The 566,727-nt window shown below is 42.0% G+C and overlaps 36 protein-coding genes, 1 long non-coding RNA gene, 1 other non-coding gene and 1 pseudogene across 73 annotated transcripts in view; 16 read left to right on the forward strand and 23 right to left on the reverse strand.

Annotated features, from left to right (window-relative positions):
- Positions 1-6,045: 6,045 nt before the first annotated feature.
- ttc9b (tetratricopeptide repeat domain 9B) lies at positions 6,046-26,386 on the reverse strand. The gene is made up of 3 exons (XM_046390182.1): positions 25,503-26,386; positions 7,886-8,068; positions 6,046-6,549 (listed from the first exon to the last, which is right to left on the reverse strand). Exons 1-3 carry the CDS (start codon positions 25,960-25,962, stop codon positions 6,455-6,457), a joined length of 738 nt encoding a protein of 245 aa, XP_046246138.1. The 5' UTR covers positions 25,963-26,386; the 3' UTR covers positions 6,046-6,454.
- Positions 26,387-27,978: 1,592 nt separating this feature from the next.
- c5h19orf47 (chromosome 5 C19orf47 homolog) lies at positions 27,979-34,498 on the reverse strand. 5 transcript variants are annotated; one of them, XM_046389456.1, is made up of 8 exons: positions 34,360-34,498; positions 33,387-33,474; positions 32,654-32,768; positions 32,417-32,498; positions 31,362-31,487; positions 31,151-31,225; positions 30,015-30,088; positions 27,979-29,925 (listed from the first exon to the last, which is right to left on the reverse strand). In XM_046389456.1, the coding sequence occupies exons 1-8, from the start codon at positions 34,376-34,378 to the stop codon at positions 29,386-29,388; spliced, it is 1,119 nt and encodes a 372-aa protein (XP_046245412.1). In that variant the 5' UTR covers positions 34,379-34,498; the 3' UTR covers positions 27,979-29,385. The 5 variants fall into 5 exon arrangements, with proteins under 5 accessions (XP_046245412.1, XP_046245410.1, XP_046245414.1 ...); XM_046389454.1 differs by having other exon boundaries at positions 31,076-31,225; positions 34,360-34,496; XM_046389458.1 differs by lacking the exon at positions 34,360-34,498 and adding an exon at positions 34,250-34,282 and having other exon boundaries at positions 31,076-31,225.
- Positions 34,499-37,203: 2,705 nt separating this feature from the next.
- fosb (FBJ murine osteosarcoma viral oncogene homolog B) lies at positions 37,204-44,724 on the reverse strand. 5 transcript variants are annotated; one of them, XM_046389208.1, is made up of 6 exons: positions 44,477-44,724; positions 43,886-44,073; positions 41,703-42,086; positions 41,158-41,265; positions 40,382-40,723; positions 37,204-40,221 (listed from the first exon to the last, which is right to left on the reverse strand). In XM_046389208.1, the coding sequence occupies exons 1-6, from the start codon at positions 44,538-44,540 to the stop codon at positions 40,156-40,158; spliced, it is 1,152 nt and encodes a 383-aa protein (XP_046245164.1). In that variant the 5' UTR covers positions 44,541-44,724; the 3' UTR covers positions 37,204-40,155. The 5 variants fall into 5 exon arrangements, with proteins under 5 accessions (XP_046245164.1, XP_046245165.1, XP_046245162.1 ...); XM_046389209.1 differs by having other exon boundaries at positions 37,204-39,251; positions 44,477-44,723; XM_046389206.1 differs by having other exon boundaries at positions 37,204-40,723; positions 43,886-44,052.
- Positions 44,725-56,840: 12,116 nt separating this feature from the next.
- On the reverse strand, positions 56,841-69,798 carry capn12 (calpain 12). Its single transcript, XM_046390227.1, has 23 exons — positions 69,332-69,798; positions 69,051-69,252; positions 68,120-68,189; positions 67,262-67,380; positions 63,904-64,037; positions 63,582-63,753; positions 63,415-63,498; positions 62,681-62,766; positions 62,514-62,591; positions 61,930-62,120; positions 61,574-61,842; positions 61,435-61,446; positions 61,242-61,321; positions 60,611-60,733; positions 59,866-59,902; positions 59,702-59,773; positions 59,568-59,613; positions 59,155-59,216; positions 58,786-58,854; positions 58,567-58,645; positions 58,359-58,475; positions 57,527-57,579; positions 56,841-57,435 (listed from the first exon to the last, which is right to left on the reverse strand). Exons 1-23 carry the CDS (start codon positions 69,541-69,543, stop codon positions 57,409-57,411), a joined length of 2,394 nt encoding a protein of 797 aa, XP_046246183.1. The 5' UTR covers positions 69,544-69,798; the 3' UTR covers positions 56,841-57,408.
- An 8,474-nt stretch (positions 69,799-78,272) lies between these two features.
- Positions 78,273-88,455, reverse strand: znf296 (zinc finger protein 296). Its single transcript, XM_046389213.1, has 3 exons — positions 88,157-88,455; positions 85,419-85,787; positions 78,273-81,848 (listed from the first exon to the last, which is right to left on the reverse strand). Exons 1-3 carry the CDS (start codon positions 88,206-88,208, stop codon positions 80,035-80,037), a joined length of 2,235 nt encoding a protein of 744 aa, XP_046245169.1. The 5' UTR covers positions 88,209-88,455; the 3' UTR covers positions 78,273-80,034.
- Positions 88,456-89,050: 595 nt separating this feature from the next.
- On the reverse strand, positions 89,051-100,783 carry LOC124059324 (CLK4-associating serine/arginine rich protein). 4 transcript variants are annotated; one of them, XM_046389217.1, is made up of 21 exons: positions 100,631-100,783; positions 98,721-98,860; positions 98,104-98,201; positions 97,837-97,938; positions 97,268-97,347; positions 96,929-97,013; positions 96,687-96,823; positions 96,314-96,410; positions 96,122-96,200; positions 95,968-96,041; positions 95,825-95,866; positions 95,537-95,725; positions 94,784-95,107; positions 94,516-94,701; positions 94,039-94,078; positions 91,613-91,673; positions 91,346-91,404; positions 91,198-91,244; positions 91,030-91,115; positions 90,763-90,787; positions 89,051-89,760 (listed from the first exon to the last, which is right to left on the reverse strand). In XM_046389217.1, exons 2-21 carry the CDS (start codon positions 98,817-98,819, stop codon positions 89,718-89,720), a joined length of 1,953 nt encoding a protein of 650 aa, XP_046245173.1. In that variant the 5' UTR covers positions 98,820-98,860; positions 100,631-100,783; the 3' UTR covers positions 89,051-89,717. The 4 variants fall into 4 exon arrangements, 3 of the variants coding, with proteins under 3 accessions (XP_046245173.1, XP_046245170.1, XP_046245171.1); XM_046389214.1 differs by having other exon boundaries at positions 90,706-90,787; XM_046389215.1 differs by having other exon boundaries at positions 90,706-90,787; positions 98,721-98,857; positions 100,631-100,753.
- An 810-nt stretch (positions 100,784-101,593) lies between these two features.
- Positions 101,594-101,665, reverse strand: trnaq-cug. The gene has a single exon. It is a non-coding gene; the product is annotated as a tRNA-Gln (tRNA).
- A 1,092-nt stretch (positions 101,666-102,757) lies between these two features.
- Positions 102,758-146,023, reverse strand: LOC124059322 (protein jagged-1b). The gene is made up of 14 exons (XM_046389212.1): positions 144,373-146,023; positions 140,013-140,357; positions 120,427-120,484; positions 115,438-115,686; positions 113,977-114,037; positions 113,481-113,611; positions 111,579-111,698; positions 111,016-111,129; positions 107,998-108,111; positions 105,850-105,963; positions 105,550-105,596; positions 104,923-105,099; positions 104,361-104,511; positions 102,758-104,059 (listed from the first exon to the last, which is right to left on the reverse strand). The coding sequence occupies exons 1-14, from the start codon at positions 144,529-144,531 to the stop codon at positions 103,623-103,625; spliced, it is 2,277 nt and encodes a 758-aa protein (XP_046245168.1). The 5' UTR covers positions 144,532-146,023; the 3' UTR covers positions 102,758-103,622.
- A 3,298-nt stretch (positions 146,024-149,321) lies between these two features.
- Positions 149,322-151,534, reverse strand: snrpa (small nuclear ribonucleoprotein polypeptide A). 3 transcript variants are annotated; one of them, XM_046389222.1, is made up of 7 exons: positions 151,430-151,534; positions 151,063-151,143; positions 150,789-150,961; positions 150,452-150,628; positions 150,158-150,334; positions 149,980-150,068; positions 149,322-149,893 (listed from the first exon to the last, which is right to left on the reverse strand). In XM_046389222.1, the coding sequence occupies exons 2-7, from the start codon at positions 151,133-151,135 to the stop codon at positions 149,734-149,736; spliced, it is 849 nt and encodes a 282-aa protein (XP_046245178.1). In that variant the 5' UTR covers positions 151,136-151,143; positions 151,430-151,534; the 3' UTR covers positions 149,322-149,733. The 3 variants fall into 3 exon arrangements, with proteins under 3 accessions (XP_046245178.1, XP_046245179.1, XP_046245180.1); XM_046389223.1 differs by having other exon boundaries at positions 151,462-151,510; XM_046389224.1 differs by lacking the exon at positions 151,430-151,534 and adding an exon at positions 151,359-151,390.
- A 698-nt stretch (positions 151,535-152,232) lies between these two features.
- On the forward strand, positions 152,233-156,160 carry c5h19orf54 (chromosome 5 C19orf54 homolog). 3 transcript variants are annotated; one of them, XM_046389220.1, is made up of 7 exons: positions 152,233-152,519; positions 152,605-152,805; positions 153,394-153,462; positions 153,732-153,856; positions 154,114-154,243; positions 154,359-154,429; positions 155,300-156,160. In XM_046389220.1, exons 2-7 carry the CDS (start codon positions 152,618-152,620, stop codon positions 155,671-155,673), a joined length of 957 nt encoding a protein of 318 aa, XP_046245176.1. In that variant the 5' UTR covers positions 152,233-152,519; positions 152,605-152,617; the 3' UTR covers positions 155,674-156,160. The 3 variants fall into 3 exon arrangements, with proteins under 3 accessions (XP_046245176.1, XP_046245175.1, XP_046245177.1); XM_046389221.1 differs by having other exon boundaries at positions 152,263-152,280; XM_046389219.1 differs by having other exon boundaries at positions 152,233-152,805.
- Positions 156,161-156,315: 155 nt separating this feature from the next.
- Positions 156,316-173,101, reverse strand: itpkcb (inositol-trisphosphate 3-kinase Cb). The gene is made up of 8 exons (XM_046389218.1): positions 172,785-173,101; positions 169,722-171,078; positions 160,832-160,931; positions 160,529-160,742; positions 159,492-159,696; positions 158,813-158,914; positions 158,577-158,648; positions 156,316-158,425 (listed from the first exon to the last, which is right to left on the reverse strand). Exons 2-8 carry the CDS (start codon positions 170,889-170,891, stop codon positions 158,216-158,218), a joined length of 2,073 nt encoding a protein of 690 aa, XP_046245174.1. The 5' UTR covers positions 170,892-171,078; positions 172,785-173,101; the 3' UTR covers positions 156,316-158,215.
- An 819-nt stretch (positions 173,102-173,920) lies between these two features.
- gfm1 (G elongation factor, mitochondrial 1) lies at positions 173,921-184,630 on the forward strand. The gene is made up of 18 exons (XM_046389226.1): positions 173,921-174,111; positions 174,264-174,416; positions 174,522-174,654; positions 174,962-175,166; positions 175,722-175,838; positions 176,139-176,289; positions 177,078-177,232; positions 177,383-177,467; positions 177,550-177,687; positions 177,987-178,088; positions 178,219-178,275; positions 178,390-178,527; positions 178,982-179,064; positions 182,792-182,954; positions 183,082-183,226; positions 183,340-183,500; positions 183,634-183,687; positions 184,180-184,630. Exons 1-18 carry the CDS (start codon positions 174,037-174,039, stop codon positions 184,306-184,308), a joined length of 2,244 nt encoding a protein of 747 aa, XP_046245182.1. The 5' UTR covers positions 173,921-174,036; the 3' UTR covers positions 184,309-184,630.
- lxn (latexin) lies at positions 179,105-185,238 on the reverse strand. 3 transcript variants are annotated; one of them, XM_046389229.1, is made up of 7 exons: positions 184,827-185,238; positions 181,599-181,775; positions 181,451-181,513; positions 180,645-180,819; positions 180,319-180,455; positions 179,892-179,954; positions 179,105-179,493 (listed from the first exon to the last, which is right to left on the reverse strand). In XM_046389229.1, exons 1-7 carry the CDS (start codon positions 184,977-184,979, stop codon positions 179,377-179,379), a joined length of 885 nt encoding a protein of 294 aa, XP_046245185.1. In that variant the 5' UTR covers positions 184,980-185,238; the 3' UTR covers positions 179,105-179,376. The 3 variants fall into 3 exon arrangements, with proteins under 3 accessions (XP_046245185.1, XP_046245186.1, XP_046245187.1); XM_046389230.1 differs by lacking the exon at positions 184,827-185,238 and adding an exon at positions 182,075-182,189; XM_046389231.1 differs by lacking the exon at positions 184,827-185,238 and adding an exon at positions 182,103-182,172.
- Positions 185,239-185,424: 186 nt separating this feature from the next.
- On the reverse strand, positions 185,425-191,078 carry neu4 (sialidase 4). 2 transcript variants are annotated; one of them, XM_046389228.1, is made up of 4 exons: positions 190,264-191,078; positions 189,060-189,286; positions 188,530-188,785; positions 185,425-187,573 (listed from the first exon to the last, which is right to left on the reverse strand). In XM_046389228.1, the coding sequence occupies exons 2-4, from the start codon at positions 189,273-189,275 to the stop codon at positions 186,570-186,572; spliced, it is 1,476 nt and encodes a 491-aa protein (XP_046245184.1). In that variant the 5' UTR covers positions 189,276-189,286; positions 190,264-191,078; the 3' UTR covers positions 185,425-186,569. The 2 variants fall into 2 exon arrangements, with proteins under 2 accessions (XP_046245184.1, XP_046245183.1); XM_046389227.1 differs by having other exon boundaries at positions 189,060-189,289.
- A 195-nt stretch (positions 191,079-191,273) lies between these two features.
- On the forward strand, positions 191,274-194,296 carry wdr53 (WD repeat domain 53). Of its 2 annotated transcripts, none has more exons than XM_046389238.1 (3): positions 191,274-191,358; positions 192,068-192,557; positions 192,669-194,296. In XM_046389238.1, the coding sequence occupies exons 2-3, from the start codon at positions 192,069-192,071 to the stop codon at positions 193,347-193,349; spliced, it is 1,170 nt and encodes a 389-aa protein (XP_046245194.1). In that variant the 5' UTR covers positions 191,274-191,358; position 192,068; the 3' UTR covers positions 193,350-194,296. The 2 variants fall into 2 exon arrangements, with proteins under 2 accessions (XP_046245194.1, XP_046245193.1); XM_046389237.1 differs by lacking the exon at positions 191,274-191,358 and adding an exon at positions 191,398-191,587.
- On the reverse strand, positions 194,094-197,035 carry srprb (SRP receptor subunit beta). Its single transcript, XM_046389239.1, has 7 exons — positions 196,810-197,035; positions 196,356-196,450; positions 196,152-196,229; positions 195,985-196,067; positions 195,711-195,847; positions 195,524-195,578; positions 194,094-195,013 (listed from the first exon to the last, which is right to left on the reverse strand). Exons 1-7 carry the CDS (start codon positions 196,976-196,978, stop codon positions 194,803-194,805), a joined length of 828 nt encoding a protein of 275 aa, XP_046245195.1. The 5' UTR covers positions 196,979-197,035; the 3' UTR covers positions 194,094-194,802.
- Positions 197,036-197,537: 502 nt separating this feature from the next.
- LOC124059332 (collagen alpha-1(XXVI) chain) lies at positions 197,538-217,785 on the forward strand. Of its 4 annotated transcripts, XM_046389235.1 has the most exons (16): positions 197,538-197,753; positions 198,346-198,430; positions 198,658-198,780; positions 199,285-199,388; positions 209,520-209,615; positions 209,992-210,053; positions 210,199-210,325; positions 210,812-210,916; positions 211,062-211,190; positions 213,274-213,330; positions 213,917-213,969; positions 214,058-214,120; positions 214,572-214,607; positions 214,697-214,741; positions 214,819-214,903; positions 215,643-217,785. In XM_046389235.1, exons 1-16 carry the CDS (start codon positions 197,702-197,704, stop codon positions 215,771-215,773), a joined length of 1,353 nt encoding a protein of 450 aa, XP_046245191.1. In that variant the 5' UTR covers positions 197,538-197,701; the 3' UTR covers positions 215,774-217,785. The 4 variants fall into 4 exon arrangements, with proteins under 4 accessions (XP_046245191.1, XP_046245188.1, XP_046245189.1 ...); XM_046389232.1 differs by lacking the exon at positions 197,538-197,753 and having other exon boundaries at positions 197,776-198,430; XM_046389233.1 differs by lacking the exon at positions 197,538-197,753 and having other exon boundaries at positions 197,776-198,430; positions 210,818-210,916.
- Positions 217,786-217,879: 94 nt separating this feature from the next.
- On the reverse strand, positions 217,880-220,398 carry LOC124059164 (annotated as a pseudogene).
- A 2,040-nt stretch (positions 220,399-222,438) lies between these two features.
- Positions 222,439-223,846, reverse strand: LOC124059660 (alpha-(1,3)-fucosyltransferase 4-like). The gene has a single exon (XM_046389871.1). It carries the CDS (start codon positions 223,742-223,744, stop codon positions 222,575-222,577), a length of 1,170 nt encoding a protein of 389 aa, XP_046245827.1. The 5' UTR covers positions 223,745-223,846; the 3' UTR covers positions 222,439-222,574.
- Positions 223,847-230,313: 6,467 nt separating this feature from the next.
- On the forward strand, positions 230,314-291,427 carry cux1b (cut-like homeobox 1b). 3 transcript variants are annotated; one of them, XM_046389241.1, is made up of 23 exons: positions 230,314-230,468; positions 247,687-247,797; positions 251,542-251,589; positions 255,557-255,635; positions 258,202-258,339; positions 260,339-260,462; positions 263,072-263,148; positions 263,562-263,628; positions 269,897-269,945; positions 271,813-271,917; positions 272,324-272,512; positions 272,769-272,827; positions 273,156-273,198; positions 273,398-273,494; positions 274,812-275,612; positions 276,331-276,414; positions 276,894-276,995; positions 277,113-277,669; positions 277,775-277,916; positions 278,582-278,869; positions 279,012-279,200; positions 280,863-281,127; positions 281,485-287,310. In XM_046389241.1, exons 1-23 carry the CDS (start codon positions 230,406-230,408, stop codon positions 281,990-281,992), a joined length of 4,185 nt encoding a protein of 1,394 aa, XP_046245197.1. In that variant the 5' UTR covers positions 230,314-230,405; the 3' UTR covers positions 281,993-287,310. The 3 variants fall into 3 exon arrangements, with proteins under 3 accessions (XP_046245197.1, XP_046245200.1, XP_046245198.1); XM_046389244.1 differs by lacking the exons at positions 274,812-275,612; positions 276,331-276,414; positions 276,894-276,995; ... (4 more) ...; positions 280,863-281,127; positions 281,485-287,310 and adding exons at positions 287,596-287,799; positions 288,939-289,051; positions 289,150-289,266; ... (3 more) ...; positions 290,314-290,378; positions 290,471-291,427; XM_046389242.1 differs by lacking the exon at positions 276,331-276,414.
- Positions 291,428-300,756: 9,329 nt separating this feature from the next.
- On the forward strand, positions 300,757-321,859 carry LOC124059338 (SH2B adapter protein 2). The gene is given in 10 exon segments (XM_046389246.1): positions 300,757-300,986; positions 309,542-310,250; positions 310,252-310,509; positions 314,173-314,274; positions 314,436-314,527; positions 314,875-314,975; positions 315,071-315,232; positions 315,348-315,550; positions 316,404-316,578; positions 318,100-321,859. Coding segments are annotated over 9 exon segments (2,106 nt in total). The 5' UTR covers positions 300,757-300,986; positions 309,542-309,572; the 3' UTR covers positions 318,435-321,859.
- A 1,764-nt stretch (positions 321,860-323,623) lies between these two features.
- dnajc30b (DnaJ (Hsp40) homolog, subfamily C, member 30b) lies at positions 323,624-325,049 on the reverse strand. The gene has a single exon (XM_046389253.1). It carries the CDS (start codon positions 325,002-325,004, stop codon positions 323,817-323,819), a length of 1,188 nt encoding a protein of 395 aa, XP_046245209.1. The 5' UTR covers positions 325,005-325,049; the 3' UTR covers positions 323,624-323,816.
- A 535-nt stretch (positions 325,050-325,584) lies between these two features.
- Positions 325,585-330,184, forward strand: bud23 (BUD23 rRNA methyltransferase and ribosome maturation factor). The gene is made up of 12 exons (XM_046389258.1): positions 325,585-325,820; positions 326,129-326,166; positions 326,515-326,610; positions 326,948-327,030; positions 327,800-327,896; positions 328,008-328,104; positions 328,195-328,245; positions 328,336-328,421; positions 328,642-328,687; positions 328,781-328,842; positions 329,502-329,591; positions 329,738-330,184. Exons 1-12 carry the CDS (start codon positions 325,773-325,775, stop codon positions 329,790-329,792), a joined length of 849 nt encoding a protein of 282 aa, XP_046245214.1. The 5' UTR covers positions 325,585-325,772; the 3' UTR covers positions 329,793-330,184.
- A 3,896-nt stretch (positions 330,185-334,080) lies between these two features.
- LOC124059346 lies at positions 334,081-335,797 on the reverse strand. Its single transcript, XR_006843388.1, has 3 exons — positions 335,666-335,797; positions 335,021-335,112; positions 334,081-334,201 (listed from the first exon to the last, which is right to left on the reverse strand). It is a non-coding gene; the product is annotated as an uncharacterized LOC124059346 (long non-coding RNA).
- On the forward strand, positions 335,051-382,505 carry stx1a (syntaxin 1A (brain)). 3 transcript variants are annotated; one of them, XM_046389257.1, is made up of 11 exons: positions 335,051-335,137; positions 343,095-343,172; positions 348,962-349,061; positions 364,210-364,284; positions 367,575-367,648; positions 368,175-368,283; positions 375,600-375,673; positions 375,772-375,906; positions 376,602-376,612; positions 377,310-377,352; positions 377,793-377,903. In XM_046389257.1, the coding sequence occupies exons 1-10, from the start codon at positions 335,066-335,068 to the stop codon at positions 377,341-377,343; spliced, it is 762 nt and encodes a 253-aa protein (XP_046245213.1). In that variant the 5' UTR covers positions 335,051-335,065; the 3' UTR covers positions 377,344-377,352; positions 377,793-377,903. The 3 variants fall into 3 exon arrangements, with proteins under 3 accessions (XP_046245213.1, XP_046245212.1, XP_046245210.1); XM_046389256.1 differs by lacking the exons at positions 376,602-376,612; positions 377,310-377,352 and adding an exon at positions 381,218-382,505; XM_046389254.1 differs by lacking the exons at positions 376,602-376,612; positions 377,310-377,352 and adding an exon at positions 379,546-379,761.
- An 850-nt stretch (positions 382,506-383,355) lies between these two features.
- LOC124059341 (caspase a-like) lies at positions 383,356-390,472 on the reverse strand. Of its 3 annotated transcripts, none has more exons than XM_046389250.1 (8): positions 390,349-390,472; positions 386,806-387,087; positions 386,589-386,671; positions 386,196-386,372; positions 385,854-386,103; positions 385,583-385,753; positions 384,297-384,406; positions 383,356-384,194 (listed from the first exon to the last, which is right to left on the reverse strand). In XM_046389250.1, the coding sequence occupies exons 1-8, from the start codon at positions 390,383-390,385 to the stop codon at positions 384,090-384,092; spliced, it is 1,215 nt and encodes a 404-aa protein (XP_046245206.1). In that variant the 5' UTR covers positions 390,386-390,472; the 3' UTR covers positions 383,356-384,089. The 3 variants fall into 3 exon arrangements, with proteins under 3 accessions (XP_046245206.1, XP_046245207.1, XP_046245208.1); XM_046389251.1 differs by lacking the exon at positions 390,349-390,472 and adding an exon at positions 388,013-388,348; XM_046389252.1 differs by lacking the exons at positions 383,356-384,194; positions 384,297-384,406 and adding an exon at positions 385,300-385,466 and having other exon boundaries at positions 385,550-385,753.
- LOC124059339 (rab5 GDP/GTP exchange factor-like) lies at positions 390,414-396,142 on the forward strand. 2 transcript variants are annotated; one of them, XM_046389247.1, is made up of 8 exons: positions 390,414-390,586; positions 390,734-390,906; positions 391,340-391,518; positions 391,903-391,996; positions 392,106-392,238; positions 392,343-392,434; positions 392,551-392,807; positions 393,607-396,142. In XM_046389247.1, the coding sequence occupies exons 1-8, from the start codon at positions 390,414-390,416 to the stop codon at positions 394,036-394,038; spliced, it is 1,533 nt and encodes a 510-aa protein (XP_046245203.1). In that variant the 3' UTR covers positions 394,039-396,142. The 2 variants fall into 2 exon arrangements, with proteins under 2 accessions (XP_046245203.1, XP_046245204.1); XM_046389248.1 differs by having other exon boundaries at positions 391,915-391,996.
- A 1,297-nt stretch (positions 396,143-397,439) lies between these two features.
- Positions 397,440-400,655, forward strand: LOC124059340. Its single transcript, XM_046389249.1, has 6 exons — positions 397,440-397,544; positions 397,648-397,683; positions 397,884-398,174; positions 399,055-399,327; positions 399,611-399,886; positions 400,031-400,655. The coding sequence occupies exons 1-6, from the start codon at positions 397,520-397,522 to the stop codon at positions 400,414-400,416; spliced, it is 1,287 nt and encodes a 428-aa protein (XP_046245205.1). The 5' UTR covers positions 397,440-397,519; the 3' UTR covers positions 400,417-400,655.
- Positions 400,656-401,414: 759 nt separating this feature from the next.
- On the reverse strand, positions 401,415-403,895 carry otol1b (otolin 1b). The gene is made up of 3 exons (XM_046388989.1): positions 403,493-403,895; positions 403,312-403,401; positions 401,415-402,400 (listed from the first exon to the last, which is right to left on the reverse strand). Exons 1-3 carry the CDS (start codon positions 403,893-403,895, stop codon positions 401,502-401,504), a joined length of 1,392 nt encoding a protein of 463 aa, XP_046244945.1. The 3' UTR covers positions 401,415-401,501.
- A 6,822-nt stretch (positions 403,896-410,717) lies between these two features.
- Positions 410,718-415,010, reverse strand: sptssb (serine palmitoyltransferase, small subunit B). Its single transcript, XM_046390223.1, has 2 exons — positions 414,741-415,010; positions 410,718-413,123 (listed from the first exon to the last, which is right to left on the reverse strand). Exon 2 carries the CDS (start codon positions 413,113-413,115, stop codon positions 412,873-412,875), a length of 243 nt encoding a protein of 80 aa, XP_046246179.1. The 5' UTR covers positions 413,116-413,123; positions 414,741-415,010; the 3' UTR covers positions 410,718-412,872.
- Positions 415,011-417,867: 2,857 nt separating this feature from the next.
- On the reverse strand, positions 417,868-426,465 carry nmd3 (NMD3 ribosome export adaptor). Its single transcript, XM_046389531.1, has 16 exons — positions 426,341-426,465; positions 425,780-425,881; positions 425,356-425,490; positions 425,093-425,189; positions 424,715-424,795; positions 423,695-423,823; positions 423,370-423,460; positions 422,607-422,685; positions 422,122-422,218; positions 421,540-421,657; positions 420,410-420,555; positions 419,947-420,059; positions 419,772-419,844; positions 419,454-419,560; positions 418,625-418,695; positions 417,868-418,398 (listed from the first exon to the last, which is right to left on the reverse strand). Exons 2-16 carry the CDS (start codon positions 425,821-425,823, stop codon positions 418,265-418,267), a joined length of 1,515 nt encoding a protein of 504 aa, XP_046245487.1. The 5' UTR covers positions 425,824-425,881; positions 426,341-426,465; the 3' UTR covers positions 417,868-418,264.
- A 935-nt stretch (positions 426,466-427,400) lies between these two features.
- Positions 427,401-469,541, forward strand: ppm1lb (protein phosphatase, Mg2+/Mn2+ dependent, 1Lb). 2 transcript variants are annotated; one of them, XM_046389269.1, is made up of 4 exons: positions 427,401-428,349; positions 456,689-456,905; positions 465,241-465,402; positions 467,476-469,541. In XM_046389269.1, the coding sequence occupies exons 1-4, from the start codon at positions 427,951-427,953 to the stop codon at positions 467,814-467,816; spliced, it is 1,119 nt and encodes a 372-aa protein (XP_046245225.1). In that variant the 5' UTR covers positions 427,401-427,950; the 3' UTR covers positions 467,817-469,541. The 2 variants fall into 2 exon arrangements, with proteins under 2 accessions (XP_046245225.1, XP_046245226.1); XM_046389270.1 differs by having other exon boundaries at positions 427,581-427,756.
- A 1,037-nt stretch (positions 469,542-470,578) lies between these two features.
- On the forward strand, positions 470,579-473,026 carry LOC124059353 (ADP-ribosylation factor 1-like). Its single transcript, XM_046389272.1, has 2 exons — positions 470,579-471,157; positions 471,666-473,026. The coding sequence occupies exons 1-2, from the start codon at positions 470,843-470,845 to the stop codon at positions 471,972-471,974; spliced, it is 624 nt and encodes a 207-aa protein (XP_046245228.1). The 5' UTR covers positions 470,579-470,842; the 3' UTR covers positions 471,975-473,026.
- A 198-nt stretch (positions 473,027-473,224) lies between these two features.
- kpna4 (karyopherin alpha 4 (importin alpha 3)) lies at positions 473,225-486,476 on the forward strand. Its single transcript, XM_046389267.1, has 17 exons — positions 473,225-473,429; positions 475,223-475,267; positions 475,468-475,557; positions 476,716-476,745; positions 477,009-477,061; positions 478,125-478,220; positions 478,537-478,622; positions 480,512-480,598; positions 480,694-480,863; positions 481,712-481,756; positions 481,912-482,043; positions 482,195-482,323; positions 483,042-483,146; positions 483,262-483,333; positions 483,523-483,685; positions 483,803-483,897; positions 484,084-486,476. The coding sequence occupies exons 1-17, from the start codon at positions 473,361-473,363 to the stop codon at positions 484,177-484,179; spliced, it is 1,563 nt and encodes a 520-aa protein (XP_046245223.1). The 5' UTR covers positions 473,225-473,360; the 3' UTR covers positions 484,180-486,476.
- A 479-nt stretch (positions 486,477-486,955) lies between these two features.
- Positions 486,956-492,053, forward strand: trim59 (tripartite motif containing 59). Its single transcript, XM_046389268.1, has 5 exons — positions 486,956-487,110; positions 488,795-489,083; positions 489,208-489,429; positions 489,534-489,743; positions 490,131-492,053. The coding sequence occupies exons 2-5, from the start codon at positions 488,829-488,831 to the stop codon at positions 490,734-490,736; spliced, it is 1,293 nt and encodes a 430-aa protein (XP_046245224.1). The 5' UTR covers positions 486,956-487,110; positions 488,795-488,828; the 3' UTR covers positions 490,737-492,053.
- A 418-nt stretch (positions 492,054-492,471) lies between these two features.
- Positions 492,472-510,945, reverse strand: smc4 (structural maintenance of chromosomes 4). 2 transcript variants are annotated; one of them, XM_046389259.1, is made up of 24 exons: positions 510,744-510,945; positions 509,115-509,275; positions 507,924-508,114; positions 507,139-507,330; positions 505,917-506,093; positions 503,702-503,866; positions 503,171-503,298; positions 502,777-502,917; positions 502,055-502,205; positions 500,005-500,169; positions 499,664-499,897; positions 499,296-499,481; positions 498,912-499,073; positions 498,474-498,699; positions 498,248-498,324; positions 497,511-497,663; positions 497,192-497,318; positions 496,739-496,928; positions 495,061-495,205; positions 494,431-494,604; positions 493,771-493,953; positions 493,420-493,652; positions 493,110-493,293; positions 492,472-492,785 (listed from the first exon to the last, which is right to left on the reverse strand). In XM_046389259.1, the coding sequence occupies exons 2-24, from the start codon at positions 509,263-509,265 to the stop codon at positions 492,621-492,623; spliced, it is 3,900 nt and encodes a 1,299-aa protein (XP_046245215.1). In that variant the 5' UTR covers positions 509,266-509,275; positions 510,744-510,945; the 3' UTR covers positions 492,472-492,620. The 2 variants fall into 2 exon arrangements, with proteins under 2 accessions (XP_046245215.1, XP_046245216.1); XM_046389260.1 differs by lacking the exons at positions 509,115-509,275; positions 510,744-510,945 and adding an exon at positions 508,850-509,067.
- A 174-nt stretch (positions 510,946-511,119) lies between these two features.
- On the forward strand, positions 511,120-545,837 carry ift80 (intraflagellar transport 80 homolog (Chlamydomonas)). 4 transcript variants are annotated; one of them, XM_046389261.1, is made up of 20 exons: positions 511,138-511,666; positions 511,878-511,938; positions 512,256-512,477; positions 514,822-514,932; positions 515,098-515,166; positions 517,761-517,870; positions 518,378-518,467; positions 518,563-518,700; positions 535,369-535,548; positions 537,284-537,402; positions 538,046-538,120; positions 538,643-538,806; positions 538,893-538,957; positions 540,803-540,938; positions 541,058-541,205; positions 542,250-542,421; positions 543,712-543,801; positions 543,976-544,139; positions 544,330-544,453; positions 545,236-545,837. In XM_046389261.1, the coding sequence occupies exons 2-20, from the start codon at positions 511,902-511,904 to the stop codon at positions 545,344-545,346; spliced, it is 2,325 nt and encodes a 774-aa protein (XP_046245217.1). In that variant the 5' UTR covers positions 511,138-511,666; positions 511,878-511,901; the 3' UTR covers positions 545,347-545,837. The 4 variants fall into 4 exon arrangements, with proteins under 4 accessions (XP_046245222.1, XP_046245217.1, XP_046245218.1 ...); XM_046389262.1 differs by lacking the exon at positions 511,138-511,666 and adding an exon at positions 511,676-511,774; XM_046389263.1 differs by lacking the exon at positions 511,138-511,666 and adding an exon at positions 511,685-511,793.
- A 1,231-nt stretch (positions 545,838-547,068) lies between these two features.
- Positions 547,069-550,684, reverse strand: LOC124059352 (uncharacterized membrane protein C3orf80 homolog). The gene has a single exon (XM_046389271.1). It carries the CDS (start codon positions 550,410-550,412, stop codon positions 549,753-549,755), a length of 660 nt encoding a protein of 219 aa, XP_046245227.1. The 5' UTR covers positions 550,413-550,684; the 3' UTR covers positions 547,069-549,752.
- Positions 550,685-560,290: 9,606 nt separating this feature from the next.
- si:dkeyp-97b10.3 overlaps positions 560,291-566,727 on the forward strand; it is a 13,156-nt gene continuing 6,719 nt past the window's right edge. Inside the window, exons 1-6 of one of the 2 annotated variants that reach the window (XM_046389276.1) lie at positions 560,291-560,768; positions 563,414-563,445; positions 565,473-565,505; positions 565,664-565,735; positions 566,304-566,336; positions 566,453-566,488. In XM_046389276.1, the coding sequence (XP_046245232.1) occupies positions 560,719-560,768; positions 563,414-563,445; positions 565,473-565,505; positions 565,664-565,735; positions 566,304-566,336; positions 566,453-566,488 (256 nt within the window). In that variant the 5' untranslated portion in view covers positions 560,291-560,718. Of the gene's footprint in view, positions 560,769-560,919; positions 561,070-563,413; positions 563,446-565,472; positions 565,506-565,663; positions 565,736-566,303; positions 566,337-566,452; positions 566,489-566,727 lie in introns of those variants that run through there. The other variant, XM_046389277.1, reaches the window with a different exon arrangement.

The following is a 566,727-nucleotide window of genomic DNA, read 5'->3' on the forward strand; positions in this document are numbered from 1 at the left end:
CACATACAATTTGACTCACGCATGTCAATATAGAGATAATTTCCATTTTGCCAAAAAAAAAAAAATTACACTTAATTCCTTTGATTAAATTCTATGAAAGCTTTTGCAACATATGAGTCTTGGCCGACATGAAAATAAACTGCAACTGTACTTGTGCCAGCACACAAAGACAACTGCAGTAACACACAAAGTCCTCTAGGTGTCATCACTGTGGCCTATGATGTCATATCATTTCCTAGTCTGCTGTTATTCTCCATGTAATGAATTCCTGTAGTCGCTCTCTTGACTCCGCAGTTACCATAAAAGGCAGATGAAGGTGCACTCATGTATTCATCGCAGCCACTGAAAATCTTTGGGGTTGAATCTGAGATGTTCTAAAATACAAAAAAATTGTGATATTTCACCCTGACACAACATGGTTTGAATGTTAAGATGAATGCAAATGCAGTGCGCACAGATCATACACACGCACGCACACACACACAATAAAAAAAGAAATCCTCACACACTCCACTGTTGTGTCTGTCAGCGTGACCGCCAATCAAACACCCTTACAGACGCCAGCCAGTTACCTAGCAACCCCTCTTGGCTTCATGGTGATGCTGTTAAAAGCAACAACAAAGAAAAAGAGGGGGGAAAGGGGGATGATCAGCCTGAAAATGAAGTGAAGGACAGAGAGAGAGAGAGGTGTTACATAGTCAGACTGGCTGGTTCTCAGCTCGCACATTCAAATGTTTTGTCTAGTAGGGAGACACTGTGTGCTTTCCCCATCTTTTTCCATCTGTCTTTTGTCCTTAACAGCAGCTGTAACTCTCTCTCACCTGTTTATCATCTTCTCCGACTTTCCCTTCTCGGTTCCCTCATCGGTTTTCCACCACATTTCCTCTCATCTATCATTCTATCTTTCCTTCTTTTCTTTGTTCCGGGGTAGCACAGTTAGAGCATTGCGGAAGATTCAGGTGGTGATCATGTTGGTTCCACTTCAGACCATATAAAAGAGAGAGAAGAGGTATATTAAGAGGGAAATGTGTGTGTTTTGTGTTCAGTTTTGAAGTGAACAACTAACCAGATTGCCTGCCAGTTGGTCTGTCCTCAGATCCGCACAAGGACTGTCTCTGTCTCAGACCACATCTTTATCGGATCATTAAACCACGAAGGAAGTTTTATTCTGAAAATGATCAATGTGAAGTATTTTAAGGACAGAAGATGACAAAGACATGGATGTATCACGAATGTCCAGAAAGCCATTTTGTGAATGCAAGTAAGAGGTGTGTAAGAGGTGTGAAGGAGAACTTGTCCCTTATTACATGACACAGCAGACTAACTCGTCAGACACATCACTGCTTAAAGGCATTAAGAAAAAGATGTTACTGCTTGCATCCAGATTGAGTATTTTTGGAGCTTCAATCATGTTTTGATATCTCAGCTTCTGCTGCATGTGTTTTGACCATTTAGTGTTTGTGACAGCTCCAGACTCTTGTTCCAGGAAAGTCTGAAGTCTGAGCTGAGAGTTTGTCGCTAAGGCACTAATGCAATGCACCTGAGAATGCTGGGCTCACAGGTGCATCTGGCCAAACATACAAAACAATCTCATGTTCTGGTCCCATTTGTTTTTCATTTCGTTTCACACTCACACTCTTTGATTCAGTTGCGGCGCATTTTGTGTCCGTAAATGTTACAAGTAGCAGCAGTTCTTTAGTTTTTCACCATACTGACGGATCTTCGTCAGAAGTTGGAGTGAACTTTGAAAGTCAAAGTTTAAGACCAACAACAGTCAAGAAGTCTGTGAAGCACTCAGAAAAAAGAGCAAAAAAACATCTTCGATTCCAAGACACTGCAGCAACCTAAATCTGCTGATGAAGATCCAGAACAGATCCAGAACAACTCATCCTGAGACTGACGTGTCAGTTGCTGTTTCCAGAATCGAGAATCAACTCAGACTTCAGGCCAACATGGATGAAAAGTCCTTCAAGCACGAAAAAAAGACCACTTTATCTTCAGTTACATGACATTGAACCACTTAAAGCTACTTGAAGATCATGTGATATGACTGAAAGCTGCAGAGCAACTTCTGAAGGGACCTTGTCAAACTGCACTTTTAAGGGACAGGAATGAACTTCGAAAACCACTACTTTAGAAAGCTCCTCCAGAGCCACAAAGAACATTATAGAACTTCCTCGTGTTTAAATTGAAGGACTGTCCCTTTATAATAGTCGGCCATTTATAAAGTATTAAAATCGATGCAGCAGAACCAGAGATATTGTGTTTGCTCCACCATTCTACCTTCTTACCCACAATGCAACTTGAATGAATGTACTCGACTGCACAGATTTCTGTGTTATGCTAGCAGCAGCTAACGTAGCGTCAAGCCGCTAGCCTCACTTGTTATGTATGCAGCAGTGCTCCCCACCACCTGTAAGCAGACTCAACAACATACCTCTTTGTTTGAAACTTTATTCATAATCTTCATTTACCAATCGATAGTGCATTCCCGGGCTAGCAGTTCAGTAAAACCAGTGATGGAGGCCTGTGATGTTTGGATGTTGAATGGGGAGAAAAAGGCCTCTTGGGAGCGAGGAGAGAAAAAAAACGCAGTCATAGCCTAAACGTGTCCAGCTTCTTGTCCTTTTTTTATTTTTATTGTTCTGTTCCGTCATCACAGAAATAAACAGGATGGAGAACTGTGGCTGTGAGGAGCAGTTCTGCGCTCTGCAACGAGTTCCTCAGAGTTCTGCTCCACTGTGTTACTGGTGTTACTGGTCATCTCACTGTGCAGAAACAGATGAGTTGGGCGGCGGCGGGGGTAGGCGAGTTCGAAGGCCATTGCACACGCTCTGAGCCGGTTCTGGATCCTTCGACGTAAGGGACATCAACAGAAATACCAACAAATACAGACACAGTCACAAAGCAGCTCTGTAGAGGAGCTATAGTAAAATTCTCTTTTCTATCTCTTGCTTTTCTTTTCCATTCATAAAGTAATTCCATAAAGTAAAGCTTTTCACAACCATAAAACTTTTCATTTTTGTAAATTTTTTTGTACATTTGTATCATATATTCACAAAAACTACTCTGACATTTGACAAACATTTACCTCAAATGACATCAAAGCAAAAGAGCAAAAATAAAACAACACAGCCAGTAGTTTGACTTCTCCATCTCTTTTTTGTTGTTGTTGTGCTTTTTGTTGTTTGTTTTCAAAGCTACACTGATGTAGAGATCAAGTTTCTCTTTTTTTTGCACAGACGTTGTGTTGTCGGATTACGCTCACAATAACGACCTCGGAGTCAGCTCTGCCATTAATCAAGAGCCGATGAGCCAGAAATGAACCCGTTTCGTGTGCAGCTAGTTATCCCCAAGACGGTCATAGCACATGAGGCGCTAGAATGACATAGCACAGAGACACAAAAACAAGATGGCGGACTGGTGCCATGGAGAGAGGGACCATGGGAGGAGACCTATCCCCGAGGGGCTCGTGGGTGAGTAGACTCAGCCCTGGCAGCCATGGAGACCGAGCTTCGCAGGTGCCAAACCTCACTGTTGTTTTGTTGATTTATCTCCTCTGGGATACCAGGGGAAGAGAGAAGAAGAGAGTACAGAGGCACATCAAGAGCGAGGAAGGCTCCTGCATCCTGGGGTGTTAGACTGCGGGTGGAAAGGGGACAGGGCCCTCATGAAAGGAGGGCTGGTAAGAATACCAGCTGTGGCTTTGGGGAGGGGCCCATAGGAAAATGCCTGAGTTCAGGGTCCAGAATCTTGTGCTAAGCCCCCCGTCTGCGTCTGGTCCTGACAAAGTCAAATGTTTGAGAATCTCACATTATTTTGTGTGGCATAATTGGTGCTTTACACCAGTGATTTGGTTTCTGAGAAAATTCTTAATAATGTGAATTTGGTCAAACAAGTGGCGGCAACAAGTAAGACAATTTAAAGAAATAGTTCACCACGGCGGCTTTTTACATAGACATGACGTGTAAATTAGCGAGCTTTAGAGGTGCTGATAAGTGGGTGTGTGCTATGTAAATGTTGAACTCATCCTTTAAGAGAACGTTACCGCGTTCATGCAACACAGCCAGTAAGAATGGGATACTACTAGTACTATCTCACATCATGTGCACTGAATGGCCAAAACAGACTGGATGGTAGCAAATCTCTGCAGCCAGATTCAGAAACCTCACGGAAAGCCCTCTCAGGAAAGATTGTGGCAGATGTGTGTGCCTGAAGTTTGGAAACATGATGCCGATCATATATGAGTTTAACACTCATGTGTCCACGGATGTTCAGCCATGTGATGATAAATCAGCCAGTGCTAAACTTTTCTATTTGTAATCTTGTGTCTCTGCTGCTGAAGTGACTTGGAGCTGCAGCTGCTTTGCTGGGGCTGATGATGGCCTACTTCTCCCCCCACTGGAACCTCTCTGCATCATGCCGGTCTCCTCAACGCATGGTGCCATCTCTCCAGAGTCCCATTGACACACTTAGGTCCCTATACCCCCTGGCAGGTCACTGAAAAAAATACGTAGGGTAAATCTTTTACAGCATCTTTCTTTGATTTCTTCTTCCACCCATTTCTTTTTTTTTTTAAATTCTTTTAAGCAGTTGAATCTTATCTTTCACCTTGGCAGAAGGTGACCCTAATTTATTTTCTTGCACATGTATTTGATACTTGGTCTACTGCTGTGATCACAGTCTGTCACCACCTTCTGTGTTTAAGGACAGAATGGGTAAAATAGAGGTATGAGCAAACAGTGTGGCAGCATGCCATGGCAGAAAGCAACGGAGCAGATATAATCCCTATCTCGTACATCTGAAGGAACTCTCTGGAGTTGCACGTTACATGCGGGAGGTATGCTTGCACACGGGAAAGAGTTTCACGGCATTGGAGACGAGGGAAATTCGGGTCATGCTTTCACACATCGTCAATCCAACCTTCTGCAGAACAGGGCAGGCAGATTTAAGCCTGTGGCAAAGCTATCATAAAAGCAATATTTATCAATGATTCGGCTTCACAAGTCACAAGAGAAGCTGTGGCAAATTTTCTATGTGTCTTTTGACAGCTAGCCGTGGATATACACTAACCACACCGTTGTCTAACTGTAATGCTGTATTATCTGTCCCCGCGGTTCTACGTTTGGAACTATTTTCAAACGCAGATAAACAGAAAGAGGAGGAAATCTCAAATGGCACACTCTTGTTGAAGTGCACTAACGCTGAGTGCTCCAGGACAGCTGTGGGTGGTTGTTTTCCCTGCACTAATGCCGCCCAGAGTCTCCTCTGTGTGTTATCGATGTCTGGGAAGCTTCAGCATTACCGATAAAAGGTTGGACCTCGGTTTAGAGATTTTAAAGTGTTTCCCACTGTGAAACTTTAAAGTGGATCTCCATCTAGCCAACGACGGTTGATGGTACTCCGATCCCATTGGCTATTTTCCGTTGTGACATCATTATCGGGAGAACAGGAAGGGGCAGAGGGAGGGGCTTCGACAGTCTCAACAACATCGACAGTGACACACGACCCAGGAGGGGCTTTAGACAACAGCTTCAGGACACACCAGCTTCCACAACAGCACACCTGAAAACAGCAAGAACCGCTAGAGAAATTTGTCGTGTTTGCTGCGCACACGGTTGCTATCAACAACCGATTAATCACTACTGAGAAAGATGAACACCAAAAGCAAATTTAAAACCCTAGTAACAGATTACAAATACTTGAATTAGCCCTTGAATTGAAAAAAAAAAAAGAAAAGTGAGACAGAAGAGCGATATATTCGGCTTTTTTCTCTACTTGATGAAAGATTTCTCGTGCTATTCTGTCCCATAGTCTGGGTAAGGGGTCTGAACGAGCCCTGTTGGGGTAGGATGTACAATCAAATGGGGCTATAGTCTTGATATGTGTCACACACACACACGCACACACATACACACTCGCCCTCCTCCCGGTGTGGTCAAGCTTCCCAGCCTCCTGATATTCTCCTCAAGAGTTCAAAATAAGCCAGAGAGGAAGAAGGCAGAGAGAAAAAGAGCAAGAGAGCAGAAACAAAATGCATTTTATGTTTTTAAAACATTTACTAAACCACGCAAATGTCCATTTTTCATATGTATGTTTTGAAGCTCCTTTTTCATTCCACCACATTGACTGTTTCATATGAGTATAATACAGAATTTTCCTTGTTTTTTGTAGTTTTTTTTTTCCATGTTTGCTCGACTGTCTGCGTCTAGGGAGAGGAACCACAGCACCTGAGGGAGAAAAGGGAGAGAATAAGAGGGAAGAGATGGAAAAAGGAGGTTGGTTTGCAGACAGCGTTTGATATGTGTCCCCGGGTGATTGGGTCTGTCTCTTCTGTCTGTGGGCTGTGCTGCTGTCAGGAGTCGCCAGAGGAGGTTTGGAGAGGGAGGGTCGATGTTAGGACTGCTCGTCGGGTCGAAGGTCGAGGGGCCAGGAGGGTGAAAGGGTCGAAGGGTTAGCCCTGGGTCTCTTTGCCGCTCTCTCGTTCCCGCTGTCCACTCTTGCTCATCTTCATCTCTGTCAGCTGGATGTACCGCAGCACGTTGGTGTCTGCGATGGAGAGACAAGTGTGAACTGATGCAGTGAAATACAGTTTCTTTCATATCGTACTTTGGTTATAACATGAGTGCCAGGTTTCCAGAAGTAGAAGTGTGTGATTTATTTTCTCCGCTGGCATTTCAGAAAATATCTAACAGAGAGTGAACTTGATCGTGATCTTACAAAAATGTATCCTAAACAAAAACACTGAAGAAATTTTGGGGCAAAAAAAGGTAAAGGCACAAGGCTCAATGCTTCATGTTTCCAACTGGGAATCAGCCACTCAGCCCATGAAGCTTTGCAGTCAGAACATGCAGAGCAAACGGCCTGCATGGACACACACACTCTGATATTAATAACCGAGCTTCCTCTGTTTGTTTATCTGAAGCTTGTTGGCTCTGGTGTTCGTGGCTCCTTGGAGAACATGACAATAAAAATCTCAAGTGGACCTGACAGGTACTACATTATGTTACTTTTAATACCTTGTGGCGACCATCTCTGCCAGCGGCACCATGCTTTTACTTCTTACTACTGCGTACTACTACTACAACAAAGGCAGGAAAATGAAGAAGACTCCAAGGGATGTAAACAATGTAGGTTTTAAGTTATTCCAAAAACCCACTTTACACATGTGTTATTGGATGAAAATTTATTAGGTTTCAAGGAAACACGCAACGAATTTTAAATGTTGAATGAATATAAACATAACTAGGGCTTTCACAGGAGCGCAGGGCTAAGTACTGAGGTTGGGAAACACTTCTCACCACTCTCAGTTTGGCCACAAAACAAAAAGAGGGTCTTTGAGATCTACTAACTTAGATATTTTACTCTTCATCTTTTATTTATTCCATTGACTTTTTCATTAAAACTTTAACGCAGCTTGCACATCATAAATGGTTTCAAAGCCGTCTCGACACTGAGGAATAAAAATCTTGTTGGGAAATCCTAAAACTTACATTTACTGCTATGTATTATTTGGTTTGTCTGTTCATCAAATTTTCACCCGATTTCTTTTTTATTGCATAATGTCTACATCATGCCAAACATAAAAAAGGAATCAAATCACAAAAAAAATCAATGGCAATAAAAAAAAATGTCATTGTCTTCAATGGTGCCTATGGAAAGATATTCACTATTTTGTAGCTCGGGTATTGAACACTTACAACATTATGTTTAAATACAGCTAATCAAAGTCCCTACAGACATCATAAACAGTGTTTTTATTAAGTTTGTGTTGCATAAATCAGCTTAAAATTCAACTTGCAGTAAAATATCAAAACCTCAATAAACTAAAGAGATCACTAATCTACCTCTGTTTGTCATTGTGAGTGTAAGCGATCATACTCACCTGTGGGTTCACGGTTCTTGGCATCACGCAGGTAGCGAAGGGCACATTCGTAGTCACCCAGGTGATAGAAGGCGATGCCGGCTCGGTACATGGCCTTGAAGTGGTCTCTCTGGTGGCTCAGCACTTTCAGACAGTACTCCTTCACTCTCTCGTAGTTTACCAGCTCTGACTGCAACAGACACGCTGCGAAAAGAGGGAACAAGATAGTGGTTTGTAAATAAGTTAGCTATTTAGGTTGTAAGTTAATTGTGGTAGCGATTTTGTGCACAGAAACACCTCGAGTCTCTTTTAGTGAACTTTAAACAACATGATGTGAAACAAAGATGGGTATATATTTTGCTGATATCTCCCTTTGTGTCTTTTAATAGCGCCACAGTTAAAACTGGCCTCCACAGAACTTCCTCAGGATGCCAGTGAGCTGACTATAAATAGCTGATACTAATGTCTCGCAGTGTGGAGAAGACACAAAGCGTCGTGCAAAGCAGTTTGAGCCCCGGGGCAGTAGAGTAATTTCTCTACATGCTGCTTTTGAGCTCGCCATGCAAAATAGAGCAATGGCAGAAAACTCAGCTTGGGGATGGTGGAGTGAATACTGTGAGGATGCTTAAGTCTTATTCCCCTGACTTAGCAGAGGTGTTGTAAGCAGCGAGGGAAGCAGGAGAGATGAGGAAAAGAAGGGCACTATGCAGAGATCAAGTGAGCGCCAGATACCGCAGAAATCCTTTGGGATGTGATGTGAGCGGTGAAGTACAGAACTGAGGTCAGGAGATCTAAAACTGAACCAGCTGGCACTTTGCTAACTGAAAGAGGCCACAAAGTGCAGATGTCTTCCTACAGATGACTGCAGCACCACTTCGCAGTAGCGATTCGCTGTAGCGATTCGCAGCAGCTCCGAGATCAGCTAAGGTCGAAATAACTTCATTAGCAAAGACCCACAGAGCTTTTAGTCCACTAAAGCTTTTAAACGCCTGCTGATGGCTCAGATATCAGCTCACTCAAACACTAACCCTCTGGTGATCACAAACACTGGAGGTTTTGCTTCACTTCTCCCTTCATTTCTTCCCTTTTCCATCAGTGTCTTAAACTATCTGATGATAGAGCAGAAATCATTTTCTTTTATCTCTCTGTGTACTTCCACTCTCTCCTCCCGTACACCCATCCCACCCTTTCCCTCCCTTCTCTGACTCCTTCTTAAACCTCCCTCTCTCTTCTGAGTCTGCCCTTGACAACTTTGTGAATAACATGAGTCAGGCACTATTAGCTGGGAGGCAGGGTGAGTCAAGAGTGAGAGACAGAGGGAGGGAGAGAGAGAGAGAGAGGGGGGGGGGCAGGGATGAGGTGAGTGGCTGCAGTAGTAATAGTAGGAGGAGGTTTAGATGCGGGGAGGATGAGGGTGGCAAAGTAGAGAAGAGGTGAGACCTGTGGGAGAGTCGAGGGTGAGGGTGTGTGTGTGTGTGTGGGGTGTTGTTAAAAGCAGTTAGTGGTCGTCCACCTGCAACCTCCCCCCTGCGCCTCAGAGACACGCTGCACAAAGTTCGGCCCATCAACAACGCAAGTACAAAACACTAAATAATTCACCATGGACATCAGGGTACGGAATAACTCGATAACAATCAATATGTTTTGGTATTTAATGGCTGGGAGTTGCATGAGTGTCTGGAAGATGCGAGGCGGTACAGTGTGTGTGTGCTGCTCTATGTGTGTGTGTGTGTGAGTCACTTGCCTGAAGCCTCACTGATGTAGATATGAACTTTGCTCTTTCACATCAATTAAAACAGGGCGGAGGGATGGATTTTATTAGGATTACAATTAAATGTATGACATTTAAAATTTGTTTTGTTTTGTAACATGGAATCTGTTACAATTTTTGGAATACTTTTTTTGGAATCCATAATTACAAATATTCTCAAGTGACACCAACCCCTTTAACCCATCACTTCTCTTGGCATTCACCCCAAATTTATAAAATTCACATTGAAAGTTGAATAATTCCAGGCACTTCTTCATGTATAACTTCCCTGGGCACAGCAGCTGTTTTTGACTTGTAAATAAAACACAAATGTTTCGCAGTAACATGATCGGGTTGTTGAAGCGTTCAGGTTTTGTGCTGCCTATTTAAACACCGAAAGACCTGGAGATTTTAGAAACAGTGATACTGTAAGTCTGTGTTTCTGAGAATTCTCCGCCATCCACTCATCTTAGTAGTTAGTCAGCAAAACACAAGTATGATTAGTAGTAATGATTAGCATAGGTTGTATCGTCACCGTTGTTTTTTATCCTATTTCAGCGACCCAGGAACCAGAATATGCTCCCTATCAACTGTTGACTTCAGTCTGTATAGATAAAAAAAACACACCTGCATCAGAAACCCACACACTGTTCTGATCGTGTATACAGGAATATCAATAGTCATGTTTCTCGTGTTCCAGTGATGAAATGAAACTAATAAAAAAACATATTTGATGTGACTGCGAGCCAGCATGCACAGCACCGTGACCCTGAGACTGAGCAGCTAAATGGAATTCAGCCATGCTACCATGACATGTTAAAATGTAACAAAAAAAAAAAAGTCTGTTACCACAGGACATGTCCAAGAGTCTCTAGTGCAGCATGTTGTGGTGAGAACACTACACAGTGTTTTTGGCTGTTTCCTCCTGTCAAGCTCTTTAAGTTGCTTTTCTTGCTTGAAAGCAGTTATTAGACAGATGTACACACACACACACACACACACACACCCTAATAGTTAGAGGAACAAGCGAGCCTGACAATCCTCTTATTCTTTAGCTCGTGACTCAGCCCAGAAGAAGAGCAGCAAGGTCGAAGACGTTTCCCGTCTTCTGTGACCATAAGTCTGCTCAACCCGGTACATTGGGGATCACCTCAGATGCCCTCTACCTCTCCTGCACACCTCTATACAGACTCCACTCCCCTATTTGTTTTTACAACCGCCCAGCTACGACATGACTGCTCTCATCCCTCTACACGCCCATCCATCACCTCCCTCCAGCGGTGGATGAGAGCTGGGCTTTCAGAGGATTCGGTTACTGTCCATAATGGCCTAATGGCTGACGCAGTTACAGAGTTCAGTGGCACTCACATACAAACTTATGCAGGCCAGATAACACACACACGCACATAGATACCAATGACATGGTCAAAAAGCACAAACACACACACAGCAATACAGGGGACTGCAAATGAATGAGATTTGGACATAACAGAAGCACAAACAGATGCAAATAATGGTTAGAAAGACACCTGACTGTACAAATACGCACACAAAAGCGGTGTGGACGAGTGATGACTGGCCGGCCGCACCCTTCTGGCCCATTAGTCAGACGGATGGCGTGCTAGAGGAAATGTAGAGTGTGGTGAGATGCATTAAGGGTGTGATAATGACACGATCATTGGAGCGGGCTGCACAAGGACCCAGACAGACAGAGGCCTCATAAAGACAGTAAAACAGCAGCACTGGAGCCAGTGTGTCCCAGTCACTGACAGAAAGGACGCAGGCCAGGCTTGAACCCGGCCGCTGTGGCATAAGGATGTGGTGCACGCTCTACCAAGTGAGCTAAGAGGGCGCAGCCAAGTCATAGGATTTATCGTTAACAAAAGCGTGATTGGACAGCAATCCCAAACGTGGAGGTTTGGACTCCCTTGAAAGAGTGTAAGAGAAATCAAAGAGGATGTGAAATGATCAGTGAGAGAAAAACACTAAAACACACATCGTCTCTTCTAATTTCTCTAACCAGCTGTGTAAAATTAGGTCCATGTTAGACGATTCTGAACCTCATGATTTACATCCGGCGCCATATTCTATTTGCTGTGTTTGTGCACAGTGTTTTCCCTCACCTTAACCAAACCGCAGTTGACATGTGCTGATGTTGTTGAAAGTGTTGGCATCTGATGTTATCCAGAGTTTTTGCAGAATTGTCCACTATTGACATTCTTGTCTTGGCGGTGCAGCCGACCGGCAGACTGATGACAAAGGGTCTCCAGTGCACATTGTTGAGCAGAAACGATTACTTACAATTTTCTGCAGACATAATCTCAAATCAAAAAGGTTTTGAATTACTGGAATTAGACGAACACAGGTCATTACATCCACGATGTTTGTGAGGACGATCCTGAAACCTGCCAGCTCCAGGACTGCTTAGCTGACCCTGAACTTTGACCTCTCTATAAAAGGCAATTCCTCATCTGACATCAACAGCATATCAGACAAGGCTGACAGATTTTTTTGTTATGATTAAAAATGCCATGTTCACACAGCTTTTTATTACTGCATGTGAGTTGAGAGGAGGTGCAGGGGGGATAATGAGATGTGACGGCATGAAGGAAATTAGCGGTGCAGACAAGATAGATTTGTCTTAATAAGGGACTTGATGTGAGGACAGGGACAAGTGTGCATCCATTTACTGTCAGTGCCATGAGTGTGACTGTCTGTGTTCCCGAGGAACTCTCCGAATGCTGCAGACACCAGAAACAGACAAAACCCAGGAAACTGGAAATAAATGAAACAAAAAATGTTATATATGTGAATGTCTAAAACCCAGCAAAAAAAACCCAAAAAACATATGCAAATCAGCTGTGAAGTGTGACAGTGTGCGTGTGCGTTCACGTGTCTCTGTTGCTTGAATGTCGAACGAGAGGTGCGGTGAGTGGGAGTGGTTAACACATGCTCAGGAACCCCACTGGTTTGCCTGAAGCATCATGTCTGAAAAAAACATCCAGCACTCGCTCTCATTTAGATGACAATGTGCCAAAGCCTGAGAGGAACAGAGGACAGAGATAAATAGAAAGCGGGAGAGAGTGAGACAAAGGCAGAAAATAAGACAAGAGAGACAGGGGGCAAGGGAGGACAGAGACAGAGGCAGCACTGACTGAACAAAATCCAGACACAGCCGAGGGAAAATAACGACAGAATTTCTGTTTGAAAGCTACTGAGGACAAGAGGAGACAGATGAACAAATGAGGGAGGAAGCAGACAGAGCGAGCAGTAGAAGTGAAGCTTGTCTTTTACATTTCTCCTCCTCGTCTCTCGTTTTAACTCCTCTTTCTCTACATCACCTCATCTTCCCTCTAGACCCATGTCCCCTCCTCTCTCCCGTCACCTCCTGTCCCCTCTCCATCACACCACAGTCCGGCTAATTTAAAGCCACTCGTGGCCCTGGTGATTAGTCTGCTGTCCATCACCTTGTAATTAGTTCTCCGGGAAGATAATGGCAGATGGAGAGACCCATCACTCTCACTCATGCTCTCATACAGACACACAGTCCTCATTTCCTCACTCATCCCTCCATCTTTGACCCTCGTCCTTCATTGCTTCCATGAGTGTGCCATGTGTCGCTGTTGCCCCCCCACCCGGAGCACCTTTCAATGTCTCTCCTTTACGAATGTCATGCTCTTTCAACAGATTTATTTACAGAGACAAATGAACCGTGCATAGTCACCATCATGAAATCCTCACAGTTAGATTCCCTGAGCAAAATCCCATCCAGCATGCTGACGTCATGGCTCTCGGACAGTGTAGCCGGTCTCTCCAGGCCCACTAAGAATAGCTCCACCCAAAGCGTTTTGCGAATGCCTTTCTCTGTTATTGAGAGGGACAGTTTAACGGTTCCCAGCTCTCTTTATAACAAGGACTTGTCTGCGCTGACATGACACAGCATTTAAGACATTTCCATCAGCCACCATGTTCGTTACCATCTTTCTTTGCTTTTTTTCACTTCTTTTGTGGCTCATTTTCTGGGAAGGTGCTGCTTGTTATCTTGAACTCTTCATTTCATATGTGTTGTGAGTAGGATGTTTTTTTTATTCAGCTGTCATTCAAATAATACAGCAAATGAGTATTTTTACTCTCTTTTATCACTCAAAATGTAACATAAGGGATATAAGTAAAGCCTTCTCCTTGGAGGAAATACACATAATGATTAGTGTGATTTATTATTATAAAAGCTGATCTTTTCATCATGCAACGTTTCACCTAAAACAAGTGGTGCAGATGATCTCTTTGATTGTGTGTCACTGTAGCGGAAGACTAACGCAGCTCCATATGGTGTGGAAAAAAAACCCAGATAATCACTCCCTGTTATTGCTTTCGTTTGATTGTGTGCATCTCTCAGGCCTCCACAGGCTCCTCTGGGGTAGCTGTAAATGTAGAGTGCTGGAAGGAGGCTTAAGCCAAAATTAAACTCATACTAAATTACCCTGCAAATGTGCAAGGGTCCACGAGAGCCAGCGTGATGTAAATCTCCTCATTGGAGGCTCTACACATAGGCTCTGTGTACTTCTACTTTTTTATGACCACTACGCTTCAACAACTTATGGAACATGTCTACGACCGTTTAGGACTATATTCAGTCTCATACAAGTGAGTCAGTCACTACTTTCAGTGCCTACAGTAAAGGTTGGTTTAGGTTCTGAGTCAGAAAATGCTGACATCTCCTTGTTGGTGTAAAGAACTGCTGAACTGTCGACATACAGTTTAGCAGTGGGAAAAATGGCTACCATTGCTGACAGCTACAGTAAAATCCAATAGGAACACTAATACAATACATTCAACTATAAAAAGGAGCAATACAATGTAATATACTTTTAGTTATGCCAAGTGTCAATGAACTACTCCAAATACGTTAACACAGCATGAAACAAGGGCAGCTAATGATGTGTGTGCGCTCCCAACCAGCTAGCTAGCTAAAAGAAATCCACCTACATAAAAAATTACAAACAAAAACAGAAAACAGTTTGTCTTCGGGGGGCTATTGAGCTGCTGCTAGCATACGGCCATATTGTTTTACCTTGGTCCTTGGAAAAAGTCATGCTAGATGTTTCCATTCAAGCTAAGCTAACTAGCTGCAAGCTGTAGCTTCATTTTTTTTCTCTAACTCTAGACAAGAACACAAATAAATGCATTTCCCAAAATGTCAAAAATAATACTTTAAAATCTCACTCTGTCACTCATTTATCCCTAAAGTTTCAATGTTAACCTCACAGCATTTGTCTTGCAGTTCCTGCAAAAACCCCATGCTGGCATGTTGATTTGCTCATGACACTGACGCGGTGTGTAATGCTGGGAAACTGCTGGTACATCAAACATATTTGCATGGATTACCCACAGTGCAACATTGATCCTGGGAGTAGCCAGATTATTCTGTTAGATCTTACAGTGAACAAAGGGGGGTGAGGGCGTGCTTTTTAAAACGAGATCAACTTAGTCCACCTCCTGTGGAGTCTGTAGTAAGGAGATTTTTAACTTCGTTCATACAGTGTGCTGTTTCCAGAGACATGAAGATTACTTCAGTCGTCTATTTGCTGCACATTTACCACACATCCTCAAACCTCAGCATCACAAAGGTCCAGGTCTTGATTGTGCCTTTCTTTGACTTCAAGCTATCATTTTCACCCTTCTACATTGTTCTGCTGTCCTAAAATAGTCGCTGACTCAGGATTAATGGTCACCTACTTAAATATTTATACAAGTGAGGAAGCTATCTTCTCTATGACTTCACCAAAGATTAAATCATTTAATGTTCTCCATGGCACATTGCAGTTTCGAGGACTGAGGTTGTACTGTAAGCCCTTGGTGCTCAGGTTGGGTCATGATTTTATTTAAATCATTACAACTGCTGTACTTATTTTATATTCTTATGTGTATGAGGGTCAGGACTTTCTATATCACTTTTACTCTCATGAGTGAAAACAGACATTCAAATAAAAGATAAGTGCAGTTTAATAAAACATAAAAAGAGCTTTATTGAAGTTATAACCACAGTCAAACTCCCTGACATAATTTTGTGGCCCTTAGCTGGCCATTATCTGATTGAGGATGTCATGTGGACACTGGACAGACTCTTGAATTCAGCTCAGCAGATCTCGAGCTACTGTCTTCTGCTGCCGTCGGACATATTGTTTCTATCAACTCAAGTCAAACATTGTAAAGTCGTATTAAGGCTGAGTTTGAACCACTTCCTGCATTTTGTTTGGATAATCTGTGTACAGTCGCTGTGAGAAACATACTCCGCGCATCATACTGTCCACAAGATAGATGAGACTTTGGAAAGGTCAACAGAGAAAACTGCCAAATGGTTTGGCTCAGACTCTCATGGAGTCAGCCTTAATCTGTGAAGTAGCAAAGCTTTTCCACTAAGTGCATGAAGTAAATTAATGGCTAAAACATGAGCTTTCACCATTTCTGGTAATGATACAACCATGTGTTGGCAGCCTGTTGAGTACAGAGAGTGGCCACTTCACAGTAGAGAATCCAGTGTTAGAAAATATGGGTCTTATTCCCAACAATCTGCATCATCCAAGACGGCAGAGCTGTAGTTAATATAAATTTGTAAGTTGATATTGTGAAGTTGTTGTTTCGAGCAGACACTTGGTAACCTCAAGATTTACTTGGAGTTGTGTTTGTCTTCACCTGATGAATGTAAGTCCAATATTTACTCTTGTTTTTTCTGCTTTAGCTCTTCATCAACTCCTTAGGGGAATATCTGGGTCTTTAGCTGTTAAATGCTAATTCAGTCACTAATTGTGTCTGTCTGTTAATTTGGACTGGAAAGTTAAGAGTCTGTTGGGTTTTAAGAGCTTTTAGTGCTGAAAAAAGCAGCCTACAGCAGCAAATAACAATAACAATGTGGGCTGTAAAACCAAGCCATTAAGTGTGTTTCCATCCACTTGTTTAACCATCTGTGGAAATTCAAAAATAAAAAAGTTAAAATTTTACAAAAAAGTTTTTATGCTTGACTGAGTGGGGAAAGTTGAGGTACAAATTGTGGTTTGAAACTCAGACTTAATGAATAAATCATGATATACATGAATCATGTGACTTTGTGTATGTGTCTTGTAACGTCACTGGAGAGACAAAAGCTGGTGGCAGGCAGAAACATCGGGTCAGTGTGAAGGGAAAATTCATACATAAAACGAACATAAATGCAATATTTCCACATGTTTTCCACACCATTTTGTATTGTTTGAGATTTGACTGGTGCTCTTTTTCTTCGAAGATTATTATTTAGCATATAAGCTTTATTTAGATAATGACAGCTGGAGAGAGAGAGCGAGAGAGTGATCACATGGTGAAGGGATTCAGTACATGGTATGTACTCCACCAGGTGAGCTACTGGGGCTCCTTCACTGGCACTCTTGTAATTATGCCTTCATCTTGCTGCGTTTGACAATGTTTGACACCAGCTGTTCATCACTTGCACCCAGTTCCTAATACCTACAAGAGTAAAGAATAGAAACATGCACTGCATGCGTTCGTTTACATTTTATTTTGCCACTTTTTAGAAAATTAGGATAAAATTTGCTCTACGTATGGATGGAAGCTTTACTAATGTGCAGAAAGATGCCATAAAGCTCCTTAGAACTGAGGAGTGATAACGACTACTTGTAGTCCTTTGGCGGGCCGTGAATGTAAAATCATTGATTATAAGGAGCTTTATGTTTCTCATTTTAACTGCTAAATTTATTTAATTCTTTTTTAATTTGACAGCACTGGAGTGAAAGTGCAGGTAAACCTGCTTCACTGAGGATCACCCTCAGAGCATGTTCAGAGAAACGGGCTAAACACATCCTTAACATCTCTCTGCAACTGACGACTTTTCACTGTCAACCCCCGGCAGTGTATGTAATGAAGCATTCAGTGTCAGGCCAGAGCAGGCTGAGAAGGGAAAGCTTAGACAGTGACCAACATGGCTTTTTATCAGCATGCAGCTCAGAGGATAAATATAAACAGCCAATTGGTTTACTCTGTACAGTCCGCTGGAGCAGGGGGTGTTAGATATGCACAAATAGCTTCAGCAAACTCTCATTACTGATGGCTTACAGAGGATGAATATTTCGGCATTTCTCTATCTTCCTCTTGCACTCTCTCTCTCCAAGGGTGTTAGAAAAGGGCATCTGTTTCAGTTTCCTCTCAGCTGATGTCATGATTTTCAACCACAGACTAAAAAAAGCTCTGACAGACACTTTCAGTTTATTCATTACTTCACACAACTGTCAAAATAATCCAGAGATCTAACAAAAAAAGCGCTTTAATAAATCCCTGAGATGTCAGCACAATGTGATAAATGTAATTCTCCCATAGATACTTTAATGCAAATCTTAATTTTTCCCTTTTCCCTAATCCCAATAACTTCTGTGATGCCGACTTCTCATCTATGCCAGAATTTTTGTTACTGATATTTGTGTCTCAAACAGCATGAATTGTATCACCATAAAGCTGCAAGCAGCATTTGATGATTTTCACATTTAATTCATATTCAGTTTTACTGTCCAACCAGTACTTTGGTTTATGATCAAATATCCGGATATATTTATGACATTTAGCTGTACTTTCTGTTTAGTGCTCATTATGAAAGTGCTATTATGAAACCAAGATGGGGAACATGGTAAATATTGCTCCTGCTCAGCAGTGGCACCTTAGCATTGTCACTGTGTGCGTGTTAGCTTGCTAATGTTAGCATTTAACTCAAAGCACTGCTGTGCCTCAGTACAGCTGCAGAAAGCTGCTATTATGGCTGTAGACTCTTGTTTGTCTTGTTCATTTCTCATTGCTCAGTTTGTTTATTCTTCACTGCATTAACTCGTATTCTCATTACGTACTGTCCTTTATGGGAATCTGAATAATTACAATGCACAAGCTCAGTGAATGTTAACAGGACAAAACCAGTTAAGAAGAGATATGACAAAAAGCATGTGAAACATACTGGCTTGTTGCCTTTGTATTCTGTCTCTCTCTCCGTCTCCCCCTCTGAGTCCTGGCCTGTCCCTTCTCTTTCCTTTTCGTCCTGACAGATGACTGAATCTTATTTACTCTTTTGACAGGAGTCATCTGGGCCTGTCAGGGCTCTGATATAAATCAGTTTGGTCTGAATTGGATTTCATTTCTCAGCGTCCTCTCCATCACACACACACAAAAAAACAAATGCAGCTCTAAAAACCCTCCCTTCATCACTTTGAAGTCATCGAGGCAAACATTGTCCACCTCTTCCCAGTCATACCCTCCCTCCTCTCTCATATAATCCCATTATATTTAAGAGTTCTGTCCAGTTTCTCCCGCTCCCTTGGTTTTACTTCCTCCCCCGACTCAGCCTCTGCATCTTTACTACCGACTCACCCCTTCCCCCATCCCCCATCCCCCAAATCTCTCTCTCTCTCAGCTGTGAGGTAATTCAGAACCTTGTAGATTAGAGTACAGTGTGAGTGGTACAGTAGGGGGAGTGCCAGTCGTACCCCTGACAGTAATACCATGCCATCTGCAGACCTGGCACACGGCACTTCCACTGCTCTGTCCACCCCTCCAATGGCAGACGTACATGCACAGAGAGAGGAAAAACACCAACCAAACCTCCCCCTCCATGTCCCTTCTCACCCTCACATGGCATCTCTTTCCCTCCTCCATCCTCCTACGAGCACATTGCACTTCTTCTCTCCGAAGCACCAGGCATGTCCTTTTCCTCTCCCGACTACTTATACAATCCTGCTTTCTCCTCGTCTTAACCTTAATCTAAAATTTCTTCTCCCCATCTCCTTTCGTCCTCACTCCCTTCATCTGCATTTATCTCATGCGCTACACCACGTCCCCTGGTGACGGAGCTGGCAGGAGATGAAAGGGAAGAGTTTTCTGTTCTGGTCTGCCTTTGTAAGCGAGCCTTGCTGTTCACTAGCAGCGGTTCAGAGTGGACTGGCGAAATCAACCCGTCTGTCGGACATCACAGTCGTTATTGTGATGCAGCCCCGGCAGGCTCCCTTCTGAGGCTGTGATATAGTGAGTCCTTCAAGGCTGCCGAGGAAGTGCAGTGATAGCACTACGGCTCCATGACTTGTGATTGATAATGAAGGCAGCGCTTTTATGTTTGGTCCAGCAAGTAACAGATGTTGATGCCACCAAAAGGCTCATTAAATCTTTAGTGTAAGGCCTGTAATTGCATGTCATGGTTCAAAAGTTCATTGATGGCCTCAGTGAAACGTCCCGGAGGCTCACCTGGTATTAACATGTGATCTGTATCTGGATACGTTATGTGGATACTGGCATATGATCCACTGGTCTTTGCATTTACTGGTGCTTACATGCGCTTGGATCAGGTCTCAATACACAAATCAGTTCAGATGGCTGATTTGTCAACAAACATGCTAAACATGTCTGTACGTACCTGTAGGTGTTGACAGGTGACCTTTCAACTTGTTGGTGGTTTTAATGCCAGACGTTAACACAGTCATATGTTCGAGTCGATTGTGGTGCTTTTAAACCATCCAATGAAGTCATTTTATGCTAATGTCTTCAGACGAAAATTAAGCGTTGTTTTTTTTTTAATTCAAGCTGCTTTAATCCATATTTTTATATCAACAATAGCTCAGATGAGTATGTTGAATGTAAAAGAGCATGTCCACAGCAATGAACCCTGAATTATCACCTGACTGCAGCTCACCACAGCTTGAAAGAGCATTTAAGCCATTTTTTAGGTCCATCTTTAGGTTTTATGGCCCCCAAATTTACTGTTTCACAGCGTTGATTTGGGTGAAAGTTTGCTCAGAACCAAATTGCAGACTTTTTCCATCAGTCAGACTGTTGTTTTGTTCTTGCACCATACTAATCACAGCTTGTGCCTATGTTTAACACACTTAATTGCCTTGTGAGCTGGAAATTATAACTGACTTTAATTTATTGTAGATAAGGTGGCATGAGGTGCAACACTGGTTCTCCACAAGCACCAGTGGGTTTACTGGCTTTTCATCACTCACTTCATTAAATGTCTTACTCAGGTTATCCAACCTCACAGCTGCTTCTGCACATAAACACACTAGCAAGGGAAAATCTGAAAGCCACATTTTCTTGTTTCTTGCAGAAAGTAATTGTTTGCATTTTTATTTTCATTCCTTTGACAATTTCTTTTAAATGTGGCGAGTGGGTGGAAATTGCTGGATCATCATCATCATCATCATGGCAAGCAGCTGAATAAAAAGGTGGCTGGTGTTACGAAACAAACTATTTCACTCATCTCCTCCTTCTGTGCCTCTCCTAAGGCTGTGACTTATGACTCATTCACAGACTGAGCCAGTCAGGAGGAACAAAGGGAGATTTGAGGCAGAAATCAGAGTGAGCAGGAGTTAATGAAAAGTCAGAGCGATCGCTCTCACGACAGGATCACACCATCCCTGTTTTGTTTTGTTGTCTCCTCAGGGTTGGGCAGGGGCTCAGGAAGGAGAGCGAGTCGTCCTTTAACTCCAGGGCTGACGGTTTGATCTCCGGATCCTGCCGTCCGTGTGTCAAAGTGTCCTTGAGCAAGACACTGAGCTGTGAATTGCTCCTGATGGGAAGGCCGCCGCCTTCGGTGTGTGAACGGCTGAATGATCGAGAAGGCTTTGTCCGCTAAGATGGAGAAGTGCTGCATAAATGTGGTCCGTTTACCGTTTGTTCTCAGTGCATTTGAGCTGATTAAAACTTACTTACTAGTCTAAACTGGTCGAATCAAGTCTGCCTGTGTGCTGCACAGACTAGCTGCTCCTCCGTGATCAATATCAGGAAAAAGAGCAAACAAACTGCAGTCACATCTGTTATTTCTGTATGTGCCTCCCAGTGTGGTTGTGGTGGGTGGATGGATGACTGAGGCAGGCAGGCAGGGAGTCTGCCTCTGGCCAGCATGTTGCACCACTGTGAACTGCGACACACACCGACGATGGTGGTGGTGGTATAACCCATTTAGATACAGCCCTACAGGGACACACAGACTCAGGGTGTCTCCTTAACAAGGCCAGCAAATAGGACATTCATCACCCATCGTCTCTCTGTTTGACAGAATCAGGTGACAATACTGTTGGTGCACAGACTTATCTCTTTCTACTCTTTAACCACATTTACTCCCTTATATAATGTTAAAAAGTCGTCTTCTCTTCCTTGCTAACATATAATCTGCAGTAACTTGTTTTTCTTGGGTCCTGAATTATTTCCTTTTTCTGAAAACAAATTTAGTCTCTGTCTCTGCTCTTTCACATTTTCTCCTCTTACATTCTTCCCATCTTGTGTTTTGTATCAGTGTGCTGCTCTGGTGGCAGAGTCACTCAGCTTTCAGTGAAGGCTCCTCATTCATCAACATTTCAAAAAGTTGCTGTGATTGACAAAAGAAACCAGAGGTGGAAGAAAAACAAGTTGCAAAAAAATGCCATCTGCAGACTCTTTGAGACAAATGCGATGCGTTTAAAGTGCTTGTTTACAATCACAGCTGAGGTGCTAAAATCAGAGCGGATTTGTCATTAAAGTGGCATCAAAGTGCTGACTAACTAAAAAGGTTGTTTATCTGTCGATCAGATAGTTTAATAAAAGACTAATCTTTAAAAAGTAAAGGTACTTAGAGCAGAAAATGGCCATTGAGTGTTATTTTTACAAATAATGTTCATGGATTATTATAGATGCGTCATAAACTGTTGGGTATTTTAATCCATCACAATGCATCACATTTCAGAAGCTTGTCATATGTTATATAGATGGGAAATCTGACTTGACTGGAGGTATAAAGCAGCACAAAATGGAAATACTCAAGTAAAGTATAAATACCTCAAAACTGTACCAGTGCAAATGCACTGTAATTACTTCCCACTGATGCAAGGAAAGGCTCACCTCCATCACAACAAAGTCAGAAAGACAAGAAAACACACACACACACACACACATCAGCTAACAAATGCACATGCACACCAATACACACCACTTAAACAAAATCAGCACTGTCAGCAGTGGACGATCAACTCTGAAAGCAATCCTCCTCTCACCACACACACGCACACAAACACACACACACACACTTAGTTGCTGTTCTTCAGGCCTGTGAATGCTGAGACAAACAAGCAAACACAACACTATTCGCATACACATACTTACGCACGCACACACACTGACACGCAGTCGCTCTCACATGCAGGGCGAGTGCTGTTGTTGCCCTCCTATCATGTGTCAGAGCCAGAGACGGCTGACCAATCAAACGGCAGTTCCTCACTCATAACCACAGTGACCACCATCTGCCCAGCAGAACTGTGGGTAAGCAGGTGGAGTCGCGCAACAAAGCCCTGCAGCTGGATGACAGCAGGCTTTCTTATCCTCTGTCCTTATAAACACTACCCGTCACCTCTCTCACCAAAACAACTGCCTTTTTGTTTTACTCATAATCGCTAAAGCCAAGATTGAACAAATTAGCCCTATCATAACATTCAATAAATCTGTGAAATGAGTATCACTGTGCTAAGATGTTCAGAGTTGGGCGGGAGCCTATCAATACTTTCTATAGAACAAATTCTTTAATTATCAAAAAAGTTGATGTCTTTGAGTAAGAAAGATTCTCCATTTGTAACAGAAGCAGGCAGAGTTACTTGTTATCATTCATGTGGACACAAGAGCTGTGAAGACACCTCAATATGAAAGTGATGAAAGACGATGATGATATTGATGAGAGGATACTGAGTTGTGGTCCAGCTGCAGGGTGGAGTATTAAAAGATAAGGCTGTAGTGTTAATTGAACCTGCCAGCGTGTTGTGTATTTCCTGATTTATCTTATTGCTCTGTGCCACAGAGTTTCATTCATATACAGAAACTATTAGATGCCATGTCCTCCTGGTGTGAATATGCACTACAGCGGCAAACATGTACTAATCCACAGCTTAAAATAGTCCCAAGTAAATGCATGATTGTTTCTTGCTAAAGTAATGTTCGCTTAATCACATGTGGCCCAGCTGTGCCCTGCTAAATTACTGAAAAAGAAGAAACTTTGTGTTTGTGTGCAGATTTAGATCCTCAGTAGAAACCAGTGAGCTTGGGTATGAGACAGAGAATGGAGAAGGTTTGGAAAGCACTGAGAGACGGACTATCACACTGTTGGTTTTGGTTTTTTCGTGGGATTTGTCGACAGTAGCCCATGTGGCGTTTCGAGTGAAGACAGCCACAAGGGTAAGCTATGACTAACATGGCAGGGCAGATCGTGGGTTTTATGGGGAGTTTGAGTGATTTCTGGTGTTGTGGAGCAGACAGCTTCCGTCATCGAAATGGTTGCGCATATCAGCAGCAGCGTGAATGTAAAGATTCATCTTAATATCTTAATCAGAGTAAAACAGATCCGTTATGGCCGCCCATGTGCACACACTCCCCGTTTGTGGCAGCAGTTAGGGGAGGGTGTGAGCTTTATTAATACAACAACAGGGAAAAGGCCCAGCAATGGTTGCCATGGTAAATATGGTCCCCTGTCGCGTGCTAGCGGTCTCTTCCTCCCCCCTCTACTCCCCTTCTGTTCCACTGCTCTCCACTATTCCTCTCTCTCTCTCTCTGACTTCCTTTCTCTCAGTCTGTCATTTCCACCAGATCTACCACTTCTTCCATTCTACCACCCCCCCCCATCTTTCTTTCACGCCACAGTGGCCTCCTCCTAGGCCCTGAACGCCGAGCAGAACAAGGCGACCTTCAATGCATCACGGCATTCTGAGTGGGCAGCTCCTGGGACGGCGACGAGACACAACAACGTGACAACATGTCACAACATCCACATATGTAGTGATGTCACAGCGTGCGCCATTCATCATCTGCTCCTGGATGTCCACACGCTGGAGTCTTAATTACATTTTTTTAGGAAAGCTTGGTATTACATTCAGAACTATAGCTTTTCTTTTGTCCAGGTAACCACATTGTGGATGTTTCTTGATGCGCTACATCCTGACACTGAATTTTGATGTTCAAATTAACACTATAAAGCAATTACAAGATATATAAATCTTCCTGAATACTTTCTGAAATAGCTCAAATCTAGCTTGAGCAGTCTGGGCTCTGAAAGCAAACGACAGATGACTGATTAACTGACATTTTCTGACATTTCACAGACCAAATGTTTAACTGAGAAAATAGAAAAAATATAATCAGCAGGTTTGGGAGTGTCCTCATGCAAGCTTACCAAAAAGTTTGAACTTTTAATAAGTCTATTGTAGCACGCAAGGATGACATGAGCAAGTGAGAGTACTAAGCAGAGCAATTATTACAGTGATAGAACCAGTAATGAGTTCACCTTATCGGTTCCCCGAGAGCTCAGTTAAGTCACTGCAAATTGGTGCCATTAGACACAACCTTACATCACCCGTTGGAAGGTCCCGGGGACATCTTCTCAGCACAGGCCGACCTTGTGAAATGTGTCTACATTTTGCGTAGCCAACATTTGACACAACACACATTTGATCCTGTGACTTAATTTATTTATTGTCATCTTTATCTATTAATTCTCTTTTATTTTACTGTATGCAACAGCAATGTGCTGAAAAGAAACACAAGGCACACAAACCATTTGACATGTAATGACAATAGGGCTGCTTAACTTAATTGTGACACATTAGTCCTACACTAATTTGGTCGGACAGTGTACATACAACCCCACCATATTCCTCCGTGTAGGCTCATGGTCCACAGTATGATCTGTCCCTGCATTACAACATTCACGTTATTTCACCCGTCCTCTGCACAAGACCGATTCAGTTCCTGCAGAAATAACCAGCCTGCTGTCTGGTGTGAACCCGATGAACCGGAGCGAACAATGCTGTGAGCGGCAAACCTGCCTTGAGACCACAAAGTGTTTTCGCTGCTCACCTGTCAGGCTGTCGTAGCATTCGATCTCGGTGCTCTCCACGGCTCTCCGCTGCTCCTCGGTCAGCTTGGCCGCGGCTTGGTTCAGCAGGTTGACCTCGGAGCCCGTCGTCCCGTCGACAACATGCACCCCTTTGAGTTGCAGCAGGGCCCGGTGATACTTGCCGATCGCTTCCCGAAATTTCTTCTCCTTGTAGCAGCGGTGACCCTCCGCCTTGAAGTCGATGGCTTTCTGGATCTTCGCCTCCATGTCCATTTCAGCCGAGGCGGCTCGATAACCGCCGCCGTCACCTCCGGCGGCCGCTGCCAGACTCCGGCCGCCGGTCTCCGGGTAGCTTTTTAGGCTCTTTATCGGGTGCTGTTTGGCATCCATGTCTCTCAGTGAAAACGGCTGGAGCGGGCCATGGTGCTCGGACACGAATGTGTGTTTTGTAGGGGAGGACCGGACCAGCGTGCTGTGCATAAAGGATGCGGGATGGAGCGGCAAAGACGGCTGGGCAGGCGGCGGCACCGGAGAGACGACGAGCCTTGAAAAACAGCCAAGAAAACGGCTTCGGAAACGAGTCTGGCTTGTGGCTTGTGCTTGAAGACCAGATGGGAAATAAACGTAAAGATGTGTGCGGTTATAAAGAGATAAATAAGGCTAGAGAGGCTGGCAGACACATCCTGAATTTCCCAAAGGTGGAAAAAACAGATTCCTTGTTCTGGTCCTCTGGCGGAAGGATGCTCGGGTTGATTTCTATGGTAGCAACCTCCGAGGCACGCGCAGCTTCAGCACCATAAACAGCGCACACACGACAACCCCTACCGCACAGCATTGTGGGAGAAGAAAAAAAAAAGAGAAGTCGTGAGGCGTTGCTGCAGTCCAGATTTTACATGACAAAAAAAACAAGAAAAAAAAAAAGAAAAGAGCAGAAATATCCTGAACCGATCGATTATTTGTCAGAACGCCACTGCACTTTGCTACATTGTAAAAATGAGTGTGTGAATTATACAATAATAATTGTATCCGTCTATAAATACAAGCCTATTTGCATATTTAGGCCTACTGGACTGTAGGGAAAGGGTACGCCCTATTTACACCAGTCATGGTGATAGTCCTCCCATATTTATAATGAGTAAATAATTAATTTATGGTCTTATGAAAGACTGGAGATTACGTCACTCCCATTGTTCAGAAGTAGCCATAAGTCAACAAAATATCTATAAAAAACAAAACATACTGATACTGGCTAATTCAAGCTCTTTCGCTTCACTTGATGCCCCCCTTCATAAACATAAGATTACAGCCAGTGTGGAGCGGCTGATGACTTCAGCTGATGAGGTTCTCAAGGAGATGGAGATGGACAGCAGGAGGCTGCAGGTACAAGAGCAGGAGGGAGACAGCGACCTCAAGGGGAGAAATAAAGTAAATTACACTCGTTTCTCATCTGATTTGTGGTTAAACCTGCAGCCCACCAGCATGATTTCATTCTTTTCTGCAAAATTGCACGAGCTCTGCAAGGTTGTAACCCGAATTTCCTTCAGATTATAAGCAGCCCTGCGTCTGCGAGGTGTGACTCATCTGGTTCATAAGTAGAGGAAAGCCTCATATGAGTTTAATTCAGTCCAGCAGCAAAGCTGAGCTCCTCTCAGTGAGTCATCCAAACATCTGTAGCTTCACACACGACGATGAAGCACTGACAAAAGCTCTACCTCCACTCTCTCAGTGTTGTCGTGACTAATGATGAGTGTTGTGTCCATATCCAGGGTCGACACAGCTATTCACTGTGCATGCCACTTCAAAGTAACACCAAGTACTAACATCTGCACGGGGTAGAGATAGTCCTGCCAGCTATTTGTTTCACAGTGTTATAAAGAGGGAGTGTTTTTGTATTTGATTTCCAAACTATCCTGATGGAGAAACATGTCTTGGGCTTAATCATACTGTAGATCAGTCATATTTATAAAACATCGTGTTAAATCGCATTCAGCACAAACAAATGACATGAACAACAAATAAGGCCACCTTCTCAGGAGTGGATCAGTGAAGAGAGGTGAAAACATATTATATAAATTATTACATTAGCCATCAACAGGAGTTCACACAGAATAATACTAAATGTGTGTTTTGGGGAATTCTACTGTTTTTCCCACTTTTCCAGAGTCTGAAATGTATTTTTTTTTTACGTATTTGAAGTTATGTCAGACTGCAGTGTTAGTATTGATTGTCTGTTGGATCAGATCTGATACAGTAAAGAGACATCATTAGCATAACTGTTGACAGTTCAGACGACATTATGCAGCACCAGCCTCATTGTGAGAGGAGTGGGAGCTTAATAGGCTTATTGATAAATGATCAGCTAAATCTTCCCAGGGGAACATAAATATCGATTATTCTGTCATGCTCATACATAAGAGTTGCAAAATGCATTTTCATTTTGTGCCAATGACATGCATTATAAAGACTTAAGAAATGGGGGAAAAAATAACTACAATGATGTTGGGACACTTTTTTCTTTTAATTGTTTTCCAAGCACACTTTAACTTTTGTCCTCAATATCATTAAAAAACACGACAGCTCATGGTGTGTTTTGCTCTTCTTTGTTTTCTAAAACCAACAAAAAAAAAAATCTTCAATGTGATTTTAAACATTTCAAATATTTACAGTGTAACAAAACAGTGGTGTGAAGCCTTAAAGATGGGTGCTAATGACCCATACTGGTAAAGGTGAACTACGCACTGAGAGCTACAGTGGCCCCTGACACTAGGTGCGATGGCATCTCTGAGTTTCTTTACAGGACACAGTGTCCACATTAAAAAATGTGCAGCAGAACAGGATCTGGGTTGTCTGAAATCAAGTCTAACAAATCTATACATTTCATTTCAAAATATAAACAATATTCTACTGATCTGGCCTTCAAGTAGGTGGTCATAGAAAACGTTCAGTACTACGGTAGAAACGCTGAAATGGTCGTGTTAAGTTCACAGGTGTGAACTTGTACCCCACAAATCGCAGCAGAAGAGGAGGCGGGGCGCTCTCGTCGAGTCACCTGCTCAAGGAGGTCGTTCTGTGTAGCCATTTAAATGATTTTTTTTGTTTTAACTCACTGAAATTGAAAGACATTTTCTACTTTCAAAACATGATAGAAGAGGTAATTTTGAGGTGGCAGAGGCGACAAGAAAGACAAAGCTGTAACCATAGTCTCATAGCTAGCATGACGAATGACCGCCGTCCAGTTCTTTTTTAACTCAAAAAGTAAACTGCCTGAGGTGTGAAAGAACATCTATCTGTACCTCTTACATCAAAATTGTTTTTAAAAAGAAGATAATTCCCTTTCAGGCAAACAAACAGCACATTATTTATCTTGGAAGGAGGAACATTTTCAACTACTCATATGCATTCATTGACAAAGACTCAATAAAGGGGAAGTTGAGGCAGCAGCATCCTTCTATGTGGAGTTACGGGGTAAAATAAAAACCACCATAATGGCAGCCTTGTTGACATCATGCTCATGCCTTAAGATCACAAACATACTGAGATATATATATATATATATATATATTATAAAAATGATAAACGGCAGATATGACCGAGTGGCTATGACACGTGGCTTTCTGGTTGAGCAACTCAAATTAAAAGCTTGGACATGAAACAAAGTGGATTTTCCAATGGCAGCATGACAAAATTCATCTAATTCCATTTAAGAGTAACCCTAAAGCCACAATGCAGCATTAAAAGCACCCTGACACTCAGGCGGAGTGAAGGACAGGAAAAAAAACAAAACAAAAAAAAAACACTCCAATCTGCAGTCATGTATAAACGCAAAAAGGTGGTGATACAAATTCTTGTTCTAGACTTGGTATAGAAATAGTCTAAATAATTTTTAGGGGTTTACAGTATGTGTTAGGTTTTCTTGCTCCCCAGTCTCTTAAAAACACTGACAGCTCTTACGTCCATCTGGGCACCCATTGACTCCCCTCCTCCTCCTGACCCGGTGCTGCTGCTGACCTTGGGGCTTGCTATGGTCAGTCTCTGCTGGGTTCTGGGCCTGGTGCTGGTGGTCACCCTGTTGTCCTGCGTGTCAGCAGGCGTGGATGACACTGCCGTGCTCTGGTGCGTGGCAGGGAGCTTGCCCAGTCTCTGAAGCACACTAATCTTGGCAGGGGGGAGGCCATTAGGAGAAGAGGAGGAGGTGGGAGTGTCAGGGGGAGGTAGTTTGAATTTGCCCCCCAGGCGCCGCAGGGTGGTCGGGGCTGGCTTTGCGGCGGGCTCTTTCTTCTGGGAGGGAGGTGGTTTCTTGAGGACGCCAGCATACTGGAGGACGGAGCCTTCTTCGTCACTGTCGTCCTCGTCATCTACATCCATGTTTCCAGTTATTTTGCCTGGCTTCGGCCTGTGTTCCTCTTCCACTCCTCTGTCCAGACGACTGAACACGCCGGTGGGCTGCCAAGCATTAATAATGTGAGCACAGAGCTTATCTTTCCGCCCGCATCCCATACAAAGAGATATCACAACATGCTCATCTGCCTCACCTTGATATTGCTTGTTGTTGTGTCTGCCTTCGATTCAGCCCCAAGTCTTTCGAACACAGATGTGCGCTTCAAACCTTTTTGAGAAGTAGAGAAAGAAGCAATTACAAAGTTTTGCATAGAAATTACTGTGACAGGTTTGATTTGTTTTGATCCATTGTTGACCGTAAAATAACCAGCAACAAATTTCAAAATATCTAAATGATCACAGCAGAAGATAGAGAAAAAAAACCTTCTTCAATTTTTAAAGATTTTTAAGGTTTTATTAAACAATTATATCAATAAAAATAGTGATTAAATTCATGTAATGCAACAGTTACCAGCTTTGGGGCTGTATGAGTTCACAAGACTTACATGATTTATTTCCGTGAGCTTAAGTAGCAGCTTCAGTCAAGCAAGTTGACCGGTCATTTATGGTTTTATAGCTTGTAAATGATGATGTAGTTACCATGCAATACAATTACCAATGTGAGATTATTGCAGAACATATCCGGCATCAGTATTTTATTCTGGTAAACGTTCTATTTGTTTGCATTACCTAAATGCATCTTTCTTTTATTTTGAAAGTTCTACCAGAAGTCCTAATCTGAACTATGTCAGAAATACAAATGGTTTTGTTTTCACTCTGCTTATGAGTTTCTTTATGAAGAGATACCTTGAAGTTTCTAATGAAAGCAAATACAGAGAGAAGCCAAGCGGACAGAGAGCAAGACTCAAAATGCTTCTCTTTCAGGAAATACTTATGAACAAATATGAGCTGTGAACAGTGTTGTGCCTCCTTTCAGAGACAGAACCCACAGAACTCATACCACGAAGAAAAAAAAACAGTCAAAGGATTTATGGTTGGGTAAAATCAAAGTAGTGTGAGACAAAGGACAAATTTTTGACATAGGGATTAGTTATTCGTGCAGTAGAAAGTATTAGTAAATACGGAAATGAGCGATGATGCCCAGAGATCCTTCATTCAGTTTTAGTACGAAAGAAGAATTAGAAGAAGAATTAGCTGTGGTGAGCAACAGCATAATTCGAGCGGAGAGCTGGCGAGGCCACTGGCTCAGGCCTACCTTTCTTGGCCTGCTGGGCCAGGATGCGGCGTGTGCGAGGCGTGGTGCCTTTGGGCATGTTGATGATGTACTTGCCTTCCATCTCTGCTGTGACACGCCGGCGCTTCACTACGGGCACACCGGTCCCCTCATCAGCTGGCTGACTTACAACTGACAAACAAAGTGGTGGGTACATGAGGATTAGAGGTAAGGGTGGTAGGATTTGGGGGGGGACAGGTATCATGGCTCCAGAGGGACAGGAAATGCAGGATTGGTGGGATAAAAAATTTTTTTCCATGATATCTACCTGCTTTGACACTCTTGTTTGCTTGCGTGTTTGACACTGTGACAGACAGGCGGTTGTCAGGTCGACGGGCTGGAGTGGCCGGCGGGGAGTCATGGCTCAAAGCGTTGGCAATCATACGAGTGGCAGCTGAGCAAAATTTTAAAAAAGAGAGAAAATTAGTTGTGCTTTTCCTACAGGAACTCTTCGTGTTCTGTACCCAAGACGAGATCAGAGGACAGCGGGACGTCTCAACTTCCTTCAGAAATGTGTGAGGCCCTTGCAGACATGCCAAAATTAAAGGCGTGCATACTAGAACATGTCGTGAAGAACTGAGGACGGTCTTGTACAGCCTGGCACTGAGGTCAACATGCTAAGAGATGCAGTTTGTTCTGGTAACATTAGATTAGGCTGATTTACTTTACCCCCTAATGGAAACAATCACCCTTTCTTATGCCCTATCACCTGACAACACAGTGATAAATGCAGGCAGTAAAAAACTGTTTTGTAGAGGTTTAGCCTCTTTCAGGTTGTCCCTCAAAATAAAGACAGGACAGAAAATCAGCTTTGCTGATAGAGGCCTAGGCCTGAAGTAGGCCTACATTAAATAAGAGAGGTTGCACCACAATCATTGCATTTACAAGAGCGACGTGATAACAGAGATCGTCTCTCTCTCTCTCTCTCTGTGATGTTTCTCTGCAGAGCATGTGAGATTGTCAGTTGAAGGAAAGACGAGAAGGAGAGGAGATTGTCCACAAGTTAACTAATGGCAGATGAGAAGTGCTCTCAGACTGAAAATGAACACAAAAAATGCTAAGAAGAGTTGCCAAATGTTATTGGGCAGCTGTCAATGTATCTGGGCAGCCTGCCAAAGTAAAGTCTATATGAGGGAAACACAAGATGTGTTGTGAGAGAGAGAGAGAGTGAGAACAAGAGGGGAGCACACAGCTCCACAAACAGAACAACACCATGTGGAAGAAACTGTAGATATTGTGATGTAAGAAGCTTACTTGATTTAATTCCTGGAAAGATAATTTAGTATAATTCAAGTTGTAGAAACACAAAATGCAGATACTTACGAGTATTAGCAGTTCTTCTGAGCTCAGCTTTCACACTGGTCTGTCCTGAGGAAATGGCTTCTGTAGCCATTTTGCACATATCCTGAGAGGGAATCCAAAGTTTAAGTAAATTCACACTGTGAATCACTGGAAGCAACAGCTTTGTGGTGGTAACTTGTTTGTAAATGCTTGCGCCAGAGGCAAGAGCCGCCCAATCTGAAGATTTCATTACTTCAGAAAATAAAACTCTAATCTCACCTGCCTGTAGACCAGCTTGGCATGTTTAAGAATGGCAATGATGTCGCCGATGACTGTAATGCCGAGGTCCATCATGATGTCTTTACTGAGGTCCATCAGCATGTTCTTGTGGATTCTGCAGGGACATGAAAAATCAGAAAATAATTTATGCACTATTGTTCTCTTAATCTAAATTAACGAACAAAACAATAAGTCACCTGGATAGGTTTAATGAAGAAGGTGATCCTTTCCATGACAGCTACCATATTTATCAGATGAATCAAACAAATGTTTTTGAATTTATAAAATGAACTTAAAAATGAAACATAAAAAATGAACATAAAAAAATCACAATATAAGAAGCGTATGGAATATAACTGTAATTTAAGCGGTAGCTTTAATAATGGTCTGATAATTAAACTTCTGTTCATCTCTTTTAGTTTATCAAGTGAGGGTGAATGCACTTTGGTTTGTGGCTTCTGAGACACACACACTGTGCATACTGGGTTTGATGTCTGCATCTGATCACCAGAGAGGAGGAATGACAGCAACGACTTAAACTCAACTTAATGCCCATGTTTCTGATGTCAGGTTTTCATTTTCACTTCTGGATGAGAAACGCTTTGTTGATCATCACAATTAATTGTGTTTCAGCTGAACTCCAGCCTGATGTGATGGTGTCAAAAATAAATAAACATGATCACACCAGAACACACTGGGCCTAAAATGTGCTGTAAAATAAGCATGAGCTTACCTGTTGTCCACAAAGGAGACTGCATACGTGACTGCAAGGCCGGCTGGGATCCCAGCATCTTTAAAAAATTGAATCCACTCTGAGGTGGCTTAAGAAAAACGTAAAAGACTGTTAGAAATCGTGCTACAGAAAAGAACACCCAAACAGTGATATGTTACTGCATGCCTGTAGTAACTGGAAACTAAACTGTTCAAACAAGATAAAGCTACACAGTGAGAGAGATGCATGGTACAAAAAGCCAGTGGGAGACATAAACCTGAGGAGACAGCAGCATGCTGAGGTCTAACACATGCTGACTATGGCCAGCTGGAGGTTATTTATAACACCAATTATGAGACGTCTTCTGGTTTGAGTAACAGATACATGATGAAGGGTGAACAACAGCTGCCAGAACAATGCGTCTGTCCCGTCTGTTGTGACTCTTACTAATGAGATCATAGTCACACCGAGATAAAACTCACACGGTGGCTAAAATCTCATTTAGCCTTTTGGATGCCCGAACAAGACAAAACCACAAATGGTGGCGAAACATTTTAGAACTGTACTGTAGCAGTATAGTACGCCGCCATGTAGTGTGAATCTAAAATAGACTTCAGTCCCGGCTATCTCGTTTTAGCTTAAGGCCTAGCTATGTTACGCGATTCCAAGATAAAAATAGCCAACAACACAGTTCCCTCTTGAGGTCTGTTCGAAACAGTGAAAGTAAAATCACCCATTTACGAGATCAAATAAATCCGCTGCCAGACCGGTCCGAATTAGTATTCGGCATTAGCATTGTCTTAGCATTAGCTAGCAGTGAATCAAAAGGCGGCGTCGGCTCTCTGCGATGTCCGTTAAGAATAAAACAGTTGCAAAAATCCTACACGGTATCCTGAATTGAGGGAGTGATTACGTCCGATATGCACTGAAATATCGAAATATTTTTATTGTTGCTAAGCGGTAACAGTGGTTTGCCGGGCCTTAACGGTCTCACCTGTTGTCACAGACGCCATGTTTACAACAAATGTGTGGTGACGTCAGCAACATCCGGATAGCTCGCGCTGCTCCCGTGACGCAACTTCCCCCACAACCACAAAAGGTCTTGTGAAATTTTATGTATGGACGCTAGAGAGCAACATAGACTGAAAATTCACATGAAATGGCCTCTCCAGACAATCATGATCACTTTTGCAATGACTTGTTTCACCAAATAAGCCTGCAATTTACCGTTTAGTCACATCCAGTAGATACAGAGCAACATTCATTTCATATTGTTTTCCCTTTCTGCCATTTGTAGCTTTACCATGAATGTATGGGTAGGACAAGAAGTACACAGTAAACTGAACACACCCGCTTTGGGAGCAGTGTGAGTGACTCAAAACAGTACAGCAGGGGCCGTGAAGCAAAAACAAATTAAAAGATGCTATAAAGCTCTGTAGGGCAAAGGGGAATCATAGAGTCAAGCCATACATCTTGTTCATCACAATGACATTTTTTCAAATATGAGCAGTCAGGGGATCCATTTTTAAAATGAAAAAATATTTATTATAGTCACTAGAAAAAGAATACTATGCAGGGGTTTCTTAAAACCCCAAAGCATTTGTATTTGTTTACCTTAATGGACCTTTGAATGCTGTGGTACAATTGAATTATAACATAAATTCTCTATGGCATACTTTTACATATGCAAATTATGCCTAAATGCTAATTTTATTAATGTATATATATGTATGTGTGTATGTATTATTGCAAAAAGATCACGGAAATAACCAAGACAGTCCAAGATAATGAAAATCATCAATAGATGCAGACCTAAATAATATGAATAAAAAAAATATATAATATATAAAAAATATCCCAGTGGTGCAGTGCTTAGCACTGTTGCCTCACAGCAAGAGGGCTCCTGGTTCAAATCCTGGTCTGGGCCCTCCTGTGCATGTTCTCCCTGTGTCCGTGTGGGTTTTCTGTGGGTACTCTGGCTTCCTCCCAAAAACATGTACATTAGATTAACTGGCTACTCTACATTGTCCCTAGTGAGTATGTGTGGTTGCCTCTCTTTGTGTGTCAGCCCTGCGATTGACTGGCAACCAGTCCAAGGTCCAGGGCGCCAGTATTCAGCTGGGATAGGCTCCAGCTCGCAGCCACCCTGACGGATAAGCGGTATAGAAAATGGATGGATAGCATGATTCTTCTCAGGTCCATGTAGTCTGAATTCACGGATGGTAACTGACTTTAAAACAAGACAATACACTTACAAAAAAAAAATCACACATAGGTCAAAGAGTGCAGTGAAGGTCAAGCATTTAACATGGAGAGACATGTACCTCATAATATGTTGTTTATTTATGCAATTTCTTCACAAATTGGAAATGAATTGTATCTGGTCAAACCACCATTAAAGGAGACAGCTCACCCAGCTTTTGCAGTCTTGAAGCCAAGAGGGGAAAAAAACTTTGTAAACTTTTAAAGGGTAACAAAAAGAACCAGAAGCTAAAATGGGCACAGAGAAGATGAGCAACAGGGACTGCAAAAGCGGCAAATTTGTCATACACTTTGGTCCTCTTCCAGAATAAAAGCAAATGAACATTAAGTTATAAAAATAAGCAATTATGTGAAATTATATGCATTAAAAATAAAGATAGTTTGACATCAGAGCACCTTCATGAGCAAGTTAAACAATTATCCATGCACCCAGTCTCAAACACAGCCTTTCACTGCTGTAACCTCATCAAACTGTATATAGATATACAGAGGAAATTATTACAAAAAAAGATGAAATATTGATAAAAGAAAGTATTAGAAAGAACATCGACTTTTTGAAGTGGAGGAGCCTTCAATAAATGAAAAAGATAATTTCTAGATATATTGTAAGACAATTTTTCATGACAGTTGTCTCAAAATTAAATGTTACAATCAGTATTAAAGATTACATTCAATATTGTTTGTAACAGTAATTGATAATTAAAGCAATACATCATCACACTTGACATATAGTAGCAGTCAGTTTGAGCACTGCATGATTTGCTACATTATGTTTATCCAAGACGATAATAAGTATTGCATTTCATGCTGGGGAAATGATGTAACCAGAGTGTATATGAGACTTGTGGAAAAATAGAAATCCATAGCAACATTCACCTCATCATAGAAAAATAGGAAAGCTCTTGATAAGTCAACGGTAACATTGTGCAGTACAGGTGGGTGCAGGCAGTTTCTCTTCTCTTGTAGCTGGTAGCTAAATATCTCTCCTTTTCTTTCCTGTCGACATTTCCAATTCATTAGCAACCTTATTGAAAATACACATTTAAAGTAAATTCAATTGACTTCAATTAAATCCAAGGAAAACAAAGACATTAGGCGAAAGAATGAGTTGTGTGGTAATCAGGGGCCTGAGTGTGGAGTGCAGGTACAGTACAATGGCCCTCTGAGATCTGTTTAATCACACTTAAAGATGTGTCAGGCAGCTGATGTTAAATTATGATGTGTTCATAGAGAGATTACTGGGCTCTCAGAGCTTCAGCTGCAGGGAATTTACTGCGTTATTGGCTTCCAATGTAAATAAAGCATACCGATGATACGAGGAGTGTGTTCATTTGTTTGGAGCCTCAGCGGCAGCAATGTGTCACCTTGCACACACAACGTGAAACTGCCTCGTCATTATAGTATAGTATAAGTAGCACCACAAAAACCTATGTACATGAGAACTACTGAATATGTTTTATGCTTATTCTCACACCAGAACATATTCTCATCACATTTGCATTTGGAGAAAATCAAAAGGCGTCTCCAACAGCTGTACAAACACAGTTATTCAACATTTTTTTTTTTTTAAAAAAACAAATGAGGTCTGCCCATTTTCTGACCACCAAGAGCCACATGAGAACAATAACTCGTGTCATTAATCAAGCCACTGCTTTGATCAAACATATTTATTTAATGAAAATAAAGCTTCTTATTCAGCAAATACAATCACAAAATATTTTTTATATCAATTAGACGATATATTTTCTTGAGTAACAGAACGGAACTTTAACGTGATAGTCATCATATCAAGGCTAAAACGGCGATTATCCTTCAAACAAACATTTCAACGTGATTGAGAGATATGCTTATACCGGGCAGAAATGCATTCTGTGAAATACTTTGTCCTTAAATGAAACAGTTTAGTCATTATGCAGTCTGAACACTTTTAATATGTGTATTGACATTCAATCACACTTTTTTTTTTTCCTCATTTTGAATCTGCTGAAGATCAAGTGGCATTAAGGTGTCAGTAGCATTGGGACAGACCTCACAGAGAAAAAACAAACAAACAAAACAAAGGCCTTACTACAACTTTCTAACATCATAATTATAAACATACATTTAATGTAACTTGAATAGTGCTTTAAATTGCTTATAAAACATAAATACACACTGATAGAGGCAGTGACATCGTGCTTCATGTTCAGAGACAGGGCATTACTTTAAATTTATTATACTTTTTTTTTTTGCTCCCTTAGAAAAATATTCATTTTAAAACTAAACCTCAATAACATTTTATCTTATTCTTCATTGACAAAAATATCCCATTTCTATTTGTAGACATTCATACTTTAGAATAATGGTACATACATTTATGTATATATACATGTTACCTGTATATATGTATATGCATATAGACTTATAATTAGATTTTTTTTTGTAGTGCACATCATGCCTCCAAAGTTGCCAAATGAAAATACAGTAAAATAATGAAACAATCGTTACAAAGCAATAATAATAGTAACAGTTAGAAGAAAATCTCCCGGTTGAAACAAACAAAACAAACAAACAAAAAGAAAAACGAGAAACGGCAACAGTACAAATGAAAGCAGAAGTCAATGCAGAACAATCAAACATTCAAACAAACACAAACATTAAAATATATAACAATCCTCACTTAAACATACAGAAAAAAAAAAAAACAAATTCACAGGAAAAGAAAGGACGCTCACTCCACAACATCAGCCCACGTGTTCTCCTCTTTTGTTTCCAGGTCTTGCTTTGTGCTCACTCGTCACATCAACCTCAATAAAGAAAGAAATAAATGGGCCAGGTGCCTCAGAGTGGACACACTCACAATAAATGCACCCCCACCTCGTCTCTCCTGAGAGAACAGGGAAGGTACAGAGACTACTGAGCCCAACGTTTAGAGGTTGTCTGAATCACTGCAAAAAAGAACTTCTCTCTTCTCTAAATAAAGGCATCGGTTCACATCTGATTGAGTCTCGAACAAAATGGCGCGCTGGTGCGCTGCAACAAAACGTCTGTATCTTCAGTTCAGCGACTTCAAAGCGATGGATGGTATGAATATGCGCGTGTAGGCCCAGGGTGATGAGACTCTGTGGTATGGAGGTGTTTTTACTGAGGTCACCCTTCCACACAGTTGGCAAGAGCAGGATTTTTTTTCTCTCTTTATTTTATTTTTACTTTGTTTTTAACTTTCAGCTCTTGGTTAAGATGGGATTGATTAATCATCACTCCTTTTGAGTCTGTCCAGCTGGGTAGCACCATCTTCCTTCCCTTCCTGTCTCCATCCCCACTTTTATGAACCAGCCTCATAACACAGGATATGTCGAATTAATGTGTGAACATCGAAAAATGGCTCAGTCGAAGACAGTGGCGTCTGTCTTGCACGTCGCATTCGTCAATTATACGTCTATGTGCGTGTATGAAAGTATTTAGCTGCTGTTCACCATAAGGATCCACTTTGAGTAATGCACTCCAAGAAAAAGGTTCTTCGGTATGGGAGGGTTGCATCCATGTCCTTGTATGAGAGGGTGCAAAAGGGCGTGTTAGTTGGGCCGTCATTCACTCAAGGTCCCAAGGGCTCTCAGGGGTCTTCGGGCTCTCGGGGGTTGAAGACTTCAGAGAGAGGGAGAAACACAGAGACAGAGAGGAGAAAGAGAGATGGGCAGAGATGGGTCGCATGGCAGGTAGGCAGACGGCAGAAGTTTTTGGTTTTTTTTTTAAAAAAAAAGGGACAGAAGAAAGCACAAGATTTAGTGGAGGCTGTGATACTCAGATCCCCAACTTGTCAAGTCCAAGCAGCAAATGAAGAAGCAAAGGGAAGTCGAGCGGATGAAGGGTTAGAGGTGAGCGAGAGATCAGCTGTGTGTGTCCCACAAGAAAAGACCCTGAACAGAGTGTCCTTCGTCCCTATTTCAGATTGGCACAAATACATTCAGCAAGAGGAAGAAGGGAGAAGAGGATGGAAAAGGATGAGAGCAAGAGCACTGGAAGAGGGGCAACCGACAGAGGGAACAAGGTGGGGGCACTGCTGCCTGTTGGAATGTGCAATGAGTGAGCTTGTGGCGTCTCACTCAATGTGCTGCACATGTTGAAGATTGAGAATGTTTTCTGTGAATTAATCTGTTAATTCAGTGCACTTAAGATTGGCGACTTGGACTTGATTTTGTGAGTCAGTTTTTATTCACTTGTGTTGTCCAGTCGCAGGTATTCTGATGATACAAAACAAGAAGTGATTCATTTGTTTAAGCTCAATGATAAGGGTTAGATCCAACGTAATTCATATGCAACTGTTTGTATGGCTCTTAATTGGAATGCATCTCACAATGTGTAAACTTTAAGCCAATCAGAAACAAATGATTGGTTGATGTATTTTTTTTTTTTTCAAAGTATGAGACTGATAGGTACTGTGCATGTATTTGCCTCAGCCTCTACTTCCAGCGAGAATAATGTGTATGTGCGTTGATATGTGTGCTCGTGTGTCTGTCGGTCAGTCAGAGTGCCAGCAGTGAAGGCGAGTTCAGGGAATCAGATGACTGCTCGCTACTGCTGTTCCGCTGGTTGGCACTGACCCCGCAGGCTCCCTCTGGGTAGGTGAACACAAATGAAGATGTGTATGAGGTGTTGTAGCTGCCAATGGCCGCATCGCCATCGTTACCACCACCACCACCACTGTCGCTGGCCATAAGGCACGGCCCGCCTGGTGCTGGCTCGCTTGAGCCATAGAAAGAACGAGAAAACTCTACCTCCTGCATTATCCCTTGCTGAGGCTGCTGCTGGACTTGCTGCTGAACCGGAGGCTGGGGCTGTGTGGAGGCCGGATGGGCTGTGTAGGCAGGAGGCAGATAGAAAGTGTCCTCCTTCACAACCAAGCCCACATTGGAGACAGAGGGTTGTAAGGTCTGGGGAGGGAGCTGGGGCTGGACTGGAGGAAGCTGTGCTGAGCCCTGCTGGGGTTGGTCTTGGTACGGGATCTTACAGTTTGGCTGGTGGGCCACCAGGACAAACTCCAGGCGCTCCTTCTCTTTCTGAAGCTCAGAGATCTCAGCTTCCAGCTCGGCCTTCTCCTCCTCCAGTATGTCCGTCTCCTGTTGACAGGCACAGAAAATGAAAGAAACAGGGGGGCATTTGGACAGGGGAACAAGACAAAGGTGGGTGAAATGGGTAGAGGAGCAGAAAAAGAGTTAGTGTTAGCTACACCAAACCTCTACTTCAGTATTTGTGGAGGTGGATGTATTCATCTCAACAGAAATACTTCTGCACCTGTATGTTGGATATGTAAGGTAGCTTATATGAGAGAATAATAACTAGGCCATAAAAACTGTAGGTACAATAGTCAATAGTACAGTGTCTCGAGGACTATAATTGTCTTCACTACAGCTAAACATCGCATTACCTTAATTCTCTCTCTTATACACCCATGCACACATTTATTAAGACTCTGCAGTGCTACGGGAGATAACGTGAAGTATGTAATTATGATCATTACTCATTCTGGCAAGTACAACAGGGCGAAGCTCACCGACTGCAGTCTGTCTGTGAGTTCTCGTCTGCGGTTTCTACATTTGGCGGCAGCCAGCTTGTTCCTCTCTCGGCGAACACGTCTCTTCTCCTCCTCTTCAGGTGTTAGCTAGGACGAAGAGAGAAAAAAGCCAGTGGATTAGGAAAAAGGTTTTGTCTAAACTCTTACACTGGATGGACAGTCAGGGTAACTACACCAGCTAAGGTTGTCTAGAGAGCAAATTTACTCTTTTAAAATTACAATATTTTCTTTTATCTTGTTTCTGCTATCCTCCATCATATCCCTTTACATCGACCCGGCCTTCCCCAACCTCAATTTCCCTGTTTAGTGGGTTTATGTGAAAGTCCAAGAGTAGACAGAGAAGTACCTGATTTGTATTTATTCCCCATGCCCCTGAATGTGTTTGCATGTTTGCACCAATGCTTAACAGCACAGTACATGATATTTTGGTCTGATTCTTTTGGCGCCCATGTAAACGATATACCTGCTCTGTGTATTTAATGTGTGAGGGTCAACAAACAAACCGTTCAAGCACACACACTTACTAACACACCAACATCTCCATCTTCACTCACAGACTCTTCTCGAGTGCGGCGGCTACGAGTTCTGGACTGGCGAATGGGACCTGGTGCTGGCCCTGGGGTATCCGAGCTTGGAGGGGTGAACCCAGACCCTGAGGAATAACTGGGGCCTGGCATGTCATATGGGTCAACCAGTGATACTGGCTGGGTCATGGTTGTGGTGCCAGTGGATCCACTCTGTCCAGAGGCCTGGGAGGAGATGAGGGTCGGCTGTACCATCCACTGCAGGTCCTGACTGGTGGTGATAGCGGTGACAGTTGGCACAAATGAACCGGGCATTTCACCTCCGACACTGGCCCCTGGCCCGCTGTCCACAATGCTCAAGCCAGCTCCCGCTGACGCACACTCCTGAACAGAGACAGGAGACATGAACATGTGTTTCACACACAACTGATCAGTGATCATCACATTTAGACAAACAGAGGCAGAAAAACGTGTTGGAACAGATTCCACAGGTCAACGGGTTAACCGGTAACAGGTGAGAGAATCATGACTGGATATGAAAGGGGTATCCTTGAAAGGTTCAGTCACTCACAAGCAAGGATAAGGTGAGGTTCGCCACTTAGTGAAACAAATGACTGCATAAAGGATATTGCTATGTGGGCTCGGAAAACTGATGTCATTAAAACAATTTGTTTGAAAATGATTGCATTCTGGGATTGTAGCCATCATGCCAAACACAGCAGGTTAAACTTTAACTCTACAACCAAGTGCTGCCATGCAGCCATTACAGTTCGTGGTTACAAATGCACTACATTGATATGCTAATAAATTCTATTCAACTTCCCATTTTAAATTGTAAAATACATCAATTTCTAAGATACGGGACATGACATAATAAATATGTGAATTTGTTTTTAAAACTGTGAAAAAATAACCTTAATGTAGCCTACATAATGGTTCGGGCATAGAAATGGTATTTTAACTTAGCTAATATGGAAGTGATATAACGTAAATTAAGTGCCGAACGACTAATTAGCCTATAGAATATGTTTTCATTTTAATGTGTGGAAAATGTTTATCTTGTCATCTAACAAGTGGGAAGTATCTTAAACATTACGATCAGAGCAAAAGAAAATGGCAGTTTTGAACCTAATTGTTGCTGCCTCAACTTTTTCCAGGTACGTTTAATATCACGTACGTGTTTGAAACGCACACAGAAATCTCAAATCTGTCGCTTGTCATTTTTGTTTTATTTTAGACCCTAGTTAGACAGCATCGACTTTCATTAATATTCATACAAAAGCGTGTTAAGACTTTGGGACAGGCAGCTCTGAAAGAGTCTGCCTCGACCAATCGTTTCTCTCGAAGAGCGTCTCCCCCCTCCTTCTTCCTCCTCCCCCGTCACACCCCCGGTGTTCCCCTTGGCAACGCGACGTAGCACTCCAAAATAGAACGAGCATTTACGTCACGGCGAGGCCTGTGAGAGGAGAGCGGAGCGCGTGGAAATAGAGAGCGGGGCGTGGCTTCGGCGCTTACGTCGGAGAGTTCCAGGACTCTGTTATCCGTTCTGCGGCATGCAGTAAACTGAACACGTTGCCAATGCTTCAGCGCTGCTACCGGGGCTGCCACAAGCCGCAGATAGAGGTAAAAATCTATATTCAGTTGACGGAATTCTTAGCGAGAGTATTTATATGTCACTACTGGAAAGCAGACGTATGAGCTGAACGCGGCAAATCATTATCACCGGCCTCCGATAAAAAATAAAACTAAGACGTGCCATTAAAAGTCTCAAAAGTCTGCGTCACGTATTGTAAAATATAAGGAGTACAATTTCAATGCTACTTTCATGCAGATATCATAAACGACTGTCCTACATGCTCTCTAATTTGATGTAATAGCGCTAGGCTATGCTGCTTTGCCTGTTGTTTATGACAGCCTACAAGTCACAAAAACACATGTGGGATGCTACACTAAAACACAGTCTATAGTGTTAGAATGCGCTATACCGCATATCCTAGGTTATATGTAACGCAATTAGACCATAGATCCACAGCCTATAGACTACACTAAAGTAGACTGCAGGTCCATAAGTCAGACCTGTTGCATTTATGAAAGAAGGCACTCACGGCGAGCTGTAAAGTTTGCTGATCCAAAATAGTTTACACGCTTTATTTTCGCCTTATTAACAATAAGCTCTGCCTTACCTGTGGAGCACTGGTGGTCGGCGGGCTCCCGAAGGAGTCCACGGAGGAAAGGTACTGGGACTCTATGGATGGAGACGAGCTTCCACGGGATCCGTTGTCTGGGTCACCGGGGAACCCTTGGTACATTTCCCCGCAGGGACCGAGAGAAAACGTGACACCTGCAGTTACTGAAGAGAGCGCGATGTCACCTGCATCAACAGGGCAGCAGCACGCAAAAGAAGATTACTAAAGAAGAGACATCCTACTATAAGAAAAGAATGACTTGTTTTACAGAGAGTGGAGTTAACCAAAAGAGCAGTCATAAACTTAAAGGATTATCCCGTCACTACCGAGGCTAGTTACTTTTCCCTGCATAGATTCACTGACCGATCACCGAAGAAAATCCCTACAGTAAAAAGTCCAGTAGACTGTTGAGTTTTTGTCTTGTGTGAAAGCAACGTCAAGAGGAATAGCTGTCTTTAATGATATCATATTAAACAGACTGACGAGCAGATGTTTCAGACCGACTCTAACGCAACGATTTTAAAGCAAAGCGTTTAATTCAAACTCTTCCTTCTGTATATCGTCCACATAAAGTCAATATAGACTTACAGTTGCTGATCTTTTTGGTATTCCCCGGTGAGATGCTCTTGATTTCTTTCCAAAAAAGTTGCATGAAGAAGCTTAATCCAGTTCCCCGCGTTCAGGGGGAAAAGTGTTCCAGTTCACTCTGTTAAGAAGTCCTCTCGTTTTGCTTTAAATCCTCCGCGCGCTCTCCGTTATCCGCTTGTCACATTTGCGATTATAGATCCATAGAGTCCGTTTAGGGTATGCACAGTAGCAGATCTTGTCTTATGAATGAATCCTCATCGAGTACAACCAACCGAGGCATGTCTATAGTCCCGCCTCGGAGTTCCGCTGACGTACATGACCATATTTGTGCTTGTTGTGTTTGGTATCCTTGGTGACGTTGAGGGAATCCCTCTCCCACTGAAATGGACCAGAAGCTCACCTCGCCGACGGATAATAATAGATTTTTTTTTTATACTGTGACAGGCACGAGATATTTCTCACCGTCTGACAATTTCAGAGAGGAAATTTTAAGAAACTTTAGTGATAAATATGGAAAGTATGTCTTTAGGACTATATATGTGTCTTTTTAGATTGGAATATTTTTGAGTCATGGCTACGTCAAGGGATGACATTTTAATATTCCTATAATGTCTTTAATACCTATAATCATTTAAGGAAGTGTTGAAAGTAAGTTGAAATCGACGACACATAATAAGGTTTCGACATGATTTGTAGTTGTTATGACAGATAGAAGATATGATATTCTACTGGTTCATATTGGTGTCACAAAGGGCTTGAGTTTAACCTAAAAAAAAAAAACCAGAAAATACCCTTTACAATTGCTTAATTTATGCAACACCCAGAGGTGTGTGCATCATTCCAGGGCGGAATCCCGACAGGCATGCAAGGGAAATCCTGCTGTAAAGTTTCTCAGGACACGCCCTCGGGAGTCCACAGAGCTTGAGAGCTTTAACGTCTAATGGGAGGAAACACTTCTTTTCATCTGCGTCTGAACACTCCCGAAACCTGAAGTCAGGCACTGTGCCATCTGTGGATTTACTGCAGGTTGAGAAATAGTTTCAAACTTTATGGCCTAATACATTCCGAATGGATCCAGCCTTTCAGGCAGATTGGCCTATTTGTGTTTTTTAGCGTAGGCAAGGCTCTGTGTCAGAGAGCACACACAGAGCAGCAACAGCAGCCTCACTGTGCCCTATAATAAAAAAGAAAAACATAAATTGGTAAACAGCAGTTTAATTCTGTCATGGACAGTGGGCAGCAGTGACGGAAATCAGCGCCTGTCATTGCAAACATCACCCGGCCGAGCAGAAAGTGATTCATTATTATAGCCTACATGAGGACGGCAGTGGGAATGTGGCAGGTGGGAGGCTGGCTTTGGATTGGGGGGGGGGGGTGCTCCTGGAAGACCGGGTGGCAAATCATGAATGAAAATCTAAAATACAAGGCCTACGTTTTTTGCTTGTGATGTCAAACAATGTCACGGGGCGGGCATGCTGCTGTGTAAGGGCCGATGTGTGAAAAGGCGTGAGCAAAAAAGCGAAGAGTTGGGGATAACAAGTTATTAGTCAGCGCTACAACAACGTCAGAGACGAGGATCCACGGAGGACGTTGTGTCCCATCCGGGCTGCCGTTACCGGTGCTGTGCCGCTGAACCGGGATGACTAACTCCGTCGATGTAAGTTGTTCATGATGTGGAATTACTGAGGTGAATGGCTGATAACGCAAGCAAACAGCCCACATTCACGGGGAAATAAACGATAACAGCAGGGCTTAACGGGGTGAGAGTTTAAAAGAAACCACAAAGGCGATAAGCTACTGACTAAAACTTCAACCATGTATGCCGACACATACACAAATAGACTTTACAGTGACAACACAAGGTATTTCCCTCTTAATGCTGTCCCAAACAGTCGGTATAACCACGTACAAAAGAGGTATTTGCCTAAAACAATTACCATGTGCTATGCACGGGTTTTCTGCATGTGTGTAGCGTTCTGTCGCCATAGATACGCCGTTGCCTCTGACGCAAGGACGTATAAATTTGGTCTTTTTTGTTATGCCGCCTAGCAACCGGTTTCCGTGGTAACCGGCTCTGAGTGACAGACAATATGGCTTCCGGATTCTTTGTGTATGGAGAACAGCAGCAAACCTGAGTAGGCTTTACTAGAGAGCTGTCTGCCGTTGTTGTAGCACAGTTTTACCCGTCAGCTGCTGTTGTTGTTTTGTGTTGTAATGTCAGGCAGTTACAGGGAATGTTAAACTTGACATTTCGAGTGTGTAATAAACGCGTAGCCTGTTTGTCCCGTGTCCGCGTCGTAGCCTGTAAAATTCAAATATGCGCACGGCTAGCAGCCCGCAGTACACCAATTCATGCATCTTTGAATGTGTGGAGAACAAGCTGACCACAACAGAAACTGACTGGAATGTTGACAGACAACTTTCAGTATAATGTAAATATTTTCAGCGTCGGACAGTACGAGTACATTTTTTTTGATGGTTGCCACAGCAGCGAATACTTTGTTGCAGATTTTCCTCCTTCAGCCCTCTCTTGCATTGAGCTGAATCCATTTAAACTGACCCTGTTTCATAAGGACAATCCACTCAGTATCTATATTGCTTTCAGGGAATCACCAGTACACATAGCTGATAAATCTGAACATGACACCTGAGATGTAGGGTTTGTGGGCACTGCAGAACCTTCACCATACAGTGAAACCTTGTTACGGCTTGTTTGAGTGTCTCTTCATAGGCTAAAGCTAAATCACTGTACAAGTATGTGACTATACAGAGTGTGGAGTAATTATGGAGTTTAACTGAGACTGCAGTCCTCTCTCTAAACTATAGTGTTCCTTGAGAGTTTGTTTGTTTACAACTTGTGGTGGTCTAGACTCCAACCTAGCCAGGTAAAAAATAGATGCAGTACTGTCTGATGCCCCTGGTGTGCTTTGTTTTGCTTGCCCCTGTCTCTTAGCATATTTTCGGGAAGCCACTGACTTGTGCTGTGCTCATGAGGCCAGCCCCTATTTCCTTTTGGAAGGCGGGCCGTGTTTGCCTGGTCCTCCTGCCCAAAATATTTGTTACCAGGCAACGACTAGGCCTGTCCCACTTCAGAGTGGTGTTGTTTACACCCCTTCTGGCTGCATATCCCAACAACATTACATAACTCTCCCAGGCTCTCCAGACCTCACTGAGAGAAATATGATCAGCCTCTACTCTCCAGCCAACCAAAATGTCTCATAGCCTCAGCTTTTCCCTCGGCTACTCAAAGATTTCCTTCGGTCTTTGTCAGCTGCATTCACAGAGTGCTCTATTCTGTTCCCCTATCATTGGAAGAAGCAGCAAAACTGAAACTGAAGCCATGCTCCTTTCTTATGAAACCCATGTCTCTGAATCTCCTAAGTTTACTATTACACGATCAGTCAGGTGGGGGCCGTAACTGTTTAATAACACATCTATTCTCATCTAAATCCAGTAATTCTTTCTTGGCAAAGTCGAAGGCCTTCCTGCCCGCCTATGTAAACATGGCTTGTGTGTACTGTATTAACTGAAATACTTGGGTTGAAATTAAAGAAGCGGAGTCCTGCATTTATTAACATTTCAGTTCAGATTGCACCATAAACTTTTGAACCTGGGACATCGCCTTTTTTTTTTTATTTCTGAAAACAACCTTCTCTCCTTTTTTCTTTTAAACGTTAGATCTTTAGCTTTTGTGATCCTGTTTGTAAAAATCACTGAGGTAAATTTCAATTACAAGTCAAATGCTGTTTGATGTCTAAACATACACAACAGTTTGACTTCTTTTTTATACTTTAGCAAATTGAGAATCTTCAGTTTTGGTGGAAATGAACTGTGAACTACAGAATATGTCAGTTGGAAGCTCTGGTGTTGCATTGAATTTTATCATATTCGGAGGTGTTCATGTTATGTTGTATCTCCCCCTGCATTTGGCTCATGTACTTTCCTGCGTTGTCTCTGAATGATAGGATGAAAAGAAAAATACATGCTTCAGCTGCTGCTGAGTGATAAATGAAAACCTCTGTGTTTTAAACTTGTGCCACAGAGCAGGAAGTGGAGCCGAGAAACTGTCCTCTTTTTTAATGAGAGCCAAATAACATGCAAAGCGTCTTCCCTGCAGCGTTCACACCGGCGTTCAGACAGACAGAATGGTAATGTCTGATTTGCGTTACTTACATTTGCAGGGGGGAATCAGTTCTGAAAATTGTAACATCTGAAATGTTAGTTGTAAGGGCAGGAATCCTCCTCACCTTGTCTCTAAGGACGAGCTCAACCACAAGCAGGCTCATTTTGTTTATATAACATAATCAACAAGTCTCACTGAGAACAAGATCTCGTTCTCAAGAAACACCTGAAACCTGAAAAAACAGTGACAAGAAGGGTTAATGAAACCAATTAAGAGTCATAAAAGATCAGAGAGTACCGTTTTAAATTTCTCAGTGGAAATGAAAGAATTAGCTTTCAGAGCAGATTGCAGTTTGTTTCACTGAAAAGATGCAGAGTACGTGAAATATTTGCTGCCATAGTTAGGGTGTTTATGTGGAATGAGTGAAGGTTAAGCAGTGATTGGATTGTCTAAGATTTAAGTGAAAGAAAGACTTGAAGTGCAAACTTTAACAGGAGCTTTAAGGCTCTTGTTTCAATCACTTCCCAGACCTTGTGACCATAAATTAGGTTTGTAACATACATAAATCGATATATTGAGATTCCACCTTTAGTCTCTTTGGATGCAGACTTTGGTTGCAGCAGGGAGCCACTTCTTCACGAGATACATGAACTCCGTCACTCAGGCAGCAGCCTAGAAAACTTGCTTGACTCTCTGCTGAGGTTGCAGAAACAGCTTTTGCTTCAGGTACACAAGGATTAGATGCAGTGGAACGGCAGAGCCCTGACACCACGCACTCCCGCAGACTCCACAGGACCCCTCATTGGACAGTGAAGACCACAAAACTTATGATGAAAGAAAGGGAAAATTCCCATGACCCTTTCGGTATCGGTGTGAAGAGCCAATTACTTTATTTACACCGTGTCTTTCCAGTTTTTCCCGTTCCCCTGCTTCAGCTCACTTTTGTCCTGTTTATGTTAATGTTCTTTTGTTTATATGGTGTAATCCTTGTGGCTCTCTAGTTAAATAACGAGCTTGCGTGTTTATAGGATCCCACACAGCACACACGCATGGCAAGAATTTTACAGTGATCTGTGGAAAAGGAAAAAAAAAAGAAAATTCGATTGTGCATGCGTCACCGCCTAGGTTGTGGGCTCTTCTGAGGCAAAAAAATATGTTCTTACGTCATCTTACTTCACCCAGCAGAGCAGTAACAGGCCTCTTACACTCTTTTGCCTCAGTGTTAAAAAGGTGAGTGAGGCTATGGTTCACCGTGGCATCCCAAACCCACGGCCAAATAAGCTCTTCATGGTACTTGTTAATGAAGCACAAATTTGAAATATGCTCGACTGCTTTAGGTGAGAGAGAGGTTATTGTACTGTGGCCGAAAATTAGGATGATGAACAGCATTTTATTTTTGTTTTTTGCCCCCTGTTATTCAACATCAATAATATTATCCTAAACCCATTACTGTAAAACCGCAAGCAGGCCAACCAAATCTGAATGTTTATACTGTTACACATGTGCCAAACAAGATCACTACTTTATCTGTTCCTAAATAACCATCTTTGCAACTGTTCACAGAACAACTGACTTTCCTTTTTTTTGTTGTAAATGCAGCCATAAACGTCAGAATTGAGGTGCAGAAAGCAGAGCAGATGGCTCTATTGTATCATGCACTGCATGGGAGTCAGATGCCTAAAGTTAAATGCAATCAGTGGGTTTCAGTATTCCACAGCTCTCTGTGACTCAGACACAAGCAGCGCGTCAATCCTAGCCTACTTTCAGCAGGCTCACTGCCAGTCACAGAGGCAAAGTGCCAGGGAGAGGAAAGGACGAGAGCACGAGGCTGAGAGAGAATGAGGCTGAGATCAGAAAAGTTAAAGGGGAAAAGCAACTCAGTGTACTTAGTCAAATACTGTCCTGAAACACAATGATGAGGCACTGACTTGAAGAGCTTTTAATTTTTGGCATTTACATGTAAATTAGTCATATTTCCTACGTTTCACACATATTTGTCCACTTCCTCTGTCGCGGCAGACATGCTGAAGAGAAGCACAGATGTAACTGATCGCGTTAACGATGGTTCTGCTCTTCTCTGTGCCTCAGCATGTCGTGACAGCATGCACAACACCAGGACTCTGAAACTGAAGGAGCTAAATGGAATTCAGCCATCAGTGATTTTATTATCTACATCTGTGTCACCTATCACTGTGATTTCCCATCCAAATGCTGTTAGGACAGTTTTCATGTGAGCATTTCTGCTCTGCTCAGTCAAGCCTATGTTTTGTTTCAAAGATTCAAAGTGAGTTTTAAACTTTATATGGCTGCTGTAGTGCCACCGTGCCAGCTGAGGAAGTTTGGCATAGGCACTTAAAGTAGCAGAAAATATAAATACTAAAGTGAAGAACAAGTACCTCTCAATTGCACTTGAGTGCAGTGCAGTGCTTGAGTATTCAGTTACATTCAAACACAGCCAGTCTATACGCTTAAGGACAGGAAGTGACTGTGAGGGTATAGCGCTACAGTAAATTCAGTTTTAATTTGATGTTTTCTATGTAGAAATGTTTAGTAATTTTTATACAGGCTTCTAAGGATAAAAGAGTTTAAAAGAATTCAACACTCTTACATATGATTTGGTGCTTTTCTTTAACTTTCCATTTTAAAAACAGGACCTAGTTGTTTTGCAGTGTTTTTCATAGTGCAGTCAAAACCGCTGAATTATTTATTTAAGTAGATTTGAAGACTTCTTCCACCTGCCTGGATGAGGAGAGTGGATGCCAGCTTCATTATTCCCCCTACTCATTCTTTCTTGGCTTGTCTCTACTTAGAAGGCTTTGTTTCAACCTTTTTTTTTTCCTCTTTCCTCTACTCACAGCATCCCCTCCCCACTTCTTCTCTCCTCCTTACATAAAGACTGCCCTATTTTTTCAGGGACCAGTAAGTAGTAGGAATAAAGGGAGTGAGTGGGTGAGGAAGAGGGACTGATGGAGTGTTGGATCCAATGAAGAAAGAGAGAGTGAGGAGAAAAAAAAGATATGGGGGTAGAGGAGAGGACTGTGTGTACACTGCACACGTCAGGAAGACACAAACCTGCATGTGTCCCCGTCATCGCCCTCACCTCGCTGGCCATCTGTGCCCACACACTGCTCCCTTTCTCCTCCCCCTCTGCTCCTCACCCATCCATTTTCTATCTATCTATCTATCTATCTATCTATCTATCTATCTATCTATCTATCTATCTATCCATCCATCCATCCATCCATCCATCCATCCATCCATCCAATACAGTACGATCCAATACACGATCCAGTATTTACTTAACTTTAAATGTCCCTTGTGTTCATATACATGTTGGCAGACCTTGGATCAGCTATTATGCACCTTTTATACGGTAGGAGCTACAAACTGCACACAAGCTGGAGTCTTGCATTTGCCTTGGTTATTTTAAATCTCTGCCGTCTGATGTTAATAAAGGTTCTTGTAAATGTTTCAATGAACTCCTTGTTGTGTTTGCCGATTGTGCTCCTGTGAATGTTTTTATCAGGTTATGTAGGTCTTTGACCACTGAGAGCATATGAGCAGCTTACTGAAAATGCTGCTTACACAGTCATGCATCAGTAATGGTAATCTGGTAACATAACAGTAAAATTCCACCAGGCGCAAGAGCATATTGATCATCATTGCACAGAAGAGTGGAAATATCTGGACTAAGTTAAGACGTACCTGTCAACAGGCCAGTAATTCATATATACAATGGGTAAAAGATTATGAGCCAGATTTTGAAACCACATTTGCGCATGGTGTTACACAAGCTGAGTGCAACACACAGGGATGAAACGGTGTTTGAGTCAAGAGGGGAATTTTCAAACATGTCGGCATCTGAGTAATGCAGAACCACTGACGGCAGCAGTTTGACATTTAGGTTTTTTTTTTATTGTATTAACGTTGGTTTCTGGTTAGTTTTAATTGTTATCACATAATTGTATAATGTTTAATAATGTATTGTGCATTGTATTGTAAAAAGATCAATCGTATTGTCCTCTTTAACAGTATATATACTAGTTTTGCCACAGTCTTTCACACCTGTATGATTATGTCAGTAAAATAAATATTTACTGCTGCAAAAAATGTATTTTAAACATGTATGCATTCTTGTTTATTTGGGCAGTCAGCCGAGGTCTCAAGCAGCACTTTAGTGTGTGAGGTTTACTCTAAGAAAACTGTGTTCAAAGCGACTTCACAGATCAGTTCAGAGTGCTGGCTGTGATCCTCACTCTCGACTGGCAGAGAATCTGAAAAGATAACACACTGCTGAGGAAAACGGAAAAACAGTTAGCGGAATATCCAAAAGATACGACATCTTACGTACGGATTCAAAGTCGTACTTCTGACGTGTTCTAAGGAGTGAAAGAAAAGAGTATTAAAGAGTGTTAGATCACACTGACGTTTAATGTAATTCCCATTCAGCATCCACCAGTCAGTATCGATCTTACTGTAAGATCAGTTCAGTTTAACCACAGACCTACAGGTATTTATTCTGTTACATTAAAGACACTCCCTACAGGTTGATTCGATTGATGTTTTTTACGTAGTTTATAGATTCAGTAAACCCTGATGTAATGGTGCTTGTGGTGAGAGCTTTGCGTTTCTTTTTTATTTCACTGTAAAATTCAGTTTCATATATCAGTTATTTTTTCTGCCACAGAAATCCTGGTCTCATGTTACTGCACAGTAGGGCAGTGGTTAGCACTGTTGCCTCACAGCAAGAGAGTTGCAGGTTCAAATCCCGGTCTGGGCCCTTCTATGTGGAGTTTGCATGTTCTCCCTGTGTCTGCGTGGGTTTTCTCCGGGTACTCCGGCTTCCTTCCACAATACCAAAAACTGCACATTAGGTTAATTGGCTACTCTACATTGCCCCTAGGTGTGAGTGTGAGAGTGTGTGTGTCTGCAATTGACTGGTGACCAGTCCATGGTGTACCCTTCCTCTCACCTGTGGTCAGCTGGGATAGGCTTGAGATTTGTTCTGAAAAGAGACTTGAGACTTGACTTGGACTGGGAAAAAAATGACTTAAGAGCCTTTTAGCAGAGAAAACATGTTCAAGTGCCCTCTAGGCTGGCCTGCGTGCCTTTGAAAGGTTTTGAAATGTTTCACCATAAATAAATAACAACATTCACTGCACTGCTGCCCCACTGTGTATTCTGTATGAAAACTCTAAATTATCATCTACACATGTGAATCCAGAGGACACAAGAGGGAAAACAGAACAGCTAAAAATCTGTGAAAGATTTCTTGCTGTTGTCTAAGTTGACTCATGTCATAAAGTTTGACGAGAAGTGAAGGTTGCAGTAAAATAAAAGGATTTCACTGTAATATTTCTGTTGCTCAGTCTGTGACTGTGAAACACCTGGTCACAGTCATCTACAGCACAATGCCATTTGGAAGATAAATAGCAACGAGGGGATGAGGAACAAAGAGCTGGGTGCAGGGGGAGAGGTGCTGTACTGTAGATGCAAATGCCGCTCTTTGCATCCCAAATTATCCACCATCAGTTTTCACGACTTGTAAATAAACACCCATGATAAATACACCCTACGTCCCATGCCAACACACACACACTCACATCTTTAAATACCCTGGCTCTGACGACTGAGATAGCACTGCTCATCAAATTTATGCGTGAGCGAGCCCAGGCTAAATTTGCAGCCAGGGAGCCAACTTACGCAATCCTCCCTGGTCTCCTTCTGTCTATACAATGGCTTAAAATCTCACAGTTCTCAAATCATACCAGCCCTCCCCAGATCTCCACTCCCACACTATACACTACAACTCTGACACTATTCCTGTAGCAGCCCCCGCCGCTGTGCCACAAAAATACCAGCACCTCCAAGAACAGACGCCAAGCCTGTCAGAGCATCATCACGTCCCACAGGACAGCTGGGGGGGGGGGGGGGGGGGGGGGGGACAGCGAGAGGAGAAAGGAGAGAAGAAGAGCAGGTGGAAGAATAAGCATGGTGGCTGCCAAGAGAAACGAATCAACAGAGAGAGAGAAAAGACAAAATAAATACTCCCTCTGTGAGGGAGGGGAAGCAGATCACAGTTATATCCTGATGGATCAGCCACAAACTGTTTCTCTTTCTCTTTGATCTGAAGGTGCTCCTCCGTTGAGGTCTGTGTTGTACCACGTATGAGGACCATAGGAGATAACGGTCATGATACCTGCCATACCAATGTGCAACACTTTTTTTTCACTCTCCGATTTGTGTGACCAGTGACTTTAAACTGTGGTATTGAGTCTTTGGCACTGAAAGAAATTACACTGAGAAATAAAGGGTTCAAAATTGTTTTATTTTATTGTGATATTTTAGGGTATTTTTGATTTTTGGGTTTTTCAGTGACAAGTTGCTGATTTTTTTTCTTCACTGTCTTTGTCCAGTTACAGATTTTTTTATGCTGTCAGTTTTTTTACTGGTTCTCTGTTTTTTTGTGTGTGTGTTTTGGGTTTTTTTATTGATTTTCTTTTTAATGTCTGTGTTTTATTTTCCAGTGGACCTTTTTTTTTTTTTTGTCAGCGGCATTACTTGTCTCAAGGTCAGTACAATTTTTTTTCCAGTGCAAGCATTTTTATGCAAAAGTTCCCTTTTCAAGTTCAGGTTTTGTTTTTAAAAGCAGAATTTTAAAATGTTATTTTTGATGCCAGCGTTTACAGTCTTCCTGGCGCCTACCCATTTAGCATTTATACGCAGTATAAACATTTAATAAACAATTTAAGCACATTATAGATTGTAATGAGGTTCAAGCTCTGTTGGTCTGTTAGTTTTGTCCAGAGTGAAATATTAGATAGACTGAAATGAAGAATGTTCAGGCTCAGCAGAGGATGAATCCCACTGGCTCTTGGTGATTAAATATCTTGACACCAGTTGCTTGGACTGCCAGGAAATTTGATGCATTAAAGTCCCTCTCAGGATGAATTGTACCTACTTTGGTCAACCTTTGGCTTTTCATCTAGCGCCATCATCAGGTCGAAGTCTTAACTTGTCCAATACTTACCCGCAAATCTATAACTATGAGGTTCAGCCGTACTTTGTGTTCAGTGCGAATAAGTAAATGTTAGCATGCCAACGCACTACATGATGATGTTGAACATGAAAAATGTCCACGTTAGCATTATCACTGTGAGCAAGTTAGCATGTAGCTCAAAGCGAAACTATGCCAAAGTCCATCCTAAGAAAGAAGCTAGCAAGGCTACAGAGTCTTCGGTCTTATTTCTTGGCTTTCCTGAAGCAGAGATGTTGATTGCAGAAGAGCGAGGCCTGTAGATGCTTCATGTTACAAGCTTTTCTGAGACTACAGTTGTCACACTGGTTGAGCTCCTGCAGGGTTGCAGCTCAGACGTACCAACAAGAGGAAGAACAGGGTTTACAAAAATACAAATATAATAATAAAGCATGTAGAGCTGTTGGAGAGGCCAGACACTGCGAGGAATCTGTGCACTCTCCCTTCCTCTACTTTCTCTCCTCCTCTCTCTATTACCATGTAGATGGACGGTTGCCGAGGACAACCTGTGTGTACTCACCTAATGATGAACAGGAAGAGGTGCTATTAATAGCAGCGTGTGTAGAAAGGACATTTGCTCGCTCATGTGGCTGTGTCTGTGTGCGTGTGCGTGTGTGTGTGTGTGTGTGTGTGTGTGTGTGTGTGTGTGTGTGTGTGTGTGTGTGCGTGTGCATGCAAGCATCTGTGTGCAGCCAGCGTGTAACAAGGAGGAGGAGGATGCAGATTGTGAGACTCAGACAGTTACTAGAGAGAACAGGAGGGGGGCAGAGAGAGGGATGGATGGAGGGTGTGAGGGAACGTAGTGGAGGAGGGGGCGAGTGTGTGTTGACGCTGTACGTGGCGTCAGTGTGATAAGAATAGAGATGGTGCGTGTAGTGCTGCTGAGACATCACCCTCACACCCTCAGTGGGGCAGGCAGTGCTCACTCTGACTGTGTGTGTGTGTGTGTGTGTGTGTGTGTGTGTGTGTGTGCAGAGATATTACCCAGGGTATGCTCATGTGATGACTAAAATGTTGGGGTTGCAGTGATTTCTTTCAGTTGTGTAACAATGGTTATGTGGACCTTTTCATTTCAGAGACACTTTTCACATGGATCATTACACAGTTTGTAAAGGGCCACAGGACAAATGTGACAATTACTTTGAGTAATGGGTAATAATATGAACTATATGTGGCTTTTGGAATAATTTTCTTATTTATTGAGCAATGCTTTAATAGGACAAGAGGAATAAGGACACCTGTAAACTCACATTTGTAGATATGAAATAAGTTTTGTTGAGTAATATGACAGCAAAACACAACAATTAATTGATTAACACTGCATAATGCATGACATCAAATGATGGGGTACTCTTTATATGCACATATTATACATTTTGCGTCCATTAATTTTTTTCTTTTAGCTCTATTTTTATACACTTTGGTCTATTTTATTTGGCGTTTACTTTAGTTTTTATTCTCTCCTATTTTAAATATTTGAACACCTTTTCTGTGTGTGTGTGTGTGTGTGTAGTGTGGCGAGGATGACAATTGCATTTCATTGAGCTGTCTTGTATTGTATGATGACAATAAAGCTGAACTTCTATCGAAGCTATAGCCAGAAGTACGAGAGCAGTACAAGCTGAGATAAGTATTAAGGCAAAGCACAAACTGATAGCCACAGCAGCTGCTCTGGAATAAGGCACACATGTTTAAAAACGTTAAAAAGTTTATAATCACAGCATGCTGTGGCTCAGCTGGGTCTGATGTGGAGACCGTCTTCCTGAAGTGACTTCACACTGTCAGGAACTGAAGCAGCCACTGCAGAGGGACGGAGAGCAGAAGCAGGAAGTCAAAAACCTGTTCAGATCAGTATGAGCACAAAACAGAGAATATGTGACCAGATACTCACAGAGTTGATTCCTCTGTCTTTCACCTCTTGACTGGTCTCTGATTCATACAGAGCTGAGGAGAAGAGATGAGGAAATGACTGTGAGCAGTGTCTTTGCAAAGGCTCAGAATTCAGTAAGTTCTGCATCAAAGTTGGCATTTGTTTTCTTATTTAAACAAACTGCACACCTGCAGATTATCTAAAAGCCAACTGTAAAATTTCACAGAGTTTATCATGAGATTATAATGTGATAGAATTTAGTTTCTGTTCAAAAGGTCATTTTAGAAAGTCTCCTGTTTGCATCCGTGGAAGAAATCCTCAGATCCTTCATGTAAATGAAAGTACCAATACAAAAAATGTAAAAATAAAATGGAATATAATTACATCTGTACTCATTTTTGCAGTTTTCCCTAATATTTGCTTTTTTGTGAAAATTTTCAACTAATTTTATTTCCTTAAATTAATTTATTTAAATGAAACCATCTAATGAATTTAGATGGGAGATTTTCTTCTGTGGAACTGCTAATAAATCATAGATGTCTGAAAATGTGTCAAAGATGCCCAAATAGTAAGTAAGTAAGTAAATCCCTCATCAGTTTCCAAAACTCTTGTATTAACAATTTACTTAATTTTTTATTTTTTATTTTATTTTATTTTTTTGCAATTTTTGGGCTAAGTTCATTGGTTGAAGGTAGAAGGTAGTACATTCAAATTTAAGTGCGTCTACGTTAAATAATAATCTAACAATGGTTCTGTGTGACAGGTTTAGTGCAGATAGGTTAAAAATACAAAAAAGACTGCTGTAGAGTATTTTTTGTGTCTTCACCAATATGTGTGTGTGTGTGGGTGTTACCAAAAAGCTTCCGCAGCCTGGTGACACATGACACAAAGCTGTGGAAGGGCATGTGAAGGTCTCCAGAGGCAAACCGTTCAGACAGCAGCTGAAGTACCCTGTTATCACACTGCATTCCTGGGAAGCAGAGGAGTGGACGAAGGTGTGAGACCAAACAGAAGCAACCATCTGTGTGCATATAGTGGTGTATGTGTGTGTGTATGCTTACCAACAGCTTGCAGCGCTGTGCTGAGTTCAAAGGGACTCATGGTCCCAGAGGAGTCCTCATCAAACTGGAAAAAGACAGACTGACACAGAAAGCAGCGTCAAGAAATAATGCCTTAATTTTCCTTGTTTTTGTGTCTTTAATACACACACACATGCACACACACACACACACCCACACACACACACACACACACACACACACACACACACTGAGCTGTACCTGCAGATTGCGCAGACTGGACAGCAGGGTTTCTGTTTGTTTACGGCTGAGGCTGGAGCGCCCTTTAGTCTGCCAGCAGAGTTAAGAACATCTCAACGGGACAGGAGATAAAGTTATGAGGAAGGAGAGTGAAAGTGAACAGCAGGGGGAAACAATGACTCAACTGAAGTACTAAAGGGTTTTAAAACACTTTCGTCAGCAAGCATCTGCCCTGTGCAAAACTAGCAAAGGTCAGTCAGGCTTTTAACAGCACCAGTTGTGATGTTAACTCATGAAAAACATGTAACTTCCGCACCGTCGATGTCAAACACAGCTTGTCCTGCAGAGAGAGACTGTAATATTAAAAATATCCAGAGGAGGAAAGGATACTTCCTCTCCAAAGATGAGCTGTCTGCATGTCTCCAGTGGCAGATGGTAATCTTTGTCAAGAGCTGTGATTAGAGAGGAAAGGCAAAAGATTGATGCAGAGGAAAAAAAAAAAATACAAGTTCAGACTGGATTAATCTGATGAAAGGTGAAGGTGAGGACAAAATTTAGCCACATTTATTACTTAACCCAGCGCAGTGTACTCTATCTGACTGCAGCTATGAGCCTCTGTCTAGACTGGTGACCTCCGTGGCTCTACTGTTCCAACGTTTGAGGGAACGTGTCGCTACTTTACTCCCACCTAGTGGTCATTACACGTGTTACACCGTTTAGTCAAAGATCACTTGTGAAGGTTTGTGAAGCTTTGTGTCATTTTCAGATAAAGCCAAAACATGAAAAGTTTGATGTACTAGAACCTGAGTTGAACAGTGTCATGAGCTCCTTGGCGTTCAGTCTGTCATCCTGGTGGGGGGACAAAAGAAATCAGTTTGTAGCGCTTAATCAAAGGCCTCAGATTTATATTTTTGTTAACTTGTAAGTTTGCACTTACTGGGCCAGCCACCTCATCAAAAGTCTTCTGAACTTTTATTTGATTCTCAGGTGAGACAGGAGTGGCCATAACCTGTTTGTCACAAACATAAACACAAGCTTTTCTTCTGGTTATCTGCTCTGGGCTGGTGTTTTAACGCATCTGGACGAGACAGCTGAACTCACAGGGAGGAAGCCAGAGGAGCAGGTGAAGTCCTGAGTCCTGGAACACAAAAACCACACCACACTGTGAGTGTTGCTCTCTAAAACTATACTTTTATACAGACTGAACCTTACACACTCAGAAATAATGTTTGATATTGGCACAGCCCTTTCATCTAACATAAAGCATCATATTTTATAAGGTTATCATATGTTTTGTATTTACAATCAAAGACCATATTGGCTATAAAAAAGTGCATTAATTATCTTTGAAATGTGATGGTGAAGTACTGGAAAATAGGTGGTTAATATAATCATAGTGAGGACTCATACTAGACGGTAGAAATTTAACAGCTGTATAATTTGTTGTTATCACTAATGGGAGTCATAAGAGGTGTGTTTAAAAAACTTTGTTGTTGTTGAAATGTGGACTGTAATTTTCTAAATTGGCCATTAGTATAATGTTGGGAAAACAATCAAAGTTTAGATCCAGGGGAGTGTGGGTGACTGTGACTCTGCTGCTGAAAGTGAGTGAGGCGGGAGGTGATTCAGCTGTGGAGAACCTCGTCAAGTGTTGTGGGTCTATGATTTAACAAATTTTCTATGAGGCGAGGAGATGCACACACTCAACACAACATTTACACAATGTGGCTCACAAATGGAGCCTTTCTTCCCCCACACCAGATTATTGATATGTTGATGGAAAGTCATTTAGATTTTTTTTTTTTTTTTTTTTTTTGTCTTGGCCTTCAAATCCCTTTCATCTTACCCCAGAGTGTTTCCAGTCTTGGAGAAAATGCGAACAAAGAACTCTCCGGGCTGGTTGGGTCGATAGGTGGACGCCACAATGATGTAGTTACCCGGGTCCAGATGCAGCTTTCTCCACACGCCCCTGAAAGTTAGTGACTCACTGACATCAGCTGTACGACTTTCAAAGATCAACTAAAAACGTTACGTTCAACTGGCATTCTCCATATGTGTTTTGCTGTATACGATAGATAAGACCATTCATGTGTGTAATAATATTGCAGCGATGTTTTACTCTTAAATATGCTTCACAAACTGTCATTATTCCATTATCTATCTAAGAAAATTACCTCTCAAGTTTTTCAGGCAAGCATACAGCATAAAAACAGTGACTTTAGATGACAAAAATGCCACCAAAGCATCATTTATTCTCTTCTTCGCATTTAGTTAGACGATTATCATTTGGGCTTGTGTGGAAGCAAGTTTGAGGCCCAAAGTCTTGATTAGGCTTGATTCAGCACACACGATTTACAAGTTTTACATTCACTTAGGGCACAAAGTAATAGCATCAGCACCAAATGTTCTGCTCCTATGAACAGACTGGAAAATAATTACTAACGAGCAGTATTTTCTTCTCATGATGCGTCATTTACCGCTGAGCTTTATATTTCCCAGAACGGCCCACGGGGCGATTTTTCATGAAGAAGCTGCGGCTCAGACACGCACCCTGGAGCTGCAAGAAGGGAGATACAACACTAAGTAATAATTACTTAGAATTTAAGATTGCTCTGATTGTTCTCAAGCTGATAATGAAAATGCGTTGTCAGTGGATCGTCAGGTACTCACCTCAGAAGGAACCTGTAAAGAAGAAGCAGAAACACACAGACATTCATGAGTTTGTTCATCAACAGAATGCAGAGTGCTGTGAGCCAACATGTTCAGTAACTCAACAGGTAAACTGAAAGTGGAGTAGTGGACATGTGACCTTGTAGATGTGGAAAGCTATGTAGAGGAAGTGGACTTTGTCCTTCTGCCTGCGGTTTTTCTGAAGCAGCTCCACCAACACAGTGCACTTTTTGGCTTTCTGCTTCTGTTTCTCCGCTCTCTTCTTCTCCTCTGGGGTCATTGCCTCCTCATCGTCTTCATCATCATCATCATCATCATCATCATCATCATCATCATCATCGTCCTCATCATCTGATTGGTCCTGCTCTTTGAGAACCAACTGGAACTGTGGATTCCTCCAGAACGACTCTGAGGAATAAAACAAAGAAAAAGCACTTAAATCGCCTCCAGGTAGGGCTTGTATACATCATGCAAAGTCAAAAACACAAAACATACTGTTGTATCTGCGGCTACCGCCAGCAGAGCTCCCCGGTGACCAGAATCCTTCATGTTCACTGATGGTCCAGGCTGATGGGGAGGCAGTAGAGGAAGGGGAGGCCGGCGTGTTTCCCTCCACCAGAGGGTCAGGATTCATACTGCAGAGCTCCACGATGTCGAACAGGCTGGATAGGTCCTCAGCACTGATCCTAATGGAAAGGGTGATTTGCATCATACAAGTTAAATTAAATTTAAAAAATCTCTTGAGTTAGCTGGAAAATGCTTTGCCACAGAGCTGTAAACAGGACGTCTTTTCAGAGGTCAAAGATCTGTGGTTCTCACAGGACGGAGAGTCTACAAACATATAATGAGCTTAAAATGAGCACAACTTTAAACATGCACATTAGTGCTGCAGTAATATCAGCATGGTATATGACAGTAAAAACATTGGCAGGGACTATTGTTCTTCGGAATCTGTCCTTTTACTTATGACATTTACTTACATTAGATTTATAATATATTTACTGACAGGACTTTTACTCGAGGTGGAGTGTTTTCACAGTGTCTGCTTTAATTCGGTGTGTTTTGTATGTACCACATACCAGAATTCTCCATCTTCTTTGCTTTTCAGCTCAATCCTTTCTTTCTCTGCTTTGTCCACGTCATCCCACTCTTTACTCCTGCGGTCACAAATGCATACAAAGAGGAGTTGTGAAATCTGTGAGCGACTGGGCGCCTTCATACATGCATCCACAGGAAGCATCCTCACTTGTCACTCCAGGGTCCGCGATATTCGACGAAACCCCAGGGGTTCCTCAGCCTCAGCAACAAAATCTCATCTGTTGCTTTCATCACCTAAAACAACGACAAAAGGAACTAAAACGTGAGTGAAGTCTTATTTTTATTTATCAAATGAACAGTTTTGTCAGTTCTTAGTTTTGTCTGTTTGTCTTTAATCTGTATTGATGAATCATATGAGATAAAATTAGGTTACATTAAGACTGCGAGCATATTGACTTGGACAAAAAAATAATCAACCTCTAGTAGTTGTTCTGGAGCTCTGTTATATTGCATGGTCTTGTGCTGTTTTCAAGTCCAAGAACTTTGCTTTCAAGGGCAACCTTTAAACCCTTAAGAAACCTTTAAAGTGATTAAAAAAATATCTACAGTACCAGGGAAAATTTGAACTGGTGAAGAGGGTCGTGTGTTACATTCAAGAGCTCCAAAACAGCTAATGACCCTTGTGCTGAGATTTTTTCAGTGATTTCTGCCAACTAGGTCAGGTAAGACTAGAGTGGAGAGAGATGGAACGATATGAGATGAAATCTCTCGATATGCTTATTTGAACTAGATTGGATAGAATCAGATTGGATTAGATCCAGTGATAGAGTAACTTAAGGAAAAAACAAGAAAACATCAAGACAACACACTGATGACGCTGCAGTCATACACAGTGACAGCAGTGCTTCACGGCCTGGAGTGTCGTCTCTGTGTGATACTGGCCTTTTCAGTGTCAGTGATGGCGTAAGCGTGGCCCTTTATCAGCCCTTCTCCTGTCACTTTACCAACCTCACGGTAGCTGCTGGCCTGTGACGATAAAGAGAGAAAGTCGAGTGGATCGAAATTAGCATCCACCTGTGCAGTGTGGACATTCTGAGGTGTGCACATACCTGGATGAAGCAGCTGAGCAGGCTGCCTCGAGTGAGGGCAGCCGTCAGAGACCTCCAGAGGACTCGAGGAGTACGTGATGAGACCTCCATCGTGTAGGCAATGCCTCCTGTAAAATCCTCCATCCCCTCTGATATGTTTCCCCCCTTCAGGCCTCCATAGCATCCGACTAACCTACATACGAGAGGTGCGAAAGTTATCTCCGGTGGCTGCATTTCTTTTTTTTTTTCTTTTAATCAAATCACTGTAACCGCAAACACAAGAAAAGAGTGGGTGATCTCAGACATTACAACCCAGAAACATATGCTGGTAGTGGCAACTGACTTGGCATAGGCTTTCTCCACCAGGGCGCTCCAATACTCGTTGCGGGTGTGAGAGTAGCTGAAGAGCAGACGGCCTTCGCGTACTGGCAGCCTGTCATCCACAACCACCTCCACCCACTCACCATACTGCCAGAACTGCACAGGGACACACAGGGACAGAGAGAGACAGAGAGAGACAGGAAGAGGAATGGTGAGAACAGAGCAGAAATAGATGTAATGAATCATGATAAAAGATAATGTGGAGGAAGGCAGAGACAAACCACCATATTTCCCTTCAACCTGCAACAGCTTCTTTTTTAGCCACTTGATGGCAGCAGAAACTTATTGTAAATGCAACCTTCACAATTGTATTGAGTTATGTTGAATGAAAGTCAAATATTCATCTCCTTTTAGCTCTGTTTTTGGTCTCTACCAACTCCTGAAGGAAGCATCTGGCTCTTCAGCTGGTAAGCGCTCCAGTATGTTCACCAGCTAATTCTGACCGTCTGTAGTTTGGTGCTCAGTAGGTAGTGTATATTGGCTTTTTAGATCTTTGTCACTAAAATGAAGAGTGAAACAAGCTAGTAAAGTTCTGAAAACCATAAATGGAAAGTGAAAGCGCACTAAAAAGCTCCATAAAGATAAGGACAACTGATAATCATCTGCAGTTTCATAACTATGAACATCCCCTTTCCAATAAAAACATGTGATAAAAATATTGATTAAAACCTCTTTAAACTGAGATTTTGCAACACATTATTTCTCTTACACACCCAAAATTGTATTCCTAGGCAATATAACACAGCAGGATTTTGTTGCTGCACCTTAACTTCGTCTGGTCTGACAAGTAGTTTATGGAAGCTAATGTCAGCTAGTGTCAGTGAACTTTAAGTTGACGTGATGGATAAAGGACTTCACACAGTCTGTCAGTTTGCTGAAATTACTCATAACTGTCAGCTGTGTCCAGAGGCGGTGCTGTTTGTCAAGTGTGACACGGGCTCTGTTTAAAAAATCCAGAAAGATGGTTTTACTGTGTTTTTGGCATCATATATGTGACACAGAGCTTTGTCAGAGTATCGTTATCATTGATTCATAAAAACAGCCTTCGTAGCTTTTGATGATTCCACTCTGGGATTTATTGAGGCATTAGTTTTTACTATACACAATATGCCTGTTGTGTCTCTTATCTGTGTGGACTCTCACTGAACTGAAACTGCACCATGACATTTTAGCTTTTTAATCTTCTTTGTTTAATTTTATTAATTTGTGTTTTTATATTACTTTGTGAGGTTGTCGCTATACCAGAATTTTAAACATGGATACAATACTGGTATAAAAGGTACTCGATGTCTCAGTACGCAAAAGGGGATTATATCCTATTGTTTTAAACATGTAGTATATGTTACTTTTGAAAACCTATTCTTTAGAATTTCTTTTTATATACATCCAGACATATCAACAAGACATAAAAAAGTAGAATAAAAAACAGAATTAAGGAAAAACAACTGTCCTGGTCTTACAAGCAAAACCACAAAGTCCATAAAAGTATGAGTTACATAAACACACTGTTCTCTCAGTCTGTTACTCAGCTTGGTGTAGTACTGTACTGGTAACCGTGTGTACCTAACAGCGGTCGAAAACAGGCCTGTACTGGCCTTTCATACCTACATCTCTTTGTGAACTCTGTGTGTGTGTGTGTGTGTGTTTGTGTGTCCCAGGGGTAGTCACTACCTGCATGTCTGGACTGCTCTCCCATCACCCTGACAAGGCAAAATTAGTTTCCAGTCCTTCCGTCCTGCTTGTTAAGTCACGTCACATTCTCCCTAACAGTCTCTTAAGGTCCAAACGCTCTGGGGAAAAATAATCACTGAGCAAACCTCTTAAAAATCATCTTTATCTAACCAGTGTGTTTGCTTTGACAAGATTGATATGTCTAATAAGGTGATATTTTATTGATCTGTGCATGTCAGAGCTGCTGAATGATGAACGCTTTAGATTACAACTACCACTTCTAATGAGGTGATAAAGACAAAGTTTTATGTTTGTCTGTGCTTGTGTGTGTGTGAGACCACCATGCAATGATGACTCCCAGAGGAGCTGATGACTGTTTTGGTAAGGCAGTCAAAGAAGGAGAAATCTCACTGAACATTGGCAAGGTGTAAAAGATTAAAGTTAAATTAAGTCAAATTAAAATATGACATGAAGTTACATGGGCGGCACGGTGGTGTAGTGGTTAGCACTGTCGCCTCATAGCAAGAGGGTTCCAGGTTCGAATCCCGGTCTGGGCCCTTCTATGTGGAGTTTGCATGTTCTCCCTGTGCCTGCGTGGGTTTTCTCCGGGTACTCCGGCTTCCTCCCACAATACCAAAAACATGCAAATTAGGTTAATTGGCTACTCTACATTGCCCCTAGGTGTGAGTGTGAGAGTGTGTGGTTGTTTGTCTTTGTGTGTTGGCCCTGCGATTGACTGGCGACCAGTCCAGGGTGTACCCCGCCTCTCGCCCGTAGTCAGCTGGGATAGGCTCCAGCTCCCCCGCGACCCTGACGGATAAGCGGTATAGAAAATGGATGGATGGATGAAGTTACATAACGTAGGTCAGGTAGGTGATTTAGTTAATGTTGCATGCAAATACTGTAGTCAGACATGACTCAAACTGTGTGTCTGTGTGTCTGGCTTGTGAGTAGTTCAGGCAGTAACGGAAAGTTACTCAACAAAATTCAGTGGTTTAAATTGCTTCGGGGCCCACGACCAACAGGTTCTTCTTGGTCTCCTACTAGCCCCTTGTCACTTTCCCTTTATGTGTCCTGGAGTTGACCCCTGGTTTGGTGTGTGGTTTATTTGATTAAACATGAATGAATGCTGGGATATGGAATATGTAATAATATTGTTAAATTAAGGTAGTAAAGCATTACTCACCTTAAAGAGAAACTGATAAACTGACTCGGGTGATGTCACTCAATATCTCTGGTTCTGTTGCATCAGTTTTGATACTTAACAAAAACTGGTTATGAGTCTAACAGTGTTGCAGAAGTCAGAGCACTGCTTCAAACCTCATATTACATCAGTTTATGTTGTCCTTCCATAATTCATATTCCCAAACAGGGTTACATATTACCACAAATCAGTTGCCATACTGTGAATGTGGAGCCTTTGGGAGACCAGACTTGGGAATCCTTCTATATAAGCATTTAGCTTTATGTAAATATTGAATGTGTATGTGTTCATTAAATGTTTATCTCGGGCTCTTCCTTGTAAACATATGTGTGTAGGTTTTTTATTTTTGCTGGTCAGCGGCACTCAAGCTGTGACTCTCAGCTTTTGTCACGAACAAAGAAGAGCATAAAAGTCTGTTCTGTACATCTAATCTATCTGTACTTACCCTAAAATAGAAGATCCCAGCATAAGACTCGGACAGGCTTTGATTGGGGGGCACCACCTTCACAAAGAGCGTAGGGTGCAGGGTGAGACAGGACAGGGATGCCAGCAGCCAGCAGTTACCTGATAAAGAAAAGAAAAATGCGTAAAGGTGACATGGATACACAGCACTTACATTTTTGAAGACTGTTAGTACTTCAGAATTAATTATTTGTTTTTTACATATCAGGTTATTTAAGAGCCCAGAAGGCACCGGTTTCCCATGAAGTGTGATTCATGTCTTTGTCAGTCTCTCTTTACTTCACTCTTTCACACACATGCACACACACGCACACACAAACACGTAATAACCCACATTCCTCTCCAAAAGCAAACATCTGTTCCATGTTTTCTCTCTGGAGATGTTGCAGAAATTGTTGGTATCTGCGTAAATCATGAAAAACACATCCTGGGGTACAGCTGACAGGGAAGAAGAGGAGGAGAAAGGGGGAGGTTGGATTTGCACCTCTGCAAACAAATCATCAGTCTAAAATCTCAGAGGAGGATGGAGAGCTTGCATGCATTCTTATATTGACCACAAATAGGAAACAGACTAAACAAACGGATTCCCAGCAGAATTTGGGGTTTGGGGAACACAGTGTCACTCCTCTTTCCCCCACAAGTCCTGGAGTCATTATATTTTACTGCATTTAAGAAATAAGAACAAGTAGGTTTTGGTTATGAGACAGTAGGACAACACCCATTCAAGACAACTCAGCACGACGTATTCCAGCATCTTTGGGGGGGAGGTAGAAGAGCAGCGGGCAGGAGAAACAGATTTTAATGTGAGTGAACGTTAAAAATGTTTTCCTGATGCACTCACCGAGCTGGCCCTGACAGATGTCAGTGGTTCCAGTGGTGCCCTCCACAAACACAGCATTCACACCGATTTCCTTCAGAGATGGAGCAAGAGGGGGACAATATGAACACAACATGCCATAAAATCACAAGCTGGTTTTATGGGCGTGACCAGTGTTTCCACATCATGATTGTGTGTGATAAGATAAACAAACAAACAAACAAAAAAAGTTTTCACAGGAGGTTAATCTGTTCAAATAATTGTTGGAATCCTTTTTCAAGCAAAAACGGTAAAATATCACAGGTCTCAGTTTCTTGAATATGAAGATTTACTGTTTTTCTGGGTCATCCACTGCATTAAACTTAATATGTTTGGGTTTTCGACTGTCAATCTGATCACAGATAAAATCTGATCTGGATTTGTTTTTATTTTTATTGTATTTTATTGTATTTATCTGACATTTTATTGACCAAACAAGAAAGATGTTAGCTGATGAATCAATAATAACAGAATTAGCCATGCCTGCGTGTTTCAACTCTTTTTTATTCTCTTTATGTGGTTTGCATGTTCTGTCAGTGTACTGTTTCTAATTGTTTATATAATGCCCCTTCAGTATTATTTAAGGTTTTCTTGAGTTACTTCTTCTCTTGTGGAGACCGCTGCAGGTAATAAGTTCCTTAAGCCTGAGGCACGCCTGGCTGAATCACAGCTTAAAGACTTTGTGAAGAATCAGTACAAGAAGACACATGCACACACATTCTCTTTTATATTAAACAAAATGACGCTTTGGTTTTCCTGCAGAATTAAAATGTTAGGCTGCACATTCTCATATCAATGTTTTTTTGCTGTATCGTGCCAAGTGAAGACCCACACCACTGATAACACCCGACAACATCTGGATAACAACTGCCACTGCACACAAATGACAGCGGTGAAAACGGGCAAACTGGTCTACCTTGGGTCGCTGCCACTTAATCGCCTTTTTTGGATCCGGATCTTCCGGCATACCGATGGAGTTCTGCTCAGCTGGAAAGGCTGGGTCAGCAAACAGCTCTCCGGACATCAGACATTCCTCCAGGAGAGTCTTGAAGTCCTGACCTCTAAACTTGATCGGATTCTCGATGGAGCCCAGATGTGCCTCCTTGTCAGTCGCCATCCTGTCATTGAATCAACAGTAAGAATAATCAGAAAATGAGAGCAGTCGGTGTTTAAATACAGTTTAAAGCTCACACCCACCTCAACAAGTGAGGGCTCACTTTGGAGCGCCTCCCCGGCTCTGCCGAACCAGGAAAGGTATGCAGAGCGCCGGGGGCCGTGGAGAGCTGGAGTCGGAGTAATGACACGGTGCAGGCAGCCTCTTTCATCTCACCCAAATTTATCGTCGAATCACCCTTGCATCGGTGGTCAGGAAGAAGCAACAAGCTGCTGTTAGACTGCAAGACACGCATAATAACAACTGGGCAGCTGTGCAGGCTGCCCCCGCCAGCACCTGTACTAAAAAAAAAACAACCCAAAACCAAATAATCTCCAAAATGTATTAACTTCTGGCATCTTTACTTATTCAGTTTGCTGTCCAGGGAAATTATTAGAAATGTAAAAATGCATAGCAAGGCGTCACATTTTCATTTCGGTGCACAGAGGTCCGAATTTTAAGAAGCCCCAGAAAAAAAGTTTAGGCTTCCAAGTTAAATAATAACTAAGGTTGGAAGATTGGTGTGTGTGTGTTCGTGTGCGCGTGTGTGCGTGTGTAACTGAAGAGAGACAGAAAGTCATCCACTGCGGAAGCTTACAGATTAATTTGTTGAGCATATACACAAATCTTATCCTGTTGTGTTGAATAGGAGGATGGTCACAGACCTGTTAGTTTCCTCGAACGGGCGCTAGATGTCAGTCTACTCCACATAAAGGCACCAGACCACCGATCACCACAGCAAAATGTATAGGTTACGGTGTGTATCCGGGTAGTTACTTTTAATCTGTAAATTGTGGCCGCGATGATGATGATGGATGAGTTGGTGAGAGGAAAGACGTTTTACAAATGAACACCAGGTCTGTTCAACTGACAGTAAAGAAAATCTCCCCCACAAGATGTATTAGTATCATTGGTCATCTATAAAAGAAGTCTGGTGGTCTGGTCCTTGGGTCTGCAACAGACACAAACTTTAAATTGTCTGACGTTACAGCTAATCTAAAATTATAAATCTATTCCGCTTTTAGAGAATCAGGTTTGATATAGGCCTACTCACTAAAATCTTAATTAGTTCATTAGTCTCCACCCACCATTTTTAAATGAAAGTTTTTAGACTTGATAAAAATGTTGGTGTATTTGTCCAGAGAACTCTGCTTTCAGCACCTCAATGTGTGTTTCTGTTTCCAATTGACATCCTCCTAAAAACAGATGCCAGGATTGAACATCATTCTAATCATTCACAGTTAAAGACAGTGTTAATAAGATGTGTATTATAATGTTTCTCGTAATGTATGGGCTTTCTATGAACAAAAAATAATTGTGATTTTCATGGCCGTTAGTGTATTGATAATGCTACAATGAACAAAGCCTGAAAATCAGTCAAGATGTTGTTTGCCAGACTGACATACTGACATAAATATAAATGTCAGGAAATTGTCTTTTAAGAAGCTCCGACCCCCTGTGATGGGGAACAGTATGCCTCATAGATCAGTTAAAGGCCATGAGTGAGAACAAACTTTTGGCTGTGTGACTTATTAGAAAGTGAGACTCAGTGGGCAGAGATAATTTACAACCTGACAGTGCAAAACCAGTTCTATAAAACATTTGTAAATGATTAGTAAATGCCTTAATTACAATTTCAAAGACCTTTATTATAAAGTGCTCTCCTGATTTTTAAAATCTTCCCTCCCTTGAATATAAATTAAAATGAATTTAAAAAAAAATAGCAGAAAGCTATTGAAGGATCACAGGTTCCAAGCAGATTGTGAACATTTGGATCCTTATTTCTTAATTAATTGCCAAGAAGCATTTGAACACATCACATGCACATACATGAATTGCCATACAGTTAACAAGTAGGACTTGGCCACCTGAGCCCAGTATTTCAAAACCTTAAGTCTAGCTCAGAATTATCTGGACAGGATTAAATCTCAAAATTGGGTATTTCAAAAGCAGAAGATGTGATACTGATCCTACTAAATGGAATATTTCAAAACTCTAAGGTGGAGATTAAAATAATTTTGATGCTTACAATCAGGATGATCCTGATCCCACTGGATGGGTGGATCCGGCGTGGAGTCAAGGTGGATGTAGAGACATGTAGGATATTTAATTACTCTTTTATTCGGTGCTTGTGTATTAACGGTATACAGACCACGCCAAAACAACGTCCATTCATAGTTAAACAATGAACCATTGAAGGCAGCAGTGCAAATATTCCTCTCGAGCCACAATCGCAGTTGCAGGACGACCCACCTCTGCACTCCCAATTTGTCTCCAGGCCCGGTACTCACATTTTCTCACACGCTGAGGCAATGATTTGCAAAACCAGGTTGTTTAAACTTAAAATGCTCACAAAAAGTAAAAAAAAAAACTGGTGATAAAATTCTAAAAAAGTAAAATCACACATCATTCTGCTTCTATCCAAAGAATGTAAGATAAATATCTGTCACACAACAGTGGATGAAAAAAATAGTCAGCTCTCTAGGAGTTACTGTGAAAAGTAATTCTTGGATGTTTTGACCTCAATTCCCTTTTCCCCAATAATGACCAATACTGGGTGTTGTTGGGATTTGACAACCTGGGAAAGAGAATCGATGATCAAGTATCTTTCTCCAGATGATGCGGCACCTTTAAGCCAGTTTTAAGCCAATAAAACTGAACTTAAAGAAGCAAGTTTAAAAACCTATACATTTCAAAAGCTGTATGGAATTTAAAAAATCCGTATGCTGTATAACTAATTTGATCCCATTTGTTCAAAATTTGTAGGACAAGTAGCAAACATTCTAAAAAAGTTCTATTGGCATAAATGAACTGAGCGACAGAATCAAGGAAAGAAGAAATATTTTTTAATCAACCTATCTGCGATGCCATATTCCAGTGAAGAAACATTTCACCCTGTCGAATCTGTGTCATACAAACCTGTCTTTCTAATGTAGTTTCCCTCTTTATATCTGAGCACACTTTCAATTATCTACCAATCTAAAATCATCCAACGTAATTGGCAGATTTTCTAAACTTGTTCCCAGAAAAGAGATAGTCAGGGCTTTAATGTGAGACTAAATGTCTTGAGAGGGACGTCTTTTGTAGAATGGCGTGATAGATTATTCATAAGGACTTGTTGGTTTGCTGCGATACCTTTATCAAGCAAACAGTTTTTGGAAGGAGGTGGTGATTTGGCCTCCTATGTGGACCACTTGTGAACCCTGGTCGGAACTCAAACAATCTGAAGTGGACATCCAATTACCGTCCCGCTCCTCTTCTCTTCTCTTTCTGCCCTCTCAATGTCATGTCATTAAATTTAGGTGGACATTCAATCTTGTCATTCAATCATTAGGTGGACATTCATTCATCCAATACACCGTTGTGTTGCAGTACTCACACCAGGCCTCTTCAGGCGTCTCCAGCCGTCCCTCCATCACACGCCTGATTACACTGAAAACGTGAGGCTGACCGAGACTAAACAAACAAGAAGAATAGTGACACAGATCCACCTAATGGTCACCTTTTAACTCCATTCATGGGTTCTCCATTATGTCCGTATGGTCTTTGAGGACAGGATTATAGGAAGCCTCAGTGACAAAGGTCAGAGGGCCGAGCGGACACTCCCACACCTCCACGACCTGCTCTGATCCCACGACCCCGGCATCAGCAGCCCCTGGGCCCCTCTCACTCTCCCTGCTGGTTAACCGGCTTTGTCCCAGACCGTTTTCTGCCACATCACTCATGCAGACATCACGCCGAACAGGGTCAGGAGATGTAGAGGGGAGGGGAGTAATGCTGAGGAGAAATTAGCAGAATATAGCTTATATATATATATATATATATATATATATATATATATATATATATATATATATGAAAAAAATAGTTACTACTTTTACTCTTCCTTGTGAAGAACTATACTATATATCACTTTTTTTTTTTTTAATTTGTTTTTATTGGTTTTTAACTAACTAAAAAAAGAAAAGACAACTAGACAAAGTACGTGCAACATAAGTTAAATAAGTGAGGTGACAGTGGGCTTTTGTTGCATGTGGACTCTGGTCAAGGCAGTTGGAAGGTGCAGCTCACCTGCCCTCAGGCCTGCAGCCTGCTAACACATGAAAACATTTTCACCTGCCACAGGACTGAACTCTGCCTCCTAACCTCACTATGCGTGCGATCCAGGCAACACCTCTGACCCCAGCACTGCGTGTGTATGTGTGTGTGTTTTCTGACAATTCTGACAAGGCAGATGTTTGACTACGACTTCTCTTCGCTGAACTTTCGGTTGTGATGTGGTTGCTCTGTACACTCACCAGTTAACAGGATGTGATGAGGAATCACCTTTTGCCAGTATTCAGGTCAAAAATCTATTTCATTTGCCCAGATCGGACACCAAAAAAATGGTGTAAATGACTAAAATAAATGTTACAGAGAGGGTGAGCACATCATTTAGGTTGTCAAGAGGACACCTTGTTCCCATTTAATCAGATCCATAACAGCTCCACATGAGTCAGCAGGATGTTTTGGTTATCCCACCAGCTCTTCTGTCAACTGCTTTCAGCCACCCTGTCTCAGAATGCACGTTGATGCTTCAGTGATCCACCACACAATCTGCCACAGTGACTTTTAATTATTTGTATGAAGAAAATGAAAGTGCAAGACAAGAAGGTTTAATGATGAAATCAAGTTCTTTGAAGAACTGAAAATGGAGCCACGGTCCATTCTGACCAATCATGCAAAACAACACAGGAGAGTACAACAAAGTAATAGTTGTACTACTCACAAAAATAGGTAGAAAAATGGATGGACTAAATAATAAGTCATAAAATATAAAACCATTTTTTGTCATGGAGAGTGGCTGACGAGTTCAGGAGTCTCACATCCCGGGGAAAGAAGCTGCTCGATAGTCTGGTGGTATAGCAGTGGATACTTCTGTATCGCCTGTCAGATGGCAGCAGGCCCATCAGGCTGTATGGGCAGGAGTAGGTGTTGTCTTTTAGCATCTGAACTCACTGATATCACTGATGTTTGGGCAATGGATACCAATGATGTTCTGGGTGGTTTTAATCTCCTACTGCAGAGTCCCCCTGTCCTGGGTCATGCACACCCAAGGCCAAGTTGTAATGTTTTCTGTCAGGATGTTTTCTATTGCACTTCTGAAAAAGTTTCCTTTAGAACAACAATTGTTTCTCAGCTTTCTTTACCAGTGCAGATGTGTCCAAGACAGGTTCTCTGTGATGTTTAGTAATCATATCAGGACATATCATAATGTAATGTTGCATCATCTTGTATTGTACTGTTGTACTATTGTACATTGTATTTTACTCTGCCTTGTATTGCATTGCATCTAATGTATCATTATAACACATATTGTATAATATCATATAACATAACATATCATATCACGTTTTTCACCAAATACCCACAGTATTAATAATCTGTATGGTATTTCAGATATCACTACAGGTGTTTGTATGCATTGTAATATTAAAGCTAAAGTGGGCGAAATGTCCAGTGTGAAAAAAATATAGCATTGCGTTTTGCTGAGTAGTCTAACATCAAAATATTGATATCACATGGGTATATCTTCCAATTCTACTCGCAAGATTTGGTGTTATTACAGCTGAAAATATCAAGGTGATGAGGTGATGACATCTTTTGTAATCTTTTGTTTCAGTTATAGTAGCTAAAATTCCTGAAAATATGATTTATTTGGTTAAAATTTAGTGAAACGGTTGGGTAAATAAGGGTGCAGTCTTTGTTTATTTGTGACACTACTGCAGATTTCATAGAGGTACTTTGAATCTGATGTGTTTGTTGAGTGGTGCTGAGTTGGGGTTGGCAGAGTTGTTTGTGTGCATATGGAACGACAACTTCACTTGATCAAACAGTAGGATGAAAAATGGGCTCGTGGCCTTCACTCAGGGAAGTGCCTTGTTTAAGTTAGTTTTGTAATTTATTTTCACCATCATTATCTAACAATTTTCTGCCTGTTTGATGTAACACTCCCGCTGAGAAAAAGAGAAATCAGCCAACTTCCCCCCTTTTGTTTTAAAATCAACCCATCTCCAGTCTCATCAGGACTTCCTCGTACTCAAACCAAACTGAACTGACGCTGCTCCCTCAGCGCTTGTCCTCGGTGATCAGTGACATTATATAACCCTCTATAAGAATGAACCCTCCTTGTCTTTCCCTCCTCTTATTATCTGAAGGTGTTGAATGGCAAAAACAGAGGCACAGGACTGACGGATGGTTGCCTGAGACGGTGTCCCCTCTCGCCCCGTCCTCTCACACTCTCACTGTCAGAGGTGAGGAGGGTGGGACGGTGAGGGAGGAGAGGTGAAGCGGGTGTAATTCCAGGGTTCAGGTTTCACTCTGCGGTCATTGCGGGAGGAGGGAAGGGCAAGAGAAGGTGGGGATTGTGGGAACTGTGCGAGGATAAAGAGCAGAGAGGGAGTCCTGTGGTTTGTCTGATGACTCCCGAATGCATCTTTCTCTTTCTCGTTATCCCCCGTCTCAGTCGTCCCGGCTGATGATTTAATCCTCACCCTCTGCCTCCTCCTCAGCTATTCTGGGTAGGAAGAGGACAACAGGACAGGGACTGCAGTGATGATTGGAGGCTTTATACAGTATGCCATGAGAAATGTAATTAAAAACTCTCAGTTAATTGGCTTTTTCCATGATAAAGCACAATCTTCTCATACATAAGAGAGTGCCTCTCATGGCCACAGGCCTGCCCCATAGGAAAGCAAACACAGTAGCTCATACATTCCCTTTGTTGTGAGCATTTTCAGAGCTAATCATCTTAAGTTTAATCCGAAATTGTGAGTGCGCCACCACTGCCAGAAAACAGCACTTTATGTCTATAAAGAAACCCATGAGGTTGAGCTGTCAGATGGCTTAGTACGTATTTAATTTTTAGGTTTAAAAAAGATGCAGGTGAATAATACTGAATACTGGAGTTTTGTAGTTGCTGTTGATGTAGTCTTTGTCTGCATCTCTGGACTGTGGTTTTCCCCAAGGCTCTGTCTTGGGTCCCCATTTTGTTTTCCTTGTATTACCCTTGAACTCTGTCAAAAACAAAAAAGAAGAGCTGCAAAGCTGCCCTACAGTACAAGCAAACTCATTTTACTTGATCTTGTAATCATATCTGTGGCATAATGTTGTTCCTATCACTAACTACCACTGAAGAGGTCATCATCTCAGTCATTTTTGTGGGAATTTGGGGGTTTTATTCAGCAGGGGGCAGGTAATATTTTTTCTTTCTCTGTGTACCAGGTTGAATATAAGGTCAGGTAAAAGTCTTCATTTTGTGAAATAAAATTTATGGATGACACATTTGAAGATTTAACTGAATATAATGGAAAAAGCATTACTCACTATGGCCCCGAGGATATGGACAAACAGACTGTTGCATTCAGTGTTCTTTCTTTTCATTCAGTGACATCTAAATAAGTTCAGAAAGCAGAATCACTTAACAGTAAGGAGGCACTTAAGAGGCTGAAAGCACAACACTTAAACTGTGATCCAGATGCTTCTACTTACCGGTACATCTATATGTCTTCCCACTATAGAGGTAAAGAGTGTTTAGCTAAAGTTGTTCAAGTGTGTGTAGCATATAAAATCCTCCCCATGGGTTGTGTGTGTGTGTGTGTCTGCCACGAACTCTCTCAACTTCCAGACACGACTGATAGATCTCAAAGTCCACATTACTACCGCCCAGGGGCAGTCACTGGTCAGAAATCACGCTCTACCACACATATACCGTCAGCCTCACTCTCCCATTGGCAGACATTATAAAATCTTCATGCTGTGATTGGCTGATTTGGGTGCCGACACTGGCCTGTGCGGGGTTCGACAGCAGCTCAGAGAGGTGTGGACCTCAGGAAGACAAAGGGCACTCTGGGATGTGGAAAAGATATCCTCTTGCTGTAGGGGCTACTGTGCTGTGTTCTGCTGTGTATCACCTTACCTTACATAATTGGGTCCATACGAGCACCAAATGGCGCTTGCTGTGGCGCCAAACAAACAAGGAGGGACGAGTTTACCAGAGGGAGAGACGGAGGACGTTATTTGTCACCTGTACTGTCCTCCCTCCTTGTTTGTTTTTTTTTTTTTCTGTCTCTGTGGAGAGAAACGGACAAACTGACTCATCTGCATCCGAGGGGCTTCTGTCTGTACTTCCTCCTTATTTTCTATAACACAATGGTAATTGGTAGGAGTGGGCGTGTGTGCATCTGGTGCAGTAACCCCCCCCACACCCCCACCCCACTCCTCCTCTTCATCTACCCAGCCCCCACCCTGTTGAAAGCTCATTAAAAGACCTGCTGTTAATGAGCTAGAGGGATCATAGAACATCATTTTCATTGGGGGTGGGGTTAAGGCCAGAGATGCTGGTGCAGAGGTTTTTAGGCCCTTAAAATGGAGTCAGCAATTATCCCAACCCCTTGACACTCCCAACCCACCCCACTTTGTCTTCTAACATGCCCACAAACAATAACCAAATTGCCCCCCCCCCCCCCCCCCCCCCCCCCCGCACACACACACACACACCCCTTAAATTTTATCCTGAGAAACCCTTGTCGCCTATGTCCCATCAAAGTTCGCTGCACTCATCTCACGACCTGCAGGATGACTGACACAACACAAATACATCCACATACACACATTTAGAACAGGCACTCACACGGACACCCTGCTGGAATTAATTTACAGTGTTTCGAGACAAAGCCAGTAACATCACAAGGATGTAAACATGGAGTGAGGGTCCCTAATCCAAACAGTCACATTAAAAATTAATAACTCAGCGCTGACTATAGTCCTCAGAGAAACGACCCACACTGGCTAAGACAACATCTTGGTGAGAAAAATATACTTAAAAATAGTTTCAAAAGCTTTGTTGTGGGTAACCGAGTAAGAACAAAAAAAAAAAAAAAAGCAACAAGCATGGAAAAGCAACCACAGATGTTGGAGGGGGAAAAAAGACTCCATACTACAAAATGTTTCACCTCAATTCTTTATTGAGGCTCCTCAATTACAAAATGGTGTCAAGTTTACGAAGACAGCGTATCGGTATTACATTAGCCAGTGTTCAGCGTAAAGGAGACGATACAAGGTAAAGCAGAGGCAGATAATATTAATAACAAGAATAAGTAGAGTAACAGCAAGAATGTCAATCTATATACATATCCCTGAACAGTTACACTGCACTCATCCATAATCATTCATTACACAACACACACATAAGAATTTGTTTTCCCTGACATGAATGCAAGAAGAAATCAGGTATGGTAACACAAAGTCATCACAGTAGTCACAAAAACGTTGTTAGCAGTCTACTTGACTGAAGTTTATCCTGTCATATTTGTCAAACGGACAGATTTTCTCAGGCTTATTTTGCGTTTCCGAACTTAAATCCTCATCGTTGACACACGATGACCTGTCAGAAGGGCGACACAGTGATTATGACCGGCGGAGTCACACTATGGACACGAGATCATAGGACAGAGGGTTCAAGTAGAAGCGTCACCCGAGGACGTACACACAAAAACATTCACACAACTCACAAACTCACTAACCCAAGTGCTCACTTCCCATAAAACCATCAACTATCTACTCCTGCATCTCTCAAGCTTGTCGTTCGGCGGTGGAACAGCTTTATTCAGTTTTACAACCACCAACATGCAGCATCCATAAATTAGGAATAATTCGAACACAGACAACAAAACAAACAAACAAACAAAAAAGGAACAGTTTCAAAAGGCTGCAAAACATGCACGAGCTTCAAGCAGTCCGGCACTTCACAAATGTAAACAGTGAAAGAGAGAAATTACCATCACAATAATAGATACAAATAGAGAAAAATAATACACACCCGTTTCACATATATGAAAAATTGCATTTTTTTATGCATAGAAACTAATCATGGAAAGAAAAAACGTAAATGAGACTTTAAAGTCTCCTTATTCACATTTATAAAATTAGAACAAAAAAAATTCCATCCACACATACTGTCACAAAGTCAGGAGCGCAACCTTTCCAGGCCCCGCGAGCCCTGTAAACATTACGTTAAGTGACAAGTGTTGTGACAACCAAGCGCCTTTAAAAAGAGGAGTCTGAGAAACTGCAGGCAGACAGTGTTTGGATTCGTTTCACTCCTGTGTCTGTTTAGTCTTTAAAACATCTTCTCGAAAAGAAAACCGGCAACAGCTTGGTAGCACAATATGACCTCTTTCCATCTGCTGATGCTGAAAATATATTAACATTGTTCTATTGCTAGGTTGTTTTTATTTTTAACTCAGTATAATCCCTTCTCTTTATTATCTTACAGTTAATTTCTGTCTCCACCTGTCCAGTGGGTCACCACAGAGATAAATCACTCGTCTTTTGCATCCTGCACTGCAACATGGTGATCAGTTTCCTGTGTCGGTGTGGACTGTGGCGGTTCACTTCCTGTTCAAGAGCTCTGGTAATCTCCCCGTTGAATGTCATGGCCTTGTTTTGCTCTGTGGTCTAAAGAACTGTAGGCACTTAGTTTCAACCAGCAACTTTGCATATAATCATGAACAACGTGACTGATGGCTGCTGGGTGCCTGGCAGAGAGGACGTTCCTGCCTGCTGCTTTCTATAGCTTGTTCTTTAAACTAGATTCCAGTTTAACTTGACTGTCGGTTCAATGACTGGATGAGTTTTTTTATTTTAATCGGTGGGTTGAATCCTAAACAGTGCTATTTTAATGTCATTTAGAGAATGAGAACAGCTCTCATGGCGCAGAAGTCAAAGCTAATCCCACTTCTGTGTTGCTCTCGACTGGGAGATCACCCACTATGGCTGGACTCCCCAAGCTCTCAATGTACTGCGCATGACTTTGCCCCTCATCCACCTCCATGCTTTTCACGCCATCGCTCCGCGCTTTACTCTCCATTTCTATCCGATCCAAACTGGCTTCGTCCTCCTCCATTTTTACCACCACTGCTTCTTCTTCAGCTTTTATGGCAGCCAAAGTGTCTGCAGCGCTGGCCTGCGCGTACGCTCCCACGCTGGCGTGGCTCAGGCCGTGAACTTTCTTCAGGTGTTTCTCGAGTGTAGCATAGACAGTGAAGGGCACCGCACACAGCTGGCACAAGAAGGAAGCCTTTGCTCCCTGGGCGCCGTGGGTCTTCATGTGGCGTGTTAACTTTGAACTCTGAGCGCAGGCGTAGTTGCAGAGGCCGCAGCGGTAGGGTCTTTCACCTGTGTGGCTGCGACGATGCACAGTCAGGTTGCTGCTGTTTCTGAACTGTTTACCACAGTACTCGCAGGCTTCGTCTTTCTTCTTTTTACCACTCGAAGCGGTGGTAGCGTTGCTGTTGTTTCCTCCGCCGCCAACACCTCCTCCTACACCCCTTCGCTCATTCTCCCTTTGCCACTCCTGCACAGCCTCACTGACTTTGGCTGAGCTCCACTCTTTCTCCCTCTCTATGATCTCTCCTCTGTCATTCTCCCACTCTCCCACTCCTCGTACCCGGTCGCCCAACTCTGGACGTTTGGGAGTGCAGTTGCCACTGGCAATACCGCTTTCACCGCTGCCTCCTGTCTCTCCACTCTCCAGTGAGCCTTCAGAGGGGCTGGCGCAGGGTGAGGTGTGCTGAGGCTCCCCCTGCCCCTCTGCCTCCTCCTCCCCTCCCTCTCCTGGCTCTCTCTGGCGCTGGTACAGCCTCAGCAGCTCCCGGCCTGACGGTCTAACCTGCGAGGTGAGAAGCATAAGGCCCGAAGCAATGGAGGGGTGTTTGGGCAGGGTCAGGTCGAGCTCCGAAGAGCCCTGGACCCTCATGTCTGCACTAACCCTTCCCTTTCCCATGATTGCAGACGGCTGCATTTGAAACCTTCCTCTCATGCCCTGCCTCCCTACATCCTCCTCCATCGCAACTACCTCCACCGACTCATATGCACTTCCTCCACTTCCAACCATCCTATGATGGCTCCTTATATGACGGGCCAGCTGGCCACTCTGGGCAAAGGCCTGTCCACACACTCCGCAGTGATAGGGCCTCTCGCAGGCATGAGTCCGGCGGTGGGCCGACAAGGCGCGCAGGGACTGGAAGTTCTGGTCACACGGCTCGCAGTGGAAGTCAGTCTGGAGGGTGGTGGTCTGAGGAAAGGGGGAGGCTGCTGGTGGAGAAGAGGACGGAGATAGCACCAGGCCTCCAGGGGAACTGCAGGTGGTGTTATTATTCCCCTCGGCGAGCTCCCTGAGCCGCAGTGAAAAGTTCAGAGCCTGCAGGTTAGTGGAGGAGGAGGAGGAGGAGTTGTTATTGTTGTTGTTGGTGGTGGTGTGAGTCTGACGGGAGCGACTGAGGCGCAGGGCGGAGGGCTGAAACGCTGAGGCAAGAGCTTGGCTCAGTTGGCGAGGGTCCAGAGTGGCTGCAGCAGGCTTGTGCTCTTTAAGTCCTCCTCTTCCTCCTCTGCTGTCATCCTCCTGGTCCTCTTGGTAGATGCTGAAGGAGTGTGTGTGCTGAGCGTGCTGTAGGAGTGCCCACGCAGATGGAAACACAGATTCACACTGCTGGCAGGTGAAGTAGGAGGGCTCCTCAAGCACTGGAAAACAAATATGGACAAAACTGATTTAGAAAATTTGACTGATGATTGTCAGGTCAAATGTTTCAAATGTCTTCCAACAAATTACGACATTGTTTGTTTTTGCTTTTTGCAGTTTCCTAAAGTTAACTGGAGTTGTGTTTGTGCCCACCTGATGATTGTAACTCAAATATTCATATCTCATTTCGGTCTTCTCCAACTCCTGACGGATTTATCCGGCTCTTTAGCTACAAATTTTTCTCCCTTTTCAGCACTCAGGAGCTAACTTTGTCCGACTGCATTTTGTCTCAAACTTGTCGTGTGCAGAGGTTGTAAGTAAAGCTGAGGTCGAAAACCAAAAACAGTGAGTTAAAAGACCTCCGCAGATCTGGGAGGAACTCAAGAGTTGACTGATCTTTTATCTGTGGTTTGGTCACACACAAGTAGCTGTTTCATCCCTCACTAACATACAGATACTGATTATGGCAGCTTTAAGGTTCTAAAGGTTGGACGGGAACGTGAGTGTCGGCGTTATAAAAGCCAAGTCTAACACACAGTGAGACTGATATGCACTCAAATGAACCTAAGGTGGAACAAAAAAGATGATAAGGAACAAAACGAGGAAAAGTGTGAGGAAAAGTGTGACCCAGAGCAGAATGGAGAAACGAAGCTGAGAGGCAGACAGGGATGCGAGTCTCGTCGCAAAGTACATCTGGAGATATTTTTATATGTGGATAGCTTTGTCTCCTAACCGAGAGCCACTCTCCAATTAAGCTGCAAATTGCTAATTAGCAGAACGTAGAAATGAACGCTTTATGCAAATCAGGCACTGACTCAGCCTGCTTGACAAATGAGGCCTTTCTGCATAAATCAAAATTGGAGAGAAGATCCCCAAATTGAGGGTGAAAACAGTTCTTTCTTTTTTTTTTCCTCTTTTTTGGAGAGGTTCAAAGCAGACTGTGGTATAAGCCTCTTTCATGTTTCCTCAAGTCAAATCCTTCTGTATTTTACTGGAGGGGGGGAGGAGAGTGAAGATGAAAAAGAGAGCAACTGTTTCTTTCTCTTTTTCCCCTTCTCCCGCCCTCCCTCTGTCTGGAGACGAGCAGAGCTGTGGTGTTCATGTCCTTTAACCTAGCCTGAGGAGAAACCCTGGAGAAGTTGAGATACTTCTTTTAAAAAATTGGGTGAAGAGTGAGAGCAGTAAAAATAAAAAAAAAAGAGAGAGAGAGAGCGAGATAGAGATAGGTAGGTAGGTCAGGGCTCAGGAGATAAAAAGAAAATGAGATAAAAAGATTATAATGTAGTACGGGGGGCCAAGAGACACCATGAAAATATGTCACCCCCTTTGGATTGTACTTGAGACCCATCCTCCAACCCCAACTCTCCTCACCCCTCCGCCCCACCAAAACCTTCCAAATCTTTCCCTGAGGGGGGGCGAGGGTTGGGGGGGGGCTTTTGTCTCGGGGTCCTGGAGTGAAACACAATACCCAGCCGGTTTCTCTTTCCTTCCCTCTCTCCCCCTCTCACTCTTCTCTCCCCCTTTTTTTTTTTTGTAAGGATTCCCATTTGGCCCGGGGTAGCACTTGAATATTAAGCAGAAGCAATAACTACTAATTAAAAATGCAGATTGGCTGGGAGCACTAACGAGCAGCAGGCAGAATCTCTTTTCCCTTGGGAGGCAGAGGGAGGAGAAAAGAGAGGAGGAGGAGGTGGTGAGAGGTGTGTGTGTGGGGGGGGGGGACTGAAAGAGGGCAAAGTGAAAGTGTGTTGAAGATGGGGGGAAGAAATGAAAAGGAGGGGGGATGTTGGAGATGAGGGAAAAAAAACAAACAAGGAGAATAAATAAAAAGGAATGAGACAGATGCACGCGGCTCTTCAGTAATCCATCCCACTCCCTTTTCTACCCCCTTTTTCTCCGCCGTTGTCTTCGCCGCCGCTTCGCTCTTGAATACAGAAAATAGATGGAGGGCCTTTCTGTTGAGGGATAACTGCTCTTTCACTTTCAGTCATCTCAGTAGCTTCAGTTTCCCCCTCGCACAAAGCGCCACTCAACTAAAACAAGACTTCCTATTACTCACAAAGCTGCAGGACGTCCAATTAAAACTATCCTTTCTTACTTCAGTGTGCACCAAACTTTATGTCACAAACTACAAAATCTGAGGTGGTAAAAAAAAGGCTAAAGACTGGGTAAAATTACAGTTAACAACTGGAAAACAAATGCAACCTACATTTTCTAATAAAACTTTAATCCAAGCTTAACCACTTTTTCATTATTCACAAGCCGTCATGCTCTTTTCCTCTCGTCTCGTGCACGTGTTTGGTTTGTTGGATAACTCTGTGGGCACCAAATTACCAAACTGGCATGCTCTCTGACAGTAAGTGAGAGACGGGGAGAAAGATGAAAAACAAACAGAAATAGAAGAAGAAGAGAGGTTGTGGACAAACGGAAATCATGCATGCAGCAGTCCCCTGAGCGTTACACAGAGGAAGGAACTGCTAACGTGTGTGTGTACATGGCAGAGAGAGTTTCAAAATATGCAAAGGGGCACTCAGACCTACTCTGAGTGTGTAGCAAGATGCTCAGTCCTGTCCTGCAGTCATCTACAACATCCTACGTGCTCCCTTTTCACTTGCATGACCTTCAAATACATCTGGCCTTCGCAGGAAAAACACAATAAGTCCCCTCCATCTCATTTTCACTCACTAGAAATGAAAATTCTTCAAAAGGATTTTAATGAGAATTCATGAATTGCTGATTGACCCCTACCGTGACATATTCTATATGGCACATCCATCAGGGTGTCCATACTCTTCCTCTCTTTTAAAAATAAAAAGGCAGCAGAATAGGTGTGAAGAAAAAGACCTTAAGGAAAAACAGGGTGGCTTTAGAGACAGAAAATATAACAACAAGGGGGAAGAGGGGGAGAACACGATGTAATAGATGAAGAAAAGGGATGAGATTCCCAGGAGCTCAGATGGCTCGGCCCAGGGCAGAACAGTGGGAGATGGCAGAGGAGCTGCACATGATGCAACGTCCTCCATTACTGTGTCACGGCAGTGAGGGGAACTGCACGAACAGCCTCACATCCACTCCTGTGACCACTCCATATTGTGATGCGTGACTAAAACCAGCTCTCCCCTCTCTGAAAGAAACACGATAGCCTTATTACCACTGAAACGCACTCCTGGGTTGGTTTTTAGGGGACATGCTTTCAGTCTCCGTTGTCCAGGACGTAGTGGGTGACAGAGAGGGAGAAACATGTTTACCTGGCCATTCCACCTCAGAGACTGACAGCCAGGGAGATGGGAAAGAGCTCTGGAGCTCAGTTGCTCAGTGTGGAGCCCTCGGGGATCCTCGGCGCCCTCCGAACGATCCTGACGCCTATCCTTTCCACACAATTACCCAGTGCGTCACTAACTCATGCAGGTCTGCTAATGGCAACGGCTAGTTAATGAGCTGGACTCCAGAGGGAGGAGGGGGGGGGGGACAGTTGTTAAATGAAGAGGAGGGTGGTTGAAAAAAAAAAATAAAACAAAAAACAGAGTCACTAATTAGCAACCTGCCTTCTCCTTTTTAGGTGCTTCACTCACCTGCTTTGCTGTGCTGCGCCCTCACGCCGGGCTCCTCCCCCCAGGCCTTGCCCCTGACCGCTCCTCTCCTCAGCTCGATGAAGCCCGGCCCTGGCGCGGCACTGGCGACGCGCTGCTGTGCTTGATTGGCAGGTGAGGGCGGTGTGGCGCTGTCGTTCGGGGTTTGGTTTCTGGAGCGGCAGTCGCCCTGTTTGTGCTGAATGAACGCCAGGATGTGGGCAAGCGGGAAGGCCTGGCTGCACTGGCCGCAGGTCAGTAGGTCATGACCCTCGTCAGGAACCAGAACTTGTGGAAGGGGTGGAGGAGGGGGTGGAGGAGGAGGAGGCTGGTCGTCTGGTGGACTGGTACCTTCCACCATGTCAGTAGCATCTGTGAAACAAGAGGAGGAAAAGTTTGATTACCGACGAGTTTGACGTGTTTTTGTTCATGAACATTTAGCAGAGAGCCTGAAACACGGATCAAAACCATGCAGTCACCACCTAACACGGACTGATACACGAGTGCAGGTTATTCAAACACAAACAATGGTTTTTAAATAAAGCTGCAATGATTATTTGATTCATCAGGTAGTTGATTGACTTATTTAACGTATATTTCACAGATTGCAGCCTCTCAAATGTGAATTTTTTGGCCTCCTTTGACAGAAAAGTGAAAATCTTTGGCTTTTGGACTACTGGTCAGACAAAACAAGACATTTGAAGACACTGCCTTGAACTCCGGGAACTTGTGACAAGCATTTTTCACACTCTTCTGACTTCTTCAACCAAACACTTGACTCAGAAATAGATGAAGTGAGACACTTCACCCAGCAATTTTCACCCTTCTGTTTCTGTAGTCGGAAAAACAGATGATTCTGGCTATGAAAATATTCATAGCTGTGGTTTCTCAAAAGCATTTTTACTTTTGGAGGCAGATATTACTTGTGCCATATCCCCAGAGCTCACAAACAGAGAAATCGATAGTAAACCAGAGCATCTCTGACATCACACGACTCAAGCTAAGGGAGTTTTTGACTGTGCTTATACAAAACAACAACTCAAAGTGGCACAAATACTGTTAGACCTCAGTGGAACAGCAAACAGGCGTGTTGATTGAAAGTGCTAGTTTCAGTTGCGAGCTCTAACGAGGCCAATCTGCTAAGCCAATACTGACCACTTCCTTTAACCAACCCATAACAGATCTGCTCGCTCTCACCGAGGCTGCAACAGAGAGGAAGAGGAGCCCAACTGTCCATCTCAGCAGCAACATCAACACCCGAGTTAATGTGACAATCGCTGCGTGCTGACAAGTGAAATTATTGATTACAAAAAAGTAATAAATACTGCACTGTGACCAAGGCTTTTACCCTTCACTCACAGTTACAGCTTGTCCTACCAGCCACAGGCAGCGGGAGTTTCTCAACAGGAAGTGGATTGCAATAAAAGAGAAAAAAAATGACTGAAGGTGTTTGAGATAAGGGCAGCCCCTGTGTTTTTGAGTGTGTGTGTGTGTGTGTGTGTAAAACATGGCTCATCTGATTCAGCCTTAACAACCTGACAAATCTTATGTGGCCAGCAGGAAGCTGAAATGTGAACAGTCTGCAGACTGCAGGGACACAGAGACACACACAACTTCAAGCAAACTTCTTTTCTTATGAAAGTCTCCCAGGTACGGGGAGGAGGAGGAGGAGGAGGAGGGGGGAGGTGGGTCAGTAGACTATTGCTCAATGTGGACATGGGCACACCTTGATGCCTCGACTGGATCCTGCCCGGGCTAGGCCGGCTAACGTACAGGACAGGTACAGACAGTACAGTCTGAAGTCGGATCTCGCCAGTAGTTTCAGAAAAAATGTCACCTTTCCTGTTTCAAGGCTGCGCTGTTTGTGCAGACTTGCAAGGCGCGGTCACACACACACACACACACACACACACACACACACACACAGACAGAGAGAGAGAGAGAGAGGATTGAGTCAGGGCCTGTGGTCACACCAGACACGCACCACTGGTCTCCAGAAGAGAACTGTAAAAAACCAAATGGCGTTGGAGTTTCTCTAATTTCTCTTCAAACATCATGTTTCCTTGTGAGCTTGACTTTATATTTAAAATGTCTGAATGGGATCTAGGTTGCAGTTTGTGATTTTTTTGCTGTTGTTGTTGTTGTTGTTAATTAATTTAATGGTCCGCGTTTTCAAAACTAGATCATTAAATGAAGCAGGGTGGACTCAGTCACTTGTCTGTCCGTCACAGAGGCAGCGATGGGAAACTGTTCAGAGAAACTTGATCGTAGTCTAACCTGGAAATATTAATCATCCTGTTCGGACCTGTAGCCTCTGAGAACAGCGTGCCTATAAACCGGTCCTTCCTCTATGAGCACAACTGCAGTAACAGAGCACATCAGGACAAACATGACAAGAAAATTATGATCCCTTCCTCAAATATTTGCCTTTAAAGTCCACAGAAGGGATTAAAACACGTCCACATTGGCTCGTTCGAGGTTAGTGTATTCTTACATCTACTTAAAATCAATCTGGAAAAGCGTCTTTTTTCCCCCACGCGCTTGAAAAATTAAAGTAATTACATATTCATCCATTATTCGCTGACTGGTGCCTGCGCGCAGCTAAAACATGCGCACAGACCGAAACAAACGCTGTGACCTGAATTCATTTTAAGTTAAAGTCTTAAAAACAACAACATCATCATCACATCCGTCCCCAACTGTCTCGACGTGCCCACACATCGCAGCTCCCTCCGGCTTACCTTGAATTGCACTCAGGTGCTGCGGTCTGCTTCCAAGTTTGCGCCTGGACATCGCGTCGAGCGTTCCGCGTTTGGCACCTTTCTGTGTCCCAAACAACAACAAAAAAGATAACTCCAAAACAAAAAACTAAACGACAGTCCGTCCAGCTGCTCCTGTCTCCGACAAGTTGACCGAAACCCGAGCGGCGGGGACAGACTGATAAGACTGACTGGCCTCTGCCTGGACTCGCACTGAGCAGTGAAGGCTGCGTTCAAGTTCACGCTTCTTCCTCCCGCAGCGAGCGGAGGGCAAAAGGGGGCATGGGCGACTATAGGCACCGCCCGCCCCGCTACTACGATCCTGACCCCGCCCTCATCGGGTAACACACTCGATAAACACATCTATGACTTTAAAGCCTTTTTTACGCTCTCTGGTTATGGTTTTTACCCGTGCTCCAATCAAGAATTTCACATCCGATAGTGGAAACCAACGTTTACTTCATCCCCACCAGTTTCGAGGAACTGCCTGTTGGGTTTTCTACAAGTCTCTACAAAACCAAACTGGGACCGGAGGAACACTCATTTCTGCTTTTGTTGGTGAGGAACCGTGACTACATAAAGCACTGAATTACAACAAACATTAGGAAAACTGTCTCGATTTAAGACACTGACAAGCGGCTACAGTGAAGCATCTTTCGATGCAGAACAGAAATTTGTCGCCACCTGCTGTTGAAGAGAACAAACTGCAGCCGTCTGACAGAGTTCATTCACTTATGTGTGTGACATTTCTGTGATCAATATTTTATCAAATATTTGCACACCAAATGCCAACAGAAAATATGTCCAGTAGGGGAACCTGAACATACTGCATTTCTTGGTACAAAACATGTAAATGTAAAGAAGAAAATGAACAAATAATTTCAAATTAAGCTTTATTTGTTGCTCTGTATTCAACATTCCACATTACTGAGATCAAAAAAAGTTATTTGCTGCTGTTAACTGGCTGGCAGAGGACAGAGTGTAAAAAAAGAGCAGTAGATAGACTGACATCATACATGAACCTTGTTTGCATCTGCTTTCATAAAGAGGATTCAAGTGGATGTGTATAAATATCCTGTGCATCGTCTTTACTGTGAGCACATCCCGTTAGAGAAGCGTAAGAAGCAGGGCACATAATGACACCAAGAGGTAAAAAAAGGTGAGATATTGCTTATTAAGGACTTGGAAACACAAACGAAGTTCTCTTAAGCGAGTCCATGCTGAGAAGAACTGTTCAGGCAGAAATGAGGGGAAAGGTGCATGCAGAATAAACCAGAAACTCATTTGATAAACCTGTAGGCTGTTTACAAGAAGAAGCAGAAGTGAAAAGGGCAGATAAAACTCCGCTCGGCTGAACCAATCAGCTGTGTAATTAGTGAAACTCGGGTATCACAGTCAAAATGTTTTATTTTGTAGATGCAGAAAACCAGGGGGCATAGCGTTCACGTATAGATTTTTGAGACAGTCAGTCCATTTATTCATATTTCCATGTTTTAGTGCAGTGACTGAAGGATCTGTAGGATGCATCCTCGTTTTCCACAGCTTAGTATCGATAGTAGGGACTCCGTGAGCGAGACCGCGACCTCCTGATAACAAATAAATAAATAAATAATCAGTATCAAGGTGACAAATACCATTAAGCGACCGTGAAATTGTCTCTTTGTCTTAAAAACCTGATTACTGAACTTAAGGTTCAAAAAAGTGGCATTTTGTCTCTAAAATGAAATGAAATGAAATATAAAAGGCCCGCTGTGCTCCAGTACACATATTACAGACAGAAACATGAGCATAACGAATCATTAATGACAAGGATTGAGTTTTTTTTTTAATTATTTTAAATTTAAATCTTCGAGACAACAGTGTTTTAAGGAAAAAGTTTTGGATGTTTTCGAATAGCGTTTCTATTGCTGGTTTGCTTTTCTGTAACGTCAATGTTGTTTTAAAATATAACATAAAAATGCTTCTCTTTTTTGCAAGTCTTGATTGAAATTTTCAGTCCTGCTAATCATCAACAATCTCCATACTGATAACTGACTGATAAACATGCTAGTTCCACTTCAGTTTTGCGGCAGCTGCAAAATCTTTGAAAACAGTTGAACTGGTATCAGTGGGATCAGTGGGCTGCTCTCTCACCTCTCTGCTGAGAGGCCTTTGGGCTCTTATGATTGACTGCTAACGGTGCCAAATGCATAATTTGTTATTTCAAAACATTTGGCTGCATCAGCCTCAAGGAACTTTGATCTCTTATCTCTCTGCTTTTCAGCACCACTTTGAAATTTGTTGGACTACCTTGATAAAGCGCGTAAACATTCTTTTTTTGTCACATTTTACTTAATGTATCATTGTTTGTCATGTATAACTGCTGAAATATTTGTGCCTAGTATGTTGATTACTCCAAATACCAGGTGGCTAAAAAAAGCAAACATTTTTCAGTGTTGGCAACCAACAGTTGATGCTTGGCTGCCAACTACTTTTAAGTTTTAAGTTAGTATTGAGCACTGAAAAGGCCTTTCGAGATAGTGTGAACAAACCCCACTGTTCACTCTGCTTCATCGGAGCTGTGCACATTCTTGTGGCTTCTTGCATACCTTCTATATGAGCTGTGTTCTCGGCCTGAGGGACACAGAAAACAGAGCACATGATCAAAACAATAGCATGCCAGAGCATCTTAAAGTCTGTAAATCTGTCAGAGCACAAATTGATGCCAGCAAATCAGACTGAGGCTTAACTAATTAAATATTTTGTTACTGCTAAGAGAACATTAACAGTGTGCAAACATAATTACCACTTCTCTAAAAAAAAAAAAATTATTATTAGATTCATATGGCTGTTCATAAGCAAAAATAAAGTCTTACCATATTTGGAAGGCGAAGGCGAGTGGCTCTGTCGCCCGTACTGTCGTTCCCATTCATCCCTCTCCTTCTCGCGTCTCTCGCGCTCCCTAAACGCAGAGCCTCTGGGTCAGGAAAAACCGCAACATGCAAACAGCCAACAAAAAACCCCAAATACAAATACACACTTACTTCATGCGTATTTTGCGTGCCATAGCTCGCAGTTCTCCCTCTCGCTCCTATAAGACAAATACAAAGTGATTGCTGGAGATGCAGGATAACAGAGTATACACATATCTGCATGAAAACAAAAACCACACACACACACACACACACACACCTGTCGTTTGTGTTCTTGTTGCTGGATCTTCACTTGTGCTGCCTTTTTATCCGCCTTGGCTGCAGGGCAGAAAAAGCCACAGCAAATGACGGATGGGAAGAGTTGAATAAACAAAGAAAAAGTTTTATGACCTTTGTAATTTCCATATTGTGACAAAATATAATAACAAAATACTAACAATATCTCAACATGTTCATGACTCAGAGGTGTGAGCTGTTGCTTCACTTGTGTATAAACCAAAAAGTTCAGTTGTTCAGATGTACTCACACTGCTTGTTGAGCGCCTTCTGCATTCGTAGCTTCAGACGCTCCTGTGGGGTCATCTTGAGCTGCAGGTGACACAGTTATGTTAGCACATCCTTTCAGAGCCTGACAAAAATGTGTGCGTGCGTGTGTGTGGTGAGAGATGAAACCCACAGTGCTGTTACACAGTTTCTGTACTATTACCTTTATGTATAGTACTGGGTAGAGATAAAAAGGCAACAGATTCTGTTTGTTGAGTCAAGTTCACTGGGGTCTTAATGGCCGAACAGGGTGTGTGTGTGTGTGTGTGTGTGCGCTTGCGAGTGTGTGTGTACAGAGGCAAACTGCTGTTGTAGCTTGCAGCTGCAGTAAGACAGCTTTGAAGTAGGACAGGATCCAGTCACATGAATCTTTACACAATATACTGATATGAGCGAACACTGTCAGGGCGATAAAAGGGAGGAGGCTGGAAAAAGAAGAAGAAGGTCGGAAAGTGAGACAGAGACAAGTTCTGGTCCGGTGAGTTCAGAGAGTTTAGAAAGAGCCACTGGCATTTTGTCAGGGACACGCCCATCACTTGGCCGTTTAAACCTGGCCAGGCAAGAAAAACTACAGGTCACAGCACCGCAGGCATGTTTAACAGAGAAGCAGATAAAAACTTCCACTCTATTCGTCTGTTTGAGTCTTTGCTTCTTTGTTGGGTAATGCAGAGAAAAGAGAAGCCGATGGTCCAGAATGTTAAGAGTATAACCACAAATAAATATGTTATATAGTCCTTAAAGACACAGTGTGCATCTTGGGAAACACGTTACACTTTTGCAGAGTGAGATGAGAAGAAGCTATGTGGTTAGCTTTGCTAAGCATAAAGACAGGAAACATTTAGTCTGGGTCTGTCCAAAGGTAACAAAACCACCTGTAAGCACCTCTAGACCTCATTAAGTAACACACCGGCTGTGGTTTGTTTAACTTAGAAACAGACAAGCAATAACTGTCATTTTTTTTGCATGTTTTTTTTCTTCTCTCACTGCTAGTCTAATAAACAGTAAACTTTTCAAATTTGGTGCCAAATTTCACTATTTTCCCAGTTTCACATAAAGTAGGTGGGAAAACAACTTTAGCAGTCTGGACTCAGTTGTTCAGTCTGGCCAAACTTTTTGCCGGTTGTTCAGGTAACAGCAACTGTCAATCAGGGTTCAAAGAAGATCTAGGTCACACTGAATGTGACCAACGAAAAGTGGGAGGGCCAATGGCTCCCGCCAGGTTCCTTCTGCTAAAAAAAGTGAGGTTGCTCTGGGCAAGCAGAAATCAACTTCAAGAGCAGAGACACCTGTGAGAATGTGTATGCCCTCCAGTGCTCACCAAGCAAAAGCTCTGCTGCACGCTGTGGCTGCTTTATGCAACTGCTGCTTCATTCCATACACGCAGGTGAAATTCTTTGCCTCTCCCTGCATTTGGTTTCTCACTTTCGGCCGCTTGCACAACTCTCAGTTGTTAATTTTGTGCACAAACAACTAACATGCGAGTGGCAGTTCATACTTGTGTGAGTGAAATATGACTTGCTCATGAGCATGTGTTACTGCACTTACAAGGCATGACTCAATGAGCTTTAGAGGTGCCAGTAGTCAGATTGAGATACCTTTCCACAGAGCCAGGTAAGCTGTGGCCCGTCTGGAGTGCTTGTGCTAAGCTAAGCTAACCAACTGCTCCCTGGAGCTTCATATTTTGCATATAGTCTTGGGAGTGCTATCAATCTTCTTACTCTCAGTCCCTGCAAGACAGGAGACACCCCATAGCCACCTCTTGAATTTCAAGATTAAGAGCATGCTCTGCTGCCACAAACTGTCCAGGGCACACCCCTGTGTTTTTTTTTTTATCATTAATCAAACATCATCTGTCACTATTAAATGATCACTTGGCCAATACGGACTCAGAAGCTTCAAAAACACAAGAGTCAGGAGCCAAAAAAGTAATCTTTTTCCTCGTAGGACCATTGACATGTGACAGTTCTGAGACTACAAACAGTAATAAAGACGCTCTCACACCCACATGTATATGCATACATGCATGCACAATGAAGACTAAAAGCAATCAAGCAAGACAGCAATGACTCGACAGGGTGCCTAAACGTTCACTCCATTCAGAGTGAGCTCAGTCTGTCATTTATCAGTGACAGTAAGTTCATGTTCTTCTCAGCAAAACACTAAAAATGTGAAAAATATTGTAATGGCAATTGCAGCTGAAGGGCTCTGACTGCAGTGCATGTCCACTTTGTGGGGAGGGGAAAGAAGACAAAAAAAAAACAAACAAAAAAAAAAAAAAAATCACATCATTTTATTTTCTGTGTGCAATGGCTTCTACATCCCAGTCTGGTGGACAACCATGTCAGCCTGTCAGGGATGAGGGAGGCGTAGGCTTTAGAAAGAAACCCAGCTAGATCAAATTCTTACTGACTTTGGCAGCTCCCGTCTCTTTACCGCCCGGAGTATCAGGCCTGGAGAGGAAAGGGGAAAAGACGATTAGCCATTTAACAAATTCCAAAAACCAGACTGATTCTTCATTTTGTCAAGGTACGGCACTGAGCACAAGAAAATATACTCTTAAAGCTTAATAATGGTTTTTGGCCAAACAGTTATCGTTAGGTAAGCTGTTTTGTTGCATTGTACTTGTACATGTGTAATGACAATAAAGTTGAATCTAATCTAATCTAATAAATGCACAAAATCTAAAGACTAAGAAAACGACAATAGCTTTACCCAACAAAAAAAGCAGTATATTATATGCCTGAACAAGTAAAATTGTACTAAACTTACAAACACTGCTGTTAAGACCATCTTAGGCAACTTTCAGGAGTTCAAGATCGTTCTCTACATCACCGACAGTGTTTCAGTGGAGATTTGTTTCTGCTAAGTTTTAACGTGGTCTTCTTACTTTCTTAGCTTGTCAGAGATGGTGGTGGTAGAGGGCGGGGCTCCTCTGTGAGCAGGGGAGGGACTGTGGTTAGCACGACTGGGTGACTGAGAGGGACGGCGACTGACGCTGTCTCCCCGTCGGTGGCCTCCGCTGCTCCGACCCCCTCGCCTAGAACTGCCCCCTTGCCGTGAGCTGGATCGGGACCTGACAGAAAATGAAAAGACAGCTCCAGTCACTGCAATGTGTTGTACATCAGTAGCTGCCGGGAGACGTACAGGAGTCTTACCTGGTTCGTCTGCGTGCTGAGTACCGTCTCCTGTCCCGGTCCCTGTCCCTGTCTCTCTCCCTCTCTCGCTCTCTGTCTCGGTCGTTGGACCGTGATCGCGTCCGGTCACGTCTCCTCCAAGAAGCAGTCCCTCCGTTCCCTCCTCTAGCTCGAGAATAAGATCTGGAACGCCGCCTTGACCGCGATCGGGTTCGGGATCGCCGTCCATCCCTCCCTCCGCGTCCACGTCGGGCACGACGTGAACGGGAAGAAGAGCGAGAGGAGGATCGAGATGAGGAGCGTGAGGAAGAGGAAGGGGAACGACTTGAGGATGACCTTCGTCTCCTGGACAAAAAGAGACAAACAGTTTTAGTGATAACACCAAGCCAGCACCTAGCCTATCTTCAGAATACTTCTGCTTTGTTGTTTTTGAGAAACCTTATGGTCACATGGTTTGAATAGAGGTATAAATTAGAAAGAGATATTAAAAAATAATGTATTTCCTACTCGTTGCATTTACATAACCATAAACTACCATATGTGTGTCAACATCTCACATTATCCTATCAAACAAATTTTGTCTATGCACACATGCAGAGAGGAAAAGGTGCTCTTTGCACTGACTTTGTGATCCACTTCACCTACCACAAAAATCAGTATTTCATCGTCAGTATTCTTTCTGCCTCAACAGCTGTGGTCATTTCAACAAGACAACAAACTGACTGTAAGAAGAAAACAACCAATGAAAAGCCAGGAAGACGGAAAGTTACCGACCGGGAGCCCCTGCTATGACCTGCAGGGTGCTGCATGTTGGAGGGGGCGTGGCCAGACTGAGAAGCGGCTGTTTGCGTGGCTGCTGCAGCTTCATCATCGCTGCCACCAAAGCTGGTGATGAAGGTGATCTTCTCTGGACCGGGAGAACGAGAGCGTGACCTCGACTCAGAGCTCGACTCCGACTCTGGCCTGAGAGAGATCAGAACAACATGAAAATAAAGCTCAAACATAGATTCAGACGCAACAAATGTGGACATTAAGAGGGGAAAGACAAAGCAGTCAACTGACCGTTTATATGGATCATATGTTGGGCTGTCTCTCCTGGCATAGCTGAAATAAAAAAGGATGAGGACATTCGTTAAATGTTTTGAGGCAAGTAGACCGTTAATATGGAAAAAAGGCTTTACTCTATACGTAAGACGCAAATTTACCTTGGTGGGCTTATCTGTCTACCTTTTAGCCTCTTCTCTCTGAACTCTCTCCTTTGTCTGCGAGAACGACGGCCCTAAGATGATCAAACACGTCACTTTGAAATATGCTTATACCAATCACATGGCACAAATTCCTCCATGGATGTTATCTTACAGAGTACATGGCCTTCTCTGCCTCCAGAGCCTTGGCATGTTTGATGGCTTCCACTTCCTCTTTGTCCTTCCTCAACATCCTGATGAACAGGTATCATGTTAATAGTCTTAGTACAATAAACCCAATCATTACTTCAACAGAGCAAAAGTCCAAGTCAGTTGGTTTTGGGGAGTAACATGCTGCAGACATTACCTGACAAAGTCTCCTTCAGCCATTCCATATGAGGTTGCCATTTTGTTTATGTCCAAAACCTGTTCCTGGTTCAGCTCATCTACATCAACCTCGACATCTGTACATAGACACAGAACCAACACAAACCAAGTTTTTAAAATAACAACAGCTAGATATCAAAGCAATTTTTGTCCTTGTATTCACGTTTAACTAATATTTACATAGAAAGAGAGGATTTGTATTCTGTAATGAAAGTTGTTATAGATTGGTGCACATTTCTGCTCAGCATTCTGTTTCTGAAATGCTTAACGGCACAGCGTTTTTTGTGCTTGTCTCTGAAACTTTAATTTTTCCTGATATGTAAATCTCATTAGTGTCAAACCCCTTTACTCACCAATATCCGGGATGCCCTCATCTTCTTCAGATTCACTGTTCTCTGAATTGTCTTCATCTTTGTCTGACTGGGGGTCAGGCTCTGTCACAGTGCTGTCTTCATAGGTGTAACCAATGGTGGCCTTTTTTTCAGCCAGTCTGCACAATGGAAGTAATTATTTATAAACTCTCAGACAACTTAAATGTTGTTCTGCTGCACAGCGGGAATGAAATAACCGCTTTATTAACATTTCAAAGTCATACTTTTTCTTCTCTTCCTCATTTGGCTTCTGCAGGCCACCGTAGAGCTCATCCAGGTAGATCTGGTATAAACACTGCTCCTCGGAGACTATGAGAGGACAGCAGGGAGTTTAAGCACACAACGCAACTGCAAAATATACCCAGTGAGAGCAGGTGATCAGACTATTATGGTCACCTTAAAGATACATGTGCAGCACTATGTGCAATATGTGAAATGTATTAACAGCAGCTTGACAATTAGCACTCTCTCAGTATTTCTCACTGCTGATATTACTTCAGAGAGTCGAATGAAATTAAACTTTCTTGTGACAGCAAGTCGGCTATGAAGTTTGTGACACTCACTGTTGGCAAAATCATTCTGCACAAGGCCTCTGTAGCGCTCATAATTGCACTTCCTCTCCTCCATCTCTTGCTCTGGGGTGCTGTTTGAGACAAAGAGAAGAAGGTCGTTTTTCACTTTTACCACTTGATCAAATTCTCAAATCTCACCCCTGAGTGTTTTCTTGTAACTCAGGCTGAAACATCAGTTCTTCTCATCTGCTTTCTACAGTCAAAGCAGTCTCGAAGATTAAACTGAATGTCCAGTTAAATTACTTTGTGACAGCTAACTTAACATCCAGAAGTAATCGGAACAACCAGTGGTTTCAACCACCAGTGGTTTCAACCACCAGTAGTAATGCCCTGATGCAATTAGAGTAACAAGACAGTGAGGTGAAGTAAAGCTCATAAATTTTAAAACATTAAAGAAGTAGTTTTGCATATGATTTATGAGGAAGAAAGTTTTCAACAATTTTGTTAGTAGGGCTGGGTATCATTTATAAAATTATCATACCAGCACCAATACCCTGTGATACTAAGTAATACTGATACCAATAGAGTACTTCATTTAATATCCATCATCTAAAACTTACGATGTGTTGAGCAGCGGTGGTGTGTAGGTGGGGATGTAGTCCAAGTGAGCTCTCACATCGAATCTGTCAATCGTGTTGTTTGCGTCTCCCTGCCATGGCATCCTTTTGACAGCAGAAGAGAAAATGTACAGTGTCATCAGTGGTCTCCCACAGCACCGTGCATCGTGTGTGTGTGTGTGTGTGTGATGATGTCTACTATACAGTATATACATTATATATATATATGTATGTGTGTGTGTGCACGTGTGTACGTGCATGCTTCCTCACATGTTGATGGGGCTCTCTGCAGCCAGGGCCACAGCAGGATCCAGATGGATCTTGTAGGCTCGGCCATGAACCTGGAGAAACTGAGCTGGATCTTTTTTCTGTCGGGACAAAATGAGAACCAGTCAAAATACAATGACTAAACTGACTTGTAACTAAAACAAAATAACTAACCAAATAGCGGATATTATATTGCACATCCCAGTAACTTCTCAATTTCATCTTCTACAGTACAATTTAGGCTACACGTATGGCGGTGGACTTGAGCTTAAAAATGTTGCTGCAAATCTGCTGACTGTGCTCATCTGTCATCTCAGGTCTAAATTAGGCTACAATCGCACAGTGAGAACAAAAAAATCTGCTGACAGAAACAGAAACCTAACAACAGGGGAAAAGTCTCTGTGCATCAGTTAACTTAAAGCTCAAACTGGACCCTCAACAGACAGGACAACTGAGGTGGGACCTGGAAAGACGATGTCATAAAAATATCATCTTTAAAGTGAAAGGTAACAGCACTTGGTACGATAGGATCGAATTTGCTCTGGCTTGTAGCAGATATTTATTTGTGTTCATAATATCTATCTGAATACATTGTTCAGCTAAATGACAAAGTCTCTTACGATCTTCTCGTAGTACTCTCGCCGGCGCTCGCCTCGGCGCTTGTAATCTACCATCATGCCACGGAGCTTGCGCTCATGTTTGCGGGCCTCCTGCCACATGACGGCTCCGCTGGGGGTGGGGGCGCGGCGAGGCACGGCTGCTGTAGGGAGGAGGCAAACAGGGCAGAAACATGGCAGAGATGAGAAAGACAGAGCATGCAAAGAAATGTGAGGAACTGAAGGACAGACGTGCAAGAGGGGAAGGCATTGAGTGAAAGAGCCAAAAGACCGGTATACAAAAGACTGTATTTTTTTTTTACAAATATTTGAAGGGAACAAGCTGCACAGAGTGAGCTCCTCTGAGAGACTGCATAAGTTCTGTTTCCCACTTCATTTCATTGATTTTAGTACTTTAAACATAACTCCTCTTCTACTTACAGTCATTATTTCTCACTAAAATTATAAACCATGTACCACAACAATACATCTGAGAGCACAGTGTCAAGACTCAGTTCTATATTTACTCAGGATACAGTCAGTCTTATTGAGTACATGGTTAATCTATGAATAAGAATGACTACTTTGATGATTTGATGATTTTACTAATAATATTATAATAATAATATTTTACTTTATTTACTACTTCGTTTTTGGTTTTTTTAATATGCAAAAGTAAGACTTACACATTAGATTTTTATTTTATATTTATTATAGTCCAGTGTAATTAACTTTAAACAAGATAAATATGCAATTTCCCTTTTGTCACAGACATGGCTTTGTATTTATCGTTATCAAAGAAGGCATTTAGGTTAATTTCACAAGTCTTTAGTTCGATCTATTTACAAAAATAGTTTTAGTCAATCAGTCTTAACTTTAAGCTGGCTGTAGTAAATACTACTTGCTGTCACAGAGAAAAGTGGCATTCAAGCCAACAAACTAAACAAAATAAAAAGCTGATACACTATGTAGACAAATGTATTGGGACACCTGACCATTACACAGACAGTGTCTAATGACATCACATTCTAAATACACAGACAGCTTTGTGGCTATAACAGCTTCCGCTCATCTCAGAGGGCTTTTCACGAGATTTTGAAGTGTTCATTTCTCCCAAAAGGTGTTGGATGAGGTTGAGGTCAGGACTCTGTGTGGGACAGTCAAATTCCACACTAAACTCATTCAACCATGTCTTTATGGACTTTGCTTCATGCACTGGGACACAACTATGCTGGAAGAGAAAATGGCTTTCCCCTCATCTTTTGTCTTTAAGTTAGAAGAATAGTATTATCCAACATGTCCAGCTATTCTGAAATATCAAGATTTCCCTTCACTGGAAATTACTTCCAACACTGCGGGAACGTTAGTAACGTTCACGAAGACTTTGCGAATGTAAGATTTTCAAATTAATTATTCTAATTGTAAAGTTGCCTACTCTATTCTACAAAATGACACAACCATGTTTTTGTGAGCTCTGGTGCCAAGTTCAACTATTTAATCGCAGGCATTATTCGTGTTTGTTTAGTACATTGGCGTCATATTAGCAGCTAAACCGACTGGAGCCAAAGGACTAATCTAGCTAACTATCTAACATTATCGTTGTCTAGCTCATCACACGACAGCTCTGTTTATTTATTGTATCCTTTTAATTCCGTCATGCACACATTCTTTCTATTGAATTTAGACTAAACTGAATGTCAAAATCGCAATGTTTTCAAAGTTATCGGGTAGTTTGCTTGCTTACGCATGCAGCCCGGGCCTATGCCGCTGTTAGCCAGTTGTTAGCATTACAGCGCGCATACATTAGCTTAGCTTACTTTAGCTAGTCTGCAAAGATGTTAGCAACGACCCGCGTATCGCAGCCTCCGTAACGTCAAGAAAACAGGAAATGCACTTGCAAAATATTTTATATTGTTTAAAATTTAAATATGTACCTGTTTTGCTGACCGCCAACACACACTTGGGTTGTTTTCGGTCACCGAACACGGAGGAAACGGAGTGCTGTCACACACCTCCACCTCCTTCTTCTTCTGCTTCTTCTTCTTCTTCTCACCCCGTTGAAACTGTCGGAGTTAATCTGTGCAGCACCGCGCTTTACCTGCGGGGGCGCTGCACACCTTTAGTGAGCATTATAGGTGGTGACCACACTCTGGTCGTAATGCTAAAGCTGCTGCTTCCAACTTTGCAGTCAAATGTAAATCTACTTTTGAAAAACAAGTTTTTATAGGTGACTTTGTAGGTATTTTTGAAATCAAATCATTAATTTTTTTTTTAATTAGTTGATATACTCTGCAACAAACAGACTGCAAACGACGGCCTATACCATACAGAACTCACCACTAATGCAATGATTACACTGAATCAGAAAAGTGAGTCAGTGGTTTGAAAGTTTGTACTTGATGTAGCCACAAGATGTCGCTGTAAGACAGGAGACATGTCCCTAACTTTGAAGGAGACCACTATTGGGATTATCCTAATTCAATTTAATGAACAGGGTTCCTTTCAAAATTCTGTTTTGTGAAGAAACACTCATTGTCTCAATGCAGAATAACTGAATTAACATGAACGATTCTTCCCTAACAGTCCTCTTTCATATGCCATAAACACTTGTAAATGTCGAAATTTTCATCCCCAATGAAAAGTCAATCATTCTTTGTGCTGTTACCCAGTGGGGAGCCGAGGATAGAGACCAGAAAGTTTCTTCTGTGTTAAAGAGGGACTAACAAAGTAGCCTCAGTGAGTCTAAAAAGAATGATCTCTGCATCAGTGTCCACACTTGGGTTACAACAGGTGTTTAGGAAACATGTTTAGATATATACTTTATTGATCCCAAGGGAAATTTAAGCATGAAAATTGCCTGATTGTGGAGACTGCATCCTTAATTGGCATTTAAGAGCAGGTTCCACCGAGATTTGAACTCGGATCGCTGGATTCAGAGTCCAGAGTGCTAACCATTACACCATGGAACCTCTACAAGGCCTGGGCTGTTCAGTGAGGCATTCAGTTAACAGAAGGTCTTCAGATTGAGGGGCAGTGACCTGAATGAAAAATTTCTACAGATCTGACATCCTGGGCTGCACAACAGATGTAGAGAGGGTCCTCTATATTCAGTAGTGTACACATGTACTTGTGTGTGTGTGTAAACTCTATTTCCTACATGTCCTTCTGACCAAGGTGGTGACAGGAAGCTCATGTTCTTTTCCAGTCCACTGTAGTCTGCACGGGTCAAAGGTCACCCTTGTCACATCCACTTGCCCATTAACTGTCACTGCTGTTGCTCTGCAGTCACTTCACATTACCCTGACACACAAACCCCTCCCTTTAAAACATTGTATTATAGAGTATCAGACCCAAATATCAGAAATGTTACAAAAACCCTCATATTTACACTGAATGTGCAATAACCACCTGCTGAAGAGTTACAAGAAACTACTGGTATTTCCCTTGAAAGACCACTGCTCTTGAAAGTTACTCACAACACTGTTTTCTTTTTAAAAAATAATTGTGTCTATTCATTTTTTTCATGTTAGGTGATCCCATCACCTCTTACCCGTTTAACTCTTTAAACCTTGATTTTCCCCTTACATGTTCAGGTTTACAAAATTTCTCACCATTGTATCCATTTGCTCCAACACTTCAGTGAAGCTGCATGACATTTACAGTGAGTGGAATATTCAAAACCCTAAACCCCATGTTTCTGTGGCTGCATGATACCCTAAAATGGGAATATATATATTACATACATATTTATATAAAAGATAAAATTTTGGGGCTTGTATTTAGTTCGAACTACAAACTAATAAATAAACAAACAGAAAATGAGACCATCTTCTGAAGAAAACTATGCATCCCTTGTTGCTCCCTGACGACATATCATTGACATCATCATCTGACAATGATAAGAACAACAAAGCTTGTCATAGCATCCCAAATTATGCACATAGAAAAAGGGTGTGAAGCGCTTTAGTTTCGCTTGCAGACCATCGTTAATAATCTCCATGGCAGTGCTGACACCTGTAAGCACTATTGTCCTGGTGATATTTCAATTAAAAAAGTATATATAGCTGGTAAATGCACTTTTATTACAATCCACATGTGCTGGTTGCTCCAAATGGAAAGTGAAATGGGACAAACAGAGCAAAGTAACACAGTGATACTTCCAAACCAAATCACAGTACAAAAGGGCTTCAATATGTACAATATATCCATGTACAAAAAAGAGCTAATTTACATGCAGGTATGAAAAAATCATACATCTTTGACAAACTGTAGTATTACAGAGACAATACAGGCAACAGTGTACAGTTTTAAAACAGTTTTCAGAAGGCTTGAAAGCCTTTGGATGAGGAGTGCGCACTCTCTTTGACAAGTTTATCAGCTTTGTCGTCTTTTCTTAAAGTAAACTGTCTTTGTCCTTCTTTTCCTCTCCACACATTTAATGTACATTCTCTATTTCACTCTCACACGCGCTTATATACAACCAAACACAGAAACACACCGAATGTTAAATAAGCATTCATAAGCATCAGCAAAAGCATCCATTCTTTAATCTCTCGGTCCGTCAAAGCTGAGTCCGAAACAGAAATGGAGATATGAGCACAAACATGTCGAGTGTCTCCTACGGAAGATGATCCACTATTTCCTTTTGACAGTATCTCAGGCACTCAAGTCTCCATATTAAATCGAGTTTGTCATTGTCAAAGAGGACAACGCAGTAGGACTAACGAAGCAGCTGTCAGTTGTCAGGAGTCTACCGATAGCTGCCTGAGCACATAAAGGTCAGGAGTCACCCAGTTTTCATAACAGCAACAGTGACACAGTGCAAGACATTGAAAACAGGTCCCTGTGTGGGAGAGTGCCAAGAACATAAAATAAAATAATAATAATAATTAAAAAAAACTCCTCAGACAGCCAAAAGTTCAAAGGTCAGGCCTCCAGCTCCTGGTTCTCTGTGTAGTGGAAGCGGTTCAACTTCTCCCTCTCACGATTTGAAATGTCCAGTTTGGGTGCGTGGGCTGGCTTTAGCGCCGGAGATGAGTGCGAAGGTGCTGGGGAGGGCGGCAGGGTCAGTTCAATCTCCTCGTAGCAACGTGAGACGGGGGCAGGGGCAGGAGGGTGTGTGAGCGGGGTGGCGGGGGGCAGGAGGGGCACGGGACGGTCCACATTTCTGATGAGATTGACAAACTCCCTCTGATTGTTTATGCCTTCTTCCTGTGGGACGGCCTGCTGCTTTTTCCGCTTTCGATGGAGGTGGGAGAGAATAAAGGCGCAGGCTGCACAGCCACAGACCGTCACTAAAGCCAAGACACCCACCAGGATAATGTAGAAGCTGACACCACCGTGTGTCGTGTCAGACATGGCACCTGCAAACATGGACGCAGTGACAGAGCGGTTAGACAAGATTTCATAGAGCCTGTGAATATTCTCATTCATCCAGGTCATGGTTATCTCAAGGAAATTCATTTAAACGCAACTGGACTTAGTTATTTGTCTTTGAAGACATTTCACCTCTCATCCAAGAGGCTTCATCAGTTCAGAGGTGAAACGTCTTCAAAGACAAATAACTAAGTCCAGTTGCGTTCGATTGAATTTCCTTGAGATAAGATTTCATAGAGATTTTAGTTTAATTACTTTTTAAGACGAACGCACACATATTTTGATTACCTGGACAGTGCTGACCAATGCAGGGATTTTTGAGGCTCATGCACTCATTACCATAATAACCATCAGGGCAGGCACACATGTATTGGCCCTCCGCACTGTGACAGGGAGCCCCCTGCTGGCAAGGGTTAGGATTGCAAGGATCCAACACTATCTGAAATAACAGAAGACAGAACAAGAATAACAAAAAGAAACCAGTACAATGGCTTGGAATTTTTTCTTTTACTAATTAATTCCTACATATATGTTTGGAGTCATTACACAAACATTTCTGTGGCTACTTGAAATATTGTGAGGCTTCTAATCCTGGTAACCAATTCAAGTAGATATGCATCTACTGCCCCACCACTTTTTTCAGTTTGTCTTACAGATATTCTTGGTGTTCTTTTTACACTTCCTTTTTGTGATTGCACTAGAATGAATCTAAGATTTTTTGCATGATTGAGAGGCCTTCTTATAACCCTTTGTCCACAGCACATATCCATTTAGTTTAATCACTGCATGTCAGTTGCTATGAAGAATTCATTCTGCAGACTAAGCTTTCCTTAGCTTAACATCTACTAACCTCACAAAAGTTTCCTGAATATCCCAAGAGGCAGTTGCAGGTGAAGGTCCTCTCGTCTTTCTCCACACACTGTCCTCCATGCAGACAGGGGGCACTGCCACAAGGACTCGGTCCATTTTGGCAATATTTCCCTGTGAAGCCAGGTGGACACAAGCATCTGGACCCTGACAGCTGGTCCTGTGTGGGACAGCATGTAGAGAATGTTATTTATATGTATGTAAAACAGAGAGAATGATTATATAAAGTTGGGGGAAAGTGCACTAAAGAGAGAAAGATCTGCCAGAGCCAACGAAACATTTGCCACTTTGAGATATAGTAGTCATGCTGCTCATAACTTCAGGAATAATGTCAAAAAGAAGTTTTTAATGCCCAGAAGAAAGCCTAAAATGCCATGGGCGTTAACGTAATCAAAATTATTCCCAGTGATTTACTTTTTAAAAAATTAGCTTCTTGATTTGGCTGTGAATTCTTAATTTTGAGGGGCAGATGAAGGAATGAAATCAGGAGATCATGCGAGTGCCACTAAAGCGAATATGAGAGCGCGAGAGGACGATAACGAAGCAGGTCAGTGTTGGCGACTGATATGCAGAGTCTGCAGGCAAATCAGAGCGGGAGAGAAGGACTTACCTCGCAACGTCCACCGTTCAGACACAAACCCTGACAGCTGCTGTTCCCTAAAGATCAGGGAGACACAGATCAGAAATTATACCACAATGCTGTAACCAACAATATGCAAGGCGCAAAGAGAGCCAAAATCACTGGAGTAAAACAATCTCTTTCACACAGGAGTCTGGCATGCAGGGAAATGTGGTTTGAACACAGTCCTATGGGTCTACCTGAAACAGCTCTCGAAATGTTTATTCCTTTCCTTTCCTTTCGTTATACCTACCCTTGTCCTTATCCTTGTCTTTGCCCTTTTATACTCACTGATGTCACATTTAGGTCCCGTCCACCCAGGAAGGCAGTCACATAGGTATCCACCAATCAGGTTGCGACAAGAGCGGGCGTGTACACATATACTCATTTCACACTCGTTGGTGTCTAAAAAGGAGAAAGAACATTTTGAAAAATACTGGTGTGATGAAAATCATGTCATCTTACACTGATCTAAACTAATGATAAAAGGAGCTTCTGCTACACTATATAATATAGTAGCAGGAAATGAAATGACAGGACACAGAAGAGTCCAATATATATTAATATATGAAAATATGAGTCTGATCTCACACACAGCATCACACTTAACTTCTCACTGAAATGAGATAAAACATCGCATAAAACTACCGAATCTAATCGCATGTGTCTCCTATTGGGCCCTGATGAACCTTAACCACCAGTTCAACCAAAGTTAAATCTGAATTGGATGCTTGAACTGAACCGTGAACTGGAGAATTGCTGTGCAGACGCGAGCAGGATGCACATCAACACGACAGAGTGCTTGTCAAAAATTATGTTTACAAATGCATAGTGCATCCAAAATAATGCCTTGCAGCATCTCCTCACGTCTTTGTTTATGCACAGATCCCCCCTGCTGTATCGCTTCTTTCTGTTGGCTTTATGTGTGCTTATTCCCATCGTCTGCCACACTGGGAGTGTAAAAGCCAGGAAGCCCTGAGGGCTTGGCTCTGAAATGCTGAATGAATAAAGAGGAAGCAGACAGTCAGTTATAGGTAATCTAAACCTGTTACCTCCAGAGAGAGGCCTATTAGGATTTAGCACCAGTGAAGTGTATGTGTACAGTATGTATGTATGGGAGTGTGTGCGTGTGTGGGTGTGTTATCTATGGGAAAAGCCTGGGGATCCTGTCCACTATCAGAGAAAATGTGGGGACAGAAGTCAGCTAATAAAAGAGTGAAACTGATAGAAAGTTTAATTGCCTTTCACATTTTAGGCACTACTGATGCTCTGCCTTTCAGCTCAAGCTATAAAGAGTTTTATCACTTGTGTTTGAACACTGTGTGTGTGTGTGTGTGTGTGTGTGTGTGTGTGATACGTTGAGCCACAACCCTGTGATGTGGAACTATGAGGGATTATCAAGTGTCACAGTGACATATCACTGTAACACGGAGAAGCAGGAGAGGCTGTCATCCTGAAATATGTAGCAGTTTCTACTTCATAACCCCCAAGCATCTGTGTGTGTGTGTGTGTATGTAGCAGACTATGTCATCTGTGTGTGTGAGACCTGATCCTATACCATATTCCCTCTCTGCTGTAGTATCTAACACAACAAGCCTCTGGGAGTATACTTATCAACATGAGCAAATGCAGCCCAAAGGGACTTGACAGTGCATTTGGAGAATACAGATTCACAGTCAGGATGAGTTAATATGCCATCAGCTTTTTGTGTGGCCTTTTTCCTCTGTACTTCAAATGCATATGTCGCTTCAAATGGATCACATAATCACACATATCCCACGGAAAAACGGGTTTTGAATAAAAGCTGTGCGCTACAGCTGAAATTGATTTAGCTTGTTAGAAGATCAATGTTGAAAATCCTGTGAACAGATTGCTTTGAAGATGACAAATACCAGATTTTCTTAATTAATAGAAAACTACATCAACAACTGGAGTGACACACTTTTCTCGTCTAATTTTTCACACACACTGGTGATGAAAAATTATCACCTTTATAAAAACCCAATATAAAATCACTGTGTGGCAGCTTCGCCTTTGCCCTGGTAATCTGTCGAGGTTCGATCAATTATTTGATCATATTTTATTGATCAATTGATCAGTCAAAGTAGTGCACATATGAAATCTTCAGCGTAAAGCTTGTAAACACACCATGCATTTTCACGGAGAAAATAATGACAAAACTGTCATTAATTCTGTTTTGATTTGAAGTTTCTTTGCTTTGATTACTTTTAATCTTTACTTTAATATATATTGTATCATTTGTAACTGTATCAAATAAGTGTATCAAAATACGCCACACCTGATTTCAATAATAAAAAGGTCTGTCCCAATACTTTTGTACATGTAGTGTATTTGTGTATAACTTAAAGCAAATATATGAATAGAGAGGCATTGACCATCTACATGTATATAAGCCATGTTTAATCCTGACCCACTGACCCAGCTGGCAGGTCCTGCCCGTCCATCCAGGCGGGCAGAGGCACTGGTAACCTCCAGGAGCCTCCCGACATGTTGCTCCACGTCCACAAGGGCTCCGATCACACTGCCTCACGGCTGGGAGGAGAAGCAGAAAATACTGTATATGAATTACTGGTCTGTGTAATGGGAATGTGTGTGTGAACATTAAAGAGTGATTTTGTGTGTATGTGTTTCTGTGTGTTGCGATCTGAAACTGCAGCATTGGTATGCCAATGCTTTGGCAGCCTGTGTTTTCATTCTCTTTCCTGGTGCTCTGGTTTCTGTGCAAACAGTGATAAATATAATCATCTGCTGCACCAACATGGCTGACACCCCAAACCCTTCACAGAGAGGAGGAGGAGGAGGAGGAGGAAGAAGAGGAGAGAAGAACAAGTGAATTTAAATAAAAGAAGAGATGGGGTGTAAAATAGAAACGGGAAAATGGAGCTGCCACGCCTTGTTCTGCTCCTTTAAAGAGGAATTAAAACCAGCTAAACAGGACAGAGGGAAAGTGAGGAAAAAGAGCAAAAATAGACAGAGAGATGCACTCGTTTTAGACATTAACCACGCATGACGTCCTATTACACGTCATACCGTATTTGTGCAGTAGTGGCATCATAACTTTTCCCATGCGTGGCTCTGCAGTGCACATCTCTCACTCTGTCTCTCTCATAACCCTTTTTCCATTTACCTAACCCTACAGAACAACCATTTTCCATCCTGCTGACCCCGTCTCCAACCCTGAGCAATAATAATCCAAGCCAAGCTAGCGGCACTTCTCCCAAAACGGAGACAGAGGATTCATAACAAACAAAGAAGCCTTTAATTAATACTGGTTATATATATAAATCTTGTCTGAAAGCAGAGCTGTGTTGTGGTCATGGTCGTCATTCTCTGCAAGCCTGACAATCCTCTCACTGTGTATTCCCCAGAGATCCCCCCACCCCACCTCCACAACACATGCAGAGACAGAGACAGACGGCCTCTCTGACTGTTAATCAAGCCAGTAACAAATAACAAGAGCAAAAATAAACTATTCCGTTATTCCTCAATTCGTCCCTCTTCTCTGATTCTCTCTGTCTCTCTCTCTCTCACTCACATAAATGATTCTTGGTGAACTGTTTACATGCCAGTGACCGACGTGCTGCTTATCCTGATCAGGGTGAAAGCAGAGGATGTGGAACGCTTGCTTGTTTACACACGCATCTCTGACAGACCATAGCCTGTACGATCCAATCTCACCTGTGGCTACTCTCACACAATACGAGCTCACACCTACTGTATACATAAGTCTCACACCAAGAAAAGCCTTTAAGACAGACTGCTGTGACAGCTCAGTTGTTACTTCGCAGCCAAAAACATGTTTGACCTTTATTCATGCTTCACTGGGAGGTCGCACAAGGTGTGAGGGCTGCTATAAGTCAGTGTAACACCGTGTGTGCCAGGGATCAAGATTCAGAAAAATAAAGCAGGGTCAAAGACTCCTCCAGCTGCATGTGCTTACAAATGTGTCACAATTTTAGTCGATAATTTATCTGTGGTGGCTGGAAAACAGCAGTGCCCTCTTGAATGCCCTTATGGTAGATAGAAAATGATAAAAGGCCTTTTACAGTTTCCCAATGTGCAAGAAAATGTGCTGAAGCGCCCACTAGGGCTCCTTATGGAAAACGTGATCCGCTGCTACTTGAATTAAATGATTCAGCATTTCTGAGTTTGACTCATACTTGAGATTAGGAGTCAGGATAGCTCAGGGTCTGCTGGTGCTTCAGTTTTGCCCAAGTTTTATTCAAGCGTGAGATAAACTATTTTGAAAGGATGCACCACTATGTTGAATGATTTTTCTTCTCGCTTCCTTCCACACTGTTTTCGTCATGAACATTTACTCTTATAAAATCTTGTTTATGGATGGATATCAGGTTTCTCTAGCAGAAATCTAGCTGTGATAATCAGGTTTCTCAGATAGTTTACCCTGATTACAGAAACTGTCTTGTTTGTTTACACGACGGTTAAGAAATCGGTTTGCTGCAGAAAGCCGACAATGCAAAGTACATGTGAATAAACACTGCATGACATGAGCTCAAGGTAAAAACTGAAAAATATTTGTCAGTTAGATTGCCGCGATGCAAACAAAGGAATCTTAATTTCCATTGGAAAATAAATAACAAAAGCTCAAAATTCCTTGTGTGCAATAATGCATCTCTAGTGTGCCTGCAGAGTGAAAATAAACTCACAAACAATCTCCGTTTTTCTTGGACCAGAATATTACAGAGTTTTTAAAAGCCAAAGTTAGACAGTCTAGCAACTTATTTTCAGTTAAAACATCCGGCTACTGTACAGCAAACTAATGTCACCACAACTGAAAAGGATAAAAGCCAACAACAACATGTCAGTCCTGCTCTAAGTGTGTGTTGTTTTTATGTTTAACAGTTGTCTCAGTTTGCTCACAGAGAAAACAAAGTCTCATAACATTACAATCATTTGGCAGATGCTTTGGCCCAAAACAACTTTTTATTTTTTCCCATTCACACACACAACCCAGATGCACAAACACACACACATATCAAAAGGGGAACTGGATCCTGGAGCACAAATTTCCACATACGGGATGAAAGTCTGTGCTAACAGCATTCAACTGTCTGTGTGATGTTGTGATCCTCAGGAAGTTACTGGTTATAAGGGGCACCCACTTTATGTTTTCTTACTTACTTAACACACAGTTTCACCTCTCTGTTTATATTAAATCAATAGAGCTGATCAAAGATCTCCTTTCAGTGTAAATATGCATGGGAATGCACACACACTCGCACACACACACACAGACAACTGGACAGTGGGTGAGACAGACCGCTGATTGCTGCTGATACTGTTTGTGTTCATGCTAATTTAGTTTCCTCTGTCAGATTGATTAGAGTCACTCACTGGATTTAATCGAATAACAACCAATCACAGACAATCTCAGCTCATCTCCAAATTGTGTGTGTGTGCGTCATTGACAATCACCATCAGCGCAGGTGTGTCCGGTCCAGCCGTCTGTACAGATGCAGCTGAAGCCTGTTGGGTTTTCCACACAGGTGGCACCGTTCATACACGGGGACGACAAACACGCATGTTCCACTAGTGAGAGGTGGAGAAAAAAGGCATCAAAGAAGAGAAAAGGAAGAACAAACCACAAACAGACAAGAGGATACAGTTTACTTAGATTTAACAATGTGGTACACTTTGCCATGTTTGCTTTTGCCTCCTTTCACTCAGTGCGTATTTTGGGAAGCAAAAATATTTCATTCAGCTTTGCAAAATGTGTGCAGGTTTCATACATAATTTAATACTATTAAATTAAATATTATGGCAAATATCTGCATGGTATGAGATCACCTAAACAATAAATCTGCAATGTTAGGAGACAGATTTAATGGATATATGTTATTTCTCTGAGCGTTTCTTTCATTTGTGTAGACAATCTGAATTTCATTTGACATTTGTTACTTGCTGTATCCACATACAGTATTCAACTAAACTTTTTTTTCACAAGTGGTTCAGTGCCCACATGATGAATCCAGACTCACCAATGCCACAGTTGCGTCCTTTGTAACCTTCCTGGCATTCACACTGGTACTCGTTTGGCTCTGTGTTGGTGCATGTCCCTCCGTTCTTACAGGGCTGGTGGGTGCCACAGTAATTCAGATCTGAAACCATAAAAAGTCTGTGTTTAAGTTCAGTTCACAGCACAAAACAGCAAAAGAATAAAGTATGTCGGTAAGAAAAGATAAAAGAACGAGGATGCAGATGGAACCCGGTTAACTTTAGTTTGACTTTGTCTCACATAGAGAGCGCAGCACACACTCACACACATTTCCACACACATTCTGCACTCAGGCTGAAGTGTATCCAGGTCGGCTCATTGTGCTGACTGCGCAGGCCACTAGCTGCAGGGCCTGTTGTCTCTAGTGTTAAAGCTGATTAAAGCTTTGCTTTCTCTAATGATCTCCTCCGTGCCCACAGTCTCTTTGTCTCACCACAGCTCTTTACAGAGCCTTTCTCAATGCACAAAAACAGCTCAGGACCCCACCTAGCTAAGAGCGTCCAGCCCAGCCCTGCTCACATTCACCTTACCCAAGGCTATCGCCTTTCCTCTGCACAATACAATGTCCCATGGGCACTTGCTGGGCTCCTGGATCCCAGCTCCCACGCTGGGACGGAGGAGGGGGTAGGGTAATGTTGGAGAAACTTTGTTGCAGTGTGGGAAAAGTTAAAGAATTTGAACTGCGAGTGGGCTGTGTCTTATCTTATACAGAAGATCAGTATGCCATGCCTGGGAAGGTGTGCGAAGAATCAAGCTTGTTAAATACACAGACACAGTGTTTCTCTCTTTGTCTTCTTCTCACAAACGCGCAAACACACATGCACATACACACATACACTGATCAAGTCCTTGACTAACAAACAATACAGGGCAAACTTCTTTCATCTTTATGCAGATGACACAGTCCTCTACTTAGTGACTTAAGCTGTGTTCTGTTGTTTGTATTAAATGCTAACAGTAAAATAAAATTCAGAGGAAAAAAACTCTTATCCTAGACGAGAAGCAATAAATACTCTACACTGATATGACTGTGAGAATTCTTCAGGGAGCTCCTAGTCAGTAAAAGTACCTCAGTGTTGGCTCAGAGCAATTTGCAGGTTTCTTATATGTGTGGGCTCACAGAAAGAAAAAGGAAAATATATGACAAATGATGTTTTACAAGCCATAAGTGCAGAAATTAAGATACAGATCAGGACATTTTTCACAACTGTGCTCCACCGCACACTGGGTAGTACATGGCTGTGTTGTGGACAAGTCACCAAACTTCAAGTCTGAGTCCAGTTTAGAGTTCCCAGTGTTCGAGTCCAAGTCAAATTCAAGTCATTAAAGAAAAAAAAACGAGTCAAGTCCAATCCAAATACACTATTGTATAACTATTAGTTAATATTGAACTTTACGTAGATGTTACCTTACGCCAAATTACTATGGTATATTATATAAAACAAAATAAAAATCTGAGGATGCCGATTTACGAGTCTGCAATTAATGCACAAGTCCAAGTCAACAGTGCTCAAGTCCAAGTCAAGTCCTTAAAATTAGGGGTTTGAGTCCGAGTCCCTGGAGTACTACAAGCCTGGTAGATGGTAATGAGTCTGGTCAGTTGTCAACTATTTATTCTCAAGATTATTGAATCTACTGTTTTCTCAACATTAACAACATGTGGTTGTGTGTGGCACAAACTGAGATAAGATGAAGTTCAGGCTGAGAAGTCAAGTCAAGTGTTGACCATGTGAGTCTGACAGCCTCCAGCTACATGTTTAGGATGTCAAAATAAACAGAAGAAAAACAGGGAAACAGATCAACAAACACAAGCTAAATCCCAGTGTTAGTATATCCAGACTTTCTTTCACTCTGTCTTCGAAACATTTAGTGGGTCACGTCTGACCTTTGTCACACAGCAGTCCTCCCCAGTTGACGTCACACACACACCGCCAGGGTTCGGTGCAGCTTCCATGCACACAGCCGGGGAACGTCACACACTGGTCACACAGGGGGCCCGCCCAGCCATAATGACACCTGAAGAGGGAGACAAGCACAAAGTTCATATTATGTTCACATGTTCATGTTGTGAAAACTGTTTTCTTTAAATGGATTTGGGAAGGTTTACTTATATTACACAGGTTATATGATGCTTTTAAGATCAGTAGTTATATTTGTGAAAAGAGTTCAGCAATTTTGGAGTGCAAATAGCTCATCAGTGCAATTAAACCTCCAGGCACCTGTCTACTGCTGCAGGATTTAACACCAACGAGATTTCAGCCACTCTGCACACGTCTAATTCAGGCTCAGGTTAAAAAACTGCAAAATTCTGGTGTATCCTATTTAATACTGTTTTAATCAGCTCGATGTTACACAAAGGTTTACAAAATTTTCAGACTCACTTGCATTCTCCAGGAACAGTGCAGGAGCCGTGGACCTGATGACACCCCTGCTTACACACCGCTGTGAATGAAAACATCATATACACAAAAAGAGAGTAATTAGAGACTAACAGCAACTGTGAAACAAAAATGAGGTTCAGTTGAGTTACTGGGTATTAAAAGCTGCAATCCACACTGACTACATCTGCCAGTTAAACAACAATTCAAAAGAGTCGACATAAAACAATCCCAGATATCACCAGATACACAAAACATGCTCTTAACTGTGCAACATTGCACATAGTAGATCATCAGTGTATTCTAACTATGTGAAAACAAATCTTGAAATACACAGTTTCCCCATGGAGAGCTCAAGACTGAAAACTTCCTGAACTTCATCATGGTCATTAACCTGCAGGGGGTAACAGAGGGACCCCCAGCTAATTTTTCAGACTTCCTGCTTCTCCGCAGTCCAATCAACGACCTGCTGAGGAGGAAGTCAGATGAAGTGAGGATGTCCGTAAACTAGCTGTGTGTCCTTCAGGATTCCCATGGTTTCCACTCTGGTTTCCTCCATTCACTTTTCACCATCGCAACACGATGGCAGCGCTCCGAGGTCACACAGTGAGGTCGTCCAGCTGATGAGTCACAGACAGACGGACAATAATCCCCCCCACACACACACACCATCCACTGTAGCTGACTGTATTAACTGACACACAGAGGTGCATCAGTGTAATGGGTCCTAAAGGCTGTCAGTACTGATATTAACAGCAGTAGATGGGTACAAGCACTTACGTGTGCTTTTTCTCTTGAGGTTTATGCTGCCACTGGTTCAAAGGGTTGTTTGAAGGCTACAGCTTGGTTTTAGGGTTAGTTAGTATGCATGTGCATGTGAATCCAAAACAACACATCTACCATCCAAAGCTGATGACACTGGCTTGTGGGTCAAGTTTATTTTAACAGCCCAGAATTCACAATAACAGCTCCAAAGGGTTTCAGAGGCTGACATCAGAAAGGAAAAACAAGGACGCCCTCATGGAAAAACCTTTTAAGAAACCTTGGAATGGATCAGTATAGAGGAAACCCCCTTCTAGGGATAATGGAAAAACAAAAGTGAAAACATTCTCTAATTTTTCTCATTTATGTCCTTAAGTCATCATGAGGAAAATATCACCTGATTATAGCAACAAACATATATATCTATTTATATGGATTATTATGTGGTATGTCTTTTGAGTATTTTACTGATCTGAATGTGACAAAGGCAAACAACACTACAGACTTAACTTCATTGGATACATGATTTGTACTATTTTCAAAATGTATATAGGACATGTGGTGCTGAGGTACTCTCCCTGACACTTCGTTTTGATTTATGATTTAAGATCAATCTGGGTATAATCTGAATATGAAAAAAGATGGATTTTGGCTAGCAGTCTGAACAAGGCCAAACACACCACAGATTTAAGTTCCTCTCACCTTCTTTGCACTCTGGTCCTGTCCAGCCCTCCATGCAGACCTTGGAGCCACTGGAGTCACAGTTGAAGTGACCAAAGAAGTCATCACGGGCCCTGCAGAACTTGTTGCAGAAAGGTCCATAGTAGTTTGAATCACAGCGAAAGCGAAGTCGATATTCCAGACTGAAAGTTCGTCCGTGGTGACGGTAATTTTGCCACTGTTCACCAGGGTTCAACATGGATGAGAGGAGGACTCGCTCAATCAGCTGACCTGGGGGAAGAAGAAAGATGGAAGACTTTTTCAGACTTTTAAGACCAAGCGCAAAAAACTGATCAGGACAACTTTAAACTTCACTGCCACTTGGCCTGGGCAGGTTGTTAAATAAGAAATATTTCAAATCAAATCAATTCAAAGTGTGAGCTGGGCATTTTGTGCAATTTTCAGCAATTTTCTGAAAAAAGATAGGCGCATTTTAAAATTTTTCAGTGTACTGAATTTCTGAATCCATTGGTATCAGATAACGAGGATATAAGATATCAGTATGAATATCAGTGGAGACAAGAGCAGGCTAAAGGATCAGAGAAAAGAGGTCAGGGGTCTGCAGAAAAAAACCCTGAACACCAAAGCGCCGGGGTAGTGACTGCTGCTCCTAACCCCCGGAGGGGATTTCACCGTCATCCCCAATTCAGTTATAATCTCCTGTGACGGAGTATTAACGCAAAAAAAAGCACTAAGGATATGTGTGTGAGTAAATCGTGTCTCAATGCTATGTATGTATGTATTTAAGAGATGGTGGTGAGGGTAAAGGGAAAGATTGCAAGATGGTAGAGCTGTTTTGTGGACATGTTTTGCTTACCTTGTAGAGACAAAAATCTGTTACGCAGTTACATGTGGTTACTCACCTTCCTTATGGGGACAAAATGAAGTCCCCATAGCTCCCATGATGTAAATGTTTAAATTTTAGGGTGAAGACTTGGTTTAAGGTTAGGTTTAGGTTAAAATTAGGGTAAAGGTTAGGGTCAGGTAAGTAATGGTTTTGGTTATGGTCTATGTAATGTCCCCATAGGGAACGGAGACAAGACTCTCCCTCTCTCTCTCTGTGTGTGTGTGTGTGTACGTGTGTGTGTGACAGACAGAGAGGCAAACAGAGCCAAAGAGGAAGGGAGGCAGCTATTAGGGCACACACATTGCAAACCGCCTGATGGAGAGATGAGATCACCATGGTTTGACACAAAGGAATGATAACAGGGGCACATATTGGCCTGTGTGTGTGTGTGTGCGCGCGCGTGTGTGTGTGTTTAAGAGAATAAAAGAGGAGTGGGAACAGAGCAGATGCAGAGCACTCTGTTATTTCTGCCATTGCCCTGTTTCTCCACCAGCCCTCCGCCTGTAGTCACATCTGAGGGCCCGCTTTTCCATCACGTTACTCCAGTGCGTTGTGAGTTTTTTTATTATTTCATAGCTCTTGCATGTCAAAGGGCTAATTTCATCATCACCATTTCTGTGCAAGATAAGAAGAACAGTAGAAGCGAGAAGAGTAGAAAAAAAATAACCACATTATCAGGCAGCACAGCAGGGAAGGTGTAGAACAGAGTCTGATTTCCTCTCCAATGAGATTAGTTGAGATGGCACAATAATGAAAGTGAGCACAAGTAGAGAGAAAAATGGAGAGATTGAGAGAAGCTCAACTATTAGATTACAAAAAGAGCAACAACAACAAGAAGGTTTACAGAAAAGCAAATACAAATACAAGCAGGAGACGTGTCTGCAGGTAGCAAAAACACTTTAATCCTTATCTCTGGCCTCTTGTCATTGTCCCTGAGTACCTGGTACTAGCTGAGAAAACACTGCAGGAGAGAAAACATCTCCTTTTGACTTGCTCTTCCACATCGCTTGTACCGACAAATCAATACAGTAGACCTATGGATTTCAGTAGATCAGCTGGATAGTGTTTGTGTCTCCTCTATATTAAATGCATGTGGGTAATTCTCAGAGTTGCCTTTTTTTGTTTTCAATTTTGACTCCAGTCCACAAAGTCCAGATGAAATTATTCTCATCTGGATAAAAGCACTAAGTCTAAACATGTGTCTTGAATTTTATAGACAAGCTGGTCTAAATTATAACGCTTCTAATATTGAATTTCACTTTCTCTCCGGCGGTGCTGGCAATTTTGTGGCTGTGAGTGCTCTGTCAATACAGTTGAAACATGGTTGAACACAGCAGCAAATCTGCACTCAAAATGACCCTGTGAATATGTGAACAGGCTGAAACACAGTAAGAAAATAAAACTGATGCTATTATAAAGTAATTGTGGTTTATTAGTACACTGTACTGGCAAAGGTACATTGTGTGCATTTTACGGCCACTTGCACTAGGAAGCAATGTTTTTAGGAGTGCGTGTCTATGAGCATCTCTGAGTTTGATAATCTTGGCAATAGTTTCATGCCATTTCATTTATCGACAGCTGTTGTTTTAATGTCCAAGCAGGTGTAACAATATACCAACAACCGCAAGGAAGAAGAGGAGTTCTGGCAATGACTAGTGGGGGGGTTTGTGAAGCTCCAAAGATGCACACAGTGTGTTTCGGTAAGAAACACTGAACATAAACATTAAAATAACTAAAAAAGAAAACTCGACTACCTTCTTCTTCAAGATCTGTGCATGTGATGACACTGCTAAATGGGAAAGTCAGATGAGGGGGAAGAAATGCATGTGATCAAACAAGTTTGTAACAAACCTCATCAAACATTTGCCACATGCAAGCTGTAATTTGCGCCATGAAATGATTTTCTATTGCTTCTTGTTTTACTTCTCAAGTCAAGTATCACAAGTTTAACACACTAAATATGATGTGATATGTTTTTGTTGTTTTCTAACATATTTTAGTAACTTCTTCAAATTAAATTCATTCTCGTAGTACTAGGCAGTGTGACTATCTTTATCTTCCCTTTAGTAAAACAAAACTTTAATTGACTATGTCTAATTAATTCTTTATGATGTCAAACTCTTTTTTAACATACATCAGAATCAGAATACTGTACTGATCACTGGGGGAAATTGGGTGATGATTCTTTGAACTACATGATTTGTGTTTGCTGGTTTGGTGAAATTTTTAAGGGGACCAAAAAGAGGAGACAGGAAGAGCAGGAGAAGGTGAGAAAAGAAAATCTATGGTTAATTTTGTGTCTGTGCTTTTGTCATTTGTGATTTTGATAAATAATGTTTTATATTATAGCCAGGTTTCATTCTTAAACTGAAGTTATGCTTGCACTCAGTTGTCAGTTTATTAGTTACACTTATCTCAAATTAATGCAGTACAATACAGTAAGTAATCTTAGACACATAAGTTATAATATTATTGATTGTGGTTGATTAAACTTCACGGTCATTTCAAAGGCTGCAGTTTGTGAAGTTTCTATTATTTTGTCCATTCAATTTATATCACTGAGGGTAGGCTAAATAACAGTAGGCCTTTAATAATATTTGTATTGTTCAATTCAGATACAATGAGGGATTATTACCAACATTTCAGGTGCACTCACTTGCAGATTTACATCAAAATAAAGTGGGATTTAGATCATCTAATTAAACTGCTGGCCTGTTTACCATCTGTCAGATCAACTCTGTTTCTTGTCCCACTGGGCTTCGTTGTAGTGATGCCATCATGTTCCCAGATCTAGCAATTATTATGGTGAGCAAAATGTTGCCATTACCAATAAAAATGAGGACCAAAACTATCAAAACAAGAGCAATGTCGTACAAAACCGAAATGATATTTTAACACCCCTGCATATTAATACTTGCTACATCTTATTTAACAGAACTCAGTGAAGGTCATACTGTCAGTGCTCAAAGGACATCATATTTTCTCACAATTTCCATGGACTGTTTCAGAAGTTACAGTCATGCTGGGTAATCCTTTCTGATTAGCAGCCGGGTCTGATAAGTCCATTCAGACTGCTTCGGGACTCCCATATTTGGGCTGAGCTAAGCTGCTGGCCTAGTGAACGGCTTTAGACCCAATGTAAGGGCTGTCAGGAGCTCAGGTGGAAATGACAGATGATGCAAACAAGATGTAAGAGTAGCACTGGAGGGCAGAAGGAGAGGTGGAAGAGGACAGGAGAGACAAACACAGAGAAGGATCTCTGGTGCAGTTCCCAGTTTCTCATTATCTCAGCCATCTTTTGGATATGACTGGGGTTGGTGGGATGAAAGGGACGACTGTGGCATGACAGGAATGAGGAAGGCATAGAAACATCTGTCTCCATCTTTCTCTCTCTCTCTCTCTCTTTCTGTATGTTGTGTGGGTGTGCGTGTTATACTTTTTATAGCACACAGCTCACATTCCCTGTCATGGAGTTTTCCCTGATTATGAGGAGAAACAACAGGAAGACAAGCAGGAAATTAAAAGGTCTGGATAAAAGACCTTGTAGCCTCGTATGATTGCAGACATAAGGACACAAGGGATGTTTCCACAGTGTTCCATAATGATAAGCCACAAATACTCAAAAACAAGCTCTGCGTATTGAAATATACGCTAAAAAGTAAGCTAGATATGTTTTCTTGGGGAGACAAGTGGCGGAATAGTTTAAGACAAAGCCTAAACACAATAACTACATGATCAAAATTAAGTACAACAATTTGAGTTTCTGAATACTGTTTTCCCATGCAAAATTATGATGTTAAAAATTATTATGTGTCATCTTTCAAAAATGAACATGTGAAACTCCCAGGAACAAAACATAGGTAAAACTAAACCATCGTGGCCTAGAGGTTGGAGAAGCGGCTTGTGATCGGAGGGTCACCGGTTCGATTCCCCCACCGGACGGGCAGGAAAAATTTGGGTGTGGTGTGCGAAAAATGCTTCCTCCCCCTCATTAGCCGGCTGATGTGCCCTTGAGCAAGGCACTTAACCCCCCCAACATGCTCCCTGGGCGCTTGATGCTGTCCTCTGCTCCTGTGTGCATACCTACACATAAAGGTATAAAAATACACACACTGCAGCTTCACCTGATTCTGATGTGTCGTTGTCATAGTCCAGAGCATCCAACACAAGCGAGAAGGACTTCTGTGAAGAAACACAGAAAAAACATCCATTACACATGTGCATCGTGTATCCTTTTCTGTTATTACACTGTCTCTCTCAAGCAGCGTTGGGGTAATTTCTTTGTGGATCTCCACCACAATAACCCAGAAGTGTGTTTTTGTTGATGAAGACCAAACAGAAGTTTTAAGAGATGGGACTGTTTTTCACCTGTGCAGGGATGAATCTTATTTTATATAAACTGGGTTTCCTCATTGCAATATCAATGTGCCAAGATATGGAACCCAGGTGTGTTTTCCGTACCCATAAGTATAACCTCAGTAAATATGTGCATCCTGCATACTTGTGCACTGCTAATGTCCTTTATAGCCATCCATCCATCCATTTTCTATACCGCTTATCCGTCTGGGTAGCAGGGGGGCTGGAGCCTATCCCAGCTAACTATGGGTGAGAGGCAGGGTACGCCCTGGACTGGTCGCCAGTCAGTCGCAGGGCTGACACACATTCAGTGGTGAAAGTATGGAGATCTTTTACTTTAGTGGAGGTAACCTACCAATCTTGTTGAATAAAAATATACCAATACAAGTCAGCTTAATGTATGAATGCATCATAATGACCTGAAAAGTAAGTAGTGAAAAGAAGGTACTGTAGTTGTATCAAGTACCACAAAATGGAAACATTTGAGTTTGTCAGGACTGAGTAACTGTATCTAGTCTCCCTTTAGTCTCATTCTACCATTGAGAAAAGCTGTGTGTGTGTGTGTGTGGGTATGTTTCTATCCTCGCTCTAAGCCTTGAAAAAAGACAAGCATCACAGATGATTCACTGCCCGAGCATGCCAAGGCTGCAGCTGGGCGCTGACTCAAAACAACCTCAACCTGAAGCCATGCAGAGAGAGTATGAGAAAGAGAAGGGCCTTTACATCAGCCTGGAGACGGTGGACGTCCAAAAAACCCTGTCTAATTTAGTGAACACGCTCTTGGACCAGGTGCGATGTTTTATGGTGCTGTTTTTTACTCTTTGACAAGTCTTACAGGCTAATCCTAAATACATGGAGCAGGTTGTTTGGTGTACACCATCTGTTTTACTTAATCAAGATAAAGTCAGCGTATAAGGCCAATCTGCAGTATACAAGCAGGAGACTCGACACAAGCTGGACATCTTCAAATGATGACTGAGCTTACAGAGATACTGTATCACACCCTGGAGAGGTAACAGAGGACAAATGTTTTTCTCTTCTGCCTTACTGTTTTCAGACACATTTGTTCATCCTGTAGACCAGCAATGAATAATTCAGGCCAACTACTACTACTCTCTCTTTCTCTCATGGCTTTCTAGCTATCTATCTCTCCATCCAACTATTCATCCCTCCCCCTGTGAAACACACCAGCGCCTGTCATGCAAATAGCTCCACCGTGTGCATTGTGGGTAAGGTTTCTCCTATAGGGCTACATAGATGTGTAGTCACGTCTTTGAGGTGAGAGCATACTGCCAGAGGGGGAGGAGGGGAGGCAAGGTGCTGAGGGAGGTGGAATAGATGGGAAGCGGGTGATGGACACAAGAGGTGTGAGAGGTGTGAAGTGAGGGAGAGATGGATTTGTGGGAGGCTAAGGGCAGGAGGTCGACAGCAACGCCAGCGTTAGCTAGAGGCGAAACGAAGCGACACACGAGGAGGAGAAGAGAAGATGAAGGGTTGTAGTGAAGGTGCAAAATGTTAGGGGAGGGAAAATTGGTGTGGCAGAAAACACTGAGTCAGGGATTTGCTGCAAGTGGAGGCACATCCAGTGTATCTGTACTGCAACAGATGGGAGGAAAGGGTGAGCAGTGACTGTACAAAGCAGAAAGGGCTGATAAAAGGGGTAGAAAGGATAATTATGTGGGCGTATGTAAAGAAAATTGACAAAGAAAGGCAGAGGAGAAACTGTGGCAGCTGTGGTGGAATAACAATTTGCAGGACTCCTGGAGATCATTAGATCTCCAGATATGTGATGGAGAAAGAGAACAAAGAGGTCAGAGGCAGGTGAAACAAAAGATAGAGGAGAAAAGATAAGAAGTGAGCGCAAAAGAAAGGACACGTAACAAGATTACAATGATAACATAAGAAAAAATGGTAGTAAGGGGAAGTGGAAGAACACACATTGAGAAGTCATGGTGCTAATGAGATGTTCTGGGTTGCAGAGGGCTCAGAGCCAGTTCATTAAGGCAAGCAGATAGCAGGTAGCCAGCAGATGGACCAGCTGGAGTCATTAAGCTTCGCCTTACAACTCTCACCTGAAGTAATGTTTAGTATTCATGATTTAGATCTTTATACTTAGAAATCCTGCGATCCATTATAATAATATTGGCTGCATGCAAAATTATTATTAAGAAGTATTCAGGTCTTTTATTTCAAAAATGTACCATATGTTTCAAAAGCAGAAGTACTTTTTTGCATAAAAATGGCCCCCGTGTATATATTTATGTTATTATATTTTTATGTATCACTGATGCTCGTTGTATAGGCAGTGTTTTACTATCGTAGCTGTTTGAGATGGAGCCAGTCCATCCAACTACTTGCAGTTTTGAAAAAAGTAAATTATGCTACGTAAACATAAAAATACAGTTAAAAAGTATGATACCCCCCTGAAATAAAGTGGAGTAGAGGTAGAAAACTTCTCTGAACTGTACTTAAGTGCAAAACTTACCAGTACTAGTACTCAGCTACTTTCAGCTACTGTACAGGATTAGTCAGCATGATACTTCTGTAGCAGATAGACATTCAGTGTATAAAATACTGCTTGCACTGAAGCAATTTTAGGATCAGACCAGTTGTGATAAACTGTCCACTACTACAAAATGCACACACAGCATTAGTCTGCTAACAGACCTCTTAGCCTTATCATGTTTCCCATCGCCGTCTCTCTTCCCTCACCCTTCCTTCCATCCTCTGTGTGAGCCTCTCCCTCTTTCTGCCCGCACTTTCTGCCAAGTGTTACAGCAGGTTAAGACCTGTGGGAAGTCCAGAGTCTTTTTTCTTTTCTTTTCTCCTCACCCCTAAACCCACAAGCACACACCACCAGGTAAGTTATGATACTGTCATTGATTCAGGAAGGGTGTATCTGTGGTAAGCCTGTATGGAGGGCAGAGGGGGTCAAACTAACCTTGGTTACCAAGTTAAAATCACAACAACAATAGCAGATAAGACTTGGAACATGTGTGTAAAAAGATTAAGAAAATCAACTACAACGAATCCTTCCTGACAACCTTTCCAAAACACACACACACAAACTCACTCTCATGGACACCACCGCAATTTGTTTTGCAATCACCAAAGGCTGTGACGTCAGGGAGGCCTGCAGACATCAGAGGCCACGTGAAGGAAAAGTGACCTCAAACAACATGCACTTAAGGGAAAATGAAATAGTAAACATTAGAAGGAGAAGCTGATAGGATCACAGCTGATGATGAAGTGATATTTTTACCCCATACTGACACAAACAACATCTCAGTGTTCCTTGCAGCATTTGTGGAGATAATGGCTGATGTGATGACAACAGGGAAATGACATAATGGGAAAGGTGTATCAATGTGTGTGTGTGTGTGTGTGTGTGTTAACCCAGTCTAGGATAGTAGTTGCTCTCAAAACAATGAACAGAAGAAAGGAAAAAATAACAAGTATTATTCTGTCTGCTTGTTTTTCTTCCTCCTGAAAAAAGGAAGATTTGAATCTCACAGTTTAAAAAAAGGGTTAAATTCACCATTTTACCTCCATTAACTTAAAAGGAGAAACCTTATTACAGCCAAGCTCGGGGTGGGTCTAGGGATGAATCTCACTTGGTTGCTCAAACACTTGATAGAGGGTAAAACACTGCAATGTGGACAGTGGATATTTGGCTACTGACTGACGACTGAGTGTTCCCGTGTGGTTGAGACAGGCCAGAAACTCTCTGCTGAATTTTACATGCTCACTTTTGACTGACAAAAATAATCCTTTAAAATGAAGGCAAGCGGATATGATATGGGTCAGCAACAGTCAGACTGTCAAGCAACATCACCCTCTAGAAGTGGTTCCCAATGCTAAGCTGACAATGTGTCAACCTTTGATGGGTAAATCGACTGCATTTCTATCAGCATGTAACAATACTAACAATACAAGCTGAATTTTATTACCAAGAGGATTAATTGTTTATTTTGATGTATTTCTGTCATTAAAATGAAAAACACAAATTAACCTCTGACATAAATAGGACTGATTGACTATTTTTCACAGAAGACTCGTCAAGGAAAGCACAGATGTAACCAATAACATCACTGATATCTTTGTTGCAGCAAAGTTAATTAGTTAATTAGTCACACCTGTGTCTGACAAATCAAAATGTCTGCTTTGATAAAGATCTTCCCTTATGGTTTTGTGTGCTGTTTACATTATATGTAAAAGTGTGTCAGACACACCACGGTTTCAGCTTGTGCACAAAATATCAGATATTTGTGATCAGAAACATGTGTTAGCTTTGTGCTGAGAAGAACAGGAGTCTCAGCAAGCGTGAGTGAAGATATTTGACTTTCTTTACATCCAAGGAATGCCCAGAATCGCATCTTATTCTCTTATCTCTCCATTTAAATCACTTCCACTTGCATCGATTTTCCCCCTCAACATTTGATCTTCATATTCATGTCAGTTGCTTCTGTGCAGGAGCTGCAGCCAGTCAAGCTGTGTGCACATGGCTTGACCCTGCATGGCTGGAGAGGACTGGACTCCCACCACCCAGAAAAACCCCACAAGACAACATCAAAACAAGAGAATTAGTCCTGATGATAAATCGTCCCTTCCCTCCGGCTGTAGGCTGTCTGGTCGTCTGGCCCTGTTCCTTTGCCTCCGGTCTCACACCAGTCTAACAGCAGTAAAGCTCAGGATTAGAGCGAACTATGCTAATTTAAACCACTGCGCAGACATTTGTGATGGCATGTTAAATTCTATTAAGTGAAAGTTTTTAAAAAAAATTTCACATTGTTTTCCATCCTCCTGCCACGGCCTCCTCTACTGCTCCACATTGCATCCCTCCTGTTTCACTCTCACCCCCCCCCAACACATATCAGTGCCCCCCTCTCTCTCTGTCCCCCCTGCCATCCCTCCCTCCGTCCATCTCTCCCTCCGTCTCTCTCTCAGACATGGGCAGGGTAGGATATCCCGACAAAGCCAGGCTGTACAAACACAGCTCTACGACAGGAAGAACTCCCAGCCCTGAGAGAGGAATTTCCCCTCAGAACTCACACACTAATGCATACATGCTTACACACACATAACCAGACATGGTGGTGTACACACACACACACACACACCCAGGCATCGCTATTCTCATTTTTTTCCATATACAATACTTTCAGTCAGCCCTGAAAATATTGGTCTACGTACTACAATGGAGAGTGTAGGAGACATAATGTGTCGTTTATCATCTCAGACACCAGGATTTGGTGCTTTAATCATTTAACAATAGTTACCATGTATGTGTCCCTAAAAACAGACAAAAACACTTAACTTTATGACTCTTTAGTTTGTAGTTTATGACTCCAAGAGTTTTGAAGACTGATAAAATCTATTTAACTCATGGGCAGCAGAAAGAAGTTGATACTTTGAGCTTGTTAACAAACAGTTGCAGTTTATTTTCACTTCCCGCAGTTACAGATCAATATTGTCATTGATTTGGAGTCGTTGTGTCTGACCACTGGGAGAATGTGAGTCATTTAGGCGTCTTCTGGCTCTACTTATTGTCTCATCGCTCAGAAGTTTTCATAAAAGTTTTTAAAAAGCAATTTTATATATTCAATTACAACCAGTTCATGGCAAATCAGATTCACAGCGCTTTATTTGTTAAATGCGTTGACCAGCAAGTCTACCTGCTGTTTGGTGCTGAGCAGGTGGGGTTTTTGAAAATTTTTCCCGAAAAAAAGGTGCCTGCTGAAAACAAGGGTGAACACAGCTAAACAATGAGGTGAAAACAGCTTTTAAGCTCATTGGGTTTATCACTACAGCGTTAAACAATAAATTTTAAACATTAATCCATCCTTCATTTATGTTGGGAAACTTTATTGTTGGATTGAACTGAAAGCTTGCCTTCAGTTTAATTTCAGTTTGCTTGTTCTGCTTTCCTGCGGTGCATGTGATTAACTGGAATTCATTAACTGAGACATGCCAATTAAACAGTCTCCACTTTCCATATAATTGCTACCAATTACATCATTTTTTTCTTTAACTTGTTTGGAAATGATTAGGCAATTATGAAGAAAATTACAGACCTTTAAAAAGAGGTGTTCCCACAAAATAAACAATAAAGTTAAAAATACAAATGAATGCATCGAAATATAATACTGGCAGTTATATAATCAAGACTAAAAAGATGTACATGATTTATTTCAATCAGTTTATAAAATAAATTCTGATTTATTTAATCTGATTTTACTGAGTTTAGGAACTGATAGGTGGTGCCCTCCGACTTATCTACTTTAACCCATTTTATTTTAAAAGACCTCTCTTTTCTTTGTCTCAGCATACATTCAATCATACATTTAGTCCATATTTTCACCTGCAACAGTCCCATTACTTTCCTACCCATGTTCCAGTTTTCCAGTTTTGCCTTTACGATGAAGAGATGAGTGTGTCTATCTATGTGAACAAGGATCAGTTAAGGGTGGGAGAAATTAAAAGTTTTCATTTATTTATTATATGATCAATGATAGAGAAGAAAAAAAACCTCTAAACTATTTAGGTCAAAGAAAATAGAAAAAAAGCTATTTTAACTACTATCAATGAACAGTACAGTCAATATTTTTGGCTCCTCTGATAATCTTTTACTGTCTTTTGCCTTTGCGGTTTCCTAAATGATCAAACAGTAGAAATCCTAAGATACATCAAATCAAATGCACCACACTGTTCAACTCCTGAACTCGTAAACCTTGAGTAAAGCCTGCACACAGTAATAAAACAAATGCACTTAAGCCTTTATGCACATATAAAACACCAGCGAGCTCAGACAGCACAATAAAAATCTTACATGCACACACACTTACAGGCAGGAGACTAATTGACAATTAAACATTCGCCTTGTGGATGATGGAGGAAATTTAATCGAAAGTAAATTTTTCACGCGACTTTTCATTTTCATAATCTGCAGCTGAACATTCGTTGTTCTCATACACTTGCCGACCCTCACCTTTAACATCAGAAAGCTCAGGTAATTACAGACTCAACACATGCACAAACACAAAAGACAACTTGCACAAACATGCAAACGGTTGTCATGACAGCAAGATGAACTGGAGCCGGATTGGATGGTCGACACCTCACCTGCACTGCAAATTAGTAGTGGAGGTAACCACAGTAACAATGCCATTACTATTCCAGTGGCAAAGCTTTAAGCACATACAGTAAACAGGAAAGTATGTTGATGCTGGTCAGCTGTACCAAGAATACTGCAAAAGGCCCAAATACCTTAAAATATAAGATTTCAAATTGATTTTCACTCTGCTGAAGAGTAAAACAAACTGTTATCTGGCCACTGGGGCTCCCCACAGACTCACAGTTTAAACATCAGTGTGTCAGACGTGATTATTGTGTTATTGATTGATTCTTGGCAGACAATAACAAAGACAAAAATCAATCCCTTTGGATCGAGGAGTTGCAAGTGCACGGGAGAGCAGGAGACATGACATGAGTGTGGCTAATTTGTGAATTTCTAAAGTCTCTGTGGGTATGATCCAATGCCGGTCATCTCTTTGCCCTCAGGTGGAAAACACACACACACACACACACACAAGCACAAGATGTGGAATTAGACCCCCGGTGTGCAGCCGTCCACCCCACCCTGCTCCCATGACCCCGTCTCTATAATTAAATGTCTCTGTTCTCGCATTCTTGCCATCTCCTTTGTTTTTCTTTCATTCTGGACATAATTAGCATCAGACTTTATCTTTCCCTCTCTGCCCTCACCTCACACACCGCTGACCCACCACCACCGCAGCCACCGCCTTGTCATCGCTTCAAACTCCCTCTCCCCAGTGGTGGAAAAGGCAGTCAGATTCTTTACTTGAAATCTTCCTGTGGCTGGTATATTATTGTGCATTGACACCATTCGATTTTTTCAACACTGCTTCAATCTGTTAGCATCATTTTACTCTGACTATTTTACATACACTCAGGTTGTTTATGCCTCATTTCCTCTGCACAGCATGGAACTGTTCTTTTCTTGCTTATTCATTGGCTGATGCTGTGAATGGTACCTGGCAATGAGGGTTTTGCTATCTGCAGTCTAAAACAAAGCAGACGACTCTTTAGACCAGTGATTCCCAACCTAGAGATCGGGTCCTTCCAAAGGGTCACAAGATAAATTTGACGGGTTGTTATTTCAGCATCGTTCTACAGAACAGGTATAAAAACTGAACCCATTTGTTCCTGTGACAAAGCCTTAGCTATAATGTTGTCATGTCATAAAACTGATTTATTTGTCAAGAGTTTTTTGGAACAATTTAGGAATGAAAGGAATGAAGGAAAAACAGAGAAATTATGTTGCCCTGCTGTTAGGGCATCAGATCAGACCACACTTTTATGGATCAGATGGACAAATGGACTTGTTTTAAAACAAGTTTAGAAAAGAAAATCATTCTTCTGATAAATTGTTAACAAGTCCCCATGTGACATGGGGCTGCATCAAGACACAACTGTGTTTTCTTTTTTTGAGGTCTCAAGCCAAAATTGTTATTATTATTAATTATTTATTATTATTAAGAATATCATATATTTTTCGAGCACCACTGTCTGTCGCTCTCTGCATCCTCGCCCCCTCTCTGTCCGTCGGACAGGCACATTCCTGCAGAGTTAATTGACTTAAACCAAACTTAGCGGCGACTTCAAACGCTGTGGAACAACAGAGGCCTCTTGACATAATGTGCCCTCATCCTCCATGTCGCCCTGCCCCATCTACATCCTGTCATCCCTCCCCTTCTTTGCCTCCTGCTGCTTATGATTCTCTCAACAGAGTGAGTAAGCCGTTATGACACACACACACACACACTCACACACACACACAGAGCTCCACAGCCCCCACCCAAAACACCTGTGCTCCACACTGAGATCATCCACTAACTGCCAAAACCTTCCCTCCCCTCCCAACTCTCACTTCCTTCTTCGTTAAGCAGTCTCCCCTCTGCAGTGCGTACATCAGCTTTAACCTTTTGCTCATTAATCTCAACTCTTTTGCCCACCTTCCACACCCCCACCCAAACCCACAGCCCCATCCTCTCTGACTTCCACAGGAAATTACCTTGTCTAGCCACTGGGCACTTCGCACCCACGGCTACAGTTTCAAATAGAGACCTAACGAGTGAGAAAAGAGAATAAGACTGGGAGTGGTGTGTGTCTGTACAGAATAGTGTGTGTGTGTGTGTGTGTGTGTGTGTGTGTGTGTGTGTGTGTGTGTGTGTGTGTGTGTGTGTGTCTGTACAGAATAGTGTGTGTGTGTGTGTGTGTGTGTGTGTGTGTGTGAGAGAGAGAGAGAGAGAGAGAGAGAGAGAGAGAGAGTTTTCTCACAATATAAAAAGGATCAGGTTGTGTGTCAGGTTAACCTTCCTCCGCTCATCAACAAAGAGAAAACCACTTGATGCTACTGGACCTCCAATCAGACTTGGCTGTACGTACAAAGAGGGCTGGAACAGTGGTACACATGCTATATGAACGTGAAAAAAAACCCCAGACAGATTTAGATTTAAAAATAGATTTTTCATAAATGAATTTTAAACGTCTCTCTGGCTAAAACAGTTTCAGTAAACTGGGGTGCTGACTGCAGACTCGGGACGCTCTTCTACTTGTATCACACCCATTGAAGACACTTATCGTACCTGTCTGATGAAGCCCACTGTTGATGTGGAGAATTTTTCTACTTTTTGGTCAATTTTTCATTTATGTATTTATTTTCATTTTTAAAATCTTGCTGTGTATTTATGTTCGATTGAATGCTGGCAGTCTAGTTGTACTTTATTATTACTGTTGTGTTATTTTTTATACATGGAAATACGGGGGTTGGTTGAATGTTAAGTTAAAATGTTCTGAGAAACTTTTATATTTCTGTTGTGAAAGGTTGTGGTGCGAAGTTTGGTTTTTTTATTGGACTTCCTTAAGAGCTGCTTTGGGACAGTAGGCTACGGACTGTTTTCTCTGTGGTTTGGTGCTACAATTAGGATTATTCATAAATAAAAGACAATAAAGTAAAGAATGAAGGGGAGTAGAGAATAGAGACACAATAAACATGATACTTCTGTGAATAGTCTACGAGAGCCACTGATTATATGACTGGGCACTCAGATATCTGGCTTTAAAACTCTCCTTTTGGGGCTTTCAGTGTGTTCACATTTTTCAAGTTTGTTTCACTCACCTTCATCAACCAAAACACCTCTGAAGAACTGAGGCAGAACGCACACCTGTACTAAAGAGGTGGTGGCTTGCAGGCAGATATGAAAAAAAAACAAAGAATAGAAAAGCCATACAGTCATAAACGGACTCATAAGGTCTTTATAAGTTGAAATAAATGAGTAGTCAGAAGAAGGTTATGAGTGTGTGGCTTTAGCATTTATTTTTTTGTCAACTTAGGGTTATTAGTAAATTAGGTTTTGTGACATCATTTAATTTCCTGCTTAGCTCCACCCATCTGTAACCTGAGCAAAAGTCAAATCTGACAGTAATAAAACCATCTGTGTAGGTGTGCTGGGCCTTTAAAAGCCACATTTGTTTTCTGCTATGACATACCTCCCTCATTCTCCAAAAGAAGTGGCAATTGTTCTTAATGTCCGCCCTCAGACTTTGATGTGCAAATGTTTAAGACTGTCCCACTCTAAAATCAAAAAAATATTTGCAGACTTTAATTAAAATACAATAAATCACCATAAAGAGGATTAAAGGGCTCTTCAGCGACCTGATATGACAGGTGGAGTAAAGTCGGAATCTTAACCATTAAACCCGTCAGACAGACAAGAATGAGGGCACAGGATTACAGTGTGATAATAAGACTCACTGATGTCAGATATGAGCACTGCTGCTTACAACAACACATATCTCAGTGGATGGGAATGACAGAGTGGAGCAGGAGAGGCAGCATGGGACCGGACTGTAAATCACACTCTGGTCAGAATATGTTTCACAATGTGACGGCTCAGAATGCTTGTGGTTGCTCCTGCGAAGCTCCGGCAGCACAAGAAACCGCAGAGAGAAGAGGAGGATTTCTGACAGCTATACTGTAACTCTTCCTGCTCGGTGTAATCCACAGGGGTGTGATGTGACTGAACATCACTGAAGGGCAGCAGCACGGAGAACAAGAGGTTTACAGTGGACGATTTTAACGAGAGAGAAAGCATTAAGAGGGTGTGTGTGGGAGAGGGAGATGACGGGTAAGACATACCAAGGAGGGAGGGAAAGAGAGATCGATCTGCAAAGAAAGTCACCTACTTGCGGCGACTATACCTGTGTATCCATTTAAACAACGTTGCCCATCGCCATTCAGTGACAAACAATGACACCCACAGACTGTAATTTCACAACAATCACGTAGGTGCCTCTTTTCTCTTATAATAAAGAGACTCCCACTCTCAATCCAATTTGCACACAAATGAAATCATTAAAACAGGCTTCCCTTGAGACATTTACCCTCGAGTTATTAACTTATCTCTAAAAAACACAAGCGCCAGATCCTGCTGGAATTAACCTTCTTTGTGTTTCGGATGTATTTGTGGGCTGGGTCTATGGAGAGAAAAAGGATATAAGGAGAAAAGTGTGAGTGTGTTTGTACAAGCCTGCAGGTTTACATGCGCAGACCAAGTGCACAACAGTATCAGTGTACATGCAGGTATGCAAGTCAGCGTAGTTGAGTCAATTAGGGGACAAAAGAGAGCAGAGCACAAAAGAAGGGAGGAGAAAGAGCGAAAGACAGACATGGGAGAGAAAGAAAGCTCCAACTATGCTCCTCTCCTTTCGATTCCCATCACTGACTTCCCCCTGTTTCGGCTCCCACACAGCAGGAATGCGCAGGTTACACCGATGTGTGTGTGTGTGTGTGTGTGTGTGTGTGTGTGTGTGTGTGTGTGTGTGTGTGCGTGCGTGCGTGCGTGCGTGCGTGCGGCACACATGATGGTATAGAGGGCCTATTCTGATCAGTTTCAGTGGTGGAAAATACATTCACTCAAGTAATCTATTCAACTGCAATTCTGAGGGACTTTACTTGAGTGTTTCTATTTTGTGGTAGTACATTACTTCATTTAAGAGGAAAATATGGTGTTTTTTTCGACTGCACTACATTTATCGGACAGCTATAGTTAGGCTTAAATTTAGATTAAGATTATCTCTGCATGGCGTGAAGAGTGGAAACAGTGGGAAACAGACAGCCTGGCTCTGTTCAAATGAAGAAAATCCACCAACACGTCTAACCCTCACAGATTAACATGTTACATCGCAAAAAATAAATCATTAAAATGATCTTTTTCCATGGGTGAGTGGGTGAGGGGTGTTGCACTTGGCTATGCACAGACAACAAATGACTTTATTTTAAAAATTGGTTTAGACCCAATGAAATTAAATTATTCAATATTTAATTAAAACGAGAAAAGTCCAAAAAATGAATATGTATGTGTGTCACAGAAATTAAAATTTTTTTTGCTTCTTTTCTGCTGCATTAATCATCTCACGAACCCTCAGATTTATTCTGTACCCACTGGAAGAGGCCTGACCCCTCGTTTGGAAAGTACTGGACTAAATTACTGAACCATGTAAAGTAATTAAAATATCTCCACCTCCTACAGCAGTAAAATACAGAGGCTTCAGTATTAAGACAGTTTATATCGGCAGGGCAGGCAGACACTGATCAGCCCACAGTAGCTACACAAGAACATATTTGCATGATAGCCGCACTTTGCATGTTGGATTCTGGGACAAGGAGCTGCCTCAAAAGCATTTCACTGAGGGGGAAATGCTTTGTTCACCATAATGTTGTTAGCTTCAACCATATTACAGAAAACACATTTTTTTCATTTACTCCTACTGGTGTTGAGCCATGCACTCTGGTTTAGATTTTATGTCCCGATGTTTTCAGTTGTCTGTCTCTAACACTGTCTGCCACCACCCCAACACAATATAAGTGAAAGGAGTGGCATTTGTGGTGCTCAAAGCATGAAAAGATTACACGGGAGAAACTCAAAGAATGTTTCTATTCAGAAACAATGACATGATTACTCTTGTCGTGAACAATTATTATTATGAGGTTTGTGTCTATTCTATTTCTTTGGTCACACCATGAAACCGTCACTATTATTTAGAAAAGCTGACATGAATCCGCTATCTGAGTTCAATTTTATGGAATGAGTTTTTATTGAATAGTTGACAACCTAGACAGAGAAAGGAAAAAAGTACATTTACTCAACTTAAGTACAATTTTGCAGTCCCTACACTTTTAAGTACTTCTATTTTAAACTATTTTATATCCACATAACATTCCAACGGGAAATATTTTACTGTTTATGGTTATTTGACTTTGCTACTTTGCAGATTCTAATTTTGCATACAAAACAAATCATCTTATCAAAAATTACGAATTAAATTGTCCAGCAGTATATAAAATAGATAAAATTAGCTCCAACTTGATCAGCAACAACAGGAGCAACATCAGCATTCACTGTGTTGAGTTGACAATGTCAAGTCCAATAATTCTTTTAGCTCCACTGTGTTCAGTCTCTAACCGTGTCTGTCTGTCCTTCTGTTTGGAGCTGAGGACGTAGTATCAAATGGGTTTTTAGAGCTTTTTCATTCACCTTCATTTACCAGTAAGACTGAAATATGCTAAAATCCTCTAAAGTGAGGCAGAACTGCAGTAAGGTGGGTAGCATATTTCACAGTAATGATGATAATAGTAATAATTAAAGTTTATTTGTATAGCACTTCAACTCACATCACAAAGTGCTTCTTTACAACATATAGATAAAAATAAAAAGTTTTTTTTAGAGCATTTTATAATTGTTGTATTAGTACTTTAACCTAAGCAAAGGTTCTGAGTACACTGAAGACATGCAGAAACTGTGGTTACCATATATGGTATGTGCATTAAACATTAGATTACCAGGAAACCTGCAGAGTGTTTTGGCTCACACTCTTTTCACTCATGGATACCAAACATCAGAACAAAATGAGACATGTAATTCTGAGACAGGTTATTCTTGCCTGTAATTCTCTTCTTTGTGCACTGAACGTGCTGCACGACTTAGTATCTAGCTCAGTTTGTAATAATAGAAACGCAAAAACCTCCTATCTATGCAAACACACACTTAGCAGGAGTGACAGCACGGGAGGAACAAAGTTTGCGTGTGCCAAAAAACTCAACTCAACCCACACTTGTGAGTCTTTCCCAGCAACAGTCAGCTATGGCCTCAGGCAGTTAACCTGACCGTGAGTGAGTTTTAATACTTGACATGAGGATTATAAACGACGGGGACTTCACTCCATGTTCAGTACTTCTGTAGCACCTATCGCAGTGTCATTTGTCACAGGTTGTTTCAACAAAACGGACTGACTTGATTGACTAGTTCTGACTGACAAAAGATCAGGAAACAGCAGATTCGGTTCCCAAAACGTCTGCTAAGCAGTGGTCTTGTGCTGAACCTCCTGCAGAACAGTGAAGCTGTCTGTACTACATGGTCATCAGCACTGAGTACCTGCCTTCGCTTTAGCTTTCACTCCTGCTTCAGTCACTGACTTGTATGCACTCCAGTCGCATAAACAGATTCATCAGGGAACAGACTCTCTCTTGGCAGATGGCTTTGTTTCCTTTCACCATCCAAACAGATTCTACAGTCAAACCACCAACAGAGAGACAGCTTGAAGAAATGACATCTCCGTTATGAAGTCTTTGAACTTTTCCTGTCTCTGCGGAGGCGCCGCAGCGAAAACATCCCAGACCACTGAGTGTCTGTGATTCTAACACTGGGGTCAAAATGAAGCCACATCCCTCAGACTATCTGTAAAATTACCAACGTCCAGGAGGCCAAGCCTATCTGGATCTCACATCTGAAACCAGACGAGGGAAACGGCGCACATGGTATCATATCCTCTGACATTCTAGTTTTCATATGAATTTTCACACAGTATTGTTTACCTGCCTGTTTTCCAAAACTAGACCACATTTAGCACATTTTACATTGCCTTTGTTGGTTAGTTAGTTTTAGCCACTAAGAGTTAACAATCTGAGTCAAACTTAGACATTGTATTATATCCCGTTGCTGCCATGTTTTTCTTGTGGTTGGTTTGTATCACAAACAGCCAGTGGCTGTGCTGATACAGCAGATTGTGAGCTTTGGTTTTCCCTGGTAAACACACCGACTTCTTCAGCGGTCCCTCTAGTCTGGCCTGCTGCTCCTCCCCTCGGGATCACTCCTCCTCTGGAGATGCTCTTGGATGCCAGAGTGTCTCTGGTTTAGGCAGAGTGGACAAGCCACATGTCTGCAGGGCGGAAGCCACCTTGCCGAAACAAGTAACATTAGTCCCAGATGTGTCTATCATTTTCCCAAGCTTGGACACATTGCATGCCTGCTATACACAGACAAAACACAGCTGCCAAGTGGTTGGGGAAACTACAGCTCACAATCCACCATATCAGCACCACCGCTGGCTGTTTGTTTTACAAACCAACTGCGAGAAAACAACAGATACAACCCGAGACTGCACCAATCACACTTGACTCAAACTGTTAACTCTCAGTCCGTTCCATATTCAACACTCTGATAAAGAATGACATTAATTTCATTGTGGTTTCATCTACACCAGGTGAGCATAAGAATATCAGGGGAAGCCAATCAGAGAAGGGTGATGTGCAGGGCGGGTCTTTTCAAGTAAACCAGCGAGATCCATAATAACACAGAGCTGGGAGGTGAGAGGCTTGACAAAGTTCTCTGTCAAAAGTTCAAAAACCCTCCAACAAACATCTCTAACGTTTAACTAACACAACATTTCTTGTTTGTTTAATTCACCCACAAACAAAAAAACAATAACAGTTTATGGTTCAGATAAACTCCCCAGTATCTTCACACACAAGTTTATCCATCTGCCCAGCACTTCTTCACTCTTCCTACAACCACAGATTGTTCTCCATGTTTTTACAGCTTAGGCAGACAAGATCCAACATGTTAATTCATGAGCTTGGTGCTGTCTGGTGTATTTTTGAACTTTGGAGGAACCTAGGTTAGCTGTTGCCCCCTGTGCTAAGCTAACCGGCTAACTGACTGCTGGAGCTCTATCTTCATACTAAGAACACAGGCGAGCATGGTAATCTCATTTAACTTTTAGCAAGAAAACAAGCAGTTATCAAACATTATCCAAAATATCAAACAAGCCTTTTAATATAGCCTTTAAAATGATACCGAGGGTGATGTGATATTTGGACTTGTTCAGGAACAGTCAAGCCACACATTTACAGAAACAAAGGTTCAAAATGTGACTGAAAAACAGACAGATTTCCACCAGTGTGATGAGTGTGTTGGGTAAATACTGACTGTGCTGCCCTACTCTGAGGCATTTGCTAGGCCAGCCTTTACAAAGACCTGTCAAGGTTGAAATGTTGCTCAATTTAATTCCTTGAGAGCCATCAGTTCAGATTGCAGACCTTTTTTATTTTACTTGTTGAGGCTGAGAGATTCTGATGTCAGTCATCAGCTCATGCATATAATGGATTTAGCATACAGCATTGCACTCTTTCATACACGTATTAGTCGCATTATGTGTACAGTGTGGTCACTGACAATCCCAAAAAGCCATCCTTTGCCCTTTGCATGAGACTAAGAGGTTACAGAAACTAAGACAGAGTTTGTAGTTTACAATAACCGGGCGGTTGAACAAAATCAGCACACAGTTTTAACCTCAGCGATCACAGCACAGACCTCCAGCAGCCTGACAGGGATGAAAACATTCCAGCCAATCATGATGAATATACAAAACAAATACAACACAATAAATTACAGCTATGCTCACACTCATAAGCAAATACAGACGCACACATATGACTGCATGCAGTTCCCTGAAGAGATCAGTGAGAGAATGGGAGAAAGGAAGGCTGAACAAGTGAGGGAGGACAGGGGGCAGAGAGAGCTCACCTTTCCTCATAATGACTACGTTCACCTGTTCATCCCCTCACCTGGGGCAGGAGAATCACTCCCTCTCCCTCCCTGCTGAGAGGTGGAGGGTGGGTGTTGGAGTCCTCATAAAGTGAGGTTAAAATACATTGACACTGTCACTGTGTCCAAGCACTCTCTCTCTCTCTCTCTCTCTCTCTCCTTCCCCCTGCAGTGCAGCCAGCCCTGCAGCCCGGCCCTGAAACTGATCCAGGTAGCTTTTCTGACAGAAAACTTTCTCACACTTGTGCCTGCCAGTCACGCACCTCCCAAATGCACAGAAGGAGGGGAAAAAAACACAAGGAAAGTGTGACACACACTTGCGGTGCGCATGTAACACATGCACAGAAACGCACACAAAAGCAAACTGTACACAGATAAGGGAAGATAATTGGCTCTGGGACGAAGAGTCTCACAGGTAAATGGGCTGATGCTAATCAAGAGGAAGAAACCTAAACCAACTGTGTGTTACATTCCTGTGTGTGTGTCTGTGTGTAGCTGAAGCTTCACTTGGGTTTTGTCTGATATTAGAAACATTTTTCAACACAATATGAACAGAATTAGAGCTATAAGGCCTTTTGTAGCCATTTCTGTCGTACTTTCAGTATGAGAAGGAAGTCAACCATGCTGGGAGCGATCAAACTCAAAAAATAAATAAATAAATGAAAGACTGCAGGAGGATTTCTTTCACTACAAAAGACCCAAAAAAAAGAAATAGACAAAACCTCCACAATCCCTAGAAAAATTGAGGCTCAGTTCTTCTTGTCCTTGCTGAAAAGCTTGAAAAGGATTCTCTGGAGCTCTAGTTTCATGGATAAACAAAGATTTAAGGTCTAGAGTGTGATTTAGAGGGGGTTAGAGCAAGAAATGGAATATAATATTGGAGGAAATGGAATATTTATAATTATGTATTAGTATTTTGTGGATTTTGCAGCCACCACAGGGAGGGTGACAGGAGGGATGTTCAGTTGGTTGCGATCTGCAACCACACCACTAGATGCCACTAAATCCTACAAACTAGGCCTTCTCTACACCAAATATTCATGTTTGAAAGATACGAAGAGTGATTTATTTTGCATTTTCACCAAAAATTGACAATTAAGCAATTATCACAATAATTGCCATTTATTTTCAGTTGACAGACGAATTAATTAATTGCCTCGTGGTTCCAGTTCTAATGCATAATAATCAGTGCAAACCTCTCCAGGTGATAAACTCCTTCATCCCTACTTATTAATCTTCACGTTTTTCTAGGTTCTTCCTGCAGAATTAGAAAAAAAAAACTGAAGAAAAAAAGAGACAGAAGACTGGAGAAGGAAAAAAGAAAGGTGAACTGAATGATCAATATCTCTTCTTGGCCACACTTGCCTACTGTTCTGCTAATGGCAGATTAATTGCTCTGCTCTTTAATGGGGACACGAGATGGAGCAGCCAGCAGTGTGATGTTTTATCGAGATGCAGGCTGTTCGATAAAAAAAAAAGCAACCAATAGACCCAAAGTTTTTAACTTACAGGCAGAACTCAGGATGGATGGAAGAAAAAAGGGAGGAAGAGGACAGAAATGTGCAGTGAAAGAAGAAGACAAAGGACTGCAACTAACTGCTTTTCTTATAAATTAATCTCCTGATTATTTTCTCAAGCAATCAGTTTGATCAATCGAATCAATGATCAAATCTGAAAATCATTTTTAAAAAAAAAACAAAAACAACATAATCAGAAGGGAAAAGAATAAAACCAATCGAAAACCGTTGGAATTTTTTTTCTTAAAAAATCACTTAAAATCAAGTTGCCACTCAAATAGACTAATCAATTAACCAACTAATCATTTCTACTCTCCTTCTACATATTGTTAGGTACAGTCAACTTCAGACAAAGTTTCATATCTTTATGTTTTGTACATTAAAAAAAAATAATATTTAAAGTAACTCGTAACTAAAGCCGTCAAACAAATGAAATAAATCCCAAAACTGCTCGCAGGCTAACACGCCCACAATCAATGCAGACATACTGATGCTAAATTAACACTATGAATCAAAACAGTTGCTAGAAAATAAAATTTCTCTAAGAACGATTTCTGATTTTTTTTTCTTTTTTACCACTGTGTTGGACAATAACAAATCCATTTAACAGGGGAATTTCCCATATCCAAACAGATACTGTGAAGCACCACAGTATATAGAGGTATTATAGGTGTTATAGGTGCTGGTCAGCCCTGCAGCACTGTCAACCCCACACAGAGAAGGACAGAAAAGGTGTAAAAGCATGTGAATCTGAACTCTGACTATCATTGTTATTCCACTCTTGCCTCAGTTTGAGTGTATTGTTGTACTTGAAGCTTAGCCTGTTCCCTTGGTAACCATACTGATAACCAGTACCGCCCCTGTACTTACTGGCCAAGCGTATTCGTAGGGAATGACAATGTGTCCATTAGTTCCATCCTCTCCTCCTCCTCCTCCTCCCCTTCCTCCTCCATCGTGTCCTCGGTGGTGGAACAACTGGGAGTTTCCACCCAGGATCCCAGTGCTGCCCGACCCGAAGGTGCAAGTTCCAGTTGAGGCGACCCGGGCCTGGTACTCCTTGAGGCAGGCTTGGAAGAAAGTGTCACACTGGTCCCTGGCTGAGCAGCGCTGCCCTCCGCTGGCCTGGAGGTCGCAGCAGTCTCCTGTCTGCAGAAGTCCATGTGGGTTCTGGAAGTGATGGATCTGGAGCTCGAACATCCCTACAGCACACACAGCCTGAGTCCAGAGAGGAGAGTGGAGAAGGTGGGAAGGAGAGAAGTGACATGCATGAGGAATGACATTGACAATGACAATTACAAACTTACAAACCCTAAATAAGTAAGTCAGATAACAAGTGGATTTTTACCTAATAAATTTCAAAATTGGTTTGTATTTATGAAGTTTTTATTGAAAAGACTGAAGTAAGTTTGAGAGTGAACTATCAGGTTTCCTGCAATGTATTTTCTCACTACATCTGGGAATCTGCAGCGGCCTGCGTGTCTCCTCTGTGTCATCTGTTTATCAGTCATCAGACAGCAAGTGAGACTGAGAGAAAAAAGAAAGGAGGACATAACTTTGATTCCCACAGCTCTCGTTGACCTCAAGCAGGGGAAAAACATTTCCAACCAAATCACGGACATACAGCCCATCACTCCTGCCATATAATCCTGTTTATCCTTCAACTTCCTTGTCTTCCTTTCTTTCTTTCTTTCTTTCTTTCTCACTCTCTCTCTTCCCAGGGGATGATGACACTGAGAACCTGTTCACACTCTTCCTCCTCCTCCTCTCTTCTTTTCTCTATTCGGGAACAAGCTGTAACACTCCTTTCATCCTGTCATTTCTCTTTCTGTGGCCATCATTTCATCTCCGCATTGTTGTCATTCTCCTTTTCATGTGCCGTGCTTTCTGTCCTCTGTGTTCCCTCCCTGTTTAAAGATGGGCGGAGGACCCATGCAAACACTCACACACACACACACACACACTCCAGAGTTAACAAGACCCCCTGAGAGTCTCGGAGCACCGGGGTCAGGTATGTGCGTGCATACACACATGTGTGTCTGCATGACACTGTGGCAGAGTGAAACAACGGCTTTGACATCTCCCAACAACTGCAAACGCGAAGAAATAAAGTCACAGTTTTCGCAGTTTGGCATGAAACCTCCACAAATGAATAAATCTGAATAATTCAGCCCTTTTTGAATTTCTTCCTCGCAAACCCTGAACTTAATGATGGCTCATTAAGTTAAAAAAAAATCAGAGTCATGTATCCCCCCCGTGGTGTTGTACATTTGATCATGGACAGAAATCACCACAACCAACAAGCTCTCATGTGCTCGCTGTGTGAGACGAGTCCCCCCCGCCCCCCTACACTGAGCCGGGTTCTCAGTCGCCCCATTGTGTTTGGCTGTGTGTCCCTCTCCTGCCCCTGTCCCTGAGCTGAGAGGGGGGTGAGAGGGTGAGGTGGGAGGGGTCAAGGGGATGAAGGCGGGGGGGGGGGGGGGACTCGTCTACATCAAACAGCTTGTGAAGATACAGTGGCGCTCATCAATCTACATCCTCCTTTCTTCCTCTCCTCCTCATGCTGGCCAAGCCATTCCCTGCATACCAGCATTTCAGCGCTCAGTTTGACCAGAGAGACAGACACACAGACAGAGAGATACAGACAGGAAGACAGACAGACAGAGAGAGAGAGAGAGAGAGAGAGAGAGATCCAAGCTGAAGCTCAGACTGTCTCTGCAGGAGAGCTTTGGCAGTTAAAGGATCACTACACCCAAAACTCAGTCACAACAAACCCTCTCCATCTAAAGACTTCGAGACATTCGTGGGTCAGTGCCTGAACTCTATTTTTACTGGGCAGGGCAGATGAGACTGTTAGAAAGGTAGTTCAACTGTCTGTAAGAGTACAGGGTTAAAGAAAAAGTTCAAACCCATTGAAACACCATAATAAAGCACAGTGTTTCCTCTGTAACAAAGTGCTGCTCAGCTGCAGTTCACATCAGTACAACGTGGTCAGATGGCTCAAAGAAAACAAATTCAAATGAGTTCATTTGATGTGACATATGTTTGATATACATTACATATACATTGTCCTATCATAATATATTGAATATTCAAAAATGACAGGGTTACTCATAAGATCCAGATCTTGCTGTGAACACTTTGTTTAAGAGTTTCTTTGAACCTAAACTTCTAAACTATTACATTCAAATGTGTGGCACTTTGAATGCCATTTTAGGCCTGAAACAATTATTTAGATAATAAATTGTTTTATCAATAGAAACTTTATTAATTTTATTAATTTTTAATGTGAAAAACATTTTCAAGTTCATAGCTCTCAAACGGGAAGACTTCTTGTTTTTCCTTTTTGTTTTTCCATGATAACAAATGGAGTTTCTTTCGCTTTAGAATCATTGTTCAGACAAAACGCGCATTTTATAAGAGTCACCTCTTCTGATGTCTTACAGTTCACATAATAAAGCACTGAACTTTGAACGTGTCTGTTAGTGGCGGCCCTGAAGTATGTTATTCATGTAAAGTGGCTGACTGCTGAATCTTATTCTCAGGTAATCCAAAACCGATGCTTTGGGTTGATGATCTGCCCAATCCAGCAACCCAAAACAGAGTCTGACAACATAGGAATGAGAGTCACCAATCAATTCTGTGACATGTTGCAACTTTAAAAATAAAACTGACTTCCAAATGGATTTTCATCAGTAATCTGTAACTGGAATCCATTTGCTTGTTCTGACAGATACTTCAGCGGTTTTATGTGAAACCGTCTATGCTTGTGATTATAAAGTAAACTAATCACATTTTAAAATCCAGCTTCAATTTGAGTCTGGCACACTAGAAAATGATTTTGTAAAGCCGAAAATCACACTATAACAGTATTCCCAAGGCTCCGACTCCACTGCAGTGTGAGCCTTGGGAACGATAAAACTGGACAACTGACAACACGTAGTGACCTCTGGGGAGTCGATAAGCTTCACTTTATGAATAGTCTGAGTGTGTCCTCATGGACATGGTCTCCTGTCTTGTGCATTAGTAATAGGCACCAGCCACAGCAGTGGAGTGTGTGTGCTTCACACTGCAGTGCAGTCATGGAGAATGGAGGGAGTGGAGAGTGTTGTTCCTAAGCTGTGAAGGGGTTGCAGAGGTGCAGAGAGAGACACGCAGAGCCGCCTGAACGTTCAACATTCACACGCCCCAGAGTTTATTCGGCTGTGGCCCCGGGCTCCACACACACCCAAGACACAGATGCTGGATGTGAGCTTGGTATATAGAAAAATGTGCACATACACACACACACACACAAACACTCCGGAGTAGCTCTGTTCTTGCTACTGCTGGGCCCTGTCTCACATCATAGGCATCCTGATCAGGCCGGCAGCTGCTTGACAGCTCGCACGGCAAAACGGGGGAAAATATTTGGCGTTTTGTACAGTCATGCTCAGCTTTTGTTGGCATAAAATCCAAAGCTTTCCATGCTGTCAAAAATAATGCCCATAATTCTGTAAACGTCTTGCCAGAATCAATTACAGTTAATACACTCACTATTGAACTCTTCTGTCATTTATAAACCAACTAAAACACACACAAAAAAAGTCTGCATGCATGCAACCATAAGGCATGAAGACAAACTACAAAAATGCACCAGGAGGCAAAAGTGGAGATGCATTACTGCTTTATTAACCAGTGAAAAAGGAAAGGACTGAGCAGGAGGTGTGTGGTGGGTAATGAAGGTGTTAGTTATCCATCACAGCCCCTCAAAAACAATTTGGGGTTTTATTTACCGCTGAAGCCCCCCATCCCCAGATAAATCATATGCAGCAGCTGTAAGCCATTATTATGCTTGATTTGTGTGTTGTCCGTCTCATTATAGTCTACTCTTTGTTTGCTATAATAAACAATGAGTTCTCTATAATGCTTTAAAATGTGATTTTGTCGTAATATTCTCATGCCAGCGCGCACCATTACAGTAACATTTGCAACCCATGCGTCTAAAACAGGATTACAGTAGATGTGCTGCGTGTGATAACAGGCACCAGCGGGCTGAAACAACAGGTGGGCACAGCGCCACGTAGGAGCAGAATGAGGGCAGCACAAAGAGGGAAGGGTCAGTGCGTCAGGACTCCATTATTGACAGTTTCCACGCAGCCATGATAAGAAATATAGGCTACACCACAGCTAAAAGTCAACCTCGTGGGTTTAAGGGCATGCCGCCCAAAATAGCACTTAATCGGTGGCTTACCTGAGGTTGTATCGTGAGCGCGACGAGAAAGATCACAGTCCGGTGCAGGTGGAGGTGTCCCCGGTGCCGGTCCCACCTCATGTCTGGCCTCCTGGTGATCTTTCCGCTCCCGTCTGTGGCATCGAGCCGAGTTACCCTGTGCGCTCTCATGCTCTCCATCCCTGCGTCAGGGGATCGGGGACCGTGTTGTGCGCTTAGGCGGTGGTGGTGTCCCCCTCCTCCTCCCCCCCTCCCTGCGTCCGTCCGACCGCCCAGCTCTCCTCCTCTCCGGTCTTAAACCCTGAAACTCCCGTAGACCCACTTCATGGCGTCCAAGTCAGAGAAACCATAACTACCTCTGTCTCCGCTTGGATTTATCCCCCACCCACACGCACCTGATCACCCCCTTGCCGCTGTGTCCAGGGTGGATTTCCTCTGGGAATCACACATGAACACAAACACACGGGCACACATACACGCGCGCGGCACATAAACACACTCCCCTTGCGCTGTATTCCTCCCACCACCTGCGTTAAGAGGCTTTAAAGGTTCAATCTGCCGGCTCATTTGACTTGAACTCTCATCCCAATTAGATGACACTCTCTCTTCTTCTTCTTCTTCTTTCTCTTCTTCTGTCCTTCTTCAAGCCTGATCCACGCAAGAAATAACTAGAGAAAACCCCCGGAGACATCTATAATCATTCTAATCCGTGATGCGTGTGTTGGCGAAGCAACTGCCGAAGTTGCGTTTCTCAAAGGGAATGATTTCACTTTGCGCTCTTCTCATCCAAGCGGCTGGTTGGTCATTTGTGAACCCGATACGAAGCCCAGCGGCGACAGAGACAGTGTGGGAAACAATGAGAGAGAGAGAAAGAGAGCGTGGAGGGTGTGTCCTGAGGCAGGGAATATCCGTCTTTCAGCTCTTGTCCGGATGGTTCCCAGCGCGCACCAGATTTCTCATCCCTTTCTCTCCCTCCCTCTCTGCACACTTTGACCAACCCAAAACTTTCTTTTTTTCCCCCTCTCTCTAAGCATGTCACAATTTACACGTGGGATTATTCTAAATGCCTTTCAGTTCTCCGCTCAGGTTTTTCGTTTCCTTTCTACCTTTTGTGGCTCCGAACTGGTTCCTCTCCTCCAGTTTCAGACCCCGGCTCGCTTCAAAGCTCCGTGGTTCTAATTAACTGTTTTTTGTTTGGGTTTTTTTTGTTGTTGTTCTTGTATTCTTCCTGGGGTTGCCTCTGAATGGGAAAGTTTCTATAGGCGCGTGAGGCTGCAGCGCCACATAATTAAATCACGCAATACACAACTGCAAGTGACAAAAAGAAAAGCAACGACTGTGATCATGGCACACATGGCGCAGGTGTCTAAAGGCCCCTACCTGCAGACTGATTTTTTGTGAACCGTGATCACGTTGTGATTAAGCTTGTTCCGACAGCCACTGGCTTGTATACTGCACCCACATGCAGCTGCTAAATGATGCCGTCGGCTGCAAATACTAACCGGGTGAGCGCATTAATATAAAAGACAATTGTAGGGTATAGACGTCGTTTTGAATATTGGCACCGGTCACATGGCATATTTTCCACATGTGACCTCCAGTGCTCGTCTCGTTGGATCCAAGACCTCCACACAATGTACCTTCTTCATAGAGGAGCAGATGTAATGAGATTCTGCCTCCCTCCTGCTCCTCCTCCCCTCTGTTAAGGTCTATCACGGGCTTCCGTGACAACCGCTGGCGTTTCCGCGGCCTGGCGCTCGCCAGTGACCCCGGAGCAGAACAGAGGGCTCTTGGAGGAGCAGGGAGTTGATTTGCATAGAGGAGCAGTGACCTCCAAACATGAGCTGAATTCTAACCAACCATCCGGAAGCATGTGTACATGTGTGGGTCTGCTCAGGGGGCTGCTGCGTGTGGATCACCGGAGGAAGAGTCACCAAAAAACCCGCAACCTCCACCCTCCGTGGGTCTCCGTAGTTTGAACGAAGTGTCGTAGACTTGCATTTGGCACCATCTAATGGTCATAAGTAATGTAAATGCGTGACTTATTGATCCCCGTGTAGGCTTACAGAAGACTTCTAATGAGTTCTGCTCCTGGTGGAACTTGGCAGGTAAAGTGTGAGTCGCAGGTTTGACTCTGGCTGGGAAAATTCATAGTTCTTCTCTCTTAATTTTCAACTGTAAACTGTCAAACACAGGCAATACCTTTTAAAGAACAATCCTTCATATTCACACACAGTGTTACACCATTTTAGCCGGGTTGAACATTTTTACTTCCATATAAAATTTCCCTCTGATTTATTACACAAGTTCAATGTAAAGGAGGACATTTAATGCAATGCTTTTTTCCATCATGTTGAATCAATGTGTATAAATGACACAACATGACTGTCATTTATTCCCAGAGACAGAATAACCAGTTTACAATGCATTACCTTTATGTGTAATACTTAAGTGAACACAAAATGTTTATGTAGAAGTTTGTGTTAATTTAGTTTAAGTTCTTTAATTTAGTCACATTTACTCAACATGGCAGAAAAAAAACATTGCCTTAATAGTCACCATTTAAACTGAAGCAATGTTTTTGTGTAATTAAAATACTTAAAATCAGTATTTTGGGGCATGATTATTTTTTAAATGGAGAAGCTTCTCATCCCATGAAGATATGATGTTAAAACTGGGTGCAGAATGTTGATGCTTTCAGATATAAATACAGAAGATGTCATGTGCACGATGTTATACAAATTTGCCCAAATTTCTAATCGGCGTATTTGGTATCCTGAATTGGAAAACAAAGTTCTGAGGGCTTGAACAATGACGACTGACCCACTGGTTGGTCAGTGAGGTTTAATGACGACAAAGTGACAAAGTGACAAAGTGAACGAGCGAAGAGCAGCCACTTCTGGCACAAACTTTTGCCCTGCCTTAAAACCGAACCGTGACCATCTGTGACTGATAACACGCATGACACAAGCCTTTAAAGTCCACGGATGTAAATATGCATCGTCACAAGCTGATACAAGCTCCCACACATAACCCACAGGAGAAGCTGCCTTTCAGTCCCTGCAACTGAAAGATCACTGTGATGGTGAATGGGGAAAACATTAGGCTTGTTGCCAAGAGCATGCGACACACACACACACACACACACACACACACACACACACACACACACGGCGCCCTGGTGGCTAAGGTCAGCGCTTTCTCAAGGCAAAATAAGGGAGTGTGGAAAGGCTTGGGAAACTACAGAAGAATGTGCATTTCTGTATACACTGTTGAGCTGACCTGAAGACAATTACTCAGGGCACAGTTTAAGTCCACAACAGAGAGGCCCTGTGTGCACTGGGCACCGATGATAGTGCAAGTCTAAATTGAGCTTTTCAGGCCTAATTCACACATCACTCCTCCCTGTACACTCATGAATCCGGCCTTTGAGAGGCAGCGGTGGTCCTTGTTGGCATGTAATTACTCTGCAATCCTACAGCAAGGCTGCGAGGGGCCTTTGAGGATGTGCTGCAAAACATAAGGCAGGCATTTACTAATTGGCAAAAGTTGAGACAATTGTGAACATGTGAGGCGCTGAACCCATTTGAATCCCTTACTTGTTTAAACAGATTATTCACACATGCAGTCCTTTTAAAGAGGCCTGGCAAACACTGTTATTTTCCTTCTCTACAAGCATCTTGAATGTTAATAGTTTACTTGAGGATAAGGACTGCAAATTTATAATGAGGATGCAGAGAAAAACATGGAGTTTTGCAGTCAATTTAACTACTACAAAACATATTTAATAGCTTAAATTAGCTCCACCTCAACTCACAGCACTTAACTGAGTATTTTCACACAGTTGTACTTTAACTTAAAAGACCTGAATACTTCGTCCACCACTGGCTGCAAAGCAGTCATGAAACATCAGGGTTTACTTTTATCTGAACGATCTGTATGTGTCAAATTAACATGCTTTACCCCCCAAAGATGGAAACCACAGAGGAGACTGATTTTGCCCAATGGAGAAAAATTAGTGTTTCTACACATATTAGCACCACCACTACATGTGTGTTCCCACAGCTGAATAAATAAATTTAGGATTATAACATCATTTGGCATCCAATGCATTCAGTTGAGCAGTTCCAGTTGACAAAGTGTTTGTTCTCCGATTTCTAAATTTCTCTTGGAGGGTAAAAAGCCATCGAGACTTAAAACAGAGACTGATTAAATATGGCAATGATACCAAAAAATGGCAAAACATGATAACTCAAGAGAAGCCACTAAACGACTCCTCTGTCTGTGGTTTATTGCCTCATAGACCAAATAAAGATAAAAATGGTTTCTTTGGGATTTGTATACTTCAAAGCACAGACTGAATCAGAGTCCAATTGGTTTACTCTACAAGCAGGAGGGACACACGGATTTGAATGGAGGCCCAGAATGCTTTGAACAAAGAACTGGACTACTGTCTAATAAATTTGACTCCTGGAAACTGTTTTTCCCCTCTGGCCAAAGAATCCAATTTTCTGCAAAGTATCAATTTTGTGGAGAATGTGGGCAGCCAGCAGTCTGAAGTGTGTACCATGTAACATCAGTATCCTGAGAGCGAGTGCAGCCAAGGACTTTTGTTGTACAACATCGATGACCTTCTCTCCGCCGCTGACTAACGCAGGCGATTCTGATAACCAGCTTTGCCCTACAGAGGGCTGAGAGTTTGCCATTTTATGTTGCTAGAAAAAGATACATAAATGATTTTCCCCTGAAAAAGAAATCTCCTGATGTTCAGGTCCCCAGTTTTTCATGACAAATGGTTTAAATACCAGTTTAAACAAATTTCAGGGCAACAGAAAAACAAAACAGGCAAAAGTAGTCGCAGGAACATTTAAAAATCAGTTGTGATGCTCAAAAATTGTTTACTATTTGAGGCGTTTGGTCCGTTCATCCCTTAAGAACAAGACAAAGTTCGAAAGCAACAAAAACACATGTCTCAAAGGAAAGTTTTAATTATAAAATGAAAAAAGCTCCAGGTACAATATCTGGTAGACCAGACTCTGGGTGCAATGCTTTATGACAATTAAAACAATTAACAAAAAAACAACAAATAAAAGTAAAAAGCAAACCAGCTGTGATACCTTTGTGAAATTCCAGCAGGACGCAGAACTTCTCCATCAATTTACCTCTCTTCCATTTTACGTCAGCAGTTCTACAGAACAACCCAACGTTATGCAAAAACAAACGTATACTTACATCTAATCCTGGATGGAGAAACACAGTTCTGATCCACAACTGTCAAGTTCTACAAAAAAATTTCTTAGTTCAGGTCACTGCTGTACAAAGACCCGTGTGTGTGTGGAGGTAAGAAAAAGGGGAAAAATAAAAAAAAGGGGTCTTGAGGTGTTATTTCTTAGCGAATGATATCTTCATGGCATTTGCTTGTGTGATCTTAAAGCCTTGTAGTGCATCTCGTGCAGCGCCTGCCTGCACTTCATTGTCAAATTCCACAAAGGCGATATCGTGACGACCAGGAACCAGACGCACCTCCTTGAACCCGGGGAACCTGAGCACACAACATCACAGTCAAGTTCAGCATTCGACACGTGCACAAACACAAAAATGCAGCGCAGAAAAAGAGACGTTACTGACTGGTTGAAGAGCATGGAGAGCATGAGTTCGTTTGTCTCTTCAGGCAGGTTGGTGAGGAACAGGATGTGATTGGGAGGATTTTCTGCAACCTGTGAGGGCAAAGGTCAGCAGAGGTCAGAACAAAATTAAAACTTACTTTATTTGGTTAAAGAAATGACAACATGCTCTGCCACACTACCTGCTGGGGCATTTGTCCAGGCATCTGTCCGGGCATCATCTGGCCAGGAGGTATGGCACCAGGGGGCATCTGGCCAGGTGCCATCCCTGGAGGAGGCATCATGCCAGGAGGGGGCATATAAGGCGGCTGGCCTGGCATGTGCATCATACGGGGAGCCTGGCTCATGGGAGGCATTCCCTAAAGAGTGAGGCACAACAGTCATGAGTGTGCCAGCCCCTCACACCATCAGTGACCTCCACCCAATCTTCTTTCAACTCTACCACCTGGTTACAAATAAAACCACCCCTCACTTACAGGCATGGCAGCAGGGACCCCAGCAACCATGGATGCAGCAGCTCCAGGTACCCCCTTCTTAGCTCCTGCTCCATCAGCTCCCTTGATCTTCTTCTTCTCCTTTTTACGGTCACGCTCCACATAAGTTCCCTTCATTTTAGCTATGATGTCCGAGTCCTGCTTGGCATACTGGATACGCTGTAGGAAGAGACAAGTTAGCACCACATGTATTTCAGAGTATACAGCTCATATGCTGCAGATTATTATTCTTTATCACACAGAAAATGAATGCTCTATTCGGATCTTTGGTTTTCTGTTAAGCTTCTCAGTCATCTGCTATTCGTTGTGTTGAACCTACCATGGGTTTGTCGTAGAAAGGAAATCCCTGCATGGATCTCAGAGCATTGGAAGCACTGTTGACCTCTTTGAAAATAACAAACGCTTGGCCCTTCATCTTCAAGTTTCGTGCGACCAAGATGTCCAAAATCTGTCCAAACTGTGAGAAGATGGCGTACAGCGACTTTTTCAACTCTGCAGAAACACGAGAAAGCAGAACAAACCACGTGATTTGAAGAGGCTCTCTGTGTGCTGTGTGTATTTAAATGAAAACCAGCGAGTAAGAATAATCTTACCATCTTTCTTAATTTTCTCATTCAGGTTGTTGATGTAGATCGTATGGTTAAGCCGTACCTCTGGGGTGGCCATCTTCTAACCTGCAGATGAATGGTTTGAGAAAAAACAACCTCTAAATATTCATTTTTAACCAATTAGAAGCACAGCTAACTCGCTAGCTAACGTTCGCAAAATATCGGGCTTGAATAACGTGGGGTGAACGTTAGCCTAAAAGCTAGCGACTAGCTGTAGCTAAATTACTACACTTAACTTAATATATGCATCGCTTAATTCTGATTGATTCTGATCCACTCACGGTCACAATAAGCGTCAATTGGATATCTAAGTTGGCAAATGCTCTTGGAAAACAAAAAGTAATTTACTCACCTCGGAACGATGAATGAAAACCCCGGACTTACCAAATCCCGGGCTCAGTTCTCGCGTTCTTCTTGGGGTTTCTTCTTCTTCTTTGAGTTGAGTAGGCGGTTGGCACATTAGCTTGTAGGTGCATTACCGCCACCTACTGGCGCAGTAGATTGGCAAAATCCCTGTTGTCCACTAATAGGTTTCGTACTTATTCCTAGTAGACTCCTCAGTGTAATTACCTCTAGCACGAGTGTTAATTGCCTTCGTTCTTTATTGACAATTTAAACTCTGCTTTACTGAATTGTAGGCTACTTGTTTGTCGATGAACTGTCGATTGTTCAGCTAATTTTATCTAACTTCTCAATGCCCTCCACCCGTACATGAGCAGGAAGCTAACGGAAGGAGGGCGATTTATCCTGAGTAGCATGTGAAAGACTTCAATCATAATATCTGGCTTGCATGACGACTTTCCAGACTTAATGTTTGAAACTGTTAATGCAGACAATAGTCCGAGTAATTTAGCTATGTAGACTGAAATATGGTACCACTCATTTTCTCGTGTCTAGAAACACAACGAAGGCTGTTAAGCTGTTGTGTTTCAAGTTTCCCTAATGAATTTTTTTTGTGAAACAATGTTGTGTAATATCTGTTCTGGCTTTTTTTTGCCTCGGGTAGGCAGCTGTTACTTGAACGCATATGAATAAACTGTGCAGCCAATATTAATCTGATTTAACTCCATGACCCCACACCATAAATCCCATTTGACGCTATAGTCCAATCTACGTCGGTAGAGGCAGTGGAGAGCGGTATGATCTCAAAGAAACACGAAGAAGAAGACGAAGAAGAGGAAATAGAAGACAGACCAAATATGGGTATAACTCCGATGTCGCTCGCTAGCTAGCATTGCTAGCTGAAAAGTGGGTGTATGGTCTAGCTTGTGTAAATTTACAAGGTAGTTACATTTTGAGAGCGGTTACCGTCAACGGAAGATTGCTGGGCTTCGGTTCCCCAATCGGTGTTCAACACCGAGTTAAGATAACAAAAATTCCCGTGCTTGTTGACAACAGAATTACTAGCTTAATTGTAATTACTTAACATTAAAGAGTGAAAGGTGGGCGCATAGTTGTGAGATACAGTAGTGTGAATGGTTCTTAGAATATACAAGAAAACAAGCTAACACTTCTGTCCTTTCAAAGGAGTTCACCTAACATGTCGGTGGAGTGCCCCATGTCACTACCACCACCTCCTCCTCCTCCTCCACCTGCTCCAGGTCCACAACCTGCTCCTCCTGTCTCAGCTCCCAAGAAGAAGCTGTATCAGACTATAGCCAGTAGCAGGAGTCCCGTGGAGGGGGACTTCACAGAGGCCCGGTTACTGCTCAGTCAGAGGGACAGTAGGTGAGATTTACAGGGAGAAGACCAACTTTTTGGCATAATGTTACCTAAATGTCCTTAGCCTGGCTGTATATTCCACTGTCAGCGTCTGACACACACTGTCATGGTTGTTGTCATCACCTCAGCTGATAGCTGCATCAGATGTTATAACTTAGTTTCTATATTTTAGCATACACACCAAGTTAACACATTATTAGATACTCTGCTTGTTACAGAAGTGTCATCGTGTTTTATCAAGTAATGTATAAAGCTAACTGTTGCATTCCTAATTATTTTGTACATTTACGTACAGAAAGTTGACAGAATTTTGGAAACATCTCTCAGTATATGGTGATGTAATCCTGAATCAATACTATCCACACCGTCACAGAAACGAATCAATATGTCACTGAAAACAAAACCAAGAAAAATCATAAGCCTCACAAAGAAAGGCTTTATTAGTATTTTCACCGCAGTTGTTGCATATATTATGAATAGCTCTGTTCTGTTTAAGTGCCATAAAAGCAAAGTCAACCATTATTGATTTGTTATTTGGATTGTAATGTAATAAAGTCTATTAATGTTTCATGGTGTGGGTTTCTTGTGCTTCAGCTTTAGGAAGGACCTGCAGTGGATCTTGGTGAACACATATGTGCCTTCCCTCATCCAAGATGGTCCGCAGTAAGTCAGTAAACTGTCAGAGACTTATCATTCACACCTTGATCTGCAGAATAAATAAGAAATTGTTCTTGTTCTTGATTACTTGTCTGGTTAAGTAAAGGTCAGCTACATTTGACTGAGAGAGCACTTATATAAAAACAAACAAAACCTTTACCACGACAGTTGCGTGCACAGTCGAGCTATTGTATTATGAACACGACCTGAATTCTTGTATGTTTAAGTCATAAAACATGACGGGTGTGACTGTGAGCGTATCATTTACCTTTAAGGTGCGGTCTGGTGGCTTTGTGGATGTCTGCTCATCTTCGACAGCCACAGCTGAGTATTGACATGGAAACTGTTGTTCAGACAGCACTGAGCAGGGGATACACAGCGCAGGGTGAAATGTTTTCAGGTAATGTAAGTACATAAACTGTGGTGACATCCCTGGGTGTTGCCAGATGTGCAAATATGACATTAAAGTCCTAGAAGCAGATGCAGGATCAATTAAAGGTAATAAAAACTAATTAAAAATGTCCAAATTGTATTGCCAGGTTTTTAACTAAAATGTGTTTTGTAGCAGTAATTCCCTCTTTGTGTTTCACAGTTTATGCAGTTTCACAGGTTACGGTGGTTTTCTTTATGTTCTCACTAAGATTTTTTATTTGTCAGCTGACAACATGGCTCGGCTTGCTCAGGAGGTTTGTGGCTGTGAGGCAGACCTGCTGTCAGGGGGCTTAAGTGGCGACAACGCTGCAGCCATCATCACACACCTGTGGGGGGGGCAGCCTGTTCTCATCCCGTATCCTACACCCAAACACAACTGAGAAGGCTTCATTTTGTAGTTGTTTTGTTTCCTAGAAAAGTAAAAGAAAAATTCATGATCGCAGGATCAGATTCCCTGACAGTACGTGCAGATATGACGAGGACTACAACCACGAGCCGTGCCAGCGTAGCGGCCACAGGGCACACTGGGCTGTCGCTTCAGGTAAGACTTAGTTAGCCCACTCAGCAGACGAGTGTTTCAAAAGGTGGTGCACAAACTGAACCAGGATCAGCCTGTTTCATCAAGCTTTTGGAACTAATGTGAGCAGACCAGAGACATCAAGCACAGGTTACAAAATTAGCATATAGGTGTGGATGTCGAATATGATCAAACCGTGGTGCACCAACTAGAACCCCAGCCAGCTATTTTCACTCACAGCTAGACAATAAGATAGTATTTTTTTCAGCTGGTTTGTACAAGTGACACTGAGACAGCAGTCTCAATAGGGTGAAAATACAGTTTAAATACCTCCAGAATGATTTGGTGACACAGACACTGTGGCATTTCAGTAAATTGCTTTCTGGGTGTATGACTCTTCAGCTTTATTTCGTAATCTTTAAACAGAGGAAAATTACGAAAAAGTTTCTTACTATGAGGAAACAGCCTCAAAGTTGTTTGTTTGCTTGCTTTATTTTAACTGCAGTGTTTTCAGGTCAACGTGTGCATATTAAAAGCACATGCTGACCTGAAAACTCTGCAGCTTTTTTTTTGAATGGAAAAGACATGAACTTAAATGTTAATTACACAATTAAGTACATGCCGTGTCTATATGTGACATAAATTTTATATGTACTGGAAACTGACTCAGACACAGTGTCGCAGTAAAGAGGAACCTGTGGGGAGGAAAACACTGTGTTTCAGTCAGACAGGTTCATTGTAACGCTGGCTAAGCCCGAACAGGGACAGGCTACTCTGCAGGGACACGTTTTCATGGTAACCTTGGTCAGACGAAAATATAGACTGAAACAAGCCTGGCTTAACTGCTCTGAAAACACCAACACGCAGTACAGTAGCCATGTCTTTTTGCTCCAGGGGTCCTCCTCGGACTGGACCTGGGCAGCGTGAGCAGAGAGCACACGCTGCCTGATCCCGCTCTGCCCTGGCTCTCACACGCCGCTGATAGCGGCTGTCCTTGTCCGGTCGTTGGCTCGGCGGTCAGAGAGGTTTACATCCTAGCTAAGCAGGGTAAAAGCCTGCGCTACCAGCTGTGGAGTTTGGACAGCGTAGCTCAGAGCAACCAGCAGCTGAGGACGATGGACCCTCACAGGGCTAATGACGGGACCCGGTATGTGGTTCCTCGAGGAGGGGTGGAGGCCGGGCTGGCTGGACAGGCGGTGTTGCTCCACACAAGGACACAGAATGGCCCAGCTAGGTGGAGAACAGTGGACACAGGCTGCAGTGTCTAAAACACCGAAGTGTTGGGTGAACTCTCATGGTGCTGTGTGATTGATACGACACTTTCTGATTCTAAGATGTGCCGTCCGATATCTGCGTGACTTCCTCAAGTTTTTTGAATCAGTCCAAAAGGGCTTTGAAAAGGGCTTCCAAATGGCCACATATTCTGCTATGCTGGGAGTCATCAAGTCCCTGTATTGTTTTGATTCTTTATCATTTTAGACCTTTGCAGTCAGTGTTGTGGTGTACTTAATGAAGAGGATGTGAAAACAGCTTCTGACTGAACTTTCTGAAAATACATTATCACCATGATATCATTCACATCTCACACCTCTGGACCCTGTCATTACTTTTATATAAACGTAATGCACATTTTTATGGAGAATTATATTTTTGTCTTGTGTGTTTACAGTGTGATGAATCTTTATCACGTCTTGCCGCTTAATACGTCACAGACTAAAAGGAGTATATTTAAACAATAAACTGTTAAAAAACGTGTCATTCTGATTCACTGCTTACCTGTAAAAGTTTTGGGATATTTAGTTATAGAGAAATCACTAAAACTAAGTTTTGAGATTCACAGAACTGTGGGATCTTCTGAGTTGTGTGTCTGGAGAAACTCCAGGAACAAAAACAAAAAAGCCTCACAAAACTCTTATTTCCAGTTTATTAGAATCCATGACCTAGACAAAGCAGAGAATTAATCAATAAATCAGTTTTCACCAATCGGTCTGTGTTCTGCAACCTTAAAATACACTGCCTGTAAAAATAGGAAATGTGGTTATGAATCCAGTTTTCGTACTTAGAAAGCAGCACCCAGTTAGAAACCCTGATAGTTCGCCATTTTATAAATATAGAAGATTTATGGGCAAAGAAATATAACACTTTGTAAACACTGTATTATTCCTCGCTCCCAGTAGGTTCTACTTATCGTAAATGGAAAAACTGAGTGCCAGAATTCCATTTGCATGAAGTCAGATATTTATAGCACTCACGTAAAAATACGTGAAAACTATTGAGTGAACCGCACACACATACACACCCAAACAGTGCTGCTTGACACGGTTGAAGGACGTCTGGAAGAATCATGACTGTTATGTTCACTGACCTGCTGCATTCCAGTCAAGGAACAACAGATAAGTTTATAAGCACTGACTTAATATCTAAATATAACAATTCTTTGTAAACTCTCATTCTTCAGTACAAAAATTCAAACCACAAACCGCTTTAGTGAAACTAAATGAGGTTTACGCCGACCGCCGTGTGTTTAAAAGCAGTATTCTTCTTATTGATTATTTTTGTCATACTTGGACTCATAAGACACAAAATTTCCAGTTTCAAAATCATGTGGGGATAGATTAAGAGAAACCTTGAAAGTGAAGCCTTAACAGATGGATCAGTTTTAATCAGTTAAATCCAGTTTCATTTCACCCTTTACACTACTTCGCTTCAATGTAAAGCTCCCCGCAAATCCGAAGCAACACTGATCAAAGAGAATGAAGTGAGAACAACTAATTAAAATGCATGTTAAAGTAACTGTAAACCCAGTACTCGACTGCTGCTTCCCCATCTTAAGACACAAAGAGGCACCGCTTGATTTGTTCGATGGCTTGGTGAGGATCCACAGTGCAACAAATTCCAGACAAACATGGCTGCCATGCTGCTCACTGTACAGTTAAACGAATCAAAAAATGTCACTGCATTATCATACAAAAAAAATCCAAATTTAGAAAACACTTTCTACTAGAAGTTAAACTTTGGGATTAGAAGTAAATCAGTTTACACTTAGGTGAAACTCTTTGGAAGAAAAATAGCAGGAGTCCACAGCACTGGAATGATCAAACAACTCTTTCTTTAAAAATGCGAGGCACACAAACTGTACAAACAAAGTAAGAAGGTAATACCAAGGCCAAACAAAAAAATTAAATAAACTTGTATATACACACTGAGTTAGTTAACACGTGGTCTGACCAGTGTTTTAGTGTTACTGTATACTTGAACATCAAAAGTGGTCCATGAGAAAAATAAAAAGTTCAATCACTCAATGCTCCTTGTTTGGAGGAGAAGTTCATGGCTGTGAGTTGGTGCTATGTGCAACTCCAACCAACAGAGGGAGGCGCTGAGAGGAGATGAGTGAAGTTAGGCGTCTTTTGCAGGACAAAGAGACTGTCAGTGAATTCAGAGGACTGTGCTTTCATAAAACAGGCCACCGTCCATGTGACAGCAGTCACAATCATACATTAAATTCTCCCTCTTTCTTTTTCTGCCTTTTGCATCAACTCATCGCACGTCATGCGTGTCCAGGTTACACAAATGAAGCATGATGAATGATGTCCGCCTTTGGCATATTCCTCTTTGCAACAGATTTCCTGCAGTTGTCTTCATTTTCTTCTTACACTGGTACATTTGGATAAAAGACACTTGGATCGTGGCATGGGTCATAATGAAAGTCAAATTGGTGGCTCACTTCTGATCGTCCCTCGGTCAGTCTCAGTCTCTCTCCCACCATCCTGCGTGGACCAATGTTTTACTACAGTCCTCTGAGTCTCCCTCTCAAGGTGTCTGCGGGAGCATACTGCTGAAGATGTCTATGAGGTTGTCCAGTCCCCACAGGTAGCCGTCCTCCCGGTTGCCCTCCACCCAGGGAGTCCTGTGGTCCAGGGTGCGAGGGGCCGGCACGGGGACCGTCTTCCCAAAGTCGATCATCCACACTCTGGCCTTCCCCGAGGCGTCGTGCACAAAGAGCAGTGAGCTGCCCACAACCTGCCACAGAGAAACCGGTGAGACGGGTGAGTTTGGGCGTGTGAGCAATTCAACACAGGAGCTAATGATGAGGTGATATCACAAATCTTCAACTCAGCCAACAGGTTTGTTTAGAAATCGTGAAATATGAGTGCGAGTCGGTGTGTCTCACCTCGTGTGTCCTAAAGAAATCTGACTGCTCGAGGACAGATCGAAGCTCCTCTAGTCGCTGCAGGTAGAGTTTCTGACAGGAGGAGAGAAAAATAAATGTTAAAACTATATGCTTTTGTAAACAAAGAAGAAACTGCAAATTGGACCAATAATGTATTTTTTTGCTCTTCTTTGCTACTTAAATATGAGTCTAAAACCTTAAATTTCCTTATTCTTATTTCTTGTTTTCCTACATACCAAAATCTGAGTGTTGCCACCAACAAAGTCCTCCAGGGCCTGCATCACCTGCTCCGAGTGCTTCGTCTTTTTAAAGTTGGTGTTACAAGTTCCATCAGCTTTCTGTGGGGGGGAAAAAAAAGAAAACATAAACTAAGTTGTTTGTTTAAAGCTTCCCGATTCATTCCAGCTTCAAGATCTGTGTGATACTCTTGACGGTGCAGTACTGTCACTGCGTGCTCTACACTTGGTGTCATGCTGAGGATGCAATGGGATACAACAAAAAGTATCAACCTAAATATGCAGAAATATAAATTTCACTGCCACAGCTTGACTGCTTACACTTTTTCCAGTGGAAAATAAAGCCGGCTTCTTTAAACGCTCACATTGTGTCATCAGATATTTTTACGTCTGAGTAACATGCAAAGCTGCAGTTCCTGGTATGACCTGATAACCAGCCCTGGATTTAATTCTGAAAGAACAAGCAGTCCTTATTAAGACTGCGCACAGAGCCAAAAACCTAAGCAGACTGTCTTTTCCATTCCCACTGTGGCATGTGTGGCCTATCCTGTGAATAGACTGATAAATATTTACTCCCACTGATTGATTTGCTTCTTGTAGAATCTAAACTATGTGTTTTCCTCACTCGCACTGAGCACTACAGCCAGATGTACTCTGGGTATCAAGGATGACCTCTGACCTTAATGCCTTCAATGCGGAAGCCCAGGGTGGCTGTGGAACTGAGCGTCTCCCTCCACTGCATGTATCTGGGTTTGAGGACTCCCTGCTGGGCCCTCTCCTCCTCGGTGGGGGCCCCGGGGTCCACTGCAACCATCTTCTCATACATGTCCTTCCGCAGACGTGGACGCTCTCTGGCTTTTATCAGCTCCTCTTCTAAGTACGTCCTGAAAAGTAAAGACTTAATCTTTAATTTCCTCAAAGGAAGTTTCTTTTTTGTGTACGACCCTGAGTCCAAAAAAGGTGAGATGGTGTGAAAACCACAACAGAATGTGATCATTTGCATATTCTTCTTGACATATACTCAACTGAAAACGGTACAATCAACTTTTTTTTTTTTTTTTTTTTTTTTTTTTTTTTTTTTTTTACATATGTGCTCATTCTGAATTGGATGCCACCGTCACATTTCAAACACACTGGGATAAGGTCTGGGAAAGACGTGCACTGCCAAAAGACACCTGTTTGGGACATTCCACAGGCAAACAAGTTCACTGAGTGAGAGGTGATACGATCACGATCCCATATGAGAGGAGCTTCCTCGAAAGGCTCAGTAGCTCACAGAGGATGGGGTGAGGTTAACCACTTTGTGAAATCATATGATTACATAAAGGTTATTGCAGCCTGTGCTTGAGAACAAAACCGTTGTGACAGTTTGCATCCCACCTTTTATGGAAATATTTTATTCTATTTTCATCCCCTTTAGTTTTTTTCTGTATTACTTCTATGTCCTGATTGTAATTTTATTATTTTAGTCTCACTGCCCTTTCATTAATCCTGTGATACACTTTATTGACAATAAATACAGACATTACTGTTATACAAATGTGACAGAGAGGTTGAAACTTGTAAATTGTGTTGTGGCTTGTTTGTGTGGAAAAGTTCATTTAAGTCTCCCGAAAGCACAAGATAAGCTCTGATAAAATGGTGTCTGCTGTGGTGTTGGTCCTGGAAAGTGTTTCCCATGCTAGGAGGCTTTCTTCATGCTGTGCTCAGGCTCACCTGCTGCCCATCTTACAGTCCATGATGGAGGGCGAATCGAAGTCGGCCAGCAAGTCGTCCATCAGGTTATAGTCCTGCTCGTCTCTCTGTACGACACCATAATAACCAGGCACGTAGGGGCGCAGAGTGTCCTTCATCAGCTTCTGTAGACACTGCTGCTCACACTCACAGTATCGCTTCAACAAGCGTCCGTACTCCCCGGCCTGGAAGTTACCTTAGAGGAGGAGACACACAGAATGAACGCTACAGACTGAAGATACAACAATGATCATGTAGGCATGTTGTGTGGGGTGTTATGCATACCTGCATGGCCAGCTAGCTGCACCCACGGGTAACGCTTCTTAAAGGACACGACGAAGGGGGACCAGTGAACCATGGTCTTCAATTTCTGCCAAGACTTATTCTGGAAAAAAGGAAAACAGCAAAGAATGTCATTCTTTTGTTACAAAAAGGCACAAGTCGTCACAAAAATGACAAATCTGAAGCTCTGACTTATCAGCGTGAGGGTTTCATTTCTGCCCAAACATAAGCACTGAGCTAAATACCAGCCAGCAGATTGATTATTCATTAAAGGAAAACACACCCTGTAGTATCCACATACTGACTCCCCTCCCCACACACATACACATACCCACACCTCAGTAGACATTGGACAGATCCTCCCCTTCAGCCAAGGCCAGGTGCACAACGTACGTGACACAAAGCCCATTCATAAAACATTTACCAAAGCCACCAGTGTGGTGTCGTAAAACAGAACCTCACTGTCTGCAACTGTGCATGTAAGTGTGTGTGTATAATAGTTATCTGTGTTGGGAAACACCAGAACAAGGACAGTGTGTAACAGGGGCTTTGACGCAAGCAATCAGAGAGGAACATGACATCTATTGATTAAAACGTGTGTGGGAAATCACATCAAAAGGACAGCCAGTTTTGGATGTGAAAGTGTCTGCGTGTGTGTGTGTGTGTGGGTGTGTGTGCGACTTTACAGTAGATATTACTGAGATAATATCACTAAATATTTCTCTTGGTTCTTTTTAAGTTTGCACTCTTTCTAATCTTTCCTGTAATTATGTTTTTTTATGCAAATCAATGTTTAGTACAGAAAGAATCATGGAAAGAAAACCTGAAATGAAAGTGCAACGTGCGGCAGAGGCAAAGAATGTGAGTAATAAAATGTCAGGACCAGAGGCAATAACAATAAAACTAATCCTTTTATAACTAAGTAATGCTTGTGAGTGACTGCAGTGCTCCCTGTCCAGCCTATCTCTGCCATGTTTACATGTCAGCCTATCTGTGCTGTCATCACATGCATTCTTTCCACAGCTGCTCTGTTGAAACTCTGTCACAATAAAACAGTCTTCATGCAGGAATACACACACACACACACACACACACAGGAACTGTGGGTCCGTGTTTAACTTGGAAGAAAAAAAAAAGTGACATATTTGAGTTTAAGGAGTGTTGTTTTGCACTCCCCCATACTATTTTACAGTCCACAGTTGAGACAGAAAAGAGAGTGCACTATGTGTCTTGTAGATAAAGAGATTACTCAAAATAAATGACATTGCAGGCTTTCGGCAGTTAAATATTTTAAAATGTTACCAGTTGTTTCATTGCATCATTAATCCTCCAGATATAAACCTTTTACGAATGTGATTAGCCTTCAAGTTCTGGATTTATAAAATAAAAGAGGGAGTCTTGCTCTCAACAGCTGCGTTCTGCTGTGGGTTCCTAACGATGGGAAACTGTGCTCAACAGGTTTGTGCTTCATCAGACAGCTGGTCAGTGTCAGGATTTCAGGGAGAGACATAAGAAGCAGAGAGTAATAATGAGGGTGAGTATCCGACACCTGTGACCTGAGCTTCCAATCGCATCAACAGATTAACCCCGACATGACCTCTATCAGGTCAGGGCGAAGAGTGATGATGAAAACATGTGAACACCAAGTACATTTCAGCAAATGTGGCCATTTTCAAAACAAGGTCATTTCCTCTCATTCATTTCGACATGTTTCAGTAATCACACCAGACTGCGTGGGACACATGGGACACTACCACGTTTCACAAGTGCCCTTCGTGAAGATGTCGTAGACTGGATTCAGTAAGCCATCTATGGTAGCATTATTTCTAGATATGATGGGGTTTTTATTCTTTTCATCTTCTTCATCTTCGCTTGAAGACTGAGATGAGCCTTTTCAGATTTCCTGATATATTTATTCCTTCTTGGCAGTGAACAGTCCCATCTTAAATTTGAAATTCCACCTCCTCCTGATGGCCCCCTGTACTGATGGGAAGTGTCTTCTGTTTATGCATACTTTGATTGATTTGTACCTTCATATTTAGCCACGTTAGACTACAACCTGAAACTACAACCTGACTGAAAGAAAAAACTGTATCTTCTTTCCTATTCACAACAGTACAGTTGTATTCAAACAGAGCATAAAAATATCAGACTACCACAACAACCGATCCTCCTTCAGACTCTCCACCTGGTCAGTATAGCAAAACTGTGGTCAGCACTTGGCCTCTAAATTGCAGCTTTCAGGGATAATTACAAATTTGAAGTGTAAAGCTCAACACAGGAGTCTATAAGACAGTATGAAGACTCTCCTCACATCTGAATAAACTGCAGACATGTCACCTTCTGAGATACGCAAACATTTCGTAAGTCCAATCAGTCTGATCAGGGTCTGAATTTGAGGTGCACTTCTGCCTTTCTTTGTGCACATGATTATACGTGTGTGTCGATCAACTTCACATTGAGTAAGATCATGTCACCATTACAAAATGGATGCTCTGTGTATGTATAATGTTTTGTGAAACTGCCAAAGATCAAAGTTTGCTGTTTCCTGCCTGTTGGACCAACACAGTGTTGTGACTGTAAATAGTCAAAGGTCTGTTTTAAGATACCTCAGCACAGAGATCCAGAAATATTCTCCTGAAACGACGTGAGTTTGTGGACAAAACACCCACTGTGTTTATGTGTTATGTCACAATAACCTCAGCTTCCTTTAATTTTGCCATCACTAGCTTCATTGCATCTGATGGAGGCCTCGGTGACAGATGAAAGTCCGGGGGGGATTGGACAGGAGATGCAGGTGAAGCAGACACCCACATGTCCAGCCTCTCTTCTTTCACTTCTCTCATCCACATGCCATCAGGCTCCTTCTCTAATTGCTTCAAGCTGACAGCTTAATGTTTTTTTTCCCTTGTGGGGTCAAGTCTATCTGACTAAAATTACCAGTTACAGCTGGAGCTAATGCTGCTAATGCTCTGCTGGATAAAGAGGCAGGTTTTTTTCCTACAACAATAAATCCAAGAATCACGACAACTTGCACTTTATAACAACTTTCCTGTTCTTTCATTTCAAAGCAAGCAAACTGTTGGTGTGTTGCTATCTCGTCCTGTCTCTTCAGCCCACACACCTGAGCTTTTTAAACACTGGGGTCACATGTCACCTCTCACAGTACAGCCTTCAGCATCTCCGGTTTCTCTTTTATATAACTCTTCAATATATAACAGAGATCGTGTCAGCTTTCTTTGTTTTCTAAGCTTCCTATTCATTCCCCAAAGCGCACAGTGATGACTGTGCTGCCAACCTTCCTTTCTTTCTCTGGTTATATTTATTTTTCCCCCCACTTTACGTCACATTAAAGTCTCGTCTCTGCACATTTTCCTTCAATCAAACGTCATTTTGTCCTGCACTCGCATCCCCTTTTGGTATTTGAAGGCCTCTTGTCCAAGATTTTGTTGTTAGAATGCTGGTGATATCTCTTATGCTTATAACACACACACACAAGTCCCATTATTACACTCTTGATCGAGTACTGCAGCATCTGGTCCTGCACCACCAGGCTCAGGGCAGCCATACGACCGCGAGCTCATTACTTTAATCACACCTTATTGATATGGATTATGGTCACTTTGCCTGTATGCCTCTATTGCTTCCTGCTTACAGCCGGGCCACATCTCCATTTATACATCTATTTAATACTGCCTAACTATTACTGCCTTTATTACTGCCTCTGGAGTATTTATTTTACAACTTGTTTACAAGCTGTTTAACCATCACAGTAAAAACATTTATGAATAAACTGCCTGTCTAAAATCCTGTTCTTTTATGTAAATAACTTGTCAAAATATAAAAGTTTATTTATTTTTTCCAATACTGTAGACCTGTGCACCACAGTGTTACAGTTTAGATTTTGTTTTACTGTATGGATTCCATCCCTCATTTTAACTTGATTTAATTTCTTTTTAAAAACACAGTTTGAGGATTTAATTGCCAGTGACTGCCTCCCTGTAGCTGTTTTGCATGGGACAATACAGAATTTGAAAACTTGAGAGGCAAAACATACATCGACATGAAAAATTTTAGATGAAATGAGCTTTGGGGGGAAAATAAACACTAATAATGACTGAAAAATTGCTTCTGAGTACTTCCTTCATTCATTGCCCTCAGCACAACTATAACTAGATTCTAATGCTAGTTGTCAGTAACATTATTTTATTACTTCTCAAACTGTTAACTTTGGCTGCACACGGCAGTAAATATGTTCTTTCTTCCGAGTAAATGAAAGGCAAGGCAAAGGAAAGAAACAAGTCTGAGAAACTGCATAAAGTGATTCCAGCTTGAAGCATGATGATACTGCAGTTTGGCTTTCTGGTCCGCTTAACCCAGACACAGGGAGATCACCACAGCCACACAGGAATGACTGAATACATACTGTGTGCAAAACACAATGTCACATACTGCACCAGCAACAAGAGACAGATACCAATCGCATTGCATTTGACTGGCCAAACCTGTCATCTGCATTCCATATAATCTGGTCTAATCATCATCATCATCATCATCGTCGTCTTTTAGAGGAAGTGTTAGCAAATACATTCTTGGCCTATGCCAGGCTAAATTTAAATTTCTATCACCACTGTGGATAAATTCGCCACTGTCCAATCCTTACCTGGCAGACAGAGCAATAGTGGAGGAGGAGGCAGGCGCTGACACAAACACACACAGCACCTGATACGAAGCGGGAACGCAGCCAGCACATAATACTCCGCACAACCATCGGCACAGGGTCTCCACGGGCGAGCACCACCAGGGATGTGTGCCTCCCCGTCGGCCTGAGATCCTTCATATTCATCTATAACCTTCTTCGACAGAGTCCTCTGTTAGCTCCCAGCAACTGCTCTGTCTGTTTCTGTTATTTAGCTTCAGTCAGGCAGTCGGTAGTGAACCTTGTTGTAAACTGAGGCTCGTGTTGCCCGGTAAATAATCCTCCCCTGTTCTAAGATCACAATTTTTCATAGTGACCCCCCTCCTTCTCTACAACCTGTTTTTGTCATCCTGATTCACAATTTCTCCTGTTTCAACATCCTGTCACTCCTCCCTTCCTCTCTTAAGACTTGCTTAATGCTTAATATCGTCCTTGCTGTCATCAAGCGGATCCACACACGTGCCAAACTAAAGCTGTCGTTCTTTTCTTCCTTTCAATTATCCACCTGTTTGAACTGGCCTCCCTTTCCTTCTATTCCCTCACGTCGAGTCATGCCTCTTCTCTTCATAGAGCTACAAACCTCCAAATAATGAGGTGTCTTGTCTTTCTCTTCCATCAAACCTTTGTATTTCTCTCTCTCTCTTTCTCATCCCCTAATCCCCACAGGGCCTATCCTGAGCCCCAAGCTGAGCCAATCTGCTACCAGATTCAAGATCGACTGGCAATATGGGGGTAGGGACAACAAGCTTTCCCATACCCTCAAAGTACTCCCCTTTTGTCTGCATGACAAATTCCTCAGTACTTTGTAACCTACAGGGGTGTGTGTGTGTACGCGTGCGCGTGTGTGTAAGACGTCAGGGCAGAACCTGTCAGACAACTATCATCAGCTCCAGGAGTGACTGCATATGCATACACTACACTGTGTTCCCAGGTACATTCAGAGAGCTCTTTTCTACATACTAGTCTATATATAAAACCACATCCCTTTCCCCTGAACTCAAGTCTTCAGTGTTAAAGCAGCTCAGCTGTGGTGGACCACTGAACTTTCAGCTTGAAAATATCACTGAAAAACTATCTTGAGAAAAGAGACTTCACATAAAAAAAAATACTGAGAGGACTGAATATTATAGAGCCATTTATCTTCTCTACTTTGTCTGTGGTTCTTCTCTGTATAATAAACGTAACGTTCCATAGATATTTGAGATATTAGCTGGCTGAGTGTTCCATACATACGGCTGATTATAAATACACTGGAAAGGTGCATGAAACAGCAAAGACTCTTTTTCTGTCTTTCTTTTTTTTTTTGTAGCATAGATTTTGTGTCTAAGTGCTGTGGGAGTGATGATGAGTGGGTCTTTGTACGTCGAGTACTATGGAAAACAACTCTGCAGTTGTGGCTCATGTGAATAAGCATGCATAAATAAGAAGAATCATCACGTGTAGGCTAAGTCTTTTCAGTTTCAGTGTCTGTCTGGACTCGATGTTTTGTCAGCTTACGCTCATTTTCCTCTTGTTTCCTGTTCCACTGTATGTCTCATGGTGTTTCGGGGCAAATTGTTAAGCTTTTTGTTCAAACGTGAGGGAGGGGTCATATGCGAGGGAAGTTATCTGACAGAAATTATAATATGAATACGCACATTGCTGTCTGTAGACATTTGTAGGAATTTTCATTCAGCATTCAAATTTCGGCAACAGAGTAGATACTGTCTGAGCGTGAAAAAGAGAACAAGACAAGGAGAAAAAAAAAAGTGCCATATATGGCAAAGAAGTCGCCTAGCAACCGGCTCTGCCTTCAGCCCAATTTTCCATGACACACACACTGAGCTCTGAACGCAAGACGGCATCGCTGCATGTGTGTGTTAGTGTGTCTCTCTCCAAGTTTGCATGTTTGAGCATGTATGTGCCCACGTCACCGCGTACAAATTGTACCTGGTCTGACAGGGAGCTGACGGCCAGAGCTTTTTTAAGCCAACAACAACAACCACACACACACAGTCTTATTAATAGCAAAGCTTTTACTGAACGACGAGAGGACAGAACCTGTCCATTATACCCGGCTCTTATCACAAACCACAGGCCAGCGTCATCCTGTTTGTTACAACAGCACAAGTGCAACTCCTCAGGTTGCTCACTTCCTGGCTCTCAGTGTAACAACCAGGAAATTACAATGTCCACTGACCTGGTGATTCAAATGATCATTACCGTAAGTGGTTGCCAATCAATGTGTTTGCCACGTGGGGAAAGGTGATCCAGCACACTGACCACGAAGAGACAAGAAGAATGTCACAATGGGAGTTTGATTATTCTTCTTTTTTTTGTCTGTTGGCATTTAAGTAACTTAAATGAGAGAAACGTACATAGAAGTTGATAAACTCATCCCCATTCAAAACCATTAACACCTTCTTTCTCTGTTTTTCTAACAACGGAAGCTGAATCTCTGTGTGTTTTAGACTGCTGGAAGGACAAAATAAGACAGGTGAAGATGTTGGTGTAGGCTCTGGGAAACAAAAAATTGAGGTTTTTCATTATTTTCTGGTATTTTATAGTCACCAACTAAATATAAAGATTTGGGTTTGATTCGTGTTCATTTACGTTTCATCTACACCGCTTAAGAAAACACTTATCATGAAGTTGTGTGTATATGTTGTGGTTATTGTTATATTTATCTTTTGCCTGCCTTTTCCTGTTATGATCTGATATGTTTCATCATTGTTTCAATTGTAAATTTAACATCTGGCCACAGGTCAACAACTGCAAATTGGCCATTTGAGAATCAGTGTCACATTTACATTGATAATGGTCCAAGTGAATCATTAATTAACTATTAAGTTGATTTGATAGTTAAAACTGGGACTCCAGATGATCCAAACTGCTAACTGTGATATCAGACTGGAGTTCAAAAAAGTGGAAAAATACACAGAGGCAGGATTGTTGAAAACACACAACTTCTGCCAGGTTTCTAAGTTTATGAACAGTATGCTGACAGAGCTATCTTCCAACATGTCAGGTGACGTGGCCTGAACAAAAAAAAAAACAACAAAAAACTGGATGTGCAGTATTCACACGCTGCCGAGAAGAAAAGCAGAGATACTGGAAGGCCGTCTATAGTGGAGACATCCTGTTTTCAGGACTGGTCTCATTCCAAGTATTTGTAGTCAACAGCGCATCAAAGGCTCCTGACTCAGGGGGGAGACGTCACGACTTCCTACTTGGAAACTTTAAACTGCATCTCATGTCTGGAGGAGAGGAAACCTGTAAGCCTCAGGAGCAGTAAACCAACTTCTAAATTACTCAGATAGCATCTGTGAAGTCTATTTGTATATTAACTTTACAGCGCCGGAGTGGCAACTGACTTGGGATGACAAATAATTCAAACATGAATTCCATGTTTAAATGGTCCTGCAGCTGAGCTTGTCAAAGCCATGTGAGCATGAGTCATGGGAGCAAAGGGACACAGAAGTGGGGGCTTGAGATAAGAACCAGTTTCCTCTTTGATTGATTTAAATTTGTTATTGTCATGCTATATTACCAGGGTGATGCGAGTCCAACCTTGGAACCACACATTTGACGTATGATTTTTGTAATTCAAAACAAACTGAGATCCACCAAAACCACATGAACCACATGCTGTGTAGCAAACCTGCTGATACACTTACAATAGCGATTCGAGGACAGTCACATCCTCTGAATTTATTATCTTAAAATATCAGTAAGGCATTGTCTGAACGCCCCCATGCAGCCTGCACCAACTAACAGCGACTGATGTGACCGTCACTGTGCACAACAGCTTCACATCAGTTAATATGGAAATACATGCTCAAAGTGCCTTTGGCAAAAGCCTCTACAGGATATATGACTGCTGACCAGCATGTGTCCTGCAAGCAGTGTGTGTATGGATCCATACATGTCCCTTTACTTTTCTCCCACCATTTCATTAGCAGCTGTGCAGTAATTTTGCATCTGACACCATGGGTTGTTCACTTGAGGAATGTCCCTTGACTACATACTGTATATGTCTGCCATAACAGGCCAGTTGTGCAATATTTGCAATTTTTCTGGGAGCGAAAGCAGTAAGACTTGTTTAGGATTTTGTGCAGAGTGCAGCTGACAGTTCAGAAACATAACTGAAACTGATCGCATACAATTTCAATCGACATTTTGTAGTGTGAAAAACACTTGGGAAAAGACACTCACCCCTGTCCCATCGTCCGGGCTACACAGAGACCGGGCCGGAGACAGACTGGACTCGATGTCGCTCCCTGTGAAGTCGTCCTCGGACTCCTCGAAGGACGAGGCGGAGGACAGGCCGATGGAGGATGAGTTGGACAGCTTCCTCGGCGAGCGCATCAGTGCAGGGGACCCTCCACAGCCGCTGTCCGAACAGGGAGACTCGTCTTCTGGGTGAGGGTCCAGACAGGAGCCGGTGCTGAGCTCCGTTTGGGGGCTCAACGAGGCCGACGTCCCCTGTGAGCGGGTCGGACTGGGGTCTCTAGTTATGATGAGTTTCGGTATAGTTCCTGGGTAACTTTGGCCTCCCGTGGGACCACGGGGGGCCTGATCGGAGTCCTTTCGGGTCTCCGTTTTAACCAGACAACAGTTATTTTGGTCACCGGCCGCTTTGGGCGTACAGGAAACAGTACAGTCGCTTTTTGTCATTGCAGCTTCAACGTTATCGTCCGGTATCGACAGTCCACTATCCAGAGGTGGGTCCGTGAGCGAGCCAGACAAAGTCCGCTCACGGTCCGGGTCAGAGGTGAACCGCGGGGCTGAACTCAAATTAGCCCCCGTTAATTCTCTGACCTGGGACACAACGTGATCCTGGTTGTTTCCCCCCAGTGGCTGATCTTCCATGGCCCTCGTCGGGGGGTCCGAGGCATTGTCCTCTTGCTCGGGTTTCGGCTGCTCGCAGCCCTCAACGCTGACTTCACCGGTCCGCGTTTCCAAACCTGACGCATCTGACGGTCCAGTCGTTGTCTCTGGGTTCACTGCGTGCTGAAGAACATTTCTACTATCTTCTAGGCCTGATGGTTTCCCAAAACAACCCGGGGATGCTCGATGTTCCCCAACCGCCGTCTCAACCTCGTCCCTCGGCAACTTTCCCACTCTGTGATCGCGGCGCGTTGCTGGATCTCCGGCTCGGTTTCCGCAACCTAAATCCGCTTCTGTTTCACTCGAGTCTCGCTTTCTCCTTCCCAAACACGACAGCACTTTATTTCTCATCGGATTCCTGTTTAATTGGTCACCCCGTCGCTTCTCACCGACGCTAAATGTGCGGATACGGAGCCGCTGGGCTGTCTCGCCTTTCCATTTCCCTCTGCCTGAGGCGGCGGTGGTGTGCGACAGATCCGAGCGACTTTGGCCCATCCCGCATTCCGTAGTAGTAGCAGGCCCAACAGTGACCCTGACACACCCTCAGTGGTTAATTTTTGAGTAGTTCAAAACACGTAGACAGTGACTCCTACCATGTACAGTCAGCCATTAATCACACAATCCATTCATAAAGCCTGGGAAATCTTAAATTGCTCCGTGCAATCTTTTTCCGTACCGGAATCTGTGAGGAAAAAAGAAAACAAACGGGTGATGAATAATTCAGTAAACACATTAACCGCGTGAATAGCACTCTACCTATAACAAAACACTCCCTTTATCTTCAAGTGCATTAATCAGAGTTATAATGTAATCATCAGCATCACACATTAAGTACATATTCTCAATAGGCACAAACACACTGACTGTCAACAGTGTCTCACCCAAGAAAGGCAAAGAATCTTTGATTTATCAGCACTGAAATTCAGATCTTGTTCTCTGAGGGAGGCCACAGGGCAAAGAAACTGAGAAGGGAAAAGTCAAACTGATCACCAACACTCAGAGTATATTCAAAGGAAAATATGACAGAATGAGCGATTTAAATATTACAGTAAGTGCACAGAAATTCAAAGTATTAAAAGTGCATTCGGGGAGTTTCACAACCGCTTTCACCAGAGTTAGCTGGTGTAATACTGCCCTCCTGTGACTGGACACTGGGCCTATTGTTCAAGAAAGCTGCTTATATCAGCAGCATTCTCATTTAGACCATGTGTTCTTGAGTCAAGTGTATTGTTTCATAAAACATACCAGAACATATCGTAGGCTAATATATAAAACAGAAGCCGTACTGCTCTGTTAAAACGAGGCATTAACGGCGTCCTAGTTAAACGACAAAAGACACGGTGACTAACACAAAACACACACCAGCCAATTCCTTGTTTCACAACAACTGTAAGCAATTAAGTGATTAACCGTTTGGCCAAGAAGATGAACATGAATAGAAACAAATGACACAGCACAGGTTCATGTCCTCAAGTTGCTTGTTCTCTCTGACCCACAGTCCAAAACCACAATATATCTAACGTACAAACATGTAATGTGAACACAGACAAACTAATAAATCGACTTATCATTTCAGCACAATACCAGCACATACCGGTACATCCAGGTATGTCAAAATACAACAAATACAAACAATGTGTGAAAACACTAGAAACATTCACAGCATTTTATTTCAGCCATACTGAGCTGCTGAATGTCATTCACTGTCATTTACTGTGGCAGCACTGTAGTCACCCTTCTGTCATAGAGGAATGCTCACAAAAAGGAAATGAGACAGGAAGGATTACAATGGAAAGAACAGCTCATAGTAAACCACACGCATTATTCAAGTACACTCTTGTGGCATCAAAATCATAATTAATAATATGTTATGACTCACACCGTGAGTGAATGACTGAAAATCTTGTGCCATCCTGGCCTAAATATTATTCTTTTAAACACACAGACACCCATGCATGCACAGCCAGACTGTGACACTGTGAGATGATGGTAATCCCTAGATAATATCCAATAATGATCTATGAATGAATGAAACTGACACACTCCCATCTAAATGTGTAATCATGAATACACACTATGTCACCACAGTGGAAAACACTTCAGAAAAAGAAAGAAGAACAATCACTCTGCATTAGGGATAGTATTCAGTTATCAATGAGCGATTTCTTCTATGTAACAATTTGAGGACAGAATTAGTTCAATTTAAATGTATAAATTTGCTGACATTTAATGCCTCGTTTAAATCTGACGGAGTGCCACATAGTCTGCTACGTCTCTGTATTACTGATTTGGGAGGGAAAAAAAAGCTATAAAGTTTGATCTTTAACTCACTGTGACTTTAGAGCTAAAACGACACTACACATTGGAAAGCTGTTAGCGAAAACTCACCAGTCAGATCCTGCGTTACTCCTCTGGTGTGTGTGTGTGTGAAGCAGCTGTTACAGGGTGACAGTGATGTGGAGGTTTATAACTTACAGCAGGATGTGAAGGGGATGTGCCTGCGGCTTATCTGTTTGGCTACCAGTGAGTGCAGAGCTGTTGGGTGTAGTTTAGTATCAGCATATGGTTGAAGTAAAAGAGGAAACCCTTGTCAAAACAGAAGCAGGTCTTGTTACAGTGACATATGCGTCGGCAAAGCTAACTTAGCAAGCTGTTAAAGTGACTCGAGTTAGCTAAACCCAGATTTAAGGAGCTCTGTTACTGTTACATCGCGAGTATGTAATTAAAATACAATATGTAAGAAATAACCAAACAGTTAACAAGTGACAAAAATTTTCAGACCCAAATTACACGGCTTAGTTTTAAACTACGCCGAACAAAATGTTGGTAACAGACCGCCCGCTGCATGGGAATCAAGCCATACTAGAGTAAAGGTGATTTAAAAATGCTACCTTCAAATGCTCCCTGAAATTTTGATCCACAGCCGCTCAAGGTTGGTTTCCCTCATAAACTGCATATCAAATAGCTGAATCACTGTGACGTCCAGTATTTAGTAAGCAACCTAAGGTATAGGTATTAAAAAATATACATACAGTGTAAGAAAGGTATGGTATGGTAAACAAATAAAACACTGCTATAACAGACAAAATGATGACATTCAATTGTAATTAGGTTTTTCCATATATTCTGACTTCATTCATGTCATTTTCAATTCCATCTTGTCTTATTTACTTGATAAAAAGGATTCGGCCTCCACATTTAATTGTTCAAAAGATGCACTTTAACATGCTGGTGGCTTCAAGATATTTAGAGTTCCCTCACAGCATTTGAAAGCAGCGTAAGCCTTTTTCTCCATACGCATTTACGTTCACGTATTTGTAGCCACCGCTTGGAATTTGTGCAAAAATATGTTTGACTTTTCAATTGACTTTTCAACAATTCTTTTGACTCTTTAAACTGAATATATATATATATACATATATCGCTCACAAATCAAACATTATACAGTGCATCTTTTTATATTGACATTGTTTTCTTTTAATACACGCAAACAGCAATAGTTTTGGCACTTTCGGGTTTCCGTAGTTGCGGAAGTCGATGCGGAACATTCGTCAGGGTCCGGCGTGACATTCAGCGGTTTGTCAGAGTCGGGGGTTGTGTAAAGAGGAGTACGACCACTCTGGGCCTGACCGTCGTCAAAATGAGGGTGCTTAAAGCGAGTCTAACGTTGGCAAAAACACATCTTTTGGCACCAGGAAGCGTCACTATTAAAAAGGTAAGATTAGATAACCTCAGGTGCTTGCAGTTGTACCCATTTGACATCAGACTTCATCCTAGCTGCTCTGCCACCCGTGCTTTGCATTACACAATCGGCAAACAGACAGAAATGGCTTTGAATATCGACCGTCCTCTGTTTCATCTCCACAGGTGCTCATCAATAGCTGCCGGACATGCTCCTCTGGTGTCTTTCCCAACGAGAGGATCCGCAACATTGGCATCTCAGCCCACATCGACTCGGGGAAGACCACCCTGACCGAGCGTGTCCTGTACTACACCGGCAGGATAGCAGAGATTCACGAGGTGGCCGACTGGACTGTGTTTGTGTGATGATCGTGCTGCTGCTGCCAGGTGAGTTTTTACGAGTGTCCGGTATTCAAGAGCTGTTTTCTCTTCTATGGCGTGTAGGTGAAGGGGAAGGACGGTGTTGGAGCCACTATGGACTCCATGGAGCTGGAGAGGCAGAGAGGCATCACCATCCAGTCAGCTGCTACATACACCATGTGGAAGAATCACAACATAAACATCATTGACACCCCAGGTACCAAACGCTGCATTTGATTCGGGATCATTTGGGACAAAGTGTTGCATATGGCCCCTGTTTATTCACTGTTTGTTTTAATTTGGATAGATACAAATGGGTAATAATGCAGGACCATGGTTAAAGTGGTCAGGTGTCAGCTCTTAACTGTTGGAAAACATGCCCACAAAATCACTTTGAAATGCCACCTAGAATCTTTACCAACTCCAGGACTTAACCTCACTGATCAGAAGTGTCACATTTTCATATTCATAGTGTTTTTTTGTTTTTTTTTTTCTTAATGTCACTGTCCCCCTCTGTACTCCAGGTCACGTGGACTTTACCATTGAAGTGGAGCGAGCGCTGCGCGTGCTGGACGGAGCTGTGCTGGTTCTGTGTGCAGTGGGAGCAGTTCAGTGTCAGACCATGACGGTGAACAGGCAGATGAAACGCTACAACGTCCCCTTCCTCACTTTCATCAACAAGCTGGACCGCATGGGCGCCAACCCTAACCGAGCCCTGCAGCAGATGAGGTGCGGTACCCTCACAGTGTAGAAAAACATGCCAAAGAACTCCTTTTTAGTCACATGTAGAGCTGCGTGGTTCTATTATTTTTTCTTTCTTCCTTCCTTTATTTTATTTTATTTTTTGGACACTTTAAGAGTGATAATCTAACAATATTTTGAGTATAATCATTGGTGCTTTTACATAATATGATACTCCAATAGAAATCCAGACCAAAGCACAGTATAGATTAAAATCAGTATTGTTTCAGGATTCATTCGCATGATAGTCTGTATAACTTTTTCCTACATCCACTATGCCTAAGCATTTTTAATTAATAAGTGTTATTGAAAAAAACAAATAACAGACATGGATACAAGAAATTGCAAAAGGAGACAGGATTCAGACTCATGCAGCTGTGTTTCTATAGTACAGACAGTAACAGACTAAACCTCCTTGTCTCTCCATTACACTGCATTCGCTGGTTGACATGAAATCATTGTTCCGCAAACAATGTTGTGATCAGCTGTGGTTTTCCTTCCTGTATTTTGATCATATGTTTACATTTTCTTTATCGTCTTCAGATCCAAACTGAACCATAACGCCGCCTTTATTAGCATCCCCATCGGCCTGGAGGCGAACATGCGTGGCATCATTGACCTTGTAGAGGAGCGGAGCATGTATTTCGAAGGACCCTTTGGGTGAGGGATGTTCCCCTGTGATAGCTTGTCCATGCAGAGATCTGTTTGTGACATGGTGTGAACCAGTTGTTGCTACCTGCACTATGATTGACAGCCAAGTAAATTTTAATTGCTGTGTGGTGATAAGAATATATAGATAGCTTGGCTATATTAGAAATAAACATCCTGCAGGTGTTGGTGACAAAAGTCTTCCAAATAATCATCAAATTTCAAGCATTATTTTCTGTCACTGTCTTGATGTCTGAAATTCTGTTCCTCAACAATGCCAAGCGGGTTCAAACAGTTTCTTCCTCTCTGCAGTCAAACTGTCCGCTACGATGAGATCCCGGCAGATTTTCGTGCTGAGGCTGCAGACCGGAGGCAGGAACTGGTGGAGTGTGTGGCCAACGCTGACGAAATGCTGGGAGAGATGTTTTTGGAGGAAAAGATTCCAACCAAAGATGACCTTAAGGTTATTTTGACAAGAAAATCACCTTTCTTCCTGTTGAAAATTAGAACTTATAGTTGATTCATCATTAGCTTGAAAAATAATCCTTTACATTACAAATCATCAAAGTCTGAAGAATCCACACCTCTGTTTGTGGCTCTGGGAGGTTGTGCTTAAGCACAGATGCACTTTGAGCTAAATGCTAACATCTGCATGCTAATATGCGCACTGATGCTAACATGCTAAGCAGGTATGTTTCCCATCTTAGATAGATAGACAGATACTTTATTGATCCCGAGGGAAATTCAAGAAATTTTTGGTTTAACATGTCAGCATACTGACATTAACACATCAGCACTAAGCCTAAAGTGCAGCTGAGGCTGATGGGAATGTCATTATTTTGGTCATAAACCGAAGAACTAGAACAAAAAATAATAAATATACCTGATGATGGCATTAGATGGAAAATCTTTACAGCTGATCCCGATGGGGACACAAATCTGTGTAGCAAAGGCCACCTGTCCAATAGTTGTAGAGACTTGTCATAAAAAAGTCAAAAATGTCAATCAGTGCAAGCAAAAATAAAATGGTAATACATTCACTAGTTTCTGAGACAATTTAGTCTGGACCACAGTGGTAGACCTAGCCTTGCTGTTTTGCCTAAATTTGCTGAGATCTAATTTAGACTGCCTTCAAAACTTGACAGTTTGTTTGTTTAAACTAAACAAATAAGACCAAAAAACGTTCAAAATGACATGACATGAACCCTTCAGTGTTGCTCGACGTCCCTGTGTCTTCACCCCCCCGTGCAGGCTGCAATCCGCAGGGCCACAGTGCAGCGACTCTTCACTCCAGTGTTGGTGGGCACAGCACTGAAGAACAAAGGCGTCCAGCCTCTACTGGACGCTGTCCTGGATTACCTGCCCAACCCCACTGAAGTCAAAAACTATGCTATCCTCAATGACGAGTGAGAATGGAGAGTTTTTCATTCGTTTACCAAGTCTCCTCTGCTAGTATTAATAGATTAAAGAAATCAAATGAATGTTTTTGAGTTCATTTGATGCTACAAAATCTTTGTGAGAACTTTTGTGGACTAATGAGTTTGTCACTGTGTTAGAAATGCCAAGGACACATCAAAGATTCTAATGGACCCCACAAGAGACTCTTCAAACCCCTACGTTGGTCTGGCCTTCAAACTAGAGGTAAAATACTGTTCTTAATCTTTGATCTCTGCAGTTTTGAGAAACATCTTAATCTGTCTGATTCCTGGGGTTTCATTAACAGGCAGGGAAGTTTGGCCAGTTGACATACGTGCGGGTGTACCAGGGCAATCTGAAGAGGGGGGAGTACATCTTAAACACACGTACAGGGAAGAAAATCAGAGTTCAGAGGCTTGTGCGTCTTCATGCTGACCAGATGGAGGTGAGAACAAGCCCATGTATGTGAGGAAAATGTTAGAGGTCACAGTTTTCCATCTGTGGTTTGCAGTTTGAACATCAGCGGAACATGACTAGCTAAAATGGTTTAAGTTCCTCTTTTGGCACCAGTCAAGTGTGCAGATAACAACCACATCCCCTGTGACACCAGAGTAACTTGTTTTTATTCCTTTTGCATCTAAACAAGACACGAAACTGTTTGCTAATCGCTAAAAACAAGACATTTGGAATGAACTCGGTCCTAAAAATGATTCCTATCCTTTAATGTTGTCCATTCTGTTTCAGGATGTGGATGAGGTCTATGCAGGAGATATTTGTGCTATGTTTGGTGTCGACTGCGCTAGTGGAGACACTTTTACATCCAGGACCAGCGCTAACCTCTCCATGGTAACTTAAATCTCTTGCGATAGAACAAGAAACCTGCTCACTTTAAGGTGTTTTGGGGAAATTTTCTCTTTTTTTTCCTCCAAGAAGTAAAGATAATTTTGTGTTCATTTGATATAATCTTGTCCCACAGGAATCGATTCATGTCCCAGAGCCTGTCATTTCCATGTCAATTAAGCCACTCAACAAGGTAAACAAAAACAACAACCTTGAATGTACCCATATGCACTGTAAAAATCCTACTCAGGAGTCTAAGCCACATTTGATGACTCTTCTCCCTCATTGTCATCTTGTCTCTCACCAGACTGACTTGGATAAATTCTCCAAAGGTGTTAACCGTTTCACCAGGGAAGATCCGACTTTTAGAGTGCATTATGACACGGAGTGCAAAGAAACCATCATCTCAGGCATGGGCGAGCTGCATCTTGAAATCTACTCTCAGGTACCCAGTCAAGAACATCTTGCATGTTTGATACGAGATGTCTTTTACTGATACAGCTTCATATCTAGTCGGTTTTGGTTTGTGGAAGTTTTGAGCTACGAGATGAAGTTCCAACTAATACTCTGTTTGCTGTTTGGTCTGTGTTAAGTGCCAAAAAATGTTATGGAAAAAAAAAATTAAGTCTTTGCAAATATGACCCAGAAACCCTTAACTGTCTGGTTCTGTGAGGGGAAAAAAACTCAAAGGACAAACCAAATGCTACTGAGTGGGGTTTTTGAAGTGAGAACCAGACAAGATCTCTTAACCTCAGACTGAATCTGATTGCATGTTAAATGGAAACATCGAGTGCCCGCACTGAAAAACAGGTTTTTCGTCATGTTTGGAAGGAATTGTCCCTTTAAATCTAACATATCTGACCTTCCCCTCCTCTTCATTCATGTTTGGTTTGTTTCAGAGGATGGAGAGGGAATACAACTGTCCATGTGTGATGGGGAAGCCCAAAGTGGCTTTCAGAGAGACAATCACCAGCCCTACCACGTAAGTGCTGATCTCCTGACACACGCACACACACACAAACTGAGGCAATACAGACACTTTATTTCTGCTAAAATACAACAGTAACCAAAACCACTACAAAAGTAGCACAGTGTACTGAAATCATCCCAAGATATGATGCATTCTATTAAACTTTTGATGGTTTCTTTTGTACGAGGTTTGTGCTGCAACCATCAGCAGCAAATCTTGGTTTAGTACTTGAAGCATCATCATATACATTTTTATGCTCCGAAATACAAGAATACAAGATGTGAGCATCAGGAAGTTCTTTTGGCCGTGATGAGTGTGAGCAGTTTACTTTGTGTTTGGTGGTTTTTCACAATCTTGGCAGTGTGGCAGCTGTTCCATCTGCAGCACTTTAACTCCCCCTGCAGGAGTCCAAGTGAACTGCAGTTTCCAGTGAATGATTTCCTGCAAAATCAAATTAACGTGTGTAAAACTGCACATCATGTGATGCATATCAGCATGATCTTCTCAACTGGTACCAGACCAGTACACTATACTGACCAGTATAACAAACCCAACCAGTATACTAAAATGGCTTGCTATTCAGATAATCATTTTATTACTTATCAGGGAAATACATCAAATGTTAACTATTTACAGCCTTAAATTATGTAAATGGACTTTATTTTATGATTCAAGTCACTGAACAAGGAATGCATTTTTTGCCCCATTACGCTGAAAAGTCAAAGACCAAGGTGCTGGACAGAAGGTGTGAAGGCCATCAGTCATTTTATAGACAAATAAATGGTTAAAAATATTTAGGTGATGGCAAATGAATAATAATAAGCAGTAGTGGTCGTTACCTGGGACACCATTTCATGCAGCAGTATGTGACAATCAAACTTCAGCTGGTCGTTCTCAGTCGGCTGCAGCAGAGGGAAACAAACAAAGCCAAAGAGAAGCGGGTACAAATGTTACCAGCTTACTTGGTGTGCAGATTCAAGTCTGCCAAAAACATCACATCGTGGCAGAATATTTTCTCTGCCCCATTATGCAAAACCTCCTGCCTGAGAAGAGTGTATGACAAAAAAAAATTACTTTATTAAACTGACTGGAGCTTTTCTTCTTTGTCTTAGTATAGACAGTCTGCAGCTGAATGTGGATGCTGCACAGTAATCAATGACTGTGCCCTTTAGAAGGAAGATCATCCAGTTTGAATAGAGATAACTTTAATCCCACTTGACAATCGTGGATAAATGAGTAGACCCAACAGCAGATAAGACGACCTACCAGCTGTGTGATGTTGGCCACCTGAGCCATGTTGTACAGAGTGTTTTCAGTCGATTCGTTCAGCATGATGAAGCTGGAGGCCACAGTGCCCAGATGCCAGAGAGGCCTCATGTCGGGTTCAATGTGACCGTAACTGTCTGTTGGTCAGGACATCAGTGTGTTATGTTGTGTTTCGTCAGAAGAACACAGAGTTTACTTAAAAACCACAAGCTTCAAGTGTTGAAATCTCAAGAAGCTGTAATTTTAAAGTGCAGATGTTGTGCAATACCTGACTTTGTGAGTTGACTCAGAGCAATAGTCCGTACAGTTTGCTTTATGGTACGTACCAGGTAGAGTTTCTGCTGACAGCAGGCTTTGGTTCATCTTATACTGTTGGTAAAAAGCTTCTTCTTGAGCTGACGTGTTGATTTTCAAGAGCTCCTCGCAAGAGACCTGGACCCGGGCTGAGCCCTGCCGTCCTGCACTCGCAAAGAGAACCTCTGCGGAGCATTTCTCCGAAGTCTGGATGAATTTTTAAAACAAAGCAAACAAGACTGAGCAAAGGTGTAGTCCACATGTTACCATCTGAGCCCATGAGTCAGAGCTGCGCTGCACTGCTTACTTTTGTCTGCTTTTTAGTTAAGTCTTGTACAACCTGGTCAGACCTGTTCCGATTCAATTCAGTTAATTTATTTTCAATTCAATTCAATTCCCTCTAGAACCATTAGAGAGATTATAGAGATTATTCATCTTTAAATGAAAATTTGCAGTTATAATATCTTTCAAGGCTCGCAGTGTGAATGCAGTACATCGCACTCCTGAAATGTTCAGGATAAATGCTGTCATTTAAACAATGATTATCTCCATTTGAGAAGTGAATTTAAAGGCTAAACAGTCTTCACAAATGAACCTAAATGAGCACTGAAAGGTTTTCCATGATCTCGTTCAGGAGCAGAATTTGATCAGATTACACATGTTTTTTAAAATCTGCATAGGGATGATTGAGTCAGGTACTGCTGATTACCACTGTAAAACTAAACAAATTCAGAAATTCGGCCAAATCAAAGAACAGCTACTCTAGACTGAAGGACTATGTGCTCCATAGATGCAGACGCATAAAAAAAAAAAATGTAAAAAAAAAATCACATCTTACGTTGCTGATTATCTCCTGCACTGAGATCTCCAGCTGATACTTTCTTTCAGAGTCTGTCACATTCTGAACAGGAACAAAATAACCACAGTTGAAAGCAGTCAGAACTTGAAACCCTTCTTTATAAACTATAGTTTAACTGTTAACAGACCTCTGCGTTGCCGCTGTGGACACTCTGCAGTCCGAACAGCCGGTATGGAGAGCCGTAGCGGTTGTTGAGGTAGTGTTGAACCACTTTGGCCGCCCTCTGAGCAGGGTAGTGACTGGGGTTCAGCTCTCCAGTCGCCATCACATCCTCCTCAACTTCCTCTTCTACCAACACTTCTTGCTGTTATTCCACAGTAAGCACAGACAATGAGAGAGAGAGGGAATAATGAAAATATAGCAACTCCCTGTAATCGACAGGGAGGAATCCCTGAAGGACTTTGACCCTCATGTGTCAGCGGGGTGGAGCTTTTGTCTTGCTGTTGGTTCATATAAGAAAAGCCTTAGACACAAGGAGAACATCCACTGAGCCATGCAAAAAGGAAAGCAAATAGTGGAAGTATAAGTGAACGTACAGGTGAAGAGGTGTACAGCTGAAGAACGTGATGAATTATTCAATAAATAAGGGAGTTTCATTCTTGCCTATTAGTGGAATCCTGTAACAACCTGCCTGTTTGATCCGACATTCAGTCTGAGCTGCTCGTCATGCTGATGGAAAGACTACTTCCCACTTCCTGTTTCCTCTGACACCAGAGCTTTCTGAGGACGGCCCTCCTTTTTCCTTTAAAGAGACAGAGCCCCAGTCCTCCCTACTGCTTTAACTGCCCCTAGCTTTAACTGATTCAACTGCAATTAAATTAGACAGGAAGTGTCAAATTTAGCTGGAGATTCAACGTGTTTTGTGGGATACACCAGCATATTTTACACAGTGATTATATCCAGTGTTTTTGACCATATTGTGCTATACTAGTGACTGTAGCCTAATTATAAATGGAAGTGCAAAACCCACTCTGTCTTCATGTAACTTTTAAAATAACATTACTTCTTCTGTACCTAAATTGACAATATTCTCAGAGAAAAGTGAAATTAGAAAGAAATGTTATTTGATTGAACTTTATTTGAAGCCACTGTGCCTCCTGTGTTAGTGTTCTCTAAGGGCAGGTGTATTTACGTTACTGTGATTTGATTAGTTCATCTTTTTGGTGCCACTAAAAAAAAGTGTTGAATATTCAAAATTCCACAGTGCAGCATCCATTACCAACAGATCTGCTCAAAGATGTTTAAACCAGAGGTTGGAAGACACACACTCTGCCATCCCTGATGGTTCAAAGTGTGAATATTTTGTCCCATTTTCTGCAGGTTTGACTACACTCACAAGAGGCAGTCTGGCGGCGCTGGACAGTATGGTAAAGTTATAGGAGTCCTCGAGCCTCTTGATCCAGAGGATTACACCAAGGTGGAGTTTGAAGACCAGACTGTTGGAACCAACGTCCCGAAGCAGTTTGTACCAGCTATTGAAAAGGTTAACTTTAACTTTAATTTAACTTGTAGTCACAGTGAAAGGGCAGCTACATAATTTACTTGAACACTAACTGAAAGCCATTTACTTGGTTGTCTTTTATCTCCTCTTTGGTCCCATCATCCTGCAGGGCTTCAGGACAGCCTGTGAAAAGGGACCTCTTACTGGGCACAAGATCTCAGGAGTCAGATTCCTCCTGGAAGACGGCGCGCATCACATGGTGGACTCCAACGAGATCTCCTTCATCCGAGCAGGAGAGGGAGCACTAAAACAAGGTGTGAACTACATCAGATATGACGTCTGGTTTGATTTTATTTCGTCCCGTGTTGACTTTGTGTCCGACGTTGTGAATGTGCGTCAGTGCTGATTTCTACGTGCTCTCCTGCAGCTGTAGAAAAAGCCAACGCGATCATCTTGGAGCCGGTCATGTCTGTGGAAATCGTAGCTCCTCAGGAGTTTCAGGGAACAGTGATCTCTGGAGTAAACCGTCGGCATGGTGTTATCACAGGACAGGACGGAGCTGACGGGTACTTCACTCTGTACGCTGATGTGAGTATAGCTTGTACATTTTATTACACGCACACACAGCAAATATCTAGAGTCTTTCAACTTGCACTATCAGCTTTCTCATCCTTAACCTCCATTTGTAATTGAACTAACTCCAGACTGTTTCTCCCAACAGATTCCACTAAACGACATGTTCGGATACGCCACAGAACTTCGCTCCTGCACGGAAGTAAGTTAAACCTCAACTTATGCCTGTATATAAATGCTGTCCTCTCTGTTTGTGTGTATAAATGTTACAGCTTTATTATTTTGAAAGTGGTTATCGAGCTTTCTAATATCTATCTATCTAGCTATCAGTCGTAATCTAATAAAAAAGAAAAGTGAGACAAAATACTGCATAAATTCCTGTTTTAATGATACATTAACCCTGTATAAAGTCTGCCTACTAATACTTTGTGTGTGCGGTGTGCTGTATGGATGTTCAGTTCTACTCAGAGCAAATCAAATCTGAAAATCACTCTCTCCCACTCAGAAATGTTATTGCTAGGAGCTCAGATGAGAGTATAAACATGTCGATGCTGTGGTCTGTTTAGAGAGCTTTTAGTGAAGAAATCGAATTGAAACTGGAAAAGTGTGTGGGCAGAGGAGTCTTAAAATTCAAACAGCTTCCATAATGCATTAAAATTACATAAACTAACATCCTCTATCATTGTGTGTTCAGGGAAGAGGGGAGTACACCATGGAATACAGCAGATACCAGCCCTGCCTGCCGAGTACACAAGAGGAACTCATCCACAAATACTTAGAAGCTACAGGGCAGCTGCCTGCGAAGAAGAAGTGGAAGAGCTGAAACGTGTCTACCCAGCTGCATACTGTTGAACTTTGACATAACCACCGTCCCTCACCTTTCTGCCCGTCATCAATCCTGACTTAACAATAAGTCTTTAATATGTGGAGCCATGCAAAACTTTGAAACTTTACTTTTATTTTGGAGTTCAAGTTATTTTTTTCTCCTTAATGTCTGACCCTTGTAGGAAACATATTTATTACCTTTAATTTAGCACCATTTGACCTTTTTGGTGGTTGGTAAGGAAAGCTTTGACTTTGTACTATGTACAGAATGGTCTTGATGTAATAACAATTGCAACAAAGATATATATCTGTCTTTTAAAGCGTAGCTCTTTCTTTTTGCGGGTCATTTGTGTCTCACCAACCTCTTATGAACACGCAATTCGTGGAAACCCACGTTTCTCTTGGGCATTTTGTGCAGGTATTTCACATGAGCAATGCATCTGCAGAACAAATGAAAGCCAAAACCAAGGAAACACAATCGCACACCAAAGCCATTTGATCTAGTGCTTTTCTCACCTGTCCAAAGACCTTCGTTTGCTCCACCGTCTCTGGGACGCTGTTGGGATGAGCCGACAAGGCCGCCGGGTCAGCCTCAGGTCGGATCGTCACACTGGGGCTCCCAGTTACCCCAGTTAACACAGCCAGAACAACGATGGTCCTCAGACTCATTATAGCATGCAGTAAAAGACCGAAGCCAGAGAGGAGAAGATGACCACTCCTGTGAAAGAGTGCAGGCGAGCAAACGACCCTCCTGTTATGTAACAGAGGAGGGAGGGAGGGAGGATCAGAAAGAAGAGACTGTCCAGATTCTTCCTGTTTATTTTTTTTGTCCTCTTAACTAAACGAACTGCTCCACTTTATCCGGCTCTGTTCTTCGTATGCTCTCATGCAACTCACTTTAGCTGTCAGCCCCCAAATGTTTCAGCACCCTCACCAGAAGAGCTGAGTAGCTCAGGAACAGTTATCCCATTAGAGCTGCCACTCGTGAAGCAGCTGTGATTAATCCGTGAGCTTGATAGGTTGCAGCCTCGCATGCTGGAATAAATGACGGGGAGCAGGAACAAATTAACCGTGTCCTGGAAATTTAATCTACACAGGAAGATTATAAAGGAGAGCAATGCATCATAAGGAGGGCAGCCTTAAAAGCAGGGTCATCACAATCAGAATATTCTCACAGGAAATACCACCACTTTGTCAGCGTCTGCTTTGTGAAATAATTTCTGAGCTCGTGGACCACAGAAACACTGATAAACTGAAAGTTTATTCTGCTTTGTCATCAACATTAGTTTCTGTGTTTGGCTCCTGAAAAAGCTTGGAACAGATTTTGTGAAAGATATATTTTGTAAAAGAGGAGAATTACATGTAGAAAGGTTTTCACTGAGATTTCAAGTTCATTCATGACCTGGAAACAGTAATTTTGACGAGTGGTTTCTAATTTGTCAGCTATCATTCTCCTTTCTTTGGTTTGGTTTTCTTGAGGAAGGAGAAAGGACTGATGATTAAATAAATCCCTTTTATTTCATTTAAATTTAAGTTAATGTATGGGATATACATATAATGTTTTACTTTACTTTTATAAATTTCTATCACATAATATAGATTTTTAGTTAGATGCTGATTATTGTTTTCCTCATCAAAATACTCTCAGCAGACGAGAAAGCTGAAATGTCAGGAAAACTTTAATGATGCGTAATTTGTCCTACAAAATCAAAGCCGACAAATGATCAACATTTAAACAGAAACTTAACAAACTGAACTGAAAGGGCTTTCATCAATATTGAGTCATTATGTGTGGTGACACAAAAAAATGGCATTACCTTTGAGAATAATCACTCTTGTCGGCACAGTATACAACATTGTGCAATAAATGACAGACTTGCACCCAGTGGTCACATTATTAAGTACACCTGTGCAATCAAATGCAGTCCAATACAACAGTTCTGTCACAAATTCTACCTTTACATAGCAGAAGGTGAGCTAAGAGGGGTGGTTCTAATTTCATCCATTTGCATTTAGAAACATGAATTTAATGCAGTCCGGTGCAACACCACCTTTAACTATGACCTCTATGCTAAAACTTATAGGTGAATTAACTCCTCCATGACAGTGTCAACAGAAACTGAACATTAAAAGAATCATAAAACTAGAAAAAGTAGATTATGCAGGTGTACCTAATAAATTGGTCGTTAAGTGTATGTAGAAAACAACTGATTTAGTGACAATTTTACTCTTTACAAAAAGCTTACACACAAACTACATTTAAGACACAGAGCACATCTCAGTCAATTTGCTCTTCTTTCTCTTCTTCACCCGATGGAAAACTGGCTGACTCTGAGCATCACGTCTCTGACTTGTCTCAGAGACTTGATTATGCTGTCTTTTCTGTCCATCGCTGTTGTTTCCCAGCTCCACGTTTCGGGGCAGATTATCTATAAGCTCGTAGAGGGTGAAGATGCAGAAGCAGATCTCGTCGTAGGCTGTTCTGGTGCCGCACTCAAATAGGCAGGCGAAGGCCACAGCGGGCGGAGCACCAGGTGACGGTGGCAGCTCCAGATGGGCGAGGTCAGAGTATGCGCTGGGGCCCTCATAGATCACCCAGGGGCCGCGCCAACTGTCTGGATCACGAGGAAATAGGCTGAGGAACACTCCCAGATCTTTGCGTGCGGTGGTCCATGTTGGGTGGGAGTATACTACCCAGGTGGGGGTGAGGAAGTCTGGGGAGCCACTACGGTCGGGGCTATTCGTGGTGATGTTTGGAGATGGAGAGTTGGTATGATTTGAAGAGGTCATGCATGACGTCCAATGCCTGCAGCGAGGTATAGGCTGATGTAGCTGATGGTGAAGAGAGTGACATGAATGTAGCGGGGCAGGAAATCCCACAGTGCTTCCATGACAGCCATTTCGAGGCTCCACCAGCGGCTGCACCAGCTGCCCCGCCTGAAACACAGCTCCATCATCAAAACTGAGGGCCTGCACCCTGTATCCGAGAGGGCTGCGAGCATTACAGTACAACACATTAGTCCCATCCTCTTCATCCACCGACACCATCTGACACTCCACACTCTCTGGGCCTGGCACCGCTTCCCCGAAACGCCAGGTTCGTCCGTGGGTGTCACTGTGAAAGCAGAAGGCGTGGGGAATGGTCTGGCAGAGTTTTCCAAAGCACTCCTTGTACTCGATGTGGTAAGCATAGGCAGGGATCAGCAGACGACCGGACTTGAGCTGGATGCCGTGGCCTGGGCCGACAGCAAAGGTGGCCCATTCTGGGAGGACAGAGGAGGAAATAAACGATAAACATGAATCAAACAGATAAACTAAATAGTAAAATGGCATCAACTGAACACTCTTTTTGGTCACTGTAGTCGTTTCTCCGCTGCATGAAAGAGATCCTCTGGCAATTCTGCTTAGTACGAGAGCCATATAGTCATCTTTCTGTGCCTATGTTTTATGATTTGTTTCTGTTGTTTCTTGATGAGCTGTGGTGGAGGGGTGTAGCTAAAAAGGGGGATTTGGGTGGAGTATCCATAAATGTATTCTTATGAATAAAGAATTTGGCTTAAATGACAAGTATACGTGTAAATAAAACTGTTCTGAGCACAGTTTGTATGAAGATGTGTCTCAGTATTTTCCTCCACTGAAGCCTATTCTGAATGAGGTTGACTGGTGGCAAGAGACAATTAGGCTGCAAATCATACCTTATATATTGTTATTCCCTTTATTATTCATTTGTTTAAATTTATTCCTTGATTTCTACTGCAGATTCCCCCTTGGCATGTTTTAACACTGGCTTGCATGACTTTTGCACTGTGATGTTTATATTGTCAACTAAAATCAGACTTCAGCTTCAGGACCAAATGACATAGATCTCTATGAGTGCCTAATTTAGGGAAAGATGAAGGGTTTTATTCCAGCAATTTTGGATATAAAACATACAGGTATCATATTGTATATAAGTACCTTTAAAAGGCATTTTTTATGGGCTGTAATGATGTGTGCTGGAGCAGTGGTTCCCAGCTTTGCTTGTGTACCATAATACAAAACCGCACATACTGATGACCGCTCGTCACAGGATGCCGAAGTGTGACTCTCTGTTTCTCACTTTCATTTTAATAATTTTAGAGGCCTGAAGTCAACAAACTTTCGGTATTGAACACATAAATAGCAAATATGGGAGCAATAAGAATCAGAATAACACAGTGGAAGGCAGTTTCTCTCTGACCTTTGATTGTATCTCCTATGACCTTCTTGGTCAGGTCGGTGACAGGACTCCAGGTGTCTCCGTCGTCAGTGCTGCAGATGTAGCAGAGACGGGTCACATTCTTCCCCGTCAACAGCTGGTAGGACTCTGAGGTGTGGCCGAGAACAGCGATGAAGAACAGGAAGAGAGTACCTGTGAACTCATCGTACACCGGACACGGGTTCATGGATCGGTGGCCTGGCAGGAAGGCAGTGCCCAGCACCCGCATGTCCTCCCACTGCAGCGATAAAAGGAAGTATATTAGAGGGGAAGAGTCTGTAAGGTAACTAAAAATACTATCTAAACCGATGTAATACAATGCCTGAGAAACAATGTGGTTCAAGAACAAGACAAGTAAAGGTGCATTTAACATTTAAATTAAAGGGAAGGTTCACATATTTTCTCACCAATCTCATCCAAACCTCCATTTTTTCCCCCCGTTTCCCCTGTTTTTTCTCCTCTAACTACACCAAATATAGGTAGATGTATATAATGGAGTAACTAACACCAACCTCAACATAGTTCCTGTAGAAAGTGCCCTTCCTCATGACCAGCAGGTGAGCCTGAGAGTCCGATGGGCTGAGTCTCTCCTCACAGAAGGCCAAGAGGGATCTGGACCGGGACAAGTAGAGAAGCGCTGGGACTCTGTACGTCACCCCGTTGGGCTCCTTGTGGAAAAGCACCGTCCTCGCTGGGAAATAGGGCGACCTCATGGCTCTCTGCTGCATGAACTCCAAATCTTCTGGGAAAGAGAAACAGTTGCTTTAGGCACACAGAATTTGATAAATATATGTCTCTTATGTGTAAGAATAGTTGCGTGACAATATTATTTAGCAGAAAATATATACATAATCATTTAAAAACTTGGACTCATCTGTAATATTGTTTGTTCTTATTTCCCTCAATAATGGCTATTTTACACAAAAGAAGTACTGTTTGCTGTTTTAATAGTTTTGGCCCCAAAAGAAAAATTACGGTAAACAGTTCAAACTTCCCTTTTGGTGATGCCCTCACAGTGTTGCATGACAGGGGAAAATACTGTTATAACCATTTCCCCCAAAACATCCTTCAATTTTGAATTTGTTTTCAAGTCCAGAAAACCTTAAGTGGCTCTACATCATTACTGAATCACAACTGTGTTCACAACTGAGCTGTAAATATTTTAAGATTCTTTTTATTGGGACCTTCTGCAGTCTGCTTAGCAGTTCAGTTGAATAGGTTTAAACTTTACTCAGCCATATTATGTTCAGCAACAGTGATGATTTCTTCTATTTAATTGGTGCTCAGGGGTATCTCAGTCTCTTTCTGCCCTGCTAGTTCTACTGTATTGTATTTTGTTCTCCATGTGCAAAATATTAATTTTACATTTGTAGTTCTTTTGATCGTTATCGCTTTTCATGTGCTAGACAGTTAAGGCCTAAAAAACATTTTAATTCAAGCACACTGCCCTAGATGTGAATCTAACTCTAAAATATGCCACTTACCTTCTTTCAAGCTTCAAGCAAGAGATTAAATGAACCTCATTTACAGTAAAGACACAAAAAAGCAACCTCTCGCACATGAAGTAGGGAGGGGCTGTGACAAACCAGCTGAAAATTTGACACTGTTTTCAGCAACTACACTATCACAGTTACAGTAATTAGTGGGACGTAAAAGAGGAAGTAGCATCTCATGTACTGAGCAGAAAAAAATGATAAATGACTGCAGAGTACTTACATTCAAAGTGCTCTGCGAGAACTGCTGCTTCTTTGTGAGGTTATACAGTATGCGACAGCATTTGAATGCTCGGTTGAAGGGGCGATGTGTGTGTGTTGGTAGTCTGTGTGTGTTTTCACGTGAGGTTCTGAAAGCTATGGCCTTTCTTCTCTGTTCCCTATTCAGAGCAGCAGTATGGTACACTGTTCACTGACCCAGAAATGGACCACACTCATCAGATCTACAGCTTTGGATGAATCAGCGGAGAGCAGCCATTGTGGAAATGAAGGCCGGCTGGGAGGGGGACCCTCTGAACAATGATCTGATGATTTGGCTCCTCTGTGTCCTGTGTGCTTTTTTCATGTCCTGCAGATTGTGTAGGAACTAATGCTCCTACACTTTGCTTGTACTTCATACCTGTTCTGTTGGATATTGTGTTATACATACAGGAAATAACTGTATGCCACTTCTCATATCTGTCATCCTTTCTGTGAAGCGTGTTTATCTTTTTGCATTTGTGTATTTTATATGTGTGTTTATTGATATTTTTATACTTGCACATTTATATGGGAATCCTACATTTGCACTATTTCCTTTTTTTCCACTGCAAGTGCTGCACAAAAATTTCCTTCTGCTCCATATTATGACATGCACAAATAATAAAATACAATTATGTAAACTACTTAACAGTTTACAAATTTAAGATCATTTATTCCCACGTTAATTAATCCTACTACAGTTTATCCGTACAGCACAGTGCGTCCTAACGCATATCAGTTTTGTTCTGTTTAAGTGTTATATTTTGCCCTGAACAATCTTTTCGGATAGCATTTCTTCCGAGTTTTGCGGTCCTCACCATCATCCTCCACCAATTAAACGTTTAAAATCAGAGATATAAGAAAACATATTAGAGTTATATCAGTGTTAATGCTTGAAGGTCTGACCTTAGCTAACGAAATCTGCCTGACAAACTAAACACGGAGGGGAAAGACTCCCTAAAAAACAAAACAAAACAAAACAAAACAAAACAGAACGACTTTAACGTCACCAGTGACGCCATCAATGAGCGACTAACCCCACATGTTAGCCTGCTGAAGTTTGACGGCAGTTGCTAAGGTAGCGTAATTCTGTGTTGTTCAAGTTATCGCTAATGTCACAACAATGAATTTTCAATCACTCTATTAACAGCAACATGCTTATTATCGGGCAGGCAAAGCGTCGGCTAAACAGGAAGTTAGCGACGTTAGCTTTCAGGCTGACAAGTTAGCAGAGCTGCTTTCGAGCCAAGACCGGACTGATCTGGGTTGACGTTTTAATTCACTGTTTGAAGCAACTTCTTGAAATAGTAATTCTGTCTGTAATTAGATTCTGTAATTTTATTTCCTCAAACGTTTATGTACATTTAAAGTACTTGTCCTTGAAAATGTGATTTTAGTTTTAAATATTGCACTAACGCAGCCTGACAGAATGTCCTTAATGTTTAGTCAGTCTGATTACTCCGAAAGCAAAGTGCTACTTGCATAAAACAGTTGATACGAAAACGTACACTCAGTGGCCAACTTATTAGACACCCCGTGCTAAAACTAGGTGTACCTAATGAAGTTTAATTAACATCCCTGTAGGTGATTCTGTGATTGATTAGCCCCGTTATTTGTATTATCTTCTTATTGTTCGTTCACGCAAAATTCGATTATCTCGTTACAAGTTCCAGGAGATGATACACACTATTAAAATACCGTGTCTTTGGCTTTTCTCTGTTAATAAAAACCACCTCCATAAATTCATGTTCATCTTCTTTTTGTTCACTTGCATGTTATCGGGTCAGTATGGCCAGGCAGTGGTCTGAGGGCCACTCCACATCCATCCTGTGTGTTGGGGCATCTTCAGGCCCTGAAGGTCTCCTCGCTTCAGGGTCAGAGGGCGGAGAGGTCACCGTGTGGAGCCAAGAGGGAACCATCATAGGCCGTCTTGCTCTCCCAGGTGAAGAGGACAGCACAAGTGTCGTATTTTCACCTGCAGCTCCGGGACAGCTCTATGTGTCACATGGAGACACAGTGAGTGTGCTCGACCCCCGAAACCTGAAGGGCTCTGTTGTTGAGTTTCAGGGCGCAGGGGAGGAGGAGATAAATGCTTTAGCACTGAACGACACAGGTTCAGTACTGGCGGTGGCTGATGACTCTGGGGCAGTCCGGGTTCTGGAGCTTCCTGGGGGAAAAGTGTGCAGGACTCTTCGTAGACACACTAACATCTGTTCCTCTGTGGCTTTTCGGCCGCACAGGCCCAATAACCTGCTGTCTGCTGGACTAGACATGCAGGTAAGGAAAGGAGAGTTTAAGAGTTTCACCTTTTATATTTACACCATGTCACCACTTACCTACCCAGAGTACATTTGATGATAGGTTTGTTTGTTTCTTTTGCCGCTTCAGGTGATGCTGTGGGGGCTGCAGAAGACGCGCCCTCTTTGGACCCTCAACCTGCAGGATGTCTCAGAGGAAGAAGATGACCATCAGCAGCGTCCTGGGCAGCTTTTCAACCCACCACTGGTCCACTGTGTTTCTGTGGCGAGTTGTGGAAACGTTTTGGGTTGTGCAGCAGAGGACGGGCGGGTGCATCTGATGCGAATCGGTAGCGGCTCTAAATTGGAACAGCAGGGAGCAGTAAAGGCTCATAGTCAGGGGGCCTCACAAGCCCACTTTGTTAGTTTCCTTTCTCACCCTTACTGGCTTGTCACTGGGGGGAATGACGGCCAGGTTGCCCTGTGGGACCTCAGTAAGCACCCGGTAGTGTCTCCAGAGGTCAAGGCCAAAACTCGAGTGACAGGAGCCCCACGCAGGAAGGGTAAGAGCAAAGCGAAAAGGAAAGAACAATCCCAGGATAAAGGGAAGACCCCTCCGGAGGCTGAAGCAGAGACGGAAGAAGCTGATGTGGGAGGTGAAGTCGCAGCAAGTTCGGAGGAGGCGATGGAGGAGAAGTCTGGGCCCAAACTGAGCATCAGTCACGGGAACAAGGTGAACTGGTTGTGCCCTGCTGTGCTGAAAGGCAAACCCAGTGTGGTTGTTGCAGATCAGAGCTCCAGTCTGACTGCCTACCCTCTGTCCCAGCTATAGAGTCCATGCATTTTACGTGTTCATGCTGCCTTTTATTTAGTTTACAAGCTTTTCTTTTCTTTTTTCTTTTTTTTTGGTGGTATACAGTCCTGTGTCTGATGCTGTTAGAACTGGCATCATCAGTATTTTTCACTTCTGGTCTAAATGATGACTGATTTAATAATGTGACAGTATAATGTTGCTCTCTTCTTTTAATAAACCCTGAATGTTGGGCAGAACCAGTACAGGAAGTTAAATCTGTACAGAAACAAACAAATGTCTGGTTTGTAGTTTGAGTTTTCACACAATATTCCACAAACTCCATGTGTAATTGGGTTTTATTTAATACATGCTTTACTCATTTAGTTGTCTTTTTTTGCGTGTGTGTGGTCCAATAAAAAATGTCAGCCCTTGAAACATATTTTGCTATATATACATAGTGTGTTTTTGTGGGCTGTAAAAACTACCACATTAGACAAAGGAAACCTGCATGGCTAGCTGAGTCTGCTGTGCTTTGTAGTAGGAATGAAAGCACCTCTCAGTCCAAACCAGGACTGCCAGACAGAAATACAAAACATAGAGCAAACTGAAAGCTGTTCCAAGGTGCGACATTTCGACCACACTGCCCTTTCACGGACTTAAGCTTTGTTTCTGTATGCGTTAATGATTAAATCATGTTTGGTGTTTAATCATTACAGGATGTAAAACAACAGAAAGGCCTTAACTCTCCTGTTCCTGTTAATTTGAACTCCATTTGTGTCACCATCAAGCATCAAAAACTTTATATTTTTTTAAACAAGTCTGATACATACAAACACAAAATATCAATACATTCATAGCAAATGCACTGTATTCACGAAACACTTTCAAACAACCCGTCATTCTTTTACAAACAAGCAAAACACTTTTCTATAATACCAGCAAAAAAGGCACAATGATCACTGTTCAAGTTAATGAACTTAACAAGGCAGCTAATAAATCAGACTAGCCGAGTTCAAAACAAGAAACTGGCGAGAATCTGTGACAGCCTTCAATAACTTTCCTTTAAACTGCAATTATAAACAGCCACTGTTGTGATTTACCAATATTCTTTAAACTATGTATTTTCTAAACAAGCCGAAGGAGGTGCTTTAAGGTGGATGTTCACAGTAAGATTTACACTGAATAAGCATGTGATCATTTCTCAGCACTGTAGAGCAACCTGACAAACTGCTACATCACAGTCTTTTTGGTGTCTTTTGATTGAGTAGCTCAAGCCTTCTTCCACATTTAATGTCATTTAAAGACTGACACCAACAGTGACGCACAGACAGGACTGAGTTTGACTGCTTACTCCTGTCAAAGAGATCCTCCGCTGAGATGCAGTTGACCTCCTTTGATTACTGAGGTGAGAGTGGATGCTGATAAGAAGTCTGTGTCTTAGAGGCAAATTCTGTGGATAGAAATTCTGTGATTTTTAATTTTTTTTTTTTTTTTACAGTTTAGCTAGGCTCTTTTCCAGGCTCTCCATGTCTGCATCCCCATCTTCACCCTTGCTGCCGCGGGCACTGCATTCCAGGAACTCCACCTTCATCGGCAGCTGGCTGAACTCGAAATCCTTGCCCTTTTTCCCCAGATGCACACTGCCACCCACAGAACCATCCTGAGAGCTCAGGGCTGCAGAGCGAGTCACTCGCAAGGTGTTCCTTGAGGAAACAAGAGACAAGACTGAAGCATAAAGGTGATTCGATCCACAAGTATAATGTTCTTGAGCAAGACACTGAATACTTATTTTGCCAAATAGCCAGGCCAACGTCTCGCATGGCCTCCATTAGTGAGGCCAAATGGGGAAAAGCCAAAGATGACTATAAAAGCCTCCACATTCCATTTAAAGACACCAACACAATAGGAATAAAATATTACAACCATCCAAAACAGAAATCACTTATTGTGTCTTTTACACCTCAGATTATTGCTGTGTACTTACAAACACTTATAAGGAGAGTCCTACTATAATAACTGGACACACTTACAACTCAACACATATATGGGGAGCACATTTCTAACCTAACAGTTAAAACAACAATTACAGAAGATCATTATTAGTTATTCTAACAGAGAACTTGGGGTGTACATTTATCTGAGGTTTGCCTAAAATAAAGACGAAAATGTGTGAAACATAACACAACAATGCAGAAAAAATATCAGTTACTTACAACTCCTTTTCCAGCTGCTGCTGAATTAGTTTAGCAGACTTTGCCATGGTGATATCTATAAAGGAAGGAGAACAGCAATTAAGGGGCCACATAACAAACAAGCAACTTTCAGTGGAGGCTGAAACTAAGGAACAAGAGGTAAAGTGTAAATAACTGGGTAATTTTCACAGTGAAGTTATTCTCGGACCTTGTTTGTTGCACGTCACCAGGAGAGTCGGGGCATTCCTGGATATCACAGTGTCCGTAAGCAAGATGTACAGGAACTCTGCCACATCTCTCACTTCCTTCTGGAAGATAGCGCTGTCTATTACGAACACAATGGCTCTGGAGAGACGAGTGAGAGAGGGTGATGATGAGAGAAGATGTGATCGGGACATATTTATCAGATAATTGGTAACTTTGTCTCTAATGGGCTGAAAGAAATGTACATCTGTTATTCAGACAGGTTGTCCTGTTCTCACCTTGCTGCAGATTTGAACTTCTCCAGGTACTGAGAGCGAAGACTGTCATGTCCTGGCAGGTCTATCAGAGTCCAGGTGCTGCCCTGAATACAGGAGGGACATAAAGGTAACAACTGTAACCCATGCTCATCATGAAGTGATGATAACTGATGATAAACCTAACTTACCTTGTCATTTTTAACTTTGTATGGAGCACTGCTGTCAGTGATGGAGGTCTGTGTGCGCTTGAACTTCCCTGACAACAACTGCCAAAGCATGAAACAAGCAATCATTTATAAAGAAAATTCACCGTGTAAGGGTCTCGTCTCAGCTCAGCATCCTGTGACAGACAACGTGGCGATGCAAACCACGTTTTAGTTGGATCAACTCACCCGGCTGAAGAGAAGTGTTTTCCCAGAGTCGCACAGTCCGACCAGCAACACTGCACTTCTGACTGTTTTGCTGGAGAGGAAGTACTTCAGGAACACTGAAAAGGGAAAGCAAGGAGCGATTCAGTAACCCTGCTGTATATTCATATATAAAACACAACAAATGGGGATGACTTGCATGAAGAAACGCTGACAATCTGAACAATTGACAGCTGCTGGCGTTTGCATGAACTTAGCTAACAGTTAGCTTCCGCTCATGCTAATTCATCTGATGGTTTTACCGCACATATTCCTTTATTAAATTAGCACTAAAGATTAAATGTCAACGTTGAATATCCTGCTAACAAACCCGCTTTCTAACAATCCACTTTGCAGCCAACTATGATAAGCTAGTGACTAGGCCTAGCCAACAATTAGCGTTAGCATGATACCTTCAGCACTAACGGTAAATTCTTACCACAGGTAATGACAACGACAGCCAGAGCGACGATAACTCCGATCAGAAAAACTGGGTCCTGGTCTTCCAGCTGTTGACGCAGAGATTCAATGTAAGGTTCAAACGGGTTTTCTGCCATTTTCAAGTCTGCTTTTTCTCCCATGTTGCCACCGGTACTGTCTGCCTCCATCTGTCCGCTCAAGCTAATCTGAGACTGGGACACGTCTCCTTCCTTCTACGGGCTGTAGCGAGCCCGGGGTGTCAGCAGGGGGCGCTGCCGACCAGGTCAGAGTTGTTAGAGAGACAAAAGTGTGACTCACTGTTATTATGGCCAAATAAATTCTTATTCTTTACTTCCAAGGTCAAAACTGTGAGGCAATTAAACAGTTTGACTTACTAAGTCAAAATGATGAGATAATTTGTCAAAATTTTGACTGGTCGAGATACTGTTGGTATTTTTGGACTTTTATTCCTTTAAATTATTATTTTTGTTTCCTGTCAAAAATGTAAATCTCAAATTTATAATCTCATATCTAGCTAATTGCAAGAAACGTTCAAGACATTAGTCACCAATACATTATTGGCTGCTTTATTTGTCTCTGTATATAGAGGTATACATGTAAAGACTTGTATATATTCCGATTTAAAAAAGGGAACCAAATCAAACTTCTCTGGCTTCAATTTTGAGTGAGTGGTTTCGTTAAAAGCACTAAAATGCTGCTGTTATCTCATAATTTAGGCTAATATATGCTATCTGTATGCTAGTTGGAAAGAGAGCCTCAGTTGTTGGTCTCCAAAAGAAGGGAAAAAAGGCAAATTGATGGAAATTGCGGCATTTATGATCATTTGTGAGACCATAGTCTCATCGCAAGTATCTGTCGTTGTTACCCAGTGGCTTATGTAGCCTTAAAGGATGATCTTACAGTTAGTCCCGATCGGGTTTGGCTCGTTAGATCAGCAGTTTGGTAAGTAGGAGAATAGAGACAATAGACATGAGGGAAAGACACTGCGATACAGTTCAGTGACTGTGAAGTCACTATTGGTCACCATGTTCTCACCGTAGAACCTATATGGAAACTGAAGGGTCGTGATTTTTCGATCGGGACCAGATGCGCTTTTACGCACTCCGTCCCCAGCCCTCACACACTGCGCGCTTTTTACGCACACTGGATATTTGACTCCTCGGCCCTCGGCACGATGTCAAACGTCAGAAAACCGCATTATTCTATAGGAAGAGGTTGTGTGTCATTCATTTGGAGCTCTTGAGAGGGACAGTTTGTTTTCTCGTCGAGAGTACGAAATGACCAACTCACTGATGGTTTCATTGGGATTTGCTTAGACTTTCTTTCTTTCTCCATTCCACTTCCGACACTGTAGGTCTGTCACAAACGGATTTATAAGTTAAGGACTTACTTCAAAATCGCCCGTATCTGCGGATATTTCTGGCAGGGATAAATAACAAGGCGATAATGGCTTTATCGCTCCTTTACGCGTTGTGCATGTGGATGAGTTTAGTCTGTTGTTCGCTGGGAACAGGGTTTGTTTATCACTTCCCAGGCATCACTCTGCAGCGGCAGCGCATCAAATCGGAACAGAGTGGCAGCACTGGACCGCCGGGTACCGGGTCCCGTAACCAACTCAGGTGAGCACATGTGCAGACTGGAGATGGCGCCTTTTCGCTGCGGATGTTGTACAAACATGTCATCCTGATTCTGCGTCTTGAACAGTAACAACGCTGCAACAACACCAGACCGCGTTTCAGTTAGTTATTTTCCATGTTTTTACGTTACGTCTCGTGGACACATTGCACACGATTTCTCTCATGCAGAATTAATAGTAAATGTGAAATCTATTTCGTTTCTGTTTTAGGAACTGGTGTCAGTATACTGTTTCCAAAACAGTGTCCTGTCAGGTGCACAATGGGACAGAAACCACAGTGCAGCGAGTGTTTCAGGGCTGCCGCTGGCCCGGACCCTGCTCCAAAGTCATCAGGTACCCTCACAGCCTCTCCACCTCCACCTCCACCTCACACCTCAGCCAAATCATCTTCTCCCATCAGCGCTCCCCGATGTCTGTGATTCTGATTCTGTTTTGCAATTCAAACTTAGTCATGAATATCAGAGTAGGAGTGCATTTTCTGAGTTTTTTGTGATATCATGTCTTAATTTCACCCGTTCCCTAATTAAAAATAATGACATTTTCAGTTGTATAAGATATATATGTATTTAAGTAACAAGTATTATCAGAACAACTTGAATTTTCCCTACTGAAATAAAAGGGACTGAATCTCACCTTCTTTAGTGAATTAGAAGAAAAATGTTCAAATTCAAATACATATAATTGCAATGTTTCCAATTTAGGTCATGTCATTCCTCCTCTCCCTCTTTCTCTACTCTCCACTGTCAAAAAAAGACTAAAATGCTGTGTTTGCTATGTTTCTGCATGAAGCTACAACACATGTCCCTGAAATCAGTGACCATGTGCCGTGTTCTCCAGCTACAGGACGCTGATCAGGCCGTCCTTCAAGGTTGCCTACAAGCAGGTCACTACACTGGAGTGGAGATGCTGCCCAGGGTTTGTCGGAGAAGAGTGTCGTGATGGTGAGTTTCTTATCTGTGCTCTTTTTCTTCATCTTTTACTGATGCAACTTTCTCAAACACGGGTAGGGAAGAATGTGGTGGGAGGCGGCGAAGTCTCTCATGGACTGAAATAAAGGCCATATGTTTTGTCCCCAGCTGTATCTTTTTAGTAGTTTTTACCCACATCAGTGGTTTGTTTTTTATGTCTGGTGGTGTGTAGTTGCAAATTGTGCTTCTGTGGAGGAGTTGCCCTTTTGATATGATTGTGAAGTTGTTTTGAATTAAGACTGAAAGCTTGTCTTGGATTACTTTAGAGAACAGGGAGTGCAGTAAAACAGCAGTTGAAAGGGATCCTGTGATCTGTGGTCTTGTACCTTTTTTTAAAAACTGCTGTGCATTCGAGATGCCTCTGAGCCTAGCAGGCTGATTAGAGTCACGATCCGTGTCCCCCGGTGTCTCTTTTTCTTTGTGTGCACTTCGCTCACACACATTTCACTCTGTTAACAGCACAGAGGCAGTTTTGGTCGTGTGTCCGAATATCATCATGGCTGTTACAGTCAAAAAAATGAATGAAAAAGCTCAGAGGAACGTCCAACAGAGCAGCTTGCAACGTGGGAGGTAGTCTATGGCTCATAGATAGGCCGCATTACTGCTGGATGCCACAGACCACAGACTCCGTGCCAAGTAGAGACCAAAATTTTCACTCGTGGTGAGCCAAAGAGGAGAGGGAGGGTGGCTGGAGGTCTGATAAAGTTAAAGTGACATATTTTGTCATTGGAGGGAACTCACTCCAACGAAATTTGTTCTCTGCATTTAACCCACCCAAGTGACGTGCACACACACACAGCAAACCCGGGGCAGTGGGCAACCGCGTGCAGCGCCCGGGGAGCAGTGGGGGTTGGGTACCTTGCTCAAGGGTACCTCAGCCATGGACACCGGGACGGGGAATCGAACCAGCGATCCACCGGTTACGGGTCCGACACCCTAACCGCTGATCCACGACTGCCCACGTCGGGCTGCCTTAACTTTTCTGTTGTTGTATATGTATATATAGCCACACTGACAAACATGTTTTCTTCGTATTTTAAGCAATGTGCGCACTTGAAACTGCACTGGCTGAAAAACAGTTCTTCAAAATAAAAAAAAAGTGTTTTTTTAATTTCTTTTTTAATGGGCTTCTACTAAAATTATTTAGTGTACCCATTGACTTGGTAGATATTTTTTGGGTCGGTTACAATAATTCAAGTGTAATTGAAAAAGACTGGCATGGCCCATCCACATTTGTCCAAGATTAACAGTTACCTCAATGAGCAAGTTTTGCTTACCACACCTTGTTCCATTTAGCAAAATTATTCATTGTTGCACTTGGATGGGTAAGATTTACCACGAGTTAAGAAAACACACATTTATACTAATGGAATAAACACGGACGTTATTACAAAGCCTTTGGAAACCATTATTTGTCCGGCCGTGGATATTATTCCACACAAAGATTAACACATAGCTGCATCCGCTGAGTCTGTAATGCCAAAGATTATGGTTCACTTGAGACCAAAGTGGTTGCAGGAGTGTGAAGAGGTAATCTTGCTGTTTATTTAACGTTTGCTGAAATGTATTTGCAAGTTCTAATAGCTATAGAGCGGGAGGAAAATTGCCTCCATATGCAGAGACAGAAGGCCAGGTTGGACTGAGTTAGGAGATGTTAAAGACAGAGGCTGGTGTTGCTGGACAGTCTGCTTCACACTGAGGAGCAGAGGGAGAGCTGGCTGCTGTCGGTGTTGTCAGAGTTACAGAAAGCGAAGACACAGAGGTTAGAAAGTTATGATGGGTTTGCGAGAAACAGCAAGGTGTGAGATAAGAAGAGAAGAGAAGAGAAGAGAAGAGAAGAGAAGAGAAGAGAAGAGAAGAGAAGTGTAACCAGGACTACCTCTGTCCCACAGGGCTCCAGCTGCTACAAGCTGCCCAGACGGCAGCAGAGCACAGAGCTCGTTCTGTGGGAAAGTGGCCCCACTGAGATTAATGAGCATGACACTCTTCCACCAGGTCTTTGAAACAGACGTGACCGTGCTGAGGTCAGGCTGCAGCTCTGAAACAAAGGCCGGTTCTCCTCAAGTAGGCTAACCTCTGTACAACAAATTCAGTGAAGTATAAATGTACAGTGGAGGAATAGCTGGCTGTTCTTCATACCACAAGAGAACATTTTAAAGTTATACCACAAACTTCTTCATTGGTCCTTGAAAGAAGGCTTTGTATTAGATTCGCTAGTCAGGTTTCAGTCTATTTTGTCTGTTTTGTTTCTGCATCGTATTTCAGAACGTCTGAGTGTTTCAAGCATTTTACAGAAGGTAATCAGAAAAACAAGTGAAACGTTTCCCCATAAGGCATCATCATGATGATATACTTTTGCTTCAGAGTTTGACATTTTGGGACATATGCCGCTTTGATTTCCTGTTGAGAGTTAGATGAGAAAACTGATCCCACCCTCATGCCTGTCTGTTAAATATGAAGCTAACCCATCAGCTTAGCTTAGCTCAGTGTAGACTCTGTGTGTCTTGGTGAAGAAATAGTCCCCAATAAAACCACACTGTGGCAATGTTTAAGTTGCTTTTTCTTTTAAGATTTAACAAATATAACAAGTTATTTGTCGAGTCTCAGGAGTGCCAGTAGGCAGATTTTGTTACCTTCGGGCATAAAGACATAAAGACTTTTCGGGTCTTTGTGCTAAGCTAAGGTAATCGGCTGTTGGTGGTATAGCTTCACATTTACTGTACAGACATAAGAGTGAATGGTATCAGTCTTCTTTTCTATCTCTTGGCAAGAAAGCAAATAAGACAATTTCCTTATAATGTCGAGGCATAGACAATTTTGGCCAGCAAAAGAATCCTTGTGTCTTTATGTCACTCAGCCAAACATGCTGCTCTGTGCAGCAGAAAGCTGCTCCAATGGAGGCTTTGAGCCAGCTGTTTTATCAGAGCGAGAGAGGACAGCCTTAACCAATGAAAATGACATCACCCTGTGGTTTCAGTTTGATGGGGTTCTGGCTCCACTTCAGAGACCCCTGAGGCCCTCAGAGATGTAGATACAGATACATAAAGAAGGCTTTGGAGTTGAAGTTAAGTGTGAGTCCGCTGAGGAGATGCTCGTTCCTCTGCACACACTCCCGTTGTTTCATGTTCTGAACCCTGAACCATTTCCTACCTGTCTCTAATGTCTCATAATTTTGTAACCATTGTCTATTCTAAAACACAAAAAAAAATGCTATTCATGAAGGTGACCTGAGCACAGAATGAATTGTTTGCCTTCCTGTTCTCTGTCCTTGAAGACCCTAACCCTAACCCTAACCGGGATCAATGTGCACATTATCATGTAGGATTTAGGGTTAAAACTCTCTGCCTCTTCCCTGAAAATCAGCTTCACAGACTCGGTTGACAAATTTGATGACTGATTAAAATTTAGAGTAATTTTCCAAGCTAAAAGTGCTAAACGTTACCTTTTTCAGCTGTGGGGATTTTCTCCTTTTCCTTGTCTCATGTGATGCTAGAATGAACATCTTTATGTGTTAGACTTTTGGCCAGACAAAACAATAAATCTGAATACGTCATCTGGGGATTTATGAAATTGCTATGGGAATCAATCTGTATTTTCAGACATTTTTTACACCCAACAATTAACAAAGAAAATAATCAGCATCACCGACAATAGTCATTGATTGCAGCCCCAAAAATGTTGCAAATGCTGTAGTTTGAGCTGATAAATGCCTCAGTCATTAAATGATTTTTTTTTCTCGATATTTTGGCTTTTAAAAGTCCTCTAAGTGTGTTTGCTAGTCTTTGTTTTGTCCTCTGTAATAACCTTATATCACAGAGTGTGTGGCCAAGCCCCACAGCAGAGCTGGTCACAAAGCCTGAATTTTTCTGTGTTTGCTAATGGAAAGTGGGTGTTTTCTGAATTCATTTCGTTGACATCCTGACCCGTCAATATTTTTGACAGTCCGGTTTGTGCTGGCTGTGTACAGTGCATCTCAAGATTTACATTTTGCTTTCAGCGGAGTTGTGTTAACACATGACGGCATGGAACACATTTGGAAGAAATGTGTTTGTAATTTTCCTGCTGCTGGCCCCTGCCGCCCTCTTCATCGCTCCGTCACAGCAGCACCCCAGCACCTATCTGCACACATGATCAAATTAACAGAAGGGATTGTGGGTAATGTCTGTGTAACAGGGAGCCTCTGCTAAACTGAAGAAAGTGCCAGGACCTCCCCTGATGAGAGTGGTAACCTTTGATCTCATGTAAAAGCTTGAGAAAAGAAGTTTAGCAAAGTTTAATGCTGCATGAGCCAGCAGAGGATTTTATTTTTGTGAAGTTTAAAGAAAGTGAACCTTAAAGAAGTGAAAAGGTGGCTGAAAGCTTAAGGTGTTGCGTGTGCTAATTTGTTAATGCTATGGAGCAGCTAAAGTCACTGTTTCCCCTCTTCAGCTGGATGACGAGGAAGTGAGGGAAGTGTGTTGAAACCCATTGTTGGAGGGATTATCTAGAACACCAGCTATATTATATCATTCAAAAAACAACTTTCAGTCCATTTTTCCATTTTTTTCATCTGCTCTCATCCCCTTGCAGGCCTTTGCTCTCTCTCGCCACTGCTGGGCTCTTTATCTTAGATGTTCCTTGCTGCTTTCCACTCATCTAACTTCCTGCGTCCTTTCGATCTGCCGCTCTCCTCTCCTCGGCATAAAGTGATAAAACAGAGCCATATCCCACATGTGCTCTTCTGGATATGGCTGATGTCTCTGTTACATCCCTGGCTGTGCTCAAATATAGGTCAGACGGTACCCTTTGACCTGCGGGGAGCTTTGGGATAGGCTATCTCTTCCTGTTCCTGGTCTCACCCGTATGATGGATGATGGTCTATCTGTTCGTGCTCCTTTTTCATTTCTTTCATCAGCTTATCATTGGGTCTTCCTGCCTCCATCTGCTTCCCTGTGCGCAACTCAATACATCTGTTTATGCTGAGTTAAGCAGGTAAAGTTCCTGAGATCCTAAAAAAGTTCCTGGAAAGGTTCCTGTGGTCGATAAGAGCCACATGCGTCCCTTGACATTGGTATAATCTGTAAGGTTTTGCTGCCATGAGCTTTGCATGTTAATGTGTAAGGGTGTGTATTGTCTGCTGCCTTTAAGCCCCACTGGGTATTTCCAAATTACAAGTTTGGAAGCTGCATGACATGTTTTTGTGTTTTGTTTTGTTTGCTAAGGAACAAATGACTTCCTTTTTGTGTTGGCTTTTCTTATCAAAATTAGAGCTGAGTTGTGCTGCTACTCCAGCAGCTCCATAGGCACAGCAAGGCTTTGAATTAAATGCTAACCTCAGCATGCTAATATGCTCTCGGTGACAGTGTTAACATTCAGGTACAATGTTGAGCATGTCTGTAACTTGAAGGTGAGGCTGATGGGATTGTCATCTGTTTTTTTTGGTAATAAACCAAACCTCAAGACAAATTTGACTTTATGATGGCATCAGAGGGAAAGTTTTGGAATAATCTGATTCATCCCTCTGTATGATGTACATTGCTCTTGCAAAGCACTTAATGATTTTTGTCTGTGAAATTAAATTTTACTTGCCTTCCTCTTTCGCCAGTCTGTGAAAATCACAACCCAAAGAGAATCCTGTATTTCTACTAGGTGGTTCCAACTTTACATACTTAGAATATTTCCAGTATGACTTATAAACAGGGATGCTCTGCTACCGTTCCCGTCGCTGTCGATTTGTCTCCCATTTTCATACTCTCCATTTCATCAGACACCATCCGAACCTCAAAAATGTTGCCCTGATTTTTCCCGACCACTGCGCCATCATCTCTCCACCAAATTCACACAACATCATCTCATAGCATGGCGATGACTGTATGTCTGTGCACCAGCAGGGCCATCCATCTTGAACTGTGACCTCTGTGTTGCTATAGTGTTTCAGCACCACTGGGAAGGGGGGGGGGGGGGCACACGGTGTAGCATGATGGGATAAGTGGATGCATTCTGGTAGCATGAGCGAATGAGGTGAATGAAGTGAAGAAATTAATTTTGTCATTGTTTCACGAGTTTTATGGACACTTTGTGAGGAAGAATGTCAGATTAATTGTGGTTCCTCATTGTGGTTTTGAAGTCCATTATATAGTCGTTGAAATTCTGCACGAGATAATGAATAATGAAATTTTATTGTGAATTCCTGCCAAGTATGTCTAACTTGCAAAAAGCTTTAAAGAAATGGTGTGTGGCCTCTCGGCTGGCCTCATGATGAAAAATGCTAAATGGTCCCACTGTGGACGACTAGACAGCTTGGTTTTCAAAAACACACTCCGTTGACCGTCCTCCACCAGCCACCGCAGTCAAAGTGGGTGTGTGATTTAGTGAGTGAGAGAGTTTGTGACAGTTGGAGTGTGTGTGTGTGTGTGTGAGGGAGTGAGTGTGTTCTGTGCCAGCTGTTCTCAATGCCAGCAATAGCTGACCACTTGCTGGCTGGGTCCGACACACACCGAGCTCCTGGGACACAGCCAGGTCTTGAGGCCGACTGTGGTCTACACACTAACCCACACATACACAGACATAGACACACAGATGCACACACACACACACACACACAGACTGAGTACACACTTGTTTGTGTATCTTGGGTATGTGACAGTGACTCTTAAGATGGTCCAGGAAGATGTTTCAGTACATCATTCTTCCGTCCTGCTCACACATACAGACAGAGAAAGTATTTAGTGGCGATGAATATGACTGTCCTCAGCTGTGTGCGTCATGGTTTGTTTTGTGGTTGAGGTTGTCTGTACATGTATGTGAATGTGTGTGTGTGTGAGTGTGTGCAAAAAAACTGTAAGAAATAAAGTGATTTGTTTGCTCTATAGCCGAGTCTAATGTAGGAGATGTAACTGTCTCAGCAGACGATGCCCACAGTGTGAGTTGCACCGAAAATATCCTGTGCTGTCTTTTACAGTAGAGCAGTACAATAATGGAAGCGATGATTCATCAAATCGGTTGGTGTTTTTGTAGTTTGCTGAGATGAAGTATGCTCTTTGTTTTGTCTTCTGATGTTTAAATGAAGATTTATCTTTCAAGAGTTTCTAATCTTATTTGCTTTGCCTGGAGGGAGTTTGATCCAAGCAGCCAGTCTGCTCTTGTCTCTCAGTTTTCATCACCGGATTTAACAGTCAAGCTTATCGCAGGAGAAAAATGTCAGCTTCACTTTTGTATCTTGCTATTTATGGACACGTATCCGATTTACATGCTGCATTATCCACCAGTCTAATCATTTTGTTTATTGAATTTTACACAGTTCCAGTATTCTGACTTTTAAATCAGTTTCATCAGAAATAATATTGTATTTTATACATAAAATGACAAAATCCTAAATTCGGCAATCTCCAGTAATATCAGACAATTTAGTATCTGAAAAACCTCAAAAAATTTTTCTTCTCCTCTCTTTAGAGCAGAAAAAGTATCTGTGTTTATTTAGCTTCCCACTAAAGACAACACTATTCTGAAGCTTTCCCATGAGCAGAGTACAATCCAAGAAAAATAACCCCATCTTATGTTGCCATGGTGTAATTATGGATCCAAACAGAGTCTATATAGCTGTGGTCCCGTTCTAAACATCAGCTCAAGCACAGCGGAAGTTTGGTTTTCTAACCCAACATAATTAAATTCCAACTGCAGGAACGGAAATCCCGCCCACCACTTTAAAAAAATAAAAAAGAACCCCCCCCCCCCCCCCCCACACACACACACACACACACACCACCACGACCACCACCACCACCAAAAAAGCGCTTGTTTGGCTCTGGTGTACATTTATGGAAGATTGACTTGGTTCTGGTGTTTTCCTGTGGTGTGTGTTTATGACATAATGAGATATGGCTGGTTTATTTCTGGCTCTCAGTGAGATGAAAAGATGAATGCTGGACAAGTTAGCTCATTAGCAGTGTGGCAGTGTGTCACACGACAACGGTAACATTCTTGCATGTACAGCCACAGTCCTGATGTCACGTTCAGGCTTGCTGTTGTTCCACTAGCTTCTGTAACTCTTCGTTTCCGGCAGTGGGTTTACATTTGCGTGAGCTGAAAGCCCTGTGTGTTTCATACACACGCACAAGGTATCCCTCTGAGAGGTGTGACAAAACATTTTTGTATTTGGTATTTGACAACCTGGGAATGAGAAAAGTAGGAAACTTCTTGGTTATTTATCTAAAATTTGTCTAGATTCAAAGCCAAAAAAGTCTACCTCAATGGTGGAGCTAAAGGAAAAGTCACCTAAAGCATCAGGATCCATCCTCAATACGACATTTCATGGAAGTCCGCTGAATAGTCAGACTTTCCAACAGGCTGAGAGCCACAGCACTTTTGTGGCCAAAAAGTGTCACCACATCATCATAAAATAACTCTTGGTATGCATCTCAGATTGATGTACTGTATAAAAGAAAAAGGGTGTCAGAGGGTGGAGACTTCCTCTGGGCTCATGATGAATAACTGTGGAGCCGATGAAGGCATATCAACTCATCAGTCCTCTCACATTGTGGAGCCTATGATTGCCCACAGTCGACTTGTTGTGTCATTCAGCTTTAATGTCCTTGGTGTAGTCACTGAAGGAACCTCAGTGCAGTCAGTCACAACAAACCACTGATGTGGGGTCGTTTTGGCCTTGTCGGTTGAACAGCTCTCAGTTTTTGGGTTGACGAATCCTGAGGAATGTGTTTTGGGTCGAGCTGTTGATTGTTGTTTCCGTTTGCGGCTGCACTCCGGGGCGAGATCCAAGATGTTGAAATGAGGCATTGAGAAACCACACCCACGCAGTCAGATACACCACTGCACTAGATGTAAATGATTGCGGGCCCAGGCAGACATGGCACAGATGTTCACCCGCTCCTATTTCAGTGAAGCAGAAACCTCAACAGCTGCCATTACTGTCCTGTATTGCTGCCATCGGAGACGATGATTTCGGCAAACCAGAGCTGTTTGGGTCATTTTTGTTGCTGCGTTATTTATGAGCACCAGTTGTTCTTCGTTCTAGGTATCCCTGCTATGACCACAATGTGGGTGGGTCCCGTCTGTGGGACTGACAGCTGACATTCCATACTTCTGATGAGCCATAGACCAGAGGACGGCTCAGATTTGGAACAAATGCTGGGTTTTTCTACGAAACTGTGCCTTGCCATGTTTTGAATTCTGGATTACAGCTCATTGAAAGCATCCAAAATTGCAGCACAGCAAGGAATGTAAAGGTATCTGTGGTTTGGTGGTAGCTGCACTGATTTAACTTTAACAGAATGAAGATGACATAGAAAGTCACTGGCCAACAAAAATTTCAATAAAGCACAGGCGCATAAATATTTTGATGGTGCTGACAGCAAAATTGAATAGGAGCACAAGAAACCTGAAAAAATAAGCAAAATGTGCCTTTTTTCATAAAAGTGTTGTCATTTGTTTCTGAAAGAATAAGTCTGGTACTAATCTGTATTTTGCCAGGTGTCAATTGATGAAAACTAACAATGCGTTAGCTCCTAGGTATACGGTTTCTATGGTAACAGGAACAACACTGTTTTCTGCAGCAGTCTTTGATAAGATCCCTGCTCAACACAAAATGATGGGCAGATAAAGTTAGCAGCCAGCTGGAGAACACAGTGGAACATTTAGCAGCTAAAAAGCCAGATATTTTTCTCAGGAGTTGGTGGAGACCAAAAACACAACTCCAAACAAATGATAATATTCCTCCACAGGGATGTCTAAACAAGCAGTCGTAGCTAGTACGTTTGCCATATCAACATTAAATCTGAGAGCATGTGAAGCTCACAACTGTTTAGTTTGATCATTATTTGTTTTTTGGGTTCTGGCTGGGATTTGTTGACTCTGAAAAAAATATGAAATGCGACCACACGTGTTCTTTAATTTGCGTTTTAATGCTGCGAAGACAAGCTGGCACATACTTTGTCAGATAAATTGAAACTGATTACACTGTGTGTTGGAAAAGTATATATATATATATATGTACATTCTTGTTGACCTTTGGAAATGGCATTAGAAGTGTGTGTGTGTGTGTGTGTGTGTGTGTGTGTGTTTGAGCCTTTTGTGTGTAAATGTCTGTTTGCATTTCCATGTGCTACACAGTTAATGGCTGCGGAGGCGGATGTGAGTGTGGGCATACAGGCCATCACTGTGAGTGGGCAGACAGACAGAAATCATGCAGAGTCAGGAGACTAGCAGGTGTGTGCCAGGCTTGTGTGTGTGTGTGTGTGTGTGTGTCTGTGAGAGGGAGAGTGTCAGCAGGAGAGAGAATTTCATGAGAGGTCTAATAATATTTATCCTGTGAGTGAGTGACATGATTTAAGAAGGAATTCCTCATAAATTCTTGGGTCTGGTTTCTGGTTTGATGGACATGATTCTTGTGTACCTTGGCTTGACCTGCTCAGTGTGAGATTGAGATATACTACCGATGGTGCCAGGATGAAAAAAGAAACATGGATGAAAGAGATGAGGCAGATGCAGAGAGGAATGAAAAGACAGATGGAGAAAAGGCAGCATGTGCGCCTGCCGTAATGATGAAACTGAACTCGTCCTTGTCTGTCTCTCTTCCTTTCAGAGTGTATGAACTGTACCAGTTTCACCGACATGAACCGACGAATAAATGCCATTGAATCAAAGGTAAAGAGGATTATTCTGATCTAGTCTTACTAGTGTCTCTTTATCCTATGAATGATTTGGAGAACAGAGTTTGTAAGACTTTGTGCATAGAATATTTTATATATCAAAGTGCAAATGTGTCTGAAATCTGCTACTCTTGTTCCAGATCATCCTGTTAGAAGAGGGACGTTTATTTCTGCCGACAGCAGGCAGTTTGCCAGAGAGCTCAACACACAATGAGGTGGACACACCCCAACCCACTCCTATTGGACCGCCATCATACCTGCCACGAGGTGTCGACACATCATGACAATATTCATTTTAAAGGATTAGTTCACTGCCATTTCACTAAAAACTCCAGTGGAATTTGTTGGAAGACCATGCATATAGCACTTGCACTCCTGAGTCATATGTTGAGGGTCCAGACAATATTGCCAGACTCTGGCCAACATATTGCTTCAGACAAAACACAGATTAGATGGTTGATTGTTTGGGAAAAGGTAGCATAACCTGAGATATCCTGAGTTTTGGTACTAGCCCCTATGCCCATAACCCTTGGCTCCTATGTTTCCCTTAATGCAAATCAATAGTTATTGTTATTAATTTATTAGATTCACCTTTCTCCTAAATCCCCACTTCATTCAACCTCCGCCTGAACAAACTCCACATGTAAAATCAATAGCGTTCCCTTGTAAAACATTTTGGAGTGAATTCCCCTTCACTATTCCTCGATCTGTACATCTGACTCCGACTGTCTTTTTGTTTTATTTTTTGTGGAGGACCAGAAACTATAGGACCCCCAGGGCCCATCGGACCACCAGGGCCTCCAGGTTCTACTGGACCTTCTGGTCCTGCTGGAAGAGCAGGCCTCCCCGGACCCATCGGTAAAATATCATGATGAGACCCTTCAGTCTCATCTGCCCATTTGAAGATAGTCTGAGGCCAAATGTGTCGTAGAACTGACAGAATGCTTAATAACACCACTGACTGATTGATTAATTGCATTTTGTGTTTTATCTCGGTGCTCAGGACCAAAGGGGGACAGAGGTCTGCCAGGAGAAATAGGTCTCCCTGGCCCTCCTGGTCCACCTGGTCCTCCAGGGATGCACTCCTCACGAGTCCAAGAGCGGGGTGACGTTTTTCATGTGGACAATCAAGGTGCGCTCCCTTGCAGTAACTTAGAGCTACTTAGAGCTAAACTGTCCCAGATGAGCTCAAATGAGAACAGATCTTACTCACATGGTCGAATTAAGACCCAAGAACAATTGCAAGAAGCATTCGAGCGTTCAAGTTTTTGGATGGTGTGAACTGATGCCAAAACCACAGGTCCATTTTCACAGTTCATCCCACAGTGAGTCATGTGCTTCAACACTTTCACACACTCATATCTCATCTGTTATGTTCATCCTACTCTCTTTGCAATCACTTTGTCAGGCAGAAGATGAACCCTGGACAGCTGTATTTCTCTGTATGGATAAATGGTTTAAAAGGGCCACAGGTGGAAGAACAGGGACTCAAACACACTGCAGCTGTTGCCAAGTTTTTAAGTGAGCCATAGGTATAAGTCTATAGCTTTTAGTGACACACTTGACTTTTGTAATGGAAGGAGTGTTGTTCCTTTGCAGCGAAAGGGCTGGCTCAGATTTAGTTTAATTGTTTCCGTGTGTTCTGCTGCTGCTGAGCCACTGTTTATTGCAACCTCTTTTAACACCACCAACAACAACGAAGCCAAATAGCAGCATATAAATCACCAGATTAGTTCAGATGGTTTTAAAAACACTGAATCAAAAAAACTATATTGAGACATTTGTCATTCATCTTACCCACTTAAATGCAGCATTTCTTCTTTGTCTGCTCCCTGCTCAAACATGTGTAGAGTGTTAAACATGGAAGTATCTGATTTCTTGTTTGAAACTTTCAAATCTTGTCAAATATGGAAGAGAGAGGAAAATTTTGGAAGATAAAAACACAGGTTTCACCACAGGGAGGCAGTAGAAGTCCATGCTATAATCATTACCTCATGAGGCTGGCTCCTATTAGGCTTTTGGCTACGTCTGCCTTTCTGAGCTCGGGACTGTGTCTGCGGGTCTGGAACTATGTAGATTTGGGTCTGTGGGACCATGTAAGCTGAGGGGGGCCAACTGGCTGTAAATCAGGCCTAATTTGTTAGCTGTCAGCACAACAGTCTGCGTTTGGGGGAACAGGCCGAGGCCCAGAGCCAAAATCTGGGCTAGCTATGAACGAGGGAGGGAGATACTCTGCCACTCATGTGGAGTTTCTTGGGGAGGCAGCCAGCATCGAGGAGACTGTAACATTAGAAAATTAGTTCCAGAGGGAAATCTGCTCCTTCTAGACCCTTTCTGTGGACTGTAGCCATCATGTAACAGTGCTGTCTCAACACGGGGGAAGACTGAGCATATGGTAAAGTGGAGAGGAAGTGGAAGTGTGGTTGCAAACAAAATTCATCCTTACAAGCATACTTTGAAATATCCGACACACTGAGAACAAGGCACGACATCCACGCCCTGAATGTTTTTTATGAAGGGAGATCATGTGCAAGCATTTACTGCTCCATTAAATGGGACTTCTTTTAGGTCAACCAGCTGTTCTTGTCAGTCACATTGTATTTAATCCTACTGCTGATGAATCTCTGTAGCCTGACTGGTGACCCTTGATGTCTTAACTCTTCTGTTGAAAAAAAGGATCCCACCCCTGAGGTTAAGTTCTGTTTTAGAACCCAATGGTATCAGTATTTGGATAGATGCAGCCATAAAGCAGTTGAAAAGCACACTGGAAAATTTAAAGACATGGCCAAGATGTATAAAACACGGCAAACAACATCTTCTACTGCAGATCGAAAGCAGCAGAGGCAGATCTTGAAGCCTGTTTTCAGATCCAGGTTGTTTCTAAAGTTTTGTGTGTCTCAAATGCAGCATCACGGACCACGTTTGGATAAGTTTCTCTTTCCTGCTAATTTGATGGTTTCTGTAAGGAAACTGCATCTGCTGATAAACAAGGAAACCTCATTCAAATATTTTGACACATGCATTTCAGACAAAATCTAGCTTAATGTTGAGTCATTTACAGCAGGAAACGGAGTTTAACTCAACATCGGTCTGGTTCCGTTTACTCCAGAAGAAAAGTTTGTGAAAGTAACTTCAGTAACTGTGTGTTAACAGACTGTTTGTACACTAAAATGCAATCTAAATGATAAGCAGTGTTTGTTTTCTTTGCCCTCAAGCTCTCCCTGCTCCTCTGATCGGGCCTCCCGGTCCAGCAGGTCCTGTCGGCCCCTCAGGTAAGAACACGAACTGTTTGCTTCTCACAGGTGAGAAGGAAACTCTGCAGAATCTGATCATGTCCTCAGTCCAACACAGTTCATGATGTAGTTACATATTTACTTTGGCTATGATTTAGTTTTGATCTCTTAGATGGGTCCATCGCAACAGATGTGTGTAAATCCCAGTCAAGATCCCAAATTTCCCAAAAACGGGAAACATGTTATGCTAATGTGGCAGACGAGGCACAAAGCACAATAAGATAAATTTTTTGGTTGATGTGATTATATTGAAACAAAGTATTTTACACTGGCACAACAGATACAAAATATAGATGTGACTTTGTTATGCATAAACACTGATAAAAAACACTTAGGCAAACCATTGTGAATGTGTGTTTATTTGGTGAACCAGGACCATATAATTTCTGAATTAAATTAAACTGTGTTAAATTAACTGAATTGAATTTTGACATTGCGTAATAGACAGAGTTAAATTTAAACATTTTGACATCCATCCCCTCATGTGTGTTTTTTTTGTTTTTTTTGTTTTTTTTGGGGGGGGGGGGGTTGCCTGTGTGTGTGTGTTTTTATCATTACACTATAGGCCCTCCAGGACTCAGAGGACCTTCGGGGATACCAGGCCTACCAGGACAAGATGTGAGTAACTGTACCTGCTGATCAATAAAACTATGAATATGATAAGCATCACTGGCATCTTTAATGTCTTCTGTTTTACTGTCATAAGGGGAAGGAAGGCCTCCAAGGCAAGCCGGGGAATCCTGGACCCAAAGGAGATCCAGGGGAAAGGGTGAGGCTGCTTTCACATTCGTCCTCATTATTAGATTAGCAGGCTGGCTGAACATATTTGAATCTGATGAACTATCAAAATGCCTTTTTGTTCTCCGGTTTGTAAATGGTCCTAGCTGTCATGCAACCTTAAACACATTAAAGGTGAACAAGCTTTTCTTCAAAGACGCACTTCAAGCTGTGACTAATCCTCCCCTCTCTCTCCCTCTCCCTCTCTCTCTCTCTCTCTTTCGTCCAAGGCCAGGCCTCACTAATCAGGGCAGCCATGTCGGGTCCCCTCTTTCATCCGGCTCTCTAGTGGGCCTCTGTCTTTAAACCTGATCCCCTTCCTCTACTAGTGTGATTTAAGATTGGCGATCTGGTGAAGAGGCAGATTAGCACAGGGGATAAAGAATGCAAGAAATGTGTGTGCAAGTCTTAAATTATTTCTCTCTGTTCTCTCTCTCCACCAGGGGTCGCCAGGTGTTACAGGCGAGCAGGGTCTACCTGTAAGCATAAGGTTATTGTATTGCATAAAACACGAACACACACACACACACAACACAGAGATAACAAGATCACTTTACTGCTTTCATAGGGAGCACCAGGGGCAAAAGGAGAGCCAGGAGAGGGCTTGAATGAGGTAAGAGACATCGGGATCTTTTCCTCCTGGACTCATTTGAAAATGTTCTCCTAAATGAACATGCTGGTGTTGTTCAGGGGGAGGCCGTGCAGCAACTTAGGGAAGCTCTGAAGATCCTGGCTGAGAGAGTCCTGATCCTGGAGCACATGATTGGCATTCACGGTGAGGAGAAAAACAGAGATGGAGGAAAGCACTTTTCCAGGCCTCAGAATGATTTTGTTAAATGAGTACACGGGTTGACATTTTGAGGAAATATGTTTAATCGCTCTCCAGTAGATTGATGCCCCTCTCAATTTTGTCAGTTAAATTTGAGGCTACAGCCAACAGCTGCAGTGAACTTAGCTTATTATGAAGACTGGAAACAGTAGGAAAAAGATAACCTGGCTCTGACAACATCCACCTAACGGCACCTCTAACAGTCACTCACGTGTTACATCTCATATGTTTAATCTGTACAAAAACCAAAGCAGACAAACTGCAGTCTGCTGTGTGTGCTGGTCTGTGTCTTGGCTCTGAGCAGTTTCTAGGCCACCAGAAGGTTACTGCTCCCTGCCAAGAAATAGTCTAGCACATAAATGTTGTTTTTACTGTTCGGTTTTGGTACAGCTTGAACACAGGAGATAAAATGTGTTAATTTGTGAGCTCTAGTTGTCATGGTAGGAGGGTTTTGTTACCTTCGAGGCAGACTAGCAGTTTGGCCCTGTTTCCAGTCTGCGGTTTTATATTTATTTAATGAACAGACGAGAGCGATACCGTGCTTCTCATCTAACTCTGGTCCAGAAAGCAAATTTCCCAAAATGTCAAACTCTTCCTTTAAAACAATATTTGAAGAGGAGTTTGTTTGTTTTTGTTTTTTGTTTTTTTTACTGATAGTTTTTCTGTCTTTCCTGTCTTAACACAGACAACTCTGAAGGCTCTGGATTTGGCAGCATTTCAGACCCCTTGTCTTTCTCTGCCATTAAGATCAAGCGACTTCAGCCTGTTCAAACCTCTGCAGCACTGGAGGAAAGTCACAAACGAGCTCCCCTTTAAGAGTGTAGCCTTATTTGTATTTGTACGTATGTGTATTATTGTGATGGATGTGGCAGAATTGTTGTTTATCGTGTTTCTCATACCTTTATTATTACAGTTTGTTTGCCTATTATTGTCCTTTTTGTTGTTATAAAAGAGTACTGATGTTAAAACTAAGCTCTTCGCAGACATGAGATGTTGAGCATTTCACCCATATGAACAGCTTTTTTGAGCCTTTTTGACCCTGTTGCTGCATGATCCGACTTAACCTTCGCAGCAGCACTTCTACAATGTTCTACAATGAAATATAATCTCATAAAGTGTTATGAAGGTTTTGGCATCTTTCTTTCCTGGGATAAAAGACTGCCTAGTAAACACATCAGTTTCCTTGGCTGATGTTGCAAAGCTCCTCAGGCTGTGATGTGAGTTCCCGAGAGCTCGACCCAAAATATACTGTTTAGTGTCAAACACATTTTTGGAAGGACCTCGGGGGTTCATCTCCTGTTGGCCTGTCAAACATATTTCTTCCTTTCTCTTCTTTTTGTCTCTCTCTCTCTCTCTGGTTGCTCTACCTTGTTAAAACTGAGGTAAGACATGACAAGATGCCAAGAATATCTGCTTAAAATAAAGTTAGGTGAAATGAATAGCATCTGGAGAGCACACATCTGGAAAGCAAAAGGAAGAGATACTGAAACAGATGAGTTTTGTACTGGTAATCGTAAACCCTGATTGGCTTCAGTGTACCTTCACATGACTGGCTGATGGAGCAGTAAACCTGACAGGATTACACTCACTTCTTCACAGATTTGTTTTCAACCTGATATGATTATAGTATAATGAGTCTCTGGGAGACCAAGCCTGTTTGTCTCTGAATATGTCTGGTGCAATTTTTTGTTTTCTCCGTTACAAGCTTTATATTCAACAGAAACAGTTTGGCAATTTTTGAGATATAAGCTTATTCACTTTCTTGCCAAGATTTAGATGAGAAGATCAATACCAGAGCCCGCAGCTTAGGTTAGCACAGACTGAAGACAGCTAGCTTAGCTCTCTCCGAAGATAAAGAATGAAGATTTCTCTTATCAACAATTGCATGTTGATGGTGACAATACAGCTGCATTCGCATCTTGTTGTTCAGACCAAAATTAGGCCCAACTGAGTGGGAACAACTGTTTGAAAGAACTACAGCAACAAACCATTGGAAAAATGGTTGAGATGCTTCCATCTTTAGATGCCATTAGACCAAAACACCATCCAGTATTAACACTAGTACACCAATTTATCTATTTTAAAAGGAGCTCTGCACTATCAATGTGTGTATTTGGTATCACTTATTGATGAACTGCCTAAAATGTTAATGTGAGAAAACAAGCTAATTTAGGATATAGTTACCTGTGATTACAAGTTTAATCCTTTTTGGTAATCCTTTTTGAATAGTGGATGAAGATGGTTTTTCTTCCTGTTTTACTGACACCACAACATGACTGCCAACACAAAGTCTGCCACATCACCCGCCACAAACCCACAGCCATATTTACACAGTATGACCTAAACAAACAACCTATGACATATTAATAAATTGAGTTCTTTCAGCTTAGGACAGAGCCAAGCTAGCTGTTTCCTGTCTTTGTGCTAAGTGAAGCTAATCAGCCGCTAGCGGTAGGTTTACTTTTATCCTACGGACATGAGATTGGTATCGATTTCCTCTTCTGACTCACAGCAAGATAGCAGATCAGTATGTTTCCGAAAATGTCAAGCTTGTTCTTTTACCGTACTGAGCAGAGGAGAGATGGACCTGTCTGTATCTGTCGTTCAGACTCTGATTAGTCATCACATGCTCCAGAATGTTGAGCCTACTGATGAAAGCCTACCATTTAAATACAACCTTTTTGTTGTGTCTTGTGCATGTGTCATTATCTTTTATAGGAAACAACATTCAGGTGTGCTTTGTTGTTTAATTTGTGGGACATTATGCTCAGTGGATATTTAACGGTGTTGATTACTTAAGTAAGATTAAACTCACAACAACAAAGTGATTAATTTCGTAGAGTCATCAGTTTATTGCACATAATTCCAGCACAACACAGCGAGGCAAGACTATTTACAGACAGGAGCTTTGCTGCTGCTCCTCTTCTTCCTCTTTTTTGTCCCATTCATCTCTTTCTTCTTCTCCTCCTTTTACTCCTGCCCTTTGTCCTCTCCGTGGGTGATCACATAACACAAGTTCTTGCGGTGAAGGTTAACAGCGACATCCAGAGGAAAGTTTGCAAATATCTGATTTACCTGTAGGCAACCAGGTAGAAGGTTTATTTGCACTTTTCTTCTTTTCAAATCCACAGCTCTTGTGATGAGGAGAGCTGTCAGGTTTGCAGGAAGGGATCACACATGCTATTGCATCTACAGACAAATACAGGGCTGGCTTTTGCCATTCAATTAGCTCATCAGAACGGGGAGATAAGTGTGGTTATGTATCATTGTCATATATTCCACTCTGGCCTCTTTGTGCACTCTTTCATCTATGCTTTGCCTGCCTGTTTCTGTCTTCCTCCTGATGTACCACCACCACCTCCTCCTCCTCCTCCTCCTCCTGTTTCTCTCTTGTTTTTCCTGTCTACTGAACAGAGACATGTTGATATGAGGCCCGCTTGCACGGCCACAAGGGAACAAGTCTCTGGTGCTTTTGATCAGCTGCAAGATCAGACATGTCCACAGCTCCCCCGTGTACACTCCAGTGACTGATCATGCAGTATAATGGGCAGGCACAGACAACCAAAGATGCACACCCACACATGTTCTCTCTGTAGATCATATAAGCATGGACACACACACACACACACACCCAATGCAGAGGGCCTGGGGTCCATGTGTTGGCTCTACTCACAGTGGGGTGGCTTGTTTGCTGGACACAAGGGAGTGAGAGAGAGATGGTGTGTGTGATTTCCCCTCTCTTGCCCCCTTTTTTTTGCCTTTGACAGTAAGATGGATGATTGCAATCACAGGAGCCATCAGTGAGACAGAGTGGAGGTCTATGGGGCAGTGAGACACAGCCATGGGAAACCAGCCGTCAGATTACTGCACCACGCTGCCATGGGAACACTGTGCTGTTTATTTGTCTAGGGGTTTTGTTGTTTCATATGCATTTTTCTCTCTCTTTTCCCCCTCCTCTGTGTGGCCTTTTGATGTGCAGAACATGAAAGCTTCCTCATAAAATATGTGTAGGCCGAGCGAGAGGGACAGAGAAGGAGACTGTTTACGTTTCACAACATAGTAAGCCTACTGAAAGTCAATATGTCTCCTCAAACCAGTACAAATGTGACAGACTTCATAGTGATTAGACTGGTCTCTTTGATCCCATGAGAGAATGAGAGGCAGACTTTTCACTCCCCAGTCAACGGATGTTTTTAAGAGAAACATCTGTTGCTGTACAAATGAGATTACTGTGTCTCTAGCCAGGGGCCATGTAGGTTATGAATGGCACTGTTACTGAAGAGGGTGTCTGGAAGAGAGCTGAGAAGGATCTTTGTAATAAGCCGTAGCTGGTAGTTAAAGCGTTTAAATCAAATTAAATTGCCACAGACTCTGGGTATTCATCAAAGCTCACCTTCAGCTTGTTCAACAGTATCACCACTGCTTGTACCGTTGAATCACATATCTCATATTGATACATCCAATATTTCACCTTGTTGCCAAGCAACAACTCACCTCATCCTCTGTAAACTTGTCAGCCTGTGACACGAGGTGATATTTTATCCTGCAAGAGGGGAATGGGAATAAAGAATTACTGTTTCCAACTCTTTGACTTTGAATTAACTGCGATCTGTATTTCACAGAACAAGATATGCATTATCTGCATGCTGGAACTTTGTTAATGATTTATGCTTTTTGTACTGTGCAAACTGATTCATATTTATCTGAGTGATGAATTCCTCTGAGTCATTTCTGCCGTATGTGTGCAGAACTGTGATTAAAATCACACACTCACTCCTGCTCCATGAGGACTCCTGTTTCTTCTGGATCAAAGACCTTGAAGGCGTTGATTCTTCTCTGGTTCACTTCCTGACAAAACACGGGTAAAACTGTGAGTAACAACTGCTCATCTGTGTAGACATGATGCACACTGCACCGGCTTGCAATTCAATTGATACTTTATGAATAAATACTGGCGTCCTTTTGTTTTATTAGCCAGTTATGTTGGTATATATATTGGTGCCTATATGTTGGTGCCGTTGTGTGTTTATGCAGTTTCTTTTCAAGTTTTCTTACAGCCCTGACTCAAAATAAGCATAAATAAATGATCAAATTCACTTAAACAATAACACAAACCAAACTAAAACAAATAGTTTTAGATTAGGGTTGCCATGTTTCAGTAACAGTAAAGAACAAGTGTTAGATACTATGTGTCTATTATCAATTTCCATTTTTACGTCATGTTATTTTGTTTATCCTGCAAAACTGAAAGCCAATTAAAAATCATAATAATATTTCTGGTAAGCAAAAGAAAAGTAAAGTGAAAATAAGTAGTAGAAAATGCAAGTTGCACAATCATGGCAACCTTTTGTGCTGGCTGGTTGTTGTGCTTTTTCCTGAATGGTCCATCATTATCTCATCTCATGAAAAATTTCACCAGTGAAAGAGTATTTGGTGGACATAAATGCAAAATGAGTCTGATGAGTGAGTAAATAGTACTCTAAGCAGCAAAGGTGTAGCTCAGGTTGCTTTTATCAATGACACCATCTCCGCTCTGGTCCATGATTGTGCCTGTGGAGACCGTAGAGCAGAGAACAGTTACACAGGTTACCAGAGGAGGCAGTACAGGTCAGGAACAGAGATGAAATTCCACATGCAGTGTGCACACAGATACTGTAGCTTCCCCACAGCATCTGTCCTCTAAACTCTTTGAACTCCTGGATCTGATTCTGTTCAAACAAAGCAGTGATTTTGGAGCCTCCGGCCTCCTTCTTCTTGTCCTTTTTGCGTGTTTGTAACAGAACAGACACAACCGATGAGAGATGAGGTCCATGGCGGTTCCCTTGAGTCAGACCAACCATGGTGGGAACAATCTGCAGTTAGCAGAGATGCAAAAAACATGTTGCAACTGTGCATCAAGAAAGCTGGGGATGGCTAAGGTTTTCCTCAATTTACTAGTCCTCACAGTCTGATCCTGATTAAATACTACACAATACTCAGTATCAGTAATTCATTGCTGCATTAAAATTGAGACACAATATTTTAATTTCTAAGTCTTCTTTGCGGTCCAGGAGCTCTTAAGAAATGATAAAAGAAGTGTTTTAACTTTATATACTACTGAGTCAACTGTCCAGCATGCTGTACATTCTTTCCGTAACAAAAAGGTTTGGTGTGCCATTTGGAAGATACTTTGAATGAGGACATATGGAGAGAAGCTTCGGGACTGTGGGTCTATATTTGAAAGCACAGTGAATATGATTTTACTCTCAGTAACCAGATATGCTAATAATTCCCTCGTGTGCATGAATGGGATTATGACAGGGATGTGAGGTCTGGCTGTTCTGGCCGTCTGAAAGCATTATTGCTGATAGACGTCAGCGGTTTCAACAGCTGTTAAGGCATCAGCTCATTATGGAGAGCAACATTACTCGCTGTGCCTGCAGGAAATGTCTCATTTGACAACGTAAAGTGTTAATTCTGTGTCAGGGCACTAACACTGAGGTGTAAATTTAAATGATCCACATCGCAGCTTCTGATTCCTATCAAGTGACTCCTGAAGCCTTTTTTTCTGAAAACAGGCAAGCATGTTCATCTCCTCCTTCTTTCTGCCTTGCTGATACAGCCTGAACTACATTGCATCGCTGCAAACACATGGTGAAACACTTGTGGACATGTGGGGCTATAAAGCTGCTTCACTCTGTAACAAGTTATGACAGAGGTATGATCAGCACTAAAAAAAAGACAAGGTTTGGTGCTTAACAACACCTTTAAGGTCATTCTGTTAGACCGCTGACTGGGAACGACGTTGCAATCAACCAGCCAGTGATGTGCAGACGGAAAGCAAGGGCTCAAATGGGTGTTTTTAGAATGTGTGGCCTGCAGTGACACAATCATCAAACATGAATGGCATTGATAGTAGATAAGATCCAGGGATGCTATGATTGACATGATTAAGTGCTCAGACACACAATTAAGTGACACACAAACAGGCAAGTGTACTTTCTGCAGACAGTCTCTATATTACCTTTAAATACACAAGCACACCAGCATATACACTCACACACTCCCTCTATACACATTCATTAGGCTACCTGTGCTTGCTTTCCATTTCAGGACAGCGTAAGAGCCACTTTGCAAGAATGTGAACTTTGCATGAGATGGATAATGGGCCAGTTTTTAATCATCTTGATCATTTATCAGTAAGTTGTATTGTTGCTCCAGGAAGATTTTGATGCAGTTGACACAATAAATGTTGGCCTAGAAACACTGTTTTGTATAATGTATCATCTCACACAACTACTCCCTCTAAAAGTTGATTTTCTTGTTCTAATGCAATTGGCTGAAACGCTCTTAATACGGGACCTAAAAACAGAGGCTGTCTATGTGAATGTGAAGCCTTTTGTGGCAAAAGTGTGATTTTGGGTGCAATAAATCCAACTTGACTCTGCAGAAAATATAAAAGTATAAATGTACAATGACACAGTATGGAAAGAGACTCCATATGAATTAAATAAAATTAACAGTTGATAAACAGATTTCTGTGAACACTGAAAGATGATTGTCTTTAGGTGGAGTCTGGTTCCAAATGATCTCTTGTGTCTCCAATCAGTTCAGATGCTTTTGGTGAGGCAGCATCTTTCACGAGTTAAACCAGTGTTCCAAGTCTTTGACCACATCAGTCCTGCCTCTGGTCCTCCTCACCGCCCTGCAGGCAGTGCAGTAGTGCTCATCCCAAAAGGTGGGTCGGTGCACGCTGTAACTCCCTCTCCAGTCCAGGTGACGCCTCAGCTGGGCCGGGTTGCGCCTCAGCATCACCAGGTATCGTGCCAGCCCTCTCACTGTGGGGAAGTCGTCCACGTGGATGAAGGCCTCGGGCGGCAGAAAGCGCTCATAGTTCTGCCTGGAAGGACCCAGGACTACCGGAACGGCACCGGCCAGCACCGCGTTCCACAGCTTCTCCGTGATGTAGTCGGTGTGCTGTGAGTTCTCCAGCGCCAGGTAGAACTGATACCGTTCGACCAGCCGCACCAGGCTGCCGCTGTCGCTGTCCTCGGGCAGCGGTCGGCCAGCGCGCCCAAACACGTCCACCTGAAGGTACCGGCGGAGCTGGTGGTAGAAGGCCACACGCGCTTGGGACTCCGACCAGTTGCTAATGACCCACGCCAAGAGGCGGGGCCGGAGGAGGTGTGAGCGGGAGGGAGCGCGGAGAGGGCGCGCAAAGCTGCTCTGGAGACGCTTGTTTGTGTGTTCACGGGGAACCAGGTACCCGTACGGCAGGAATATATCTGAATCCATCCGATAACTCATTGTGATGTTGAAAACGCCCTCAAAACGCCACAGTCTTGGTGTGTGCGTGGGGGACTCGTAGTTCATCCATATCCACTTTTGCGCACGCGGTCGCGGTTCAGTTGGCAGATCAGCTGTGCCCGTGGCAACCTCCCGGTGATGAATGATGACAGCGTCAGCCTCTGGGTACGCGCGCCCGTCGTAGGTGAGCGTGCACCCGTCGACTTGATAGAGCGCGTGACAATCAGGAAGACTTCGGTAGCGACCAAACGGGAGAGTCCATATCAGGAGCGTCACCGCGCTGCTCCCCTCAGAGTTCGACGTGAGCGGGTCCACCAGGTAGAGAAGGAAAACTCCCATGAATACCAAGAAGCCGACGGTAGCCACGTACACAGATGAGCAGGTCCTTTTGAGAATAAGTACACAACATTTTCCCCACTGAGACAAACCCCATCGTCGGTTTGCTCTTTTAGTTGTGATTGTGCAGCGGCGCGCTGGTCCCCATCGAGCCCAAAGTCCCATCGACCCCCTTCACCCTGCACTTTATAGAAACCTCTTACAAAATTAGTTTGCTTCAAGAAAAAAAATTGTCCCTCAGCCCCTGTTTTCATTGCTACCTTAATGCCTTACTGTAAAAGCCTTTCAAGAAGGAGTGCCAGTAACGTCAGCTCAGGGTTGATAATTGAGCTTGCCCAAGTCCAAGGGTCGACAAGCATCGTTGTTGTTAATATCACGCTGTCGTCTTGGTCCAAACAAGAAAAAAAAATGTTTTGCAGCTCAAACACTTTGACGTGGCATCGTTGGTTGGGTTCCTGTTACCAGTGAAAGGGGCTTTTGTGAGGCCTGCTGGCCTACCAGACACTTTTAGGGTGAGTAAATTCCTTCTCCCTGGGTGCGGTGGCCTTCTCATGGAAGAGGTGGAGGTAATGTTTTTAGGAACAAGACTTTTTTTTCCAGCTTTTTGTTTTTTAGCTTTAAAAGTACTGTTGTTACAAATGCATGCTCATTTAGCTTAGGTCAGGGGGCCAGATTAGAAGAAGAATTGGTGCTCCTGGAGCTCAGTTTAGAGTTGTGGGCAGTAAAGTCAAGTTAAACTAATTGGCAAGTAATCACTCAGATCTTATGAACTGACGAAAGAACCGTTTTGTACTTGTCCGGGTAATAAGCCATCTAAGAGAACCCTTCATCCTCTATCTTTTTCCATATTGGTGCTATGTATATCATTCACCACTAGGTGTCTCTCTACACAAGCACAAAGCTGTCCTGTGAAGTGTCCTGTGCGGCCTGTATAGAGTAGTGACGCTGGGATTTTTCTCAAAACATGCATGTTTAATTTGTCCAATGAATAAACATTTCGACTGGAAATTAGGCAGGCAGGAGCCAAGCTTTGAAAAGGTCTGCCTTGAATGTTTTATTTATCAGATATGGCCCAGCAGTGTAACACCCCCCTAACCAGAAATCTTAATAAATGACTCATAGTTTTAATTTGGTGAACTAACCTAAACAAATACGGAAATAATAATTAAACAACACAAGCCCTCAAACAGTGACGCATTACTGTGAATAAAAGGATCAACTGTCCAGGTCCAATGCATTCTGATCAAAACTACTGAAAAAATGATGAGGCGGCGGAGTAGGAAATCTTGCGCTGTGTGTTGTGTCTGATCTCTGGTGGGCAGGAAAAACACGCCGTGACTGGGACAACATTATTCCTCCCCACAGATGCAAAGTATGTCATGAAGTCTGAATGTGAGTGGAAAAAAAATGGCAGACAAGGAGGAGTGGGAGGAGATGAAGCAAGAAGCATGTGTGTCTTCTCCACTGGGTCCTCCTCCTTCCTGTTACATCCATTCACTTTTCTTCACCGTGGAGCAAAAAAAAACAAAAAAAAAAACAGCTTTGTGTGTTTGTGTGTGTGCATGCGTGTGTGCGTGTGTGTGACTAGTTATCCCCATAAGAGGTTTTGTATTCTTTCTGCATTATTTATCCTCCCTTTCATCTGAACGATTCTATTTTCAGCCGATTATTTAATGTCCTGCCTGGGGTTATCTGGAATTGGGAAGAAGAGCACAGCAAACTCATAAGTTATGGATACATGGTGAGGCTCAACATTATAAACACATGTATGTCTTTCCTCTGAAATAGCAGCGGTGACTCAGGTCAAGAAATGACACGCAGGAATGAGTTTTGTTCATTTTCTTCCAGTTCAGTCTTGTTTGTCAGAATCCTTATTTCAGGCAGCTCAAACCGCGCAAATGTTGCTGGAAATGTGCTATAATTAAAGTTGCACTGATTGCTGATGTGATGACATTTTGTTCAGCTCAAATTACAGCCAGGATGATACACAAAGCTTGGCATTTATGTTTGCCTCATTCTTCCTCTTCTCTCTCACTAGGAAAGAACTTTTTGTCATCGAGCTCTTTCATTTGCTTTTCTCCACGAAGGGATCAACACTGCGTCTGCAACTGGTCATGTGTGTTCATGGATGCAACACAGGCAGGGGGACAGAAAACTGACACAAGGGCTACTCAGACCATCTTGTGTGGACAGTGTCAGCCATCTTAAAAGGACTACACTTAATAGTCTTATTAAAAGTGAAATACACAGAAATTAAATGTTTTGGAGGCATTTTTAAAAAATCTTTTTCTCTAGTGTTGTACATTTTCCAAGCCCATGTTCACTGCCTTCCCGTTTGTCAAAAGTAACAATGTCTATCCGTATGTGGGGTTTTTTGTGTGTGTGAATCACACCAGCACAGAGAGAAGCATTCAGTTTTTTTGAAGGGACCCCCAGGTCTTCACTCATCTTCCCTATTGATTTTCTCTTGCTTTCCTTTTTGCTCTCCCAGGGGATGGCATGTCTCAATTGGTGCCGGCCGGTGCGGGAAAATGTGAGCGATAGACAAGCAGATAGGAGATGAGGAAAGAGCAAGAAAAAAGAAAAAAAAAAACAAACCCCAACAACTGAGGGAAAGAACGTGGAGAGAAAAAGAGGAGGAAGCGGCAGAAGGGGCCTGCAAGCTCCCTGATCACAGAGGCCCTCGCTGACCCCTGACCTTGATCATGACCTCAGAGGTTACCACATAGGTCAGAGGTTGTGTGAAAGTGCCACTGCGGAGATTCACTCCACTGCTGGGTGATGATGATCTTATGCAGCCTCCCAGCCTGTCTGACATGATCAGTGTTGCTCTCTGCCTGCGGCTCCCAGGGGCCACACATCCATTTCTAACCCGGCCACACAAGGCCCGCTAAAAGCACCTCGCAGGCAGAGTCAATGAGCAGGAGGAAAAGGGACACAAACAGAGAAAAGTGGGAAAGCTAAAGGATAGAAAGGCTGTTTTAACTTATACCCTGTAGCTCCGTCTGGGTATAAGATCTACTTTTATAAAGGCACTGACACATAGAATGTGTGTTTGTTCCTTTATATTTAAACTTTAACCAAACGTATATGAACTGATGAGGCTTTTAAGAGGCCAAATCTGTGGGCCCCAACATGTTCCTTTTGCTGTCCTTGTCAAGAACAATTTACGTTGTTTTGTCCTCCTCTCTAATTTTACCGTAGAGAGTCATAAAAAGACAAGTGGAGGAGAGAAAGAAAAAACCCCTCTCAAGTCACTCATGCCAGACATGTACGAGCCTCTGTACCAGGAACATGATAATTTGTAGGTGGATTGATAACTCAGACTCTTACTTGTTCTGACTGAGTACCCCCTATTGCTTCAAAGTGATCCAGGGCCCAGTGAAGCTACAGTTAAATCCTTACGATGATTGTTAAGCACTTTGGAAACCTGGTTTTTGAAAGGTGCTATATAAATAAAGTTACTATTATTGTTATCATTATTATGATGTGTGATAAAATTCAGAATGTTTGACAATAGAGCATGGCAGTGCAAAATCAGCTGAAGTCTAATGTTCATGGTAGTGTTTGTATTAAGATAATTGTACCAGATTAAATGATTACTTTAGTGAATACAATTCTGCATCAAAACGTTGTGGGAATATGTGTAAAAACTGCAGGAGCTTTAAGTGAGCATAAATAAATAATAAATGTCAAAGATCTCGATGTTCACAGATGATTTACCATCACCTATAGAAACAGAAACGTTGATTGGTCTCCCTGAAAAGAAAATACTGAGTTTGTAATGTGTTTTAAATGAGATCCAAGATAAAGTCCATTTCATGTTTTATTGTTCAGAGTGATGATTTAAAGGCTGCACTTTTCAGCAAAATGTCCTTGATTTATAATCATTTCTTTTGAGATGATTGTAAAAAGAAATGTCTTTGCCTTTTTAGGATGGGGAACATTTTTAAGGGTCATATTTTATTTGTAGAATATGGAACATGAAGTTCTTTGTTTGCATTGTTGTGTTATGTGGACTGAATGTTGTGTTCATGCCTGACACCACTGCAGCAGCAGCTTTTACGGAGTCTTGTGAGGTGGATGCTTGTATGCATGTAGCAGAATAAATAGCAGAGGTAATAAACAAGTATCACAGCATTTGAAACATTTTACCATTGTATTATTTAATGTCCAAAGTACAAGCTCAGCAACGATAAATAATCAAACAACATTTCTCAGTACAAACATGACGTATTGTGGCGTTATGTTCACCGTTGTATTGCGATTGTTGTCTGTTTCATAATAACATTAGTAGTGTTATGTTCCTCTTTCTCGTTTTATTTGTCTAAGAGTCTGAGAAAACTGTACAAACAGCATAATGGATATACTGCAGACCTACTAAACCTGTACGGATTATCTCAGACCTGTATTTCTGGTTTGGCTTAATGATAGGTAACATCACAAGTCACAAGTCATGAAGGCCCAGCCAAGGAAGTACTGATTAACATGGCGGAAAAGGAACAAAATGAGAGGATAAAATAGAAGATTTATCAGTGCAATATTTTTTCTAAAAAGTATTCATTATATACCTCAGAGTGCGGACAAATTGCACCTATTTTTTTAAAGACAATCATAAAAAAAAGAACTGGTAACACAAACTGACACTGACAGTAACACAAATCATGCTGCTTTTATGTTTTTTCTGTCACAGAAAAGCTCTTGAAGCAGCTGTTCCTACTGGTTGTGTAGAGTGTAATTCAGGAGGCTACACTTTATTAAAAGCAGGTGACTGGGTGTCAAGGCCAAACTAAGACTAGCCTTTAATTCACTATATTGTATGTCTGATTGTATGACTGTAGGCCTATAAATGAAGTATAAAGTAAGGCAAATCTATTGAGGCTACATATCAGTTGAGCACTGAGGACCATTCATACCCTAGGAGTGGACTCACACAAACAGCTTCAAATCAAATCAAGTAATGACCTGAAAGTTGAGCCAATTCAAAGCACAAAAATGCCCACCTTTGTATCCACACAAACGCAGTGAAAGAGGCATTATTATCTATGGCAAATTCCTGCGTTATTTTTAGTGAATGCAATTAAAGTGCAGTGGCTGTAAAGAAATGAAAATGATCGGAGAGGGGAAAAAATTAAGCTAAATATTTTTGTTAAAGGCTGTAGGCACTGTGCACTCAAGAAAAAAAAAACCCCTCTCCTAAGTGTAAATGCAGGCATGGATTTTTCAGGCCGCACACTTGACAAGTCAAATTTGGGAACCCACAAAAAGCTAAAAATGAAAAACGACGTGTACAACAGATGTGCTGCCCTGATAAAACCTGAGCAGCTCGGCTCCAGCTTTGGTGTGCAGAGCAATTGGAGGCTGAAGCTGAGGCGTGATGTGTTTTAAGGTGCACAGTTTGACACAGGAATTTAGGCCACTCCATGCATACAGTGTAATTAGAAATTCTTTACGTATCCACAAGCCGAGGGGGTCAGAGGACACGGTCAGCAGGAGTGACGCCTCAGGAGCAACCAGAGTTCAAGCGTGTTGCTCAAGGTCACTTCAGCCACAGATATGTATGCACATTGACAGTCTAACCACTGGGCTGCCCTGCTGCAGATATGACTTGACCGGATTAAAAAACACAACATTTGAATAACTAATATGATTAGTAGCCTATTTGAGTTGCAAAAGAATCAGGCTTGCTTTCTTATTCACAGTATTGTACAAGAAGAAAATTGTGATCTTGGTGATACCTTGTGCCAGTCTGAATCCACTCCATCTTTTACCTTTCTTAAATGGCCAAGTTCAGCAGGTTCTCAGCAACCCTGCTTTGTCGTATAAACTGAGAAAATAAAAATACATGAATAAAATAAAATTCATGTAGGTCTATCCTCAAACTCAAGTTATTTTGGATTTTTTTTTATTATTGATTGAGAGTTGATTTTTTTCTTATAGTCTGAATTATATTCTCAATAGTCCTATTTAATTAAATTTGGTTTAAAGTACTACTCAACTTTATTATATTTTATTGAAACTGTCCTTCATACTCATCAATAATGGACCAAAACAACAACCTTTCACTTGGCTCACAAAAAAAGCCTTACAAAACACAAACAATGTAGTATCCAATTAACTTTTTGGTTAAATTTGTGTCGTTTCTACAGTAACAGTGGCAGGTTTAAATTAGCAGTTAAAAATTGAGAATTAGTTTCAGTCTAGGAAAAGAAATATCCAAATAACCTGGACGCACAGGTAAAAAAAACCAAATTTAATTAAGATTAAGATTAAAATCTTTTTCTTTATTAAGACTTCCTTTCTGACTTTAGAGTAGACTAGTAATGATTATTGATGCAATAAATTATTAGTTGAATTAGTGCATAATCCCACACAGCTCAAATGTAACATTGGTCCTGAATGCTGCCCTGGTGGGATTTTTTTTCTTTTTTAGATATGGCTTCCAAGTAGCCTCCTGGCATTATTTTTATGTGATCTTTGGTCTCCATAATACATAATGATCACATAAATTACAACATCAAACGTGGTCTTACCCGGCGTTCACTGTTTCGTATATCTTAACGTAATAAAACGAGAAGTGATTTAACGCCAGTTTGGTTATTTACCTGTAATATCTGAATGTTGATAAAAAGCTATTTAAGCAATTATAATGGCGTTATTAAGGCAACACTCCTGTACGGTGACTCCGTTCCGTGCAGCAGTTGTTGCCGGGGATGAGTACTGGAGGTGATCCGGTCCGGGTGTTCCGGCCGCCCGGTCCTCTCCACTGAACTCCAACCCCCGCGCTCTCTATCAGCATCTCATTCCTGTCTCAATATGTCTCAAGATGGCGGCCAATGCAGGATCGATGTTTCAATATTGGAAGCGCTTTGACTTACAACAACTACAGGTCAGTTCAACCTCTGCCTAAATCGTCTACCCTCTGTTCGCTTCGGCTGTCTTGTCTCTTTCGGACGCTGTATTTTGTGTTTTTTCGGGGGGCGCCTCGTAGGTGTTTCGGAAGAGAATTCAAGACCTCTTCCTCACATTGATGAAAGTGGCTCTCTCGCTGATCAGAAATTGATCCTCTTTGTTCAATTCAACATCGATCGGACACTGCAACTGGGCAAGCCGGGGCGACGCCGTGGGGATGCGCCGAAATAAAAACAAAACAGCGGGGCTTTGGCGAAAAGCTTTCGGTTAGCTATCTTTATTGCGTGTTCAACAACTTTTACTGGAACGAGTAGCCGTAGTTAGCCCGACGCTTTAGCCGTTGTAAGGTTGGATAATTTGGGGGAAAAATAAGTGCGACTCATTATACGGTGGCGCTGTGGTGACACCAACCGTTGAGACGGGCAGCTCAGACAGACAACAGCGCTTTTGCTTGTGTGTTTTTTCTGCTTTTAACTGTCAATTTGGCAAGTTTATTTCAACGCGAATGAAAACATTAGCAACCTTATCGGCTAACGGGTTGGAAGCAGTTTTTGAAGTCATTCTCCGTGATTACGGTTGATCAACTCGGCCGTTTTTTTTTTCGGTTTCCCCTGACGGCAATTATACACACTGAGATTTTTACAGACATTGCCACGTCTGTGAAAGTGGACGGGACGGGACGGCGTTTGTTGCCGCGATGCAGTTAAATAAAAATGAAAATGTGAAATATGAAAGATCATGACCTTGTTGATTGTGATGAACTCCAGTATGTCCCAGCCTCGCGCACGCGACTAATCTTGGCGTGCGCGGAGACGATCCATGGCACAGTAAAGGATATGAGCAAAATATTGGGCCTGTTCAGTGTGTGAATATAGCTTGTGTATATTGGAGCGTGTTTGACCTATCACAAGACATGTACACAATGGCACTGTTGTGTTTTCCCGTGGCATTTAACGTGCACTGCTGAATTTCAAATCACAATTTATGAATATTAGTGGCCCAGTCGCCGCCGTCATTTGCATAAGATTGCAGGGTATGTAGGCTAGTCTAATTGTTCATACATTATTTTGTAAACTGCACGGGCTTGGGATTTAAACTTTTATATAGGTCATGATGCCCCTATGACTGGGTAGACAAAAGGACAGTGAACAAGTCTTCCCAGCGGGCTTTGTGTCTCACTTATGCCACATCATCAAGGCTTCACTTCTCCTATTTATTTGATCCTGTTTGGTCCTCCTACTCGTGCCCCCTTGTTCATGCATTATGTAAAAAAAATTGAGACTGTTTTCTCATTTCTTTCCTCACTATCTATCTCCCACCCCCTTCCTGCCCCCCCCATCTTTCTCTCCCCTCGCCTCCCCCTCCCCTCCTTTTTAATTTTTTTTCCTCTCTCCTCCCTGGCCCTTCACCCAGCTTTCACCCATTCCGCCCTGTTAGAACTGGTGTGTGTGTGCGAATTTGTCTGAGATCAGTCTTTTTCGTAGATTGACTGCCAGCACGGACAGTGAAGGCACTGCCAGCAGCCAGGACATGAAAAATGCATCGCATAAGTTTGTGATAAGGCCCTGGGTAATTATGGCAAAGGCCCCTATCACAAGCGATTAGTCAGGACAGTGAATCTGAGCGTGTGCAAAAAGCCTGGCGGTTGGCAGGCCTGTCTGCAGGATAGGAATCAGTCGGAGCTTGTGTGTGTGTGTGTGTGTGTGTGTGTGTGTGTGTGTTGTGCACACAGAACTGCTCAGAACATTCACTGTCTATTATTGATGACATCTTATTTACTCTCCCTCCCACTGAGAGGCTCCAAGAGGAAAGCCTTCAGAGAAGAACCTTTTTTTTTTCTTATCCGGTTTCTGAGGATAATGTGGGGTTAGCATGATATGATCATGGGCTACACATGGCCTCGTCAGCCAATTGCTTTCTCATTTGCTTCCATGTTCTGATCGAATGGACAGTGAGCACTTAGATTCACAGTCTGTGTTGTCTGTGTGAGAGGCACCAGCAAAGAAATGTTTTTTGGTTGTTTTTTTTTTGTTTCTTTTGATGATGAAAATCCAACCCAAGTTAGATGTCAGTAGCTTTAAGCCATCGTAGCGTCTATTCCTCAGGCTCCAACTGCTGATGTTCATTAAAATCCTATTTGATCAGTGTGTCCCATTCTCTGTGTGAGGAGCTAGCTAGGTGGTTGTTACAGGACAGAGAGTGCTTTGAAACAGCACAGCGAGCTGTTAACTTGTCTTTTCTGCATGCTTTTTTTCCCTTCTCTCCCCCCCCCCCTCCCCCCACCACTACAAACGCAAACAGTGATGCTTTTAGCAAGGTCTCAAACACTTGCAAAATGGATCAGTGATTCAGAGATGATGGCAGGGTGACAGTGAATTACAGATGGAGGAGGTTTTAACGTCTGTAATCCCTGTCCGTCCATTACAGAGTTGAGTTTCTTTAGAAGAGATCATCACTCTTCTCTCCTGTTGTTTTTTCTTCTTTCCTTTTTTTTTGACCCAGTCAAGCAGTTTGCTGGAACATTGTGTTTCTACTTGAGAGAGACGTGAGATTGCGCTTCATTAAGGGCAGACCTTAATAAGATATGAGTGAATAGCTGAGCCTAAACCTATACTTTTATATTTTCTGTGTAAACTCTGAAAATTAAGAACAGACCTCTCTGTTATACACAATTCCCAATTAAGGTCTAATAGCCTACATCTCACCTCATAACATTTCCTGGAACAATGCACCCCAGAGCCATTTTGAAAAATAGTTCACTATGTTAGTGTTCAGCTAAATAGTGACTTAGATGAAAACTGATCTACAGCTTGTTCCTATTCACCACGTCCTAATGGGTAAATTTAGGAAAAGGGTTTTGTAAAGTGATCCTGGAGCTGTGGTCAGTGGCAACCTGAGTGGTTTAAATCTCTCAGCGACTGGCCCACTGTTGTCTGTAGGAGTTTTAGTGTTAATTTATGAGCTGGTTGTCTGAACTCACTGGTGGGATATTTTTACCCCTCTGTTGCTGCACAGGCTGGGGGAGCATAGAGGAAGGGGCATCACGTCATGCTTTTACTGTAGCCAACCGCTTCTCTGCCCAGTGACAAAACCTGGCATTGGGACTGAGGTTTCACTGTGTGTTGGTGGGTGGTGAGCGACTAAGCATGAGTCAGAGAGAGGGACGAGTGCATGTCAGGTCTTTGGTCTGCCCTCGGTCTACTTTGGTCAGAGCTCTGTCATTCTACTTTCGAAGAGGTTATGGTGCATCCTCGTGAAGGATACACTCTATAGGATTGAGAGGAATATGCAGTTCTCAAAAAACTGGGGAAAATAAACTTCTCTTCATCTGCCTTATCAGGGGCTAATTCTCAGCGGAGGCCAGACTCCCCCAAACTCTTCAGTGATGTAGTGTACGTCACACTCGGGCTTGGTTTCTTCCCCCTCCCTCGGCCTTGAGGAGTGTCTCCTCGGTTTATCCGATTTAATACAAAGAGTAAATATTTTTTGCTTTGTGAGAGTCAGTATCAGAATATTTAATGAAACTGTTTTACTGTGCAGGGTGAAATGAAAGTTTGACCAGTGTTGTCTGATGTTTGAACAAAAGATAAAAAAGCATTTAACAGAAGTCTAAAAATACCCAAACAGATGGAGTCAGCAGCTCTTAATGCAGGCTTTATGCAAAAGTGTGTGACAAACAGACATGTTTCTTTATAAAACCTGAAGGTGTGTAAGCCTCTGCTTATGTTAAACCTATCACATTTTTATTTTTGGTTTCACCATTTATAACTTTAGATTATGTAGTACAAAACACTTTAATGTGGCTGCTTTTCTTTTCAATCACCCGTAGTTAAAATGTTCCAAATGTTAATATAAAATGTAAATATTGTAAGATAAAGCAACATAGTAACCACTCCCAACTGTAAAATCACTAATAGAAATCCAGGTCAATAATTCAGTTATACATATAATGTTATAACTGAATTACTGTGAAGGCTTAAGATTTGTTTTCATTTCATTCGTGAGTTGAAAACATTTAGTTACAATATACAGAGATTATATATTGATATATGCCTGAAAAAACTGGGTCATCCCACACCACAAAGACAGCAGAGCTGCTTTTTGTTGCAGTAACTTTTATGTGTTCTTACACTTAAAAATGAATCATAACAGATTTCAGACCCGACTTATTGTAAGCAGTTCAAATTTATTCCTCCGCAGTCCGATTGTGAACATTAAAATATAATATAGAGGCCTACAGCCTGTGTGAATTTTCTCTGTCTGGCTTCTGTTAAAACGTATTTACTGATCACACCCAACTTTATAACTGTTTACTTTCTTTCCTGCTACTCTAAAACATACTGATGCTTCACCCTTCAGTTTCAGTATTCAAGGTAAACCTGATAAAGAAGTCATAAAATGTCTTTGCAAATATTTCTAAACATCTTTTATGTGTTGGCATGCTCGAACAATGCTTAAATAAAATCTCATTAATTTCTGTCATGTGCGCTGCATTTTCCAGACTGGGTGTAGTTTTCCAACCGGGACCACTAACTTGTACCCTCGTTACACAAAAATATTATAATGCAGCTTTTAGTTATGGCAATACCCCATTAAACATTATTGTGCAGGAAAATGTGACAGAAATTTAGATTTGATGTAGATCACAATCACTGTTAAAAAAAAAAAAAAAATCTTGCTTTCATACAAACATACTGAAAGACTTTAATGTGACGGTACAGGCAAAACTTCCACCCAACAACCAGCAAGGGGGGGGGGGGGGGACTTTCTAGAGACCTATTTTCAAGTGGCAGGCATTATTTACAGACCCACTTGGAGTCTCTCTCACCTACAGCATCATAGAGTTTCACCGTATCTCATGACAGAAGCATCCATTATTCTGCTGCTCTGTATTCCTGTGGAGAGAGCTTGGGCTTCGGTGACTGGACACTTCTTTTTTTCTGGCTTGCTTTGGAATTTACTGGTTGTTTCCTCTTGTAAGTTTGAGGATGATGGCCACGTTATTTAAAAATCAAGCGTGCACTTGAAGCAGTGCCTCCAAGGCCGATGTAATCTTGTATAGTCTATTGTTCATCTCGTAATATTAAGCCTACGGTTTTCAGTAAACAAAGAACTTGCATTCCCAAGGGAAAGAAATGTCTGTTTTCTCATCCATAGTTAACTGGTAAAGTAAGAGGTACAGACCAGCAGTGGGCTCAGATTCAGTCTCAGACGTGCCAAAGAACAATCCAGTCAAACACTCTTTTTTTTGATTTGTTTTGTTGCTTCTGTTCTTTTCTTTATACTCGTCTGCCATGTTTGTTCACCTTCCTACCATTCCTCAACAAAGTGATCTAAATTGAAATACTATGTTTTTGATAGTCTGTATGTGTTGATTTTCAGAGGTATAAAACCTATAAGTAATTAAACTTTGTTGTTCGTTTTTTTTTTCCATCGATAATTGTCATACGCAGTGTGTTGTGCACTCAAGTAGGGGCTGTGACTAAGAAATATTTTAGAGCTGCCATGGGAGATCATTTTTATTGTTGGTTGACCTGTCATTTATTTTCTGGATTAATCAAATAATAATTTAGTCTTCAAAATGTGAGAAAATACTACACAAGCCAATCACCAGTTGCTAAATTCTCTAGATGTCTTCTTATCTTTGGTCCAATCAACAGTAAAAAAGTGAATGTTATGCAATTACAGTGGAAAGAAGAAAAGCAGAAATCCTAGCAACTGAGGAGTTGCAACCAATGAGATTTTTACAAAAAAACAGTTAATCAGATGTCACAATAATTAGTGAACAAGCTTCTGTCATTCAAATTATTTATTTAATTTTCAGTAACACATCATTCTGTCTTGTATATTGCATTCTCCAGAGTCACTTTACACTATACATACGGTACATGAGGATTAGTTAAGTGAGGAAACCTAAGAAATATGTGGTGGAAATAACTTTGAATAATGACAACTTTGGTGAAAAGGAGACATAAAGCAGCCAAGGAAATCTGAGCTTTTAGGACCCATTTGATTGGTTGTTAAGGTGCAGATTTCTGATGAACCAGCAAGCTGAGCCTGGACAAGATTTGTAGTGTTTTGAGGAGTTAAACAAGATGTTAAGATGGAAATATAAACAGAGGCAATAGACCAGAAAACGAAATGGAGTCCTATTTCCACAAGGTACCGCAATGTGATAATTTAGATCAACTGCAGACGGTCACACAGTGGGGGCCAGTGTTCGAAACATTTTTGACAAGTTTGGCTGAGTGCACTGCTGAGTTTGAAGTTAATGCAGCACTTCATTTTGTTCGACAAATTTGTCCCCTCAGCACAGGCCTGCCAAAATTTGTTCCTGCAGCAAATACTCAGGGCCTTTGGACTTTGGTATAGCCAAGCTTTTTGGTGAAGCACTCGCCCTACCTAATTTTAGTGTTGTTTATCTCACTGTTATCAAGGAGTCTGGGCTAAATAAGACCTGGGGATCCTTATGTGCAGATCTCATCCCATGTCAACCCATGACTCCAGTATCAGTGTCCTGTTAGATCATTGACCATAGGTATTGAATTCTAATAGGCCTATTGGTGTGTCCTAATGGTCCAAGTATTGAATTATGATATTGGCATGGGCTGATGGCTTAAGGATTGAATTATGATATTGGTGTGGTGCAGGCTAATGGTTCTTAGTATTGAATTATGATATTGGTGCACTTTGATGGTGCAGGGATTGAATTATGATATGGCTGGCTATCTGCTAATAGCTCACTCTGTGTAATTTTCAATGTCACTCATGGTTTGAGTTGCTAGATCCATAGCTGGCCTTCAGGCTCAGCCAATCAGTCACATCAGATAGGAACAGCCTTCAACCCTAAGCCTCAGTTCTCAGTCCGGTCTTTGTCTCTCACTTGCTTTTGTCCTGGATTCAGTCCATCCAGGAGTTTATGATTTGCTATTGCAGGACATTTAGTCTGTTTAAAGAAAAATAAAGAGCTTTGAAATAAGGGATGGAACAAACTTTACCATGTTGTTCTCAAAGCCTTGAGGTGATGATGTGTTTGATGGGTTAATGTGTGTGTGGATTTGGCATTTTCATACACCACCATGTGTTTATAAGGAGACTAGGGTTAAAGTAATGGAATTGTAATGGCCCCGAATCTGAGCTAACTTCGTTTCTGTTAGTGTCCACACCTTTGCAGTGTTTATGTTGAGCTCATTCCCATTTTGGTAGTTTAAAAGCAACCAGAGCTGTGATGGTCCCGCTGCCAGCTCACAGAGTAAATGGACGGCCTGCTTCTGTGTCAGCCCTCTAAAAATAACACAGACTGCTGGCTAGGCTCAGCAGAAAACTACCACCGATTATGATGATTCAACTACCCTGTATTCACAGGTGCGTGTGTGTTGGGTGGGGGGTGGTTTATGCTTAACAAATTGTTCTCTGCAGTCGGTTTGCTATTCACTGGTCTAGTTTTATGTTGTAGGTTGGCGAACTTTGCTCTGTCAGAAGAACTTAAATAGTTGTTGAATTGCTTATGCGTTTTTGAGGTGTAATCATTTAAGGAAGGAACAGGAGTCTTATTTAAGGTTAGGGAACCAAAATCAGATTAAATGGCTTTAACTGCTTGCACCCTGCTGTTATTGCGCCACAGGCTTTGCCTAATGTGTGATTAATAAACGATGGACTGGACCATGACTGTGTCTGCCAGCACGTGGGAAATTCCACCTAAATGACACAGTCTTGAATCGGTTTAATTCATTGGACGTCCTCAGACATTACTTTAACCTCTCCCTGACGTTTGACCTGAGCAGCTGTCAGACTGGAGCCAGGGTTCAGAGGTGGTCTGACCCCACAGAACTCACTATGACCCGGGTTGTCTGACTGGCCTAACCTTTAGAGCTAACAGATGATGATTTTACCATCTGTCTTGCCTTTAACAGGTCTAGCCTCCTTGAACTTGAACTTGTTTGGATGTGGAAAGAAGAAGGAAAAAAAAACAACAACACAAGAATTAGCCCAGCCTCTTCTTTTTTTTTTGTGCTTAGGTATTACTTTTATTTTTAATGGATATCTGAATGAATAGACAGCTTCAGACTTTAGGCTTTATGTACTTAATTGTGGATAATTTCTTGGAGAACTCTCTGTACGCCCCAATTTTAAAAGTTTAAAACTGAACTGTACATTACTAAGCTCTGTAGCCTGCCGTCTCATTTTTAAAAGTGAGAGTTGTCCTCTTGAGGAATGGGGGAAGGGACTGTGTGTTTAGTAGACACAGGCTCATCCGCTGACTGCTGTCTGACCCTGAGTTCAGTGGTATGGTTATTAATAGGCCCAGAGGCCTCAACTTCCAGGAGGCCCTCTGATCAGCTCCAGATGTGGAATGAGAGAGGACAATTCTACGTTAGCTTATCCATGTTTCACATGCAGCAGAAAGTAGGGAGATAGGCATTTGGTGAGACTGATAAAAGAGTGGGGGAGGGAGGAAGGGAGGGACAGGAGACCTTTCCACAGCAGGAGTGTGTTTTGTGAGTCTTTGTTTTTGTGTGTGTGTGTGTTTTTTCGTTCATTACGCTCTCTGCCCTAAGACCAAAAGACCATAAAAACGTATGGCATCACCATGGTGACCATAATAACTACCTATAAAACAGCGTGTAAACTGTGAAATAAGACAAACAGACCAGAACAGCCCTGACTGGCTGGCTGGCTGAGTGAATGGCTGCCTTCCGCCATAAAACTATTTGAGAGCCAGACTGAAGGAATGCCTTGGAGGCTGCTGTGGCTGTCACGACACATGAAAGGATTAGGCTCTGTGTTTTATCTCCTCTTTATCTGATGGTAATGGATAAGCTGAGTGTAGCCTATCATCTGACGCTTGGGCCGGGGGTTTGATGTTTTAGTAGGGTGACGGTTTGTTGAGTTGACCGCTTTGGTCTATTGATTGCTGTTTGATGGTTTTGATATGTAGGCTGTGTGGAACAGGTCAAGTCTTTTATGCAGTGAAGGCTCCAAATAGCTTTTAGCTGTCCTTCACTCCCCCCATTACTCCAGTGGTTCGTTTGATGTTTGGATCAATCAATAGAAAGAGCCTGAGCTCTTACACATACTCCATCCTACTTCCCACTGAGCTCAATTCCTCTTCCTTCATTGTGCAGGCTTTATATCATATTCTCTCACCGCAGAATAAATGATATAATTACAACCCATTACGTAGCCTAATGCAAGCTAATTATTCTGTCATTACTGTAAGGATTAGCCATGCTCATTCTCTCTTTCTCACTGTGTTTCTCTGCCTTTTCCTCTCAAAAGTCGTGCAAGCAGAGCAGAAAACTCTTACTCATAAAGTCTGAGTAAGACTTAGCCCCGGGACATGCTCTGTTGACGTTGATCGTATAGACCATGAGTGTCAAACTCAGTCAGAAGGCTTGGCCATGCTAGAAGACAGTGACAGCGTGGGCCGGACCGATTAAACAGTCTAGATGTAACGTAATGAGGCGTTTTGGTATGCTTTTGATATATGTTCTTGATTTATGCGTCGAAGTGAACGTGTTACTTTTATAGGCCATGGCACAACTACTGCTGATGTGTCATCATCAGGCGTCTACAAAATTACTGCATACAACAGATAAACCAAGCTAAATTAAAATGTTGAAAAGGGCATCATGTGGAGCAGGCATTTAATGTACCAGAGGCACATGAGAGCGATGCAGACCTTTTTTTTTTCCACTGTCCTGTAACTGTGCCAATAGCTTGAAGGTGCTTGTAGTCCTTAAATGGAAGTCTAAGTGAATTACTACAAATCAGATAGGCTAATGAATGGAGAACAGATCAAATCTTAACTAAATTATAGTAACTTTGAACACTTCTCCATTTTCAAGAGTCGTAGAATTTCTAGTCTAGTTTGCATACGAGTCTAGAACAGTGAGAAGCTCTCTGCAGCATTATAACATTGCTAGGCTCCACCTGTGATCCTGTCACTATCCACCGAAGGTTAGTGGTATGTCCATTAGATGTCATATAAACTAATGGCGGAGATGTCAATTGTTGACCGAGTCCTTGAGACTTGTAGGCTTGTATATGAAAGATGAAAGAAAGTGACATATTTCGTCATTGGAGGGAACTCACTCCAATGAAATTCGTGCTCTGCATTTAACCCACCCAAGTGACGTGCACACACACACAGCAAACCCGGGGCAGTGGGTGACCGCGTGCAGCGCCCGGGGAGCAGTGGGGGTTAGGTACCTTGCTCAAGGGTACCTCAGCCATGGACACCGGGACGGGGAATCGAACCAGCGATCCACCGGTTACGGGTCCGACACCCTAACCGCTGATCCACGACTGCCCATGTGCATATGTGCTTCAGGGCCTGGGGAGGCCCACTGCTCTCTTAGACTTGATTAATCCCTATCGCCCCTCTCCATGATCGCAGTTTCCATTTTTTAGTCCGTATCTGTGCACTCATCCCCTCCCCAATCTCCTCTCACTGGCACAGAATGGCTTCCTGGCAGAATGGAAGCATTAATTCAGGGATGAGAGGTGTGATACTCTCTCACTCTCTTCTCTCTGGTTCTCTCTCTCTATCTGTGCTCTGTTTGTAATGCGTGGCCTTTATCGTAGCTGAAACAGCTCACTACCCTCTGATCCTATCTCAGATCTCAATATCCTAGCCGTTCCACCCTGTAAACGCAGGGATGAAAAATCTTGCCCTTTCGCCAATGCATTACACCCTAGCATATCGCATACCCCTCTCCTCCCATTGCACCCTCCACACCACTCACCCTTTGTGACACAGGCCTACAGCTAAATTCGAACTCTGCAAAATGAGACCAAGTGAGCTGCACTTCCTCCATGCCAGAAACCATCTTAGTCTCATTATATTTGTATTTAGGCTCACTCCTAGCCTCTGAAACCCTTTGTCAGACAATAGGTCGGGCAAAATAATGACTAGCTCTCAGTAAGCTTCAGGAGAGTTCAGACTTGGATGTTGGGAGATAAAACAACAACCAGTCTCTCAGCAGAGAAACATGGATCGATACAAACGAGGCTGCGGTGTAAAAAGGCTGTTTTTGATCCAGGCTTGCGTCAGCGTCAGTGAGGTGAGTCCTGACAGCTCCTGTGCTCTTGGTAGATATGGATCTGTGTTCAAAAAAAGGAGCAAAACGCTCAGGGACCACAAGCGTCTTGTTAGACTGTGGAGAGTGGTAGGCTAACCCCCCGCCCCCAACCACTCTGCACACCAACACAGATGCACACAGTTGCACAAACACACACACAAGTGCTTAGGCCTCAGTTGTCACGGTGAAACTATTGTGTTAGCTTGTGGTGAAGAAAACTTTGCGGCTTTGGCTCCAGTGGGTGAGAGGAAAAGCAAAAACGGAGATTCGGGAGGATATGCGTCTTCAAACCCTGTGTGGTTTGAGAAAACAGCATCTGCTGGCACATTTAAAGTTCTGCACCATGCTATGTCAAAGGTAGGAAGGCAGACAAGCAGCCAGGGTTGTAGTCTCTTATCTTTGCTGCTGTTGTGCTGTGTTTTGAGGGGGCGTGCCTGTGATCTGTGATCATGTACCATGTCGTTGTAGCAAGTGTGGCTGTCGCTCCTGACTGAGCCGCCACCCCACGACTCCACCCCCACACAGTAGGTTTGGCATACAGAACAGTGAGCCGCACAGGAGGTGGAAGGTTGTAAGGGGAGATGGAGGGGGGAGTTTCATAGGTAGGCCTCGTAGATTTCAGATAAGACATCTTTCCAGACGCCTTTACTGTTTACTATCATAACCACATAACAGCCTCAGACATGTCAGAGATAAAAGGAAAGATTAGTGACTGCAGTGGCAGGACAGAAAACTTCATCTCATCAACATCTGTGTCATGTTGCCAAGTACAGAGGCTGTAACAGACTCTGTAATGCTCACAGAAGAGTTTTGTTTTAAAATATTAGCCCCTTCTGTGGTGTGACTAATATGGTGTTAGCATTACCGAGAAGAAGTGAATGTAGTTTTGTCTGTCTCTTTCTATGCCTGGCTTCAGTTCAGGAGTGGTACTCCATTAGATTAATGTGTAAAACATGCGCCGAATGTGGAACAGTTAACCTACATTGTGTTTGGACTAAAAGAGTAGTGGCAGACTACTTGGCATGTGTGACTGCAGACTAGGTGTAAACAAAGTGTTTCTAGCAGTTACAGTCCCAATTATTCTACAGAGAGTGAGATCTGAAGCAAATCCTGTGTGGTGTTCTCTCCTCCCGTGTGCACTCTGGTCACCGTGGCAGCACAGACGGCAGCTGCAGTCAGATTGACTTCATACTGTGTACATAACAATAACTTTGTTGTCATTCCACCAGCCTATCTGTCTCGGCATCGTCGGAGCGTGAGGGCATAAGGAATTCCATGAAGTTTTGATACCTCAATTAAAGTGCGTCTGTCTCCTGTTATCTCATTTAGTCTGTAGTCGATATGATTGGCATAATCAGACATGCCTGATTGGTGCCTCCCATTTAATTAATCAGTCTCACTGTATCATCACCTGTGGCTCATTAGTGTAATTAGAGTGAATTAGTCAGATAGAAGGCCTCTCTCTGCCTGCAGACGAGTGGAAGGAATTTCATTAGGAGAGATGAACACGCACACATACACCTTGGGTCTGATGGCCAGTGGTAATAGGATTTGTTTACCCGTGACTGTTATCGGTGATTAGTATTATTACCACAGTGGTAGAACTAAGAGATACTCATTTTCGTTTGGCCCTGTCTCACCTTATAGCTGCGAACATAGCTCACCATGCCAGCATTCACTGGGCAACCATGTTAGCTGACTTCCTTTTTTGAATCAGAGTTCAAAAGAATGTGGAAAGACTGGGCTCCCCAAGTTACTGCAGCGGCCCGTGTGTGCATTCATGTGAGAGCACACGCGTGTGGAGCAGTGTGCGGGAGGCTTCTTGGCCAAGTCGGTGTTGAAGTCTCTCTAGGGAGTGTTGGCAATCTGTTCCAATCGTCTTTACAGCTGACCAGACGACCAAATGAACCAGGACAGGGACTGCTGCTGTGGGCCAGTCCAGCCAAGCCAAGCAGGGCTGTTACAGCAATCACACAGACATTACAGCCCACTTAATGCTCCCCTGCACACACCATATTCCATCGTCTGCAGTCCTAACCAGCCATGGCCAGGTTTTAAAAATAGTGCTCAAGTTAATGTCAATTAAACGGTTTTTGAAAAGTAAAATGTTTCAAAGTCAGGCCAAGGAGAGCCAGAGAATGTTGACCTCAGAGACCGAGCCCGACGGCCTGAAGGCCAAAGCGCAGAGCTTTTCATGCTTGTTGTTTGGTGCTCTGCAGGCGGTACAGTGAAACATCAACACAAGAGCTGGTATTTGCACTTTGCCAGTGTAATTAATTATATTTCCTTTAATTACATTGATGAAACATTGTGAAATATAGACTCCTTTAATTAGTATGTTTTTGTATTTTGTTAATTCAGAGTTTCTTCATTCATATCATGGCTCCTTGTCAAACATGTTAATTTGGAAGGTTTATCAAACTAACATGATGTCAAACAAGACGGAAAGAAAATCCCAGTGGTATGCCAGATGGCCGAGCCCCTGTAGAGCAGCCTTGCCTAAAGTTAACAGCACTCTCCTCCAAAAGTTTGGAGCTTGATAAAGCCAACAAAATAGCAGAAGTGACTCACCGGTAGTGGATGCTTCTTAATAAATTCTGAATTCAGGATGTATTGGTATGTATTTTTTTAAAGTTCTATTCTGAAACTGTTCTCTGATGTTTTACAAGTTTTGCTTATACTACTGATCTCTTTGTTTAAAGTGAAACATGCAGAGGCTGTAACCAATCCTTTTTGCTGTTTAGTCTGCACATGGTGTTGCCATTTGTGTTCACTGTCACGACTTTAGATGGATAGTGACAGATGTCACCGTTCCAGTCATTATAAAAATGAAAGGTTTTCTATTTAGCAATCTATTAATCTGCCTATCAGCTATCTTTAGTCACAACAGTAATATAAACTGTGGTGTTAGCAAGGATCAGGTAGCGGGACCGATTGGGCACTGACAGTCCTCACTGCAAAGAATTCAAACAGATTATCTATAATGTTGAGTCCGATATCTACCAGTTTAAATTGTGAGCCATGCAGTTGTACCCCAGAATGAAAACTTTGTGAGGAAGTAGCATTTGTTGGCCCCATGTAAATCTTCTGAAACCACTGAAACACAGTTTGTTTGTCACCAGGAGTACTGATTCAGTTGTTGAAATAAAAATAGAAAAAAGCTCATGTCAAACTATTAGTAAATTCAGTTCAACTAAAAAAAAATCTGTGTTTTTATTGAAACAAAAAAAGGCTGTTTTTCTGTTTTTTTTCTGTCTTTAATCAGCACATTGGTAACCACAGTTCAGTCTAGTTTTATTTAGCTAAGAACAGAAATAGCAGAGGAAATCCTCACATACTTCATCTGTGTTTCACTTAAGGTACTTTAATATGGCAACTTATCATGACTATAGTATATTGCTTAAAATGGGAATAGTATTGGTCTACCAACGGCCAGTAAGACTTGATGTGTATGAATAAGGGCCAGACAGCATGAGCTGTACACTTTGGGATGTTACGCTCTATCAGCAAGACGAGGGTAAAGTCTGCCCCTGTGTCTGCTGAGGTGGGCAGAGAGTTTGCTGCATAGTCAAAACTTGACTGTGTCTGAGGGTCTTTTTTCTGAGACCATGCCCATAATTACTTGACCACTTGGCATTGAATCAAGCCTCTTTCATGTGTGATGTGTTTGTTTAGCTTGGTAGTGATTTTTTTTTTTTTTTTTTTTTGATATGGGAGATTTGGTAACCCTGCATATGTGCAGGGTTTTGGAAAAGGATTGGACAGAATCAAGGGCGCCAGGGATTGGCACATGACCTCTTAAAGCAGAACCCTGGTGGAGGAGTGTGGTTATTTCAGTTTTGCGCAAAAACAGAGCTTATTAATCAATTTATATGAATGGATTGGCTTGTTGTGCTTAATTTCTTCTTGACTTTTGGATAAGTTTTTTAGCTGGAAAATGATTTAACTGAAGTTAGAGCTTAGTGGAGAATAAAATTAAGAGCCAAAGAAAGCAAAACTGTTGATGATTGATTAGTCCATCAAAAGAAAAAAGAAAACCCTAATCAAATAAATAAAGATGTAAAATATCTGCTGGTTCAGCATCCTAAATGTAAGGTTTTGCTTCTTCACTTCTGCTTGTGGAAAATTGTGATACTGTGATTGTGCTAACTACAGCCCTCATGCAGACAGTGCAATACAAACCAAAGTTCATTTCAATCTAGTAAGTTTTAACTAGCTTACTCAAACTGTTCTTCAGGGTGGATGCACTTAATTGTGTCCTGGGGTGCGTCTCTCACACATACACACACACAAATACACTCTCTCTTAATAATTAAAAAAAAAAAATTCTCTTGCTGCTGATTCTGATTATGATCAGATGGAGATTCTCCATTTTAAAAAATAATTTTAATGTTTGTTTAATGGTACAGCGTGCATGATTAACAGTATTATATCTCTTTGGATACCTAAAATTGTCCTGCTCGCTGCTTATGCGTTCTGATTTCAGATCAGGCTTTAAACTGAAGTGTTCCACTGATTTATTTAAATGATTTTGGAAAGTGAAGCTTGTGGCCTAAATTATTATATTGCAATTAATATCTGTCAGTGACTGCTATCTGTTAATATCTTTAACAAACTGTTCCTTATATTCTTGTTGCTGTTGCTAATCTTTACCGATATAACTAATAATTAGAGCCCTATTCATGAACTAGAGCATTAATTTTTTGACAATTAATTTAATATGATTCAAATTTATTAGGTTCCTCCTTTCATCAAGCATTGCACAAGCTTCTGCGCACGCTCGAGTTCACTAACAGATAGTGCAGCTGCTCCATGGCCACGGGCAGACAGGCTGCTACATCAGCCGCTCCATGGGCAGCAAGAGCAAGATGGCATGTAAGCAAGTGAGCAGTTTTTTACTTTTTTTTTTTTTTTAACGTCCTGTGCTACTGCATAAAATCCATTGCTGAGGACAGTCGCAACATTTGTCTTTTTTTATGGTTTGTGGATAAAACGGGATCACGCCTGGTCAGGGAATTAAACTTAACGCTGATAGGGGAAAAAATCTTCTAATTAGTACTTGATCACACTATTTCTTTAGAGGGTTGTATTTTCTTGTGTGTGTTGGGGGGGGGGCGATGTGAGGCAGTGGGCTGATGTGTGTGTGTTTTGGGACCTTGTCAGCAGCCTGAGCCACGAGGGCCCCTGTGGTAATGTGTGTATTAAATGATTAGTGTGTTAGTTAGCATAACGGCCCTTCAGCAGCGTTTAATCACTCTCAGGGGTGGGCGGCCTCACAGGAGGTGGATGGGAGGTGGTGGGGGGGAGAAAAAGGAAAGGCGGAGTAAAGGGAGAAAAGAGAGATTTAAATGGAGGAGAAGGTACTGTTGGTTGTATAAGTAAGTGGATGATCTGTAGTGAGTATGGAAAAAATGAAGGGATGGGGGTGGGGGCAAGAATCCAGCAGAAACATAATCCAGCAACACTCACACACTCAGCAGAGAGAGATACAATCTTTACAAGGCCTGAATGTCTTGTTAATGTCAGCACTTGGCCCATCATCTGGAACAAGTCCCATAAATAGCTATTAATAACAATGCAGAATGGATGTGGATAAAGGCGGCCCCTGCCTCAGCCTTGACAACACTGCTGTTGTTGATAATTGCGCTGTTGTTGTTGTTATGTAGGGAGGGGAGGGTTTGTCTGGTGCAGACAGTCAATAATTGTTGTGAACTCCTTGTGAGTAGTAGTTGTTGTAGTCATCCATTTGCTTCAGAGGTTGTCTTGCCTGACGCAGTGGTGACTGATTGACTGACAGCCTGAATAGCTCAGACATTGCTTGCACTGGTAGCAGATCAAACTACTGGTGTAGACGGGTTTTCCTTGGCGGGACATCAGTGTTGCGGTTCTCTTCTCTGCTTCTGCAATATACCGGCCAAGTTCAGCTGAGGCAGGATGGGTAGTCTGCAGCATGCCAGATGGGTCAAGGAGTCTGCTGTCTAGTCAAAGAACAGCTCCTGACCTTTTAGCTTGAATGATAACTATGATGCTGATTTCAGTTATAATAAGTATGATAAAATATGCAGCTCTCTCCTTCGCAAACTAAAAGAAAGTTGCATGTTTGTATTGCAGAAAGAACTAGACGCCACCGCCACACAGCTTGCCAACAGACAAGACGAGAGCGAACAGACCAGGAAGAAGCTAATCGACCTGAGCCGCGAGTTCAAGAAGAACACACCAGAGGTGAGAAAATCACATATTCGTGAACACGCACCAACACACGGCCACGCATATATTCCACGATTCTTTTGACAACCGTGGTTTGCCTCTGTATTTCTCTGTGTCTCGTCTCCTCTTCGTAAATGTAGCGGTGATTATTTACTCAGAAAGCAGGGGAGGAGTAGACGGTGCAGAGATGCCGGCTTGGCTCCCAAAAATAGTCTCTCCATTAGTTTCCCTGAAATCCTAAAGAGACAAAACAGAAAACCCCTCAGGAGTTTGTATTATCTGACCTAGTTTTTTTATGAGTGCAGAAAGTGTGGTCCGTGAGTGTGTATGAAAGAGAGAGAGGAAGAGAAAGACAGTAAAAGAGAGAGAGAGCAGCAGAGCAGGAGGGACAGAAAGAAAGAAAGAGAGTGTGACAACACTACTAAGTGGGATCAGGAGGGAATTCTGTCCTGTTCCTGTGTTCCCATCACCCCTCCTGGGAATATTTGTTTCATCTCTGTTACCAAGGCAACACATTTTAAACCACACAGTGAAAACAAAGTATTGTTGTGTTATTATTGGTAATGTCACCATGGTGAATTATTGATGGTAGTATGAATTATGTATGAATGGAGTAGACAGTGGATAGAAAATTGTCAACTCTCGGTGGAGTTGACAGTGGGCCTATTATAGTTACCACAGGATGAGCATTGTGACTATTGACTTCAGCTTGTAGCCCACCCGGTACGGAGGAATATGCACCAGAGGAACCTGTACCTGCATACAAAAGACAATAATTTTACATTCATCTCTAATCTCATTTTCAAGTATAACCACATAACAAGCAGCACACATACAGAGGCAGAGAAAGCACACAAAGAAAACATGCAGAGAAGCAGAGGTGCACACACAAACACAGAGGAAGATTGCCTAGATCACAGAACAGGACACACACATTCATCAGTGTAACAAGGCTGTGATTTAGGAAGGCTCCTCTGGCGTCTGTGTGGCCCCTGGCATCTCCCTGGTATGTGGAGGAGGAATCCGAGCCAGGCCAGAGGAGCGACAGGATTCATTACAGGGCTGTAACAGGCTCAATAGGAATCAGCACTAAAACTCCCGACGTTTGGAAGTGTATAAGCATCAAGCCTGCCTAGCAAATAGACTGGTCCATAATGTGTGATGGCCTGCGCTTGATTAAAAATGCCCCGATCATCTGGTGTGCAGTCGCGAAGGTGTGTTTTGTGTCTCTTGCGTAGCTGTGTGTGTGTGTGTGTGTGTGTGTGTGTGGTTGACCAGCCTATAGAGCGGGGCTGTCAGCTCTCTGTGGTCTGCACCAGTCAGCGGAGATCACAGTCACATCAGATCAGACTGCATTAGGCTGAGCGGGAGTCCTTCTCTGATCCATTATTCAACAACCAAGAGACTGGCCCACGTTGACTGTGTCTAGTCTGCTGAGCTGTACTCGGCGTGAACTGCACTCATGGTCTGCATAATAACACACACACACACAGGCCTTTGTAGCATTTTGAAAGTAGTGCAAAGAAATGCAGCGTGAAAACAAAGTTTTCATAATTCATTAGGACTGACACACTGAATTTTTTTCTTTTTTTTGAGACTTCATCTCACTGTGCCTCCTAAGTTGCCTGAATTATTCATCCAGTTCTTAATTTCCTTTTAGTTAGTCAAGACTCCTCTACCACACTGTTATAAAGGCGAGGGTGGGAATGGTTGTAAAATGTCCCAAAGATTGCTAGCCAGAGGCAGTGGTAGTAAAACAACTTTTGTATGTGCTTGTGTGTGTGTGTGCACATGCACATACACACGTTTGTGTTTAGCTGCAGGGCAGACAGACAGCGAATGGGAGTTCCATACTCCCTGGAGGATTCCTTGGGCTGGCCTGTCTGCTGTCTGCCGGCAGCTCACACACCAGCCATCCATCTCCCGCTGCCTGGCCCCCCTCCACTCCCTTCACTACACGCACACACACACAGATTGACCGTGGTGTCTGTGTGCATTGTTATGTTATATGGTCATAAATCTTTGGAAGTGGAGGGGGCGGGTGGGCGGCGCACCAGAGAGTGGACCAAAGGGGCAGAGCCTCGGGTCTTCGTCAAAAAGCAGGGGCTTGCCTCTGCATGTTATTTGAATGTGTTTGTTTTTGTTGGTGCTGTATGTGTTCCTTGTGGGGAGTGTGTCTGTGTGTGCGTGTGCGCGCGCGCAAGCTTATCAAGCTGCAACCCTGACAATACCAAAATGCACGATGAGAGCATAATAATTTAAATAACATAAGGAATTTATTTCACTGTGCCTAAAAATTCAAAAAGATCAATACAGCAACTTCAAATTGTTGTTTACAAAATGATGGCAGTGTTGAGGCGTCTCCTCTTCGTGCAGATGCAGTCTCAACAAATGTTGAACATTATGATTTGAACCAAGGTAGTAATTATTGGAGGACTACTAGACTAGGCTGTATTGCATTGTACAGAAGCTTCTTTTTTCGGTCACTGGGTGTACATAAATACTTACATACATTTTAAGTGCTACACTGATACAGTCAGAGTGGATTTTGCATGGCTCTGAAAAACAAAAAATGAAAAACTTATTTCTCTTAATCGTAACAGGAATCGCTGAAAATACCTGAAAATTAATGGAAAGGAAACTGAATCCCTAAGTGGAAAATTAGGATATAACCAAAATCTAATGCAAATGACGGAACTGCCACTTCTTTTGTGCATGCTTGTCTGTGTGTGTGTGTGTGGGGGGGGGGAGTCAGAGCACGGAGGAGGGGCAGGGGCGGGGTGGAGGTCATTATCCCCAGCAGGGGAGTATTGAATTGGCCCAGACAAACAGCCACAATGACCCCTGATGAGGTAACAATGGGGTAGGGTCACCGAGGTCATGACCTGTCCTCAGCCCCAGACAAGCGGCCTGTCTGGACCAACCTGGGATTAGTCCAGCCCCAGACACTGGTCCCAGGTCAGTTTGGGATGCACACTCCCTGTAGCATCGGTTAGGCTTTTAGGCGGAGGTTTCTAAAAGGCGCAGAGTCTTCCAAGTACACATCTGTCAGTGCCCTACTTCACATCTTCATTAGGCAGTTTTGTGAGTATGTGTGTGTCCACAAACTGTGCAAATCAAATGTTCCTGTACAGAATGTCCTATTCTGCCGTGCTTTTTACTGTACGCTCCAGTTCAGTTTGTCAGGATGTAGGCTCAGCTAACAGCATGGTGATTTGCATGTTCCCCTGATACATACTCGACTGGCTATCTAATCGGAAACCGCTGACTCGTACTGGAAAGTCATGCAATGGGACTCACAGGATGAGAAGCATTTGCTTTATAGTAAAAACTTGGTGCGTGGAGACAATTTGCATTAACTGTAGGACTGCTCTATGGTTCATTCTCTCTACATCTCACACGCACTAGTGGTGCCTCTGGGTGGCCCAGGTGGTGCTGCACCTGTTCTGGTGAGAAACGCAGTCCGCCAGAGCACCTCAGGGTACAAACCTGGCCTCCTCCCTAACCCCGCGTTCATCACTCGCTCACGCATCACTCATGATTCATTGACTTCAGCAAGAATGGTCACTACGTGATTTCAATTAGCAACTTATTTGATCAGGACACTGTCTGTTAGTATTAAACTCGGTAGGTTTGTACTGCCTCTGAACATCACTGCTACATATTCCTGGGTATTATTTTAGGATTAAAATTGATCTGTTTTTTTGAGACTCGCTAACATACTGTTGTTTTTCTTTCTTTTTTTTTTTTTTTTTTTAGGATTTACGGAAACAGGTTGCCCCATTGCTCAAGAGCTTCCAAGGAGAGGTGAGTGTGTTATTGGGAATACATATTGACATATTGATACACAGACATGCTCAAGCCCTGCATTCCAACAAACAACAACAGCCCATCTAACATTTGTTGACTGGTCTCACACTCCCTCTGTGTCCTTTCTTCTTTTTTGTTTTTTCTGCCTTCGTCTTTTCCTCTTAAACCGTCTTCTCTCCAACTTCTCTCTCTCTCCTCTTTTCTCTCTGCCATCTCCTTTTCTTTCTCTCGCCACTATCTCATTTCCCCTCTTTCCTCTCTCCCTCTTTTCCTCGCTCTGCTCTGCTCTTGATTTTCTGTCCTATTCATGAAGTCCTGTAGCCCGAGGGTGTGTTTAAATTGCATCCTGCAAAAAAAAAAAAAAAAAAGACACCACAAAAACCCAGGCTCTAGCCAGTCACAACTCACCGAATGCTATTTCCTCAGACTTTGTTTGTCTGCATGACATGATTCGGTGGGGTTATTTGTTGTTGTTGTTGTTTTTTGTTGATCTGGTGAATCATGAGCCATTTTTGTTCTTTGTGGCACATTTATTTGCTTTTCAATTTGCAACCTAGGTTTTCCTGCTCCATGACCTATAAGAGGTGACTTTTGTGTGCGCACTATATCGTACTCCCACTGTTCCCCTCTATCTCGTCCTCCATCATTTTGGCCTATTTCCATCATGACTCCTCCTTTCTGGCAGCCATAGATTTCCAGTTCACTCCCATATGTGAAAGTCAGAGGGTAGGAGTGGAAGGGGTTGGTTTAGACTGGGGCGTTATTTGGGGTTGGAGTGGGTGGACATTCGGCCCAACAGTATCTCTTTTCTAGCGTGCACACACACACACAAACACACACACACACACACACAAACACAAACAAAATCATCTCAATGGATAGTGACAGGGCTGCTTTGCTACTGGCCATAGAATATTACAGTTTAACACTGGGTTAGTTTCCATATTCTTGTGTTAGAGCAGTAACCACAGCCAGTGGTTATGTAAAAATGCTGTAATTTATAGTGGTTCCACTATGTTCTGCTGATGATCCGCAGTCTATTTAGAGGATAGTAACAGCAGCAATATAATTGGGGCTTTGTCAGCTGTTTCCACCATCCTCATGTTGACACACCTCAATGGCGTGCACACCAGAACACGCTGAGGCGCACAGTGGGTGGTCGCGGAACTGAGAAAGACATTATCTTATGATTATTGAGATAATACTGTACACCCGCGCCAGTCTTGGAGCAGCCCATCAATCAGTCGACTATTCTGTGCACTTGCATGCCACAACATGAGTAGCTCTGAGAATGTGTAATTTTAGCCTGGCTTTGTTTGCTTACCCCTTGGTGCTTTGATCAAGGACAAGACAGCACGAGAAACCAGAGGGTCTTCCTGTTCGAAGTCCCACAGTAACTCATCCTTAAGCATTTCACCCAGGAGCCCCAATCTTTACTAAGTGAATGTTAAACCCAGTCAGAACAATAAAAAGTTTTATCCCAGGAACTTGGAGGTCTTGATACTCTGTTTAATCTTTGTCATTGAAAGGTGGATGCCCTTGGGTCGTAATTATTACCAATAACAGTACTGTTTCCACAAGGCCTCAGTTTGGTAAACGGGTTATGTGTGTGTGTGTGTGTGTTTTTTTGTGTGTGTTTTGTGTGTATGTTGCATGCTCAGTGTTCCTTGTTGGTCCATCGATCAGATAAGCTTTTCCATTATCCAAGGCTTCAGTCTCTGCTTCCCATAGCCTCCCCTTATCGGCCTCCACTGGGGCCACACACACATACACACATGCACGCCCACACCCACCCCCACCCATGCATACACAGGTCAGCCTGATGCCCTTCACACACTATGGGTTAGATAGGGGAGCGAGGCGGTGCTGAGTGATGGTGGCACAAGTTGCTGACGTATGTGCGTACGTGTTTGTGTGGATGTGTCAGGGATACCTTTTGCAATAGCAAGCACTTCTCATCGGTAACCTACTGATACTGGTGAGGTATCATTTATGTCACTTCATTTGTTTTGCTTTGTGTGTGCGTGTGTGTGTGTGTGTGTGTGGGATTGGGGGCAGGAGAGCATGTAATAGCAGATGTCATTGGGATTGGTTGAGAGAGCTGCAGTTTGGAACAGCAGGGTTGTATTTGCAAATCCTGGGTGGTCTTCTAATGGCTCTGGTCCTGCAGTTAACCTGCCTCTAACTGTAGGGTGTGTCCTACATTAAATGTCTATTTCCTGCCTCCCATGTTGGGCTATATAAAGCTGCTGTACCACTGACCTTGGCCCAGTCATTGTACAGTCACGCAGCCGGCTTCCTTCACCGCCACCGGCAGATCATTTTTTGCGTTAGTGTGTGAGCGTTTCTTCTTTTTCATGAGATTGTGCTATGTTCCTCTGAGCCTTTGATCTCATACTCTTACGTTCTCTATACTCTTATTTATACACAAATTCGACACTGAACAGGTTTGGTGCTGGTGTGTGAGGGGTATTAGTGCTCAGCATCTGTAATCTCCCATTAGTGGCCTTGCATTTGAGGATCCCGATCTCAGTGTCGCACACACGTGAAGAGGGTAGAGTACATGATACAGCATGATGTGAGAATGAGATATAGCAGTGGGACAGTGTGTGTGTGTTATGGAGGGAGAGAGAGAGAGCCACAGAGCAAGACAGGAACCTCGTGCATGCCAGTTAGACATGACTGTCCAACTGTGTGACAGAGAAGCATGTGAGTACGACTGACACTGAAAAAGATTGAGGGGAAAAAAAAAAAAACAGTCGGAGAACATGGAAGTGACGAGAAGGAGAATTTGAGAGAGAGAGAGAGACTGGGAGAAAGACAGAGAGAAATAAAGGGGGGAGGGGGGGTGCTGGCACCAGTCTACACAGGGCCAGATGTTTTGCGGCTAAAAAACTAGAGATGAATCAAAGCCATGTGAAGAGATTTATTAGGTTCCCATAGGAGCCCAGGCAGTATTACATGTAGCCTGCTCTGTTTACAGTGGCAAGAACCCCTAAACCACCCATCAACTACACTACTGGCTTGGCTGGGAATGTGAAGACTTTATATTTGGACTTATATAGGCTTTTGTCTTTATTCCTTTTCTCTCAGTGAGTGTGCTGGAGGAGCTGGAAGAGCAACACATGGCTGTTTAGTCTGAGTGCGTGAGCCAGAGTAGTCAGCTGTAGCTCTGCCCAGTACAGTAGCACCCTCTGAATGTCTTTATTTGGCATGTGTTTCCCTCGATTTAGACTTGATTTCAGATGCGCTTCGCCTACTCTTGTCTGCTTCTCATATTGAAGTGTGTCACACAGACCATAGTAGAGCTTGTTGTCTCATGTTTCAACATTGACAACAGTGTAAAAGTCATCCCCCAGAATGATTTCGGTATTAATCTCTTATGGATCCGTTCTAATGCTGTCCATTTCAATAATATCAGTGATGGAATGCATGCCGTGCCCTCTTGTGTTAATGGCTGCATCAGTAATGGATCCACGCTGTATTGCTGCTAAGAGCTGACTGAATAATCTGCCCCTGCTGTGGCTGGAAAGACTGAGCCAGCTGTTTAATGATGTCAGCGTGCTGGAGGGGGAAACGAACACACACATTCACTCACACACACACACACACGCAGTGAGACCGACTGATGGACTTAGGCACACTCACTCGAGGACAGACCGACACGCACGGGCAGACGGCAAACGAAACGCATCCGTCATCAGCTGAACAGCTGAACTGACTCCACGGGAAGGAAACACCAACCCAGCCACTGTCAAGACAAACGCTATCATATGCAACATACCAACACATGGTGAAGATAGACGGATACAGTATGAAGACTTGTCTTACTGTGAAATTAATGGTCCTGCTTTTGCAGCATATGGATGTGACGGTCAGATATCAGAAGGTGTAACTGACAATTAACCGTTGTTAATTAAATGTTGTTTGTTTTTTTTTTGTTTTCCATCTTCTCTCCTTGCAGATCGATGCGTTGAGTAAGAGAAGTAAAGAAGCAGAGAACGCCTTCTTGAACGTGTACAAGAAAATAATCGATGTCCCAGGTAAGACCACATTTTGTATCTGTGCTACAATCATCCGTGTGTATGTCTGTCTGTGCAAGTGTGTTTGTCTAGACACGTCTTGAGTCAAGAAAAAAAACAAAAAAACTGTGATCACGAGACCCCCTTATCCATGTAGACAGCACCAACAGGGGAAGAGAAAAAGCATGACACCATCCCTCTGGTGCTCCTTCACTGTGCATCCAGGCGGGTGCAACGCATTAATATGTCCCCACAAGATCTCATCCCCACTGGTTAAGCCTTTAGAGGGTCTTAACAGAAGGTGCGTCCTGATATGGATGACAAGTGTGCCCACGATTGGCTGCTGTGAAGAGCACACATGAGCAGTCACGTTCAGCGCACTGAGGCCAAGGAGGAACGCACGGCACAGAGTGTTACAGAACACACACACACACACACACACACACTTTCATAGAGCTACTGGTTGGAGATTTTCAGCTGTATGGGAACCCTGGAGGGGCCCTGTATGTAGGAATGAGAGAGGAGTTGAGTTCATCTATAGCGTAAGGAGGTCATCATATTCCCACATGGATAGACCTACAGTAATATCTTTGGATTGTACTGCTCCCAATAAGTCAGCGCCAGCTCTGACGGGGCTATTCTTAACTTGCAGCGAGACAATGATGTAATGCCTGATGCACACACGCACATAGACACAGACCAGCCTGACTAATGCAGCAGTCTTGAAAGAGGAAACAGTGTGTTTTGTTCTGTCTTCTATCAGCTGAAGGCCTGGTTAGTCAGCCCAGCGTGCTCTGCTTTAGATTAAAGGTGTCTGGCGAGAGCGCTCAGCACCAGTGGCCCACAAGTCAAACTGCTTTTAACATGCTGTACAGTAGATTTGGAGGGGAGTTGGGCAGGTCTGTGTGAAGGACAAAGGTTTGATAAGAGGGAGAAAAAGTTGATTTTCAAGGGTGCCAAGGCACATAGGAGTCCAAATTCAGGGCATACAGTTATGTTCCTTAGTGTTTGTTTGTACTTTGTGTATTTGCATGAGACTATGCAAGTGCATGTGTGTTTGTATGATGTGTGTGTGTTTGTCAGAGCTTAGCCCTGTATGGTGTGTCACCTTGACAGCACAAAATCAGCATGAAATTCCCCAATCGTTCTCTGCTGATCTCTCATTAGCATAGTTAAGATATCTAACTGCGTCAGACATGAGACACACACACACACACACACACACACACACACACACACACAGAGCCCTTACCCCCAGCTGTAAGCTGTCAGTTCCTCTTATCTGTACAACACACATAAACACATGCACACACACACACAAACTGCTCTTTTAGCTGGCATGCTGATGAGCGTCGCCTGCGTCTCTTGGCTGCCTGTCACCAGTCTGCCACCCATGAGCACCAATCAGATGTGATTGGCCTGACTGACAGGGCTCTCTTCATCACACTGACAGTTAACCCTGCTGTGTGTTCACAGAGATGTTGGTAAAATGCCTCCAGAAAGTTGTCTTTCTTCCTTCTGTCTCTGTTTCTTTAATCTGTTATTTACCTTTTGCATTGCTCCACTTTTGTCCATCTGTCTGCTCCCATATTTCCCTTTTTTTTCTTGCTTTCAAGCAACATCATAGTGAATACTTTAACTAATCATAGCCAAGTAATCTCTGTTGTTAATGTTTCTCATCTATGGTGCCGTACGTGCCACTCCACAAGTATCATTTATCCAGTTCTCTTGCTGTGTCAGCAGTATTGGATGACGCATTTATTTCTTTTCCCCATACAAAACCAAAAGTTTATCTCAAAACCCAACAATAGTCCCTGTTGATACAATGGCTGATAATGTGTCATTCAATAACCTTTATGGATAAGGTTTTGTTGACACAGAACGTGAAAACGAACCATGACCTTTCATGGGAGGCCAAATCTCTATTTTGTTCTTTTATTCCTAATCAGTGAAGTGCACTAACAGTTTGCAAGTATTTATAGTAGACCCTGACCAATTCTGTGTTTTTGTATATCTGTATCAATATTTGAGAATAGTTCAAGTAAAATGACTGTATATTATTCAGATCCAAATTTGAATGTTTAAGGTTCATGACAAAGACATGCAGAGTAGGGTATTGGATGAACACTAAACTCTCTAAGATGGTAGTAAATCTAGCTGGGAAATAAGTTATTACACATAATTAATACACATATTTGAAATACAAATAAAAGGTTTATTTAACTGATGATATTAGATCTCCATATACAGTCAAGCACAGACCTTTAGCTGTCTGATGCATCAGTGACTGTACGTATAACTCGCCTAATCATAACTTTTTGTGTGTGTGTGTATGTATGTATGTATGTATGTGTGTGTCGGCACAGTTTCTCCACAGGGAGTTCAAAGGTCAGGATCAGCTCTAGGACAGTTCTCCCGGAGCCGTTAGAGATTCATTGCCTTGCTCAAGGACACTTCACCAGGGCAAACGCTTTGCTCTCAAAGGGCCTTGAACGTAGTTATTCCTAGCTCACTACGCCACCCTGCCGCCCTTGTTTGTGTAATATGCTTTGTAGTGTGTTAACATAGTGTGTGTTGTCTCTGCCAGATCCTGTACCTGTGTTGGAGCTGGCTCAGCAGCTGCAGCTGAAGCTCCAGAGGATGCACGACATTGAGACAGAGAACACCAAACTTCGAGAGACACTGGAGGACTACAACAAAGAGTTTGCAGAGGTCAAAAACCAAGGTTAGAGATGGGATACATGCAGTGGCACACATTTTGGGATTTTCCTGACTTTGAGAGGGGCGTGGATGTAGGCTGCACGATAAATCACAGATGATTACATACCAAAATTTCATACACTTTTGATTGGTATTTGTGTACATGCTTTAATGTTACGTTTTCTCATATATTGGATCTCTCTTTTTACTCTGAGCAGTTACAATCACTGAATATGGTGAAGGAGGCAGTTTCAGTAAGAATAAGAGAACTTATATACATAGTGTCATCTGAATGACAATTTAAAAAGGCCTTGGCAAAGTACAGTAGTAGAAGTTTGTTCTTTTGGCTAGTGCTGGCACATTTGCATGATGTTGATCAGTGTTAAGTATTAAAAAGTACTAATAAATAATAATTAGAAAAAGTGATAAAACACAGAGACCTCGTGTGACATTAAAAAAACAAAACCTGAATGTGCAGTCCCAGGGTGAAAGATTTTGCCAAGATGTGAGCATTAAAAAGGAAGTTTTAGATAATCAATTTGTATCTTTTTGAACTACAGTTTGCAAATTTTCAATTTGGGTTTTGACGACAACAGAAGTACTTTTACTGTAAATATAAAACATGTCCTGTTAATCTCAGAAATTACACACTGTCATCAGTAAAAGTAATCACATGTAAAATGTGCCGGTTTTGCAAAATTGCGACAAAATAATTTTCGAATTTTAGCAAAAGTATTTGGGTCTTTTTTGCCTCAATGATGCATAATGATAACCTCCTTATGTCTGCATGATACAAATATAAGGTCAAAGAAACACATTTAGAAGCCCTTTTCAGAGGAGGAGGCCACATTTCAAGATATTTTAATGCCTCATAAATTTTTCAAAAACACAAAAAATGTACAAGGTTTTACATTTTCAAATAGGTTTTCAGGGGAAAAAAAACATGAGGCACAATTTCATGAATAAAAAACGACAGGCTACCTCAGGGTAAAGAAAGATGGAAAAACTGACAGAGACAGAGAGATGAGTGAGAAGCAGTAATAAAAGTGGTGTAATTTCAGTCGAAAAGGAGGAGTGAGTGAGCGAGCAGGGGATGTTTTGGAATCCCCCTTTCCTCAGTGAGAGTTAATTGGAACAGCTCGATAGCGGCAGGGTTCCATTCTGCCATTGATTTTCCTGTTCCCTCATCCTTTATCCCTCCTTCCTGCCTCAATAGATGGGGGATATTTAAACCCCAAAACACACTGTGGAACTCCCACTCCTGTTAAACACACACGGAACCGCCCGCACACTTGCACATGCACGTACGCACACACGCATTCAAAGAGCGCAGGGGCCATTGATCCCCGCAACCTAAATGTTTAAAGTTCAGTTAAGCAGTTAAGGGGTAAGAGGGCTCTGAGGGGACTCTCCTCTATTGATTATGTGTCAAGGCTGTGAGACTGGAGTTTAAATCACACGCACACACAGACATGCACACAAAGTGCTAAGAGCCCTCAGTCAAAGGCAGCAAGCAGCAATGCTCTTTATCATTGTCTCACTCACTTATATCTTTCTCTGAGAAACACACACACACACACACACACACACACACACACACTGTCCCTCTCTCACGGATGCCTATTTATTACCCCAGTTATGTGTTAGATTTATTTCAGGCTGCCCCATACAGAGCTCAGCCGTCAGCAGGTTATGGGGTTTCAGCGCTAATGCAACCCTAATGAATACAACATATCTACTGTTGGTGAATGTTGAATATAGTCATGGATGTAAAGATTAGGTAGAAGCCATAGAAGCCATGGCCTTCGCCTGTGCTGACAGAGGAAGAATGTGGGATATGAAACTCTGTTCCTTAAGTAAAGGTCAACACCCCTCCCCACGTGAAAGTGTTATCGCCATCACTGCCATTTATCACAAATAGGAAGCTGCTGTAGTCTGTTTTCTACATAATTTGCAGATTGCCCACATTTGAACCCTTCCTTCCTTTTCTCTAACGCCTTTCTTTCTGCTTTCACCTCCTTCAGAGGTGACCATTAAAGCCTTGAAGGAGAAGATCCGCGAGTATGAGCAGTCTCTAAAAAATCAAGCTGAGAACCTGGCCCAAGAAAAGCAGCTCCAGCTACACAACGACTATGCAGAGAAGGAGAGGTATAACTGTGTGTGTGTGTGTGTGTGTGTGTGTGCTGCAGAAGCTGTGTTTCAAGTAACAGCCTCTGCATTATTTTGCCTTTTTTTGGGTCATTGCGCCCTCGGGCAGGGCTACTATGATCCTAATCTTTGAGTGATAGGTTTAAGATATGATTTTATTTAGCAAAGCTATTCGTGACTTAATTTCTTCTTAGCTAATACTTCTTGGACTTCTAAAAATTATCAGTTTCATCAACAAATTGTTGCGTATTGCTTGCCTGACATTGCCTTCCTTTTGCAGACGAATGCAGGAATGGAAAATAACCTACATAAAAGACAATGCCAGCATTTTTGTCATGTGGGTGCTTGCCATTCTTGTCTTGATGGGAATCAACACCGCACACTCCAGTTTTCTTTCTGTACCAAGATATATTTCAGCCATTTTATACTGAATAATTGCTGCCTTCTACTGTGTCTGAAAATATGCTATAAATGAATGAAACCCACCAAATAAGTGTAATGGCAAAAATGGTGCCTAGATTTCACTTTATTTTGACACAAAGTAATATACTTTGATTTAGTGGGTTATTTCTTTCTCAAACCTATTTTCGGGTCATTTTAAAGTGTGTGATTTTCAGACATGCCGGAAAGCTGTGGCAGCAATAAATGAGCTCAAAGTTGCTGCCAGATATTTTAGCAACATGAGAATGCAATTCTGTTTACTAAAATGATGTTATTGACTCCCATCAAGGCTAGAATGAGTCACTCTGATACTGTCTTCTCCCAGGAAGGAGCCCATTCAACATAAAGATAATTAAACTAATTGCCTGAGATGCAGGCAACCCTAAAATTGGTTCGCTTAACAACAGACTGAGGCACCTTTTCTCTTACATCGCTTAGTAAGTCCGGACTAATATGACGTTAGCCAGTTAAAATGTGAATCTAGTTCAGTTTTTCAGATGCATTTGGAGAATTGAGCTGTCAATCTTAAATGTACTTATCTTGGATAATTATGCACTCCTACTTTGAATTAAAGGCATAAACATGTGCACAGAGGTGAAATGATGAGCACTCATACGATTAGCTGGTACAGCCTCAGGGCTTAAAGAGACAGCACATGTTTACTGAGGGTGAGCAGGCGTCAGAGGCTGTGACAGATGCATCAGCCTCGGCTACAAACACTGCATGTAACACATCAGTACCATGTTATTGAAACATGTTAAAATGTTTCCTGCATTGTCCCTGACAAATAAAGTAACCAATAAGTCAAATGAATAAAAATCTAACGAGAAAATGTATCTGAATTACGTATATATCAGCAGTCAGCTGAAATGAGCTGGGAAATTGGCATGTCGAATATTGACAAGAAATTTAATATTATGCGTTCCTAAAATGACACATTGCAAAATGTTTGAAAACAAGGAAATCTGAAGCACAGGATTGAATTCAGTCTTAGCATTTTACAACACAGAATGGAGAGCCTCTCCAATTATATTAATGTAGAATCCTTAATGTTGTACCACACTTCGCCATGCAGTTGTAATAACGATTTATAAAAGATGTGATGGTCTTTTCACAAGAAAGAAGTTTTTGTTAATTTTAAAAAGGTGAGAGATACTCTCTTATTTTTCCCTTACATTAGTTAGTTTGTTTATTTTAATTGTTTTGAATGCTGCATGCCTTTTCAGCAGCTTTTACCAACAGGTGGAAAAGTCTTGTCATAATTTTTCTCAAGAAAAGTTGTCACCAGTTCAGATTTACTTCCTTACAGTTGCATCATATTCTCCTTCCAAAGCATGAAGCTCCAGCTATTCCTGCTGATATTTTCATACTCCATTGCAGTAATTAAAACAGAAGAAGAAATCTTTCTTACTGATTGTTTTGGTGAAAGTCGCTGCCCTTCTTGAAATTGTACAATACAGCTCTCATAGTTTCCCTCATGTCAGTCATCTTGTTTGCTGCTAAGCTGTGTTAAGGCTCACTGCCCCTTTCAGATGTACAGTAGAAGATCAATTGTCCAACTGTATTTCCTTTACGTCAGTGTTTTATAGGCCCCTTCCTGTCTGCCGAGCGCTGACTTCCTGTGTCTGAGAGGGGCAGTAAATGGATGGCACCTCTGATGCATTTTATCCTGCAAGGAGTGAGGGAAGGAGGGAGAGAGTGAGAGAGAGAGAGATGAAAAGATGAAGTAGAGGGCAGAAAAATAGAGATGACAGGAGAGACAGATTGGCGGAGAAGGGGGGCATCAAAGAGTGCCATAAAGACCGTCTTTGTGCTAGATTATTGATGTTTTTACACGCAGTGGCAATTTCTCAGCAGAGCCCAACTTTTTATATGCTAAGAATGAATCTATTTTATCCTTGTGGTTTGTGTCACCCCTCCCCTCCCCCCTCTTACTCAACCCCCCACCCCACCCGAGTGTAGTTTGCCCCAGTGGCCAGACATTCCTGCCTAATAGGGCTGCTTAATGAGGAGTGGGTTGTGTTGGGAGGATTTTAGTGGGGAAAACACTTCAGAAATGGTGGGAAAATAGAGAATAGTTGCCACAAAGTGTGAACTCAAGATTTACTGACTCAGTATCTCTATCTGTGGCTTTCTGCTCTCTGCTTTTCTTTCTCTTGCCTCTGTAGGAAACTCCAGGAGAGCCAAGACTCCATGTCCTCAAGGTTGGAAGAGGCCGAACACAAGGCCCAGTCCCTACAAACAGGTACCAACCCACTTTACACACCTGGGAACTGCTTTAACCAGCTCAAAGAAAATGGCAACCTTACCACTGAATATGAGTTGGTGCTGCTTTTCAGTGCTCTGAAAAGTGTTTCTCATTACACGGTTATTTGCTGCTACAGTTTGAGGAGAAAAAAACATCCCCAAAAAAAACATCCCTAGTGAAGTTTAGCTTTCAAAAACTTAATATGCTTCATCTGGACTGTGTGGGTGTGGTTTGATCAGATTGACAGTGACCAGGCAAAATGAGCAAATAACTCCACAACTGTCACTACAGATCAGTGAGAAAAGCTCAAGCAAAAACACAAATACAGAAATCTTTTCATGTGAAATAAACCAATTTTTGCTCACAGTAAGAAGCTGACTCACAACTGACTCTTTCCCCATCTTTTACAGCACTTGAAACAACTCAGGCCGAGCTCTTTGATTTGAAGACCAAGTATGACGAGGAATCCACAGCAAAGTATGTGTCTTGCTGATCTGTGTGTGTGTGCTTGTGGGTGACTTCTCCCCTCTGGCTCCTCCATAGTCTGTAGCCTGACATAATCATCCTGTTTAGTGCATCTCCTTTGCCTGGAAACTCCCCCTTTTCTCCCTAACAGCTGGATTGTCTCCCACAACGCTCAGCAGCCTCCAAATCCCAGCATTACCCATGCACTGTAAATACTGACAGGGATTGTGATGCAGTCTGTTGCCACGCCAGCCCTAAAATGGAGGTTTTTTTTTGGTGTAGGCTAAAGCATACTGTGATTCATCATCAGAGTCATGACAGAGAGGCGAGGCTGACGAGTGTCACTATAAGATTTCTGACTTAAAGCCACTTCCAACAGGGCCTGTAAGATAAGGTAGCTTCAGTTACTTGAGCTGTTGGCATCTATCATTATTGATTCCATAGTGGTGGTGAAGATGAGAACAGAAGCTTTTTCATGTCAGCACTCCACACTGTGAAGTGGCACTTAATGACATTCACACTCACTTTTCCCTCAGGATCGGTTGTGGGAGCCATTCAGAAAAGTTTAAAAGTTTGAGGGGAAATAAACAAAGCCTTTCATGATATTTTTTTTGGTAATTGGTGCACTGCAAATACAGATCACACTTTTCTTGAAAAATGAGCCCAAAAATGGTCAAGGGTGTCTTGCATGGAGCCCGTATGCAAAGTACAGCAGAATATTTTAACTTAACCCCCCTCACTCCACTTACCATGGCCCAAAGTCACTGTCTCTATCCATTAACAGACTTGTTAAATTGATTGGCTGTTAAAAACAGATCAATCCCTCCTCTTTCCCTCACAGCCTTTTTTTTCTTTTCTACCTCCCTCACTGCCACACTTTGTCTTTTATCTCAGACATTGTGCGTTTTTGAGTGTAAGAGGAACGGCCACAGTAAAATATTACATGCAGTCTAATACCACTAATCAATAGTTTTCACAGTCTGTCAGAGTCCGTCTTTTATTTTCCCCCTTTTGTTTTATTCAGAAGACACATTTTAAAAAGACACATAGTATTGCAGGCCCCATTTGCTTACAGAAGCTAATAAACACATGCCGGCCCACATTCACACACATACAAATACACACACTCATTCGTGAGCCTGAGGCAGTCAGGGTCCTTGACTATGTGGCGTGCTGTGATCTGAAATTTTAATGCAACGCTTTAAAGCACACACAAACCCTCTCTAACCCTGCACCCTCCCAGTCCTTGGAGTCCTTCCCCCGTTTACTGCTTGGCTGAGCAAATCGCCAGTGTTTGGCTGAACACAACTTTTAACCCTTTGACTGCATATATTTTGGCACTGCAAAACACAAACGCTATACATATCATGCACTTTTTCCACACACACACACACACACACAAACACGCATTCACACACTCTCTAAACTTTCCACTAAGGAGGACATTGCGTGACAAATCCCCCATCCTCTTGCTGCATTCGGGTAATCTGCCTTTTAAAATACACACAAACACACACAGGGGTGTACACACACATACACACACTCCCTGAGAATTTGGTCGATGTTGCAGCGCCCAGAGTGTGTGAGCTTCAGCGGGAGGTGGGCCTGCAGATGTAGTGTGGCCCCCTCTCTGTGTTAGCGCTGTGAGGGTCTGGCTGGCCACGTTTTACCCGTTTAGTCCCTGTTAAAGATTAATGATATATTGATCTCCGGCCCCACAGGATACTCTGTGTATATGTGTGTGTGTCTCTGTGTGCGGGTGTGTGGGTGGGTGCACCTCTCTGTATGTATGTATGTTTCTGTGTATCTTTGTCTGTGTATAAAGCTTTGATACCATTTTGGGAGAAGCATTTAATTGCTGATAATTAAGCCACACTCAATAGGCTTTTCCTGTGTCCATCTCAAGTACACACAAAAACAAAATGGTGCACAACATACACACAGGCACACTCTTGCAGCTAGCTTCTTTTTAAGCCTCCTTGAAATCCCCAAGGTAACACGCTGTGAAAATGCAATGTGGAGAAAGCCAAGGAAAGAAAAGGAATGGAGTGATGAAAGCTAGAGGGCAAAAAGCAAGTCGGGCTGGAGGCTACAGTGAGGAAGAAGGGATAAGAGCATGATAGAGGAGGGAAATGAAAATCTAAATCAGGGGAATATCCTGCTGGCACTGAGGACAGAGGCCGAGGAAGAGAGGGCGAAAGATGAGAGAGGGGAGGTGGAAGGGGGGGAAAAAGAGATGAAAGGAGAAAAAGTGGAGGGCAATGGAAAAGGAAACTGGTTGAGGGAAAAGGATAGAGGCAGGCTGAGGGTGGAAAAAGAAAAGGAGCCAGTTGAGTGAGGGGCAAGAGAGAGAGAGAAGATAAGAGATGAAAAGGCCTGTCTGAGACCGAAGAAGTACAGTAGGGGTTTAGAGGCTCTGGGCTTGTTTCAGAAGTCCTACAGTACCCACTGATGTCACTGGGTGCACCCATTGGCTTTCATGGTACAAAAGAGTGTGCGTCAGTGTGTTGTTTGTGTATGCGATTTCAAGTGCAGCTGTGCATCTACTCTGTAGCTCCTCCCTGTGGCTGCTGTATAGAGCTTTTTAGATAACTTTTGGTGGCTTAAAATCAGGATTTGAAGGACCCTCCCTTCAGTGTTCAGTGTTTGATGAATTAATTCCACTGGGTGCATTGGCTGGCCATGGACAGTCCTGCCCTACCCAGAGACTGACTGACTGTATCAGGATATGCAGAAAATCCCTTCCCTGTGATCTGCTTTGGCCCTCAGCCTCTAGCTTTGCCTTTATAATTCCCAAATACAGCCAAATCCAAAGGTTATTTAAGAAGACTTTGTGCATCTGTACTTTGATTAAATGATCACATTTGGAGCAGGAGTGGTGGTGTATTTGGGTTGCATTACTACCCATAAACGCTCTCCATTACAAGCTTTTCTGGCTTGTTGGCTCTCTGACCTCACATTGGTGTGTACGGGAACGTTTTGAGTGCGCACGTGAGTCCGGCACACTATAGCTTAAGACAGGATAAAAGCTGGTGAGGTAGTCTACTATTATGTCGCTTAAATGCATACTAGATCCTTTTAACTGTTAGGGAAAGAATAAAAGCTGAGAGAGAAAAGCTCTCCCACCCACATCAGATTCTTTTTGCTGCATTGCCTGTGGCACAATGTTGACCTAATATCAACTGTGTCTGTTTTGTTAAACACATTCAAATCAGCAGTACTCAAGCCTATGGGACCTAACACTGTTTCTCATACCGTGACACACAAATACAAAAGCTGCGTGGGTTATTGGGTTCACTATCAAAAGATTGCCGTGAAATCAAAAGGTCTTAATGGATGCAGCAGTGCGCAATATGTGCTCACATCTTTGCATTTTATGTTGCTTGTGTATTCTTATCAGCAAGTAATGTCTTAAATAGGCACGCATGCATACACGCTGCGTCTTTGCACTGCACTGAACATCAACAGAGTTTGTGATAATTTTATTAAGATAAGATAAGAACTTTATTGATCCCGCAGGAAATGGTTGATTGTTGAAATTATTGCGTTCGTTTATTGTAACTTCCTGATGTCGTAAAATGTATCTTGGTGCATGTGCACACACACTGACAACAGAGAGGGTAATCATTCAGTTCATACAGAAAGTTTTCAGACAAGTTTTCCACATTTTGTTATGGTTGAGTATTATCTTAAAATAGAGCAACTTGTTTTTGGACTGTTTTGTTACTTTCTTAAAATTGAAAAACTTACAACTACATGTACATAACTATTCAGACCCTCTGCTATGACGCTTGCAATTGAGCTGCATCCTCCTTCTATCAGTGGTCCATGCTTCTATGTAGGCTTCCCTCTAAGAAAGTCAACAAGTCATTTGTCAAGATGACCACAAGTCGACCTGCGTTTTGTCAGTGGAATCAAAGCACTTTTGTTTTTCGCTGTGTCGGTGTATACCCAGCAATGCAGGAGAAACAGAATTGCAAGCTGTAAACTTCACAAACCAAGTCTCAAAGTGACATCAAACCACACAACTAACTGTGATGGAAGTGGAGAAAGGTGACAGAAATGTAGGACAGTGCACCTCCGGTCTGCTGGCTACTCCAGTGATGACTCTCAGTGAAGGTGGCTAAACTACTTTTGAACCAGACAGTGGTTCAGCTTCTCTACTGCTGTCCACTGTGATTGATTCTTTGGCTGACAGCGCTGTCAGCAGCCCAGCAGGAAAGATCCTCTGAAGTGTGCTGGGATTCTATAACTGAATTATGAGCAGGGTGTACATTTTTGCATTCTTTGACTGTGTGGATATTTGATGTTTTGACCTCACAGATGACAAAGAAAGGCATTAAAATGTGAGTCTTGCAGGTAAAGCATTTGATTTCTGTAGACTGACATTGATTGGCAGATATAGATAGATCTGAGTTTACAAGAAGAGGAACAAACAGTCGAATCTTTGTATTGAACAACCAGATCCGATGCGACTGACAAAATCCTTTCATTGTTACAGCTCATCTCCTGCAATTTGATTGATTTCCATCAGTACCTAATGGAATTCACTGGACATAACTAAGAATTGCCCACACCTCTATGTATGAAATCTTACCGTTGATGGTGTATGGAGTGAAAAGCAAGCCACAGAATTGTCTTTCAAACCCATGCACAGACTGGCAACCTAGAACTCAGTGGTTGTGATGAATCAGACCCAGAGTTCTTCTATGGAGATAGGTGAACCTTAAAGGAGAACTGCTATCAGTGCAGCACCCCACCAACCAGGACTTTATGGTAGAGTGGCCAGATGGAACCCATTCCTCATTAATATGACAGCACACTGGGAGTTTGCCAAAAGGCACCCAAAGGACTCTCAATGAAAAATTCTGAGGTCCGATTAAATGATTTGCCCACAGTTCCTGAGGACATGTGTAGAAGAAATCAGGCACTGGACATCACCTCATTAATATCATTGTTATAATCACAGCTGCATTATGTTGTATGAAGTTTTTCTGCAACAGGAAGTAATAGACTAGCCAGGAAGGGTAAGCTGGGTACAGAAATAAATAGAGTAGGGAAAGTGCTCAGGATGGGGGAATGCTTTACATTTCAACATGACAACAACCCAAAACATCCCACCAAGAAAACACTGGAGTGACTTCTGGAAAACTCTGAGAGTCCTGGAGTGGTTCTGCCAGAATCCAGACTTGAACCCAACAGGTCCTCTCTGGAAAGACCTGAAAATGGGTGTGCACCAACAATCCCTGTCCAATCTGGTTGAGATTTAGTGATTCTGCCAAGAATGAAAAGAAGCTTCCAAAAGTAAGGTATGCCATACTTATAGGATAATTCCCAAGAAGACTTGAGGGTGTCATTGCTGCCAGAGGTGCTTTGATGTAATACTTAATAAAGAGTCTGAATACTAATGGCAATGGGATATTTCAGTGACAAGCATATCCGCATTATGTGAACAAACCCATAGAGAGTAGATGGTTATGCTGACTGGACGAATTATTTAATACTGCTCATCCTGGAGTGATGTATTGTAAGTAATGCAATGTGACTTACAGCTAACAGCATGGCAGATGAGGAGCTTGTGCCAAAAACGTGGTGAATTAATTAATCTAAAATTTATAGGCTATTTGACCAAACGCCCACTACATTCACTGTTTCTCTGTGCTGTTTTGTCTTGAGGTTTCTCCAGCATCTCACCCATTTTTTGTAGAAAAGTGATAGATATTCACATTGCTGATGAAAGACTGTTGTTAAACTGTTTCTCCAAAGTCCAATGATATGCAGTATTATGAGGATGTATTCCTGCTGCCTGACCTCCAGCAAGTGAGAGGTGAACCATGGCCCCCATCCAGACCATTAGTCAGACACAATCACACAGCTTCATAGCAGATTAGTCTGCTGTATTAGGACTTAGAGCTCTATTAATGTAATCCCTCTGTTTTAGTGTGGCCCGGGTTTAGGGGCTTACATGTGCACACACACACACACACACGCACACTTAATACATGTATGCACGCACACATACAAGCTGTTTGGGTTATGCAGTTCACAATCAATGGATTAAGGTGAAATTTAGACAGTAGCTTAATGGACACAACACTGACTCTAAATGTGTTCTCTCCAAACAATGGCACACACACGTGATGTGTGCAGAGTGTACTTTCCTTCCCAGGAATCATCTATCTATTCATCCATTCCTTGTTTTTATTTGTGTCCTATATTTCAGTGAGTCTCTTAAAAGCACTGTCCCATCCTTTGTTGTAACAATATATGTCTCTCTCAGGGCCGATGAGATTGAGATGGTGATGACGGACCTGGAAAGAGCCAATCAGGTAACCCCCTCGACCTCCTGACTGCACATTTTTTACTAGTTGTCCCATTTGTCTGCCACACCAAGTTTTGTTGTAAAAATTCAGAGGAAGCAGCTGAGTTCTTTGACTGACATCATTAGAGTAAAATTGAAAAAGGTGTGTAATTATATTAGTATATTTGATCAAATGATCTAGTCTAGTGATATTCTGTGTTTATCTTCTCATCAGCAAATGTCCTGAAAAGACCAACACCAGCAATGAATTTATTCTACTAATGAGTATTTTCTCTGTATACAAAGCCTGATTATTAATATTATTATGGCATAGAGCTCTACTGTTGTCCAGGTATCCTATTAAAAACACCTCAATGAATCACAAAGATAGTGACATGTTCCTTTATTATAATAAACATTACACTAAGCAACACACTGTAGTTAATTTTGATCCCACATGCACTGCCTTGTGGCTGTAAATATTCACAAGAGCGCCAATTGAATATTAATTGAATATTAGTTAGTCTGAAACAAATACACTTTTTACTCCTGTCTGAGTAACATTTGTTAAAACTACAGTGATTCAGCTGTTTTAGAAATGATTAATCTTTTTCACGATACTAAACTTAATGTTCTGAACACTGTTTAAAGATTTGAATTCTTCAGTGGGAATCAATAAGATTGGTGCTGATGAATCAAAATTTCTGTGTTACCACTTCTTATGTTAATGTATTTTTAACTTCTTATGTATAAATAATGTAAATGTTTTATCATTTATAATGATCCATAATTAAAATAAACATAAATTTACTTCCATGTTTTTTTCTCTTGTTCAGCTTTCCTCACCAAAACTATGCCAGCACTATCCTCTTAAAATACAAGATGTTTTTATCTATTCAGAGTCTTTGAAATGTGGCTTATGTTAACAAATAATGACAAGCTTATTAATGTGAGGGCTGCTGTAAGTTTTACATGTTTATTACACACTTACTAAACCAGCTGAAATATGGCCCTTAGCCCGCCCTCTGCCCTTATGTTGTAAATATTCCTGTGGTATCTGTTAATGTCATTGTTGTTAACTTTCATTATTAGCCCAAGAGTATGATTTGTGGCTAAAGGGGGTAGCATAGGCATGTAATGTTAATATTAGCCTGAAGGGTAGCTCTCCAACTATAATGCCACACACACACAAACACACTCACATACACAATTCACACTTCTGATTTGAGCTTTACAGAGGATGACAGCATGGCCTCCAGCTCAGTCACAGACTTTTTTTATGTGCTTTTATAAGGAGAAAATGGAAAACAGAATTTTTCTTTTGCGACTAGCAGTCCAACTCCCACCCAGTCAATAACAGCTCCCAATATGGTTGCAATTAGAAACACTGTGGAATCGACTCCCTGTAACTCCTAATGATGGCAAGTTGGCCAGTGCTGCAGATGATTCCCAACTTGAGTGCGGAAGTTTGACCGTAAATTCAAGGCATCCCATATCATGTCAATTCTCTGGGCTAATTTAATGCGTGCTGGCCACCATTACACATGTACTTTGCTTGCTCTGCCTCCACTCTTTAGAATATGTTATTTGTTTATGCTGTAAAGGGGTGGACTTCCTCCTTCACCATCACACGTTGGCTGGTAGAAGAAGGTGGTATATTGCAAAGTCTTTTGGAATGCCATTTGCCCAACACTTTATACTTGTTAACAATAATAAATTGGTCTGCTCTCCCTAGCTACAGATGTAATGTAGGTTTTCAGCTGTTCTCTAGTGCTAAAATCAAAACTTGTATACGCCATGGAAGTACATTACACAGTAACACTGAATTGACCACTAGAGTGATCGTGTTTGACAATGTTAGAATCTCAACTTGTTTCTCTCTCTTTTCCTTCTAGCGAGCAGAAGCAGCTCAAAGAGAGGCGGAGTTGCTCAGAGAGCGTCTGTCCTTGAGTAACCAATCCCAGCAGCTCAGCAGCCCAACCAAGGCCGACCCTGACACGGTAACACGTTTTACTGCTCCACTAATTTACTGGATGGCTGACAAAGAGGTATTGATGGGCTAAAGATCAGCTTGGCCTTTTTATGCCAGAGGCAATCAGTTGATTTGAGCTTCAATTTATGGATCACTGATCTTAAAGGTCAGACATTGGAGTCAGTAGATCAATAGGTGATTGGTGTATTGATTAAGTGATGTGTTGGACTTGCACAACAGACTGCATAGGTGAGACTTAACTAAGAGACTGACTGCCACACCAAAGTATGGCTTGTGGTAAAGGAGGAGGCCTTTTGAAATAATATGTAAAACATAGATCAATTTCCGTCTTTTGAGGAAATACGGACTGCTATAGTGATTAATTGAATGTAAATGAAATGATTGATTAAACTGCCATCCTCTTTGGCCTTTAGGAACAGGCAGCAGAGGTGGCATCCCACTCAAGTCTGGAGGCGGAGCTCAGGGCCAAAGAAAGGGAGACCGCCCAGCTGGTGGAGGACGTCCAGAGACTGCAGGCCAGCCTGACCAAACTCCGTGAGACCACCAGCTCCCAGATTACACAGCTGGAGCAGCAGCTCAGCACGAAGACTGCCACTCTCAAGGTACTGCCAAAACACAAAGCTAAATTCCGCCCCCCCAAGATTTTAGCTAGTAATTTCCAAAAAGACCATTTCTGTATTCTTGTCTTTTTCCTGCCTTGCTGTGTATTCTGATCACACCTGTAACTATATTCACACATTTACTCCCTATGCTCTCTTATGTACAGTTAAGTATCTGATATAAGGACACATCAAGATCCAAGGATTGTTTTTATTATTTTATTTGTTTCATGTCATTTCATCTCTTTGTAATCTGCAGGAACTGGAGGATAAATTGCAGAAGCAAGCTGACTATGAGGAGGTGAAGAAGGAGTTGAGGTGAGGAGCACACACGAGTCTGTGTGTATGTGTAGTACAGGTCTATTTATTGCATGTGTTTGATATCCTTAACAATGTTAAACAAGATCCGTGTGTCTTCTTTTAAGATGTGTAACTCAATTCAGGTCTCTTATGAAGGTGAATCTTTTATGTCTGTAGCTGTACATTGTGTCTCATGCCCCTCTATTCCTTTTTTTTTTGTCTTAAAGAGACAGAAATAGGAATGCGAGCAATCTACACAGTATCTGTATGTCTGTGTGTGTATATGTGTGTTTTGTGTGCATGTGTCTTTGTAATGTGTTCTTAATGAATCTCTCTGTCCCCTCAGTATCCTCAAGTCTATGGAGTTTGGAACATCTGACTCTGTGCAGGTAAATGTTAGAGTCTGCTTACCTAAATTTAGCACTAGACCGACACATAATGTTGCAGTAATAGTAATTAGGTCATTGATAAAACAAAGTTGTTCAACTAGTTCAGAAAAAAAGTGAACATTTTGAAGGTTTAGGCCGGGGCAAAGTTATTTTGAAATGTCTCATTTTAATTTTTTTTTCCGTTTGTCCCCTTCATCAGGACTCAACCAAACCTCTGGAGGTGCTGTTGCTGGAGAGGAACCGCAGTCTTCAGTCCGAGAGCGCCGCTCTGCGCATTGCCAACACTGAGCTCAGTGGTAAGTCCGTCCAGATATAAAGTTCTAGTAATGGCTGGATTCATCAACGCTGGCCAGTCTGTCTCCTTAAAAAACTTCACTCAGCAGACCTGCAAAAATGAAAGGGTGCTTACAGAAGTGAAGGTAATCACAAGAGGTTAGATGAGGGCTCAGGTGCAGGTAAGGCTGGGAAGAGATTATATCAGGGCAGTGCATATGTACTGTGGGTATATTACTAGATTCTTTTTCTCTGAGAATACTTAACTATTTCTTTGTGTTTGTGGAATGATTTGCAATATTGGGGCCTCAATATGCAAAATAAATGCCTCATCGGGGTACAGAAATGTTGTTGCTTTAGTTCCAAATCTTCATGGAAAGGAAGAAAATCTACATCTGGTGTCTGGTCAGCCTGAACAGTAACAAAGTTGCAGTACACAAAAATGAGGACACCATACTATTGCCCCTACATCAGGACTCCTACCCTCTGCAACAGTGTTTATGTGTTGGAAATGTCATGGCTTTAGGCTTGAATAGTTGAATAGCTTTGAATTGATTAACATTCACAGTAAGGGGAGCTTACTGTCTTACTCAATCATGTTAAGTCTCAATGGTTATGCATTAGAATAATATTTCTCCCAGCACTTATCATCAATATGGATTCTAGTAGTTACAAAACTGAGAGTATACAGTTTATTTCTTTATTTGTTTTGGTGAATGTGAAAATTTAATCAGTTTTAACTATTCAGGAAAGAAGTGAAGCAAAGCTTTTGCTCAGAGTCAGCAGAGCTGCACGGTCTCTTTTTTTTATTGTGTGACATTCATCTGTTTTGTGTTCAGCCATTAAAAACATGTTTTCAAAAGAGATTTATTGCTCCAATTTTTTCCTGGATGTATTTTTTAAGACCTAAAGACTATGATACTGCATCTACAGTGGAATTTATCAGTGTTTAGGAACACACACTGCTGCAGCGTGGAAGAGGACTCACATGGTGAATTGGCTATCTAAGGACATCATTTTACCCTGTCCAGTTACTTCCACTTTGCCTGCGAGAGCAACTGAGCCCTGGGCCAAGCTAATCTGACTAAGTGGCACAGTGTCAATTGTTTTGTTTGTCCTTCTTTTCTTCCAGGCTGTGGCTTACAAGAAAGGTTGAAATCACAAATGCATGGGCACTTTGTCTGGGGGGGTTGGCAAAAAAGGAAAACAAAGTTCACTAATTTGAAAAAGACTTGATTAAGATAACTTTCAACTTTGTTAATTTATTTTCTCTCTCTTTTTGGAACCCCTTTTTTGTTGACTCCCCCCATAATGCATGGTGTGTTTGACCTTTCTTGTAGGGTCAGCCGGCCGAAAAGGGACAGAAGAGTCCACACCGAAGGACGAGACCATGCCCAGCGACCCCTCTTCCTCGTCCCCTCCTCCCCCTCCCTCTCTTCCTTCCTCCTCCCAGCTCCCCCTGTCTCGCACTCATACGGACCCCCTCAACACTGCCACCTCTACCAGCAGCGGCGAAACACACCCTTTCACTCCTACAGGCATTGGGCAGGACTTCTACTCCCCTGTGTTCCCTCTGGTGGGTGGTAAACTGGCTTTGAACTCCTTGATTCAACGGCAGCTGCTCCAGACCTTCTACTCCAAAGCCTTGCAGGAGTCATCTGGAATCCCCAGTGGGGCTCTACTGTTCACCCCCTTCACCCCAACCCTCAGCTCTATCCCTACCTCCAGCCCCGGGTCTGGGTCTGCTGCCATCCCGCTGGCAGCCAGCAGCCCTCAGCCACCTCCAGCAAGTCCAGACATGGCTCCTGTTAATGGGAGCAGCACTGCTGGCAGCGCCCCATCCCCTTCACCCAGCCACTCTGACGCCACCACGGGAAGTCTTTTGGACGGGGAGGACATGGACACAGCAGAGATCGCCCGGCAGGTGAAAGAGCAGCTGATCAAGCACAACATAGGTCAGCGTGTGTTTGGCCACTATGTGTTGGGACTGTCCCAGGGTTCAGTCAGCGAGATCCTGGCCAGACCAAAGCCGTGGAACAAGCTAACCATCCGAGGGAAGGAGCCCTTCCACAAGATGAGGCAGTTCCTCGCTGATGAGCAGAACATCCTTGCACTGCGCAGCATCCAGGGAAGACAGAGAGGTGAGTGTGTGTATCTTTAATTTGATTGTGCGTGCGTGAAAGTGTGCTTGTATGTGTCTTGCGTGTGTGTGTGTGTGTGTGTACAGCCCTGCACAAAGCCATTGATTAGCTTGTCAATATGGACTAGCTTTTTATTTTTATTTTTCCTCCGTAACTCCCATCCTGTGCCACACCTGTGTGTTCTGAGCGAGCTCCTAGTCACACACAGCTCCCAAGAGCCTATCCTAGCTATCGCAGTCAATACAGAAACCTTTCACACGTCAATAGTATTGATCGGTGGGAACTAGGAGGAAGGCAGGGGTACTGTTAACTACGGGTAGATTCGATTAGCCTGGGCCTGCTTTTGTTAACGCATCAGGACATTTCTGAGGTGATTTCAGTGGTACAAAAAAATGGTCTACCACCCTAGTCCATAGTTCACGTTGAAAATAAGGCTGCAGTTAGCATGCCTGTGTTTAATACATACTGTTAAATATTTCATTCCTCATTACTCTGCTTAATATTCCTGTTAGAGGAAGAGGTTTGATTTCTACTGGGGCCACAGATGGTGGAGATCAATGCATTTATGGTACTATAATGGGCATTGGATGGAAGTGTCCACACATTCCATATGTTTGCAGAGCATGATAGGGAACGATATAGTCTAGCTGTTAAAGGAAAGAAAAAACAACAACACACAAGTGGTGTAACATAGTGTGTGGTATATTGTTTTTAACAGAGGGCTCAGGCCAGCCCCAGCTTAGCCGAGTGTTTCAGGATGTTCCGAAGCGGAGAACCCTCTCCAATACAGCTTCACACACAGGTCTGTCCCCTTCACACACAGAGATTGTAGCACGTTCTGTCTGTGTGGCATGTTTGTGTTGGCGTGAACTGTATCTATGGTGTGTGTGTGCGTGTGAGTTGGCCTATGTTAATTTGCAGACAGGCACACAGACATACATGTGCCTTGAAGGTAACCGCACAGTTCCAGTGACTTGCGTCAAAGGAAAAGCCAGCATGTGAATTTAGGGATTTTATTGGTAGTTGTTATTCTGTGGGGAGCATTTACTGTACGAACTCTGTAGCACGTGTGCATGTGTGCGCTCCAGAGGGACCAGAGGAAATTATGACAATCCCTCCAGTGTAGTTGCCTTGTAGCTCAGTGGTGGCAATGTTGTTCTTTGTGCTGTGCTATGGTGTAATTACTTGATGTCCTTATAGGCTCCATTATTGTTGTTATCTCTGCTATTTAATCTGACACAATTTTTCATCTCCTCCCATTCCCTCTTCCTCTCCTTCCAGGGAACATTACGGCCCGTGTCCGCACCCCAGAGGCGGGTTCAGATGAAGCTATCAAGTCAATTCTGGAGCAGGCCAAAAGAGAGCTGCAGGTGCAGAAAGCTGGTGAGTCGTAGTTTTTTTTCTCCTCTCCAGAGGACTCAGAGCATTGACGATGATGCATTGTGGCTGTGAGTGTTGTTTGGCGTCTCTCGTGATGGCCCTTTTCTCCTCCCTCAACAGACTTGTCCCATGCTCAACCCTCGTATGCAGGACTGAAGGGAGGGGGCGGAGGTGGTACAGGAGGTGGAGGGGGCAGCGGATCAGATGAGGCTATCCGTTCCATACTCGAGCAAGCTCGCAGAGAGATGGAGGCCCAGCAGGCTGCACTGGAGCCAATACTCAAAGCTTCTTCTTCCTCTTCGTCCTCCACGGCATCACTTTCTCAGAGGGACCTTTTGAGCTCCCCGCTCACCGCTCCCCTTGCCCCTTACAACCCCCTGGCACTCTCCCTCAAGAAGCCTCCCAGCTCCCTCATGTCCTCCCCCTCATCCCCGTCTCCCATACTGGACTTTAGCTCCAGCATAAAGAGAGAGGCTAGGGCTTCTTCAGGGCTGGACATGTCTGTTGAAGGAGCTCTCAGGCTGGGTCGGAGCTCTGAGGGGTCTACCCGCTCTGGAAGTTCTGGAGGAATGGGTTACTGGAGGGAGCAGTGGTGGAGCAACATGCCTACAGACCACCGCAGGGCCATAGCCAGCCAGACGGGAGAGGATAACCACAACCAGGAGGATTCCAAAGAGGTGAGAGGAGGGGAAAGAAAGCTTGTTTCTGTGTTCTTTTTTCTGACCATGTTTTTATTCTACAGTGGTTGCATGCCTGAGCCATTGTCCTGTTCTGTGTTTCAGGGAATATTGAGTGACAGCCTGTCGCGACACAAACCGTGGAACAAGTTGAACCAGAGGAGCAGAGAGCCATACCTCCGCATGCAGCCATGGCTCAATGGAGACCAGGGGCAAAACGCACACATCCAGCAAGCTCAGAACCAAGGTAAACAAATCACACATAACACATAACAGCAACACGTAGTATATGGATTCACACAACCACACTCCTTGGGCTAGAGCATTACTCTGAAAACCTGATTAGAGCTAGTGGCTAGTTGCTACTGTCGGTCTGTCACTCACCCCACCCACCCTCCTTCTCCCACCACCTCCCCCTATTCCTGCCTCCTCCTCCCACCATCCCCCTATCCTCAGTGCTGTGGCAGTGTCAGCCAGCAAGCTGCTGGTTTGTCATGTCATAGACAAGTTAGTGTTGCAGCGCCAGATGGCAGCTCTGTGTGTGTGTGTGTGTATGTGTGTGAGAATGTGTGCGTGTCTCTCTTTCTCTCTGGGGGTGTAAACAGCAGCTAATGTACACTGACAGCTCCTCATGACTGCTCTCTTCCAGCCTGCTGAGCTGCACAGCGGTACTACACAGACAGAGACAGGGAGATGAAGGAATAAGAGGAGGAAGCCAAAAAAGCTTCAAACTGAAAACTTAAGCACCTTTGCTGTTTGTTTAACAGGAATTAAATTAATTGATGTAGGATGACTGAAGTCCCCCCAAACACAGCAGGAAGAGGAAGAGGAGATGAAACTCTGTTTTCTTACGTAGTAACATGTCTTCTAACCTGTATGATCTCTCTTGCCCTGTGTGTTCTGCTCAAGCAGAGGGAACTCCCAAGACATCAGCCAGCTGCAGTCCTGCTCCGGAGTCGCCCCTCAGTTCAGCTGAGGAGTCTGTCAACGGTCTCGCAGGGGATCCACTTGCCTCACAGTCCTCCAGTCTCAAACCTTTGTCTGAGGACACCTCAGGTGGGGAGTCTCAGCTCAGCACCCCTCTGCCTGTACCTGGCCACTCGGGTCTCAGCATCCAGGAAATGGTTGCAATGTCTCCTGAACTTGATACTTACGCCATCACCAAGAAGGTTAAGGAGGTGCTGACTGATAATAACCTTGGTAAGAAACACAGGGGATGCTGTCTGTGTGGTTTTGTTGATCTTTCTCTTTCCCGTTCCCTCTCTACTGATGAATTATTGAGCATTTGAATCAGTTCTCTGAAATGACCATTTCATTTCCCCTTTCTCTCGCCTATAACCAGGCCAGCGTCTGTTTGGGGAGACTATCCTGGGTCTGACTCAGGGTTCTGTCTCAGACCTGCTGGCCAGGCCCAAACCCTGGCACAAGCTCAGCCTGAAGGGCAGAGAGCCCTTCGTCCGCATGCAGCTCTGGCTCCAGGATCCACACAGTGTAGAGAAACTCATGGACATGAAACGCCTGGAGAAGAAAGGTGTGTAGTCAACGCTCAATGATGAGAAACAACTGCACACTCCATACAGAGCGGCATGCCTACAGAGATAATGAACAAAAGACTGAGATAAAAGACAAAAACCTTCATGTTATCTGCTTAAATGTGCATTTGCTTTATAAATACATTCAAAAATAACACAAACAGCAGCTTTTGAATTACACATGCACATCTGCACACACAATATCCTTTGTGCAGGACAGCAGCGCATGTTGTGCAGATCACAGTCATCTTAGTGTGATGTCAGTACCAATCAGGACTGCAGACATCACATACTGTATTAGATGTGACAGCTAGGGGACTGCCAGGGGCCTGCTTACTCTCAGTCATCAGCACTCCTCTTCATCATCGTCATCATCATAATAATCACCAGTGTCTATAAGCTCGTATTTTTATCATTTGTTAGCCCATAGCTTGCTCTGTCACTCCATCATTCTTTATTCCCTTCTGTTTGAATGATGCCTTTTAGAATCAGCAAAGCCAAGAGGCCCTGTCCTCCTTGCTGCCTCACAGTGACCCCTGACTGCCCACTTCAAGCTCCCTTTGTAGAAATGGGATATGCATATTTGAACCTGCCCTAGGCACAAGCATCCAGGATCAGTTTACCCTCCTGATACTGCAAATGCACAAGGGCAAACGACAAAACTGACCTCGCACCAGTGCGTTTGGGTCTTGAATGGGTGGGGCTACTCTCTATTCAACTTCATTTTAGATTATTGACCCCAAAGTAATGCATCCAAATAGCAATGGGGATAAGTCCTGCCCAACAGCGGAGCCCAGAGGAAAGACATGGACCTAGTCCGGAGTAACCATATTTGACCTCTCACCCTTATGGTACAAGCCTGCGAGACAGCACACAACTTTCAGAGCGGTCTAACCTTGCTCTCAGGGGTTTATCCCTGCAACACTAATATATCTGGCAGCATTTATTGGGGTTGAGAAAATGTCAACCTCATGCAAAGCTGCCACGAGCTGTTCATTTTCAGCTGCTGGTGCCCAGAGTGAATGGTGCTGCTTGTTTCCTATAAAATGGAAGAAGTGCTTTTATTGTTATGATTCCTGAGAAAGACAGTAGCACCTCCTAGTGGATGTTGAAGAGGACTGCCAGATTATTTTTGTAAGAACTGTGTCTGATGCACAAGAGGTTACACTTCCTAATGACAGGCATCCATTAAATATGAAACATCTACTGTGACCGACTTCTAATGAACAAGAACATCTGACCCAAATCTTGAAAAGGTTTACTGGGTACAGTCTGCTTAGTCCAGACGTTAGACACACAACAGTGTATTTTATGCCGATTAAAATCACAGAAATCTCTAGTAACAGAGCAGGTCATTCTAGGGCTGCAACAAATCATAATTATCTCTTTATCTACCAGTTAACTTTTTGATTAATCATTAATTGGCTGGTTTGTGACATTTCAGGGAAAAAAAAAATATCCATTAGTCCAAAATGATGACTTTTGATGATCTTTTTGTCCGGTCAGCAGTCCAAAACCCAGAAAATATTGAATTTAGTATCATAGAGAGAAGGACGGCAGGCAAATATTATTAAGAAGCTGGAAGAAGTAGATTTTTCATTCTGCTTAAACAGTTGAAATTGGTGCCAGTTAATCCTCTAACCTCCCTCTCTTGTTTTCAGCTTATATGAAGAGGCGGCTGAGCTCCTTGAGTGATGGCCATTCTGTGGAAGGGAGTTTAGTCGGGTCTGATTACATTCAGGGCTCCCAGAGCCCAGGACAGCAGCACCTGAAGAAGCCCAGGGTGGTGTTGGGCCCCGAGGAGAAGGAGGCTCTGAAAAAGGCCTACCAGCAGAAGCCCTATCCCTCCCCCAAAACCATTGAAGAGCTGGCCTCACAGCTCAACCTGAAGACCAGTACGGTTATCAACTGGTTCCACAATTACAGGTCAGCATTTGGAAAAGAGCCCCACTTGAATATTGATCTGTTGTAGCTAGTTGTTTTTCAAAAGCTGTTTGAGATTGTTCAGTAAATCTAATTCCGTTCCATGTAATCAGTATTTTTGATGGTAGTTGGGTTTGCTTTGCTGAATGTAATTTTTAGTTTTGCATAATTTTATATGTGTATAAGTGAATTTTTAAATGGATTTTTTTTTTGCATTTGGCTATGTATGATAGATCATGTTCTGTTCTTAAATAAATAGGCTTTGTTTCAGATATTACTGCAACCAGGAAGGGCTTCAGTAAAGTTCAAGATGTGTTGTAGAATTTGAGCTGCGTGACTGAACTCATGTGTATCCACTAGGTCACGTATCCGACGAGAGCTCTTCATAGAGGAGATCCAGGCAGCTGGAGGGGGAGGGCCGGGCAATGAGGGGGGCTCCCCTTCGCTCCGCGGGTCCAAATCAGGAGAAGGGGACAGCTGTGATGGGACAGAATCTGAGGGCACAGTGGAGACACGCCAGGGACTGGGCATTGGCTTGGAGGATCACAGAGGAGCATGCAAAGACCACGACATGGAGGTTGAGTCTGAGGCAGGGGGCTCTAATAATTCCCCTGCTGAGCTAGACTGCACCACCTCAGGCTTAGCCGGGCCAGGCTCCAGCTGTGGACAGGGTGGACTGGGGCTCTTCAGCCTCACAGAGGCATCCCCCGGTAGCTCTGCCTCTAGTACTAACATCCCAGCCTCTGGCCCTGCCAGAAACCCCAGGGACAACAATCTGCGCAAGAAGAAAGCAGCCAATCTCAATAACATCATCCACAGGCTGGAGAAGGCTGCCAGCAAAGAGGATCCCTCAGAGTGGGAGTTCTAGCTCCCCCTGACCATCCTTCATCCCTCTTGTCTCATAACCTCACGACCTCTAACCTTGGACCCCTCCTGCTCTGTTCCAGTTGGAGAGTGGACACAGCCAAAGTCAAGCTCAGCAGCCATTTTTATTACATAAAAGCTTTCCGAAAAGAGGAAAGAAACAAAGAGTGGTTGGCAAAACCCTTAAAAGAAGATTTACTGAATACTTAGAAGAACAAAAGAGAACTTGCGTGTCTCTCCTTTTCTTTTTTTTTTAAACTGAGTTTTGTTTTTGTACTGAGAAAAAGCACTTAGCCGTCCTGCTGGCCTCTGGCCCTGCTGTACCTCCCCCTATCACCAGCCACTGGTGCACCAGACTGGTTAGTCCTGAGCTGGGGTCTGACCCGCAGCTGGGGTCGAAACCTGGACTCAGTAACACAGGCAAGGCCTGACACAGCAGCTGTCACAGTGATAGACACTGATAGATGATAGATAGAGACAGGAACTCTCTTACAAGAACTCTCACTTTCTTAAAGGAGATTTTTTCCGCTCTTCTTCTCACCTCCCAAGTGTCCACAAACCTCCCCTCACTCAGTGAGACGCCTCATTTTTCACACTGTAGAGTGACTGTTACAAACCCTTTGCCTTTTTCACTCACTGCGTGTGTGTTTGTATGTTAGGGGTTGTGTCAGTGTGCATGTATGTATGTGTGTGTGTGTGTGTTTGTGCACACCCAAAAATTGCGTGTGTGTGTTCTCTTCTCAATGGCAGCATGTTTTCTTTTTTATCTCACTCCTACGCTCTTAAGAGGGTAGTGGAAGGCCTGCCGGCTGAGCTGCCATGGTTACTGATGTAAGAAAAATGAACTTTGACCTGTTGTGTCCCATATCCTATCCTGCTGACAGCCATGTGATGGCCAGAAGGATCTCTTAATTCCTCACAAACACACGCACTCATCTGAAGAGGAAGGAAGGAACCCTCTTTTTTGTCTCCTTAAACCCTTCTTTTACGGATGAAGGATGATCTCTTTTTTCATATTGCAATTTGGTTGCCAATAAGAGATTGCACAGTCTATTGACTCTAAAGAGTACAAAATAGGGAATTTTAGGAAGCATTTTTAATTAGTACAAAATAAGAACAGAAAATAAGAGAATAACAAGTTACTGTTTTTTAAAAAAAAAAAAAAACAATTAGAATGGAATAATGTTGCGTTGTTGAAATACGATACAATTCACGTAGTACTGTAGCTGTCTGACATGGTGATGCTTTATGTGTCTCTTGTTGTTTTAGGTTGTGCACGTCACAGCTTTACCCAGCACTGGATCTGCTGGGTGTGTGTGTGTGTGTCTGCACCACTGACAAATTTTCCTTTGTTCACAAACACACGTCTTTTTATAGGCCAAATCAGGAAGAGTGTGCGTCTATGTTTGTCTGTGTGAGTGTGTGCGTGTGTGTGTCTCGTGTGCATTTGTATTTTGCCTGCATGTACGTCAGGGTCGAGGTCAATTCACTCCAAATTAAATTTAAGAAGTAGATTATCAACAATGACATTTCTGACTGGAAAAGTGGGTTTTAGAGAATACATTGCAAATGTACAGTACTTGATTAATCTATACTTTCTGTAGATTACTGTCTAAGTGAATTCACCCCAACCCTGGTATGAGTAGTTACCACTCTCCTCCAGTCTATCCTGTATCCAGGGATGTAAGTCTTTTGCATTGAATTCTACTGTATACACTACAAATTATAAGGCATATCACCTCCTCCCTGTCCCACACAAGCCCTCAGTGCCTGTCAGCCTACTGCCTCCCCTTTGTGTGTGTGTGCGTGCGCGCACGGGTGCATGAACACACACGCCTGTCAATACATGCGTGTGCACAAGTGTGTGCGATTGAGGAGTGTTCAGTGTTTCCAATGAGTTGGGTCATATTTCGTATCTACTTGCACACACTACTAGTGCACAACTGACACCCTTCTTTAAGCTGTTTGATGCGTTACCATTACATTAATCTTCTCACAAAGTAGTGTAATACTATGATTTACTGTAGCTTGGTTTTATTGCTATTTTGCATTTATAGTTTGGTTTTTATTCTGCTTATTTATAGGTGCTGTATTTTTCATTTAATGTCTTATCATTTGAGTTGTCTATTTTTTAAGGGATTATACTGTTCCTGAGGGCAAGTAACATTTTTATTAGACGTATAGACTGCCGGCAGTATTGGTTAATATTTACAAAGATGTACTAGTTCTCATTTGTTTGTATATTCATGAATCCTAAAGTTTAGTGTCATTTCAATAGCTTTGAAAGATGTGTTTGCTACAGTTCATGCTCCCGGAAGCATAAAGCTTTTTACCACGACAGTTATGCTCTTAAATTGCTAGCTAGAGAATCAAAGGACATATCAAGATCGGTGAAAATATGATAGCATATCTCTTTTTTTTTCTGTTTTCTATTCTCTGATAATGTTTTTTTTTGTTTTGTTTTTTTTTATTGCTGTTTCTTGGGCAAGCTCAACACTAACGCTTGACAGGGCATGCCCCGTTCTTTAGATTAGAGTTCGCCCACTCCTTAATCACATTTAACATAATTAACAGGTCCAAATGTATACACTTTGTCAAATAGGTCAAATGAAATTACCTAAACTCGAGAACACATGTTAACTTGAAGGAGGTCATATCTGCCAAATTGAGATTAGAGAAGTGTACCAGCTAGCAGGTGTGCTACGCCAGATTGAACAGATAGCCAGCCTATGATTATGCAGAATTTATATTGCAGTCCATAACAAAGCACTTATTAGGATCTTACCTTGGACAGGGTCTGTAAACACTACAACAGAGTACGATCCCGGGATCCTGGGACATGTTATGCCTTTTAAAAAAACAAACAAAAAAAAAAAACAAAAGTGGTTGTGAACCAAGCACAGACTCCGCACCCTAACACTAAAATTAAAACGCAAGATAGCTATACCCACGTTTTCTAAATGTTAAACTGTAGTCTTATACAGCTGCCCCTTATTTCAAACTACAGGTAACTGCTACAGAAAAAGGGCCATTGTCCTGTACAGTTGTAGATATTATGAGTTGGTTTCTATCCAAAATCTCCTCAGTCCATCCTTAAGACTCCCCTCTCCCTGAATGTACACCCAGATATATTGGCAGCCTGTCAAAAGTTACAGATAACCTCATTGCACTGCATTAAGATGCATTAGCTAAAATTGGATTTTCTAATGTATCTAATAATTGTAAAATTCCACAAACATTGGCTCTTCCTGTGGACGACTGATGTGAAACATCTGTCTTCTGCAGAATGCTGAGGGCTCATTGCCTTCTGTTGGGCTGCTTGGACTGGACAACCACGGTATGTTTTATGGTGATGAATAGCTACTGTAAAGTATAAGCACTTAACCCATTTGCCATTTTATAGCCAGATCCATCAACTCACCTAAACCATGTGAGATCATCAGATTTGTGCCTTTAACTGCCAAGCAGGGCACCAAACTAGTGATGTCATTAGATGCAGATGATTTTCACCCGATATGTTCACAGTATATCCCCATCTTGATCCAGATTTATTTCTCATCCACTTCATATTGGTACTCTAAATTTGGCTTTGTCCTCAGCTCTCTGGAGAGGGCTGTGTGTAACTGCTGGAGTGCGGTAAAAGAGCGAAAGGAGAAAACAAACTCTTGTATTCTTACGACTGATCAGCGGACGCGTTCTGGTCCGGGTCTTATTTCAGACAGTTGTTTTCCCCACATTTCTTATGTTGTACATAACCTAACTAGCATTCAAAGGCCAGAGCATTGAATGAAGGAGGAAGCATGCAGAAACAGCATACACTGTAATAACACTGAATTTATTCATAGGGCATTTTGTATTTTTCTGTTGTGTCAGGTTTGCTGTGACCTTAATAATGGCACTACAGGTATTGATAATGACGTGTGCCAATTCTAATGGTTATTTGGAAGAGACGTGTAAATACGGTCAATCAAGTAGCTATTGATTCACTATTGTCACAGTATGCTTTTGTTTGAAGGCAGGAGGAGAGAAGGGACGATTCAGGACTTTTCCATGATCCACAGATATTTTTCTACAAATTTAAATCAGATGATTCTATACACTGTTGAATAACATTGTAAAGGTGTAACAGATGCTGTATATCATATCATGTTTTCTGAAGTTGTAAAGCTTTACTGTATGATCTGTTGAAGTAGTGGTTATTCATTTGACATATTAGTTGTAATGGAAGCCCGAACAGCAGCACTGGTCACCATATTCAGGAAAAAAAAATGAAAGAAAGAAAAACCTCAGATGTTTTTTGTAATACTTTTAGAATATATCTTATGAAGTGGGTTTTGTAAGGAAACACTTTCCGAATCAGTGGTGCTGTATGCATAGCACACTCAGTAATACATACACACATAATACAGCACAATACACTCATCCTTTAAACTCCCCCTTCACTTTAATTGCTTTTTTTGTTTTGTTTTCCACCTCTCACATTGGCTCCAGCTAATTTTAAGTCTTAAAACATTTCCTCTTAACTGTAGTTGTACAGGTTTAACACCCAGAGATCCACTCTGGAACAATAAAACATTTCAATGACTGCTCGCAAGACTTAAAAGAGGAAGCAAAAAGCCAAATAGTTGAAGTATTTCTCCACCTCTGTTGAAAGGTTGCTGACAGTTTTGTTTTTTGTTTTTTTTTTCTGAATGTTGCTACCCTGTGTCGTCGCTTCAGTTCATCCATAGCTTAAAATCACAGTGTAGTCTGACAACCAAATGACCTGGGGAGATCTTCACCCCCCCACCCCAACCCCTTCCCTTTTGGAAAGCTTTAAGGTGTTTGTTGAGGCTTTAGCGAGTTCAGAGTGTTTTTAGATGATTTTGTCCAACCTGTCATCAACAATGTGGAAGTAATAATTCTCATAACTTCTCCCACTGCTTTTTTTTTTTTTTTTTTTTTGTGAGTGTGTGTGCGCGTACATGTGTGTTGTAGTACAAAAGGCTGCATGACTGTAAAGGGATGGTTAAGATGTTTTTTGAAAGTTGTTTCCCTAGCACTTCTGTCACTCCTGAGATGCTTTTTTTCTCTTTTGGGGTCTCCCTCCCTTTCGTTTTTCCTCATGTATCATTGTTTCTTTATCTTTCTATTTACTAAACGTATCAGTCATGTTGTTTGTTCTCAGCACTGTAAAACAGTCCCTTCTACAACATTGAAAAGCAATATCACTGTATGAAACGTTCACAATGTATTTGTTATGATTGACATTTGATTCATCATCATTATTATTCACATGCACCCTAGGTGTGATAATTGAAGTAAATCTCTTTTATACAAATACTAAAAGTGTGTTGTGGGAGTTTTTGTTTTCTTTGCCAAAAATCATGTTGAGATGATGCTCTGAAATAAGTATTCTCAGAGAAAGAGATCAGTTAGAGAGCCAGGACAGACTGGAAGGGAGGGGGGGGGGTCTTAACTTGGGTTTCATGATGTTGTGGATGTTGGACTGCTTCTGCCATTTACATTTTCCACAGGTGAGTGATTTTGGGAATTTAAAACAAAATATGTGGACAAACAAGAAACTATCTACAAATTGTCTTAAGTTTTCCTATCTCCTCTCAACAGGCCGTTATGCAGAGCTGCAGGTGGAGTTTTCATCTGCGGTGCGGACCGGTACGGAGCAGAAGGCGCTCATCCTGAAGCTGGAGCATGACCTGAGCACCATCCAGGCCTTGTCCTCCCTGCCACGTCCTGACGCGGACGGGTCAGAGGTCAGCGACATGGGTAACATCCCAGAGCCGATCAAAGAGGCCACTGCGATGTTCACTGGTATGTTCCTGGATTTTAAAAAAATAAAAATGAAATGGTAATGAACATTATGTTTCAGTTTATGTCTCACAAGTGAGCCTCTCCAGTTTAATTATAGAGAAATTCTCTCTGGGCACTTCACTAAAAAGACAGAAAAATTGCCACCTCTCTGCAATACCTCAAATTGCCACAATCAAGAGAGCACAGGTTTTATTTTTTTCCATTTTTGGATGGAGTTCTCCTTTAATATAAACCCTAAGGGAGTTTTCAAACAAGAAGCAGAATGAATTTTAACCTTGATGGCCCACTGGGTGATTCACCCCAAACAGCTGATGTATCAGCTGTACAGATGTTAGCTAGTGAAGAGACGCAGAGACTGTCAATGGGAGTGGACCTGTGTGTTCATGTTCAGCTCAGCGAACTCAGAAACTAAGTAAGTGCAGATCAGTGCAGACTGGAAAAAGTTTAATGCTCAAAATCTCAGGTCATGTGCTTCATGTGTGTGAATCAGGGACTGATTGACCAAGTAAGTTGACAGGGTCTTTAACAGTAAATATCCATAGTCGCATGTCAGTTGGGGAGGACTACTAATTTCATGGCTAGATGATTTTGTCCTGAAAAGCACATTTCTTTAAAAATGATTACGTATTTAGGTTGAACATTTGATCAATCTGTATGTTATTTATTCTGATCATTGAAATAATCTTGCGGATTTGACACTTGTGTGAATTTTCCACCTCGAAAAGTCTTTGCTTTGGAAAAGCTGAGAGCATTTGAACCCAGCGTCAGTTCTCACAGACAGAACAGTGAAGGTATTCTCCCTTTCCGACAGCTCAACTTCTCTGATTGAAATAAGATAAACCTGCTGAGCTGAAGCTCTGCAGGAGGGTTTTCCATTTAAATACACCAAACTAACCTGATTAAATGGATTTAAGTGTTTCCTCCCTTACATGTGACTGTCAAGAGGGAGTCCATCTATGAAGTGTTCACTGGAGTTAAGCAAAGGAGATGACAGCATGAAATTTGATCATAAAACAAAATTCAAATTAATTGTATTCATATTTATTTCTTATTTATTAATAATAAATATTAAGATCCTAATTAATAGAGGAAATGGATTACGAGTGTTGTTTTGTGTGTACCGTCTGTGTCATCTCCAGGCTCAGGCGTGAGCCCCCATCCTGATCTGCCTCAGGGCCAGATGGACTCTCTGCTCTCCATCATCTCCAGCCAAAGGGAGCGGTTTCGCTCCCGCAATCAGGAGCTGGAAGCCGTGAGTCACAATCACACACACACACTCTGCATTTTTTTGCGTCCTTTGCTGACAGAAGCTAATTTCTTGTGTGTTTGTTTTGTTTGTTGCCCCTCCAGGAGAATCGCTCCATGCAGCAGACCATGCAGGCCCTGCAGAATGAACTGGACAGCCTGAGGGCTGACAACATCAAACTCTATGAGAAAATCAAGTTTCTGCAGAGCTACCCTGGCAGAGTGCGTCTCACTGTGTGTGTATGTGTGTGTGTGTGTGTCTGAGCCCGAAAATATTTTGGAGGGAATTGAGACGTGTCTGTTTGCTCTGTGCCGTAGGCTGGAGGTAGTGACGACACCGTGATGCGTTATTCCTCCCAGTATGAGGAGAGACTGGATCCGTTTGCGTCCTTCAGCAGGAAGGTACAGACAGAACACACACCTTCAGTACACACACAAGTGAAAGTCTTCTCTGAATCCACCTGCCATTCCCACGTCCGTTTTATTGTTTACTGTCATGGTTTATTGCTCTGATATATGACAACTGACCAGACATGGACGACAGGGCGCCATTGTTTGTGCACAGCCACAGCAGGGCCTGATCTGGTGTCAGTCCTATAGGCAGATTCTTACACGCAGATTCTCCTTTTTGCATAACATTAAACTTAAATGATTAACAGTCGTTACCAATAAGATTCCAGTTTATTCGCCTTAGTCCAAAGTGCAACACAACATGATATGTTTTGATTGAGGGGATAGCTGAAATTGTTTTAACAAGTGAAGATGGAATATAAGAAATAAATCCTCACCTTTTGGGCTTCACTGAATGTCATTCTGGGAATTGTAGGAGTTAAAGGTCACCAATGTTCAGTGTGTAAAATGTAAAAACGTTCAGAAGTGCATCATTTAAATTTTAATATTACGTTGGAGTGTTTTCATAAATTCTAAAGCAGATTGGGTTTTTTTTTTTTTGAGGCCAATTTCTCTGTGTTTGCAGGAGCGTCAGCGCAGATACCTGAGCCTCAGCCCCTGGGATAAAGCAACCCTGAGCCTGGTAAGCTTCAAAACGCACACACACACACACACACACTCACACACTTCTTGACTAATCCTCCTGTTTTTGTGTTTCACAGGGTCGTGTGATCCTCTCCAACAAGATGGCCCGAACCATTGCCTTCTTCTACACCCTGTTCCTGCATTGTTTGGTCTTCTTGGTAGGTTTCTGGTTTGTGTCTGTGTCATCAGTTTAAATGAAGCAGGTCTAAACTAGTCGCTGTGATTTCATTTCAGGTGTTGTACAAGACTGCATGGAGCGAGAGCATTGGCAGAGACTGCTCCGCTTTCTGTGCTAAAAAGTGAGTTCATCCATGGAATATGCTATTTTAAATCATATTAAAAGTGTGTGAATGGCAGTTATTAATTTTCTTAATTTCTCTGTTCCTGCCAGGTACGCTGACCACCTCCACCAGTTTCATGAGAATGATGAAAACCTTTAAGCTGCCCCACAACTTAAAGTCACCTTGTCTCACTGAGATGAGGCTGGTTCAGCTGCATGCATGTCCTGCGTAAAAGTCATAAGTTTACCTGATTACACTCTTCACGAAGGCAGAGCTTTGCATTTCTTCCTCTTCATGCAGTAGCTAAGTTGTCCAGTAGGGGGCAGTTGAGGGCTGTAAACTGTAAATCAAACGGTTGATTGGCTCCAAAATAGCTTCTTGTTTTCTTTTCCAGATTCTTGAGCTTTATTATGTTGTAATTGATTTAGGAGTCTAGCAAAACTATAATTTAAAGTTCCTTCTTATAGTCGTATATTAACATGACAATGAAAGCCAGTTATTGATAATACATGAAGTTAAGAGTCTGTTTATCTTCCCACACCAAAGGGACCACAATACTCGTGTCATGTTATGTTTTTCTCTGGGTTTTGCAGCTGGAATTTATAATAATTAGAGAAATTAATCAACAAAGGAATTAAATCGATAAAGTTATATTATTATATTAAAAGGTGATACGGTAGCATTATAATTTATGCTTGATTGGAGAGTTTAAATGTGATTTGTGGGTTATTGTAAGAGGTTCTGGTGGTAGAACGAAATACTCAGTAGTTATAGGTTTACTTTTCATTCCTCTGAGATTTTCCCTGCTTGAGTTTAACTGATTATTTGTTAATATAGTTTTTTGGGGCAGAAATCACCTCGTTACTGTTTCTTACTGTTGCGTTACTCTTTAGGAGACCATTTGCTCCTCACTTGATAGATGAGTGTTAATACGCAGCAGTAATACGCTAATGCTTTTAATGGAGTCTATGATCTTAATATTCTTCTCCAAGACAAAGTACTGTGCATGTTTACCTGCTTACTTCTTTCCTGTCTGATAAATTCCAAATAAAGACTATGCAGTAAAATTTCTTGTATCATTTTCATGTTAGATTTTATTGCGCCAAGATGTAACAGTGAAGATATCACTATATGTTGATAAGTACATGTTGGGTTTCCGGTTTGCACACCTTCCTTACCCACAGTCCAGTTTATGAAAATAGGTTTGCGCTTTATAGCAAGTTTCATAAATTTCTTCTTACATCCGCCTCATGAAAAGGCCAAAACCCCGAACGAATTTGTCCTGCTTTGTCTGTGTAGCTAAAGAGAGACACAACTTTTTCCAAAGAGCAGTGGTTCCCATCCTTTTAACACAAGTGAAGAAGTATTTGCCTTTATTCTGAACTAATTTGTCATCATACGTGCCAATGTTGTCATTTCTTTATTTTGTTATGTCTTGTTACTTCATTCATCATCAGCTGGGCACAGGCAGGATGATGGAGACTGTGGAAGGAGGAGTGGACTGATGATATCTGCACATGTCAGATAACATCTTTGCCCAGTAGCCAATACTGCATGGAAATCACGTGGCCTTTTGTTTTAATGAAAGTGTATATGCACGACCCATTTTTTTGTCTTCAGTAGGGATTTATACTCTTGGAACTGAGAGCCACAGACAGGCTGGTGAAGTGACAGTTGATGCATTGTTTTTGACTTTCCGTTAAATTTCATGGCAAGAAAAATATATGGAAAATACAGTTTTCCCATTTAAATGTTACAATAGTCTCTTTCACTTTAAGTTGTGATGGTAAAATGGGCAAATGTGACCTGATGGTGAGCACTCAGTGAGGAAAAGTCTGTTTACCAGCTGACCCGAGAGGAAGAAGGAGGTTAGCAACCGACTAATGTCTGCTCTGAAACGCACTGAGGGAACGAATGTGCTGATCAGTGATTCGGGGCTCAGTGGTCCCACTGATGGCTGTCTGCGTTTGGCTGAATTAGACTGCATTATTCATGAGAGGCGTCCTCTTAAAGAGCACCTCAGCTCACAGCCATTAAAGCCTACAGAGACTGGCAGGCCAAAGGCACACACACACACACACACACACACACAAACTTCCTCCTCCTCCTTCTCCTCTCCCCCCTCCATCTTAAGCCCCTTTTTTGCGTATCAATCAGGGCAGACTGAATTATCTCGGCACATTTATAACCTCATTCTGCCCCCCTAGAGCTCCATTCACCTTTAACCCCCAAACCTGGATGCACAACCCCTGGTCTCCTCTTCCCTCCTTGTCCTTCGTCTCTGCTTCTCCAGCCACCCATCGACAGCTCCATAAATATTAACAACCTTCATCTGTGGAATAACAAAAGTCTTAAGTAAGCCTAATGGCCTGAGGTTATTTTTTTACTGCAGTGGACGGGTCATTTCATGTGGACTGATCTTTTCCTTTAATGACAGCATACTGATGGCTCAGCAATTTAATTTGTGCACCGTCATGTTTATTTTGAGACTGTTCCAGGGAGCCAATATCACCCTGCAGCGACTGAAACTAAATGTTCTGTAGGAGCATAAAAGGAAGAGGATATTAGATTATTTAAGCTTTCTTTCATCGACTACGTTTTTCATTTCCATCATGGGGTCAGCAGAGGGCAGTAAAGTTATGCTTTATTATGAGTATAAATAATTTAACTGACTATTGTGGCTATGGTCTCTCGTCTGTGTCGGCTCACAGCTTCTTCCTGCATTGCCTTATGCATTTTCCCTACTGTTTTGTCTTCTGTGTCTCTCCTGATGGGACATCTGTTTAAATGTAATTCCTGTTGTCCTCCTCTGTCGTCAGCTGTGAAACTTTTCTTGATCCTCAATGGCTTTGAATGGAATCAAGGAACTTTGTGGAGGTTGAAAGGACCTATCATCATCATTATTATTATTGTTGTTGTTGTTATTCCATTTACTTGATTTATTGTTCTATCTTTTTAAAAAAATGTCCCAAGTTCCTATAGCCCAATGTGGCGTCCTCAGATTCTTTGTTATGTCTGAAAACAAGCAGGCAGCTCCCACTGTGGACACTAATGTTATGACCTCTATAATAATTTTAGGACTTCAGGCGTTTTAATCACACGAGGAAGCGTCTTATATTCTACGTTTACACATGCCGTTTTTCAGGGTGGATTCTGTCAACCATTTTTAGGCAGAAACTATAAAATGAAAAAGTAAATTAATATGAGCAAGGTTAGGGGGGTGTTGCAGTTAGGCAAAAGACTGTCTAACAAACAGGAAGTTGGCAAACAATATATCTGTGTCTTAATATGTAAAACCATATATGTTTTCTTATTATGCATGGAGGGAGCCTCTCTGGTCCCTCCTTGGGTCTTTGAATAATATTTAGATTGAAATATAAAATTGAACTGAGCAGTAAAATGACTAAACAAAATCTTCTTTAAATGCTGACAAAAATGGAGACAGTTTGGTTGGGAGAATTCTTTAAACACTCCATATGAATCCCGCCTTAGCTTGGCAGGTAAGATCTCTTCCCCCCCATTCAGAAACATCCTCTTCATTCATCTGTCTGTGACTGTGAAAATCTCATTCAGTGCGTTCACTGGACTAACACACCATTCAGGATTTTTCTCCTTTGTGTCGCTAAGTAGCTCAGACCATAAACTGCCGAGGACTGTTGCATGGATACAAAGAGTGTGTGGGAGTGTGTGTGTGTGTGTGAAAGAGGGAGGATTGCCAAGGGAGTTTGGTCCCTGTTTTATTATGTGTGTGTGCGCGCGTGCGTGTGTTTGGGTGTTGTCATTCATTTTCATTATGGATAAATCATTCAGTAGCATATTTTGGCCTCTTATAATCCCCTTTGGAAATGTCTATGTTCCCCTTTTCTCTCTCCCTGACTGCATGCAGCCGGTTCATCCCCCCCACCCCACCCCACCCATATCACCCTCACCTCCTCCCATCACGGGCGTTGCTATGGAAACAGGCCTCCTCTGTCAGGTGGCTCCATGCTGAATGCTCCCCAGCGCGCTGATTTACTCTGACATCGTCTGGCTGAATCACTCGGCCACGTGATCTCAGATCAGCAAGTCCGGAAGCTGAACGTGGAGCAGGACTCTCTCTCTCTCTCTCTCTCTCTCTCATGACCCTTACTCCCCCGACCCCCAGCTCTTAATACTCCTCCCCACCCTGCCTTCCCCTCACCTCATCTGGGGAAGGTGATAGGAAGTGATGACTGGGTGGATTTAAATCACATTAATTCACAGACAAAAGATGTGACTGTACAGTCACTGCAAAGAAAAAAAGATGATAAGCATATTCAAAGAATATAAATCAAAGCCACAGTTCTAAGTGAATTAATCCTGACGTTCTGTTTAGGTTCCTGGTGAACCCGGACCCTGTTTAACAGCTTTACGAACAACTGGCTTCTAAGCTTGATACTTGTTGGCTTATTGGAATCTCATGAGAATTTCTTGCAAACAACACAGTTGGTGTCTCAGTTGGAGGGAGTTTAACGTTGTTAAATGCAATGGATTTCTGTACTCTCTATAGTCTCTTATTTTTGCACACTACACGGAGACTTTGACCCTATGTAAGGCACATTTTCACCCATACCGGAACATTTCCATCGATGAAAGGATGGTAGCATTGAAGGCCAACAGTACATGAGGGAAGAACCCACAAAGTAGGCATATATGCCATTCATATATGCTCCCGATAAGGTGGTGGATGGATTATAATCAAATCAAGGGTGGTGTGGACTCAAGCGCACTCATTGGACGTTATAGTGTCCACCACAAATCTATGAAGTGGTATAAGACTTATTTTTACCATTTCATGGACCTTGCAGCTGTGAACACTTTCCTTCTCCACAAGGAGCTGTTCGACATTAGGAATGAGCCAAACGTGAGACATCTGGGGAGGAATTTGCGACAGAAAGTTTGTTGACAACATATATACTGATTCTTACACTTCTGCAGTAATCTCACATGTGTCACCTTTATTTTAATACCAAAGGGATTCAGATACACATTGCAGTTACTGAGATATACTCATTTTAATTTGGGTGTGTCATTTTCGAGCAGGAGTCTTGAGCAGGTTTTAACTTCTTTATCTGCTTTTAAAATGACAATGACATAAATATTAATGTAAAAATGGCTGTATTTAGAATAAAAGTACAAAGTTGCCCAAAATATAAATACCTGAAAACTGCATTGAAGTGCTGATCAAATGTGTTTACTTCTCAGCACTCCAGCACATGACTGACTGACGCGCTTCCTGTTGTCGTTTCCTCGAGTTGTTTACAGCATCATCGATAGTGTGGTATGTTGTGCTATCTTGGGCTGAGCTCCAGAGCGGCTCAGATGACATCATCACACACATCATGCATCATCTCCTGCCAGCTCCGCAGGAGAGACGCGGCCTCAGGTACACACACACACAGATCAAAGTTTCACCGGCAGGTCATCTGAGGATCAGAGCTGTTAATTTCTTGTCGCCTCTTGTGAAGCGGTTTTGTGAATGAAAGTTGGTGTGACTCAGCCGGCAGACTGACACTTGTGACACTGTGTGATGAGATCTAACTGGGAAACCAGTTAGTGCCTCAACACATCCGCACAGGAAAGTCATGTCATTGTGTTTGTCAGTGAGAGATGCTTCAGCTTGTGCACTGTTGGAGTACACATCGCTGGAAGGATGGGAAGATCAGCCAGGCCAAGTGAATATTCACTGCATGTAATAAGATGCATGTGAGTTGATTAACCCAATATTTTATGTAAATCTGATTAATTCTGCCTTTATATCTAACTGATTTACTTTATTGTGCTTAATCAAATTACAGTAGACCAACTTGACCTACAGCAAACCTGCCACTGGTTGGTTTCTGTGTCTCTTGATATATAAATAGTTATTGGTTGGTGCGCTCTCTTAATTTAATAGGGAGCTTGTAGACGACATGGTACACCAGCAATGCATAAATGTTATGAGGTGTGCTCAGTATCTATGCAGACACCCTGTCAAGTTGATCCAAATTAACAAGGTGCCGTTTAAGCCAACCACACATGCGTAAGGGAGTGGAATGTCTTCATCTGTGACCGCTGTCATCACTTTCACTTGCATGTTTTCCACGGAGCTTGAGTTTAGAGCAGTAATTTTCTGCTGAATGAAAGACAGAGTCAACTCTTGTCTTTCTGTAACTTCGATCCACAGCACTCCCAAACACGAGATAAGCAAATGAGCCATGCACGTGAGACATATACATTTTTTTTTTAATGCAGTATCTGGGAGTCATTTTATCCATCATAGTTACACACTGTGCTGCCCCTGTACAGTCATCTTAACAAATAATAAGGTGGTTTGAGCCTCCTTATCTGTCCTGTCCTTAGACGTGACAAGTTATGCCAACTCAAGAGGCACATAGACTCCGAAGACATGAGCGCTTGACCTGTGGTTATAAAACATAATGAAGTATGATATTTCATAGTACATAGTGCTAAGCTTAATTTAAAGACCATGCTACATCTGAAAATTTCCATTACAGGACATTTAAGTGCTTCCCATCAGTAATTAATTTCTGAAAATGCGGTTTGTAGCTGCGGTAGGAAGTCTATCCCACGCTGGATACAGTGATGTCTTCAAAAGCAGGCCGAGCTTTCTGTGGACCTCAGCAGTGTGTTTTCCTGGTCAGTAAAACAGTGAGGGGAAGTATCTTATTAAAGCCTGCTGACACATTGATCCTCAAGCAGCCTCAGGAGGCCAATCTCCATTTTAGATGCTTTCACAGGAAATCAGCTCAAAAGCCCCTCTTTCTTTCTCCCTTTTGTCTTTCAGCTCCCCCTCCTCTGCCTCACCTCTCCGAGGTCTAAACGAGGTATATATTTGAACTTCCGATCAATGAGGCCCACCGAGGAGACCGTGCTGTTTGTGTGCAGTGTTATGTTATGAGTCCCCGCTCTGCCATCCCACTGTGCTGTGTGTCTGCACAGGGTAAAGTTTCTCTGGAGGACTGAAAACAGTGACCTTTATGAGAGGAATGAAGAAGGAACAGTGTGATAAGCTGAAGGCTGAATGGAGAGATTTAGATGTAGAAGCGGAGGGACTAAAACACAGGTGATGTGGGAGAGACAGTGACGGAGGTTGAAGTGGCCCCTCGCTCCCTGGAGACTCCCGTCGATTCATCCTTCCGGCAGGAAGTGTGTGAGGATCAATGAGAGGCGAGGGTCTCTGGGGAGGGACGGACGCGGAGAAAACCCTCACTCGGCCCAGGTCTCTTTTTGTTTCATTAAGTAGCTCTTCACTTTGCGTTTGAATTGAGAATGATGAGCTCAAATGTTTCTGTTGTCTTCATCTCAGTCATCGCTGATAGTGAAAAACAGTCTTCACATCTTCCCCCAGCATTCATCTGAAACATGTGTGTGCTTGTGTCAAGTCTTTAGACCTTTAAAAAAATCTTTTAGATTTAGCCTTTCCAAGGAAAAATCGCATTACTGCTCCAGTCAGAATGTTTTTACATTTCATTTTATATCTTAAAACAGAAGTTCCAACATGTTTTGTGCTATTTTCCCCATGTCATTATTTTATTATCACAGGAGAGAAGAAGTGATCAGAGGAGACTCAAATGTTGCAGGTATCCACTTTAATCTTTCACAATAAAAACGAGGAGCAGTAGTTATCAAAATATGCATGCAGATATATATGTTTACATCACATACAAACTGAATGTACGATGGTTTCTAATGTGAGGTCCAAAGAACACCATGAGCTGCTGGGTTGTAAGGGAGTTACCAGGCAAAATGTGAAAGTTAGTAACAGGAAATAGTTGTTGTAAATTATTTATCAGTATTGCACCAGGCTGTGGTATAATCTCCTTCAAGAGGCTTCAGTGTAACTGTCTGCACTAGAGTACAGTCACACAAATCAGCTAAAATCTTCAGACGATCTGTTTTACCTTAAAATATTTGTTAATCCCCGAGCTGCTTCCTTAAAGACGCTTGAGTCTAGCAGAGGGCATTAAACAACTGGCAACATTTCAATCACATGCTTTTGTATAATCATTCTCCTACTGCTAATCATTAGGTGGATCGGTTAGAGCTGCTTAGACAGCTGAGAAAAGAGTTCGCTAAAGAAGATCACGCAGTCTTCCAGCTCTGATGAAAAACAGTCAAGCAGTTTACGAGGCAACGCTCAGACCAAATGCTGACCTTCCAGGGCGGCTTGTCCTCTCCTGCTGCCACCTGTCTGTAGCCTGACCAGGTTATTATTTTAGCCCTCAGCCCCACCATGAAGCCACAGGGTCAGTCCTCTCAAAGAGGATTAGTAGTGAAGGTATGCTGGAGACACTCACAGAGTTGTAAACACCACTAAGCCACGACAACAGCCTCATTTTGCAAAACAACATGTATGTAACAGCACCAACCTTATAATAGAAATATTAACAAAAGAAAAAATGAGTTAAAATTCAGTCATTGAGTGCGAGTGTGCATACTTAAAAAAATGTCAGGATAAGTACAATAAAGTTCAGAATGAAAGCACAACTAAAATTAAACAAATTCTATGATGATTTGAAATATATATATACAGTATATATATATATATGTAAGCGATGGACATTGTTCTTCAAAACAGAGCGCATACAGCTCCAGAACTAGATTCATGTTATCAGAGTGAGTATCCCAGCTCTTCAGTTGAGCGATGGAAAAAGGAAATGAGTCATCTGAAAGCCACTTCTGCATGGCGGACTCTGACTTATAAGGACAACAGGAAATGAATGTCAGGACATTTCGGTCAGGTATGAGCCCGGCCCTGGTGTCCGTGTGGGGTTTTCTTTGGATCACTGTGGTGAAGGAGGCACACAGGATGAAACTGTGAAGACTAAAAACATGTAATGTCTTAAACAAATGGTGGACAATGTGTGTAGTTTGAGTGCATATTAAGTAGTTGGAGAGTGGAGCGTTTTTATGTGCTTGCACAACTCCACGGTTAAGTCAGCTTGGCTGAAAGTTTTGATCTACATTGATAATTGATTTACATTAATCTCATCAACAGCATGGCACACAAAGGAGGAAAAGCAAACTGTTCCTTCGTGTGTGTGTGTGTGTGTGTGTGTGTGAGAGAGAGAGAGAGAGAGAGAGAGAGAGAGAGAGAGAGAGAGAGTCAGGCCTTCTGAAAGAACAATGTTAGAGAGAAAACACACGAGGAGGCTGACTAGTTCATTCATTCAGTCAAGACTGCTTTGTGTGTGTGTGTGTGTGCTTGGACCAGCTGCTCACCACACTTCAATGTATGTGGTCCTGTTAGTGTGTGTGTGACCCCAAACCCCAGTGAAAAGAGACCAGTTTGAGTTTCAAGTCAAATGTTTTCTTTCATACATTTATTCATTCATTAATATAAACACTCCATAAACTCTTTCTCTCTCTCTCTCTCTACAACTCTCTCTCTCTCTCTCTCTCTCTCTCTCTCTCACACACACACACACACACACACACACACGAACAGAGTTGTGTTGTCAGTGGCGAGTTATGACAACAATAAAAGTGGGTGGCTCCTTTAAGGACAGTCGTTGGTGGCTGTTAAATAGATCAGTGAAACACACACACACACACACCAGTGAAGGAAACCGGGGTCAATTCAGCTAGAAACACACAGGATATGCCAATATTTGAGTGTACCTTCAAAATAAGAGCCTGCAGAGCCGCTTTAGAAGTGACTCAAGTTTTAAGCAAAGTGTTAAATGTTAAGTGTTAAATGTTGTGTTTATTTGTGAAGTGTTTTTCCCCCTGGTGTCTTAATCTGTGCTGAATGGAGGTTCTGTAGATTCTTAGTTTTTAGGAACCAAGTGTTTTTTCATCTTGACCACAATGCATTTTCAGTTCACTAACTATCCGCATGAGCTTGAGTAACAACACCATCCCTGAAATGAAACTGGAACGTGAAAATCTCCAACATTCAGTCAACGCAATTTCCCCACATTTCTGCTCTGTCCAGCAATTCAGAAAAAATGAGACAGAAACTATAATGAGATGACATTTCAGCCAAAGGGCAACCAGGTTTTGAGTCAGCTTGCCGTCATTTGATTAAACCATATAAAAAAATGCTAAAGTTTTACTAATTACTATTATTACCAATTACTAATACTAATTCATTCAGTACCTTTCTACAGGACAGCCTTTGGCGTTTGTTAGGTTTAAATCGGCAAATCGTCTTCATTTCGTTGGACGCTTCCTAGTAATTATGTAGTAAGGTGAATTAATGGGGGGAAAATACAGAATCTTTAAATGAAAATCAGCAAGCTAAACTGGTTGAACTCTCTCAGAATATTGTCTCTATTTCCTCTACCTAGGCCTCTACCAGGCCTCCTATTTGCTCCTCGGCACCTTGAGGCTTTATTCTGAAAGTTTTGGGCGGAAGTAGCGTTACATTCCGTTTCTTTCCGACTTGCCAGCGGTCTGTGGAGAGCGGAGTCGAAGGTACAGCAGCACAGTGCGTCGAGCGGAGAGATGGAGGGAGAGCTGGCCGGCGGTGAGCGCGTTTAAACCGGGAGAGGAGGACATCGGATGACGAGGGAATAAACCATGTTTGATCCTGAATAAACAACATCTCCTCTGCCAAACCGGAGACACCAACCAGCGTCATGAAACCAGTCCTGCATTGAGGTGAGAGCCGCCGGTGCTGCGTTTTTATTTCTTATTTAGCGCCTCTGGGCCATCCTGACGCGTTTGATTGAGCATCTTGCAGGAGCTTTTCATGTGCTGCTGGTGTCATCAGGAGAGCAACAACAAAAGCTCCAGGTGCTGAGGAGGAGGAGGAGGAGGAGGAGGAGGGAGAGGAGGATGCTGTGTTATGGTGTTAAACCCCCAATCATGTCCACACTCAGCCTCCGTGATGAATCCTGCGTTAGGAATCGTCTTTTCTGATAGTGGAGAGCCAGTGCTGGTGGCAGTGGCTCGTTTTTGGGTGTTGAGCGCTGAGATTGTGGAGGATGAGGCTTCCTGGGCTTGAGGAGTGTCGCGGTGTAAAAGGGGCTTTTCCGATAATCTGTTTAATAGCCTTGAGGGTGTTAAGTCTGGTCAGGCACAGGACGGCTCAGGGGCCTGATGTGATGTGATGTGATATGATGTGATGTGTGGGCCGGCTCGAGATGATCCAGAGTCAGTGTACCGACTCGTGACTCGGCACGCAGGCTCCCATTCATCTCCTGCTTTCTGGACCCGGAGCTGTCAGCCATTCAGCAGGAGGCTGCTGCCGATGCCCATTCATGAAGTCCATTACGCAGCATGCACAACGGTCCACTGTTGGCTTTAAATAGGCTCTCTGGGCCTGCAGTAGGCCTGTTTTAGGCCTGTTATTGACTTTCTCTCATGTATCTTTTTATAGGCTACAGTCAGTTAATGCGAAGCCTTATGAGCCTGATTTTAACAGGATACAGTCTGCTAATACTCTGATAATACACATACGGCATGCAGGCACTGTGCTGTGATTTTGTGGTGACTTAATCAATGGAAATGGCTTGTTATATACATATATAAACTCTCTCTTTCTTTCAGAAATTTTGTTTTGTTGTAATATCCATTTAGAGACAATTTTTTTTTACAAAAATACAATAAATGTTTCACGTAAAGTCAACATTTTCAGAGCTGACCCTGAGCTCATACAGTCCACCCAGGCTACATATATTTGATATGGGGTGGACAGAATAATAAGAACGCCCTACAGTATCATGCAATCCAATAAATCACTGCAACATGTGTTGGATTTTAAATAGATAGATGGATAGATAGATACTTTATTGATCCCGAGGGAAATTCAAGATGTTTATGTCACCATAATAGTCTGATAAACCTCCCGTGGGCCCACATTATGTTATTTTCTAATGTCTGTGAGACCTAATCGAAGGCAGGGATTTACTATGTAGTATTTATTTTCTTACTGTATAACTAAAGTCTATACACATCTCATAGGGATGTTGTTTTGTTGTGATATTCAAGCAAAATCCCTCTAAAATCTTATTGTACAAAAATACTAAACTAAGTAAAACATAAGCTCTTCACAGCTCGCCCAAGCTAAGCCGTGTTACACCATTCAGGACAGACTATATGTTCAGCAAAGGAGTGGACAATATAACAACAACATGTTATAATATCATGCAGTCCAGAGCAACATCATCACAGAAAGGCTTTTCCTACAGTCAAATCATCACCTGTCTGACGGGGTCTCAGCAAATACAAAACAGTATATACTGTCCATTACAGAGTACTCCCTCAAGGAGACAATTAGTCAGTTCATCTGTCAGTGAACAAAAAGAAAATTAGAAAGAAAATTACATTTTTGCTGCCTTTTGATGTTTTATATCCAGTAATGCAAACACCAAATATGTTTGGGTTTGGGCTGATGTCACCAAATCAAACAATAATAATCCTAAAATAATCCTGAATCGATAGTGAAAAAGCTACACATTTCCATTCAGTCCAGAATACTTTATTCATCCGTCGTGCGGCATTTGGGGCACAAACAGTTAAGTCACTCTTAAAAACAAATTACAAAGTACAAAGTGTGATAATGTGAGAAAATACATAAGCGTTATTGGCAATGACCGATCCATAGCTGACTAACGAAATACATCACGGTGAAGACGTGAGAAAGTCACGTTACATGGAACCTCACATGTTGTCCACTCTCATCGGTGTGATTATCAGCTTCACCCTGTGGCGTCGCATTAAAAAAATACATAAATAAATAAATAAGAAAAAGGAAAACGTTTATTCCAGGCGCTGACACGCTTGATGCTCGCACAGGTCGTACAGTGTTTTTTTTTTTCCTCTGCGAGAGGCCTGTGGTCATCTGTGAAATTAGTTAGACCTGGTGGGTGAGAGACAGGAAATGGAAGTCAGTGGCAGAATGTGCGTCTCCCACGCGCTCCGTCCTTTATCACTGACTGCCATATGGATGCCTGAGCTCACTCAATATTTACATTGTCACTGCTTGCCAGAGAAACCACGGGAGAGAGAGGGAGAGAGAGAGAGAGAGAGAGAGGGAGAGAGAGAGGGAGAGAGAGAGAGAGAGAGAGAGAGAGAGAGAGCCTGCTGGCAGAGGACTATCTAATTAATGTGTTTAATATCTGTGCGATAAGACTCTGCTGCCTGCGTCGTTAAAAACAATGAAAATAGAAAACAAGAGAGACTGGGGAGAACTGCAGTTTGTGTTCAGTTACAGTTTGGTGATGAGGGGCTCTACCGGTTCTGGCATCTGTCTGCACACACACACACACACACACACAGATAGCTTCTTCAAGCAGGTGGGTGTATCAGAGTCTGGATCAGCACTGCATATCTTTCATAAAGTCTGTCTGACAGTGAACGTAGACGGTCTCCCCTCTGGTGGTCCTGTGTTGCATCGATACAAACTCTCCAGATAGCGTTCGGTCGCATCAGGGAGTGGCGAGGTTATCAGGGGTCACGCCAAAGGTTACTGACCTGGCTGCTCTGAAGTGGACAGATCTAAAAGTTTGTTTGTTGCTGCTGACGCCGACTTATGCTCTTTCTCCTACCGCAGCGTCTGAACCCTCATCTTAACCTCACCATGTACGATCCCTCCCTCCTGGGATTTTTATCTTGTGTCTACATCTCTGATTTAACTTTCACTTCCACCAACCTTTCCTTTTGTTCAGTCTTAAAGCTGGTTTATGTAGTCTTCACACACACACACACACACACACGCAGGATGCCTGCGATAATAATCTGTCTTTTAACTTCTGTAGGTGAGTAGGTTTCAGTGTTCTTCAATAACTGGATATTTCTGCCAGTCCTGGTGATTTATGTCACATGTTAAATGTCAGTAGATGTAATACTGGGTCAACTCTACACAGTACTCAGTGTTAGCGTCATTTTGTTTTTTGTTTTTTCCCACACAAACAATACTTTGGTTATTTTGATAGAATGTTAAACACTAAAAGCCAAAGTTGTACTGTTAAACTGTCTGGTTAGTTTTATAAAATTGTTAAAAACTGCAGTGGATACACACAGTATGACAATGTGTATAGTGACATGTGGGTTTAAAAAGAAATGTCTGAGCAACAGCTCAAAATTAGAATATATATAACTAACAGTGAATTTAGAGAAAAGTAATGTATACCTGTGAGATGTCGGAACTTCTTAATGACTTGGATTATTAATTGATTAGCAGAATTATTTTTCTGGCTATTGACTAATCGACTGTGTGAAAATAATTTTTAATATGTGTGAGCTGGCCATAAATACAGTCGGGTTGTTTTGTCCTTTTTTTTCTCTTCAGGGTGTGTGACAAACACAGCATGTTTTATGCCCTTAAATGTCCTCACTTCACATCTAACTGTTGCAATATTTACATCTTATATAAGAACACATAATTAATGGCTTCACGTAGCGTTGATGGTTGTGTGTGTGTGTGTGTGTATACAGCGCTGTACTGGACTGAGTGTGCTGTTAGCTGTGTGCTGTGCTGTGGAGCAGGCTAATCTTAGAAAACATGGCAAAACTCCCTGGGGTGGGAGCACAACATCACCAATCATCTTCATCAGCCAATCGCCGAGCGTCACACTGCTGCTCGAAGGAGCGTGTATGTTTGGATATAGGGGTTTGTTAAACTACATATATGCCGTGTTTATCTCTGTAAGTACACAGATGTATGTGTACACAGCTTTAAAAACACAAATGCTTGTACATCCGTTATGCTTGGCTACAATATTGTTTCCTCAGTAGCTCTACATTACTACCCCTCAACACCACAGTTTTAACCAGGCATATGTAGTTCTTGGCTCTGCACGGCTCTGTCCTGTGAGGGCTTCATGACGAGGACGTATCTTGTACAATGTGTTTTGCAGGCTGCAGCTGATAGCTTCTCCCCGCACAGTAATGTCTCTTTCCTCTCCTCCCCGGTCAGTTTACTGTTACAGACAGAACTCTGAGCCATCTGACAGAGATATCAGCCCTGCTCCCCTGGGCAGGGAAGCAGCAGGAGGGAGAGGAGGGGGCACAGCAGTGGTGAGATTTTTACAACAGATAAGGAGGAGATGGAGGGGAGGGGTGGTTTCCGAGGCCTGAAGGATGGAGGTGAACATTTTTAGATTCCTCTTGACTCCCTTCACTCAGAGAAGAAAAAAGACTGAGGGGAATTGTGGCGATGCGAGACTCGACATGGTGCCTCAGCTCCCCCTCGTCCAGCAGTGTGGCTCCTTTTCTTTATGCTCCCCTTGTCTCCTCCACCTCCACACACTCACTGATTGTTTTAGCAGCTGGCCTATGGAGCAAAAACATGCCCCCTTCAGTGGGGGGAGAAAGTCCTCTGATCCTTTATTTAACTAAAAATAACAATGCAGTGCTGCAATGCTTAGCTAAAAGTGAACGTACACAAGTATTACGATAAGTAATGTAGTTAAAGTTATAGTTATAATTCTTTCAGAGCTTTATAATGAGTTTCAGCTTGTTGTCTGGCTGCAAATTTACCCGCTTTGTTTCACTCTCATAGCTCATGTTTTCAGTGAAGAAAGCGTTAAAAATCCTGTGTACACTATACCTGTAGAGCGCCAAACATAGAGGTTAGGTATTGGTTGGTGACCATGATGCATTTAGTAGCCAAAGTGCCAGTTAATTCCCTCAGGAGATGGTGGAGACCAAAACCAGAGCCGAAATACGTCGTGAATATTGGGCTGAAATCCACCAGGTGAACACAAGCACGACTCAGAGTGGATGACAATGTTGCTAACAAGTCATTAGAGTAACCCAAGACCAAGCTGAAGAGCAGCACCGTGCTGCCCTCTCTGGTTGAAGGTTTCAATCCTATTTTACCTCTGACCGCAGTCAGCATCTATACAGTAGGTGACCCAGTCCAGTGATCTGCAATCAAGAGAATCACGAGACGAAGCTGAGGGGTCAAGAAACGATTAAGAAAAATAAATTCTGCTACACACATTTCTTTTCATGTTTTGTTGCTTGAGTAGTTTTAGTTTGTTGGGAATGATGAGAAGTTGAGTGGAACTGCTAACAACTTCTGAAATATGACAAAAGGCTCCAACCAAACCCTGTCAGGGTTCACAAGCCAAATAAGGAAAAAAAACACTACTGGTTTAATTTTAAGAAATGTGTTTATCAGTTTTAAAAACATATCAGCATATCAGTGTGTAGATAATGGTATAACATTTCTGTAAAATGCAGTCAAGTAGAAGTAAAATGGAAATACTCAAATAAAGTCATCATCGATTGTACTTAAGTACAGTATTTTAGTAAATATGTTCTTTTTCCATCGCTTTACTTTCAACCAGTCATTTTTACTTTGCAGTATGTAGTCTGCTTCATTCTGCTGAGCCTCAGAAAACCTTTATGCTGTCCACTTCCTCCAGCGTCTCATGGCTTAAGTTTCATGCTGACTCGGTGTGTGTGTGTGTGTGTGTGTGTGTGTGTGTGTGGATGATGCATATTGTCAGTTCAGTTAGAATCCCTGAGAGAGGCACCTCCCCATCTTTGCGGAAGGGCAGAAGTTTGAGAAATGCACCTCATCTTGTATTATTGTTTTTCTGCTGAATGAGTGGAAAGCTGGCCCAGTGCAGATTTTTAAATAGCTGAATGGGTATTGACTTCCTCACAGCCAGCAGCACACACACACACACACACACACACACACACACACAGATAATTATTACAACAACACTCAGTGATTAGCTTCCCAATCTTATGTGGCTTTAGGGAATGAATAAATGGATGTTTGGATGAATGAAGTGAGAGACTGATGAATGAAAGTCAAAAGTGATTTTACTTTTATTTCCATAGATTTGAACCACTAAAGCACTCCTGTGGTCTGAAGTAGTGTTGTTTCATTCATTCAGTAACCTGAAGGGGGCTGAGGTCTGATCAACTCCATTCAGGCTCGATTGTTCAGCCTTGGTAGCCTTCAAGTTGGTGGATTTGTTCAAATCCTCCTTATCCTTATCCTCCTTATGGTACCCAGAAAAGGAAAAAAATGATCAGTTTGTGTTCTTGTTTCACTTATTTAATAAGTTAATATCATATAATATATTTAGCCTCCTTCCCTCATGTAGAGGGCTGCAAACATGTTTGGCTTACTGGATTTAGTCAGCTGGAAGTTTGAAGAAGATGATAAAGAAAACATTTATGAGGTTGTTCAGACCCTGAGGCTGAGGTTTTCTGAACATGTGCAATATCATCAATGTATCAATATGTATCAATATCACGAAACAGCAAGGTAATGTGTAAAATATGTCTGAGTAGTTGTGTTTAACAGCCAACACCTAAAATATAGATATCTTCAAAAGTCCTGCAGGCATTCAGCTTATAGGAACATTTGGACTTTTACCTTTCTTCGCTTCCATAGTGATTCAGCCCAGACAGCAGAAGAGACAACAACAATAACACAGTGTTCAGCCAGCCCAATGAGAAAAATGTTGTGCTTAATAATAATTAACAGCTTAATTTGAGACCTTGATCACCCACTTCTGCACACTCTGTGATGTAAAGGAGTGAAATCAGCTGAATGGCCACAGTATTGACACTTCCTTTGGGACATCCACACAGATAAGAGCGCCATTTCCTTTGCTGTTCTTTTTTTCATTATTTCTCTTTAATCCCACACGTTCCTTTACTTTCTACTGTCTCTCTTAATCACAGCATTCCTCTGAAATTCTGAGACCGGGTCTCAGCATCCAAGAGTTTCTCTCTGTCGACGCGATGAGCTGAGAGATGATCTCTGGGATTGAGAGCTGGGACTCCTGTGTACTTTGCCTTATCACATCCTCTCTCTGATCTGGCATATTGTTTGTCTCAGATCTGTGGGAGAGGAAGAGAGAGAGATTGGCTTGTAGTTGAATGTGTGTGTCAGACCTAATTCCAGTGGAGAGTTTTTTCGCTCTAATCCATTTTGAAAAGACATCCCACACTGATGCTTTTGAAAATGACAATAAAGATACTTGCAGGAGGAACTCCAGCAAACTCGGCAGCGCAAGTGCTCGCACGTATACGTGATTTGGTTTAAGAGAGCAATTTCAGAAAGCAAACACTGAGCACATACTGTGAGTGAACTGCCAAGAGAAACCCAGAAGCTCGGAGAATAAGCTTCCACAGATTGGGGATTGTTGGCCATCCCTCTGTGTGTGTGTGTGTGTGTGTGTGTGTGTGTGTGTGTGTGTGTGTCTGTGTCACCCAGCCTGCTCACTCAAATGATACCTTTTTATCTGCATGATGTGAAGACAATAATAATCAAACCAACATGTGTTTGATTGTGTGATGTTATTCACTGATGCTGTGTTAGTCACTGATGTGCTGAGGCAAAGACAGATGGGGGGGGGTGAAAACAGGCTTTGGATGTTGCTACTGACACAACAGTGTATGACTGTGTGTTAGATCCCCACTGCAGACCAGAGAGAGAAAAGAGTTTTTATCAGTGATGTGATGTGGTTTGGCACTTGATCGAGCCAGAGGCAGCGCTGAGGAATGAGTCACACAAACACGCATGTTGAGTGTGTGAGAGCAACTGTGGCTTTAAAAAAATAGTCATTATGTAGAAAGACGACAGTGAGAGGAGAGGAGCTATGAGATCGACGTGTGTTGAATCCCGGTCGCTCTGGCAGAACATACTTCTAGATAATTCAGATAATCTGAGTGCTTGTCAGAAACCTTCAGATGGGGGCCGATGGTGACATGGATGATTCCTTTTCCAATGGTTGTCAATTTGAATCTGACAAGTTGGTTTCGAATCTTGAGTGACGTTCCAGTGCTGCGCATCAAAGTGTATAAACTCACAGGGTGTTGTTTGTGCTCGTTTTAGGGCCAATAAGTAGATGTATCTGAAGTGTTTCATTATGTGTGGAGAAAATCCTTCAACATCTTTGGCTAAATAGCATCGTTTCTTTCCTGCGAATCCAAGCATTAGATTTCCTAAAACATATATTGTCATAAAGGATGAAAAAAGGCCTGTTTTCGTAGCTGAAAATGAAGATCATATAAATAATAACATGATAAAATCATCAAGAAAATTTTGAGAATTTTTTTTAATCGCAGACACAAGCTGGTTCGACAGCCAGCTTCATTCACACATCTTTTATTCCTTGCACCATCACACATGCAGGCTGTTGTACATCTGATCTGAAGCCAGGAGTTACACAAATACATGCTGTGATGTTTTCTATCATCCACACTGACACTCTGCTCTTCTTCCTGCTCTCCAGCCTCTCCTCGGTGGGTTGGCATGGCCCAGTGATGAACGGAGCGGTGGTGCCCGGTAGCCCGGAGCTCTCCTCCTCGTGCCCACTGCCTGACTGGCGAGAGTTCTGTGAGCTCCATGCTCGAGCCTCTGCTGCAGACTTTGCTGACAAGTTCCAGCGCTTCCTATCGGAGAACCCGTGCTATGACTCGCCTGGCGCCGATGTGAGCTTCTCACAGCACTTTGCCCATCACTTTGTGGAGTGTTTCTCTGCAGCACTGACGCAGGCTCGGGAGAACCAAGCGTCTTCACCGGGGGAGGACGGCTCCAACGCAGCGCCAAAGTACAGCATTGTCCCTTTCCTGGGAATCCAGGGCTGTCCACTCTCCTACGGTCACGACCTTTACCAGAGACGCAAGGACGCCGGGGCTTCAAGTGAATCCTTGGACAGTATGGACAGTGGAGGGGGAGGCATAGATGGGGGAGGCGGTGGCACCACCGCCTCTCGAGGCCCCCAGCCGGCCCACAAGGTGTCTGCTCTGGGACAGTCTCGCAGCTCAGAGGACGTTTCAGTCAGTCACCCAAAGGCTCGCTTCAAGAAGGGCTTCTCGCTGAGGAACATGAGCCTGTGTGTGGTGGATGGAGTTAAGGAGATGTGGCACAGACGAGCCTCCCCTGAACCTGATGGTCCCTCTGGAGCCAGGAAGGCCAATGGGGGAGGAGGAGGGGGAGGAGGAGGAGGAGGAGGAGGGGGGGGGGGAGGCTGCAGTGGGTGAGAAGTGGTCCCAAAAACTGCGGCTTCCCAGGGGTTCCCAGGGCCACAAGGCTGAGATGCTGGAAATCCAGAGGGAGGGAGCGCTGAGGTACATGGTGGCTGATGACACTAACTGTATGGGCGCTGCACAGTGGCAGAAGTGCCGTCTGCTACTGAGGAAGACGAAGAGGGAGGAAGGAGGCGAGAAGTTCCTGCTGGAGTTCTATGTTCCACCCAAGGTACACAAAACACGCAGTTAGTCGGAAAACCTGGATCTAGTTCTAAAATGACTAGTTGAGTATTGGATGATTTGATCAACAAAACAAGGTGTGATTCAGGAAAATCTGCATTATTTCTGTTTTGATTGATGTGTAGAGTCCACGTCTTTATCCAGATCGCAAATCTGTCTCAAGCCACTCTTTTTCCAGTTACGGTGAGAAATTAATGTCATGAAACGGCTGTTTGAAAGAGCATTTCAAAATCTTTCAGATAAGTTGATAGATTGAAATAATGATCAACAAATTATTAATTCAGGAACATAATCATTTGTTGCAGCCCTTCCTGAGTGCCAGATGTAAATTCAGCCTGATGATCCATTCATGGTCACCCTGAGTGGCACAGCCTGATGTCACAAGCCACATGCACACTTCACATTTGTCGATATGGGATTTCCAGATCATCCCCCTTGACCTTAAGAAAGCCACGAGGCTGTGCAGCTGAGTGTAAATCTGCTGCTGTCCTTTGATCATGGCTGGTGGGAATGTGGGGATAAGGCCTCAAAGAGGGGGAGGGGGGTAAGGACAGGTGTGAGACAGGCATGAGGGGGGTGAAGGAGCTGGAAGACAGAACAGGAGACTGAGACAGGGGGGTTACATTGATTTCTGTAAATGTGAGCAGATCACAAAGATTCCCTTTCATGTGCAAAAAATAAATATTGATCGGTTCTTCGTCTTTGGCAAACTGTGCGCTATGACAAACTGAAAACAGGAACCCAACTAATTCTGTGAGTCGTTCAAAAACTTGGTGAGAACCACGAGGGGTGACATGCGAAATTAAACTCAATAGTGGTGGCCCATTCCTTTTAAGTTCACGTGTGAAAAACTGTCGTCAGCCACGGACTAAGCTGAGGCTCAGAGAGACTTCAGAGCGGCTGTGAAGTGACACATTAATTAAACATACACATCTCAACACGCCTGCCCTGCAGACACTCTGAGTTGTTTTATCACTGCCGTTCTATTCAGGTCTTACAAATCATAACGCTGCAGAGTCAACGGTGTCGGAGAGATATACTGACTCATAAAATCTCACTCCTGGCTGACTGGCTCTGGCTCCATCCCTGTCAGGGCCATCAGTCTGCCGGGAGGCCTGTGTGGCAGATGTGGCACACTGCAGCACGCTAACTGCCTGCGTTGTGACACAGCAGCAGGTTTGGAGACAACACACATTCCTGATTCACATAAAATGCAATAAATAGAAAGTAAGAATAATACAATCATGGAACTGATTGAAAAAAACTTTTTTTTATTGGCTATTTCTGCTGTTTGCTGGAGCAGTATTCTTATTTTCTGGAATAACTGTTCCCTCAAAGTGCTAAGATAGCAGGCAAATGTTTTGTGTCAGAGCCTGCAGTCTTCATAACAATGTTGCATGTCTACAACAACCAAAGAGTTGAGCTTTTTGAGGGACAAAAGGGAAATTTTGTGCAATTTTTTGTTGCACAATATATCTTCTTCAAACTGATTAGAAGTCACATCATGACTCAGAAATAAATCTCTTATTTTACATTTTTGTCACTTACTTACTAGTGGTATTTAACCATGGAGAGTTTTTGTTTTGTTTTGTCCAGGTTTTAGATTTCTGAGATTTCTACCTTGGTTGAATTGATTAAATTAACTGATTAATTAATATCTTGTGTTAACAATAGATCAAATATTATGTGTAACATGAGAGGGGTCACTTGTACCCCCTCACTGTGGAGTTTCCCTCAGCTCTAAACTTCATTATGTCTTTTAGCTCATTGGTTTCATGTCCCCCGGGTTGACTGGTTCACTTCATTCTCGCAACTCCCATCAGCACTGTTTTCAAACACAGCAGGCGATAATAAAAGCTGCAGCTCAAAAGGCTACCTGCTCAGCACCAAATGGCAGATGCACAAAGTTAGCGACTACCTAGTGAATATATCGAAGCGTTTCTCTCAGGAATAAGTGAGGACCAACACGGAAGTGAAGTGAATGTTGATTTGTGTTCATCAAGGGACAAGAAAACATGACTTCAACAAACATGGCAAAATAAAAGCAAAACAATCTTTTCTTTTTTATTTGGTCTCATATAAACACGAAAGAGCAGAGATATGATTGTGGTGTTATTTGGGACTGAACACACTAACTACGCTCTTATTTCCTGGACGAGCTGTGTGGATGCAGTGCAAATGGTCATGTGAAACCCCGGTTTCCACCAACAGACAGTAAATGGTGCTCTCCACCGTGAAGAGGTACAGGAAATAGTCAAATTATTTAATACAGGAAGTGGTTTTTGACATCTGATCCAAAGACAGAAGTTGTGGGTGTGGATGGCAACCAGCTGCACAGGCAGATCGAGATGAGAACAGTGTTACTCCAGACAGATCAGCTGATAAGTCTCTGCCAGACCATCAGTCAGCCTCCTTCTTGCTCTGCCTCTTTTGACACACACACAAATAAATAACACAAACACACACACATACTCAGAACTCACTGCCTCAAACACACTCACTGGATCTGTTGAGATTATCGTCTGGATCTGACTCTCTGCAGGGGGCAAACGGGGGCCAGCATGTTTTCTGTGCTCACCCTCTTGTGAGCTCTTCCTGTTTTATGTTTGTTAAAGTCAGTCAGCAGAAATAATTGGGAATAAACGCAGTGTGACATAAGAGACTGCATAATAACAGACCTGCGGAGACATGTTTTGCAGATGGTGCAAGCTTTTATGAACTCTCCCTTACACTGATGATGGCATTATTTTATCTGAAAGATTATTTAATCTCAGGAGACTTGGTGTGCGCTTCAGTACTGAAAGGGCTTTACCAATAAGTCAGACTGTATGTTACACCATAATTAGTGTGTGTGTGAAGGAGAAGTTTTAGGGCTGGGAGAAGTTGGGCGTATTTCACACTAAACACAGAGGGCCAAGAGGTTCCATTTACTGTGAACCTGCATCAGTAATTTAAACATCTGTGTCGGGTTTTTTCGTCACAAAATATAAAGTTCTACTTTTAAAAGTGTTGCAGTTCCCTCCTACAGGATGTGCTGATGAATTTAATTTCACTTTGGACAGTGCATCATTGCTTATTGTGGTTCTTGGTGAGATTACACTGTTGCAAAACTCTGGTACCACCCAGGCAGTGATGCATTTTATGTTTTCTAAGTGATAAAAATAATATTGCTACCGCTTTACACGTGTTTCTCAATCTTCTGTCATATGTAAGCACAGGCAGTGCTTTCCTTAAAAATGTGATTTAAAATCTCGAGTTTCTCTTGATAACATTAACATCTCCCCTGTGAAATAGCGAAAACTATAAGATATGTTTGGAGAGCCGTTCATATAAAGAAATGTCTACTTGTGACGTTTCACCACAGTCCGAGTTGTTCAAACAGCTCACACAGACAGAGTTTTGGACTTCTGAAAAAAAAAATTCTTAGAGGAATTCAAGGTAAAACTATACAGTGAAAACAATTTTATTCATTCTTACAGCCACATAGATTCATCATATGACCTTCCCAACCCTCAGGTTGAGGCCCACAACCGACTGCAGTTACAAATGCTGACTTTATCTCTTGATTGCATATCACTAGTAAAAACCTTAGTTTTTACAGTTTAATGAAATGTGATCTTTTATGCTGTGTTTGTTTGCATGTTCACTCCAGTCCTCAAAGCCTAAAGTGAGCATCCCTCTGTCGGCTATCGTGGAGGTGAGGACCACCATGCCGCTGGAGATGCCTGACAAGGACAACACTTTTGTTCTTAAGGTAGGAGCCCCGATCATGGACACTCTTCCCACAGTTTTAGATGTAAATGTTGCACAAAAACAGATTGTGGGAAAATAAGCCTGTTTTCTCTGTTCTGTACCCTGATGTGGTCCTCTGAACAGAGCTCAGTGTGTGATCGCAGTGTTTGGCTGCTTCCACAGGTGGAAAATGGGGGAGAGTACATCCTGGAAACCATCGACTCGCTACAGAAAAACTCCTGGGTTGCTGACATTCAGGACTGCATAGACCCTGGGTAAACCACCGGATAAATATTTGCTGTTGCCTGAAGACGGAGGAAAGAGAGGGATGGAGGGTGGAGGGGTAGGAGGGCTAACACACACAGTCATTAATCATCAAATTAGTGGAGTTTTTGACAGGTTGCGTTAACACAAACATGGGCAGAGCTTGGACCACTGACATTCCTCCTCAGTTTCCTGAGTTAGTGGATGCTTGTCTGCGCAGCTCAGGACGTAAACAGAAAGATTATTTGTGTCCATGTTTGTAGGATGTGTATGTGTGTTAGGACTTGGGGATGTTTGTTTGCACATGCGTGTGTGTATACGTTCTTGCGGTTCTCCTGACCTGCCCGCTTGTGTACAGTGACAGCGGCGATGACATCGAGCTGGCGTCGTGTCCTCATGGTCAGGCCTCCAAAGACTGCTCCATGGTGGCCTCTTGCAGCTGTGAGCTGCTGTCTGAGGGTGAGCAGAGATCCACCCACCGTTACATAACATTCAAATATTTTTCATTCTTTTCAAATCAATGCATGAAAAAATGTTTAAAAAAATGTCTCTAGGTGTGTATCGTGCTCCAGAAAGGTCGTGTCCTACAGCAGCGGAGCATTACAGCGCCCCCTCAGTCCGTTGCAGGGAACCCCCCTTCACTCAGCACCCATCCCACATGCCTTTAGAGCGCTTCCTCCAGTCCCCAGAGGCCCAGGGCTCCAACTCTTCTGGCAGTAATTATTCAGACTTTGTCTTTTCTGTCTAGACACTCAATATCAAAGCACATAGCAAATATTATAGACAGAGACAAAAAACAAAACCTCACTGACTTGTTTTGACTTTGCTCAGGTGGCAGTGAAGGAACGAAGGAGTCAGATGGCGATGCCAGCCTGGCAGGCTACCCATGGTTCCACGGTACACTGTCCCGCGTGCGTGCGGCTCAGTTGGTGCTTGCGGGAGGGACCAGGAGCCACGGGCTCTTTGTGATTCGTCAGAGCGAGACGCGGCCTGGCGAGTACGTCCTCACCTTCAACTTTCAGGGCAAAGCTAAGGTGAGACGACTGGAGGGAGGAGAATCAGCGTCATGTTATGTGACTGAATTTTAGACTGCCTCTAAGTGAACTCCAAGAGAGGGTGTGTGTTGTGTATGTGTACATTATCGTCATTTCTACGATTTGTTTTGATAGTTTTGTTTAGTTTACATCTTGAGTTTAGTTTAGAAAATGTTGAAGAGTAAAACCTGTGTCTTCAAATCACATGTTTTGTTTGACCGACAGTAAAAAACAAAACAACACATGTATTGAATTTAAAGTGATATGAAATGGAGGAAAAGAGGAGGAAATTCTGACATTTGAGAAGCTGGAGTGAAAAAAAGTTTTATACTTATGCTTTAAGATAAGATAAAACAATTAATCAGTTATCAATATTGTCCCTAATTGGTCTTATGTTCTTTAAATAATGAATGAACTTCCTACATTAGAATCTCAGCTACAGCAGCTCACAGCAGACCAAGTTGTTCAGGTCCTGGAAAAGTTGAAGTAACGTCAACCTTTTGTGTGCACTTATGCAACACGATCCCCACACATCACATCCTGGCAGCCGGCAGTGTTGAGGAAGTGTCATCTTCCGCCTCTTCCTCTTCCTCTGCTGTCACCCTTGGCATTCTGTCGCTTGGCTCCCACAGCGAGACGCCAAGCAGAAATGTCCTGACCTCTGTCTTGTTCTGTCTATTTCCAATGTTCGCTGTGTCTCACACTGCAATTCTCTGTCTTTCTGTGTTGTGTCGTGTTCTTTCCATACCCTCTCCCTCACCATCTACCTCTCTCTCCTCATTCCTCTGGACCTCTCTCCCCCACCACCACTGATTATTGTTCTCCCCCTCTTTCCGTTCCTTCTCCCTCCCAGCATTTGCGTTTGTCAGTGAATGAGAACGGGCAGTGCCACGTCCACCACTTGTGGTTCCACACCGTGTCGGACATGTTGAGACACTTCCACGCCCACCCCATCCCCCTCGAGTCTGGAGGCTCTGCTGACATCACACTGCGCTCCTATGTACAAGTGCAGCGAAACTCCACTGCAGGTACCAAACGCACAAATGCTCATGTTCTTCAAAATGGTCACAAGTGTAGATTTGAATGGAGAGGCCTCAACCTCTCTAATTAGGCACCTCTACCAGACAACACACGTATTTCAATTTAATATTTATTTATGGACTTCTAAGAACAAATATTGGACCTCTTCTCTCCCTGTACAGCAGTCATTGGCAAGAGACAAATAATTGTTTGATCTTGTTTTGATTGTGCCACGAGTTACAGATATGATATCTGACAATTTAAAGGATCATTTTCACCTCGCAGTCACAGTTTGTGGTAAAACTGTAAAACTAAGAACGTGAAAATACGTAAAAGACTACACACCCAACAAGTGCGTAAGTGATGTTATCTCTATTTACACCAATGGAAACCCATGACTGAAGCCGTGTAGAGCCCTCACACATGCTAGCTAGCTTAGCGACAAACTCTCTTTTCACATAGCTGCAGCTCTCGACATGTCCAGACTTGTGAATTTGTCTGATTGTGCCGAGGTGACGGCCACGTTGGTGGTGTGTTGTGAGAGATGAGAGGTGTAGTTCACTAAAACTTTCTTAACTTGCAAAATGATCTTTCAAACTGACATCAGATGTATAATTCAGGGCTCAATTCAATCATTGGGATCACGAAAATTATTTTTCTCTCACCACTAACTACTATGCAAATTTTTCTAAAATAATTCAGTAGACACAGGGGTTTGAACTGTAGTTTATGGTGGCCAATGCTGATGAAGGCAGATATTGTAACTGAGTCAGATCACTGACATTTTGGCGATGTTACACAAGGTGTGACATCGTTTATTAAGCGTTTATTTATCGTGTATCTAAAATCGGAATCTAAGATGTTCAAACTTTGGACTTGCACAGCTTGGAATAAATTTGTTGCCTGTTTGAAGGAAAGAATAATCAGAGGATAACGGAGGGCGACCACATACTTCCAGAAAGTTAGATGTGGTGATGGAAAGCATTGATTCGTCCTTAAACACAGAGGGAGCAGAACTAAAATTCACTGAACCTGCCCTCCTCTCCCTACACTCCTCCTGCCCTCCACTCTGCTGGCATGGGATGAATGCCCTCCTGTACAGGAGAGTGAGGGGGTGATTATACCGCAAGAGTTTTGCATTCAGGCCGAGACTCTGGCCCCAACCCACCCTGGTGGTCACAAAGAGGCCCTCTGTTTCCCCAAATGCTGGACCTACACACACTCATCCACTCACTCCCAAACACAAACTCGCACAGAGTGAGGGCTTGATTCAGGGTGTAAAAGGCTTTACTGATACACTGGTCAGGCGTGTCTTTGGCACCAGTGTTGTCGGTGTTATTGCTCACCAAGAGAAAAAACAATAAAGGAAGCCCACACTGCCTGTGTTTACATGCTGCGCTGAGAAGGAGCCTTTTGCCAGCAGCTCTCCAGCATAAAGCAACAAACGATTATCAGCAGTAAGAATTAATCAATATTATTAATCTTCTAATTAATCAAAATTTTTTTCTTCTTCCCGCAATCTGACACAGATGTGACTGTGCCTCCGGTCCTCACCCCACCCAGGGAGGCGGGCTGCCGGACAGATTCAGTCCAGCCAGCACTCCACCCTCCTGGGATCACAGCAAATGCAGGACCTCCCCCTGATGTCCCGCTATCCTCGAGCACCTCCTCTTCACCCACCGCTCTTCCCTCCCTCTCCCGCAGTGATCCAGGTACTGGAGGAGGAGTAGGAGGGGGGTTACAGAGCAGGAGCAACAGCTCTGAGCGCCTGCTGGAGGCCTCTAGTGGTACATCTGAGGACTATCACGATGCTGATGGGACTCGCAGGGCCCGAGCAGTGGAGAACCAGTACTCTTTCTACTAAATGACCCAGTGCAGTGTTCAGTCATGGATGTTCCAGATTGGAGATTGAGTTTCGGAAGGATGGAGGTGACGTGGGACAGTCTGTTAATGGTGAAAACGGTCCAAATCACTGGATCACCCATTGTTTTGTTTGTTTTTGCTTCAAGGCAATTTCCTGTTCCTCTGATTTGAAAGGGAAGGTGAGATCATGCCAAGCAACGTGTCCTTGCCGATAAATCCCTTTGCGGCTCTGCGGCTTTCTTTCAAACTCAGTTGTCGAGAACGTCAGGTGAAACAGAGAAATGGGGATACTGAAGTGTAGCAGGAGATGAGAATAAATGTAGAAAAAGTGGCGGTGAAAAAAGCGTAGGAGGGGAAAGCAAGAGGAAGTCATCCTCTGGAGTCATATGGCTTTGATTCACATCCTCTGACCACTTCCTGTTCATCCTTACCCACATTTCCCCGGGAGCAGAGCCTGTGTCACCACCCCACTGAAGAACTGAGAGTTTGAAAAGACCTTGAAGAAACAGTCCCTCCCCTCAGAGCTCCCATTAATGTTTGTAAAGCTGCTTTGAGTCTGTCCCGGATATCCTCACTGTCCCTACAGGGTTTCCCCACAAAGTCCTGCTCTAGGTCTCTGCTCTGTAATAACATCAGTACAGCGATCTTGGGTGTGTTAGTGTTAGCTCGGAGATGTTTTTCTTAAATGTGTACAGCCTAAGGGGTCTTAGTGCCTGACATTTTCCTTGGACTTGTCGCGAGGATGAGGATGGTATTGACATCTTGCATAATCACAAAAACTAAGTGCAGGTTATTACTTAACCATCGGTTTCTGCTCAAAGCATCCCGAACGTGCGCATCTCTGCATACCGAAATGGTTTTGTTATCACAGTATCATCGATGGCTGCAACATACAAACAGATGGTCATGTGTCGCGTCACTAATCGGTTTAAAAATGGTGAAATGGAAGATGAAGGACACGAGTTCAGCCTGTACGAATATGACAGGGTGGCTCCAATTTTGCTGTCATACTGGGTTATTTCTATGAGTGTGTGATGGTGTGTTAGAGTCCAAATATTTTTCAATGATCAGTGTGCTGCAGTAGTGTTTCTAAAAAATGGTTTTTGAGGTCCCTCCCTCTGGTGCTGGTTCTGTATTCAAGCTTATCATACCAATAACCTGTAGATTAGAGATGCTGTTAATATAGGAGTTCACTTTGAAGTAATGCCTTTAAGATATTATTATACCAAATCCAGCATTTACTGGGGGGACTGGGGACTTGTTTTTTAGAAAGGTGCCAGTATTGCCTACTGTTTGTGCAGCCTGGTGTGGACTGGAATGGTACAGGCACTAAGAAGATGGGTACTAGATGGCCATGCTTGAACAGAAAGATGTCATATTTGCCGCTTTACTTGACACAGAACTTCAGTTTTTTAAGTTAATAATCCAAAAGAAAGGTTAAATTTCACGCCACAAAATATTCATGTTACTCTGAAAATGTACATCATGGTCCTACACATTCATTATAATACAAAAAAAAAAATCAGTTAAAATATTTTATTAAAGGAGAAGTTAGACATTTCAGGAAATACATTTATTTGCTTCATTGCCAAGAGTTAAATGAGGAAATTCAAACCATGCAAAATGACACATAAAATTGGGGAACTATAATGCAAGCAGACTGAGCATAAAGACTGGAAACACGGGTAAACACCCCCGCCAAATGTCCACTAAAAAAGCTCAGGGAAGCAGCTGTGTTCTGCTCTTTAATGGAGACGGTGTGGTTAGTCTTACTTATAAACCAACCAGTGAAGTTAGTCTTCATCCTTGAAGTCTCCTGCACAGTGAATGAGCCAGTCCCAAATGGGGGCTAAAAGACACAGCCGGACCGGTTCGGCCCAAAGGTAAAAGCCTGCCTACATGCACCTCTACAGCTCTTATCTCGTTTGTTTAAGTACGAGGCAACCAGTGGGATCCATGAAGTTACTTTATCACTTAGATTTATGTGCAGAAAACAAATGACACACAACAAGCTCATTAGTCAACTTTGGGGATGTTAGTAGGCAGATTCTATTACCGGTACTTTCCAACAGGGCCAGGCCAGCAGTTTCCCCTGTTTCCTTCTTCTTTTTGCTAAGCTAACCCTTCACACTGGAATTAGTTGAACTGCAGCAAAGCTAGCCTATGGAGGAAACCTGTTTGGTAAATTAGAGCTACTTAAAAAAACAGAGTTCAAACTATTTTGTGAAAAACAATGATCAAATCAACAATTTATATGTCATACAAAATCATCATGAAACGCAATACGAGTCTTACTGAGTTTATCGCAAAAACAAACTGCCCACTAGCATAGCTATTTAAGTTTTATAAATTTAGATTCAAAACAAAAGAGTAGAGTCATGTAGTTCAAAAGAGAGCTGACGATCCAGATTCTTGAAACGCCCCTGAGAAGTATACCTGTCCTAAACCAGTTGCAAAGCACATTATACTTTTGCTGGAAACAAATCTGAACTTTGTGTCCAACTAGCAACGACAAACAGCATAAGAATAAATTATTTAACTTGCACATTTTTAGACTGTGATCTTACTTGTCGGTTCTGTGACATCTGACTTCTGCACCAACAATCGTTTTACTTGTCAGAGCGGAAACTCTTGGAATCTCTCAGCAAGAAAGAAGAGGGGTTGGGCCTGATCAAAAGAGTTTCAGTCACAGTAAATATAATGGTAAAATCAAAAAAAAAAATTCCAAAATGTAGTTGTAGCTTCCAAACACACTCAAAAAAATGTAAGTACTTGAATTACTATGCATATACTGTATGAACGTGGTTGATCTACCAGCAAGTCACTGCTAAATGTTGTCGCATGTTGTTCAACACTCCCCAAAGACACTGCATTTAAACTAGAGTGGCGTCAGGCTTCTCATCTCTCTGCAAAACAGTGGGTGATGTACTTCCCAAAAAAAAAAAAACCTTTCAAACATTTCTTTCAGGCACCGTATTTCAAACTTATGCAACACTTCTGTTCAGCTGGACTAAACATATCAAAAGTCAGTGTCTCTCTTTTCAAGGATGGTCATTTAGCTATACGAAGGTGAAATTTCACTTGAAGTCGAGGAGCAGATGGAGCAGTTCATGTGCCAATTTGAATCCTATTTTTGAAACGTATTTATTCCTCAGCCGGTGTAAATTACATTTTTCCTATCGAGTCATATTTATGTACAATTGATTGATTCTTCTCGATGAAAAATCCTCAAAAGTGGAACCTGTTTGTTGCAAAAGCCCATCTCACATATCACAGATTGTTCATGTCTCCCTTTTATTTTCTTAACACTTCTTAAAGCTAACTTTTCTGTTGTCTGACTGAGTTTTGAAGAGTCTGTGCAATTTTGTACAAAGTGATGTACTTGACATACTACTTTATATTTCTGTGAATAAAATGTGAACAAACTGCTGCACGTCCTCTGCAGTTATTCGCTTGGAAACGTCACAGTGTTGGGGTTCGGGCTGATATGTTTTGAGATTAAAGGCTCAGAACGTTCAAGAGCTTCGGCGTTACAAAACATAATCTGATAAAAGTATTAAAAGTGGGGATTGTCTCACCTTTATTCTTTCATCTGTTTTACACATGGGTTTCTTTTGTTTCATTTAATATTAAACAGTCAGTCTACATTCCATATATAGGCCCAAATACAAACACTCTTTGAGTTGGGGTACATTCAGTGTCTTTAAGGTGTTTGACTTGTTTTGACCACATCAGCCGGTTTAAAGACTGTTGACATAATGCCAGACATTTACCAGATTTAGTGCTTCAAATATGCAACATCTTCAGTGAAACTGGATAAAATAAACAGTCACACTGTCAGCAGAAGCGGCTCTCAGCAGGCGGAGACCTCCATGACATGCATTAATATCATCCCACAGAGTTTAAACCCACTGAGCCCGTCAGGCCTGCAGCGTTAACCCGGGGATGATTTTGATGCATGTAGACGCCCTCTAGAGGTGAGACCGTATAACGCTGCAGAAGAAAAGGTTTTATTACATTTTCTTAATATATTTAACCTACACACGATACACAATTCAACATGATGTGGCATCTTATTTTTACAGTACATAAACATATACACAGGTGTCAAAATGTGTATTCATTTCCTAATAAATCATCTTCAAAGTTCTATACTGAAAAATAATCTTGCACAATCTTACAGTGAGTGGCGGAAGGGAGAAGGATTGTGCAGTATTCAGCATAATATGTTCAAGTTTTCCCATCCTTGAGCAGTGCTAGGATGAACTGAATTAAGAGCTTAAGCTGCCAAAAAAATGTTTTGGCCACACACTTATCACTATTAACAAAGAGTCGATTAAAGTTGACTCAGAATCGTCAAAACTGGTTGAAGATTTTTCGATGCTACAAAGACTAAACCTGCAATGACATCTCTGCATCGGGTTTGCTCCAGCAAAGTCTGGGCCAGTAAGCACCATCTTTATAATAAATAACATTTTAGAAAGCCATTAAATGCTAATTATGATATCACCCAGAAACTGGGTGCTTTTGAAAGCTTTGAAAAAGCAACATGCTCAAACTGCTGCAGCAATAATTAATCCAACATCCCGCAATGTAGCTTAGAGATTTCCAGTTTCTAACTGACATTAAAGTTTTATGTTTTTAGTTGTCCTACATGAATACAGAAAATGAATGTGGTCAGTTTTCTTTCCTTACACAGCCTTCCTGCATAACGATTATTTTCATTGTCAATTAATCATTTTGTTTAATGAAAACTTCACAATTTCCCAGAGCCCAAACTGATGTTTTGACATTGATTTTTTTTTTTTGTCCAACCAACAGTGAAAAATCCAAACACTCTTCATATACTGTCAAAGAAAACAACAAATCCTTACATTTAAGAATCTGGAACAAGGAAGTGTTCAGTGACCAAAATAATTGGGACATTATGATTAATAAATGAATGATAGTATAGTAAGAATAGTTTCCAACTAGTAATTTGCTCTTAGTTCACTATGTTGCAGGCTGACAACATAATAATTATAATCCATCCATTTTATATACCACTGATCTGTCAGGGTCGGGGGCTGGAGCCTATCCCAGCTGACTACAGGCGAGATGCGCGCACACACACACACACACACACACACACACCTAGGAACAATGTAGAGTAGCCAGTTAACCTAATGTGCATGTTTTTGGGATTGTGGGAGGAAGCCAGAGTACCCAGAGAAAACCTACACAGGCACAGGGAGAACATGCAAACTCCACACAGAAGGGCCCAGACTGGGATTCGAACCTGGAACCCTCTTTCTGTGAGGCCACCATAACAATAAATTTAACTGTCAGAAATTGTGCAACACCTGGAAGCTTATGGTGACATGTCCGGTGGCTTCTTTATATTTCAGGGCTTATTGAGACCAAAAAAAATTAGGCCTGCCATGGACAGCAGCATCACTACAGCCATCTCTAACATTTTAGCATGCTTCCACTTTTTAGCATCTTTCTCCTTCTGCTCCTGCATGTACTGCCTCCAGGCTCTCAGGTTTCTCTCCCTCCGCAGCTGCTCACCGTAGTGAGCCTGATAAAAGGCATCAAAATCAAACATGGTCTTCCCCCCAGTTTGGGAGAACTGCCTGACTCTCTGTTGATACTTCTGCTGCGGGGAGCCTGTAGATCTGCTCGTGGTCTCTTTGGAGGATGGTCTCCCTGCACTTTGAAAATCTGACTGGCTCAGAATGCCGTGGTCGTACTTCCTCCTCAGGCTGATATTTCCCAGCACTGTGTAGGCCTCGCTGATCTCAGAGAAGCACTTGGTGGCCTCCTCATTACCCGGGTTCTTGTCAGGGTGGTAGATGAAGGACTGTTTATAGTAGGCCGTCTTGATCTGGGACTGTGTGGCACTGGGTGACACTCTGAGGATGTCATAATAGGCCGTCCTGCTTCTGTACAGTGGAGGAGCCTCTTTTGAGCTGCTGTCACTCCTCCAGCTGTAGCTTCTACTAGTTGTAGCTATTTGCAGAGAATCGTGATGCAGTTTCAGACACCTCTGTCTCAGTCCAGGACCTGGTCTCTCTGAGTCCTGCTCTGCCAGAAAGAAGACGACTGTACAGAAAGCTCTGACCTGCTGAGGGCAGCTGAAGTTGTTGTCAGGGTGGATGGAAACAGCTCTTCTGGTCCAGGACGTCATCCTGCCAGGCAGCAGCTTCTCCTGGAGCATAGGCTGCAATCTTGCAGAGAGGTACAGGGCTGTTTTATAAGCTTGCAGGCTTTCTCTGGTTTGAACAAAGCCAATAAAACGGGATGGATCCAACTCCAAAGAAACGGCACAACATAAAGTCCCATTTGCCTGTTGACTTTCACTTGCTCCCACTCTGGGAAGTTTTGCTGAGTTGCGTTGTGTTGCTCTTCTTTTTGCCACGGGCCGACGTGGATCCTTTGTGGTTTCATCTCTTCTCCGACTCTCAGTGAAGGTGCAGTTAACTAGCAGGGGTTCGGGACTTTCTCCAGCGCACACCGGTCGTCCATGTCTGTTTCTGAGAGCCGAGAGACGACAGGCCGCGATCCCCAGCCGCTGACCGACCTCTGCCATTTCACCAAGATCGCACCGGTAAGCATTCCGGAAAACAACTGCAGCTTCCTGCTACGTCACACAACAAAGAGCCAATAAGAGTCAATGTTTATAGGAAGTACTTTCCATGCGCGATCAATCTCCATGAAGAATACGGAGAAAAAAACAAAATAATGTCTATTAATAATGTATTTCTTGGATGACAGATAGCCAACAACAGTCTTCGAATCGGCTTGTTTTACGCTTATATGCACACATTTGAAAGGTACAACGTCTTCTTGAAAATAAATTGAAACTTTCGCTAAATGCGTTGTGTAAAAATACCCTGAGGTTCAATGAAAGATGAGATGAGTTACAAAGGAAATCCTACAGTTTAAGAACACATTGAGAGTAAGTCGGGTAAATATATAAATGTTTATACTAATGACTCAAGAGATCCTGAAAACAGAAGAGTGGACTACTGATTTGCTTTCTGCCTTCAGGACATTCAAGGGGGAAGAGAGGGGCAGAACTAGACGAGACATAGGAGACCATAATGCAAACAGGATAGGAAATACGCTTAACTTCAACAGTGGGAGGCAGCAAAGTACTTGTCGGTGCTTCGTCTGCCGGAATAGAAAAAGAAAGAGAAGGAGAAGAAGAAGAAGAAAGCCGTTCTTGCGTCGCTTGCGTGTGACGTAATTGTTTCGCACATGCGGCTCTTCAGCTATCATAACATTTAGTTTTTTTATGAACTGATATTATAAATTAACTGTTGATTTTCACACACGGACACACAAAGAGACAGTCATGGCCTCCAGCTGTCGACGGCCTGAACACACAGCTCCTCCGGAAGTGGTCAGTGATTCGGTTTATTGTCGTTTTTCGCTGCTAGCCTAAGCTAAAGCTAGTCTTGCCTGGAGTATTTTGAGTCTTTAAAGGTCCCTTCAGCTGGCCATAAATTTAATAAATCACCAATGCTAGTTGGATTATAGACTCAGTAATCAATGTTTCTACATTTAATAAAGAACTTAGCTGCTGGTTTGTTAGTTTGTGTCTTTAATGTGGTATATTGAAGTCATTTGGAACTAAAGTGTTTCATGAAAAGCACAGTGCAGTCAGCCAGTGTCGCGTTTTGTTAATCTGGTGTGCTCTCATACCCGCAGTTCTACAATGAAGAAGAGGCGAAGAAATACTCTCAGAAGTGAGTCTTATTTGTGCATAACATCCTGACGTGACACTGAATTTGCTGTGTTTGGAGGGAAAGTCTACCTTAGTATAAAAAAATACACACACTCTGGTGTCAGATGTGGGACAATATTTAATTCACTGCAGAAACACTCACTTATTCATAACTTATTCAGGTGGAAAATGAAATCAAAGCCCACAGAATGTTGAGCCAGTAATTCACGTGTATCACATCATCAGTTCCAGTTTGCGTTATACAGAGACAATTGTAGATCAAGGATTAAAATGTACTAAATTCAACGTATGTAAAGCTTGAGTTTGTTATATATAGTTCTAACTGAGATCTCTCTTTGTTGCCTCACAGCTCTCGAATGATTGAGATCCAGACCCAGATGTCAGAGAGAGCCGTAGAGCTTTTAAACCTGCCTGAGGGACAGCCATGCTTCCTGCTGGATGTGGGGTGAGTGGGTGACTCTGACTATGTTTGCATACAGCACTACACTGCAACCTTGATAACATTAAGAAATAATACAGTGATTGTCTTCTGTAAAATCATCATGAGATGAGGAGTTGTATAAATTTCCCTTCGGGGATAAATAAAGGAATTCTGATTCTGAAACGGATGTTCAGTGTGTCTTGTTGCCAACTGAGACATTTTTCGATATGTTTATGCATAATACTTCGACATTTTCGGGATTTTGCTGGATCAGTAATCCAGCTTGTTGACATGCACACATGACACATGCACACGTGGGTGTTTGTGACGTGGAGGACTCAGACGACTCTCTGTCTCTCAGGTGCGGCTCTGGTCTCAGTGGAGACTACCTGTCAGAGGAGGGACACTACTGGGTTGGAGTCGATATCAGCACTGCAATGCTGGGTTTGTATGACATTGTTACATTTAAGCTACAGCTGGATGATGTACCAATATAATGTTGATGATACAATATTATGCTAAATGTCTTAGGCGATAATGGAGATCTTAATAATAATATAAATCTGATATAATATAGGAAATGGACTGACAAAAACATAGCTGAGGGAGATGAGTAGTTACTCCACTTGCTGTGTTTTCATATTGATATCACTGATGATGATTTCTCAAAATCCTTCACATCAGTACTGGTTGAAAGCAATCACTGTGTTTTCCTATTGTGTTAGAACCAGATTGTAGTCCATAAAACCTCATAATCAGACAAATCTTTTACAAATAATAAAAAAATAAGACTGCAGACTCTTTCTTGGTTTTGCACACTAATGTCTACATTTGAGAACACACAATGAGGTGCAGACCAGCATCCGGTTCAGTGCAGGTCCATAAGACTTTAAATTTGTTGCAGAACTTTTTGCACCAGAAAATTTCAGCTTCTCTGCCTTCTTCATGATGGTGATGTTTGGTGCTGGTAATTTCTGGTTTCATTATACACAATGTTACGCTGAGCCTCATGACTTATAGATCACCAAAATACAAATATAAGCAACACTGCCTTCATCTTTCATTAAAAGTGTGTCTTGTTTTATGTTTCACAGTTTTGCATATTAAGCAGATTAAATCAGAGGTTTGTGTCTCATCCCTGTCAGTGACATTTTAACCGTTGTATAAAATAACTTTCATTTCTCATGTTTTCTTCTCTGCTTCGCTGTGACAGATGTTGCTCTGGACAGAGACGTAGAAGGAGACCTTTTAGTGGGGGACATGGGCCAGGGGATGCCTTTCCGACCTGGCACCTTTGACGGCTGTATCAGGTGCAGGACAAAACATGGTTAAAAGCAAGAATTTTTTTTTCTCTGAATTCATTTTAAATAGTTTCTGACTCCATTTTTTTCTTACTCTGTTTTTCTTTGATTCCCTTTCAGTATCTCTGCCCTGCAGTGGCTCTGTAATGCAGACAAGAGGACACATAGTCCTCCAAAGAGACTCTATACCTTCTTTAGTACTCTGTACTCTACTCTGGTGAGGTTTTATCACAGCTGCTGTCTTCTTCAACAAGAATTCAAGCATCCATGTACCTTATTTGATTTCTCATTTCTCTTTGTCTTTCAGTCAAGAGGCTCACGTGCAATTTTTCAACTTTATCCAGAAAACTCAGAACAGGTGATATAACTTGTTAGTTTTGCATGTATAATCAGATCTTTTCTCCAGATTCTCTTACTTAGCATCAGTCTTCTTCTTCCCTCTCTAAAGCTTGAGCTGATCACGACGCAGGCAATGAGGGCAGGATTCGGTGGAGGCATGGTGGTGGATTACCCCAACAGCAGCAAGGCTAAAAAGTCAGTACCTATCAGAAGCTGGGCTTTTATTTTGACACGTTCAGCTGCGGATGTCTGCAATTGATTCCTTCTTAATGGCCTGTGAAATTAGTATCAGTGTACTTGCAACACAACGTTAATTAGAACAGGATGACGTTCTTATTGACTCGACTGTCTCATTAGCCCTGTAATGAATTATTGCACATTAAAATGTGCATTTACACACCGTGTTTGTGTCCAGGTTTTTCCTGTGTTTGTTCGCTGGAACAACAGGAGTTCTTCCCAAAGTAAGAAACAGACGTTTGGGGATATTATGGGTGCCTGCATTTCATTTTAGCCACATTATGATCACTGTATTATCTTTTTTTTATCCATTTCAGGGATTAGGATCAGAAACTTCAGACAGAGCTGCTTCAAACCAGGTCCAGTTTTCAGGACAAAGGTAAAGCACTCACAGCAAAGGAACCGCTCAGTCTGAGTAATCAGGTTATTGTGATAGTTTGATTAATCTGTTTACATGGTTGGAAGTTTACAGTTTGGTTCAGTCACCAGAGTTTATCTGGATTTATTTGTTTGTTGATGTATTTTACTCAAACAGATGCAACAGGATGCCATTTGAGCATCAGATGAAAATTATTAAAATGTTTTTGCCATTTCTTTGGTTTTCTTAATGTCATTAACTGCTATATCTATTTCCTTTTTTAAAAAGTTACTTTTAGACAAAACAATTAATAGATAATGAGAATAACTGTTGGTTGCAGCCCTGTTATACACTGATTAGGATAATCCCTGTTTTGGCCATTTAGAAATTCTGTATTATTACTTTACATTAGGATAGCGAGAAGGTCTTGGCCGTGATGCATGCAGGTTCATTCATACCTGCTTTGATGAAGCCAAAAGGCCGAGAGAAATCTGAAAAGGTTGTCGTCCTGTCTGACTTCAAACCCTGTCAGGCAGCTTTTCCTCCCTTTTACATAGCGGTGCTTCTCTTGCCCCTCCTGGTTGCACAAAGAGGCTGGATGTGTGAAACTCTCTGAATCAGTTTCGAATGCAGTTTCATTTTAAACGAGCTTAAGAGGACACATTTTGTCTTTCGCAAAGATGTCGGTTCAAGAACATGAAGGGGAAATCAGCTAAGAAGGGGCGAGATTGGGTCTTGGAGAAGAAGGAGAGGAGGAGAAGACAGGGAAGGTATGCACTTGACACTGAAATATTCATAAAATATTGATGTTCTAAATAATGTAATAAACTTAAGTTTAGCTTAGCTGTATTCTGTAACACTTGCTGATGCATCTTCCCTCACTGCTACTGTGTTTTGTTTTGTTTTTGGCCTGCAGGGAGGTTCGACCTGACACAAAATACACCGGACGTCAGAGGAAACCACATTTTTAGCTCTGACTCAGGCAGCTGTGCCTTCAGTAGCCCTCATCTGTACCACCACACACACACACACACACACACACACACACAGATACAATCACCTCAGGAACTGCAGAGTGCTCGGACTTCATTTTTTAACTCTTAAATTCAGGTTGATAAGATGCAAGATATTTGGTGTTATATATTTGGAGTGTTTGGCAGTTTGTCTCTCACTCTGCATGTTCACATTGACTGGAAGACTGACATCTGCAGTACTTACTGGTGACACAAAACACAATGGAGACAACATGGAGATAACAGCACAAACGCTGTTATAGAAATAAAACAGTTTCTGTAAATGAGCTCTGTTCAGCTGTACAGTGTATTATCTGCAGTATTTTTACAATTAAAAATCTGCAAAAATAGAATATTATCATGTATATTTATTATTTTTTCTGAATATAGAAGAATTTGAACGGAAAACATCCATACGTTTATGAAACTGCACTGTTTCATAATCCCATTTAATAAAAACCAACAAGGAGAAAAGTCAGTTTGAAGAAAAACACCTTTGCTCAAAGGAGAAAATGGAACAAAATGAACATTCAGATAAAATTAGATTACCTTAGATTTGATGGTTTGTGCAGATGGTTTATACAAGACATCCTGCATAACACGAAGACACTCGTGCTGACTTAATTCAAATCTGTCGAAACAATGAAACACCACATTAATGGATAAATAAAGAATTGTGCCTTTAAAAACAAGCTCAAAAGGGCGGTCAAAGGCATTTCGAGGAAAGAAGAAAGAAAACGAATTGTATTTTATTATCCAGAATAAAAGCAAATTTAAGAAGCAACAAGCAAATTGGTTTTGTTTTTTTCTACATCCTAATTAATTTCGAGATGTTTTGCACATGTCCGACAGAGGTCGCTGTGCGCCTTTTCACAATGCAAACCACCTGGGCGTTATCTCTGAACCTGCTCAATCGATAACCAAACTCTGAGGTGGTCATTTCTTGTTAATCCAGCCTTCAGACTGACTTTAACGGAACAGAAAGAAACTTCTACAGGATACTCATTAAACTAAAGAAAGGTCAATTAGCGCGAACTGAAGAGGAAGTTAAAGGTGTGTAATGGGTTAACGGCGGAAGGCCTCGCCTCACCTTTAGTGCGCGTCACCCGGCTCTGTAAAGTGGTCCCACCATCCCCGTATCTTTAAGGGAGGAGGGGGGAAATCCATCGCCTCTCGCCGCCGCCAGACGCGCATCCTCGCTCCGGTCGGTGTCACATCAGCCTGTCGGTCTCCGCCCCGCCGCTCCGTCACCTCACACATCCGCAAGACAACGGGAACAGAGGGGATAAGAGTGATTTACCGGAGCCATGAAGGACCGCATGCAAGAACTTCGACATGTAAGTTACTGTTTGTTTCTTTTTAAATGGTCAGGATTCACCTGTTCTGTGAACGGAGGCTTTATCAACGCGCTTTTGGATGATGTTAAAGCGCACTGAGAAAGCGCAGATCCACGGAGCCGGCTGCGCGGATTGAGCAACAGTTGTGACTCTCAGGGTCCGATGGAGGCTGAGGTTTTGTGTTTTATCAGAGGCAACAGACGCATATTGCTGCCATGCTTTGCTGTGTGTGTGTGTCTGTGTGAGAGAAAAGCAGGAAAGAAACCCAGCTGAGGTGAATGATTTCAGGTGTTCAATCAAAGTAAAAACCTTCTCACTCCCTCGTATCAAACCGAAACATCACTTTGATCTTCCTGCTTTTATTTTTAACATTATATGACAGCATGTCTCTGGGACTCCAAAGATGGTTTTTCAGGACAGACGCGTTGTGCTTAGTGGTGTTTGGTTTGGTTCATTCACTTAATATTCAGTGTTAGATTGTATTTTTAAAAAAAAAAAAATCAGGCAGAATTTAATAGTTATCCACAAACAGATTTTTTTCCCTATCTGCAGACTTTGTAGAAATTACCGGTGAATGTGTGTGTTTTCATCCATCTGAACAACTATGTCTGTGTGTGATTGGAATAGGAGATTGGTCCCAGCTCGCCCATTTTACCTGTTAAATGTCCTCCCCCTGCGCGTCACAGGCGATCTAACAGAAAAAACATTTAACCAAGCACACTGGGCACAGTGTTTTCTGTCTTACATCCTCTAATCATGAAAATGAAATCTATGAACTCCCTCTCTCTATAGATATAAATACATATATTGTATGTTTAAACTTGTTGCTCAAAGCCATTTGTGGTTAAATTTGGGGATAAAATGAGACCATTGTCTCACTGATTAGGTTTAGTGGGAGTATCCTTCGGAATGCAGCTTTTGAGCTTGATGTGTGTGTGTGTAGCCATGTGTGATGGGGGTGGCCATTGTCAGAGCTGGGTAATTGGCAGTTAAGCTGAGGAGAGAGAGGGCAAACAATCTATGGCTCCTCAGCTTTCAGTGAAGATCTAGCTATGAATTGGCCTCAAGGGAGACAATCCAGCCCTGCCAAGTGTGTGTGTTTGTTTCTGTGTGTTTGAGAGAGGCGTGTCTCCAGCCTGCCATGCTGCCTCCACACAGTGTTGGTGGGATGCTGTTGCACAGTTGGGAGAGACAGAGAAATCTACTAAATCTTCTTCACCAGCTTCAGTGAGAAGCCTCCACCAGTATTCAGTCAAAGTGTTCAGACTCATCAGAAATTGTCTGCCAGCTGCTGATTCTACTTTTAGTTATTATTTCTGATCATTTCTTTCATGTCTGAGAAATGGCTGCTGGAGCAGCTCCTGCCAGGTCAGTTCCAGACCATCCAGACCAAATAAAATTGAAGTAAAGTGCAAGTCGCAGACAGTTATTTCCCATCAGTGTGAGATTAATATTGTTTTCCATTTATAGTCTCAAGTTAATGCAGCTTCTTCAATCTCATGAAGATGCCTCAGTGGCACCAGGCAACATATTGTAACAGTACAGACAAGGATAGATGTTGGAAGCTCTGAACTAATGGTTAGTAAACAAGGGCTAAAACTCATTGTTGTTTTCAATATTGATTAATCAGTCTGTTTTTTTAAAGAAATTATTGGAATAGAAGATAGTGAAAAATGCCCAAAACGAGATCCCAGGACTCTGGGCTCAAAATGGATTTTTGGACATCTTGTTTTGTCAAATAAGATAGATAGATAAGAAGACAAAAAGTATTGGGTCGCACCTATTTATTATTGAATTCAGGTGTGATGTGGGGCTGTTGTTCAGGGACTGGGCTCGGCCGCTTACTTCCAGTGAAGAGAATTCTTAATGTTTCAGCATACCAAGACATTTTGGACAATGCTGTGCTTCCAACTTTGTGGCAGCAGTTTGGTGAAGGCCCTTTGCTATTCCAGCATGACTGTGCCCCAGTGCACAAAGCAAAGAGTCCATAAAGACATGGTTGGATGAGGAAGAACATGACTGATCCACACAGAGTCCTGACCTCAACTCCATCCAACACCTTTGGGATGAACTGGAACAGAGACTGTGAGTCAGGCCTTTTCGTCCAACATCAGTGTCTGACCTCACAAATGCTCTACTGCATGAATGGGCAAAAATTCCCACAGAAACAAAATCTTGTGGAAAGCCTTCCCAGAAGAGATGTTAGATAGAAGCTACTGTAGCTCCAAAGCTGTCTGTGTATTTAGAATGTGATGCCATTGAAGTCCCTGTTGTCTATATAGTGACAAAAGGGCTTTAAAACAAACAAAAGTAAAGGCTGGAATCACTATTACTATTCTATAAAATGTTGTAAGTTGTACAAGTGACCCTGCTGAGATGTGCTGGTGAGAGCTCAGTGTGTTATTACCAACACTTTAACTCAGTTTGTGATATTGGGTTTGACATCAACGGTGTACTTAGTGATTTTTTTTATGACACCCAACAACAATTATCTGTGTTGTAGTTCTCTTCTTCATGGGGGCATCATCTCAAACCCTACAACCAACGGGACTAACCCAGCGCATACTGTTTCTTGCTGGGCTGTCACTGGCCTGTGCTTCCAATATTTAAACAAATGTCCCGGAAATACTGACATTAAAGTGAAAATAAAAGCAAAAAATTAAATAAAAAAAACACAATTACGCAGACATTTCATTTTAGAATGAATGCAATGTCAATTATGAAATAAGAAATAATTAGTGGCAAGAGAACCACCATGCAGCGTGCAGATGTGTATCTTCTGTCTCCACTGTGTAGTTGTAATAGCATGGTGGAGGGTGTAGGTGTCCCATGATCCTGGACACTTTTGGCCCTGGTAGGTAGGGTTTCCCAAACCAAGACTTTGCTCTTCAAAGACCTCAGTGGATAGGCAAATGGAAAAGGGCAACCAGGGGAGCCTGGTGGAGCTTGCCTTGGGAGGAGGCCATCCAGATCAGTGCCCCCATGAGGTGTGAGCTGTCTTTCAGAGCCTGCTCCCACCACAACCCAGACCTACATAAGTGGACAAAAACTGATGGATTGGTGAGGATTTTGAAAAGTGAGTTATGTCACAGCTAAATAATTAAATGTCTTCTGTCTATTGATTTGACTGGACTGGACTGCACACATTCAAGGTAGTTGGAAAATGGATTCCTGCAAGATGTTTGAGCGGAGCCACATAAAAAAGGACCAAATATCTCCCAGTGAATTGGAAAGAAAAATGGGAGATTTGGGGTATTTCTGCCTGAGGACTTAAGACTAAATCTATTAAATTAACTTTCCAACTCTCAGTGGGCCCAAGCTGCATGTAGACTGCAGCCTGCAGTACAAAACAGGTGGATAACCTGGACTGGGGTTTTTTCCATTTATTATCATATAAACACAAGTGGGAATTTGCCTGCCCAACCTGTGACCAGTGCCCTCCAGCCTGCTGTGGCATAGGGTGAAATAATTAACTTCAGATAATATCCAAAACACTTCTCGCATAAATGTTAATTTTACAAACTGAGAACAGGAGCAGCCCTGAGCTTTGCAGATTTCGTGTCCTCTGTGTGTTTGTGTGTTGTTGTTGTTTTTTCGGAGAGTCACACACTGCAAGTTTACTCACCCATGTACTTGTGTGTCATTTTGGCAGGAAATTGAGGTTTGCTCATATGTGTGTGAGGGTGCAGGTTCTGCTCCAACATTGCCCATATGCACATAAAGCTACTTTATGAGCTCAACACCTGCCTACGACTCAGCCCTTCGAGTAGCTCATTAACTCGCTGCCTAAAAACTGCCAATCTCAGTAACTGGGATGGTCATACGTCCTCTCCCCTCCCTTCCCCTCACCTCATCCCATCGCTCCCAGTTGGCCAAGCAGTGATTTAGTGACAGATGGCGCAGATAAGATGCGTTTGTCAGCCTTCTTCAAGCTCTGAAACCTACAGGGGGACACATGATGATGAGGTTATTACAGATTTCACACAGCACAGTGACTGTTATCAATCAAACATGATTGTTTATCTCCTCGTTTTTTTCCTGACGTTTTATCAGCTCATTTGATTGAACGCATCTACCTGTTTTCCCATCTGCATCTCTTTTTAATAACAACCCTCTGTCCTCTTCCATCCTCTTGGTAACGGTGAGTTCCTCCATTACTGCTCTTTGCTCTTTCCCTATCAGTGATATATCAGACGGCTTCCTGTCCTCCCGTACATTTTCCTTTCGTTTCTCCCTTCTGTCTTTTCTGTGCAGCCTTGTTAGTCAGTGTTATTATTGGTTCAGGCAGCTCTTTGTGAGTGTGTGTGGCGGGGCTACTCACTGTCACTGGCTGTTTGGCGTTAGAGTGACACATTAACTAATAGGATGGATGTGGAGCACCGACTCAGAGGCCATGTGTGCTTTTTACCCTCTCGTTTCTTTTTATTATCTCTTCTCCTTTTTCTCATGCTCACATCCATCTCCCTTGTATCCCTCTTTATTCCATGCTCTTACCTCTTTTCCTTCTGTCCTTGGCCTGATCTTGGCTGTTGACACTTCTTCAGTGACGCAAACAATGCCGAGGAAGAAAAGAACCACTCTGGTTGCTGTTGAACTGAACACTGGCGGTAGAGGGGTCAGAGGTTTTATTTGTCCGCGGTCAAAGCTCTGTAAACAATCAGATCGTTTGGCGGTGTCACCGGGAGTTTTTTGCTCCACAGATGAGTAGCGCAGAAGACAAAGTAGCAGAAAAATGCGCCGTCATCATCATGTATTATCACTATTAACCATGAGAAAGGCACACACGCTCACGAGTACATCATTCATCAACACGTAGAGGCTGAATAATTACATTAATGAGCCATGAAACGAGTGTGACCGATCTGGCATTTCACCAGGGACTTGTCTGTCTTTGCAAATGAGGTGAGTTGCAATGATATCCGATATGTGGGCTCCTAATAGGTGTAGGAATTGTGGTGCACTACAGCATCCTCACCCACACCAGTATGTTTTTGGTTTGTTTTTTTTTTTTCTGAGCTGTTCTCTACCTAAGTGTGATATCAGAGTCTGCTGGTGGGTTTTGTGGTTTTGACTGTGTGGTAAAATCTCGTTACTTGTTCTCCTTGCTTCTCGTAAAGAGCAGCAGCTGCCGAGGCGTCAGCTAATGGAGATTGTAATAACTATGGATGATTCTGTAATCAAACCTTCCAGCTCATCTTTGTTACCGCCTCTAAAATTTAATGTGTAATGTACCGACCTCACCTTTCACATCATCTCATAATCAATGGTATTAAAGTGTTAGAGAGGGATAATTCAATTTATCACAGATAATTTTGGAGATTACTGTCACCTGTCATTGACCTCATTAGGGTCTAAGTAGCTTTTTCTATCTTTGTTGGGTCATAATCTTTCATAATTCATTTTTATTCAATTCAGTTTTTATTGATAAAGGACCAAATCACAGCTAAAGTTATCCCATGATGCTTTCCAAACACTCTGTAATGTACAGAGACCCAATAAGCACTTGGCGACAGTGGCAGACAGAAAAAACTGCTTTCATAGAGCATAATAAATCATAATACAGAGTGACTTATTAAATGATGAATTGTTTAATGAATTGTGATGCACTTTTTTTTGACATTCTAAAGACCGGCAATAAATTAATCAAGAAAATGAAAGGCAGATTTCTTGATATTGAAAATAATCTCTTTAATTTTGTATATTTTCTATATCACTGTCTCATTTCACATCTGTTTTCTGATGTTTTTCTTGGCTTTTCTCTGCACCCATCGTCCTAAAGCTCTTTCCTCTCACCCTCCGGCTGCCATGATTCTTTTCCTACACATATTGCCATTCGCTGACATCCCTCTCGCTCTCTGTTACATTTCCCCCTATATATACACTATAATTGTGTTAGTGGGGCATTGGTGCTGTCATAATCCTTCATGGTCAGGGAGTAACAGACTGATGCGCTCTGAACAGATTCCATAGGGCAAGAAGGAGAAGGGATTGGGGGTGGGAGAAGCCATGGCATAAGTGATGACAGCACCTCTCTTTTCCCTGCCTGTGATTTGTCATTGAAGTTCGGCTGAAGCTTTATGACATTTTCTCACCCACTCCTGCAACGCTGAACGCTGGCTGACCACCCGCAGCTGTCCACATGCACACACAGGGAAGCCATGTTTGTGTGTGGACATCCTCAATGGTGTGTAATTTATGGTATCTTATCCATACCCATCGGCCAGTTATGTGCTAACAAGCTCAAATGGAAGTAAGCGTCCATGATTTAGTCTAAAAGGTCAGTCATCTCATCTGGGTCCCTGTGGCAGAAAACAAGCCCTCTGTGAGTGCTGGCAGCTGTGGACATTTGAATGCGGACCTGATATTGATCATTATTGATCTGTGCAAAGACGTGCAATTATGCATTAGAAGTCATTATTTAACCTTTTACAGTGTGGCAGTTTGTAAATTTGTATTTAGTCGTGTTTTAATAGCATCACTTTGATGATTTCAGTGTTAAAGGTCAGCAAGATGTGACGAAGGCAGGGGGAGGAGAGGGATGAAAGGAAAGAGGAATAGCAAAAGAGGGATAAAATCTGGGATAAGATTAATTGAGGGTAAAGAGATTGCACGAGGAAGACTAAGAAGTTCGAGTTTGATGTTTTACTCAGGACGTTGTAAAGAGACAGACACAGCATAAAAACACCTGGTGCAAGTAGAAATGGAACGATGAATGTTGATGTGGTCTTGACGAGGGATATTGGGATATAAATAAGAAAAGACAAAGTGAGGCCATGAGAGGGAGATTGAGACGAAGGTAACTGAGTCCATGTTGTGTGGGCCAGATGCTGTGGTGAAGCTGAAGTCTGGAGGAAGGAGAGCGAGAGAGAAGGAGGCGAGAGAATGATGGACAGGGAGAATGAGAAAGAGAAAAGAAGATGATTAAAGGGGGGGGGGCACTGAGGAGGATTGTTAGGAAAAGGAAATTGTTGCACATGCACACACTTTGACTCTGCGCTGCTGTTGAGGCGGTGGCAGTGTTTCATCTCTTCTCCCACCCACATTATTCTTCTTTGTGTAGCTCCTGAACCCTGCTCAGTGTGGCCAGGGCTGATGAAATGGTCTTAACCTCAGCCAGATCTGTTTTTCACTGGAATGCAAAGCGTCTGTGCTCGAGAAACTACATTTATTTGAACACAGTCAAACTCAAGGAAATATCATACATGTGTTACCAGTTAGCGGTTAGCAATGACATTTTTTTAAAAATGCTTTTTAAAGGTCACCGGAGAAATGTTTACCGAGTTTGAGGGTTTGAATTCAGGATCTGTAGTTTTATCAGCAGGAGTGCATTGATCAGTTATAGCACATGCAACACATCTGCAGAATGTCACACTGGCCATCTGATTTTCTTCAAAATTTCCTCCTGGTGTTGTTGTCAGTGAGGAGACAGCACAGTAATGTGAAAGGGACTGACTGAGTTTTACATTTGGCTGGCTCAATCTATCACTTCCTGTGTCCTCTCGTCACCCACGCTGCTCTCTGGTTGTGTAATTGTCCTGTCTCGATAGCCCTGCACTGTGTCCTCCTCCTTCTCCTCCTCCTCCATCATTTACTCGGACAGTCAATCAGTCAGTCAGTCAGCCAGTCAGTCATGAGATGTTGATTTGTGTCACTTTCTCTGCCACCAGTGCTCTGCTGCTTTTGATAAATTGAAACATTTTTTTCTTTTAGTTCTATTTTTTTTTATCCACATTACATTCCTGTAAAATTCCACACTCGTTTGTTGCGTTTTTTTTTTTTAGATAATCTGTGAATTTACTTGACTTATTTCTTTTCAGGCACTTCCATGTTATTAAATTGGATACATCAGGGCTTTCAGAAAAATCAGTCGTCATCAGCCGTTTGATGTTGACATGAACTCTGTTTACAAGTTGGAAAATCGTAATTACGGTCATTACTGGGAACATGAACACCACATAAGGCAAAGGTTAGGGGCTGGAGAATGCTGTCTTATGTGTGTGTGTGTGTGTGTGTGTGTGTGTGTGTGTGTGTGTGCGTGTGTGTGTGTGTGTGTGTGCACTCTGCCAGAGCTACACACTCCATCAGCAGCAAAGCTTTGCCAGCAATTCAGTTTTTACTGTTTATATCTTTGTATTTGCCTACTGTAGGACACATGAATACTTCATCAAATCTTCAAGCGTGTGTGTGTGTGTGTGTGTGAGAGAGAGAGAGAGAGAGAGAGAGCAAGCGATTGAGCACACATTCATAATGAATGTTATCTAGCTGTGTAACGATAATAAATCTGGTTATGCTCCCAGTATTCCTGTGTGCAGTTGACACAGATTTTTGTGAGTCATTTCTAATGGGACTACGGGAAGCCGCTTGAATTGGCTTTAATACAAAAGATGCAGGAAACAGGTCTGCTTTAATATGGAAACACAAAAGGACAATAATGTACTGCCCACATGGGTTTCCGTCACTACTTGAACCATCTCCCTCTCGGCACTCTTATATTCTCAAACAGGAAGAGGGGCATACATACACTCTCGCTTGATCATCCCTCCCTCTCCATCTGATCTGACGATTTACACATGAACAACATGCGCTCGTTGTGTGTGTGTCTTCTTATTGCGCATACAGTTACTGCTTTCAGTTACTGTTGTGTTGCTCTGCTTGTCCTCCTCTTTTTGTCTACGCTGACATCAGCTGTGGTCCTCGCAGCTGCTGCTCACTAGACGTCTGCTTTATCTCTCGCTCTCTCACTCTTGGACCTGACTTCCTCCTCCTCCTGTTTGCACTGGATGTGCAGGCACTGCCTTTTGTCTTTATGGAGTGACTCCCTGCTGGCATGGTGCCTAGAACAACTCTCTAATCTAATAAACAGAATAATCAGGCCACTGCTCCTGCCGGGGTGTTTCACCCCCAGAGGCAGAGTGAATTTAAGGGTTATGGCCTAATGGGGGACCGGCTTGTTTAGGCCTTGTTCCCTCTGTGTGTTAACCATCTGTTGTATGTTATCATTGTGTCAGCTGTGGTGTGTATGTATGTTTGCGTGTTTGGCTCAGAGCATCTGCTGTTTGTGGACAGTTGAGTCCAAGTCTGTGGGCTGACTCAAGAGTGTGCAGCACAGAAGTCCTCTTTCAGCCTCTTTGTGGCTCAGCAGGAGCTTCAGATGTGGGTGGGAGGTGCAGGTTTGGGGTGCACTGCTCGGTCTTCTCCCCTCCTGACCACTCAAAGTAAATCCTCCTCTCTCTGCAGGAGATACAGCATCTCTCTGTGGAGGCAGAACAAGCTACTGGTGCTCTCAAAGCTTATTCTGATTCCCTGCTTGTTCCTCCTCCTCCTCCTCCTCCTCCTCCTCCTCCTCCTCTGCCTCCTGCTGCTGATGCTGCTGCCTCTTTTCTCTCTGCTTCTAGCAGTCTGCAGTTCCTGAAATGCACCTCATTGTCAAACCTTTATTTATTAATACCATGTGAACAGTTTTGCTCCAAAATGCCACACCACCCTGACTGTTGTCATGAAACATTAAAGATAAGCTCTCTAAATGGGAATCTTGAGACATTCAGTTGCTTTGGACAGAATTATTTTATTTTCCCAAATGTTATGTTGTGTTTTTGGATTAATGTTGTTGGATTAAATATAGCCTGAGTGGGTTTCGAAGGCGTGATCACAGTGGTTCTGCATTCCTCTCGCTTAGTTTTACGCCAGTTGTCTCACCATCTCTCGCTGAAGTCTGTCCCCTCAGATGTTTTTTTTTTTCTTCTCAAAGAACTGGTTCCTCTCCCACTGGTCTCCTCCCCATTTCCCTTCATTTCTTCCCCATCAGTGTCTGCACATCACATATTAACTCTCAAACAAATGCAAATAAGTCAAGGGTTGACTTATTTGAATTAGATGGGGCTTATAATACATTACGAATGCATATTCTTACCTTAACACACCTCACCTCAACAAATATTAAACAGTTAAGAAGGAACCAGCTGTTTCATATATCCATTGCAAGCCATTTATTCTCCTAAAAATGGCTCCCCTGACTTATTATACAATGAAGAAGTTTCTCCTGCCTCATGCCTCCTGGTGCTTATAATGGAGTCACATTAATGACTTTGTCTGGATGAACCTGGCCGACTGCCTGCACTCATGGAAGGCATAAAAATAATATCCTGATACTCTTTTCCTGATAGTCTTTGTGGTTTTTAAATATTAATTGGACCTAATGGTTTATAGATTTGTTTTCAAATGTTGGGGTGCTCAGTTGTAGAAATTGTAGGGCATTGTTCTCAGCAGTGCCTTTTTAAGAAGGCAATGTATGGAAACTGCGACTTTGACAGTGGCTTCTACTCCACAGCACACTACATGGAAATCCCATCATTTTGAACGAACAAGGCTCGAGGGGTTTTTTCCTCTTGATCATTGAGATTAGAATTGGGAGGCTTGCAGGAAGCCGGAGATTGCCTTCTGATGAAAAGGGGAAATAAATAAAATAATTTTGATACACAGTGCTAAAATGTGCAGATTGTATAAAGAAAAATACTCATTAGGAATTCACAGGTGACATATTGTATTCAAATTATAGCGAATTATATTATATTCAGTTTACTATTATATTCTGTATGATAGAAACATCCTCACACCATCTACTTGTCATCAGCTGTCAACCACTAGATTAATTCACCACATTTTTCTGCTGTAAAGTAGTCCAGAATTCATTCATACTATATACATCATATGTCAGCTACCTTAATCTAGTTTGTGTCTCTGAGCTTCATTCTGCTCTTGGAAAATTTCTGGAACGAGAATATGGAGTGATTTCAGCCAAAAGACGAAAACCGCACTCCCTCCCCACAATGCTGACAAGCAGCGGCTCTCAGAGACCGTTAATAGGGGATTGAATTAGTTTGACAGGGTCTAGATGAATGAGATGAAACCACATGAGATCCCTGCTAATGCAGTGTAATGGCTGATATGTAATTAGAAATTAGTGTTTCAGAATGAATCATTAGTGAGATGCTGGAAAGTTTGTTTTAGTTCTGAAGTTTTACAGGCTGTAAATGCCCAATTAGTCATTTTTATGACCATGTAAATCTATTTTAGGTGTTGTTATAGTTTGAGTTGGAGAGCTACATATTTTTTTTCTGAAGTTTTGCAGAACTGAACAGTTCTGAGCAATTCCAGACCTTGCTGATGTTAACATATCATTTTGCAGCTCTACCACTTTTAATTCTTTTCGTACTTATACTTTTCTTCTTGCAGTCAAAGATGATGAAAGCAGCGTCCACTATAGCTGTCCATTTGACAGAATATCCATATTTACTGTCTTGCACAGATTTACCAATCATCAATAACACTGTCACCTACACAACTGAGATACAACATGTTAATTAGTGAGCTTTAGAGATGTTAAATTTTGCTACCTTTGGACAGAGATTGGTTAGATGCCCCCCCCCCTTTCCAATCTTTGTGCTAAGCTAAGCTAGCTGTTTTTAGCTGTAGCTTCGTATTTACCGGATAGACACAAGAGTGGTGTCGATCTTCTCGTCTTACTCTCAACAAGAAAGACAAATGAGTGTGTTTCCCAAAAGACTATTCTTTCAAGCTGAAATGTTTATATGTCATCTGTCAACGCTGGTGAGTGGGTGTGCAAAAGTCAAGGTGATCTCTTCCCCTCAGTCCTAATTTAATAATAACTTGCTAATCACTCGACCTGTGGCTCTAATTACAAGTGTCATTAAGTGCTCCTTGTTTCTAATCAGTCGATAGGTAGAGAGGTGGGCAGAGTGTTAATACTGTTCTAGTTAACCTTGAATTATGCTTTACACGATCAGCGTCGTTGTAGAACATGTCTTACTTATAACACCAAAGTCTTTTGAATTATTTCACTGAACATGTTTATCTTTTTTCTGTTTCAAATAATTCTTAACCGTGTGTGTGTGTGTGTGTCCAGGGGAAGGAGACGACAGAGGAGGAGGACGAAGTTGCTGTGGGGATGGAGAAAGGATTCATGGATGAATTCTTTGAACAGGTTTGTTTCTCTCACCGTCCTGATCTCTCCTTCCTCCCCCTTTCTCTCTGTCTTCTTTTTTTTTTTCTTGTTCACACATTTAATGGGTTGATAATAAGCCAATGATTTGCCATCATAAATTAAAGTCTAGGTAATTTGCTTCACCACAATCTGCCTGGGTAGCATTCGTCTCCTGATACTGAATCTAATTGTGTTGGTTTTTCAGAGTTCTGTAATCAAACTCATGCCATTTCTCTTCTCTGGAGAGCATTGATATGATTTATAGCTATTGATGTTGTTGCTGGTGTGGCCTGGATCGTTACGTATTTTATTTCATTTCAAATGACCTTCATTGATTCAAGAGCATAGCAATGCGCTTCTTGTCCAGCTCTGAATAACAACATGACTTATTTCTTTTTTCTCATGTGCATGACTGTATGCACCAGGCCTGCGCAAAACTGCATTTATGCATGCATTTGGAAGTGTTTTTTTTCTGTTCATGCTGTGCACACGTGCTGGGAACACAAACTGAACATAAGTCAAAGCTCTCAGTGGGGGGGGCTGCTAGATACATCCACCGCAACGAGTGGTTTAAAAGGAAAAAGCAAAGTAATTCAGCTGAAAAAGGAGGAAGGCTGAGGGAGCCTTTATATTTACTATATAATCCATATTTATGACCATTCATCGTGTCTTTTGCCCTTCATCGCGGCTGTATTTCTCATATTTTATGATGCAGTAGTTCTAGTTTTTTCAGACACCTGTGTATATCAATTCAACGTACATGGGGGCATTAACTTTGAAGTCTTTAAATCACCATTACAAATGCTGCTACAGTGGTAGGTCGTTTGAGGTTGAATGTCATTAATCAGTTATGAAAGAGCTCTGACAATTTGCACTTTGTTATGTGAGTTTTCAAAGCGGCATGAGACAGCAAACACATCACCAAAGAGGCTAAATAATCTGTGACCGAGCTGCAGGTGCATCAAATCGTGTGCAGCTATTTAATACGCCGGGGAGAACAGTCTCGAAAATCATGACGGGAAACACAGACAAACATTCACAATCAGCGGCAGCTGTCACATGCTGTAACTAACCGATAGGCATATGGCTTATTCATTCTGCATCCTTATCACCTGAAGTGATTTCTATCAACGTAAAGGAGCAGCTGAGGCCTACGCTTGTGAAGCCTCATCTTGGCCGCTTATGTCTTATTCTTTCAGGCACAACTCGAACCTTGTGAGCATATCTGATATAGTCAGGACGACCAACAAATCGACAGCCACAGTCCCTGAAATGAGAGCATAGCATTACTTCAGGCAGAACGCTGAAGTTGTGCTTGTTTTAGCTGATCTGATCTGAATCATAAATGGCACAAAAAAGTTATTCCTCATCACCAGTAGCTTCAGGTACATCGTCTTCTTTTCCTGAGCTACTGCCAGCAAAGCCTTCCAGTTTCAAAGAAATTGCTGCTCTGCACTAAACCTGACACCCAAACGCTGCTGCTTTTTAACACCATATAATGTTTGAATTAAATCAATGAATTAGACAGGGTGTAATATAGTCCCAAGTGGCTAGTCCCCAGTTATGCATTGAAGTTTTTGGCAACACACCATTTATGGAGAGAAAGACATGCTGTCAGTTTGAAAGTGTTGATCTTCATCTTGACAGCATCAAACTGAGGTTCAAACTGCTTCATAGGTTATCAAAAGTCTAATAAGACCAAAAGGACAGCATCATCTGCCAAATTAAATTGAATTCATCTGCCAAATTAAATTAGATTATCCAGTTTCATGAGGAAAATCCAAACAAAGACCTCACTTGGAGCGTATAAGGAATGTATACTAGGAATGTCCCATTCACCCAGCAACAGAAGTCTAGATATATAACTTACATTCTTCTTTCTATTTTTTAGTCCAGTTTAGTTCCTATCAAGTAGGCTTTTATGTCTGCATCAAGCACTAAATCCTTTGAGTTTGACAATCAATATGGGGTTACTACATGGTATTACCTTAAAATTACACCTTAAACACTGTGATTGTGTTTTAAGCTCAGAGGGAACACTGCAGTCTGCAGCATTTCTCCCACATTTGTCTGCTCTCATTTCTGTTCTGCTGCTGCTTGTCAGCACCTGACAAGACTGTCTTTATCCATCCTAGATATTGAAACATACGTCTCTTTATCAGTCTGGATATATCAAGTCTGTTTCATTTATCTCAAGCAAAAAAGTGTAGAACGAGAAATTTGTGTGAAATGTGGAGACAGACAGCAGAATAGTTTGACACTGGAGCAAGAAGCCAGAGGGGATGGAGGAATGAGAGTGATATGGAGATATTAGACAGCAGGACCAAAGAGGAGGAACATGTAACAGAGGGAGATGTAGATGGTGAAGAGAGCAGAGGGAGAGAAGGAGTAATCAGGCTCTCACCCTGACTGGGTGTTTTAATTAAGCCTTCAGTGGTGATCTGGGAAGATGGCAGACGGTGGAGAGAGATGGCTGCAGCCCTCTGTCCTTCACTCACCCCATAAACATGGCTGTCACAGCGTGGTGGATATTGATTTCATAATGCGTTTGTGGCTGTATCGCATCCCATACCGTGCAGCATGTCTGTATGTTCAGGTGGATTTAATCACCTAAATGGGAATTAAATTTAGATTCTCAGAATATTTGCATGATTGACACAACCATAAAAGAAACTGTTGATCATCACAGAGGAAGAGCTTTACTGTTATATATGGGTGGCATATTTCTTCATAATTTGTCAACTTCATAGCTTGTCAAACTAAACCATGTAGAAAGACAACCTGGCCTGTGACTGAGTTTTGAAATGACTGAGTTTTCTGGAGTGGTTGAATCACTATAGACGAGAGCTGCAATGAAGTCCTTCTGCTATGTTCAACAGCAGGTACGACATCTGACGTAGGCTGTGCCTCAACACTTTATGGCCTTCAGGCTGGATATGTAAGAACCGATCTGCACCATATGTTGCATGTTGATTTCACACCTTCGATAGACATGTGTGCATGCATGTGTCTGCAATATGAGATGCTTCGTTGAGGCTTTAACCGTATGCAGTCATGAACTAGACTGTAGCTAAGACTAGGACAAAATGCAAACAACATTAAAATCTAAACTATTACAGTTTCATGATGCTGTAAAAGGTTTGTTTACATCAGTATTTTAGTAAAGTATGCTTATACATTGAATTATAATGTATTTAGAAACAGACAGACAACAACCCTCAAGGAGTGAGACAAAGAAAAACTACTTACAATGAAGGAAAATCCTAATGTTTCAGCATATCAAGACATTTTGGACAATGCTGTGCTTCCAACTTTGTGGCAACAGTTTGGTGAAGGCCCTTTCCTATTCCAGCATGACTGTGCTCCAGTGCACAAAGCAAAGTCCATAAAAACATGGTTGAATGAGGAAGAACTTGACTGGCCCACACAGAGTCCTGACCTCAACCCCATCCAACACCTTTGGGATGAACTGGAACAGAGACTGTGAGTCAGGCCTTTTTGTCCAAGATCAGTGCCTGACCTCACAAATGCTTGTGGAAAGCCTTCCCAGAAAAGTGAAAGCTGTTGTAGTTGCAAAGCTGTCTGTGTATTTAGAATGTGATTCCATTAAAATCCCTGTTGGTGTAAAGGTCACGTGTCCCAATACTCTGTCAATATAGTGTAATTGATTAAAAATATTCCAACCTTATGTTTATGTGTCTGCCATTCTGCAAGATGCAGAGAAGCACCATTACATTTGTCAGTGCTCTTCTTTAATCGAGTAGCAAGGCTCATAACACACACCCAACATCCTTCACCGGGTGATGCAAGGATGAAGTGAGCTAAAGCAAGACAGACTCACTGTGGCCCCAAGCTTTCTTATCATTGTCGTCACCAGATAAAAATCTGACTTTTATTTGAAGAAATTAAATTAGATGATGTGAAGCCGGAAAATAGCCTTTATTTATTTCAAATTTGGTGCATTTGGCTGGTTGACGACGAGGCCTTTGGACCATATCCATCAAAACATCATGTTCTAAATGAGCAGGTCAAGTTCATGAAAAGTTACAGAATACAGAATCACTAACACAAGCAGAAGTGGTTATGTTAGTGTTTGTGTGTATTTTTATTTGATTCTGCATGTATGCAAGCTTTTGAAATTGGATTTTCTCCCACACCAATAAAATTTGCCTGATGTCTTTTGAGACATGAGAGATGCACCATGACTCACTAACACATGGGCTCTAAACTGAGACAGCTTAGAGTGGTTTCATCTTCTCTTCCTCCCTTTATTCCTGTCTCACTCTTACTTTATAATATTGTGATCTCTCCACACCTGCCTGTCTTACTTTATTAAACTTGCCCCTCATCGTGTCTTCTGTAGCGCCTGGTCTCTCCCCAGTGGACTTCCACAGCCAGTTATGTTGTTATTAAAAAAACAGACCCAATCAGCAGTTAATTAAAGAGATAATGGGAGAATAATGACCATGGCCGGGAGGAGGAAAACTTAAGAATTATATGGATGGAGGGAAGGATGCACTGCTGATCTGTGAGAGGTGAAAACTGGACTGCAAATGGAAATGTCAAGCCAGAGACATGCACAGGGAAATGACAACAGACGGGATCGTATAGAAGAACGAAGGGAGAACAGACTGACGTGTAGTGGTGCAGGTGTAGAGGAGGAGAAAGTGATCGTGGGTGGATGACAGACTGAGATGAAAGTAGGGATTGATGAAGTCACAGACAGATGTGACCTGCTGCTCGTCCAGCTGTTGCCTGAGCCAGAGGCAGCACCGCTGGTGATGAGCCAGCAGGACGTGGAGCGTGGAGGTGATTGGTGAGAATGTCAAACCTGGATCTTGGTGGCAGATGATGCTGTGAAGTTCAGAGTTCAAAAAGAGGATGTGAATGTGATCCAATTCCAGAGTTGGCTTCCTTTAATGCAGTTAGTCATGTGCTTAAAGGAATAATTCAACATTGTAGAAGGCTCTTTACTCTCTTGGGTCCATAAAGAAATGGTTTTCTGAGTTTGAATGACCACAGCCCCATCCAACACCTTTGAGATGAACTTGAAGGCAGACCATGTCCCAGGCGTTATTGCTCAACATCATCCCAACCTCACTAAAGCTTGTGTGGCTGAATGGGAGCAAATCCCTGCAGCCAGTGTTCAAAATTTAATAAAAAGCCTTTCAGGAAGTGCTGTTAAAGCAGCAGATTAATGCCTAAGTTTTTGTAATGAGATATTTAATGATCAGATGTGGGTATAAGTGTTAGTTATCCACATACTTTTCACCATGTAGTGTAGCCACACCCTCTTTTGCCGCTTTGTGCAGCTACTTTTTTCCACAGTCTTTAAGCCTTGAGTCACACATTCACACTTCAGTATTCAGGTTGTAAAGACTCAGGTGACTGTTGGCTTTCTGTATCAGAAGTCAAGTCATTTTTACTGCACATAGTGGAATAACATCCATTTGAGGATGGAAGGAGGATGTAGCCTCATTTATACTCTTGATAACAGCTGTAGTTTGATGGGGGTGTCTGTGTATAGTGATTTAATCCCCACAGTCCACACAGCACAGACATACACAAGGAGAGAAATCATGACAGATAAACATGAAAAACCTTTTTATATGTGTGTGTGCTGTCACTTAAAGCTGGTTCACTCTGCTTTCATTCTGCCTCTAATATGATAATGACATCTTCACTTCAGTTTCTATCAACATCACTCGGGCTAATCACTGGTGCTTTCTGCCTCGGCACTGAGGAGATGTAAAGTGCCTTTCGGTCTCTCTCTCTCTCTCTCTTGACAGGTGGAAGAGATCCGAGGTTTTATCGAATCTCTGGCAGAGAAAGTTGAGGAGGTGAAGAGGAAGCACAGTGCCATCCTCGCCTCACCTAACCCTGATGAAAGTAAGGCTTTCTCCTGTTTCCTCGTTTAATTTTCTCAAATGTAATTAACTCTGGGAATCAAGCTCAACATACCAGGCCCTTCACAACTCTTAGGCGTCCAAAAATACTGTATTTTGATTATGAGAGTACTTGAGTACTTCGGTCCAAGTGGAACTTTTGTACTTGCCTTGACTTGTCTACTATCTGATTGACCGGTTGCATTTTTATGCTGTGGTTCGTACAGGTGAGATACGCTGGAAGATCTTAAATAAATTTGAAGTTTTTCACCACAGAAACTTTTCTTTTGAGGAACCCAGCCACTGCCTACCCTACAAGCTAGGCTTGACTGGAACTTTTAGGGCAGGGTTTGCAGGACTGAACGTTTCTTCAATCCTAAAATGAGAAGGTACACAGTGACAGGCCAGTTTCTTTATAAGGACGAGGGGTTAGATTTGATGAAATTAGAAACAAGTTCAAAGAGCATCCAACAAGAGTGTGTAAGACAAAGAGAAGTCCTGAGAGAATAAAACCAGTGATTTGTGTCACGTGACAGTAAATACAAAAACTACAATTGGCAAATAAATCCATTGTGCCTAATCTTCAGAGTGCTTCAGATGTGTCGGAAATGTGAACAGAACTGCACTGAAGGGGTTTTGACTTTTTTTGTTCTTGTGGCTTCGTAGTTCCTGTAACTGTTTGGTTGAGAAGTGGTGGAGAAGCAGATGTTTCATATGGAACAAGGGGTCACTGAATGTTTTGACGAGTGTGAAAATGATGTGAGTCACAGTGGCCTTCACATTCACCGTGGGCCAGTTTCCCTAGTGGCCCTAGACTGTTCTGTAGAGTCTGTCAGTCTTCATTTTGCTAATGCAAGTCAGACCATTTGGCATGACAACATAAGAGGAAAACATGGCTCATAATTTGTGGTTTGCAAGGAAAGTTGTGGAGCAGGCAACATAGTAACCTGCTGGAAACATTCAGCAGTGGGTCGCATTTCAGCTCTGTCACAGATTTCCTGCTAAATTCATTTTTGGATTATTTCCTCTTAAAAATGTTCCTTGAGGCAAAATATTCCTCAAGGCAAAAATTTTCTGTTGGGGTGAACGGAGAAGAGCAACAATGATGATAATGGAGATACAAATTTATCATCAAGAGGGGACCCAGCAGAAAGTAACTACACTCTCACCAGGATCTGGTCTCAATGACACATGATAGGAACGACTTCTCCTTCTGCCTGTCATAGTCATATGCAAACCACAGCTCTATAAATGCGTGAGGCACCACTGACAGTAAGTTGACATTGATGATGGATGACTGCAAACACAATCACATGGGGAGCTTTTCCAGTTCTTAGAAGAACAACAGTGCTGTATGTGATGTGTGTGCGAGGACTGCGAGGTACTGTGGCAGGACCAGAAACCTTGTTAAACATCTGAGATTTAATCACAATACACAATATGATGAGGTTATGCAGGGGAAATCTGAAGAGGAGGAGAAGAAAGGTGCTGCTACGGCGAGTCAGCCTTCAATCAATGAGTCCTTTGACACTGCAGGTATTATACAAGCGAGTGTGTAGGTATTGGCGATGTTCCTCACTGTCACTGACCGTGGGAAAGTGGCAGTGATACCAGCTTAGATTTTACTTGTATTAGATCGCAAAGGAAATCTGTGGTATTGCACATCACTATTTTGTGCTACTAGGTTATCTGTTGAATGAGTATGTCATGCTGCAGCAACAGGTTCTTCAGCTTAGGGACTGTATATTGTGAGTGCAGCTCATCGTTGTCAGCACTAATCATATCTAATCATAACTATCTCATGTATCCTTGTAAGAAAACAATATAGACCTAACAATGTCATAATGAGGGGCTCGGCGGTTAGCTCTGTCACCTCCTAGCAAGAAGGTTCCAGGTTCGAATCCTGGTCTGGGCCGTCCTGTGCCGAGTTTGCATGTTCTCCCTGTGTCTGTGTGGGTTTTCTCTGGGTTCTCCAGCTTCTCACAGATAGTACTCACAGATAGGATGTACACAAGCCAGCATGTTAATAATAGGAAATTTTTGCTGCACTTTTCCATTCTTGTATGACTAGCCTTCTAATAGTTGTGGCAATTCAATTCAATTTTATTTGTATAGCGCCTTTTACAACAAAATTGTCTCTAGGTTCTCTACAGAAACCCAGAGCCTGGACCCCTGAGCAAGGAAACAGTAGCAAGGAAAAACTCCCTTTTAACAGGCAGAAACCTTGAGCAGGACCCGGTTCACAAGGGAGAACCATCCTGCTGATAGTCAGCCGGGTAAAAGAGAATATAAAGAAAATATATCCACCTTGGCTGAAAAACTTCCATCATGAGCGAAGAGGACACATGTAGAGTTTGCCCATTAAGGATGGTACATCATTTCATTCAGGCCAGATTTGAGTTTCTTGATTGCTGTTGGGATGTTAAGAGATTTTCTACAAATATAACAAGAAATGCTTCTAAAGTAACTTAACAAGCCTGGCTAAGGTGTGATTCATCATGATTTCATCAATTGATTCAACCATAAGCCAAGACTGCCCCTGAAGCGCAGACGCTCATTAATGATAACATTAATATTTAATACTGCAATGACTCAGTAATGAGTCAGAAAAGCTCTTAATGGAAAGCACAAAGAGAGTCAAGCCAGAAGTCACTGTTTTTATGCTGTCTTTTGTACTATGGCAGCAAAAAGCCTGATAATTGTGGCAGATTTCACTGAACAAAAGAAAGAAAAATTATTCCATTCCTTAGGGGAAATTGAGGAAATAAAGAAGAGTTTTAGCCTATCGATGGGGACTGTGATAGTTGACATGTACGAGTCTTGAGCCACTCAGTTAAATCACTCAGCTCCTAAAAATAACTGAGATTCATGAATCCCCCTCTTCATTCTGTTGAGTCCATGGCTACACATGCTGCTAACAACCCATATAAATATGAAATTATAAACTGGGCCATTCATAACCTCTTTATAATCTACCTCATTCGTTCTAAGTGGTTGCTAGCAAGAAACTGTTGCAACAAATAACATACACGGACTAGCAGAGGTTGCTACCTTAGTCGTCATCAGGGGACTCAGGCTTCCGACGGAGACGAGTCAGAAAAACATAGCCGATCCGTCTCAGTTGGAATGATTGAATGACACAATTTAAAGTTTGAATTTACATGGGGTTTCAGCAGTAGGGTTAGGGTTAGGGTTAGGGTAACCCTAACCCCAAAGACATGACACCACATAGTAATCAAATGTGTAGCTAATATCTTAATATCTTTTGGTGTTATGTTGGAAGCAAACATTCTACAGTACTATGCTCTGCTCTAATCTTTAATTGGAAGTAAAACACTATTTGTTATGTGTTTTATAGTGATGAGGATATTGCCTTTACCCTTAGTTGTGCAGACTCGGACTTGCATGACCCAAGAGGACTTTGGAGTTGGGTGTCATCAGTGGGTTTTGGTGATACTGACTTCAGTGATTCAAAGGACTCAAGTGACTCGGCTCAGTATGTTAAGTGTTCCAGGGGGACTCAAGTCCGTACATGGAATCGGATTTGCCATGACTACGTGATAGTAGTCAGACAACCTTAAAGATGTTGAGAGAAATCATCCACCAGTCAGTCCTCTCTTTTAAGTGTTTATGCTCTCACAGTGAAATCTCATACACCCTTGTTTGTGCAGTTTTCTTCAGTTTTCTGCTCCCTCTCCATTACTCTTTAGTCCTGTTTTTATACTCCACCTGCTGTTAACACCTACTGCCGTATTTCTTGTTTTTCCTCTCTTTCCTGCATCCACTTCAGCCACTCTCCTATTTGCTTTTGTACTGTCTGCGCTGGGTACTACAATCCATCTTTCCGGCTCTCCTTCTACTCCCCCATCTCTGTTCTCTCACACCTCTTCCTCTCTCATCTATGTCATGGCATTGATCTGGACCTCTGCTCTCACGAGGGGGATGTTACTCGCTCTACTAACACCCCCCAATTCACTCCTGTTTCCCTACCTTCCACCTACATGAAAAAAAATTCATTAATCTGCTTGCAGCAGCAGGCATCAGATGAGCCGTTTGACAAGCTGAGTACAGCAGATACACAGTGGAGCAGAAACAAGACCAGGTTCTGCATTTGAGATACAGATTCTTCCACGATTCATCTCCTTTGTGACCAAAATCAATGTTCACTCTCTCTCTCTGTGCGTGTGTGTGTCTGATAAATGCACATCAGTCAGCAGTGAATTTAAATGTCAGGGTCGCCCATTACACAGAGGTCAGTATGTTCTTTGCTGTCTGCCGGTTGCATTGTGACCACTAGAATTATCAGAATACCCTGATCGAGGAATCTCCTTGTATTGCATGATTAATGTTTTGAGGAGACTAACATCATTCAAGCACCACTTTGGTCCAGACCGAAATATCTCAGTGACAACTGGATGGATTGCCATGGAATTTGGTGCAGACCTTCATGTTCCAATCAAGATGCAGAAAACCACTAAACATCTGACTGGGCTAACATGCTGATGTCAAACAAGTGCATTGACTTACCATGATGACTGTTTTAGCATGTGAGCATGCAAACGTTTGCTAATTAGCTCTAAAGGCAATGTCCGTCTGAGGCTGATAGGAATGTCTTGCATTTTGCGGGTATTTGGTGCTACATGAGCTAAAAATACACTAGCAATGCAGTTTCAATGCAGTGGAAATAAAGTAATGAAGTGGCCTAAATTGAATAAATTACAAAAAGTCTTGAGGAGATGAAGCTGTCTGCAGTGTCAGGGTCACATGTTTTGTTCTTCACCGAGCTCCTCCTTTGATTTTGTACCATAGCCCATATGAGAGGCAAACCTCTGTGCAGTGTGATAGCTGTACGTGTGTGTGTGTGTGTGTGTGTGTGTGTGTGTAGTTGTTCTGTCTCTGTTACTGCTGTGGGAACAGTCTCTAATTCTGACATTTCTGTTTGCACTTGAGTGTGTCATCAAAACTAATTGCACAACGACGTTTTAAAGTGAAATCTTCTGTGCTTTAAGATCCACACTGATTCACTGTTGCGTTGAAAATGTTGAGCACATTATTCTAAAATATTCTGCTCTGCTCTATTATAAAGTCTTTTCTGGTATTCTTTTATTTTGTCCCCTGTGGTGAGAGGAGTCTGCTCTGTTTCTGCTGTAACTTCAGAGCTTGTTCCTCCCACAAAATCAAACTTCATCTCCTTTATGATGATAATGAATCTCCTCCACTTTAACTCTTCTTGCACAAGCATTTTTCTCACGGTAGTTTCTCATCTGCTCGCTTGTTCTTCCTCCAGTATAAAAATAGTTATCGTGAATATTACTAAATCAGGTGCTGAGACTTTGAGTGTGTGATATTGAGAGCGAGGGCGACTGCAGCATAATTTATTTTCCCTCCAGTCTGCTGATAAACAGGATAATGGACGAGGTGCAGGGTATCGCACAAGCAACAATCGCACAAATGTCTTTCACAACTCAGCGTAACATTGTGAAACGGTGAACCTTCTGTTTCTGTCACGGTTTATCAGTTTCTTAATCACATCTCACATCTCCCCGGCCACCACCCACCTGGCCAGCTTTACGACCTCAACCCCTTCTTCCTCCCCCTCTGCTGGGGGGGGCTTTCATGTTGGCTGACTGCTCCACTTGCAGAGCTCATATTAATATACACACATACTGACACACATGCAGCCTCTGTAATATTACCTTCACCCCTGCATTTCACATTATCCCATATCACAGTTTACCCACCCTCCTAAATGAAGCATAGCAAATTCACCCCAGGGAATTGCAATATGCAGTGTGTGTGTGTGCGCGCACGCACGCTTGTTTTTGCTTGGTTGATGTTAAGGATTTGTGTGTTTGTGTGGGCTGTGCTCAGTAGCAGTATACAGTAGTAGGTTCAATAATGATGATAGATTAAGCCATCAGGTCATAATGGGTATTGACCTTGTGCTTCCTCATGAGCACATTCCTCTAATGCAGGAAGGGAAGACACAAATGCATTTTATATTTAGAGGCATGATTCAAAACCACGTTATCCATTAAATAACTGCATTATTTGTTTTGTTTTCTAGTGTTGTTCATTGGCCTTGTGCAGCGCTGCTCCTCATTATTTTGATTGATGAGATTGTGCTTGGTAGATTTCGTAACAGGAGGTCAAGAAGTCAGTGATGACTGCTTCTCCTGCAGGAGCATCAGTGGCCTTTACACTCAGTTTTTCCCAGGAGAGTGTAAGGCTGATATGAAATGAAAAACACAACATTTGTTTGGATGGAGGTGTGAGTAAAACCTTTACTTGTTTAATCAACATTAGAGCATTGTATTGGAAAATAAGTCAGATCAATTGGTTTGCCTGCAAGCCTCACTTAAACTGGGACTGATAGGGTTAAACTTGTCATCTTTTTTTCTACACTTCTGGTCTCTCTCCTCTTTCCCGCAGCGGCTGATATGTTGTGTTATATATAACCATTTCCAGAGATAAGGACAGTTTACAGTTGGTGTTGATTTCCCTGCTCAGTCCTCCTCTCTTTAGTTGCAGGTTAGATAAATATCATTGTGATCCTCACTAGAGGAAAGTGTAGTTTAATCTGGTTTGTAGCACCGCATTACCTGCAGCTTGGGAAACTGGACTCCATTCAGTGTCACAGGACATCAGGAAGTGTCACCTTTGTTACTTAGAGGAGATTATGTTCTGTTGTCTATTTTATTTAAGCTTTTGTTGAAAGTTTAATGACGGATATTTTCATACAAGGTGTTTGACTTGACTTTGATACCGTTGTGTGTTGATATCTAACCTAAGTTTTTACTCCTTATCACATTCCTCCATGGTTCTCCAAATATACTTTATACAAATATATTATATACTTTTTACAGTGCATCCGGAAAGTATTCACACCGCTTCGCTTTTTCCACATTTTGTTATGTTACAGTCTCATTCCAAAATGGATTAAATTAAATTTCTCCCTCAAAATTCTACACAAAATACCTCATAATGACAAAGTGAAACAAGTTTGCTTGAATTTTTTGCAAACTTATTCAAAATGAAAAACAAAAAATGTAACATGTGCATATGTATTTGCAATATTTGCCATGACACTCAAAATTGAGCTCAGGTGCATCCTGTTTCCATTGATCATCCCTCAGAGGCTTCTACAACTTGAGCTGAGTCCACCTGTGGTAAGTTCAGTTGATTGGGCATGATTTAGAAAGGCACACAGCAGTCTATATAAGCCCTCACAGTTGGCTGCGCGTGTCAGAGCACAAACCAAACTATGAAGTCAAAAGAACTGTCTGTAGACCTCTGAGACAGGCTTCTGTTGAGGCACAGATCTGGGGAAGGGTACAGAAAGATTTAAAGGTCCCACAGAGCACAGTGGCCTCCATAATCCCTAAGAGATTATGGAGGTCTGATGAAACAAAGACTGAACTATTTAGCATGAATGACAAGCATCATGTCTGGAGGAAACCAGGCACTGCTCATCACCTGGCCAATACCATTCCTACTGGTAGTAGCATCATGCTGTGGGGATGTTTTGTAGCAGCAGGGACTGGGAGACTAGTAAGGGTCGAGGGAGAGATGACTGCAGCAATGTACAGAGACATTGTTGCTGACAACCTGCCCCAGAGTGTACTGGACCTCATAAATAGTCAAAGCCAGAAAATCAATTCTGAAGTTGTAAATTCTTGCGTTTTCCATGGTCACAAATAGAGCTAAATTAATAACATTTAACAAGATAATGCATCCATGCATGACACCTGACACAACATATGGGTTTCAACTGCACCTGCAGGCAATTTTAAAGTCTCCATTTAACCTGTGTGTCTGTGGGAGGAAAAGTGAGCAGCATGGGATCATAAGAGATTGATCCCAGTGCACTAAATGTGCCCTCCTGATTTGTACATTAATAGCAGCCTCCTGTAAAACCTTAGTGCTTTCTGAATGTATGAGAATCAATAAGAAACTAGAAATTAGAAAACCAGAACAGGGATTTTATGCTGGTGTTTTCTCTCTGCACTTCTGGCTGCAGAGCCTGGGATCAATTGTAACATCAAACTGTTGGTACACAAATGAAAGCAGAGTAACTAGTAAAAGAAAAGAAATTAAATGTTAAGTTCCTTTTGTTTGGCCATCAACCAATTTTCCCAGTTCCATTTTGACTCCAGACCAGGGAAACACACATCTCTTATAATGTGGTTTGAGACAAATCATGACATGGCTGGTGCTGTTGTAATTCCACACTGTAGAATTACGACAAAATCAAGTACAAAATCCACCGGCTAAATCTTGCTGAGCTACCGCTGTGCCACTGCAGAGTACACTTAGGCTTAATTAAATGCAGAGAATCTGCTCCGACAAGAATCAGCTCTAACACTGACACTTGAGGGTTTATTTAGCAACATTTCTCAGTCTGTTTTTTTTTTCTTTTTTTTTCCACCCGCTTAGTGTTTGCTCCCTCTGACATCTCAGCCTCCAGTTTCCAAAGAGCATCTTCCCTCTGACTCCTGAAAGTCCTCGGCTCGCAGCTCTGGAGATGCTTGTTTTAATTGCAGCCTCTGAGTGTTACTATTTCTAGTGTCAGTTTTTTGGTGCTCCCTTCCTCAGACTGCTGTTTGCCAAAGCTCCCTCACAAAAGCTCCCAGCAAAATTTGAAAGTTTTTGAGGTCCCCCAGCTTTCTGACTTCCTTTTGTTCTTCATTCGTTCTCCTTATACATGGCTTGCAGTCTGAGGTTAACACAATGTGGACGGTCACAGCCAAGGCTAAGGACGCACAGAACAGAGATCAAAGCCAATGAGATAACACATTCACGTTGGGATAAATCAGTTTAACTGCTCTCTGTCCTCTTGACTCTTGAACCCGGCGGTCAGCAAGAGGCGTGCAGTGTTAGTGCCCTGGTCCAGATTGAAATGTCATGCATTGGTATGCAGGGGAAGGTTTCAAAGTGACAGCAACACTTGCAGTAACCCTGTTGTACTGTATTGGAAGATGTTGGAGGAGAAAGAGAAAGTGGACTTTATCAGGCACCCCCATCTGCTCTTGTGTTAGTCCATAAAATAATTTTGTGTTTTACTTGCTGCTGAAATTATCTACTGTAGATGGATTTATAAGGTTAAAAATATTCTTGATGAACATATGTTGTTATTTTAGTGGCATTATCGTGGAAATATCCATTCAGAACATATTAAAGTTCAGGTAAATGTGAGAGTCAAGGAAATGGATTTTCAGCATGAGGAGATTTAAAACATTCAGTTTAATAACTAGAGGTCGTTTACTGTAAAAGAGAACTCCTACGACACTGTCAGACTGTACTGCACTTTTTAAATACCTCACTAGGTCACTGATTGCAGTAAATCTGTCTCACAATGGACAGGTAGGGACGAGCAAGAGTTAAACGGTTAAACTTTACCTGTGCTGTCATTATCTGAGTTCGTACTTTATTCCAGCAGTAAGGCAATCAGTAATATTTGAGGGATGAGCTCAGACTCGGCCTCTCTGAAACATCAGGCAACTGGACTCTAGACGATCAATAAGCAAACACACAAAGGACTGGTAATACATTTACAGAGTGAGCAGTGGGAGACGGAGAGATACTGCAAGATGGAGAAAGAAAAAGATAAATGGCTGCAAGTTAGAGATTGGAATGGCAGCAATTGACCCTGAGTTAAAGCACAGGAAACAGAATCGACTTGATGTCTTGTCAGTGTCATGGTAGCCTGACATCACACTGACACACACGCTCACTGATATAATAATAGGATCTCTTTTATCAGTGTGAAAGATGGACTGCTGATTGTGACAGTGAAGAAGAAACCTGGATGGTGTTCTGAGAGGATAAATGCTGCTGCTGTAGAGAGCCAAAGCTGTTATGTAGGGGAGAGTTGTTTATCTTCTATTAAATCATGGTAATATCCCACTAAGTGATGTAGGTGCCTCTGTGATTAGGCCAGTAGACATAAAGGCTGGCTGCATAGTGCAAATGAAATCAGATCTGGTGCATTAGAAGAGGCTCTCAAAGCGATGTGAAATATGATGCTGCAAACAAATACCAGTATAGTGGCCACATCTTTAATGGTGTCCGCCACAGCTGATGTGACAGTGAGCTTCAGGTGTAAGTGTTAGACCAACAATTTCATGTCAAAGTAGAAGTTCAACATTTTGGGAAATACGCTTTTTCATTTCCTCCAGGAGGGACTAAACTGTTCTGCACATAACAAAATGGTGACTTTGTGGGAAGAGAGCGAATAAGCATAATTCTAAAAATGTGAAATTCAGAGGAGGAGGATGTCTGTTAAGTCGTTAAATTTTGTGGTTGTTAGTCTACAGTAAGAAATGTCACTAACCTGACCAGTTGAACCCATGAATATCTGCATTAAAGTGCAGAGGAACATCCAACCACAAAAAAGCTTTGAGGATGAGGATCTTTTAACCAATGATTCACTCTGGACCAAAATTGAGAAATGGTTGAGTTTACCATTTTGTATAACAACATATATATATAGATATTTCTAACTGCTGCAAGTGAAATGCTGTATATGGAGCACAGTGTTTGCTCAGTCAAAGAACCAAAGTTGGCTGACTTGCCTCAGCTGCTTCATTCATGCTTTACAGTCATTTGAACATTCATCAGCTGTTTGGCTACCGGCTGCCTGGAAATGTCCAATCATGTTTTTACTGGCTTTGAGAACCACAATTATAACCTCATACCTTTCACTGTTACTCTGCTGATACTTCATACTGATACCACATGCGGAGCTCCCACCACCACAAACCTCTACAAGTCTTTTGTTATTCATTTAACAAAGACAGCATTTACATATTTGTAAAGCAGGGATCGGCCTTTTCTGTCAGCTCTAGCCATGTAACCAGCTCCTATAGGTGGTGAGCTTCAGAGCTGAAGTATCTATAGCTGAAACTGGGAAGTGTTGAGTGAGCTTGTTCCTCTCTGGTCTGATCTGATTTGTTTCTCTGTGTTCTTTCCAGTCATGCTGCTTAATTTTGTCTGGGCAAGAACACCAAAATGAATGTGAATGAATGGATTCCCAGGATACTGCCAAGCGTAGGAATAGTCAAATCATTCAGGTTCTCTGGTGATTGAAGATAGATGCAGTGAATGCACATAACTACTGTGCTCTATTTTTCAGTCTTTTTGAAGGTCTTTTTCGTTGCATTTAGGGGATATTTCTGATGTTATTCTGTAGTTTTTGTAATATCAGAAAAATTCCATGAGAACAACAAAATAAATATCAAATTAGTCCATCACTCATTTGGGTTCTACAGAAGACGCAGACCTTTTAAAATAAGAAAGCTGTATGGTTTCTTTACTAAAAAAAAAAAGTCATTTCCTGCAACAGATGGCCACTTTACCTTGTTGTCTTCTCTTCTAATTTGCGAGGTAAAAATAGATCGTAGACTCATAGAAATTGTCCCCGAAAATACATTTGTTACATTTTAATGAACATCCTGGAACACTGTTTGTTTTAACTTCTCTCTTCGCTTCTTCCAGTATCCACATTCCCTCCATTTCTTCCTGCCTTGTAGCGTCTCTTTCTCTCACTCTCTTTTTCCCTCTGCCACTTTGAAACAATCTGAAGCTGGCGAGAGGACCAACTGCACACATCGCCATGGCAACGCAGTCTTAATGATGGCAACAAGCGTGACCTGAAGATTCGATCTGAGAGCGTCTGGGAGAGGGATGGGGTGTGAAGCCACAACTCAATTGACTCCTCAGTTTTGCCCTCTGATTTGCTTCCCTCTCACTTCTCCCTCTACTTATTCATCAGTGTCTGCACTCTTCCTCTTTTCAGGCAGCCAATAATGAGGCTGAATAGACACTTGATCGAGCCGGTTGGCCTCCTCTGTTTGGTAACCATGAGGAGGAAATCCAGTGTTAACTCCTTGACACACATAACTGAAGATACACACACACACACACACTCCCAGCTCGGCCCAAAACTAAGCTGGTTCTTTATGTCATTATCTCTGCGACGATGGTGCAGCTGAGGTCATTGAACGGATTGCCAGAGGTTCCTATGGTTACGCAGAAATGAGGGATACTTTTTTTAAATAACCTTACGCCTCTACATGTTTCTGAGCAGAGATGTTTGATCTGGTCTAAAATCTATTTAATGACAATTGCAATCCACAATTAAAACTGAGACTTTTTTTCTCAGTTTTACTCCCACAGTGTGGTGGAGTGGGTGGTGGTTTACCCTATTTCTAATAGGTTCTTTCTTACTTCACCGTTTAATTCTGCCTAATTCTTCACCTTATTTTGATGCCGATTCACAAACTGCTTTGATCTGCTCGCCTTGCCTTTTCCTTGAGATCTCTTTCCTCCTCTGGTCTCTTAAAACTGATTTGATTTCTTTCATTAGCAGGATGTTTTATGAAGTCTTTAAAAGAGAAAAATTCCATTTTTGTGACAGTAGGCATGTGGAGGAGGAACAGTCAATCAAAACAATCAAAACCAGTGTGGTACCGATATAACGCCCCAGGAGCAATTTTTTACAGAGCACGATTTCTTTGGTTTGCCTTAATAGTACAACATGGATGCCTTCAAACTTGATTGTGAAATCACCAAATGGCCCTATTTCTGAAGTTGTGCAAATATGCACAAATGTAGCATAAAAGATGAGCATACAAAACAGTGTTATCTGCAAATCCATAAATAAAATGTACTTTTTTTTTTTTATATAAGTGAAGCAATCCTCATTTAAACTAAAGGTAAACAAATTACAGTTCATTTATACTGTGACCTACAGTATAACTTCATACTTGAGATGCAGCTCTCTCTGCAGCTTACACACACACACAGTTGTGTTTGCATCAGTTTTTCGAACATTACATTGACTTACATTCATTGCCTGGAGGCTTAACCACTACCTATCCATAATAATAAATGTTACTTGCCTCCTAACCCTTACTGTAACCTGACCTTAAAGTAAGTCTTCACCTTAATATTTAATGATTGACATTGTGGGGACTTGAATTTTGTCCCCATAAGGGAGGTGGGAGTGTATTATACTGTGCAAACAGATGTTTATGTTTCGGAAAGCACACACACACACACACCACAGAATGTATTCATTTTTGCCCTGGGGGCCTCAACCCACCTCTTCAGATCAGTCTCTGACCCTGACAAACTCACAGTGTGCTGCATACATTTTGCCACTGGCAGTGAGATTATTGACAGGAGATACAATTTTATTCAAATGTATAGCAAGGATATGGTAATGCTGCAAGTGTTTCTTTTAGAATTACCAGCGGACAAAACAAGTTTTCATATTTTTTCTTTACAATTTGATATCTCATGTTCCAAATACTTGATTTAATTATTGTTTCTTTCCTCTGTGGTTATCCTCTGTATATCCTCCATGATCCATTTAACTGCAGTGTTTTATTTCTCTTTCTAACTGCTGCACACTCGTGCTCGTTCTTCTTCTCCAGGTGAAACTGTATGTTTTTTGCATGTCGTTATGCAATCAATGACATATAATTGTGTTCCTGTAAATTTAAAGGCACCTTCAGGTGTTTCCTTGTTTATACACTTGAATGCATTTCCTTTCTCGTGAAACATTTGCAAATGCAACATTTCATCCAACGTCAGGTGCCTGACCTCACAAATGCTCTGCTGCATGAATGAGAAAACAGAAACTCTCCAAAATCTTGTGTAAAGCCTTCCCAGAAGAGTGGAAGTTGTTATAGCTGCAAAGCTGTCTGTGTATTTAGTATGCATTGTGATTGAAGTCCTTGTTGGTGTAAAGGTCAGGTGTCCCGATAGTTTTGTCTATATAGTGTATCTGTTAGCATTTTGCTTGTCCACTTCTTTGTCCTGCTGAGCCGTATGTACCACAGACTGATGTTCGGCGATACATCAGTTAAGCAGATCCGACGCTTGTAGTCCCTCACTGATCAGTGTGAAAGAGGTTCTCTATCTCCACTGAGCTGTTGTAGTTTTATGTTATCACCAAAAGCGGTCAGAGGATTTGTCCCAGCTGGTGTCTGTATAAGCTGCTGACTGGGATTCATATAACATATATTGTGCAGTGTGAATAAAATGACTCCTTATTATAATAGTGCATCATCTGCTTTTTATTGTCTCGTTGTGTTTATGAGTTTTCTGTTCAGTATGCCCTTGTGGGCCCTGTTTCTAATCTTTTAAAGAGTCATAGTGCCATGAAGAGCGTTCATATAATGTGGATTTGTAGTGCAGCTGTAGAAAAGGAGATATGATTATCTTATAATATTTAAGCTTTTCTCCTGAAACATAATATTTCCAAATATCATCTGTTGATAACTGAGCATAACATCCGCCAGTGATTGCAGTCTTCATCATGTTGTGTAACAAAATTATCCATTGAGGCTTTGTCTGTAATTGGATGCAGATGTTTGCTATGAGTTTCAGTTCAGTACCGCGACCCCACCCACCCCCATCTCATTTATGCACCTTTAAAGAAGCCAGTAACATGCAGAAACAAACTCACTGTAAAGAAATACTGCAGGCAGTTTGATTTGATTGAATAATATTGACTTGAGCAGATTTTAAGGACCATTTTTTTATATGTCTGTTGGCTTCCTGGGGCTTGTTAACATATGGAGATTTGTTTCTCTTATGGCATTAAGATGATAAATGACTTTCTCGCTTCTTTGCAATGTGCTAAAAATGGTAATTAATACTCCAGGGTAAAGTGTTTGTGAGAGAAAGTGTGTGAAAGCTGTGTTCTTGTTCTTCTCTGTATCCAGACTCTTCTTTAATCCCAACACTAACCCTAACTGGGTTACCTCACAAAACTTCATGTCAGCACTCACATGTGGCCACCTACCTGAATGAGTTTCAGCTGTTTATGTACAGCGTGTATGTGGACCTGGTTTGGAAGAGGACAGCGCACTGTAGAGGGAAGTGAAGGATGCTGGTACAAAAGACAAAGCAGGAAAGGACAAGATGTTCTGCTGTGGAGTGAAGCTGATAAATTGCTTGGCCCTGTTGGGAGTGACACTTTAGAGTCATTTCTTGTGTGTCAGTATTGATTCTGTCTGTGAAACTGGCTGGCTTAGTACGGCCTATACAAGTGTGTGTTCGCTAATCTCATCTCTTCTCTTCTCTTCTCTTCTCTTCTCTTCTCTTCTCTTCTCTTCTCTTCTCTTCTCTTCTCTTCTCAGAAACTAAGGCTGAGTTGGAGGATCTTATGGCAGACATCAAGAAGCTGGCCAACAAAATCCGCTCCAAATTAAAGAGTGAGTACAGGTCTTCCATTTCCTCCTCCTGAGCGTTTTTCAGTCACGCGCTTCCGCCGCTCAGCACACAAAATCACAGATGTTGATAAACTAATCTTATCTAATCTTTGTGTTTGAAAATGTAACTAGTAAATGTTTTACGCAATAATTGACTGTTTTGCAGTTAATCATTCTGTGCTCTTTTATCTCCAACACAAGAGTAAATATTTTGGTCTATTGGACTGTTGAGGTGACTAAAAAGATGCATTTGATGATGTCAGTATGGGATCTAGGAATTGTAAGTATTTGTCACTATTTTTTGATGTTTTACAGACCAGAGGTTTAATCATCAAAGTAAATGATAGATTAAATAATTATTATGTGCAGCTATGAAATCTGTATACCAGAACTATCAACAAGTCCATAAGCATCGTGTGCAGCTGTTTATCTTCCATGTGATGTGACGGCCCGAGTCCTTTCTCAGGGAAGCGAACGAGACATAAAGAGACAGTGAACTGTATAGCACTTGGCAGCTAACAGACAACTCAGTTTAAACTGGTGGGCAGAGTGATTAGTGTCACTCGCCACAGAGGTGGTGGCTGTGATTCATATGCACGGGCACACACGAGTTTTATTCACACTTCATGCACACAAAGTGAGTAATATTACAGTAACATACTGTGTGCAGGCCTGTTGGATGTGTAGCCATCCCTGGATCATGCTTATTATTTATCCCTGTGTGTTTATGTGTGTATGTGTGACGCCTTTAATCTTCTTATTCTTTGAGTTTATCTGCCACCCTCTCATTTTTCTGCTTTGCTTGTACATTTTATCGTCGCCTACTCTCAATCTTTTGCACTTTATTGCATCCACCAGTTTCATTTCTCATCTCTCCCTTTCTCCCTTCTTCTGGAATATATGAAGATTTTCACATATTCATATGCCGCTTCTGAAATACTTTGGGATGAAAACTTCTGTGCCCGCTGCATAACTAATACTCTGCTATATAAAACGCTCTCCTGTGCCTCCCTACAGGACTCCCCTGCAGGTGATGAAGAAAAGGGAGCAGAGATAAAATATCTGTATCTGTATCTTTCACGAAAGTGGAGCACAATTTCAGTGCAGAGTGCCAGAAGATAATAGCCCCTATCCCTCATCACACACACACACACACACACACACACACACACAGTTGTGTACATATATTGTATGTGTACATTGAGATACACACTTGACACAAGTGCTATCAGGCAGAACAGGCTCTGCATCACAGGCCTCTAACTGTGTCGCTCCATTTCACATCAGTTGTTGCCACAGGATACCTTTGTGTAACTGTGTGTGTCTGTGTGTGTGCGTGCTTGAGTTTGGATGCTCAATAAGTGACCATATCTTTGTCAAACTGCACCCCGGGATTGATCCTCAAGAACGACTGACATAATCATCTACATTTTTAGCTTTCTGACTGATTCAGATGGTGATCTCGGTAGATGTAAATAATGTCTAAATTAATGTATCTTCAGCAGCTAAAGCTTCTGGAGAGAAACAATCGGCCATTGCCCGAATGCTCAAAGAACACAAGTGTTATTTAAACTCTCTTTTCTGTGAGACCTCATTTGATTGTTTTAAAGTCAGATGCCGCAAACACTTAACTGCAGAACCTTGTAAATTACATGTCTGACTTTGACAAAAGCTCATGGCAATTATTAGTTATTAATTACTAACAGTAATTAACATAAACAACATCCCCAAATAAAAAGTTCATAGAAGTCAAATCGGGCATTTTTTAATGCCAAAAATGTCACTTGAGAGTAAAATCAAAAAATAACTCGCATGTGCAAATTTAGAACAAATCTGAAGAATATTTCTTAATGCTTGCTTTTATATAAAAGAAAATAATGTGCTTCACGGCAAAGACATTTTTCTACACTGTGGACAGTGAAGTCCTTACCTTATCATATGCTCAGTCCCACAATCAATTTAGCACCATACTGATGCCACAAATCCCACTGCATGGTATCTAAAGCCTATAAATATTATAAACACATAGTAATTTAAAACCATTGTCATATTCCAGGAAGATAAAACCGATATCCTGTCGTATAGTAAATGAACCTGTTCACCCTGGCGGTTCAAGCTGTTTACCTAAACACACACTGGTCCAGTGTGTACAGTGAAAGCTGCTGCAGGTGTAGACATCTCACAAAATGTCCCTGAGTGTGCAGGAGCTGTTGCAGCCCACTCATCCCTGTTTAAATGGCAGAAGAAAAAAGGTAAAATGTAAATGAGCAGGTTCTTACATCTCAGTACAATTCAGTAATTGATTGAGTACCTCACATGGCCTCACACTGACAGTCTCTTTAATTTACGTTATTATGCTCAGCAGCAGCTTCTCCGCAGCGACTGCCTGAGGTGTGACTGTGAGGGAGCAGTGAGGGAAGTGCTTATTACGGGCAAAAGCTCCTATTTTTGTTTAAAAAAAAAAAAATCCCCTGAAGAAGAAAGAAAAGAGCAGAGTCATCACAGTAATTTATACCTTGATGAACGTCTTAATAGTCCAGGGCTTTAAAACACTTCCAGTTATTCCATTTCCATCCGATTTGAGGTGTGATTAACTCTCAGTGTAATATTATATTATTATACTGCAATTAAATAACCCTGTCTGACTATAATTGCACTTTTATATCAGGCCCCCTTGATCACAGGTGATGAATTTTAGGTTTTGTTTAATTTTAATGTTATAGGCGGGCGAGGTGGGTGATCTGCCTCTCAGTGCAACCAAATCTTTGCCTCAGAGCAAAATATTTTGAAAACTGACCAGATTGCCATTACATGTGGTTTGAATATTCATTGCACAGGAATACTGGTCGTGATTTTGAGCAGTTTCCATCTGTTCAGTCTGTTCAGTCTTTCCCTTGACCAGCATTTGATGAGGCAGTTCAGAAACAAACTTTGTTTCTATGAACTCTTGTGTTTCTGACGATCCCCTGATCCTTCTTACACCTTCCCCGTCAGCTCTGCACACACAATAAAGTGTTGCATCTTTTAACCTATTTGACAGATTGCCATGAGGTTTCCCGAGAGCATTTCTATTCTCACAAACACAATTCTTCACTTTAGCATCTGATGCAAGTGTGCCACCATCGGACTCACACGACTGCTGCTGAAACCATGAAAACCATAAGTTATTTCATCCAACACTTTTTGTTTGTGTGGTGTAATGAACTTCAATGTGACTAAAGGCATTGTAGTCTTTATTTTTAAGAAGAACTCACCTTGTAACTGAATGTGTATTACTTTGTGTATCTTTTCAGGTATCCAGCAAACAATTGAGCAAGAAGAAGGCCAGAACAGGTCATCAGCTGACCTGAGGATACGCAAGACTCAGGTACCACTCAGCTGTGTCCCAGTTTCACTGCATACTAATATACAATATGTGTTATACTAATTGTTTTTGCAGTTGGTGTTAAACATATACTTTACTATTGTGTACTAACAGGAATCAAGACGATTCGTGTATCAATGGATATCATTTTGGAATAAAACTCTCAATCAGATTTCCTCAAGAAAATATGTTTGCCCAAATCCTGTTGACAGTGTGACATTCCTGCAATGCCGCTGTTAGGGGCTAATCTGTTTTCTCATTGTGGCACAGCAGTATCCATCCGCCATGCATTCAGAAATCTGGTGTTATTTAAGTCTGACTGCTGACTTTGGCTGCCTTTGGTTTGCTAAATATTGCCTCATTTTTCCGTGTGAACATGCTACTCAGAATTAGTATGCAGTATAGAAGGGACACACAGCAGCAGCAACTGTCATGTTATTCGTTTAAATGACTCATTAAGTTAGTGTCTACTGCTGCCGTTGATCAGGTTTAAGTGAAAATGCTTTGTTGCTCCTCGCTGTACCTCCAGCACTCCACACTGTCTCGTAAGTTTGTCGAGGTGATGTCAGAGTACAACACCACCCAGTCGGACTACAGGGAGCGCTGCAAGGGACGCATTCAGAGACAGCTGGAGATCAGTGAGTAGACCTGGGAGGCTAAACCCTCCGCCGCCTTTCCTACCAGCTGCACCCATGCTAACACTGTATGCTTTGCGATAACACATGTGCATCTCTTCTCAGGCACAGTGTTTGATTATTGTGCAGTTTTCGCAAGTTTCATTTTTTTTTAACACTGATTTGCATTATAAATTCATGGGAACATCTGCGCAGATTGAATGAGCTCAGTTGTCACGAGTCAGACCAAACAGTCACCTCTTGACATGTAAACACTGCACACTGTTAGTCCTGTTTTATACAGAAGTGGAGAAGGAGCTCAGAGAGAAGTTCACAGTGATGGGAAAGATGGATGGGGATTACATTCAACTTGAAGAACAATGGCAGAAAATGGTTCATGCATAATCCTGTCCAATGCTAAGGCCTATTGTCAGAGAGTGTACTGTAATTGTGACTGCACAGAAAAGAAATCCTGAAAAAAAAATCACGTTTTCCTGCATGTTTTCTATCCTCAGCTTAAACATCGGCCTGCCCCTGTTGTAACTTGTTAGAAAAAACAAGTTAGTTTTATGTTAGTAAGGATAAAAATATAGTCTGTACCCACGTTCTTCATTGCTTCGCAAATTGCCAAAATCATTCAACACCTGAACGACTGCACACTCTTACAAAAGTGTGAAGATGTACTGCTGCAACACATCTGTACACGTATGATCACAATCAGGGACATTCATGTGGTGAGAAGTGTGCCATGATTGCTGAAGTAGGCTGCTCAGTCACCTTTATTTCTGGAGCCTTTGTTTTGTGAATTCTGGCAGGAGAATACCCCATCCCACCATCCTGCTATTACTGAGTCTTTTTGATCAACTGTTTTGATCAATTTAGTAGTCACAGTCAGTAATAGTCACAGATCAGCATTCACTCTACTGGTCTGATGTGCAGTTTGATGAAAGATGTAATACTGTGACAAATACAAGTTCAAAAATAATTGTGTTATTTTTTTCTGCGGGCTGCACAGTGGTGCAGCAGTTAGCACTGCTGCCTCATAGCAAGAGGGTTCTGAGGGTTCCAGCCTGCTTCTGGGCCTTTCTGTTGTTGTCCCTTTGCCTGCGTGGGCTTTCTCCAGGTTCTCCGGCTTCCCCTCACAGTCCCAAAAACATGCACTTTAGGTTAATTGGCTGCTCTACATTACCCTGAGGTGTGAGTGTGTGAGTGTGTCAGTCCTGCGATTTACTGGTGACCAGTCCAGGGTGCGTCCAGCCTCTCTCCTGTAGTCAGCTGGGATAGGCTCCGTATACCTGCACATTTTCCTCTTCATGCATGTTATTTATTCACTGTCTGTTAAATGTGTTATTATGTGTTATTAATGAAAAAAGAAGGCAAAAATGTGTCTGCAGCCAAGGTAAAACACAGAATACGCACTTGAACAAAAACTATAATAAATATAACATAACAAATGTGAACACAATGCTTAAAAACCTCCATGCAAACAAACAGAAAACAATGTACAACCAGTGACAGTATAACATTAAACAACATTTCATCCGCGGCATTTGTGGAAGACAAGAACATAAAAACTGCTTCATTTTGTTCGTAGAGAATTTTCAGCTCATCATGTCCATATTTTAACTTGGAATTTATCTGGTGTGTACCAAAACAACCACCCTCACACTTTCCAAAACACATGCATGACCAACACCCACACCCATATTCGTGCACGTGGCAGGCTGATGCTGCTCAGATTTGAGCTTCTCTCACTCGCATCACGCTGTTTGTGTGATGTGATTTGACAGGTATTAGCTGCAGGCTCCTGGACCAGACACTGACACGGCCTCTGCAACGGCCTCCTGGCAGGCTGCACTGTGCCAGCTGCCCCTACCAGTCATCGTGATACAGTCACCTTACATGCAAACACACACACACACACACACAAACACACATATGCATGCAGAGAAGAACACTGTGACTCATTTGGTGGTAATAGCTGAGGAGAACAGGGGCAGTTATGTTGCAGGGCACTTGGCATAGGTGTTATTTCCTCTGGCCATCTGTCAGTTCAGAGTGGACACATGCAGCAGGTTCCTATGTGTGAGCGCCGCCCAGTCTACACTAAATGCAGTCCGGTCAAAAGAACAGCAGTGACAACACACAGCGCTTTCTGTATTTAATCGAAGTACAAACCCTCCCCGAGGAATGAAAACACACCTGACTCACTTTTTCCTTTAGCTCCTCCAGATCCATTTGGATTTGATTTTGTCAGCTGGTGGAGTCACGGGAGGCCTCAGCTGGTATCACCTGTCGTCAAGGAAGGGATTAGACATGCAGGGAGGGTACAGAGATGGAATGAGAGCACAGAAAAGAGGGAAAATGATGAGCATGAGGCAAAGAAAGAAATGCAGCTTTTGGTTTTGGAGGAAACAAGATAGCAAGTTTTCATTAAAGCTCTTCCTCTCAGATTGCATTTGGTCTCTGTTTTGATCACACAGTTTAATTCCTGTAGGGTAAAGTGGCAAGAGGGCTGTGCTTCTGTTGTGCCAAACCCTTTGACTTGTTTTGTGGCTGAATCAATAAGAGTGTGTCACAGACAGAGGGAAACCTAGTCTGGTCTAGTATTGATGTTTCCTCTGCTGCATCTTCTCTTTCCTGTTTGCCTCTGGATGCAGAGATAAAAGAAACAGGAAAGTGACACTATGACATGCTGTAAACATGTAATTGTGAAGACGGCATCATTTTTTGCCCCTATTTGCGTGGCCAACGGTGCCACAGTAAACACAAGACCAAATGTATTTCCATCAACCCTCAGAAAACTTTGTGTATTGTTTTGGATTTCTGCTATATAAATGAAATGACTGCACTTGTTCTCAGCTGAAAACATGTTCAGTTAAAAAAGCAATTTTCACAATGTTTCTGTCACACTTCTGACATATTAAGCATTCTATTCCTGGAGAAAATCTACAGTATATTCTACTATTTCAGCTTGGATAGCTTTGATCTTATCTCACCAAACTGACTGAGCTGTGATTTCTTTGAAATAATGTTACCCTAATGAGCTGCTGAGCTACAGAAAAAAAAGACCGAAGGTAAGCTATCTGATATCCAGCCCACTATGTCCGTTAATTTTAAGACATTTTGACATTCTGGGAAATACATTTATTTCTCTCTCTCTCTTTTATCCTTCCAAGAATTAGATGAGAACATTGATACCACTGTCATGTTTGTGCACTAATTGGTTAGCTTAGCGTAAATACTGGAAAGAGGGGGAAATAACTAGCCTGTCTCTGTCCAAAGGTAACAGCAAATGCCTACCAACACCTCTAAAGCTCACTGATTAAAATGTTATGTAAGACATAACATGATACAACAAACAAGGTTTGTTTTTTGTATTTTGCACAAAAGTGTTCAAATGTCATGTTGTGGTTTTATGGGCAACCAGAGGCTTAGAGCTAGAGTTACTGCTCCCACCCAAGAAATCCAAAGTCTACTAATTAACGTGCTATCTGTTGTTTGTTTAACTTGTGTGAAAGACAAAGTGGGAAAACATCACGTGGTTTCAGGAAGGCAAATGTGTACTGTGATATTTCTGTGTTGCAACATGACATCTGTACCTGGTGAATTTTGTATGATTAAACAAACAAGGCATAGTGTGTTAATTACTAAGCTTTAGATTTGCTGGTAGACTGATTTTGTTACCACTGGACAGAGGAAAGCCAGCTGTTTCCCCCTTCTTTCAGCCTTTATGCTAAGCTAGGCTAACTGCCTCCTGTCTACAGTTTATAAAGGTTATATCAATCGTCTAGTCTAACTCTCTGCAAATAAGCAGGCATAAGCATATTTCCCAAAATGTTAAACTATTCCTTTAAAGGGTCATGGCTTCTGTGTTCTCAAAGTGACTTATCGGAGCTTAACTACAGTAACATGCAAGTGAAGTGCTGTTTCTGTTTGAAGTTTTGGCTGTTCTGTAGCACTGTAGTTTGTCATCTTTCGAGTATGCAGAACATCACGCATCTCTTTGCTTCCATAAACAGACAGGCAGGCCCCAGCAGGATGGAGGGGATGATGGTCGCGGGCCTGGCAGGGCCTCTTCGACGTTGATTGTTGTGTTTTATTCCCCCGCGGACACTCCTGTCGCACACAAGGCCAGGGAAAGAGAGAGATGAACACACATTCTTCCAGTATAACCGATATACAAGATAAACTACACATGCTTTTCTCATTCCTATGCAGGTGAAGTTGCAGTGAACAGAAGCATAAAAATCACTCTCGCTGAGCGCACGTTCGCCTTTTCACTCTGTTCCTTGGGGGTCTCACTTCATTTGTGTTACATAACAATGGAAATGAAATAATACTGTTACTGGTAGCAACATAGTATGAATGATTTAATAGTTCATAAATGCTACGGGTGAAGTGAGACTTCTTGGCTTTATATTAGTCTTCTCAGGGTTTGGGTCTCCATGGTAACAAATAAGAGCCTCCCTTGGAGCCTGTCAGGGCTTTAAAAAAACGCCAATGAGGAATGTGTGTGTGTGTGTGTGTGCGTGTGTGTAGGAAGTGAGATAAATAGGGTAGGGTAGCACCAGAGTGCCTTCGTTTTTTTTTTTTTCTTCACAATTATCCATGACTCATTGTCGCTCCTCTCTGTCCTTCAACTCTAACTCTGACCCTCTTTAATGTGGTAGTTTTAGCCTTAATGACAGAGAAATTATTTATTATTAGAGAGGCTTGGAGAGTAGGGAATTGATCACAGCGATGCGGCGGACATCATCTCTCAGTCCTGGTCGTCTCGTTTGTCAGCCTGCAAAATGTCATCGCTGAACATGAGTAGATTCTTAAGCATGGTAATCAAACAGCGTGACCGCAGCTAAATGAAATTCATTGGTTTTATATGGATATGAATGAATATAGATATGATATGATGTGTCCACTATAAGAAGTAAATGAACGAAAGGCACTCACGTGGGTGCACGCTCGTGCGCTGGTAAATGTTAGAGCAGCTTCATCAGTATTCTGTTCATGGACGCAATCATTGGCCCCGACTGCCGACCATCATCACTCAACCATCAACCTGCCTGCTTTGCCTCTGAGACCCCCCCCCCCACGCACACACACACACACACACACCAGAGCTACCAGTCTTCATCACACATACAAATACAACAAACACACACACATGTTCACACACACTCTGATTAGGTCATGAAAAGTGGTTTGTAGTTGCCTCCTAAAGAGCCACATTGGCTAGAAGTCATTTGGAAAGAAAAAGTACCAGCGAAGTCTGAGACAGCGAGCTGTTGAGGTTTGCTCAGTTATATTACTGGTAAAATGATCTCTGGTGTGTTTCATTACATGCTTTAGAAAACATACTTAATAAAACACAGTAAGCATAATAAATTGTCTTTCCCTGAAGAGTTGATGTGTGAGTGGTGAGTTGTAACTCATAAGCAAGCTACCTTGTTAAATGCAGGGTACTTTGACCTCTTCAGGCCTAGAAAAATCCTTCAAATGAAAAGATCAGAAAGTGAAAAATTACTCTTTTGGTTAACTCCTCATAACTGCTGCCCACAATAAGGCCATAACCTGTTATGTGAGAGGAAATTTAAATATGTATTTTTATCCAGTGTGGTGACAATTTCTCGTCAGTGGTAGAGCTTTATGTACTATCCAGACTTTATTTGACTTGTCTTTCTCTCATCTCAAACTGCTGCTCCTCGACATGCTGAAACTTGCAGATTACTTTTCTTTACATGTATTAGCATAATCAGCATAACGTGGCCTTAGAGAGAGAGAGAGAGAGAACTGCTGTACCCCATGTAATAGTTTGCTGGGACGCAGGGTGTCTCTTTATGGTGAACCAATAGTACTACAGCCTATATACTGTATCGCGCTTCAGAGGGGATTTAAAATGTGCAAAGGAAAGATTGGAGATGATGATGCTGACTGTGACTTACAGCGTCAGTGGAGCAGAAATGGAGCCCAGGAGAAGCAGCTCTGCAGGCGAAGTCAGAGCTCAGATAGGAGAATATTAATGTAGGTGTAGCAAAGAGGTGTAGGGGAATGTTTATGAAGTAGGACAACTCTGTCGGGGAAAATAAAGATGGATGAGATGAGGTGCAAGCACATCAGCGGCAACATCAGTAGAAAGAGAGAAAGTTTGTTGCGAGTATCGAGGCAAACTTAATAAGGTGCTGAATGAGGAGTCGATGTCCCTAACTCTCAATTTCTCTGTATACTTAAGATAGCTACACACAGGACTACAAGGACTGTTTATTCAGTATGTCCATATGGCCTGTCCTCTTTTTATCCCAATACCTTCATATGGGAAGAAAATCAGAACTGAAGGTTTTTAAAAACTGGAGAGACAGAGACTTTTCATAGTCTCAGTCTCACTGTTCATAGAATACAAAACGTGCAAAGTGTACATCGTTCCTTCTTTTAACAGTAAAGCCTAGAGGTTCATGACACTCATGTTGTGTGGAGGACAAATGCTACAATGCAGTAGGTCACTCTGAGCAGTTTTTGTTATTTTCCACTACAGCTTCAAATCAGATCAAAGTCCACAATAACGAATAGATGTAAAGAGGAGGAAACCCAAACGTCAGCCCTTCATTATCCTCATATTAGTCGAATAATAAGCAGCTGGGTGTTGCAGGGGAAACAGGCCCAACTGGCCAATATGAAAAGCGTGGGATGAATTTATGGTTTGATGTCTGAACTGCTGAGCAGACTGTTCCAGGCTAAAGTTTACTCAGTAATAGCTGAACTGCAGCAATGTAAGTGTTAGGACGGGACCGTGTTTATGTGACTGGTGGCCAGTGGTTCTGGGACAGCAAAATTTTGAACTGAGCCTTGTGTTTTAGAGATGCCTGCTGGTCGAATCTACAAACACACGTTTTATCCTACCACATTCAGATCAATTTAATTGAAAAGTTAACGTTGTGTGCTTGTAATCCAGATTCATGATATAAAGACGTGTGCAGCGGCTGTTTAACTACACACAGGACAGTTTACCTCACATCCACTGCTGTTCAGAGAGATGGAAGAATAAAGAGATTACAACGCAGTATAGACAGATGGATAGGGAGAAAATGAGCATGTGGAAAAGTGAGGCACACAGTTCTTGTTTTAATTAGTCCTCAGACAGGCATGAAGGAGGAGAAGAGTTTTATTAGTGTTTCCCAATGTGGTTTTCATCCACTCTAGTTGGAAGAACCTTTCAGTCCAATAGCACGGCAGTTGCACTACTTAATTCCTGGCTTTAAACCTACTGTAACAGTCACACACTTACTACACTTCCTACAAACACAATTGCTGCTATAGATGCTTAAGGGTGTGTGTTTTCATTGTAGCCGGGAGAAACACAACAAACGAGGAGCTGGAGAGCATGTTGGAGAGTGACAACCCGGCCATCTTTACCTCTGGGGTAAATGATATGACACATGCAACATGAATACACACAGTGCTTGTTTTTAATCCAATTCTGCTCCTCTCTAACGTTTCCCTTCCGTTATACCATCTTAGATCATTATGGACAACATCACCGAGCAAGCTATGAACGAGATTGAGACGCGGCACAATGAGATTATCAAGCTGGAAAACAGCATCAGAGAGCTTCACGACATGTTCATGGACATGGCCATGTTGGTGGAGAGCCAGGTGAAAACACTGATCCCCTCACTGTACCTGCAGCTGTAGTTTGAGGTTCAGCCAAGTGCTTGTGAAAACAAACCTCCAGATGCTAAATACGTTCATAAACCAGCAATCCGTCTGCCAACATGGACATTACAAGAAACAGTTCCAGTTCCAGTCTCCAGATTCAGAAGTTCTTCCTTTCCTTGGTTTGAGAGGCCCCCCTGGCTTAGTAAACTGTGTCCATAACGTTAAAAGCATTAATTAGCCAAGCATGCTGCTTCTCCCTATTATGAAAATAGCTCCACTTCAGACAGACGGCAACTGGCAGCCTTTTAATTTACGTACAAGTTGTAATGTGTATTAGTATAGATAGATATTGGCCTTTCCACGCCAGCAGAGTTGGATGGAGGTTATGTTTTCGGCTCCATCTGGTTGTCTGTTTGCAAAATATCTCAGTAAATTTAAACAGACTTTGGAGCACAGATAATTAATGGCTCAAGGATCAGTTGATAAGAATTTGGTGATTGTTTGTGTTTGGGATTTCTGCCATTAGCCAATTCTTTATACATAATTATCATGCTGCGTTTATGAGCTGGAAGGAAAATCTGACATCTGGGACTTCCATGTTGGCGACTAAACAGCTTTGCATTAATTTTCTATTTTGTAAGAGCATTCAGTAATAAACAAATCTTTTTTTTTTTTTTTTTTTTTTTTTACAGGAGTTAGCCTGGTGAGTTGAGTTGATTGTTCAGGATTAGATTACATTTGTCATTTTCCTAACTTATCCTTATGTTGTAAAGTGGAAACTGTTGCATCATCCTGTGAGCAGTGAACACGCTTGCACTGACAATGCGTACTTCCCGTAGTATATAACTACTTCAAAGCCACATATGTAGATTATCCTCAGGTGTAAGAGTGGCTTTTGCTCTTCTCAGTGAAGTAAGTCTCTTGCTTGTATCCTTGACTTCACGAGCGTGTGGGCCAAACCCACAGAGATGAACAGTTTCCCCTCATCAGAAATATTCAGTCTGAATTATGCAAACAGTAATCTGAGATGAATAAGAAAATATGCTGGATGACTAATATGAAAGTAAATTGTTGCCTGTAAGTGATATGAATTACAATGAGAGCACAATGCAATAGCAGGCTTCCCCTCATAATTTAGTGTGGGAGTGACAATTGTTTAAATGACTAATAATTCAGTGGTATTGAGTGTGTTTGTGTGTGTACTCTTTTATTCTCCTGTCATGCATATGAATGCTCTAACTGTAAATAATTCAGTTAAATAACCATTTCTTTGATAACTGAGTGCTGCGTCATTTTTAGTTCTTGGATCGATTTGTTAATTTTGCCTTTCTCAGCTTTGCACTCTCTTTTCCCTCTCTTTTCCCACAACACAACACTGTCACTACCACAATGACTCTAAGCTCTAGAGAACAGAGAGCACTGCCTCCCTTCTAATGTACCAAGGTAATTTACCTGTGATTCCTAAGCTTATTTTTCTATACTTAAATCATTGTTACGGTGCATGCATGAAAATTTGGTTTACCTTAATATTCACTTTAATGCAAAAGGGCTGATTTTTTAAAAAATAATTCTGGGTCAATAATAAATAACTTGCTGAGAAATGCTGATTAAATGTGGTTAATGACTGTGAGTCTAAGTTAGTGTTACTAAAAAGGAAAATGTGAAGGAATTAGTATCTTTTCCAATGCTCATATAGTATAAGTATGAAACTGAGCATAACTGTAAACATATATAAATAAAATAACTCAAGAAAAGTATGCTGAGTAGTCATTAGACTGGTTTTCTGATTATTACTTAAAATAAAACTTTGAAATCTGAGATTCACAGAGCAGATTTCTGCTCTTGCCGCGCCGACAGTGACTCCGTCTCTTGTGTCTGTGCAGGGTGGACTGGTTAACAACATTGAGCGGAGGGTGCTGGAGGCTCAGGAATATGTGCATCAGGCTGAGAAAAGCATCCCAAAGTGCAAAAAGTTCAAAAAGACCGGCAGACGGGTGAGATGCAAGATTCACGCATTCTACAAACTGACTCATTATTTCTCTTCTCTTTCTCCCTTTCTGCTTCCCCTTCTCTGTGCTTCTCATCCGCCCATTATTCCTCCCATTTCCCTCACCTCCCCTCCATCTGTATCCACCCCTCCTCTTCCTCCTGCCTCCACACCTGGCCCTGTCCTTCTTCTTCCTGTCTGCATGTCTTCCACACCTCCTCTGCAACTAAACTCTCCTAGGGGGAAATGATAGACCGCATAGAGTACAATGTGGAGCACTCAGTAGATTATGTGGAGAGGGCAGTATCAGACACTAAGAAGGCGGTTAAATACCAGAGTAAAGCCCGGAGGGTGAGTCACATATGCAAATGGAAAAAAAAAAACAAAAAAAAAAACAATGCATGCACGCAAACATGCTATCACATGAAGAAGTGATAGATAACATCAGAAGCATTGCATGTATATATTACAGTGTGTGACTGTAACTGTCTCTGTGTGTGTGTGTGTGTGTGTGTGTGCATGCTCACCCGTCATGTATTCTGCATGTGTGTCGTGAGTGTATATGACATATTCCACAGCAGTGATTTCCAAGCAGCGACGACGTGTGCCTTCAGGGGATGCTTCTGCAGTTTCCAGGGTGTAAATAATAATAATAATAAAAGCATATATTTGTGTTCAGGAGGAAAATAAACTCACAAACAGGGTTACAAATTGTCACATTTAACTACCAGCTAGACTGCACAGTATGGAGTTGTCACCACCTGAACACCACCCGCTGCTGAGAGTTTGTGAAATCTGATAAGGAAGCAAACAGAAAGGAAGCCAAAAGAGATGCCTAAAATCAATGTGTGGTGTTGGAACAAATGTTAACTGCAGCTCTTCTAAAACATCCACGATTACCCCCCCCCCCCCAAAAAAAAAACACATAATGTCTTTTAAACACTTATTATTTAGTGCATAATTAGTGAGCTTCACAGCTGTTGGTGGGTGGATTTTGTTACCTTTAAACAGAGCCAGACTAACCTCCTATTTTCCTCCTATTTTAAGTCTTTATGCTAAGCTAACCGGCTGCTGGCTGTGGCTTCTTCAAGTGCAAACTTCAACAATTCTGCTGAGAAAAAAAAAATAAGAGCCAGAGCCTACAAATTGATGATTCCAGTGGAAAAACAGAACGATGTGGTAATGAGACTTTTAATGGTAATAAATAAAATCCAGTTTAAAATCCATTCAAAAGATTTTAAACGTCCCAAGTGGCGTCAATGAAGGGAGTCCTTGAACTCGTCTGACTGGGCCGTAGGAATACAGCAGACAAAAACAGCTGGGAACAGCTGGTGTACGGTTCATAAAGAGGGTTATTCACAGGGCTGCTTGAAGGGCCCTCCTTTATTTAACAACCTTCACCACAGTGGAGCAAGTCTGCCACCTCTTGTTTAGTATTTATAACAGCACCCAAAGGTAGAGGAAGTTCATCGCATCACATGACCCCAATTCACTACGAGGGTCATCTGTATGATTATTTCCTTACTTTCGATCTCTCTTCCTTTCTTTCCCTCACTCTGTGTTTCTCTTTTTGTTCTCTCACACATCCACTGAGTCATTATGTGACACTTTGCCCTCCTTGTTTCCCCTCTCATTTCCCCCCCATGCAGAAGGTGATCCTGATAGGAGGTTGTGTTGCAGCATGTTTGACCATCCTCATTATTTCCCTCGCAGTTGGCCTCAGTTAAAAGATGCCATCAGAGCAGACAGGACAGGAGGCGATGATCCTCCTCCTTAGGGTCATCCGTTCAGCAGTTACAGTGAACTCTATAATGGGCTCTCTAATGTGCAGTCAGTAGGTGCTTGTGAAGTAGGAAGTTACTTTTTTTAAAAAAAAAAAGGCTCAGTATGTCTCTGTGCGCTCAAATATTTTAACTTGGAAATGCATTTTTAAAATGGACTTTTTCCAAACTAACTTGTGCTTTTTGTCTGTCTGTGTCATGATTCACATGTGATTGATGTGCACGTTCTGCAGACTGTCAAAGAGCTTTGCATGCAAACACAAAGCTGTATGAATATAATCAAAATAAATGTATGACGAGCATTCAGCCTCTCACATACGCACCGGTGGCTCCAACATTGAGAACTCCGATAACTTTTTCTAAAAATATGTGAACTTTGTTGTCTTTGTAGTCTTAAAGGAATACGTGGACAAGCTGGCAAACAGAATTTGCAACCTCTCGAGTTAGAGGAGAGGAATGATACAAACCAAATGTAAAAATATCAAGCTATGTTTTTATGGACGTTATGTGCTTGACTATCTCTTTGTCTAGCATAGTGACTTCTTGTTGTCTGTGCTGCTTGTCGGCCAACCTAACATAGCAGACAATATTGCAGGAGGTCATTGCACCTGGCTGAGAAAAATCCCAGCAAATCAACCACAAAGGTCGGTAATAAAACCTTAAATCCAGACTCTAAGAGCCCGCCGCCTCACTTGAAAGAAAATTGTATGAACCATTAAACCTAAAACACAAAAAAGCTGTTTTCGCAGTTCCAATTTCCGTGTTTGGTTTTTTCCTACTTTCTTTATGGTACACTTACCAGCTGCTGGCTCCAGCTTCTTGTTTACTGTACACAAAAGTCATATCGATCCTCTCATCTATTAGCCTACGGAAAACAAAGAATTATCAAACTGCGATGCTGTTGATTCTGCGGGGTTCAAATGTTGGACGCTGGCTGCTTATGAGCTCATGTGGAGGAATGCATGCTCAGAAGACATTTTTTCTTTCTTCACAATTTAAATTTGTTTTAAAGTCATTGTGTGTTACTGTGTGAAAGGAAGGAATCTCAGAGAACATTGGCACAGTCTACATATTAGCTCCCTTTCTGTTTATGCCAGGAGATAGCTGTAGGCTATTGCTGGTTTCCCACTTAGCACATAACTCTTTGATACTGCCAGCAGATGGCGCCAAAATTAAATGTTCCCACATTTTACACATGGTGGCTTTAAACCTGAGAATGACTGACATTTGTGGCATGTGCGAGTATACTGTATGATGTTTAGTTGTGATATGAACAAAATGCAGTATCAAGAGATTTATGGTTTTCAAAGCATAAGATGTGGGAAAAGCTTCTAAACCACAGTCACACTCCAACAACATCATCAGATATACAAATTTATCAAGCTGCATCGAATTCTTCTGCATTTCCTCTAAAACTGCATTTTGGTTCTATTGTAAATATTGTACCATATGTTAAAGTCGTATTTCTAACATGTTTTCCTCTGCTTCCCATTTGCTTCCTTGGATGACTGTTTATCTGTTTGCGGTTAACACTATGTAGAAGAAAATAATGATTATTATATGCTGTGTGGTTCTGGGAATTGTCATTGCTTCCATCGTTGGGGGGACGCTGGCCTAAACCTCAGACACGGTCACACTGAAACGCACCGCGGAGGAAAACATACCACAGCACAAAACCACAAAAGATTCATGTTTCTTTCAGTTTCCTGTTCTCATGAATGCAATCTATTATAAATGTTTAGCACATGGTGCATCACATACTGTACAACGACTTTTACATACATGACCACAGGTGTTTTCGCATGAGTTGCTATTTTGTAAATGTGCGGTGCTGCAAATTGTTAATCTGAGTGTTGAGTGTTGTCAGCGATATGATGTTTCCAAAAGTAAATTCTTGAATGAAAAAGTTACTAACATGTAACACTATACTAATACATTCCAACTTCCAAATATGACTAGTCTATCTGATAGACCTCTGTTTATTTACCTGCATATTTACGACTTCTTTTCTCGTCTTTTTACTTTCTCCCTCCCTGATGTCCTCTAGCTCCTCTCTAAAACCCTGCATGGTTTGGTTCACATGGTGTTGGTTCTCTATTGCGAGGGGGGGCACAGTTGATGTTTTGCTTGTAGGATCATCACATTGCCAAACTTTTCTAACGTCATCTGTTGTAGTGTACGAAAGCAGTGCTACTGTGTTTAACTTAAGTGACCTGACCAGTTGTGCAGCATTTCTGACCGTTACTCCAGTGTTGAGTGTGAGTGCACGCATGCCCACATGTGAGAGAGGAAACGTGTGTGTTCATTTGTAGCTATCTTGTTTGAACATTTCGAGTGCCAGTCACGGGGTGAGGATGTGAGTGCTTGTTAGTAGCCACCTGTGTCTTTGTTTTGTATAAAGTATAAACTGATATTAAGTTCTCTAACACTGCCAATATGTTCAAATAAGCTGTTAAAATGAAGTCTAGTCTGGTCGGATTGATAATTCTGGTCTGTAAGTGACAAACTCTTGTTGTTTTATGTCTTTTTATAAACCCCCGAGCTTTAAACGGAGCATATCCTTCTGCTACTTTTCTCTTTATTTTTATGAGTGCACTTGATGAGTTAGTCGAAGCATCAGCATGAACTCAACGAGCGCCGTGAAACACCGCGTCACACCGGTTTTCCGGCGCCACAGCAGACATGCACAGACTGTAAACACGTTACAATGTTGCCTACCCAACTTGTTGCCTTTGTGCTGTATTGTAATGACATGGTTTTGTTTAATTTTAATTTGTTTGCTTTGTTCTTGTTTTTTTTTTTTCAAGTAAAGTTTGTCTGAAAAATTACATTCAGAGTTTGTGCGTTGCTTTGCGTGAGTGCATTCACAGAGGCAGACGTTAAGTCTTGTTCTCTTGATTCTCACTATGAGTCATAAAAACCTGTCTACTGCTGGCACTGATGCTGCGGACATTCAAGGCGTGTGGTTCCAGCACAACACGTATGTAACGTATGTACTGGAGCTCAACTAAATGTTTCTCTTGTGTTTTGAAGGCTGTGTGTGTCCCTCAGAGACACATAAATCATACGAGTCTCTTTGATTTGGTTGGTGTGGTTACTGAACTGGAAAAAATTTTTAAGGTAATTTATGTTTTATCTGTTCCTGTTTGGACATACCTAGTGTCGCTTGTATCTGGTAACACTTTCTATGAAGACCACATTCATTGTGCGTTATGAGGAAATTCACAGTGTATAATAATGCATTCATAATGCATTCATAATGCTTTAATGTCATTTAATGTCATTTTTGGTGGACGGCTTTGCCCTTTTAGCACTTAACTTTGCATCAACTCTGGTCTGGTCTCTTCCCCTTTTCTCAAAAGAATGCAGAACATTTACTTCTTCTTCCAGTCTCATGCCAACCAATATTTAACATTTCATTTGTTTTAAATAAACACATTAATTTAAGGTTTTGAAATAAACCAAAAAGAAAAAACTTTTGCCGAACTATAATCTTGTGTTTTTGTGACCAAAACAAAGTTAGTGCATGCAAGGAAAAAGTAATCTCTTAAACTGAAACACATCAGAGGTTTCTTGGATAGTAAAAGGCTGAAGTATGAACTGCTGAGCTCATGCTCACAGTCATTGGTCACATTAATTAGGTTTAGCTTGAATAAAGATTTGACGCTTAGTCTGTACTTTATATGCCGAGGAATTCACGAAAGTCAACTTTATTTGCACAGAAAAGCAACAGACGTTCCCAGCTTGGCCCAAATTAAGAAGAAACTAAGAAAATGTTGAGTGCTGAATGTCGGTGTCCTCGCAAAAAAAAAATTAATTGAAAAAAATAATTGAAAAAAATTGCAAAACATGGATAAAATATATGAATGTGTCTATTGAAAAGGTACACAGAAAAGCCTTAAAGTGAGCTTAAGGCTTAGAATTACACAGCTTAGTTACGCAAATCCAACAACTCCTGCCCTGGAATAGACCTGCGTGCAATACAGTCGATGTGCGCTATCTGACTTCTTTTAAATGGTGGGAAACTAGGAAAATCAATTGTAAATTGAACCAAACCACAATTAATAGCAAGATAGAAATTCTATGGACTTTTGGCAAATTACTACCCAGACTACTGATGATTACTCCAGAGTTTTGTGGGAAAACAGCTGACCCGTTGACGTCTATAAGTAAGAAACGTGTTGAATACAAATGAATAAAATTGCTGCAATAGTTCAAAGCCGTAAACTGTTTCAGTTTGATATAAAAATATAAAAGACATGATTTAAGTTCATAGAAAAGAGTTTTATCAAAGACAGATTATAAAAAAAGACTCTTGCCCCTCCGGCAAAGAAATGCAATAATCGAACCATAAATTTCATTCATCCATTTTAAAAGTGGATGCAAATCTGTTGTCAACAGAGAATCCAGACTCAGATGCCTGGGAAGAAGTAGAAGCGCTTTGTCAGAGAGCATCTGTCTTTGGTTGGCATCTGTCTTTTGTTCTGAATGCAAAAGTCTTCAAAGCGATGCATGACCTGCGACATGGAGACAAATCACCGAGTGTCCTTATTACTGCTGTGTCCTATTACACATACAAGCTTCACAGCCAGAAGACAGTTTGCACTTGAAAAACTTACTTTTCTGAAAAGTTCCTCAATGTCATCCTTATGTGCATCCGTATGCATCACCTCAACCAAATACTGGATGAGAAAAGACCCAAAACCTCTTTGTCTATATGAGACAGTATCTGGAGGAAAAGCATACAGAAACAGAAAATGTTTACTTTTTACTAATTATTAATATTAATCATTGTGTTATTATCCACAGAATAAAATATGATAGTATTTAAAGAGTAACTTTGGTATTTTTCATACTGGACTGTATTTTCACATGTTTTTGTGTCTAAGTGAGTCAGTCTGCTTCCATGAAAATGGACAAACCTGATGCACAACTTCCTTACAGGACCTACAGACAATGTATTTCTGATACATTTCTGATGTATTTTTGATACTGTGACTTTTTCTGCCTTTCACGCGCTAATTACTCTGCCCTGGTGAAGCATAACCACGAACTGTTTTGAGAACAGTTTGTTCTCATAAAACAACCTTTTACCACAAGCGGGGAGAAGTAGAAAAAAGGTCACCATTTCCTGTGTTTTTATGCTGTTCACGGGTTTCATTAATATTATTACCTCACCTCAACCAATGCGTTAAACCCAATTCGTTCTAAAAGGTGTTTACGGGGCAGCCATACATTTTCACAGTAAAACCTTAAGTTACACCATCACTACAATCACACTGTGGGCAAAAGTGGCCAAAATTTCAATTTTTCTTTTGCTCAGACACACACACACGATTCTTTATTTGTTCATTTTTGCATGAACAGCACAGATCACATGGAATCTGACCCTCTCACTTCTTATTTGACCCACTGTCATATGTGGTCTTACATCACGTGCATATCTGATGCGACATCGCGTGGGAAAGATCAGATCTGGATTCATGCAATTTTTCTGGGACTATCAACGCGGCGAATTAAGTGTTTATTGCAAACAGTATTTTGTTGTTCAGTCGAGTTTGAATGAAGTGTGTTTTACGAGAACAGAATTACCGTTTCTGCAAATGGAGTCTGGTGGCTTTTGTGTGTGGTTAAACAAAAAGAATCATATTGTTTGACAAAAAGGGTGTGTGTCTGCCAAGGACCGTCCCATAATGTTATCAGATATTTCGAATAACAGTCCGAGTCTGTGAGTGGCAAAAAACAAGCACTTGGACGATGCGCAGCTGACTGAATGGATGACGCTGCAGCAGGTTTTGCCTGCAGTTCGCAGCTCGATTTCAAAAACTGTTGTCTCTTAGACACAAAACACGGAAGAATAAAACCCAAGCTGAAAAATACTAAAGTTAATGTTAGGTTTACCCACCAGGGGTGCAGGAAAGAAGAGAAATGAAGTCCTTTTCCTTGTGTACACAGCGCAAAGTATCATCCTCGATGTTTTCTTCATCAGCAGACGGCGATGGACCCGACTGTTTTATATCGTCACAAAGCACAGCTGAGTCTGCTTGATCACAAACGAGCACCGCTCCTCCCTCCTCTGAAACACACGTTACATACTGTTAAAACTCATTCACTCAAAGACAACAAACATTAGCAAACACCTCAGTGGTGTATGTGTTAAAGTAGATGAGAGTCACCTCCTCTGCAGGCCTGGATGATGATGATCTTTGGTTTATTCATAAGCTCGGGACATTTCTGTGAGCCCAAGTGTTTGTAGATGTTGTTGATGGGGAATTCATCTGGGCTCGCATCACCAGATGTCTCATTTTCCCAGTTGACTCCAAGAATAGCTCCCAGTTTCCCATGAGACATGATAACCACCAACACGCTGTCCGTCTCTTTGAGTTCCGGGTGTTTAGAGAACTTAATTATAGCTTCGTCGATTTGCTGTGTGAATACAAAAACTCAGGTATTAGTTACTAAATCACTAAATCAACCAGAAAAAAGTCTATATATTTTTGTTTTAAGGTTCAAGGTACCTTAGCTGTGAGGTTTGTGTATTTCACCACCTTGTAGCCCAGACTAGTGAGCAGTTTATCCATGTTCTCCTCATCTTTCTCAGCACCATTTCTGTTGAACTTCTCATTAGCGAACTTTATATTAGTGATTAGCAGGGCCACACGATTCTTAATGGACTTTTTGGTTACAGAGTAAACCTGAAAATCAAATTTAAAAAGGAAGAAATTCAAACAAAAATATCAACATGGTAACTGATAGAGGTTGTGTAAATTGTACACTTTGGACTCACTAAACAGCACTTTTCTAGAGAGATTAGTTGCTTTTTTTTGTTGCTTCAATTACTAGCCAATAGATGAGGGTAAAGATATATATGAGATATGAGATATTTGACACGGCTTTTATGAGTGACCAACATGTTTATCATTCAGTTTCTCCCTCCAGAATGTATCAGTGGTGGGGATGAGCGAGGCCGACCATTCCTGCTCCACTGGGGGCTCTGCAGCAGGGAAAAGCAAAACATTTCTGTTCATAATGATCCGCTTCTCTTTTGTACTGGCATGCATTTATGACAGAGTTTAAGTCCAATGCCGGTTTGAAGGAAAATACGATGAAGGTCTCTTGTCAGCTCACCTGGCTGAGCGGGCTGACCACAGGACAGACCCAGTTCAGCGTAAAGCATGGGGTCTCTTTGCTGAATGTGGGCGATCATCATCCTGCTAGCGTTGTTCCCTTTCCTCCTCACGGTGTCAATAAGACAGCGAGCCCTGTCTCCTCTGGTACTGTTCGCCTCGAGCACCGACTCCTTCTCACCATCGTTCACGATACGGTCCAGCAAAACATCATCCAGGAGCTGACTGATGAGTACTGTGGACACCTTCTCCACAAAGCTGGTCCTCACCCGAGAAAGGTCATCTGCAGGGGGGAGAATGTGAAGCAAAATAATGATAACAATGATAATAATAACAATTACACAATTCAAAATTTTTATCTTATAAAGGTGATTTCAATAGGCACTGAAATAATCAGACAGTAGGAATATTAACAAAACATCACTGCGTAATGAACCCTTCTTGCGTGAATGTCATAATGTTCAGGTATTTTTTTATGTTGAAGCTGCTTTAGAAAAGTGTTGATTCTACCGCACGACTGGGCGTATAGTTTGTGGTGAATTTTACTGGATCATACACACATTTTTTGGTTTTTGCTGTTCTTTTAGCCCCCACCCATATTTGTATATAAAAAAAGCTGACAAAATAATAATGACAATAATAAAAAAAAAGTCCTGCCATGTGAAAGTAATACACAAAACTATGTGAATGAAGTAAGTGTGAGCTAACAATCAATAACTGGTTGTGTTTCCGCACTAAATCATCATTGTGCCTTCACGATATCTACACCCCAATGCCTCGGCAGGATTTAAATCTGCTGGATTAAAGTCTATAAGGGCCCTTACAGACTCCCGATGTGTTCTCAACTTCCACATTCACAAATGTATTATCACTGAGATCTGTAGCTGCTTTCAGTCGAGAAGCCACACTTTCGATTTGAGTCTGACGTGCGCGGGTATGATCATGAGAAAGTAATACATGGCACAAGCAACCAAGTACATCATAATCGAAACTCTTTCAAACTTTTCTTTGACACTATGTACTATAAGGAAAGAAATCGTTTGTATCTCTCGCCTTTCTCACAGCAGATCACATAACACTACGGTTGTGAACAATTAACGATTAGAATAGATTCACGTATGCTGACCGATCGCCTGCGTTTGCCGCCGGCATACCAAGTAAGTCGTGGTTAACTTACTGAGTGCATTTGCTGCGGAGTCTACACTTACCTGCCATTTCTTCAGTGCTGCGATTTATTATTATTTATTTATTTTTTTAAAAAAAGGGCACTTGAACACACCGCAAAGACTTGGGGTCGACTGCCAAGTAGCTCAACTACTGACCAATATGTATTCTAGAAGGAAAGGAAGTAACTCTCCATGCCAGCAGGTGGCGATAGACTGTGTTTGACAGTCCAAAGTTGAAACCGGAAAAAAGAGGCCACGACTGCGGATATACCAGCCGTTGCTATGGTAAAGCAGCGTTTGCCTTTCACTTTGTTTTCCTTTTTGCGATTAAGACAGGAACTATGATATGTAATGCAGGATATACCTCATTCAAGTATTTTACATATATATCTAACCAAGTTCAATAGGCTAAACCTAAAAGAAAGGCATAGGTAAAAATAACTATGACGATTTTTAAGCCATAAGAATTACTAAGATTTATATACGAGTATGATATATTTAATAAGGACATGGCCGCTGCTCTATAACACAGTTGACAGGACATTCAAAAAACGTTTTCATCGTAAACGTAGCTGGTGTACTGTATGTGATGTAGAAACAAACGCGTTTCTTAGTTTTAACCACAAGTTTTTTTTTTTATAGAATTATTTCCAACCGAATTCAAAATAGCACTGTGAGTTTCTGCCAGTCTCAACATAAGAATTTAGGGTTCCAAGTCAGTCTGTACATCTGTGAACAAAGTGGTCTGTCGTAGCATCCCTGACAGCTCAATGGGCAGGACGTTTAGTCACAACATTTGGATCAGACTTAGAGAATAATATTTCGAATGGGAACAGTGTTACTGCACCTTCTGTGAAGCTTCTCTGGCTTAGAAAGAGCTTTCAAGTAATACATGCATACATATAGTGACATCTAGTGTCCACAACAGGAACTGCATTTTAATGTCGCCAGCAGGACAAATATAATTTCGATCTCAAAATACAGTAAGTCACAAGCCACAAAAATGAAGGTGTCCCAATATCAACCCTAACTGAGATTAACAGCAAAAAAAAAAAAAAAAAACAACGAAAAAACATGACTGCACTGTTTTCAAAGTGTTGAATATAATGTTATGTCATCTTTCTCCTTACTTTTGTTTCCACATGTGATACCACCAATGGGAAAATATTATTTTCAAAATAATCATCATAATATAAATTGTCATTGATATGTAGGTGGACTGCTGAGTCCTGACCTGAGAAACATAGAGTCCATAGGAAGACATCTGTGTCAAAATGTCAAAATATTGTTTTGCTTATAAGGTTCAGAGTACTTCCACCAGTACCACCTCTGCTGAGTATTTCCCTGCAAGAAGGCCATCCAGGAGCCTCTTTTGACTCCATCCAAGGTGATCAGTATAAAGGGGGATGTGATATTAGGATTTATTATGTGCCTCTTTCACATGTCAGATTTTGACTTGTCACATTAGTTATTAAAATGAATCATGGCGGAGTTACATTTAGCTGCTTCAGTTTTAGGGCCCCGGTGTTATACTCGCTGGCTTACTTTGATAGCACAGAACCATAACTGATCTTGTTACAACACCTGTGCAACGCTAGGCGGCGATAAAGCATTATAGGAAAAAATCAGAGAAGAAGAGTATCTGAAGACAAAATGGCTGTGGGACAAAGCTAGCTGCTTGGCTAGTGTAAACATTCAACAACAGTAGCCTGGAGCTGGAGCGAGGATAAGGTTACCGGAGATTTTTGACACTATGAACGAGAGTGTTGTTTACACAAAATTCACGTTGCCAAACTGGAACGTCTTCTTTAATATAATGTTAAGTTAGCTACTTACCTTAGCTAGCCAAGTTAGCACTGTAATTAGCTTTGGTAAACACTGCTAGCTAACTGTAGATTAGCTTGTTGATTTCGCCTTTTTAGTATGAGTCTAACATTACAGTAATATAGCCCCTTTCAGAGAGGTAGGGAGTAACTGTTACTAAGAGACAACTCTATTTTGAAGGGATATTCTGTGACTTCATTACTGTGACAGTCAACTGCTGGCTATCAGCTATTGCTAACAGATAGGTCAAAGCTGGACACATTCCCTGCAGCAGATGCTTTCCTACACAAAACGAATTCGTATTAGAGCTATCAAGACCCCAATTAACATGACTTTTTTTGCTCATACTACAATAAACTACAGTAGCTAAATTTGCTGGTTCTGATCGACGACGTGTGCTGACATTTGGACTTAGACTCAGCCACGAGTCGACGCTGTAGAAAGTTGTTTGCAAACTTGAATGAAAGATTTACCGGATTAACGAGCAGAGAGACCCGTCTTTTTGTATACACTACAATGCATCGTTTGGTCGCACCTTTGCTGGTCGTACCTACAATTTTGTTTGTTAAAATTTTCTGTCTTGTGCTCCATCCAGCGGTCTTCTTAACTTTGGTGAAGGATGATGAGCCAGCGGCGTGGGATCCATCTGGACCAATCAGAGCTGCTCTGCAAGAAAGGATGTGGTTTTTATGGCAACACTGCTTGGCAGGGCCTGTGTTCGAAGTGCTGGCGAGAGGAAAATCAACGAGAAAAGCAAAAACAGATTCAGGAAGACTGGGCACTTGCTGAGAGGTATGTCTGTCTCTCTGAGTCCAGTGTCGGATTATTCCTAGGCACATGCTGTATCTTTTGTTCTGATGCCTCCTCATTTTGACGACTTGCTCGTTTCCGTCCGTCCACCTGACAGCTATTACACTTGTGCTGTCTTGTCCCTCCCAGGCTGCAGAGAGAGGAAGAGGAAGCATATGCAAGCAGACACCAGAAAGCCCAATCACAGTCTACCATCACACCCTTCAACAAGTTTGAAGAGAGAAAAACTAAGGAAAAGTCTAGCAAAGTCCACACAGTGACAAAGTTTTTCACTCCTTCCACAAAAACCCCACCGAAAAAAGGTAAACATAATTGCACATACTCTAAGAGATGCTAGTCATTATTCATCAAATCTTCAGTCTTAAAGTTTTCATTGCTGTTGTTGAGCGATGACTGTTATTATCAAGCGATATTTTTATTTATTATTCATTTTGCTGATTGTATGCTTGTTTTGATAAAACTTTTTCTCTGCCTGCATTTTTGCGGAACTGTTTCTGGTGACCCATTGGACTTGAAAAGTATTACAGAAACAGCAAGTCATCGAAACTTTCTGTTTTTTGTTTTTTTTTTCAGTCACTTCCCTAATTTTGTAACCTGAGATTGTACTCAATGTGTGATTACAACAGGTTAACAGGAGTGCAAACCACAGTAGTTTCATTTAATGTGGCAATCACATTAGGAGGAAATGCTGTTTATGTAGCTTTGATTAAAGTAACATTTGGGGTTTTCCCCCAGATACTGCACCCTTTGATTCACAGTCCAGCCCAAGCCCCAGCTCCTCTGCAAGTCGTCACCCCTCTGTGGACAGTGACCATGCAACGCGAGAGTTCATTGATTTTCTCAAGCCCCTCAAGTCTGGCAGGGAGATCTTCAAACAGTGCCGTGCCTTCACTGAGAGCATGGTCTATAAGCGGGTGAGCTGAAGTGGAATAACTGTCATGTTTCATGTGTTTGTGGGTGAAATGAGCATGTAGGAAACATTTAAGTTTTCTGTATGAATACTTCTCACTTATGTTAAATACATGGAGCATGTATTAAACATTTGTTTTGCAACTACTGAAACATCGAATGATTTCTTGAGAGATGCTGAGTTTGTGCAGAAGTTTTTAAGAAATTAATTTTATGAGATATTAATTGTTGATACATCCAAAATGATCTTGTAATTGCAAAATTGCCTGAATTACCGAAATCTGAATTCTGCGCTATATACTGTATATCAGTCTGTCATATTTGAGTTTGATTTTGTATTTGTACCATTAGTGTATTTTAAGCTGAAATTCATTTAAATCTGATTTGAGTTTCTTGTTCAGGACATGGGCGCTGATGAGCTGTCAGAGTGTGTGCAGGACTTCTACCAGAACCTCTCTGAACGCCTCCAGACCCAGTTCAAAGGTACTGCTTAACACGCAAGAAGAATCACATATAAACAGTGAATATCACCAACATTGTACAGTGTATAAGGTCTCTGTGTATCTTTTTCTTTTGGCGCTTCTGTTCCCAGGCTCATCAGATCATGTGGAGAGTGTTATGGATGAAGTGGAGAAGTATATGATGACTCGTCTCTACAAGGAAGTCTTCTGTCCTGAGACGACAGATGACGAGAAGAAAGACTTGGCCATTCAGAAGAGAATCAGGTCAGCAAACAAAAATCGTCATTTATCACTCCGCATTCCCTCTGAGCACAAGGAAACACAATTACAAACTATATCTGAAAGGTACTTATTGTTTTCTGTTGCAGAGCCTTGCATTGGGTCACCATTGAGATGCTGTGTGTTCCTGTAGATGAGGAGATCCCTGAGGTGTCTGACAGCGTAGTCAAAGCCATCACGGGTAAGCCTCACTAGGTTTATTTTTCAAAAGGTCATGATAGGAGTCTTTGCGTTAGAAATACAGTAAGACTTTTTTAAATAAACAATTTATCTTCTCGAATCCCTTCATCATTTCAGATGTGATTGAAATGGATTCAAAGCGTGTGCCCAAGGACAAGCTGGCGTGCATCACTCGCTGCAGCAAGCACATCTTCAACGCCATTAAAGTCAGCAAAAAAGAGGCTGCGTCTGCGGATGACTTCCTTCCCACGCTCATCTACATTGTACTGAAAGCAAACCCTCCGAGACTGCAGTCCAACATCCAGTATATCACCCGCTTCTGCAACCCCAGCAGACTCATGACTGGAGAGGATGGCTACTACTTCACTAATCTGGTGAGAAATTCAGTACAGGCTCGCTTACATTTGTGTTTCTTATCTATGAACATGTCCCAAGTCTCCACATTTGAGGTTGTGAAGCTGTTGAATTGTTTTTTTGTTATACTGACAGGTGTTTCTATTACTCATATTAGCGAGGGTATAAGAATTGTACAATTCAGTACAGTTAAAAAAACAAACAAACATCCTCCTCCAAAATTAATGAGTGAAGCTCACCTCTCTAAACAAAAAGTTAACATTCTAACCTTCGTGTAGATCGGATTTATTGAAAGATTGTCGTATTAGATTGGTCTGGTTTTGATTAGATAGACCTAATAAACTGGCAACAGAGTGTAAATAATCATCAGTAGTTTTCAGATTTTGATGTCAGTCCAGCTCATCCACAAAGCCATCTCAAATAGGAAATCCATGTTAGAAGCAGTTGAGTTACAAGAGAGTAGTTTCAATAGCCCCCGATGTAAAGCCAAAAGGCATGTTAACATTTTGCCTAACACATCTCATGGCTTTGTTTTGAAAACCTCTTGTGTCACTGTGCTGTTGTCTAATCCTGTGCAAAGTAGGAAAAGGCAGATTGAGAAAAAGAAATTTGTCAACTCATGTTTTGGAGCCCTTTGTTTTACCACTTAAGTTTGTATTCAAAGGTCTAAAATCTGAGTAAATGTGGGATATCCTGCTAGAAGAATAGGTCATGTCTGAACTGTCCAGTAAAGGCAAAATGCCAAAAAATGTTTTTAAATCAAAGTGAATCTGATGTCTCAGAGTAAGACTTTTTTAATTGACCCTCCCCTCTCTCCAGTGTTGTGCAGTGGCCTTCATTGAGAAGCTGGACGGCCAGTCTCTGAACATGAGCTCTGAGGAGTTTGAGCTCTACATGTCTGGTCAGGCGTCCCCCCACTGGCCACAGGCCACGGGACCTTCCTCCTGCTCCCCAGGCAGTGCAGCTCTCAATCAGGTCCACAAACGACTGGACCTGCTAACAGGCCTCGGGGAAAGGCAGGAGCGGGTCATGGAGAAAGCTCGCCAGCTGGAGTGTGACCTTATCGATTGGACAGACGAAGTGGAGCAGAAGGTGCAGAGCGTTCTGGAGAGCTTTCCAACAGAGACCCCAAACCCTCCTGCAACCACAGATAGTGGGACAACTGCTGCAGCATCATCAGCAATCGACGCTGATAATGTTGAGAATGAGCTCCTGCCCCCTCCGCTGCAACCGCAAGTGTTTGCTGGATGATGTGAAGAGCTCTGCTCTAAAAAACATCTCTAAAGGCTTTAATGTTCCTCCTCCCCTCTTTCCTTTGCTGTTAAACGTTGCTGTCCATATGCACATACAGCAGCCACCTGACATGGATCATTTCAGCACTCCACTATTCTATCCATCCATTGTCCTAGAGGCCCTGAAACTACCTTGAAGAGTAACAGAAACAATGGATTAAAGGAGGAAAAGTTTGGCATTTTGGGGAGCACACTTATTTGCTCTCTTGCACGGAGTTAGATGAGAAGAACGCTAAGTTTTAGCCATTTAGTTTAGCTTAGCATAAAGGTGGGAAACAGTGAGCCCGGCTCCGTCCAGAGGTCAAAATTAAAATGTCACATCTTGCTCCTTTATTTTGTGCAAAAACTGAAGGATAAAAACAAGCCGCTCGTGGTTTTGTGACCTTCAGAGGTGCTAATACTTGGACTTTCGTTCTTACGGATAGAGCCACCCATCTTCCTGCTGAGCTAAGCTAACTGTCTCTTGGCTTCAGCTCCATATTTAATGCACAGACATGTGAGTAGTATAGATCTTCTCCTTTAACTCTCAGCAGAAAAAAAGCATCTAAGCATATTCCCCAGAGAGAAAATCACAGAGGCCAAGTACACTGTTGCTTAGCCTGTAAGTGAGATGTGCAGTGAAACCTTGCACACCACCTCAACCAGCTCCTTTTAATTCAGAGGAGCAGAATGACTCCACTCCAAGTTTTTCCCGATTTGTTGGTCACCCACAGTGGCATCTTCAATACCTCAGTATGTATTAGATGTGGTGTTAAATGCGTTTCTGTCTTCATTCGCATTTTTTTAAGAAAAGGACCTCCCTGCCCGAGTAACATCTTATAACATGAATAACCAGAATTTTCAGGAAAATATGTTTTGGCATAGGAAATTGAGAAATTTGAATAATGTGAAACTTAACTTCCCCACACTAAAATAATTCATGCCTCAGGCTCATGCTTCTCACCTATTTTTCAGTGCATTTCCATGTGCTGTCGAGAAATATCTGGAGAAAAGGGTGTGTGTGTGTGTGGTTTTGCACACAGGCAAGAATGTGTGAACGAGAGGGTGTGTTGCATGGACATGTTTCATTAACGTTGACGAATCTCCAAGTCCTCCAGTTGTCATACGTCTCAGTCCAGTCATAAGCTGGATGTACAGAAGTGATTTTATTTTTCTATAGAGTGGCAAGAATAAATTGTTTTGGATGCAATAGAAGTTATTAATCCTGTAATACTTATGGTAGTAAATAACATTCATTGAAGACATGTGAACAGTCACATTTTCATGTATTCATTCAAGCATGTCCCATTGGGGGGAAGAAAAAAAAAATAAATCCATTTTTAGATGATTTAGATGATTAATCGCTGTGTCGGAGCTGTTGGATTAAGTATTGAATAAAACAAAGACGATGCTGTTACCAAGTAATTACAAGCCACACAAATCTCTCATTAGGCTCGTTGCATTAGGAGCGCAAAAGACTCAGCATAAACTTACCGACTTTTATTTTGAAGCACTTTTCTGGAGTTTGATTTTGAAGCTCTTTATTCAGAAGTACATTTAATGAAGGAAGTTATGGCTAATATTCATTTGAAAGTATCAAAAGACGACTGGTGAAAACAGTGTGGTGGTCTGTCACCGCACAGATGTGTTACAACTGTCCTTGTATTTGGCAGTCGTGTAGTGGAAGAAATGTTTGTGGAAGTTGTGTGTTTGCTTTCTTTTGCTCTCTAGCCAAGATTTCTTTGTGTTGCTAGGTTTTAATTTATTTCTTCCTTTTTTTTTAATTCTCATTTGCAGCAGTATAGTCGGTGTGGAATTGCTGTCCAGGATTAGTTTGAGAAAAGATTTTTAAAGCGAACTTAATAGCTTGAATGATTTCATATTGCACTGTATGCAGAAGCCATTTATCAGGTATTTTAAAGAAGTTTAAAACATCATCTTTGTAACCTTATAGGTTTGTTATTGTATCACTTGGGAGAAAGCAGCTCAATACTGTCTTTTATTTAAATGTAACTTATTGGAGCAGTATTGATTTATTTGCATCTATGGGTGTGTGCTGATGATGAATAAAAGCTGAAAATGCATGTGCACTCATGCAGTTCCTGTTCATGCTGCTTCACATGATTGATGATTTTGCAAGCTAGGATTAAAGTAAAACACGTCACACACACACACTGAGAAGTTCACTATTTAGCATATGAATGTTAGTAATGTAATAATAAGAAAATGTAATATTCCTGGAGTTCATATTTTTTCATTTTGGAAACAGTCAGTAGACTACTTACAGACTAATTTCAAATTTGCCACATAGCAATAGCCCTATTGAGATAGTTATCAAGAGTCACACTAAAGCAGGGATATCTGCTGTGTATGTTATAGTCAGAAACATAAACAGAGATTAAACCTCAACTTGTTTGGGAACATATTCATGAAGTCTTATTTAAAGCATAAGCACACATTTTTTCAAGTTTGTCTTGCTCACATGTCCATATTTACACTGAAGAGCTGAACTGAATCTTTGTAGTATCAGTGTAGTTCATGAGGGACAAAATCCACTGTCGTAGTTTGATGTGGGTTTCTTCACATCAAACGCTGTACATCAAAGCGCAAAGAGAGAATTTTGTAATAAAAAGACTAAGTTTGGAACATCCCAACTTGATTTGACTAACTCAGATTGCTAAAGTTAACTTGCACAGAGTGACAAATGTTGATTTTGTCCCCAGTTTGGGGAGCTTTTCCCAGCCGGTTTGAGCAGGAGGAATAATTACAGGGACCAGTAATTCTTTAAATGTACATATGGGCTTGTACAAGATGTGCTTGTTCTAATCAATTGTGTTATTATTAATTATACAACAAATCAAACCAAAAAACAAACAAAAGAGGTTTATACAATGCAAAAATGACTTCCACCTCACTGGAGAGACATTTAAAATAATCATGTATATAGTGTGATTTTTGTATTATTCTTTCCATGACTTTTTCTCACAGGGCGTAGGTTTATTTCATCTGAAATAGACTTCTGAAAAAGTGTGTCCCTTTCACTTCCCTTTGTTTGTTCCCAGATGAGGTCGACTAAACTAAGGAGAAATGAAGAAATAACCAAAGGATTTAATTTGTAAAGGTTATAATAAATAATAACAGAAAACATTGGGTTGCCACATCAATACGACCATAATATGAAATGTTTGTAAATGTGTCTCCATTTCCATTCAACTTTGATTTTAACAAAAAGATTATGGTCTCTAATACCGCAAAAATCACCCGTTCTTGTTAAATGTTGGGGTTTTACGGGTTTAATGCTTGCATTTTCAAAAGAAACGTTATTTCTGGAAAAAGGGATATCCTGTGTGATGAATGCAAGCTCAGAAAAAAAAAACCAGGAAAAACATTTTCACTTCCCTTATCAGTAGCTATAAAAGAATGTCCCTCAGTCTCTGTTTCTTACAAACAGAGCAACCAAAATGGACAGGTTCATTTCCCTTCTTGGTGAGTTTTCTTCACTTCATTCACTGCATCTCATAAATCTAACATTGTGTTTAAATTATTGCTATTTAATTGATCTTATTCTTGGTTGTTTGCCTTTTTTCAGTTCTTTCAATGCTGCCACAGTTTGCAGTGCCTCAGGGTATGTATCAAATGTTCCTACAATTAAATTCTAGCTTTGGAGCAACTTTGCATAACAATATCATGATTTGCAAGCTTAACATATACCAAACCTGAATGTGATTATGTGTGAGTTAAGCATTAATGATTGAAACAGTGAAACTATGCGGATGATTTAGATGTTGCTCCCTAACAAACATATATGTATTTGTCTCCACCAAGCCGCCTCTGTGACCTCCTTCAGAGCTGTAGCGGAGATGGTGTCAGGGCACTCAAAGATCTTCACTGGAGAGAGTGTCCGGCTGAAATGCAGCGTTTCTGATCCCCACAGGTCCACCTGGGAATACGTGTGGTTCACGGGATCTGAGCAACCCTTGCACACTGGTGAACAACTCTTTCTGTGGAAAGTCCGTGTTAAAGACAGTGGGAAATATTACTGCCGGGGAGTGAGGGACACAGTGGTGGGAAAAATACACACCCTCCAAAGTCTGCCTGTGGAGATCACCGTTGATGGTAAGATCTGGTTTATCAGTATCATTAGAAATGTACTTGATTTAAATGTTGGGACCCCTTTTCCAGCTTCTACTCCTTTTAAATGTCCAGTGGTTATTGGCAGAAGCAGAATATGATATTCATAATTATGTTTTCATAAATGTATTATCAGCTGAAACTAAAAATTCTGTTTCTGTTACCTTAGAATGAGATTTTTCTATGTAAACGCTTTATAACTTTATAAAGAAGCATTAATTGGTGTACTCCAGGCTAGAAAAGAATTGCTCGCCTGGAGTACACCACACCACAAAATTTTCTGATTATCTTCCTGACTTCCAGTCCAGTCCAGTGAATATTAGCGGTAGTGATTTTTCCACTGGTCCAACCCCAAGTTCCCGCTCAGCCCACACATAGATTTCAGAGTTTTAGAAATTTAAAACCTCCATGGATCGAAAAGGTGTCTTGTTAATAGTTTTCTGTAATTTTTATAATAGTGGTCTTTGAGGCAAATGCTTTTATGGGCTGCAAGGGATTTTTTCTCTCCAATACCTTGACTGACCGCTAAGAAAAATGTCTGCCACTGCCAGGTTTCTACTGTAGTCCAGAACAGACAAACCAGACACAAAGAAACATGTTTAGAGGCCAGTGTAGGTTCTTGAATCCGCTTGCTAAGGGGAGGGTAAGTCATGTTCAGTTGTTTACAATCTGTTAATTAACCACTAGATGCCACTAAATCAAACACACTGGACCTTTAAGACTACAAAATGAACACTGCTGGCTTGAAATTCTCTTTTAATTTCATGATGGTTCCTGTGTGTTTGCTTTTGGTTTTTTAAATGTAAATATCAGTACAAGTCCACAAGATACTCTTTTGAGGCAATTGTCTTCCTTGTGATCCCAGGAGGGTGGGCTATCCTGCAAGTCCCACCTCATCCCAGCCTGGTTGGAGACACCTTGAAGGTCACGTGTCACTTGCGAGGCAGAGCCCCACTTCATGAAGTGATTCTGTACAAAGACGGTGTTGAAGTTATGAGACAAAAGGGCATGAATCCACATTTCTACCTAACCAACTTGACCACGGAGGACCGAGGAATGTATTCATGTCGGGCGTCCTGGGACGCAGATGCACGTACACGCTCTGTAATTTCAACCAACACCCTAGTGCAGGTCTTAGGTGAGTTTATATATTGGGTTTGGCTTTGGTTGCTGTTTCCAGTCTTTATGCTAAACTATGTTAACCTGCTGGCTGTAGCGACATATTTTGTATAAGCAGCCATGAGAGTGGAATGGATCTTCTTATGTAGCTCAGGGCAAGAGAGTAAAAAAAGCTTCCCCTAAAAGTCAAACTATTCCTGTATTACTAATAATGACATAGAATACAGAATAAATTTAAACTATTTCGACTATTGCTACTAATACCAATGAATAATTTTTTCTCTTCTTCTGCTCTATCGCAGAGGTTCTGTCGCAGCCAGTTTTGGAGATTGAGAAAGACAATGACCTGATTCCAGCACATTCGATGAAGCTCATCTGCCACCACCAATACAACGCCCCTGCTCCCGCCCCCCCAGTACACTACTATTTCTACAAGAATAATAAACAACTGGGAACAGCAAACTCTGACAACCATGTTACGGTCAGACGGACTCCGGGCCTATACAGCTGCAGGGCCAAGGTGCCTGTGTTAGACCTCGTCAGGTGGAGTGAGCCCAAAAGCTATGGACAAGTGACAGGTACTTAGAAATAAATATTACCTGCTGTGTGTCCTGGATAAAAAGTTTAACCCCAATAGTCCTCTTCCTGAATTGTTGAAATTGTGAAACACTGCCCAGAAATTTTGCCAAACTTCTGAGGTCAACTTGTCTCTGACCCAATAGGACCACAGATGTTGCCTCCATTTCTTCAATCCAGAGGTACAAGACCTGTAGCTCCCCCAATCTCATCCTCACACTGGTCCTTGCCTCATGCACCTGAGCCAGCAACTGCCCGACCTTCTCCTCACAAATCCACTGTAACTGCTGCTTTTATTCAACCTACTGAAGTGCCTCAGGCCTCAGGTCTCAGGCCAAGTACTCTGCTATCTGCAGTCCAGTCTTCCTCCAAGATTGCTATCACAGAAAATGTCGACATACCAGAAGAATCTGTTGAAATGTCTGGAGAGTCTGGTGACATGCCCAAGGAATCTGATGATGTGTCTCATGACTCTCCAGTCACTGTCCCAGTGTGGCAAGTTAGCACCCATCACAGACTGGTGCAGAAATGAATAATAATAAATCAGAGTAGCAACTTACGGCTGCCATGTTTTTAACTATCAGATATAAATCATATGTACAGGGCCATTGTACTGCCAGTGCACACTTGATTAACTGTGAAATATACAAGCTACAGATTGCCAAGTATCAACTCCATGATTTCATCTGTACAAAACTAACTGGATCAGTAGTGCTGATGATAATAATTAATGCCATATTGGTTGAAGCAAATAAAGCATTCCATAAATGATAGGTTCTACTGGATTTTATTTTCAATACATACACAATCTCTTTTTTCAAACATATTGTATAGCAATGGTGCTTACATATTAGAAGTATTGTTATTATAATATGGACGGTGACTTTACAGTCAGAATACTAACACAGTTATAGGTCACAGTGATATTCTCTGCATACTTATAGCATGTAGCATTCTTGCGTTAAAATGTCTAAAAGCAACTAAAATTTAGTTATATATCTTGTAGACGGTACTGTTGAGGGCTCACATTATGCTAAATGTTTGCAACAATGTGCAAAACCAGAGAAATGCCGTGCTACTTACATCTTTTGTTTAATTTTTATTGAGAGACCCCTAGTGGTAGAAACTACATGGTGCATGTTTAACACATACGTTATATTTTCCTGTCACTTTTATTTTTTTTTTTTTGCAATTACATATAGATGGGCAAGTCTTCAGTGATAGTATAGCAAGACATCCAACAAAGACAACAGTGTACGAAGAGGAGTAAGACAGGAGGAACAGCGAATGAGGTGGTCTTTTCAAGTGAGGTGAGGGTGACTTCGTGGGGTCAAGACTTTTAAATGAGAGCAGTGAGAGTTTGCCGTACATAAAAAGAACTGTTGTGATGAGTGTTCATATACCTGATGACAATTAATAGAAAAGATTCAAAAGCAAAAATAAGAAGTTACTAGTACAGTGAAACAATAAATATGATATTGCCAGTCTATACATTTTCAGACTAGAGTGCTGTACAGCTTTTGAGCAGTTCATAAGTGATAGTGTAGCACCACCAGTATTTGGCCTTTATAGGAAAGTTGAAATAGTCCAGTAGAAAAAGATATTTTCAGTAGGGTATCAGATTTTGTCTGAATAAAGCAGGAATCCAGAAAAGATACTGTCATCCTCACTGCTGGCATATGCCCCATTCCAGTCTCTAAAAGTCTCCATCCACACTTGATCACCCACCGCCAGCCTCAGCACAACCAGAGTGGACGCCTGGTCGATGTCTTGACCGTACAGAGAGTCCCTTGTCCTTACACGCCGTGACCCGTTCACCACAAGTGTGGCTCGCAGTGGCTGATTGCGTACAGTGATGTGGAAGGAGAAGACGTAAACCCCAGCATGGACGCATGTGAAGCTGTTGGAAGTGAAGTTGAAGTGATTCTCTTCGTTGTAGAAGACCTTGTCGAAACGTATCGGGAAGCCAGAGGGAGGGAAGGATTTTCTTGGAGAAATTCCTACACTGAAGGCAGAACGTTTCTGGGGAACTCCTGATCCCTTAGCTCCTTTGAATCCACGAAAACCCCGCTCCCCTCTCATTCCAGGGTAACCTCTTTCCCCTTTTGGGCCCATCATCCCTCTTATGCCTTGTGGTCCCTGAGATCCTCTAACTCCTGGTTCTCCTTGTGATCCAGGAGGCCCTGGATCCCCTCTGACACCTACAGGACCTGGGGAACCGTGCTTTCCGTTCATTCCTGGAATGCCCATCACTCCTGGGATGCCAGGAGGTCCAGGATCCCCTCGCTCACCTTTCTGTCCTCTCTCCCCGAATGTTCCACACTCCCCTTTATCCCCTTTTTCTCCCTTGGGGCCTGATTCAACGGCCACTCCTGGAGGTCCAACCGGTCCCTCTTTTCCTGGTTCTCCTTTCTCACCAGCAGTTCCATTGAGGCCAGGTTCCCCCTTCTCACCACTACTACCTTTGACACCTGGCAACCCTATTTCACCTTTTTCACCTTTTGAACCTGCATCACCTGCAAGGTAAAGTAAACTGTTTTAGAACTACTGAAGTCTGAGAACAAAAAATATTAAACAGTCAATGGAACAAGTTTGTACCTTTTTGTCCTGGTTTCCCTGGGGCTCCTGGGGACCCAGCTGTCCCACTGCCTCCTCTGTCACCCTTTTCCCCTGAGAAATTTACATAATGAATAAATAATGCTAATAATATGATAATATATCTAATGACATAATATGAATATTGCTGTGCTAGATGAAGAAAAACTATTGAACAGGGCAAAAACTCAGAGGCCCAAGGGATCAGAGGGCCTCAATTATTAGAGGTTCAGTATACATGCATACAAGTCTTAATCAACAAATTGAACAGACTATACCCAATCCCTCTCTGTCAATGACAAACTGAATAAGTAATTCAATAATCATAGCAGAGCTCGCCTCATTACCATCGTCAGCTAAGCTGTGATTCACAGTACATTACTTCCTTGTTAAAAGCATAGTTAAAAAATGCAAAAGTCAGAAGAAACAATCATAATCTGACCACTCAGATATTCAGCTAATTAACCTCATGTTTTGTGCTCATATAGGCTAATTTTTCATTGAGCTGAAAGTGATTGCTTGGACTAGCAACAGAACGAATGTACTGCTGAGCTAAAGTCAATGAGGATCATCACTGAATGCCACAGTGAACAGTGACATGTTCATTGAGTGCTGTACGCACTGAAGTGCCGTGGATAGATTATGACTTCACTTACTGATGCACTGGGACTTACTTAAACGTATTGTGTCGTAGCCAGAGGCCTACTGTCTTATGTTATGTCCTGGTAATATTTTATATGTCACAGCTGCATTCTGCTTTCTTACAATATCTGATAATAAACCATTTCGTAGTACGGAGTTTTACATGTGTATTTATCCATATTATAATCACCTTTGTCTCCTTTCAACCCCATAGGCCCACTCACTCCTGGAGGTCCTGGTAAACCAGCTGCTCCTGTAAGGCCTCTATCACCTGGTGGCCCTAGACAAGCAACATTAGGTAAAGTTCAAAATGCTGAACATCAAAGAAACAAATTAATTGATTTACTGTGCTTTACCACTGGGTTTAATACCTTCCAGTCCTCTGTCTCCCTTTGGTCCCCTGGGGCCTCTCTCAGGTGGACAGCACTCACAGAAATTGAAGTAACACTCATTGTAATCCAGGGTGTAGTTCTCAGGGCCAACACCAGGGGCCTCAGTGCTCTGTGTGTAGTAGTTTGGAAAGACGTGGCTGGGATAGGTGGTTTTCTCTGTGGGGGGCAGCGGATGGGGCTCCTCAGGTTTTGCACTTGGCCCAATTTTTTGAGTCTTGGGCATGCTGGTGGTCACAGGACTGTGAACGGTGATCTGAGGGATGGGCTTCTTGGTGTATTGGTATTTTGGTTTCTGTGTAGTCTTGGCTTCAGCACAGGACACCACAGTGAGTGTAACCACCACGACAGCCACGAGGGTCAACTGACAGGAAATAGTCCTCATGGTTGACTGTGATCTGAAAACAGATGAGTTTATACATGATGCTTTTGTCTGACTGCATTAATTTTCCTTTTAATTTACTTTAAGATTAAAGATGAGGTTGCAAAAATAGCACATGCTGATTAGCAGTTCACTGTTGCAAGTCACTCTGTAGTAACTAGTGATGCCATCTGTCCCGTACCTATTAACATTCTCAGTATTGTTCTTACCATTCTGATTCACATTTCATACATTGCAAATTTCAGGTAGGCACTACATTATGTCTCTGCGGCTCGATAAATCTGCAGTTTGACCATTCAAAAATGATTAATAGTTGCCAATCAGCTGCTACCTGCAATGAAAGCCTACATCTTCATGGGTTATGCCGGTACATTTTTTAAGTCTGAGATAGTCCCCAACTCAGATAAGCCATACTTTAAACATAAATTAATAATTTCAACAGGTTACCCATAATACTGATATTTAACTTTCTATGCAATATGTGTAATTTAACAAAATCAATAAGACTCACCCAGTTATGCATAAGTGGTATGGTCATTTATCCTCTCTATTGGTGGCAGCACCAGGAGCTGCAGGGTCTCTCTGATATCTCTGCCAGTTTTGGGGGGAAAGAACATCCCCACCAATGAGGATGTTGGCTGGAAGCATAGGGGGAGGTCTGAAATCCAACTACAGCGGTCTGGAGTCAACCCAAGGAGAACCACTGTGCTGTGGACCATTCTTTGTAACCCTGTTGTGTAGAAAGGTGCTTTTGTGACACGGGATATAGCGCCCTTGAGGAGCACTCCCTTGCTGCAAGGTAGGCGAGGAGCAAAGGCCGTGGGGCAATGGGTCATCTGATATGGGAGGCATTCCTCCAACCTACTACCCAGGCTCCTACACTGAACAAAGTCAAGCAAAGAGGGTTCTGTGACAAGGACCAGGGCACTACAGCAGTCATTTTTCAGGCGTAGGTTTGGACAATCTTTGTGAATTTATTCTGCACATAGGAAGAAAGGTGCAAACTGTTTTCTTTTTATGTGTATAGCACCACTCAGAATTTTGCAAGTTGACAGTTTGAGCGTACAACTGTTAAAATGATTCACTTCTGGATCTGCAAACTGGCGCACAGCACACCCAGAAGTAAGCTTCAGTCCAGAGAGCTCTGATAATCTCCTCTCTCTACAGCTGCTGAACCTGAGCTGTTTGTCGAAGGAACCAGTTAATCTCCTTCAAATCTGTGCAGTTGCAATGCTTGCCTGATCACCGTGACCAACTTTCTGCATATGAGCTCCTGAAACCTCTGGCAGCTACATTTGCTAACTGTGATTTGTACTGTGTGGCTGGACAATGATTCATTCTTACGGTGTAACAAGATAGCAACAGGTTTTTGTAGAAAAGTGATTTTCTGGTAGCTGTCTGGTCGAAACTCTCGAATGCTTGAGCAGGGGATATGCCTCAGTTGTCAAAGACTTCATGTCCTCAGAGGGATCCATGACCAGCTATGAGTGAGCAGGAAGAAGGGAAATGAAATCTGGGAAACAGAGAGGGGCAGCGATGGGATGGAGGGATGAGGAGAGAGCTACTCAACAGGAGAAGATTGCATCTGTTTAAACCATTTTTATTTCCTAAATTTCTTTATCTCCTCACCTCCATTTACATGCTCTTCTTCCCAGCAGCTCAGGTGAAGTGTCCTTGACTTACCCCAGCAGATGGAGTATAAGATATGCGCCTGAGCCCTGAGAGAAAGAGGGAGAGAGAGAGTTCCTGCGGGCTTCTCCATGCCCGACCCCATCGTCTCTCAGCTCCATTCAGACCACACACAACAGCAGCGGTCGGCTTACCTCGCCCAGCTGGTCACAGAGGCGCCGCTCACCTGTCCGTTCATTTAACATTGGCACCGACCCTGCCCTCGGCCTCCATCCGCACAGACTATAGAGCTACGGATAAGGAAGAGTTAACTTACTCAACAGGTGCAGCCAAGCAAAGAGAGGACCAAAGATATCTCAGGATGGATGGAGGTGTATTGCCTTACATTAACCCTAGTCGTGTAAGGGAGATCTGGAAGCTGCAGTGAATGTGTATAGAGTGAATTAGAGAGGGTGAGAGTGAGACAATAAAATAGAGACTTATTTAGAAACCAACACAGCAGCCAGTCACTGTATGATTATTCTGTACTCACACTGGTTTTTTGTTCTTTACTGCAGGATCTTATCTGAGAAAATCTAGATCCTGCAGAATTAGCAGCTAATGACTTTGGCAAGAGAACTGCTGGCAGAGAGAAAAGTTACTCTGCTTTTTCTTTTTTTATTTGACTGATGAAGGTATTGTAGATAGTTTAAATCATTAGAGTTGCCAGCTTTTGAATTTCCTACTGAGAGCTAAATGAGAACACTGATATCCCTCTCCTACCTGGGTGTTAAACTACAGTTAGCTCACCTTAGTACAAAGACTGCAAACAGGAGGAAACAGCTATCATGACTCCGTGCAAAGGGAACAAAATCCACCTAAAAGCACCTCTAAAGCACACTAATTAATTAATTATGTCCTGTTTGTTCCTGAAGTCTCCACGTGCCTTGCCTTGCATGTTTACAGACTGATAAGACTTGAGGAAATTACTTCTCTTGGACAAAAATCATCTGGCACATAACACCAAACCACAGCCTTTTTAGCAAATTAAACTAAGGAGATGTACTGGTAGGCAGATTTGAAAAGAGCCACTCAAGATATTTCCCTATTTCTAGTCTTTATGCTAAGTTAAACTAGCTTTGGCGTTGCATTTAATGATCCAACTGACACACAGAGAGAGGTTTCTTCTTATCTAACTCTTAACAAGGAGCTGAAAGTGTCTCTAATCAAACCCTAGCTTAAAATCTTGTTTAGGTTAACAGATTCTGTGAAGGCCACATCTACAGCGTGTTGTGGGGGATTCATGGTGAATTATAATGCGTTAATAATGTTTGAGACTATAATTATAAACACATATAATGCTTATAGCTGCAATGCATGCTGACTGCCCACATCCTATTTTATTCTATCTTATATATATTATAATTTTTGTCTCATATTTTAACTTGTGGACTTTTTTTTGGTCTCATGTCATGATTCTCTTTTTCTCATTTCCCATTTACTTGTGTAATTTTCTTTTTGTTGAAGGGAGCCTTTCATTGCCAACCATTGTTTCATTGTGTTTGCTGGGCATGTGGCGAATAAAGAACATGAATGAAACTTTATGATTAGTAGACTAGATGAGTAACCCTACTCTTTCAATACAAAGTAAAAAATAAAAAAGCAGTGTGTATTTGGTCTACTTTGGGATTAAACATAACACACAGATGACTGCTGCTGGTCTGTTCCTTGGGGCAGAAGAAAAACACAACCAGGATCCTGCAAGTTCTTCAAGTGCTCTCATGAGTGATCTGGTGTAGCTCAACATACTCCTTGACCCTGTGAAGATCTGATAGGTTTTATTTCAAGTGAGGGAAAGAAATGACAAAACTGTATCTTGCCTCCTTCACTGTGTGTTTCACAATAAAATTCCTGGTACCCTGTCAAACATTCCTTCACACCAGCTTGCACACATTAAAGACACACACCCTTTTTTCCATGAATGTAAGATAACATGCTCTGAAATATGCCACACTGCCAAACAGAAATTCTAAGCTAAATAAGTCTGCTTTCTCAGCTTAATTCAGACCCTTGTGAATATTTTGCATGTGCAAAGAATGAGATTGGTATGGCATCTATATTTAGAAAAAGATTGTTTCGCTGCTTGACCACTAGGTGGCAGACGTGTGTCTTGGGTTTAACCACAGGGGTCCTTACAGTTACCAACCTTTCATTTTTTAAGTGTAACTGTTCAGATGCTCAATCAGTTCAAAGATGGATGTTTAAATTTGAGGTATGCATAAAAGTATATATCAACTCATATTATTCCATATGTGAACCTTTACAATATGACAGTGATGAAGCACATCTAGGAATCTAACAATCCAACCTCTTTATTAAGCTACTCTGCTTTTCACCAACTGTGAGCTGAACGTAGCACAACATGTTTTCTGTTGTAGTGAAAGTCCATTGACCACATCAGGGTTTGGCTCCAGCTGTGGTTTCACATCTCACTGAACTCAGGTTTTTATCAGGACAGCCACTCCCAGAGCTGAATTCCTCCTCCCATCTTTGATCAACAAAGAATGGCAATAATTGCACAATCTGTCCAAATACCACAGAACAAAGCCTGTCCGATTGCACAGAGATCAGGCTCGAAATAAGTCTGCTGCTGACATGGAGTAAACATAAAACAACATGTTAATTAATTTATCCTCAGTCCATGATAATGTGATCCTGTATCTGATCTCTGTTGTGCATGTCATTATATCCACAAACCATGTTAGTACTCGGGCCATTGTGTCTAATCTAATCGATGCTTGTTGTTTGCTCATGGGGTGATTTTCCAGCAATGGTTTTAGAGCCTTTGTTTTTCTTCTGTATATGCAACAAGCTTCAAGTCAAAATGAGAAATCCAGCTGTTAAGGAAACAGACAAATGTAGAAAAATATTCAAGTACAGAAAACTGTTGGCTAACAACGTATTCCTGGATTAGGGTATGATGGGAAAAAAATGATCTACTTATTCCTATAAAATTGTCTACTCAGTAAGAATGGGACTATTTGGAAATGACCTTTTGAGCATGTTTATCCATGCTCTTACCCAAAACAGTGTATGACAACAGACAGACACACACACACACACCCAACAGTGCAAACAATGTTCCCTCAAAACAAGCCTGTTAAATGACACGATAATGCATTATAATGGCAGGGTATCGTCTTCGTCCTCTCCTTTCTATTGATCTATTTATTTTTTCTAACAAATCTCTCCACGAGTGATTCAAAAACTATGTGGCTGTTGCAAAATTCACCTTCACAATGAGTCTAACTGGAAAAAATTCAGAGTAGCTGGTCAGTTAGTATCAGTTAGCTAAATAAAAGACTGTAAAATTCATCTCATGTGTTTAAAATATACTGATTTTGTTGCAAGCTCTTGGCTGTAGAAGACAATCAAATGACAGTAAAATTAAAGTATGTGCATGTTAGTGTAGTGTAAGTATTTTGGACAGTTTAGATTTAAGATGCTGTAAGTGTAGACATTGCAGTGATATGTTGTTGACATATGATGCATTAAAATACATGAATTGTTAATTCAAAAGACACCTTCACTCTTGATAAAGTCTAAAAATTGAATGACAGAATTAAATGACATACTTTCACTCAAAGAAAAAAACGGCATACTTTTAGTTAATGACAAAAGTAGCCAGCAAAGAGTTAATCAATGAATATAAATAAATCATCACAAAGATCACACACAAGCTGTAGTGCCATGTGCGTCTAAATGTCTCTATTGTTGTCCATGTCTGTCTCAGATTGTGTCTAAACAGAAGCCTTCAGTTATTACCATGGAAACATTCACAGTAATGTCACACACACACACACACACATTCATACACATACACACGCCTGGAGGGTAGAGCTGAACAATGGCACTCATTACCAGAGGGTGTTAAGCTGTCAGATCTACGCTCTGTGTGTGAGTGTGTGTGAGCGACCGAAAGTTATTGAATGCTGGCAATGATATTAATATTTGAACACTCTCTGGGGTTTCCTTGTAAACCGAAACCGTGCTGAGGTGGCAGCATTGGTGTACCTGTGTGTGTGTGTGTGTGTGTGTTTTCTCAGTGTCGTGTACCTCTCTGTCTGTAAAAACAACAGTTGCTAGGAGTCCCCACCACCACCACCACCCCGGTTTTATTCACAGGACACATGCAAACACAACAGAAACAATACACCACCCCTCTGAGTGTTTTCAGGGCGTCAGAGTCTGCAGATAGCTTTGTGTACACCTGGTCATTTTGGAGATAACCTGTGACCTCTTCCTTTATAGGATACAAATGAACATGCTAAGTGTAAACAGAACAAGCCTCCTTTAAAGACCCTGAAACAGACACTGAAAATAAACTTTCTGCTGCTACACAGGATGCCCTGAGAAAACACCTGTGCCTGCCTATGGAAATTTGTTAAGGAAAATGTCAGAAACTAATCTTTAACAAAACTTAAATGAAATGTCACACACTGGGAACAATATAAAAGCACTCTCAGAGGGTGAGGGGGAGAGGAGGTAAAAGGAAAGTAAAGAAAAGGCAAGGAGATGGGCTTAATTTATCCTTGAAATGATAGGACGGAGGAATGGAAGGAAATGAAAGGTCAGTTTGAGAACTGAGGGTGTTGCAGCTATTGACTTCCTGAGGGTTAAAGAAAAAAAAACAAGATAGAGGTGTCCAGTTACAAGGCATAAACTTCATTAGCTGGCCAGTCCCTCTGCTGCAGCTAAGCTGATAACCAAAACAATTTCCTTCTCCCTCATCAACCATCTATGTTGATAATATTGTGGGAAATTTGCATGTACAGTACAAATTCAATTTCACACCAGTCCTTGTCATCTTGTATCAAGCAGGGTGGTCACGGGCTGCTTCAGGTAAACAGAGCTTTGTTGGCATGTGCAGGTCACTTAGTATCTGCAATAGTGAAAGCAAAGCCGCTGGGTATTCATTCCTGCACCGTCTGGGAAGAACTGGTTTGGCGGCTCTGCCTCTTATTGTGTGATTTCACTTTATATGGTACAGACAGTTGAGTCAGGAATGCGCTGCCCGTGAACTTTTGTTTTGTTTGTTCCTCCATTTCAAAATTCCTGCTCTGCTCAACTAGAGGCAAAACAGACATCATGTGCTACATGAAAACACAGACAGACATATCAAAAACCGAACCGAAATGAAAAAGACAGCAGCTGTTTTCAGATGTCTTTATTTTCTGAATGTTAGCGACGTGTTGCTATCACGTATAAATATGACATTCATTTTGGTGAATGGTGAAAAAAGTCTTGCCACAGGAAATGTCTGGGACTACTGCAATGTGTTCAACATAACTTAAATGAAATGCAACAAACTGGGAACAATATAAAAGCACTTTCAGGTGGAAAAACAAAGTAACAAACAAATGATGTGTTATTAATGGCCACAAGAGAACACACATATAAATAATCAAAGACGTTTGGTAATTGACATTGTAACCAGCCAAGCATTTACCAGTGCATATAAATATAAAACTCCGTATAAATAAAGTTAACTTAGAGATCATGATTAGACTGTGTAATCAGCGAGCCCTTGACCCAAAGCAAAAATAATCAAAGATGATTTTAAGCACACAATTAAATGCAATACTCATCACAGCTACCAGATACACTACGACTCATTCTTTCTCCTCCAGTTCATTCTCTATAGATCAACTATAGGTGAGGAAGACCGTGTTTTCTGCTGGCTTTACTTCCCACTCAGCCCAATTTGACAGCGTTAGTCTTTGCATTTTGCAGTTCTGCTTTGAGTTCAGAGGCTGTTGATTAAGTAAAGCTACGTCATTAGCAAAGCCAAGCCTAAAATGCAAAGGTGTGTTGTATCAATATTTGCTCGTGCTCAGTGCTGAGCACACCTTCCTGACATACCACTGAGTGAGAAGGACAAAAGACAACGAGAGGGCCATCATTTAATTTTTATTACTCATTTTGAATGCTAAATCTATAAATGTGGGCCTGGGACTAATATTTCTCAACAGATCCCCGATTGTGACACTTTTAAATTCATTGCATAGCTTAGGCTTTTCCGCTCTCTCTTTGAATGTCAGCTACACAGTGACATGAAATGTGCAATGGACCCTTCCAGTTAGCGCTACAGTGCAGAAAGGCAACTAATGAAGGTGATAGTGGTTCTGATACAAAACCATAGATCAACCAGTAACAATAAGTGCATGTCAAAAACGTTGAGATGACTAATAACTCTCATTTTTATCAGACAGCGTTTCACAATCAGTGGAAATGTGGTGCTGTCAAAGATGTAGGAAATAAGCAGGGACTAACTTATACTTAAAGGGGCACTCCACTAATTTAACACATCAAGTTCAGTTAACTCATCACAGAGAGTCCTACTCAGCCTGTGAAAACAGTTGTTTGTCTTCTGTGTTTGTGAATGGAGCTGCGTCTGAAATCACTCCTTTATTCACATGTTCACTACACGTTACATAATAAACACTCTGTGGTTTACTCTGTAGTGTGCTTAGAGAGACACTTAGTCGACTATAGGCTGTCTACAAAAACAGAGGTTACTGAGACAACCAAAGACTGAAAAGTAATGCAGATAACGTAATCTGCACCATTTCTCCTCGCTCTCGGAGACAAACACATTTTCAGCCGAGGCTGTGTTGCACACTTGAGTTTAAATAAGTGAGTACCTGTCAGAAAGGGCCTACCAAAAGACCCGGTTGGGTTGAATTATAGGAAATACAGGATAGACTGTTTTAGGATATGGATATCTTGGTCTGTGCAGCTTTGTTTATGACTATTCTCTTTCAAATCTATTTGTAAAAAGTCCTTCCATTTTATGGAAATGACTAATTAAATTGCTGCAATGCCTCTTTAAATACTAAGTTATGATGAAAAGAAAAAAAAGCCTAGTGGTATTCCATAGTGTGACAAGCATGCAAATGTAGCACCCACGTAAGACCCTATCATGCAAAACCCCAAGGTGGGATGCACTCACACAGGACATGTGGTGAGGAAAACAAAAACAAACAAACAAACAAACAGGACAAACAACATTTCACAAGACGTTTCACAGCAACAGTGTGAAAGTAATGTACAATCGTGTGTCTAATACCGCGGGGTAAGGCCAGAGGGTTTGGGATGTAAAGAAGATAGTAAGGCTCTGATTTCCAGATCATTCCATTAAGATCTTCATGTTTTCAGTCTCGATTAGCTGAGATGATCGACAGCTGTGGTTCAGGATGACTGTGGAGGAGTTGAGTTGTAGGAAATGATTTGGGGACTCATGCTAATCCACCTAGTCGCTGCCTCACATCCACCCCCAGCCCTCCCCACACCCCCATATTCACCCCTTTTACTAGTTCATGAGTGCCATGGTGCTCTCAGGCTGGCCGCCAAAGATCCCAGAGAAAAACTCCAGTGCAAGGCGCACGTGGATGGGCACAAAGACATATGAGGTGTAGATCACCATGCCGATGGCGGAGAAGAGGATGGAGTTGAAGATCGACTTTTCCCAGGGCTCCAGGACATAGATGCCGGTGATCAGCAGGTACTGGTAGTACAGCCAGGCCAGGTACTCCCTGAAGTTCTTGAAGTTCATCCTGCAAACTGCACAGAAGAGAAACGGTGGTGAAGTGTTGAGAAATCCGGGCCGTAATGAAAGACAAGGTGTGAAGGAGGGATGTGGAAAGGATTCAAAGAGGTGAGAGTGGAAGACAGATTTGAACAGAGCAATTACAAGAATTCAAATGGGCTGTAAAAAATGGAAGCAGACAGAGGACACAAAGACAGTAACTCAAGATAAAAAACAAGTCCTGCAATCAAACTGTTACATCAGGAAAAGTAATATAGCATTAACAGCACAATTTAAAGTATTACAGATTTAACAGAGAACTACTCTTTAACAAGAGTAGTACAAAGTACAACATTTACCTCTGAAAGGTAGCCGAGTTGATGCATAAAGGAGCATGAAATTATAATACTCAAGCAAAGTACTTATACATAAAGTACATGAGTAAATCTACTTAGTTACTTTATACCACAGTTTCATTTCTAAATTACAAGCTGAAACTTATTCTTTGGAACAAGAACCTGTACAAGAGATTATTTTACAGCCCTCTCATTATGTCAGTATCAAAACATTCACAATTCTCAGAGAATATTAAAACTCTCTGGTGAAACTAGTTAAGATATGTTCTCCCCTGGAAACAACTGCATAACCACTACAGAAAATAATCCTTAAATTATTATTAAGTCCTTGTGGTTGTCTGTTTATTAATTAGGAAGTGTGAAAGGGAATTAGGAGCACTCCTCCAGCCCCTTCGAACCCACAGCAGAGCCCTGCGGGGGCAATCAAGCAGGCCTTTTGGGAGCTCAGGGTCACTTATTTTCTTGGCACACTTATTCCCACACTCGACATATGTACGCATGTGATCCCACCCACATGAGACACCTGCAAAAAGGTTATGCTATGTGGGGAGGATAATGAGCATTTGTGTTTCCACCCCCACAGAACACACAGCACAGATCAAAACATGCACTTCAACACACATATGGACGAAAAAGATAAAAAACAAACAAACAAACAAACAAAAACTTGTTTCAAAGCTTTTTTTTGCAAGCTGTGTTTGTTATTAGTTTACATTTCTCCAAATAGGTGATGAAAAGCTACAGTTTATTTATTTGAAGTGAGGTTTACACAGCTTCGGGCTTTAACAGATCCTAATACATAGGTGGTGGGGGGTGGGGCCTGCAGGTGCACTCACCTGGCTTTCCAGAATATACTTTGAATAGGGAGAAAATGAAAAACATGGTACGTGCTTTTTCAACGCAGGGCAGCGCTGCTTACAGGGTGCAACCAAATGAACTACCTTAACATAAATACTACAGCAGGACTGTACTGTTGTACTGAAGAATACTACACAAGCAAGGCGCTGATAAGTATTCTAGCATAAGGATGGCAATCTCATCAAAATGTCTTGATAAATACCCAATTTAACAAGTTTGGAACACAACATTACATAATAACTTCAGCAAAAAAGTTATGCTTCCTGTCCAGATGGCATAAATATTTAAATATATCTGCACATAGCAATTCTATGCTTCATCACAATTCCCCTGTTAATTTTAACAACACATTCAAGTTTTGGGGTGTTTTTCTTTTTTGTTTGTTTGTTTTGAAATTAGCTCTGCATCGTGCATAACGGAATGCACACTTTGACTCACCTTAGCAGCCGACGTGAGATTCTGCTGGTGCCAGAGATGATTACAGGACGAGGCACAGACGACAGCCCGCGTCCCGCTGCCGCTCCGCTGCTTTGTGTAAACGAAAAGCTACCTCGCTGGTTTGCCACTGGCCTATATGTAGTGAAGCATACACGCCACGAGAAGCACACCACACCCACTACTCGTACTTACACTCATGACTCACCTGGCTCACAGATCATGCAGGTGGAGAGACCGAGGACTAGAACACAGGCCGGTGTGTCAGTGTGTGTGTGTGTGTGTGTGTGTGTGAGCGCGCGCGCGTTTACGCAGCCGAACGAGGACAGTCCACGCATCGGAAGCGAGGCAGGAGGAGATGATGATGTCTCGGTTGCAGCTCTGTTTCAGCCATGTGAACTCCGCATCTTTAAACTTTCTCCAGCCCGTGTCGCATCTTTGTGCGCATCCGTCCCACCATGCTGCAGCCCGACGCTGCGCCGCAGTACCCCGTCTGACGTAGGCAGCAGCAGCAGCAGCAGCGTGGAAAAACAAGCCGAGGCAGCACAGGCAGGCAGGCTGGGATGATGCACTATACAACTAAACCAAATATTAAACAAATCTGAAATTATTCACCAGCACGTTCCTGCAAACCGCCCTCCTTTGCGAGTCAAACCAACGAGCTGAATACACCCTCATGAAAAGAATATGTTACAGACTGCAGAGTGCATGCACTATTGATAAGGCCCGTCTGAGAAATTTGAATGTAAAAATGGGAATATCATCAGACACCCATCTATGCTCTTCTGTCTTCATGAATGTAGTGTAGGTAAAATGAGTGCTATATCAAATGCAGGGACTCGGGAACAACTACACACTAACCACAGAGTTGACAAATTATAACAGCAGCAACCAAATGAGAACAACCAAATGCCTACGATGCACACCCAGATTACACAAACACATATTCGGGAGAGTATTGACTTCCTTCTCTTCTCTCTAATGTCTCTGCCAAAACCAGCTGAAAAACACAAAAACGTTCCCAGATTAACTGAACGGATAACCCCAACACCCCTGGAAAAGAAACCCAAGCATAAGCTGAGAAGTTGTCCCATTGTTTTGGGCCAATGAGACGTTCAGTTAGGAAATCTTATCTCCTATCTGCACACGGGTTGCTGACCTGCTCAAATCTTGCACTAAACAACACTGTGCATTATTGATGTGTAAACACGGGCAGAGACACGGCGCACCGTTTACACATGGATATCCTGCGATTTTGTAAGCGTGACAAGGATGAGAACTCCCAGATACTCCCAGACACATTGTATGAACAAAAATGTTCCTTTGCAGAGAGTCAGCGCCTCCATATAGTGTAAATATTGACTGTTGGAAATCAGTATTCAAATCAGAAGACCTGAACAGCTCGGCTGTTTTTGATCTAACAACATGTCATTGATATTCGTATACTTGGGACTATTAGAAGCAAAGCATTTGGTCTACAAGGGGCTCAGTTTGTGCACAGGCAAAGATGGTGAGAAAATCAGGTCAACAGGAGAGTGATGAGGAAAAAAAATAGAGAACCACTGCTCTGCATTGTTGTTGCCCCCACCACCCACACCCACAATCCCCCAGAGGGGATTCAGCTCATTCACTTTCCCAAGTAGATCTGATTACTGTTAACGGCCAGCTCAGGTTTGTGAAAAACAGGACTGGGCCTCCGCCTCCTCCTCCTCCTCCCTCTTCATATCAGAATGTGAAACATGTCACACAGAGTAATACTACCTGTGATACACACATTCCTCTGTCTGTGTCTTAGAAAAGCTTTGATCTGTGCAGGCATGCGACAAATCTGGTGACAGAAGAAAAACTCTTAAACTAACTCTGAGTTAAGTTAGGTTTTGGATTCAACGAAGAGAAGGTGATTTAGTGAGTAGAAAAGCACTGCTGACATCATGAGAAGAAATTAAAAAAGAAGTTTGTTATTAAAATTGATATAAATTTTGCTTTTTAAAACTTTTCCTGGAGAATTTTTAAGGCAAACTGTCTCTCGCGAGGTGCCCTCCAACTTTTTCGTGCTGCTTAAAATGTCTTCGAAAACAAGAGGCATTTTTTTTCCCATTTGTGCTGCAGCCCCGTGACCACAGGTACATTCCTGCTGAGATGCTGATGCAGCTACCTCCTGCAAGAATGAAAATACACCGAAATATTGAAAAATGACTGATTACTTTTGGAGTCTTTAAGAGACTTACAAACCTTTTGCCGATAAAATTAGCCTCTTTTACACAGTATTTTGGTGTTCATGAGCATGAAACAGCAAGAGTTAAGCTTAGGTTACTACCAGAATATCAGACAATATATTATTTTTAGGGCAATTCTGCAAATAGTCCAAATGTAAATGTGGCATTTTGCAAATACAGAGTGGAGTCTAGCATTGATGAAGGCTGGATGTCTGTATGTGTGGATCTGTGGAGCCTTCAGACGAGTTTACAGATGAGCCATGACTCTAGGCGGTTTCACATCACTGTTATTCAGAGCAGCAATCCCAATTTGTACCTCCAGCTTCAGCCCATTTCAGAGCACAGACAGCTTTGTTTCTCTCTCTCTCTCTCTGGCTGAATAGGTGGTGCAGCTGGGTGAGTAACTGAATCTTGCCCACTGCAGCCAGCTGACACCATTACTGGTCTTGGCCCAGCTTAACATGAGTGTGGCTATGTGAAGTGACCAAGAGCTCCCTCTGGTGGACATCTACTGCTCGACAATGTCCTCTACAATGAATTCAGTGTGTCGCAGTTTTTTCTTTTCTACATGCTAATTCTCAGCAGGTTCTGAGTATGTCTTCACAGTATAAATGTGACAAATACATATAGTACGCATACCCAGTAGAGTCAAATTTGCAATTTTCTTTCACAGTGAACAAAGGAGAAGCTAAACACTGTGGGTCGTGGTGAAACAGTTCTTCACAATCTTGAGAAAAAAAATAAGTAATAATTAAATGTTGGGGGGGAAATAACACTTTGAAAAGATGTTGTGAGAAGAAAGTATTTTGTGGTAACAATGATTAGTGTGTGGTACATACTGTGTATAATCGGTATGTACTATAGATTTGAGGTGCAGCTTATATTTTTACACAGCCAAACAGATGACACGTAAGTATCAGGACGAATATTTATTTTGTTATAGTGATCCAGAAGAAGCACTGCATTTCCACATCTTGTCCAAAGTTTACATGAATTAAGGGGAAAAGAATACTTTAGAAACAGCTGGAAAACTTAATTTTATAGGCCGCAGGTGTGGAAATAGAAATCCACAGAGTCCAGTTTCTCAGCAGAAACGTATTTGCTACTAAGTGGCACCATAACAACCCAGTCAATACACCACAGTGTGATGAACCGTGGACTTTCTCAGTATGAAATACTATTTGTGGATGAATTGCTCAGTCCTCAGTCTGCTGTCAGTCCAGCTCTGTGTGCAACTGTACCACTGCATCACCAGCGAGCCTGTACTCGACACATCAGCTGCCGGCGTCACGCGGGCAGGACGGCGAGAGATTAGTCTGTCATCATGTCAGCACCTTCTCCTCCTGTGGCATCTGTTAGGCTGAGCTCCTCCATCATCTCCATCAGGGAGATTCGTGGCGCTCCATCATCATCGGTGTCGCTCTCTACCGGGATCTTTGCTGCATCTTAAATTACAAAAAAAAAGTAAAGATTTTAAAAATCAACATCTCTTCATTAACTAGCGAGCTAGCCATTAACTAGTCGTCATCAGCCAGAGCAGCCACTGACGGTAAATGAGCAGTATCTTAACAATTCAAGCTTCAACAGTGGAAACAACCAAAGAGATGGAAACCCCCTCCACCCCCGGGGGATACCGATACAGTGACGAGTTCGTGGTGTTCAGCTGCTCACCTCTGTAGATGTTAATATTCTTCCTCAGAGCCTCATCCTCCTCCAGGTCCTCCAGGAAGTCCTGGTATTGTCTAAAGATGGAAAAGCGAGTTAAAGGAAAACCCAATGTGGTATGAAATTGCAGGGAAAGAAATAGTCACAGGATGCTTGGCATTCTTGGCACATTTGTAGACTATTCAACAGCTTACAAGAACAATGTCACGTATTTAGTCGTACCATCTGGGGTAAATGTAGCAGTAGTTTATTTATTTAGGCAGCCATTTTATAAAGGAAAAGGTTTTTCTTAATTCATGCTCCTATATTATTCGATATTCTCCTAAGATACTTGATGCAAATAGATAAAACATAAATCTGGGGACATTCTATACACGCTTTAAGTCAACATATCACACAAAATGACAAATACCAACATGGTCTAAACTTATTAGCAAATGGCCTGTGCAGCAAGAGCCTAATTTAGTTTATTACATTAGTGCCACAGAGCTCCAATGTTGTCCACAAACTTCAATACACACACATAAAAGAGCCACACTGTTGCACTGGCTGAGCTGTTTGTTCATGACGATGAGCATGAGCACTTTAATTTGAACTGAGTCAAGTCAGCAAACACATTTCTACTGCTGTGAATACTCACTGGAACACCGAATATGAAAACAGTCCCCAACAAACGCACCATTCACTCATGTTTAACATTTGCAAGAAATTTTAGTGTCCTGCTGTTGTATGTAATCATTGCAGGCAGGCCTGAGTGCCTGTTAGAGAGCAAAGACAAATCCTTGAAACCTGACGTAATTCAAGAGAATTCAGACACTTGACATTGCTCTCCTACCTCTCATCATCTGTGTCCATGCCCTCACGGTCTCTGGCCATCTCCTGCAGTTTCCAGTTCCTGCGCTTCACCCTCCTGCTGCGGTCGTAGCTCTTCTTGATCAGCACCTTGTAGAGGCCACATTGGGGGTTGCAGAAATTAAAACACTACAACAAACTGTCATCATAGCGTTCTTATGTGATGACGTGTGGGAATGCAATATAAATTTACAGGCAGTACTTTAAAATGCCACTAGAGGTCAGTGCTAAATAAGATGACCACAGCTACTTCGGGCCCATGTTTATTAGGGGAGTTTAGTGAAGTGCAGGAGAGTCTTACCACATCAGGAACGTGGTGAGGGTTCATCTTATTCAGGTACTCGTCATTGACGTTAGAATTGGCAAAGTCAAAGCTGTACGGCGAGATAGAATGTAAATGCGCCATTAAACAGAAATCTCACAGCACACCATCAGTCTGCCAACATGACCAACACCGTCAGTAACCTCAGACTCACCCCAGCACCAGGTCTCCGATGTTGAGCAGGTGACCCAGGAATGTACGGCAGTGATACTGTTGACTCGTGTCCATCTCTGAAGTTTTCTGAACCCACACCTCAGCCAGAGTATGCTGTAACACACACAAACACACACAGAGAGGGAATATAAATGTACTTTCCAAGCCATTTAAAAAACATTACTCTTGTTCTTACCCCCATCCAAGCTGTTCAGACAGTTGCATCAATACTAATGCAACATTCAGACAGAGGAAAGAGAGCGCGGACACTGTCTCTACAAACCTCCTTCCCTGTGCCTTTGAAACAAACATGCCTGTGTGTTCTGGCTTGACTCCCTCACACGGGCTTGGGGATAATGTAATGGTTCACTATTGATTTTGCTTCCAAAAGAAAAGCAATGTTCCCCTCATAATGCAATCTGTTCTGCAACAATACACATACACACACACACACACACCCTCACCTTACTGGACCTCATGCCGGCTCCAGCACCCAGCTTCTGGTCTCTGATGACGTCAGTGTCCATAACGATGAACTCCTCCATTTGCCGTGGGTTACAGAGGCTGTTGAAGGGGTTGCGCCAGTATGTGTTTCCATCCACCTCAGCAACTAGTGAGTGAGAAATTATTTATGCACGTATTGTACATTATACACCTTTAGAGCAAACAGCCACAAGCTAAGACACAAATTATATGGATCCTTCTCATTTTTACTTGTCAGTAAAAGAACCTGAAGATTAGATAAATCACATGCATTTCATTCAGTAACAGACAGCTTTGCAAGAAACAAATCACTTTATGTTAGTTTGTTTCAAATAATTTTGACAATTCAAACTTTGACATATTCTGACTTACTTCATCCAAGCTATGAATCTGATATATCTGTCAATGTGTTTTTCTAACTGCACATATTCCAAATAAACCAGACAGAACAAGGAGTTTCTATCTATATTGCAACAAACACAGACAAATACCAATACAAATATTTTTAATATTGAAGTTAATTGCCCACTGCAGACCAAATCTGCTGAACAGAGCTCTGCCTCCAGGCGGTTTCTGCTATTCAGCCTGCTGAAAAACTTAATGCAGAAAAAATAGCTTGCTCTTTGAAGAGTAATTAAAAACGTGTGTGTGCTCTTTCCAAAAAGTCGGGGTTCTGTTGAGGAGCGTCTCACATAATAAGCGACTACACCAGATACCAGAGGGAACGCTTTATCGCTAATTGTTACCATGCTTATATTGATTATAAATATCTTCAAATAAGATGACTTTGCGATGACAGTATGAGTAAAGACATGTTTTTTAGTCTCTTTGTGAGTCGCTGTGCTGAGCAAAGGCAAACCGCTGAGTTGGGATGGCTGCGATGAACATGTGGTCAGCAGACTGGGGTCAGCTGAAATGTCTCATTGACTTGCAGTAATATCTCCATGGTAATATACAGGAAATGCTTTTCTTTTTAAAGACTCAAAGACAGAACAAGGAGTTTAAAGACATAACGTTGGGAATTTTTTCAATATCTTCTGAGAAAATTGTTTGTTGGTGTCAGTTGGCCTTGTTAAAACTAAGCAGTACTTTCAAGTTTTGATATACTTACTCTGCAGTGTGTTGGGATCAATGAGGTGGATAGTGCTGGTGACCCGAACGCACACACACACTTGACCCATGTTCCCCAGACTCTGCGCCAGCCGTGGTGAAAGGCACACTACATTGTCCTGGCAAGCAGACAAAACCAGACGCAACACAGTGTCAAAGTGAGGTCGAACAGCGCAAGCAGCGCGAGCACTATTCAGATTCCTGTTTTTGTTCATTGAAAATACCTTGACTCCCGTCGTTCAAACATGCAATGAAAAACACACCCAACTCAACGCGTTGTTGTTTTAGATGAGATTAAGCAACTATACTACACACTAAACTACTACACACACCTGAACAAGAGCCTGTGTCCTTACTTTGGTTTTACTGTAACATATTTTGAGTCCGAATTTCATTTATTATCACCTGCCACTGAAGAAAAACAAATATAACGAAGATTCTTGGCCAGCCTCAGGCTTCCATCTGCATACCAGTAGCTTTTTTTAAAAAAAAAAAAACCCACATTTTTAGTTGGCTAACAAAGGTGCTGAGCAGACACGGGTGTGTCTTAGCTCAGACTTAATTTAATTTGCTTAATGTGTACCTTGCAGATGGGGACGATCTCCACAGAGAAGGTGCTCTTATAGTTGTATGTGTTTGAATGGATATCGTGAGAGATGAGGCGCTGGGATGCCTTCGACCTTTAAAACAGAAGAGAGGTGTTTATCATTTTTATTACCAGAGAGACAGCAGAGTTCACACTTGGAAAAATCGTAATAACAAAGGAGACTGCTGACAGTAAACATGCTGTCTCTACATCCAGAGGATTGATTATGTGATGTTTAAGGTTTCTCTGATCCAAAAACAAGACCTGCAGCTTTTGTTTTGTAACATACACAGTGACAGTAGGACACAGACAGAGGGTTATTTTTCCTGTAACATCACCACATTTTCTCATAAACTTCTGCATTGCTGGATGAAGATAACTACTGACTTTAGGCAGTCACAACCCGTTTGAATCATTTTGTGATTAGCAGCGAGCCTCTTGAGGAGTAAGTTCTCATGAGCACAAAGGGATGCGTTGCTCACCTGCAGGGCACGGTGCACTGGAGGAAGTCGACCATCTTCTGAGCGTGCTGCTTGGAGCCATAGTAGAAGTCAATCCCCTCTGAGAGAGAGAAGCATCACCATCAAGCCCTCCACTGATAAATTCAGCACAGGTGCGCTTAAAAGGTCATCACCATTGTAGAACAAACACACACTAAGACTAGAGAAAATATGGCAGCCACATGTTTTAACCTTCATAACACGAGTACGGGGCGATGATTTAAATCACAGCTTTCAGCCAAAACTCCACTTCACTGTCCCATCCAAGAGCAAGGAGCTGCTGCTGAGCTGCGACTCAACACATAACACGTCTGCCTGAGCATGTGTGCGTTTGTGTGTGATGTAACAGTTAGCATTTCTAAATGGGCTATGAATTGAGCTTGCACTGCAGGAATCTTGTCTGGAATGTCTGCTCTGATTGCAGAACACTGATTAGATGCCCAACACATGCCCCCTCTGAGGCCCATGTGAGGACAGCTGTATGGACTGAGTGGCGCCAGTGATATGCATGCATGGCTTGCTGTCTGGTACGGGAAGAGGTAATTAACACTCAACACATCATTATGTTCTGCTTAGCTCTAATCCACATTAGTTACGCTGGCGACAAACGAGGCAAGTTTCCCACTTATCAAAGTAATTTGGTTACAAGCCCAGAGGAATATCACAGGCACCAAACTACGAATCTGATCTATGACATGTACACCATTATACATGAAATATAGAAAATCAGGGGTCATTAACCTACCGTGGATTTCTTTGATGTTGAGGGCATTCTGGTGGAGTTTATGCTTAAGGATCAGCTGCTCTAGATAGTAGAATGTCTTTTTATGAGCAGTCTGCAAAAAAGATTTTTCAGCATCATCAAGATCACAGAGAGAGACTCACCCTTTGACAAGTTAAAACTGCTATTGAAGTTTCAACAAATAAATAACACAGAGGATACACATATAGTGTCTGTAAAAAGTTTTCAAAAGGTTGAAAACGTGAGTACAGTTAAAAAGGTAAAATAAAACAGTGGATAACCGAAATTAGAAAACAAGAGGATGTTTCATCAAAGCGCAGACTCCTACCTTCTGCCTAACTTGAACAACAGCCTTCCAGAAGTCCTTGGCTTCCACACGGTGGCAGTCGTCACACATCTGGGACTGAATGACAAACTCGACCACAAACACCTGCTGTAGGATAGCGCCATTCATCACCTGGGAACAAAGACAGCAACAAGTTACACCATATGGTCTAACTGCATGACAAACAGCAACAAACACTCTGTACTTACGGTCATTCACATCTGGGAGAGGGGGCGGGGCATCAAAAAACATTTCAATGTTAGCACTTAGATGCACCTTTCACCAGCACAAAGAAAAGAGTTGGCCCTGAGAAGCATGGGGCTCAGGTTCTCACTAAAGGTCAAGGAGATGAGATGACAGCCTCCGGTAAAACTCACTTCTCTCAAACACACATAACTCAGTCAAGAACATGTGAGTCCATTTTAAGAGTTCATCTTGCAACCTGTTGCATACAGTATGATTATCTCACAGAATGTGACATGTACAGTAATTGGAGGTGTATGTTGACAGCACTGCTTTCACAACAAAAAAGACTTAAATTCAAACATAACATGTGTTTTGCAGCCAATTACCTCCTGAACAAATAACCCAGATAACCAGGATCTGAAATTAACAACTGCAAAACTTTCTTTTTAACGGCTGAATTTTTACTAATTAGATGCTGTATGATAACAATATCCCATTCATTTCTAAATAGGCCGATTTTAATAATAATATAAAAATCAAATCAACTTGTAATCAGCAAACCCCCCAGCATTCTGGTACAAAAGATCCAATTACCTGTATAAAGTTTCAAGTTGTTTTACTGCAGTATTTTTAAACACTACAGTTATACATAGCATACTTGGTTGCTGGATTTTATCCATTTACTAGGCAACTTGGCTGGTGAATCAAAAAGTTAATTTTGGCCACTGCAGGTGACCTTTAGAAGAAAAACATGTTGCCTGTCTCAGGTCCCTAGTAGTTTCTTTCTTGTCTGAATGTCACCCTCCCACACTTATCACTTCCACTGTGTTCTCCTACCTCTTTCTGGATGGTCACTTTCATCTTAATCCTTTTGGAGTGTGGCTCTGTCCACAGGAAGCCAGCATCAATGAGTCGCACCTGAGAGAAGATAAGTGTTGTTGAATCCACAAAGTAGCAGTAGTTGTAGAGGTTCCAACTCAAGTATATGTCAGGTATATGGAGCAGAGGCACAATGATAATGTGATTCATGACAAAAGGTCTGCAAAGAATATTATAAATGTGATGATTATATGGTTATAAATGAAATGGGACAGAAACAAGCACTTTACTTACAACATGAAAATCAATCCCAAGATCAGGTGACACGCTGAAATTTATACCTGTGATAATCATGCACACATCTTTTGAGAGAAGCTTTGTAAGAATCACACTTACTTTGGTCATAGAGCTCTTGATTTTTTTCAGGCAAAGAGCCAGCAGTTCCCTGGACTCCAGGGCACACTGCACCCAAGTGGCTGGAGGCTGTAAATACCTGCACAACAGAGGAAGATGTACATTTAAGCCTCTTTCCCAACAGATTTTCTCAAGAAAAGCTCATGTGCCTGTAAAGGTTTTCTAGAAGAAAACAGTGATATAATGCATTTAGCACACTGTAAAAAAAAAAAAGAATGAATGATTTATTTGTGCTTGTAACCAACCTTTCACACTGTTTGCAGAAGTGCACCGTGACTTGTTTGGGGATTCCCTCCGAGATGTCCACCTGCGTACGCAGGCAGGCTACACACATGTTGGCTGGGTTGGGAGGAATGGGGACACCACAGGTACAGCACAGGCTGTAGAGAAGAGAAGCTGTGCTGGTAAAACTCAGTGAAATGCATAACGATGCAGTAATTTACATTTCTGGGCTGGCTGAAAAAAATGTGTTGCCCACCTTTGTAGTAGTCAGTGGGTCCTGTTCACTTTAGCAAGTGAACAGTCAGACAGTTCAGTTTTACATGAGGTCATGAATTTGTGTTGTTTAGTTTCTTACAAACTCACCTAATGTTTACTATGAGAGATTACCAGAAATCCAGTCATCATCGCCAGACATTAAAACCTTTAGTATATGTTTCTTTCACTTACATATTCCCCTGGCTGCTTGTGGCAGGAGCTTGCATGTACTCCATTATTGACAACTTGACAGGTCGGTGTGTGTCAGTGGATTCTGGTGTAGCCCAGTGATCTCTGAGGACGGAAACATTACAGATTTAACTGGCGATGAAGGATAAGCGCAGCTTTGACAGTAGCAAAACTACTAGAGAATAGCCAACGATGGCTTGTAGCTATCACTGTGTAATAACTACTAGCTTAATGGTAAACAGCCGATACGAAATATAACAAAATGGTCTCATTGTTTACAAGCGTACAAACAACCACGAAAAAGATTAAATTATACAATGACTGTAAAATCCTTTAAGAGAATCAGTGCAGGGGCTATATTTAACGCTAGCTGATGCTCTACACTCAACATTATCAGTTAGCATTAAAGGCTAAGTTGCTAGATTAGATGAGTGATTCTAATACGTATTCGCAACTAAATAGACATAAAATGTCAACCAAAAGTATTCGTCAAACAGACGTGGTACAAACGATTGATGACAAAACTCACTGGAGTTATTTATAAAGGAAAAAACCACAACACACCTTCATGTAAAGTCCTCCACGTTTTCCCTACCGAGGACCGAGAGAGACTTGATCGCGTCATGCAGGACTCAAGGACCCCGAGACTGTCTTTGGTTGCCTGAATAAATTTCTTTGAAAACATTAAAATAAAATGGCTAATTAAAACATATTTGGCAATTAATTCTTGTATTTGCTAACAAATAGTACGAAACAACAATATAAATACACTTGTGAGAGGTTAAGTACACGTCACACAAAATGTATTAGGCTATGTACTATGCCTGTCTTAGAGCAAGCAAAGTGAATGAATAATTTATAATAATAATTGCTAATAATTTAAGGGAAGTAATAACTTGGAAAGCAAATAATTACATATACCATAACTACACAAAGTTTGGTTGAAATTAAACGCTGCCTGGACCTACATAATTCTATCCAAAAAAGGATAGTTTAGCATTTGTTTGACTTAATTAAGTATATTTTCCTGAGATAGTTTTGTTTGAGTTTAACGCATTAACTGTCATGACCCCTCACAATTCAAAATTTAGATTGTTTGAATCCGTTCAAGAGCTATGACGGAGCGTTTTTGTGATTGAATCAAACTAGAATAAATAAAAAGGCTGTAACTCTGTCTCCACTACTTAGGATGAAGTCTACCTTTCTACTGTAGTATCTACTGTAAGTTTCAAAGAAATCGTCTATTGGTGATATGAACTTAATAAATCATTCAACGACTGAATTCTGTCTCCTTATCTTCGTTATATTTAATTATATTCTGTTTTAACTTGGCCTTTTATTGTGTTTTTACATGTTGTTTGGCCATTTCTAAAGCACTTGAAGGGTGCTATGAAGGCATCCGTGTTAATGCCAAGTTGATCATTATTCCAATTGAACAGCCTTACTTATAGGTGGCCTACTTTGTGACATCTTAAATACCAAACAGATTAGAACTTTAGGACATGTATTGCAACATAATAGAGTCATCTGATTAAAAAGTTAAGGACTCTTCAATCCCCTGTCATTCTGAGGTCAGGATCTTGTATCGTCCACTGGATCCCGTACATTACGAGGTGCGCTTGAAGGCATCACCACTGTTTAACGAGGCACCAGCAAAGAGTCGCAGCCAGTGTGGCAGCTGGGAATGTGAGGGTTTCAACACAGACCGCTATTTTCAGGGCATTGGAACAGTAGCGGGGCTGGCCAGGAGGACGAGGCTCAGCCCACAGCTCTACTCCAACCAGCACACTTGTTTAATCTGAAGTCCAAACGGGGCAACCTACGTTTTCTGTCCAGGCTGTCGGTGTGTTCTCGGACCGCATCAGATGGTCAACGGACAGCCGTTGGTGGCTCACTGCGGGGCTGCGTGCTAGAGGGAACCAGTCGGGGCACCGTGTTTGTTACCCCGCGTACGTACGTCAACACCTTACCTCCTGCCTGGTGAGTCTGGTTAAAAATGCAGTGAAGAGTCACCTGTTTATCCATAATCTTTGCGTGCCCCGCTGTGAAACGCTCGGTTAAATGCGCCTGTTTCCTTACTACCAAACCACTCAAGTCAACGACGATGGACTGAAATCTGCGGCGGGCGCGAGCGACACACAACCTGCCGCGATTTCCTGCATGTAAACAAATAAATGATAGAGGATACAATGACCCTGCTGTCTCTGTTAGGTCGGATCATGCGTTATTTTCTGCTTAGACCGGAGACCCTGTTTCTGCTGTGTATCAGCCTGGCTCTGTGGAGTTACTTCTTCCACACGGACGAAGTGAAGACCATCGTCAAGTCCAGCCGGGATGCGGTCAAGATGGTCAAGGGGAAAGTGGCTGAGATGATGCAGAACGAGCGGTTCGGCGGGCTGGACGTCCTGGACGCGGAGTTCTCCAAGACATGGGAGTTCAAGAGCAACAACGTGGCCGTGTACTCCATCCAAGGCCGGCGAGACCACATGGAAGACAGGTTCGAGGTGCTCACGGACATCGTCAACAAGAGTCATCCGTCTATATTTGGGGTTTTTGATGGCCATGGAGGAGAGGTGAGTGCGCTGCTGGCTTCCAGTACACATCCTTGTCTCGCTCTGTCTCTCTTACTATAGCCGGAGTCCCCACAATCTGAGCTGCAGGGGTCCCAAGGTGTCCAGGTTAAGATGCCTAAAGTAGTCTTCAATTTGTCAGTGTTTTGTATTTGTTCTGCCCGGTCTGTTTTGAACACTGCTTTAAAAACTTATTTAAAAAGTGAGACAATTGCCCATCTTAGACTCTGCAGATAGATTTTTAACATGAAAATATCCCAATTAGAGCTCCAACTAACTAACTTAGTCAGTTTTTTTTTTGAGACAATGAAATTAATAAATAGCTTCACCAAATTTTGATTCATTACATTATATAGAAATCAGTCATGATCATTGTATGAAGTTGTGTTAAAGTTGTGGACTGGGCCTAAGACTGGGACGTGCCAGAACACAAAAAATGAACTTTAGGCCCCAATTTTTCCAGCTGTGAGGATGCGTACATTTTTGCTTTGCTGGACCACAACCTGACTCCTGATGACTGTTTGATGTTTGATTAAATGTATATTATTTCAGAAATGCGCATCATAAAAGCATATAAGACCCACTGTAAGACCTGTATCATGTCAGTTGATGTCGTGCATTGGTGGTGCATATTCTCATATGTGTTTTAGGTTGAATTAGGACAAAGCAGATGACACACAGACTGGAGCTGTTGGAGGCAATTGGCCATCCACCATTAGCCATTTATCATTCAGTATTTTGTGAATAAGTAGAGTAAGGACCCCCACTGTGTGTAGGAACCCATGATTCCTTGCTACCCACATTCACTCACGCTTCCTCTCTGTTCTCTTCAAAATGGCAAAGCAACTGCATCTCGTCTGCAGAAAATAATGTCAGAAAATATCCGTCATGTTTTTTTTTTCTTCGTTTGTTTGGTTTTTTTTTAACAAAACATTTTTAGGATGCAGGCAGCATAGGCTCGTCGATCTAACATTATTATAGCAGGAAAGAGGAGGATGAGCTCGAATCGGTGTGCTTCAGAGGCAGCCGTCTGAGCTCGACAATATAAGGGAAGGCATAGCCGAAGTGGGCCATTAGATCACTGATTTGCTGGTCACTGCCCACACTCAGCTAAGAAATCTCATCTCTTTCTGCTTACCTGGTGCTAACTAATGTTATTGTTCGACATGAGTGCACGAACATGGCAATGTACTCAGGGCAGCAAGGGAACAGCTTAACAAAGCAATAAACAACATGGAGAAAAAGTTGCCAGTTAAAGGGACAAAAGAGCATTTGAAATGACGACGCAGTTAATTCAGGAACATGAAAACACTGATTTCTTATGAAGTCATGACATGCTTGAAGGCTGGCATTGTTTCTGGGGTCTTCAACTATGACCTCAGTTCGCAGTACTGATGCAACAGTCACACAGAAAAAAAATAGAAATGTACGTAAACTGTAAGTGACAAGCTATCCCATCTTCCTCTGTCTCGAACCTTCTCTTCTATTCTCTTACTTCAGCTTGTACATTAAACATTACACACTTTTTGATCAGCCAGTTCTGGTTGCTGAGGAGCTCCGTGCTGTCTTGGGCCCGACCGAGGCTGTCTTCATTCTGAGTTTGACTGCTGTGGTCTGATTGAGGCTGAACGATAACATGCTAAAAATAGGCAGCCAAAGGCATAGAGGATAGCTTTTCTTTTAGGGGAAATTAAATTTTAGGCCGTGGTGCTGACTGCTGCAGCTTTTGACCAAAATTGGTCATTGGATTGTTTTTCCCCGTGGCCTTTTACCCCCCCATGCATCTTCCCTCTGTGGAGTTCCTTTTTAGAGATCGGTGACCTAACCTGTGAGCCCTACTGCAGCTACCATGCATATAGTTAAGAGTCTAGGAGAAATATATAGCAAACAGCAGATATGTATTTGTATATGTGACAGAAAAAAGAGAAAACGAGTGGGTGAGCATCAATAGTAAGAGCAACAGGAAGAAGGTTCAGATTTGCCTCTGTAGGCGTGAGGCTGTTTTATTACTGCATGTCCATGGGCAACAACAATTTGGTCTGTTTTCATTCCCACGCCCTCTTCTGAAATGGTTGCCAGACAGCAGCCTTTAGAAACAACATCTCTGTTTTGTAAATCTAGATTTTTCTTTCTGCCACAAGGCTTTGAATAAAGCAGAGGGATGCTGTGTGGCCCAAAGCAACACCAGGAATACCGGCTGTCTCAGCTGGCTATTTAGTGAGATGTCTGCTGCTTCTATTTCTTTCCACACCGACACTCTGCTTATCCAAATCACATATACGGTCACTAAGGCAATGGTAGACTAGTTTCAACATCAGTTTAGCATCCAGCAGGTCTTAGTCGTTGTTACAAAGCATATAATGAACAGAAATTTAAAATAGACTTTCAATGGGGTGTGAATGTACTAAATAATTAGAGCAGAGATTTGACAAAAATCTCAAGGATTGGGTAGTTAGTCCAAATGCAATTGGGTCTGAAACTAATGAATATTTTTATTATTGTTTAATATAATCATTTAATGGTGTGAAATGTCTGAGTTTCCTAAAACCCTACATGACATCTTCAAATTACTTCTTTTATTTCTACTTTTTTCCTGATCAACGGTCCAAGGTCAACATATCATATAAAAAAAATCAGCCAATTATCGTAAATGAGGGTGAAAATAGGTCGCGTCAGCCATTTTTTGCTTAAAAATTAGCTAAAGTAATCAATATAGTTTTTCTTTACCATCTCTGACTGAGATGTAATAACACATTTTTAGCGTTTAGGGTTTGAGAAAGCATTTGCTCTTTTGAGTTGTTGCGTAGTAGAAGGCATTGTAAAAGCATACTTGCTGTCAGTTGAGTTTTTGAAAGCAATCACAACACTTGACGTAATCATGGTATCATTAGTGCTGACTGGCAAAGCAATCATGTGAAAATGCTGTAGGTTTAATGGATATTTTGTACCATAGGGTGTATAAAAACCCACGTAATGCATCTTTAATGATAGACCTTAGGGTAGTAGGAGTTAGCTAGATATTTATTTGCTTTCTTGCCGAGGAATGGACAAGAAGATTAATATCAATCACATACTTGTGCATTAATTGCAGTGGTTGAGGCAGGAAGCGATTAGCTTAGCTTAGCCTAGCTTGGCATAAGGATGGGAAGCAGGGTAAGCCACTAGTCTGGCTTTGTTCCAAGGAAAACAAAATCACCTACTGGCACTAGTTTATACATTATATGCCTTTGTTTAATCCTTACAAAAACTGAAATTTGAAAATGGCAATTTGTGGTCTTAGTGAGGGTTACGAGATGTATGTTTTCCTACAGTTAAGTTCTGTGCAGCTCATCTATTATCTGCCATTCTCACAGAGGTGGTGTGATTCTGAGAAGTCGCGGTGTGCAGCTGAGAATTACAGCACAGAACTCCTTGTTAAACCACAAATTGTCATTTTTACATTTCAGTTTGTGTTCAGATTAAACTAACAATTTATAACACGTAGTTCCATTTTTTTCTCTTTGACAGAAGCCAGATGGCTGTATCCCCCTGCTTTTAGTCGGTATGCTTAGATAATCCCCACCTGGCTCTAGCTACATACTTAGCATACAAACATAAGAAAGAGTGGTATCAATCTTCTCATGCCTCTTCAAGAAAACAAATATGCATTCTTCCCAATATGTTAAATTATACCTAAGAGTAGCAGTCTGCATTAGCACCATGGTCAGGTGTGATCTGAATCCTGTGATCCCAGGATGTGAGTCCAGCATGTTGGAGAGTAGAAAGTTAAGAAGGAAAACCAAATCCTTCAATAAGTTTGAGTTTGGGATGCTCCTAATGACTAGTTTCCCTGATGTTTAAACTTAAACTAGTAAAAGTAAACAGTCATAATTGAGCACAATTTAATATATAAGATTAAAGATTGTCCAAAAATATTGCATATTTGAAACAACATTCTTCAGTAACATCTTAGACACAACACCTGTGTCATTAACATCACTAACAGATGCTCTTTTCTCTTATAAAGCAACATTTGACCAAGAAGACATGACATTTCAATACATTTTATGTAAATATGTAATTTAAATGGGTACTGTAGTGGCTAAGCCTAAACTTAAAGCTACTGACGGGTTAATGACATAGTTGCCATAGCACTCCTTAAGTGAGTCCAACTTCAGTTTTTGTCTTTGTTTAAATTCTGCAGTGTGTTACATTCAAGAATCCCTAACCATTGTCCATAAACCTACATGCAGCCAAACATTTCACCAATAAAACAATGCAATGTTGGCTGCTGCAAAGGTCAGAGTTCCTACCAATATTGTAAGTGACCCAAATCTCAAAAGTGGCTCCTGCTTGGATCAGTGTGGTGTCCCACATACTTTTGACTCTAGAAATGGCTCCTACATCTACATAGATAAAATGATAATCATCCATCCATCCATTGGCTATTGCTGCTCATGCTTTCCCTCTAATGAAGGTAGAAACATTTAAAACTTCTGAAAATCTTCTTATGACTTTATCTCTCTGCACCACACACCCACTCACACACATCAATGCCAATTCAATTTTCAAAGTGTTAAAAATCAGTGTTTAATGTGAAAACAGCCATTGGCTGTCTCAGTCATATTAGACGTTGGCTCAGGGAAGGGATTTAACCGTTAAATGGAGATTGATTTTTAGCTGACATATGGGAATAACCTGCATGAAAGTGATAACCCTGGGCTCTTCATCCATATAACAGCAAAATGAGCCATTTGTTCCTTACTTGCATGTAGAGAGCCAGGCGTTCTCTGCTCCTCCCTGCCTCGCTGTCAGAATGTGGCCTCAGGCACTGCAGAATTACCTTAACTGTGGAGTACAGAGAAGACACTCGCTACAAGGCTGTTTAACTTGATGCGGGGGCCGATTGTCTCTGTTTTGCCATCCTTTCAGCTTTTGTCCTGTTGATTTCTCTTTCTATCACGGCTCACTCTTTCATATAGTGATGTTTTGTTTGTGAGTGGGTTGTGATAGATAGATACAGTATGGTCCTTTTACTGTGAAGGAGGCGATGGGAGAGCGCAAAGTAAAGAAGTGCAATAAAAAGAAAAAGAAAAAAAGACTAAAACCACAGGGATGATGGCCTTTTTTACAGGGATCCTGCCTCTCTTTATTCCGCTCTTGGTCTATCCTTAGCACAGCTTTGCTTTATATTCAAGCTGAATGGCCATTTCATTTTTAACTTCATTATTAATTTCTAGAATTCCAAAGTTGACAGGACTATTAAGAGCAATTTAATCAGTTGTGCAACATGGCTGACCTTTTTAGCCACTGGTGTTTCAATTCAAGCTTTTTTTAATATGTGCGTGTTTGTGTTTTACTCCAAGAGCATGGGGTGGCTTACGTAGTCAGATACTAAACAGTTTGAATTCCTCCTGAGTTTGCTCGCAGCTTCGCACTAGATGAAAGAAAGAGCCAGCATGTGACTAATTGCACTGTTGGTATTACGGGATTAGAGAGAGAGAGAGAGAGAGAGCAAATGAAGAGAGGGAGTGTGTGTGAAGACCAAGGACAGCAATGTATGCGTGTGTGTGTGTGAGTGTATGAATATTTATGTGTGTGTTGCAAGCTTACACAAGAAGTTGCACAGCTTCATGGGCACTGAGGATTCAAGTGGAGATCAGAGGGGCAGTTTGGTGTTATGTGGTCGTCCAGGGAGAGATGACTTTCAGATCACTGTGAGAGACTGAAATGCCAGAGGCCTATCAGGACCAGACACCTGCTTTACCCTATTTCATATCATGTCATCAATCAGTGCCCCCAGCATGTCTATAAAATATATTCAGCAGGCACTCATTTCGAAATAAATAACACAGGCTAAAAACAGCAAGATGGAGAATTTTAGCATTGTTAAGGCAGTTATATTCAATATTTTTATATTGACAGTGACTCACATAAGCACCATACTAGGTATGAAAGGCCTGAACCGACTGAAAATTATTACCCAAGTTTGCCTCAGCTCTGCAGACTTTTATAACATCTTTTCATTCATTGTTTGTGTTTTATGGCCCAAAACATTACTGTAGTGGTTCATTTTTGGCCATGACAAGCAGGTCAGTGCAAAAGCTCTAAAAGTCCACTGTACAGTACTTACCCAGCACAAAACAGCAGGCAGAAAAAAAAGTCAGCAACTAGCTGGTGAACGTAGTGCATCATCTGGCAGCAGGAGAGCCCGATATTTCCCTCAGGGGCTGGTGGAGAATATTGAGCCGTATTCACACTTCGCACTGCTACCCTGAACTTTTCTGGACATTATCTGGAGAAGCTGTTGGTGTAAACGCAAACGTCAGAATCAGTTGTATCGAACATGAACTGAGCTTACTGAGTCTGTGTAATGTACGCATGAGCCCACTTGAGGTCGAGTGGGCGTTTTGATGATGTTGCATGGGATGTAACTTCTTTGTACTGTTTTCTGTTCACCTGCATATTGCTTCATTTGCTTTTTTTATATTATGGATATGTGCAAATACATGTTTGTATGTACTGATATCAATGCGTAAATATTCATCATTATGGATGAGTTCTCCTCTTCTTCCTGCACAATAAATAGGAGTTTACTAACAAGTTTGCCATATCAACTGAAGAGGTGATAGTATGTCAGTGCTGTGTGTTTAGAGCTCGTTTCCGCATCCCCCTAGTGGCCAATAAATCTGTTATTGCCAGTTTAAGGACATCAAGTCCCTCTGTGGATGTTGGTTTATTGAGCACCTCATACTCTTCTATAAACTATGACATGACCGTGACTAACAAATTTGCTTTGCAGGGCTCTTGTGAAGTGTCCTTAAGTACAACTGCGCTAAAAGTTTACTCTGTACTTTGAACTGGGCAAAAAAACAAAAAGAATTAATCTAATGAGGGTCAGTAAAATTGCGTATTTCTACTGTTATCCTCCTATACCCATTTCGGTCACTTGTGGCGAAGGCTGACGCTCAACATTTCAACCCTTCGTTGATGTAAAGTGAAGCTGAAAGCGGAAAGCACACAGGAGATTATGTTCTCCTGGAAAATACTTGTGCAGGAGAGAAGAGACAGGAGAACAGGAGGTTTCTGCCGAAAAGTCTTCTGACCTTTTGGTAATTTGTCCCTGGTGGTGAGGTTTGTTTTCCTTGCAGCGGGAGGACTATCAGGGAGAGTGAGGAGTGGAGTCATGGAGAGAAACACACCAGCTAAATGGATGAATGGGGCTGTTGCCTGTCAAGCAACCTAAATGTTTAGCCCCGCAGTAAACTTCTGTAATCTCTTCTCCACTCCGCTGCCATGCTTTTCCATAAAATAAACTTTAGCTCATTCATAAATCCACTCATTTTAATAATATTTTTTGCTTCAGTGTGTCTTGGCATGTAGAAACATTTTCCTCTTAAGATAAGAACATTTTGGTTAAAGAGAACATACATTCCTCGGGTTTGATGTGTGTTTGTGTCTGTGTGACAGGATTGTGTGTTGGCCAACAGCATGTGGCTCCAGATAAGAGAGTCTTCTCCAGCCCCAGTGTGCCGTCCTTCCCTGCTGGCAGTGGCTGCTCAATAATTTAACACCCTCACTGTCAAACACTTCTACTAAAACCCCCTGACTAAATATACACACACCTCCTAGCAGAAGTAAGCCACAAGGTCATTGTTCGCATCACATCGCATATTGCTGTGTTTATTGAGTTTTTTGGGAGGAGGTCTTGTCTGGAAAGTTGTTTGTGACATTGGAGCTTCTCTTTGTCCTCCTTCACCTCACTCACTTCCCTCCCAGTGGGGCTAGTTTTCAGCTGACATGGCGCTGTTTTCTCATTTCACCTACGTCTTCCCTCCCCCCCAACGTCTCCTCCTCTCTCTTTGGGGGCTGACAGTGACAGAATGGGCCACAAAAGCACCGTCTCCAAGGCCATGTCAATCTGTGGTCCCCCGCATTATAACATCTCCTCCAACCCCCACTGTGCCCACACTTGCCTCAACGGGTTGCCATGCTGGGTCGTTCGATACAGTGCCCTAACATACCCCTGCATGTGATGTGTTCCCTGCTTTAAATGCCAAGCATGCTGATTGTGCTGGAAGTGTAGAGTCCAGTTCATTGAAAAGCTACAACACTGACTCTGAATGCATAATGTTTGCCTGCAGCAGTACTATATTTATCCAGTATTATGTGTGTTTTTCCTGTGTAGCTGATTAAGAGTCTCTAAATCTGATCACATGGCTGGACTTGACTGGCCTGCTTTGTTTTTCGGAAGATGGAACATTCTTCATGTAAAAAGGCAGCTGTATAAAATTGCTGAAATGAAAGTATGCCTGTGCATGTTTGGGCTTTTTTCTTTTTCTTTTTTTTCTTTTTTTTTTTGAGTATCATCTTCAATTTGAATTCGAAGTCTGTGTGCCAGGGCCGGCTCCACAGTTATTTGCGTGTCTGTGTGTGAATGAGAAAATAGATGAGTCAGTTGGAGTTTGCCTGCTTGCAGTCTTGGCAGTGAAGGATGAGAAGAATGTTGGCTGAAAGAGAAGGTAGCAAGACGCAGCTGTTCAGAGTTAGTGACATTAGTGTGACTGTGTGCGCAAAGAGACAGGGGGCTGTGATTTTTTGTAACACTCACAGTTGTGGCTCTTCCTCTCTTCTTGCTGCCCAGATGGGCCTCTGGGAAGGGCAGGTGCATCCTGGTAAACAGAAACAGGCCTCCATGTTGTGTTTAACTGGACTGTTCTCTTGTCACTATACATGCCCATGATTTTTAAATTTCAAAAGTCTTTTCCAGTGAAACATTTCACAGTAATTTATTGTAACACACTCTGATTTCCACTTCCTGCATGTTTGTGTGTATTTTAAAAGTTTTAATGCTGGAGCCGCTCTGCTGCACACGTGTGCTGCAAAGCATTCCAGACATCGATCCATCCGGACAGGAGGAATGCAGCTGATATGAATGTTTGATCGTTGCACATGGTTTCTATTCACTGAGAGCTACAAACCCTCAAATCCACTCTGCGGTGAGCCAACCCAGAGCCAGCAGGTTGTCTTTAATTTACACTGTAACGAAGGCTTGTGGGATATAAGAGAGGATCTGACTCCACAGCATGTCATTAATTTGTGCTTGTGATTAAAATTAGGAGGAAGAAGAGGGATCTTATGAGGGATGTGCACACAAGTCTGTGCTTATGCGTGCATTCGTGTGTGTGTTTTCTGCTTATATGCTTGCTTGAGTACCGGTATGTGTGATTGTTTGTATTCCAGAGCCCTACTGGGTCTCTGCCACGTACTCTTGATTATGGCCCTTTGAGATTTATGACCTTTAGAGATTTTTTGTTTTTCTTTTCCACCCTGTTGTTTTCATCTCTAGTTCTCTCTTTTTGGTGTGCTCATTGGAAATGGTGGTGCAAGGGCAATCTGAGATGCTGCTAAGGCTGGGTGAACCATCTGCTGTGTTAGGGTTAGATAAAGTTGTTAGGCTTAAAGAGAAAACAGAGGACGGCTAAAGAAGCATATTGAAAGCTATATGCAGACAGATTGAAGACGAAACCCTCATGTTCATCAGCAACTGCAGTAAAATAAACGTAATCTTCCAATGGGATTTAAAGTTGATTCTCCTCTGGATTTGTTTGACCTTTTTAGTTCTAATTCCGAACCAAGTCAACAGTTGCCAAAGGCCACAAGTATCCAGCTGAGTGTATACACTGTAGCCGCGTCACAGACAAATAGGCTCTCTACTGGCTGCCAGAGCTGAATGTTTGAGGCCTCCAGAGGTATCATTGGCCTCATTCAGAAAATCAGAATTGGGTTGTTCACATGCTGCGACCCCAGTGACATAACTGCTCTCACACACATTTTTCCTGTTAACATCCACGCGTGGTTTTTAAACTGGAACAAGGCATTGGCTGATGTAAAATATTTATATAGAATTATCTTGTTTAGAAGGATCACACTTCATCTCAGTTGAGTAGGTTTTGAATAAAATAGCATGGACTTCTGTAAAAAAAACAAAACAAAAACAAAAAACACAGATCATCCCAGTAGTGGGGAGAGCAAATATCCTTTGTGATAAAGTAAGTCAAATAGCATTGCATCTGATACAAGTGCTGCAGCTATCATTTTCATTATTTATTAACCTGCCAGTTATTTTTGTATTGATTGATTAGCGGCTTAGCTGTAAGATGAAACTGTAAAAAAAATGCAAATGTCTGTCCAAGTTGACAACTTCAGTTTGCATATTTCATTTGATCAAAACCCGAAAATATTAATTTTACAGTGATATAAGACATCAGAGAGTTGGAGCTGTAGGATGTTATTTCTTGAAAAATGACTCAAACGACTACTCATTTATAAATAATCTATATGTCAACTGGCTAATCGTTTCAGCTCTTTCTGATGCGGAAACCATGTACAATCTTTGTCTTTTCCATCTGTCTTTATCCCTACAGCCATGACAGCCCATAAAGATGGTTATTGGAGTACTGTAAACTAAACTGTGGTGATCTGATCATTTCAAACTGCCACAGATGTTTGCACACCACCCATTAGGCCAGCAGACATACAGTATTTATCAGATCCAGTGTGTTGGTAAGTGGGGCTTTGTGGCATGCGGGGCTGGTAATTGATTAGTGTGGTGCAGAGGAAGCTTATGGTGATGTGAGCTAATGCTAACAGCTCAAGGCTCTTAGGATCCCTGCTCTCTTCCTGAGAGCGTCTCTAAGCCGAGGCTAAAAGGAGTAGAAGAGACAGCGGGGCAGATTAGATTTACACTAATCCCACTGGAGAAATCAGGACTATACGTCCTCTCATGGACTCATTTTTATTTCCGCCATCCTTCTCCCGCTCTGATATTGATTCATTTATTTTCTCAGTCAATATCTTATTCCTTTCCTTTTTGACATTTTTAGATTGCTCCCTCCTTCCCAGTGTTTACACATTCAGTGCCTGCACGTATTTGTTACCCTGAGAACTACGCATGTTGCCATTTTCCTGAGTTGATTTAATGAGCTTATCCAGCAGCAGAGCTGGTAGCTAGACTTCCAGCTTCACAGAGGGGGAGAGATGCTTTATTGGGTGTGATAGGAGATTAAAAATGATGATATGGATGATAGGTGCCCTCAGTCAGGTCAGGAAAGAAGAGGAGGAAAGATGCCAAGAGGAGAAAAGAGGAGACAGATTGACAAAGGGGCTGAGAAATAAAAATAAAAATATATAAATAATAAAAACACCCTTGCAGGAGTTTAAGTGAAGATAGAAGGAGCCTAAAGCTGCTCTTAGGGGCTGAAGAAAAGACAGGGAAAAAAAATATTTCTTGGGGATAAAAACATGGATGCTATGAGGAGACGCCTTGCCCATAGCCTAAAGATTTTCCAGGGTTGCAACATAACTTTTGCATTAATCAGAAAGTTAGTTTAGAGGCTTAAAGAGTCCATGTGAAGCAAAGAGTTTACAGATAAACAACACACTGAGAGTCAGACTGTGTATGAGGTGCCAGTGGAGGGTTTTTTTTTTTTACCTTTTGATCACAAGTCTGAAGACCATATTTCCATGGGGGCAGTTCCTCCCCCAAGGAAGAGCATGGCATACTTTTCCACCTCTTTCTTCTGTTTTTCATCTTCTCTCTCTCTCTCTTGACCTTTCCCTACAGTGACTGTCTCTGTGTTCTCTCCCTCTCTTCTCCTCCCCTCTACCTCTTCATCCACTCCCCCCTCGCTTCCTTCCGCCTTATCTACTTAACTCTTCTCTCCTTGCTCTCCTCATGATCTCCACCCCCCCTCTGATCTCTTTTGTCCTGAAGAAATCGAAATCTGTCATTCACCCTGAGAGTCTCCAGGTCAGTATTGTCAACGGAGGACAGCTGGAGATATGTTTGTGTTTCTGTGTGTGTGGAAGTGAGACAGTGGAGCACAGGGATTCCCCCTTCAGGTCCCACATCTAACTGGACTTTAAAACTACACAGATATTTAAGTTTTGATCTGCATCACTGACTGTTCCTTTTAAAAAACATACAGTATCAGATATTTCCCCTTTTGACAGAGGTGTGTGGATTTGGCCCTGGTGCCTTAGTATAATTTCTGTTTTCCCCATTCCTCTTCATCATGTCTTCTCTGACCTTTTGTCCATTACCTTACATTTACCTTTTGTGTGTGTGTGTGTGTGTATATATATATATATATATATATATATATTCACCTTGGTGTATCCATTTCCCCCTTCTCCTTTTCTCCCTCGCTCTCCCTCCCTCCTCACCCCTACCCGCAGAGTCACCTTATCGCTCTGCAGTCTGTCTGACTTATTTATCACTGCTTTGAAATATTAAAGAGTCTGCTGCCTCCAGTCCCAAGGGGAGTCCACAACTTTTTACTTACAACACACACATACATACAGCCTAAATCAGGAGATGGCACACACTCACTCTGTTTCTCCTAGTCTTCTCCCAGATTGACAGACTGAATGCAGAGCCTTGACAAATTCCGCTCCTTTGGGACCCTGTAGATATGTGTATGCTGTCAGAAAGACTGTTGGCATGTACACCTGAGTGACTGTCAGTCTTTTGTTCCCATGCCAGTTCCATGACACCAGTTAAAGGGAGTCCTTACTACAGCTTATAGGATTTGTCGATTCATCAGTAAGATACTACTGATACTTTGATGATTGAGTGATTATTGCAGTAATTTGTTAAGCAGAAAAAAAGCCCAAACTTCTCAGAGTCTTACTTCTCCAGTGTGAGGTATTGTTTCTTTTTTCTGTCATATAAACCATCATAAACTGAATATTTTTGTGCTTTATACTGTTGGTCAGACAAAACAGGGTCATGGAGATGTCACTCATGGCATTTTATAGCCCACATGAATCATCAGTTAATTTAGAAAAAAAATCAGCATGTTGTGCAATTATGAAAAGAATCATGAGGAATAAGAAAAAAACGGAGAAGTGAATTAAACAAAAAAAAGCAAATACAATTTTAAAACTTTAGACAGCAAAGACTGAGGTAGCCTTCTTCTATTCTTAGCATGCAATGCCTTAGCGGGCAGTGGTGTTTAAGGCTTGAGATGGTGAGAGACCAAAGTGGAGTGGATCTGCTCCATGATGGTTCTGCACCTGCTGTGGAAGCTGGGCTGCCTTGGAGACCAGTGGCCTTGCGCCTGCTGACTCTGCCACGGTGCCTGCAGCCCTCCTTCACCAATCGGGCACGAGAACAAATGTACAAGCTGTCAAGAACTTGCAAACTGAAAGTGAACAAAAAAAAATGATGAGAAATGTTTTTAACCCAAAATTATTCCCTACGCAAGCAAGCTTGTTCAGCATATATTCAGTTCATCAGCTGACTAGGCCCAGCTCTAAGTTGTTGGAAACATTCCACGTTAAGCTTATTGAATGAGGCCAGCCCATATGCCTGTGGTGTAGTTTTGAGCTGCAATGGGTAACGTTCGAAGTTGTTTTGGAAAATGGGCGCTGGGTTTGGTCTTTGGCTACACATCCTGTCCTCATTATGTTGTATGGGAACTTGGCTGCGCAAAAGATTTAAGCCATCGTGGAGCATCGTGTGTCATCATCACCTCATCATCATGTCATCACTGTTTACCACTTAAATCAGTTTGACCTGAAGGAGTAAGTTAAGTTTAAGTAATTTAAAATGAGGGAAAATGAACATCAGTGGAGTCACAGAGCCAATGCAAATCCAGACCATAACTGATTCAGGTTCAGTCAGTGCTTTGCTTTGTTTTGCACATCATAGAAGAACACTAGTGTTCACAGACACAGCGATTCGGGACCAGATTTTTCATTTCTCAGAGACATCCGTTACTCTCAGTGAGGTGTGGGAAGGGATGTCTGGTTTCCCGTCACACATACTGATGTGATGCAGGATCTACCTCTCTCTCTGTCCTGACTCACATGCAGAATGTAGCTACTGCTCATTAGCTTTACTCATATTTCCCAGCCCTATTGTACCATAAGATTCCAGTATTCATAGCTTCATCATGCAAAGCTTTGACCTCATGCACCATTAAGTACACTGACTCTAATCAATGTTCTGATTGATAGATTTCCTGTACTCCCCATAACATGATGCATCCACACACTCGTACACGGCATACACGCAAAAGATTGTTTTTTTTTTTGTCCACAAGCTGTATGAGAGCAGCAGCAGTGAATGGAGTAGATGAGTATTGATTTTTATAAATGTCTGTATGTTTATCAGCTGGTGTGATTTGGTTTTGCTCCATGTCACACACACACAAACAGGCGTCACATTGATTGCTATGTGTTTTTTCTTCTGCATGAATGGGAACATCGAGTGGTGGAAATGCCAAGAGGCCAGCGGTGTGACTTGTGAAAGAAAGTCCCATTTTCAGCATTGCATATCACTGAATCCTCAACAGGATAGATGTTAGGATTGGTCGTTGAATAACCTTGTTATGAACTCTGTGCGTTTATACCTGCATGCATCCATACCGCCTTGAAGTACTTCTTCAGATGTGCTTTTTTTCCTACTTCGCTAATCAGACTGAGAGAAGAGTGAGGCAGTTTGTAATTAACACGATAAATTCAACATCTGTCTCCAGAGTGACAGGCAAGAGAAACAGGGGGTGAGGTTGAGAAAGATGAGGAGGATATAGATTGAAGCACCGGAATAAGCAAGTGAGGAGGGATGCGGGAAGCATGATCATAAATAAGAAACAGATGATGAGAAGTAAACGAAGGTGTAGTTGTGAGCTGGTGTAGGAGGAGTAGATAAAGGTGTGAAAGGGAGGGAGTGATCCAGATGACACCAGCAGAGTGTGGTTTTATTAAAATGAAAAGCCATCAGTTTATTCACACATGCGTCTCATGCAAAATGTATCAGCGGAAATCCAGGCGTCACTCTGTTCCGTATTTATGGGTGCCCCAATTATAGGCCTGCCGCCTGCTGCTGCTCAACACGCTGTATGTGTATATGGAAATTAGGTGCATGTGAAATATGGAACGGTTACTTTGCACCATATGCCCAATGTTGGGTTATTTTTCACACGTGCCACGTTGTTTAATTGGAAGAGTTGTTGTGCCAGAGGAGCCAGCTGTATGGAGATGAGAGCCATCATGAATGGATGGACACAGGAAGGGATGAATAGAGTCCAGGAAGCTGTTGACTCAGGATGGTGGAAGTCCCACTTGGCAGAGCACGCTGCAATGTGCCATGGGCTGGCAAGAGTCTTTTAAGGATGTCAAAGAAAGCGACAACTCCCCCTGAATTTCAATTCTCATCAGGGTGTCTGTATTAATGACAGCTATGTTAATATTTCTGAGCTGAAACAATGAATAAATTAACCAGTTGGTGATTATCCAAAGAATTATTTGGTAAACATATTGGAGGTCAACCAATTACATGAACCTAGAAATCTGAGACTCTGGGAAATACTAATGACAAAACTGATAATAGAAAATTATATGAAATGTGATATGTGACACAGTGTGAGATGTAAGAGGAAAAAACAGCGCAAACTGGGCACTCACTGAATTGGTCGTGCTCGAGTAATTGTAGAACGGGGCTGAATTTCTGCTGGATAGGCTGACATTCAGTTTGAGGGGCGCTGTGACGCCTGATTATCCACCCGAACGACAACCAGCCTGGCTGCTGTATGATAAGATGTGTTTCCTGCATGTCTATAACCTGTAGTCTTGACTGAGACTGTGCTGTTATACGTTGTTCATTTGTTTTTCTTGCTTTCCATACTAAGTAGAATTGCACATAGTAATGCTGCCTTAGTCAGCATTAGGTTAACCGAACATATAACGTTCATAAAATCATACACTGTCAGCTCAATTTCATGCCACAGTTGTATGTTTTTGCACAGTCTGATATTAGATGCCTCCTTGGATTGGTTGAAGGTGTTCACCTCCAACAGGAAGAAGTTAATAGAGGGGAAAGAAGGAGCTGGAGGAACAGTAGGTCAGTGTGTGTTTACTTCACTATGTAAACTGCTCCATCCTTCCTCCCTTCCTCCCTATCTGGCTGTTTTCCTCTGTCCCACAGTGAAGGCATTGTTGTGTGATAAAACACACACAACAGAGGTGGTATTCTGTAAACAGAAAAGGTGCTCTGCTTTTCTCTCATATTACAGCTTTGGTATAAACACTGGAAATTCTCTTATCCCACATTCACTCCTTTTATCTCTAAATCTTTGCGTTTCCTCCATCTGCAGATCTAAGAGGGAGTGTTAGCTTTGTACTCCGTCTCTGCTTACTTCACTTTCATTTTCTCGCCATGCTCCCGTTGCCGTTCTGTCTTTTGATAAGAACAGAGGATGTATCCAACCGAGGAAAGGCAAGGAGGGGAGTAGTGAGAAAAATGCAGAGCTTTAACTTCAGATTGTGCTCTATGAAGGCCATGTACATAATCACCCTTTCAATCAAAGCTAAAGAAAGTAAGACTGAAAGGAAGAAGTACAAGGTTTCACTGAGAATGAGTGATTATGGCATCTTTGTGTTCATGTACATTGTGCTTGCAGCAAAGTAGAGAGAGAAATGCAAATTGATATTTCAGATCAGAAAAGATTTGTGAGTGTATGGCAGCACCGTGTGTGTGTGTGTGTGTGTGTGTGTGTGTGTGTGTGTGTGTGTGTGTGTGGGAGAGGTAGAGACCCAGCACGGGAGCAATGAGCCGAGAAGTCGTAAGAGAGAAGGTTGGTGAGCGGAGATGACGAATGCACAATGACAGAGGTCTTGAATTGTCTCTCCACCAGCAGCACCTTAATAGCTTCCTACCCGCAAACGGAGAGGGAGCTTTGTACACCCACTCTAATGAAGATGATAACATCGGCGTCTGACGAGAAGTCTAACAGTGGTGAGACTTTGGGGAGAAATGTAGCTTAAGCTTTGGTCTTGTAAATTATTTACTGATTTCTTGATGCCCTTTTCTTTAAATCAGACTGAATTCTTCTTCTGTCTTAACATAGTTAAATAAGGGCATCTAGGGACTCCCTGATACTCATATGCTCATTGTGCGTTTTGTGTGTGTGTGTGTGTGTGTGTTTTGGGAGGTTACGGCCCACTCTGTGAAGCTGCTCAAACATAAGAAGGCTTTCAGACAGATGTGATTAATCTACCAGGAAATCTGTTGTACCAGTTAATCATCCAGGAAATGATTGATAAGCAGCTTCAATCACAGCAGGAGGTAGACAGAGATGGAGTTCTTCTTAGACATCCAGTGTGTGTGTGTGTGTGTGTGTGTGTTCTCATAAGGGGTGACAAAAAAAACACTGACATGGTTCATTAGCTTACACTGAAAGACCCTGCAGTGGCAGCTCTCAACAGCTCACAGTTCACATGCTGTATACATGTGGTAGGTTCATATTGTTTAGGTATGCCATCATGTGTGTGTGTGTGTGTGTGTGCGGGCGGTCACACTTGCGAGAAAAGAGGGGGCTGGTGATGTTTGCCACTCTGACTAGTGAATGAATATTCATGCAGTTGATATATCAGTGTCTGCCAGAGAACACGGGCTCCAGATCGCAGGAATACAAATAAGAACACTTGCCAAGTGTGTGTGCTCATATGTGTGTGTGTGTGTGTGTTCTCAGTGTGTGGGCGCACAGGGAGATTATAGGCCCTGGTGTGCATGAGCAATTGGGAGGGTGTAAGATTGTGATAGGGGTGTGTGTGTGTGTGTGAGAAAGAGAGAGAGAGAGAGTAGCTGACATTTACTTAGCTCTTTTCCTCTAGGCTTCTTGTGCCCCACATTCAAAGGAGGGAGAGGAACACTCTTGTTTTTTCAAACTTTTGCCTGCTGTCTTCACAACTCAGCCTCCATCACTATATTACATCCTGCTGTTTGTTCAGAGCTCATGGGTAGAATAAGCTCTATGTAGGACAGTACAGTAAAATAAGAGCTGAAAGCCTGTGAAACACCTCTGTGAAGAACTTACAAAACCAAAGAGTCTATGTTAAATGTCAGTCAGCTGTTCAGTCATTTGTCTAAAGAGTGATAATTATCACTTAATGCCACTGTCATCAGTAAGGAGCGTGTGATTTAAAGGATGAATTTACATTTTTTTTTTCAATTCTCTCTTATTGGTTGTTGTAACCTTTCTCCCTATCTGGCTGTGAAAAATAAATTCCCAGTGGAAGAGAGAGGGGTTCAAAATCTACAGACCTCATCAAATTAAGTGAGTTCTCTTCAGAAGTTGGTCTTTTTAGGACAATATCCCTGCTCTGCAGCTCAGCAAGGAAACACTGTCTGGGGAAACACTAACAAGCTAACTTTGGGAGATACCCACTTAATTTGAGTTATTCGGACTACAGAAGCCTTATTTTAACAATGAGGTCTTTCGTCCCCCATGACTTCCATTGGAACTGCATTAGGAAGGGATCTTTACTTTACGTATGTATGAGAGAACTGTATTGACGTACATACAGAATGCAAATCTGTCATATAAATCTGATTCAAGTGGTTAGATTGTCTTATTTAGGGCTTGTTTATTGCTTGACATTTTTCGAAGGCATTATGGTACATAATTCTGCACAGCTTCAAAAGCAGTGTTTTTATGCCTTTGTATCGGAGACAGATGTGGCTGGGGGCATTTCTTTTTTTCTTTTTTTTTTGTTTTCCTCTGAACTTGCGCACTAATGGACATACAGCAAACTCATTGGTTTTGCTCACATTGAGCTTCAGGTGATTGTCATTGCACCATGTGATGAAGCCCCCCCCCCACCCCCCAGTGTTTTTTCCTTGCTAAGCAAGTTAATGTCAGCTGTATCTGCCACGCACACACTCAGAAATCGTGCAGTGGTGTGTATATTAATAGACCAGAGTTAAGTGTTGGGGGTCTAAAGGACAAGTGAAATTCTAATAGATGCCAAGGGACAAGCCTATGGAGACATCAAGCATCTAGATTTGATTAGTGTCTCATCCTTCTGTTCTTCTCTCAGCACGTTCCAGTGCTCTGGTTCAACTGTACATGTGCAGCCCCTCCTAATAATAAACGTGTTATGTATAAATGTGTTTCAAAAACGTTTAATAGTGCTGGATCTGTCCTCAGCACTAAGCCATGTGTGAGCTGAAGGATATCTGAGAAATGCTTAGCCAAACCTTCTGGGTCCTGAACAAAAGCAGTCATGATTCTAGCCCCACATCTTTTCATTTTAAAAAAACAAAGCAAATGTGCAATAATTTAGTCTACGTCCTATCACGATTCTGTACGATAAGCATCACACTAAACTGTTTTTTGTTTCCCTGCTGGGGTTTGAAATTATTCATACCTTATTAATTTACTTGTCAGTGTGAGTCCAGTTCACCTGTAGTGATATTGATCCACCTATTGTTGTGGTGTGAGTTGCAGAGTTTGGAGATATTGGCTGTAGAGATGTCTGCCTTCTCTTATCATATCAATTGTGGTGCTTAAGTGAAAAATCCCATTTGAAAACAGCAATCCTGCAATCATGACCTGGTTTTGTATCACTTTACATTTGAGAAGGTGGAGCTGTTAAACATGTCGCATTTCCACTTGAAAATGATTGAAGAATTAATTGACTGTCAGAATAGCTGCTGACTAGTTGTTTTTTGTTTTTTTTGTTGATTATCATTTCAGCTGATCAATAAATTAATGTCACACAATATAGTCAGACATACATCCTGATTCTCTCTGAAGACACATAGTACTATTATTCATGGTTACAGTGCCTTGGCTTACACTAAACAATCAATAATGCATTTTGCCTGCCTTTAAGACCGAGGCTCATCTGTCCAGTGTTAATGTTGACCCTGCAACTCGGTGACATCACTCTGTTTCTGCTGCACCCCCAGTCCCTCCTCCCCTAAAATGATCAGATAGTCTCTAAAGGAGGTTTGAAAGAAGAAACTCTTGGGAAATCTTCTCCGTTCTGTAATGTCGTAGGAATGTGTAATATTTTATCAGAATTATCACTTGTTTTCTTGCAGCAGTAGTGAAGTGGGACTATGGGCTGATGCTGGTAGCTGCTGGTAATAATAGACTTACTGGAGGTGGAAGATGAGAAAGTATCCAAAGCATTGTGTTTGCTGAGATCACAATACGCAAGCACTACCTTCTCGCAGGAACATCATGTTCTAGCTTGTATGCCCCTAATCATCGTCAAAGTGTTGCTTTGCAGTAAACCTCTTTTATTTGTTGTAAAAATGGAGCTCTAGAAATGAGTGACTGGTTTGGAGAAAAAGTGGCACAGTAAGTGGATTTCTCTTCTCTCCTCAGATTTGTTAAACCTAGCATTATTGTTATGGTTAGTTATAGTTCCATGCGGTCTCATCATTGTTCTCTCTCTTCTGTGATAAGCAGTCCTATGGCAAAAGCATATAAGTTCATATCGGTAAGCACAACCAGTGTGCGACTGTGCATTTTTTAATCGGTCTCATACCTCCATGAAATAGTAAAAAGCGATTTCCAAGTCATTTTCTCTCCATCTTTTTTGTTTTTCTCACCTGAGTGCACATTTAAAATGGTTTTATGCTCTCTCCTTCTCACCTCCTCATATTTTACTTCCATCACTCTTTTCCTCTTGCTGTGGTGTTTATGGCCTGTGCTGATTTATGCTTGTGGGAGTTATTCTAATTGCCACCCCTCTACTCTGTGAGACAGGTATGTGATGTGTGCAGCACCCAGGCCAATGCAATAACTTCTCCTGCCTATCTGTCTGCTTGTGACACACACACACACACACACACACACATAAATATGCACACAGATAGCAGGAGGCTATTCCTGGTGCAATTCTGCTGCTTAGTACTCTGACCTATGTAGATTATTACGTAAGAAATTACAGTGCTGTAGCGCTTAACAACTAGCATTACACTTCATGGGTGCCACATTTACACTGTGGCAGCTCTGTTTGTAAGTGTATGTGTGTGTGTTAAAATGAGAACAGTGAGATGGAAGTCTGGATGTTATTTACTGCCATGCTGGGGATGTGTGAACATCAGCGCCCCTGCACCTTACCACTTAACATTTCCCATCATCTTTCTTGTTTTGCTGTGTATGACAGCACTTTCCTTGTTCAAGTGAATGAAGAAGGTAAAAAAGTTCATTGGCTGATTTTTAGTCAATCACAGATCTGTTCTGCAGTTTATGTTTGTGTTCATGTTACTCTGTTAAATTAACTAGCTAGTTTGCCATGAAGCCAGAAATGTCTTTTATTTATTTATTGTCTTTTATATCTATTAAGCCAGAAATTAATAGATTTGAAACTACATAATGAGTCATGAATGTGGATACTTATACTGTCTAACACTGTGTATTCACAACGAGCAATATTCATGAGCAATGGGAGTTATTAAAGAAACCTTTTGTTAAATAAAACCTGTTTTTATGATGAGGTTTGAGGATGTACTTAGCTTAGCCTAGCACAAAGATGGGTTATCAAGTGAAACTTTCAGCCTTTATCAAGAAACACAACAATGGATGTATGCTCAGCATTATAGAGCCCTGGAAATGATGCTGAGTCTCCTTTCTATAAACTAAACATAAGTCTATTATTGAGTGGGTTTCCGAGCCGTAGACACTGACAGGGTGCTCTTACTACGGGGTTAGGTTATAGGAAGCTATGGATCAACCAGACGGCCTCCTTCTAATAGACTGTTTAGGTTTAATATGAGTTTTCACCTCCTGTAATGGAGCCGACTGTCACAGGAAGGACACGCGATGAGCTCTTACTCCCTAAGTTGTGTGTATTGTGAGTGGAGAGGCAGACTGATGGCTCTGAGTGTGTTCACTGTCTGAATGTGAATCACATCCATATAATAGTTCCCTTTACTTTATGAGTAAAGAGGGCAAGATCAGTCTCTGTTTGTGTGTCTGTGTGTGAGCATCTACCTGTGTGTGTGGTAGATTTGGAGTCGCTAGACGGTCACCTTTGCTGTAAAATCTGCTTTATTGGCAACTGAATGAGCCAACAACCTGCAGTCTGCTGTCCTCTGGGGCAGGTCTTTGTGTATTACTGGAAAGTTTGAGGGCACTTGGAATGAGACGTCCGCTGTGGTGGGACAGATGTTCAGCCAATCGGAGGCTTTGGCTGCCGTAACCATGGCTACCAGATGTTCTTGTCATACCAGCCTTGCACCTCTCATTCTTCCGCAGTCGGAGAGAGAAAAGAACTGGGGCTGACTCTGTTTAACCAAGAGGCAGTATTTCATGTCCCTAGTTCTCTCTGAAGGCTGAAGCCACTGAAGCATTTCCTGACACTTTTAATGGACTTCTGTTCAACTTTCCAGTCCTGATCCACTTTTATAGCTCTGCGTTTCGCTTCTAAAATCCTCATTCACTTAACAGAAGTCATTTCTGTTCCCTTTGCACTGTCAGCCACGCAGCACAATGGTGGCCATTACATGTACCCTCTGAGACATGACTGATATTTGAATATGAATGTTGCTCAGAGTGGTATATTTTTGAATGATTCTTGAGCTGCTATTACGTGTATATGTGTACATAATTGTGTGCGTGTGTGTGTGTTGACAGATTTGAAGTTCACGGTACCACCATCACCACTACAGTCACTCCTCCCCAGCTCTCCATCCCTGAGCCATCTGTGCTCAGAATGTTTGTTGTGGTTTTGGGTGAGATTTAAGGGCTGGGAGAGCGAAATAGTTTTGGGATGCCTGGGTAAAATCTGTGTGTTTGGGCGCAAGGGGGTATTTTCAAGGCCACACAAACACTTCCAATCTGGCTCCAGGCTCACTCTGTACAGGACTTGTTGAGTCACAATAATCTGTTTTAGTCTTTTTTTTTTTTTTTTTAAAGGATTTACACATTAGTTTTCAGCGTAGTTTCAGGTCTATTATAAAATAAGTATAGAAATAAATATACAAAATAAGTGAAATTATGTTTTTAACATGAAAATGACACTCTATTTAATATCATGGAGTGAAACTGTTTGCTCTCAAGTAAATTGTGTACTTGGTGTTCATGTGCTCGTATGTTCCTCTTAAATGCACAGTATGTATTTTGTGCTGCTAGAGGTATCCCAATAAAAACAAAACAAAAAGCAGAAGCTGTTTGCGACATAGTTTTTTGGGTTTTTTTTAATTTTCTTCCTTCTTCACTCTTTGACTCTCCTGGAAGTTGCAGTGACGGGTGCCCAAATGAAACTACCTGTTACCATAATTTCATGCATTTCATCATTTTTAGACATTTTAATACAGAAATGCCACATATTATACACTGTTTAGACAAACGTGTTTTGTTTTTTTAGTGTTTCTGTGAGATTTTTTGCCCATTCATGCAGTAGAGCATTTGTGAGGTCAGGCACAGATGTTGGACCAAAAGGCCTGGCTCGCAATCTCTGTTCTGTTCCAGTTCATCCCAAAGGTGTTCGTTGGCATAGAGGTCAGGGCTCTGTGTGTATCATTAAAGCTCTACCACACCAAACTCATCCATCCATATGTTTATAGACTTTGCTTTGTGCACTGGGTCCCAGTCATGCGGAATAGAAAAAGACCTTTCCCAAACTGTTGCCACAAAGTTGGAAGCATAGCATTGTCCAAAATGTATTGGTGTGCTGAAACATTAAGATTTACCTTGACTGGAAGTAAGGGGTCGAGCCCAACCCCTGAAAAACACCCCCATAAAGAGGTGTGTCTGGAAACTTTTGTCTATACAGTGTATCTTTAAGTACAAGGCTTCTATTTGTGGTGCAGTGACAACATTATACCAAACAAACACACACTCCCACGCACAACCTATACTTGGCATAGCACTGACACACGCAGAGCTGATGTGTGGGATCATGAAAGTAAGAGTCCATGCTCACACTCCCCTTTGCCCTGTGGACAGACTGAGCTCTGCAGTGTTATCCTGAGGAGAAACGCACTACCCCTCTGCAGTGAACACGTGTTTCTGCAGAGCACCGTCCCTTTTTATCTGCTTTTTTTGCAGTTAATTAAAGGTAAAGGCTACCTGTCTGTAGCATTAACCCCATGGCAATTTATAGTCATTGGATACTGAGCTGGAATTAAAAAATTTCAAATGTGGTCTCCTCTGAGATCACTTTTGTGATTACAGTTAAAGCATGTGAATTGGAAATCAAAACAACAAAGGGGAGTATTTTCAAGTGCTCTTTCTCTAGAATTCCTCTTCTCTAGTGTCTGCTGCTCTCTCTCTTTGTTTCATTGCTTTGAAGGTTTTTCTGTCACTTATCTCTGGCTCCGTCTTTAAACTGGAGGGACTCTCTCTCTCTCTCTGTCTCTCTCTGTCTGTCTTTAATGATGTGCTTGAGTGATGCTAATGAATGGTTCTTACACTCCTCCTCATTCTCTTCCCCTCCTTTCCCCTTTCGCTTCTTCTCTGCATCTGTCTGCTTGATCTGTCAGAGAGACTGCAGAAAGAAATTTTTTTTACTTCAGTTATGAAACTCCCTCAGGGTGATTGTGAAGGAAAACTCGGACGACTTTCGTCATTTCTGCCGACCTGGCGATATGATGGATGGAGGTGTTTAAAAAGCCTGACTCTTTCTGTTGGACTGTTCATCTGAGTGGCTCGCAGTTAGCAGTCTAGAGGGGAGTGTTATAGTAACTGATGCAGAGGATGAAAAGTGTGTAGGTGGCCTTGTTGAGATAGATGAGTTTTTGTGTTTGTGTACCGACTGTATGTGCATACGACAATAAGACTTTGTACTTGCATGTGTGTAGAGTAAGTGAAGTCTGGTGTGAAGGAGAACCCAGTGTGATGCTCTGCACAGCCATGACTGATTGCACTCCAAGCCAGCTCTCCTGTCTTGGGACTGTGTGTCACAGTGATATTTCCTCCTCTGCAAAAAATATACACATTTTTGCAGTTACATTTGAAACTACCTTTTTGGTCTGTTATCAAGGTCTGTTAAGGTCTGTTATCAAGCAAAAATAGCAAACACGGGCTGGTTCTAGTTTGATTTAAAAGAATAAAGGATAGACATATCGATCGTGAAAATTATTCTTTGTTGCATCCTTATTAGTTAGAGCTAATGACTTCTTAATCTTTTTGTATTAACATTGAATCAAATTACATGTGTGATGTGAAAGTAGTCGCTGGTTGTGACTAAACCACAGATAATTATGCAATACTGCGTTGGTTTTACTGCGTACTGCTCATCAGTATCATTTTCAGCAGCAACAGAGACTTAATTTCAGTGACAATTCTCTACAGCTAGAAGACACCACCAAACAGCAGACTGTCAAAGTTAGCAACTAGCTGGTGAACACTGTGCAGCATTTTGGAGCTTTAAAAAAAATTATAAATATTTTGCTCAGATGTGGTGGAGACCAAAGCAAAGCTAAATGGTGACTGACAGTTACCCATTTTGCCGCTTGGTTGAAGTGAAGCAATAACAACTTGCCGTTAAAACATGCTATAAATGTCTCTCAACCTTCTTGTATCAGGTGTTTTTTTAGTGACACTTTATTCGGGTTATGATTCTCAGAAGAGTTTTGATCACTAGTGCTATGAAACAGTGTTTTTAGGAGTGAAACCTTTACTTCTTGAACACTCTGTCTCTTTCACCTAGAATTAAACACAGCTCATCCGTTAGCTCTTCCTGCATTCCTCTACTGTGCTCTTCTGTGTTCCATTTGTACTCGTAAGTGATAAGTTGTGACTCGGAGTAACATCACGTCCATTAAAAACCAAGTTGGATGTGTTCCATTTGCCACAATGCAAGGTTTGCAACGGTAATCAGCCATTGTTGCTATAGTAACATCAACTGGTTACAAGCCAAGTTATAAACAACACATTGTGCAGTATTTCACACATAAAACGATAGCTACGTGCCTATAGGTAAAACAGTATTGTGTATACGACTTCTTGGACAAAAAAAAGACAAAAGTGCAAAAATAAAACCATGAAAAACTTTAGGTTATTTGCATAACCCCGGCTCTGATTAATATTTTGCTGCAGTCTGTGCTCTAGGCGGCCATCTTGGTTTGTGAACTCATTGTCCCCTGAGGTTGACCGAGTTGGCCAGTTGGTATTCTGACATCGGGTGGCGTTCCATTTGTCACGCTTCAGAACACGCTAATGGAACGCACCATTATGCTAGCTGCTAGTTTCATCCTTCACAGTGTTCCTTCTTGTGTTACCATCCTTGATCCTTGCCATCATTTCTTCATCCCTTCATCCACCCTTCCCTCCTTTCATCCTCTAAGCCGCTGCAGATGCTGCAGCCAGGTGTTCGATGTGTTGATCTAGTTAGCCATCAGATTAGATTCTCAGATAATCAAGACTCAGCCTTCGCTTTCCATTCTGTCAAGGTGGTCTCCTAGGATAAGACAGACATGCAGTCAAACTGTCTCAAGTAGTGGTGGGGGAAGTATTCAGATTTGATAAGTAAAGGTACTAACACATTGTAAAAATACCTGTTGCAAGTAAATGCCCCGCTTTGAAAATATTATGAATCTAAAAGCATGTAAGTATAATAAGGAAAATGTACTCATAAAAATATATGAAAATGGTCCCACTGACTGTTACACTGTTGTAACAGTATATCATTGAATTATTGTTACTCACACATCACTGTAAAAGCAGGATTTGATTGTTGTTGTTGGTTGAGCTAAATCATAAATATTTTCTATAGTACTGCAACTAATGACAGTTTTTATTATGGATTAATCTGCTAATTTATTTGATGATTGTTTTTTTGGTTTCATAAAAATAAAAATAGTGCTAAATACCCATCATAACTACCTAGAGCCCTAATATTTGTTTTGTCCAACCAATAGTACAAACCTCTAAATTGTTCAAATAAATTAAAACGATTAAAATAATCAAAAGGAAAAGAAACAAATCAACACATTTGTGAAGCTTGAATCATGTAATATTGTGCATTTTTGAATGAAAAATAATAATTAATTTTCTGTCATTTGATTAATTGACTAATTAAAACTAAAGATTAAATTCTCAAGTAAAGTATAACTGCCTCAAATTTGTATTTACGTACAGTATTTGAATAAATGAACTACGTTACCCAAATGGTCTTGAAGACTGATTGGTCCTTGTGGAGTCAAATACTTTGGAGGAATGTAGCTGGAAAAAGGTTTTGTGATCCCAGTGCTTTGTGAAGGACTGACAGGCAGACAATTAAACTGCTGGGTTACTGGCTCAGAATAACCCAAGCAGACAAAAGCCTTCCTGTTCTATTTATGACCTTTGAACTCAGTTTATGACTCCTCTTCCCTGCATGGTAACCGCAGCATGAAGGCATGTCAACAGTGATTGTATTCTGACAGGAGAAAGGACAGTGTCAGAAAGATCCACAGTGATGCTGGAGACGAGGGATTCTGGGAAGTGGAAAACTGGAAGCGTTTGGGTTTTGTTGGAGAAGTAAGGCTGGGAGAGAGTGACTGAGTTTTCAGAGCTCAGCTTTAACAATAGTGACAAGACATAACAAAAGAGGAGTGGGTGAGTTGTTTGCACGTGTAGAGAAGAAGTGAAGGATGCAGGGTTATCTGAGTCCTTGAAAGTAATTTCTCAGTGCAGAACAAAATATAGATGGAGAGAGAGAGAGCGAGTGGGAGGTATAGATAGGAGAGAAGTAAATGGGGACAGACTTGAGTCATAGGGTTCATCTGTGGGTCTCTGTAGCATGACTTCAAAGCATTATATTCAGCGTCTGGAAACTGCAAACTTTTTCTCTCCTGTGGTCTTGACTGGCTCACTCTGTTTTCTTAATCCACTGCTTTTTAATTGCTGCAGGTGTTTCTACAAGCGAAAAAACCCTGTATGAAATAAGAGCTGTATAAATCTGGGATGCTGCAGATCTGTGGCGCGTCAGCAGAATATTATCTGACATGCACGAGGAACTTTTTGAACTCTGTGACCTTGGAGTGGCTTGTCTTCCCTGTCTGGCACCGATGTGTTGAGGGGGGAAAAAGGTTTCAGTTAGTGTTACCCACAAAGAAAAATGGATAGAAGTGAGGATACAGTTTCTCTGGCTCAGCTCAAACCCACAGCAGGGTGTGTGTGTGTGTGTGTGTGTGTGTGGGTTTGATTGGCGATGCACTTTTTCTCTCTGTATCTTTGTTTATCTGTGATTTATCTGCTTCGGCAAGGCAGAAGAGACAAGCAGGTTACTGTCACTGCAGTCTGATGTGTGTTTCACTTGCCACATACAGTGTGAGGGCGTGTGTACTTATATAATATACTGATCTAGTATCAGTCTGAGTCACTCTTTTTTAACTATCAAAACTGTTCAATTTAATGTGAAATAAAACAGATAAGAGCAGCAATTTCCCTCATTTGAGAAGCTGAATGATCAATTAACAGTCAGCGCCATATAAATAACTACCGCTGTTAACGGTTTAAAAGAAAAACATTTCAGATTATATTTGATTACACCTCTGATAGTGCTGTTGACCAAACAAATTTTTATCTGCAACCGTCTAATACTTCTACTCTCTGCTCTCCATTATCAGGCTGCGGCTGACTTTGCCAAGGCCCACCTGCCTGAGGCTCTCCGCCAACAGCTGCTGGCCTATGAACGGGAGAAAGAGCGGGACAGAGACAAAGACAAGGAGAAAGATGAAAAAAAGGACAGGGGCGGCCTGTCCTATCCGTCCATCCTGGAGCAGCAGATTCTGACTCTGGACAGAGAAATGCTGGACAAGCTGTCTGCCACTTACAACGAAGCAGGTATGTGTTTACTGACATCCTGGAAAAATCAGCTCCCGAAACTGCTAAAACAAGTACATATAACTATATACATTATATAGTGTATCCATACAAGGAAATATGCATATTTTTGCATGTATGGAAGTTTGGGGTTTGATTTTTCCTTGCAGCGGTTTTAACTTTCTCCCTGCTGTTTAGAGAATAATTAGCAATGATCTGAGTGTGTGCTTACAGTATATCAGCTTGAATGTACAGACACATCAGAGGGCAGAGGCCGAATACAGATTGATTCTACCCACAAGTGTTGGCCATTGCTGGGGACACAAGCAGAAAGCACCAGTTCGTCCAGGGCAACATTTTTAAATGTCCCCCATAATACTGCACGTAAACTATTATATCCTACTCCACCATCTGACTTGACTGTTGTTGAATAGCGACAGTCAGCAGCCCCCGGCCTTGCTTATTCAGCTGTTTAAATACAAGCTGATCTTCACAAGGCTTGTAGTAATTATCTCTGGAGGGAGGCATGGTGGGAGGGGTGACGAGAGAGAGAGAGAGAGAGAGAGAGAGAAGAGAGAGAGTGATGGATGACAAGAGGTAGGAGAGGGGTCAGAGGGAAGGATGTATGCATGGAAGGAGGACATTTTGCTGGTGAGAGATGTACCGCAGAAAGGGAAAGGAGGCCTGTGCGAAAGGCAGAATGAAGGGAGAACAGTAAAAGTGCTGAGACAAAAACCGTAAGGACAGACGGGACAGGGACGAACAGAAAGCAAGACTTAGAAAGGGAGAGGAGAATAAGAACGTGGATATAAAGGGTGAGGTGCTGCAGAGTAATGAGTTTCATGTGGTTTTTCGTCCACACTATCAGTTTTACATTGGTACTAAAGGGAGAAAAATGCAGGAAGATAGGAAATTAGCACAATTAACACTGGCAATTGGGTTTGGGTTTTTTTGGGTTTTTTTTTTCTGCGGCAAAAACATTATTGTCTTATTGAACGTTCAGGGGAGAGAATTGAAATCCAGATGATTACACTGATTAACTGTAGTGATATGCTGCAACTTCAACAATCCAGCGTAATTAAACTAAAACCCTCAGTTGAGTGATATCCTCGGTTTTAGTTTCACAGTTTTGGCCATCATACTTGTAGATAATGATAACAACACCATTATTGTATATTGCAGGACTGGAAAAAGTAGAACAATCATATAGGTTTTAAACAAGTTTCCAGGTAAGTATTTGGAAGACAAAACTAAGCTAAATGCTAAAATTATTACTTAAAGTTTTGTTGTAAACATCCTTCACGGTTCACAGACCGACCTCCTAGTTTGGTGGTTGACCCACTATACTTAAGTTTCCCACACAGTTTTTCAGTGCAGTGAGTTGACGTTTCAGGTGTGTTCACTCCAGAGTTTAGAGGAGAGAGAAACTGATGATGCCACAAAGGTCAGTGGTCAGGTTCAGACCAAAGATGTTGTTGCTTGTGGTTGCCACTCTAACCCCCAGGCCACCAGGTGACGCAATTTAAGTTTAAAATGTAAGATTGAAAATAAACAGGTTCAGACGGCCTGTCTGATCTTCTGACCACTTGTCTTTTTTAACTTGTCTGACTTAGTCACAGCAAGGTCACCGTGTTCACAGATACCAGCAATTGCTGTGCTGAGTTCATTGTCATCATAGCCAATAGAAATGAAGGGCAAAACTATGAAAAATAAGATCGAAGTTGTAAAATACAGCTATTTGTGAGACAAGGAGGTAGAGAATGCTGCAGCTTTCAATTGGATTACAAGTCTGAATAGAGAGTAGTTTAAATGAAAACCTGCACAGACAGCTCAACATGTGACTTGCATCTAAGGTGGTGAGGGGGATCATTGGTATGAAAGAGCCTTTGAGAGGGCCTCACATCCACCAGAGAATGACGGGTCATATGATGCACTGATTGCTGAAGAGAAGAATCAGAATCTCCAGAAGTGGAGCGCACCAGACTGCAGGCGTCGGCTGATTATCACCAAACAGAAAACACTGATGCGTTGCAGCTGCATTTTGTTACGCTCACCTGCTTTCGACCTCTTCATCCCCTTTTATCCCCATCCTCGTCTCCTTCGCCTCATCCCCAGATGCAGATAAAGCATCGGCTTTCTGATCTTTGCTGCTCTCAAAACAGCCACCAAGTAAATCTCCCCTCCCGATTCCTCTGCCTTCTCCTCTTCTTAAGATACGTGACCTGTTGCAACCAGGCACCGAGATCTGTCCATATCCTCCTATATTTCTGTCATCTGTTATTTGGACGGCACAGCAAGATGAACTGACATTGAGGTTATAGACGCAGTCAAGCTCCATTACAGTGAAAAAGCTCCTGTTGTGTCTAGTCCAAGCACTAGACATTCCGGGATTGAATTTGTTGCAGTATTTGTCCTACCCATCTTGTCAGCGTCTCAGGCGGAGGGAAGGGTGTCTGCTGATCATGTAATGGTTGTGCATTCTTGTGCATTTATCTGATTCAACAATTGCATCATTTAGAGTGCACAGCTCTCTGCTCACTGTCGCCATCAGGTCCTAAATTAAGCTGGCGGCGAAGGAGGAGAGATAGGGAAAACGGGAAGATACACTCTCAATTCAGTCCCCAGGACAACAGCGTATCAGATTTATCCCCCTGTTCGTTCATCCCCCTGTTGTTTATCGGCAAACAAGAGCGCTTGCAAGAAAGATAAGGGAGATGGGACTTTGATTGAATGGCCAGGGGCTTAGAGTCTATTATGGAAACAGTCTCATTAATGCACTCTGGTATTCTGTTAGTACAAACATGCTTTACGTAGCTGTGTGACATGTCTCTCAGCACATATTTGCACCCAAAAGTAGCAAGCACACAAAAGTATCCAATAATGCATTAGTCCCATAATCAGTAGTTATTGTTGCAGGCAGCAGTATGGAGACCAGGCTGACAATGTAGCCATGGGTTCTGTCTTGCAAATTAAAAGTTAGGAACATTTAAGAGTAGAACATTCTTTTTAATTGGTCTGTGGGAATGTGTGCTCAAATATTTTGCATCTGAAATATCTTGAGCACCATCATCTGTCTTCCAGAAGAGAAAAAAGAACCTCTAAAACCTCTAAAAAAGCAGGAATTAAACCCATAATGCATATTGGATCAGTGTGTTATGAAGTTCACAGACACACACAGGGACATAAAATCAGAGTGCATAGGGACCGAGCCCATACAACAACACGAACACGCGGCATTATTTCACCGTCACACTGTCAAAAGGCTGAACTGCAGAATATTTTAGAAATCATATATTTGCAGGAATATTTCTGCTTTAGTAATGCAACAGGAAATATTTGTATTAAAAATATTCATTGTGTGTTCTAAGAGGCCAGAGACAGTATAAATGTTGTTTTCTTTATCTTTTGTCGATTGATTCTCTTCAAAGTGAAGCTCCGGTTTGCATTTTTTACTGTTCCAAGCTTTGCAATTTTCTCTCTTGTAAATGCTTTTGCTGAATGTTATTGTCATTATTCCATACTGCCACATGGCTCCTTTTTCTGTTCTGACTCAAGTGATGGTAATATATGTTTGGATAGCTGTTGTTTTTTGCTGTGAAGTGTCTGATTACTTGGAACGCTTTACGTTCCTTTTTATTCAAATGTTTGTTCACATTGGGTATGTTTGCAATAGTTTGATCCATCTCTGCAGCTTCCTCCTTTAAATATTATTGACATTGTTTGTTGTGCAGAATGTGACAGCTGATCTGTGGCTGCGCCAAATAATGACGCCTCGCTGGTTGTACAGCCCCAGTTATGTACACCAACTGTTTTCCCTACTTCAAGCTGGTCATTTAAATGATGACAAGTCAGAACAATTCTCAACTTTCTCACTTTATTTGATTCTTTGACGGTAGATAAAGATCAAAAAAAGATTTACTCTTTCTTTCTTTCGTTTTTTTAAATGCACACTGAACATTATGACAACAACTTGATCAAAAAGTGACCTCAAACTTTGCTCTACAGGTAATAGTGGAGCTAGAAGGATGAGGACTTGTGACCAGCGGTTGAAGTGGAATATGTTTATTTATTTAATTAATTAATAATTAATAATTTTGATGTTTTGATTTTGGCATCTAATTATTAACAATGCTGCAGTTTGAAGTAAGGAGCAAAAAGTAATGACAGACGCAGGTTTCTTATTTCAACAAGCAAAAAAAAAAAAAAAAATAGACGCTTTATGTTTCAAACAACCTTCATGGTTCTTGAGTTTACGAGGTGCACTTGAAATCTTTGTGGGCGCCCACACGCTCTGCTGTACAAAGCAGTTTAGATGTCAGAGCTCACGAGATGCACCTGAACGCACCATAAAGTCCCTGTCCTGTGTGCGTGAGAAACTGCGACACTAACAGCAAAGATGACAGAAGAAGCGTGTCCTTTAAATGCCACCAAAATGGTAGAGGCTTTCAGCATAGTTTTTTAATTACATGATTCTGATACAAGCGTTTTCCCGCCAGTGTGGACGATATCTTTGTGAGATTTACTTTTTAATCTCAGACCCTATTGGTGCATATTCAGTGTGGGCGGACCACACGTCTCTCTGTGGAGTCAAATCATCTTAACTCCTGTTTGTGACTCTTCAAATGAATTTTGATCCTGATAAGGCAAAACACATTTTTCTGATTCTGTGTCTGTTTTTAAACTGGTATACCCAGCTGTGAAATAAATTACAATTGAGTACAATGTACAATAATATTTACAAAAAAGAACTTTTTATAGCAGATGGCAATCTGTAAAATAAATGCCTTGATTGTACCAATGCTGATCTTCGTATATCGGATCAGGACATGTTGTGTTTTTTGTATCCCTGCCCTAATGATATAGTCATAGGCCTTAGGCAAGACCTGGACAAACTGTAGACATGCAAACTGACAACATGTATGTCTGTAGGATACAAAAAGACAGTTCTTCTTGAAATCAAGTTAAGGAAAGAATTAATACAACATTTTAAATATTTACAAACGTGCAGTACAGACAAAGTGCACTGGGGCATGTGTAGCCCAGGGACAAGAACATAATGCCGATTAAACATTTGACAGGCACTAAACACGTTTAACAGGCTCCAATGTTTGAGATATGACAGCTCTTGTTATGTAACAACACAGCTCATTGTTGAAGTGGTTTTTGGCAGCTGACTTTTAAAATTCTAAAGCATAAACTCAAGGAGACATTTTAAAGCAGTTTTTGCTCACTGCAAGACTACAGGACCATCAGACAGCTGAGATGGTGAGTTTTCCATTGAGATGAATTATCCATCATCTCAAGTATTTGTAAGTTCGATGTTGGATTTAAATAGTGCTCTGACTGTCTGACCTCCTCATGAAAAAATGAAGATTTCAGTGTTTTAAAGTTGTTCAAGTATGAAATGGCTCCAGGCACAAAATTCACTGTACAAAGAGGAAAGTTAAGGGGGGGAATGATTATCCTAAAGGGGAACTACTCTGACTTAAGGTTGAGGAGTGCTGCTGAACATATGAAAAGAAGTTTGAGTGACTTCTGTGACTCCAGAGGAAGTCTGATAAATTGCCTCAAGGGATGTCACTTGAGCCTGCGTTGGTTGTTTGTAGACCTTAATGTCCCACCCTTCATCTCTGTTTGAAGCTAGCAACTCGACACTGCATTAGCCTCTACTAGCATAACACCCCCAAATATGACACCGAGCTGGTCAGGTTGCATTGTAACGTAAGGCACCAGGTTTTGACAAAGAATGCATGGAATACATAAATAATATGGTATGTCTGGTTCTGCTGTATTGTGCATCATGAGTCCCACAATATTATAGGAGTTTGATGCTAACTGGTGAACTATTTTCTTAAACTACTTCCTGACCCACAACCACCATCAAATGCTTTTCCCATATGACCTGAATGTCACTTTGATAAACAATTATCTACCCTTCCATTTTGTATCTTAAAAATTATAAAAGGAACAAGGAACAATCAAAGGAGAGGACTGGGTGGTTAAAATGTACACAGGAGTGCAAATCAAAATCTCACACAGGGCTACAAAAGACCGACGTTGGCACCAAGGCAGCTTGATACTTCGGATAGAAGGGAACGACATAGTATGCAAATTCAGAGTCTTGCACCAACTTGATAAAGAAGTTCAACATGTTTCATGCAGTGCAAAATGCTAAAAATAGCATCGCTGTAAACGTTAACAGTTCAACTTTGTGGGTAAGACAGGATCGCAGCCTATCGTTGCAGCTCTGATGTTGTGTGCGGACTAATGTGCAGGTAGTGTGGGGATTTTTTTTGTTTTTGTTTTTTTTAGACAAGCTTTGAAGGAGCCAATGAGTTGGCGTGAGTCGAGGTGGTGGCAGTCCTGCCCTCACATGCTTCACCAAAATGCCAGGCCGCTGGTGTAAGAACATAAATCCCATGGGGTGTATTCTGCTTCTATATGGATACTTACACTATGCAAACTTATCGGGAACACCAACACACAGATGAGATGTTAATCTTTTTGGAGTGCTGAAGTTGCGCCTGGCCAAGCTAAGGCAATAATTAGCACAAGCACAGGGTGCAAGCAGGCCATGGTGCCATTTTAATAGGGAATGCTGAATGTGTGCTTGGCATGGCTGGGCTAATTGGGGAAGGGTGTGCTAGCAAGGCACCTCAGTCCATTATCTCTATTGCCATGGGAACTAGATAAGGATAATTAGCTGGACCGCATGGCACAGTGCAATGGCAGCTACAGGCAGGAGCAGCAGGATTAGGGATGCGTACAATGATGAAACTAATAGAAATGGATTTTTTTTTTCACTAACTGCACAAAAGATTTAGTAAGTCTTTCACAGTTAATTGGCATCAATATTCACCTCATTCATCTTTAACCTCGCTTCCAGCTGATGCTTTTCCTCTGTTATTTTCTCTATTTTTGCCTAATTCTAATTCCTAATTCTGTTTAGAACTTTTTTTAAAACCAACGCTATAAATGAAAATAATAAAATCACTGTTCCGCTGAGAAGTAATTTCTTTACTCATATCTCTTGACTTCTCGTAGCTCTCCACCCCTGCTTAACTCTTATTTTTCATTTCATCTGCGTCCGCCGCTGACTGTGTTACTCCATCTCATCCTTCACACAGCAACTGTGTGTTGGGGGTAGGTAGGACTGAATGGAAGAACCCTTCCTGGGTAGTGATAGATTTATTTTACTCATCTCAATGTAGACTGTCAGTCAGTCAACATCACACCAATATGTGGAACTTTAACGGGACGTCTCAAATGTTAGTAGGTCATCCACATTCTTACGATGGCATTTAAACAATCTTTGTTCAAGTCTTTCCATTACCTCCTGAGAATATCTCCACTGTATGTCCCATTTTCCCGTCTCCCCCCGCCTTCTGTCCGGGTGGTCCAGACCAGTAGGACACCCCCCGTTTAGTTTTGTCTTTTCTCTGTGTGAGCAGATGGCCAAACAGGCAGATCTGTTCTTTCTCTACAGGACTTTGGATCTCACACAATAGGCCTTAGATTCTGAGTCCAACTCTGTTCTGCCTGTCTGGGAAGCTAAACAAAGAGAGGAAGGAGTAGGAGAAATGAATGAGTGTTTTGGAGTGTAGTACAAGGACAAGAATGTTCTTCAAAAGGTTTTTTGCAACGTTTGCTCTTAGCTTCATATGTTTCGCTGAAGTGCAGAGGCAGAATGTCCGCATTGGAAGTGAAACGTATTTTTACCGAGGTTCTGAATCTTTGAAAAAATATGTTTTTCTTCTTCAGTTACTGAAGTTTTTCAGGTTGTGTGATTTAGGGTTGACTGATGTGATGATATAAATCATAATGAGAGTTGATAGGAATTTGTCAGTTGTTATGAACACTGTTTTATGGTACTACTGGATTGGCAATGTAAGTCTGTTTGTTTACAGACATTCGTGGTCCCCCGAGAATGAATCCTCATGACTTTGGTGATTCTTGACTTTTCCTCCAGGGCCACAGTGAGGTTGACGGTCAAGGTTCTGCCCGCCTCAGGATGAACTGTAATAACTGGATCCTTTGACTTTTTGTCTTGCAGCATTAACTGGTCAACTGCTTAACATCTGAATGTTAGCATTGTCACAGCATGTTGACGTTAGCATTTAGCTCAAAGCCCCTCTGTGAGAATGTACAGCATCACAGCGCTATTAGCCTGGCTGTAGGCCAGTCTTTGTCTTGTCTGAATTATATCTAAATGTAATATTGCCCTGATTTGTCAGGTATGTGATGTTCTTAACTAACCAAAACCAGACGTTTTTCTCTTGCTATTTTATCTATAAATAGTTTCTGGTCTTGTTTCTGTTCTCACCTGCTTTTCCCCTCTCTCCCCCATCTGTTTCAGGTACCACATGTCTGGTGGCCCTGCTGTCTGATAAGGAGCTGACGGTGGCCAATGTTGGAGACTCGCGTGGAGTCCTTTGCGATAAAAATGGAAACGCCATTCCTTTATCGCATGACCACAAACCTTACCAGCTCAAAGAGCGCAAGAGGATCAAGAAGGCTGGTGAGAAAACAGCTGGAATGCAGACCAGCAGACTTTCCTCAACCGATTACGAGCTGCAGAACAAGGCTTTAGTTTAAACTTCAGGGAACATCGGCACTCAGACTGTTGTCAAGAAAGCATAAAATAAGTCTTCTTATGATCAAAGCTGAGCACCATTATCCTTTTTTCCCCCCCACATCTTGTGTCTCTGAGCTCAGGCTGACATCAAACTCTGGTGACTGATAATACAATCTGCTTCTAATGCAGCATGTTATCAATTGCAGACAGACGGTGCATACTATTTAAGGTGTATTTGTAGACATAATTCTCCCTCCTACCCTATCTGCATATTCTCTGTGCTGAAGAGCGGTTGATGGCAGGTTGCCAGATGAGTCACCATGTGGTCACCGTCAGGACAGCCCACCATCCCCATCTAATGGTCTAATTGGGTATTGTGGGAAATATACTCAGGTTTGGTTTGAATTATGTTGCTGTAAACTTATTCATGAAACATGATTGCAATTGTGATGTTGCAGAAGCCGAGATTCCCAACTGTCTTTAGAGACAGTGGTGGGAGGGTAGCTAATGTTTTAATCATGAATTCTCATATACAGGAACCACTAGAATACTAATAAATACTACTTATACAGTTGTCCTCTCTCAAGGGGTGCCGTTATCTTGTTATGATGGTCTTTGTCTTTCAGTGACACATTCTTATAAACACACACAATCAATGATAGAAACGTTATGCCTTCTTCAGAGAGCAGAGCTGGTGATCTGATTAGATTTTAGAGCACCTTGCTGCATTCATTTACATATTAGTGAGAGAAACCTGATTTTCTTTATAAAGTGTTGTAATTCTTAAGTGCTGAATTAAGTTGCGTGTCCTGTCCAGTCCTGTACCGCACACTGGAAAAAAGGGGGGAAAAAAATCTAAATAAAGTTTAATTTCACTCTGTCAGCACAAAGTGTATGGAAAGGTAGTGTTTCAGTCATAGACCTTCTTTAGGTAGCATACGCACTGTATGAAACAACAGCATCTTGATACTGGAGCCACACACTACAACAACATTTGACAGAAATTTACCATTTTATTATTATTTATTTAAAAACACCCCAAATAACAATGAACAATGTACAGAACTGAAAACTAAATAATTAAAGAAACGGCCGTTGGTTAGGTGAAGTTAAATAGATGCAGTCTAATAATAATATGAAGGCAGGAATTTGTGCTAATTAATGTATTTATTAGATAAACTACTGCCCCCAGCAACTCACTGCTTGTGTTAATACCTCATAGTGCTTGAGAAAGACCGTAGGTAATGTCTAGTTTGTTGTAACGTATTACTTGTTTCTAATTGCAATTTGTACAATTATGCCAATGCAGCTGGCTAACAATGCAGTAACTGTTAAAGTAGTAGTAAAGTTTGTACTCAGTAAGTACTGCTTTTTCTGGTAATTTGGGGATTTTTGCTAAGTTAAGTGAAATTTAGAATAGAAAGTTACACATAATGGGATTTTTTTATATATATATAACTCTTAAGAACTCTTAACCGCAGTGCTTTTAAAATGCTTGCTATGCCCTTCTCATTGTGAGCTAGGAAGGCAGCCTGACCTAGCATGGAAGTCTTCATCTTATCCAGTCATTTCCAGCACAATTCCCTGCTTGCAAATCTGTTGAAGATACAGAGGATACACAGCTGTACTTGCAGGATGTGACATGAATTGAAATGTGTCCAACATAAACAATTCGTTCCATGAGCATAAGCCATAAGCACTGAGTGAAAACATGTCAGTGACACTCATCCATATTATTATTTGCACTTTGGTGTGAAGAGCTGCATTCACATATAGGTGATAAAAATGAACTGACATGCTCCCAGTTGGTTCAGAAATAATAATTTAAGGTTTAGTGGCACTTATGTGGAAAACATCTGTTTCTCTAAGTTTCCTCTCACCTTTGTGTTGCTCCCTCTTTGCTCTATGCTCCTTCTTCCTTGCATTCTTTCTCTCGCCCTCCTCCACCTTATGTTTATTTTCCCACACCTTGTTTTAACATCTTCTAACAAATTTCCTTTCTGTCTTCCTCTTCAGGAGGTTTCATCAGCTTCAATGGCTCATGGCGTGTCCAGGGCATCTTGGCCATGTCCCGTTCGCTGGGCGATTACCCTCTGAAAAACCTCAATGTGGTCATTCCTGATCCTGACATCATGTCGTTTGACCTGGACAAGCTTCAGCCGGAGTTCATGATCCTGGCATCGGACGGCCTGTGGGACACCTTCAGCAACGAGGAGGCGATTCGCTTCATCAGGGAGCGACTGGACGAGCCTCATTTTGGTGCCAAGAGCATCGTCCTCCAGTCCTTCTATCGTGGTTGCCCTGACAACATCACCGTCATGGTGGTCAAGTTTAAAGGCGAGGTCAGCGAGCAGTAGACTGGTGGTCTACATATTATGTTTGAATATAAGTGAGAATAAAATAGGATTAGGATGAAAGATTTAAAAAAAAAAACGAGCAACTTTTTGAGAGAAACTATTTCTATCACAGAAATTTATAGAAGTTAGCCCTCCAATGCATCAAACCACACGCCGTCCCCCTCCTCTACTTTTACTGCTGATAAAGTGACACATTTAAGAAAATGTCTTTAATTTGGGCTTAGCCTTGTTGTTCAGACGCCGTAAAGTGAGCTGGGTCACTGTTATGCAAATAAGCAGATTTAGCTGTGTGCGGCAATGCACACATTGGTGTGTGTGTGTGGGTGTGTGTGTGTGTATGAGAGAGAGGGAAAGATGTTTGTCTTCGTGTGATAAACTTGCATTGCATACGAGTGTTACATTAACAACCAATCCATTGTCTAACCAATAATGATAAATTTTAAGTACACTAGATAGCATGGAGTTTCACTTTCACATTATTGTGTCTTTAACTGAATGTCTGTGTAACCAATGATTTTATATTTTTAGTTTCCCAGCTCTGTTTCCACATCAGTTAGCTGTATTGACGTCTGCTGAGTGTCTGTCCCGAAAAGTCTGATGTTTAACTTGTCAGCAGGTTATCTTTTCCCAGATCAAACACAAATCACTGGTGCAAACCACACAAATTTATTCCCTTTATACATGAGCACCACAAATGATGAATATGCACATGCTTGTTCAAATATCACCATTCATATTGTACAGCAGGAGATCTTATTACATATGAACATGGGGGTTGTTTGGTCTTGAGTTGAACTCTGACTTCTCATGATGTCTGTTTCTGTGATGAGAAAGTCTCATTTCTGTTTTGATTGTTGATATATTCTAAGTCTCTAGTTTGATTTGTTCTGTTCAGCCCCACCGTCACACTGTACCCACATAAACTGCTGATAATGTAATGTAAATCTCACTTTAAATGGGTTTAAAATGTAAGGTTTTTTTTAATTATATTATTCAGTAATTTACGTTACAGCACTTTCAACGTGTTTCTTTTTTAAATACTAAAACACATGCTGTTCTTTTATCTGACTTTTTGTACATTATCATTTACTACAGCCCTCATGTGATATATAAATATGCTGAAACTGACAACTTACTGTTTCTATGCCATCTGTTGAGGTCACCTTCACTTGGAGACAAATCCTTCATCCTGATACGGGATACCACATCCCTCCCCCCAACCTTAACTCAAAATGTAACAGACCTTTGAATGAAATGTGTTATTGCTGCCTTATTTTTTTTAACTGCCCGTTTCCTGTTATGAAGTCTGCTGCCAAAACTCAGTTTTTAATGTAACGCAGCCCATCATACCACGCACACTGCACAGCCTCTGTGTCACACCTTGTTAACTTACGTGTAGAATAGCAGCGCTGAAAGATTGTCTTCGAGAGTCATGACATTGTTAGATGAATGTACGTACCGTCCTCACGTTAGCATCACCCTTCCACTGTTCGTACAGCAGTGAAGAAAGCAATGCACCTGTTACTGAACTGTTTAACTTGGGATATATGTAACAGATAAAACTGTGCTTTTCAGTTCACATTCTTCCTTGATAATGGGTGTTACAGAATGTTTATGTGGCATTTGTACTTGTTTTCGTTGACTTTAATAAACCGTAAAAGAAAAGAATTCTGAAATTTTAAAATGTAAATCAAAAAGGTAACATTAAAATGATAAATGATCATATTGCTGTCTGTTTTTTTTTAATGAAAGTATACATCAAAAGCAACACATGTTGCATAGAGGCAACAACATAAACAAAGAGAACAGAGAAATACCTGTATATGATGAGTTTTTTTCTCATATTGATATAATAACAGAAAGGCACTCTGAGCAAAAACTGTACACATAAATATTCCTGTTAAATATCTTAAGAGGGAGAAGTTTTTCCATAAAGTTCTCCTCCATAGTTTAATTTCCTGGTTTAAAGAGAGACGTTGCAGCAAAGGAAATTTATCAACCCCACCTGAATAGACGGTGAGCCTCAAAAAGCTTGAATTCAGTCTGTCAATGCCACCTGCTGGGCGATTAGAGGATGTTCATTAGTCCAGTCACATCAGTCCACGCTTACTGTTATGTTAGTGCTGGGCATTGAGATGAACTCATTTAGCTACTGACATGATGATTTTCTGATCAATACATGTATAATCATATTATATTAGCCAATGAATACAAATTCAGCCCATCAACTGGCCTACCATCTAGTCAAGATGCCCATTTTAAGTGATCATACATTATCAAAAAGGACAGATAAATCAGAAGTCAGCCAGCATGAGAAGTGAAATATGATACTGCGGTATTTAAAAACACATAAATGTATTAATACTGTACTGACTGTGACATTTAATCATTTAGATCATATATATCTACTCTAGCACAATATTAGAGAAATGCTTTAGTTAATTGTAATAGTTGAACTAATTGTCTTTGCATGTACATGCAAATTCATCTGAGATGAGTAACACATTCCCAGAGAGTTTTCTGGAAGACACATCACCATCAGCCTACATATTGTCCATCTAAACTACATTTACCCATCAGCCAGGGTGAGGAATCCTCCACTAAAATGTCCCTGTGATGTCATTGCTGTGGGACGTCCAGCCAGGAAGAAACACAGTCCGCCCGCTAAACCAAACATGGACTTCTGGCTGTTAGTGTGTGATGACCTGGGGCAGGTGTGATGTGACTCCTCTGACCGTGATGTGGTAACCGGAGAACTAAAGTTTGCACCGTCACTTAGGATATAAATAGCTTTACTGAAAGCTATGCAGGGACAGAAGAAATCCCATCACAACAGAGGGGGAGGTCTCACTCTGCCTGTGTATACATAAAGCATATTGATTGCAGACAGTCCCCAGTCGAGACCAGACACACTAAGCCTTCGGATAAGGCGGTACAGAGGAAGCCACGGGCTGCAGACGGCTTAGTTTACAACAACAAGAAGAAACCGTAGTTTTTCCGGATATAAACCCTGCACAAGTTAGGACATGGGTATGCGTGGATCCAAGCCTCGGAAACAAGCACAGGTCCTAATGCTGGGTCTGGATGGATCAGGAAAGACCACCCTGCTCTATAAACTCAAGTACAATGAGAGCGTGGTGACTGTGCCAACTGTGGGTTTCAACGTGGAGACACTGGAGACAGACAGGAGAAGCCCGGGCCTGACGGTGTGGGATGTCGGGGGCCAGAAGAAGATGAGGCCCCACTGGAAGCATCACTACGCTGACACAGCCGGACTGGTGTTTGTGGTGGACAGCTGGGATCAAAAGCGGCTGGACGAAGCCCGCAAGGAACTTCATCGGGTAAATTAAAACAGAAAATGTGTTTTTAAAATGTGTCTTGCTTATTGTTCTTTCACTGGTATGTTTGAGCTTCAGACAAGAGACAGAGTGAACACATGGGCCATCTTTCATAGCCAAGGGCCCCAGGTGAGCCAGATCAGCTGATGACCCTTTCACGACAGCCAATGGCCGACTGAGAGAGTCAGGATAGCCTCCAGTACAGTGGGAGGTTATTATATTGTCATTATCCCAGTAGGATGAGTTATAATGCACAATACATTAATGAACAATAAAGTGTCCTTAACTCTGTTTACAATTTCATCACAGTGTGTTTTAAACCATATTTTCGGTGTTTATACATTGTGTCTTGCTATAAAGGATTACAGCAAAGAGTTCCCCTCATGGACTGTGTGCCAACATAATATCTTCACTTACTGGACACATTCATTTGCAAAATAAAATAAAATAAAATAAGATCCCATACCGTAGTAATTAATGAGTTGTTTGCTTTGTTGTCTCCACAAATTAGGTCCTGAGGTACGAGAGTCTCAGAGGAGTTCCTCTTGTGGTGCTTGCCAACAAACAGGATCTTCAGGAAGCTCTCAGCCCCGAAACGCTTTGCCTAAAACTGGATTTGGGAACAGTGTGTGAGGGCAGGGCATGGTTCATCCAGCCCTGTTCAGCCACCACCGGCATGGGACTAGAGGAAGGTTTCAGGAGGATAGTCTATCTGATGAAGACTCCACTGAAACAGACTCAAGAGGACATCAAAGTGAAGATGAGGTCTAAGGGCGTTAGTTTTACGGCCATGAGGCAGATCTTGCTCTGCAGTGGCTGATGGATGAAAATCCTTATTAAAGATTCATTCATTCATTCATTCATTCAGGTGTAGGATTCCTTCCCACGTGCCTGTATTGATTAAACAAGGGTCAAGCGAGACAAGGTGATAACAGTTTTAATCTCTGTGGCAGAAAGAACTTTAACTCGATGCCGGTGAAGACAAAGTGTCTTTGAATCATGGCGATAGCCCACGAGGAGGCTGTGAGTCATGGGTTACGATTTTGAGAAAACAGCTGGTGTTCCAAGCTGATACGAGCCGCTTGCAAAACACATCCGAGACAATTCAGTCTGACAGTGTACAGACATGCTGTACGTGGAAAACTGACTGATAAAAGACTGTCTTTGTTCGGTCAAACAAGTGTTTTCCACTTAACAGTTTTGCTTTATTTTTTATTTTATTTTATTTTTCTAATATGACATTATTAAAATATAAAGACTGATTGTTATGTGCTTACTATTTCATACACACTGTACTTTATTTGGAATGGTGAAACTGTTTTGTCTATTTGTTACGATTAAAGTTGTTAAAATATCTGGAATGGAATGAGTTGGTGGGGTTCTTGGTGGGAATTTGTACCTGTTTAGTCAAGTCAAATGGATATCTTCCACAGTTATTGTGTTTTATTATTTTTTTTAATTTATATTTCATATTTCTTTATTGTTTTACTTGTTTTACTACTTCTATAGGGAAAACACTGCCCATGGGAAAGGAAAAAAAGGGAATTTACCAATAAATACCGCATTAACAATGAAGGCTAATTTAGCAGTCAAACTGGAGTAAATCGTATCTAATTTCGTCAAAAATCAACTGCCGCCAACTGAATTTGTTTTTCCTGGTTGAAAATCCAGTCTCCGTGTTTATTGATTTATATTAGGCTTTTAACAATAGTTCATTTCACAATTAAACAATGCGTCAAGTTTCATATAGGAAATTTGAATTTGCAAAGTATAGCTGTAGAACAAATGTAGTTCGGCAAACTGGATATAAAATAGAAATGCTCAATACTCAACATTCAGCTTAAAGCAAGTGTAATAGTTGAGTAAACGCACTTCGGGTGTCTAAAATCTACACGTGTGTAAATGCATCCGACGGGCAGTTAATTGTTGTTGGATAATATGCTCAAACATAAGATTTTATGTGGCGCGCACGCATGCAGGGAGATGTGAGCAGCGAAGCCAATGAGAGTGCAGGGGATTTCCCCACCCTTCCTCTCTACGCCAGAGCGAGGCTGTCCTCCACCACCGGCATTCCCAGTATGCACCGCGGACAGAGCAGCAAAAAATAGTCGGTTAACGAACGGCTGAGTAAAGGGAACTAGAAAAGGGTAGCTGGCAAGCTAAATCCACTAGTTTAACCGTATTTAACGTAAGCAGAACCGCGAACATGGCTGACAACGAGAAACTGGACAACCAGCGGCTGAAGAATTTCAAGAATAAAGGTCGCGATTTGGAGGTAAAAGTTATGCAGATTGGTGTCGAGGATCTCCTCTTTTCCTCGGCACCGCCGCTCTGTTCACGGCTAGCTTCGCCCCCCTGGCTTCCTTGTGACGTCGTTTCTAATTTCCACCATCGAGAACTTTGTACCCAAAGCCTCGGCCGTGGCCTTCTCAGATCGCCAGTTTTAGATTGCTGGCCTTGGTCGGGCGATTTGGTCCGCAGTTTCGCTGGTTTTGTTAAACCCCGTGACCGCGTTGGTTATAAAACATGTCAGAAAAGCTAGTCTGAGTCCACCGCCTCAGCTGGATGTGCTCAGGCCCATGGGGTACATGCTAGCTGAACTGAAGCAAATCATCCACCGGATCGGTTTAGGTCGATGTGTTAGCTAGTGTAAACGTTTGATGTATATCTTTAAGTACATATAATGGATCATCAGATTGTCCCGAGGAAGTATTTGCGTGACTGGCAATCAAATACAGTGGCAGATTAGCATTATTTTGATACTGCAGTTAGCTAACTTGTGTGCTAGCTTGTCCGCTAGCTGCCGTTAAGCTTGGTGGTTGGGCTTGGTGGTGCTGGTGGCTGCAGTTCCACCCATCCCCCGTCTTTATCACCAAAAACAATGGCGGAAAGCAGTTATTCTCTTAGCCGGTCAGTTACCTGGCTCTTTTAAGTCACTGCGTAACGTTAAAATTGTATTTCGTGTTTTACTAACACGACACATGCTTAGGGGAGCAGCTAGTTAACACGATCACATGACTGATACATCAAAGCTATGCGTTACCCTAGGCTAAGGTTGGATCCATAAGTTACTAGTTGACATACAGCAAGCTCTGCACGCCTCTGCTTCGTTAATGTCGGGGGTGTTGATTTCAGGCGGGCTCCTTAAAGATGTGTATAGGCAGGATATACTCACACATCCTGTTTGACAGGCAGTTTCTGTTGCGCGCTAAGCCGCTAGACACGAGTTGTTTCGCTTAGCAACCTGTTAACCTAAGTTATAGTCACGGTGGAGGTCTGTCAGTGGTGAACACAAGCATTACCGACCAACATCTGCTCATTAAATGCATCTTAAACGACATTCTTTTGCTCATAAAGTGTAAGATAATCCTTATAATGAGTTGTCAGTTTGTTAGGTACACTTAGCTAAAAGTAATAGTCTAACACAGCATTTCTGCAGTACATTTGACCTTATTCTAACGTGAGCAGTTTGTTGAAGCTCTCTCAGAGATGGGTTGATTCAACTTCAGAGTCATTTTGGAGTCTGTTGCACTTCAGTGTGTTATGCTGAGGTGTTTCCAACATTTTGTGCAGTTTTGTATAGGGATAATCATACACTAAATGTTAAAAACCGCTCTCATTGTGATGCCATGCAACTGAACAGCAGCTCACCGTACAGTCACTGATGAAGACCATGAACACACAACATCATGACCATCATGAAGGGATTTTTTTATGGCTTGATGTACCTAAGAAATTGGCGGTTGGGTGTATTTCATCATTGCAACTGATGGATGGTTTGTATGGGTAAGAAGATGAACAAAAGGGGGTTAACTACATTGTTAAAGCACATGAAATGGTTGTGCAGTAACTCAAGCTGAGTCATATTAGGGCACACTCATGTCAAGTGTGTTTGGATGCTGTCATATGCCATGTGTGGGCTGTCCACTTAATGCTCCAGGCATAACCGATAATGTTGGTCAGCTTTTCGGGCAAACTGGATACTGATCTCATCCTGTGCCTGAATTTAATGTTGTCAGCCTTTTGGTTTCCTTGTTGTATAATGCTAATGCACTGTCTCGTCCACAGACTATGAGAAGACAGAGGACTGAGGTAGTGGTGGAACTCAGAAAGGTAAATACATTTGTTTTATATTGTGCATTAAACACCAAACACCTAATAACTTTCAATAAGTGTCATTTTTTCGAGCATGTTAAATTCTGGCCTTTTATCTGCCGTTTATTATTCAAGCAATACATTTAAAGATGTTTTTTGTCATCATGAGTTTCTGCTGGTATACACACAAACTGATATTTCTGTTCCCGTCATCACAGAGCAAAAGAGATGAGCACCTTCTGAAGAGGAGAAATGTGCCGCACGAGGACCTCTGTGAGGACTCTGATGTTGACGGAGATTTCAGATCGGTACGGCTTAAAGCTCAACAGTCAAATACTCAGTTGTCATACCTTCATGTGCGCAGTGTTGGCAGATGTCTACGTATTTTAGGCTAACAATGTTACAATAAGTAGCCGATCAAGAATCCCACCGTCGCTAAAGAGCTTTACATTTGGTGGCATTGTGGGATTAAAATGGCCACTCAGCAGTTCAGAAATTCAATCACAGTAACTGCCTGTCGGTATTGAGAGGGCTCACTTGAAGTGGGCTGCTTAGCAATATATCAGCAATGACATACCGCTCTGACTCACTGCAAGATATTAGAGAGACTTTTGTCGGGGGGTGGGGGGTAAATGTGTCGGCCAGTCTGGTTTAAATACTGAACAAACCGATAACTGTTTTGTGACTGGTTTCAGTCGGTTTAAAATAACACATCGATTGTCTTTGGGGACATTTGCTTTTTGTGTTTTCAAAATGAAAAAAAAAGGGCCTGCTGAGCTTGTTTCTGATATGTCGGATGTTTTCTACATCCTCACTTTCCCCCAGCTTTCAGGTCAGTGTCTGAGTTCTTGTCACCAGTATTTTGTAATGTCCCTTTTAATCTTCCACCACATCTGTGGAATGTAAACACACAAATGTAAATCCGCAGCAACATGTATTTGTATGCAGAGTCGTGTTTGAATGTTTTTCTCTGGTTTGGCTTTTGTTGTATGCCTACACGCCCCATTTATTTGAGGGTGCACATGCAGTCAACTGCAACTGCTGGTTATTAGAGTCCAGCTTTAGCTCTTAGCACCTGCAGCTATGGTCAGTGCTTCATTGAAAGTGACACAGCCTGCAAAGTGCTTTGAGCCCCCTTTAGAGGGCATCACGTGTCATTTGGTTCTGATGCCATTTCCCTTTAATCAGTGGCCTCCGTCACTCTTGTCAGTGGTGCTCTGGTACGTTTCCTTCCATGACATAAAAAAGAAATTTTAGGAATGACTGTTTTTAGTTCAAACCAAGAAAATAATAGATGTCTGCTCACTTGTATTTGGTACTACCGGGAAATGAATGTACAGTGTGTTCATGTGACTTTTTACCTCTTTTAAACAATCAGTTTACAATTAACCTGTTACTATAACTCTTGACATTACACACTACATGTGTTACAAATGTGTGACTTTGTGAAAATATTTCTTTTTCAGCAAAACACCTCCCTTGAAGCAATAGTACAAGTAAGTTTTTTTTATTGGTCTGTTTTTTTTGTTGTTTAGTCCATCTTATGGGCTGCATTAATGGTGAAACAAGATTTAACCCCAAACTAAACTCGCCTCGTTTATAACTACATTGTAATACAGTGAAAATGCAGAACTTGAAGTTGGATTTTTGAAAGTAGTTGCTTACTTCTATTTAACCGCATACAGTTTCTGGGGATATTGTTATTTTATTTTTGTTACTGTTGTTGTTTTAAATCTTGTGTATGCTTTTGTTGTTTTAGAATGCCACCAGTGATAACCAGGGCATCCAGCTGAGTGCTGTCCAGGCTGCCAGGTAGGAACAAACACGATAATTGAATATTGTTTCTTGTCTAGAATCATTTAGTTTCACGTCAGTCATGTCAGATTGATGTTCATGGTTCTAAACGTCTACGACCCTGACACCTGGCATTAAGGTGCATGTTGAGCGATCCAATCAGTGGACAGCTCTGAAATAACTTAAAACGTGACGTTTGCCAACTTTACAAGAAGACCCAAAAGCATGTTTGCTCTTAATACAATGTTGTCTTCTTTCATAGATTTAGTTTAAATGGTGAAATCAGTTCAGACTATGCATGCAAACGGCTAACTGCTAAATGTTGAGGCGCCTTAGATGTGCAGTAGCCAGAAGCTCATGTTAAAGCGACACAATGTTTTTTACAGAGAAAGAAGCAACTTACCGACTAAGAATATTTCTCATGTTAATATTGTTATAATTCAGTATAAAGACCAGGGTGTGACAACTATCATGCAACTATTTCTCATGTCACTCACACTCGGTTTTTACTTTGAATAAACTGTATTGGTGCTGTATCATATTAAAGTTTTGTTTGCAGTAGAGTAGCAGTTTGAATGTACTTGTAAGACAGTCTATAGGGGCTTTCTGATTAAAGTTGATGGCCTCTTGCAAAATCCAGTCTCTAGTGTTTTTCCAGCTTGGTTAGACAGCAGTGATTTACACTGGGTCAATCCCATCTGATTAATGGAGGTTGTGAATGGCACTGCAGCTCAGTAGTGCAGCCCTGCTAAGGCTTGGTCAGGTGCAGCTTCATGAAACATGTTTCAGGATTATTTGTTTGCCTTTTACTATTTCTTGCTTTTTTCCCTCCGCCGAAGTCTACCCTGCAGCTGTACCTTTGACACTGAGGTTGCCGTCACACTGTAGCTGATGTTATGTAATGTTCATATGCAGGTTGAAGTTTCCTGTTAATACAGTCACTGACATTGTGATTGACTTGTGCACACAGTCCACATTGTTCTGCCGCCTCTCTCTGAGTGTAATTGGTTCTTCTTGTTATGTGTCAGGAAAACTATGCAACAGTGAGTAATGGTCTTTTGTTTCCTCTTTGTTTTCCTAGGAAGTTGTTGTCCAGTGACCGCAACCCTCCCATAGATGACCTCATTAAGTCTGGGATCCTTCCTATACTGGTCCACTGCCTGGACAGAGATGATAAGTAAGCAGGCTGGTGATTCTGTTTGTCTGCATGTAGCAGTGAATCATGCTTTTTCATGTGCGATAATTATAGTGCAAGTTAACTCTTTTTCTCTAATCATGTAGAGTTTATGTGCACTTCAGAGATATGCAAATGAAGCAGCAGGCTTTTAGCCCACCTTACATCTGAATGGTGTAGCAGTTATATAAACATGTTCCAGTTTTCACCTTCCAGGAAAGGCAGAAATATAAATGACTCATCAGCTTACTTTTTACTGTTTGATACCCCTGGCCAGCCTCACTCACTTTGCCTTCATCCATCTCTCACTCCTCTGCAGCCCATCTCTTCAGTTTGAAGCAGCCTGGGCTCTAACCAACATAGCGTCTGGTACTTCAGAGCAGACCCAAGCTGTGGTCCAGTCCAGTAAGTGCTGTTTTGTCACAACACACACTTTTTTTCTCTTTCTTTTATTTCAATCGCTTTACTTTTTGATGTGTCTTTCTGATCCTTGCGATGTTTAAAGGATTCTGAATTCTACACTAACTACATTTATGCGTGGTGAATAGTTTCTGTGCTGGATTATAAACATTCAATCAATCATTGTCTTTCTTTGAATTATTTATTTGTAGTGAAATGGTAAAAGATGCTCATTTTGCTGTCTTTGGAGGCTTAATCTTTGCAAAATGCTTTTTGTTGTGATGCACCCAGGCTGTTGTTTGTCATTTTGACTGGCAGGGTTGTAACTTGTTCAACAGATTCAAAAACAACTTCATCACAATAGTGTTCAATATACATAACAAAATTACAGATTATGCACATGCAAGGGCATGGAGAGAAAAGGTGAACTGAGTACACAAAGCCGGTATTAAACACTGCAGTCAATGTTCCTAAACTGGCAAATATGAACGATGCAGTTTTACAGAATGTCAATTAACACATGAACACACACTCTTTACAAGAAATCAGGGTCAACTCTGTTGACCTGCTGTGTCCTAGCCTGAACTCAAACCAGCCTCTTGGTCTTGCATGGACTTAAATTGAGTGCTCAGTAAGACTCTCTGAATGTGGGATTTCCTGATCATACTAGGAGGATATCCTGCAGCTTGTGCTTGGAGCGCACCAGGTGCTCAGCTGTGCCCGACAGTGGTCACAGACACAGTGCAAGGCCTCCGGTCCGTAGTTCTTTAACAAGCTGTTGGCGTGATGGGCTGAATGCAGTTGGGGTTAACGATTGTGCCCACATGCTCTGAGGAGCATCTTTGTTTGAACTTGCTGGCTAGTAAAGCCTCACCTGCAGTGGTGGAAGACGTCAGCTGTTCAGATAGACAGGGCGTGGGCTCTGCTACTGCTCTTCTACATGTGGTTATAGACATTGCTGCATGTGAATTACTCAACATGAAAGCAGATGGTCCCCAGTCTTCTAATCTGTCAGTATGACAGATGGCTTTCAGATTTCTCATCATTATTAAAGAAAATTCTGTCAGAGAAGAAAAACGTTTGGTTTTACAAGACCCTTGGTCACACCTGCTGTCTCATGACATTATTTTTTTATCACTTAGTAAACAACATGTTCACATTTAAGTCACCCAATTAGTTGATGACATTTTCAACAAAGTGAAAGAACATCACAAATGCACAATAAAAAATTGCATGTAAGAATAACTGTGTAATAAATGTGTCTGTAGCTCGCACACTATCAATATTTGACTACGTTACTTGGATAGTCATTAGTGCTTTTGTTAGTTTTTACTTGGCAAACAAAACTATTATGAAATGATGTCTTATTGTGGATGTTATATCCAAAATTCCTTAATGAACAGCCTGCTATAATCAATTTCTTTATTAACACTGGGTTTCGTTTATTCTTCCCCATTTATCAAAATGGTTTATGTAATAGTTTGTTTTTCAGTAGGGCTGCCTGCTCCTCCATCTTGAATGTTGTTTGTCACATGAATGCATGACATGCATTCAGAAATCGATATTGATCGCACTAAATAGCAGTTCGTACAGCAAGCTGGAGCATAAGGCGACAGAGACACACATGATATCATCATCATGATCTGTGATTAATTATGTAGTCTTAACAGCAGAGTTTAATTATCTCTGGCCTTGAATGAAGATTATTCCTGCATCTTGAGCTTTCTGAGGTTACACTGATTCTAAAGATCTGGATTTATTCTTGCCAAGAAAATATTCTCCTTTTCACTCTAGATTTGTCCAAGTGTTGTGTCTCCAACCAGAGCTGTATGTAAATTCTGTGTGGATGAGATGTCCTTTGATATGATTTGCCCCGATCTGTTTCCTTTGTGTAGACGCTGTGCCGCTTTTCCTGAGGCTGCTTCACTCTCCTCACCAGAATGTGTGTGAACAGGCTGTCTGGGCTCTGGGCAACATCATAGGTGAGTCGTGGTTGATGCAAACACATGCGTGTGCAGCACTGATTACAGTCAACGGTGAGATGACGTGTGTGTGTGTGTGTATGTCTTCTCTCCAGGTGATGGCCCTCAGTGCAGAGACTATGTGATCAGCTTGGGTGTGGTCAAGCCCCTGCTGTCTTTCATCAGCCCCTCCATCCCCATCACTTTCCTCCGCAATGTCACCTGGGTCATGGTCAATCTGTGCCGCCACAAGGACCCTCCGCCACCCATGGAGACGATCCAGGAGGTGTGTGCATGCATATGAATGAGCGGCACATGTGCTAGATGGCTTGGTGACTCCGTTTTTTAAGAAAGGGCCATATATATCAGCATTAATGTGTGGCAAGCCAGTGAGGGACATGCGATCTTATTTGGTTTGTACATTTTCAGAAGTAAGATATTTTGACATGTTAATGCGAAAGGTCAAACATGTCCTTTCATTCTTGTGTGAAACTCCCAGTGGTGCAGTTGTTTTGAAAAAGCCACCATCAGGTAGAGTTGACGAATTTTGTGGCCAGAATATTTTTGAGTGGAGGAAAAGGTTTTTGGTCCAGTGAGGATCTTACTCAGATCATCAAGGTCAGGTCGGATCTGGTTTGTTGGTTTGAAAAAGTTATCTTTTAATATAATAAATTAGTTGTGAACTTTGGACAGTCTCCTCTTGTCTAATGGCCTGACAGTGGTTGTAAAAAGAAATTAGTTTGCAGTATGTCACACAAACTACAAAAAATGGTTAACAGAGGAGAATTTTACCTTGGGGAAATTTCTTGCTGCATTGAATGCTCATCACCGCTGCATGTAAGTGGAAGGCATCCTGCCTCCAACCCTCTCCTAAAGTCCAAGATCTGTGTTTTGAGGTGGAGGGGGGGGGGGGGGGGGGGGGGGGGTTTGTTAGTAATCTGCCGTAGCTGGTTAAATGAGGGCACATTTAGTCTTGCTTTTATGTGCTGACATGCACTAAGGTGTGGCAGGTATTGCAGTGTAATGCAGCAATCTCAACTATCACTACGCCTTTATGAATCACAATGGAACCCCGTTGATGTTTTTTGTCATTTTTCCACCTAACCTTCCTTTTGTTTCCAATTTGTTTCTCAGATCCTGCCGGCTCTCTGCGTGCTGATTCACCACACTGATGTCAGTGTGAGTACACTGATTCATTCATTTATTTGTTTATTTTAAACAGAGTTGCTTTAACATTATATTCCCACAAATTAAATCTGTTAAATTAGAACCCTTTGAAGAAGCTGCCCAGTAAGCACAGTGCTTTCATCATTTTCTTTCTTCTCCATCTCCAGATCTTGGTAGACACAGTGTGGGCTCTGTCCTATCTGACAGACGCTGGGAATGAGCAGATCCAAATGGTCATCGACTCTGGCATCGTCCCCCATCTGGTACCTCTGCTCAGTCACCAGGAGGTCAAAGTTCAGGTACAAAGAGGCGCCAGGCGCAAATCTGATTTCACTTTGGATTACATTAAGAGAACTTTTGTTATACACAGATATTAGAGATAGGAGTGATTGCATTAATGATCAAGCTAATAAATAAATTGTGTTTGTTACACTCCCTCTCAATGTCCAGACTGCTGCCCTGAGGGCTGTTGGGAACATAGTGACTGGCACAGATGAACAGACCCAGGTGGTGCTCAACTGTGACGCTCTCAGCCACTTCCCTGCGCTCCTCACACACCCGAAGGAGAAAATCAATAAGGTGATGACACATTCTCTGTTTCCTTCCTCCTCCCGCACGCTGTTGTTCTGAAACTCCCGCAGGATGTATTGTCTGGAAGTGATGAAGTCAGAGACTTGGCGCTTGTATGAATGCCGTGTGAAAGGTACAGGTGGGACAGATAGACAGTTGAAGCAGTTCACAACATGGAGAATCACTGAGACGAAGAAGACGAAGAGGACTCCGGCACTGACTAGTTTTAGTTAGTGAGACTGATTGGGGGGTTGGCGAGGGAGGTTATGGGAGTGTGTGTGTGATTTGAATGTGTGATACCATGGGCTGGTGGCCAGAGGGTGCTGAAGACCATGTGTCTCTGCTGATATCGGAGTGCATCTGAGACCAGTCACTTAAATCCGAGGCCTTTTAGTGACCTGGACGATGATTAGAGCCTCAACGACACCCTTGCCCCGCCCACGGCGCTCTGTCTCGACCAGAGGTCAGACTCATAGAGTGGACCTCTGGATTCTGATCCAGTTCAGATGCAAACTTAAATTTCACAAGTGTTCTAATCCCCAAGAAGAGGGATGGGCAATCATGTTTGATAAAGGTTAAAATCTTTAGCAGGCAAGTTCATCCTCTCTAGTTGAAGGTGTAGTCAGGATAAAACCAACCTACATATTAACGTGTGTGGCTCAGCTGCCAGTCTCCACTGTAGAAAACTGTCACTGAAAGCGTGTGTCTGTGCCTTTTTGTCCTGTAGGAGGCAGTGTGGTTCCTGTCCAACATCACAGCAGGAAACCAGCAGCAGGTGCAGGCCGTCATTGACGCCAAGCTAGTCCCCATGATCATTCACCTGCTCGACAAGGTGTGTATCCATCTCGGTTTATAAACTGTGCTGAGTGAATCACATGTGATTGATTTCAGAGTGCATTTAGGAAGAATCTACTTTGCTCACTTTGAATGCGTATTTATTTTTTTAGGGTGACTTTGGCACTCAGAAGGAAGCAGCCTGGGCCATCAGCAACCTGACAATAAGTGGGAGAAAAGATCAGGTAAGAGTCTTCCAAAGTCAATCCCCAAAAAATACATGTTGTGATATTTAATTACACCATTACAAACCAGAATTACATCACCCAAAATTATAAATTAGAAAAGGTGGATTTCAAATCCCTGTTAATAAAGTATTTCTTTCCCTCTGTAAGATTACTCATATCCCTTGCTGTCTCTCTGCTTGCCTAAAGGTGGCACACCTGATTGAGAAGCAGGTGATCCCTCCATTCTGCAACCTGCTGACAGTGAAGGACGCCCAGGTCGTTCAGGTGGTTCTTGATGGCCTCAGCAATATCCTCAAGATGGCAGATGATGAGGCTGAAATGATCGCTAACCTTATTGAGGAATGTGGAGGTGAGTTTCACTGGCACCGTGAAGGTTTTTTTTGGGTTTGTACTTACTAACATCACGTGTTCATGTTTGGTTGGATGATGTACAAATTGTTATGGTCTTTTTTTTTATGTTCATCAGGTTTGGAAAAAGTGGAGCAACTGCAGAATCACGAAAATGAAGATATTTACAAATTGGCATACGAAATTATTGATCAGTTCTTCTCATCCGATGACGTAAGTTATAAGCGGTTATAATTATTCCGTCATTACAGCTAAAGTATCTGTTCGGTTGTGGTTTTCTACCTGCTGTGTGCATTTTTGCTCTTTCAACAGTGAGTCTGTGTTGTAAAATTAAAAATTCAGACTGATGGCACGTGTCAGCATTATGCTAACGCCATGCTGCTTCGTCTTTTCATTCAGATTGATGAAGACACCAGCCTGGTGCCAGAGGCCATCCAGGGCGGAACTTACGGCTTTAACTCAGCCAACGTGCCAGCCGAGGGATTCCAGTTCTAGACGGCATCTGGGGTATTCTGGAGTTTTTGTTCATGATGCAGCACTCTGTTCAACATAAAAAAAATTAGGAGAGAAAGAGCGAGAGAGAGCGAGAGTGTGAGAAATTTGATCCATTGTGCTTGGCTCGTGGGATCCATGGCTGCATCTTATCTGAGAGAAAAGTGTGTGGATTTCATTTGGCATTCCAGAGGAACCAGCCCAAATGAAGTTTGAGATGGCGAGTGGGTGCGAGTGAGAATGAGTGGCTACATGTTGCAAAAAGCAAAACATCTACATCGAACGGTTGAGAGACATGCCGACATAACTTCTGTGTTATTGGAGCTGTCGTCTTCGGAAAACTACTTCAAATGACAACAACAACAACGACAACAAAAAAAAAAAACTTGATGTCTGCCTGGGGAGATCCAAGGACATCCAAAAATAAGAATTCAAGAGATCTTGAAATATTTCAACACGACAAAATGCAGAAACGAGTAAAACTTTAATTATGAACTGAGATGAACCACAAACCATCACAATTCTGCGGTCCTCCGACTAGAGAGGGCGCCACCCTCGACGTGCCCCTCCCCCAATCGGCCACGCTATCAGACATGTGTGTGAATGGACCCATTGTGTATGAATGTCTGGACTCAGTGCTGAGGAGCCAGGTTCATCTCCTCCAACGAAACGCCCCCAACAGGGCACCATCCTCTCCCCCTGGTGGGCGGGGCCAGGAGTCCGGCTGCGCGTGACGCATGTGCGAGAGAATGGACGGATGAGTTGTGTGTGCTTGGCTGCGTGCGTGACTGGGAGTATGCAAGACTGGGTGAGAACGCATGCAGAGACTGGGGGATTGGAAAAAAACAAAAGAAAATACAAATACAACATCTGAAGAGAAACAAAATTGAGAAATGCAACAATGTTAGAAAAGGTTTCAGGAAAGAAATTCTGCCTTTTGAAAGCGAGGCTGATCCTCTAATCCCTGAAAGGAAGAACTTTGAATATGAAAAAAAAAAAAATCATCGTCATCGCAAGGATACTTTTGTTTTGTTTTGAATTATTGTTAAGTTAGTATTAATTGACACTGGACAATGCTAGTGGCAGGCGTGGAGCAGCAGTGCATTGTGTTAAGATGCATTTGGTGGCTTTTGGGCTTTTCTTTTTGCCTCCAGTGTGTTCCTTTTTATGATATTTTTTTATTTTCAGCTTTTAGTTTCTTTGCTTCTGTAAAGGTGATTGATGACGATCGTATTCCACCCTCACGCCAGAACCCTGACTTTCGCACAAGACATGGGCTTTGATGCTGTGAAATTCTGACACCATCATTATAAGCAACAAAAAGACCTGTTCCCCTTGTGACACTTTATTATTTTTCCTTCAATTTACAGCAAAATCACTGCTTTGCAGTATTGTTGCCATAGCTTTGACTTATCACCAAGGGAGATGAGAACAATGGCCATTTCACGTAGGATTGTGAATCATAACCTTTGCATGTACTAAACTATAGCACAGTTATTTTTTTAGGGTATTTTAGTTTCCTTAGGCTGTGGATACAGTGTAATTTTCATTTTAAGTAAAACTGTGCTTAAATGTTACATGTTTCCCCTTACCTTGCCCCTCACTAGTGTCCCATTTGTTGAATAATCTATGGTTTTGCACATGTACTGCAACGTGAGGCCTGAAGTCTTTTTGAAGGTGTGTTGGTCGGTTTCATAGGTTTTGACCTGCCAGCAACCTCTACAATATGCATCACTCAACCACAATCTTTGTTGTCTCTCTAGAGTAATCCAATGATGCTTTTTAGTGATACTTGAGAAAATAATGACTTTATTTCAGGAGCAGCAGTAATAAATCTGCTAATGTATCTCAGCTAGATTAAGAGGGGATTGAACGTCCCTTTTCTCAAGGTCAGAGGGTGTCCCACATGTCAGACTGGAGTTGTACTAAAGTGGGTTCACCTGAGTAATAAATAAACCCATGAACAAGTTTGCTGTACCTTTAGTACCTTAGTCCTTAGCCCCATACTCCTCTTTCCTAGGTGTACAGGCTTACCCTTGCTTACCCTTGCCCATTTTGTGTTAACTTCAAACACTGTAGTAAATGATTACACGTTGTGCTCATACACCTTCTGTTGAACATAGGGGTATATATTTTTTTTTTTCTTTTTGCAGCATTCCTTGTTAGCAAACATGTGGTTTCAAATCTAAAATTATGACATGGAAGGGAAAAAAGGTGGTTTTGCCCAAAAACATTTTGGGGAGATAGACTACAGGTTAGGTTGTCTTCAAGAAAAATAAATAGTGAAACCCAAATCAGGAGACTGCGTGTGTGTGTGTGGTCTGTTGTGAAGCTGTTGTGTGATTAACGTCTTGGCGTTTACTTGACACTTTTCTTTAAAAAAAGAAAGAAAAAAAAGTTCAACTGACAAGTGCTTTCGTTTGTCACAGCGACTGAGCTTGAATTCAAATCGAGAAAAGGCAAAATCTGATTGGCCGGGGAGACCGTTTATCCGCATGCGCACTACGAGAAACTAGAAAAGTGATGCATTTTGTAAAATTGGAAATGTGGAGTAGGACAAGAGCGAAGTACATCCAAAAGAGTCAAGGTGCCAAGAATAATTGATAAAAAATAGATATAAAACTATGACGTAAAAGAGAGTATACATAAACAATTTTGCTACATATGTGCACATTTCTGCATTTGCTGAAAGATGTGAACTTGAGCAACTTACTACTAACAAAAAAAAAGAAACGTATTTATGTCTTTTTTCTTCTTTTTTTTTTTTTTTTAATACACGCCTGTAGTTTAGGTGCTTGGGCGGTTTGTTTCCTTATTTTTTTCTTTAATACCTCCTGCTGCAACAACAATTTACTGAGAGCAGTTGAAGGCAGCACGAGAAGGAACAGGAAACGAAAGCTCTGTTTTGGACAAACACTTTGCTCCGAGCAGACGGTGAGTTCATTATTGAAAACTTAAGGCCGAAAACGTCTTTTTGTATTCGTTGTCTAAACGAAGAGTTTGCAAAACAGACGATAATCGAGTTGCATAGAGGTTGTTGAGAAAGTAGCAGCAACAACTAATGTGGCAAACGTGATGTTACTCGCGCTTGGGAGTTCCAAGTTAGTTTAAATAAATTAAAAAAAACGAAACAGTAGAAGCTAAAACGTGGACGCTACATTTTCTGATTGTTTGAGTTGTCGCCGAAACTCCAGTGTACGTGAAATTGAGAGTTCATGTGCTTGTCAGACCTGTAAAAGATGACCTGGTAAACTTTATTTGATGTAAAAGAAAATATTACTGAGATGAAATCTGTTGCCTGCAAACTTAAGCTGCCCGGCTAACGTCGCGAGATACTTGACAGTTCAGAGTAAAAGAGTGGGAAATGAAGGCGTGCAGCTTGAAACGGACCTTTTACATGTGTGCAGTTGGTTTAAAATCACTTTACAGTGACATTAATTGATTATATTGATCGTGCCGTAGCAGGACAGCTGTTGACCTGTTTGAATCTGGGCGCCCAATAGGCCTCAGGTTGGCTCCCTAAACGGATCAGCTTTTTTTGGGGACAGTTGCACAACTGAACAGCCGTTCCTGGACACAAAGTGTGTGTCTGTGCGTGCGTGTGTGTGTGTGTTGGGACTGGGTGGGTACTGGCAGCAGGCCTCCTATTGTCACTGCGGTGCTGGCTGTAACAAGAGGAGAGAGAACACACACACACACACACACACACACACACAACACAACATAACTGATCCTCTAATAGGAGCTGAGCTGTTTTTTGGCTGTTCTCTTGTTTTTCAGGATCTGTTCTTCCACAACATGCTGGTTAGATTTACTGAGGCCACCCCTATTAGTTAACCTCCCAAAATTATTTGTGTTATAGTATAATCACCCAGTGGTCATTTTATCAATACAGTCTAAACCAATCCAATAATCCAGTGCAGCCTTTTGGCCATCGTGCCTATTTTTACGATGCCTGTAATGTTCTGGGTTGACGTTGTCATAGAAGTGTTAATTCAGTTTTATGTTTAGCAGTGAGGTCATAGCTGGTGGTGGTGTTGTACCGGGCTGCACTATATTCAGAGGTCAGGAATAAATATTATTGAATTTTCACATTTCCAACAATGTCAGCAAAAAGGGACTGTTGTAAACTTTGTAAAGAATTAGAATTTATGACAGCTGTTGCATTGGATTTTAACATATCATTGTGTCTAACACTGGTGTGCTGACAGTCAGAGGCTGGACTACTGGTGATGGAAGTGAAAAATGGGTTTTACACAGTCTTGAAAATGCCACATCCTAGTGTCGTAAATCTAATTTATTCAGTTCGGGCTTCTTTAGTGATTAATGTCCTGAATAGTGTCTCAATCATTCAGTCTATAAAATGTCATACAATAAAAGTTTAAAAAAATCCTCTTGTTATATCCCACAAATAGTTCAAACCTCAAAGAGATTCACTTTATCGTTGCATATGTGAGAAGGTGGAACTCTCAAAAGTCAATCATGTTCTGTCCCGTTTTTTTAAAGCAGCCACCAGGTGTTGTTCGTAGTTGTGGAAGGTGAAAGTATTCTGCTGAACAGGTGAAACATGTAGCTTTTCATCCATCCTGCTGTCCTGCCACATCTTCCTCTCCCTAAGCCCTCAGTTCTGAGCCCGGAATCTAGTCTCCGCCATGGACAACCTAGAGGAGGACCTGACATGCTCCGTGTGCTACTCGTTGTTCTCTGACCCGCGAGTGCTGCCGTGCTCACACACCTTCTGTAAGACCTGCCTGTGCAACTTGCTCCAGGCGTCAGCCAACTATTCCATCTGGCGTCCGCTCCGCTTGCCGCTAAAATGCCCCAACTGTCGCAGCGTGGTGGAGCTGCCCCCGGCGGGCGTAGACGCTCTGCCCACCAACGTATCTCTGCGGGCCATCATCGAGAAAGTAGGAGAGAATCACCCTTAAACATTTGCCCTTTGACTACCAATCACTCTGAGTGATCCTCTTATTGGACGGTAATTTGCTGCTTCACTTTGTGCTCTTCTGTCTTGCGTGTCTGCTGTCTCAGTACCAGAGTGACAGTGAGCCGCGACCCCCTTCCTGTCAGGATCACTATCGGCAGCCTCTGAACATGTACTGCGTCCAGGATCGGCAGCTGATCTGTGGGCTGTGTCTGACGGTCGGGCAGCACCAGGGCCACCCTATAGATGACCTGCAGGCGGCATTCATCAGAGAGAAACGGACCCCGTCGCTACTGCTGGCCAGACTCTCTGAGCGCAGATGGGCACAGGTGGGGAATCCTGCTAACATGGCCGGTGCTTTTGTTATGGAATACATAGCAAATGCATGTTCCAAGACAAAAGAAAACACCCTTCCTGTTTCTTCTTCTGTTAGGTGTGTGAGCTGGGGGAGCAGCTGGAGCAAGAGAAGGCCCGCTGTGAAGGTCTGCTGAGGCAGGACCGTCAGGAAGTCAATCAGTATTTTCAGATGCTGGAGGCAGTGCTGGCCAGGAAGAGACAAGCCTACCTGGAGGCCCTGGATAAAGCTGGTGCGGAGGTGTCCCGCGCCTACGACCCTCTCATCCACAGCGTGAAGGAGCTACAGGTGTGTGTCAGAGCTGCTGGCAGGTTTACATCAAGTCATTGACTAATTACAATTAGTGAACTCCCATGTGACACGACATGTATTTATTTATGATCTTGAAAACTGGTCTTATTGATTGTTTAATCTATAAAATGTTGGAAGTTGATGAAAATGATGCTGATAGTCATCACAAGTTCCCAGAGCTCAAGGTGCTGATCATTTTGTCGATTTAGAGTCCAAAACCCCCAAATATTTCATTTAAAATGATATAAAACAGAGAAACAGGAACAAGGAAATGTTTGCTATTTTGGCTTGATATATGACAATTCTCTTACTGTCCATTAATTGACTAATAATTTCAACACAACTGGTGTTCCGTATCACTGACGACAGTCTTGTTTCCTGCAGGAAGAGCAGTTGGACCTGGTGTCTCTGGGCTCATCAGTAGAGGAGGAGGACTCGCCGCTGGTCTTCCTGGAGAAGGTGCATTTGCTCAGAGAGAGGGTGGAGGAGCTGATTTCAACCCCTCTGCCTTCAGTCATAAACCTCTCCGTTACGCCACGGGCGGCCGAGCACCTCCAGCGGCACTGGCCTGCTGTGACCATCGGGAGACTGGAGGAAGCGCCCGTCCCTAAGGTGCGCTGCTGTGCCAGATGTGGCAGCACGGAGGCTGGTGTGGAAACTGAAGCTGGGGGGGATCAGTCCGACAGCTTGGCGCAAAACGTGTGGCCTGAGCTGCAGCCGACTTGTTCTGTGGTGGCGCTGCTGGGGCTGCTGATGCTTGTGCTGCTGGCGGTGCTGTGGGCCAACCCGGTTGGAGTGGCGTCACTCGGTTTCTCTCTGATCTCTCGGTGCACTCAGTTAGTCCACGGCCTGAGCAGTGAGATGATCACATCTGTCTGCGACACGGCGGGCTCAGCATACGCCGTGATGGAGGCCGCTGTAGAAAGATGGAGATCTCACCTCTCCTCAGTGGGTGAGAAGGCCTTCCAACGGGTGGCTGCCTTTTTTTAAAAAAATACTCTGACATCCCACTGAAGGAAACCAAACTGGAACCCTCAGCTTTTTAATTAGAAACCAACAAAGTCTCTCCTCTGTATTCCTGTAGTAAAGGACAAAATCCAGCCTAAAATCCCCTTTAAATGTTGAATATATTAAACGATCCCAAACGGCGAAAATGAGATTTTGCATGCGATGACAGTAAACAGACCACAGTGCATTGCACGTACGTCTCTTGCACGAATGCTTCACCGCCGTCCTGGAAAATTCAGGCAATGAGTAAACGAATAAACATTCGCTCAAAGCCAGCTTAGAAATTTACACAGTAAAAATAATTAGAAAGTCTGATCTAACAGATTTTAAATGTGTGCATTAATCATTATGATGCTGCTGCACACCTGAGGGTGGATTTTTCTTTTACTCTCACTTCAAAGATTCCCAGGGGGATCCTATGAAAACCTGGGAAAACCATTGGATAGAATTTACTTAATTTTTTTTCTAGTTCTGAGAACTGCACAGAAAAAATACTATTATCAAGTTGAAAAAAAATAGCAAAGTTTATGTAGCTGTAAACCTTTTTATATATTGAATGCTGTTATTGTCAAGTGTTACATGCCTCTTTGGGGTGTATTATTCTAGTTTATGGGTAATACTGCCTAAATAATAAAACATTTTTTTAATAGAGTGAGGTTTGCGAGAGGCAGCATGGAAAGCTGCTCAGTGTGGAAATATTAAACTGGTGCCTCGAGACATCTCCAACATGCAGTGGGAGATTTCGGTAGCTTTGCTGTGGTGTCAGAGGGCTCAGGACGGCAGTACAGCTGCACATGTATCTCCTTACGCAGGACTGTTTACAGTATGTGAACTTTGGAGCCTGGTGAGTGGAACCAGACGCACAGTGGACCTGACTTGACGAGCATACAGATCATGTTGCAGTGATGCACATCTGATCTGTGCCTTTAAACGCGACACACGTAGCGGCCTTACTGTAACGGGCTCTTAATTCCACCTGGATCAATAGTTGTGGCTACAGCGCTATTTTTACTAGAATGGTGCACTGAGCCACAGTCTATTTTAAAACCTATAGTAGCCGTTAGAAAAACTTAACCTGTGTATCCCACAAATCCTACTTTATTTTGCTCAAGCAAGCTTCAGCAGGACTGAAACACTTGAGTGTCTGTGATGAGTATGTGGCTTTTCTAAATATTATGTATGTTCCTTATACTACTGCAGATAGACTGAACAAATGTTGTTACGTAGAGCTGTTGTTTTTTTTGCTAAATCTCTTCTCAGTTTGTTTTAAGAATGTCATAATAAATGTGTTCAAATGCTTTTTTTTTTTTTTTTTTTTTTTGGGTAGTATTCATAATATCCCAAAAGCTGTGTGCACCAGTATGACACGGGGTACCAGTTAATTAATGGTGCAGCGAGTTCAGTTAACTGCTGCTTGCCATCGTTGTCGTTGTTGTGTGAAATGTGTGCTGTTCGAGCCATCACGTGATCTCAGCAGAACCCGTGTTCACACATTGCTTAAGTCACGACGGTTGCTGGTCTGATGGACATCCACAGCCAAACGGAGCAGCAAAAGACCAGAACCTTTCTGCACACGAAATGATGTGTGTGAACAAATGTAGGCTTTCAAGGACATATCAGTTTTAAGTGAGTAACATTGTGACTGAACTTGTACTATTACAGGTCCAAACTGTTATGGTTGTGTTTATATGCAAGTGAATGTGCACTGAGCGAAAAGTCATACAGGAAAACATTTATTGTTTCAGACAGAAATGAAGAATAGCAGCATTTCAATTATAAAGGAAAAGATTAAAAAAAAAGAAAGATGTATATAAAAAAATATTTACATGGTGTTTAACAGCAGAGTTTAGCAGAGATTCTTAAGGTTTAAGCAGTGATCGCTTCGTGCTCTTTAAACACAATGGTCTTGGGGTTGATTCCCACACTCTTGGTGGTGTTGTGAGTTTTGTAGATGCCGATGAGGCGGTCAGCAATCTCGAACATGTTGTTCCTCAGAGAGATGATGATAAACTGAGCGTTCTTTGTTTGTTCCTGCACAAGGACGACAGGGGAAAAGAGAAGAAAAAAAAAAACTTGAGTAGAGCATGAGATTCAGTTGAGTTTAATATATACCTCCGCTGATTAGATTTTAAAATGAACGGGCTGATAAAATTCAGTTGGATCGTGTCATTCCAACAGCACCCCGGACTCACTGCCTTATTCAAATCAAGCAGATGTATGTCAGTAAGGAGGCTCTTCATAACACGACACTGTCTAGCTACTAAAAGTCTGACCTTGAGAGATCCTGACAGCATAATTTAAAAACACTTAACCACGCAGCTTATCTCATCATCCAACAGCTAAGCTCATACTCACATAAATGTAACAGGCGACAATTGAGACGTTCTTGAAATCCAGAGCGGCATCTATCTCGTCCATGAAGTAGAGCGGCGTGGGTTTGTAGTGGTGCAGGGCAAACACTAGAGCCAAGGAGCTGAGGGTCTTTTCTCCTCCTGACAGGTTAAAGATCTTTTTCCAGCTCTTCTTTGGAGGACGCACACTAGAGGGAGCGAACAGAAAAAAATAAATAAATAAATAAATAAAATCACAGCTCTGGCAAAAGGACAGGATTTATTGAACCGGAAAAATATATGTCTGTGGTCCTTGACCTGGCGTGCGCTCTTACCTGAACATGATGCCTTCGGAGAAAGGGTCCAAACTGTCCACGAGCTCCAACTCTGCATCGCCGCCCAGCGTCAGCATCTGGTAGTTTTCCTTCAGCTTGTTTGTGATCATGTTGAATCCGGTCATGAACTCGTTGAGGCGCTGTTTGCGCAGGTCCTCGTAGCCGCGTTTGAATTTGTCCCTCTCTGTGGTGATGTCATCCAGCTGAGCCACGCGCTGCAGGTACAGCTCTTCCTGAAAACACACACATCCGCACAGCGTCAGTTGAACACCAGCGTCAGATTCAGCAATGACACAATTTGCGGATCTGTTCGTGTTAGATGGAAGCGTCCCCGTTTATATCCGTGCGTACCTTCTTCTTATACTCAGCAATGGCCCCAAGGTTGGGTTTCATCTGAGCACAGCGAGTCTCTAATGTGATCATCTTGTTGATGATGACGTTGGGATCCGAGATTTCTTCAAGTTCAGCAGAAGTAAGAACAGGAAGTTCCTCTGCCGGCTTGTCTTCAATGGTGTGAAGGGACAGCTTTGTGGCCTGACGGACCAAAACAGAAATAATTTATGCTTAAACAAAACATTCATAACCACTCTGAAATCTCGGGGCATTTTATCATTAAAATACTTAAGAATATTGACATCTGAAACTGACAAAGTGCTTTAAAAGTAATTAGGGAAAATACAGGTAATACAATCCTCCACAAGAAACAGGACACCTACAACAGCTGATGCAAACCCAGTGGACGAATCAGCACAAGTTAAATTAGAACTGAGCAAAATGAAACCAGAGTCCAATCAGCCCAAAACAACATCATCAGTAGTGGATTTTCTTTACTGTATTATTGTTAAATAAAAAAAAGGCCAAATTTAGAGCTCATGACTGTTACCACAGCAGCATGTAAATAGTTTGTGGAGTATAATGTTATTATCACCAACTGAACTCACTGTCAGAGGCACAAAAAAAATCAAACCACAGTAATAAAACACACACAAACACACACACTTCCTCACCCACCTCTTTCTGCCAGTGTTTGATCTTGTTGTTGTGTTCAGTGATGGTGGTCTCTATCTGCTCGATGCGGAGCCGGACACTGAGCGACTCCTCCTGCAGCGCGTGCTCCTGCTGCTGCAGGATCTTTATCTCCTTCAGCACCCCCTGATGCTGCTCCTGCACCTCAGGAAGTGCGGCCTACAGGACAAGGGAAACGGGAGGGGGGGGGAAGAAAACAGAGGACATCGGCTTATTTCAGGGTTTACTTGGAATTCATTTGGATCTAGTGATTGTTCACAGCCACAATGATGAGAGACATTTTTTTTTTTTTTAACTTTACAAAACTACTTCTACTAAACCTTCTAAACTGTCACATACCCCCTAAACTTACAGAAATCGCTTCCCCAAAGCAACACTGTTGAAATATTCTGTGAAGAAGTAAAAAGGTGTTTTGGAATTTATCGGTCATTTTTAAAAAGGGTAGAAATTGGCATTTTTCATTCCTTTGTGGGACATGTAGTCAGCAGACGTCCTTCTTGAAATTCCAAGATGCATAGAGCTAAATATGCACACACTGCGACAGGACCAGGTTTATGATAAACTGTCCTCTTGGAACTATGAGCCTTAAACATGATGTGAAGAAAGAGTGCAAACCTCAGCCTCCTGACAGGCCTTCATGATCTCTCCAGCCTCGTCTTCCAGCTTCTTCAGTTGTTCTGTGAGCTCAGCCATCGTTTTCTCGTTCTCCTCCAGCTCACCCTGCACACGAGTCACACTCTCCTCACACTTCTTCAGGTTGCTGTGGGGGAGGGGGACAGCCGTAGTTGACAGTTTTGTTGACTAATAGTTGTGTAGATTAGGATCTCAAAAAAAAATAATAAGTATTAAGCTCAAATTAATATTTTGTCCAGAACAAGTAAGCCATTACAAGCTGTAACTTGTAAATTTAGTGAACCCTATAAAAAAAAAAACAGGCTCAATAGGTATCACAAAAGGATAGAAAAAAACTTGAAATCTAACACAGTACAGTACATAAGAGTTAAAGTCACTACTGTAATATTACAGCCAGTGAAAAGTACAAAAAATTAGATGTTTTCAAAAAAATACTAAAAGATGAGATTGATGTAAGATCATCACATATTGTTATAACTCAGCAGTGAATATTTAAACTCCCATTAAATCTCATGAAAACCTTCAACGAAATCACAGTAATCCTTCTGGGGACAATTTACAGTCAAAATACCTCTAAAAGTGGGGTTTTCATCTGCAAGTGATGGACTAATGAACTGCTAGTCATTTTTCTGTCAAACCAGCTCCCCCCACACAGACTATTGACTTCAGTTTATTGTCTAAAAGTTTTCCACTGTAAACAAAAATTTATTACAGTAATCATCAAAACTGATTTGTCTCATCCATCCATTTATTAACACTTGCACCACATTTCATGCACATCCCAGGTGTTCTAACTGACACGTTTTTCTGTTTCTGTTGTCAGTGGACTATATGAGGGGTAAAGCAGTGATTTGACGTGGCTAATAAACACAACTTGCTAAATGAAGCCAACAGTAATCCTCACACCGCTGCACTGAGACACCCGCTCATATTAATATGACATATCTTAAACAGAAAGCTAAATAAATGCCAACACGTATGAGATGAGATGTTCTGACTGCGGTTGGCTGATATGACCTAAATTTTGAATCAGCATAATGTGAAGCACAAACAGCAACATACATTTCATGTAAAATATTTCAATATAAACTGCTTCTGAGTGACTAAAGCATCAGTATGACAGCTGCGCGGCTGCTATTACTGTACTCTTAACCGTATTACTCGGACAGATTCCACACAGCACAGAGCAGTGACTGAAATTAGCTTTTTGAGTCACAAGCCAAGCGGACCAAAATGTATGCATGTCGGATATGACTTTACTGCTGAAAGTAAAACACAAAGGTTATCTCAGAGCTACATACAAGAATATTGTGGAGTCTGCTGATAACAACACCATTTTGTAACGTGACTTCTTTGGTACGAACAGAAATTCTCACCGCATTCGGCGTGAACCACAGTGCCGACTGCCACGGGCCAACACAATCAATTCAAACATTGCAGCTAGATGCCCATGTTGGTTGCTGCCACCACTACTACACTGCCTAACTCGAAAAACCAAAGACAACCAACAAACTCAGCTGCTACACCCGGCTCAGCATTCCTGACTTTATATCAAATGTCATCATTAACAGACAAAAAGCTAATCCTTTTGACTTAAAACTAAGTGTGAGAACAATGCAAACACGTAATTGCAGAGCTTAAACGCGGATTATTTCCTCACCGGTCAGCCGTCTTTATGGCCACCTGAGCCTTGGTTATGGTGGACGAGCAGTCATCCAGCTCCTTGTTGATTTTGTCGAGCTTGTCCTGCTGAGCCTTTAGCTTGTGACTGTTGATGTCTACAATCAGGTTGTGGAGCCTTTTCACCTCATTTTCCACCTTCCCAGCCTTACTGGAAGCCGCATCATAATCTGACACAGGAAGAAAAGGATTATGGGAGCACTGAACAAGGAGAATAAATAAAACTGAAGGGCAATATTCATGACAAAAGATTAAATTCATTTAGACAATGGAAATAAAAACAATAACTTTATCTGAACGTTTTGACATTAAGTGGAGTGTTATTCATTTATTTCTACTACTTACAGCACAATATAATAAGAGACTGAACAATAACTAAATAACATTTAACAATTAACATTATTTCTCCTCACAGTTTCCAGGAGGACTGTACCTTTCTTGAACGCCTCCAGGCTCTTCTCCATCTGTTTCTGTTTGGCCTTGTCTGGGGCTGCAGCCAGCACATTGGCCTCGAGTTCCTTGATCTGAAGTTTCAAGTGAGCCTCCTGGTCAGCAAGACTCTGAGAGAAGGAAAGGAGGTAAAATACTCGGTCACACAGGCTGACAAACAGTGAAATGTTTTTATCACTTCATAGCCTCACATTTTATGGTTGGCTTTGAATAACAGAGGTCATTATTTGGAGCATAAGTACAGCCAAATGGATGAGACAGAAACACAGTAAATGAACAGGAAGAAGGTGTATTTGCTGTACAGTCATGCTGTTGGTGTATTTCTCCAGGGTGTTCTTCATGTCTCGGAGCTGCGGCTGAAGGCGCTGGATGTTCTCCTCTAGCTGCAGTTTTCTTTCTTGGCAGCCCTGCAGCTTCGACACTTTCTCATGCAGTTTGCTCTCCATGCGGTCGAGCTGCAGAAAATACGTTAAAATGATCATGTCTCGTGCACTAAAAAAATACATATTTACAAATTAAATACATAAAAAAAAACTGTATTAAAGCAGGTAATGGTTGAACATAACCTCCATGAGATCACACACCTGACGGCCTCAACGTCACACCTCACAACAATAATTTATACAAACTGATAAAATATTAAATTTTATTGATCTTTTTAGATGTTGTGGTGCTTAGACAGTATTCCTATGTACTCATTTAAAAGGAATCCGATTAAATGTGAGTGCACATTTATTACTGTTAGATTAAGAAAGATGCAAATGTGTTCTCATGGTCCAACTGCATCTATGCGCCATACTGATTAAGTATAGAGGATCACATATGTTGTGCATTTGAACCTTTTGAGACAATGTAGCCATTACCCTGGACTAAACAGCTACTTTAAGTCAAGTATTTTATCTAAAACTTTATCTTATCAAGAAAAAAAAAATAATTTCCAGCAGCACCATGTATTGCATTGAATTTCAGAGCAGTTAGGAAAAATGTTCTACTCCAAGTCATCTGATAACCACAACCCCAAAGCATATTTTGCACTCACCTCCTCCTGGGAAAACTCAGTGCCAATAGAGGAGCCCATCCTGCCTTTCAATACTCTTCCTCCTCCAGTCATGGTTCCTGTAAAGAAAAGTTGAGGGGAAAAAAGATCGCAAACCAAAAGGTATGTAAGATTATTCACTAAGAAAAACCCAGAAGCCAGAGAAAAAAAAACATAAAACAAAAAAAAATGTCAGGTAATGCTGTGACAGAAAAAGTAGACCACCCACCAGCCATCTCAATTATCTGTCCCTTTAAAGTGACCACTCTCCAGCGCTTGTCCTTCTGGAAGGCCATCCTTGTGGCTTGCTCCATGTCCTGGGCCACCAGGGTGTCCCTTAGGGCAAAGTAGAAAGCTGGTCGCACACTCTCATCTTTCACTCGCACCATGTCAAAGAGACGAGGGCTATCCTCTGGAGTGCGAATGGGAGCCATGTTCTTCTCCCACACCTTCATCTGAGGAATGAGAAGGAGCAGCAAGATAAGGACACCAGCTGTTTTAACTGAGAAAATATGAATAGCTCAACACAAGATTAATACATGTGACTGTACGTCTTTATCCAGAAATCCCAGCGGTAAACAATAACAGACAATTTGAGGTCAAAACCACAACCGAACCAACAGAACAAACCCTCTCAATTGAGGGACTGAAGCGGAACAATCTTCACCTTGTCAAGACCAATGAATGTGGCGACGCCGATGTTCTGTTCTTTGAGGAAGGTGACACATTTCTGAGCTGTGTCAATGGTGTCCACCACGATGTTGTCCAGAGCCCCACAACTAGAGGAAATGGCCACATCATATTTCTCATCTATGGCTCCAAGGTCTCCCTACAAGCACAAAATAAACTATAATACAATTTCTATAGACCTCTGCTCTTCATTCCAGAAACTGAACACTTAAAAGTCAAATAACATCACTTGGAGAGGTGGAGTTGATGTTAATAAAGCAATAATGAGAGAATTAATTATGCACACCATTGCTACATGGCCGTTAACTGTTGTTGTGTAACCATGTACATTAATGTTATTAATGTTAAAACAATGTTTTACCAATCTTCCAAAGATGCCACGGATTTTGCCACTCTTCTTCTGCTGCATGAGGGCATCCAGGACCTTTCCTCGACTGCGGTTGGAGGATAGAGAGCTTTTGGCTTCGTCTACCTTCTGCCTCATTTCCCTCACCACTTCCCTAGTCTCGTTGTCCATCTTCATCAGCTGCCCCAGCTCTTCCTCATCCTGCAGAGAGACAGAGCGGAGCGATGTATGAGAAGCTCACACACACGTGATGCCATCCAATGTGCAGAAATATCACAGTACTGCTGGATGTTCAGCGGTTTCAACACAAGTTACTGATTTGTAAAGATGTAAAATGTCCCATATAAACGCTGCCTGAACAACTAGGCTGATGCTGCCTGTACCTTCTTGAGCTCCTGTTCTTTCTGGGGTATTTTGACTTGGAGATCTTTGATGGCGACACGGCGCTCACGGAGTGTGTCAGAGGTTGTCTGAAGTGTCTGCTTGGCCGTGTTGAGCTGCGTCACAGCTGTGTTGTGGCGACTAAGGTAGATGTCGAGCTCCGACTGAGCCAAGTCCATACGAGACCGGGTCTCATTTACAGCCTTACTGAGCTCCATCAGCTCTTTCTCTTTGGTCTGGAGGGAAAGATTAGAAGACAAGATTTTACACAAACAATGCAAGATGTTTACAAGTTAAACAAAAAACAAAACAAACAAAAACAAAAACCAAGATGCACACACACCTCTTTGTCCTGTTGCAAGCCGCTGGTCTCTTCTTTCAAACTCTCCATCACCTCCTTCAGTTTTTCCTCTTCTTTCACCTTCTGCTTCTCCAGCTCTTCCTTGCGAACTGTTGCCTCAGAGATGGCCTTTTCACTGCTGGCTGGTACACCACGCACTTCCTCCAGCTGAAAGATGAGTCAGACAGAAGGACGTTTAAAAAGTGTCCGGCTCTGGATTCTAAGCGACAGCGGGTACACATGTCTAGATTGAACTTGAGGACACAAAACATCAATACACACTTCAACTAACCACAGGGTATAATAGCCCAATGCCTCTTAAATTAGATGATGAGATAAAGGGATTACTGAAGACATTAAGAGACAAGAGGTGTTAAGTAAATGAAATGAATATGTTTTGTGCCCTTGCCAGTTACAAGCAACTGTGCTACACACACAGAAGCAGGCCAAAACTCACAACTGTAATCAACTATAAACACACATTCAGGACTGAGCAAGTCCTGGTTAAGACTGGCACAACAATCTGCTGCTTGGCAGGGGTGAAACAGTGGTGTGTGTGTGTGTATGTGTACGGCCTATGTTTTGTAGGGTTAACTGCGGGTGAAATGTGAATGTGGCTGCTGGGAGTGTTACACAAGCCAGGCCATAGTTGACTACCACACAGCAGAACACTGCTCCCCCGAGGTCTGCCTGCCTCTGACCAAGACGTTTCCAGAGCACAGCCATTGTAGGTGGAGCAGACAGGACTTTAGAGCAAAGAGGGAGATGAGAAGCTCTACCTACAGTTACCAGAGAACCATGAACTGTAGGTTTGTGTGAAAAAGTTTTTCAGTAAGTGCACAAGTTACAGAAATATCAGTCTAAGTGACAGGAACATCATTAATGGTGAAACAGAACATGAGTGGGCTATCAATAGGCACACGCTGATAATGGACTTGCATGTTACTTCACAGCCCCCTAGTGGCTACTTCAGGGCAGAAAGCCTTATGAAAAATGATTTAGCCTATACAGGTTTAATTTTTTTTTTCTATGGATGATGTCAATTAATGTAAAATATATACAGGGATTTCTCTGAAGCAATGCTAAGAAAAAAAAATATCAGAAAAATTTAAGCAAGGTCCCTACACGCTTATATAATACATATAATTTTTCAGTCACACGTAAGTAGCAGTATTCACATTTATTGTACAAAAGCCAATTTCCCTGTACTTCGGGTTTGCTTTGTGTGGCTACAGTCATGCAGAATGATATCAGTTATCTCTCTCTAGAGGCAAAAACTCGGCAAGCAGACAGTTTTCTTTTATTGCTAAATGCTACACTAGCAATAATATTTCTACAAAAATTTACATTATCTTTAAACCTAAAAGAATGAAAAACAAAGAAAATCCAGACTAGAAATCTATTCAAATTTTGTATTTCCAGGCAATTTATGACTGTAGAATCCATGTTTATTATAGAAAAAAACCCCTCATATACTGAAATTAAAGGTAGGCAACATAAAATGAACCACAGTTTAAAAAAAAAAAAAGAAAAAGAAAGTGATAAACAAAACAGTAAGCTGTTGTGTTTATAAACATATAAGTGTGACATGATGGATGCTCTGGGCAAAAAACAATTCTGCTATTCATTTATCACTTACATGCAAGTTTCTGTAAAACCTTGACAAATTTCTTTTTCTCTGGGCCTCAAAACAACAGCCCCTTGTGTTTTCTATAAGCAACGGAAATTGTACCCTTAGTGCCCATGTTTCTTTCTTGGCCACGGGACAAAATAAATACAGTAACACTGGAGTGTCACACTACTGGTGCTAGCTTGTCTTGACTTAGTGCAACCTCTGTATTTGTTAATGGACTGTAAAATATGAAAAAATAGCTACAATTATACTCTCCTGACAGATTATATGCCTGTCTGCCTCTGAACACTTTTAGAATGCCCACTATGGCACTGTCAGAGTGAAATATTCATAAATACAGAGCAGCAAACAGTAATACCAAGTTAAATGAAGTCATTGAACTAGAAGTAATAGTGGACCACAGTTTAAAGGCCAACACACCTTTTCTTTGTCCTTTTCCAACTGCTTCTGCAGTTTCTTGGTCTTGCTCTTGGAGTGTTTAATCTTCTCACGCACTTCAACGTCCTGCAGATCCAGCTGGGTGAACTTCTCCTTCTGGGTCTCAATGTACTTGTTCAGCTTATTTTGTTTCCTAGTGGAGAAACAGCATTTTTAATGGATACCCTCAAATGAATCACAGGGAGAGAAAAAAATAAAATAAAATACAAAATCGCCTAAAATATTACATATACTATAAGAATCAGAAAATAAATAAACACTCAAAACAATAACATGCTCAGTTTCTAAGACATGACTCATGAAAATGTTCATAGTGAAGCCCATCCAGTTTTCAGTTCTAACACATTTACAAGTTTTGGCAGTCAAAAAGAGACTATCGTCACCAAAGTTTAAAATGAATGAAATTGTGGTATTGAGATCAAAGTCACCTTTTCTTTTTATTTATTTTTTATTTTTTTTTTTTTTTTGCTTGCAAGGGAACAACTTTTTGCAACCATTTGTGGAACAATCATATTTTATGACACACAAATTACTGTTATTTCTATACTCTTCCAGACCTGAACTGGAATTTTGACTCTAAACAAAAATATTCAGGGAAAGAGGCCTTCACAACAACCACAAAATGACTGAATTAGTAGAAATGTTAGTGACCTTCTGAGCATGTTAAATTGGTTAATAGAAGGGGAGAGGAGAAAATGCCTTACTTCTCCACATTTTTGAGCTCTTGGTTCATTTTCTCGGTCTCTTGTGATATCTTTGCATTTTTCTCAGTGAGCTCCTTGGTGTCCTCCAAGATCTTCTGCTTTTCCTGCTCTTTATCCACCACACGCTTCTGCAGATCATGACTAATGACAAAGGGATATCAGGGGGAAAAAAAAACTAAGATGTAAAACTTGATCATTTACACACACACAAGAAAAAAAAAAGAAAAAAAATGGGTTCTAACACCAGGAGTGTCACGTGGCCACTGTGAAAGTTTCAAAATAAAATCTACAATTTTCCTTTTATTCCCTATACTACCATAGGGCCTACATGGAAATTTTAATGAGATTATGTTACTCTTTAATGTGTGCTCAAAAATGGTGCTGGTGCACTCACACATAATACTGGCACAGCTGACTCTTGAGTTTGAAGATGTCATTCTCCAGGGTGAGGAACTCCACAGCTTTGTTCTTTTCTCCTTCCAAAGCATTCTTCTCCTTTTCCACTAGTTTCACTCGGTTTAGCTAGAGGAGTGAACATATTGCACTACTTATTATCAGTTGACACAACGTCAATAAAATTCTTCCACATAAATCATATGCATTAGTGCCATGTTCAAAAGATATATTTTTCAGTGTCTCTATCATTTGGATTTTATGTAGAAATGCGATTTAAAAAAAACTATTAAAGTATTCATTTGTTTCTGATCACGCCTTTATCTTATTACCAATGTACTACAGTTTAAAAAAAAAAAAAAAAAAAGTATAAAGTATTATTTTCATCTCAGATTTGTGGACACACAAAAGAGCATGTCTTCAAACTGTCCTCGCTACTGTATAAATATTGCAGCAAATGAAGTCAGAACACAGGAAGGAAAGCTGGTTAGCTTATGAGTGTGTGTGCAGATAGTGTACAAGTGTATGTCACCTTCTCTCCCCTCTGCTCATTGAGTAGTTCAATGCGGCGGGAGAGGGTTTGGATGGGCTCCTTGAGGCGACAGGAGCCTATAATGTCCTCCAGGTATTCCAGCATACCCTCATCGTGTTCTGTCTGACCTTTAGGCTTCATCATGGCAATCTGCTCCACCTCCCCCTATATACAGTCCACAACAACACATGCACAAAGACATGCAAGCAGTCATTCATGGAAAAAAAACTGATGCTCAGAGTTCTAATAGAACAACAACTCTTGCAATTTGTAATAATAAAATAAAGAAAATGCCCACAACACCCAGTAATAAGGAATGTGGTGAATAGACCTAATAATAATGCTGGTCTGATACTCACACAACTTGCCTTGATATGTATACAGTGTATCCAAAATTATTTTCTAGATGCTCCACTTGAGAACAAAACAAAACTAATCCCCAGTATTACAGTCATATCAATTCAAAACAGACCATAAAATTAAAATACTGAAATATTCTTTCAAAAAATAATGAATATGATTCCATCTGACACAAATAGTGTTGAAGTGTAGTGTGAACAGTAATATCACAGAAAAGTTAAACTCGCCTCAGATCACCGAGCATTAATGTGGTAAAAACACATTATCACCTCACCATTCCACCAACAGATAACTCTGAATTATTATTAATAGCACATTTAATTTTTAGACAAAAAATTTTGATAGCATAAAGATTTTGACTTGTTTGTCACTACACCTCCATTGAATTTCCAAGTACTGTCCATGTATAAACCCAAGTTAGGGACAATGCTTCAGAGTGATTATAGTTATCTCAACATTTTTATCTTATTTTATTTTTGAGCAAAGCTGGACTAGAATAACAATGCAGGCACATAATTAATTTCAAGTTAAACACAAATTTAATCCAGACATAGTAAAAACTAAATCTCAAATTTTGTTTCATCTTTATGTAGGTGGAAAGAGGGGCTGGAGGAGGGGGGTCCCCACATCACCATCTACTCTGACTCGTGTACAAAATAGACAGCCTCTCCTTAGCCAGAGGCCTGGAAAAGTGACCTTGGAGAACAAGCTCATGCCTCTTCCCATAGTCATGCACCATGTCATGGACAGAGAGCTGAAAATCATCCAGAGAGAGTGACAATGGACTTTTGCACATACACATACACACTCGCAAAAAATAAAATTGAGGGGGAGAAGAGAGAGAGAGAAAAAAAAAAGAAGAAGAAAAAAGTCAAGCAGGACACCAGCTAACCACAAAACCACAGTGAAGGGTAGAAAACTGTTCACCTGAAATTGCCACAAACTAAAAAAAATAAATAAATAAAAAATAATTAAACATAATAAAATATAAAAAATTGAAACAAGGCTTTAATGTATGATTTTGTTCTACTCTGACATCACTGCATAAGCCTCAATCAGATCACACATGCAATACAATCAGAAGGGGTAGGAGTGTAACTAGTGAGCAAACTCAGTGCAACACAATGGTGAACAAAAAAAATTTGAATAAAATGAGTCTACCAGAAATACATTTCAAAAATATACAAGACTGCATTACATTTACAGCAGAGGCAAAAAAAATAAACAAAATGTTGAACCAATATTAAAATCATGGTAATGGAGGGTGTTTGATCCAGCCACACTGAAGCAGCACTGCTAATATTGGGGTTGGGGTCTATTCTCACACGCCAATATTTACGTGCTGCTAAAGCGTGGCAGGTATATGGGAAAGGGAGGGGAAGGGAGGTCCAACCTGTCCCCACTGGTAGCTCAACCCCATCAAAGATTTCTAAAATCAAACCAGCATACAAGTTACTTAGTCAACTACAGCCACTCGTGTCCAGGTCCATGTAGGGATAAAACTGCATTTTTTCCTTAAAATTCTAAAGCAGCAAATAATGGTTCGCACCTTTTCCACATTGTTTCAAACCATGATGCGCTGCTATAGCAGTCTAAGGGGCTGGCAGAGGACACATCCTCTCCTTTCCAGTTCCAGTGCAACAGGTTATTCCCACAGACAGGCATGACTTTAAGGTAGCCATGAAACATCTGTCTCAAAAAGGACTGGGAAATGGGCAGAAAACTAAGAGCAGCAAATCTCTTGATAGAATGGGATGGTCACAGCAAAGATTTTGTTTAAAAAAAAAAAAAAGAAAAAAAAAGTAGAGGTAGAAGTGGAAGAGGAAAGTGAGTAAAAAAAAAATATTATAATTACCTGTAAAATCAGAAATCTGTTGTGGTCTAGGTCAATACCATGGCTCCGGAGCAAAGCCCCCACTTCTTTGAATGTGGCTTTCTTGCCACTGATATAGTAGGCTGAGGAATTGTCTTTGTTAGCAGTTCTGGAAACATAGAACTTGCTGTTGGGGATGACTTCGTAGTCATCTCCTTCCTGGCTCAGAGGGGGGGGGAGGGGCAGAAGACACAGAGGAGCTTAGAGCAGAACAGTTCAGGAGAAACTCAAACAGCAGAGCACATCAAACGATAATACTCACAATACTGACAAATCCACTGAGGGTAGTTAAGAGAAAAACAGCCAACATTAAAAACCATTAAGAAAAATGACTTGTTTAAAAAGCACACAAGAGATCTAGGCCTGCTACACTACATGTAAATAAACAATATCAACACTGATGTCTGTTCCATCATGGTACATTTCAAAAATTAAAACAACATGTTAGATAAGATTACTAGATAATTAATGCAGTGCAAAGGGAGAGGCAATTTGCCTTAAAATACATTAATTTTAGAAACAAATCTGAACATTTAAGTTGTGTTCACCACCTCTTAAATATATTTTTAAGATTCAGAAACGGTAGACTGGAAAGCTGGCAGACTTCATATAATTATGCCATTAGTTTACCAACTTGATTTTAATTTAGTGTGAAGTGATTGACCAAACAGAGAGGTTTTGATATATTTAACAGTGGTCAAGGCAGAAATTACACCCCCTGAGGCAGACAAAACATAAAAACATGTTTAACTCTATTTCTTTGAACTACAGTCAGTTTTCAAAGTAGGTTGGGCTCTAACACAACAGATTTAATTTGTATCTTAATGCAAACAAACATTTTATTGGCATTTCACAGTACAATCAAGTAAGTAGAAACTAGTGCATAACTGGCAGATTTAAAAATTATTCAAAAATAGCTGAATCAATTCGAGCACATTATGAACTGACTATTGCATGTGTGGGTGTTAGTTGTAACTTTCATGACTGATCTGAGTCTGTGCTGTGTCACTGGTGTGATAATTACGTAGCAATATTATCTCATGAGCACTAAGGAAAAAAATTATTTAAAATTCAAGGAAAATATCTGCCCACCAGAAAATATTTCTAGTCACCCATTTCAGTTCAGACTGCATGTTGATTAATTTAAATGAGGCCAAAGTGAGTGTAGTGTGCATCTATATGACAGAGATATAGATATATATACCTTATCAATAATCTTTTGAAAGTGCACCTCCACAGTACAGCTTTCCACATCTTTGTGTTTATCAGAGCTGTGAATCAGCACTGAGAGCTTTTTCGATCTGATCTTTTGAGCTCTGTATCCAAACACAAAGAGCATCGAATCTATCACATTGGACTTCCCACTTCCATTTGGACCAATGATGCACGAAAAGCGCTGAGAGAAAGATAAAAAAAAATATATACATACACAGAATGAATTAGACAAAAATATACTCCATCCACAAACATACAATGCAGACATCACAGCATCAGAAGCTATGTGTGACCATTTCAGCTTGGTCACATTGTGACTGAGTGTATTCCATGTGGGTGTAATTAAGATGTATTTTAATATATCCCTATATTTACAGAGCAATAAAGAGAGCAGAAAAGGTGAAAAGAGAAAGTTTAAAGAAAGTCATAATTTAAAGGAAATGTCTGCACATCAATAGATCACTACCCCCATACACTCACTAAATCAAAATGGAGGAGTGTGACTTTTTTTCACTTTGTGGGAAAAAAAAAACAGAAAAAAATTTTCAAAATTTCAACAAACGTTATAATGTAGTGTCATTAATACTTTTGCACTTTTAGTGTCTACCACCATGCCAGGCAGCATGTTTACAGCTACATAAAATGAAATTAAAAAGAAAGACAAAGAAAAATTGAGAAACAGTACAAATGTTGGTAAATCTGTGAGCTTAACACAACACATTAACAAAGTATTTCCCACGCAGGATTGATATTTGTAACCACATTTGGTCGTACCTTGTGAAAAGGCCCCAGAATCTGCTCGCCTGCATAAGATTTAAAGTTGCGATTAACTAAATGTGTTATCATCAGGCGAGGAGCGCCCGGTTCATTGGTCATTGCTGGGGGCGGGGGTGGAGGGATGCTACCGAGAATCTCCTCCAAACTTCGATTATCAACCGCCTCGGCAGCTTCCCCGTGAGACGGATCTGTGGCACAGAAAGAAGTACAACTTTTATTCCTCTGTGCGAGTCGTTTCAGGTGGGGGACAGTGTTGCATGGGGGGAGGGGTAGAAGAGCAGAAAAAAAAAACCAAACAAACAAAACACAAGGCAGCAAGTTACAACAGCAGTCAAACAACGACTCCCGAGAAAGTTGACAGGCGTTATTTTTCTTTGTTCTGAAAACAAGAGCCAACCCAAAAACAGAAAGAAACCATGGCCGCTTATGAACAAACCCACATTATTATACAAACGCTTTCCACGAGAAGCGTTGATACGTGAGACTAGATGCGCCACATTCATGTCGTCGATAATAAATAACTTAAGTGAACATTTCGATCACCAACGTCACATTTTCACTCATGCTGAACTGCACTCAAACGCAGACAGGGAAAAATCTTGTTTTGTGATAATAAAGTATCACGTAAAACCGATTAGGTTGCCATCACACCAAGCAACAACGACCTGTCCAAAATCTATTGTGCTCACATAAGCATAAACAAGCTAAGGGGGTCGATGTTTGTAAATTAAATTCTTGCAGCCAGACACCCAGTGAAGCATTACAACATATTCTAGAGAACAGACAACACTTAATGCCCATATGCATCTACAGACTCGCATTCAAATTATCACACAAATTACAGATTATCAAGTTATAAGAATTATGCCAAAACACCATTTTGGTCTACTACAGAAAACGTTTCATTATCCGAAATAAATTACCTCGTTTGCTGAGAAGATCCGAGGAAGAAGTGCCCTCGACGATATCAAAATCATCTCAAAAATCATAAGACGTTTACTGATGACTGACACTTTAGAAAAAAATATACCAGCCATTCTACCTCCGCGTTGAGAATTAAGGAAGAAAAAAGCTTCACAGCTGTGCCAATTGGCCACTAACGTTACCAATACAGCAATACACGCAACGCCATTGAGTGAACACAACTTATTTAGATTCACAGACACCAAAACACCCTTTGTTACTTGCCAGTTGTCGGCGGTGCCTCCTCTTGGGCCATTGGAGTTGGTTTCTTGAGGGGGGGTACATCCAGCTCGTCTTCGGAGTCATCCCGAGGCTGCGACCCTTTCCCTCTTGGCTTGGCGGAGGCAGTTGAGCTCTTAGCAGTTTTAGATGGCATGATTTGAAATCTAAGGGGTCATTGGTAAAAAGGAATATCCATGAGTGGTTTTTGTGCCTGTCAATCTCCCAACTCCACTTTTAGTCGATCACATGCAGCTACCGTTGTCAGACTTAAATCATTACCACAGTCAGATCTCACTGCCGCCCATCTATTAGTTGGTATATTTTCACATGGTAACTATTTTTTAAAACAACAAAAGATAAACTAACAACACGAATGAGAGTCTTTCACCTGTATAGACGTATTTATTAGAACGGGCTCTCGGCCTGATAGCATTAGACGAGATAGCAGCGATCATGTTGCCAATCTGCGTGATGATTGTAGCGATTTAGATAGTTCTCTAACACTAAATCCAAATAACAGTAAAAATCAATGGCCTCCTCCTGTGACAGAAAGGTTTTACATCCTTCTGTATAAGGTGGACATTTGATTTGCTCGTCAGAAAGTTGGGCGGTTAATGGCCCGTGCAATGTTTGGAAAAAAAAGGAAAGTAAGTTTAATGTAACGTCAGCTGGGAAGCAAATTAAGTAAATATGCAAATGGTTAAATTCTCTCCCTACAGCTTCCAGCCTGTATAAGGTCAGCACTGAATAAACACAGGAAAATAGGCTCTCTGGTTGGTAGCAAAGATAAGAGTTGTAAACTGATCGGGGTCTCAAACTGACACAGAGTTAACTTTAATCCCCTTAACTTTTTATGTTGGGGGCGGAGGTGTAGACGGGGCAACCTAACACGCTAGCTAATTGGAAAGCACATTCCGAGAACGAATGTAACTTAACGGTGACATTTGCCTAATAGTAACGTTATAACGAGATGTACATTTGTCATGCGTCTTCAGTAACGTGGTAACACTCTGTCGACTAATGGACTAAACACGTATCTTATAACTGTGCCACGTTACTGCGCTATTTTCACTTTGCTAATGCCAAAGTTTAGTTAGCTACTGTAGCTAACTAGCTGACGCAAAATAACACGCCAAAGCTAAAGCTAACGTAAAGGCTAAGTTTGACTACCAAAAGGAAATGCGTTGTGGACCTGTAACGTTGACGCAACACTGTAACGATAACTATACGCAACGTTGGCGTTATCTGAATTGAAAGGTGTGCTGAACTTAGCTTTTGCTCAACTGACGTTAAACTGACAAATGTATTGCATCCCAGATTTTAGCAACTATCTCCAACATTAATGCTCGCATTAGCTTTGACAATCGGAAAAGTTGCATGTTAGGATTAGGCATGTGTGTCCACGAAAAGGCTATTTTTTGCGTTAAATGCATTGAAGGCAAAAGGTGATCAGCTCTCGTTACAATCCGGCATATTGTTAACGTCGGTCCATACGTCCTCCATCGCAGCGAATGTTAAAACTTTAGTTAACGTATTGTTGCTAACGTTAAGTCTGATTTGGAAGAAACGTTATGCAGTTCAGCAAATAGACGGAACCCAGTCATTACTTCCAGCTAAAATGTTTCTGTGTACCTTCCACAATATAGGCACGGTCTGTCAAGAGTAGTCCTTTCTGCCCAAAATCACGATATCGAAAAAGTATTCTATAATCCAAAACTTGGCAAAGATAATCCACAAATTTTAGCCCCGTGTCATTCCGAGTCGCTCTCCTACTTGAAAACTCTACTTGTAAATGGCGCCTAAATTGTGCTGTCGAACCAAATTCGTTACAAACTGACGCAAGGCACCATGGAACGTTCAAAGGGCAAGGGAAAAAAAACACGAAATTCAAAAAAGGGGACGAAGCCAACTCCGCCTCGTTCCAAACAAACCATAATCATATGACAAAAGTAATCAGAGTAAAAGCGCACAGCGACAATACTTCTTCAGAGTGTTATATATTATTTAAGATTATTGTCAGATTCAAAGCCTAAGGTTTCTACGTGTTTAAACGGTTGCTTGGTTACATTAGAACGAAGTTCCGCCCAGAGGAATAGTTTACATTTCAGGAAATATTGTTCGATTGATTCACGATTGATGCCAGCGTATTTTGACTTTAATGAATCCCGTCAAATATATTTATTTAATAGATGTCACACTGTACCTTGTAAATAATTTGAACTATCCGTTTTCAAGGAAGTGAGACTTGCAAGTCTCGCGATAACTGACTTTTCAAGCTGTTATGACCCAGATTAAATGGCTACTAAAGGCTAGCCTTGATAACGTTAGCGATAAAGTGCTGATTAGTGATAGATATTCATGTTCTTTAACTGTATTGACAATTCATACATATTTTGCTGGAGTAAATGCTACGCATGCATTGCTGATTGTTCTACTGGAGAAATGGAAACGTCAGAACGATGTCTGCTTTAACCAGAAAACTAAGTTAACGTTAGCATTCAAGTCACAGGCAAGACCCGGGGACATCTGAGGATTCATGTTAGCAACAGTGGCAGGTACCGTAGCAACTGCAGACGCTTGTTTCTTTCACCGTTACAGCTAACAGAGCATACCAACTGCTGACTCGCCTTGTTTACGGGGTAGCGTTACGGTTCATCGTTTTGGTCTATTGTTTTTCATTTTGTATGTTGGTTTAACATAAGTGTGATGTAAGGAGTTTTAATATGGAAGTTACTGTCACTAAATGGCAATTTCTTGTTCTTTTAGGGTTCAGTATAGGAAACATCCACCATGAGATTGAAGACATCGCTGCTACAGGAACCCAAACATATCCCTTTTTTATAATGTGTGTAGCTATTGAGCCTTATATTTGTGTTTCTGTACAGCTCAAAATTTAATATGTAACACAACGAGCAAAACTTTGTTATTGGTACGATTAGTCATCCTTGTTTGCACCACTAGAAGTAAAAATAGAATTGTAGAAAGTGGCTACTTCCTGTTGTCTGGTTTAACACATTAGCTGTGCCAAATCTAGAATCTGTTAATTCCTTTCTCAGAATCTACTGTGGCATTTCATGCAGTTGATTAGAATATATAATGTGCACTGATAACTCCCTTTGATCACTTTCCTTAACAACACCTCACATAAGGAACTTGTGAGTTGTGTTGGCTGGACCACAGCAGATGAATTGTACTCCTGCAGTGAGGACCACCAGATCCTCAAGTGGAACCTGCTGACCAGTGAGACCACTCTGGTTGTCAAATTGCCAGAGGATATTTACCCCATTGACCTGCACTGGTTTCCCAAAACTGTTGGTGGCAAGAAACAGAACCAGTCTGAGATCTTTGTCCTCACCAGCACTGATGGCAAGTCTTTTTATTCTCCGAAATCTGGCCAGCAGGCTACAGGGCTCTGTTTCTCAATTCAGTAATGGGCTCAATATGTCACTTTAGTTTCACCAGTTATTAATTCAGTGATTAGCTGCATGACAAGCATCTGTGTTTTCAGTCATACTCATGGAGGGAAATAAAATTAGTTAAACAACATTATGTTGACGCAGAATAGAAATAATCATATGCTAATTGAACTAGCTAAACATATTCTCTGGTAACAGAGTTTTCATTATGCTCTGCTCTGCCTCTGATCTTTTTTTTCCCCTCAACCTGCTTTTTATAGTAAGTAGCAGACAGTATCTTGCTTGTTCATTAGAAGAATGATTTTAGCAACGCAGTACAGAGTGAGTCTGTTTCTGCTCTAGATTTCATTTGACCTTCAATGATTTTAGTAACACAGTACAGGGTGAGTCTGTCTCTGCTTTTGATTTCATTTGGCCTTCGGTGTCAGATCACTTGAGGTGAATTTTTGTTTTGCATTACTATATTTGTAATACAAAACCTGTTGACACAGTCTTTGTGACGTGCATCTGTAAGCCCTCTTATGTCTCTTCTTTGGCCTATATTAGATATAAACACACAGAATATGGATGTACTGTTATGGCAGGCAATGTGTGGTCACAACACTAATGGCAGTGTAGGGTTGCATAAACACACCCACAAACTGAAGCAGCAATTTTATCTGGCAGACCATAGAGTAGTGAAAACTCATTTTACTTTTGCAACTTTCTTCTGCTTCTTGCCTTGTCACAGTTAAACAAATATCAGTATTGATTTCATTTCTTCTTGAAAGACATGTTTGCATTTTATTGAAAACAAAATGTGACCATCACACAGGTATATTCTTTTAACTTTGGTGTGTGCTGAAAGATTTTGTCGCAATTTTTAAAATGTGGATTTTGTACAGGATACTTAACACTTCCTAAGAGATCTGTATGATATAGTTCAAACGAGAAAGCAGTCCAACAGCCAGGGTTTTATTGAATGACAGGGCTCTATATTAATGTTGTGGCTTTTCCTAACCTTATTTGATTAGTCAGCCTCCCTTTCCATTTCCAGAATATTACTTTTTTTGTGTGTGTGTGCACATGTGTTGTGCATGTAGCCTTTTCCAGTTATAAACTATATTAAAATACGCTTTGTGCAATATTTCACATTATATTGTAGAACATTAACTAAATATTGAACATTTCATTAATAAGAATACTTCATTATTCCTAATTCCTAATATTTCTCCATGGCTAAGCATAATTGCATAGCTCAGATCCCTCATTTTCCCATTCTACCAGAGAGGGTATTGTGTGTAATGGAGGTAGGCTTGTCCCAAAGAAGAATAAATTAAGCATGAAAGATGTTGCTGGGCCTTCTGTTGGGAACAACAGTCCATCAGTCTCATTCTCTTTTACCCTGTGGAACTACAATGTGGTGTCATAATAAATTTCACACAGACGAATCATCAAGCCATATGTAAATACTAGTAAAATAGCAAAGTGTTAGTTATCATAATCAGATATCGCAAAAACCACCTGTCTGATAACAAAAAAGCGTTGTTTGGCCACACAGAAAAGGACTGTTGATGTGAATGCACATGTAATAGAAACAGAAGTTATATTTTTATAGCTAGTTTTTCCTTTTGATTACTTAAGTACAGCTCTATATGTCTGTTGCACTCACTACCTGCTACACCAGTAACATCCACTTTTTTTGGGATGTCCAAATTTAGACATGTGAGCAAGCAGCAGCATGCTGATTTGCAGTTTGGGGCCACCAGAAATTACATAGAACATTCAGAATTTTTTAATACACACTGCCACAAAGTATATGTTAGTCTAGCGTCTTCAATAACTGTCTCCATGCCTGATCACCCTTCATGTCTAGCAAATAGAAAATTGCCCGTATTCAACCAACCAAGACCCTTTAGTTTCACTTCTTTGCTTTATGCTCTATGTTTGTACGTCAGTACAGAGCAGTAAATATGACTTTGTTGCTAATTGTGTGTTAGGTGATTGATAGTTATTATACATATATTTATAGTGCTGGATTATAAAGGTTTTTTTAAACCTTAATAATATTTTCTTCTCACTGATGTTCTGGCTTGGCCATAAAAAATGTTCAGTCTGATTGTCTCCTGCAGCAGCCTGAATCATTCAGACTTATGAAACCACAGTCTCTATATTCTTTATATAAGATATTCTCGTTTTAGCCAGTGAATTGCAGCAAAGCAGAGTTCATGAATTATAGACTGTACACACCCACATCAGCCTGGGCCTAGACTGTGGAACAGCCCTACGGTAAACCTCTTTTTGTCTCTTTCTAGGGAAATTTCACCTTGCCTCTAAGATGGGTCGCATCGAGAAGAGTGTCGAAGCACACAAAGGGGCTGTTTTGGCTGGACGATGGAACTATGATGGTACTGCTCTTATCACAGGTAAATATGACAGGGATACACATATTTTCATTGCTATTTAACAAATACTCGTTTAAGGAGCCTGCTTTAAAATTTGGATTAAGATTAGAAATTTGATAATCCATTTGTTAAAAACTTAATGTCTATCTCTGCAGTTCTTTTCACCTGTTTTCCCTCATTACTTAGCTGGAGAAGATGGGCAGATCAAGATCTGGTCAAAAAGTGGGATGCTACGCTCAACGCTGGCCAGCCAAGGTAAGGCTAAAGACTCTTTTTCACACACACACTTTATTTCACTGAATTTAAGCTACATTTGTATCTAGTGCTTGCATTAAACTGATATCTTATTTAGTCACTCAGCCAAAATTGTGTTATATGATCACTGAACCAGAAATGAACAAACAAAGCAGAAGATACACATTTATAATGGGCACATCTTCTGCGCTGTCTTGTCACAATCATGGCTGCTGGTGCCTGTTTGTTTGCAGTACTTCATGGACTGAATAGTAAAAGTAAGGCCAAAAAAATCCTCTCCATGCCAAAAATAGCAATTTGAAAAAGTACAGTTTTTGAACTGCAGCAGCTGCTGTCTTTAATGATAGAGGTGAAAGTTTAGGACTGTTGATTTCACTTCCTGAAAAAAAAAAATCAGCTGTAGTTAAGGAGCAATAATTCAGTGAGTTTGAAAACTGAAACTTTTTCATGCTACACACGGAAGCTGACAATTTGTTTATAGTATGGTTTGCCATTTTAAGTTGTCTCCTAATCCATCATGATAAATTAATCAACCGTAAATATCAAGACAAACCTTATCAATGACTTGAATCCTCACTGGGCTCAGCTACAGTTTATGCAAGGTGGCATTAGTCCAGACCCCCTTCTATAGAAATCTTTATTGACAAATGCAGGTCACATCTGTAAAAACTGCCAGCCTGCAGAAGAAGCCACGCACAGCCAGTCTCTGACCAACCATCTGAAGGCATTTAGCGAACACAGCACAATATACCATACACACGCACACACGCATGTATAATGCTGATTGCTTTTTGGACCTGCTGGCTCAGAGTGCCTCTTTTCTCTGAAAAAGTGAGGCAGAGTGAAAAACAGCAATAGGCACAGCCTTTATGAAGAGGACCAAACACAGAGAAGTTCAGTTTCATTCTTGTGTATCAGGGATGACATCTCCCTCCCCGATTGCTATGACCCAGAAGTTCACCTCCCATCTGGCCTCTGTTTGACACCAGACTCAGAATACTCACCCCCCATAGCTGGGCCTTGCAAGTCCGTTCTTGCAGTTCCAGATTGCAAATATACTGCCACACCAAATATATTTTGCATTTTATTCTTCAGACTTTCATTCTTCATTTTGTATGAATGTTTATGCCTGCCTCATGAAAGTGTATGTGTGGTTGCTGCATTCGTGAGTGTGTACCTCACATGTATGTTCTTGTGTCTGTGCTTGCACACTCACTGAACAATCTGATTTCCTTTTGTGTTGAAACAGCCTTTTTACTCAAGCCAGATACTTTAAAATGGCAATCAAGGCGGAAATGTGTTTTTTTTTCCTCTCTCTGTGGCTGTGCAGTTGTGTGAACGTGTGTGATGTGTGTATGTATTGGGCCTACTGGGATGTAATTATGCTTGGTACGACCAAAAGCAGAATCAGTCTCCATGTTCTATGTTTTTCTTTTTTGGGTTGTTTTTTTTTTTTTTGTTTGTTTTGTTTTTACTAAAAGCACCATAAAGTTTCAAAGCTTTATATCAGTGGAGTTTTATTAAAAGTCATAAAAAAGGCTTCTAATGATATATTTCTCTATCCAGAATTCACATTCACTATCTATGACTTATTAATCGATTCATCGTGTTTGATTTATTAAACATTTCTTTTCAGTGTAGGGACAGAAAAAATGAGGGTGGGGGGGTGGAAGTTGGTTTCTGGAGAAATGGATGGCACACTCGTGCTGAATAACGGGTGCTGTGGAAAACCTGGCAAGGAAACAGTAATTCAGTCCCAGTATGTAGGAACATTTTTCCTAAGCTGGCTGTATGGAGAAAGAGCTGCTGGGCGGTGGGCTGCTCAGCAGAGCTACCGATTTGTAGAACACCTGGATGCAGTAGCTTTACCACAGATGCACACCATCCTCCACATGGCTCTCAGATCACTGCAGGTGTTGCTTCTCTTCATAGCCCACAACTTCATACATACACACACACACACACACACACACAAGCACATACAATAGTTGTTCTTCTTGTGTACTGTGACACATTTTAAGAGAGAGAGCCTCTAGGAAGAGCTTGGAAGGGAATGAGGGAGATTGAGGAGAGAGGGACTTGCTTCAACCCCTCTCACCACCTTTGTCAGATTTAGATCATGTGACCAGCTGGCATTTGTGAGAAACCACATGCACCTGGAGTAGGGTTAAATGTCAGGCCCTCTACCCTCCGCACGTGCGTAGCCACAAACCCAACTCGTACACACACATTTTCCCCTCACACATGTCCACGTAAGCACATACACACACACACACACACACACATGCTTATAATGTTGAGGTTAGGTAGGTTTTCTCAGCTGCCTGCAAGCTAAGTGCTGTTCCATGAGGTGAGATCTCTGAGGAAATATGATATCTTCTAAGAGGAGGACTTAGCACTGCTGTATCCTGGAGTTATTGTTCATACCAGTCAAGGAGGAAAGAAAATTCATACACATACCATTTTAATTCACATTCTTTAAATTTTGGATTAAGGAAAGGTCAAAGTCTTTATGTACCCAATCCATTGTTCTTGGCTGGAGGTTAACACAGGATCTCATTATTTTTGTACTTGTATTTCTGCATGTCTTTCAGGGTCTCCTGTGTATTCTGTGGCCTGGGGTCCCGACTCGGACAGAATCCTCTTCACATCAGGAAGACAGCTAGTCATCAAGCCTCTGCAACCCAGTGCCAAAGTCATACAGGTCAGCTAACTTCATCTATTCATTTTAGAGTTATAAATCTACAATGGTCAGTTGAGATTCATATAACTTGATAATTTGAGTTTTTAAATAGTGCTTTGCAGGTAACTGTTAAATGACATAAAAACTCTGTCAACTGACACAAAAACAAGCATAGCTACGTTGATTATATATCTTTTAATACGGTCTGTGCATTTGGTTATTTCACTGGTTTTTAGATCATTTTACTGAGTTGAAAATTCTGGTAATACAAAATATTTTCAGTACTGTATTATAGTAACCTTACAGTTTCGCTTAGTGTTTAATTTGTAATTTTGCCTGTTTTTCTAAGCTTGTGAAGCTTATGAATTCCACAGCTGCACTGATTAACTGGTGTACCATTTATATAATATCTATAATCTATAATATCTCTCCCACCTCCCTTCAGCAAAAAAGTGAACTTGTGTGTGGGCACCATCATTATGCTGACATGAAACCTGTCCTTTTACTCTTCCTTTTGCCTCTGTCTAGTGGAAGGCTCATGACGGGGTTGTTCTGAAGGTGGACTGGAATTCAGTGCATGACCTCATACTGTCAGGTGGAGAAGACTGTAAATATAAGGTGGGCAGTGTTTAAGTATACTTTTAGATGTCACGGAGACAGGTCAGGTTAAATAACCTTGTTTTTAATCATTCAGTCATGCCGTCCCTCAACAGGTATGGGACAGCTTTGGCCGTCTGCTTTACTCCTCGTCGTCTCATGACTACCCGATCACCTCTTTGTCCTGGGCACCAGATGGAGAGGTGTTTTCTGTGGGCTCCTTCAACACCCTGCGACTCTGTGACAAGACTGGAGTAAGAAAACCCATTTGACTTTACACCACTTTTGAGTTGTTGTCATCATCAGCAGCGAGAGAAAGTGAAAATGTAGCTGTTGCAGAAACTCAAAACCGTTATGGAGAGGTGGCAACACAGCTATTGTAAAAAGAAGAAGAAAAAGAACAAATAGCAGGAGGTGAAAGTGAAAGACGTTGCAGCAGTTTATGTTTGGCATAAAATTAAATGGACAATAAAACGACTGAAATGTTGTTCAGTCTGTTACAATTTAACTCTCTGGCACCTCTCAGACTTAATGAATCCATTTGATCGTTTGTTGATTTGTGCATAAGAAAATTTGCTTTATATCAAGCAGGGACTTGCAAGTCTTGTGCAACATCAGCTGATAGTCAGGTAATCCAGGCATCAATACTGCATCGCACTTCCAGCAAGGCAGTCAATTCCTTACTAGGACAAACACTATTAACGCCCTTGCATTAACAATTAAATGAGCGTCTCTAGACAAATGCCCCTTTCGTACACGACCAAAGACTGTTAAAATAGCGATGGTTATAATGTACCATTGTGTGATAAGGTAATGGATGTCAGTGGTGAATTTCAGTGATTCATGTTTCCCTTCTGGATAAAGTCCTGCCGTCAGTAAAATTACGCAAGGGACAAGCATACTTTTCAGATGGTGAAAATTCTTTGGAAAACCCCTCCCCCACACCTTTCTGTGTCAGAAAAATTGGGTACTGGGTCCAATCATCTCTGCAACTTTTCAAAACTGATCTGAAATCTGAAATTCACATCCACTTCATGTTGCGATTGGTCAGCTGAGAAGAGGTAAGAGAGAAGCCAGGTTTTGAACTCTTTCTCTCTACCTTTATGACTTATATGTCTATATGTCCAACGAGGAGTACACAGCATACTGTATATAGAACTGATAAATTGTTATCTTGATAATTATGTTATCGACTGTTGGCCATTAGTGAAATTATAGCTGATAAATAGAGCTCATAATAAAAAAATCAAACTGCTTTTGTTGACTTCACAAGCACACTTTTGTTTGTGATCCGCAGCATGCTGTTCGCTCATGATGTCCAACTGCTGCAGCTGGGTAGAGCCACGCAGTGTAGCCTTGAGAGCCAAATATGTAGTCGCTGTGGAAGTTTTTTACAATTTCGGAGGAAGACAGCATGATTGCAATTTGCAGAACATATTCTGCATGAGTTCTACGTGTGTGTGGGGTCGGGGAGGGGGAGGTGTCAGTGAGTTTTAACACAACAAATTAGCGCTTTGGAACATGAACTCAGCCCTCTTTCCTCACTATATCTTAGCCTGTCTCACCCTCAGGCGTGCAGAAACCACAGGTTATGAACTTCTATTTAAAATTCAAAAATACTAAATTCTTGGTTATCCTGTTGGTATCAGACACAAGCAGGTAGTTTTTGGTTAACTGTATAAATCTGTGTTGGCATCCCTAAGTGCAGCGATTCCTGCCATTTTCTGTGATCAAACAAGTGCAGCACAAAGAATGTCTTCCAGGAGGGCCTGTTTGAAAATGTTCTCTGTTATTCGTGTATTTGAACAGTATCACATCCTCATCCTCTCTATAACGGCCGACCTTTTATTCAGTCTTCCAGTGTAGCTGCTTGGAACTTTGTGAAATGTGGAATATCGTAGAAATTGCCAAAATGTGGATGCAATTTAGAAAAATCAGGCTTTTCCCTGCCATTATAAGCGTTGTTTTTACAAAATGCAGAATTTGGGAAAAACATAAAATGGTATCTGTAAAATATTAAAACCGATTTCATAGGGTCATAGAAAAAATCCTCCACAAAACAAAATTATGCATACACTCTGACTGTAAACAAATCCCTGATCTTGACCATTTTTGGGGACATAGAGAGGGGAAACATTTCCGACTAACTAAATACACTTAGAAAGTGTATTTTTTTTAACACCAGAACTCTCTGTTGCGTGTTTTATTGTTTTGTTTATTATTTTATTCTCATATGTTAGTGTGACATTTATGCCTTGTATTCAGTGAAGTCCTTTTCCGTGAACCATTAAGTATCTGTGGTGCACTGTCAGTTTTTCCAGTGCGGTGTGGTTTATATTATGAGCTTCACTACAAGATGTTTGTTTTCTATACATTGTTCATCTCTGTAAACCACATTAACCCTCATGCCGCATGTTCTTGTTACCTGGTGCCGATAGTAACTGGAGTTGTAATGAGAGGGGAAATGAGAGAATGATGAATGGTAATTGTTGTTTTATTACTGGTGAATGTTTGGCCAGAAACAATATTACTAGTTCCCTGCTCTGACCTCATGGGACGCTTAGGGCTTCTTTGAGTTTACTCAGAGATGTCAGTATATTGCTGCTTCAGACCTGTTGTAATGAAAACAAACAGCCAGGGCTGGGTTTTTGTGTGCTGATCACCAGGCATTTTATGCTCCATTTTGATTTAATTAGGATCAAATGGCTTTTTTTTTCTGGAGCACTAAAACAAATGGAGTGGAGAGAGGCCTGAGCCAACACATATGTCTTTTGCAGAGAGGTAAGATGTGTGTTTCTATGCGTTTTGGAGCGGATATATTAATAGCATTTGGAGTATATGAACATCCAGAGGGAGGCTGAGGAAATCCCTTATCATCTATGTTCTAGTTCTACAAATATACATAATTATCTGAACTAGGGATTTCAGTAGTTTTGGGGGAAAGTTCCAGATTATACCTGTGAGCTGATGTAATCTCGCGCACAAATAAAAATAGAAATAATTCTGCTATTATAACTATAACACACAAAACGGAGTACAACACTGTTATTTTTTGTAATGACCCGATTCACCTTACATCCTCCCATTATGTGTTTGTTTACGTGGTTTGGTTTGTTCCATTGTTTCGTCACTACACCACTGGCTTTGCTGTGGTGAGTGTCTTGGTTAAGGCAGTGTGATGATGATGATAATTATGATGATTATGGTTCTGCCCTACTCTAGCTGAAGAAAGGGTATGCTTGCATTCTCCTTCCTAAGCCCCTCAGAGACAGTGTGTGCTTTATGGCGTGGGAGGCTTGCTCAAGAAGAGCATGGGGGGGGTGTGTGTGTGTGTGTGTGTGTGTGTGTTGGGGGGGTTCAGAAAAAGAAAATCCCCTTCGAAGGTCACTTCATCTGAGTGGCTCTCTATGTGTGAATTTAGGCCTTCTCTCCTCTCACGCACTCAGTCACTGTGCTAAAATGTACTATAATCTCACTGTGCGTGTGAGGTTACACGCAAGCACAGCAGCCATTAACAAATTACAAGGGCTTTACCTGTGTTGTTGCTGTGGTTTGTTGGCGGCAGAGTAAGGGTTAAGCTGCGCGAAGAGTCTTTTCAGTTACTAGCGTGACTAATGGGAAGGGGTTTCATTCTGTATCTGCTACAATGAAACCTTGCACTTTTACGTATTGCTGCTGCCTCAGCAGGATCAGTCCCGCGCATTTAACCCCTTCACCTCCCGTCCAGCTCTGCTCCTCTCTCATCCCAAACTCTCAACTCTACCCCTACCCTTTTCCTTTTTCTCCTGCACATTTACTCCATCCTCACACCACAGGACAGATGTAGTGTGTTACACCCCCTCATGAAGGGAGGGGGAACAGACACTCACATACAGGCACACACATAAAGTTTACACTGAGGCAAAAGTACTTGGAAAGATTAGTTGTGTAGTTCTAGCCAGCTGCCCATGGATGAACAAAATGTTTGTTTGTTTTTTCATAAAGCATTAACATGTGCTTATTGTTGAACACATTATTGAGTTGTTAATACACATTTTCTTATTTTAGTTTTGATTTTGTTGCGTTTGGAGTTCTTGTGTGTAGAGTACATTTTCTCTTCACAGGATCTTTAACAGGACGCAACACACAAAGAGGTTCACTGTCCCTTTTACAAGATTTGGGAGAGACAATAAGTCAGTGTCTGTCTGTGTGCCTGCCATAGTATATGCATGTGCCCACATGCCTTGTGTGTCTGCATGTGTGCGTGTGTGCGCAACCATTGCCGTGCAAATGTGCCTGCGAGACAGCAGTCTATTTACGAGACACTGCAGCTGGTGTCTAGCGTCTGGACCCTGTCACGATCCCTGACACTGTCACTGGCTAACAAGTAGGACTCAATGTGCCAGGCGAGTAACCTCTCGCTTCTATTTCTCCGCCTCCCCTCTTTGCCTCCCCCCCTTGTCTTCCCTGTGCTTGTTTTTTTTCTCTCTCCACTGTACACCCATGCTCACATACATACATATAATAGCTGCTTGGTTTTCTCTTCTATTTCCTGTACAGTATTCTTTTTTTATTTTTCTTTATGGTTTGGAAATCATGTTATTTGCGCAGCTTACATTGCACAGATTTTCTGTCATCATACTTTCAGAAACCTTAATGATAAATGAAGAGGAAAGTTTCTTACAGGACAGACAGACTGCAGGACATTGTCACATAAGCAGGACCGAATCCTGTAATGAAAAGAGCTTTAATACAGTTTCATGGGCAGATTTCATTTCATTCAAAACTTAGCATGTGTTCAAACCAAAAATTCCTCCATTAAAACAATGCAGGCCCAAGCAGCACCTTGTCGGATGACATCACACTGCGTTGAGCCTGGGTCAACTTTTGTCAGCCAAGCCTCATTCAGATGAATGAGTGATGATGTCAGTCTGAACATGGCCCCGCTGAACTAAGTGATTACTGCTCCCCTCCCTCCTCCAGGTCTGCTTCCACTGGTGTCTCACTGAAGACATGGCTGAGCTTAGCCCTGGTACGATCCAGATTCCTGTCACACTCCCTATTCTTCCCTCTTCCCCTCTCCTCTCTACCCACCCACTAAAGTTTGCAATAAAGGTAGGCCAGTTGATTAGTTTGGTCCATTAATCTGTGCCGATAGAATCAGTATCAGCAGAACTTGGCTCTGATACTTGGCTGTGGAGCGTCTACCCGTCAGCTTATTAACTAGAATTACTTATTTTCAGGGAAAATAATAACTCAGAAAATAAAAATTGCTCCCACCTGCATTTTTTCCTGGTTAGCTTCATCAGTTCTGTGTTTATGAATTACTCTGAGTTTGAGAGTCAGTGATCCAGATTTATGTTTTTATTTATTTATATTGTTATTATTTTGACTTAGAAGTTCAGTTTATGAGTTAGCGATCTTCTATTAACGTCAGATAGTGTTCTGACAGCAGGTTTGTTTTTTTTGTTTTTGTTTTTTTCCTTTTTTTTCGAGGGGTCGAGGGTGATACTGTCCAATTAAAATGGCTGTATTTTATTATCATTACAGTATCATTATTATATTGGCCTTTGAAAATCCACTATTAGTTGACCTCTAGTTCGTGAAAATATCACTGTCTTTGAAAAAAACTGTTGTGCTATCTTTATCTTTCTATCCATGCTGAGTACTTTGTGCCAACACATTGCACTAACAATAAATTTGTATGAATTTAAGTAGAAAATGGAGCTCCATCATTTTTTTTCCTCTTTGCTTATGAGATATTAGCACACTTCAGCGCACAGTTCTCCCTTTTTTAGGATCAGTGAAAATATCTTTCCTGATTTTTGTTGCTCATACTCCCTCCTCCCTGTGTTGGACTACCTCACACTTATCAATGCCGCCCCCCCACCCCCGACTCCCTTTCACTGCCCTCTTTACCTCCCTTTTTTTTGGGTGACTCTCAGGGTCCCCTTAGGGTTTTTGTGAGGATTGCTCAGCATTGCCACTCTGGGAATCGGTCCATGTCTAGTTGGAATCAGCTTTGCTCCTCTCTCTTTCTCTCTCTCTCTCTCTCTCTCTCTCTCTTCTCCTCCTTTCCCTCTTTAACGTGCAGCCTCATTCTCTATAGGATCTTTGTCTGCCATCCTTATAGCTGCCAACCATTATTTTCTCTCAGAGAGTCTATCACCCTTAAGTGTTGGTTGGTCTGCCAGTTTTCTTGTGGTCTTTTTTTTAATTCCTTTCTTAGCCATAGACTCTCATCCTCTGTGACATGCCACCTCCTCCCTAATTACGAGACTTCAGATTTCCCTGTCTTCTCAATGAGTCTCTCCGACTGTTTTCCTCCACTATCATTGGGAAGCATATACCTGAGCCGATGCTGGCAGTTTGCTGCCAGCCACTGGCCAGCCAACATCTGGAAATTGCAGCTGCTGGAAGAGAATAAAACGGCCCAGAGTTCTGGTCCCGATCGTGAACCACTGTTAGTGGAGCATGAAAAGGCAACAGAAACCACTGTAGATTTATTAGACTGTGAGTCTTTATCTGCTTTCATCACACGAGAAGGGGACTTTTAGCGCAGTATAGTTCAGATGGAGAAAACGTCACGGCAAAAAGAGGGAAAGGCAGCAGAAATCAGAGAGATGGACTAACACACATACAGGATAGGGTTGGAAAAACAGCAGGGGTGGGGGGTGTTACACAGTAGAGAAAATGAAAAGTAAGTCAAATTGAAATTATTGGCACAAGTCTAACAAAGAAAGAGCATGTGCACATGAGAAAAGATGGTGACTGAGTGTTTGAAAAAAGACGAGTAAGTCTGAGAGTGTGAGTGTGTCAGAAAGAGAGAGAGAGAGAGAGAGAGAGAGAGGGAGCATTGTCAAACAAAGAGAGTCCTGAGTCAGCACCAGAGCAGTTTTCTCCCCAGGCAACTGGGCAGGGCTACTCCTCTCTCCCTCACTCTCTCTCTCTTTCTCCTTCCCTCCCTCTCCCTCTGTCCCTCTCTCTCTCTTCCCCCCACTTGCTTTACCCCTCCCTCCCCTTACAAATCTGTGCTTTTGCATGCTATTTTTTGCTCTCTGCGCTCTTCCTCTCTGTTCTCTTGCTGTCGTAAGCCTGCTCCCTCCATACACTGTGAACTGGTCTTAAGACACCAAAAGTTCTGAAAAGGGCAGATGGGGTCTACATCGCCCTTCAGAGCTCTTCTCCTCTAGTATTTTCTCTCTTGTTTTTATAGGAACAATTTTACTGAAATATTTAACACATTTTGGTGAGGTTGCCAGGCCCCTTGAAGCCCAGTTTTGAGGGCGAGCACCTTAAGACTGTAAGAAGCTGTACTTACTTGTAGACCTTCTATCTGTCATCCCAGTTTATCATCCCAAGAAGCTCATTAGTTCCCCTACCAGAATGTGAGGATAATGGTTTCTCCTTTGTATTCCAGTTCCTTTGTGCCGAACAGGCTTTGGTTTTCGGTGTTGCTGAACATATTCTGGCACACTCTGCGGAACAGTGTATACTAAGGTCGTTCTTGCAGATGATTGACTCCAATTTTTTAGTGCAAGCGCATGGGTGTGTGTGTGTGAGCCAGTGCCTGTGTGCGTAAAGTGGGTTAGAGTAAAAGGCACTTGTTGACATGGTAATACTTTTACACCTCTCTAGAGTTCGGCTAAAGGCTTGCCTTGTTGGAAACGAAAAAGGAGGGGAGCATGAAAAAGAGCTGAGAAAAGAGAGCAGTTGGAGGGGTAGGAGGCGGGGTAGTGTGGAACTGTCCAATATATCCTGTAAAGTTGGCCTAGTGAGACTTGGAGGATTGGTCTCCATAAAAGACGGTGGTTTCTCTTTCCCTCAAGTTTCTCTCTCTCTCCCTCTCTCTCTCTCACTCACTCTGCTCTCGTCCCTCTCCCTTTTTTTCCTTTACTTCTCCACCTCTCCATCCTTCCCTCCCCCCACGGCTGGAGTAAGCGTATGACAGTGAGACAGTGCCCTGCCAGCCCCTCTGGCAGAGTCATCATTCTTAGCGGCGCTAAATCACTACCTCCGATTGCTAGACAAACATGTCACACTCGCAGAGAAAAAGAATCAGAATGAGAGGAAAGAGGGATAAAATTGTCGAAGGAGTGAGGGTGATACTGAGTGACGAAAGGAGCAAATAAAGGGCTTTGTGGTGCACTCAAATAAGCAAAAGCGGAGCATGTGTGTAACTGGGGTATCACTTCAGGCTTTACTCCCAACCCAGAGTTCATTAAGGACTGTTACTGAGGACTAGGGCTGGGCTGGAGGCAAAAGACCAAGGTCTAGAAAATGATGATTTGAAAGGGTTTAATTTTGGCTTCACCCTAAGGATCCTCCCCCTTTTTTTCTGCTGGCTTCCACTGAGATCAACATGGTGCTGTGCTGTGACACTGGTGTTAATTTATTGACTGGCTCCCTCATTTTGCTATATATGATCGCCTCCACGGAGATGGGCTTGTCATCACGTTGGCCCATGTCTGCACTTAGCTTAATTTGTGTGTTTGTATTGCTTTGTAGATACATGTTTATGTAAGTACTATGAAACCAGTATTTATGCGATTTTCACATTATAGAAGACTAGCCAAAATATAAGGATAGATGGAATTTAGACTAGCTGTTATCAATAGGTATTACATAACCCATTGAGGAGCACTTTAGAGGCATGCCTGTCAGTGTCTTACAAAAGTCTTTCTGTCTGTTGGGATCCTGTAGAAAGTTGTCGATGCTCATTGGCCGAATTTTTCAAACCCTTCACCCTTTGTGAAAGCCATTAGATGAAATAAGTGATCCAGTGTTCTAGAACAGCCATCAGTGGTGCATTGGGGGGTTTATGTGTAGTGCCGATTGTGGCATGCCAAAACACAAACCACCTGCGTGTGTGTGTGTGCGTGCACGCTCGCTCCCATGGGTGTGTAAGTGTGCTGCATGGTTCACATAGCTTTTTGAAGGTTAAGAATTGGATTTATGGGTTAGATTAGAATTATGTTATTGATAGGCATTTAGTTGTGATGGTTAAGGTTAGGAAATGCATAATGTCAGTCTGAGGGTCCTTGCTAGGATAGAAGTACAAGTACTTGTGTGTGTGTGTGTGTGTGTGTGTGTGTGTGTGTTTGCAAGCGCATGTGCACATAGTTGGTGCTAATAGAATTCTGCTGTCCAGCTCACAGCTGTGTCCTGCTGATGAGTCCCAGGAGGCCCCAGCATATGTCTATGGTTACTATGTTGAGGCTCCAGCATGAAACCATGTGTAGATCATTACTCTCTCTCTCTCTCTCGCTCTCTCTCGCTATCTTCCAGTTTGTCTTGCACACCCCCTCACTCACCCACTGCTCTCTCTCTCTCCGTTTCCCCTTGCACTGCCAAAGCTCTGACTGGTGCCACTCTACACTCTTCCAGGCCCAGCCTCTGCATCTCTTTAGCCGAGCCAAATGGGTATTTCTATACAAAACTCCTCTCACTTGCCTATGTTTAGAAAGGGGCTTATATGATAGCTATAGCTATTGTGTGTCATTACAGAGTCGGGGAATGCAAATGGTTTACTGTGCAGCAGGCAAAACAAAGCACAAAGCAAGTGTTAGTAAGTTCACTTAGTGTATAATGGGTAGTTTAACAGTTGGAAATGTACCCTGTGTTGTCTTACAGGACATTAAACTGCAATAGAATCTGCAAAGAAATAATAATTCATGTCAGTGTTATCTTGCACTGTACTCTGTAAATTATTTTTACACACAAATAGAGTTCATTTGTGAAACACTGAGATTGAGAAGACAGTTCTGGGGAAAATAAAACCCAAGCAGTACACAGAGGTGTTCTGTGTCCCTCAAGCATATTATAGTTGAAGTGAAGGATTTATTTTTTATTTGACATGTGCTTGTGACAGTGGTCATATAAAAACCCTGTAAACTTCAACAAATGGTACAGAGATTGGTTGAATCTTCATTCTTGCAAGTGCGACATCACGACTATCTTAAATAACTGCTTTTTGCTCCTTTCTTTCTAAACTAGCCTCAGGTAATGAATTAGTGGTCAAAGGTTTAGTTCATAGTTCGATCTCGCCTCACGATAAATTTCTCGGGTTGAGTTGCATTTAGACTTGAGGCTTTTGTCTAGCTGGTCAACCCCTATGTGATTTGTGAGTGTTTATCATGTGTATGTGTTATTTCTGTAATGTTAGTGTGATCACAAAAACTGTGCTGTGTCATGGAACATTTGAAAGCATTTCTTTTAGGGGCCTGATTCCTCATTTGCTTTGATAGTATGTAATTTGATGCAGCAGGTAAGCTTTATTGTAAAACACAACGCATTAGATGATTTATCTTCCATTCAATCTTGATAGCATCACTGCATGAAGAGGTGACTTGCATAGAAACATAGGATTAACTGTCACAGGGCAGGACATCAAGTACAAGGTGATGTGATGTTGCAGTAGATGTTGGCAGTTGAGTGAAACTGAAATTCCATAGTTAAACATACACATTGATTTAAGGGTGGTTTGGTTCATAGTAACAGCATTATCTGTAGAATATCTGTGGCTTATCTTGGCTGATGTAGTGAAGTCACACACACACACACACACACACACACTTACATAGGTCTGACCTCTCCTAGAGATCCTAGGCCTTAGTCCTAGGCCCAGCTTGTCCTCAGCCCATCCCCCATGGAGGGGTGAGTACAATTTACATTTACAAGGCCTCATTACCTCCTAAGAGACTGATGAACTCAAAACCAAACCAAAACATTGTCAGACTTTTTCATTTTACAGAACTGGTTTAGGAATGGGTTTTGTCTTGAAGAGCAGATTTGTGTCTCTATAGGTGGATACTTGCCTCTATACTGTACGTTTAATGGCCATTACACTGTGAAGTGTGTTGTGTTTATGATGTGCAGGGAGTTACACTCTGTACCTGCACATTGCCAGGTCCTGTCCTGCACACAGACCCACAGGCAAACTGAAGCCAGTTGGCCTTGCAGAGAGTCCACCATGTGTTCTGATTAATGTACTTCAGACTGTTAACCCTGGACATGATTGGCTTCCACCAGCTCCCACTCGAAATCAGACCAGAAGGTTAACCCTTTTCACCTATCTACAAAGTTTACACTGATGTACCCTTTACAGGCAATCTGGGGCTTTATACCCCTTATGTGATTGCTGAACATTATTGAGAAAATACATCATTTCAGTACTTTTTTAATAATTTCTACTATATGTACCACCGAACTTATATCTACATTGTCTTCATCTTTTTGTACCAGTGCCCCACAGTGTTGTAGCTGCATAAAATGCAGGTGTCTTAGCAGGGTCACGGGACTCAGGTTGACCCGTTAACACTAATGGCTGTTCCAAGTTTTCCCTAGGTGCTTGCTTTTAGTGTGACAGCAGTATCGGAGATGAAGGGCTGGAAAAGCAGAGAAAGTCTGCAAATCTCATGCCCCCCTTCTGATTAACATGTTGTTGACTTGCATTAGTGCTGGGGGCGGGGCGCAGAGAGCGGTCAGGGCAGACATATTTAATGCTTGTGAAGTAATGGGGCTGAATCAGCAGATAGCTCCACTGGGAGCCATTAGTCCAGACATGTGTCATTAACCCTTTCCCTGGCCCAAGCTCGACCCCCACCCACCCCCACTCCCTTCAGCCCAGGCTGTGAGGACCAGAGCACTGTTTCAGGTAGTGCAGATACGGGGGGGCACAACTTTGACTTTGTTTCTAATATTTTCCTTGCTCCCCCATCAGACTGTGAGCATCTCTCTGTTTTGGTACTTTGTTTTCAAGATAGCTCTTTCCTGTCGGTTCAGTGTTTGTATATACAAGGCAAGTTTCACATTTTATCAAAACAAATTTAAGAAGTGCCTCACATTGCAAGCAAAGAACACATTAGAACAGAGCAGAATAAAAACTAATATCAGATGAAATCAGAGAAGGCTAAGCTTAGAATTAGAAAAAGCCACTGACACAGCCTGGTGTATTCCCTCAGGCTGGGTGTCGCAGAGCCTCGGGGCTCTTCACTAGAGCATATTAAAACGAGGGCGTTTGATAGAGTTAAGGTTATGCTCCACTAAAAATGTATGTTTTATGTTTTGAATGCTCACACCATGTAGGCTATAAAACGTTAAAGGAGGGTTATATTGTCTAGAGTCCACATCAGATCAGTTACAATGGATTCTTATAGTTTACATGTTAGACAAAGCATCAAAATATCTGTAGAAACTTCTCAAAACACTCCTGCATCATAATCCACATCTTGGCTATCCAGTTGCATGTCCAAGATATTCCAAACGTTTATGTTTTGACCAAAACATGTCTGAATGTACAGCTTCTGTTTGTAGTGAGCAAATTAAATTGCTTGTAACAACCAGATACAGTTCACTCTAGAAAGTACAAAGTTAATATTTAATTTTTTTTTTCTTCATACTTTCTTGCTGCCATATCACTAAGCAACATAATTTAAGCTCAACACAGCTGCTGTGGAAAGGACAGAACTTTTAACTTTCAACAGCAAACTACAGGGAGCCTGCAGAGGACAAGTATTTTATACTTAAATAGATGGGTGGAGAATCACTTTATTTGATATATATAAATTTAAAAAAGGCAAGACAAGTGAAAAACTACAGAGTTAGTCATACCTAGAGAGGGAAGCACTCAGAGACGAAGATTCAGAGGGTGCCTTTAGCACCGGGCTTGGGTTATAATTTTTGGGGGTTCTCAGAGTAAGATCGTCCTTGCCTTTTAGCTAACATAACCTTTTTGCAGGCCTCACCATGTTGGCTGTGGCTACAGGGCAACAATAGAGAGAAGGGGCAGGCCCACAACACCTGCCAGTCTTAATGGTAAACATATGTTGAGAAATGCGGAGAGAGTGAGGAGGAGGAAGGGAGGAGGGAGAGGACAAGCACACTCCTTAAAGAGGCTGCGCATGTGTAGATTGGCTGTGTTATTTGAGTGCATGTGTGTGTGTAAATGTGTGACTGACTGTAGAACTGTCAGCATGTCGGTGTGGGCCTACGGTAGATTTTGGGTCTGTGGATCATCACGTCATGGGTCTGCCCCTGAAGCAAAAAGAGATTCAGATAGTAACACCGTCAACCAAGTGTGGTGAAAGATGGTAGAACAGCGTTATCACATTGCTCTTTGTGGTACTACAGCATCCCACAGGGTCTTTTTTCTTTTTTTTTATACTAGTTCAGCACTCTAGCATTTGTCACCTACATGCAAGTAACGTCTGTGCGTCTGAGTCACATTAACACACACAGGATGCATGTGTGGGTGTTTTGTGTGGTGCTCAAAGTGATCATCAAACGTGTTTGACTACCAGCCTTGGTCTCCTGCCATGTCTTTGACCCAGGTACATGTGTGGGCATGTGTGTTTCTGCCTGCATTGTACTGTGTACCTAGGCGAACATGCACAGCCATGCATTGCTGCTATATGTAAATAGTCTGCGTGTGTAAGCTCATTGTAAGTTTGAGGGGCCTCCCCCTCTACTCCCCCAGAGCTCAACTGCGAACTATACGTCATGTCTGCCACCTTCTCTGTGACCACAAAGCTGCCCATTATGGACAGACAGGGTTCAGTGACCAGAGAGTGGACTCCTGCTACAGTACATGAATGCCCAGTCCAACCTTCCACATCCCACTTGCCCCTCCTAAATCTTTTTGGCCATTAAACGCTCTTTATGCATGTCTTCTCACCTTTTCTTCTTCCTGTATCATATATCACTCCATGTTAATCTTGAATCTCATTTGAGCCTTGTGCAGTAGAATGTCCAGGAGAGCTCCACTCCCTTTGGCTTCAATAAAACCAGCTGCCAAATCTACCAGCAGTAAGGTCCACCTTTCCCTTGCTGATCTCTCCTTTCCCCATCTCCTCCATTTCTCCTGTGCTCATAATAGTCCACCCTCACCTCCCACCACCTCTTTATTACCAGTCCCACTTCCTTTTTAAAGTCTGAAAACACCAGTCTGGCTTTGGAGCGTGAAAAATAAATAAATAGCGTTTCCAGAATGATGACGTCCATCTGCTTAGACACTGTCAGGTTTCATCATTACAGATGCAGATCACAGAACACAGGTGTTGTCGTTGATTTACATTTGTGTATATGTTGTGAGACAATATAGCTACCATAAAATAGTTGTAGTAGATAATAATAATATTAATAATCTTCAGTGCAGTCTTAATTTGCATTTGCAATTCTGCATTGAGAGAGATAGATTTGAAAAAACGTGCTGGTTCAACGTGCAGAGAACAAGACTGGGCTGGGCCAAGCCTCTCCCACGCCTACATTTTGATGGCCCTAATGCAGTACATCTCAGTGTCAGAGTTAAACTCTCCTTTTTATCAAAGAACTTCCTGATGCAGTTTTTCTCCCGGCCATTTTCTTGTTATGCAGCCAGCTGTGACAAGCTCTTCACCCGTAAGGTGAGGGAGGGAATAAATGAAAGAAAGGCAGATCAAGGAGGAAGAGATGGAGTGATTTTGTGTGAATCCTCCTCTGGAAAAGTTTTTCATGTCCCTGGTTTCTCTTCTTCTGGCCTAGTCAGTCCATCTGAGGACAACTATAGCAAATCCCCCTGTGTGTCATAGTCAGACACTGACTGACAATTCTGACAAGCCTGAGGTTTTCACCTCTTTTACGCACATGCACACACACACCTTCTAAAGATGCTCACAAAAAAAGTTAACTTGCATTTATTTCTCCCTGACTACACACACATGAATTACCCTGATGTGGTGTTAGTTCTTCCATGCAAGTACTGTACACACAAAGACACTGACTTCCACTTATTGAGGAGAGCCTAACCCTAACCAGCACCTCAGAAATGCTGTTTTGGCACATTAGGTTGCTTTGGTCCCCATGAGGACTTTTGGCCTCATCAAGGCCATGTTTATTCCAGAAAAGGTCCTTACAGGTAACAAAAACTTTAATGCGCGTACAGATACACACACATTCTCACTTGCTAGCTTGCCGGCTGTCTCTAGAAGGAGTCAAATGGCTCAGTGTGTTAAAAGCATTAGGTAAGCATGAATCCAGCAGCACTCCTCAGGCCGATATCATATGTCCTGCTTCATTACAGTCTGGTGTATACATTCAGCAGCATCTCTGACCCTCCATCTATCCATCCCTTTCTCCTCCATCCCTCCCCTCTTCTTTCCCCCCTGAGATGCTTTAAAACAGAGTGGGCCGTCTCAAGATGTTAGCTGAAGAATGGATGAGATTTGTCATTATTGTAAACACTGTTTGCCTGTAGAGATCATAGAAGCACATGGATAGACTCAGATTTGAACAAGCTATGTATAAAGAATGTATGTGTATGAAAAAAAGACTAATTCCTGTTACAGGATGTATAAATAAGGGAGCGTGGAACTGCATAAATCAAAGGGAAGGAAAAGAAGTTAAAAAGCAGTTAACTTAAATTTAACAAACTCTTTCATGTCCACATGGCTCTGTTTCACAGTTTCATTTTTTTTCTCCCCACAATCATTTTGGGACCTGATATGACAGTAACTGCTGGCAGGGTGCTGACCAAAACCAGCTGAACACTGTGTGTGTCAAGACAGACAGACAGACCAGGAGCAGGAGAGAGATTCAAGCAGCAGGCATGTAACCTGCAGCCTGCCGGCTGTTACCTTACGCCACACCTCACATCCCGCAGCTGCATGTGTGTGAGGCAGAGAACACACTGAGGCCTTTTCTCCAATCTTCACCGCAGCACTTGGCCTGCTGCGCCACACTTGTCTCTCCGTCGCAGGCAGCGTTGGGATAACATTAGCACTTTTCTTCCTTCATAAGCAGTTTACAGTGTGAATGCATTTATTTGTGTGGAAGATCACAGCGGAGAAAACCCCCACCCACCAGCCCAGCCCAGCTCAGCTCAGCTCTAATCAGCCAGCAACTTTGTGCCCAAGGCTAGAGGGAGAAGTTTGTGAAGGCGCCCGGGGAAGATGAGGAAAGTTGACGGTGATGGTGGGAGGGAACTATTGTGTTCAGCAGTCAGCAGTAGTTATAACAGAGAGATTCCAGGTGTGCACAGCAGACAACAACAAATGATAATTGGAAGAGAAAGACAATTATTTAGTATGTCTAACTCTGCTAGTGCCTTACGAGCCACTGTCCTGGAAAATAAAAATATCGGAAACTTCTACTGGAACCAGACTCTCAATCAAGGAATGTTTTTTTTTTTTTTTTGTGATGCTCCACAGAAGACATGAGGGACAAGAGTGTGGAAAGACAGAATGAGAAGGAAAAAAAATCTAGAAATACAGAAAAAAATAAATGAATTACACAGAGAAAAGAGATACCTGAGGGAAGGAGAGAAAAATGACAGGTATTAAAGGACAGTGTGTCTCTCATTTGTGTCTTTTGCCATCACTGACAGTTATCAGCACAGCAGACTTTCTATTACTTTGTGTCAGATAGTCCCCATGAAGCTCTACCTTTTCAGTCTGTTTCTTGTAAAAAGGAGGGAGAGGTCTTGTTAATCAGCTTTTGGCTTCGGTTTTGGGGCTCGTATATAAACCCTCCTTTTTTTTTCCCTGTACCCCTGCCCCCTGTGTATGTAATAGATGAGGATAGCAGAGTGTATGTTTACGAGCGCGAGTGCTGGACTTGGCAGGGCTCAGCGCTACTTCAGTGTCTCACAGTTCATCACAGCTCAATGACTGACTGACTCCCCCCCCCGGCTTTCTAGCAGGGTTTACATTATGTGTACACACACACACTCATATGTACACACTCACTCATACATGACTCTTGACTCTCACTGCTTCTCTTCTCTAAGCTTCTCATTGTTTCTAGTTCTTAAACCATCCCACAAGGTAATTGTTTGAGATTGCAGATAAATATCTGTGGCCATTAACTATATTGTTCCCTCTCTCTCTCTCTCTCTCTCTCTCTCTCTCTCTCTGTCTGTGTCTCTCTTTGTCTCTCTCTCTCTCTCTCCCCTTGACACGTCCTTCCAGTGGTCCTATGCGTTGGAGAAACCCAACACAGGCAGCGTGTTCAGCTTGGCTTGGTCTGCAGACGGCACCCAGCTAGCCGGGGCCTGCGGCAATGGGAATGTCATCTTTGCGCATGTGGTGGAGCAACACTGGGAGTGGAAGAACTTTGTGATCACCCTTACCAAGAGGAGAACCATGCAGGTAGAATGAGACACACACACACACACACACATATAGAGTGTAGGTTTTCATGCCTGATGGAGATATTACATAGACTTATACTCAATTCCTGGAGACCTATTCTGACCGTAACCGTAACCATTACTTGCCTGACCCTAACCTTAACCTTAACCTAAACTCAACCTAACCTTTAACCTAGTCTTCACCCTTAAATTTAATCATTTCCCCGTGCATTTTGTCTTCATACGGTATGTGAGTCCCCACATGTAACTGTGTAAACAGGTTTTTGTCCCCACGAGGTCAGAAAAACACATACACACACACACACCCTTGTTTAAGTTTCTGCCACCTTTCAACCTTAAAGAAAGTCAGTTTAGTTTTGTCTGTGGACCCAGTGACTCATGTCATCGATAGGTTTTAATCTTTTTGGTGAAACCAAAGAAGTGATAAAAGAGTGATGTAACACAGAGCAATAACAGAAACTAGAGTCAGTTTCACCTAAACAAACTGTGCAGTTATATGCTTATCCCAAAGAGTCATGCTGGAAGCCCCTCTGGATTCCTGGTCCATTATAATAATTGTGGCTTACTCATTAAAGGTCTCCCTTAAGGGTTTTCAGGTCACTGAAAATTAGTATGTCTTTGATGAAAAATAATGAATTTTTTTCATCGGGCAAATATTAACAGAGCCAGTTATGTCAGCATAAGAAGAGAATTGAAAACTATTCGAATGCCATGGGCAGACTCTAAAGGGGTGAGTGAAAATGCTATGTTGAGAAGCAAATGTTTTCTAGGCCTTGACTAGATGTGGCCATATATTAAAGTTGGACCCTCCCAGTGTGCCAGTGTGCAGCCCTGCAATGACAATGAGCAGCCTGTTTAGCTGCCTCTCTCACTCTACCATTCTCTACTGTTTAAACTCATTCTAACCACAAGGTAGCGTTTACATGCGGCTAACATGCCCAAATGTACACATACACACACGCACACACACACAACTACAGAAGCACGCATGTGCATGTGTGCCAACACACATGCATTCGTTTGCCATAGACATCTTTACCAAGTGCAGTTTGTGTAAACTAAACAAAGTCAGGTCATCAGCCATTTATTTTCAGCCTTGCAGGCGCTTTTCTGTCTCCCTCCTCCCCCTCTCCTCCTCGCAGTCCTTTTTAAAAGTGCACATCTGCCAGTGGTTTGTGAATCAGCCAGCTAAATTTACCACCTTGCGGTCAAATGTTTTTTATTCCTGGTTGTGTTGCAAGTAAATTTGGCTTGCTGGAGGGAGCAGAGGAGGAAGATTTGTAAAGCTGTAAAAATAACCCCACCTTTCACCTGGTGCTGGAAAAGGCCTTTTCATTCATTCACAGAGAGAGCTGGAGGGAAGTATTTATCTATGCAGGTGAAAAAATGAGTAGCAACCACTGCACGCACACACTTGAAACAGTAAAAACTGCTTTCTCTGACCACAGTTGCCCTACGTATACTTGGACATACTGTAGACTGTTTCCTGTGTATATTAAGAATAAATACACTCCAGTGTGTACGTGACTGTGTTCACCACTCTGTTAGTGAAGCCAGTGTCTCCACTTTTGTTGTTTGCGTGTTTAAATGTGAGGCCCTTGCTCTGTAGTATAAAGTTTATGCCTCTTCAGTAACTTCTGAGAGCTTCATTCATCCCTACTCTTAAAGTAGGGATTGTTTTTATTTTACATAACTCTTCATCTATTTTCCCCTCTCCTCCCACTTTTTCTCAGGTGAGGAACGTGATGAATGACGCAGTGGATGTGCTGGAGTTTAGAGATCGAGTCATCAAAGCCTCTCTGGCATACGGTCACCTTGTGGTCGCCACTTCCCTCCAGTGCTATGTGTACAAGTAAGTAGCCAATTCCTTTGCCTGTCTCCGCTGTTGAAAACTCTCATCTTCTGATTGAAGAATTTTCCTGACAGATCAGGGTTTTGCACAACACATGCTCATCTTTTACATTTTCTGACATTTTCTGATCCAACTGAAATACAGATTCCACTCAGTTTACTTGCACAAGCTAATCCTTGAAAATTTCCACTTAAGACTCAATCAAAAGATAAAGAAAATAAAGGCTAAATTAAAACAAAGAAAAAAAACTAAGGAATCATGGTTAAAAAGAAAAACCTTAATTTCACTAAGATATTGATTTTTATGGCTCTAATGTTCTTAGACCTCTGTGAATGTGGCATATGTGATATATAGCAGGCTAATTTGAGGCGTATTTTTAACTTTAACACATTCTATGTCTATCACTACACTGTTCGTGCTGTACCTGTGGATTTATCTCCTCTCTTTTCACTGAGATTTACTTCAACTTGTTGTCTGTAATAACATTTCTGGTCTTGCCTCTATGGTATTCTCACCAGACATAGCACTTTTGTTATTTGAAGTTTGTCTTTTTGCTAATTTTCCTCTGTGTGTGTGTGTGTGTGTGTGTGTGTGTGTGTGTGTGTGTGTGTGTTTGCGTGTGTGCAATGTCTGTTCATACCAGCTCAAGAAACTGGAACACTCCCCTCATCTTTGACCTGAAGGAGGGAACAGTGAGCCTCATCCTGCAAGCAGAGAAGTGAGTCTCTACTCCAGGAGCAGCGCAGCCAGAGAGAAACCAGGCTGTTGTCATCCGTCAGCTTCTCTAATGCTTCATTACTCTGCGATGACCACTCATCAAGCAGCCAACCAAGCACGCACATACACACGTAGACACGCACGCACACACAGGGGCTGTGGTCTAGATTATGCAGCCCTGTCATACAGTAAGGCTGTGAGTGAAACCGCTGGGAGAAATTAGATTAACGTGGAGTAGCTCTTGTGCAATACTTCAGTGCAGTGGCCCTGACACTCAGCAAAGAGCTAAATAGATTACTGGTCATTCTGAAGTGGTAGTTGAGTTTGATGAGTCTTTTTGAGTAAGTCAGTGCTTTATTAATGTGCATTACCTGTCTTATATGGCCCGCTCATGTCACTTGATTAACTCGACTCTTCATTCTTTTACTCTAACATTTCATCTCATGTCCTTTTTTTCCCCTCTGTGCTTTATATACACTTAATCCACTCTCATCGTCTGCATCCTCTTGTCTCCCCCACCCAGATATTTTCTGCTAGTGGATGGAGCTGGGTTGTATATGTACTCCTATGAGGGCCGCTTGATATCTTCCCCCAAGTTCCCCGGTATGAGAGCCGACATTCTAAATGCCCAGAGTGTCTCGCTTAGTAACGACATCATTGCCATCCGGGACAAGAGCGATGAAAAAGGTGAGCAGACCACTATCACCATGGTAATTGTATTAACAGGATGGACTGTATTTTTACGATGTTCTCTTTTCCTTTCCACCCTACAGTCATCCTTCTCTTTGACACCCTAACCGGGAAACCCCTTGGTGATGGGAAGCCCTTAACTCATAAGGTGACTAATCCTTTGCCCTCATATTGACTTGATGTGTTTCAGAAACAAGCATTATGACCCTTTTTTGTCCTTTTCTCTTACAGTGGTAATATTTCATGTTGTGTAAACTGAGATCGGCCACCCTTGATCACCTTGCCCCTACATTTTAGCAAGTAAAACATGCACCGTGAAGGACTGAGAGAGCTGAGACAAATTGAGTGACTCTCTTAAACAGCAATCTGACAACCATCAACTGCTATTTACAAAGCGGGGCTAATTTGATCAGTTGTAGTTGTTCTGTTACACATCAGCCAGTTTTCTATGACCTGGGTTCATAGATACTTATGAATACCGCATAGTTTGGCGAAAAGATGGGTTTTAATACATGTTGATAAATCAGATTCCAGTCTGGCAAAGAAAAAAAACACATCATTTGTGAAGAATGTGAAGAATGTAAATAACTTAACAACTGACATCATAGAACTGATAACTTAACATTAGAGCTCTTAATACTTCATAGTAGTAGTAGTAGTAGTAGTAGTAGCAGCAGCAGCGCCTGGTCACACCAGATATTGACACAGTGATATTGATTTATGTATCCTCACAAAGTAAGTGGTGCTTGAAACTTGGGGACATGGCAGAGCTAACATGATAGCTTCTGTTAACGCTGTCAGTGCAGTTTGCAGTTGGTCAGCTGTGCAAATTTGTGTCAAAGTTCCCCCAAGTGGAACTTCAGTTAAAGGCTCTGCGTAAATTTACTTCACCTCTGCTCACGATTCTACTGGTCATGCTGATTGCGCTGAAATGAATTAATTTCAGAATGTTGCTGTTGTAAATGCTTGTGTGACCAGACTCTTAATATGAATACTTAGTAATACCTTGGGGGTATTTTACCTTTTTTGGGGGGGGCTTTTCCATAGACGCAACACACAACAGTACCAAAGTGTGTTATCATAGCTAGCTAACCAACATGCCAGCAATATTAACATAACTCCTCGGGTGTAATTACATAATGTTGTAGGGTATAGCGCTGTTCAGGGTGATGACATGACTTGTCCTAGCATGTTTTATCATAGAAAATGGGACTATTTTCCCCCAAATATTGTATTATTCTTATATACTTAAATTTGATTGTACAGCTGTGCAATGACAATAAAAGCATTCTATTATATTATAATACTTGAACTAGCTGGATCCAGCCTGTGCTAGAAGATTCATGCTGCAGCTTATTTTTCATGTCTTTTCCATATGAGTCAACTGGTGAGGATGCTGACTTTTTTGCCTGCAACCTTTAAGCTTTAGCTAAAGAAGGTATTGCTGAGCTAATTATTGAACAGGTCAGATTTCATCTAAATAGACCTATGTGGGATCAAAGGATCTTTTCAGGGTGTCACCCGAAAACATATACCTACTCGTATCCAGAAAGGAGAGACAATAAATACACAGCAAAAGAATGGGGGGGAGGGACTGGGAGTCAGACTAAGAGCAAAAGAGACAAAAAGAAGTAAGGAATTAGAAAAGAAGGAAAAGCAGTGGAGGTAGCAGTACTTAACGTTTGTCAGCATGGCTTTGTCTGCCAGTACTCCACAGCTCCAAGACACTGCTCCCAAGCCAGCTGACTCTGGCCAAAAACACACACACATTCACCCACACACAGGTTGAGACACACACATATACCCACTCGATGTCTCACTCGCCCTCTTATACACACGCACAAACATATACACACACTTTACAGTGTGGCTGTTGGGTCAGAGTACAAACTGCTCTTCCCCTTTTTGTTTATTGTCCTGATTTTTTGTTATCCCTCCATCGTTCAGTCCTCTGTTCCTTTTCACCTTTGTTCTTGTGTGTCATTACATGTAGCTGGAGGTGTTGGAGGTAGCTCTCGACCAGTGTGGCCCATCCACTGACAGGAAGATTGCCCTGATAGATAAGAATCGCGACCTTTATTTGACTACTCTATGCCATCTCGGCCGAGAATCCAAAATCAGCAAAATTGGTGAGACTGGGTGCAGGGAACTCACTTGGCAAAACGTGTAATTGTTCTCTTTGTTTTTATACACAACTGTGGCTAACACTGGGCTAACATGATTGTTGTGTGTGTGCTCTGTCCTGTAGGCAGCATGGTTCACAGTATAGCATGGAATGATGCTGCTAACATCCTTTGTGGAGTCCAAGACAACCAGCTAACAGTGTGGTACTACCCGAGTGTGGCCTTCACTGACAAAGACCTGCTGCCAAAAACACTGTACATAAAGGATGGCAGGTAAAGCAGACATGTGAAGTCCTTTGCTCTCACTTTTGTATTGCCATTTGTTCATGTGAGCAGTCATGGAAGAGAGGTAGTTGGAGAGGATGGAAAATAAAAGCTAAGACGAGAGATGGAAGCAGCTTTTTGCACCTTCCAGCTGATTCCCCGCGGTACAGCACGCGGCGCTTTACGTACTCTTCTTTGCCAGCAGCTGTCAGACTGTACAATGCTTCCTGCCCAAAAGTCCTCGGCTTCAGCCAGTACAGGAGGTGCTTAGGCAGAGTGCCTTCACTGTCTATACAGGCAATCCTGGACTACTTTTGCATGTCTCTGCTACACTAATCTGAACATTTGGTTTTGTTTTAATTTATGCTTATATTGTACTTTTTGTTATTTTCTGACCTTCCCAGTGGGTTTTATATCTTGCTGTGGTAAATGATTAGTCCTATTATGGCGAATTATACTTTTTTTCAGACTGTTTTGGCGCTTCAAATCCAGATCTGAGTCATTTTGTTTTTATGCACTTTGTAAATGTGGAACACCAGGATACCAAGTGGCAAGAGCTGATAAATAAACAAATACAAAGGCTGTACTTGTACAACTGCATCTAGGTTTTTAGTATATTTGTGATGGAAAGCATATTGGATCGAGCATGGTGAAAATTACAAAAGAAGCACCGTCAGTATGTTATTTCATCAGTTCAGCAAAATTGTATATGTGATGGGCTGCCACAAATTACTCTTCATGTTGGACGTTTTGGCACACACACATGCACACATATGCAAACTGACAAAAACTGCATGGTCAATAAGTCGATTGTTCTTAATTAGCACAATCAATCATCCTCTACATGTTAACATATTAAGTTTTTACTTCGTTATAACGTATTGCACTGCACTAATTACGTTATTGAACTTATTTCTAACTTATTTCCCCCCATGTGATTATTCACAACAGACAAACGATGAGATTGATTCCTTGCTGGCTTTTCTGTGACAACACAACTGTGAGGATGTGATTACATGTATTTGTGTGGGTTTTTTTTGTCCCTCTTCAAAGTGAGTTCAGCCGTGCACCCCACATTCTGAGCTACGTTGGCACCAAGGTGACGTTGCGTCAAGGGGACGGTTCACTCGTGTACAGCAGTGTGCCTCCCTACCCGACACTCCTGCACGAATACAGCACCTCCGCACGCTGGGAGGATGCACTGCGCCTCTGCCGCTTTGCCAAGGTAAAATACTCACATATCTCTATTACTGGGCGCTTCTGTTTTAACTTGGCTATACGTGCTGTGACATCGACACATCTGCTCTTTGCATATCCATTTGCAGTTTATCCTTTCATGTTAGAAAACAAAAGTTTTCTGATTCTGATGTCCAAATAAAACTACATATGCGCTACTTTGCATTTGTATTTAAGATAAGATAAGATAGGCTTTTATTGGTCCCGCAGTGGGGAAATTCTCAAAATATTTACATAATCGACCTCAAGACAGTGTGACATATCCTGCGGTCTAGGAATCTGGCACATTCCAGTTTCCTGTGGTGTGTGTGTGTCACTCATACGCATGCATGCATGCATGAAAGAGAGTGAGACAGTCTGAAAAAAGAAGGCAGTAGACAGGTTTATGGGAGCGGACCAGCAGGCTTTAATTAGCCTTCAATTAGCCTGGTGACACCATTTACCGGATTTAGCCCCTTGGACCTCAGTCATAAATACACAGTCCAGTATATATGCATGTGTAAACTCTCCACATGCGCACACGCACACACACGTTTAATGCAGTGTTAGACTGCGTCTTTGCTTGGGCGATGATGCAATAACCACAGGGACGGAGAGAGAAGCACTGGTTTAACAGCCTTTTCCTTGACCCCCCTCCCCCCCCTCTACTTCTGGTAAGAGTTTGGTGGCAGCGTGGCTTTTCCCAGAATCACAGTCCATGTTGTCAGTAAGCCTCCACCTGATAGGAGTTGACAGTAGTCTAGAGCCATACATACAAACAGGCTTACATTACATGCATGCAACAATGATACAGGCACACCAAAGGAAGATTTTGTACTGTGTTTTGAGTGGTCATCCAAGTTTTGCATTAAGTTTATGGTCTCAGGCAGTGACTTACAGTGCTATTTGTTTTTACTATCGGTTTCCGATTAGAGCTCTGTCTTAGTGATGGACACTGATTAGAGGAGGAATTATAGAGTGGTGACTGCAGTGTAAAGTTTGCTGAACTGTTCGCCAATCGGTGGTCAAGGCTTTGTTTTAAAGAATGCAGCTGCACTGAATAAAGTGGAGACCCATTTGTTGACATTCACTGATGCTGTGTACTAAAAGTGTGTATGTGCGTGTGTTTGTGCGTGCTGTGCGTTTTTTTTTCTTGATGGCTTGGAGTATGTCTACTGTGAGGCCAGCCAGGGTATGAACAAGATGTACAGGTCACTATAACGACACCATCATACCTCATCCCTTTGCACATACACACACCCATTTATGCTGCTCACTGCCTCTGTCTGGCTATCTTTAGGACCAATGTTTGTGGGCAAGTCTTGCTGGTATGGCTATGGCAAACAGGGAGTTGACCACAGCAGAGATGGCCTATGCTGCCATTGGGGAGGTAAGTGCATTAGCTAAAGAAGTATTACGCTATATGACCAGAAAGAAACAGAGAAAAAAGATTGTGATATTATCTTTTGCTCAAAAAGACAAGGTTTTGTGACATACTGTGATTTGGGTCATATCAAAGATATCAGTTATAAAGTACCTTATCCCCTTTCTTTGTCTCTTTCAGTTACCGAGGGTGCAGTACATCAGCTTTATAAAGGAGCAGCCATCATCCCTGGCCCACATGCTGATGTTCAGTGGTCAGATCCAGGAGGCTGAGGCCACTCTGTTACAAGCTGGTCTCATCTACCAGGCCATACAAATCAACATTGACCTTTTCAACTGGGAGAGGTACAGCACTGTGTGTGTGTGTGTGTGTGAAGGTACAGCTGGAGTTACAGTGTAAGCCGTTTTTAGAGAATTCTTTTCCCAGGCTGTCAGGAGTAAAGGGTGTAAACTTAAGTTTGAGTGAGAGTTGCGGTGAAATATGTTTTTCCATAGAGGATGGCTGTGTATTGACATCTTGTCATCTGGTGTCTAGGGCACTGGAGCTGGCAGTCAAACACAAGACCCATGTGGACACCGTGCTGGCCTACAGGCAGAAGTTCCTACAGAAATTTGGCAGGAGGGAGACCAACAAGAGATTCCTGCAGTATGCTGACGGGGTATGTTAGAGAATCCTTTCTGCTGCGCTGCATTAATTGATTTAGGCTGCGATCACACAGGTTTCCCACAGGTTATCTAGCTTTGTACTCACTGTTTATACACTTTGTATCTACTCTGGTAACAAGAATCACGCCTCTCACTGATGTCCACAACCTTTTTTATTTTCTTTCGTCGTGGTTAAGGAACACCGTGAAAACTGGAACAAGAACATATTTTCACATACATCATTCTCTATTATTTTCTTTCACACAAATACATGGATTTCCGTATTCAGAATAATTACCGTGTACGCCTGGTTAGCCAGTAGTAGACAGTCATCTCTCATCTCCTTTCCTCAATCTCAATTCCCGCTCACAACTTCCGGTTAACGTTACACAGGAAGTGACCTTTTCTCAATAAAACTGAAACATTTCAGCAAGATCCCACAACAGAATCATGGATCATAACGCAGGATGCCCCACCACAAACTCACACAAACAAGAAACAATCAGAGCTCAAATATGATGATTGCACCCTAACTTCTGGCATTACCATGGTAACACATAGCCATATTGCGAGCGTCACCTACACACTTTGAGTGCCACCACTTTATAAGGACAAAAAAGTTTCACTCCAGGGGGAAAGACATGCCACACTTTTCATGCATCCTGTGTGATCCCTGCGTTATCATCTAATGTGACTCATTTAGCTGCTTTGTACTCTCAAACACATGCTGATCAAAGCAAAATACAGTGTCTTATCTAATCTGATTTCATCTCGTCTCTTTGTCTCTCTCTGCCAGATTGAGGTGGACTGGGAGAAAATCCAGGCAAAGATTGAAACTGAGTTGTCCAAAGAGAGAGAAAAAGCAGCTAATGCCTCTGTGAGGAGCAGCGTGGCCTTGCGACGTTAATGCTCGGGGGACCTTTCTCTGAAACATCAGCTTTGGAGAAACTGACTCCCATGTGTTTTTGACATTTGGTGAATATTAGGTGGTTTGGCTTGGACTCGGAGTAATAAAAAATGTGCCGTACGCGAGGTACAATGTCCACCATTATTTCCACGTACATTAACTTCAAGTGAAAACAAAAGGGAACATTTGGAGATGTGTAGTCCATTAGTAGGCCATGAAGAATATGACACTCGAGCAACAACACCGTTATGGCCTTTTTCGTCTTGTCAGCCTGTCGGTTGTTTTAGTGTGACAAGTTCAAAGTCGATTGTTATCTTTTTTCCGTTGGTCAAAATTTACATTGTGTACTCAGGCATCCACAAATGCTTCTGTTTGACTTTTGTCTTTTTGTACATGTAGATATTTTTACAGTTTATATATTCAAAACTTCTGTAAACCGTAAAAACCATGTGAATAAAACAGGTAGAAACATTGTATATATCCATCCAAAATATCCTTTTTTATGTTGTTTTCTCTATTTATTGTATTCCTTTAATGTCTTGATTCCCACTGGTTTTGTACAAAGCTCATACACTACCTTAGAGATGCTTTTCCAGCTACACCCAGAGGGCATTTCTGTGAGCATGTGTGTGTTAGAGTCCAAGGTATCCACAGTATGTGCTTCTCTTTGAGTTATTCTTGCATTTCCTTTTCTGCTGAGGTGTGAAACTGACTGCTTGCCATGCAGCTCCACCCCCTGGTTGGCAGAAGGCCAGTGCATCAGCGGACCATTATAGTCCATCCATCTCCTCTAGCAACTCAGAAGGGACAAATGGTGGAGAAGATATGTGTCAGGGCTCTCCGACACAAAAGCAACTGCTAGACCATATCATGATGACGTGGATACAGATAGAGTAGAAAGCAATCGGCTTAATCGCTGAAACTATGAGTGGGCGCTCATAGTGAAACATCACAGAAAACGGTAGACTTGGAAGAATCTATCAGTGGGTCTGTTCTCTCTTTTTTTCCCCCTCAGCACCCTGCACTTTTAGCCACTTGTAGCCTAAGTCTCACTATGACTCAGATGGAAGGAGTAAAATAAGAGGTTTTACTCCTTCCATGTGCCTTCTTTCCGAGCCTACTCATTGTGTGATTAAACCGTTGTCATCCAGTTGTCATTAATCCAAGAGTTATCAGTGAGGAGTCAAGTTTCACATGCATTTCCACTGAGAGTAGCCACACACAGTGAGAAGCAGAAGTGAAATAAATTACTGTACTTCCCTTTAAACTATATCAAAGCGTACTGTACCCAACCTTAGCAGTGTGACTAGGATTTTTTTTGATTGTTCTTGCCCAATTTTACATCCGACGTGATACTTTCTGAGCCTCATCTGTAGATTAATTGAAACTGAAAAGTCACATTTAGGCTGCTTATCTTTAGACCTTTTAAACGTAGTAAGTATTTCATTTTTTAAAAACTACGCAGCACAAAATACCAATTAGGTCCTGTGCTTTTATTAAAACCACAGAGCTGTATTCTCATAATCAATAACTAGCAAGCTCTCATATATTAGATTGATAGCCAAACAATGCAGCTCCCCCGCAAAATACATTTCCCAGATATAATGTAGAATTTATGAGCAGGATAATGCACATTGATTTGACCTTTAAAGTTTGTCTGCTCTTTGGTCCAGTGAGCATTAGAATAACTGGATCATTGGAACAGATTCCAGTGTCGCTTACACCAAATCCATTTTGTGTGAGAGTATATGTGTGTGTGTACTGTGTTGATATGTGTGCTTTTTCTGTCTGTCTCTCTCTATATGTTTAGATCTGTAATATCTGCATTTCAGGTGAAGAAAACCAGCTATATCGGTGTCCCCTTCCTGGGCAGAGGGATGTCCCAGCTTTATTTAATCTGATTAAATTTTCATGCTGGGAACCGTAGAAGTCCGGTCATGCCCTCCGCTCTCAAACCCACTGTTACAGCTCAGGTATGGGAACTGGTTCACGGTGAACTGCGGCTACATTCACACCTCTTATGGTTTGAGCATCACTGCTAAGTGGCGTCAGACATCTTGAGGAGCACGTACCCCACCTAATCTGCCCATCACTGGGCTTTAAGCATGGTTTTAATGCTTTTAAGTCCAAAACTCCACCCTCTCACAGTTTTCCCTCTGGGAAGGAAAGCCCATCAGTGTGCACTAGTGGCTCTGCCATCATAGTCCGGCGGTATTGGATTACTTAAGTCACCACAATCACACTCAAACTTTAGTGTCCTGGAACATTAGAGGAACTCAGGGTCTCTAATTGTAAACATTTACTGATGCGGATGCTTCAGTATTTCATCTTCTTCTTTGTCCATATTTTAATAGCTAAATATTTGGTTCATTTTGGTGAATACAAATGCTTTGCTATTACTCGCTTTTTATTACCTTGTCCTAATGAGTATGCATTGGTCTCTCTGATGACACATAACCACTCTGGAGCTTCTCAGATAAATCAGATGATTTAATAAGTTGAGGGACACTGGGTGCTTTATGTCTGCTCATGCACCATTAAAGAAGAATTAAAGGAAGGACGGGTAAATAAAGCTGCACATTTCGTGCCAAAAACACTCCCACACTTTTTTTGGTTTTTGTTTTCGCTGTGGGTAGAGATAATTTATTGATGGAATGAGATTTAGATTAGATTAAATTCAAGAGTTGATCATTTAAGTGAAGTTTTAAGCAAAATTGCCGAAAATCCACTGGTTCCCGTCTCTCAAATCTAAATTTCTGTGGGTTTTCTGAGGCTTCTGTGGTGGTAAATCAAACATCATCTGTCGGTCAGACGAAACAAGTCAGACCAATGATGAGTCTGTTAATCTTGATAAATTACTGACAGGTTATAATGAAATTAATCGTTACTTGCAGCATTCTCACTGTAATTTTTTGTCTTTTCTTTTGGCCCAGAAATAATGCTATGCTTGAGTTTCTTCAAATCTTGGGAGAAGATGTAGTATCGTGTGACTGTTTACCACATGCCCAGTAAATGTCAAAGTAATGTCTAATGACCAATGAGCTTAACTTTCTAATCTAATGAGGCATTTTAATGACCAGTTAATGGCAAATATACCTCTCACTTTAATCCACATAAACAGGCCATTAAGCCTCATGTAATGAGGTGTCTGTGTGTCAGCTTGCTTCTGACACTTCTGGTCTCATTAGTCAGAAAAGCAAATCAGCATGGGACACTTAACACACTTTTGGTCAACACACAAGTAGATGTAGAAGTATTTTTGGTGTGTGTCTCCAGACAAGTCTCGCAGAACAAAGAAATGACTGCCTCTTGTTTCCGTCTCACCCTTGTTTCCTGTTGGATGTCCCTCTTGCCTTTTTCCTTTTCTTCCATCTCAGCCGTGCAGTTCTGCTTGGGGCACACGGTTGTGATCTCGTCTGACATGCTGTCATTAAAATACAAATTTGGCAGCTTACACCCTATCAACATGCCAGCTGTAATCTCTGCCATTGTTTTCTTTTCTTTCTTTTTTTTTTTTATCCTGAATTCAAAACCTGGGAGACACTGATACTCGTACGTGTAGCCTCGGGGCAGCAAGGCTCCCGGGATAAGAGCATCTTTAAGAGAATAAATAAATAAATAAAACTGCACTTCTCTGCTGTGGCTTCAGCCTTTGCAGGAGGCATATCAGACATGGCTCAGGTCTCTGATAAAGTGCCCATATGACAGCCCCCAGTGAAGTGTGTGTGTGTGTGTGTGTGTGTGTGTGCATGCTGTGGAGTCACTTTGAGAGAATATTGCTTTCATGCTGATAAGCTATAAATTAACTGGCTCCAAAGCTGGCTGATAAAAACTTTTGGGCCAGAAAGTATTAAAATATTGATATTCCTCCCTTCACTTTCTCTTTCAGCCTACATTTCAGGTTACTGAAGGGGGGCGGTGGAGTGGGGGGGGGGGGTGCTCTTCCTTTTGTATGCAAATTAAGGAAAGAATAAATAAAAGAAAGTGAGGTCTTTCGGGATCAACAGCAGAATATTTAGCATTAAGAGTAAGAAAGGACGAGAATTTGACAGAAGAAAAAACTGTTTCACGGTGCCACTTGAAAACTGAGGTGCTTAAGTAAAACCTTAATGCGATTGTACCGGAGCCAAATTAGATGTCCCTGTCACAAAGAGCGTCAATTTCAGCCGCCTTCGCTTACTTTATAATCTCCTTTTGCTTAACCCAAGCGGTCATTTGCATACAAAAGGCGAGTAATCCCCTATAATCTTACAAAACACGTAGATTTTCCCAGCCTCCTCCTTTATTCTTAACATTCAGGATTATAATTGCACTTGAGTTTATATCTGCAAGATAATTACCCTGATTATACTAAAATATGAATGCTGTATTGTCTCTGTAGTTTTGCCCAATCTCTGGTTTCCGCGTCAGACAGAGTTCCGAGATGTCCTTGGGCTGTGCTGCGGTCCTGACACCTCCAGGACATCCCGTCTCTGGTCTCCAGCTCTCGGTCCCGCCGCTCTCACCCTTCCCTGACAGTCCCTTTCGTTTTCCGTAAGCAAGTTATCATCGGAGCGGTCCCTGTGCATCTCCTGCATGCTTTCCTCATACGTGGGCAAATATTTCACCTCGTCGTAGGCCGGCAGGTTCGGAGAGGCGAAGTCCCCGAGGCTGTACTCGGGGTACCTGTCCAGCAGGGAGTCCTGGGACGCCGATGCGTGCCCGTGAAAGAGGGAAGGCTCCTCGCTGCGGTCATGCGGAGGGTGCCGGCGGGGCCGGGGACAGATGATCCGCTGGATGAAGTAGCCCATGGCAAAGAGCAGTAACAGGATCAGGATGCCCGACAGCTTCCGTGTAATCCAGCCTACGTTGTCGAAGAAGATGTGGATTGGGAGCTTGCAGCAGCGCACCGCGGAGCTGGCACTGCCGTTCCCGTTGACGACGGGCGGACAGCACTGCTGGCCGTCGCCGCACTGGACCTCTCCGCAGCTCCGGAGGGCTTGACAAGCTGAGACCAGACATACCGACAAAAAGGTGCCAGTGGTCCCGCACGATGCCCTGGCGCCGCCCGGCGCACGGGACATCATGTCTGGATCTTTCCGGGACTGAAAGTAATGTTGCGTCTCCCGTGCGTGCGTGCGTGCGATCCTCTAATGTTTAAGGTCCGTTCAGGTGTTAACAGGTCTGCCTTTCTCTCCCCAGTTGTGCACTAATCATCCGCTCTCACAGCCACTGCAGCGAGCAGCGGGACAGCAGGTGCCCCCCCGCCGAGGACGACCTGTCTGCTGTAGTGGGCGATAGGATTGGAGCAGCATCAGTGCCTGAAGGGAGTGGATGATGTGGAAAATCATGAATAATCTTACATCACCATAACGTGAATACATATGGCCGCCATGACTTGACACTGTCACACTCAAACTCACCTGAACTGTACTGCCCCCCCTCCCCGGTCCAATCCTGTACATGTAGAGGCGACAACCACAGATGGGAGAGTGAGAAATCATTATGCTGTGCTCAGATAGCCTGTGAAACCAGCCAATCTTCATTTTGCAGCAGTGGAGGAAGTACTGAGATCCTTTACACAAGTTAAAGCATCAGTACTGCAATATGCTGTTGCTGTTTGCTTCTGTAGTTGGCTGAGTTGAACTAATTTAAGCACTGATTGGTTAAATCCTTCTTTAGGAAAAATCTTAATTTATAGGGTAACTCATAATTTAAGGTGTCCGATAAATGTCATAAAGTATGAAAAGTATAGTTCCATCTAAATGTAAGTAGGTTGAAAGTATAAAGTAGCACAAAATCCAAATACTCAAGTCCATCACCTCCTAACCGATCCCTTCAAGTCCCCAGGCCTCCACCTCCTGATCCATGGTAACCATCATCCCACCCCCGCCTCCGGCCACAAAAAAAAAAAAAAAAAAAAAAAAAAAAATGCTGAAAATGTGCTGTGAACTTGCACCTTTAGTGAATCCTGCATGGACACATTGACAGACGTAAACCAGTAAGAAAGGACCAACGTCCCCTGATAGACGGCGCCAACAGATCTACCCCTCTCATAAAAAATGAATAGTTCTTGCAATGTGGGCTTTAATGGCCCCCCCATTAGAAGAGTGTCTGAATTCACATTAGTCCAGCATTACCCAGGAGGACCATGTGTGTGCAGCACTGAAGAATATAACCATAAAACTAAATCTCCAGTTTAAACTGCAGTCTCCTCGCCCCCAACGTGTTAATTTACACTAAAGATGTGCTTTTGGATAACAGCCAAGAATGACAGATGGCTCAGTGAGTTGCTCTACAAGTCCTGAATATTCCCTGATTAATTAAACCACGTGTGATATTGCAGTGAACCAGTGACTGTACGAGTGATGTTTGACTGTGGCCGTATAGAGTGACCAAGGTCAGTCATGCTCTTATTGGATTTAAAAGGATTATGGCCTCTTTTCATCAGAGAATAGGATTTATGATATTAAGACAGATCAAAGAAGACTCTAGCCTGTTACTATATTTTAAATAAAGAGGACCTTAGTGATGAGATACGACTTCAGCAGTCTTTTGTCAAAGTCTTCATTGCGTAAATGATGTGGTAAATCCTTTTAAGCCACCACTTCTGTCTTCATGTTACCCTGTTTGTCACCAGTAGCCGGTCTGTATTCCTTTGTCAACGAGGCCTAATGCACAGCACACCAAATCTAATTACTGCAGCATTATGACGTAGAATTCAGCAGAGGAGCAACATCGTGCAGGCTAGTTTATACAGCATCGTATTTCTTTCTGTAATCCGCCTCGATTAGGGAAACATGATCACAGGGCTCCCTTCTAACCAAATAAACAAATACACAATCAATAGCCTGTGGACAGTGGCTCTATGAGAAACCTTTTTTTTTGCTTTAGGGTTTTCCCAGCACTTGTGCTGTTCCGCTGCTCGGTGTGCTCTTATTGACATGTATACGGGGAACAACTGCTATTTTTGATCACAGCTTTCAACTCACTGAGAAGTAGATAAATGCCGCTTGCCTGTGCCTCGGGCTTTTTCCATCACACCCAAACAAATCCACATTAGCAATTATGAAGACAAGATAAGAAAAAAAAGACAATAAAGAATTGAATTATTCTGAGGAATATTGGAAGTATAAATCAGTAACATTAAGTAATATACCATGGTTTTTTTTTATTTAATTTTTTGTTAATCACAACGACTTGATGACAGTTAAAATATAATCCCTTCTTTTCCCTCTCTTGTCTCCTTTCTCTCACCATTTTCTCCTCCTCAAGTCTAAGCCACAACATCCTGCCCTCCCTCCCTTCCCTGAAGTCCACCACAAAGTGCTGTGCTTGTGTGAGTAAGCTTGATTGAATAATTCTTCTCTTTGTATCTCTTTTGCCCCTTCTTTCTTGTCCTGTGTCCATCTGGGAGTGGCTTTCAACAAACACTCCAGGGTAATTGCAGTCCAGCCTACATCCCAGAGGAAACAGAAAAGGGACAAGTGTTCTTTGCATAGTATATTTAGAGAAAGTGGAAAGTTTCTGTGCTCTCACAGCTGTCATGAGACTCGGGAGTCCTTGACAGATGCAGAAAGGTGACTGAGATGAAACGGTGAAAAACATATGCGCACAACAAATCTGTTGACACCAGCAACACGAAAGCTACCTTTTCCCCCGCTGTTGCATTAACTGACACAATAAAATGAAGTTGCAAGCTCATGTATGGCTAACAATTAACGTGGTAACACACTGGCTGCACTATATCACTGTAATAAATGTGCTGTATAGCTTCCATTAATCCGGCACAAAGGTCTCTTGTGTTGTGCTTAATAATTCAGTCTTATGGGGTCCATTAGCCCTGCGTAATGATGAATGGCAGCGTTTATTTTCATGTATCAGAGACGTTGATGTACGGACCGCCCAGCTGTCAATGTCACGGTTATCGCGTTTGCATTAATTATGAAACAAAGAAAGCCTTGTCAGGCCTCGGGCTTTGTTAATGGACCCACTGATGGTTCTGCGTTTTGCTTTGTTTGCACCAGAACAGAAGTCGCAACCTCAGGGTTACTGCCCTGAGACCGACTTCAGCCTCTGCAGCTTTATTTTTTATTTATTTTTACTGACAGTATTTAAGGAAAGAATCTGATCTTTACATGAAGTGATATGCTGTCATGATGTTGTGTATGGCAGCAGTGTTTAGTGTCCACACAGGGACTCTCCTGCTGTGTAAGCGTGTGTTAAGAATAGTTATGGAGGATAAATGCATACATTTTGTCTCATTTAAGATGTTTGTGTGTGTGAGAGTGTGTATCCGTACAGTTCTTAGCCCACAATTGCAGGATATGTGTGTGCGTGTGTGTGTGGGTGTCATCAGCGTCTGTGTATTCCCATCAGCATGAACTCTAATAAAAAGCAGGGCCTGCAGTTGGTGTAGATTGTGTGAATCCAGAAAGTCCCACACCACAACTATTCACACCCACGTACTTCCTCTAATCTTATCGCTCTGCTGGCTCAGAGGTCTTTAAGTGTACGCAATTGTATGTGTGTGTGTTGAGAGTATGGGGCAACTATATTTATGTTTTAGTTCGTTTGTGTGAGAGTCTTGAAGTTTCAAACATGTTTTCCCTTATTTTTTGCATCACAACGTGTGGCAAACGGAAGCGGGAAGGGATAACATGTGACACACGAGCCGCTATGTGCTTATTCCTCAGAAGTCGACTGAACAAGCCAGTGGATGTGGTCACCTCTCGTAAATATGTTTGAAGGAAAGTGAGCGCCTCTTACCTTTATGTGGCTTGTTCTCCCAGCCTTGTGTAGTTTTTGGCTTGGAGAAGAATCAGAATCCTGGCTTCCTTTGAGGAGAAAACCTGCTCTAACAGACCCCCCCCCTCCTCAAAAACCAAAAAAAAGAGAGGGAGTTAAAATCCCTTTTCTGTCTCACTGCTCCTAATAAATCTGATGAGTTTGGGAGGGTTCTGCTGAGCTGGGCTTTTTGCCTCTACAGTGGATAAACATATAAGTTTGCCCATGTGATGATCGTAGGCCATAATGCACCACCCACTATTTATTTAGACAGATTTTGATGGGTAACAGCACTAAGTGATTTGACTCAGCATTTATGCTTTCTCTTCAAATGGGAACATCATATTGCCAAGAAAGATTTATATAGATATGCATCAACCAGTGTTTTTTTTTCTTCTTTTACCTTTTTTTGTTATACTGCCTTCCCACACTCTGTCACAACCAACCCATGATTTTAAACATGGCTGCTGTTACTTGTGTAAGATATTCCGTATAAATGAACTATTAATGAGCTGATTTTCTGTTGCATTAAACGTTATGATGTTATGTAGTCGGCAGTGCAGGGCAGAATTAAGCTTACAACATATGTACTCAATTATAGTCAACTAATGCTTATGACTCTTTTGCAGTTTTTCACACAAATCTGATGCAGGCGCGCGCACACACACACACACACACGTTCAAACCTCAGACAGAGTGAGTGGGAAAGTTGTCATCACAGGGAGGTCAGTTTGGAGCATCAGGGCCCCGTATGCACAGCTTTTCCTAGACTGCTAAAAACCACCAACCAGCCTCTGAGAGTCCACCCACCTCCCCTACAAGATAACCGTCTACACCACCCAGCCCCTGATGACTCAGTTACTGGGACTCATACAAAAACCAGACAGGCTCCTGGAGGTTAAATATAGGATAAAGTTTTCCCATTCTCACGTGTTCCGAGTGGAAGCGGAGGACAGGGGGATTTTTGACCCCCTGCCTCCACACCATACTGCGCTGCGTCACTCTTAAAGGAGGGGTGGATGGAGGAAAGAGACGTGGGGAGGGGGGTTCTACATCTCTGAAGATGACTAGGCTGTGGTCTTGAGCTGCTTCCCTCCTACTAAACTCCCACATCTTGGGACTCGTCCTTCTGTGGCCCCTTGAATGCACAAAGCTCCCCCAGGGCTCTGAAATATGGAATCAACAGCACAGAGAGAAAGCAGGAAGGATAAACAGAAAGAGAGGCCACGACACAACATACATTACACATAAATGCTGACAGGTTTAGTGTAATATAGAGCAATAAGTGGCGGGTTTGTGTAAGAGATGGGAGGGTGAAAGCTAATGGGAGGGAAGAAAGGGACAAGGATATTCAACTCAGAAACTTACATCGAAGTTCCCCAGAGAACGTGCAGCCTCTAAGCTATCTTTATCCGCCTTGTTGACTAAGCTATGGTCTCACTTCCTCTGTTTATTCCCTCCATCCACTTTTATGGATGTGCAGAGACAGGAAATCTGTTAACATGTGAAAACGAACAACGATCAAAACCAGCTCCCTTTAGTGACTTCTTACGAAAACCGTGTCAAAGCCAAATGCTGACATGCCTGATCTGTTAGAAAACACACAGTTTACATGCGATACACGCGTCAAATACATTGGAAACGACATACAGTACAGCTGGAAACTTTGATTTGAATATTTAGCTCAGTACAACTATTATAACTCGAAATAGCCGTGGGACATACAGTATATAGGCCGAATGTGATGCTTTCAAATAATAACTATGTTTCAAATTATACGTTTATTTGCAGGCTAATATTGGGGCCTGCTGGGGTCTGAGTAGTAAAGCTCTGTTTTTAGCCACACAAGCTGTATGGCTCTAAGGGTGGCAATATCTCAACTATGTGAAGAGTGACATCTTTGACCAGAAATTCCATAGGATAAATCCTGCTGACTCGGGTTAACCCCCTGACACTTCTTTGTGTGTTTGACGCTCAGAGGTTTGTGTGAAAACTAGTGAGTGTATTGCCGGGATGTTTATTTTCTATCTATCTATCTATTTTATCTATCTATCTATCTCCCCATTTAGAATGATTTGTCATAATGTTGGTGATCGCTCAACTTTTAATCTAGCGCCATCATCAGGTTAAAATGCGCTTTGAGCTGAGTTATAAGATAAGATAAGATGAACTTTATTGATCCCGCAGTGGGGAAATTCACCTGTTGAGGCAGCTCGCAAGGACAGAAGAGGAGTGCAAAAAGCAAAGAGTGTGCAAAAACAGTTACAAAAGAATGTAGAGGTAAAATAAATTAACAATTTACACGGCAAGTAAAAACAGTACACTATAAAGCTATATACAAGTCCTCATAAGGGAAGAAAGAGGACTAGACCATAGAATTATACAGTCTAACAGCAGCGGGAATGAAAGACCTGCGGTAGCGCTCCTTCCTACACTGAGGGTGTAGCAGTCTGCCGCTGAAGGAGCTGCTCAGAGCCTCCACTGTCTGATGCAGAGGGTGAGAGGTGTTGTCCATGATGGATGTCAGCTTGGCTAACATCCTCCTCTCACCCACCTCCTCCACGGAGTCCAGTGGGCAGCCCAGGACAGAGCTGGCCCTCCTGACCAGCTTATTTAGTCTCTTCCTGTCCCGGTCCGTGCTGCCCGGTCCCCAACAGACCACAGCATACTGAATAGCAGAGGCTACCACAGAGTCATAAAAAGTCCTTAGGAGGGGCCTGCACACTCCAAAGGACCTCAGTCTCCTCAGAAGGTGGAGGCGACTTTGGCCCTTCTTGTACAGGGCATCGGTGTTATGTGACCAGTCCAGTTTATGGTTGAGGTGGACACCCCGATACTTGAAACTGTCCACAATCTCAATGTCCAAGCCCTGGATGTTCACTGGTGTATGTGGTAATGACCTTCTCCGAAAGTCAATCACCATCTCCTTTGTTTTACTGGTGTTTAAGCACAGGTGGTTTTTGCTCACACCAGTCCACAAAGTCCACGATGACTGACCTGTACTCCGTCTCATTCCCCTCAGACACACAGCCAACAATGGCTGAGTCGTCAGAGAACTTCTGGAGGTGACATCTGCTGGTGTTGTAGGTGAAGTCCGAGGTGTAGAGGGTGAAGAGGAAAGGTGAGAGTACTGTTATGGTCAAATATGTGACGCAACAATGACATTCCTGTGTCATTTGGTTGTACTTTGAATTTAGTGCTAATTATCAGGCAAATGTTACAGTGCCAGAACACTAAGGTCAGATGCTGTTAACATTGTACCTGCTGAACTCAACAAACTAAAGTTAACTTTTAGCACCGTTTTGCCTCAGCAGGCCTGCAGCCTCTCAGAACAATGTAGTGCAAAGACTTTAAATTCCTATATTTTTAAAATCAATTTCTCACATCAGCGGTTGAAATAAAGGTGGCATAACGTCACACAGCTTCTCAGATACCAGAGGTTTGTTTTCTCATCCAAATCACAATGCGCTGAAAATAGAGAACAAAAGAAGCGTAAACTGTGTGGGTGAGATGAGAAAAACCCAGGGGACTCATAAAACATCTCAGCACAAGAGCAAAAAAAACAAAAAAAAACAAAACAAAAAAAAAAACATACGATGGCAACAGTGAATGGAGACATTTGCTGAAAACCAAAGATAAAGATAAAGAACAAACAGAAATAGGTCTTGAATAATGAAAAAGTTGCAAGTTCAGTCACATTATCGTGTACTATTAAGTCAAGTTACACTGAGCAAAACATTTTTCCCCCTTTTGATCCAAACTTGATTGCACAGGAAAGAATTTTACAGAACTACCAAGTCTAAGGCCCATGCATTATACATTACGCCGCTGTGTGGGATTGAAATCTCTCACGGCTGGACGATCTGCAGAGCCTCTTTCCCATTTTCTCTATGCAAAGGTGTTGCTCTTTGCCCCGGTTCGCCTCTCTCCAGCCTCTTTATGCAGGGCCGCAGCAGCCGTGGCTCTTTTGTCACTATGGATCTTTGCAGTGATAGCTCAGCCCTGATTGCATGAAATTGAAAGGATGTGGCGTTTCTCATGTCCAGAGTAAGAGGACACCTTTTGTGTGTGTGTGTGTGTGTGTGTGTGTGTGAATACATGTATGTTATAAAGGGAATGTTGGAGCATGGAGGGTATGGGTTTTCCTCCAGTCTCGCATGCGAGTGACTGTGTTTTTCTGTGTGTTACTTTGAGTGTGTGTCTATGTGATGGATAATGAGTCTGCACAATGAGGGCTCGTGTTAACCCTCCAGGGTGTGTGACATCATCGTTTCCAAACAGGTTGGTCGATCTGTTAAAAAAAGCTCCGTCCCAAAACACACACACACACACACACACACAGGCTTGTAATCGTAATAGTACAACAGTCAAAATTCCAGCAAATGTGCTTACTTTTTAAAATGAAAACCGTTCAATAAACTTTTGGATGGATTCAGATTATATTTTGCACAGGCATTCGTGATCAACAGAAGAGGAATCGTGATGACTTTGGTGATCCCCGGACATTTCCCCTGGCACCACCGTCAGGTCAAAGTTCTCACCTGCCAGCTGAAATATGTCAACTTGTGCTTCAGGGATTAGCATGAAATCCGGTAGACGTTCATAATCCTCAGTGGGCAAATTCGAATGATGATCTCCTGACTTTCCCTTTAGTGCCAACATGATGTTCGCATCTGTGGTCTTGAGTGATTTGTTTCCACACTGGACTGGATGGATCACCGTTCAAGTTGTCCTCAGGATGAATTATAACGTGCTTGGTGATCTCCCAGCATTTCCTGTCAAATAAGGTAAATTTTTCATTTTGTACGATGCTTTATAGCCAATCATCTGCGAAAACTGATGACTATTCTGTGATCCTCATCTGTAGTTTTTAGTCTCAAGTCAAGTTTAGTCTTCAGGCAGTCAAGTCTCGAGTTCAGATTGAGTCCGAGTTTCATGTGTCAATCTTCCATCTCTGATAATTTCATATTTTTCCCTCCTTTTCTTCTGTTCCATGATCTTATCTTTTCTCTTACTCCCTCTTTCCTCTCATCTCCTCTCTTCCTGACCTTGCCCGTCCTCTTGTCTTTTCCCCCTCTCCTCCCTCCTCTCGCTTTATCTCCTCTAATTTCCTGAGCTATTGGGGGTATTGTCTCGCCACCGAGTCTGATGTTGTGCTGTCTCCTGCTGCACCGAGGAGCTGATCTCTCCCTTTAGACTCTGAGATTTGGATAATGTCACTTAGTCATCTCTCTCTCTCTCTCTCTCTCCCTTCTCCAAGCTGCAAACTACATATCCATCCGTGAAAGTTAGACAGGTGGATGGAGAGAAGAGGAAAGGAAAAGATCAATGAGTGGCGGATCAATAGGAAAGCTCTTGATCCCTCACTCATTCCTCCCACTGGAGATCTCAGACATTCGCAGAGAGCCGTTCTTATTCTCTCTGATGGACTGTGAGCTTATGCCACAGATGGATAACTGGATTCCTTACACACATTTTATTTTAACTTTATATTGACACTCGTGTCAAATGCATGAATCTATCCTGAATGTGTTTTCTGGTGCAAGTTTTTATTTTTTTTTTCTTTCTTTTTGTGGAGGCGCGGCCTTGCTGCTGTGCTGTACTGGCTGGTTTTGTTGTCTGATGGGACATCTGGTGGTGGCTAGTCGGTAATGCAGCTTTGCAGGCTCATGTGGATGTTTTCCCGCTCAAAGTGACCTAGTTGCAGGGCGGAGTGCTGGCCTCTCTTTTTTTTTTATGTGTGGGAGAAAATTTGGGACCTACAAATATCCCTCAGATGAATGCAGGCATCTTAATTTAAAGCGTTTTGCTTGTTATTTTTCAACTCACTTCCCATGATCGCATTACTGGAATAGCTTTGTAGCTTTGTAAACTTTAGGCCCTATGCATAAAATGTGAATATTTATATGAGCTCTAAAAAAAATGTTATAACTGCACCAACGACAGGGGCAGACATGTACCTCATTCACTGGCGTATAAAGTGTAGCATTAAACATCTTCTTTCCTATCACTCTACTCTTTGTATATGGAAAAAAGTGGTAAAAGGCCGGTTGTAAATCATCAACACAAAGCCCGTGCTAAAGGCGGGATGCTGCACCAGCCCACACGTGACCGGTCATTGATGTGCTTTCACGCACTGCGCTGCAACTGCGTGGCATCGCCGATGCAAAAAAAGCTGCGCCTCTTGTTGTGAGCGGCGCAGCACTGAGCAGCATGATGTAACGATCGGCTCGTATGTTATCTTTTGCTTTTTGATCGCATACGAGAGCAGTAGTTTGTGAGAGGAAACAATGCATCCACATCCAAATCCACGGCGCTGAACGACTGGCTGCTCTTGTTCTGTTTGGATTCGGGAAACGTGTGTTTTCGTTTTGTCAAATCCAGATGTTTTGGAGGGACACTGCAGCCAGAGGCAAACAAAGTGAGGTGAAGTTGCTCAGCCACGAGGGATCAGATTACCATTACTGCGCCGATTACTGCCCAGAGCTTTATTGAGTCACTGATAGCAGATGGTAGGGTCGTATACAGGTGGGTTTATGCGCAGGTGCTGCACGCCGTGGACGAACCGAAAGTATAACGGGGTTTGGTTACAGAGAGAGGAGGAGGATGGTGGCGGAGATGGCGAACAGTGGAGCGGCTTGTCACCTGGAGGACGGGTAAGACTTCGTGTTTTTACCCCGAGGAAAACATTTAAATGTCTAGTGGCTTTAGATCGGTGTCGCTGCTTCGTCGCGTACAGTGTGGACAACATGATGTCTGTAGGAAGTGTGTGTGTGTGTGTGTGTGTGTGTGGGGGGGGGGTCAGTCAGTCAGGAAGTGGTGTCTTTTGTTGCTGTCGATTAAGGGCTCATCTGTCTGCTGTTGCGTTTGAAGGCAAAGAAACGCATTTTTACGACTAGAGCCTCCTGGTTGTAGGTGATGTTAAAAATCACCGTGGATGCGAAGGGAAAGTAAAGAGTGAGTCAGGATGTGTTTGTTTGGACTCTCTGCGTCGCACGCTGCCGTGTTGTTACTTTGTGATGAGTCACTAACAACAAATAGCATCGCGTAGCTCGTAGACACCGTGAGCCTGCAGAGTCTGTCTGTCTGTCTGTATGATTGGAAGCAGTTGTTTGACAAAGTAACACAATAAATCTAGGTTAAATACACACGTTAATACTTAAAGCAGTGCTGCAGTGAAGAAAAATAACCGTATGTGTTGATCCCAGTGTAAGCTCATCAACCAGTGGGCTACAAACAAGCTCTTAAATATCACTTCCTGCAGTTTTTCATTATGGTTGATGGCACTACTATGAAAAACATGTGCCACGTGACACACATGTTTTAACTGTTAAAATGGTTTTTCTGTCATGCAGCAACTGAGGATAATCATCATTTGATCCCCCCCCCCAGTCTCTGTACACGCTGGGTATAGGTTACATTCTCGGCCACAGGCAGGTGAGGTGACACCTGAGTCATTGTCGTCTGTGTTGTTGCCATGGTATCATTCACCTGTTGATGAGGGCTGGAAAAGTACCCGCATAAACAAGAAAACAGGCAGGGTTTTCGCAAACATTGTTGTACTACTGCTCAGAAAGATGATCAGTGAAATCAGAATTGAACATCCACGAGGAAGTCGTTTAATTCAAAAGGAGCAGGACGGCATTTGCTTTTATCTGTATATGGCCCACTAAACATCAGAGTGAAAGTGATTAGGTTTAATATTAATGACCGAAGGTTAGCAAAGGTCAACATTTTGTTTTGTACTCTTGTGTATTAGGTACGGGCCGACTGACGGTTTTTTGTTTATCTACACACAGATGTCCTTGTCTCTTCATTGTGTTTATGAGAAGTTGTAGGAAGCATGCAAATGTTATGGCCTTTATCTCTCAGCCAGACGCAGACCAACACCCTCACAGTCGGCAGATAGAAACAAGTGAGAGCAGAGAAAGTCTGAGAGGTCGCGCTGCCAGGTTTTTATTTTCGTTGTCTGAAAACATTGTGGGAATGAAGAGATAATTACCATGGCAACAAATGAGCGTCACTGTTCTTATAGTTTGACTGTCTGGCACAGAAGCCGCCAACGGGTTGACCTCGAAGAGGAGAAAACAGTGTTTCCTGGGCAGATGTTTCAGAATAAAGGAAGCCACAGTGCCTTATCAGGATTAACAGATGGCAAAATAAAAGATCGCAGTTTGGTCAGGCTTAATGATGCAAATATCCTTATGTATCATTTTGCTTTTGATCACCCAGTTGTGCTCTTTTCGGAAAAGACTCAGCATATGACCCACTTTTGCATGCTTGCTGGCGGTGAACTCGTCCCCCCCCCTCCACCCCTCCCAACTGATCTCAGGCGTGTTGCCTCTTGTTGAAGACTCAGACTGCGTCAACAGGTTGCTCCAGTCAGACCCAGCTTCTGAACCATTTAAACACATAAACTTGGCTCATTGTTTGTTTGGCGCACAACATTCCTGGATAGTCACGCAAATATCAGAACGATTCAGCGAGCTAAACAGCCAGGAGGAACCGACACTGATGTCAGCTGTGCACCGTGGTTGAAACCGATGTTAATAATGGGAATTTCTTTTTGATACCGATGTGTGTCACACTGTGTAAAGATGGATGCAAAACCACATGCAAAGTAATCAAAATGATGATCAGTGCAGTGAGTTGTGTTCCCCCGTTAGCTGTTACATGCTTTCATGTGTGTAAAAAAAAAAAACAACAACAACAACTTTCATTCAGTTATTTTAATTACAACATGCTGGGAAATGATAATTAATTGACCACAGTGCTGTAAAATGAAGACTCCACATGATCGTATTACCACAATATGGTACCACTGAAAGTAAATAAATGATTAAATTGAACGTGAATCATCCAGCTCCTCTGACGTCTGAAGTTTAGTTATGAAAGCGCCATGAAAGTGTGAATCGGACAGGTTTTGTTTAATGGCAGAAGTAGTCAGCCGGTATCTTCCTATGGCTGGTTTCCTGTGCCATCAAGACTGCTCCGAAAGTGGGTCAGAGCGGGAATTCGGCTGGGAACATGAACCTTTTCATTTGACAGGATGAGTTGGTGTCAGGAGCGCGAGAAATTGAGATGCAGTCAGATTGTACACACTTCCTGTTTTTCTAATTCAGTCACTGTGTTCCTGTGTGAAAGCAGAAGTGCCACAAGAGCCTGCAGCTGCACAATTTTAAGAGCCACCGCTTCCAACCTCTAAATTCTTCCATAATTGTCATCCCACATCCCATATGACTCCTGGTGAACTCTCCGTGTAGTTTCAAGTTTTCTGAATGTTATCTCCTCTGCCCTACAGAGACGGAGATATCCCTGCGCCTGAAAACAAAGGTAAACATCAACCCATTTTTCATTTCTTCCCTCCCCCTCACTTCTGGTTTCTCTTACTCTTTCCACTTTCCAACTGAGCACATGTTGGGTTACGTGTGCCTGCACTGATGTTGTTATTTTTATATGGTGATTGTGCTTGAGGATCCTCAGGATTCTTTTTAATATTTAAAAGCTGTGCATCCTAATCCATTATTCCTCACCACTGTAGCTTCCCTTCCTTTCTTTGGGCCTTCCTGCCTTTCTCTCGGCTCACTGTTTGGCCTGCCTGATTATCCATATCTTTTATCCTAAATGGCAGGAAAATTTCTACACAGTCATGCAAAAACCCCAGTTTTGCATTTGCCATTTTTAATACTGCATTAATTCTTTTTTGTTATGTATCGCTAAGGTTTGCATTTCTATCCCAAGTGAGACCTTTTTCTCTCACGATGACAATTACAATACATCAGCTCAAGATACTGCCAGTAGGGTTTACAGATCCAGTCCCTGTTTTTCCCACATTTAAAACCTGGATACCACACTGTGTGGAACTCATTAGGATAATTTTTCTATAAGGCAACATGAGACGAGAGATTGCTGCGCTGCTAACAACCACATGGTCTGCTGTGTCGTAATGGATATAACACAGAACAGAAACACTGACTTTTATAATGACATTGACCAAGGAACTGTGTTTATTGTGGTTTAAACGGTTATAGTTCAGCCTTTTTCTGTTCTTGGTGTTGCCATTTTGTTTTACACCAGCAGATGGCAGCAACACCTTTGAAACTATCCAGATATTTAAAGCTGTAAACAAAGTGTGTGTGAGTGTGTGGAGGCGCTTGTGTATGCATGCGCATGTGTGTCTCTGTGTGGGTGTTTGCGCTACACCTTGTTTGTCAGTCTGATGAAGGGAAGCGGCCATCCCAGAGCGAAGAGGGATGCCTGCTGGCTCGGCTGAGACAGCGGCATCGAGGGGAGAGAGAGAGAGAGAGAGAGAGAGAGAGATGGGCCTTAGGAGGCATATGAGGACAAGGAGAGAGAGTGCAGAGAGAGGGGAAACAGACAGATTGAGCAGAGTGGAGGAGAGAGATTGATGAGGGAGGTGCCGCGAGTGGAGTAGGGATGGCAGCATCTGCTTGTTAGTCTAAGATAAACTCTGTGGGCCAGAGAGGATGGGCTCCATCCATTAGACGGCCAGGCACTCAGCCAGATGGCCGAGAGGAGAAGCAGCTCCTCTGGACCCATCTGTATAAATGTGCCAGAATGTTAATGCATGGCACTTATCACAGGCTTCTTCACATGGTGCCACAGTTTCAGCTGCTAAGGAATGATGGATATGTAAAAACTGGTGTTGTAAGTCAGACTGAGGGTTTTTTTTTTTTAAATGACTAATATGGATGAAGAGCGTGTTTAAAAACACACGCACACAGTAGACAAACGCATGAGTAAAGGTGAAGGTCTCTCACTGGGGCCGCACCTGTTAAAGGTTTTTCTGTGACAGGTTTTTCTACGTGTGTCTCTTATAACTTTCCTTATGTAGGGAAAGTTTTAAAGAGTACAAGCGCAGAGACGAGTTTAGCAACAGAACACGTGGCTGCACCTGAGGATTTTTTCTGCATTAGGTAGGCTTTGGTGTGTGAGAAAGTAAAGTAGCAGTGTCTGAATATTTTCAGCACGAATGCTTTTCCCCCGACTCAGTAACGTATTGGTTTTGCAGAACTATTTATAGATACAGACTTTATTGTTGGGTGCTGCTTGCTCCTGTTTTTACTGGTTGCTGTTCAGTTTAAGTGAACCTGAGATACTCACATGACTTTTCTCTTTCTGAAACTTTGTGTTCAATGACAGAAAAGTCACGCACTAACCATGAAACCACAAAAAACGTAGTAGTAGTAATTTCCTGTCAATGATCATTGGCTCAACAGGTATTAATAATGACTCAGTAATAGGAATGACTAATATGACAGATATGGGTCACATTTAGATGTCAGTGTTTTACTGGTCGAAACAGGACTAACCTTATAACTATTACTGATATGTTGCAGATAATCTTACAGAAAGTGACAGCAGTAGTTCAGGTAAGAGCTAATGTCACACCAAAGCCTTTTCCACAGTACTCAAACATCATCTGCAGAAATTCATTTTTTTTATGTATAATTTTTCTTTTATGCGTCCTTTTTACTCACCATTCATTGGAAACACTGCACACTGATTTGCATACTGATTTGTCGAACAGAGAACGCGGGAACGTCCGCCGAGGACAGCTCAGAAGATGAAGAGGAGGAGGAGGATGAGGAAGAGGATTCTGGTGAGAGACACACTCCATCACGGCTCGTGTCTTTAAAGGAGCACACTGACGTTTTGTGAAATTTGCTTTCTTCCAAGTTAGATGGGAACATTGATGCCAGACTCACGTCGGAATGTTAAATATGAAGCTACATCTTAGCTTAGCTTAGCTTAAAGACTGGAAACAGGGGGAAAACAACTAGCCTGGCTCTGTGCAGGAGTAGAAAATACTCTTACAAGCACCTCTAAAGCACACACGTAAACATGATACATCTAATTTCTCTAAATTAAAGTTTGAAAACCAAATTTTATTATTTTACAATGTCAGTGTCTTGGCCTGGAAGCTCTAAAGGAGCTTTAAAGGTGTTGGTGGGCAGACTTTGGTCTGTTTCCGTGGACCTTTTTTCGGCCTTTATGCTAAGCTAGCTGAGCTTTAGTGGCTGCTAGTGCTAGCTACACGTGTAACCCAACAGACATGTGAGAAGTGAGTGGTTTTCTCATCTAACTCTGAAAGAAAGTGGCTAAGTGTGCAATACTAATTTCTGTTGTGTCCCATCCCTTCTTATTTCTCACATTTTAACTTTCACCAGAGGGCTGTGCTGAGAAGGATGGAGAAGAGGAAGGTAGGAACTATTATCAGCACTAGAAAATCTGTGTAATTCAAGTATTTAACCAAGTTAAAGAGCGAGTGATGTTCAAACAGTTCAATGAAGTTAATCTTCTACATGTTTCTTTGCAGATAATGAAGAGGTTGATGGAGAGGAGTTTAAAAATGGTGCGAAACTTCACGAAACAACAAAGTCGACAAAATATCGAGAAACTGGTCTGCTCTTCAAAACTGTCTGTTTGTTGTTTATATCACATCTTAATGACAGCTATCTGACATAACTATGCTACAAAATGCAGGCCTCTGCTAGCTTTTCTGAAACCCAGAATTTGATCCGACCTGTAATTGAGCATGTTCTTCCGCCCTGCAACCAAAAAACTCAGCCACAAACAGGAGATATCGTCCTC

The sequence above is a fragment of the Scatophagus argus genome, chromosome 5, assembly GCF_020382885.2.
Source record: "Scatophagus argus isolate fScaArg1 chromosome 5, fScaArg1.pri, whole genome shotgun sequence".
In the NCBI taxonomy this organism is placed as follows: Eukaryota; Metazoa; Chordata; class Actinopteri; family Scatophagidae; genus Scatophagus; species Scatophagus argus.

What these genes read in the sequence shown, in the direction of transcription:
- ttc9b (XM_046390182.1), bottom strand. Translation starts at nt 25,962, where the DNA reads ATGCACAGCACGCTGGTCCGGTCCTCCCCTACAAAACACACATTCGTG. An exon ending in ATGCTACGACAGCCTGACAG is followed by an intron (nt 8,069 to 25,502) that starts GTGAGCAGCGAA and finishes CTCTTTTCGCAG; the next exon opens with CGTGTCTGTTGCAGTCAGAG. An exon ending in CAAGAACCGTGAACCCACAG is followed by an intron (nt 6,550 to 7,885) that starts GTGAGTATGATC and finishes TCTCCATCGCAG; the next exon opens with ACACCAACGTGCTGCGGTAC.
- c5h19orf47 (XM_046389454.1), bottom strand. An exon ending in GTCTCCTTTGTGGACAACAG is followed by an intron (nt 32,769 to 33,386) that starts GTAAGCTCATGC and finishes ATGTCCCTGCAG; the next exon opens with AATCCACAAGAACATGCTGA. An exon ending in GGCCCAGCAGGCCAAGAAAG is followed by an intron (nt 30,089 to 31,075) that starts GTAGGCCTGAGC and finishes CTTCTCAAAAAG; the next exon opens with GTTTGAAGCGCACATCTGTG.
- fosb (XM_046389205.1), bottom strand. Translation starts at nt 44,540, where the DNA reads ATGCAACTTTTTTGGAAAGAAATCAAGAGCATCTCACCGGGGAATACC. An exon ending in TACCAAAAAGATCAGCAACT is followed by an intron (nt 44,074 to 44,476) that starts GTAAGTCTATAT and finishes CTGTTGATGCAG; the next exon opens with GTGACATCGCGCTCTCTTCA. An exon ending in CGACCACCAGTGCTCCACAG is followed by an intron (nt 42,087 to 43,885) that starts GTAAGGCAGAGC and finishes GTCTCTGTTCAG; the next exon opens with GAGTGTGCGTCAGCGGGAGC.
- capn12 (XM_046390227.1), bottom strand. Translation starts at nt 69,543, where the DNA reads ATGCGTGTCTTGCAGTCTAACAGCAGCTTGTTGCTTCTTCCTGACCAC. An exon ending in AAAGAAGATGGAGAATTCTG is followed by an intron (nt 62,121 to 62,513) that starts GTATGTGGTACA and finishes CCTTTCCATTAG; the next exon opens with GATCAGTGCTGAGGACCTAT. An exon ending in CCAGTCTGCGCAATCTGCAG is followed by an intron (nt 58,646 to 58,785) that starts GTACAGCTCAGT and finishes TTTCTGTGTCAG; the next exon opens with TCTGTCTTTTTCCAGTTTGA.
- znf296 (XM_046389213.1), bottom strand. Translation starts at nt 88,208, where the DNA reads ATGTCCAGGCGCAAACTTGGAAGCAGACCGCAGCACCTGAGTGCAATT. An exon ending in GCACCTGAGTGCAATTCAAG is followed by an intron (nt 85,788 to 88,156) that starts GTAAGCCGGAGG and finishes CTTGTTTCACAG; the next exon opens with ATGCTACTGACATGGTGGAA. An exon ending in GGCGCAGCACAGCAAAGCAG is followed by an intron (nt 81,849 to 85,418) that starts GTGAGTGAAGCA and finishes TTTGTTTTCCAG; the next exon opens with TGCTTGAGGAGCCCTCCTAC.
- LOC124059324 (XM_046389214.1), bottom strand. Translation starts at nt 98,819, where the DNA reads ATGTGGCAGGAGGCCCGCAAACATGAGCGCAAGCTCCGTGGCATGATG. An exon ending in AAGAGACGGGAGCTGCCAAA is followed by an intron (nt 91,674 to 94,038) that starts GTCAGTAAGAAT and finishes TGTCACCTGCAG; the next exon opens with CTCAAGATGACCCCACAGGA. An exon ending in GCCTTCGCCTTCCAAATATG is followed by an intron (nt 90,788 to 91,029) that starts GTAAGACTTTAT and finishes TGTGTCCCTCAG; the next exon opens with GCCGAGAACACAGCTCATAT.
- LOC124059322 (XM_046389212.1), bottom strand. Translation starts at nt 144,531, where the DNA reads ATGGAGAGCATGAGAGCGCACAGGGTAACTCGGCTCGATGCCACAGAC. An exon ending in AGGACCAGAGTGCAAAGAAG is followed by an intron (nt 114,038 to 115,437) that starts GTGAGAGGAACT and finishes TTTCATTCACAG; the next exon opens with CGGTGTGTAAGCAGGGGTGT. An exon ending in TGAACGGTGGACGTTGCGAG is followed by an intron (nt 105,100 to 105,549) that starts GTAAGTCCTTCT and finishes TGTCCCACACAG; the next exon opens with GACCAGCTGTCAGGGTCCAG.
- snrpa (XM_046389222.1), bottom strand. Translation starts at nt 151,135, where the DNA reads ATGGCCACCCCAGAGGTACGGCTTAACCATACGATCTACATCAACAAC. An exon ending in TGAGAAAATTAAGAAAGATG is followed by an intron (nt 150,962 to 151,062) that starts GTAAGATTATTC and finishes GTGTTTCTGCAG; the next exon opens with AGTTGAAAAAGTCGCTGTAC. An exon ending in CTTTCTACGACAAACCCATG is followed by an intron (nt 150,629 to 150,788) that starts GTAGGTTCAACA and finishes CTCTTCCTACAG; the next exon opens with CGTATCCAGTATGCCAAGCA.
- c5h19orf54 (XM_046389219.1), top strand. Translation starts at nt 152,618, where the DNA reads ATGTCGGTGGAGTGCCCCATGTCACTACCACCACCTCCTCCTCCTCCT. An exon ending in CTCAGTCAGAGGGACAGTAG is followed by an intron (nt 152,806 to 153,393) that starts GTGAGATTTACA and finishes CTTGTGCTTCAG; the next exon opens with CTTTAGGAAGGACCTGCAGT. An exon ending in GCAGGGTGAAATGTTTTCAG is followed by an intron (nt 153,857 to 154,113) that starts GTAATGTAAGTA and finishes TTTATTTGTCAG; the next exon opens with CTGACAACATGGCTCGGCTT.
- itpkcb (XM_046389218.1), bottom strand. Translation starts at nt 170,891, where the DNA reads ATGGGCCAAAGTCGCTCGGATCTGTCGCACACCACCGCCGCCTCAGGC. An exon ending in GACTGTAAGATGGGCAGCAG is followed by an intron (nt 159,697 to 160,528) that starts GTGAGCCTGAGC and finishes TTTACTTTTCAG; the next exon opens with GACGTACTTAGAAGAGGAGC. An exon ending in ATTTCTTTAGGACACACGAG is followed by an intron (nt 158,426 to 158,576) that starts GTGAGACACACC and finishes TCTCTGTGGCAG; the next exon opens with GTTGTGGGCAGCTCACTGCT.
- gfm1 (XM_046389226.1), top strand. Translation starts at nt 174,037, where the DNA reads ATGAGGGTGCTTAAAGCGAGTCTAACGTTGGCAAAAACACATCTTTTG. An exon ending in AAACATCATTGACACCCCAG is followed by an intron (nt 174,655 to 174,961) that starts GTACCAAACGCT and finishes TCTGTACTCCAG; the next exon opens with GTCACGTGGACTTTACCATT. An exon ending in ACTTCACTCTGTACGCTGAT is followed by an intron (nt 183,501 to 183,633) that starts GTGAGTATAGCT and finishes TTCTCCCAACAG; the next exon opens with ATTCCACTAAACGACATGTT.
- lxn (XM_046389229.1), bottom strand. Translation starts at nt 184,979, where the DNA reads ATGAGTCTGAGGACCATCGTTGTTCTGGCTGTGTTAACTGGGGTAACT. An exon ending in TGCAGGAGATAATCAGCAAC is followed by an intron (nt 180,820 to 181,450) that starts GTAAGATGTGAT and finishes AAATTCATCCAG; the next exon opens with ACTTCGGAGAAATGCTCCGC. An exon ending in TGCATGAAATGGTGTCCCAG is followed by an intron (nt 179,494 to 179,891) that starts GTAACGACCACT and finishes TTGATTTTGCAG; the next exon opens with GAAATCATTCACTGGAAACT.
- neu4 (XM_046389228.1), bottom strand. Translation starts at nt 189,275, where the DNA reads ATGCAGCAGAGAGCCATGAGGTCGCCCTATTTCCCAGCGAGGACGGTG. An exon ending in TCTACAGGAACTATGTTGAG is followed by an intron (nt 188,786 to 189,059) that starts GTTGGTGTTAGT and finishes TTATCGCTGCAG; the next exon opens with TGGGAGGACATGCGGGTGCT. An exon ending in CATAGGAGATACAATCAAAG is followed by an intron (nt 187,574 to 188,529) that starts GTCAGAGAGAAA and finishes CTGTCCTCCCAG; the next exon opens with AATGGGCCACCTTTGCTGTC.
- wdr53 (XM_046389238.1), top strand. Translation starts at nt 192,069, where the DNA reads ATGGCCAGGCAGTGGTCTGAGGGCCACTCCACATCCATCCTGTGTGTT. An exon ending in CTGCTGGACTAGACATGCAG is followed by an intron (nt 192,558 to 192,668) that starts GTAAGGAAAGGA and finishes TTGCCGCTTCAG; the next exon opens with GTGATGCTGTGGGGGCTGCA.
- srprb (XM_046389239.1), bottom strand. Translation starts at nt 196,978, where the DNA reads ATGGAGGCAGACAGTACCGGTGGCAACATGGGAGAAAAAGCAGACTTG. An exon ending in TGTCGTTGTCATTACCTGTG is followed by an intron (nt 196,451 to 196,809) that starts GTAAGAATTTAC and finishes TTCCCTTTTCAG; the next exon opens with TGTTCCTGAAGTACTTCCTC. An exon ending in AAGTTCAAATCTGCAGCAAG is followed by an intron (nt 195,848 to 195,984) that starts GTGAGAACAGGA and finishes TCGTCTCTCCAG; the next exon opens with AGCCATTGTGTTCGTAATAG.
- LOC124059332 (XM_046389232.1), top strand. Translation starts at nt 198,258, where the DNA reads ATGGCTTTATCGCTCCTTTACGCGTTGTGCATGTGGATGAGTTTAGTC. An exon ending in AGGCCTCCCCGGACCCATCG is followed by an intron (nt 210,917 to 211,061) that starts GTAAAATATCAT and finishes CTCGGTGCTCAG; the next exon opens with GACCAAAGGGGGACAGAGGT. An exon ending in CAGGCGAGCAGGGTCTACCT is followed by an intron (nt 214,608 to 214,696) that starts GTAAGCATAAGG and finishes CTGCTTTCATAG; the next exon opens with GGAGCACCAGGGGCAAAAGG.
- LOC124059660 (XM_046389871.1), bottom strand. Translation starts at nt 223,744, where the DNA reads ATGGGACTTTGGGCTCGATGGGGACCAGCGCGCCGCTGCACAATCACA.
- cux1b (XM_046389241.1), top strand. Translation starts at nt 230,406, where the DNA reads ATGGCGGCCAATGCAGGATCGATGTTTCAATATTGGAAGCGCTTTGAC. An exon ending in GACTATGCAGAGAAGGAGAG is followed by an intron (nt 260,463 to 263,071) that starts GTATAACTGTGT and finishes TTGCCTCTGTAG; the next exon opens with GAAACTCCAGGAGAGCCAAG. An exon ending in GCTGCAGGTGCAGAAAGCTG is followed by an intron (nt 276,996 to 277,112) that starts GTGAGTCGTAGT and finishes CTCCCTCAACAG; the next exon opens with ACTTGTCCCATGCTCAACCC.
- dnajc30b (XM_046389253.1), bottom strand. Translation starts at nt 325,004, where the DNA reads ATGGCAGAGGTCGGTCAGCGGCTGGGGATCGCGGCCTGTCGTCTCTCG.
- bud23 (XM_046389258.1), top strand. Translation starts at nt 325,773, where the DNA reads ATGGCCTCCAGCTGTCGACGGCCTGAACACACAGCTCCTCCGGAAGTG. An exon ending in TATCAGCACTGCAATGCTGG is followed by an intron (nt 327,031 to 327,799) that starts GTTTGTATGACA and finishes TCGCTGTGACAG; the next exon opens with ATGTTGCTCTGGACAGAGAC. An exon ending in GTACTCTGTACTCTACTCTG is followed by an intron (nt 328,105 to 328,194) that starts GTGAGGTTTTAT and finishes TTTGTCTTTCAG; the next exon opens with TCAAGAGGCTCACGTGCAAT.
- stx1a (XM_046389256.1), top strand. Translation starts at nt 335,066, where the DNA reads ATGGCGCAGATAAGATGCGTTTGTCAGCCTTCTTCAAGCTCTGAAACC. An exon ending in AATCCGCTCCAAATTAAAGA is followed by an intron (nt 364,285 to 367,574) that starts GTGAGTACAGGT and finishes GTATCTTTTCAG; the next exon opens with GTATCCAGCAAACAATTGAG. An exon ending in TCAAAAAGACCGGCAGACGG is followed by an intron (nt 377,904 to 381,217) that starts GTGAGATGCAAG and finishes AACACTATGTAG; the next exon opens with AAGAAAATAATGATTATTAT.
- LOC124059341 (XM_046389250.1), bottom strand. Translation starts at nt 390,385, where the DNA reads ATGGAGCACAAGACAGAAAATTTTAACAAACAAAATT. An exon ending in AAATTTTAACAAACAAAATT is followed by an intron (nt 387,088 to 390,348) that starts GTAGGTACGACC and finishes TCCCCCCTGCAG; the next exon opens with ATGACCTTTCTCGGGTGAGG. An exon ending in CATCCAGGCCTGCAGAGGAG is followed by an intron (nt 385,754 to 385,853) that starts GTGACTCTCATC and finishes CGTGTGTTTCAG; the next exon opens with AGGAGGGAGGAGCGGTGCTC.
- LOC124059339 (XM_046389247.1), top strand. Translation starts at nt 390,414, where the DNA reads ATGATGAGCCAGCGGCGTGGGATCCATCTGGACCAATCAGAGCTGCTC. An exon ending in CCTCCAGACCCAGTTCAAAG is followed by an intron (nt 391,997 to 392,105) that starts GTACTGCTTAAC and finishes TTCTGTTCCCAG; the next exon opens with GCTCATCAGATCATGTGGAG. An exon ending in GCCATTCAGAAGAGAATCAG is followed by an intron (nt 392,239 to 392,342) that starts GTCAGCAAACAA and finishes TTTCTGTTGCAG; the next exon opens with AGCCTTGCATTGGGTCACCA.
- LOC124059340 (XM_046389249.1), top strand. Translation starts at nt 397,520, where the DNA reads ATGGACAGGTTCATTTCCCTTCTTG. An exon ending in CAGGTTCATTTCCCTTCTTG is followed by an intron (nt 397,545 to 397,647) that starts GTGAGTTTTCTT and finishes GCCTTTTTTCAG; the next exon opens with TTCTTTCAATGCTGCCACAG. An exon ending in TGTGGAGATCACCGTTGATG is followed by an intron (nt 398,175 to 399,054) that starts GTAAGATCTGGT and finishes TTGTGATCCCAG; the next exon opens with GAGGGTGGGCTATCCTGCAA.
- otol1b (XM_046388989.1), bottom strand. Translation starts at nt 403,895, where the DNA reads ATGAGGACTATTTCCTGTCAGTTGACCCTCGTGGCTGTCGTGGTGGTT. An exon ending in GGGAGACAGAGGACTGGAAG is followed by an intron (nt 403,402 to 403,492) that starts GTATTAAACCCA and finishes TTGCTTGTCTAG; the next exon opens with GGCCACCAGGTGATAGAGGC. An exon ending in GGGGTTGAAAGGAGACAAAG is followed by an intron (nt 402,401 to 403,311) that starts GTGATTATAATA and finishes TTTACCTTGCAG; the next exon opens with GTGATGCAGGTTCAAAAGGT.
- sptssb (XM_046390223.1), bottom strand. Translation starts at nt 413,115, where the DNA reads ATGAACTTCAAGAACTTCAGGGAGTACCTGGCCTGGCTGTACTACCAG.
- nmd3 (XM_046389531.1), bottom strand. Translation starts at nt 425,823, where the DNA reads ATGGAGTACATGCAAGCTCCTGCCACAAGCAGCCAGGGGAATAT. An exon ending in ACAAGCAGCCAGGGGAATAT is followed by an intron (nt 425,491 to 425,779) that starts GTAAGTGAAAGA and finishes TCTTCTCTACAG; the next exon opens with CCTGTGCTGTACCTGTGGTG. An exon ending in GAATATTAACATCTACAGAG is followed by an intron (nt 418,399 to 418,624) that starts GTGAGCAGCTGA and finishes TTGTAATTTAAG; the next exon opens with ATGCAGCAAAGATCCCGGTA.
- ppm1lb (XM_046389269.1), top strand. Translation starts at nt 427,951, where the DNA reads ATGATAGAGGATACAATGACCCTGCTGTCTCTGTTAGGTCGGATCATG. An exon ending in TTGATGGCCATGGAGGAGAG is followed by an intron (nt 428,350 to 456,688) that starts GTGAGTGCGCTG and finishes CTCCATTATCAG; the next exon opens with GCTGCGGCTGACTTTGCCAA. An exon ending in CAAGAGGATCAAGAAGGCTG is followed by an intron (nt 465,403 to 467,475) that starts GTGAGAAAACAG and finishes CTTCCTCTTCAG; the next exon opens with GAGGTTTCATCAGCTTCAAT.
- LOC124059353 (XM_046389272.1), top strand. Translation starts at nt 470,843, where the DNA reads ATGGGTATGCGTGGATCCAAGCCTCGGAAACAAGCACAGGTCCTAATG. An exon ending in CCCGCAAGGAACTTCATCGG is followed by an intron (nt 471,158 to 471,665) that starts GTAAATTAAAAC and finishes TCCACAAATTAG; the next exon opens with GTCCTGAGGTACGAGAGTCT.
- kpna4 (XM_046389267.1), top strand. Translation starts at nt 473,361, where the DNA reads ATGGCTGACAACGAGAAACTGGACAACCAGCGGCTGAAGAATTTCAAG. An exon ending in CCAAGCTGTGGTCCAGTCCA is followed by an intron (nt 478,623 to 480,511) that starts GTAAGTGCTGTT and finishes TCCTTTGTGTAG; the next exon opens with ACGCTGTGCCGCTTTTCCTG. An exon ending in TTCACCACACTGATGTCAGT is followed by an intron (nt 481,757 to 481,911) that starts GTGAGTACACTG and finishes CTCCATCTCCAG; the next exon opens with ATCTTGGTAGACACAGTGTG.
- trim59 (XM_046389268.1), top strand. Translation starts at nt 488,829, where the DNA reads ATGGACAACCTAGAGGAGGACCTGACATGCTCCGTGTGCTACTCGTTG. An exon ending in TGCGGGCCATCATCGAGAAA is followed by an intron (nt 489,084 to 489,207) that starts GTAGGAGAGAAT and finishes CTGCTGTCTCAG; the next exon opens with TACCAGAGTGACAGTGAGCC. An exon ending in ACAGCGTGAAGGAGCTACAG is followed by an intron (nt 489,744 to 490,130) that starts GTGTGTGTCAGA and finishes TGTTTCCTGCAG; the next exon opens with GAAGAGCAGTTGGACCTGGT.
- smc4 (XM_046389259.1), bottom strand. Translation starts at nt 509,265, where the DNA reads ATGCCATCTAAAACTGCTAAGAGCTCAACTGCCTCCGCCAAGCCAAGA. An exon ending in TTCAAAAGATTATTGATAAG is followed by an intron (nt 506,094 to 507,138) that starts GTATATATATCT and finishes CCTCTGAGCCAG; the next exon opens with GAAGGAGATGACTACGAAGT. An exon ending in TTGTCGCCTGTTACATTTAT is followed by an intron (nt 492,786 to 493,109) that starts GTGAGTATGAGC and finishes GTCCTTGTGCAG; the next exon opens with GAACAAACAAAGAACGCTCA.
- ift80 (XM_046389261.1), top strand. Translation starts at nt 511,902, where the DNA reads ATGAGATTGAAGACATCGCTGCTACAGGAACCCAAAC. An exon ending in CTCAACGCTGGCCAGCCAAG is followed by an intron (nt 515,167 to 517,760) that starts GTAAGGCTAAAG and finishes CATGTCTTTCAG; the next exon opens with GGTCTCCTGTGTATTCTGTG. An exon ending in GGAAGCCCTTAACTCATAAG is followed by an intron (nt 538,958 to 540,802) that starts GTGACTAATCCT and finishes CATTACATGTAG; the next exon opens with CTGGAGGTGTTGGAGGTAGC.
- LOC124059352 (XM_046389271.1), bottom strand. Translation starts at nt 550,412, where the DNA reads ATGATGTCCCGTGCGCCGGGCGGCGCCAGGGCATCGTGCGGGACCACT.